This window comes from Schistocerca cancellata, chromosome 2, assembly GCF_023864275.1.
Source record: "Schistocerca cancellata isolate TAMUIC-IGC-003103 chromosome 2, iqSchCanc2.1, whole genome shotgun sequence".
Classification (NCBI taxonomy): domain Eukaryota; kingdom Metazoa; phylum Arthropoda; class Insecta; order Orthoptera; family Acrididae; genus Schistocerca; species Schistocerca cancellata.
In genome coordinates, this window is record NC_064627.1 from 739414742 (window position 1) to 739916119 (window position 501378).

The window sequence follows — 501378 nt, forward strand, 5'->3', positions numbered from 1 at the left end:
GTCTAATGTTACTTCAGGGTGTTGTAATTTTGGGTGGGGTCTACCCATTCATTTCTTTCTAGTCGTTTAGAGACTAGTTCTGATGGTGTGAAACCAGTTGATGTGTGAGGTAAATTATTAACAATCTCTTCAAAGGGTGTGACGAAATCAATCCACCGTGTCTGCTGGTTTGGAATATACGTTCGTATGAAACGATTGAACTCTTTGAATACTCTTTCTGTGGGATTACTTTGCGGTCGATACCGGGATATCAAAATTTGTCTGATGTCGTTGGTTGCAAGGAAATTTCTCCATCGTTTCCCCACAAAAGTTGATGCGTTATCAGATAACATGGCTTCAGGCTTGCCAAAGCGAGGAAAATAGTCTTTCTCAATACGTCTAATTAGTGGAAGTATATTAGATGACTTCATTGCATAGAGTCTCACGTGTTTGGTAAAAAGATCTAACAATACGACCAGATACTTCACACCTCCTCTTCCCTGAGGAAGTGGACCTGCATAATCCAAACTGACGATTTGGTTTGGTCTTTCTGTACGTATCGGGTTTAAAGGTAAGGCATTTGACAAGTTGAAAGGCTTCGCCTTTTGGCAAATGGAACAATTTCTTAATAATTGGTGCACCTTCTTGTGAAGATTAGGTACATAGCAGTATGTTGAAATCTTGCGTTTGCATTTTTCTGGGCCATAGTGACCCCAGGAGAGGTGAGTGTACCAAATGAGATGTTCAACATAATCTTTAGGAATACAGACACACCACCTTCCTGTCAACAGAGAAGTTCGGTGAAACAAAACTCCATTGTGTACTTTATAAAATATTGACAACGAGTGATCAGGGTTGTTTTGAAGAAGCTGTTTAATTTCTAGCCAATTGCGATCTGTGTCTTGAAGAGTATTCATTTGACGGCAAAGACGCAGAAAGTAACTCCGATGTAGAGGATCTTTCATAAGAAGAATTTTGTGATTAGAAATCTGTTCTATTAATTCAGTAGGCTCCGGCAATCCTTCTGGCATACGTGACAATGCATCAGCAATGATGTTATTCTTGCCCTTTACGTAAATAATTTCAAAATCATACTCTTGTAGATATAAACACCATCGAGTAAGCCGAGGATGATACAGTTTGCAAGAGAGTAAGAAGCTCAGTGCTTGATGATCTGAGTATACTCTGATTTTATGACCATAAATATAGTAATTAAAGTGGCGAAAGCCCACACAACGGCTAATCCCTCTAATTCGGTTACCGAATATGATCTCTCACATTCGGTTAAGACCCAACTGGCAAAGCTGATTATTTTGACTTCCTCCTGCCCATCAGTTTTGTCTATTTGAAATAAACATGCACCTAATCCTTGAAACGATGCATCGCAAGAAATGCAGAAATCTAAACTCATGTTTGGATGACTTAAAATGTTACTCCTTAGAAGAGCTTCTTTGATCTTGTCAAAGGCTTTTTGGCATTCAGAAGTCCACATCCAGTGGACGTTTTTCTTGAGCAAATTTAACAATGCGGGATTGTTCATTGATTGATTCGGAATAAAGCGACGGAAGAATGAAGCTAATCCAATGAAACCTTTTAGTTGCCTTTTAGTGCAAGGCACAGGGAAATTTTCTATTGCTGTTAACTTGCTGGGATCAGGTGAGATTCCTTCCGAAGAAATTATATGTCCTAAAAACTTGACTTCTTTCTTGGCAAATTTGGATTTTTGTAAATTTGCGGTAACACCAAAATCAGAGAATCTTTGAAAGATCTTTTGTAGGAGAGTTAAATGTTCTTCCCAGGAAGTCGTTGCGATCAGTAAATCATCAACATAGACGGTGACTTGGTCAAGTAACTCTGGTCCTAACACATAATCAAGTGCTGCAATAAAAACACCAGAACTAATGTTGAGACCGAAAGGTACTACACGAAAATGATAGGATCTGCCGGCAAAGATAAAGGCTGTGTACTTCCTCGATGATGATGATAGTTTCACCTGCCAATAGCTACTTCGGAGGTCTATTGAGGATAAGAACCTCACACTATGGAATTTTTGTAGTTGTTCCTCCAGTGGTTCTGGTCTTCTGCATACTGGAATGATGATTTTATTAATATTCCTTGCGTCCAAGACAAGTCTGACGCTTACATCGTTTTTGAAAACAGGTAACAACGGGCTACTGTAGGGAGAGTCGGACGGTTCTATGATTTTCCACTTAAGCATTTTACGTATTCCTTGTTTGACGGCTTCTTTACGGGACTGCGGAACTGAATAGGTTGTTTTGCAAAAAGTATCATGGGGTTTCACTCTCATGTTAAATTCATAGTCTGCTATGATACCTGGTTTTCTGGAAAAAATGTTCACAAATGTTGCTAATAGGTCGTGTAGTTCATACTTCTGTCTGTCGTCGAGTCCGTCTGTTTCCACAATTTTTATGCGTAACTCGTCGGCAGTTGGTAATAAGTCAGGGTCATTGTTGACGTCACTGAACTCGTCAACCGCACGGTGGTAATGTTGCCTGTCAGAGAGTCTACGTATTTTCACTTTACGTTTCAGGTTGGTTATCCTGAATTTGGTTCTCATTAGATGAATGACCAGTGTCCTATCATCTAGTCTTAACGTGCACTTACCTTCAGCTAAATCAATGATGGCACGATTTCTTCGTAGAAAGTCCATTCCTAACAAGCATGGCACTGACAGGTTCTTTACTACTAAAAATGTGCACGGTATACAGTCGGATTTAAATTGTATTGTTGCTTGTACTTGCAAGCTAACCTTCTGTACTAGGGAGCCTACTGCTCCGGATACAGTACATCCTTGTACAGGAAGTGAAGGAATTTTTGTTACAGAGCAAACCTTTTTATATACACACATAGACATAGCATTAATATTTGCACCTGTGTCGATGATAGCAATGATTGGTATATCATAAATGTGAATCAGAGTTGACGCTTGTACTTGGTTTTCCCAAAAGTCGTTGTTTTCGTAGGTGTTCTTTTCGTCTAATAGTTCGTCCCGTAAGTCTCTGTCGTCTTCGTATCTAATTACGTTGATATGTCTTTTAATGAAGTTGCCCCCCATTGGTTCCGCAGCTTCCCCGTGGAGGCCTAAAGAAGCTGCTAATGGTTTTCCGACTGGGGTGGAGCTGAAATGTGAGTTATTTTTACTTGACTAGTATTTTGCGACCTACCAGGTCGAAAATTTGCGTTCGTATCCCATACGACTTGTGCATCTGTTGATTGCGTGTTATTTGACATCGCGTTTGGTGCTTGGTTCGCCTGTGTGTAAAAAATAGTCGGATTTCCTTGGCTATTATAACCGGCGGTGTCAGGAAAAGCATCCGACGAATTGTCCTGACTATTGTTCCTGAACTGTTGGTTGGGTTGGTGAGAAAATGTCGCATTTTTCGGCTGTGAAAAATTTATTTGCTGAGAGGGAGCGAAGTGACTCGGCTGACTGTACTGTGGTGGATTGTTATAATTGTTCCATTTCTTTCCCTTGTGACGATTTCCATTATTCGTCTTGTTATTCTGGTACTGGTAATTACCGTTATGATTTATCGGTGAATTACCGTATTGTTGCTGTGTGTTTTGATAAATCGGATTGTACCTATTCTGGTGTGGATGTTTGTTATATTGTTTTCCATTACGGCGGTTGAAACTATTATGATTGCCGTAAGGCTGAGCGTTTGGTTGTCCCGTGTTATGTTGGTACGACATTCCATTGACATAGTTTGTTATGTGCTGCTGCGGAGCGGGCGGTCCATTATTATAATTATTCCGCGCGCTCGCACGCACATCCTCATAGATCATATCCAAATTGTCAAGAACAGAAAGAAAGGCTTCTAGGTCTTCTTCATTCACATTAACTAGTTTTTCTCTTATTGACACAGGAAGTTTTGACTTTAAGATCATGATTACATCTTTGGTTGAAATGGGCGTGTCCCAATACTGAATTTTACGTAGATATTTTTCAAAATAACGTCTCAAACCTCCTCCTTTGGTGTTGAAAGGTTCGGCGTTGTAAACCTCTTTTCGGAGTCTTTGTTGTATACCTGAACTCCAGAATTTATTCAAAAAATGCTTTTCAAAATCTGCATAGGTGTGACATTTGTCTATTATTTCTGTACCCCAAATTGATCCTTCACCGTGTACATAGCCTAAGATGAACTGTATCCGCTGCCTGTCGTTCCATGATTCTGGAAAAGCGCCTGTGAATGATTTTAGAAATACCATTGGATGTATATTTCGTTATTCAGGTATAAAAGGCTGAAAAGCTCTGTGTTTTAGCACACTCTCGTCTCGCATTAGTTCAACGAGTGTTAGTTGATCGGCATGACTACGTGACGTAGAAGTTTCGTCACGCGTATTATTTACTGTTGGTGAGAACTGTACCTGACACTCGGGATATTGACGATTATCGTGTTCTGGCGGTAGCGAATACTCACTTTGATTGTCACCTTGCAATTCCGTAACTTGTCGTTTTAGTTGATCTATATCATTGCTTAGCTGACGTTTCCATTCCGGAAGATCGTGGCTAAATGCTCGTCTGATTTCACCTAATTCACTGGTTAAAGTGTCACCAGAAGTACCGGGAGCGGTTAAGATTTCTGCTGTAGTAGATTTAACCGTACCCTTTAGTTCAGCGTGTACCTTGCTGACAATGTACTGTTCTTTGGATTGCATCCACTCTTCAAATTCCCTATTAGGTGTATTGCTTATACCGGTGTTGACATCTGCGATCTTTTTGTCAATATTGACATCGGATATTTGCTGAGCAAGGTCTTCGACTCGCTCGCCAACGTGGTTGACACTTTCTGTCAATTGGCTTACTCTCTTTGAAACATCACTGTAATGTTTCAAAGAGTCACTCGCAGTTGATTTACACACATCTATTTGGGCCTGCATATCTATGAACTTGCTACCAATATTGGTCTTGGCGGATTCCACCATCGAAAGAACACTATCAATTTTTGCGTGTACGGTTGCGTTTAGCTCGCTTGCGTAAGCAGTGGTAATGGCTTTAATTTTTTCCTCCATGGTGTCATTCGATTTTTTGATTTGTGCTTGGATGTCGGTAATAACAGAATTGATATTGTTCATTCGCACTTGAGTGTCCTCTACCCTTGATTCTAAACTGTTGAACCTGCTGTCACTTTGGTTTGCTAACTGACTGATTTGCGTTTCAATATTGTCACTTTGGTTTGTCAACTGACTGATTTGCGTTTCAATATTGTCACTTTGGTTTGTTTACTGTGCCATTCGAGGGTCAAGATTACCCATGTTTGCTTCAAAACTGGTTTTCATATCAGCAAACAATTTTAGTATATCTGACAGCGAGCATTCACGTGACTGCGACGTGGTCTGTGGCACCGACAGCTCACGTGTCACTTCGTCCTGTGTTGTTCCCTCACTACGAGATTCAGGTTTGTTTACACCCGCGCGCGGTCTAATTTGCCTTGGTTGCTCATCAGCCATCATAAATTTAAAGTAGTTACACTGCACGAGCTAGAAAAGATAATTTTTTTTTTAAATTATGATTTTCACTTGTCAGGTGCGCGATGGATTTCGCGTCCTGATTTCTCAGATATTGCTTGCGCGTTATAAACAATTGAAACTCTGACACACGAACATGCCAATATGGCAACGGGAGTGATAAAATAAATGAATAACACTTATAAAGCACTGAAACTGGCGGCCATTGTGATTTACTAAAATGCACAACAATAGAAATTCTTGCTAACTATTTCTAACTATTGTAAGCGAAATGATGTGATAGAGGCGGATCTAATAGCAAAAGGAAACAGAAATTTGGAAATTAAATTGCTTGAGGAAAAGAAAAAAAAAACGTAGAGAGTGAATGTCACGAGCCGACTGAATGCTCGGTACGCAAAGCTTCAAACGTAATGAAAAACCGTACTCACATTAGTTGTCTTGCGCGCTGCTATTTATTGCTGTTGTGGATTTTTGCTGCGATTTTCTGCATATGCGTTCTTTTTTTATCACTGGTTTTGGCTTCCAATTTTCTCCAGATGGTAGCATGAAAATAAAAAGAACAAATTAGTTTTTTAGTTAGGGTACCTGTTCGGGCGCCACATCTAGCGTTAAAAGGTTTTTTGTTTGGCTTTTCAGATTTAACCAAATATAACATTGATGTTGATAATTCATGGCAATGTTTGCCGACAAGATAAAGAATGCAACCTTTTAACACTAGATTGCGTACTCACGGCAGTTCTCCTTGGCCGTTTCTTGGTACGACTTGGTAAAAGAGAAAAATTAATGAATGATCTACGATGCGTCGGTTCTCGATTGTGTTTAGGAGACGTATGGATTGATTGCGTGAAAATAGTTTCTCAAATGACCTCTTAACCCGGATTGCTTTCACGCAATCAGACTCTTCAATGAAATTACCTAAGGGACCTATTTGAATAATAAAAAACATTGGAAATGAATGCAAAACAGTGAAATTTTGTAAAAAAAGTTGTCAGATCGTAAATTGAACACGTTAATGGTCTCCCAAATACAATCGACACACCGCGATAAAGAGCGAACCTGTAACAAAGTTCATTTAAACATAAACATTATTTGTGGTTAATTTAAAGAAAAGAATAAGCATAGATTTTCTGTACAGTGGAGGAAAAGTATATTCTCAAAGAAGAAAGGCGTTAAACTATAAACATTACCAAATTTACAATGAATACAAAACTTACATTTTTATGTTTTTCTCATACATGGAGCAGTCCAACAATCGCTGCTTTTGTATGTGTGATATTTTGTAAAAATTAAATGTCCTGGCGTGCGCGTAAGTATTTTTTATCGTCACTAGGTTTACAAAAGCGTTTTCTTTCTTGATGATAACGTGGTTTTTCACACTAAACTTGTAGCGGTGCTACACAACACGTCTTAACAAGTTGGCAACCAAACATCAAAGGTAATGAAGTACATGTTAACATATCGGCGACCAGAAGTACAACTAACTATAAAGACTCTAGAATTTTCCTAACAAATGATAAATTGTTCTTTCTTCTGTTTCGCAGCTTCTTGCTATCAAGCGCTGCGGCAATGATTTTAAATATCTGCACCCAGCGACTCATAGTGTTTAAAAGTACCTTTTAAACGCTGGCCGCGCGTCTTGGTATAGGCGCACATTATAAACAGATTTTGTTTCTTTACTCTCGCGTTGTCATGCTTAGTATCATTACAAACTACAGCTTGGTGGCTGTCCTTTTCTCATATGCAAAATGTCTGAAATCCAATAATATCACAAACACGATATGTAGATTAGCATCCTCGGACTCGACAAATTTGGGAATTTCATAGACGCCAGAATCCACTAGAATGGAGGTTGCGTTTTTCAGTTTCGTATTGTTTGCATCATCAATGCGCTTCATTGCTATTTTTTGTGATTTGTTGATGAGCTTCGCTACCCCACCATTTCTGTTGTTCCGACGTCAGGCTCCTCAGTGATAGTGCTTTTAAGTCGCCATAGCATGAATACTCGTCCACAGTTTTCACATATTCTTTTCATAAATATTTGCATTATTCTTCAGCTTTTTTACTTTGAAACTTATGGTATCTTATAGTTTACAAAAATATTATAGGAGACTTTTTATCTATTGTGTGACGGTCAGGGCAACACATATCGAATCTTATAACCTTTAGAAGCGGCATTACATACGACTTCTGTCTTTGCTTGTAATCACCTAAGCGTGTTTCCTTTGGAGTCAACAGACGTTATTGCACAGTAATCACTTTATGCACTACACAATCAAACACATCTGGACCCCAGCTGCCCACCAGCTGCTAAAAAGCGCAATCATTCCCACTGAAGGCAGGTAGCAATGCGCTGTATGCACAGCCAGCATTACCAGGAAATTACGCATGCACAATTGCGCATGCATGGTTGTGCTACTGGAAATTAATGGGCATGCGCAAAGTTGAACAGAAAAAAGGCATAGTGTGGACACACCTGTTCAATCTTTCTCTCAAATAAACAACCTAACGCTCCCCAACCCCCATACAACACACTACTAATACATGTTTCAGTTTGTCAACACTGTACGAAAAGACAGATTGCAACTGACATGTCAAGCTGCAGACAGGCATGATTAAAAGACTCTTATTGTTCATATATCTTTCAGCCACAACCTTCATCATCCGGCCAGAGATGCTAAAGTTGATGGTCATGTGTGCGTGAAGTGTGCTTACTTGTGTGTTTGTGTCTCTTTTTACTGATGAATATCATGGTCGAAAGCTATATGCATGTGTCTTTTAATTATGTCTATCTGCAACTTGACATCTCTTCTCTACAGAAAGTAACGGTCTGTCTTCTTGTATACCGTTGATACTCCTTCCTGGAGTTTCAATTCTTTTTTTATTTCAGTTTGTGTTTTAAGTTAGTTTTATTGTGTATTGATTTCTTAACATTCGTACATGTTAGGTTATCTAATTTTTCAGTAGTTGTCAGTAAAAAAAGCTACTATAGAAGATGAGATATAAACTTCAGGCAAATGACTGTAGAAAAAGTGATAAAATATTCAAACATAAAAATCGCCTTTACCATTTAATGGTAACAAAAGAAGATAATGTCCCTCAGGGGAACCAAAATGTGCCAATTCACTTCGCTCTTTCTATGAGAACACATGTACATTGGTCCTGAGAGTAGAAATTAATTTATTTATTTTATACTCGAGCATTATGGGTGCTATTGATGTTAATAGTTTGTACAAATTGAATAATACATAATAGTAAGTATAATAACAAAGAAAACAATTAAATCATGAGGATTTACATACAAACATACAATGAGTATAAGGAAAATTTAGATCTCTTTTGCACATCAGAGAAGTCCTGTATGGAATAGAAAACCTTCCTTTTAAGCCAGTTTTGTAGAACATTTCCAAAAGTTTTTAATTAGGTAGTGTGTGCTTCTGGTGGCAGTGCAGTGGAGAGTTTTACTCCAAGGTATATTAACTGTTGTGAGTCTTGTAAACGGTTGGTCAGTCTTTTCTTTGCAGCAATGAAATGATCGCCTTACTCTGTAGCTCTCTTAGTTTTCTTATGTAGACTAGGCAACTAAGTATAACAGGGCCGTCAAAACACTCAGTTCCTTGAAAAGTGGCCTACAAGACACGTTTCTGAAAATACGCATTACTCATCTGATAGCGTTTTTCTGTCACAAAAAAACTTTTTACCCCAATGGAGCTGCCCCAAGCAGCGTGCAGTATGTTAGATGGCTGTGAAAAAACGTGTAGTAGGAGCTGAGCATCATGTTTTCACTCACACATGCTCTTTAGGTGTATGTTAATAAGTATTTGACTCTTGATAACTTATTGCATTTAGAATCTGTGGACGTTAGTCAATTTGGACTCCAAGTGTACGCCAAGAAGTTTAATTGATACACAATCACTGTTGGGACTGCATAAACAAAAAATTTCATTTTATGTTTTATTTTGGTGTACAGTTAACTCATTGTGTTTGAAACATAACAGTCTAATTGAAACTAATTTCAACACATTAATTTTAACCATAACAGTAATTTCTGACATAGAGGTGTATGGAAATATGTACTTGCGGAAAAGTTACAAATAAAATAATTATGGAATCTTAATTACACTAATGTGTAGAAGTCTGTTAATTGGTGGGAACATTTTATATTATATGAATCTTCTGTAATTCGTTAATACAACAAGCGTATTGTTAACATTTGATACCTAAGCGTTTAAACACGATACAAGTTATATAGAGATTAGAATTAACTCATGTGTTTAATATATAAGAGTCAATGTAATCATAGAAATGTGTCATTTGTTTTAGGATGAGAGTTTTAATTGTTATTTAATCAAAGAATATTTCTAAGCAATGCCGAAGATTGTTTGAGATTGTTAAGAAAGTATAAATAGTCACAGACATCGTGGCATACAGGATTTTATAAACTTTTATCGGGCAAAATTGTGGCTTTAGCAGAAAAAAAATCTAGCGACTTTTTAGGTAGTCAAGACTATGTTACCTTTTACATATTTTGCATATGAATCGGTTTTAAAACTCAGTCACTTTCGGCTATGGACCACAGCTATAGTCTGTCGGTAAACTGAAGAGCGAGCGAGCGAGTCCCCACTCTGCCAACCCAGCTACGTCACAGGGCGCTTCTACAGGCTGTTTCACAATGTAGTATCGCCCCTGCAGCGGCGCGCGCTTTAAATCTGTGGAGATTCCGTGTACAGATACGTCTCGGCTGCGTTCATTTTTAGACAAATGTATTAAGACCATAAGGACTACAAAAAACTATAGCTTCTTCCGAAACACAACATCATAGAGTAAATAATATCAAGATAAGAATGTTCATGTGAATGTATTGATGTTCCTCTACTGCTATTCGTAAAACAAACCCCATATAATGCAATCAATCTGTAGAAATTGAGGCTTGTTCTTACTTTGTGTTTCTACTAGAAGGTAGAAGTTTTCTTTGAAGGACTGCATTGAAACTTAACAAGTTTTGCAACACGATAAGTGGTTAAAAAGTAAGCATAAATTTATAATTTTGCGTGTTGTATTAGTCCGATTTGCACTACTTTTTTGTCACTGTCTTCGTAAACATGACTCAAAAGTATGTGTACAATGTTATGCATATTCGGTATTTACTCTGTTGAGAGCTGTCAAAAAGGTTACATGTGTTTTGGTAGCAGCAAAGATTATTTGTTTTGTATAAAAATATATTACAGAATCTGCATTAAATTTTGTTATAGGAATGGAATTAAGTTTATGAAATTTTTAGAAATGTTAAATATTGCTTTTGGTGAGCCTGTTATAAGTGAACCAAGGGCATACAAGTGGTATAAACATTTCAAAGTGGGCCTTAAAGGACAGCGGTTTTACGGGCATGGATGAGATTAAAAATGCACAGTTAAGAGACCTACAAACTACCCCGAAGAAATAGTTCCTAAAGAATTTCGGGAATTGGAAAAAGCACTGGCACAAGTATATAGTATGCAATGGGGAATATTTTGAAGAGGATAACATTGCTGTAGATTAAAAAATAAAGTTCTTACCAAAAATTAAAAATTAATACGTGAACGCACCTCGTATTTCAAGCTTTTTGCTTAGAAGTCCAGAATCAATGTACACGTTTCGAAGAAAATTTCAGCAGTGTTTGGAATAGCTACTGCGCACAAATTTCAAGCAATATGTCTCAGAATCAGGTGAATAGCGACCTAGATAGACATTTAGTGTTCCATAAGCATCAAAAGTTTTATGTTATTTTGAAACTGTCTATAACGATCGGTTTCCTCCCAAGATTATTAGTTTTCCTTCGTGGCGATTTCACTAAACCATGCGGCTTATTTTCGCGTTCCTTCCTGATGCGTCCTATTGGACGAGGCTGACGTTTGTATAAATTGCAGCCCTTTGATAGGGACTAGTAGTATCAGTCAACAGTTCTTTTTGGGCCTCCCCTTTAATACACGCTGTAATAACATTAGAGACTATCGAACGCTCGTTACTTCGCAAATACCTCCTCTTCCTCGTATTCTGCACATTTTCTTACAATGCTAGATTATTATCCATCAGTAAATATACAAAGTTAGCTGACTGACACTGGCAACTAAGATCATATGAACAGAAACGATGTATATCACTGCACGCCGATCTACACCGCTATACAGGTAACGGGCAGCAGATTTTGGGTGCCCCTGTAGTCCGGTGGCAGCGTTCTTCCGGGAAAGGCCACTTCCCCCACCAAAAGCGCTGCTCGCTCTTGAGTATACAGACAGACTATACATCCTCAGTGTTGTGCTAATTTTCTCTTCCTAATAATTATCGACATTCCTTTACTTCCCTAATTCCCCTTGTGGGGAGGGAAAATAAAAGATTACTCTGTGGAGAAAAATTCTACGCAAAATACTTTTACACCACCAGTATCCGCTAGAGACTTTAATTAACTCTTCGTTTAACTCGCATAATATAGTCTATTGCCACTCAAAGCGCTTACTTGCTATCATGAACTTTCTTATGACCTGCTAATTTTAACAATTTTCTTGGAAACTTATAGACAGCTATCTTAATTATGTACAAAAAGATCCACATATTTCCTTGATCTAGTACAAAAATGCACATCTGTGTTTACTTTTCTTTTTTAATGAAACTGAGGTATGAAACCAAATACTAGTATATTAATAGGTACAGACTGGAAAGCTTATTTGTATCTGAGAAACGGTCAGCCATTTACACAGTAGTAACATCATGAAAAGATGATAAAGATATTTTTGCCAGTCTCTTAAGTGTCTAAGTTCTAATGCCAAACGAGTGAATAGAAAATGTAAACATTTTCTTGCAAGACTAAAAGTGTAAGTATGTTGAAATGGGTGTTTTTTAAAAATTCCTATAATATTATTCACATCCCTCACAGCATTCTTTGGAAATCGAAAAAGTGATAGTTTTGAAAGCTGCTACAATTTATAGTGCCATAATAAGTCTGAAATACGACCGCATTTTTATTTTGAATGTGCTTTTGCATTTCATTTACAAAACGCACTATCGTTTCGCAGCGTTTATACAGAACAGCCGCTTGGCGGCACTGCAATAGCGAACCTGCAGAAAAACTGTAGCTCCTTTGTGACTCAACATGAGTGAGAACAAGAATACTGTATTGGAACTGGACTGTTTGGAATGTCATATTCATTTTAGTTGTATCGATTTGTTGCGGTGTCGTTAGTTCTTGCAGTTGTTTACAAATTATCGGTTTTGATTGTGTAACGATAGTAGTTGTGTGGAATTAACGAAGTTATAAAAAAAATCATGGAAGTGCCGCCTAAAAGAAAGGTCTACAGCCAGTGTTATAGAAAAGGGAGGGAGAAATGCATGGAGTTCAAACATTGGTTGAAGCCTGTGCCAGGTAACTCAACTAAAGCCTATTGTAGCTATTGTCAGTCCGAAATGTATGCAAAAATTATGATTTGAAAAAGCATTTGGAAACGAAAAAACATAGAGCAAAATACGAACTAATTTCTCAAAATGAGCAACTGACATTTTCTGCGGTACCAGTGAAAACATGTAATTCATGTGTAAGAGCTGAGTGTGCGTTAGCATTGTAAATTGCTGAACATAGGTTTCCAACATTGATCACTTGACTGATATGTGTAAAAAATTCTTTAAGGACTCGAAATCAACAAACTACATGAAATTTCATAGAACCAAATGTACGGAGCTAATAAATTATATTCTAGCACCATATTTCAAAAAGGAACTTTTAAGTGACATAGTTGACCAAGAATATAGTTTATTATTAGATGAATCAACAGATGTAAGCATCAGGAAATATCTCGGGATCGTCGTAATATATTTCAGTTTAAATAAAAAAAAGTTGTGTGTGCATTTTTAAGTTTGCAGCCCCTGGAGAGTTCTGATGCCATTGGAATGGTATCGGCACTTTTACAGTGCTTAAAAGCTGAGGGCCTCAAACTACAAAATTTAATTGCAATGGGAACCGATAATGCAGCTGTTATGACCGGTTCCAGCCACAGCATGTATACAGTTCTGAATAAGCAACACAATCTTCCACATCACATCTCTTCCACATCTCATCATAACTTGTGCATGTCACTCATTACGGGTGGCAGTAACGCACGCATCAGAATTCACTTTGCCACGAAACAGAGTTTCTGGTCTGTGAAACCTACACCTGTTTCTCACACTTGTCAAAGCGCCAAATTGAGTATAAAAATATTTTTCAGCTAATTAATTGCGGTGATGCACTGTAAAAAATATTGAAAGCGTGTGACACACGATGGCCAACTATCGAACCGGCTATAGCGAGAATTTTATCCCAGTGGGATGAATTAAAATTGCATTTTAAGACTACTAAAGATCGATGTTACACAGCGGAAATGCTTTACAATATGTACTCAGATGAATAGAATCGACTCTACATGTACATTTTCAAAACAATTCTTGGTGAGGTGCAAGACAATCAAAATCTTTGAGAGTGAAAAAGCAAACCCCATAAAACTGTTGTTTGATGGCTTTGCTACATTCAGTCTGCCAAAGAATTCTGTTGCCGACAGCAGTAACAACCAATAAAGACAAAATAAGAGATCACCTTCATCCCGTCTCCTACCTCGGATATCTTTTTGAGTCACATGTGCAGAAGCTTCCAGTAAATCACAATGTTAGTATTGCAGGAATAAAAAAACAGTGTATTGCTTTTAACGTAAAGTTAGGAGAAATAATCCAAAAAAGACTTCCAGCCAACTGCAAAGCTTTAGAAAAAATGACACTCTTGAGTGAGGAAGAAACTTTGAAACAATCAAAAGTCACATCATTAACTAATCTTGTAAAGGAAATGGGATACCCTGACGAAAAAAATTGATAAAATATTGCAGCAGTGGCAAACTATTCACTTTGTTGATTGGAATCATCTAAACAGGAACACTATTAGTTTTTGTGCTAAAGTAGCCAAATATAAAAATGCGATTGGAATAAACACCTTCAAGGATTTAAGTGATTTCGCCATTGCTGTTCTATCTTTACCACATTCAAACGCCTAAGTAGAAATACTGTGAAAAATAAGCTTCAGAACAGACTTTCTGAACAAACAGTAAATTCTCTTCTTCTCATCAGAAACCAATCGAAGATTAAAAATATGAGTTGCTCGGCTTATGGTCTCCCAGAAGACGTTATTAACCAAGTCGGCAAAGGAAGACCAAGAGAAAAGGGAGAGGCTTCAATTTCTTCTTCAGTTAACGCAATTGATGATCCTGGTGACTTCTTACATGATTTCGAAATTTAGGTAAAAGGATTCAGCTAATGATTATATTTCCTTTCATGAATCTGCTGCGTAATATATACATCGTGACATGTTGCATCAAAAGTTGAATCGAAGTTACTCATCATTGCGGACAACTTCTGCTATGGGACCAGCCGTGAAATTGCAAAAAATTAGCTATTCCATATACTTTGAGTGGCACTGGTCTTTTTATGTGAAACAGCCGATTTTTCCGAGATTTCAGGATTTATATCACAATAAAAGTTGGAGTTATGAGTAGCTACATTATTTGGGCTTTCAATGTAACACGTTTAAAATGTGACAGTGTATGTATTTTATTTTATTAATAATCTTATGTACATAGTAACAACTACAGAATTTTAATAGCTAAAAGCATATTTTCATTTTGTCTTTTCAGATCAGAAGCTTGAGACACGAATAATTTCGATTGAGTGGAACATTTAATGGCTTCGTTTACAAGTTTATTTTTTTCAGATTTTTCTAACTGTACATATGGTAGAGTAATTTTGTTGTTGAAAATAATAAACTTTCAGTACCATTTATCAATAAATTAATGTGATTTGTTGTGTTTCATACCAAGTTTCTAAAATATCGCTGGAATAAAAGTAAAATAGGACCATATGTTGTAGGCGTTGTAGTACATTATTGTCTGGCAATACCCAAGAGCTGAAAATAAACGTAATAATTCCCCGCCCACCGACATATCTTTGCCCTTAAGAAAGTTTAGCGACATCTAGCGGATTTTTAGTGACCGTTATTTTACATATCTAGCGGATTTTTTTAACAAGGGCTAGCGACTTCACACATTATGCAACGGAAACTCTGGTGGCATAGTAAGTCAGTCTGGTTTTTTGTTTTTGAGCAGTGAGCATGTAGGTGCTCCTTTTGTATTGTAAGTACTGTTTGCCTTTGTAATAATAATTTAATTTTGTTTTGAAAGTATAATAAATATATTGAAACATAGTAAAAATTGATTTTTAATTTTAACTTTTTCGAAGTTAAAATTTTTTTTCAGTTACTGAGAACGTAGGACTCCGACTGCAACAGATCTGCAGGAAGGATGATGTAAACTAATCTTGTATTTTGTTTCAGAGCTAACCCGCTTGTTGAAATAATATTCCATTTTTTCGAGAACAGGACAAAGAAGAAAGTGAGTAACACTACAAAGGACGTAGTGATGCTTATGTGAAAACGCAACTTGGAGAACCAACTGTAAGTACAAAAGTTATTTGAATTTTTACTTTTGGAAATTGTTTTTCGTCTGCATTGTCATTATAGAGGGTAATAGGGAGATTGACAACAATAGGGAAGTTGACGATAACAGGGAGGTTAATGGCAACTTGCAAAACAGCGTAGATATAACTGATAATAATGTAGTTAATCGAGACAATGAAATCGGAGAGGATTGTGATCACAGTAGTGTATGTTCACTCTTTCGTGGATTTGAACCTAATGCATCAGCCTTGTATACGTGAGTTCAAACAAAAACGGTCGGTGGAAGAACAGAAAAAGACAACTGAAAAATCGTTTGATGAACGTAAAACCTTTTTTGATCAGAAGCTTGATTCTATCGGTAAAATGTTAAGACAACTATGGAACCCAAATTCGCGAGCCAAAGGAGAGTTCGATAGACGTCGGGAAAAAGTAGACGAAAATTCCAGTAATGTGTCGACTATACAAGGGGAAATTGTCACCTTGAAACAGGAACACCAAAAATTAGAAGAGAGACTAGATTTCGTAGAAAATTTCGAAAAAGTTGCTACTGTTGATGTGTTAGAATTAAAAAAATTCGACAAAGATTTCGCAAAGAAGTTCACAGAAACTGACCAAAATATACAAAATTGCAAATGAGAATTTCGCGGAGTTAAAAGAAGATGTAGGCACTTGTTTAGGTGAAATTTCGAACTTCAAATATAAATTTCGAAATCGAAGATACCGTTGATGTGAAATCTTTCTGTAGTTGCAGTCCATTGTGGAACAATGGTACATAAAAACATTTTCAAGGGAGGGCAATATACATCCGGTTGATTTCATGTACCAGATAAAAAACAATTTCAATGATAAAATGAGCAATAAATTGAAAATTAAATTTCTTAAAAAGTTTTTAGATGGGGAGGCTTTGTCATGGGCGAACCAAGCAATCAAACCCAAAATGTCGTTTAATGAGGTATGACAAGCTTCCTTGAACAAATTCTCGTCAGAAACTAAACAAGCTAGAATTAATTCAGAATTTCTGAATGGGCCAAATCGACTAGTGGACGCAGGAAAACCTTCTGTGAACAACAGTTAAGAACATCTTGATAAACCAATTGTTGAAATTATCAAATAGACGCATTAAAACGTAGATTGCCGAACAGGGTACAGTGGAGTTCGGCCTATGGGCCTGACGACACCATTGAAGAATTTTTAAGATTTATAGACAAATTGGACTTAGCATAGGAAAGAAATGAAAGCTTTGATGACAGGCAAAATGGCAGTAGAAATAGAAACATAGCTTACAATTTCAGAAAGGGAAGGGGTAAAACAAACATGACATACCAAAACTCTGAAGTGAACAGAATAAATTTTGATAGGGAATTTTGGGAGAATTTTCTATCAGAAAACAAAGATGAACAAAGAAAGAAAACAAAATCTGAATTAAAATTAGAAGAAAACATTTTGACAAATTTCTTTAACAGTAGTGATGCAGTAGTAGTTGTTGATAGTGATGAGAACAGATCTGATGAATATGGTTTAGTGAGAATGTTGAATGACTGTGAAATGAGTGAAAATGCTGTTACTGGTGCTGTATGTGTGGAAGCTGATGTTCATGTGCTCAGCAATGGAAATGAGAATGACAAGAGCAATTCCAGATGAAATTGCAGTAGATTATAGACAGGAAAATGAGTATGTAGTAGAACAGAGTAGTCAGAGTGTTGAGGTTGTTGAAGAAGTGTGTGAAGAAAGAAATGAGTTTGGTGTTGAAAATAATATTAAGTGTGATGGTGATGTTTCTAATGAGAATGTATCAGATGATGATTATAATGATGATATGTTACTTACAGAATTAGATGGAATGGTACATGTAGCCTAGAAGTTAAAGTTGATGATTTGATGCCGAATGATTCTGGGAATTCTGGTTGTGTTCGAGTAATGAGTTAGAAACCATTAGAGCAGTGTTGATAGATTATTGTTAGCAGTTGATGTTAGTTATGTTGTGTCTGAATGTGTTTGTGAAAATGGAAAGAAGATCTAATTAGTGATAGAGTACTAAGTGTAGCCAATGAGTATAGTAACAAAGTGTAAGGTCTTAAGTGAAATTTGTCAAAGTGTGTACTCAGATGATAAAATAGCCATAAAAATATGGAACAGTCTCCTGGTGGTAATATGATTAGTAAATGTGTAGAATCTGTAGTAAAAGGTAGTGATTGTGATAAAGTGATGAATATAGAGTTTGAAAAAATAAATGAAATTTATCAAAATGTGCATTTAGGAAAGGAAAGTTGTTTTGGAAATTTGGAACAGGCATCTGATGGTAACTCGATTAGTGAATGTGTACAAGTTGCAAAGGAAGGGAATGTGTGTGTTGAAATCAGTAGCTTGCAGACAGATTTGAGGGAGCTTTGCAAAAACAATTACCTAGTTAATGAAAGTACCACAAAACCGAATAAACGACCAGCAAATAGTAAGCTTGTGTTGAAGAATGTATACTCTATGGCACACACAAAACCCATGCTCTGCACCTTGTTAAGACACGTTATGAATATTCTGACCCAATAATAAAGAAGATACTAATTGAAAGAAAATTACAACTCATAAAAGATACAGTTAATGTTCACTGCTTTTTGCAAATGCTAACACTGAGAAATCAGATAACTTAAAACATTTGAAGCTAGTACTGTAAAATATTTTTTGTAGTTGTTATTCATATTTCCTTTATGTGTGAATATTTGCCTTTTTTGCCTATTTTTGTCTATTCAAAGAGTGGGGGTTAAAAAGGGTACATTTGAACATTTGTATATGCTTTTACATGGCATAGATTGGGGGTTGTTTGATATTTATGTAAGACTATTTGAATGTGTTGTTATTTGGACTAAGGAACATGACACAGCTGAAATTGTGCAGACAACTTTAATCACCCATTCAGCATAATTACATTTGTTCTTTAGTATTTGACACACCATTGGAAATTTATTTGTTATGCATCTTACCTTACACAGTCAAGATCGTACTGTATACTTCAGCAAACTCTACAGCGAGTGCTTTAACTCAGTAAAAGTGAAATAACCAATAAGAGGAAATTTATTTTCATTTTTTGTTAAATAGTTGAGAATACATTCTGTGCACTGCATAGTCAAGGCAAAATCTGGGGGAAATACACTCCTGGAAATTGAAATAAGAACACCGTGAATTCATTGTCCCAGGAAGGGGAAACTTTATTGACACATTCCTGGGGTCAGATACATCACATGATCACACTGACAGAACCACAGGCACATAGACACAGGCAACAGAGCATGCACAATGTTGGCACTAGTACAGTGTATATCCACCTTTCGCAGCAATGCAGGCTGCTATTCTCCCATGGAGACGATCGTAGAGATGCTGGATGTAGTCCTGTGGAACGGCTTGCCATGCCATTTCCACCTGGCACATCAGTTGGACCAGCGTTCGTGCTGGACGTGCAGACCGCGTGAGACGACGCTTCATCCAGTCCCAAACGTGCTCAATGGGGGACAGATCCGGAGATCTTGCTGGCCAGGGTAGTTGACTTACACCTTCTAGAGCACGTTGGGTGGCACGGTATACATGCGGACGTGCATTGTCCTGTTGGAACAGCAAGTTCCCTTGCCGGTCTAGGAATGGTAGAACGATGGGTTCGATGATGGTTTGGATGTACCGTGCACTATTCAGTGTCCCCTCGACGATCACCAGTGGTGTACGGTCAGTGTAGGAGATCGCTCCCCACACCATGATGCCGGGTGTTGGCCCTGTGTGCTTCGGTCGTATGCAGTCCTGATTGTGGCGCTCACCTGCACGGCGCCAAACACGCATACGACCATCATTGGCACCAAGGCAGAAGCGAATCTCATCGCTGAAGACGACACGTCTCCATTCGTCCCTCCATTCACGCCTGTCGCGACACCACTGGAGGCGGGCTGCACGATGTTGGGGCGTGAGCGGAAGACGGCCTAACGGTGTGCGGGACCGTAGCCCAGCTTCATGGAGACGGTTGCGAATGGTCCTCGCCGATACCCCAGGAGCAACAGTGTCCCTAATTTGCTGGGAAGTGGCGGTGCGGTCCCCTACGGCACTGCGTAGGATCCTACGGTCTTGGCGTGCATCCGTGCGTCGCTGCGGCCCGGTCCCAGGTCGACGGGCACGTGCACCTTCCGCCGACAACATCGATGTACTGTGGAGACCTCACGCCCCACGTGTTGAGCAATTCGGCGGTACATCCACCCGGCCTCCCGCATGCCCACTATACGCCCTCGCTCAAAGTCCGTCGACTGCACATACGGTTCACGTCCACGCTGTCGCGGCATGCTACCAGTGTTAAAGACTGCGATGGAGCTCCGTATGCCACGGCAAACTGGCTGACACTGACGGCGGCGGTGCACAAATGCTGCGCAGCTAGCGCCATTCGACGGCCAACACCGCGGTTCCTGGTGTGTCCACTGTGCCGTGCGTGTGATCATTGCTTGTACAGCCCTCTCGCAGTGTCCGGAGCAAGTATGGTGGGTCTGACACACCGGTGTCAATGTGTTCTTTTTTCCATTTCCAGGAGTGTAGTTGAGAATACATTCTGTGCACTGCATAGTCAAGGCAAAATCTGGGGGAAATAGTTGAGAATACATTCTGTGCACTGCATAGTCAAGGCAAAATCTGGGGGTGAACATGCTCTCAGAAACATTTTTCAGTAGTTTTGTGGTGAAATTTAACAAGTAGGATCTGTGGTACTTTCATAGTACAAATGTAGAAGTACAGGTTACAATAAAAAGCCCCAAAATGAAACACTGCAGGCGTATATGATATACCTGATTTCATTATAAAGAAATGGGGAGACTTGATCACTGATCCCTTAACTCACCTATGTAACCTGTCTTTTGCTACAGGAGCTTTTCCTTCATGTTTGAAAATAGCAAAAGGAAAGCCATTATACAAGAAAGGAAACAAAGATGATATTTCCAACTACAGACCATTGGCACTTTTTTCTGTTTTCTCAAAATTATTAGAAAGGCTCTTCAATAAGAGACTAACAGACTTCTTAGAGGATAATGGCATTCTATCAGGATCTCAACATGGATTTAGAGCAAACCGTTCAACCGAATTAGCAGTTCAGTCCTTTTCATTAGAGGCACTGATAGCATTAGACAACAAAAAACTTACCATGGGCCTATTTTTAGATTTGTCAAAGGCATTTGACACCATAAATCATGACAAATTGCTACACAAGCTAGAAAATCTTGGCATTAGGGGAACAGCTAACAACTGGCTCAGCTCTTATCTTAAGAACAGGGAACAATATGTGGAAATAGATCAGGAAAGGGATAATGTCATTAGGAAATACAATTCCAGGCTACTGACTGTTAAATATGGTGTGCCACAAGGATCAGTAATGGGTCTTGTTCTGTTCTTACTCTATGTAAATGACCTAAACAACGGCTGCTTCGTCAGGAAAGAGGGAAGGAGAGGGAAAGACGAAAGGATGTGGGTTTTAAGGGAGTGGGTAAGGAGTCATTCCAATCCCGGGAGCGGAAAGACTTACCTTATGGGGAAAAAAGGACAGGTAAATACTCGCACACAGACTCCTTATATATATATATATGGTTATAATAGAAGGAAACATTCCACGTAGGAAAAATATACCTAAAAACAAAGATGATGTGACTTACCAAATGAAAGTGCTGGCAGGTCGACAGACACACAAACAAACACAAACATACACACAAAATTCAAGCTTTCGCAACAAATGGGTGCTTCATCAGGAAAGAGGGAATGAGAGGGTACGGAGTCATTCCAATCTTGGGAGTGGAAAGACTTACCTTAGGGGGGAAAAAAAAGGACAGGTATACATTCGCGCACACACTCACATATCCATCCGCACATAAACAGAAACAAGCAGGCATATATATATCGGGGCGGTTAGAAGACCCGCAACCAATCGCCTCCCCAGGTGGCGGATAGGGGAATGCCTCCTAGATATAGGTGGTACCGAGGAAATGAAATACTCGGGGCGGACCAAAACTACTAGTAGCGTCTGTTCCCACAGTGGGTGGCTATAAAAGGCGTCTGCTCCACATGTCAATGGCAGCCTCAACCAATCTCCTGATCTGGAAAGTCAGGTTGTAGTCGGCAGCATGCCATACATCCAACTACTAAACATCATGATGGTACAACGAGAAAAATCGCATTACCCCAGATCCCAGTCAATAGACTGGGATCGTCGTGTGCATCGGATTCCAGGGGCTCACGGACATCATGAGAAGAATCGGAGCTTCTCAAGCTCCCTCAAGACCAAACGCAAACACTACATCGGCACACTCAACGTGAACACACTGATTAAGACAGGAAAGATGAAACAACTGACAGACACACTCGAAAAATTTCCAATCAAAATATGTGCACTGCAAGAAACACGATTCACAAACGAAGACCATTTCAACACGGAGAATTTCAGAATATACAAAGGAAAACCATCGAGACAACTGAAAAACCTAAGGCTTTTTGGCACAGGATTTGCAGTACACAGGTCCATCACGGACAGTATAATCAACTTTTCGTCACCAAATGAAAGAATCAGCACCATCACAGTGAAATCAGCCAATAAATCCTACACAATAATCAATGCACATGCACCGACTAATGACTACAACAGGAAAAATCCGGTCGAAATGGAAGACTTCTGGACGACAATGGAAGAAACTATCAGAAAAATTCCTGCACATAGAGTCAAAATAATACTGGGAGACTTCAGCGCTAAACTCGGAAAAGAAAAGATATACAGACATATCACAGGAAAACATACTCCGCACAAGGACACCAACAAAAACGGAAAACATCTGATAGACTTTTGCAAAATCCATGACCTCGCCATTATGTCAACAAAATTCAAGAAACCAACACAAAAACTTACCACATGGAAATTCCACAGCGGAAAGCAAGAACTACAAATCAACCATGTAATAGTCCAGAGAGACTCACAAAAAGAAATTTTGAACATAGACACCTGTAAAGGCTACTTAGACTCAGACCACCACCTACTACAGATCAGGATTCGTCTTTTGCCCAAGAAAAAGCTCCAGAAGAACAGAATTGTTAGACCAGATCCAGAGTATGTTACTTTAAACCAGACACAAATATTACACAGAATTAAAATGGAGAAAACGACAGACTGGACACAACTTTCACGAAGAATCCGAGAGGCCATGAAACTAACACAAGCACCACGCACACGGAAACACCGTTGGTGGAACCACACGTGACCAAGCTATTGTCCAACGAATCAGTGCATGGAAAAAATTTAGTAGCCACAAATCCCAAGAGAATTGGATGAACTTCTTGAAAACACAGAAGCAATCAAGCAAAATCATCCGCAGTGAAAAACGACAGTATGACAAACGGCGACTGACAGAGATCGAATCTGACTTCTACACTACGTTCAGAGAAAATATGACTGGATATCAACCACCCAACTTGTGCTTCAGAAGACCGGATGGAACCCTAGAAACCAATACCAAAAACAATTTTGACATTCTGGCAAAGTACTTTGAAAAACTTGCTCAACACGGACCCCCCTATGGAAGAAATGATGACAGAAACGAGCACATACAATCTAGATAGTGAACCTCCAACTCTAGAAGAAGTTAAAGAAATAATCAAGTCACTCAAGAATCATAGAGCACCAGGAGAAGATGGCATCATCGCGGAAATCTGGAAGTTACAAGACCCAGAACTCACCAAAGACATCCACAGGATCTTGGAAGACATCTGGAAGACCATGAAAATTCCTGATGACTGGAAAATGGCCCTGATACACCCACTACACAAAAAAGGTGACAAGACAGACCCGAACAACTACAGAGGAATATCCCTACTACCGGTCACATACAAGATCCTCTCTAAAGCTTTCCTGAACAGACTAGAATGCCAGACCGACCACTTGATTGGGGAATACCAAGCAGGCTTCCGTAAAGGGCGGTCTTGCGGAACAAATTTGGAACCTGAATATGATTTTACAACACAAACAGAACCTGATCATTACCTTTCTTGACTTCAAAAAGGCTTAAGACTCTATCGACCGGAAAACTCTCTTCAAAATTCTAGCAGAATACAAAGTAGACAACAAAACACGGGCTATCATAGAGCAAACTTTAACCAACACGACCTCCAAAGTAAAGTTCTGTGGGGAACTATCAGAGCCCTTTGAAATTCGCACAGGTGTCCGACAAGGCGATGGCCTCTCACCTCTCCTTTTCAATCTGGTGTTAGATAAGGTCATAAAAGAATGGGAAACATCACAACAGGGGATAACCTTAGGAAACCTACAGATTAAATGCCTGGCTTTTGCAGATGATTTGGCGATTGTCACGAAAGGTATAAAGGAAACAAAAGATGCTATTGAAAAACTGCACGAAATCGCTTCCAAAAATGGACTACAGATCTCATACGAAAAGACACAGTTTATGAGCACAAAGAAACTCATCTCTGAACACAAAGTATGGCACGATTTACAAAACGGCAAACTTCAAATACCTCGGTGAAACACTACAAATGAGTGGACATAACAGAGACTCAAACGAAGAAAGAAAGACTAAACTGGACAAGGCATACAAAGTAGTGTGGAATCATTACAACAAGTCTATCTCACAAAAAGCCAAATTACGCCATTACGACACGGTGGTGTTCCCCGAGGCACTATATGCAGCAGAGACCACACTAATCCTAGGGCATACACGTATCAGACAATTAGAAAAAGTAGAACAGAAAATACTTGGGAAAATATTTGGCGCAACTAAAAACAATGGAATATGGATCAAGAAACCTACAGAGGAACTGTACAAACATACGGAGACAATCACAGAAAAGATTAGAAAACACAGACTACAATTCTATGGACACCTATACAGAATGCCGTCACACAAGCTGACCAAACAGATCTTTGACTGGGTAACCACTAGAAACAATAAATGGGTGGCAGAGGTAGAAAATTACCTGAACCAACTCAACATAACAGCAGACACAATAAACGACAGAATAAAATTCAGAAACATTAAGAAAAGTAAACTACATGAGATAACAATGTGAGAAACGAACAGGCATAAAATGGACCGAAGAATGCAAGCAAGATCACAGCCAGAAGATGAAAGAAATATGGGCAACCAAAAAGGCAATCAAGATGAAGCCGAAGACACAAAGCCGACAAGAAGCATGGACAGAGGACCGTAAACAGAAACACAGCGAGCGAATGAGGGAAGTTTGGGCAGCAAGGAAGGCAGCAAAAGGAACTGGCCATGTAGTTTAGTCCAAATGCGCTCTTCAAGGGCAAAACACCAATAATATATATATCTAAAAACAAAGATGATGTGACTTACCAAACGAAAGTGCTGGCAGGTCGATAGACACACAAACATACACACAAAATTCAAGCTTTCGTAACCAACGGTTGCTTCATCAGGAAAGAGGGAAGGAGAGGGAAAGACGAAAGGATGTGGGTTTTAAGGGAGAGAGTAAGGAATCATTCCAATCCCGAGAGCGGAAAGACTTACTTTGGGGGAAAAAAGGACACACACACACACACACACACATATATCCATCCGCACATACACAGACACAAGCAGACATTTGTAAAGGCCAAAGGCCATACAGGTGAGGTATGAGTGGCGGCAAATTGAAATTAGAATTTTGAAATTGAAATCTTCTCATTATCCGCCAGGCCTCAATCTCCGCTAATTTCTAATTTCAATTTGCCGCCGCTCATACCTCACCTGTCTTTCAACAACATCCTTGCCTTTGTACTTCCGCCTCGACTGACATCTCTGCCCAAACTCTTTGCCTCTTTACAAATGTGTGTGTGTGTGTGTGTGTGTGTGTGTGTGTGTGTGCGCGCGCGCGAGCGAGCGAGTGTATACCTGTCCTTCCCCCCCTGCCTTTTTCTGGTTATCTGGATATGAGTACAAACTTTGGGCACGTTTAATAATACAATCAGAGTATGAATTTTGAGGAGAGTTGGTGTATAGGGACATTCTATCACTTTACAACTGAGATGTGATTACGATTAGGTCAGACTGTTTGTAGCCTTATATTTGTGTTCTCATTTGGTTGGTCCTCTTACTATACCTATTATGTGAAAGTCACTGGATAGACATTGATTTACTATCAAGTATGAAAATATTTTGTCATGATCCTGTCCTTAACATGTATTAGATCTACTAATTAATAGGAAAAGGAACATTGATCAGAAAGAAATTTATTATGTTTGTATTACTTCTGTAATCCATCTCTGGAGCATAAAGAAAATGGAATTTTATGTTGGAGATAGTTATTGGGGCAGAAGTGTTCCGATTCCCAGTTTTATTTTCATGTAATTTGACTAAACCATTAGTAGTCCTATTTAATTATTCTTTTGCCATCTTAATACTATAAAACAGGAATAAGGTTTGCTATATGTCTGGTATCTGTATAAGTCATGCTATCACCTGAGTATAGATATGAGGTGTTCTTTGTCAATGTGTACACAAATCTGAACTCTTCAATACTGCTGTATGTTACAGTCAGTCAGTGCTTTTCTATAGATACAAATGTTAGCTTACTATCTGATTCTTAATGAAAACTGGTCAAATATCTCCAAGATCTTATTGAAAATACTCTGATGAACACTAAAGATTCATATGTAATGAGTAGTAGAGCAAAAACTAAAGACTGAGGATTTGTATTCATGACAGCTACTTTCAACTGAAGTCTAGTTGATTCATTAATATGTATATGAGGAGGAAATATATGTATTTATCATACCTTTAGAGTGGCTGAACTAACCATTTTTATGTTGGAATTTACCTTATCTGTGCCCAATTTTATTTGCTGTCTGATCTGATGTTGCTACATCGTGTCTAATGTAATGATGACCAACGAGAAGTCTGTCTAGTAGTTGCTGAGCAGTATGTATTCTGGAAGTAACCTGCTGGTACTTAATTTACCAATGTAAATCTGATTTTACAGTGGATGTGGCCATGGTGGCTCTCAGTCTCTATGAGAAGATGCTGAAAAATTTCGGATGACGACTTTCAAGCAATGAGAACAAGCTGCCTATGGCAGTTATTGTGGGCAAATCCCTTTATTTGTCCTTGTGGTTTCCTGACCTGAAATGTTCATGTCGGCGTAGTTGCTCTAAAGACAGAGTTTGACTTGTAAAGAAATGAGGACGTTTAGTCCTATAAGTGGTGCAGTTTTTATGTTTATGTGTATTTCAACAGTTGAAAACTGACATAATTTTTCCATGAAAATAGATGTCTGAAAAGCTAACAATTACTGTTTCTTGTAAATTGCTTGACAACTACCGTTACATGATATGATGCATACTATAATCATCTGTTTCATCTCGTCTATCTGGACTTAATACAATGATATACTGTTAACATGCAATGTAATTCTTTACAATCACCTATTGTCAAACTTATGAGTGTTTATTCATATGCGCTGCTGCTTGTAATATTTTCTGCCTACACTTAATACAATGAGATACTGTTACATGCAACATGGTTCTCAGTAATCACTTATCAGTGCTCTATTCCTTTCAAAAGAAATGCACACACTATTAATTAATCTACAACTTACAGGCACAAAATTAGAACTACTGATGTATTTACATATAGTATTTTTTTTTTGTGGTTTTAGGGCGCACAACTTCAATGGTCATTAGCGCCCTGACTACTCTAAGAATGCACCGCAAGGCACAAGTTGACAACAACTAAAAGGGAAAACACGATACAAGACAGACTGACAGGCATAGGATTAAAAAACAGCATCATCAAATGTCCTTAGAGAGGTTTGTCAAATTGATAAAACGAAGAACACGAGCAGCTGCTCGTGGGTCATCCGCTAAAATGGCATCGAAGGTACTTGGCAGGTTAAGATCTAAACGCAGTGTGTTAAAATCTGGACAGGACATTAAAATGTGTTGAACTGTCAGCAAGTGCCCGCATGGGCAGAACAGCGCCGGCGCAGCCGTCAGCAGATGGCGATGGCTGAACCGGCAGTGTCCAATTCTTAACTGGGCCAAAACTACCTCCTCCCACCTAGAAGGGCGTGTGGAGGACGTCCAAGCCACGGGAAGAGGTTTTAAGGCCCGAAGCTTGTTGTCTGTAAGTGCAGCCCAATCGGCATGCCACAGCGATAAAATGTGCCGACAAACGACCCTGCTAAAATCGGACGAAGGGACACAACAAGAAGCTGTCCAAGGCTGGAGGACCGCAGCCTTGGCCGCGGCATCTGCAGCTTCGTTCCCAGGGATACCGACATGGCCAGGAACCCACATAAAGCTAACCGGAGAACCGACGTCCACCAGCTGCTGAAGAGAGCGTTGGATCCGGTGTACGAAAGGGTGAACCGGGTACGGATCACTGAGGCTCTGGATGGCGCTCAGGGAATCGGAGCAGACGAGATAAGCAGAATGTCGGTGGCGGCAGATGTAAAGAACAGCCTGGTAGAGGGCAAAGAGCTCAGCTGTGAAGACCGAACAATGGCCATGGAGCCGGTATTTGAAACTTTGTGCCCCGACAATAAAGGAACACCCGACCCCGTCATTGGTCTTAGAGCCATCTGTATAAATGAAAGTCATGTTGATGAACTTCGAACGAAGTTCCAAAAAACGGGAGTGGTAGACCGAACCGGGGGTAACCTCTTTTGGGAGCGAGCTGAGGTCAAGGTGAACGCGGACCTGAGCCTGGAGACAAGGTGGCGTGTGGCTCTCGCCCACTCGAAAGGTTGCAGGGAGTGAAAAATTAAGGTGTTGAAGGAGGCGACGAAAGTGAACTCCAGGGGGTAGCAGGGCAGAGACATACAACCCGTATTGACGGTCGAGAGAGTCGTCAAAAAAGGAACGATAAGACGGATGGTCGGGCATTGACAGTAGCCGACAGGCATACCGACAAAGCAGTATATCGCGCCGGTAGGTGAGTGGCAATTCGCCAGCGTCAGCATGAAGACTCTCTACGGGACTAGTATAAAATGCTCCGATCACAAGTCGTAAACCCCGATGTTGTATGGAGTTGAGGCGGCGTAAGATGGATGGCCGTGCAGAGGAGTATACGAAGCTCCCATAATACAGCTTGCAGCGGACGATCGACCGATATAGATGAAGTAGGACAGTTCGATCCGCTCCCCACGACATACCACTGAGAACACGGAGGACATTTAAAGAACGGGTACAACGGGCGGCCAAATATGACACATGTGGAGACCAGCTAAGTTTCCTGTCAAATGTAAGGCCTAAAAATTTGGTTGTCTCCACGATTGGGAGAGCAACGGGACCGAGTCGTAAGGACGGTGGGAGAAACTCTTTGTAGCGCCAGAAGTTAATACAGACCGTCTTCTCGGCAGAAAAACGGAAGCCATTGGCGACACTCCAGGAGTAAAGACGGTCAAGAGAACGCTGAAGACAGCGCTCCAGGACACGTGTACACTGCGCGCTGCAATAGATGGTAAAATCGTCCACAAGAAGGGAGCCTGATACATCAGCTGGGAGGCAATCCATTATTGGATTGATCGCGATGGCGAAGAGAGCGACGCTGAAAACTGAGCCCTGTGGCACCCCATTCTCCTGGCGAAAGGTGTCGGACAGGACAGAACCCACACGTACCCTGAACTGTCGATCCATTAAAAAGGAATGAATAAAAAGAGGAAGGCGACCGCGAAGGCCCCATGTATGCATGGTGCGGAGAATGCCCGCCCTCCAACAGGTGTCGTAAGCCTTCTCCAAATCAAAGAACAGAGCCGCGGTCGGGCGCTTCCGCAAGAAGTTATTCATAATGAAGGTCGACAAGGTAACCAGATGGTCAACAGCAGAGCGGCGCCTACGAAATCCACATTGTACATTGGTAAGTACGCGTCGAGACTCGAGCAGCCAAACCAATCGAGAGTTAACCATTCGCTCCATCACTTTACAGACACAGCTGGTAAGCGAGATAGGTCGATAACTGGAAGGCAAGTGCTTGTCCTTCCCCGGCTTAGGATCGGGACAACAATAGACTCGCGCCAGCATGCGGGAACATGTCCCTCAATCCAGATGCGATTGTATGTACGAAGAAGAAAACCTTTACCCGCAGGAGAAAGGTTCTTCAGCATCTGAATATGAATAGAATCAGGCCCTGGAGCGGAGGACCGTGATCGGCCAAGTGCGTTTTCGAGTTCCCGCATGGTGAATGGGGCATTATAACTAGCACAATTCGAGGAGCGGAAGTCAGGTGGCCTAGCCTCCTCTGCCTGTTTGCGGGGGAGGAAGGCAGGGTGGTAATGAGCGGAGCTCGAAACCTCTACGAAAAAGCGGCCGAAGGCATTGGAGACAGCCTCAGGGGCCACAAGGACGTCATTCGCGACTTTCAAGCCAGAAACTGGGGAGTGGACCTTAGTGCCAGATAGCCGGCGCAGGCTACCCCAGACAACAGAAGGAGTAAAACTGTTGAAGGTGCTTGTGAAAGCAGCCCAGCTGGCTTTCTTGCTTTTTTAATAATACGGCGACACTGAGCACGTAATCGTTTATAATTAATACAATTCGCCACTGTAGGGTGGCTTTTAAAGGTGCATAAAGCACGTCGACGAGCACGTAAAGCGTCTCTACATGCTGCGGTCCACCAGGGGACCGGTACGCGACGTGGAGAAGAAGTAGGGTGAGGGATGGAATATTCAGCAGCAGCGAGAATGACTTCCGTGAGGTGTGCGACCTGACGATCGTAGCGTGTGAAGGTTTGATCCTGAAAGGTCGCCCTGGAAGAGAAGAGCCCCCAGTCTGCCTTGGAGATGGTCCAACTAGAGGAGCACGGAGAGGGGGTATGCTGCAGGAGATGGATACCACACGGGAAGTGGTCGCTCGAATATGTATCAGAAAGTGCATACCACTCAAACCGGCGTGCAAGTTGGGGAGTACATATAGAGAGGTCTAAATGGGAATAGGTGTGAGATGTGTCCGAAAGAAAAGCAGGGGCGCCAGTATTGAGGCAGACAAGATTGAGCTGGTTGAAAAGGTCTGCTAACAAGGAGCCCCTCGGGCAGGATGCTGGAGAGCCCCAAAGGGGATGGTAGGCATTGAAGTCTCCAGTTAACAAAAATGGTGCAGGTAGCTGAGCAATAAGTTGCATCATGTCTGCCCTGGTAACGGCAGATGACGATGGAGTGTAAACGGTACAAAAGGAAAACGTAAAAGTGGGGAGAGTAATGCGGATGGCAACTGCCTGCAGGCCGGTGTGCAACGTGATGGGATCGTAGTAAATATCATCCCGGACCAGCAACATAACCCCTCCATGAGCCGGGATACCTACCACAGGGGGTAGGTCAAAACGCACAGAGGTGTAGTGTGCCAAGGCAATTTGATCGCATGGGCGTAGCTTCGTTTCTGGAGGGCTACGACGAGCGGACGGTGCAAGCGGAGCAGCAACTTCAAGTCCTCTCGGTTGGAGCGAATGCTGCGAATATTCCAGTGAATAAGTGCCATCGTAAGAAAAGGAAGATGAAAAAAGGGGTCACCTCGAAGGCCGCTGAGGGCATGGCTTCGAGCGAGCACCGCCGCCGCTATCAGTAGGCGGACAGTCATCGTCCATTGGGTCCATAGGTTCATCGGCCATCTCGGGAGGATGGCCGGGAGGGGGAGCTTCCTCCGCCGGTGAACGGCCAGATGTACGGCTACCAGCAGTGCGGCCAGGCGAAATGGATGAATGCCTGGGGCGGCAACCGCTGGGTGGCGCAGGAGAAGAAATGCGCCGTGGCGGAGAACTGTGCTTCCTATGAGCCTTTTTGGAAGGACGTTTGGTGGAAGTACCGGTCGAAGGCTGGGAGGTCGAGGAACATAGGAAGTCTGCACGGGATGGTTCCTTCTTGAAGGCCCGTGCATCTGACTTCGGGGTCTTCGTCTTAGCAGAAGCTGATGAAGGGGCTGGTGTCTGTGGGGTGATGGGAGGAAGAGGAGACGTCGACCGCGCGATCTTAGCACTGGCCGAACGGACGACCGTGGTGCTGAAGGTCAGATCGCATGTCTGGGTTGCTACCTCCCTGGTAGTCCGAGGAGAGGCGAGGACAGTACTTTATTTCCCCGCTGGGAGCAGCGCGGGCTTCCTACTACCCAATAGCTTGCGAGCAGCCGAGGTGGACACTCTCTCTTTGACCCGAATTTCTTGGATACAGCGTTCTTCCTTATAGACAGGACAGTCGCGGGAGGATGCGGCATGGTCACCCTGACAGTTCACACAACGAGGAGACGGAGGTGGACAGTCACCCTCATGGGCATCCCTGCCACAAGTGACACATTTAGCCGCATTGGAACAAGACTGTCGAGTGTGATTGAAACGCTGACACTGGTAGCAGCGCGTAGGTGTCGGGACATAGGGGCGAACAGAAATAACCTCGTAGCCCGCCTTGATGCGCGATGGCAGCTTAACACTATCGAAGGTCAAGAAAAGTGTCCGGGTCGGTACAAGGTCATTGTTGACCTTTTTCATGACCCTATGGACAGCCGTCACGCCCTGCTCAGTGAGGAAAGATTGAATCTCCTCGTCAGTCAATCCGTCGAGGGAGCTAGTATAGACTACACCACGAGACGAATTCAAAGTTCGGTGGGCCTCCACCCGGTCAGGGAACGTGTACAGGAGTGTGGCCCGAAGCAGTTTTTGTGCCTGAAAGGCACTCTCAGTTTCTAGTAATAAGGTACCGTTACGCAACCTGGTACAAGATTTGACAGATCCGGCTATGGCATCTACGCCCTTCTGGATAACGAAAGGGTTGACAGAGGAAAAATCCTTTCCGTCCTCAGATCGAGAAACGACGAGGAACTGTGGGGCAGGCGGTAGTACTTTTGTCACTGGTGGCTGGTCACATTTCCGTTTTTGGGCAGAAGTCGAAAGCGATGGAGTAGAATCCATTGCGGAGGAATCCCCCATGATTGCCAGCGTCTCCGATGGCGCGCTCCTTCCTTGTGGGGACCCTCTCAGAGGGCACTCCCGCCTTAGGTGAATGTTTACACCTCAGGTCACACCTCCCGAGAAACAGACGGAGGGACCAATTGGCATGGTCAGAAGGTATCAGCTCAGGCAATCACCCCTCCCCGGGCCTGGCCTTTACCAGGGGGTACGCGCGTGCCTTACATGTCTACCCAGGGCGGGGACTTACGCGTTACCCCGTCACCGGCTACGCGTGCGAACGCGTGGATCGGCCTTCAGGCACGCACAGGGAGGAAGGAAGAAGAGGAAAAAGAGAGAGGGAGAAAGAGGACAGACTGTCTCAAACGCCGAGGCGGAGACCAGAGAAGGCAATGAGAAGAAGGCAATGAGAAGAAGGCAATGAGAAGAAGGCAATGAGAAGAAGGCAATGAGAAGAAGGCAATGAGAAGAAGGCAATGAGAAGAAGGCAATGAGAAGAAGGCAATGAGAAGAAGGCAATGAGAAGAAGGCAATGAGAAGAAGGCAATGAGAAGAAGGCAATGAGAAGAAGGCAATGAGAAGAAGGCAATGAGAAGAAGGCAATGAGAAGAAGGCAATGAGAAGAAGGCAATGAGAAGAAGGCAAGGAGAAGAAGGCAATGAGAAGAAGGCAATGAGAAGAAGGCAATGAGAAGAAGGCAAGGAGAAGAAGGCAATGAGAAGAAGGCAAGGAGAAGTCAAGGGAAAGAGTAAGGAAGACAGTGAGGTGGAGAAGAGCAAAGAAAGGAACCAACAAAAGGAAGGAAGAAACGAGAAGTGAAAAACCAAAAAGACCACAATCATAGGTCGTGGAACCGTCCGTCTCTGGACGCAGGCGCTAACTACCCCCGTGAGGGGGATGGACTCCTTTTAGTCGCCTCTTACGACAGGCAGGAATACCTCGGGCCTATTCTAATCCCCGGACCCGCAGGGGGAACATATAGTATGATGTACTGTCACACCCAAACTAATTCTCTGTAATTATTTATTGTATATGTGGTAAACTGCTTTCTTGTGGCACACTGCCTACCCCAGCTATTATTAACAGCAATATCATAACTATAACTTTGCTTTATATAAAATTTTGTAACATTATAAACACATGAAATATGTCCTCGAACTTATTCCAGTAACTTTAATTTTATATCTCAGACCTGCTTCCTGCTTAATTTTGAAAGTGCAACAAAAAATTTTCTTTTGACATTATCATAGTTAGCTCTGTGGTGTTTAGCAAATACATTGATGCATATGAAAGTACTTCAAATAATGTGAACATTGTAACACTTGGATGATCTGCCCTATGAGGCAGTTGACTTTATTTTTTGATATGAGGTATGCTGTAATTCGACGCATTTGGCTACCTTATTTCTATTTTTTCATATTTATATAATAATTTATGTTTAAGCAGCAACAGATATCAGAGGAACACAGCAATTCTGTCATCAGAGTACAAAGCTATTCTCCCCCCCCCCCCCCCCCCCCACACACACACACGCTCAAACCAACTTACCAATGTATAAAACCTATTCATATTTTGTCATGATGTACCAGTCACCAGTCATTTAGGATTCGTTTATTGTGTATCCACACCTAAGTGGTGAACACTTACCAATGTATAATACCTAACCATGTTTTGTCATGATGTACCACTCATTTATAATTCATTTATTATGTATTCTCACCAAAGTGGTGAACCTTACACGTTCCACACCATTACAAAGTATTGTATTCATGATCTATGGAACAAGTACTAATCTAATCTAATCTCTAATCACATACCTGTATATAAGGTCCAACAACATAGTTGTTGGTGCTGTTTCAATTACTTATAAAACACAACTAATATGATGTATTAGTCACTTATTCAAGTTATTGTCACTCAAAGTAATATGTAACCACACACTCATATCTCATTCCGTTATTGTTAGCACTTACTGTGAAGGGAAAAGCAACAAATATTCCTGAAAAAATATATTAATTAATGTTTGGATGATTGTAAAAGACGGGAGTGAAGCATTGGAAGTGTCTTGACAAATGAAAAATAGAGAGATTGGACATTGGTCAGACATTTCATTCTACATATGTAGGGTGAATTATGTTAACTGCTGAGGAACTGTACTCCAAGAATTTAGTTGTACTGTATTATTATAATAATATATTTGTTATTCAATACTGTACATAAATGTCAATATAAATTGCAGAGAATAGTGCTGTAGCACTTTAAAAAATCTTTGTACTAGTATGATTTTAGTGCTATGTTATCAAAGAACAAGTTAAAATTACAATATGAGATTTAAGACAGGAAATGTTTAAATATGAACAGTTCGAATTTTGCTGAATTGAACTATTCTTTTCAAAACAATTAATTACACAATATATATGATGGTCATAAGGAGTGGAGTATGAGCCACATTTCAGGTTTTTGCAACGAAGAACTTCTGATGAACAGAGATCTACAGTGTACTTCAGTTCAGTCCTCTTCATTGCACGTAGAGGAGACTGAACACTGTCATTTATAGTCTAATACTTTGTGTACTTGCCAAAGATACAAGGTGGCTAAATACAAACTAATATGGATTTTGAGTATTGTAGTATCTTGATTCTAACACTCGTTCCTCAGGGCATCATCAATATTGAGAGAGTTACATCCACCAGTGTCTCCAATGCACTCAGGAGAACCTGGAGGATCTAATGACAGACATAAATATACAGAAACAAGAGCAATTCAGCTAACTTCCAATAGATAATTTTTGTGATTGAAATACATTTACCTCATATTCATGTTGTAAAACATGCTGCAGACAAATCCTGCGAATTAATTTGTTCTTTCTTTGTGCTATTAATTAATATTTTGTTTAACCTAGTTGTATCTGATACAAAATAATTTATGATAATTTTACATATTTGGTCTTACATATCTTTCGCAGATTGATTGTTCATCCAGTTGATTGTAAAATGAGGACTGTTATGTAGATCTGCCAGAAAAAGTTTTGTTCAACTTTCAGTTGCACAAATCCTTTTCGGGGTTGTTGAAATGTAACAGTAATTGAAACTAATTTCAACATGTCAATTTTAACCATAAACAATAATTTCTGACAGGTGTATAGAAATATGTACTTGTGGAAAAGTTATGAAGAAAATAATTATGGAATCTTAATTACACTAATGTGTAGAAGTCCATTAACTGGTAGGAACATTTTATGATATGAATCTTCTGTAATTGGTAAATATAACAAGTGTATTGTTAACATTTGATACCTAAGCGTTTATATACGATACAAATTATATAGAGATTGGAATACACTCCTGTTTAATATGCAAGGGCCAAGGTAATCATTGAAATGTATCATTTGTTTTAGGATGAGAGTTTTAATTGTTATTTAATCAAAGAATGTTTCTAAACAATGCCGAGAATTGTTCAGGATTGTCAAGAAAGTATAAATATTTACAGCCATATTGGCATTGTTTAAGTCAGTCTGGTTTTGGTTTTTGCGCAGTGAGCATGTGGCTACTCCTTTTGTATTGTAAGTAATGTTTGCCTTTGTAATAATACTATAATTTTGTTTTGAAAGTATAATGAATATATTAAAATATAAGACAAAATTGATTTTTAATTGTAACTTTTCTGAAGTTAAAATTTTTTACAGTTACTGAGAACTTAGGACTCCAGCTGCGACAGATCTGCAGAAAGGATGAGTACACAAAAACCTCAAAATAAATGTTTAACCTAAGAATATTTACATTTTATAGTTACATTACAGTGTTCAAAGCGGTTATTATAAGTTCTTGGATTGGCTTTGCTTTGTTCCTTTAGAACATCTATGTCATTCCCAGTTGCAGTGAAAGTGGTATCAGCATACAGAACAGATTTGTGTAGCATGTATAGTCATTAATGTAATTATAAACAATAAGGGTCCCAGTAAGGAACTTTGATGCACACCTCATGAAACACCAAGGACTCCAAAATTTACCTTCAACTTTGTGTTGTCAAGATACGATTCCATAAAGGTGAGTCCTGTCAGTCAGTAGATCATCATCAGATAATGTTCCTTCAAAGACACTTGAGTATTGTTGAAACCAGATTTTCAACAGCTTTCAGCATAGACGAATTTTTCCTGGAGCCATATTGAGTGTTTTCCAGTGGTCCACTGCAGGTGTAATGTTTGTAAATTTGTTGGTACATGCAATATTCAACTATTGTCGAAAGTATTGCTATAAGAGAAATAGAATGGTAGTAGTTGCGAATCTTCAGGTTTTGGCGGCGCAAAGACTGTTCCATTAAGTTTCGGGTGTGCAGTCGCAAGAAATCTGCTCCTTCTTCTAATATTTCGGCTGTATAGTGTTCAGCCATCTTCAGAGTGAGCCGCAAGACTGCCGCTCCAATGCTCGCTTCGTCCCTTTATACTGTTGTGCCGCGCGACTGCGCATGCGGCCACAGATGCAAATGCGCCAGAGACATTGGTCGGCGGCAGAGACGTGCATAATGCACGAGTTGCATCTATGACTCTGCAGTTGATCTTTGTTAGCATATCGATATATCATTGTGAGTTGCACTGTGACGACGTCTTTGCGAGTTTATTACAACAAGTGCCAGATTCCAGGATTTGTCAAGATTGAAACCACTATCTCTATTAATTAAGTTCGTTGTCAAGCGAATTTCAATTGCCTCCTTTACTATCGAGTCCCAAAAGGACGATGTAGTTGCCAAAATTTCGACGTTGTCATACAACATACTGTGACCATTATCAATACAGTGCTCCGCCACTGCAGACTTGTTAGGTTGTAAAAGTCGTGTGTACCTCTGGTGTTCTGTACATCTTTCTTGGACAGTATGAGTTTGTCTGATGTAAGAAAGGCCACATTCACATGGAATTTTGTAAACTCCAGATTTTCGGAGCAGCAAATCATCTTTGATGGAGCCCACGAGTGCAGCTGTCTTAGGTGGAGGACGAAAAATCACTTTTACTTTGTGTCTGCCGAGAATGCGTCCTATTTTTGATGAGAGGCTACCCACATATGGCAGGAAGGCCATCGATTTAAAGGTTGCTTCATCTTTTTCTGCTTTCTTTGTGGCCTCTTTCGGTTTCATTTTCAGTGCCCTCTGTATTTGTTGTGGAGAGTACCCGTTGTCTTCAAACACTCTTTGTAAGTGGGAAAGTTGATGTTGCAGACTGCTTTCGTCAGAAATAATATGCGCTCCGTGAGTCAAAGCTCAGAGAACACTCATTGTCTGGGCAGGATGGTGGCAGCTATTTGCACGTAAATACAGATCGGTGTGCGTCGGCTTCCTATACACTTCATGTCCCAACGTGCCATCCTCTCTGCGCCGAACCAAAACATCCAAGAATGGAAGGCAACCCTCCTTCTCAATTTCCATTGTGAACTTTATTTGATCGTGGAGGGAGTTCAGATGTCTTAAGAAGTCTTGCAAGTTGTCTTCACCATGGGGCCAAACTACAAAGATATCATCAACATACCTCCAGAATACCGTGGGTTTCAAGTCAGCAGTTTCAAGCGCCTTCTTCTCGAAGTCCTCCATAAATAAATTGGCCACCAGAGGGGATAAGGGACTACCCATGGCGACTCCGTCCATCTGTTCAAAAAATTCATTGTTGAGGCCTCTTGTGGGAAAATGTACTCACCACATAGGAAACTCGGCTGACTTCATTAGTAAACTGAAATCACTGAAAATGAACCCATCTGATATATTAGTTAGTTTTGCTGTGGTGGCTTTATTTACAAAGGTTCCCCTTCCAGAATCTCTACAACTTATTGAAAGAAGTTTTGACAAAGAGATTTCAGCTTTATTTAAACATGTTCTGACCTCCACATATTTCTTATTTAACAACGAATTTTTTGAACAGACGGACAGAGTTGCCATGGGTAGTCCCTTATCCCGACTGGTGGCCAATTTATTTATGGAGGACTTCGAGGAGAAGGCGCCTGAATCTGCTGACTTGAAACCCACGGTATTCTGGAGATATGTTGATGATATCTTTGTAGTTTGGCCCATGGTGAAGACAACTTGCAAGACTTCTTACGACATCTGAATTCCCTCCACGATCAAATAAAGTTCACAATGGAAATTGAAGAGGAGGGATGCCTTCCATTCTTGGATGTTTTGGTTCGGCGCAGAGAGGATGGCACTTTGGGACATGAAGTGTATAGGAAGCCGACGCACACCGATCTGTATTTACGTGCAAATAGCTGCCACCATCCTGCCCAGACAATGAGTGTTCTCCGAGCTTTGACTCACGGAGCGCATATTATTTCTGACGAAAGCAGTCTGCAACATCAACTTTCCCACTTACAAAGAGTGTTTGAAGACAACGGGTACTCTCCACAACAAATACAGAGGGCACTGAAAATGAAACCGAAAGAGGCCACAAAGAAAGCAGAAAAAGATGAAGCAACCTTTAAATCGATGGCCTTCCTGCCATATGTGGGTAGCCTCTCATCAAAAATAGGACGCATTCTCGGCAGACACAAAGTAAAAGTGATTTTTCGTCCTCCACCTAAGACAGCTGCACTCGTGGGCTCCATCAAAGATGATTTGCTGCTCCGAAAATCTGGAGTTTACAAAATTCCATGTGAATGTGGCCTTTCTTACATCAGACAAACTCATACTGTCCAAGAAAGATGTACAGAACACCAGAGGTACACACGACTTTTACAACCTAACAAGTCTGCAGTGGCGGAGCACTGTATTGATAATGGTCACAGTATGTTGTATGACAACGTCGAAATTTTGGCAACTACATCGTCCTTTTGGGACTCGATAGTAAAGGAGGCAATTGAAATTCGCTTGACAACGAACTTAATTAATAGAGATAGTGGTTTCAATCTTGACAAATCCTGGAATCTGGCACTTGTTGTAATAAACTCGCAACTCGTGCATTATGCACGTCTCTGCCGCCGACCAATGTCTCTGGCGCATTTGCATCTGTGGCCGCATGCGCAGTCGCGCGGCACAACAGTATAAAGGGACAAAGCGAGCATTGGAGCGGCAGTCTTGCGGCTCACTCTGAAGATGGCTGAACATTATACAGCCGAAATATTAGAAGAAGAAGCCGATTTCTTGCGGCTGCACACCCAAAACTTAATGGAACAGAATGGTAGTTGTCAACACAAGACTTGTCTCCTTCGTTTATGTATAGGGACAACTGCTGTTATCTTTAAGCAGGTTGGAAAAGAGCAACTCATAAAAGTCTCTTTTATTAACACACAAAGTGGGGTGTAGTTTATGTCCACAATCTTTTTAATAACAAAATTTGATAGACCAAACAAGTCTTCCGAGTTTGAGTTGCTGAATTTTGCTATAGCTACTGCGACATCATCAGTGACAGCAATTTGTGTCCACTTCACTCTGTTGCAGGTTTGCTGTGCGATATGAATGAGCGAACTGGCATCTTTGTTTGCTTGGTAACAGATACTTGTCTACAATTATATTTTCTCTTGGGTGGTAATATAAATATTTGATTCTGTTAACTTGTTGCAAATATAGGAGTGAATTAGTTGGATGACATGTATTCAGTTCGGGTTGATCTTTCATCAAAACAGAGAATCCGAGAAGCTCTTGAAATCTGTTCTTTGTCAAAACATCCACAATGGAAGAGGGTCCCCAAGAATACAACCAGAGATGTTCTTTGGCAAGTTTTGCCAGACCGGGATTCGAACTCTGCTTAGTAGGCAGATGTGCTGACCACTATGCCATCCAAACAAAGTGGTCACCACAACTGCATGGACCACTGTAGCATGCCTTCCATCAGACCCAAATTCTCAACTTATACCACACACTACTGATGTAGTGCCCCTGCTCATTAGCCTCATTACTCGCAGCATCTCTTAAGAGTTTGTTGTGCATCTGCACAGATTTTTTCTAATGGATGGAAGTGAAATGGGAGACTACATGAAGCAGTGGCCATCAATTTAAAAGAACTTTCTTTTCTATTGAGACACCAAGATGAGATATTCAAAGGGCTGACACGGTACCACTACATATTCCAAAATTTCGTCATTAACGTTACAAATCATCAATGCCACGAGTTGTGAAAGAGATGGAATTCATTAATGGGCTGCAGACAAATAACTTCACCTTGAAATCTGATCATAGGAGGAAACTCTAATTTCCAGATAAGTGTTACAAGGAAGCAAAAGGGTGAAGAAAAATGAAGATATTAGAAAATGTGTAGATTTGTTTCTGGTAGTGAAAGTGTGTCATCTTTCTGGAATAAAATATTAACTTGGCCTATTGCAGATGTGGGGGAAAAAAACTTTGCAGGCCTACAGTAAACCTTCAATACAATTTGTTTTTGTACCTCACGAAATTTTTTTATCCACACACACACACACACACACACACACACACACACACACACACACACACATTGTGAAAACAACTTAAACCCACAGCATAAAAATATGTTTTACAATACAAACGGCATAGCAGGATGATGTGAGATATTGTTAATAAACTTTTTGAGTGCTACTTAACCTTCAATTTAAGTTTCACCACATTCTAACATACCATGTGTAAATTGTATTTTTTTTTCCTTCTTAAAATTAGGTCAATGTGACTTAGGTTGTCTTTGCAATATGTGATTCATATGTAGTCTCACCTGTAATATATCATGGAGATATCTAACTTTGTATTCGAGCAACTCATTAAAATCTTTCAGCTTGTAGAAAACGGCCTGATCTCTGTACATCCGCTTTTTAATAGATAGTGACATGACATCTTCAGGTGTATTTATACACTCCTGGAAATTGAAATAAGAACACCGTGAATTCATTATCCCAGGAAGGGGAAACTTTATTGACACATTCCTGGGGTCAGATACATCACATGATCACACTGACAGAACCACAGGCACATAGACACAGGCAACAGAGCATGCACAATGTCGGCACTAGTACAGTGTATATCCACCTTTCGCAGCAATGCAGGCTGCTATTCTCCCATGGAGACGATCGTAGAGATGCTGGATGTAGTCCTGTGGAACGGCTTGCCATGCCATTTCCACCTGGCGCCTCAGTTGGACCAGCGTTCGTGCTGGACGTGCAGACCGCGTGAGACGACGCTTCATCCAGTCCCAAACATGCTCAATGGGGGACAGATCCGGAGATCTTGCTGGCCAGGGTAGTTGACTTACACCTTCTAGAGCACGTTGGGTGGCACGGGATACATGCGGACGTGCATTGTCCTGTTGGAACAGCAAGTTCCCTTGCCGGTCTAGGAATGGTAGAACGATGGGTTCGATGACGGTTTGGATGTACCGTGCACTATTCAGTGTCCCCTCGACGATCACCAGTGGTGTACGGCCAGTGTAGGAGATCGCTCCCCACACCATGATGCCGGGTGTTGGCCCTGTGTGCCTCGGTCGTATGCAGTCCTGATTGTGGCGCTCACCTGCACGGCGCCAAACACGCATACGACCATCATTGGCACCAAGGCAGAAGCGACTCTCATCGCTGAAGACGACACGTCTCCATTCGTCCCTCCATTCACGCCTGTCGCGACACCACTGGAGGCGGGCTGCACGATGTTGGGGCGTGAGCGGAAGACGGCCTAATGGTGTGCGGGACCGTAGCCCAGCTTCATGGAGACAGTTGCGAATGGTCCTCGCCGATACCCCAGGAGCAACAGTGTCCCTAATTTGCTGGGAAGTGGCGGTGCGGTCCCCTACGGCACTGCGTAGGATCCTACGGTCTAGGCGTGCATCCGTGCGTCGCTACGGTCCGGTCCCAGGTCGACAGGCACATGCACCTTCCGCCGACCACTGGCGACAACATCGATGTACTGTGGAGACCTCACGCCCCACGTGTTGAGCAATTCGGCGGTACGTCCACCCGGCCTCCCGCATGCCCACTATACGACCTCGCTCAAAGTCCGTCGACTGCACATAAGGTTCACGTCCACGCTGTCGCGGCATGCTACCAGTGTTAAAGACTGTGATGGAGCTCCGTATGCCACGGCAAACTGGCTGACACTGACAGTGGCGGTGCACAAATGCTGCGCAGCTAGCGCCATTCGACGGCCAACACCGCGGTTCCTGGTGTGTCCGCTGTGCCGTGCATGTGATCATTGCTTGTACAGCCCTCTCGCAGTGTACGGAGCAAGTATGGTGGGTCTGACACACCGGAGTCAATGTGTTCTTTTTTCCATTTCCAGGAGTGTATGTCTTACTTGGAAATCTATTTTGGTATAAACATTACATGCTTTTTCCCCCTCCCACTGTTCACACTATAAGCAAGAAAGGAGGTTCAGCATAGCCGACTTCGATTTTTGGTACCCTCTGTAAGATTTATGATGACTATCTGGTTGGTTGGTTGTTTTGGGGGAGAAGACCAGACAGCGTGGTCATTGGTCTCATCGAATTAGGGAAGGATGGGGAAGGAAGTCGGCCGTGCCCTTTCAGAGGAACCATCCCGGCATTTGCCTGGAGTGATTTAGAGAAATCACAATGACTATCTGGAAGCCACATGATCATCTGGTATCGTAGAGGAGTTTGAAGATGGTATAATGTAACACTGAGATCAGTTGCAAATAAAATAAAACCTATTTAAACAGCTGAAGGTGTTATCACTATTACATCAACAACAACTGCCACAGTTACTATATTAGGTCGAATAAAGAAAGTGAGTTACGCTTCCCAGTTATGGTCATTTATTAAACCACATACACACAGGCAACATGGCTATGACAACATACAATGTAACACTTTTCTACATAGTCCCTGAGAGACAGTAAACATTTTTTGGAATGGGTAACCAACTGAATGAGTAGAAATCACCTTGTTTCGTAATCTTCATCCACTGAGATCCTTTTGCATCTTGCCAGGCATACGATAATCACATGGTGCTAGGTCTGGACTGTACACCACATACCTCCCACTCAAATTGCACAGCAGTTCTGATGTTTGATGGGCCTAGTGTGGTGGTGTGTTATCATTCAACAAAATCACACCCACACTATTTTCCGTGCCACTTTTCTTTAACTGCTTTACGCAACGGGTGCAGGATTACTCCCTGCTGTCATAAAAGCATTGGAAGAATATAGAACGCAGTGGACCCATTTACGGCATTTTATCTTTGGCTTCTGCTAACTGTCTTTGGCAGCAGTTATTGTCTGTGGTGCAGAAATATAAACATTTCAGTTCTGCTGTTAGTGTGAGAATTATGACTGTGTTCAAGCTTTTTTGTACGATTTACTGTTTAAAACGTCAAGATATAGTGGTAAAGTGTTTAAGAAAGTGGCTAAAGCTTGCCATTTAGCATGTGGATAAACAGTTTCTACAAGTGAGTCAACATAATTCAGCAGAAGACAATTGTGAAGCTAAGACAACGAGCAGTTCACAGAGGAACCTTGGAACTGGTGTAGAGTTTGTCCAGTAGTGGTTTTAGGAATGGTAACTGTGGCAATAAATCTTTAAGATTATATGACAGCAATGACAGATGATATTGTGTGCAATATGCACTTATTTTGTGACAGCTGTCAAACTGACATTCAATTCAAAACATCAACTGCTAAGAATTGGGTGTATGAAGCCAATGTAAGATTCTGCTATGGGATGAGATGTGTTGGTGTTGGAAGGGAAGGTAGCTATTTGTTTTGTGCAATAATGAATATGCCATTTCCATCTGCCTTATACTCAACATTAAACAATTATCTTTGGATTTGCAGGTGACATCCAAATATTGCTCTGTTTGTGCACAGAGGAAAATGTTAGATAATAAGGAAGAAGAGTGACAATGGAAAATAAAACAAAGTAAAATTATGATTATGATGGTTCTGGTAGTGGCATGCAGCCAGCAGGAATGAAATTAATATTCCATCGGAGCGAAATGAGGCTTGGAGTTAAGATATGTGAAATATATTGGTGATTGAGATTCTAGTGCTTTCAAATCTGTTGTAGAAAACAAGCCATACAGAAATGTATGCAACATTGAAAAGCTAGAGTGAAGAGGATGGGTGGGAGACTTATGAAACAAACAAGAACAAAATGGTGCAAAACTCTAAGATGGAAAACCACTGGGTGGGCAACAATGCCTGACTGACAAAGAGATGCACAGTTTGCAAATATATTATGGCAAAGCAATAAGGTAAAACACTGGAGATTTGAAGACAATGTGGGCAAAATTTTTCCGCAAGTTGTCAACTGATCAGAAGCCAGTACACAAATTGCGTGATATATCGTGGTGCAAAAATAAGCAGGAAACAAAACCTATTCACATAAACACAGTGTTCCTGAAGCAGTCTTAAAACACCATAAACCCAACATCCCAGTTTCTAGCTCATCCAGAATTGTTAAAGAAACGTACTTATGGTGGAACACAAAACCCAAAATGAGAGCTTTAACAGTCTCATTTGGAAGAGATGCCCCAAAACAACATTTAGCTCATCTACTGTTGTTAAAATTGCCATATAATATGGATGTCGTGTTTAATCATGGTAACGTTGGAAGAATAAAGACCTTTACTGGACTAGGACTAGGATTCGTTGCAGGTTGCTTCACCAAGAAGCTATTGAAGAAGATAGATACTGTGTGTGTTGCACGTTCTGAACTGTGAGGGATATAGCCAAAAGGGCATGTCAGAAACATCAGATAAAGAGGAAACAGGTACATGAAGAAACATCAGATAAAGAGGAAACAGGTACATGAAGAGCAAGAAGACAATGTATGGTTATGGTCAACATGGTTTAAATCCTTATAAAATCTTTTATGTGTATTTCCTGAAACTTTCATTTTTCAGTGTATAAGGAACATTTTCCACTGAACCACTGCAGATAGAAAAGTGAAATTTTCTGCAGACTTTGTTGATAGTATAACACAACTTACTGTAGTACATTTTTTTTAAAGTGTATTTCTGAAAAAAATATTTACTTTTCTGTGAAATTGCTTTGTTTCATAGGCGTATTTTTTTTAAAAATTAATTGCAAGAGCTCTAAAACCGATATTAAAAATCAGTTCCACACGTTTGCTTATGAATTATCTACCACAATATGAAAGTTTTAAGTAAAGTAATTTTTGTGGAAATGTTCCTTGCATGATAGCATGTGTTGCGAAAATTTCCATCAATGCCATTATCAAATTTTTTTCTCAAAAAATTTGAAAAAATTCGAGTGTAGCCAAGAACATAATTACCTCACATGTAAGATTTGATTCTATTATCTTTCAAACACCAAAAAACTGTGTTAGATTATGTAAACACGTCCATTTTCTTCTACTTCCCCTCTTAAGCCCAACTGATGGAAGGAAAGACAGCTAAAAACAGGGACTCCGGGAAAGGACCATAAAATACGCCATTGAGAAATGGAGGGCTTGAACTGAAGATTAAATGTCCTTCCTCATATTGCTACAATGGATAAAAAGTAAAACATGGTCAACAGCCTGTGCGTCTTATCAAAAGCCGTTAATTCAGATGGTAAAAATAAATGAGAACGTATGTGGTTTAAAAAGAACATTCTGTGAGGAAAAGGTGAACTGTCAGAGGTTGAGGGCAATGAGCACATAGTGGTGGGGAGTTTCATTTAACAAAATGATGATGGCTAAAAGGACAGTGCTCAATTCATAACCTGGCTAAAATGATCTCACAGCGAGAGCTTGTTTCCATGAAGGGAGGACCAGTGCTGATGCCAAAGTGACACCATGTACTGACACATGGGAGCACAGAGATCATTGGAAGGAGTGAAAGAACTAGCGGGCCGAGGTACGAGGACTGCAACCTTGGCATCAGCAGCCTCATTGCCCATCAGATAGATGTGGCCAGAACTCACATAAACATCACAGTGGCTCCACCAAGAGCGAGCAAGTGACACCTTTCCTGTACCCATTGCACTACGGGATGGACGCTTTGAGGCTTTGAAGGTCACAGAGAGAGCTGGAGCAAATGATGCAATTGAAAGGCCTGTGTCACCTGATGTACTACGCAGCCTGAAACAGGGCAGAGCTCTGATGTAAATACTGTGCAGTGGTCCGGAAGCCAACACCGAAAAACATTGGTCCCACTGATGAAGGTACACCCAACACCACGATCAGTCTCAGAGCCATCAGTATACACAAAGGTACTATCGCGAAGTTTTGTGCGATGGTTATGAAACTTACAGTGATAGAGTGAGTCTGGTGTAGTGTCTTTAGGAAGCACTTTTCCACTGGGAAAGTTGCAGGGAGCGTGAAGTTAATCTGCCAGAGCAAGAGCCGAAAGTGAACTGCAGGAGGTAACAGAAGAGGGACGCACCCCATACTGACGATCAAAGGAGTCACCGAAGAAGAACGCATAGGATGGGTGGCCAGGCATGGCAGACAAATGGCACGTGTATCTGCTGAGGAGAAGTCAATGCAGTTTGACAGCAGTAGTCTGGCAGCTTCGGCATACACACTCAACCGGGCTAGCGTTATCAGGTACCAGTGGCCAAACAGATGCCACGACGGTGGATAGTACTGAGATGGCGTAGGAGGGATGGACATGCAGATGCATTAACGAAACACTCGCAGTCCAATTTCAAACGGACAATGGACTGATACAAACCGAGAAGGGTGGTCCGATCCACTCCCTAGGAAGTACCACTGAGGACAAGTAGGAAACTGACGGACCACGTACAGCAGGCAGCCAGGTAAGACACGTGGGAGGACCAAGAAAGGAATTTCGTAGTTTCAATGAATGAAAAGCAACAGGCCCCAGATGTAAAGGCGGTAGAAGAAACCAACTGCGCCACCAGAAATTCAAACAGTTTTGTCAGTGTAAAAGTGAGAGCCATTGTCGATGCTCCATGAGTAAAGATGATCAAGACATCACTGAAGACTCTGCTCAAGGAGACAAGTCCGTGGAGAACTGCAATAGATCGCAAAATCGTCAACAAAGAGGGAGTCAGAGATGCCCAGAGACAGGCCATTATAGGGTTAGTGGCAATAGCAAAGAGGATGACACTCAGGATGAAACACTGAGGCACACAGTTTTCCTGGATAAATATGTCCGACAAGGTAGAACCCATACGTACCTTGAAAACTCCTTTTAACAATTCCTGAAGGAAAAGGGACATGCAACAAAGGAAGCCCCACATGTAGAGAGCATGGAGGATACCAGTCCTCCAGCAGGTGTCATAGGCTTTCTCCAAATCAAAAAGCATGGCGACAGTCTGATATTTTCACAGAAAACCATACATTAAATGGATTGACAAAGTGAAAAGATAGTCAACCACAGCATGCTCGAAATCCACACTGTGCAGTGGTTAGTAAATTGCAAGACTCGAGCCACAGCCAGGTGTGAATCATAGCACCTTGCAAACACAGCTGGAGAGAGAAATGGGGTGATTGTTAGAAGGAAGGTGTTTGTCCTTGCCAGGTTTAGGCACAGGACTGAGTGGCTTCGTGCCAGCATCTGAAAAATGTGCCCTCTGTCCAGATGCGATTGTACATATGAAGGAGAAATAGCTTGCCCGCAAGCTTGCAAAACCTGAATGTGAACGTTGTCCAGTCCCGGGGTGGAGGATAGGGATAAAATGAGAGCATGATCTAGCTCCCTCATAATAAAGGTGGCATTGTAGCATTCACAATTCTGAGAAGTCTCTTCCACTCGCTTCTGAGGGATGAAGGCAGGGTGATTGCGGGTGGAGCTCAAAATCTTCACAAAATAGTGGCCCAAGGTGTTAGAGATAGAGGGTCCACTATGATATCTGCGCCTGTCACGCTGGAAATTGGGGAACGGACCTTCGTCCCAGAGAGCCGTTTGAGGTTGGCCCATACTCCGGAAGAGGAAGTAGAACTGTTAAAACAACAAGTAAGGGAAATCCAGATAGCTGGTCATCTTAACTGGGGAAATGTTAATCGAAGGTCGCCATGGAGGATTAAAGACTGCTGTCAGCTTGGAAAGCTGCCACTTGGGTGTTTATGTAGGTGGGGTAAGTCAGAAGTCTGATAACACATGGGAAATGGTTGCTCAAGTACGTGTCACGGAGAACAGACTACTCGAAATGATGGGCAAGCTGGGAAGTGTAGGAGAGGTCCAAATGGAAATAGATATGAGTGGAGTGTGGAAGGAACATGGGTGTTCCCGTGTTAAAGCAGATGAAATTAAGGTTACTGAGGAGGTAAGCCAAGACGGCATCTCTGACGGGTTCTGGGTGAGCCCCAAAGGGGGTGGTGTGCATTAAAGTCACCGAGCAGCAGAAATGGGTGAGGGAGTTGTGCAGTATGCTATGGGAAATCTGTCCTGGAGACACTGAATGACAGAGGGATGTAAATGGTACAAAAGGGGAAAGGTCAAGCGAGGAAGGAAAATGGGGACTACAACAGCTTGACGCCCAGTAGTCACGCAAATGTGTTATTATCATCATCCCGGATGAACAGCATGACTCCCCCACGAGATGGAGGAAAGTTAAAGGGGACCAGGAAAAAATGCGAGAGATCAAAATGGTCGTAAGGACGCAGTTTGTTTCCTGGAGGCAGAGAACAAGCGGATGATGTGATTCTAAGAGCAGTTGTAAGTCCTCTGTGGTGTTGATGGCCGTGAACGTTCCATTGGAAGAGAGCCATGGCAATGGAAGAGGAGAAAAAATGAACGAGTGTCTCCGTGCGGCTAACAAGTGCCTGCCAGCCTTTGAAGACTCATTGCTACAAGGCACAGGGGCTGGAGGATTCTGCTCCATGAGATCTACAAAGGTGTCAGCATTCTTCCCCTGTCGATCTTCAGAGTCTAGGGCAGAAAAACAGTTTGTGGTGCGCACCGGCGACATCAATGTCAGCTACAAAGGGTGTCATGTGGCGACACCATCTAAGAGGATCTCTTGAGTCAGCAAAGGAGAAGACCGTTTGGCTTCTTGGAGCCTTTCTGATTGGCAGAGGAAGGATAGCAAAAGGGGAATGAAGAAAGGAAAAAACGAACAAAAAACCAGTGGAGAGACTGTTCTGATATCTGCCACTGAATATGCAGAACACTTTTTCAAAACGTCCCAGACATGGTCCCCAAGGGAGGGGAAAAAGAATAGCAAGAGGACAGAAGGCAGCATGATGTGGCAAAGGCTGGGGCTCCGTAGTAACCGAGCATGAACCCACGGAAAAGCTAGAAAGTGGGCTGCCATCCAGTTATTTCTTTTCGAAGTACTTGGTGCGGTTCAGCTTACCTTATAAACATAACAGACTGGACGAACTCAAGCCACACTGACTAATGTAAACAACATTGCCACAAAATTTTTGAAATAGCATAAATGAAAGTCAGTCATGCTAATTCGTTCACTGAGCACTGCCATCACTAAGAATATGGGGCAACAAGAAGCCCTCATTACTAACACAGAGTTCTTGGAACAACTGGACAAAATCTATCACTTGATGGACATCTGATATCCAGTGACTCAACAGTCTATACTGAACTGTAAGTTTTGTGCTACAATAGTACTTACTAATGAAAAAGGGTTGAAATGATGTCAAAGACTAAAATACTTCAGTAATTTTAAACACAGTTTTTACTATGTGGCACTGCTAGGCACTGTACAGTGTAATATGGTATACTCTTTTTGTGATTTTGCAAATGATTAGGAACACTTCTCTTATTTCCAGTTATTATTGCACAATCTGTACAGATGAAATGCAATTTCACAAAAAATACATTTATTTAATTGCTGGTATATTCTGTATGGAACATGGTAGAGTTTTCCAAAATACAGTCTGAATGGTAATATTTTATAACGATGTACCGGTAAGCAACTCAGTATTACAAGACCACAACACACAAATGAAATTACTGACTTAAGCACAGACTGCCCTGGACAGTTTTTCATAAATGTCATTCTAGAAAAACAGAGTTCACAGTGATAGGAAGTCACACTCCCCCAATACTTCTCCACACAATAGAGAGACATATTGAAGTTACATGTGGGGACCGCTCCCCACATTCACCAATACTTAACAGTATATCTACAAATACTGTATTCCTTTATGTCCACTGTCAGAGGTTTCCAAGAATGGCTTCTACTTCAGATCCTCACTTTAGTCCAACAATATCCTCTCTTCTTTGACAAAAAATTCTACTACTTCCTCTTCAAAGTTTCTTGGGTCTGAATCAAGTTCATCAGTATCAATATCTGCAAGAAAGAGAACAATAATGAGTAAATTTGAGATAAAACATAGGCACAAATTACATATTCTATGTTGCGACAGAATTGCAAAAGTATAAATAATGAAGGAAACAATAAGACTTAAAAAAGGGTACCATTTTCTAATAGGCAAAACTAGAATAATATGAGCAAGGATGGGGGGAAAAAAAACACCACTAACTTTTAGAGTCAGTCATTTTTTACATGTGCATGCAATGCCAGAAGGTACGATAAAACGAGAAATGCATGGAATTTCAAAGAATAAGATTTGAAGCACCAGAAAAATATAATTCAACAGGGACAATATAACCGCACGCTGTGTGTGTGTGTGTGTGTGTGTGTGTGTGTGTGTGTGTGTGTGTGTGTGTGTGTGAGTGTGCGCGCGCGCGCGCGCGCGCGCGCGCGCACGCGCACGCGCATTAATGAAAAATCATATATTTGGAAGAGATTCTGAATCGCTGACAGGAAGGACCAGCTAAGAAAGGGCAATAATATTTAAATTGCAACACCTGACATGGGAATATCTCATACACAATGTAATATGGTCTAGCATTGCTAATGGAAATGAAGAATGTAAAAATCACAATGATATTTTTGTTAAAGTAATGACGAGCCTGCTGATACAACAAAAAATGGGTAAAACAAACACTCACTGTTTCTGAGAGCCATACGCCTATCCTTTTGCTGCATCCATTGCTCAGTGCATTTAGCTCTATACTCTGCAAATTCCTCCTTCAGTTTTGCTCGTTTCTCTATCAATTCCTGGAAGTTTAAATTGTTAATGTTTAAGCTGAAATAACAACAACAAACTGGGCTACCACCATAGTTACATGAATAATGAAATCAACAGTCACCTTTGATGCCTTCCACATACGTGTACGATCTTTTGATTCGAACTGAGAGCTATATTTTTTAAGATTCTTTTTTATTTCATTCTGTTGTTTCTGTGTCAACAAAGTTGGCAACCGAGGTCGCCATGTAAAGCAATAAAGCATATCCACAGGTGTCCGACTCAGTATTTTTCCTTGGAATGACCAGATCCAGTAAGCATTGTCTTCCTTAAATAAGAAAAATTGAAATGGCTTTATTTTCTCATATGCAAGCAGTATTTGTCAAACAATGAATAATTAAAAATACATGTCCCCAAGCACGTAAACTCTTCTACCACTTTAGATTTACCTAGATACATACATATTAAATTGTGAATTATAGTTACTTATTAAGGCAGGGTTTTCAGTAATGAGTCTTCTAATGAAAAAAATTGTTTCTACAGTACAAAAAACATTTTTTACTTTTATCTGCACTGTGAATGTCGGCATTCTCCCTCTGTCTATCTTCAGAGTCCAGGGCAGAAAAACAGTTTGTGGTGTGCACCAGGAACACGAAGGTCAGCCAGGTGAAGGTATCATGTGGCAACATTGTCGAGGAGGATCTCCGAGTCAGGAAAGGAGAAAACTGTTTGCCTTTGTTTGACTTCTTGGAGTCTTTCTGATTGTCAGAGGAAGAGTTACATGTTAGTTGGCTGGAGGAATGTAGGAAATCTTTGCGGGAGTATTCCTTCTGTCCCTTCCGGAATGCCCATTGTGTAGCAGGTGACTTCGCCCTGCGAGGTAGAAGTCTGGTGGCTTGTTGCATAGTTGGAGGAGACGGGCATGCTACCATGACATTGGAAGAGTTCACAACCGCAGTGCTGAATTTGAGGTTGCATGTCTATGTCCTTCGTGGAGTAAGATGTAGCAAGAACAGTACTCCAAGTGCCGGATGGTAGAATGCAATGTTTCCGACTAGCCAACAACTTTCGAGCGATCAGGTAAGGCACTTTTTTCTGCACCGAGATCTCCTGGACAGTCTGCTCATCGAGATACATGGGACAATCTCTAGAGGAGGTGGCACAGTCGCTATTGCAGTTGATACAGATGGGAGGAGGAGGCCAACAATCGCCCACCAGAGCATCCCGACCACAGGTTACATATTTTGCCAGGTGTTGACAGGACATTTAAGTGTGGTTGTAATGACAGCACTGGTAGTGCCTCAGGTTTGGAATGTACGGTCGGACTGTGATAACTTCATAACTCACTTTGATCTTTGACGGAAGCACCATTCTATCAAAAGTAAGAAATAGAGTGGGTATGGGCACTAAGGATGCATTTACCTTTCTTATCACCAAATGGACTGCAATGACGCCCTGATTGGAGAGGTACGTTAGGATTTCTGTCTCGGTCAGACCATTGAGCAGCCTCTTGTAAACAACACCATAGGAAGAATTCATCATTTGATGGGTCTTGACACAAACAGGATAGCCATGGAGGAGCAAAGCTACAAGCACAGTTGTTGACTTGAGAATCAGAGGTAGTCTCCAAAAGCAAAGTGCCATTTCATAAATAAGAGCAGGATTTCACAGGGCCAGCAATTGCATAAACAACTTTCTGGATAATAAACTGATTTACTGTAGCAAAGGGCTGACCATCTTAAGTATGTGAAACCACGAGGAACCGTGGTACAGCTGGAAGGGTCTCTGAATCATTAGCCTCATTCCATTCACATATAGTAGACATTTACTGTGAGATGATGATTGGCTCATTGTGAGAAAATCCCCCAGATTGCCAGTGTCTCTGATGATGCAATCCTTCCAACTGTGTGCCCCCTCTCAGAAGGGGTGCACCAGTCTTAGGTGATTATTCACACCTCAGGTCACACCTCCTGAACAACCAATTGACAATTTGGGAAGGTAGCAGGTCAGGCAGTCACCCCTCCCTGGGCCTGGCCTGTACCAGGGATATGTGCGAACCCTATCTATCAATTCGGGACTGGGAATTACACGTTACCCAATCACCTGTTACGCATCAGGCGCCTTCAGGAGGTCACAGGGAGGAAGAAGAGGGAACACCGAAGCAGAGGAAGGATAAGAGAAGGGGAACGAAGAAAGAAAAAAGGAACGAAAAACAGAGAGGGTTTTCTGATATCTGTTACTGAAAAAACAGAACACCTTTCCAAAAATATCCCGAACATGTTCCCCAAGGCAGGGGGAAAAAGAATAGCAAGATAACGGACATGCAGCACAGAAGGGGAAAGATGCTGCAAAGGCTGGGGACCCGTGGTAGTCAAGCATGAACCCGCCAAAGAGCGGCGAGCCCCTGGGGTAACTTGTTATTGGTAAAGGACAATATAATGCCAATGTCTGAATGTGATTTGATGAAATTCTGCCAGGCTCTTAACTGCGAATTGGCGAGTAGTAGTTAAACTGGTCCACCTTATATTATATCAACATTACAGGCTATAACAACTTTAAGTGCTGTTTCCCTCACAATTACGTCACATCTTGCAGGCATAAGAAAGAAAAAAAAAAGTGTGAACTTATTAAGCAGTTTGCATTATTATTTTTAATGGTGTATGTGAAATAACTAATGAAATTGAAATCGGATAATAGCAAAGTAGACAAATAAATTAATACAGGTTTTGGAAGGAACACGTGTAACTAATTCTGTTTGATTACAATAGGGATGTAGTATTAGCAACTACATAAAAGGGAAGATTCTAATCAGTAACAAAGAATGAAGTAAATATAAGAAATCAATGCTGCTGTAATTTTCAGAAATAACCCTTCATCCTAGAAGCAGCAATGATTTTGTCGTGGTAGTTAAGTTTCTCTGTTGCCAATGGAGAAGATTGGCAAGGAGTTAGGCTCACTAATTCACTGCATTTTCACATTTGGCAGCATAGAGGAAATTTATTCTACCATGGGCAAAACTGCCTGCCTGCATTCACCTAGTTTGTATTTCATTACATAATATAGAATTTAGCAAAATTGTTTAGTTTGCTAGTTTTTTTGTCAACAGCTGAAAAATAGAAATTAGAAACTGCCAGAGGCAAATTGTTTTTGAAAGAGAATCTGACAATATGAACATGATTAGGTTTCAGCAAAAGCATGTTTTGCAACAAAAAGAACCACAAAGCAAGTAACATTTCAGACATTACCTACAGCATGCGTGCACATGCACATCGCCTTGGATAGGAATAAGGTGAATTCTAGGATAATTTTAAGCTGCATTTGATTTCAAATTAGGCTGGCGCTCAGTGGACAAACACTTTCTGCTAACACCTTCTCACAAATAACTAGGATGCAGCACAGCAAGCATTCTAACAATAAATGGATACTGGAGTATATTTTGTCAAACAATGGAAAACCTAGGATGAAATACTGACAGTATTATAGAAAAGGATAGATTTTTAACACTTTTGTGGCCACTTTATGATGACCTGCTTGTTGGCTTTTGTCTCGGGTTCTTTGGCTGATGCTCGTTTGACGATTTGCCAGCACGAGTGGCTGGCATTGTCAGAGCTTCACCCTCCATTACTGGTGATAGACTGAGTTGAGCTCGCGGCCACAGACCATATGTATCTGGTGCGCCAACATCCAAGAGCTCTTCTGTGGTGATTTCAGGTTTGGTTCTCACCGTTATCTGCAGCGGGCATTCACTGCAGCACGGGAATCCAGGATCCGTTTACCTTGAGGCTTTCTTCTTTCTTGTTGAAGCTGTTCTTATGTATGTGCATTTCTATAGCTTCTCAGAACAAGCAGGTGGGAGAGCTCTTGTCTACAGCAAGAACTTCTGCGTTGGCGAATTTTGTTATGTGGTTGCCTCACACACCGCGTGCGCCACGGCCAATTTCTTCACCTGCCCCAACCTGCAATACTATTTATGTTCTGTGATTCTGGTGTTGATTGATCGTCCTGTCATTCCAACAAACTTTTCTGCATTTACATGGTATGTGGTATATTCCCGACACTGCAAGTACTCTTTTCTCCTTTGCCAACCTGAGACACTCTGATCATCTTTATTGGTTTATAGTCTTTACACTCTGTCTGCACAATTTATGGTCCATTCTGTCCTCCACTCTGGGAGAGTGTGGCAGAAAGGTTGTACCCGACATTTCTTTTTACGGTGTGTCTCTTTGCCGAGTGTTTGACTCTGTGACAATTCCTGTGTAAATGGTGGAGCACTCATTGCTCCTCATAACACGTTCCAGGTGTTGCATCATGTGTCTGAGGTGCTGCAACTCATGTATTCCTCTTGCTCACATTATGAGCATATTAATCATGCCTCTTTCCTGGCTCTGGTGATGATTCAACAGTTTGTGCAGGTTTCAGTCCCTGTGAGTCAGTTTTTGATACATGCTGTGTCCCAGGGTCTCACCACCACTTGTGACCTGCACATGTAGAAACTGTAGCTGTTTGTCCTTTTCTACTTCCATGGTAAATTTTATGTTGGCATGGAGGCCGTTCAGATGTTTTAAGAAGTCATCAAGCTGTTTCTCACCATGACTCCACACAATGAAGGTATCATTGACATATCTGTACTACACCTTAGGTTTACAAGGTGCCGAGTTCAATGTCTGCACTTTAAAATGAAAAAGCATCAAAAAAATATCAGCCAAAAACCTGATACAAAGTGTGAATGATGTTCTCTCTCACCTTTCTGTCATGGTGTGGGGTGATGGGGCTATGCAAAAGTTCTTAAAATGCCTTTTCACCACAGCCTGAGGACACTGTATATGACAGAATGGAATGAGCCGTATCACCTTTGCTGTATAGATCATCAAATGACCATAATATGTACCATTAAGACCAATTGTTAGTGCTCCTGGCTCACTGACATATAAACTGGTCTTGGCCTGTCTGCTCTAGCTGCACATGGGGAAGACATACAGACATAAAGAACTCAGGACATTTCACCAAGAAGTTGAAGGAACTAAAACTTTGACCAAATGACATCCTGGCCGGTTTTAATGTTGTGTGTCTGTTTACCAAAATGCCAATCAGTCACACTCTGGAGCAAATTGGTTCCCTTTTCCTCCAACAGATAACCAAGCTCTTTCACGCATGGTTCACCGCGAGTTATTTCACATGGAATGCCATCTTCTACAAACAGCTGGAAGGCATCACCATGCCAGTCCAGTTGTGGCAAACTTCTTCGTGAAACATTTCGAAGCACAGGCATTGGACTTGGCACCTCGTAAACCTATGGTGTGGTGCGTATATGTCTATGATACCTTCATTGTGTGGAGCCATGGTGAGGAACAGCTCGGTGACTTCTTAAGACACCTGAACAGCCTCCATGCCAACATAAAATTTACCATGGAAGTAGAGAAGGGCAAACAACTACCTTTCTAGATGTGCTGGTCACAAGGGATGGTGAGAAACTGGGACACAAAATGTATCGAAAAATGACCGAACGGATCAATACTGGCACAAACTGTCAAATCACAACCAGAGCCAGATAAGAGGCATGACTAATATGTTCGTAACGAAAGCGAGACGAATATGTGAGCCACAGCACATCAGACATGAGATGCAACAACTGGTAAATGTTCTGAGGAGCACTGGGTACTCCACCAGTTACATAAGAAGTATCACAGAGTCAAACACATGGCTAAGTGAAACATTGGAAAAAGAAATTGTGTGTACAGCCTCTCTACAATACATTACCAGAGTGATGAACACAGTGGCCATATGCTGAGCAGACACAGTGTAAAAACTATTTATAAACCGACAAAGAAGATCAAAGAGCATTTCAGATTAGAAAAGGGGCCCACCTGCTATGTCAGGAATATTCCGCACATCATGTACATGCGGACTGGACAATCAATCAACACGAGGGTCAGAGAACATAGTGGCACTGCAGGTTGGGACAGGTGGAGAAATCGACCATGGCAGTACACACTCAGATCAAACACAAAGTAAAATTGGCTGACACAGAAGTTCGTGCTACAAGGAAGAGCTATCACACCCACTTGTTCAGAGAAGCTATAGAAACACACAAGAACAGCTTCAACAAGAAAGAAGAAAGCCTCAAGGTGAACCGATCCTGGATTCCTGTGCTGCAGTGAATGACCACTACACATAACAAGGAAAGAACCAAACCGGAAATGACCACAGAAAGCCCTTTGATACTGGCGCACCAGGTACATATAATCTGTGGCTGCGCACTCTACTACGCTCCTGGAAATTGAAATAAGAACACCGTGAATTCATTGTCCCAGGAAGGGGAAACTTTATTGACACATTCCTGGGGTCAGATACATCACATGATCACACTGACAGAACCACAGGCACATAGACACAGGCAACAGAGCATGCACAATGTCGGCACTAGTACAGTGTATATCCACCTTTCGCAGCAATGCAGGCTGCTATTCTCCCATGGAGACGATCGTAGAGATGCTGGATGTAGTCCTGTGGAACGGCTTGCCATGCCATTTCCACCTGGCGCCTCAGTTGGACCAGCGTTCGTGCTGGACGTGCAGACCGCGTGAGACGACGCTTCATCCAGTCCCAAACATGCTCAATGGGGGACAGATCCGGAGATCTTGCTGGCCAGGGTAGTTGACTTACACCTTCTAGAGCACGTTGGGTGGCACGGGATACATGCGGACGTGCATTGTCCTGTTGGAACAGCAAGTTCCCTTGCCGGTCTAGGAATGGTAGAACGATGGGTTCGATGACGGTTTGGATGTACCGTGCACTATTCAGTGTCCCCTCGACGATCACCAGTGGTGTACGGCCAGTGTAGGAGATCGCTCCCCACACCATGATGCCGGGTGTTGGCCCTGTGTGCCTCGGTCGTATGCAGTCCTGATTGTGGCGCTCACCTGCACGGCGCCAAACACGCATACGACCATCATTGGCACCAAGGCAGAAGCGACTCTCATCGCTGAAGACGACACGTCTCCATTCGTCCCTCCATTCACGCCTGTCGCGACACCACTGGAGGCGGGCTGCACGATGTTGGGGCGTGAGCGGAAGACGGCCTAACGATGTGTGGGACCGTAGCCCAGCTTCATGGAGACGGTTGCGAATGGTCCTCGCCGATACCCCAGGAGCAACAGTGTCCCTAATTTGCTGGGAAGTGGCGGTGCGGTCCCCTACGGCACTGCGTAGGATCCTACGGTCTTGGCGTGCATCCGTGCGTCGCTGCGGTCCGGTCCCAGGTCAACAGGCACGTGCACCTTCCGCCGACCACTGGCGACAACATCGATGTACTGTGGAGACCTCACGCCCCACGTGTTGAGCAATTCGGCGGTACGTCCACCCGGCCTCCCGCATGCCCACTATACACCCTCGCTCAAAGTCCGTCAACTGCACATACGGTTCACGTCCACGCTGTCGCGGCATGCTACCAGTGTTAAAGACTGCGATGGAGCTCCGTATGCCACGGCAAACTGGCTGACACTGACTGCGGCGGTGCACAAATGCTGCGCAGCTAGCGCCATTCGACGGCCAACACCACGGTTCCTGGTGTGTCCGCTGTGCCGTGCGTGTGATCATTGCTTGTACAGCCCTCTCGCAGTGTCCGGAGCAAGTATGGTGGGTCTGACACACCGGTGTCAATGTGTTCTTTTTTCCATTTCCAGGAGTGTACATTAAATAACCAGCAATGGAGCATGAAGCTTTGACAATGCCAGCCACCTGTGCTCACAAAATGACAGAAAATCATTGAACAAACATTGGCTGATGAATCCAAGACAGAAGCCAACAGGCAGTTTCTCAAAGGACGTATTGCTGCTTGCCATATAGATGAGATGTTCATTCACAGATGCACACAACAAAAAGACTGCTACACATTTGAGCTTTCGGCCAAAAGGCCTCCTAAAGTAGAAAACCCATGCCCCCCCCCCCCCCCCAACAATACACCCCTCATTCCTCATTCACACACATGATCACTGTGTGTGAGTTGTGCTAATGTGAAGAGAGAGAGAGAGAGAGTGAGAGAGTGAGTGAGTGAGTGAGTGAGTGAGTGAGTGAGTGTGTGTGTGTGTGTGCGCACTTTAGAAGGCCTTTTGGCTGAAACCTCAAATTTATAGGAGACTCCTGTCCCCTTCCAAGAGAGAACTGATCCAGATTACAGACTGCCACTTGTTACAGCAGAAAATGAAATTTCAAAAATGTGGAGGCACACTTTTAAGCAATTCTAAATTAATAAACACATTAATTTTGCACATATTTTTATAAATTAATTGTAACTAATACCTACATAACTGGTTTGTAAATTTGTCACAACGAAGGGAATCTCTTACAATTCTGGCAAAACATCAAATGCATCATGCCCAGCTTACTGACAAACTTAAGGAATTTCCCATGGTAGGTCCTTATGAAACTAATTAATGACCTGACATATAATTAAGAGTTCAGTAAGGAGTTAAGGAAATAATTGGTGGAGAAGCAAGATTTTAGGCAAATTACTGTCTTTAGTTGTTTGTTTGAAACAAGGAAATGTTGAAGGTCTAGTTCAATTACTATAGAAGCAATATACCTTAATTAAACTTACAAATATATTAAAAGTGGTCTCACCTTCGCTTTCCAGACTGTCACTGCAGTAACAACATACCGACCTGTTGGGTCCCACTCAATATGTGACACATTAAAATGTTCTGTTGTATTCATTATAACAAAATCATTTGTGTCAACAAACTCCAAAGATCCAGCATCACTGGCTAAAACAATGAACTGTCCGCATGGTGCCCAATACATTTTGTTACAGTTCCTCTTCTCAAATTTTTCTGAAAAGCATAACCTCTGCTAATACTGGTACATCTTCAAATTTACATAGAATTAAATGTGATCAAAGGAACATTACTAACAAGAGAAGTAAAATTCAGAATAAATTAAAAAGGAGTTAGCCTATGTAGTTTATTATAAATATTTATTTCTGAAGATGTACACAAAAAGTACTACACATAAATGTGCAGGAAAGATGAGAACATACTCAGGAGTGTTGGTGCTTGTCCTGTTTTGACACCATAGAAGCTTACACTAGTATTGTTTGTATCACCATGGATAATTGCAAACTTTGAACCAACTGGTTCCCAATCAAACTGCAGGATGTTTTCTTTGATTTCAACACTGTCTACAGGTATCTGCTTTTCCCTCATGTGAAAAATTTCAAAATTGTAATACATTCCCTGAAAAGGAATACACACACACATAAATAAATACTGAAATGCTCTAGATTTAGTCAATTCAGAAACTGTATTGTGTGAATCCTTGAAGCTAAACATGAGAAACTGGAGAAAAAAGGACACAAGGAGGAGAGTAAATGGTGTGTCAAATGAACATAGCATAGCAATTTAATAACACAATGGGGGAAAAACTTTTTCCAAACATGTTTGCACATTATTTATGACCTGAACAACAATCTGTGTATAGAAAGCTTAAATTTTATCTCACTTATGTAGAATCTTCCAAAGTAAAACAGTTAATTACAAGAGGTTTTCCCTCTATTTACTAGTACAGCATTTAATCTGGATAACAATCAACTAACACTCTGGTACAGTATTTATATTTGCTGCTAACTACCAATCACCAACTGGTTGAAACAACTTTAATTAAATGACAAGCAGCAGACATGTTATTTGTAAATCTGAGACAACATGATCACAACAAAACAGTTTTATGACAAACAGTTTAACATCTAAACCGAATTAATTACTTGAAAACATCTACTCACACTGTATTTGATTTCATTCTTTTCCTTCCTTGTAAGTTTCATATATCGATTCACATTCACACACAAATAGTCTCCTGTCTTTTGCCAATACATCTTGCAATCTGCGACATTGAAAAGATTCTTTGCTCTGACTTCATTGCGACTGCAAAAAATGCATCTTAATCAAGATTATTTAACATCAACCATTTTTTACATAGATTAATATAATTACATCATTCCATTTACAGTTACACTCCACAAGTGAACCATACATGCAGAGGACAATCATTTGCCACTTTTTTATTCCACTTACATAGGAAAAATTGCAAGAAAACCTGCTTGTGACGAGAAGCTGCAAAATAGAAGCTCATTGCTTCAAAACCTCAAACAGGCACCAAATAGCAAGTCTATTGTTCACTGCATAATTACCAATTATCCCAATTACAAAGTTGGTAGTACACCATTGTAAATCGGTTTCTCCTCTGCAGAGGAAAGTGCTGCAGCAAAATGAGAAGCATTAATAAAAGTGATTTGAAACATTACTGCCTGTTAAGTTTAACTCTTGTATCAATAAATGTAATTTTTCTGCTGTATTACTCAATATGTTGACATTCAATAATTTTGATATGCTAATGCTTTTGCATATAGTACCCCTGCTAATAGGAATTAATCAACTGAAGAAATTCTTGTGCCTGTTCCATTTAGCAAAAATTTTGCATTCAGATAAACCAATTTAATATTGGAACATTCCTAACACTAAAATTACAAGTTAGATCATCATGAACCCAGACCTATACCTTTGATAAATGTTCATAACAAATATTGAAGTGTATCTCACATACAATACAAAATTCAGCCTCCAGAAGGCCAACAGCAATCCTCTGAAGTATATATAGTTGCAGTGGAACAGTAGCATACCTTGGTATCTCAAGAAGTGAAACTCTGGCTGGCACGTCCTTATCTTCTGCTACCCAGTATGCCAAAACATTATCAGATGGTGACCAGCTGAAATCTCTTATACCAGTAATCTTTATACTCTTCTTGTCCAGTAAACCAAATGACTGAAACATCCAGAGTTTTATAGATACAAACAATGATCAGTAATAATGTCAAGATATTTCCCACAGAAAATATGTTCATACACTTACCGGCGTTTCATAGACACTAAGAATATCAGTACCTAATTTTGCAAAATATCTGTCATCGTGAGACCAACGAAGAATTGGCCATATTGTCGTTGTCGTCGTATCTAGAGGAAATGATCTTTTTTCCTGTCCAGTGCGAATGTCCCATGCAATTGAGGTTTTTTTATCACTATGATCATCAGCAACTGGCGAACAAGTAACAAGGTATCTGTAAAAATAGATTAGAAACCATCTGTCTAACCATTTCTTGTCCATATCTGCAGTTTATTTAGGGGTGAATTCCACTACAGTAGAGAAATTTACAAGATAAAATTGAGGCAATAACCCACTGTAACTCAAAAGCAATTGTTTGCTCAAATTAGAACAATACAACTGAATCCTCAACACAGAATTTTATTCAAATATAAGTCTGAATTCCTGAAAATTAAAAGTATTGCACACCATGAGAACAATTGCAATATTTCAGTTTACTATAATCAACAGAAATTACAAAATGATGGGTGGAAGTATCTACTTATATTTGCTTACACAAACAGTGTACATATATCATTAAAAGCACAGTTGTTTACTAGTCTCTTTCCGATGACTATAAGGATACATTTTCAACATACAGTATTTAACAAATATCTTACTAAAATAGAACTTTCTCCTAGAACTCTGGTTCTAACAGTTACCATTTCTGAAGAACACTTTTCTCAAATGAAATACAGTGACAGACGTAAGGCTGGAGTAAACATTCTCATTATAGATTACAAAAACTTCAGATGAAGGATGTGTTTAAAGTGACTAATGCTCGTTTCAAAAATCTTCCTGGAATTCACATGGATTTTGATTCAAGACTGACTTGGGCTACCATTACAGAGATTACCACCAAAGTGAAGTAAATTAAAAAAATACTGATTAACAAAAACTAAGTGTCACAGAGACGATATATTCATTAAGAATGAATGAATCTGGCCAATTTCCGTCAAGTGCTTTTAAGCAGATAATAGACACCTAGTGAGAGCGTTTTCCTGGTACACACAAGATAACAAAAACTAAGTATTTTAAATTATGGACAGATACAACCTAGAAGAGACTAAATAACTCATCGCATATGTAAGGCTGGCTAATCACTGACAGGACAAAAATGGGAAGGGCCAATCACTTTGAGACAAATGCCCAGCACAAAATCTTAAAAATCATTCCTTGCTCCAGCAGAAAATTTATTATCTATCAGAACCACAAGAATGGTGTGTGTGTGTGTGTGTGTGTGTGTGTGTGTGTGTGTGTGTGTGTGTGTCAAATACACAAAACCTGGTAATTTGGAAAAATGCTGTAATTGTAAACATAATGGATAATGCCTGAAGCACCCACACGAGGATGATGAAATGAAATAGATTGAGAACACATTTGATGTTACTTCAGTGGGGCAGGGGGACTTTGAAGTATGAGCCCACTTAACAGAATGTTGCATCACCTGTTGACAGGATGCTTGGCAAGGATGTCATAACACTGATGTATCCTATGTTTCCCATTTACAGTACCACTCCCAACACAGCCATGTGTGTTGTGATGTTAACAGCAGCCCAGGCTTGGAACAGTGATTCTGTAGACTCTGTGCTGCCAGCTGCCAACCAAAGGTGCAGGATGACACACAATGGTGTAGGGACCCTGTTACGCACTCTTGGGTGACAGATACAGATGTGAAGGAGTTACAATATGGTGATCCTTCCTTGTGGTGGTTAGATGTGGTCAACTGGAATTTTGACAGCATGCCTGCCCCCACGTTCCTGTGCAGTCTAACATAAGCCACTGACACATCTGAATGCCATATAGATTGCATGATTTGACCAGCAGCCAAATTGAGAACTACTATGAGGTTCCTTCCAAACTTTGCCAGGTGCTGATAATGCTATCTTACATGAATATACAGTGACCACTAGCACCCAGATTTTACGTAATTACATGTTCTATTCCTTTATATGTAATTATTTTAAAAAATGAAATTTCAACGAATTACACTGAAAGAACCATTACTGCAAATAAATTACAAATTTTACACACTTCGTGGTATAATACATATTTCACACTATACCAGATAATTTAACATATGTCAATATTATTGTGGAACTATTACACATTTTCATTAAGTTCCATAAATTTTCCTTATATAGCTAGCAGGGGAAAAAAAAGTTAAGTTTTATTATTGTGTTTCTCACACTGTTGTCCATCCTGTTGCACTGAAATCTAAACTGCACAAGTTCAATGAGGACAACAATGACTCATTTTAAATGCTTTCTTTTCTTGTGCTCAAATGCTTCACAATATGTAACAGTCAGCTGCATTTAAGTTAACCATGACAATGGTCATGTCTTCGTTTTCATTAGAGCTGAAACCTGGATTTCTATTGCCAGTGCTTTAATCACTGATAGTAAAATAGTCCTCTGTCCAACCTGTGATAAATGTACAGGATGCAGACGATACCTCAAACTGAGCAATATTTACAAAGCAATCTACATATTAGGAATAAACAACGGATTTCTACAGATGAACAGGTTCTACTTACACAGTTGGAGCGATAGCCTACATAATCCAATAATGAATATTTCAAAGAACTGTGTTTTGCATTGATTACAGGGAACATACCCTGCAACAAATGTCAAGTACCTAAATTTAAACATTTGTAATAGAAATACTGCAACCGCAACATTCCTGAGGAGTCCTCTCAGGAAGAATTTTATACAAACATTCGATACGTGAACCATGAGTGAACCAGCAGACGTCCATAAGGTAATCGAATTCTTGCCATACCCATCCCAGCATGGCATCGTCTATTGTGGCAGACGCTTCACATATTCTCTCCCGGAGCTCTGCTATAGCACATGGTAGAGGCAGTACATACACCAGATCTTTTGTGTGTCCCCACAGAAGAAAGTCACAGAGGGAGATCTGGTGATCCAGGAAGCCATTTAATGAAACAGCTGTCCCCTTCCATAGCACGGCCGATCCATCAAAGCAGCAGCTGTGTGTTCAGGTACCCAAGAACTTCACAATGAAAATGGGGTGGAGCCCCATCCTGCTGAAAGATGAAAGAAGCGACCGATTTCACTTGATGCATCAGCCATTGCAGCAACATGCCCAAGTAGGAATATCCAGTGACTGCTCTTGGCGAAGAAGAATGGCCCATACAGTTTTCGACGTGACAAGGCACAAAAAACATTTACCTTTGGGTAATCACCCTCAAATTTCAGGGCATTCGTGGGGATGCTTTGTACCCCAGACTTGACAATTATGCTTGTTCACTTTCCAATTAGTGTGAGAAGTGGCTTTGTCGCTGAAAATTAAGAGATCAACAATGCAATGCCATTCCCATCCTCATTCAATTGTTGCAACTGCGAACAAAACTCTAAATGCCTGTCTTTGTTGTCATCATCATTGAGTTTCTGCACTAGCTCCAGTTTGAATGGTTTCATAGACAGCTTCTGTCGCAGGACTTTCCACACAGTCATTGGAGCCATTTCGAGTTCACAGGATGCACTATGAAGCAATTTCTTTGGACTCCTTACGAATGTGTCTCATACGCACTCCACATTCACTTCACTTCACTCTGGCACATCCGCCTCTATCTGCCGTGCACAAGCAACCCGCTGTAACGAATTTGTTGTGCCAGTGGTAAATGGCCTTCCTTGTTGGTAGCTTCTTACCATAATTGGTTCTAAATATCTGTTGAACAGTTTTAGTACACTTGGTTTTGTCGAATTCCAACACACAGAAAGCTCGCTCCACACTAACTCGCCATATTTCCCCACTAGTGCTGACTACTGGCAAATTACCAAACTACGCAGTGGCAGTATACAAGGAAAAAAAACTTTCAGGGGGTTTTCTTCAAAATGACATATGATATCTGTGCAGTGTTTGGTTCTTATGAAATAAATAAAAGTGTTCCCCGACTTTATGTACACCATGTGTAGATTTCTGCTGAGGAGATGACATGTTGTAGCCCATTTCATCAATAACCTAATTATGAGCAAGTTGGGCTTTGTGGTAGAAGACGACGAAAGAAATGCACTGCCAAGTATTTGGGGGGTGGGGGTGGGGGTGGGGGAAGGTTACATTTTGGCCGCGCAAAGAACAGCTTATAACACTGGTTTGTACAGCCCTGCCCACATAGTGCACGACTCAGCAAATCACTCACGCAGCGCCGCTTAGCGGACTTATCCGGATTCACAGACACCAATTTTAAGCACTTAAAAGCCTGGTTTACAATGGAAGGATTGGAAGCGAACATGTGCAAGTAAGCATTTACAGAAAATTCATTACCATTCGCTTGTACATGGGTAGAACCGTTCATACTAGAGGGAACAGAAGAGAACACGAGGTAGTGAACATTGCCTATGAAGGCTGTGTTGTTAGTTTATGGAGCTAATATTCAGCATACAGGATACAATTCTATCTTGTTAAGAGCCACAATACGAAGTTTTGCTATTCAGTGAGGATTATTTTACGTAGTGAGCGCAGTGTTCTCGATGTAGTACACAAAATGGCACTAAGAACGAAAGCGTCTCAATTTGTATGGAAATGTGACGTGTGAAGATCGTGCACTTATCTCAATTGCATCTCCATCTCCTTAGCACTGGTCCAAAATTTTCCTTGTATGTCAGTTGCCATTTTTCCCTGGCTTTTCATTACCCCTGAAGGGAAATTTATGAACAGAACACTAATTACTGACGTTGAGCATCATCTCAAGAAGGTCTAATGGTCACATTTTTTCCCCTCTAAAACAAAAATGGTCTATAGTGGTAATACACATGCTTCATGATCCAGAGAGTGCAGGCTCAAACCCCATTCAGACCACAACGTCTATAATTTTCAACCGAAGATTCACTTCTCACAGATGTTGGAGAAGCCACGAAGGACATGTGGTTTGGATTCCATGTTCAACTGTAGGTCTCCATTTTCTGATAAGGTAACTGGGGAAGGTTACGGACACGTAAGTAGCTGCAGTGGCATCTAGCTGAAAGACCTGCAAGAGGCATACCGGGATATTTCATTACTTTTGACGACTTCTTTTACAGTCTTAAAGAGAAGCCAATATTATTAAGTCATGCAGTGAATTACTTCATGGTGACCTTATATGTAGGTCAAGGAATTTACATTTGTTACCACCAGACATTATGTCGATATTTAAGACATGAATGTTAACAGGCCCAACTATATCACTGGAAAATAAGCATTTCTGCATATTTCTTTGTAGGCTCTAGAGAGACCAGCTATTTCTATGACCCATTATGAGTGTAGCAACTGTGCTGGTTAAAGTTGATGCATAATCTAAGCAGCTTCCTTGGCATGATCTGAGGCAAACTGTTTTAAGCTTCCTTGTTCACAGTGCTAGGCACTCTGGGGCAGGCCAATGCTGGTTTCTTGCACATTATAAGGATTAAAATATCATTAGAGAAGCTGTACAGGAAGAGTCCCACTATCCAGAATATATTGTACGGTAAATGTTATATAGCATAATATTACACAAAATATGAACTTTTCTGTCAGCAATAATAATAGCTGTAGCTATTAAGAAGAGTGTAGTGTTATTCCACAGATACTGTTACCTCTATGCTTAAGGGTGTCAGGTCATCTCAAGCAGGTCTCCTGCAGACAGAAACATTGGTGACATCCTTTTGCAAAGAATTTCTCTGTCTTTGTGTGTGTCAGAAACGTCCACTTTCCACTCTACTACTAACAATTTTGACCATTAGTCAGACATTTTTATTTAGAGTAGTTCAGTTCTTCTGATTCATCGAACTGACCACATACTGGGCACACTACTTTTTAGTTATTATTCTGATGGTTTTTCTTATTTCAGATACTGCAGCTACATCGATCACCGAAACTAGTTTCAAGTCGGTAGTAGACTGATTCGCAACTCCACTTCTGCAGATGCAGTGAATGAGCACTTCCTTGACTAGTGGAAGCATTCATCATTGTTTACTTTTTGCTACTTTTTACTGAGTACTCACAAAAAATTTTGATGATTTAGAGGGCAACTTCTACACTTTTTTTGTCTCAGTATACGGTGCTTAATCACTTTCAATTCTTGTACTTTTCTTGAAAGCTGTAGCTTTTGAGGCTCCACAATATGAACCGGAGAAATTGACCCCGAGGCAGATTTATGTCTTTCCTTCAGTATGTATAGCAATGTGACGTTACCTGATGTTAAATACAACTTCACTATACCTACATTATGCAAGACACCTAGCAGTGTGTTGAGGGACCTTTGTGTATCACTGTCACTCCTCCCTTCACCACCCCAGTTGTGAATGGTGGGCAGAAGAACAATTGTTGGTAAGCCTCTGGTTGAGCTTGAATCTCTTCATTTCAGCTTCAACATCTTTTCACTAGATACATGTATGAGAGAGTAATATATTGGTGACCTTTCTAAGAGCATGTGCTCTCTGAATTTTAATACTAAAGCACACTGTTATGCACAACTTCTCTCCTAAGCATCTGAAACTGGAGATGACAGATTATCTCCATGATGCTTTTGCATTTACTAAATGAACCTGTAATGAAAAGTACTGCTGCACTTTCCATCATCTTATTTCCTCTATCAATCCAATCTGACTAGTAAAACTTTTAAGATACACCCTTTCTTGATGATTCTTCTAATGAATCTCAGTCTACTATGTGCCTCACCTGTGATTAGTTGTATGTGGACATTCCACTTGAGCTCACACTAAGTGGTTACTTCTACGTTTTTATGGCAGTTACGGTGTATTGTGATTTGACATCAATAGCACAATGAAACATTAGTGGATCTCTGTCTTTTATGATCAACACACTACATTTATTTACAGCCTCAGTCTACTGCCAGTGCCTGCACCAAGATCATTAATACATATTGTAAATATGTGGAAACCCTACAAATCTCTCCTGGGATACACCCAAATATAAATCCAAGTCCAAAATCCAAGTCCAAAATCCAAGTCCAAAATCCAAGTCCAAAATCCAAGTCCAAAATCCAAGTCCAAAATCCAAGTCCAAAATCCAAGTCCAAAATCCAAGTCCAAAATCCAAGTCCAAAATCCAAGTCCAAAATCCAAGTCCAAAATCCAAGTCCAAAATCCAAGTCCAAAATCCAAGTCCAAAATCCAAGTCCAAAATCCAAGTCCAAAATCCAAGTCCAAAATCCAAGTCCAAAATCCAAGTCCAAAATCCAAGTCCAAAATCCAAGTCCAAAATCCAAGTCCAAAATCCAAGTCCAAAATCCAAGTCCAAAATCCAAGTCCAAAATCCAAGTCCAAAATCCAAGTCCAAAATCCAAGTCCAAAATCCAAGTCCAAAATCCAAGTCCAAAATCCAAGTCCAAAATCCAAGTCCAAAATCCAAGTCCAAAATCCAAGTCCAAAATCCAAGTCCAAAATCCAAGTCCAAAATCCAAGTCCAAAATCCAAGTCCAAAATCCAAGTCCAAAATCCAAGTCCAAAATCCAAGTCCAAAATCCAAGTCCAAAATCCAAGTCCAAAATCCAAGTCCAAAATCCAAGTCCAAAATCCAAGTCCAAAATCCAAGTCCAAAATCCAAGTCCAAAATCCAAGTCCAAAATCCAAGTCCAAAATCCAAGTCCAAAATCCAAGTCCAAAATCCAAGTCCAAAATCCAAGTCCAAAATCCAAGTCCAAAATCCAAGTCCAAAATCCAAGTCCAAAATCCAAGTCCAAAATCCAAGTCCAAAATCCAAGTCCAAAATCCAAGTCCAAAATCCAAGTCCAAAATCCAAGTCCAAAATCCAAGTCCAAAATCCAAGTCCAAAATCCAAGTCCAAAATCCAAGTCCAAAATCCAAGTCCAAAATCCAAGTCCAAAATCCAAGTCCAAAATCCAAGTCCAAAATCCAAGTCCAAAATCCAAGTCCAAAATCCAAGTCCAAAATCCAAGTCCAAAATCCAAGTCCAAAATCCAAGTCCAAAATCCAAGTCCAAAATCCAAGTCCAAAATCCAAGTCCAAAATCCAAGTCCAAAATCCAAGTCCAAAATCCAAGTCCAAAATCCAAGTCCAAAATCCAAGTCCAAAATCCAAGTCCAAAATCCAAGTCCAAAATCCAAGTCCAAAATCCAAGTCCAAAATCCAAGTCCAAAATCCAAGTCCAAAATCCAAGTCCAAAATCCAAGTCCAAAATCCAAGTCCAAAATCCAAGTCCAAAATCCAAGTCCAAAATCCAAGTCCAAAATCCAAGTCCAAAATCCAAGTCCAAAATCCAAGTCCAAAATCCAAGTCCAAAATCCAAGTCCAAAATCCAAGTCCAAAATCCAAGTCCAAAATCCAAGTCCAAAATCCAAGTCCAAAATCCAAGTCCAAAATCCAAGTCCAAAATCTCTACACTGAGATGACTCTTCAATCCCACAACACAGCTGTTCTGCACATTTGTATTTTGTTCATTAGGCAGCAGTGTAGAACTGTACTCAATGCCTTCTGGAGATCAAGAAACAAAGCATTAATCTGGGTGCCAGTAGATGATGTCTCCTGGGTTTTGAGGACGAAAATATGAACTGGGTTTCACACAATACAGCTACTTTACTATACTAACATGAAAGACTTTTCCACAGTGCATACCAATAAATTAATGTTATTCACAAATTAAAATTTTACAGAATTAACTTACTTTTCACATGGTGAAAAATTAATAAACTGAATTCCAGGATGTGAAAATCTGAGTTTATCGAATTTTTCTCCATACCACAAAGCCACACCTTGCTTGTGGAAGGTAGCAAGGTAAGTTCCGAGTGGGGACCATATTGTGTGGGACTCTGACCAGCGCTAAAACAGAGCAACATCTTGTAATGAAAAATCACAAAGAATTAAACAACTGTTACAAAAGCATGGAGAGTCTATTGTTCAAATACTAAATACCAGAAATAATGTCAAATATGCCAATGTTATTTCACAATTAATACTGTGAAGGATCTGGAGGGGTGACATCAGATGGGGCTGACTGTACACGAACTCCATTGCTAAGCACGGTTTACACAAAAGAACTGGAATAAAAAAGGAACCCCATTCAGATCTGTGAAAATACTGTACCAGAAAATATAAAACTGTCATCAACTTAACCTTAAAATTATTATTTTTTTTACCATGACAGTGCTTTACTAGGCATGGTCCTACTGGAAGTGGCATGCTATGGCCTTCCTCCAGATCTCTGAAATGGCTAATCCACAACAGAGTTATAGGGGATCTACAGTTCATCGGACACCTCCGAGAAAGCTAGGTCAGCCAACAGTTTTGCTACATCACCACAGGGTCATGCCAAACAGCCCACAGTTATTGTGTGCATAACAGTTTGCAGAAACCCCAGCATTAAATTGTATATGAAGGATGCAAAGACTGTTGCCAACACACTTCCAAAATCAGTCAGCAGCGTAACTAAAGCTGAAAATGTTCTGAAGTTATGTACAGAATTAATTACTGTCAGAGAGAGAGAGAGAGAGAGAGAGAGAGAGAGAGAGATATTTAAACGTATCTGTTATTCACTCCCTTCTTGAGACTTCACCAGTTAAAGGAGGTATGAAAAACTACAATGCCCCTTCAATCCAAGGCTTATCATAAATTTGATGCAGAGCTTTTTATTCTATACTATTTCTCCACATGCTTACAAGTTTCTGCCATCATCTGATTTTGTCCTACTGCGCCCAAATTCATTAAGGAAGCTCAGCTGCAGTATAAATGTGAACCCAAGTAATTCTAATTCTTAAGTCACTTGAAGGATGGAGTTTCATGTGTGGAACCACGTGAACTGTTTGTGGCCTTTGTGTTATGTGAGATCTGCATCAAGCTACACACAGATTTTAAGGCAGGAAATATTACTGAACTGACTTTAGATACTGCTGATGCAGCAGCCAGGGCACATGTATTCACGATTCAGAGTATTCTTTCTGCTTTCAAAAAGATTGTGTATACACTGCCTGTGAAGAAACTGAATGCAGAAAGGTTGTTTAAAATATGATTAAACTGGTTACTCATGAGTTCCATGACTATGTTGAAAATTTGGTTGAGTTGGGGCCAGTTCATAATGTAGAAAATTGGGAGGGTACAGCCAAATTTATAAATTTGATTAGGACCTGGTGGCAGCTCTGCTCTGGACATGTTAACGCGCATGCCTTTGTACCTGTCCCTGCGTGCTCTGAACGTGTTTACGCGCGTCACCGGTCCTTCTACCTGGTACTCTTGAATGTGCGTATGCGTAGACATTCAGAGTTCCAGATAGAAGGACTGGTGGCACGCGTAAACACGTTCAGAGTATACAGGGAAAGGTGCAAGGGCGTGTGCGGTAACACATCCAGAGCAGTTAAAGGGTTAATGTTAAAGCACCTCTGAAGTGAATTCAGCATAAGGAAGAAATGCTACAGGCTCTGACCAATAAAGCAGCATACATGTGTTATACTTTCCTGGATAAATTTATTACTTAAGCACAATTCAGTCTATACAGACAATTAGCGTGATGTCAGTATTATATCTCACTTAGGCAGTTGTTGGAAACTGGAAAGAAATTGAGACTCATGAGTATCTTAAAACTAAATGTGCATCAACAAGAAAAGCTGAGAGTTTTAGAGAGAAGCTGAGAGTTTTAGAGAAGCTGAGAGTTTTAGAGAAGCTGAGAGTTTTAGAGAAGCTGAGAGTTTTAGAGAAGCTGAGTGTTTTAGAGAAGCTGAGTGTTTTAGAGAAGCTGAGTGTTTTAGAGAAGCTGAGTGTTTTAGAGAAGCTGAGTGTTTTAGAGAAGCTGAGTGTTTTAGAGAAGCTGAGTGTTTTAGAGAAGCTGAGTGTTTTAGAGAAGCTGAGTGTTTTAGAGAAGCTGAGTGTTTTAGAGAAGCTGAGTGTTTTAGAGAAGCTGAGTGTTTTAGAGAAGCTGAGTGTTTTAGAGAAGCTGAGTGTTTTAGAGAAGCTGAGTGTGTTAGAGAAGCTGAGTGTTTTAGAGAAGCTGAGTGTTTTAGAGAAGCTGAGTGTTTTAGAGAAGCTGAGTGTTTTAGAGAAGCTGAGTGTTTTAGAGAAGCTGAGTGTTTTAGAGAAGCTGAGTGTTTTAGAGAAGCTGAGTGTTTTAGAGAAGCTGAGTGTTTTAGAGAAGCTGAGTGTTTTAGAGAAGCTGAGTGTTTTAGAGAAGCTGAGTGTTTTAGAGAAGCTGAGTGTTTTAGAGAAGCTGAGTGTTTTAGAGAAGCTGAGTGTTTTAGAGAAGCTGAGTGTTTTAGAGAAGCTGAGAGTTTTAGAGAAGCTGAGAGTTTTAGAGAAGCTGAGAGTTTTAGAGAAGCTGAGAGTTTTAGAGAAGCTGAGAATTTTAGAGAAGAATAGTTGTGATGAAAGTACCGTGAGTAGTTATGTGATATTAGTGATTCATTTTTTAATTTCAATGTCAGTAATGATGATTTCAAACACATTGAATCTGATCTCCCAGTTATAACATACATTGTTGGTTCCTGTTGCCACACATTGATAAGGAACTTCAATGTACAAAGTGCAGAGATGTTTTGGCAATTTATAGTCTGTGGCAACTGATAAGCAGTTTAATTAGGCAATAGGGCAGAGTGTCAGTAACTCCCATATTAATTTCCTGTGACAGAAGTTACATAAAGTTATTTATACAGAGAACCAAAGAAACTGGTACACCTGCCTAATATCATGGAGGGCCCCAGTGAGCATGCAGAAGTGCCACAAAACAACATGACATGGACTCAACTAATGTCTGAAGTAGTACCGGAGGGAACTGACACCATGAATCCTGCAGGGCTGTCCATAAATCTGTCTGTTGGAATGCACAATGGACATGAATGGATGCAGGTGGTCAGACAATGCTTACGTACGTGTCCCCTGTCAGAGTCGTTTCTAAACGCGTCAGGGGTCCCATATCACTCCAACTGCACACACCACACACCATTACAGAGCCACCACCAGCTTGAACGGACCCCTGATGACATGCAGGGTCCATGGATTCATACCTGTGCACGCCCATCCCCTTGATATAATTTGAAACAAGACTTGTCTGACCAGGCAACATGATTCCAGTCATCAACAGTCCAATGCCAGAGTTGACGGGCCCATGCGAGACGTAAAAATTTGTGTCGTGCAGTCATCAAGGCTACACGAGTGGGCCTTCAGCCCCGAAAGCCCATATTATCGATGTTTCATTGAACAATTCACATGCTGACACTTTGATGGCCCAGCATTTAAATATGCAGCAATTTATGGAAGGGTTGCACTTCTGTCACATTGAACGATTCTCTTCAGTTGTCATTGGTCCTGTTCTTGCAGGATCTTTTTCCAGTCACAATGATGTTGGAGAATTGACATTTTACCGGATTCCTGGTATTCATGGTACCCTTTCGAAATTGTTCTACAGGAAAATCCCCACTTCATCGCTACCTCAGAGATGCTGTGTCCCATCACTCATCCGTTCAAACTCATTTTAATCTTGATAACCTGCCGCTGTAGCAGCAGTAACTGATCTAACAACTGCACCAACTGTTGTCTTATATAGGTGTTGCCAGCCACAGACACAAAGGAATTACAGACATTTGCTGCAAGTGACATTGATTTAAATCAATGGGGACAGATGAAAATTTGTGCCAGACCAAACATGGGTTTCCTGCTTAATAGGCAGATGCTTTGATTGTTGGCCATCCAGACAGTGCTACTGCATGGACTACCAATGATTGGCAAGGGGCACTACGTTAGTAATGAGTGGATAAGCTGAGAATATTAGTCTGGCAGGAAGCATGTTAGGGTAGTCCGAGCAGTTGTGATGATCACTGTCTCCAGATGGTTCAGTAGAGCATCTGCCTAATAACCAGGAGACCTGTGTTCGAACTTCAATCCAGCACAAATTTTCAACTTCGCCCATTGATTTCAATCAATGCCCACTTGCAGCCAATGTCTGTAATTCCTTTGTGTCAAAGTTATTCGACTTTGCAAAAGTTGTTGGTATAACACCTTCCTTCATGAAGCCACTGAATCAGAACAGTAGCAGCTGAACTCTTTTTGAATATAATTATGGCTGATGATGTGATGTGTGAAAATTGTTATCCTCAACACACTGTACCAGAAATATCTAACAAAATTATATGGACTACTGTAAATATTGTAATGAATAATTAGTACAAAAAATGAAACATTTGTGCAGTCTCTTGAAGGCTTTAAGACGGGGAAACTTGTGTGCTGTAACTTGAAACTTCTTAAAATTTTTGTCTCTTTAATTTTTACTACTTATTACTGCATTTCACAGATCTCCAATGCATAATGCTTTACTCTTCGATGCAATGCATAATGTTTTTGGTGTAAAATCAAATGGCTATGAGCACTATGGGATTTTAAAGTGCTGTACATTGTCTTGAAGATATTGAGAAACGAAACTCAAATTTTTAGGGCATTGTTTGACAACATTATCTTTTATTGTTTAACATGCACTGCTAGTTACCTGTCACTAGCCTACAGACAAGCCCAAAATAAAATGCTTTTACTCTTTAAATGAATGCTGCAATACATATTGTGCTCAGTAGAAAGTGTAAAATGGAATATGTTGCACAATCTCTTGAAAATGCTAAGAAATAAAAAGTCCAAAGTTTTTGGGCACAGTCTGATATGAAATTCTGTTTAAATGCTTAATAAACAAAGGCTTTTGTGGCCACTTGCTAACAAATTTCTTGTTGGCTTCTCTCTCGGGTTCTTCAGACAAGGTTTTTTGATGATTTTTCTGATGTTTAGTCAGCCCGAGTTGCTGACATCGTTGAAGTTTCACCCTCAATTGCTGGTGGTGGATAATAACATACACACAGAGTGCCAGTTTAAAACAAGTAATACATGCTGACATTCAGATTTTGGCTATGTAAGAAAACAGAAAATTTTTCAGTGTTTATCTTTTGCTCCCCCCTCTGATTGCATAGCTAGTCCTAAAATCTATTCATGTTTACAAATACAACTGATCTCTGAAGTAATATGTTACAGTTTCTCCCCCCCCCCCCCCCCCAATTAAGAGCTTATTTCAAGTGGAGGGTGGGTCATTTAGTATAACTTTTCACTGCTAAATGAAGACAAAAAGCACAATAATTAGGTGACTGATTTGCAGTATTTTGTGAATGAGTAACAACGGCATGAGGATGCAGAAGGTAATGGAAGCCAATGCATTGAAGACACATAAGGTGTATCCACAGGACATGTGGCCTGTAACTGAAAAAGTATCCTGCTGATCCCTCCATTGGAAACAAGATTCCTGAATAGTCCCCCATGCAGATGTGTGGGAGAGGACTGCTAAGGGAGAGGTGTCCATGAGAAGAAGATTGAATAACCAACAATATGACGACGTTCTATGAGTCGGGACATAGAATATCAGAAGCTTGAACATGGTAGGGAAGCTAGAAAATCTGAAAAGGGAAATGAAAAGGCTCAATATAGATATAATAGGGGTCAGTGGAGCCAAATGGAAAGAAGACAAGAATTTCTAAACAGATCTAAATATCAACAGCAGCAAAAAATGATATAATGGGAGTAGGATTCATTATGAATAGGAAAGTAGTGCAGAGTTTGTGTTACTGTGAACAGTTCAGTTATAGGGTGGTTGTTATTAGAAACAACAGCAAACCACCACCGACAACGATACCTCAGATAAATATGCGAAGTCACAAGCTAAAGATGAAGAGACAGAGAAAGTATATGAGAATATTGGAAGGGCAAAACAGTATGTAAAGGGAGACGAAAATCTAACAGTCATGGGGGATTGGAATGCAGCTGTAGGGGAAGGAGAAGAAAAGTTTACAGGAGAATATGGGCTTGGGACAAGGAATGAGAGGGAAGAAACACTAATTGAGTTCTGCAATAAATTCCAGCTAGAAGTAGCTAATATTCTATTCAAGAATCACAAGAGGAGGTGGTACAAGTATACTTGGAAAAGACAGGGTGATACAGGAAGATTTCAATTAGATTACATCATGGTCAGACAGAGATTCTCAAAACAGGTACTGGATAGTAAGGCGTACCCAGGAGCAGATACAGACTCAGTCTTCAATTTAGTAGTGGTGAAGAGTAAGCTGAAGTTTAAGACATTAGCCAGGAAGAATAAACATGCAAAGAAGTTTGGTACAGAAGTACTAAGGAATGATGAGATACGGTTGAAGTTCTCTAAGGGAATACAGCAGTAAGGAATAGCTCAGTAGGCAGTACAGTTGAAGAGGAATGGGAATTTCTAAAAAGGGCAATCACAGAAACTGGAAATAAAGACATAGGTACAAAGAAGGTAACTGCGACGAAACCATGGGAAACAGAAGAAATACTTCAGTTAATCGATGAAAGAATGAAGTACAAAAATGTTCACGGAAATTCAGAAATACAAGTTACTGAGGAAAATAAATAAATAAACAGGAAGTGCAGAGAAACGAAATAGTGGCATAAAAAATGTGAAGAAATTGAAAAAGAAATGATTGTCGGAAGGACTGATTAAGCATACAGAAAAAGTGAAAATAGCCTTTGGTGAAATTGAAAGCAAGGATCATAACATTGAGAGTGCAATGAGAATTCCACTGTTAAAGAGGAGAGAGTGAATATGTGAAAAGGGAACTGAAGGCCTTTATGAGGGGAAAAACCATTCGACAATGTAAAATAGTGCAAGATATTCAAAATTCTGACAAAAATAGCGGCAGGCTATAGGGAGAGATGGGTAATATACAATATTTTGAACAAGAGCCAAGAGGGAATAATAAGAGTGGATGATCAAGAACGAAGTGCTTGGATTAAAAAAGATGTACGACAGATGTAGTCTTTTCTCTCTACTGTTCAGTCTGTACATTGAAGCAATGATGGAAATAAAAGACAGGTTCAGGAGTTGGATTAAAATTTAAGGTGAAAGGATATCAACGTTATCAATATCAATGTTACGAATTGCTAATGACACTGCTGTCTTTAAAGTGAAGAAGAATTACAGGATCTGTTGAATGGAATTAAGTATAATTGGTACAGAGTATGGATTGAGAATAAATTGAAGAGAGACGAAAGTAATGAGAAGTAGCAGAAATGAGAAAATTAACATCAGACTGATGGTCACAAAGTAGATGAAGTTAAGGAATTGTGCTACCTAGGCAGAAAAATAACCAATGACGGACAGAGCAAAGAGGACATCGAAAGCACTTTCACTGGCAAAAAGAGCATTCCTGGCCAAGAGAAGTCTACTAGTATTAAACATAGGCCTTAATTTGAGGAAGAAATTTCTGAGAATGTATGTTTGAAGCACAGCATTTTATGGTAGTGAAACATGGACAGTAGGAAAACCAGAACAGAAGAGAATCTAAGCATTTGAGATGTGGTGCTACAGATGAATGTTGAAAATTAGCGGGACTGATAAGGTAAGGAAAGAGGTGGCTCTGCGCAGAATTGGAGGGGAAAGGAATGTACGGAAAACACTGACAAGAAGAAGGGACAGGATGATAGGACATCTATTATGACATCAGGTAATGACTTCCGGGGTAGTAAAGGGAGCTGTAGAGGGAAACAGATATTGGAATACATTGAGCAAACAATTGAGGACATAGGTTACAAGTGCTACTCTAAGCTGAAGAGATTGGCACAATAGAGAACGTCCTGCTACTTCTCACAAATCAAACAAGATTTTGTTTTTCTTTTCAATAACTTAAATGTTAAGTATTATTTCACAGCTCACTGTAACCTGATATCAAAGACCACACATATCATCATCAGATATACAATTTATCCATTTTTAAACTGTGTAAAATTCGACTATACTTGTTTTGAACATAACAAATACTTACAACAGACAGGTGTAAGATTTATAACCTCATGAAAGATATCAATATAAATTCAATAAATCATTCATCCAATTGCCAGCAATCCTCATTGTCACATTTTATGAGTATCTGCAAACTACAAAAACAAACATGTTCCAATCATACCACCACCATATTTAGGCCTTTCTTAAGAGGTACTACAAATAAGCGTGAATGTTAATACATGATAGAGCTGCTACTTATGTATTTTTTCAAGTAATGCATGCAGCACTTATCGTGAGGCATGACAGGAATGCAAGGGCTGTGAAAAAAGCTGGTCTGAAATGGATAATCAAGATATTAGCAGACAGACACTGGCTTTCACAGTGATTAACTGAAGTTAGCCTTTTATGTCTCAACCTACCCACTACCTTGTACCTACAATGTGTTAATACGGCATTCTACAACTCTTTGCAGCTACTGCAACCTGTAACAACAATTTGGGCTACATTACAAAGTAAAGTACCAATTGCTAACATGGCACAATCTCTTAACAATATCAAAGATCTCAACTGCAGCATTCAAAAGACATCCCTCATTTTATACACACTCAGGGCTTCAGTAAAACTAGCATCGCATCAGTTATGTACAACTGATGTGTTGCTAACATATAAGTAATGTATGAAAAAAGTTCTGGCTGGCACTTTCTGTTCGTAACTTTAGTCCATACAACTAAGCATAAAAACAATACTCCTACTTACATCACGTTCCATTATCAACTCAGGGGTTGGACTGCTGTTGAGCCAAATAGACACTTTCAATTCACCCCCATGTGAAACACAATACTGGTCAAATGCATCCTGTTCTAGCATGTAATAATGTAGATTTCCCTGCTCCTTATATGGCTGGGGTTCTGGTGGCTCCCATTCATCAGAAATTTCTTCATATCTGGAAGAGAAGGTTCTTTATTACTAAGAGATAATACTTCTCAATAACTAAAATTTACATGAAAATTTTAAGCACAGCAACACAAATTGGCTCTTTCCCACCGTACTCCGTCTCAGTTTTTTGGCATTTTTATGAGGCTGCTTAAGTTTCCATTGAAGTGACATATCAGCAGTGTAATTTCTTTGACATCAGAAAGATGTCAAAGTTCCTTTTTGTATTTAAATTTAAGTTGCTAACCAGAAATTAGGGGGGCAACAGTACAACAAGCAATCAACATTCACTGAACCTAAGTACACAGTCAAAAATGATTCAACGCAGCATGCACAATTAAATCTTCAATTTGTCATCCCTGAACAAAAAATACAAAGCATCGAAATTCACCCCGTATTCGATGTTGAAATTTTAATAAATCTCAAGGTGTTCTAATGGTGGTCGTTGACTGCAGACCAAGGGAGAAATATAGAATACCACTGTTTTCAATTTTTCATGTACAACATTTCCAATGTGTTGCTTCACACTACAGTATTTGGATTTTTAGCTACTTGGGTTTTTAACCATCCTTTACTTCAGAAACTTACCGGTATTTAATAAATTAATGGGATAAAAATAAGACACATTTATATCTTCACCAATCAAGTATCTAGACTGAAAAAGAGCAGTGGAGAGAAGTGGAGGCTGGATTTATCAAACCATCAAAATGGGCAAAATGACACAGTTTTACTTATGCAAGGGTCTTACTTCTGAAAAATGACATTTTGTTGCGATTGGTAACAGTGATATCTTTTTATAATTTTATGAACAAAACCATTAGATGCATATATGAAATAGATATAAAAGTATATATGTACATTACACGCAATAAAGCAGCTGATGTGTACTATTACAAATGAGAAATCATCAAAAGCTTATTGATCATATATGAAAGTAGGTCAGCGATACAGTGTCACAATCTTGATCAAATGTGTTGTTGTTCTTGTCAGTCCAAGGGTCAGTTCAATGCAGCTCTTCATACTAGTCTACTCTGTGAAGGCCTCCTTATCTCTACATAGCTGCTGCAACCTACATCCACTTGAACCTGTTTACTGTAATCAAGCCTTATACTTTCTCCAGTTTTTAACTGCCAAACTTCCTTTAATTACCAAATTAACAATTATCTGATGACACCACATATGTCCTATTGCTGATCACTTCTTTTAGGTAAGTTATGCCATAATTTTTTTTCCTTCCTCAATCTGATTCTGTAACTCCCCATTTGTTATCCAGTCTACCCATCTAACCTTCAGCATTCTTCTGTAGCACTGCATTTCAAAAGCCTCTATTCTCTTCTTGTCTGAACTGTTTACCATCCACATTTCTCTTCTGTACATGGTTACACTTTGGCCAAAAATCTTTAGGAAAGACTGCCTAACACTTAAATTTATGTTTTATGATAAATTTCTCATTTTATTACTCAAATAGCAAAAGCTCTGACAGTTCAGTAATATTTACACCTGTCAGCTCCTGGCTTCTCTGGCACTAGAATAATCATCCTCCTTGAAGCGCGAATGTATTTCACCAAGACTGAATGTATTTCACCAGTCTCATATCTTACACACTTGGTGTAATATTTTTGTCTCCCAAAGATCTCAATAATTCTGAGGAGAATATCACCTGTCCCATGGGTCTTATTTAGACTTACACCAGTCAGTAATATCTCAAATTATTCTCCTTATACTGTATCTCCCATCTCCCCTTCACCTACTTCCTCTGCTCTTTCTATTGTGTTGGCAAGTTTGTTTCCCTTAAGGTATGCATCCACTACCAAGCAGAAGCAGCACATGGCATGGGTAAAGGGGTCACTGTCCACGGACTCATGTCTTCCAAGGTTATTGCAGTATTTTTTAACCCATGAAAAATGTTCAGCTAGGACCATTAAAAAACCTTGATCACAACTAGAGATTTTACTCATCATAGGGCAATAAATCCCAATGGCTAGCAAGCATCTAGTGACATTAACTTACAACATTTGCTTTTGAAAACTAGTCTGCAGTATGATTACATAAAGGTGGAGGCTGTCTGGGCCCATAGTTCTCAAAACTTTTTGTATCAGCTATCCCTTGTTTCCAGTTTATAGTTTCAGTGATCTAACAGTAATGGCATATGAGCAGCAGTGCTGCATGTTATTATTAATCATTACGTGTCATTGACAATCTACAGAATAAATAATGAGTGACAAAGTAATTGCTAGCCCATCAATGCCTGCCACCGTGACACCCAGAAGAGTTAGAAGCTATAGAAGAAATGTCATTAGTGGCGAGGCTAGGAAAATAATAAATCAGGTCACAGAATGCAGCAGTCTGAATGAGGACACTGGTGAAATACTGTCCTGCATTTGAAGCTGGCCGTCCTTATAACCCACTTACGCAAATCCTTGTTACCTCTATGTAATTTATACCATGGCTACAGACCAGTATAAGGTGCATGCATCAGTGGGTTGCCAGCCCTGGCCGACAATTGAGGCCTATAGTGCGCGTCATTTACAAAGGCGGCCGAGTTTAGGTTCCTTCTACGCATCTGACGTCACAAAACACAGTCAGCCAATGAACAGAGAAGGACGTTGCCAGAGCTCGACTGCAGTGCAGAGCACAGACGAGTGGCTTTAGTTTTAGAAATGTTCAGTCATAAATAAAGTAATTGAACAAAAGCAATGTCTTGATAGCAGACTTTCTTTTATAGAAAGATTGGAAAAGCATTCTTTATACCAATTGCTTCATTTTCTATTAATTAATTAAACCAAACAAGCACCAAGCCTCCTAATTCAGGCGATAGCAAGGAAAGGTGTTTGTATCATTTTCACGAACCACTTTTTCGCAATAAAGAACAGCGGTAATTGTTTATTTCCTATTGTGCTTCGACGAAACATGAATAATTCATAGTCATACCAACAGTGTTTGTCGGTATTTTACGTGATATTTTAGAGTCCTACAGAAGTTCCGTCGTATGACTGGCTGCGTTAGTGTAATGGTTATGGTGTTTGGCTGCTAAGCTAAAGGTTCCGAGTTCAAACCTTGTTCGGTGCTTAATATTTTCTTTATTTAAAAGCAATATCGAATAGTCTTACTTGAATTTTATTCGTTTGAATGTAATTTTTTGAAATTTCGAGTGCTTTGTCTTTTCATTATATTCAGAATAAGTTTTCGGTTTTTCCAATTTCATCCTCCAATATTTCTTTTCACAGCAATTAAAAACAATGAAAAGGCACACATACAATATTCATGTTATCTGTTTTGTTTGTCTATCTTCTCTTCCGCAGTCGCTGTTTTACTATTCATATTGACATATATTCTTTGCAACAGTATTAAAAGTATTATTTAGAGCAGAATTTCGACTCTTACGTTGCCGAGCTACTTGATTGTCTGACGCAATTCTTTGCTTCGCTGCTTTGGCAACATCATTATATTCAATGTATTTGTCAACTGATCTAAGTTTTAGCAAGTGTTTGCTGTCCGTTGTGACAAACACAAATTGTTTGTGCACTGTGCCTCATTGACAATATATTTTAGTCTATGTTTTATTACATCACAATTCAGTTTTGCGTACTTGGCCAATTTTGTTTTAATCAGAACATTTAGAAAAAAGTGAAATGACTCTGGTATAAATAAGACTATTATTACAGTGGCGAAAGACGGAATATTTCTTAATATTACATATGACTGGTACTTAAATTAAATGAGATATTGTTATACAGCAATTTTTATATGCAAATTAGGTATCTTGTCCACATTTCATTCTCAACGTTGTGGCAACTAAAATCGACCATACAGAAAGTATACACTATGGACTTTTACCTCTGCAAACTCTTCAAAATTTCGTGCAATGGTTTACTACATTTAATGCTGCACAATAACTGCGTTGAACATCAAAACAAAATTAAGTCATTCATGGGGGGAAAGTATCAGTCAAGAAGATGTGTAAAAATCAAATTTTTTGACCAAATAGTTTTTGTGAAACCAAATGATAAGTGTGTCAAAGCAGTCGGAACATCATGTGTCAGCACAGTGATGACAAAATTGCGCACAGTGCTGTAGCAGCGAAAGGCACTGGGTCAAGTAAATACAACAATGAGGGTGCCGCTGAACCATAAACTAGACTCCCATAGTCAAGGTGGGATTGAACAAGGGCATTGTAGAGCTGCAGCAGAGTAGAGTGATCTGCACCCCTGTTGGTGTTGCTCAGGCAGCAGAGGCCATTGAGGTGCTGCCAGCACTTCCGCTTAAGCTGACAAAGGTGAGGTAGCCAAGTCAATTGGGCATCTAAAACCAGTCTTAAGAATCGATAGGTATCCACTACAGTGAGTGGATCATCATTAAGGTAAAGTTCTGGTTCCGGACAAACAGTACGACGTCAACAGAAGTGCACGACACGACTTAGCGGCCGAAAATTTGAAGCCATGGGCAAGAGCCCATGACTGTGCCTTGTGGATGGCTCCCTGTAGGTGCCACTCGGCAACACCAGTACTGGTGGAGCAGTATGAAACGCAAAAGTCGTCTACATACAGAGAGGGTGAGATGGACGGCCCTACAGCTGCTGCTAGGCCATTAATGGCCACTAAAAATAGTGATACACTCAACACAGAATCCTATGGGACCCCATTCTCCTGGATATGGGAGGAACTATGGGAGCCACCAACTTGGAAACGGAAAGTACGGAGCGACAGGAAATTCTGGATAAAAATCTGGAGCGGGCCTCAGAAACCCCACCCATATAATATGGCAAGGATATGATGTCACCAGGTGGTGTCATACGATCTGTGTGGATAAAAAAAGACTGCAACAAGGTGTTGGCGTCTGGAAAAGGCTGTTCGGATAGCAAACTCAAGGGACACAAGAGTATCAGTGGTAGAGTGCCCCTGGCGACAGCCACCCTGACATGGAGCCAGTAGGCCACGTGAATCCAGGACCCAACCCAATCGCCAACACGCCATATGTTCCAGCAGCTTACGAACAATGTTGGTGAGGCTGATGGGCCAATAGCTAGCAGGTTTTTACCAGAATGATGGTGCTCTCTGGCCATTGCGATGGAAAGACACCATCAAACCAGATCCGGTTGAAGATGGCACAGAGGTGGCGCTTGTAGTCAGATGAGAGACGTTTAATCATCTGACTGTGGATCCTATCCGGCCCAGGAGCTGTGTTGGGGCAATGTGCAAATGTACTTTAGAGGGTTCACTGTGGCATGTAGTGAACAAGAGGACTTCCCTTTCCATCCGCCGTTTGAGAGTGCGAAACTCTGAGGGGTAGTTCTCCGATGAAGAGGCTCGAGCATAGTACTCAGCAATCATGTTTGTGTCGGTACATAGCACGCCACTGATGGTAACGCCAGGGACACCTGTTAGGGTCTGGTACCCAAAAAGATGTCTGATCTTCGTCCAGGCTTGGGAAGGTGGTGTGTGGCACCCAATGGTCGACATTTACCTCTGCCAACACTCCTGTTTCCATCGTTTTATAAGCTGGCGTACACGGGCACGGAGCCACTTAAAGGCTATCAGATGCTCTAGGGAAGGGCGTCACTTATGCCACTGTAGAGCTTGCCGATGCTCTGTATTTGCCTCAGCAAGTTCTGTGACCACCAAAAGACTGTCTTATGCCGGGGGCATGCTAAAGAGCGAGAGATTGCATTTTCTGCTGCAGATAAGATTTGAGTAGTCACCTGCTCAACCATCACATCAATGTTACCATATGGGAGAGAGTCAACGGTGACATCAGAGGTGAAAGTTCCCCTGTCCGCCTTGTTTAAAGCCCATCTGGGCAAGCATCCGTGGGCTTGACGCCGGGGCAGTGACAGGAAGATGGGGAAGTGATCACTACCACACAGGTCCTTATGTGCTTTCCAGTGGATAGATGGGAGAAGTCAGGGGCTGCAAGTTGATAAATCAATGGCCAAGTAACTACCTCGAGCCACACTGAAATGCGTGGCGGCCCCAGTATTTAAGAGGCAGAGGTCGAACAGACAGCAGAGTTTCGACATCTTTGCCTTGACCAGTAAGCATGGTGTCAACCCACAAGGGGTTATGGGCGTTAAAATTTCCCAAAAGTAAGAAAGGTTTAGGGAGTTGATCATTCAGTGCAGCTAACACATTCAGGGGTACTGTACCATCTGGAGGCAGATATATATTGTAGACAGTTATTTCCTGCATTGTCCGTATTTTGACAGCCACAGCTTCAAGAGTGGTTTGAAGTGGCACAGTTTCACTACAGACCAAGTTGAGGACATAAACACAAACTCCACCTGACACTCAATTATAGTCACTATGGTTCCTGTAATATCCCTTATAGCCATGGAGGGCAGGGGTCTGCATTGCCGGGAACCAGGTTTCCTGGAGGGCAATGCAGAAAGCAGGTGAAAAGCTTAACAGTTGCCATAGCTCAGCCAGGCAGTGTAAAAAACTGCTGCAATTCCACTGGAGAATGACATCATCTTGAGACTGGGAAGGCATGGAACATTCAATGAGGCAGTTTACGCCTCAGGGTCACCTGCTGCCACTGACGTTTTGCCTGAACAGTCTATATCCATTGTGCCTGAGGGTCCAGCGAGATCCAGGTCCTCAGCAGATGCCAGCATCTTCACCCCATCCTCAGACGCAGAGCTCGTAGGTAGCAGTGGTGTGGGTGCCATTACAAGTTCCTTGTTCTTGGGGTCTTCTTTTTCGATTTCTCGTGCTGTTCCTTGGTTTCCCTGGCTGGGAGGACTTCACTGAATCAGTCTCCAGGACTGAGGATGAGCATGAGGCCCTACGACCAGCTGCTTTTGGGCTCTTCAACCACTGGCAGGTGTCATCTCTCCCACTAGCAGAAACTTGTGAAGGAAGTGATCCAAGGGACCCCTTCCTACCAAGAGGAGCCAAAGAAGCCTTTGGTTTTTCTGGCTCATTAGTGGGGACTGAAATCCCAGATTGTTGGGGAGGGGGGGGTTTGCTCCTGAAGTAGATGGTGCGGGAGCAACAGGCAGGGAAGTGCCACCCCCCCCCCCCCCCCATCGAAGGGGCAGGTGTAGTCTCCCTGTTCTGAGAGGTGACCGGAATTCGAGGAACTGATGGGGCAGCAACTGTTCTCGTAATGGCAGCATATGAGGTGGTCACAGCCACAGGATGTAGGCGCTCAAATTTCCTCTTAGCCTCGGTGTAGGTCTGTCGGTCCAGGGTCTTATGTTCCGTGATTTTCCTGTCTTTCTGTAAAATCCTGCAGTCTGGTGAGCAAGGTGAATGATGCTCTCCGCAGTTGACACAGACGGGGCACAGGGAGTATTTGGATGCAATGGACATCCACTATCTTGACAGGTGGGGCTGGAAGTACAGGGGAAGACATATGGCCGAACTCCCAGCACTTTAAGTACCACATCGGGGGAGGGATATATGGCTGGAGTCACAATGGTAGACCATAACCTTGACCTTCTCGGGCAATGCGTTGCCCTCAAAGGCCAAGATGAAGGTACCAGTGGCACTCCATTGTCCCACGGACCCCAATGGACGCACCAGACGAAATGAACACCTTGCCTCTCTAAATTGGTGCGCAAGCTCGTCATCAGATTGCAAAAGAAGGTCCCTGTGGAATATAATACCCTGGACCATATTTAAGCTATTATGAGGCGTGATGGTAACAGAAACATCCCCCAAAAACTTGCCACAATCGAGTAATGCCCGTGACTGGGCAGAGGATGCTGTTTTTATCAAAACTGACCCAGAGCACATTTTGAACAAGCCCTCCACCTCCCCAAACTTTCCTCCAAATGCTCCATAAAAAACTGAGGCTTCATGGACATGAAAGATTCCCCATCAATTCTCATATATACGAGGTATTGGAGCGAATAAGCTTCACTGCCATCTTTAGCCTGGCTTTCCTCCCATGGTTTGGCCAGGGAGGGGAACGACTTGGGGTCGTATTCCTTAGCATTACAGTTAGACTTTGCCCGCTTAGAGACTGCTGGCGGGGGACCACCAGCAAAAGATGACTTACTACGCTTCATGGCATGTCATCCGCCCTGATGCCACCCACTCCAACCAGGGGCCCTCCCCATGGGCACCACCCAGCTGCAGCAAAGGCCACCTGGCAAGATGGCCATTGCCGGGAGTCCTGATGCCCCAGGGTGACTAGCATCTACTCCTTGGCATACATGGCAGTTAACGGCGCAGCCCTCAGCAGAGCAATCCCTGTGTTGTCAGAGGGCTACAACCAACAGGATACATGGTGGCCCCACAAGAGACCAGCTACCGTGCTGGATGTGACGTGCAAAGAAGTATATGGCCATCGTCGGCACAAAGTGACACTGCATAGTGCATGGTGGAAAATGCACCCAGGAATGTGTCCTTGCCCAAGAGATGGAGAATGGGTGGGACTGCAATGAGACAACGAGAAAGTGTGCTAAAGATATCAATGCACGATGGACATGATGCACCATGTAAGGCACCCTTCCCCAATTGGCTCACTCTTCAGGAAAATTTTGAAAAATGGAGGTCGAACCCTATGGGGGACCATCACATAAAGGCCAAAATGTGTGAGGCTCCTTTTAGTCACCTCTTATGACAGGCAGGAATACATCGGGCCTTTTCTAACCTCCAGACCCGCAGGTGAAGGACAAAAGGCCGAGAGATTCCAGTACCCAACATACGAGGGTTGCTTTTTAAGTAAGGGCAGTTTTTATTTTTTTAAAAAGATACAAATACTTTTGTAAAAAACTTATTTTCTGATTCTACACACTTTTACCTATTTTTCTACATAGTTGCCTTGTTTATTTAAGCACTTGTCATACTGTACAACTATGTTTTTAATTCCCTCTTCAAAGAATTCGGCCGCCTGCTCCGACAGCGAAGAGTTCACGGTCGCTTTCACTTCGTCATCGTCATTGAAGCGCTGCCCGCCAAGATGGTGTTTCAGGTACCGGAAAAGGTAAAAATCGCTAGGAGCAAGGTCAGGGCTGTATGGTGCATGGCCCAAAACTTCCCAGTCAAAAGAATCAATCAAATCCCGAGTCTTTTGGGAGGTGTGAGGCCTAGCGTTATCGTGCAGGAGCAAAACTCCTTTTGTCAGCATGCCGTGCCTTTTGTTTTGAATTGCTCCGCGGAGCTTCTTTAGAGTTGCACAGTAGGCATCTGAGTTGATTGTCGTTCCTCGTGGCATGAAATCCACTAGCAAAACACCGCGCCGGTCCCAGAACACAGTTGCCATAATCTTGTGCTTTGACAGCGTCTGTTTGGCTTTGACCTTGACGGGCGAGGTTGTGTGTCGCCATTCCATCAATTGTCACTTGCTTTCGGGAGTGATATGGGATACCCATGTTTCATCTCCAGTGACAATTTGACTCAACATGTCATCCCCTTCTTCCTCGTAACGAATCAAGAAGTCCAATGAAGTGGCAAATCTCTTCCCTTTGTAGTCCTCTGTGAGGAGTCTGGGTACCCACCGAGAACACAGTTTCTTAAAGTTTAGGTTTTCAGACAATTTTGTACAAAACCGATCTTGAAACTTGTGGAAATTCCAAAGAAAGAGTGGAAATTGTGAATCTTCTGTCCTCACGAATCTGTTTCGACTGCAGCCACCAAATCATCAGTGATCACAGAGGGCCGGCCTGAGCGTTCTTCATCATTGGACGTTTTGACGGCCATTTTTAAACTATCTAACCCACTGACGCACTTTACCTTCACTCATTGCATTCAAGCCATAAACTTCTGTTTACTGACGATGAATTTCTGCAGCTGATAGGCTTCTCGCGGTCAAAAAACGTATCACTGACCGTATCTCACACGCGGCGGGCGATTCAATAATCGTAAACATTATAAAGTAGCACAGCAATGCGTACATGTCAGCTACAGAGCTGCAACTTGCATCAGTGTGAACGGGAAGGATGCTGGCAAGTAGCGCGGTGGCTTGTTGCGACGTCCGCGCGAACTACGGGACTATACCCGCAAACGGCCCTTACTTAAAAAACAACCCTCGTAATCTGAAGCTGATCATCCTTTCGAGCAGTTTACAAAGTACATTTGTCAGGCTAATTGGGCGGTAGCTGTCTAGAGATGTTGGATTTTTCCCGGGTTTAAGGACAGGGATAACTATACTCTCGCACCATTGTGACAGAGAAGCACCCATGAACCAAATGTGGTTGAAGACCCTGAGGAGCTATTGCCTCAGGGGAGCAGCCAAGTGTTGCATCATCTGATTGTGGATGGAATCTGGGCCTGGGGATGTTTCTCGTGAAAAGCTAAGAGCTTGCACCAACTCCCATTCAGTGAAGGGTGTATTATAGGGCTCAACGTGGTGCGGCATGAAACAGAGGGGGATCTGTTCAACTCTACATTGCTGCCAGAGAAAGGTAATAGGGTAGGAAGAGGACAACGATGCCGTTGCAAAGTGTGTCTCGAGGTGTTCTGTGAGAACCAATGGAACACTGCACAGAGCACCTTGGAGGTTTAGACCCTGGACAGTGGACTAACACTGGTGGCCCAGAAGCATTGCATAGATGGAGGGACATACGGTTTCACGTCATACCTGTATCACACAACCTTGACCTTCTATGGGAGGGTATCCCCCTCCAAAGCCAGAATGAAGGCGCCAGTAGCAGTGCGGTTGTCTTTGCGACCCTTCTGCACACTGCTCCAGGTTAGCAGTTCCTCATCAGTTTGCTGGATGAGATCCCAATAAAAAATTGCTCCCTGGACCATATTCAGAGATTGGTGAGGAGTAACAGACACTGGGACATTGCCAAGACAATCACAGGCATGAAGAGCTGCAGAAGAAGAAACTTTGATCAACAGGGAGTGCGACTGCCACCTTACTAATAGATTCAACTTCACCAAACTTGTACTTGATATTTTCCACAAAAAACAATTGCTCTGTGGCAGTGAATGTGTCCCCATTTGTCCTAGTACAGACGAGGTAACGGGGTAAGGGTTTCATCCCAAGACAGCAAGCCTGGGCCTCCTCCCATGGTGTAGCCGGGAAAGGCGATGTTGCTAGGTCATGCAAATCAGCATTGAATGATCCTGCCCCATTTGAAGAGAAGGCCGTTTGAGAATGGCCAGATTTTTGCAGCTTGATATGCTTCATGTGCCAAGCATCCATCCTGATACCACCCACTCCGATGAGGGGCTCTCCCCACAGGTGCTATCCAGACACAGCAAGAGCGTCTGGCATGGCAGCTGTTGCCGGGAGTTCCAATGCTCCAAGAAGATAAGCAATCACTCCTTGGCATACATGGCAAGGGAACAGCTCAGGTATCAGTAGTGTGATCCCTGTGTTGTCAGGCAGCTCAGCCATATGGGTACATATCAGCCCCACCACACAGACTAGCTACACGTGCTGGTGACCTATCAGGGTGGAAGGCGGCTACAATAGGGAAGGGAGAGGGGAAGGAAAGGGGAGAGGAATCCAGACTGTAGGTGCTAGGGAGGGAGTTCTTCCCATAAGGATCACCCAAAAAACAGGAAATTTCAAAATGGAGGTCAAACCTCAAGTGGACCTAAATGCCAAAAAGGGATGAAAGAACAGGCAAAAGGAATAAAATTGCAACCAATACAGGAAACCAGGTGGATAGCCAGGTCAACATAAATCAGGGCACAGAGAGGGGAAGCAGCCGGCAACGGGGAAGGAGCGAGGATAGGGAGGGAGGGTAGGGGGAAGGAAACGCAGCCAGGGAATGAAGAATTAGCTGCAATACCTCAGTGCCCCATGTGTGCCACGCACGAACTCACAAAAGAACTGTGTGCCCCCTGGGGGTGTCACACACACATTGAATAAATGAGTTCGAGATAGTCTGGTGTCATAGAAAGGCAGCAGTCAGCCAGAGCGTGCTCATCATGTCATTACCCCTTCTGCCATTGCTGCAATGCATGCTACCATTAGAAATAAACGAAGGCCGATGGTTAAGACATTCAGCTCATGTTGGACATGAGAATCTGAAGTTCCGGAAAATCTGTGCACAGTGGATTCCTCGCAGTCTGGTCAGCATCACTGCAGCATCTCGAATGTCATCAAGATATCCTGTATTGTGATAGGAGATGAAATATGATATCATTCTGAGCCAGAGAGCAAATGTCAGAGCCAACAAAGGAAGCACTTTGATTCAACCCCACTGTAAAAAAATCCAAAGCTGTGTGTGCGGGCTCTGGGAAAGTCATGATGACCTCTTCCTTTGACTGCAAGGGCCCACTGCCCACTGACTTCCCAGAGCACAGCACCACAATAATGCACAGCAGTCAGTGGACACTGCAAAAACTGAAGTGCACTGAGGCCGAATGCTAACACATGCCATTCTGTTGCAAGATAATGTTCTCACAGACGTTGCGGAGGTTGTTTCCACTATGCTGCAGAAGTTTCGCTCGGAAGCCCTTCCACACCCTCCATATAGTCCTCATCCCTCCCAAATTCCCACAATTTTGGAGCCCTGAAGAAATAGTGGCTGTCTATTTGTTTCGGATGAAAGACACACACCGGAGTACTATCATGCTTCACAGGTAACCACCAACTTTTTCCATGGCAGCAACGACCATCTTGCCTCACAGTGAGATACATATATTAACAGTTATGGCAATTACTCTTGAAACAAACAGTTCATTTATGAGGTCTGTTCAAAAAATTCCCAAACTTTGTCCACAAAATGTTTCTACACTACCTTCTACTTACTATAAACGGTCTCCAAAATAATCTCTTCCACACCTGATAAATTGCTCCCAACGCCGTTTCCACTTCCAGAAGCAGTCTTTGTATGTCTTTTGCTGAACAACAAAAAGGGCCGCCTGTGAATTTTCTTTTATCTCATCTAACATCACAAATATTCATCTTTCCAACAGGGTTTTCAACTTATTTTGGGGGCGGAGGGGGGGGGGGGGGGGGGGAGACCGCAAGGGACAGCTCTGGAAAGTACAGAGGATGAGGCAGCACAGTGATTTCGTTTTTTGTGCAATAGTCACGCACCAATAGGCATGAGTGTACAGGTGCATAATCATGATGAACGAGCCAAGAATTGTCTCGCCACATTTCAGGCCATTTCCTTCTTACGTTCTCACAGGCGACACATCCCATAGTACCATCTATTAACATTTATGATGAGCTAATCCTTCATAAGTCAAAGAAACCTTTCAGCATGGTTTTGACATTTGACCTGACAATGTTTTTTTTTTTGTCTCTGAGAACCTTTTCGACCCAATGTGAAGATTGAACCTTGGTCTCAACATCCCACATGTAGACCCACGTCAGTTATGATTCTCTTAAGGAACATCTCTTTCTCATTTGCACGATGGAAAAGCTCTCCACACATTGCGAGGCAAAGGTCTTTGACTCGAGCCGTAGGACAAACTTGGCAGCAACATGATGCGTTACAAGATGCTGTGTCAGGATTTCATGACATGATCAAACTGAAACATTATATTCTTCTGCAATCTCTTGGACTGTCAGTCTTTGATTGGCACGCACAATTTTGCTGACGTTCCTGATGAGAGAGCCGTCGGTACACATCAAAGGGCATCCTGAACAAGGGTCATCTTTAACTTTCTTCCAGCCATTTTTAAACCGTGTGAACCATTCGGAACACTTGGTATGGCTCGAGCATTCATCACCGCTAGCTTCCTGCATCATTTGGTGTGTATCCCTGACTGTTTTCTTGAGTTTTACACAAAATTTAATGCAGACGCATTGCTCCTCCAACACTGCCATCTTGAAATTTGCAAACTGTGCAACACAACATTCTGCTCAATACAGTGCTGAATAATAAGTAATCGACGTTCAATAGCGAGACTTCCGCCAATTACACATTAAACACAGGTGTATGCAGGGATGCCAACCGCATTTCACTCCAACACGCCACTGGCACAAAATAACGAACGTTTCGGAATTTTTTGAACAGATCTCTTAGCACCATCTCTCTCTTTCATTCGATTACCCCTTATACATATATAGAAAAACAAACAAAAAAATACTGAGTAAGTAAGGAAATGTATACTCACTTCTTGAAATCTGTGAACAGATTTACCAAAAAGGTATGCTGCCTGTCTAGCTTGTGGTTATTCAGTAAGCTAACAGCTTCCAAAGCATACTTTGGGCTGCTGTACTCGAGGAATATGTACCTTAAAAATTAACATATATTTTTTGACATTAGGAAACAAAAACTTGGTATTTCAAAAATGCAATGTATATATTGATAAAAATTGTTACCCTTTTGTTGTGCCATCATCTGTTTTCGGATAGTATTCATTAACAATGACACCAACTTTGGAAAACAATTTGTTGATAACAGAGGATAATTTTTCAAATCTTTCTGGTCCAACCTGAGGTACTCCATCAACAACAACAACAGATTCAACTCCATCAGTTTCACGAGGTTTTTGCATCAACAGATCACCAAGCAATTCTGAAATAGTGCAGAAGCCAAATCTTATACTGGCGATACGAAAAAAAAAAAATAAAATAAAATAAAATAAAAATAAAAAGGTCACGAATAAACAAATATACTTAAATCAAAACTATTTCACTAAATTACAAAATGTGATGTATCTCTTATAATATTCATAATACTAGAGACTACAACAGGCATAATTTATTAGGACTGAGAAGTTTTATTTATAGTTTTACTCACCTGTGGTTCACTTTTACAGACATGTTGTGCATGAAAGACTAATTTGCAAGAGATGGCAAATGATAAATGATGCAAAAGTATACTGTACATTAGCTTGATATTCTTGTGTTTATGGGGACTGTCTACAAAAGAGTGCTCCGCAAGCTGCCTGATGGTGCATCATGAGACATAGATTTCTCCACAACCCTGCTACATTTCATTAATGGTGTATAGGAATGACTTAAATCTATATATGATTTCTCAGACTTTACTATTGTGGTCATTTTGTGAGAGGGTTAGATGAAAGAGATACAACTCTCTTTGGAGTGTGCAGGATTAGAAATTTTACAGTAATCCTCTCCAAGAGACAACACCTATTTGTAAGGTCTTGCCAGTGGAGTTGTATGAGAAACTTTGTGGTGCTCTGTCACTTATTAAATGAACCTTTGCTGAAATGAAATGAGCTACTGTTCTTTAGGTCTTCCCTACCTTTCCTGTTAACAGTACTTGGTGCAGATCACTCCATATTAAATGCACCAATTTTGGTTAATTTTTGGACCTTCATGACCCAGATTTCTGCAGTTGCCATTTTAAAGCTCTTGAACTGCACTTTAATTTGATGAATAACACCACACTACTGTGAGATTAACTTAATCTGCAAAAATCCATTAAATTTTGGTTTTTCAAAAATCTAAAAACGACCCTTTTTATATAGTCTCTAAAAATATGTGATTCTTACACATTTCTGTTTGTTTTTCATGTACTTTAAAGATGGAGAAAGAATGTGTTCAGAGGTGAATTAATTTTTGATGTAGTACTGCACATGGTCGATTTTCCTCGCCAACTTATGTTCATGATCAATAGTTATGTATCATTGAAAAGGCATTTGAAAATAATTGACCTCAGCTTCTGTCATTAGACCATGTTCAGTGTATAATTTGTTGCACACCAGTTTTCTGGTTATACTAAATAACTCACAAGAGGCACAATATCTTGTAACATACAATTTTGCTGAAAATTAACTAACGGTGCTTTATGATGGATCATCAGACCACCAGCCAAGCCACAGTGCACTGTTTCATGATATGTGACCACGGGGATAACGCTGAATGCATACATGAAGTAAGGTTACCGTCACACTTCAGTAATTCAAAAACCATCCAACAGACTAAAACTAGTCTTCCATCCCAGTGCCTGAATTTCCGACAGCAATTAAGCTGTACTCTTTGAATGGTAAATAGGTATACAACTTATTTCTACACAGCATACTTCCTCAGAAGATTTACACTGTCAGTAGTTCCCACTAGCAGTTCCACTTCTCACAGCTAGTAGCTGGGTCCTTGCATTCTGAAATATTATCATTAATCTAAAAAAACTCATCCAAAGAGAACACCTGCTTCATTTCTTTTCTTATCTAAACCCTGAACACATGTTAAATCCATCATACAAGTGGTGCTTCACATACCCTAGCTCAAGAGATTGCTCTGTGGGCTTCTTTTATTAATTTTTATCCTCTGGCAGAAAGACAGAGTTAAAGCTCTTTTAAAAAACTTTAAGTTATTCTTAAGTAGTAGTTTCTATTTTAGGTAAATTTTATTACTCAAATATTTTGCCAGGTATTTACTTTAGAATTAATGAAGTTTTAATTCAATTTTTTGTAGTACCTTAGCTGGGACCTTACGTGAAAGTAGTGATTTCATGGTTTGTTACTTAATATTTATTTTCATTTATGAATTTCATTTTCTTAATTTTATTTCTCATTAACATATTATTTCTCCATATTGAAATTAAATGTACTGTTTGTCAACAAACAAGAAAAACATTTTTTTTTCTTGATAAAAAAAGGGAGAATATTTTAAAGATTTTCCAAAATTTATTTTTTTGGGTTTTAATCACATAAAGAAAATTTTACAGCTTTACTGTGCTGAGTACCAAACCAAAGCTTACATTAAGTCCTTTATAGTAACATATGTTTCCACTTTCAAGCCTCAACAGCTTTCAAATGGACATTTTGGTTTAGAAGACACTCGGGATAAGAGCCAATTTTCATTTCTTGATAAACAAACAAGCAACACTTCGAAAGAGAATGAAACACTGTAGTTTTTTGTTAGTGAACAGGTATCAGCAACAACAAAATATTGACAAGAATCTGACTATGAGGTCCAAACCTTTGGTTGATCTATGGATTGACCAGCAGTATGTGTGCCATAGCACCAAGCAACATCCTTCTTAATGGATGAATGATACTTCTGTAGGATTGTTACATGTCAAACTGGCATAATTATGATGTTTTTATAGGGAGTCTAATATGGAAACAGCAACTTAAATCTATCCAAATGCATACTACTATAAATATAATGACTGTAATTCTTTCCAGTGTTTGCTCATTAATCATGTAACTAACCAACAATGTGCCTTCCCAACTATTTGTTTGTAATGTTATAACTGCTTATATTAAGGATCAACTGTATCAAGTGTCAATCCTCTGCAGATGGTCCTAGATTTTGTTAAAAGTTTCTGGCTTTAGGACTTCCCCACATACATTAGCTCAAGTTTAAAACAATAGTTGATCATACACTGGATAGATATTTACTCAGGAGAACAGTTCATAATGGTAGGGACTCTACATGGTATACAGTCAATCTCAAGAAACTCCTAAAGAAACAGAAACTACTGCTTAATAGATATAAAATAAAGCATAGAACTACAAATAGACACTAAATGGAATGTGTTCAGCTGTCAAGAGAACTAAGTATAAAGCCTTGAATGACAACCATGGCAGAATACTGTCAAATGATATTTCACAAACCCCAAAGAAATTCTGCTTGTAAGCAAAGGCTGTTAGTGGCACAAAGATAGTGCCTAGTCACCCATGAATGAAACAGGAACTGAAATCAAAGGACAGCAAAGCAAAGCTGAAATGCTTAAATCAGTTTTCAAATGTCCCTTTGCAAAGGAAAACCCAGGAGAATTGCCCCAATTTAATCCTCATACCATTGAAAAGAAGAATGAACCAGGTATTCATGTCAACAGGTGAAATCATTAAAAGTAAACAAAGCTCCATGGCCCTATGAAATCCTAGATTCTATAGTGCATTTACAGTAGAGTTTGATGTTCTAACTTCCATCTATCACAGATTCCTTGGACAAAAAACCACTTCCACGAGTTCAAAGAAAGCACACGCCATACCCCTTTACAAGAAGGATGGCAGTAGTGATTCACAAATCTACTGTCCAATATCCTTGACATTGATTTATTGTAGAATCTTAGAATATTCTGAGCTCAAGCATAATGAGGTATCTCTAACAGAATGACCTCCATGACAGCAACAACCTTCTTCATCACAACCAACATTGCTTATGCGAAACCCAAACTAATTTTCTCACGTGACACAATGAAAGTTCAGGATGAAGGCACTCAGGGATGCAGTATTTCTTGATTACCAAAAAATATTTCACTCAGTGTCACATCTATGCTTATTGTCAAATGTACGATCAGATGGTGCATCAAGCTAAATCTGTGATTGGAATGAGGATGTTTGGGTAAGGATGATGCAGTGGATTCTCTTAGATGGAGAGACAGCAATAGATGTGTAAGTAACGTTGGATGTGCCAGACGGAACTGTGTTGGGACCCTTGCTGATCATGTTGTTTGAATAATCTTCCAGTCAATATCAATTACAACCTCAGACCTTTTGCACATGATGCAGTTATCTATAATGAAGTACTGTCCGAAAGAATCTGCAAGAATATTCAGTCAGATATTGATAACATTTCAAAGTGAAGCAAAGATTGGCAACTTGTTTTATATGTTTAGAAACATAAAATTGTACACTGCACAAAATGAGAAAAAACTTAGCATCCTACAACTAAAACAGTAATCATCATGGCTGGAATCAGCCAACTCATACAAATAACTTTGTGCAGCACTTAGCAGGCATATGAAATGGAATGATCACATAGGCTGTCATGTATAACACAGATCGTAAACTTCAGTTTATTAGTAGAACACTGGGAAAATGCAGTCAAGTCTACAAAGAAGAATGGTTCAAATGGCTCTGAGCACTATGGGACTCAACATCTTAGGTCATAAGTCCCCTAGAACTTAGAACTAATTAAACCTAACTAACCTAAGGACAGCACACACACCCATGCCCGAGGCAGGATTCGAACCTGTGACCATAGCAGCCTCGCGGTTCCGAACTGCAGCGCCAGAACCGCACGGCCACTGCGTACAAAGGAGACTGCTTAAAAATCACACAATCAAACCATTCTAGAATACTGCTCAAGTGTATGGCAACTGTGCCAAACAGAACTAATGGGGGATATTGAACATATACAGAGAAGGGCAGCACAAATGGTCACAGGTTTGTTTGATCTGTGGGAGAATGTACCAAACATGTTGAAGAAACTTAACTGGAAGATAAATATACACTATCTTGAGAAAACCATTCAGCAAAAATCAAGCAATGAAAACTCCAGTAGGAATATCAAAAATGTAGAAAAAGACAGATTGCTACTTATTGTAAAGAAGACATGTCAAGTTGCAGACAGCACAATTAAAGACACTTACATAAAATTTTTCAGCCACAGGCTTCATCAGTAAAACACACACACACACACACACACACACACACACACACACACACACACACAAACTCCAGCAGCTCGGGCCAGAATGCCACTGGCCCAAGATGCTGGAGTTGCAGTCGTGTGCATGAGGTGTGCTTGCTTGTGTGTGTGAATGGTATGTGTGTCTTACTGATGAAGGCTGTGGCCGAAAGCTTTATGAAAGTGTCTTAATTATGCCTGTCTGCAACTTGACATGTCTTCTTTACAGTAAGCAGCAATCTGCCTTTCCTAAATTGTTGGTATTCCTATCTCAAGAAAGCCTACTTATAAAGTTTCTTGAAACAGTTTTAATTTATGACTTTTAGGAATGTACAATCCTCTATGTATCTTGTAAGGACAAGATAAGATTAATGGCAGCAGTCTTAGACATTTAAATAATCATTCATTCTGCATTCCATTAGTGAAAGGAATGGTAAGAAACACTCATAACTTGTACAATGGGATGTAGCCCTCTGTCATGGTTTGCAAAGTATAGGTGTAGATAACCAACAGCACATCTGTCAACAGCCTCATGGAGCTTCTGACTTCTGGCAAGGTAACTAGAAGGTGGAACCAATGTGAGATTTTCCTCAGAGAAATAATCTTGAAAGACAGAATTCAGTATTTTGAGCTCTTCTGTATCCTCCACCATTATGGTGGCAGTGCGATCACTTAATGACAACACTTTTCTGAATTTTTCATCACTGATTTTCAGTTTCAAATTCATCACACACTTCATATGCTCCTCACAAAACTTTTGGCTTCAATTAAATCTGAGATTATACGCTCTACTTTAGCAACAAATCCCAACAAGGTTTTCACCCATGAAAGATCTTGCCCATAGCTCATACAGTTACTTGGTGCATATCATTCAGTGTTTATGTAGGTGTCACGACCTAAGAAATCCATTTTTGTGCTTGCCAAAGACTAAGCAAACACTCACTCAATGGAATGTAGCAATGACAAGCTGAATAACCAATAATGCCACAATATAACTTCTTCGTAATCAATGAAGAGCATCAACAATATCTGTGATGCTGAAGACATTGTATTGCTGGCAAAATGCGCTAACTCCCAAAGCTTCACTTCTAAATGTAAATCCATGCTGGCATATACAGTGTGTGTGCTGTTATTGTTTCCAACTTTGTTCACAGTAATATTTGTTCTCCACAGCTCTGTTCACATCAGTGCAAAAACTTTCATACTAAAATCTGGTAAGGCCGCATACAGTGACTAATTTGTGGAGGTTTATGAATAATACTCAACACTATAATGTGACAAAACTACCTCCACCTGAACACGCCAGGAAGGCCCAACAGTAACAACCGGCCACCGTGTCAGCCTCAGTCCACAGGAGTCACTGGATGCGGGTATGGAGGGGCATGGGGTCACATACCGCTCTCCCGGGCATATGTCAATTTACGAGACCGGAGCCGCTACTTCTTGATCCAGTAGCTACTCAACTTTCTTCACAAGAACTGAGTGCACCCTGCTTACCAACAGGGCTCGGCAGACCGGGTTGTCACCCACCCCAAGTGCTAGCCCAGCCCAACAGTGCTTAACTTCCATGATCTGATGTGAACTGGTGTTACCAGTGCAGGAAGGCCGTTGGCAAAGTGATGAAGATAAATTGGTAATTAAAACATCTATAGAAAATGTGATACACAAATCATTTCATAATCAGACCATGGAAGTTCCATTTGAAAATAATAATAATAATAATAATAATAATAATAATAATAATAATAATAATGTCAACAAAGCAACTTTAGCAAATCAGATACTTGCTGCTATTCTATTTTCAGGCGAGCAAAGATATTTCAGATTTCAAGGCGTACCATAACTGAAATAATATGTGCAACACTGGTTGACTAATTTTGTAAAGATAACCAAGTTATACAAATTACACTGAACAGACTTTTGTTTCCTTCAACCATATTTAATTTCAGTATTGTATATTTTCATTTAATAGATCTTGCAACACCTGAAAACAAATTAACACATTATTTCAAATGCTGACAACTTTCAGTCACTGGTTATAAATCACAACTGCTCTTCCACAATTGCACAATGGAGACTGATGGGACCATTGTTCCTCAGTGTCCCGCCCCAGAGGAAGAAATTGTTCTTAACTGCAATTGTTAATTTATCAATATGCTACTCGCATTACTTGTAGCAAGCGGCACTTCTCTTCAAACAAGCTGGTTGCCAAAGAAGAGTTTCAGATGCAAGCGTGCTCCAGAATGTCTCAACTGGATTGTACCGACTGGAGTTGGCTTCATACATCCCGACAAGATCTGGACAGTCTCATTGATTGCAATATCAACCTGTTTGGTGTGAGTGGATGAACAGGTGAAGCATACTCTGCAGCGGACACACACAAAGCAAGAATAAAGTCCTAGAATTTTGCTTTACAGTCAGCCCCTTATCACAACGACAAGCTATTTTGTAATACATTGCTTATATTGCCACCAAAATAGCCTAGCTTCCCACTATGGCTTGAGTTTTTCACATGTTTTAACCTTTGGACTCTTCTGTGGGGTTCATAAAACTTTATAATTAAATAAGGTGTGATTATATAAATGTTGTGATCTTCAGTTGGAGCTCTCCATACTAGCATATACTGTGTAAACCACCTTACCTATGCGTAACTAAATGGTTCAAAAGGCTCTGAGCACTACGGGACTTACTTCTGAGGTCATCAGTCCCCTAGAACTTAGAACTACTTAAACCTAACTAACCTAAGGATATCACACACATCCATGCCCGAGGCAGGATTCGAACCTGCGACCGTAGCGGTTGCGCAGTTCCCTACTGTAGTGCCCAGAACCGCTCGGCCACTCCGTTTGCCTCTGCATAACTACCACAACCTCTATCCATTTAAACCTGTTTACTGTATTCAAGCCTTGGACTCCCTATACAATTTTTAACCCCCCACACTTTCTTCAAGTACAAAATTGACAATTTCTTGATGCCTCAGCATGTGCTCCATCAACCGATCTCTTCTTTTAGTCAAGTTTTCCCACCAATTTCTTTTCCCCCCAATTTGATTCTGTACCCCCTCATTTGTTATTACATCTATCCAATCTAATCTTCAGCATTCTTCGGCAGCACAATAATTCAAAACCTTCTATTCAATTCTTGTCTGAATTGCTTATCGCCCATGTTTCACATTCATCCAAGGCTACACACTCCACACAAATACCTTCCAGAAAGGCTCCCTAACACACCAGGCGGAATAGTTCTGCCATGGCTGGCGGCTCTCCCAAGAATATCAGCAGTTATGAGAGATCACCACCCACACCAATGGACTTGTGTCAACCTAGTGCTCTGCCAAATTCTTCTTGCAGATCATATCACACACCTGATCTACATCGATTTCCCCTCATCACTTTCTATAATATAGCCTCCAAATTCAATTCCCTTGTGGAGCTCCTCTATCAGGGTGTATACGACCCGGGACAACCGGGAAATCCGGGAAAAACCTGGGAATTTTTTCATCCGGGAAAAACCCGGGAATTTTTCGGAATTCTGGGAATTATTCATTGTTTTAGCTTTCAGTTAAATTGTAGTAATTTTGACTGCAGAATAGGTTCTCTAGCAAAGAATGTTATTATATCCTGCTACTGTAGAATGATACTGCAACAATAAAATATAAACGAGAGGGAAAAAATAAAACTTCAGTGGCAAATGAAATGTGCAATTTACAACAACAAAAAACCATGCACGCACAAGCGTCTGCAAATAGCAAAAATATGTCAAATGCCGTAGGGTGCAGACTGTAATTCTTCATAACAATAAACTGCTTGCTATGAGCATGAAGTCACAACTGTTCACATTAGGTTCGTTTGATCAATTGCCAGTGGTCTGTTGCGCATGCGCATTTGACTCGCGTATTAAGCAGCACCTTCTCCCGCTACTTGAAGTTTGGCTGTAAGCTGTATCGGTAGTAGCAGCAAGCAGCCAGATGCAAACGAGAAAAATTTTTCTCGCACGCTCTAGCTGCCAGATTCATGCTTGCACAGAGAGTTGTTCGAGATGCAGTGGGGAGGGGGTTAACCTCTACGTTAGCCGTGTTAACGTTAAGTGATTTCGCTGCTTCTCTTCGTGTACAGCTCCCATGTCAAATGAAAACAAAACGGATTTCTGTGGCCGGGAGCTATCAAGCGAATTAAAATACATTCACATAATTACGGAGGGCAAAAATATATTATTAATTTCAGTTTTCTGATTTTATTTTGTTTCCAAGTTGGTAGCAGTCAAGCATTTGCAGAACAGTGAAGTTATTTTTGCAAGTTTGCTAAAGAAATTTGGCTTTATTAACCTTTCCGCCGAGGCAATCATTTTATTTGAAACTCAGTGTTTCATTCTACAGAATTGGCTAGTTCCAACTGTTTGCTGAATTTCAAGTGCACGTTATCATCTTCTGCCATATATGGCATTATGTCGTAATAAAGAACCAATAATGAGATCGTAGAGTACTGGTACTCCAAGAAAATTTACATCCCAAAAACCACACTGAAAAGCTTAATATCAGATGGGACCTACTTCATTGTGAATCTGGAAAAAGCCGATTTGCACTTCAAGCCGAATTATGCATTTCAGTATGGTTTACGAAATTCCGATGCTCTCTGGAGTATCCTCTGATCCACTGTTTCTTTTATGGTGTAATGTAAGCTCTCTTAGTGCTTTATACACACGAACATACGGGCTTCCTACACCACAGCAGTTGCACACGCACAATAATGCCTGTTTTCTGGCACTCTCTGGCAACTGGTAAATCGAACCTATTTCTAACAGACTTCGGATAGTATTACGAACGGTAGTTAGAAAAGCGTTACTTTCAAAGTAAATTTCTTTTTACGCAAGATGAATTGTGTTACATGTGAGAAAGTGGGATGGATATCCAAATCACAGAGCGTTCGAAACTGAACAGTTTGAGAACCAGCCACTTACAAGAATTTGGAGACATTTATGTCATAATTTTAAATTTTTCTGGCACATTTATGATGTGTCAAAGTATAACACACGCAAAAAAAGATCAATATTACCTGTGAAAGCTTAGGTTCTGTTGTAGCGTGTTAATCTTAGAGACTAACATTATATGTGAAAGCTTAGCTTTTCTTGTAGATGTACTGTGTACATTGATGTAAACCGTTAACTTTTCCTCTTGAGCGTTCACGCTATGTAACCAGTGATCTTGCTATTGGCTGACTATAACACGTGTCATAGGCTCTGAATAGCTGCTGTCATCGGCTGACAAGATCTCGTGGCTTGAGATATGACTCGCTTACAAAAGAACATCAGAACCTCGGTTTCAACGCTCCGGAAACTAACGTCCTGTGTTTGGTGCAATTCGCATTTATACTTTCGTAATACGGAAATATGCAACGTATATTTTGCTGCAAATCAAAGGTCTTTCCAAAACTTCTCCCCCCCCTTTTTTTTATTAAAAGTCTCTCCAAAACTTTTTTGCCCCGTCTTTTCTTTTTTTTTCCGGGAAGTTCTAAGCGATTGTATAAAACGTTAACCATTCAAAGGATTGATAAGTTTTACAGTTCCGAGGGAAAATCTACGGAAAACCTACTGTCACTTAGAACAGATAAAGTGTATTTTTGCCCGGGAAAAAGCATATTTTTTAAACGGGATATCCGGGAGAAATCCGGGAATTTTTTTTCCTTGTCCCCGTATACACCCTGTCTATATACTTCCTCCTCATTCACCTACTTTGCTTAGTACTGACTTGCCATCCAAGTGCTTGATATTCATGCAGCTGCTCCTACTTTTCCAAATATTTCTCTAATTTTGCTATAGGCACCATATGTCTTTCCCCTAGTTATACATGTTTCTACTTACTTACACTTGTCCTCTAGCCATTCCTGATAGCCTTTTTACAGTTTCTGTGAACCTAATTTTTTTTAGATGTCTGTATTCCCTTTTACCTCGTTTGGCTGCTTCTGTATTCCTTTATCATGTTTCAGTCAATTGTTGCCTAATGCTCCCTATTAAAGTCTCAATATGTTTCTTATCCCAGTCTCATCACCTTCATTCCTTGTCTTTTTACAATTTCTTCAGTTTCAATCGGCAATTCATAACTAATAAATTATGGTCAGAGTTCACATCTGCCACTGCAAACATGTTAAAGTTTGAAATATGGTTTTAAAATTTCTGTCTTATCATTACTTATGTAATTCTGAAACCAATCAATGCCCCTAGGTCTCTTCCACAGATACGATCTTTCACAAGTCTTGATCGAAGTGTAAATGTTGATTAAATTATGCCCTGTGCTAAATTCTACCAGGTGGCTTTTTCTTTCAGTCCTCCCCCCCTATTATTGAATTATAGTCTCCCATCACAATAAAATTTTTCTTTCCCTTTAACTATCTGAATAATTGCTTTTATCCCATCACACATCCTCTTGATCTCTGCTTCATCTGCAGAGCTAGTTGGCATATAAACCTGTATTAATGTGTGGTGGTTTTGTGTGTGTGTGTGTGTGTGTGTGTGTGTGTGTGTATGTGTATGTGTATGTGTGTGTGTGTGTGTGTGTGTATCTACACACCCTATTTTTTCCATGTAACCTCCATCCAGTTCTATAGCCTTCCCCCAGCACAAAAAAGGGCATGTATGCCCTGTCACCAATCCTTGTCCTGGTGGTGGAGCCAGTGCTTCACTGTGTAATCACCTCATTGCCCTCAAAATGTCTTCTATGAATGGCATCCTTTAAATGGCCCAAACAAGTGGAAGCTCGCTGCAACATTTCAGGTGTTACAGCCGTGAATGTCTCCCCAACCACTGCAAATCATGTAGCTCCACTGGGCCTCTATCCAATTAAGGGATCTAACATTTCCTGCTCTGATGCATGCAATACCAGTTTTGTTTTTCCTGATGACAACACTGAGCTGTGCATGGTCAGATCAGAATACGGGACTAATTTACCTGCATAATGTTTTATTCAAGAGGGTGCCATCATTAAACTATACACTAGAACACCACGCCCTTAGGAAAAATTTAACAGCTATAGTTTCTTCTTGCTTCCCGCCTCTCAAGTACCAGCGCAGCAAGGACACACTGGTAGATGTTAGAAATCCGGACCAGTCAATCATCCAGGTCGTTCCACTGTGTCCCCTTCATAAACCACGTTTGTTTGGCCTCTCTACAGATACCCCTCCATTGTGGTTCCACCTACTTTATGGTTATGAGTATCAGAGACGCAGAAGTCACCACACCTCGTCAGTATCTGTGGTTCACAATGTTACTGATAGCATAATGGTCACAAAATGCTGTGAATGGTTGCCTTGTTGATTGAATCACTGACCAAAGATATGTTGCACTGTGTTCTTCACTACTTTCCTTTAGTGATTATGGAAATATGGTTTTAGCTGTTAGACTTTGGATCTTACAATCAATATAAACTACCATGATTTGTATACATTATTTTTAGGCTGTCAGGTTGTTACTTTTTAAAATGCCAGTTAACGTGAAAGATGTCTGTGGGGCATGACGCAAGACTTTTGAAGTCATTGATTTGCTTGATTTAATTGAAAAGCAATATTATATGTTTATTAGATGGCAGGGGTTTCAGAAATTTAGATCTATTTCCTGAATAAATAAGTTCACAACAAAACTGGTGATTTAACATTTGCTAATTCATTACATTGAAATCAAAATGTCTGTTTGCTCATATGAAAAATTTCTAGCCATTTCAAGGCTCTGAACTGCAGGAAAACAATAACCTTCAACCAGTAATCATTTCATACTTTATTACACAATGATCATGCTCTATATGGATGTGATGAAACAATTTCAAATGAGTTAATTGGCATGGATAAGATTATTAAACAGTTCTTGGACGACTTCCTTCTGTAACATACAAATTCACTGTCCTCCACAAGGATATCAGCATGCTGTGTTAAAAATATACAACGTTACTGATAACCTAACTTATAAACAATGATGTTGCCACTGTGTTGACTAAATTGGAACAGCTGATTTGGAGAAAGAATTAATGTAAAACAACTGACACTTGAAAAATTGGTGGGTCTATTTTACTGTGACAGAAAAATCTATTTACTCATATCAACAAAAGTGAAAACCAGTTTGCGATTTGATTTTCATTTTCCAAAATATTGTGCAAGGATTTTGGGAACTATATTTCAAGCCTTTGAAACAGTATACCATGGCAAAAAGTAACACAAACAGATTGGCACAAACTTGTGTGTCAAAATTCACTGACCCGGACTTCTTGTCTGGCACGTCATCCAAGAATCACATGTGCTAAAATCTGGGAAATTTCAAACCTGTTGATATTGTTAAAGTTTTGTGTTGTGAACAGTTTTATTTAAAAACTTTACAGACATTTACATATTTATATTTTACCAGACATGGACCGTTTTGCATTCTTTGCCGCAATGGAAGTTATTATTGTTGTTCAGCATTATTCTGTGAACGTCTAATAAACCAGTTGCCTTTTTATCTACAAAAAAGTTGTCATTCCTAAATAACCAAACAGGTTGTGGGCCCAGGTGGGCTACTGCGTAATTACTTAAAGGAATTGAAGTAACACAAGTTGTCAAGTTTTGTTTCTAACTGAAGTGTAAATTCAGTAATTCGTCTACTGCAACTTTCGTAAGTCTGTGTAACTTTTGAAGTTAGGTTCGACAAGAGTAATATGCATTGGTTAAATGGAATGCTAATCAAACTGGAATACATGGAAGTACAAAGCAAACGCCTGTCTACATGGTGTACCTGTACTGCTCGATGTTATTGAAAGTAGGTTACTTAAACGCATAGAACCTGCGGAAGATGCAACTGCTCAAGTAAAAGCCACATATAAGAGCACACTAAATAATTACCTTAAAGCTGACAGCAATGCTTTAACTGTACTGATTGGATATGGCAGAGGAAACACAGCAGAAAATAGTGCACCTTACATCTCAAGAAGTATGGGCAGAATTGCATAAATTATTTGACAGTGTTCCTGAAGATAAACTTTATGACCTTTACAATTTTTTGGATACGTGAAACATTCTAGGAATGATGTAGCACCTCATATATCAAAGCTGAAAAACATGTGGAATGCTTTGAAACAAAAAACGGTCACAGATGCAGAAAATAATCCATAATTACCCATTTTATTTTTAATCTGTAAAATTTTAGGCACACTACCAGATGAGTATTTTTCATTTAAATCAAGCTGGATGCTTATGTCAAAAAGTGGCAGGACTGTTGATAACTTGACAACTCAAATTTGTGATTATGAGAAAACTTTGTCAAGTTAAGAAGATTCTACATCTCACGAGGCTCTTATTAGTAACTCAGTGAAACAGTCTTCTAAACAACCACAGCGGAAATAGAAAGTTGTCTGTCGTTACTTTAAGAAGACAAATCGCATGATCAAGAAATGCCGAAAGTGAAATGCGGATGGTCAACCACAGAAGTCTCAAAAGTGATGTGTTGGGAGCTGCTGAAACTTCAAATATGGTTATTTTTGCTGAAACATTTGTTGTTGTCATGTCATCTGAGTGTGACACTGGTAGCTGGTTTGTAGATAATGGTGCAACAAGTCAAGTCAGATCACTAATACTGACAATTTTTACAAGACATTTGAACCATTTTCTATGACACCTACAGTTACATCAGCAGTTGGTGATACTGTTGAGTCTCTTTGCAAGGGCACACAAGAAATGGAATCAGCAGTGAATGGAACCTGGCACAAAATCAATGAGTGACGTACACTACATACTAAAAATTAAAGAGATCCTGTTTTCAGTCTTAGCAGCACAAGAAAAAATCCAAAAACTACATTTTCATCCACAACAGAAAGGTGTTATTTTAAAATTGGTGAAGTTACAAAACTAGTTGGCTATCATGACCATTATGGAAGACTGTTTGAATTAATGGGAAACATTCCTGCTGAAGTAAATGAAACCAGTTGAGAAAATGCACTACAATAGTACCATGAAAGTTTTGCACATCAAAGTAAGCGACATGTCAAGATGTTAATCTCCAAGATCTTGGGCTTAAACCTGGGATTGGACACACTAGCTCTGTGAAGGCTGTATTTATGATAAAGCATATTGGCTTCTATTTGGCCCATGTAAGAGAGCTTCTGATCCAGGAGAGTTGATTCCCATGGATGTAAGTAGTCCTTTTGGAAAGTCTAATTCTGGGTATTGCTACTTCGTGGTGATTACAGTAAGTTTCAAGCTGTTTACTTCATCAAGGAAAACTAAGTTTATAACTGAAACAAACACTGCTGCACTTACAATTAAAAACCTTTTAAGTGATAACGGAGGACAATCACAGGAGGGCATAATCCACAACTTTATTATGCAATACACGCCACAGCAAAATGAATGTAGTGAAAGAGAAAATCGTAATCTTGTTGAAGCAACCAGGGCTATGATGCTCATGGAAACATTCTTCAGTTGTTTTGGGCTGAAATGATACATTCTGGTACATCCATCATGAATCACATGAATCAAATAGGACCTTCTCCACATATGAAATATGGTATCGAAAGAAGCCTGGCATGAAGCACCTATGTATAATAGGGTCTAAGCGTTATGCTCACATTCCAAAACAATTAAGGGGGAAAATTTATCGAAAAGCAGTAAAAGGGATTCTGACTGGCTATGACTGATGACTTATCCTATCTGTTGTGAAGAAAATAGTCAGTTAATGAAATCACAAGCTGTTATTTTTGAAGATAAAATTATGAACCCCTCATTCGGGGTCTCAAGAGTCATCAGACGAAATTAAGATAAAAGTGAAATTTAGTTGTCCAGGAGAGAATGAATTCAATAATTATGACGATTTATAGGACGAAACTGAAGAGAGATTAGAACAATCAGATGATGGAAGAATTACGCCACAACTGCATGAATGTTTAACGCTACAAATGTCCAAAAAGACTATGTAATGCAGTTAATGAATGACCTCTGAAGAAAAAGAATTTTATTATGAAGCCATAAATTCAAGTCGACGAGGTGACTGAAAAGCAGCAATGGATCGAGAAATGGCAGCAAAAAAACAAAACAAAACACTGACTTTGGAAGAGGGTAATTCCATGTAAGTGGATCTACAAACTGAAGACTAATTCTGATGTATCAGTGGACAGATTCAAAGCAAGATTGGTTAGGAACGGATTTTCTCAAAAGAAAGGGACTGATTATGAACGAACTTTCAGCCCTATGGCAAAGATGTCAACTATTCGAACATTTGCTCAGTGTTGCAGACAACAGGAAGATGAACACTACACAAATATATGTGACTACTAACTTTCTTTGCGGTGACCTGGAGGAAATTATATTTATGACAACCTGATAAGGAATGGAATGAGAGATTCACTAATTATGCAATAGGATTAGGATTTGAGAGAAGTGAAGCTGATCTTTGCCTCTTTATAAGACAGAATGGTTCTTACAAGAGTTTCTTTGTACTCTATGTTGATGGCAGATTGACTATGGCAAACAATTATAGTGAACTTAATGATTTTACTGAAGATATTGAAAGAGGATTCAAAATAAAATCAAAGCCAGCATCACATGTCTTGGGCCTGGAAAATGACAGAAAAGAAGGGTTCATTCAAGTCAAGAGTCACTATACCAACAACATTTTGGAGTGCTTTGGAATGAGTGATTGTAGAGCTGTAACAACTCCAATTATCAAGGATGATGGCATGGAAGAGAACCCTATCAACACCAAATATCCTTACAGAAGAGCAGTTGGATCCTTGATGTACCTGATGTGTGGGACAAGACCAGACATAGAACATGCTGTTGTAATAGTATCTAGATGTCTTGAAAATCCAACAGAACATGATGTAATTACGGTAAAAAGAATTTTTTGCTATTTGAGATGCACATATAACTATGGACTTATCTACAAAAGTGGTGATGACAAATGCATTTTTGAATGTTATAGTGACGCCGATCATGGAGGTGATCTAGGGACTGGATGATCTCTGCCTGTACTTCGGTGCATCCGTCAGATGGATGTGTCGGCGACAAACTTCAATTGCAATCTCTACTACAGAATCTAAAGTCGTAGCGGCTAGTGAAGCAGCACAAGAAACAGTCTGGGTGAAGATACTTTTAACTGAGCTTTTCAAGCTAAGAGATTGGAAACCCTGCACATAAGTGGTCAATAAAGCTGCTGTTCGACACACACAGAATTGTGAATATCACCGATGAACAAAGCATTCGTCTCTGACAGTTCTTTGTTTGATAATTAGTTACAGCTGGTGAAACTACCATTTCAAGAGTAGATCTAGAAAATCAGTTTCCAGATTTATTAACAAAAGCATTATTTGCTGCGCAACTAAGACAGCTGTGTAAAAATACGAGTGGAAGTTATTAAATAAGCAACAGTGTTAAAAGTTTTGCATTGTGAACAGTTGCATTACATAGCTTCGCTGACAATAATAAACCAGTGCGGGTCAATCCAAATGAAGTTGGTTGCTTGACTATTTTTAAATATTTTAATTTTTTATGAGATTACCCTATAATTGAGAAGCTCAAAACTTTTTTTTAATTTACCTTTCACCTTTACTGAATGGTGGCCATTTTCATTTGTAAGCGCGCAATGATGTTTCAGTTTAGAAATGTTAGTAAAAATACGAATATCTCTGCACTGGGTTAAGTTACAACATTGCAATTGACATGATTGTTTTCTGAAAAGTGTCTTGTACAACATTGTCTATTACACAAGATACCCTAAATTCAAAAATAACCAGTCAAAATGACCTCCAAAGTTTGGTATCCAAATTTTAAAAAATCCACTTTTTGGGCCCAAACATATCAAACAAAGAGTGATTTATGAGAGTATTTTTTCCTTTAGTTAGATATCATACACTACTAGCCTCATATAGAGCAACAACACTTACAAATGTTTCCGTAATTTTTTTTTAGTTTTTGAAATTTGAAAATTCTCATTTTTTGAGAAGTTTGGGGGTTAGTTATCTCAGGTGGGACTGAATATAAAAATATGATTTTTGCATAATTTGTACTCCTATATGATCGCAACGTCCTATAAAAATTTAAACATTGATATCTGACTGAACAAAGATATGAATTTTTGAAAATGAGGAGATAATTCACATTACTCTACAACTGATCCTATAGCTGTTGCCTATTCATGTGTGATATTGGTGGAATATAATCAATTATTATTGAAGTAAGATACTGAATTATATACAAAAAATGGAAACATCACTGAAATTAACATTTATATTATTTTGTCTTACTTAAAATAAATATTTTCAATTAAAATCCTTTGAGATGCAACTGTTCCTAAACCTGGTGGTGAATGTTAAGAACACTTATTTCTTCAGACAGCTTCTGTGATAAAGAATAAGACCTCCCAGTTGCTGTGGTAAGTTCAAGCACTGAATGTTACATAGCATCAAACTAAGTATTCTGCAATGCCAAGGAATTTGTGGAAATGCCTTGTTCCTTTTATTGTTATACAGTTTTCAAATCTGGGTTGAAGTGTTGTTTTCATATGCAGAACCACTTCTTTCTTTATCAGAAAATCGGTAATGCCTTTAATGTTATCCTTGCAAAAGACATCTATGTCCTGCACTGTGCGAATTTGGTCTGTAGTTGATCTTTGTAGGCTGGCTTTACTTCACGCTTTATTGTACTTCATACGCCATCACATGCATTTTGGAAATACGGAAGTGTCCGATCCCGCCCGTCTGCTTTGACCCATGACGTCACAAATATGGTGGAAGCGACCATAAACCACAATTCCAATATGGCGCATATAAAGTCGTTATGTACACATTATGAGGACAAAAATACATAGAAAAACACACTCACATTCCACAAAAAGCCTAATGACACTTAATGGGACAAACGCAGGAAATGGGGTTTTTTGGTTGGGGATAAACTAAATACAAAAATTTAGACACCCACCCCCATACAAAACCACGCAAAATGACGAAAGAACCGACATCACAAACTCCCCAAATACCACTAAACACAATGTCATCTGGAATCAAACACTTCCCTTAACCTATATAGCTCAACAGCACCTCCCGATCCCATTCCCTTGACCTATATAGCTCAAAAACATCTCCCGATACCAATACCAACATTCACAGCCACACATTGGGATCGAACACTTCCCTTGACCTGTTATCCTTACGACATCTCCACATACAGCCGTCCCTAGTCCGAGACGCCGGAACTTCAAGTAAGCCTCATTTCTTCACGACATACTGAACACTTCACGACTTCATCTAAAAATCCGAATAGTTGAAGATATTTTATCAGAGACAACGCACTGTCCCCCAACATAGCCGACAACTGAAAACTGTTGACCCTGTCCGTCATATCCATACTACCAAAGACACAAAAAAACAATTTACCAAAATTCACACACAACGCCACACTCTGAAACTAAACCAAAAACATCACCTAACACACCACCAGAGAGCACCACCGATCACATCAAAATGACGCCTACAAACACGCCACTCTCAAACTAAATTCCGTGCCGTAGTGACGTCACACACCACAACAGCCTTATGTCACGGGTCAAAGCCGACGGGTGGGATCAGACGCTTCAGCCGACCCTGCATTTTTACCATGGAAAGATGTAAAAAAGTGCCATTCAGCCGCCAATCCAAAGTCTTCTTGTTCTTATACTGACTACCACTTCCATCTGAAACTATATCAGCTTCATAACCTTGGGAAAATTTTCTTTTATGTAATTTATTATATACTTTTGAAACACATTACAGCCAAAGTGTTGTGCTCCAAGTAGTCAATTAGAATGCAAATTGAAGAACTGCAAACTTCATCTTTCTCATTTTTAAAGTACAGAATAAATGGATGCACTGTTGCCTGGTCACTGACCCAACACTAACCTTGTACTGCATCCTGAATCACAAATGTAAAATTTTCTGCAAAATCAGCTAGTGCTATGCATTCAGTTTCATGAAGTTGTGTTTATTTTGTCCTTCAAAAACTTGCTTTGGATTTTTAAAATACAGTGGTGACTTGAGTTTTTGTAAGTTATCAATTAAAGATTCCAAGTACTCTTCCTGAGATTTAACCACTGTATCATTTCTGCCTTGTCAGTTGTGACCCACTGTTTGAAGGTAATACTGTCTGGCATTTCCTCATCATCATTGTGAAACAATTCAATAACAGTTTCCTTACCAGGGCATTCATTACACAAACTCATCATGCAGTTATAACTGTTAGTGTCACAGACCATTAAATCTAGTAACTCTTTTTGTAGTTAAGATCACTGACTTTTGCACCCGCAATCATCAGTTTGACACTTTGATGCTCTAAACAAACACATATGGAGTGTGTCCATGAGGATCCAGCCAAAATACACCACTTAGGTTGGAGGTCACAAAATTTTGACCTTCCAATTTTGCATTCAGGATGAGAATTTTTGAAAGCTACATTAAGTTCATTTAAATTTGACAGCACTAGTCAATTCTGCTTTATTACTTTAATTCCAATAACAACAATCTTTGCAACCTGGGCATGTTTTACTGTTTTCATCATCTTCAAAAAACTGCTGGATCTTTTAATTGTTTCTTCACTTATACCTAGGCTACTCCTTTCTTCTTTCCTAAAACTGGAAAAATGCCTTGGTCTTTCACTAATTTTCGGGTTAGTTTAACCAAACAATGAAAAAAATTGAATTCATGAACTATGTTTTCTCTTTACCATGGGTCAGGGAGCAAACTTAAAAATAACTTTTTCCTCTTTAGATGTCACTGAACATTTAATTTTTAATTTCTTTATTAAGCTCAAATACTCAGTGTCAGATAATGCGGGTGGTAGGTTTTCCTTCTTCTTTAGAAATAATGTTGGTATCTGTATTATTAAAGCACGACTTCAAGTCTCTTCTAATTTTGTCTGAAATTTGTTGAATCTTATTTTCAATAGCTGCTTTTCTTTTACTGCTACTTAATTTTATTATTTTCAAAGCAGGAGATATGTCTAACTTAGAACAAGCAAAATACAGTATGCTAACACCTTCCGCATTACAAATACAAATGTCATTAACAAGATTACATGATTCTGGTTCTGGATTAACAACAAATATTTTTGAGTAACAATTTGGGCACAGGGAATTTCTAGGAATCACATTATGTTTCACTTGGGAAGCTGTTTCACTCTGACATAACAAGTGCAAATGTGTACGTTTTATTTCCCTCAAACTTTCAGTAACAGACTTTTTATGAACTTTAAGTGGACCACAGCACTTTCTTCCAAAAATATGGTTGTACTTCAGAATATATTTCTTCTCATGATAGTCACACACTGGAGTTACAGAACTTACTCGAAATTTAAATGAAGTTTGTCTAACTTCATCAAAGTAATTGACATTTTTTCAAGTTTTTTTGAAACTTAACTGTAAACTGTTTTGTGACACACTTCACTTGCTATCTGTTCCACAGAGCACTGTTCATCCATATTATTGCATTACACTTAATCTGTCAAAATTAATTACATATTACACACAGAACAAAGCACATAACACATTCAACACACTTTAAGTATGTACATCCACTGTAACAGAGGTTTCAGAACAGACTGACTACAACAATGCCACACCCAGCAATAATTTAATTCTTTATTGACAATAAACCTAAACGTAAATGGGCATTTTTATTACCATAAAACAGAAGTGAAAGCTCTTATTGTTTAATATTGCATTATTAAAAATAAACTAAATGAATATTAGGTGATAGTGTTAACTAAATATGTCACAAATTCTATCACAATGAAACAATAAACCATTTAAATAGGCAACAGCCATAAGATCAGTTGTAGAGTAATGTGAGTTATTTCCTCATTTTCAAAAATTTATATCTTTGTTCACGAGTCATTCCATGTCAAATCAACACACCCATGTTACCTCACCCTCTTTGATTTTGCTGGAAGTTGGTATACTTCTAGTGGGAACTGAGACTAAGAAAAAATACCAAATTTCAATGTTTTTATCTCAAACCATTCCTGAAATATGGCTATTTAAACTTTACAAAGACCAGCCAAAAATGTGTGAACAGACTTTTTTTAAATTGTCCTAGGAGCTGCCCTAATTGAGCTAGAGAACTGGGAAAGGTGTCATTTTGCAGCATTTTGGATGCTCTTTCCAGGGATATACAACAAAACATAGCTTCTAATTAATAACCTTTTTCAAAATGGTAATTAATATTTTGATTTAATTTTTTTGCAAAAAGCACATAATTGAAAATTTTCAAAATATTCCCATAACTACTTCATACTGTGGCAAATTACATGGCAAAATATAAATGTGGGATGATGATGGGTTCATTGTTAAAAAAATTATTCTGGATTCTTTTTTTCACTAACGGCCCTAGTTTGACCAAACTGACCTTTAACAAACAGGAATTTCTTTAAAATATACTGAAAGGTAAGTAAAAAAATATTAGAAATATCAAAACATCACCTTATTAAACCAAAACTAATCAGCATATTTTACAATTAAGTTGACTGCTTATTTTAATTTCATACAACTTCACTAACAGTATATTATCCGATATAACAAAAACAAGAAATTGAGCATTTAACTACAAACTGAAATAAAGTATGGATAAGTACAAGTATTTACGTAATAGTTCTGGCCCATGATGTTTGAAACGGAACTATTAAACAAATTAAATACTTAATGCTTGTTTTTGTGTAACAGGTATGTGTACAGAGCTAAATTTAACACAATAGGTACTAACAATAATTTTGAAACAACTTTCTATAAAATATACATTAATACTAACCTGAGACAAAAATTAATTTTTGAGTTGAAAGCAGTTTCCCAATAAATTGTCTTTGAACTTCAAATATTACATTTTAATAAAGCTGACTGGGTTTGGTTTACATCACTTTCATTAAGAATGTATGTTCTCCCTGTCGGAGTAAATGGATTCACTTTTGTGAGAACACCCACAGGGCATCTGCATGTGCAGGATAAGACAATGACTTAGCTGGTCCACATGGATGAAGAAAAGTTATTTTCACTTCATCAAGTTCTTCGTTTTTTCTAAAATGTACCCAAGCCACCAGTTTCTGCCATATACAGTGGTGACATAGCCTGATACATCTTGTAACTTCAGTTTGTCTGGTGATGTAGTTACTTCCCTCTCCCAACTCTGCATATAACCTGAGAAGTATTTAACTATTAATTTTGATGTAGTGTTGGGAATGAAAGTGTGAAATTGCTGTGTTCCTTTGATTGTCAATGCCTCTTCAAGATGGCTTTTTAAGAATATTTCTGAAGCAGCGTAGTCTTCTTGGGTGGAATATGCAAAAATCAACATTTGTGATGATATCTACTGCCCACTCAAATAGATCTCGTGCAGTTTGGATCTGATTTTGGTATGGCCTTTGCAAACTTGCACGAGCTGCCAGTTTCTTTACTGAACCCCCTACTCCATCACAAGGCCCTTTTCCATGTGCTGTGGCTGAAAAGTGCCCAGCTTTTATGTTGAAGTCTTCCTCATGACGGCAGGAAGTTTTTCTTATTTTTAAACTGAGCAGCAGAACTGTCAGAATAACAGTATATCTTTTTTGGAATCTTTTGAAATTTATTTGTTAGATATGAAATTAGCTTCTTTTTAAAGGTGTAAACCGCAGTTGTATTGTGCTCCAAGCAATCAGAAACAATGACAAAGCTCATATGCTCAATTTTGTCTTCCTGTTTGTAATATATAACAAAAGGATGAATGGTAATCTGTTGTCTTTGTCCACTGGAAACTCTGAGCTTCATCCTGTAGAACTATACTATAATTTTCTGAAAAATCACACATGACAACAAATTCAGATTTCATAAGGTTTTCTCTTGTGGAGTTAAGGAATGTTCATTGTTGCTTGGCTATGAAGTCATGCCGAATCAAAGTCGTCATCTTACTACAAAATAAATATGAATTCAGAAGTTTTCTGAACAATTTCCAGATTCATCGGTCAACTGACATCCACTGTCGGAAATGAACTTTTTCAATTAAGTTTTCATGAAAAGTGTGTCTTATAATTTTACGTATGACAGTTTCTCCTGGGCAGTATTCACAGTTTCCCATGTTGCAATCAACTGATGATGGGTTGCAAAGCATTTTTGCAATGCACTGCTTATAATTGTTTAAGCCGCTGTTTGTTACTGTATTTAGTTTGGCATTTTCTACATTAATTTTATGTTTTGGTGAGTTGTGCACACGCAGACAGTGTGCGTGCCACTCCGGCCAGCTAATACACAATGTTTTGGTCTCAACTCAAAAAATTTAGAGACACATATTTTTATGTTAGGAAACTTTTCTTTAAAATGCTTGTAAGCTTCTTCAAGGTTATACAAAATAAGTCATTTTGATATTTTTGTTTTATTTCCACTTGTTTCTGTAATTGTCACAATCTTTAATACCTGGCATTGCCCTGCTAACCACCATTTTCATAAAATGAATGTACAGTTTTGACAGTTTCTGTGGGTAAACACTTCCCTGGTTTTGGGTTTGGACCTTCCATGAATCCTTTCTCTTTCAAAATTTTTTTGGACTGCCGAACAATGTAATTAGGAGCATTAAATTCCCTCATTATTTTCCTGACACTCCACTTTTCAGGTAAACTTGTAAGAATCATTAGTTGTTTTGTTCTACTTATAGAATTTTTAAAGTTTCTTTTAAGTTTTTCTAGAACGGATTCATCAGTATCAGTATCTGATGAAGTTTCAGGAGCAACAAAAAGTGTGTGTGTGTGTCATTGATGAGATTTTCTTCACTTTTGATTTGGCGTAATGCTTAGATGTTAATTTTCTCTTGTCAATTGGGGACTCACCTAGTTCTTGAAGTGTTGTGTTAAATGTTTTAACAGCTACTGAAGTTGGAGTGAAGTCAGGGTCTTGGTCTCGGATGATTATCTCTGATCCAGAAGATTCTTCAACACTCATCACTGATGGGCTCTGGTGTCTTTTTCAATTTGGTTACACCTTTACTACATTCATCACAAATCTTGGCACCACTTGGTATTTGAGGAAATAATTTGGGCATCCACGTTGTGACATTTCTCAGTTTTTCTTCTGTCTCTAATAAAATGATTTGACTTCTTCAATGGATTACAACACTGCACTCTTACAGGGCTGCACTTTTTACTTCCATATTTATACAAAAACCAATTATAAACTGTCCTTCAATGTATTGATTTACTTGAAAATGAACTATTAAATATAATAGATACAGACTGGTCAACACAGAGGTAACAACTGATGTGCATTAAAACCACAGTGCACAATAATGCTGTAGGCACACAAAGCCTTAGAAGGTAACAATGCAGACTACATCATCTCAACAATGGCTCCAGTCTCTGAATTATTGTACAGACGTCAAGCCCTATGTATATGGTCTTCTACTGACGTACTACCTTAAAGGTTAGTTTGGTCAAACTAGGGCCGTTAGTGAAAAACAAGAGTCCGGAATTTTTTTTTTATGAACCGATCATCACCCCACATTTATATTTTGCCATGTGATTTACAACAGTATGAAGTAGTTATGGAAACATTTTGAAAATTTTCAATTATGTACTTTTTGCAAAAAAAATAAATAATAATAATAATAATAATAATAATAATAATAATAATCATCATCATCATCATCATCATCAAAGACTGATTATGCCTTTCAGCGTTCAGTGTGGAGCATAGCCCCCCTTATACAGTTCCTCCATGATTCCCTATTCAGTGCTAACTTTGGTGCCTCTTCTGATGTTAAACCTATTACTTCAAAATCATTCTTAACCGAATCCAGGTACCTTCTCCTCAGTCTGCCCCGACTCCTCCTACCCTCTACTGCTGAATCCATGAGTCTCTTGGGTAACCTTGCTTCTCCCATGCGTGTAACATGACCCCACCATCTAAGCCTGTTCGCCCTGACTGCTACATCTATATAGTTCATTCCCAGTTTTTCTTTGATTTCCTCATTGTGGACACCCTCCTGCCATTGTTCCCATCTACTAGTACCTGCAATCATCCTAGCTACTTTCATATCCGTAACCTCAACCTTGTTGATAAGGTAGCCTGAATCCACCCAGCTTTCACTCCCATACAACAAAGTTGGTCGAAAGATTGAACGGTGCACAGATAACTTAGTCTTGGTACTGACTTCCTTCTTGCAGAAGAGAGTAGATCGTAGCTGAGCGCTCACTGCATTAGCTTTGCTACACCTCGCTTCCAGTTCTTTCACTATGTTGCCATCCTGTGAGAATATGCATCCTAAGTACTTGAAACCGTCCACCTGTTCTAACTTTGTTCCTCCTATTTGGCACTCAATCCGTTTATATTTCTTTACCACTGACATTACTTTCGTTTTGGAGATGCTAATCTTCATACCATAGTCCTTACATTTCTGATCTAGCTCTGAAATATTACTTTGCAAACTTTCAATCGAATCTGCCATCACAACTAAGTCATCGGCATATGCAAGACTGCTTATTTTGTGTTCACATATCTTAATCTCACCCAGCCAGTCTATTGTTTTCAACATATGATCCATAAATAATATGAACAACAGTGGACACAGGTTGCAGCCTTGTCTTACCCCTGAAACTACTCTGAACCATGAACTCAATTTACCGTCAACTCTAACTGCTGCCTGACTATCCATGTCAAGACCTTTAATTGCTTGCAAAAGTTTGCCTCCTATTCCATAATCTTGTAGAACAGACAATAACTTCCTCCTAGGAACCCGGTCATATGCCTTTTCTAGATCTATAAAGCATAGATACAATTCCCTGTTCCACTTCTCCATTATTTGCCTTAAGCTAAAGATCTGGTCCTGACAACCTCTAAGAGGCCTAAACCCACACTGATTTTCATCCAGTTGGTCCTCAACTAATACTCGCACTTTCCTTTCAACAATACCTGAGAAGATTTTACCCACAAAGCTGATTAAAGAGATACCTCTGTAGTTGTTACAATCTTTTCTGTTTCCATGTTTAAAGATTGGTGTGATTACTGCTTTTGTCCAGTCTGGTGCAACCTGTCCCGACTCCCAGGCCATTTCAATTATCCTGTGTAGCCATTTAAGACCTGAAATTCCACTATATTTAATGAGTTCTGACTTAATTTCATCCACCCCAGCCACTTTATTGCACTGCAATCTATTGACCATTTTTTCCACTTCCTCAAATGTGATCCTATTTCCATCATCATTCCTATCCCATTCTACCTCGAAATCTGAAACATTACTGATCGCATTTTCACCTACATTGAGCAACTCTTCAAAATATTCCCTCCATCTGCCCAAGGCATCCACAGGATTCACCAGCAGTTTTCCTGACCTGTCCAAAATACTTGTCATTTCCTTCTTACCTCCCTTTCGAAGACTGCTAATTACACTCCAGGATGGTTTTCCAGCAGCTTGACCCATAGTCTCCAACCTGTTTCCAGAGTCTTCCCACGATTTCTTCTTGGATGCTGCAATTATCTGTTTGGCTTTGTTTCTTTCTTCAACATAACTTTCTCTGTCTACCTGGGTTCTGGTATGTAGCCATTTTTGATACGCCTTTTTCCTTTTACAGGCTGTCTTGACTATCATTCCACCAAGCTGTTTGCTTCATCCTACTTTTACACACTACTGTTCCAAGACATTCTTTAGCCACTTCTAGTACTGTGTCCCTGTACCTTGTCCATTCCTTTTCCAATGACTGTAATTGACTACATTCAACCAACTGGTACCTTTCTGAGATCGCTGTTATGTACTTGTGCCTGATTTCCTTATCCTGAAGTGTCTCCACTCTTATCCTCCTACATATGGACCTGACCTCCTGCACTTTCGGCCTCACAATCCTAATTTCACTGCAGATTAAATAATGATCAGTGTCATCAAAGAATCCCCTGAATACACGTGTGTCCCTCACAGCCTTCCTGAATTCCTGATCTGTTATTATATAGTCAATGACAGATCTGGTTCCCCTGCCTTCCCAAGTATACCGGTGAATGTTCTTATGTTTAAAAAAGGAGTTTGTGATTACTAAGCCCATACTGGCACAGAAATCCAAGAGTTGTTTCCCGTTCCTGTTGGCCTCCATATCCTCTCCAAATTTACCCATAACCTTTTCATACCCTTCTGTTCGATTTCCAATCCTGGCGTTAAAATCACCCATGAGTAGAACACTGTCCATGTCCTTTACTCTAACAACTACATCACTGAGTGCCTCATAAAAACTATCCATCTTATCTTGATCTGTCCCTTCACAATGTGAATATACTGACACAATCCTAATTTTCTTGCTAGCCACTGTCAAATCTATCCACATCAGTCATTCGTTTACATACCTTATTGCAACTACGCTGGGTTCCATTTCTTTCCTGATGTAAAGCCCTACACCCCATTGTGCTACTCCTGCTTTGACTCCTGACAGGTAGACCTTGTATTCTCCCACTTCCTCTTCTTTCTCACCCCTTACCTGAATGTCACTAACAGCTAAAACGTCCAGCCCCATCTTACTTGCAGCCTCTGCCAGCTCTACCTTCTTCCCAGAGTAGCCCCCATTGATATTAATAGCTCCCCAGCTCATTACCATTTGTTTGCCAAGTCTTATCTTAGGAGTCCCTGGTTTGTCAGTTAGAGGTGGGACTCCGTCACCTCCAAAGGTCCGAGGCATTTTGCTCTGATTGTTGCCAGCATCATATTTAAAGTACCAGGGAAGCAGGTTGCTAGCCTTACTTGCCCCGAGTCCCATTGGGTTTTACCCCTAACGGCTGAGGGACTAACCAGTGGATTTGGTAGTCTTTGCCGTATGAGCACAAAGGTGACCAGGACTCAGAGTATGTCCGAGATGCCCAGCCTTATTCCAAAGTAACTGGTATCCCGACTGTCGGGACCATTTACTTGGCCACTCATACGTTGCCCGTGGTTCATGAACTAGGACATGACTACATGAACCCACACTATGAACCACAAAAATTAAATCAAAATATTAATTACCATTTTGAAAAGGTTATTAATTAGAAACTATGGTTTTTTGTATATCACTGGAAAGATCATGACAAATGCTGCAAAATGACACCTTTCCCAGATCTCTAGCTCAATTAGGGCAGATTCTAGGGCAATTTAAAAAAAAGTCCATTCAAACATTTTTGGCCAGTTTTTGAAAAGTTTACATGACCATATTTCAGGAAAGGTTTGAGGTAAAAAATTGAAATTTGGTATTTTTCTTAGTTTCAGCACCCACTATAAGTATACCAACTTTCTGCAAAATCTAAGAGGGTTAGGTAAAATTTTTATTTAAAGTGTGTTGATTTGACATGGAATGACTCTCACGGTCAGATATCTACATTGAAATTTGTACAGTACATTGCTTTCATATAGGTGTACAAACTGTGCAAAAAGCATATTTTTATATTCAGTCCCACCTGAGATAACTAACTCCAAACTTTACAAAAGTGAAAATTTTCAAACTTCAAAAATTCATAAAAAATTAAGGAAACATTTGTAAGTGTTCTTGCTCTACATGAAGCTAGTAGTGTACAATCTTTAACTATAGGAAAAAGTAAACTCATAAATCACTCCTTGTTTGTTATTTTTGGACCTAAAAAGTGGACTTCTGAAAATTTGGATAGTACCCAAACTTTTGAGGTCATTTTGACCTGTTATTTTTGAACTTAGGGTATTTTGTGTAATAGACAACGTTGTAGAGGACACTTTTCAGAAAACAATAATGTCAATTGCAAAGTTGTAACTTAACCTAGGGCAGAGATATTCAAATTTTTGCTAATGTCTCCAGACTGAAAAAAAGTCTGCGCGCCTACAAATAAAAATGGCCGCCATCCAGTAAAGGTGCAAGATAAATTATTTTAAAAATTTGTTTTGAACTTTTCAAATATAAGGCAACCACATAAAAAATTAAAATACTTATAAATGGACTAAATAACCAGATACCACCCGTCTTCTTTGATCTATGGCATAAAAATGTGGACATGAGCCACTCATTGAAATCCAATATACACAGAATACATGCCATATGGATTGTCATTATTCCCATTACATTACATTCATTGGCTTCACCAACTTGTAACCAGACTCCCACCTTTTGACATAATCTAGCCTTCTGGTTAAATACGTTCCATTGATTCTAAATCTGTTGACCTGTACACAACATACAAGCAAATGCCCAGCCTCAAGTTTTAAAATATTCTCATCTTTCCTAAGATTTGATCCAATCTTTCAACATTATAGTTACTCATGTTAAATACAGCAGCAATTTGTTCTATGCAGTTGACAATTCAAAATTTCACAATGTACACATATACAAAATGAATGGCATTCGTGATTTTCTGTAATAGATCATGAATAATAGCTTATTATGATTTGTGTGACAACAACAGTAGTCTCCATTGCAAACATACGCAGAACAGCAGAAGCTGTAAACAAGAGACAATACAGGTTTTAAGAAATGGGGCTCTAGTTGAATACATGTATGATGAATCAGACTACCATGATAATTGTCATTACTGGTAGGACAAGTAAAGTTGGAGAGAATGGCAAGTCACATACCGTAACAACTACCCCCGGTACAAAAAATAGAAATGCAGACAATCAGTCACAAATATTTGCAAGCTTCTTCAGTAAAATAACACCTTTGCAATCCCAATTGGATCTAAGGCTTTGTAAATTGCAGTAGAATTTCCAACTTCTGCACAAAACAAATGTACGATGTGTGTTACATATCTCATGGTCTGAGGAATGAGACTATACAGCATCTATGCTCTCCACTAATGAATGAGTTCCTGTGTTTTGAGGTATTTCAATCACTGACACGAAAATATACGAGAAACATCTACCCCAGGAGAAAACTGAAGGCCTAGAGTGTGATGCGGAATAATGCCATCTACCACACTGTATCTTGGTTCTGGTGACAGACATTTGTAATCTACTCCATCTTTGGCCAACCGGCAGATAGTATTTAAATAACCGTTTTCCTATGTTTTGTAGCAATAATAATTCAAAAAATTCTGACAGGAGGAAAACCATTCAGTTTCTGAATTTTTACAATATAGCCTAACTGCACTTTGCAATCAATGTCAATTTCCAATGAAAAATATGAGCGCATGAACTGCCCAACCAACAGTCAATTACAGTCATTTGATGTAGGCCCATCCAAGTTGATAGAGAAACATCACATAGGTCGGGTTAGCCTGTAAGACATGTACAAAGTTATGTTTTGACAGACCTTAAAAAAAAAAAAAAAAAAGTATGACTAGAAGGTAAGGGGCGAATTCTGCACCCTTAACTCACAATATATGTAATGCTATATTCCGTATAGCGTCGGTGATACCCTTTTATCCAATGCTTGATAAATTAAAACAAAACGCGTGATTCTCTCTTACCATTCACCAACATACCTCACTAAGATAGTATTAGCACTGTACTTCGAGTCAAGCTCACGTCAATTTTACAATGTTTTGCATTCACCAGCACTATTCCGTTCAAAAATGTAAAAAAAGCAGATAACTGCAGCTGCCACATGCATTTAACCTCTAATACCGTCCCGGCAAATAATTTTTTTTCTGAGCGCGGGAATTCAGATTCTTCGCCGAATTTGGTTTATTCACATTTCTTGTTAAATCGCAGATCACATGTTGTAAATAACTATTATCCACGCAACTTAGTAGAAAAGCACAGCCCATATGCCAACTTCTAACGCCCCAAATTATAATAATACAATACCTTCATCAGTAATGTTGTCCACATAGCCCTCGGGATCATCGAAGTTAGGTTTTCCGTCATCATGATTTTCTGTTTTGTCTTGTTTATTGGAATCAGCGTTTTGCGCTGATTTATCGCCATCCTTCTTCTTAGCCATCTTGGAAACCTCGTGGAGACAGTAAGATCAGACGCTACACATTCGACTAAATGACGCTATCGATAAATATGGCTCTCAAAGACAAACCACTTCACTTCAGACATGCACTTTGAACCCTTGTTGAAACAACGAAATGGCCCGTTCACACGTAACGTTTTATCTGCGAGGATTACCTTGCTGTATTTGGTAATCCTTTTTAAACTATGTCCATACGATTCCTCTTTTTCATGCACAATCACAGAGAAATGGAAACAAAAGGATACGCACGAGAATTTATATATGGACACATGTGCTTTCTCGGGCTCACACGTTGCCTCAATGCCCTTAGTATACGTTAATGGTAAAACTACACTACTTCCTTTAGTGCCAGAGACTATTACGCTTTACTGGTGCTATCTTTGATTTGAAACGGAAGGTGCCATATCCATTTTTAGTAAGTCTATGATTTTGGAATAATTAGCTGTTTTGTATTATAACTTCCAGTAAGCTGTTTCGAAGTAACAGCGTATTGAAAATTTGTCACAAGCACGTCATTCTTATGATTAAGTGTCAGTTAATAACGGATCAACGATATAAGTGTTCAAGAGGCACTATGGTAAAATTTACCAGCTAGTCGTTCGGACTTACTTAAGAGGGGTGGGGTATTGTGGCAGAAAATAGAGACGATAGAAGGACGCCAAAAAATATAATTCATGCCTTGCAAACTGCAACATATGTATTAGAGAGGACTCCAATATAAGATTCTATACAACAAAGAAAATGACACAAACTATTGCAAAAAATTTCATGTTCTCCAGCAAACCAGATGACACACACGCATTTAAATTGGAAGACTTTCTGGTCAATTTTTTTGGACAAATACTTCAATTCGAGGTTGCGCACAGCAGCTTAGACGTTTATAAATGATTTGACGTGACATCTGAGAGACACCATAGAATAAAGGTAACTGCCAGTTCTGTGGAATGGTCGACTGCCATTCATTGAACAGTAGGTTACTTCTTAATTGCAGATCTATGGAAATCGATAAAATTTAAAGGAGTAAGTTTGCTATCAACCACTATTAACGAAATAAATAGCAAGAAAATAATGTATATGGACATCAAAGCATCTGCATCATCCAAGACAAGAATAACTTACATAGTTGTCTTACATTGTTTTATAAACTACATCTTCAGCGAGGGAGGAGAGTCTATATGTGATCTGGAACAACACTTGACGAGCGAAAAATAAGACCTCCTCAACAATAAATTGAAAAGAGAAAAGTTCTTACCATTTATAGGTCTTACTTAAATGTTGCAATTAAAGTCAATGAAAATTTTTTGATATCTCTTTCTGAGTAAATTCATGGATTAGTGTAATTGATACTATCGAGAATTGCAGAGTCAAATGATATGGGTTCATGTCCTATATGCAAATATTTTTCATCCTAGCATTGTTAACACGACTGTGACTTTCGTATGAAGCAATACAAGTATGTTCTGCAATATTCTGTGATATTAACTGTTCCGTCTGATTAGAGAATGAAGGATGAAATAAATATTTGTCTATTTATCTGTTTATTTCCTAGTATGTGACGTTTTCTGAATGTATGGTCAGGCAGACATCTAAGAAAACACCTTAAATTGCTGTGAATAAAACGAGGAGCAATAACATTCAAGTTCTTCCTTGTCGCAAATATTTCTGTTTATTTCGGAATATGAGACTACTTCCGAATGTGTAGTTAGGTGGGAACCTAAGCAGGGAGCTTAAAATTATGCAAGTGGAATGAGGAGGAATAACATTCATATTCTTCTTTGTCACAGATATTTAGATGTCCATATCCTACTGTATGCAAAGATCACAAAGGGACAGCAACTTCACAAGTTACAACCAATAGCATTTCTCGAATGTAATTTTCACTCTACAGCGGAGTGTGCGCTGATATGAAACTTCCTGGCAGATAAAAACTGTGTGCCGGACCGAGACTCGAACTCGGGACCTTTGCCTTTCGCGGGCAAGTGCTCTACCAACTGAGCTACCCAAGCACGACTCACGCCCCGTCTTCACAGCTTTACTTTTGCCAGTACCTCGTCTCCTACCTTCCAAACTTTACAGAAGCTCTCCTGCGAACCTTGCAGAACTAGCACTCCTGAAAGAATGGATATTGCGGAGACATGGCTTAGCCACAGCCTGGGGGATGTTTCTAGAATGAAATTTTCAATCTACAGCGGAGTGTGCGCTGATATGAAACTTCCTGGCAGATTAAAACTGTGTGCCGAACTGAGACTCGAACTCAGGACCTTTGCTTGTGTAGCTCAGTGGGTAGAGCACTTGCTCGCGAAAGGCAACGGTCCCATAATGCATGAAGCAGTGTCTCCAGAACTCAAATTACAAATAGCATTGCATTGCCTGGTAATTGGGATTTACATTCTTCTCTATAGTGCCAGTATCATGTTCCAAAATCCATAACTACCAAATTTGTTTCAATTGTTTGTAATGCCATCTGCATGAGACTTGCAGAATTCATGAAGGTAAAGCATAACACTGTTTAATTATTTCTCTATTATTTTTATTAAAGATAAAAAAAATGCATTTGCAATAAGAACACACTATTACAATTTAACTTAATCGATTGTGGTGTCATGATATAATTGATGGTTTCTGGCTCTGACAGACTTTCTTCCTGTCTAGCATTTCCTTGGCAGTAGCTAACTAAAGTATTGTTCTCTTTTGATTGATAGGTTCTTAACCCATTGGTCTGCTATGAGGATTATGACGCCCTGGGGATAATCCATCCTTAACCTATTGTTTGGTTAAGTGGTTTTCCATATCACCGCGACTCCTCCCCCTCTCTCTCAATCTCTCTGCTTTCAGAAACACTATACCACATCTGATACAAAATTGACTAATTAATTAAATTAACTGAAAACATTAGCGAGAAATAGCTCAGTTCTACCACTTTCGGTATTCACGAACTGTTTCAGGTTATTCAAATAGCCCTCCCCCTACCATTGTATCAATGTGGTCGACTAATCAATTAAATCGATATCCTTCAGTTTACTTTGAGCCTCCCTTCTGAAAACACTGATTGGTGGAAATCGATTACAGTGTATGGAATATTATTTAAACAAATTAGACAATATGTGAAGTATTGAAACTTCATGGCACATTAAAACTGTGTGCCGGACCGAGACTCGAACTCGGGACCTTTGTCTTTCACGGGCAAGTGCTCTACTAACAGAGCTACCCAAGCACAACTCACACTCTGTCCTCACAGCTTTACTTCTGCCAGTACTTCGTCTCCTACCTTCCAAACTTTACAGAAGCTCTCCTGTGAACCTTACAGAACTAGCACTCCTGAAAGAAAGGAATTATGTGAAGTATTGTTTCTTTAAACAGTTTATAGGGCACAAAGTGGTGTATGTAACATAGTTTATTTAAAGAATTTGTCAGGAAATCGACTGCAGTGTGTGGAATATTTAAACAATTGCAGCGCTTTTTTAATTCCGATCATGTGAGGAAACACGTAAGTACACTGTCACAGACTGCTTAAACATATGTGAAAAACTTCTTTGCGTCTCGCCATCCATGCAATCTCCCCCAGCTGTGCACCCCAGGCCCCACTACGGCTGTTGGTTGCTTCACTGTAAGGGCTGTGGAAGTAGCATTTATGCAGCGCACCATGCTTCAGTACAGAGCCAACACTCAGAGACCAGAGAAAAATATCGCCGTAAACGCGGTCCACGGCTACAGTCACAGAAGCATGTGTCAGCCAGAGAGAGAGAGAGAGAGAAAGAGAGAGAGAGAGAGTGCTAATAGCCATGGAGGACCTCACCAGGAGGACCTGAGTGGTAGGGTTTCGAATGCTTCAATACTCCCAGCGTAAACACTTGTCATATTGAATCTTCTCAATTTTCCATAAAGTATACTTGCAACATGTGCAGTCCCAAAGGTGGCATAATGCATACTGTGTATTAGTTCATTATTCAGCCATCCAGGGGGAGCTGTAAGCCAAATCATCATAAATCATGGCAGACCAGAAGCTTTCTCAGACTCTCTGAACTGGTGTACAAAGTATAGGATCGCCCCAGCCCAGACCAAAGGCGTCCGCTGAGACATTATATCCGACCCCAACTCGCATGCTTCCTGATATGTTTTCAACGGTCATCTCCAGACTCACAAGAATATTGGGAGCCATGCACATATTTATCAGTATAATTACAATTAAATATTACGTTTGATACTGCAATCTGACACTGAGTGACATACTGCAAATGTCTTCTCTTGACAGCGGTGGTTCGGGACGAATCTCACATTGAAATTTCAATTTCTGTAGTGCACATAATTTTCCATGTAAAATCTCTCTCATATCCTTACACCTATCGATGTACTGAATCTATACCTCACTCACGACCCCTCTAGGGCATTTTCTTTCTACACTCCTGGAAATGGAAAAAAGAACACATTGACACCGGTGTGTCAGACCCACCATACTTGCTCCGGACACTGCGAGAGGGCTGTACAAGCAATGATCACACGCACGGCACAGCGGACACACCAGGAACCGCGGTGTTGGCCGTCGAATGGCGCTAGCTGCGCAGCATTTGTGCACCGCCGCCGTCAGTGTCAGCCAGTTTGCCGTGGCATACGGAGCTCCATCGCAGTCTTTAACACTGGTAGCATGCCGCGACAGCGTGGACGTGAACCGTATGTGCAGTTGACGGACTTTGAGCGAGGGCGTATAGTGGGCATGCGGGAGGCCGGGTGGACGTACCGCCGAATTGCTCAACACGTGGGGCGTGAGGTCTCCACAGTACATCGATGTTGTCGCCAGTGGTCGGCGGAAGGTGCACGTGCCCGTCGACCTGGGACCGGACCGCAGCGACGCACGGATGCACGCCAAGACCGTAGGATCCTACGCAGTGCCGTAGGGGACCGCACCGCCACTTCCCAGCAAATTAGGGACACTGTTGCTCCTGGGGTATCGGCGAGGACCATTCGCAACCGTCTCCATGAAGCTGGGCTACGGTCCCGCACACCGTTAGGCCGTCTTCCGCTCACGCCCCAACATCGTGCAGCCCGCCTCCAGTGGTGTCGCGACAGGCGTGAATGGAGGGACGAATGGAGACGTGTCGTCTTCAGCGATGAGAGTCGCTTCTGCCTTGGTGCCAATGATGGTCGTATGCGTGTTTGGCGCCGTGCAGGTGAGCGCCACAATCAGGACTGCATACGACCGAGGCACACAGGGCCAACACCCGGCATCATGGTGTGGGGAGCGATCTCCTACACTGGCCGTACACCACTGGTGATCGTCGAGGGGACACTGAATAGTGCACGGTACATCCAAACCGTCATCGAACCCATCGTTCTACCATTCCTAGACCGGCAAGGGAACTTGCTGTTCCAACAGGACAATGCACGTCCGCATGTATCCCGTGCCACCCAACGTGCTCTAGAAGGTGTAAGTCAACTACCCTGGCCAGCAAGATCTCCGGATCTGTCCCCCATTGAGCATGTTTGGGACTGGATGAAGCGTCGTCTCACGCAGTCTGCACGTCCAGCACGAACGCTGGTCCAACTGAGGCGCCAGGTGGAAATGGCATGGCAAGCGTTCCACAGGACTACATCCAGCATCTCTACGATCGTCTCCATGGGAGAATAGCAGCCTGCATTGCTGCGAAAGGTGGATATACACTGTACTAGTGCCGACATTGTGCATGCTCTGTTGCCTGTGTCTATGTGCCTGTGGTTCTGTCAGTGTGATCATGTGATGTATCTGACCCCAGGAATGTGTCAATAAAGTTTCCCCTTCCTGGGACAATGAATTCACGGTGTTCTTATTTCAATTTCCAGGAGTGTATATACTGCAACATAAACACAGTAACTTTAAACTGCACCATACAAACTTTTCAGACAAAAAGTGCAGTTATCATTTATATGTGTATAGCAATGGAAAAAAATATAGTATGTCTACACTCACACCAGCTAGGTGTGTGTTCCAAGAAAATATTTGACGTTTAAATCTTTCAGTCACTGCTTCCAGAAGTTGCTGCATCCTGACATGAATCTGTCAAACAAGTGTCAGTAAAACACAGGCGTCTGGCACTATATGATCATCAACAGCGGTTCCACGGACGAAAGGGCTGGAAAGACATCACCCATATAGGTTGGTGTACTGTATTCAACATTGCAGTCCATACTGAGGATCTGCTTAGGGGAGCCGATGAGGGGCATTCTGTGTACCCATTTTGTTACAGCCGTATTGCCCAAACTGTTTGTAAACTATAGCAGAAACAGTTGAACCCTCAGTGCTGTATTGTATAGCTGTTTACGAAATGAATCTGTTACCCCTTGCATTCGGATATACTCCTCAAAGAGTGGAAACCTCTATTCCCTATGTCAAACTATCCTTCTCTTTTGACTAGACATACATAATTCTTTTTACGTAAATAATAGTCTGATAACTTCCCACAAACGTCTGGTATTACGTCGGAACACAAGTCACAGTACTTTTATGTTTAAGCAGCACAACGTTTCTATCATTTATAGTTGTATAAAAAAAGTATGATATGTCCACACTTGCACCAGCAGGGTATCGTTTTCGCACAGCCCAGTAGCAAAAAGGCCTCGTACCATCGCGTATTTATCGATGAATAAAAGAGGTAATTACAATTTTAAAAGTCCTAGCATCTTTTTTTTGTTGTTTTATCGATTTCACCACTTCCACTTGATACTTGTAAATCCATGCAACACACAGTGGCCTCATATACACTCAGGCCACCAAGTCGGGGTTTGTGTCAGTACATCCCACACATAGCTACCCATAGACCTACTTACCACTCGGCTCATACAAATTTCCCCTGACTAAGAAATCATTCCGAGTGCATTATACAGGGTTGTCCATCTCACGAAATAAGCATCAAACGAAAAAACTACAAAGAAGTCTATCAAGTACGTTTTTTAAAATAGGAACCCCCATTTTTTATTACATATTCGTGTAGTACGTAAAAAAATATGAATGTTTTACTTGTACCACTTTTTTCGCTTTGTGATAGATGGTGCTGTAATAGTCACAAACGTATAATTACGCGGCATCACGTAACATTCCGCTAGTGAGGACGGTATTTGCTTCATGATACATTACCCGCGTTAAAATGGACAATTTACCAATCGCGGAAAAGGTCGATATCGTGTTGATGTATGGCTATTGTGATCAAAATGCCCAACGGGCATGTATGCTGTTCGGAAACCTAGACGACATCATCCAAGTGTCCGGACCGTTCACCGGAGAGCTACGTTATTTAAGGAAACAGGAAGTGTTCAGCCACATGTGAAACGTCAACCACGCCCTGCAACAAATGATAATGCCCAAGTAGGTGTTTTAGCTGCTGTCGCGGCTAATCCACACATCAGTAGCAGACAAATTGCGGGAGAATCGGGAATCTCAAAAACGTCGGTGTTGAGAATGTTACATCAACATCGATTGCACCCATACCATATTTCTATGCACCGGGAATTGCATGGTGATGACTTTGAACGTCGTGTACAGTTCTGCCACTGCGCACAAGAGAAATTATGGGACGATGACAGATTTTGAGCACTCGTTCTATTTAGCGTCGAAGCGTCATTCACCAACAGCGGTGACGTAAACCGGTATAATATGCACTATTGGGCAACGGAAAATCCATGATAGCTGCGACAAGTGGAACATCAGCGACCTTGGCGGGTTAATGTATGGTGTGGCATTATGAGAGGAAGGATAATTGGCCCCCATTTTATTGATGGTAATCTAAATGGTGCAATGAATGCTGATTGCCTACAGAATGTTCTACCGATGTTACTATAAGATGTTTTACTGCATGACAGAATGGTGATGTTCTTCCAACATGATGGACGTCTGGCACATAGTTCGCGTGCAGTTGAAGCGGTATTGAATAGCATATTTCATGACAGGTGGATTGGTCGTCGAAGCACCATACCATGGCCCACACGTTCACCGGATCTGACGTCCCTGGATTTCTTTCTGTGGGGAAAGTTGAAGAATACTTGCTATCTTGATCCACCGAGAACGCCTGACAACATGAGTCAGCGCATTGTCAATGCATGTGTGAACATTACGGAAGGCGAACTACTTGCTGTTGAGAGGAATGTCGTTACGCGTATTGCCAAATGCAATGAGGTTGACGGACATCATTTTGAGCACTTATTGTATTAATGTGGTATTGTATTGTATTGTGGTATTGTATTAATGTGGTATTTACGCTGTAACAGCATGCGTTCTCATAAATGATAAGTTCACAAAGGTACATGTATCACATTGGAACAACCGAAATAAAATGTTCAAATGTACCTACGTTATGTATTTTAATTTAAAAACCCTACCTGTTACCAACTGTTCGTCTAGCATGTGAGCCATATGTCACTATTACAGCGCCATCTGTCACAAAGCGAAAAAGTGGTCCAACTAAAACATTCATTTTTCTTTACGTACTACACGAATAAGTAATAAAAAATGGGGGTTCCTATTTAAAAAAAACGCAGTTGGTATCCGTTTGACCTATGGCAGCGCCATATAGCGGACCATCCATAGGGCCATCTGGTTTCCCCCTCAAGCTAGACAAGTTTCGTTCTTTGTAGTTTTTTCGTTTGACGCTTATTTCGTGAGATATTTGGCCTGGTCACAATCAATGGACCACCCTGTATACTAGAGTGCATCCATGTGGAGTTAATTTTCAAGGGCCAATAAAATTGGTATAGAAACCACGAAACTGTTCTGTATAGAGTCTAAGCAAATTGTAAGTACTTGTTGCTAAGCACTATACCCATTTAACACTTTCGAGAAGGAGGAGGATCACCACAAGACGGATCTGTTCTTGCAGCTGGCAAAATTGAGTTTGTTAAGAGAAATCAGAAGAATCTGTTAGAGCACCATAGAGAGTTTTTGTTTGTTACATGTGCGAGAAACGGCAACTGAATGATTCATATCTGTTTGGATACTAGAACGTGTGTGTAGGAGCTGAATTTTCAAAAAGGATTACCATGTTATGTAGAAACCTTTTGTGGTACTGCTCGCTGCGGAATCTGAATCCGTGCCAGACGTCATGGATGTCGAAGACCCATAGAGGTCTCTGCACCATCGCGCCTTAAGCTGTGGCGGCGTGCGCCTCCTGGCCCGCTTTTACTGTGGGGGCACCACAGCGGAATACATGGTCCCAGCGGCCAATAGCGGTGCTCCCGATAGCGTACTTAAATGCTGGCCAGTCGCTCAGGCAGTCAATCTAATCTCGCTTACGTCGGTTTAAACCTCGCTTTGCGCTAGACTGCTTACTTCCTGGTTCGTGTACGAGTTTGTTTCCTCGTGACTCTGTTGTTCGGTCTTGTTGTATTCATTCTGTCCTACGTTGGTCGTGTCCATCCTCTTCCATTGTGTTGTTGTTCGCAGGCCTCTCCACGGGTCCCACCGCGCCTTCTGTCTTTGCTACCCCGCGACCGTCCTGGTCGCAGTTACAACACCTTCTATAGGCTTGTATGCAAAGAATGCTTAATTCCAAGCATACAGTAGACCTCTGCCTGTCCCTTTCAGCGCAACAGTTGTATGTAACTGAATGACCACTATGAATCCATCAGCATTCTCTTATTCAAATTCAAGTGTGTGCAGGATGTCTGTGAATAAGGTAATTTCGTAATTCGAATAGTGAATTGGAGGAGTGGTAGTGAGTGTATTGTGCAAAGTATGGTCATGCTTTAGTTATCACTATTAAAGGATGGATACTGACTACACAACTCTGTTTATTCAAGAATACACATATTAGAAAAAAATATTCTACAGCTCTTACTTCCTCAATATGTTACACCAGTTTGCTTTGAGGACTATAGATTCTCTGGGAAAAGAGAATGTTACTGCTTACAGTGTGTTTGAGCAGGTGAACTCAAGAAATGTGAGTAATATGCTCTCAGGTATTTGTATGACACTGATTAATCATTGTCACCATATGAACACTTTTGTTTGCTATCTGTTCCCTACACAACTTGACCATTACTATGTGATCTATATCGCATAGATTTTATTTGCTACCTGACTTGTTTAAAAGGGATGAGCTCATTTCAAAGTATGAGACCTGCTTTAAGCACTATGACTCAAATGCATGATGCCACATTGATGGACCACCATCAATGTCCATTATCCCACTTTAGTTAAAGCTTTGCGGCATTCTGATACTTTGTTTCTGTGACTCGTATGGCGCTTAATTTGTTATTAAAGTGTTTGATTGTTTCAAGTGAACTCAAAATGCTGAAAAGAAATTGTTCATTCCAAGAAAATTATTCAGATAAATGGTTTTTTATGACATGAGTGGGTGTGACTATGAAGCAGGACGTCCAATTTGTAAGTGTTATGATACTATTGTGGATGGAAGAAGAACAGATATTAAGGATCGTTAAGCTAATGTAAAGTACAAATCAAACATGTACTCTGGAAGCACTCAAAGAAACGGACAGTTAGTTTGGTTCAGATTCATTCAAACATGGACAATTAATAACAGTAGCAAATCATCAATGTCCTGTCACACAACTATCATTCAGTACTACGTGTTCCCTACACAACTTCTACCATTAATATGTGATATATATCACGCGTTTTCTACTTGACTTGTTTAAAAGGGATGAACTCATCTCAAAGTATGAGACCTCCTTTAAGCACTATGACTTGAAAGCAGGATCAGTTACGTTGTATTGTGATGGGTGTATAGCTGAAAATATCGATAATAATAATAATAATAATAATAATAATAATAATAATGTCAATAATAATAATAATAATAATAATGTCTGTTGCACAGCCTAGTAAGATACTAGTACCTTTTTAATGACCTATTTCTTTACTTCATGGTGTCTATGATGACGATTGTAGAGAACTGATATTTAAAGATATGGCATACACAGCAGATGCTGAAATAATAGAGATATTCTCAGCAAATCATGCATCACTGTGTTCTCTCAACGATGTGAAATGTGCTAAAACACGGAAGAGTGGAAAGTGGTTAACACATTTCTATCGCGGAATTCACTGGGATGGTTGTGGCATATACTACAAAGAGATAGTGACGTCACTTTGTAGTGATAGATAACATCATCTATGTGAAGGGGAAGAAGAAGATCTCATGGACGCATCAAATTTTCAAGTTTTCTGCTATTCAAGATCTGGAATCCTATGGGGCTTTGCTCTTCATCCACTCAAACAGAAGATGTGTGAAAATAGTCTTGCTGTTGTATCAGCTTATGAAAATGTAAAATTACTTTAAAGTTGGATGACAAATAAATGAAATTTTATCTTGGAATCTTTTTTTTCACCCCTTGGTAGTATATAATGCAATAGGGGATAGGTTTTTTTGTAAATAAAAACAACAAAGATGTATGATAACAATTTTTTTTCGTTTATTCAATTCACACAGATACAATTCAGTTCTTAAGGTACAATTCAGTTCTTGTATTACAATTCAGTTCTTAGGATTACAATTCATTTCTTGAGTTTACAATTGAGATTATAAATCAGTTCTTGAGATTACAATTCAAATCTCGAGGTACAGTTTAGTTCTTGAGATTACAATATGGTCCTTGAAGTACAGTTCAGTTCTTGATGTGCAGTACAGTATAGTTCTTGAGGTACAATATAGTTCTCAAGGTACAATTTGACTTTGATGTTTCAATGCAGAAATACTTTTAACTAACATGCTACAACAGTAACACTGGTCAAGAATATATTTATAATTATTTTTGTTGTAGCACTGGATGAGAGCGTTTTTATATTTTTTTATAAATCTACACAAAAAACTAATGCGAAGATACCTTTTTTTTTACTACTGCAACTAAATTCCACAGTCCCAGTAGCATAGTTCTTACAATAGTTGTGATGAATGATGGACTATGTACACTTAGATACTAATTTACACAGCTCTAATAGCAAAGGTATATATATATATATATATATATATATATATATATATATATATATATATACTTAAAAACTAGTGTGACTTGTATGGCTAGCAGCAGGTGGAAAACTTAAAAGCTAGTCTTACATACAACTTTTTTTTCTATTTACGCTTTTTAAAATATATACATTTATTTTTTCTTTTTATGCTTTTGTTTACGTTTTTAAACTGTGCACAACATTATTAATTACATGACACAACATTGGCTTTGAGCCCGCGTCTCTCCTGTACCATTGCCCAGGAGTAGAACATTCAAAGGTGCTCAGAGTGGTGACCCTGGACACTGATACACTGGTGCACTCGTTGAATGAAAGACTTATTTACTACTTCCAGTGTTGTCTACTAAAGGGAATTACAAGCAAGCACGATACGTTCCTGCATGTCCTCTGGAATTGATGGAATATCGCGATAGACAAGATCTTCAATGCATCCTCAAAGAAAAAAGTCCAGAGGATTTAAATCAGAAGTCCTAGCAGGCCAAGTAACTGTTCCTCCTTGACCAATCCATCTGGCAGTCCTCCTTGACCAATCCATCTGGCAGGATACGTTCGGTTCAGAACACAATGCACACACAAGGCATTATGTGCTGGACACTGTGCCGCTTTGACTACCATTGATGAAATAAGGGCCAATAATTATAGTACCAAGCAACCCACATCAGACACATCTACATTGTCGCTGATGTTCTACCTGTCTAAGCCATTGTGGGTTGTGGCTTGACCAATAATGCATGTTCCTTATATTTACCAGTCCTTTGTTTGAGAAGGAACATTCATCAGTAAATAGAACATTGGAGAAGATGTTCAGGTTGGCGAGTATTTGCTGCTGTGTCCACTGACAGAACTGTACACGATTCTGGAAATCATTCCCACGCAATTCTCGATGTTCCCATGCAATTCTTGATGCAAGTGTACATGGTAAGGATGGAACTGGTGAGCTGTAGGAATACGATATACTCTGGTTTTAGGAATGCATATCTCGTGTTCAAGCTGTCGTGTGCTCTCATGTGGATTGAAAGTAACAGAAGCGAGAATGGTAACTTTGGCAGCTTCGAGTGTGCGACTGCTATGACGATTGCATTGTCGTGGGTTGAAACTTCCCGTTTCCTGAAGTTTCGCAACAAGACGATAAAACATCTGTCACGTTGGTGGGTTTTTGTCAGGATATCGCTCTCTGCACAGTTCAGCTGCCTGCGTAGCATTTCGCCTACCTTCAACAACAACAATAAAAGAAACATTATGTCGATGCAGTTTGTAGGAAGGACAGACTTTACTGTATGCCTATTCTACACAACAGTATTTAAAATGACTAAACTACTGTACTAAATGTACCCGTACATAAGAAAACAGTGTTACAATTACTGTTCTGGTAACTTAAATTTCCAATAGATGAGTAGCATTTCCACCTTCTCTTCGTTGGTGTACATTCTACTCAAACAATTCTTCAACTGACAATAGTTGACGGAATGATGGATGTGCATTCTACCTATGTTTACGTTTGTTGTCTGTCAATGTCAGCACATGTGTGTGTTCCATTACCCCGAGTACCTGCACTAAGCTGGCTGAGGTGGTCGAGCAGTTCTAGGCGGTACAGTCTGGAACCGCGAGACCGCTATGGTCGCAGGTTCGAATCCTGCCTCAGACATGTATGTGTGTGATGTCCTTAGTTACTTAGGTTTAAGTAGATCTAAGTTCTAGGGGACTGATGACCTTAGAAGTTAAGTCCCATAGTGCTCAGAGCCATTTGAACCATTTTGAACCTGCACTAAACGCTGGGAGTGTCAACGTCAATGTTGTGTTATGTAATTAATAACTCTGTTTCAGTGAATGGTACACTGTGATACAATTTTGAGTAGGTATTCAGAAGTGTAATGAATTACCAAATAAAAAATACAGGGTGCCATTTAAAAAAGTCATACCACTGTTTATATCTTTGTATAAAACAAAGCTACAACGAAGGCTATCATACTGATCGATGTCCCCCTGACGACTAAAGAACGTTTGCTTGAAACATTTTGTAATTTCCATCTGGACAAACAATTATTTAGGGTGGTCAAGATAAATAGGACACCCTGTATATACATTTTTCTTGTCTTTTATTCTTTTTTCCACACACAGTGTTTTTGTGTGTGTGTGTAAGTGTGTGCAGACATGTGCATAGTAGACAGAAATAAATAAATATTTACATGACACACACACACACACACACAGACAGACAGACAGAAGAACGCTCGTGTGGGCACGCAACGTTACGCTATGATAAAAGTGTCATGCTACTACTCCACAGACGCACACACACTCTCTCTCTCTCACTGATTCTTTCTCTCCCAATCAGAGTCCATCCCATCTTGTCTCGCTGCAAGTGAGTAGTGTAAGTATGAGAGAGTTTCAATTCCATCATCAGAAATGACCCTTTTATAATAATGAGGCGCCAGGCTGATTTTAGATTGCAGCACGGTTTATACCTCATGTCCTGCCGATCAATCACTGATTTGTTGTACCATATGTGGCGGTTCCAGTGCAGCACTGCAAACACCACTGTACAGGCACTACAAATAGTCTTCGACATAGAGGCCTCTTGATGCCATATGACATTCGCTCTTAGCCCACCTTTGGGTGGCACCTTCCAGCGTGTGATACACATAAATTTTTGATTGCAGATCTACAAACTCCACAATTGGCAATCCATTCGCCTCGTCTTTCATAAGACTGATGATCTTCATGTTTTGTGGAACAATACCATATGGGTTATCGGCTGTGTGTGAGGACGTATAGAATTCAGTACTGTGGTACCTTATTACTTCATATGCATTATAGTTCTTCACTCAATAGATGAAGCTATCTGTAGCCATATTAAGTAATTTAGGATCTGCAAAATGAGTTTTCGCAAGCTCATAACGAAAGCGGTATATGTGGAGTTTTGATAAGTCTAGTATGCACCTCCTCACATAAATAGGTATCCGAAACTCTACTGCAGTCTTCGCCATATCCATAGCAGCAAAGTTCTTATTGAATATGGGGACCCACTTAAAATTCGGTGTGGCAATGCATTTTCTTATGCCCCAACGCCCATCCCATTTGATTCTAATAAAAATTTCAAGCCGTTCCCTCAAATTCTCCTCTGTTTTGCCGAAAACTGAAGTATTCATTAATTTATAAAAATCTTTCTCAAAGTCACACAACGTGTAAGCTCTCTACCTCGTATTCAAAGCAGTATACTATTTCAACCAGAGGTAGAAAATAGCCCAGTTTGATTCTAGCCAGCTCCATCCCCAAACTGAGACACTGATGGAGATTATGATAACGAATAGTGTATCTCCACTTACTCCAAAGCGTTCACATTAGTTTTGGGGTGAAGCCTCCTTGCAGAACAAGTTCCTCTGGCCACAGCAGCAAATCGGCGTGCACGTCTTGCAAACTAATAAGGTATATGAGTTCTGTGTCCACGACATACCCTACATCAGGATCCTCCACCATACCCTCCCCCCCTCCCCCATGACTTTCCCACTTCATCCCTTGATGTTGCATGATGTTTCCTTGTAAGTTATTTACATCCAAGTACATTGTGTAACTCGAATCTACATCTACATCTACATCTACATCCATACTCCGCAAGCCACCTGACTGTGTGTGGCGGAGGGTACCTTCAGTACCTCTATCGGTTCTCCCTTCTATTCCAGTCTCGTATTGTTCGTGGAAAGAAGGATTGTTGGTATGCCTCTGTGTGGGCTCTAATCTCTCTGATTTTATACTCATGGTCTCTTCGCGAGATATACGTAGGAGGGAGCAATATACTGCTTGACTCTTCGGTGAAGGTATGTTCTCGAAACTTTGACAAAAGCCCGTACCGAGCTACTGAGCGTCTCTCCTGCAGAGTCTTCCACTGGAGTTTATCTATCATCTCCGTAACGCTTTCGTGATTACTAAATGATCCTGTAACGAAGCGCGCTGCTCTCCGTTGGATCTTCTCTATGTCTTGTATCAACCCTATCTGGTACGGATCCCACACTGCTGAGCAGTATTCAAGCAGTGGGCGAACAAGCGTACTGTAACCTATTTCCTTTGTTTTCGGATTGCATTTCCTTAGGATTCTTCCAATGAATCTCAGTCTGGCATCTGCTTTACCGACAATCAACATTATATGATCATTCCATTTTAAATCACTCCTAATGCGTACTCCCAGATAATTTATGGTATTAACTGCTTCCAGTTGCTGACCTGCTATTTTGTAGCTAAATGATAAAGGATCTATCTTTCTGTGTATTCGCAGCACATTACACTTGTCTACATTGAGATTCAATTGCCATTCCCTGCACCATGCGTCAATTCGCTGCAGATCCTCCTGCATTTCAGTACAATTTTCCGTTGTTACAACCTCTCGATACACCACAGCATCATCTGCAAAAAGCCTCAGTGAACTTCCGATGTCATCCACCAGGTCATTTATGTATATTGTGAATAGCAACGGTCCTATGACACTCCCCTGCGGCACACCTGAAATCACTCTTACTTCGGAAGACTTCTCTCCATTGAGAATAACATGCTGCGTCCTGTTATCTAGGAACTCTTCAATCCAATCACACAATTGGTCTGATAGTCCATATGCTCTTACTTTGTTCATTAAACGACTGTGGGGAACTGTATCGAACGCCTTGCGGAAGTCAAGAAACACGGCATCTACCTGTGAACCCATGTCTATGGCCCTCTGAGTCTTGTGGACGAATAGCGCGAGCTGGGTTTCACATGACCGTCTTTTTCGAAACCCATGCTGATTCCTACAGAGTAGATTTCTCGTCTCCAGAAAAGTCATTATACTCGAACACAATACGTGTTCCAAAATTCTACAACTGATCGACGTTAGAGATATAGGTCTATAGTTCTGCACATCTGTTCGACGTCCCTTCTTGAAAACGGGGATGACCAGTGCCCCTTTCCAATCTTTTGGAACGCTACGCTCTTCTAGAGACCTACAGTACACCGCTGCAAGAAGGGGGGCAAGTTCCTTCGCGTACTCTGTGTAAAATTGAACTGGTATCCCATCAGGTCCAGAGGCCTTTCCTCTTTTGAGCGATTTTAATTGTTTCTCTATCCCTCTGTCGTCTATTTCGATATCTACCATTTTGTCATTTGTGCGACAATCTAGAGAAGGAACTACACTGCAATCTTCCTCTGTGAAACAACTTTGGAAAAAGACATTTAGTATTTCGGCCTTTAGTCTGTCATCCTCTGTTTCAGTACCATTTTGGTCACAGAGTGTCTGGACATTTTGTTTTGCTCCACCTACCGCTTTGACATAAGACCAAAATCGAGTCATGTGCTGAACCTGTCACCCATCCATGAGTTATTTGCATTTGCATGTCTATGGACGCATTGGCAAAGTCCCCCACAGATCCTTAGCACAAAGAAAAGAAGCATGTCAGCATTAGTCAATAACTCACTCCCACACTTCGTTTTTGTGAGCATTGCATCCCACGACATCTCAGGTGTCATGTAATAAAAGGTGGGATCCAGAGAATATGTGGTCATGCACAGACTCCGGAATTTCTCGAAAACGGCGGCAAGCAAGCTCATGACTGTGTCCATATAATGCTGTGCATACTCTCCTAAAGCGGAGATGTTGAATTCCCACTAGACATTCATGGCAAGCTCATACCCTGCATCCGTTATGGCGTCGCCTATAAGGTTGCTGTGAATGCAGTTATGTCAGGTAGACTGGTTTTATTGAGTTGTGCCATATTATCCACATACTCGTGTGGGAAATCCTCCATCCTAGCCGCAAGTTGAAACTTTTCCTCATCGGGAAATGCAGCTCGAGTGATATGCATATCCTCCTGAGGTAGAGTTTCAATACGTTTCTGGAGGGACGCCTGCATAAAATGTAGTGCGTCAAGGAAGTGGAACGTTATTCTCGGCTTTGCAGAAAGATATGTATTTCTCGACGCCCTCATGTAGGGCACTGACCAGATCTTTCTCCATTCCGAAATCAGCCAAGTGCTCAACAACAAAGTGAGCATCATACCCTCTTAAATTATGGAAGAAAATTGGTATGTGCCTCTGTAACTGGTACTCGTAAGATGACAGTGGTTCCTATAAGGAGTTTCTGCTTTTCTATCTAACAGCAGTGCACAAATATGACATTCAATTGCGTTATTTTGCAAATCTTCATTCCCCCTTCGATTTTGTCAAGGGAACATTGTTGTTGTAAAGCTTATCAACCTCTCACGAAAGTTTCTCAAACTCAGTGAGCAGCCAAACCGCAGGCTTATCCCTGACAAGATTTGTTGCTGTCAAGGCTTGAAACATAGGATGATACAATTTGGTATGCTGGCGCATATGGAATGTGTTTTTGTGTAAAGGTGCTATGTGAAGTCCCTGACAAGATTTGTTGCTGTCAAGGCTTGAAACACAGGATGATACAATTTGGTATGCTGGCGCATATGGAATGTGTTTTTGTGTAAAGGTGCTATGTGAAGTCATAGAGTAAAGTAGGATGATATTGTATGTTCTGAGACACTAGGAGAATTTTGTGAAAAATAAAAAATTGCCCTAATCTCCCTTTTACCTAATAATAATATAATATAATAAAGTAATATATTAATAGCTATAATAAAAAATCATTTATTTTACATATATTTAACATAGGCGAATGTAATAAAATAATTAAAGTGAATTAGTTATCAAAGTACATTATTTAAAAAAAATCATATTGTGAACATAAAATAAATAATTAAAATGTATTAGTTAACAGAAGTAAATCTTTTAATTGTGAACTCTATATCATGAAATTCATTGTTTCTGTTTTTAAGTTTCTTCATTCTTTTATATTTCAGTTTCATTTGCCCTTTTCTAATTATTTCAAATTCCCAAGGATCAATTAATTTGTAATATCTATTTGGTAAAATAACTTTAAAATTATTATTAAGCTCCATACAATTTTTTTCTCCATATCTGGTATTTAAATATACACAGTCAGTAACATTATACAAAATATTTATCTCTAGTTCAGTTATTTTTTTAATTTCTTTCGAGACACTAACATCATTGAGCTTTTTGATTAGAGTCTCCATTTATATAGAAAAAAATTTATTAGCTTTATATATAATAATTTTTATTAGTTTTTCAATAATGAGTAATGACCATATGATAATGTATCTATTTTATTTTCCAATACATATCTTTTAATATCCTGAGGGCTTAGTGCTTTTTTGTTTACTTGAATTGTATATATTTCTTGTTTTTCACTTTTAATTAAATTAAATTTTCTATATTGTTCTATATTGTGAAACAAACAATCTTTATAATCTTCTAAACTTATTTTATTTTTAACAACACATTTTTTAATTCCTTTAGATTTCTTTTCTATTTTGTCGGCAACTTTATAAGCATACATCTTTGCTCTTAAACCACAAAATTCTTCCATTATTTTTCCATTACATTCACCTTTCATCTAACCAACAAATTTCTTATTTACTTGTGGAATACCATATATATTATCTGTTGGACAATCACTTGTATCAAATGAACCTTATACCCCACATCTAGGTTTGTTCATAAAACGCAAAGTTTCTTCATTTAATTCATCAGTAAAATCGAGATTGTGTGTTAGTTGAAATAACATTAATGGTTCTCTTAACAATTCATAATTAACTTGTGTTATTTCAGATTTTTGTGAAATTTCTAAGTAATCAAAATCAAATAAATTTTTAACTACCTTTTTCTTTTGCAATTCTAAGCCTAGTGTAGCTATTATTATATGCACAAACAGTAATAACAGAAGTATATTCATTTAAATAGAATTGAAATAATATAACATATAAAGTTTTTTTTATTTACAATTTAATTGAATCATAAGTACAAACTACAAATTTCAGCTACTATTTATTTTTTGCAAAACTAATAAAAATATTTCTCATATATGGAATCGATTGTAGATCTGTTCAACAACAAGCTTACATACAACAAGCAAGTGTTCATGGTTTTTGATAAAAAGAATAATCCATGGTTTAAAGCTAAAGATGTTGCTGATATTTTAGAATACAAAAACACAAATGATTCAATAATTAAACATGTTTATTGAGAAGATAAAGCAAATTTTACTAATATTTTAAGTATTGAGCCCACATCAAGAAATGATAAACAAACTATTTTCATCAATGAATCTGGATTGTATTCTGTAATTTTAAAATCAAAAAAGAAGCTAAACAGTTTAAAAATTGGGTTACTCATGAAGTTTTATGAATAACTAGAAGAGATGTAGAATATAAAATTAAAACTACTTACAAAGATAAAATAAAGCACAGAGATTATTGTATACAACAACTACAAGGATTGAATAAATTAAACAAAAAGTAATTCAATTAAAAGATGACAGAATTAAAATGAAAGATGATAGAATTAAAATGAAGGTCATAAAACAATTGATGACAGTTTAAGACCAACATTCATTCTTTTAAAATTATTTGATGATGAATATGAATATAACTATTATGTCAGTAGAACACAACGAAAAATTTACAGAAACAACTATATAAAATCGAAGATAGACATCCAAATTGTGAAGAAATGTTAAGATTGAATTATAATCCTAATTCAATAAATCTGTATCGACGAATGAAAGAAAATTTATGGATTGTCTGTCATCTGAACTATTTCAGTATTTTGGATAACTATACACAAGAACAATGTATTAATGATATAATTAGTCTTCATCAAACTGAAATACTATAAAATTACTTTATCTTTATTTACCCAACTATTGTGTGAATTATCAAAACCTAACCATTTAACATAAACTTTATTATCTTTCTTTTTTTAAACTTTTTCAACTAAGTATACATCTTGAAATTGTGTTTTCTGTAGTTCTTGTTCATAAAAATTACCTTTTATATCTTTTAATTTAAATGTAACTGGATCAGAATAAGTAACATTTTCAATTTCAAATATTTCTGTCGACCAATTAGCTGCATAGCCTGTTTCAAATAGACGTTTAAGTTTACTAATTCTCACTTTATCACTTTTTTTAAAATTTAGTTGTTTCATTAGATACAACGTTACTTACATTTATATTTTTTTTCATTTACATCTATTGGTTTCATTTTTATTGTAGAATGTTTTGTATCACTGTATTCATCAATTAGATCTTTAATAAATTTAACCATTTATAATTTCCTTGTAGAGCAAATTTCTTCCATGTCTTTCATTTAAGTTTCTGTTAAATAGTTCAACAACAGATGCTTTCAATTCTGAAAAAGGTGAATAATGATTAATGTTATATTTCTTCATTAATTCTTTAAATTCTTTGTTATAAAATTCTTTACCATTATCTGTTTGTAAATTATTTGTTTTTCTAATTATAATTTTTTTTGAAAAGCACCAACTACATGCTAACCTGTTTTATCTTTAACTAGAATTGTCCAAGAAAATTTTGTGAAAAGTCGATAAAAGTTAATAAATATTTATATCCTTTGTTTATTTTAGAAATTCCTTTCAAATTACCTGAATCCATCTCTACTAGATCAGCTTGTCATAAACCATTGCTTCTTTTAAAATTCTTTCTAATTGGTTTATGTAGTTCATTAATTATATTTTCACGAATAATATTATTATTTAGAGCTTCACCATTTACAATTTTTTAAATAAATTTACTCTTTTTACTTGTACATATTGTACAAAGACCTTCAATTCTTTTTCTTCCATTTGTAGTTGTTACTCTATGTGGATTATATGTATAGTAACCTGTTTACACTTTTAATAATAAATGTGATAGTAATGTGAAGTATGATTTTCCATTTATATAGATAATTTTAAATTATGTCACCAAATGTAATTAACTTTACATCAACTGGAAAAGTTTTAACAGGATATTTAACAGAATTTTTTAATTCTGCAAATAAAATGCTTGATGTGTGTACTGGTATTGATTGATTAGTATCATTTATTTGATATGTCCCACTCTCTGCACTTACTGATACATCAAAACCATTTAAGTTTAAATTTCTGTTTGTATGTTTACCATGAACAATAATCCTTTTAAGTATGAAAATATATTCAAAATTGAACATTTTTAGTTCATCAGCTTTTGGAATAGTAAATTCAATTATTTGTTTATCATATACTTTTTCTTTAAGATTACTTAACTGTTCTCAGTATGGAGTTAAATCTACTTTTGAAAAATGACCTGAAAAAGCTTTTTCTTTGTCTTTTTTGGGACAATAATTTTTTAAACTGTGTTAAAATTCTTGTGTTTTCAGGTTTTTTAACATATTCTTTTTCTAAGTATTATTTGTTAACTACGTCTTTTTCATCAATTGGATCATTTACATTAGGAAGTCTTCTATTGTCAAAACCAATATATCCTTTAGTTATTTCAAAAATAACATTAAATTCATTTTGAAATTGTTTAATTGCATTAGTTCCCTTTGGATCTATTGATAATTGTAGTTGTATAATATTATTTTCAATTTTTTAATTTTTTCTAAATTTAATATAATATATTAACTAATTGTTCATTTTTTTTAAATAAATGTATCTTATTTCCAAAAATGTCCATTTATTAAATCTACAATATCATTAAAAATTATAATTATCACATACTAATTTTAAAATGTATAAACATTAATGACCCCATATTTCTCCATCAAAACTTTGTATTCTTTCTGTATTGTAATACAATTCATCTTTTCCTAAATAATGAACTAATTTTTTGGTATATTACCACCAAATGAAACAAAAACAACTTTTGATTTTCATTTTTATAATAACAAAATTTAATGGCTATCAGGATTATCAAATATATAAAAATTAACTATACCACATTCAATTTTAAATGGTTTATTTGGTAATTCATGAATCATGATTACACCACGAAACTGTTTCATTTTTAATTGTTTAGTAAGTTCTTCTATATCAAAATTACTTAATGCATTAATATATTTATCAATTATTTTTTCGAATTTTTTTGTTTTCTTTATTCCATTTCCTCCTTTCTTTTTCATTTCTAAGTTATGTCTTGTTTGTTCCTCTAATTCATTATCAGCTTTCTTCTTGTTTGTAACTGCATTTGCATTTTCTGCAGATCCAACAGCTAATGAATCAGTTGTTGCTAAATAAGGTAATGCAGCTAATAAATACGGTAAAAATCCGCATTCATGTTGTGTTAATCCTTTACCATCTTTCTTTTTTGTTAAATACTCAATAATTTTTTAACAACAGGAATAGCTAATGTAACAAGTAAATTTCCACCAACTTTCTTTTCTTTCTTTCTTGTTTTAACATCTGTTAAAAATGGTTCGATTGCATTTAATTGTTCATTATCAAACTTTAATTTAATTGACTTTGGTTTTGTTTTGCTACAGGGTAGCAAAGTATAATCAATTGTAAAGTAATTAATTTATATAGTAAAAAATTTAATAAAGATTTTTTATATTGTTTAAAGATTTTTTAAATCCCCAACCATTTTCATCAACATCAATTCCCATACTTAGTTTCCATGTACCATACATAATACCTCTAACTGATAGTTGATTTTCTTCTTAAGTTTGGAAAACAATCTTCAATTATTGGTTTAATTAAATATAAATATTTATTACCTTTACCTGATTTTATTTTATATGGATAATTATCAGAATATAATGCTTCTGTATTTAATAATATTTCTTCATAATTTGATATATCTTTACTATGTAACTTTTCATTTAAATCATCTATAGTAATTTGTTATTAAGTTATAAGTCTCATTAACCCATCTGTTCCTTCATACATTTTTTCACCAATTGTTAGTTTATCATCATTAAATTCAAAACGTAATTTACCAATATATTTAAACATACCAACAGCTTTTAAACAAAATACTTTGTCCTCACTATGATTTATATACTTTAACATTCTTTCACCAACATTTATCTTTTTAGGTTCATTTATCTTTTTAGTTTTGTTTTGATGACTACTTGATTCTTTTTCTTCTTGATATTTGATTCTTTTTTTTGTTGATATTTATTAAGTACGTCTTGATTTTCTGATTCACTTAATGTATAATCATATTTTCCAGGAATATCATCGGACCAATATGTTAATGGTTTAATTGATGATAAATCTCCACAATCTTCTATATGATGACGATATGGAATCATTTGTTTTCCAACTTCTCTATTTTGTTCAACTGCTTTCGAAACGTAAACCTTCAATACCGTGTTTTACTTTTTCAATAGCATCAGTAACAAGTTATCTTCCATTTTATATTTCTCATATTCTGTTCTTGGTTGCTTTTTCCAAAGCTTAAATTGTTCTTTTAATTCTTCAGCTTTCTTTTGATTTTGTTTAGCTTTTTTAACAACTTCTTCATCAAACTTTGAAAACATTCATTAAGGAAGAAAAAACATTAGTTACCTTTATGTTTAATGTTTATCTTTATATTTACTTTTAACGTTTATGTTTAACGTTTACATTTATGATTATGTTTAACGTTTAATGTTTATGTGCTTACAAAATGTGTTTTATTTATAAACTTACCATCAGTTGATATTCTAGACATATCTATTGTGAAAAATCCAAACCCATCATTCCATCATTTCCTACATATGTCTTTAAAATTATCGAACTTTAAATCTCCACCAATAAATTCATGACACATATGATTTAAATTTGTATCATCTTGTCTGAGGACATTTTAAAAAATCAGGTTATCTCTGACCAACTGTTTTGGTATTTTTGAATAAGTTTTAGCTAGTAAAAGCAATCCATACCTTTGTGTCTGCCTCTAGTAAAACATTCTCTTTTTATTTCTTGAATTTCTAGAATGAAGTCATCAAATACAACAATGAAATTTTCTTCACATTCATTTAATGGAATAATTTCTCCATTATTTTCAATAAATTAACAATGTTTTCATTAATTTTATTCAATTTTTTTACATTGTTTTTTTAAATTCTTGAGACTTTGTTTGTTCTAAACTTTTTGAATAAATATATAAATGTTTAATTTTATTTCAGTTTAACCATCCTGGAGCTAAAATATAATTATCAATCATTAATGTTGTTTTTCTACAACCACTTGGTCCATTTATTGCACATCTAATAGAATTTGGTAAAAAGTTACCATGTTTGGTTCCCAATCTGTCTTGTTCATATATTTAACATTTTTTTGCAGTAATAAATGAGTAGATTATTTCAACTTAGTGATAAATCTTCAATACCCAGAAAAAGATTAACTGTTCCAATACATGATAGTTATTTTATTATTTCATTAGTTGGTTTTTATTCAAATTTTTTAACTCCAAATATTACAACAAAAAATAATAATCTTTATTGTGATGGGGAAACGACAGAAATTCCTCAAGTCAATATAGTTTTAAAAATGTAAAAAAAATTTTTCATTAAAAAAATCCTAATGTACATATTAAACCAGATGAACTATTAAACAGAATAACTATTGAAAGTGATGTAAAATTGGATATGGATATAGAAGATAGTATTGGAAGTTTGCTTGGTTTTAATAATCAAGTTATTTTACCTAATGAAAAATCTGTAGCTAAAGATGTTCCTAAAATAATGCCTTTTCAATTAATAAATAGCAATTTTAATCTTGGTGATGGAATGTATGTAAAACATAATGACCATTTTCATAAAGCAACTAATATTATTGCTTCATTTAAACATAATGCAGAGTTTGGTGGACTAATAATTTATGAACCAAAATATCCTGTAAATGTTCCTATTTTTGATACAGTTCAAGATTTAGTAGCTACTATAACTGATGAAAATGATAATTTAATTGACTTTAATGGTGCTACTGTAACAGTTATTTTAGAAATATCTTAATATTGTAATAAATTTTTTCCTTAATAAATAAGTAATTGCTAAAACAATCATGAATAAAATTTAAAGTTATCAGTTTTACTCATTCCCTGTGAATGAGAAAACTAAAATTAATTATATGTTCCTAACAAAGATACAGAAATTCAAATAAATGTTGGAGATGGATGGCTTCATCCAAATCATCCACAATTGTATATGAATTTTAGTATTATTGGAAATGATGGAACAGATTATCCAACTTATGATGGAAAATCAAATAAAAAATTAATTGATAATTATGTAGCTAAATTGTTTGACTTTGTAACAATAAAGTAAGGAAATAATATTTTATTTAGAATTGAACATCCTTTTATTTCATCAACAGTTTTATTACATTTAACTTCATCTGTTACTGACAAAATAAGTTTAGAGGGACATATAATTAATACAGGAGAAATATAATAATAAAAGAAATGATATACTTTATCCATTATCATTACTTGGTGGACTTTTTAAAGATTATAAAGAAATTATGTGGGAAGGAGATTTAACTGTAATTTTTACAAGTTGTTCATCTTCTGGAGACGTAATTCTTTGTTGGTCCGATGAAAATGATCCTGGAATTGAAATAAAAGATACTCTTTCTAAAGAAGGTAAAATTGTTATAGAATCTATTGATATTTGTTTACCTGTTGTTAAATATGAACTAATTTACGAACTTGAACAATGTGAAAATATTCTTAAAAATCCGAAAATATCTACTTCTTTTTATGAACTTCAAACAGAAGAAGTTGCTGGTATATCTAATAAAAACAGTTTTGAACTACATATTACAAATTACTATAACTCTACAGAATTTGATATGCCATATTTTGTTTTTGTTGTATTTCAGACAATCGTAAAAATCATCAACTAGTTGATTCCCCATTACTTGATCATGTTAAACTATAGAATGTTTATTTTAAAAAATGGTAGAAATGAAGTATTTCCTCAAGAAATGTGGAATATTAATCTGCCAAATAACTTTCTACAAGCATATGATGCATTTTAAGATTTTAAGCGAATTACTTTACTAAAATCAGATATTGATGTTAGTCCATTTAGTTTTATAAATAATTATCCAATTTATGTAATTAATATGACACATAGAAAGAATGTTGTAACTACAAAAAAGCAACTATGAAACTTTGTACAACTTCTAATGATAAAATTCAAAATGATACACTTGCTTGTGTAATTATGTATGGTAAAAAGAATCTTACATATGATGCGCAACATAGATTACTTACCGAAAATGTTTAATTATAAATATTTGCTTCTATATAGATGAATGAAAAACTTAAAAAATTAATAAAAGTGTTAACTTCATACTTATACACATTTCTGAAACATTTTAAGAAAGATAGAAAAAATAAAAAATGAAAATTTTAAATATAATTTACTTTTATTTATTAATTCATTTTAATTATTTACTTTTGTTAACTAATACATTTTAATTATTTACTTTGTTAACTAATACATTTTAATTATTTACTTACATTCACAAGACGATTTTTTAAAATAATGTACATTATTAACTGATTCATTTTAATTATTTTATTATGTCCCTCAATGTGAAATGTATGTAAAATAAATGATTTTTTATTATAGCTATTATTATATTATTTTATTATATTATATTATTATTAGGTAAAGGGAAAGTAAGATGATTTTGTATGTTCTGGGAGATTAGGATAATTTTATGAAAAATGAAAAATTGCGAGTGTTAACGAGCAATTTTTTAATTTGGACAAAATTGTCCTAGTGTCCCAGAACATACAAAATCACCCTACTGAATCACATTCACAGCAGGTCAGAGGAGCGAGGAGGCATTGAAAATCGGTGTACACTACAAAATGGCATTGCTCCTGATGGTGAGAATTTTTAAACTTTATGAATATGTTTTCCTCAATAAGCATAATAACATGCACCAGGTCCTTGGAAGCACAATCTACTGCGTGTCTGAGGTAAAATAATTCAGGCACTTTAAGCAAATATGCTTTTTACTCTTGTAGTTATTCAGTTGAGAGAATTGGGGTCAGGACATGTCTTCTTTCATCCAGACATAATGATAATTGCCTTTCTCCTTATTTTCCTCATCAGAGAATAAGAGCATGTTTACATGGCTCTTACACTCACAGGCAAATTTTGAGAAATGGAGGGGGCCAATGACTATATGCCTGTCATGCTTATCTGGCTCGCTTTTCTTCTCCAGGCCACAAAGAACTACCGATATTCCAGTATTCTGCAGCTCAAATTTAGGTATGTCCTGGTTCCTGATGAGAAACTCGATACCGTCAAAGTTTTACCCTCCAGGGGTAGTATCTTTAGGTACATGGTATTTACCTGTACACAGTGGATCTTTTGCGGAATTTCTCTCACAAGCCAGGATTGACCATGCAAAACAAGACTGATCCTTTCTGTTTTCGACATTAATGCTTGCCCTCTTATTAGCTTTATCTTTAGGTAGTTCTATGTGGCTAGACCTTCCATTTACTGGATCTTAGACATTTGCGTAGATGTCCAGGTGTAGTACTCAGCTTAGTGTTTTAGCTGACGCCCTAACTTCGATCTCGGAAAACTGGTCCAATATAGCGCTCAGGGTGGATTCACGAAACCGCTCGGTGATTTATGTGCTCTGCGTTATCACCCTATTGTCTCCCCAAAAAGAGAATTAAGGCTGGCTCTTCAATGCCGGAAGTATCTTTGAGGGGGTGCGAACACAATTAAGTACAACATTCCAGACATGGCCCGCTGTTGCTGTCTGCAAGGAAAGAAAGAACACTGTTTATTTGTAAGCAGAGTGAGTATGTATTGCCTATTTCGCTCTGGCTCCTTGTCATCTCCCTCACCTCCCCACACCGACGAAGGTCTCTCTCCATCTTCTCCACCCACTGTGGCATTTCGTCCTCGCCTGAACCACTGAGGATTCTTCGATCCAGCTCCCCTATATCGCTTACAACATAACGATCTAATGATAAAAACATATACACACAAAGACTACAGAAAGAAAAATATTTTTTTTTGAATATACACTTACATGAGATATATGATGGCTCCTGCATTTCTTCAGCACATACCCCTCCATGTTTACCAGGAAATCATCTACAACAAAGAGTCTGCTCCTTATTATGTATACGACGAAATTTTTGTCAAACAGCAACATACTACATATGCACAGTACTATGTGGGTGAATATATATATATATATATATATATATATATATATATATATATATATATATATATATATAAAATACGAAATTATTCTTGAATAGAAAAGAAGTAACGTTTTGTCGAGTTTGTTACTCGAAATCATTTACGACAGCAACAATGTGTCACGTAAACGACGAAATTTTTAGAAAGGAACTACGTGTGCACGAAAAATACTGAAAAAATACGAAATTCTTAGTGAAAAAAAGTAATATCTATCGATTTTGGTCCCTCGAAATCATTTACAACAACCTCAATGTATGACGTATTCGATGAAAAGTATATATACTACTTACGATGATATTACTACTGCTGCAGTTTCTGCTACTGCTGCTGCAGTTTCTGCACTGCTGCTGCAGCAGCAGCTGCTGCTGGTGCTGCTCCCACTGCCACTGCTACTGCAGCAGCTGTTGCTGCCACTGCCGCTGATGCTGGTGCTGCTGCAGCAGCTGCTGCTACTGCTGCCATTGCCATTGATGCTGCTGCTGCTGCAGATGCTGCTGCTGTCACTGCCATTGATGCTGCTACTGGTGCAGCTGCAGCCACTGTTGTTGCTGCTGCTGCAGGTGTAGCTGCTGCCATTGGTGTTGCTGCCACTGCTGCCACTGCTGCCACTGTTGCTGCTGCTGTCGCCTCTCAGCCGCCTGTATTAGCCGCTGGATACATGCTGAAACAATATTCAATACGAAATTCTTAGTGAAAAATAGCAGCTGCTGCCACGGTCTCTGCTGTTGCACTACAGCATTAATGCAGAAGAAATGCATTCAATACTAGGAAATTCTTAGTGGAAGAGAAAAGTTACAGTTATCGATCTGTGTCTGTACTCACGGCTAATTGTCCATCCTGCTCCAACGACCTCTGCCGTTTGCCACCACTGGCACAATCGATGGCGCTTGATGCCACTGAATGCTTCATGTTAAATGAACCAAAATAACGATTAACGCACACGAGCAATAACAAGACAATCGCCCTGACACTACAGGGGTTGACGACAGAATAAAGGCTACTGGGGGTGGGGTGGCCTTTATAATTCTCCGTCCCCTCCACCCACCACTTCCCCTCGTGAGACAATAGGAACGCAGCATCCACGTGTAGATGACACTGCTGACTCACTGCGGGTCACATCGCTGCTGCTCTTGCTCGCTGCATCAACATGCCTGGACATCCACGTGTAGATGACACTGCTGACTCACTGCGGGTCACATCGCTGCTGCTCTTGCTCGCTGCATCAACATGCCTGGACATCCACGTGTAGATGACACTGCTGACTCACTGCGGGTCACATCGCTGCTGCTCTTGCTCGCTGCATCAACATGCCTGGACGACCGAAGTGAAGACGAGGAGAGCTAGTCGCCGCGATCGTCAGCCTCCTGGGATAAGCGCTCGGGCTGGACAGCAAGACTGTACAGTGCTTCCGCTGTCAGAAGCTGGGGCACTTCCCCGCGGACTGCACCGGCGTACTCGCGTGTTTGAATTGTGCACGGCGCACACGCCGCCAACTACCGTGGCTACAGTTATCTCGAGAGCTGTGGCCGCGGGAAGGGGCGGCACACACTTCGACGGCCAATCACCGCGCAAGAGGAGGGGGAAATGGACCAAGATGCGGTAAATGCCCTGCCCGCGCATCACACCATCGGCACCTCTGCCGGTGTTGGCGTGAGTGAAGGGCTGCTGCACCCCTGACAGCATTCTCTAGGTCTATGATGCTGTCGCCAACGCAGTTGCCGGTCTCATATCTGCCAAGGCAGAGGATAGGGCTGCACTTCGGGCTGAGGTGGACGAGGTACGCCTTCAGCTCGCGCATCTCCGCGAGTCGCTGGCCTGCAAATCTCGCAAGGGGCGAGACGTTACGACTGCCACCATCGCCACGCAGACGGACGCTCTCCCGTCTCCTGCGGCAACGTGGGGCTCTGTGGGTGTGCCCACGGAGGTGGCGATAGAGATGTCTGCCCCCTCCTCGAAAGGAGAGGGCCTGCGGAAACAAGATTCCGAGCCAGCTCCACCAGCAACACGGATGACGTGGCCAAAGACATGGAACCGCCCGCCCGCCCTCCCGAGGACAAGGCGGAACAGCTGCTGCTGGGAGATGAAGACACAACTGCTGCGCCCTTCCAAGACCAGGACACAGAAGAGGTAGTCAATACGCTCCATCAGAGACAGAGATGACTGCGCCAGGACTGCTGAAGATGGTCGCAGAATCACTGCGTGACAAGACTTACGCACATCACAATACCCCCTACCCTTTTACCGATTCCAGTGTTCCTAAACCTCCTCTACCACACAAGCCTTATGACTGAATGCGGTGGTTCCTAAGAGGGACTTGGACCTCATAAACCGCTTCCCTATATTTACCGAGTATGACTGGCAACGCATAATCGCTGCTATTCCAAGAGTAAGCAGAAGAAGAAGAACAAACATTCCTCTTCCTCGCACCGTTAGTTTCCTAGCACCCATAGTATTTTATCCTGTCGAACTCAGACAAGTTTTAGCCAATCCTTTTAATCTCAGTCAATTTTATCTTATATTTGTGGAGTAAATGTCAACAGACAAACACTCCGATATTGTAAACTACCTCAGGGGAGGTTGTCCATACCAGAGAGCAGGGAGAGAGGTGTGTAGATGAATGCTGGTCTGAACGTGGTGGACAGGTCAGTGCCAAGCTGAGAATGCTGGACAAATCGGTGTCTGTGTCCTGCTGGCTCTGGTTTTTTTTTGCTATTTGACAAAACCGAATGCAAGATTAAATGTAGGTAATTGCCTCCCCATTTAGCGATATCTATACATTCAGCTTTTTATGTATTCAGGTTTGCCATAATTTCTGTCTGACAAACCGGGGCATTTCTCTCAATATGACTGAAAATGAACATAATTTGGGAAGGAGAAATGGGGGCAAAGACGGTTACATTTCTTAAGCTTAAAAAAGTGGGGACAAAGCGGGTTACATTCTTAAGCTTAAGAAAGAGAAAGATTGGAGCAAAATCCGCTTTTAGTTGCGAACAGATGCAGTTACACCAAAAATACGGAACTCTGAAAAATCATTGTGTATTTGTTTGGCAGTGTCAGGCGCTAACAGTTATTTCACAATTGCTGTTGGTTTTGTTGTGCCCAACGTTACTTTTTCTTGCGGCTTCATAAACATTAAAAAGGTTTGAGCTTAGCATGAAAGTATAGTTCACTGGTTTCAAAGACATGATGATCATAACGGTATGACAGCACACTGATGATTTCGCTGCTGTTATTAATTGACCGTGTTTGAATGAATTTGAAACAAAGTAACTCTCCATTTCCTTGAGTGCTTCCAGAGAGCAGGTTTGATTTATACTATACATTAGCTAAACGACCCTAAATATTGTAATAGGATAACCGGAGTGGGTGAGGTGGTTGGGGGTGTAGGGCGTGGCTGGGTGGAAGAAGGTGGCTGTTTTTGGCAATCTTCCTTTTTATTGTTGGTTCTCCCAATACATTTTCTGATAGCTCAGCCCCACCGCTCGTGTCGTGGTGGATACGTGCTGATGCACGCAGCCCCGGGGAACGCGACGCCACACTCGGTCAGCGGCTGCGCAGGTGGTAGGAGGTTAGCGGCACGAGGCACGGCCCAGCTCGCAGATGCAGCGGCTCGTGACGACGCAGGGAGTCGCTGATGCAGCAGCGGGCAACGCCCCCCGCCGACCGGTCCTCGGAGACAGCGTCACTGATGACAACGCCGTGACAGCGACTGAATGCCCAGTCGGTCGAACCGAATGCCGACGCCCACCTCTGATGCCCTTAAATAGTGCAGACCGCTGCTGAATCCGCCGTTTACGCGGCGCGGCGTGTTTACTAGAAGATTCTCGATGAGTTGGCTAAGGCAACCGTGCCACACGCGGCCCGCGCCTGCGTAATTCTGCTAATGCTGCGTTCTGATGGCTGCCGCGCACGTACACACATACCGACGCTCGTTGCAAAACTTGTCTCACCTGCATAACGCGCCGGCCAGCCTTCGTCCGCCGTTTGCCGCGAGGCTGGCGCATCGCGCACTGAAACACACTAAATCACAATTTCGCACCGTCTTTCCTCTACAATATCAGCTCTTTGTCCCTTATCAACAATAACACTTACAAATTACACATCCTGCTTCATAGTCACAACCCCTCGTGTTGTGAAGAACCATTCATTTGAATATTCTTCTTGGAACGAACAATTCCTCTTCGGCATTTTGAGTTCACTTGAAACAATCAAACACTTTAATAACAAATTAAGCGCCATACGAGTCACAGAAACAGAGTATCATGTTGCTTCAAAGCTTTAACTAAAGTGGGATAACGGACATTGATGGTGGTCCATCAATCTGACATCGCGCATTCGAGTCATTGTGCTTAAAGCAGGTCTCATGCTTTGAAATGAGTTCATCCCTTTTAAACAAGTCAGGTAACAAATAAAATCTGTGCGATATATATCACACAGTAATGGTCAAATTGTGTAGGGAACACGTAGTAATCAAAAGTGTTCACATGGTGACGACGATTAATCAGTCTCATATAACACCGCAGCACGTGACATAAGCTTGCAGACGATAAATGTAACCGTTTTCAGAAAGAACAGCGACCAACGTGACGATCTGCCATTACGTCGATTCGATAGCAAATGAAAACTTTGGTGTGACGTCATAAGCGAGTGACTGCGAGTGAGATCGCTCTCCAAATTTTTATATATTTTTAGGTTTCAGATACATATTTTAACGGTTTTTGTGATAATATTTACTATATAAGTGACGTATTAGTGGTTTCTTCATTCACCTCTGCCTTTCTTGTGTTGTGACCTGATATTTGCGAGTGTTTCGTATCGAGCAACTTAACCTCTTGCCTGTGTTTACGTTCCACGCTGACCAGTTGCAGCTGTAGCGGCGCATCGAAAGCTAAGTACTAATTATTTGTTTGTGTACAGTGGTTTATTTAAGAACTTTAGTAGTCTTCAACCGGTGTTCTTGGTGTTTTCTGGTGAAATAATTTCAGAAGAACCTTTTGGGAACTGTTTTCAGCTTTGTTACTGTGTCATTAGACGTTTAATTCTCTTTCTGTATTATTCTTTTGTTATATTCACATTTGTTGTTTATTAATACTGTTAATAATAGTAGTTACTTCCCTTGTAGAGTAAGTTTGTGATTATTGTAGTCAGGTTTTTAACATCTTCTTATTGTAGTAGTGGAACTTAGAAAAAGTAAAATTTTATCATGAGTGAGAAGTGTTGACTTTGCCGTAGGTTCGTGAGTAGTGGATTGCGGTGTGAGACTTGTTCGAAGTATTTTCACTGGGGGGAATGCAGTGGGGAAGCCAGTGGGCATTCTGGTGAGATCCTCTCCTGGAACTGCAGGTTATGTAGCAAGAGTAAGTTGATAGAGGAGCAGGCGCGTAAGATCTGTGCCCTTCAGGTGCAGTTGAAAAATGCACAGGAGCAGCTAGATAGGATGAGGAGGGAGAAGGGGGTTGGGGAATGGGAGCTGGCTGTTGGCAAGAGATCTGCTAGGAGAAGAAGATTTTCGGATAGTTTTACTATTGGTGTTTACAATAGATATGACCAAGTGTCAGAGTCTAGTGGAGAGGAATCTCTAGTAGCTGTAGATGTAGGAAGTATGCGGCAGACCTCAGTAGTTACTGTAGCTAGAACAGTTGCGAAGTCGAAGAGGAAGAAGAAGGTTCTGCTGTTAGGTAGTTCTCATGGCAGAGGTGTAGGCGAGCAGTTGCAGGAAGTACTGGGGAGTGAGTACCAGGTCACCAGCATTGTGAAGCCTAATGCAGGATTGGCTCAGGTGACTGTTAACATAGGGGGGTTATGTAGGGATTTTACTAAAGAGGATCAGGTAGTGATTGTGGGTGGAGCTGGTAATAGTATTGATAGGGATGGGGAGTATAACATAGATGGTGACCTGTAAAAGACAGCCACTCAGACTGGCAACATGAATGTGCATTTCGTGGAACTGTTTCAGCGTCATCATCGGCCTCATCTTAATACAGCCGTCAGGCGTAATAAAATGAGACATGGGGGTGCGCTGATGACAGAAGGCATGGGTCACATTTCAGTGGTGTCGGTGGAGTCTATCAGCAGGACGGGTTTCACTAGACATGGCCTGCACCTCTACAGGTATGGGAAGGGGAGGTTGGCAAAGCTTATAGGTGACAGCATAGGTGGGGTTGGTGGGATCACTCATGGGAAAATTCCTGCAGTAGTGGGTGTTAGAGCTGCACCTTTTTTAGATTGAAGTCAGCTGATAGGTATTCCTGCTTAAGGGAAGTCTCTCTAACAAAGAAACCACTTTTGACAAAGCTTAATGTATCCGAGTAATGATGGAATTAATATATTTCATCAAAATATACAAGGTATTAGAGATAAAGTTAGTGAACTGCTTATAGAGGTTGACTCTGAAATTATTGGTATATCTGAACACTTCTTAAATAAGGAGATAATTCAGAGGCTTCCTTTACCAGGATATAGGTTGGCTGGCAGCTTTTCGAGGAGCTCTTTGCGGTGTGGGTGAGTAGCCATGTATGTGGAAAACGGCATCCCATTTGAGTCAGTTGATGTTTCAAAGTACTGCACTGAAAAGGTGTTTGAATGTTGTGCAAGTGTGGTTAAATTTAACGGAGCTAAACTTCTAACTGTTGTTATTTATAGATCCCTAGACTCCGATTTCACAACATTTTTGCTAAAGCTAGAGGAGGTTCTTGGTTCACTTTATAGGAAATACAAAAAGTTAGTTATATGTGGTGACTTCAATATTAATTGTATAAGTGATTGTGCAAGGAAGAGGATGCTGGTAGACCTCTTTAATTCATATAATCTTATGCAAACCGTATTCTTTCCACCGAGAGTGAAAGGGAACAGTAGAACAACCATAGACATTTTTGTTCATTCCTCATTACTAGAACGGCATTCTGTTAGCAAAAAGGTGAATGGCCTTTCAGATCATGATGCACAAATTTTAACTCTAAAAGATTTTTGTGCTGCAACACGTGTTAAATATAGTCATCAGCTGTTTAGGAAAGCTGATCCAGTTGCTGTAGAGACCTTTGTAAACCTTATCAAGGAACAAGAGTGGCAAGATGTTTATAGCGCTGATAGTAGACGATAAATATAATGCTTTTCTCAAGACTTTTCTCATGCTCTTTGAAAGTTGCTTTCCGTTAGAACATTCAAAACGGGGTACTAGCACAAACAGGCAGCCTGGGTGGCTGACTAGAGGGATAAGAAAATCTTGTAGAACAAATAATGTAGTTCATGAAATAAGTTCGTGGCTTATGGAAAATAATTTGATGCTAAATCACAGTAAGACTCAGTTTTTACAATTTCTAACTCACAATTCAACAAGAAACGATATTTTGATCAGACAGAATGAGCATATTATAAGCGAGACGGAACAGTTCAAGTTCCCAGGCGTTCGGATAGATAGTAAGCTGTTGTGGAAAGCCTATGTCCAGGATCTTGTTCAGAAACTAAATGATGCTTTATTTACCATTAGAACAGTATCTGAAATAAGTGACACTTCAACACGAAAAGTAGTCTACTTCGCATATTTTCATACGCTTATGTCGTATGGTATTATTTTTTGGGGTAATTCTTCTGATTCAAAAAGGGTATTTTTGTCTCAAAAACGGGCTGTTCGAGCTATATGTGGTGTAAGTTCGAGAGCCTCTTGTTGACCCCTATTCAATAGTCTGGGAATTCTGACATTTCCCTCACAGTATATATTTTCAGTAATGTCGTTTGTTATTAGCAATATTAGCCTATTCCCAAGAGTTAGCAGCTTTCACTCAGTTAATACTAGGCAGAAATCAAATCTGCATGTGGAATGCACTTCCTCGACTCTTGTGCAGAAAGGAGTGCAGTATTCTGCTGCATCCATTTTCAATAAGCTACCACAAGAACTCAAAAATCTTAGCAGTAGCCCAAACTCTTTTAAGTCTAAACTGAAGAGTTTCCTCATGGCTCACTCCTTCTATTCTGTCGAGGAGCTCCTGGAAGAGCTAAAAAATTAAGCAAATTCCAGTGTTACATTGTTGATTTTCTTTATTTAAACTTACGACTTGTCACCTGAATATGTTTTTTTATATTTCATTTTATCTGTTTCTAATATCGTGTTATAATTTCATGTATTGACTCGTTCCATGACCATGGAGACTTCTCCTTAATTTGGTCCCAAGGAACAATTAATAAATAAATAAATAAAAATAAATAAATATATGAGAGCGTATTACACACATTCCTTGACTTCACCCGCTCAAACACGTTGTCAGCAGCAACATTCTACACTCCTGGAAATGGAAAAAAGAACACATTGACACCGGTGTGTCAGACCCACCATACTTGCTCCGGACACTGCGAGAGGGCTGTACAAGCAATGATCACACGCACGGCACAGCGGACACACCAGGAACCGCGGTGTTGGCCGTCGAATGGCGCTAGCTGCGCAGCATTTGTGCACCGCCGCCGTCAGTGTCAGCCAGTTTGCCGTGGCATACGGAGCTCCATCGCAGTCTTTAACACTGGTAGCATGCCGCGACAGCGTGGACGTGAACCGTATGTGCAGTTGACGGACTTTGAGCGAGGGCGTATAGTGGGCATGCGGGAGGCCGGGTGGACGTACCGCCGAATTGCTCAACACGTGGGGCGTGAGGTCTCCACAGTACATCGACGTTGTCGCCAGTGGTCGGCGGAAGGTGCACGTGCCCGTCGACCTGGGACCGGACCGCAGCGACGCACGGATGCACGCCAAGACCGTAGGATCCTACGCAGTGCCGTAGGGGACCGCACCGCCACTTCCCAGCAAATTAGGGACACTGTTGCTCCTGGGGTATCGGCGAGGACCATTCGCAACCGTCTCCATGAAGCTGGGCTACGGTCCCGCATACCGCTAGGCCGTCTTCCGCTCACGCCCCAACATCGTGCAGCCCGCCTCCAGTGGTGTCGCGACAGGCGTGAATGGAGGGACGAATGGAGACGTGTCGTCTTCAGCAATGAGAGTCGCTTCTGCCTTGGTGCCAATGATGGTCGTATGCGTGTTTGGCGCCGTGAAGGTGAGCGCCACAATCAGGACTGCATACGACCGAGGCACACAGGGCCAACACCCGGCATCATGGTGTGGGGAGCGATCTCCTACACTGGCCGTACACCACTGGTGATCGTCGAGGGGACACTGAATAGTGCACGGTACATCCAAACCGTCATCGAACCCATCGTTCTACCATTCCTAGACCGGCAAGGGAACTTGCTGTTCCAACAGGACAATGCACGTCCGCATGTATCCCGTGCCACCCAACGTGCTCTAGAAGGTGTAAGTCAACTACCCTGGCCAGCAAGATCTCCGGATCTGTCCCCCATTGAGCATGTTTGGGACTGGATGAAGCGTCGTCTCACGCGGTCTGCACGTCCAGCACGAACGCTGGTCCAACTGAGGCGCCAGGTGGAAATGGCATGGCAAGCCGTTCCACAGGACTACATCCAGCATCTCTACGATCGTATCCATGGGAGAATAGCAGCCTGCATTGCTGCGAAAGGTGGATATACACTGTACTAGTGCCGACATTGTGCATGCTCTGTTGCCTGTGTCAATGTGCCTGTGCTTATGTCAGTGTGATCATGTGATGTATCTGACCCCAGGACTGTGTCAATAAAGTTTCCCCTTCCTGGGACAATGAATTCACGGTGTTCTTATTTCAATTTCCAGGAGTGTATTTTCCCAGCGAAACCGTAGTCCTCAAAGCTAATTATCGTTACGTACTGAGGAGGTAAGAGCTCTAGAATATTTTTTCCAATGTGTGGGTGCAGCTGTGTTCTTGAATAAGCAGAGTTGTGTAGTCACTATCCCCCTTTAATAGCGATAACTAAAGCATAACTATACTTTGCACAATACACTCACTACCACTCCTCAAATTCACTATTCCAATTACGGAATTACCTTATTCAAAGACATCCTGCACACACTTGAAGTTGAATAACAGAATGCTGATGGATTCATGGTGATCATTCAGTTACATACAACTGTTGCGCTGAAAGGGACAAGCAGAAGTCTACTGTACGCTTGGAATTAAGCATTCTTTGCATACAAGCCTATAGAAGGTTTCGACACAACATGGTATTCCTTGTTGAAAATTCAACTCCTGCACACACGTTATAGTATCTAAACATATATGAATCATTAAGTCGCCGTTTCTCGCGAAACAAAATCTTTCTATGATGCTCTAACAGATTCATCTGTTTTTTCGTAACGAACGTGATTTTGCCAGCTGCAATAACAGATCCGTCTCGCAGTGATCCTCCTCGAAAGTATTACAGGTATGGTGCTTAACAACGAGAACTTAAAATGTGCTTAGACTCGATACAGCACAATTTTGTGGTTTCTACATCCATTTGCTTGTCCCTTGAAAATTAAATCCAAATGGACGTACTCTAGTATATATTGAACTCATAATGATTTCTTAGCCAGGGTAAATTTGTATGATGTGAGTGGTAAGTAGGTCTACAGTAGCAATGCTTGGAATGTACTGACACTAACCCCGACTTGGCGGCCTAGGTGTATATGAGGCCACTGTGTGTTGGATGGATTTACAAGTATCAAGTGGAAGTGGTGAAATCGATAAAACAAAAAAAATTCTAGGGCTTTTTAAATTGTAATTACCTCTTTTATTCATTGACAAATATGTGATGGTACGATGCCTTTTTGCTGCTGGGCTGTGCGAAAACGATACCCTGCTGGTGCAAGTGTGGACATATCATAATTTTTTTATACAACTATAAATGATAGAAACGTTGTGCTGCTTGAACGTAAAGGTACTGTGTCTTGTGTTCCGACATAATACCAGACGTTTGTGGGAAGTAATCAGACTATTATTTACGTAAAAAGAATTATGTATGTCTAGTTTTAGAAACTTTCTAGTTTAAGAAGGTTATGTAGAAGGGAAAAGGAAGCGAGGAAGGAAGAGATTCCAGATACTGGATGACATGATGGACGGTACAACATACAGCAGCCTTAAGAAGGAAGCGATGGATTGCAGAAAATGGAGAGGCAAAGGACCTGCTTATATAGCAGATAACTGATGATGATGATGATGTCTAGTCAAAAGGGAAGGATAGTTTGACATGGGGAATAGAGATTTCCACTCTTTGAGGAGTACATCTGAATGCAAGGGGTAACAGATTCATTTCGTAAACAGCTATACAATACAGCACTGAGGGTTCAACTGTATCTGCTATAGTTTACAAACAGTACGGCCAATACGGCTGTAACAAGATGGGTACACAGAATGCTCCTCTTCGGCTCCCCTAAGCAGATCCTCAGTATGGACTGCGATGTTGAATACAGTGCACCAACCTATATGGATGATGTTTTTCCAGCCCTTTCGTCCGTGGAACCGCTGTTGATGATCATATAGTGCCAGACGCCTGTGCTTTACCAACACTTGTTTGACAGATTCATGTCAGGATGCAGCAACTTCCGGAAGCAGTGACTGGAAGACTTAAACGTCAAATATTTTCTTGGAACACACACCTAGCTGGTGTGAGTGTAGACATACTATATTTTTTTCCATTGCTATACACATATAAATGATAACTGCACTTTTTGTCTGAAAAGTGTGTATGGTGCAATTTAAAGTTACTGTATTTATGTTGCAGTATGTACAAAGAAAATGCCTTAGATGGGTCGTGAGTGAGGTATAGATTCAGTACATCGATAGGTGTATGGATATGCGAGAGATTTTACATGGAAAATTATGTGCACTACAGAAATTGAAATTTCAATGTGAGATTCGTTCCACAACCACTGCTGTCAAGAGGAGACATTTCCAGTACATCACTCGGTGTCAGCTTGCAGTAGCAAACGTAATATTTAATTGTACTTACACTGATAAATTTGTGGCTTAGTTGTAAAAGGGCTAATGCCAAGTATCTTGGTTTTAAGTTATAAGATTCTGAATATTTTACGTAATTTTTGACAACTATTAACAACGTATTTGGTGCTCTTTGTTACTATCATTATAGTAAATCAACTTAACTAAAACTTATTTTTAAATAGTAAATTTCTAGAGTTTTCACCTTAAAAATTAAAGGACTTGAGTGGACATTGGCCCTTTTTAACATCATGATCTCTCTTAAATTATTTGACACTGGCCCGTTGGACATCAGGGTCAGGCACACTGAATAACCAGAAACAGGTAATTTTAAGACAGATATTTCTTTGTACTCATTAGTTAAATCACTTTATTCATTCCTCAAGAATTTAATAACTGATAGCAACTGCTACATGTTCAAAAAATCACATTTTATCCCCCTACATAATGAAAACACTGGTTAGTCTCGTTATAAGGGGGAAACTGTTTATTCACATTTCTTAATATCAGACAAATAATTTGCATACACTATGGTTGATACCGTAAAAGAGGATAGAAAATATATATCACTCGTTTCGGTCATCATCGCCATCCTCATCCTCCCCTTCGTAAGGTATATGTCTATCTCTTTGATCTGACTGTGTATTGGCTCTCAGGTGATTGATGAACTGCATGTAGAATGGACGACTGCTTATACTGATGTATGGAAGGAGACCCCTTCTTCTCAATGGCTGCGTGATTTGAGTCAGCTTCCAAGTGAGTATGTCCAACTTCAAGAAACTTTTATTTCTTTTCTGAAATGGGTATGATGGCATCAGATAAAAGTGCAAGTTTTGGCATAGACAAGCGTCGAGTTTTCTTTCTGTTCAGATCTACCATCTTGAATGGTTCTTTTGAGAAGTAACTGTGTTTGTAGGAGACAATTCCTGGCATACCTGAGTGATACTTAACCCATTTTATCTTGTTCCAAACAATAGGATTCGCTTCTATGTTAATATTCGTGTGCAGTTAATGACTTCTCACCAAGTTTTTAAAGTTGTAGAAGACCTTTTTTTCCAGCTCTATTGCAGTTATGGGTGGCTGTCTGGGAACCGTGCATTCTAATTTGGCCTAGTCTCTTGGCAGTTCTACTTCAACAGTTGTTGATTTCTTTGTCTTCTCAATGGCTGCGTGATTTGAGTCAGCTTCCAAGTGAGTATGTCCAACTTCAAGAAACTTGTGGTCGATTTCAAAACGTCTTCCCTGAATCACGAATTCTTCCACTACTCTCAGAAACATGATGGGAACAAAAATATTTCTGTTTTGTCCAGTAAGTGAAATGCTGACAGGTGTACCTCAACAATTTCGTCGGCCAGTTTCATCAAATAATCATAACGACCAGAAGCTATTTCTTGGCCACCTCTTCCTGCCACTGTTTCATTCCAAATGTAACATACTGGAGAACATTCTTTATGTCTCTTTACATAGATGGTCAAGTTCAAGGTCCAAAGTTGTCTTTTGTAAAATGCCACACCACAGCGTAGAAAAGAAGTGGGTAGACATTTCTGCAAATCAAAGGCCAGGGTTACTACATTGGAATGCTGCTCAGATTTCTTTTTATCACTGTCTTTCTGATTGTAAGCAACCTGTGCTAAATCCAAATGTTGCTGTAGTTCCGCTTCAACCTTACAACGTTCAGCATCATCAGTACAATTCTTGAGTAACATGACGTATTTGTCACATTTTGCACAAGTGTCAGTCTTCGGTTTGTGGAAGCTAAGATTGAAAAAAGTCTCAAAGACTCTTCGGTAACACGCTTCACTTCTTGGATTCATACCTTTGGTTTGGCAAAATTCTTGATAGAGCCGGTACATTGCTGAAATACTCAAGTCTGGAGATAAATATTTTTTAGAAGAATGAACACCTTTGTTCCGGGCTGGGCTGTCCTTACTTTGTACACCAGTTCGGAGAGCCCGTGAAAGCTTCCAGTCTGCCATGGCTTATGACGATTTGGTTTGCAGCTCCTGCTGGCCGGGTGAATAATGAACTAATACACAGTAAGTGTTAAGCCTTTGGGACAGCGCGTGTTGCAAGTATACACCGTGGAAATTTGAGAAGATTCAATATGACAAGTGTTTGCGTTGGAAGTATTGATAGCACTCGCATTCCTACCTCTCAGGACCTTCTGGGGAGGACCCTCCACGGCTGGCTGGCTGGCTGGCTGAAAGGCGCGTTTACGGCGATTGTTTTTCCGGTCTCTGAGTGTTGGCTCTGTACTACAGCATGGTGCGTGGCGCAGCGACATACGGAAGGTGAGTACGTGGGATGTAAGAGTGTTTTCAGCGATCTCAGGCATCTAGCCGTGAATGGCTTGTGTTTCTCAATACGTCGCAGCAGTATTTGATGTTGTTACTATCCTATTCACGGCAGACCCTTTCCTACCTCCTTCTTCGTCGTGGTGTAGCTGAGAGAACCAGTCAACTTAGAAATTCTATAGAACTTTAAAAAAAAGAAAATACACTAGCAGGCCTATAGCGGTTGGGAATTCCATAACCGTGACTGTATAAATTCATGCCAAAATCTGAAATTCCAACTACCATTTCATACATCACCATTTCCAATCGGACGCCAAATAATAATATGTTTGTATTATTTAATGAAATTTCTCTTCAAAAACATAACACTATTGTTTACGCATGCAAACTACTGCACAGGGTCGATAATTTTTTATTTCGAGTAGTTTTATTTCGAGTACTGTGTGTGTGTGTGTGTGTGCGTGCGTGTGTGTGTCTGAAGTAAATTGTTTAAACACCTATATGAACGATTCAATTAATATTTCCTGGGGCACATCTTCTTAAGTAACATCTGTGGCATGATATTACGCACCAGATTTAGTAACTCCTGAAGCAATTTGTGAAGTGCACTGCAAGAAAGTGCACCAGGAAGGCTGGGGCAGTTTAGAGTCCATGGCAGAATCAAAAAGCGCCGCAGTTGTTTAAATATCTCAAGTTAGTTGCTGTGACTTCTGCAAGATACGTATGTGACAATATTCCACACATTACTTAAGCACCAGATGTAATAACTGCTGAGGGAATTCGAGTACAACAGGAGGTATCGGTGCAGCAGCGGTGAGGCTGGAGGCTGCGGATATTTTCAGTGCGACAGGAAGTGCTTAGCCATTCCAAGTCCTGGCGCATCCCGACTCTGGGCTGCCTGCGTGGTTGGTGAGACGCGAGAAGGTTTTCCAGATATGTTTATGCGTTCTGTGACACTGTAACTACGTGGTTCCTTATGCGATCGGAGTGAAAAAGCGCCACAATTGTTTAACGTCGTCAAAACTGTTTAAAACACAAGTACCAATTTCGAGGTGTATTGCGATTTCTAAAATAAATAAACAATATTCTTAAACAAATTGTTTAAACAGTGCCTTGTGTGCACTGTATTAACCGACCGTCGTGAGATCCTCCCAGTCCAGTAGCTAGATACAGACTGAGCGAATTTCCAGCCATTTTTTTCCCTGGGCCGCTATCTTGGATTACATTAAAGCAGAGAAAGGTGGGGAGGGTCAACAGCATCTTCTGGTCGTGGTGTTGTGAACTAGCTCAGTTGGACTCTGGACCTCAGGGTGCACACAGTGGATGGAGTTACTGTCTAGTACTCAACCAATCACAACTCAGATCGTTTAAATAAACAATATAACACAAGGAGAGCTTCTGTGAAGTTTGGAAGGTAGGGGACGAGGTACTGGCGGAATTACAGCTGTGAGGACGGGTCGTGAGTCGTGCTTGGGTAGCTCAGTTGGTAGAGCACTTTCCTGCGAAAGGCAAAGTTCCCGACTTCGAGTCTCAGTCCGGCACACAGTTTTAATCTGCCAGGAAGTTTCAATATAACACAATGCATACAGAATAAAGACTTCCTACCCAGCAGCCCAGCACAGACTGAGTCCTTTTCCCGCCAGTTTCCAGATAGGGGAGGGGAAATGAGGGGAGGAGAGGGGAGGCAGGGTGGTGGAGGGGGGAGTTACGTTAGTGGATGTAGCCCAACTGAACTATTTTCCCTCCCAAATTTGAATTTCCTCCCATGAAGTTAGTGGGATGTTGCCACACCTGTAGCCGCCATCTTCGATCCGCCATCTCGAATAAATTTGACATCAATGCAGAGTAGGGTGGTGCCTCTTCACCCTACTTCTCACGATGTAAGTTAGCTTGCGTCCTGGTCACTACGTAGAAGTTGCGGAAAAAATTGGCGTTATGCGTAAGTCGCGTGAAGCTCACTTTGAAGAAGAAAATGCTATCTGACATTGAAATCAACGTAAAAGACTGGGTCGCCACCAACTCTGGCCACATGGCAAATAAAGGGTTCGGCTGAATCGGAAAGTTAAATAATTTAATCATAAGAAAAAGACTCATAAGAGAACATTCATTGTACTATCACTCGTAAAGAATGGGATGTAATTACTAGTTTGGTCCAGGCATTGTTCACGTGAATAAAATATTAAAATAAAGTAGATAATGCGTGAACACTGTTCATAAGAGCAGCTTGCAGCAGCACTCCTGAAAACAACATCTATTCTAAAGAATTTATGTTAAATAAAAATGGAACACTAATTATTGGACCTGTGCACATGGAAACACTATGGATGGGCTATCAAGGAAACTACAAGGTAAATGGCGTAGGTAATAGAGACGTAACATCGGTACATAGGATAAGATTGGTGGCAAAATTATTTATTCCTTAAAACAATGATGTAATGCATCTACACAATTGCCATTGCCTGGTAACTAAGTACAATTGCTTGTGAAACAGTACACGATTCACAACACACTCGACTGCCCACATGGTTTGCGGAGACACAATTTCTACATACCGCGGCCAAGTTTTAATCACATTAAACCATGCAGCCGCGAACAATTAACATTTTTCAGAAGGCACATTTGAATGGCCAAACACTAATATTAAACCACGTGGATGGCTTCCAACGGACATAAGCTAAATGAGACAAAGAAAATTTATGAAGAGGCAAAATTATTAAGGTTCAGGAAAGATTGGAACGTATACAGACGCAGTTGCAGGCAAACACACATTCGCACTGAACCGAGGGCGCACTTCTTACTTATGCAACACCTTTGTGTTACGTTCTTCTTACGGATCAAAGTCTGCATTAGGAATCAAACTGAAAGTCTGCAGAAGCCTTGCATTCCTTACTGCGACAAGGTTAAACAATCCTTATAAGACGAGACGCGAGACCAAAGGCTAAAAGCTCCCCTCTCGCCACGAGACAACGCGCCACGCGGTTAAACCAACTCACCGTCCTTCGAAGAGAGCTCGGCTGCAGGCCCTCGGTGCGCTGGAAGCAGACTGACCGTCTCACACACTCCAGTCTCCCACGCGATTCCGTGACCGGGAAAACCAAGACATGAAGCTACCGCCACCAACCTAACACCGGTAACTTTCACGCAAGGAGAGCAAACCTCTTCGCCTACCTGAAAACTGTAGGGGTTGTCCATTCTGTACGACTACCGCTGATTCTCTGCAGTAGACTAAACCACCATATAGCAACATGAAACACACCCACATTCATTCACTCACGCCTGCCAGAGAGTTTTGTATCACTGCGAAGTAAATAAAATGATAATGAAAGGTGACTAAAGGACCCTTTCAACGACTTTGAGGTGTGTTTCAGTTGCTAAACTGATATTAACACGTCTCGTTCTATTGGCTCTCACAGATAGCAGGACATCTCATGGTGTGAACTATGCTGCTCCCACAACGCATAGGATGGTTGAAATAAAAGACAGAGGCGGTGTTTCTTATTGATAAAAATGTGGAGGAAATCGCAACATATGAAAACTGGAAACGTTTGTGGCATTGTGGAGCGCTTCAAAACAGCTGTCTGAAGGTGATTGATGACCTCTGCGTTTAAACTCATGCTCCACAGTGACGTGATAGCAGATGCCTGGGTGTTCCGTTCGCGACGAGACTATGATAATTAATTCTCTATATTGCAGCCATGTGCGTAATCATTATTTCGGCACTGGCCATCCCTGGAAGGTGTTGTTCCCTCCAAGATTCTCTCAATCTCAAACAAGTGGTGTCAGTAAATCATTTTGTGGTAATTAACAGAATACCAGTGGACAGAAGGGATGGAAAACACACAGTCGATATGAGACGATGTACTATAATTAGCACCAAGGTTTATAGTGCGATGAATTTTTGCAGTTTTACCAGTTTTTACGTAATTTCAACGTTAGGCAACGGCACAGCAACTTGCTTCCCAGTTTCTGTGTCATCGCCGCGAGGAGTGGCCGAGCGGTTAGAGGCGCCATGTCACGAATCGCGCGGCACCTCCCGCCGGAGGTTCGAGTCCTCCCTGGGCATGAGTGTATGTGTTGTCCTTAGTGTTAAGTTAGTTTAAGTAGTGTGTAAGTCTAGGGACAGATGACCTCAGCAGTTTGGTCTTTTAGAAATTCACACACATTTGAACATCTGTATCATCACTAAACCACTCCTCTATTACTTTGCGAGTGCCATAGACTAGATTCCGAATCTGGATAGATGACTGTGCATTACGTCCACTTATGGTTAATTCTAGGAAATATGCACCAAATTATACCACACAGCGTCCAATACTGTTTCAGTTAGGTTATCTACATATTTCTAGCACTTCGATTATAGTGCAAAATTTATGCCCGTGGTTGGCCATAATTTCCTGTGTGGATGGAAGTCACAGTATTCTTGTATTTGTAGGATAAAGTTGGAGATTGAATGATCCCCCTGCATTGCCTCTGACCAACCTTCCCTGTGACACTTTACCCGATTTAACTTGCAACTGACCAACAGTAGAAGGGTACTATTCCCGCTACATTCCACATTCCGTGAAGGAAGAGAGCGAACTGAGCCCATAACTGCTGTTCAGCAAAGACTGTTCCACACCAATCTTACTCACGGCACCCATCCAAGAGCACAAGATCTCTCCGGATGCGTGCATCGTGAGGAGGTTAGTGCTGCGGCCTTCTCCACCAGACATCACTGCGCCTAGCGTATCAGCAACCAAAATGACAGCCTGCAGCCGCGGGTTGCCCGCTTCGGCAGGCACACCGAAACACTACACAACCGACAGGCAATATTGATGAACGGCTACAACAACAACAACACCACAGCACCAGCGGCCACCAGGGCCACTACCGGCCCACATAAACATAAGGAAGGGGTCACTGCAGATCCCTGAACATTTTCACACGTCAAACCACGTGATGGAAAGTAGTTCCGAGGTACTCATCCGCCGAAGCGCTATAAAGGCCGGCGCTCGGCCGCACACCGGCAGTTCATCGACCGCCAGCAGACGTGGATAGCTGCCGCCCCGGCAGCCCGACTTGGATCTTCTCGTTGATCTCTGGATTAGGCTTGGTATATCGGAGAAGTCTCTGGTGGAGACTAGTAGGAAATTATTTCAGTTGTTTTCTATATTATTCTTGTATGTATTTGTGATTCGAAGACGGATCACTATTTTGTGTTGGTGTTATACTTGGAGAATTTGTTTTGGTTAATTGAATAGTCCAATAAATTGTTTTCGGACTTTGATCGTTAGTTTCTTCTGCTTACGCAGACATATAAATTAGCACTCCTTAATTGGTGTATAGTAGATATGAGTGTGTTGTGGTGATGTAATAGACGGTTAAAAAGAGACATGTGGTTTATGCATGATGGAGATCCAGATGGACAGAGTTTGAAGCATTTCGTGTAAATCACTTGCGCTAACATTTCTTAAGTACTGTTCCAATGTCTGGTGTCCATACCAAGGGCTACACGGTTCTGCACTTAAACACGCTATAAAGTTAGAGCTGTTCAGTTTCAGACCTATTAGTCGTGTGAAAAAAGAAATACTTTTGCTACACGTGACATACATTCTCGCCGCAAGTTTGGTGACAAACTGTAAGGTGATGAAGCAACGACCTTGCACGCCAAAGAAAACGACGATACTCTTTAACACGAACACTACATATGTTTCCGAAGGTGTATAGCGCCTGCTGTTTATGTAGTTAGTCTGATTACGGTTCGAAAACTAAGATATGTTCACAAATGCATATGAATAGACAACATATTACGAGGAAATAAATACCATGATCAGTAGTTAGAGGAGATGTAACAGTCTTATCACAGTTCACCACTGCCCCTACTAACCTTCCTCTTGTACGCAGAAACCATGATCTGATGTTCGGTTGTATTGCTCATGTGTGGGATAATATGGCTGTTTCCTCTGATATCACGTCTCGAGAATGTCTCCTCTTTCCACTATTGAGGTGTGTATATGTAGCAGCAGTCCAGAACACGCAATTTTATCAGTTTCGGTCAGCAGTCATTTCATGGTATTTTTTTCTCTAATATTATGTCTTCTCAGTCAGTTTCCATAATTTTGCTAGGTTTTCACGATTTTACGTTCTCAATCGTATTTTCCTCAATTTTACGCATTTCACATCAATTTTTCGTGATTATACCTGGTCTCCCTCGAATTACACCGATTTTATATCATTCTTCATATTTTTCGACAGTTTTCCATATGTATATGGTCATAGTGTTGAAGTACCCACGCGTTGTTTGATTTTGTACAAGAATATTTACGCATCTTATACACCAACCTATTAAAAAAATCCTAAGACTTCCCCTCTTCCTGATGATCCACATGCATGTATTTTGGATAGGACGATCATGGAAAAATAAAGCAACAATCGCTTCGTACTTATACGAGGTTCAAAGAGTGCTGCAGATGATAAATGTATTCGAAACTCGAAGTTAGCCTGTCTGCAGACTCATGTAGTGCTGCACTTGATGGAAAATAAACGTTTAGAAACGTTCTACATTTTTATTTGATTTCCATTCCATCGTGTAGGGATCTGCAACAGGGCGTTGTCGTCTGTACAGAGCTGATTTCCGCTGATGCTCAGATTTTCTTTTATTAAATTTATTTAAAACTCTTTTGTTAAATTTATTAAAACAAAATACAAATGAAAATCCTTTTGCATATAAGCAGTGGTATCTTTGAAGAGTAACATTACTCAATGTAACCCCCTTCAGCCACAATGACCGCTCCCAATCTTGTCCTGAAGCGATCGCATGCAATCTTTAAAACAGCACTGTCCATATTTGCGAATGCTGCTTCGATAGCGGTGCTTAGAGATGCGACATGAGTGTGCCTCGACTTACTGGTAACTCTTTCGACTGCCTTCCAAACGTAGTAATCGAGGGGATTCAAATCTGGCTGTTCGAGAGCCAGAGCTCCTTTGGCCAAAACATGTCAACATTACCCGAGAGCCAGTTTTGGACTAAATGGCTTGTATGAAGTTCTCCTCAGCCATCTGGCGCCTTGTTTGGTCACTGACATTTGCTACTGACGCCAATTTCCTCAACGATTGCCTCCAATCCTCTGAAATCAGCGCCTGAGCCTTTCCAATGACTGCCTCAAATGAGGTTTCCTAGCCAGGTTAGTGAAACTTTCCCCAGACTTCTCTGAAGCATTATACTTGGCTACAATACCTTTTATGCTCTAAAGATTTACAATGACAGCACATGACCACCCCAGTCACGCGATTTTGTGTGCTAGATGTCCATTGGATGGAGGGAGTTACATTCTTATGTGTGAGGTAGAACAGCACATTAGTCAGATGGTATACTATAGCACTTTACTCGAATGCAATAAGTCACTTCCAACCACATATCCTACGTTGCAGTACATTCGCTCTATTTGATTATATATATATATATATATATATATATATATATATATATATATGTGTGTGTGTGTGTGTGTGTGTGTGTGTGTGTGTGTGTGTGTGTGTGCCGCAGATGGCTCCCATAAACCTGACCCACTCCTCGCACTGATGTATCCACCTTCAGACACAGAACACGTCTCCGGATGAAAAGAGTAGTGGATCCACCTTCGAACACTACACTGGACATAATGCATGGTGTAGTCACCTTTGAATCCTACCCCAGATGTATCGTATCAAGGATCGACCTCCGAACGTTACTCCAGATATAATGCACGGTTGTCTCCTATGTCCCAGAGTAGATCCAGGTTAATGTTCGAGTGTGGATTTTCCCTATAAGAAACACCACATAACTGTTCGTACCGTATTTTCTATTACTTCGTGTTACAGGTGAAAGCTTCGTTTGGTACTGGCCTTACACGGTTGGCAGAGCTACAACATGTTCCCATTTCCACCGAGTGGTCAAAACACGGTCCTGTCCCATTAACTCAGCTCATCCTGTTTCTTCACGGGATGCGGAAGGTGCTAGATGTAGCGCTCTCCGACTTTTGCTCAGTTCCGACTCAAACTGGAGCTACTACGTGGATAAAGCTGCAGGGACGGCGCGGCAGTGACTGAGGAACAAGATGCGACGCTGGAGTTTTGCTGTATGGGGTCCTTAGCAGACAGGTTCGAAAAGGTGACTCGTTTAGAGATATGAGAGTACCACGAATGTGACTCACCAGTGGCTGTGATCGTTGAGACTTCTCCATAGGATCCAACGCAAGTGTGTGGTTGAATGGAGATAGTTGATTCCAAATCTCTGACAGAATTTCTACCAGAAAGTGTAACAATATAGATCTGAAAAGCCGGTGTTTTGGTCATAGGATTTTGTACCATTCTTATGACTTCAATCTAGCATTGTATTTTTTAAAGCGATTCCTCACATAGCACAGCAGCTACTGTATGTGAGTATTCTCAGTTAACCATCATCCTGCCTTGCATATAACCCGGTGGATGTATCTCAGAACCTCTGTTACACTGTGCACCTGGCATCTAAATGGAATGCGTTACAAATACTGTTTGTTAGCGTGAGAATTTTGTAGCAGCGGCATGAGGAAGTCAAATATCGGATTAATATCACGTTCCTTAGCCAAATCACTTTCTAAATTCGGTGAGAAGGGTGATTTTTATTACGAGCTTATACAGCTGGTGACGTGCAACGTGCACCTGTATTTTCGATCTGTTAATACACACCTCAATGTATACATTCTTTCTGCCGTAACAGCTGTTCCACTACACCAGTTATTAGGCCATCTTTCAGTTCCAGCTTGAAAGCCTCTACGCGCGCCGTAATCACAGTAATCTCGTCTTCGTCCACCTAGGTACGGCGCTGTAATATACTTCAAGATTCCACAGTCAAAGCTGCTTCTTCAAAGTTTTTGAGTAGGCTTAGATGGCATAATCTGTTTCTGCCTTCATGTGTCTGCCAAATCAGTTTTTTCAGCATTTCCGTGAAGCTCTCCCATAGTCAGACAAAACCTGTGACTATTTCGTGTTGCTTTTCTTGGTGTAGTACGAAGAAACAAGCAATATTGGTTGCAATCTTAAAGTTTCTTTGTTATTTCCCAATGGCACGTTTCACCTTTATTTAGGCATCTTCGGATTGGCCTACGGAAGAAATATAAAATTTCGTTATGATCCCATTTAGTGAGACTGGATTACCAAGAAAGTAGTAAACAATTTACTGATATTTGGTAGCGATGGGCACAGGGATACCGCGCGCGGAACATTAGAGCAAGTAAATGGCCCTTGTCAAAGCCTGAAAAACACTGTGAGATGTCCTATAAAATACAATAAGACAGAGGATGTCCGAAAGGTATTTTTTTTTAAATATCTAAGCAGTTTCGTACCTAAAACGCCAACGCACACTGGAAATTAGAAGATAGCAGCAACGTCGGCATGTGGCGCAGTCGAATGCAAACCAAACGGGATGAGACCTACAGTAAAGCTTTTACTTCATAAACATGCCGGAGAGTAGTGTATATTCTGGTTGCACACATCACACTAGAAATGAAAACATACAAGACCCGTAAGACTAATGAACGCAGCTCTCGGCAGACGGCGCCTGCAGGCTGTGAGCTACGATAGTGTTTAATTGCTAAATCTCGTCATAACGTCAAATCATGATAGTTAGTATAGATGACCGGTGTTCCAAAAATTGCTGATGATAAGCTTACATTAATAGCCAGAATAATCAGCTTGAATAAAAATTAAAAACTAAAGTATATAACAAATACATTGCTGTGATGCGAAAGCATAAGAGTATATAGGGGAGCTCCGGATAGCAATTTTGAGCGTCCCAAGTAGTTTTATGGCCAACAACATTGTGCTTAGCTGGATCTCCCAAAAATTAAAATCTACGCCACTTCCCCCCCCCCCCCCCCCCCATTGATTCATCGTGCCATGAATCAATGTCCTTAAAAAGCTTTGACAAGGGGAATATACCCGCTGGGATATTCTATGCGCGGTATCCCAAGTCCTCATCGCTATCAAATACCAGTAAATTTTTAAGTATTTCTTGGTAATCCAATCTCACTAAACGTGGCCACGCTACTATTACGAAATTTTGATTTCTTCGGTAGGCCAATCCGAAGATGCCTAAATAAAGGTGAAAGCCATAATCGGGAAATAAAAGAAAAAAATTAACTCTGCAACAAAGACTGCTTGTTTCTTCATATCACACATAGGCCTACAGGTGTACCAACCCCATTATGAACTGGAAAAATTTGGAAATTCGTCGTAAGTTTCTATGAAACCAAACTGCTGAGGTCTCCGGTCCCTAGGCTTACACACTACTTAATTTAACTTAAACTAGCTTACGCTAAGGACAACACACACACCCATGCCCGAGGGAGGACTTGAATCTCCGACGTGGGAAGCCGCGCGAACCGTGGCAAGGCGCCTCAGTTCGAGCGGCTACCCCACGTGGCATTATGAACTGGACAAAATCTCTTGGTATACGTTGAATATCCCCTGCTAGTCTTATCTGACTAGAGCAGTATTCTACGATGGAGCCCACGACTGTTTTATGAGCATTCTTCTTTGCAGACTGATTATAGTTTCCTAGTATCCCGCCAACGAAACCGAAACCTGCCACCTGCCTCGTCTACGGCTGAGTGTAAGTGATCGTTCCACTTTATACCACTACAGGCTGTTACACGTACGTACTTGTATAAGTTGACCGATTCCAGTTGCAACAGTTTGGTACCATGTTCGCTGGATACGTTGATTCGCGTTGTGAAGGCCACATTGTTACATTTCTGAACTTTTAAAACTAGTTGCAATCTTTGCACCATTTGAAATCTTATCCAGATTTTATTCAATATTTGTGCAGCTTTTTTCAGACAGTACTTTATTTTAGATTCTGCATCATCTCCGAAATATATGAGGTTACAATTAATGTGGTCTGCAAAGTCATTAATACACAAAATGAACAGCAAGGGGTCTCAGCACACAGAGATTGGAAAAAAATATGGAAAAACGACAAGACTGCATGTCTGAACATAAATGCAGGTGCTAGCCAAGCCTGCAGGTTGGCCGGCCGTGATGGCCGAGCGGTTCTAGACGCTTCAGTCAGGAATCGTGCGACCGCTACGGTCGCAGGTTCGAATCCTGCCTCGGGCATGGATGTGTGTGATGTCCTTAGGTTAGTCAGGTTTCAAATGGTTCAAATGGCTCTGAACACTATGGGACTCAACATCTTAGGTCATAAGTCCCCTAGAACTTAGAACTACTTAAACCTAACTAACCTAAGGACATCACACACACCCATGCCCGAGGCAGGATTCGAACCTGCGACCGTAGCAGTCCCGTGGTTCCGGACTGCAGCGCCAGAACCGCTAGACCACCGCGGCCGGCTAGTCAGGTTTAAGTAGTTCTTTGTTCTAGGGGACTGATGACCTCAGATGTTAAGTCCCCTAGTTCTCAGAGCCATTTGAACCATTTGCACCTGCAGGTTGCGCTGGTCTCTTTGACCACGAACGGCACCAGTGCCGTGTCCTCAGTAATTGCAAGTGTCAGTCGTGGTCAGGGTAGACTCTGAGTAGCTGTGAGAGAATTATGTCGGAGCTAAGTGGATTCGAACGTGCGCAAATTGTTGCTGCTTGTATCATAGGTGCGTCCGTAACCAAGGTAGTCGAAGTGTTTGATGTTTCAGAAGACACCGTATCGAAGATTTGTACCACGTACAGGGAAAGCGGAAAAATATCATCCTCCAAGTCACAATGCGGACAAAAAAGCTTGGGTTGAGTGATCGTGACAGACGGTCACTAAAGAGGACTATGACGAAAAGTAAGAGGATGATAGCAGCGAAAATCACTACAGAACCGAAGGTCCCGCTCACGAACCCTGTCAGCATCAAAACAGCACGAATGTAGTCTCAGAAGCAGGGAATTGCAGGACGAGCTGGATTTCGAAAAGCACTCGTCAGTAATGCAAATGCCCGCAACAGAAAAACGTGCTGTTGAAGCAATGGAAGAATGTCATTTGTTCGGATGGGTCTTAGGTCCACAGCGTTTCCAACTTCTGGCCGAGTTGCCGTCCCGAGAGTGAAACATGGCGGTGGTTCGGTGAGTTTTGGACAGCCATATTGTGGCATTCCACGGGCATTTCTGTCAAGGATTATGTGACCATTTCGGCTGATCAGGTCCGTCCCATGGTACAATGTTTTTCGCCAAGACGATAGGGCCCCTGTTGACACAGTTCGCATCTTCGAAGGTTGGTTTTGTGAGCACGGGGATGAATTGTCGTATCTCCCCCGGTCACCACAGTCGCCAGATCTCAATGTTGTTGAGCCTTTGTGGTGTACTTTGAAGACTAGGGTGCACGATCGGTATCCACCTCCGTCATTGCTACCAGAACGTGCCACTATTTTGCACGAAGAGTGGTGTAAGATTCTTTTGAAAACTATCCAGGACTTGCGTTTATCCAATCCGACTGGACACTGTTTTGATAGCCAACGCTTGTCCGCACCGTATTACGCATGGTAATGTGTTGCGTTTTTGGTGATTCCTAATTTTTGTTCACTTCTACATCCTTTTCGGCACTGTGGAACAGGAGAGGCTTTCACCGTGGGAGTCCCGCCACTTGTGCACACGAATTGCTGGAGAAAGCGATAATCTGGGCGCGCGCACACACACACACACAGCTGGTACCAGGTCCATCAAGGGGCAACGGCCGCCGATGTCCCAGATGTTACCTGCACCACCGCACGGCGGCGCGCGTCGGCGGCGCTGACGTCATCACCCGAACAGCCACAGCGTCGCTGCTGTCGGAAGCAGCAGTTGCTCGCTGGCGGGGCTCAGTCGCCGCGGACGCGAGCCAGCAAGCGTACGCGGCCACCTGCTGCCTCCCTCACAGCAGGTAAACAGACGCGCAGCTTAGCCAGCTTTCCTAGTGTCTTCTCTCCTTGCAAAAGATGGTTCTGGACGGTCGGATTGGGCAGGTTACTGTACACTGATACTCGAGAGTTATGCTTCCAGAGAGTGTTATTATTCGCATTTCCGTATAAACAGTGCGTCACATGTCAACAAAATGCCGTTGGTCCTCCTGACTGGTGGCGTTACCTACAGAGGAATTGCGTAATCAGTTGTTAATCTTACGGAGTGTGGAAATGACTTATGCAGACAGTGTTGAAAACAAAACAAAAAAAGCGGTATTCTTCATCCGTTATGTCAGGAAATGTTAGAGGTTTGAAACTTCTACGCAACGTACAACCTAGCTTATTATTTTTGCTAACCTACTACTAGAAATAATGACCCATTTTTTATGTATGATTAATTAAAATGCTAAACGTTTCATGTAGTGCAAAAAATGGCTCTGAGCACTATGGGACTCAACTGCTGTGGTCATCAGTCCCCCAGAACTCAGAACTACTTAAACATAACTAACCTAAGGACATCACACACATCCATGCCCCAGGCAGGATTCGAACCTGCGACCGTAGCGGTCGCGCTTTCATGTAGTGCAGATGATTACATTCGAAGTGATGACTTTCTGTCAACTCACTCCACTTCCACTTGAGCAACAGATTTAATAGAAATCCGTAACACAGAGGATGATGAAGAAGAAGCAAAGGAAGAAGAAGAGGAGCAAAATGATGTCTCTAGAAAAATTAATACGTCTGAAGAATCCATTATATTCAAAACGATGTTATGCAATTTGCAACGCACACAAATTCTTCCAACTTGTTGGAAATACTGTATGGTGCAAAGAGTTCATTTATAAGTTGTGGTTTCTTACTGGGAATCTGCATGAACCATTGTAGTCATTATCTTCTGTTCTGTTTAAATTTAATCTTCTGCTATTTACGGATTTTGCCTCCTGGGTCACATTGCCTAGAAAAAAATTCTGAACAGGAAATTAAAACAAGTTTCCCTCCTTGATATGTGGCGATAAAGGTGGTAAAACAAATAAACATATATGTACATACAATAATAAACGAATTTAAAGTTCGAGTAAAAATATAGAAATGCTGCGTTATTTATCAATTAGTGTAATAGTCCAGTGTTCTATTGTCCAATATACAGTAAATGAACATCTACTGTGCTGCAGTGAAGGTACGTAAATACAGTATACGCATAATTAAAAATTTTTACTGTACTTTTGTACATGATACCTCACAAATTTTATGTAGCCCAGTGAGTTTTGTATAATCCGGAAACTTGTCCAATTTGGAAAATTATTTTAGTCCGTTTTGAGCAAGTATTACTGTACTTTTACTTTTCCCAGTCGTTTATTGTCTCAATCCTCAAGCAGTGTTTTTGTTATCCAGTTAATTTTTACTCCCAATTGCTCCACAACATTTATTCTCCGTTCACTTTCATCATTAGATTTGATGGTAGCACCTTTACTTCATGTCTACGTGTCTGATATCCAGCAAATGCGTTTCTGAAGTCGTGACCAAATAACATTGTTGAAAGACTCATTGACACAGAGTCACCTTTTGCAATCGAATGGAAATCAAACGTTTGAAACTTACAGTTAAAAGTCTGAAGAAAAGATATGGAAGATTTAAGTCGAAATATCTGTGAGGATCGGGAATGGTGGAGGACACTCCTAATCGGTGTACAGTTGAAGAACCAATTTCAGACTGCTGGATGTACTGATAATATCGATACGAATTTTAAGTTGTGAGAAGTATTCTGTGCTATAAATGATTCAGTTGTTGCTTCGTTTTTTCTGGGGTGACTTAGTTGGAAGCGAAAGTCAATTTGGTGTGTTCCGTGTAAAACAGAACAGGGATTCGACAGGCTAATGGACAGCTATTGTTTGTTTGCGTGCGGCGTTCTTTTAATTAAACTACAGGCACTACAATGTACGAAAACAAACGGAACTATCGACTCGGAGCAGCTTTTGCAACTATGTGTTAACTCTGGACTTGGTTCTTAAATTTTATGGCGTGGTGTTCTGGAGGTAAGGATTATGTCTGTCGGCAGATATAAAAGTCCGAGATAAGTTCAGAATGAGTCGTTCGTCTGCAGCGGAGTGTGCGCTGTTTTGAAACTTCCTGGTGGGTTAAAACACACTGCTCTGCAGAGTGAATGATTCATTCTGTGAATAAGTCCCCAATCTGCCATATCCTTCCCTCCAAGAGAGATAGTCCAGCAATATAAGCAAGAGTGATTCTGTCAAGTTTGGAAGTAGGAGAGAAGTACTGGCAGAGTCGTCCTGCAACTTGTGACAGCCGGAAAAAGTGCAGGGCCTCTCGCGAGTTACGCAAAGAATAATTGTAACCTTCTCTTGCGGATGTAAGTGACGCAGAACGACATCATCCTATGTTACAGAGGAGAAGCAGAGTGGTGAAAGCACTATACGTCTGCCATGAAACAGGATTTTTGATCGGACTCGAGTCCTCTTCGATCTCGAGAAGGCATGTGTGGCCAAGAATGAGGACATGTTTCCATGCTTTAAGCATGAAGTATGTTGTTTTGAAGTTCGGTATCGTTCCACTGCTACGAACCAAATGTTTTACAGCTCTCTTCTGCAGTACAGTGTATCAAGAATATTCAGAAGCAAAATTATACAGATTCTTGAAGGCCCTAAATTTAGTTTCTTGATATTAGGAACGGATGGTTAGAAGTTAGTTCCGTGGGATTATAATTCAAGTGCAGCTATTCATGGAGGTCCAGTGTGGGCTGCATTATCATAAGGCAGCGGAACTTCGTTCCAATTTTGCCCACTAGATGCAAATCTGACGCTGTATAGTATCTCATCGACGTCTCCGGTACTCATATAGAACGAAGTGTAAAAGTGGAGATTAATGATAAAATCAACATTATGCCTTTCTCACTTGTCTGACCTTTTCTGCCCGCGTGTCGCCTCTAATCCGTTACATATGGAAACACTTCTATACGTCTTTCTTGCATTCACAGCGCCAGATTTGCACCCTGTGGTCGAAATTGGAACTAATTTTTTTCTCTGCGTAAATCGGTTCCTCAGTAACGCACCAGACTATCAACCAAGTTTCGCTGCCGTACGATAATTACAGCACACACTGGACTCTGAGTAGCTGCACTTTAATTGTAACCACCCGGGATTTAGTTTCTTATTGAGATAAACAGCTTACACGTTATAACGATAACTTCAGATCATACAAACTGCACAAAGTGATGACGCCAGTCAGTCACAATGTATGCATTACGACAGGGCGTACATTTTTGACAGGCTCATTCAAATATTCTAATACATTTTTCCGTTGTACAATGCGACCCTCATCTAGGACGCTAGCACCCAGCTCCCCTTCTCTTTCTATTACAATTTCATACACCATTGACTTCGTGCAACTCGTTACGGAATTCACTGTGCACATATGACAGATGTAGAGGACTTCTTTCCGTTAACTGGCGCTGGCAACGTCGATATAGAAACATAACCAGTATACAAACATGTACCTCAAACACATTGCTCTTTCCAGATTTCACACCGCCTAAATTATTTCCCTCCGATCATTCATATTCAATTACAAAATAATCTTTACCTAAAAAATTTCATTTGGCATCTGTGGTTAATTTTTCAAATAGTCTGAGTTTTCAGACGTATTTTGTTAGCACGAGGGTGAGTCAAATGAAAACCTTAAATCCGTAATAACAAATCGAAATTCTCGCCGTTATCCTGTAAGTTGGTAAGCGTGCTACAAACAGCATGCAGAATGAATGGCCTGTAGGTGGCAGCATAATGCAGATTCACATAGAGAGCCTGTATACACGCTCTCTAGATTCACACATACCGCCGCAGTATCAGTATAAAGATCGCCGCCCCACTTCTGACTTGCACCAGGGAAGAAAAGCGTTCTGTTATTAGGTTTTTGCGTAGTGAAGGTGTGAAACCTACTGAAATTCATCGACGAACGAAGGTTCAGTACGGTGATGCATGCTTGTCACAGCAGCAAGTCTACGAATGGAGTAGGAAGTTCGCAAATGGTGTGACTTCAGTGGAAGATGCTCTTCGTCCAAGTCAGCCACAACGAGTTGTGACTCCACAGGACATTGCAGCAGTTGAAGCCATAGTGAAGGAAAACCGCCAACTGACACTGAATGACACTGCAGCATGTTTACAGATTAGTCATGGATCAGCACACCACATTCTGCATGATGTGCTCCAGTTTCACAAAGTGTCTACAAGATTGGTGCCATGGCAGCTGACTCTTAAAATGAGAGAATGACGTGTTGATGCTTGTGAAGAACTTCTTTGGCGCTTTGGACGAGAAGGCTTCCTTGCAAGAATCGTTACTGGGGACGAAACCTGGGTTCACTTCCACCAACCGGAAACGAAAAGAGCGAGCCAGGGATGACGCCATTCCTCATCACCAAAACCATAGTAGTTTTGAACAGAACCATCAGCAGGGAAGGTTATGCTGACTCTCTTTTGGGACGGAAAAGGCGTCATTTTGGAGCATTACATGCTTAGAGGGACCACTGTCACCAGTGCGTCATACACAGATCTCCTAAAAAATCATCTGCAGCCTGCAATCAAATCAAAGCGACATGGATTTCTGTCAGCAGGTGTCCTTTTGCAACATGACAATGCTAGGCCCCACACTGCCGATACAACAGTTGCAACAATCACAGACCTTCATTTTGAGTGTCTTCCTCATCCACCATACTCACCAGACCTTGCCCCAGGCGATTTCCATTTGTTTGGACCACTCAAAGACGCAACGGGAGGAAAGAAGTTGCGTTCCGATGAAGAGGTACGCCACGCGGTGCACGAGTGGTTGTGCGGACCACCAAAAGAATTTTTTTCTAAAGGAATTTATGCACTCTGTAAGCGCTGGAGGACTTGCATTGAGCGTGGGGGAGATTATGTTGAAAAGTGATGCAGCTTTGAACCACTTCTGCACAATAAATAATATTTTTTTTAAATATTTAAGGTTTTCATTTGACTCACCCTCGTATGTGGCAAAAATGTATCTGCGTAGTTCAGAATCATCCACGACAGTGGAAACAGTATGGAAGCGTTTACGCGTCCTGGGTTCGTACTTATACATCAATGTAATTGTTCAGAAAATAATACTTGAACCAAAAATTTCATTTGTGATGAACAGTGGGATGTGAGAAACACTGTTCCTATAATCTCTTTTACTTGGCAATATCTCTGCAGTCTAAATTATTTATTCCCCTATTAACACATCATATCAACCGACAAGGTACCTAATTAGAAGCAGGTATTTATTCCTTTACTACAGTCAATCATTTGCAGCTACATACCATACAATCGCCTCTAGAGAGAATGGGAAATGACTTTGCTTTTCGAACAACACTCTTTCATGAAACTGTAAAATATGTAAGCTGTGTTCAAATGTAATAGTATCCACCACAGCTGATTTTATTTGTCTACTCGTGTCAAAAGCATTGTATAAAACTAGACAAAAGGAGAAAAACAGACTAATTACACAAAATTAATACATACAAAGGAAATATAGATACAGTGTGAGGCAAACAGAGCCATAAATGATATTTATATATAAACAGACCACAAACACTAAATACGACCAGGCCAGAAATTAGCGACCTCGACGGAGTTGTCCCTGGCCCACAACAGGTCATCCAGCCTGCAGGAAACTGGGCACTGAGGACAGCCGTACATGTTCTTGGTGGTTTGTTCGGGTCCAGAATTGCATGCAGTTGATGGGTCCCCACGGTAGTTCAGGTTGGCCATATTATCCTGTGGTCTACCCACACCACTTCTTAGTCTGTTGAGGGACTTCCGCGTTTTCCACTGCAGGTTTCTACCTGGGGGAGGGCTTCCGAAGATGGGATCCATGATGCGATATTTGCGTTTCTGGTTGCCCACAGGTTTTGTCGTGCCATTGACTGTGATGTAGTGCCTTTGATGGAAATTTTTAGAAAGCTCTTTCTACATTTCAGCCTTCTTGGGGAGGTTGGTGTCCATGCAGCGAGTGAGCTGCGTTTAGTTCCGCTTTGCTTCTCTCTGTGTTCGTGGAAACTTCCCACCTTATATCTGGTGGAGCTGTCCCCGCGAGGCTGTAGAGTTTGTAGGTAGGCGATGCTCTCAGGCATCCTGATGTTATTCTACATGTCTCGTTGAGACATGAACATAACTGTACCAAACAGGGCAAGCTTATTCAGCGGCAGAGTAACATATTGCAAGTGCCAATGTTCTGAGTACTGTCGGTTGGGCACCCCATCCGCTACGTGTGAGCTTTCTGATGATGTTATTGCGGGCGTATACTTTTTGTTTTGTATTTAGGCAGTGCTTCCTAAATGTCAGCACACGGTCCAGCGTGGCCCCCAGGTATATTGGATTGTGACAGTGCTCCAGCTTCATGCCATCCCATACAACTAAATTTTCTGTTGGCGTCTTTGTTTCTTAGATGAAAAGCGCATACTTGAGTTTCAGCCGGATTCGTTTTCAGGTAATTATTTTGATAGTATGCCGCGAGAGTATGAATCCCATTTGTTAGATGTCTCTCTACTGCTTCGAAGTCTTTTGCTTGAGATATTAGTGCCAGATCGTCAGCATAGACGAAACTTTTTGTGTTAAGAGGTTATGGCCGATCTTTAGTATAAATGAAATACAAGGCTGGTGCTAGGACGCTGCCTTGAGGCAGACTGCTATTTTGCATTCTCTGTCTACTTTTCTTGCCGCCTTGTTCTACGTAGAATCTATGGTTCTGAAGCTGGTAAATTCATAATCTCCCGTTAGTTGTGCAAAATGATTTTTTGCCGCACAGTAGCATAAGCTGCGGAGAGATCCACGAATACTGCTCCAGTGACGAGACCATGTTCAAAACCATCCTCGATATTTTGTGTCAGACTGAGTATTTGTGCTGTACAATTTTTGCTTGGTCTAAATTTAGCTTTTTGTAGAATCAGTTGCGGCTCGGTGACAGGGCTGAGACGAGTGAGCAACATTCTTTCGAGGGTTTTGTAAAGGTGACACAAAAGAGATACACGGAGCTTGCCGGGTTCAAATATGGCGATGATCTTTGTCCTTTTCTAGATTTTAGGAATCTGCCGTCTTGTTAAGCAGTTATTATAGAACTGCAGTAGCCATCCCACAGTCGTAGGCCCAAAACGTTTTATCTGCTCCACCAATAAACCGTCAACTTCTGGCGCCTTGCCGTATTTACACTTTTTAATAACAGCTTTCAGTTCTTCCGAAGTAAACTTAGCGGACAGCACTTTCGTTTGTGGATGTTGCCAGGTTATCTCTAGTTTTTTCTTTCTTCCTTCAGTTTTCCCATTCAGCTGCACCTGGTGGGCGACTTCATTTGGGGTAACGTTGGGTCTCTGGCGACACAGGGGTCAATACTGAGTCGTTTGAGTAGTTAACAAGCTTTTCTGCTGCTCTTGGACATGCCAATGCTCTCTACTGTTTCAATCCATCAGTTTTGTTTGGCTTTCGCCAATTCCTGGAACAGTGTCGGTCCCAGTTTTACTGTATCCGTGTTGAACGGGTCTCCAGCAAACCGTCTAAGGTATTCTTCCAGTTTTGACGTTAATTCTTCATTCGTACACGGAATGTATGTTGTCCGGCAGCCTCGGGAGATCGAGCCGCGAAAGCACTTCTTCACAGCTTCTACAAAACGGTTGTAGGAGTGTGTCACAGGTTCAATCTTTAGTGTTGTCTCATCCAGAATTTCCGCAAAACTCTTCCAGTTGGCCTACTTAGATTTGAACCGCCTACAGAACGGGATCACCCGTGGTTTGATAGCTGCAAACACCTGGTAGCAGATTGGCCTGCGTTGGGTGCCAGATACAGGTAATGATGCAGTCTTCACACAGTGGCGGGAAACAGTGTCGCTGGTCGGGATTATATCCCCTTTTCCAGCGGCTGCTATTAAATGAAGCTGGTAGTTTGCAGTCATGTAAGAGAGTTAATCTTCTGCAGTCAGCCCACTTAAGTAAGTCCTCTCCGTTTACATCATCATCCTCTTAGCCCCATACGCTACTATGGCTGTTAAAGTCACCCACGACAAAATGAGTGTCCTGATTTTGAAAATTCACTGGGGGACTGAAGTTACATTTTCATCAGGACGCTTGTAGACGGGTGTTACTGTACAACTGCTTAGCTCAACTGTTAAGATTTCAATATCGTTCTCCTTTGTTAGAGAAAATGAGAGCACTGCTACACCGTGACTCACAAAAGTGGCACTACTGTACTACCTATGGGGTCTTTCAATGCATGACTGCTATTGTTGGTCTTCGTCAGGTAATAAATCTGTGCGTTTTTTGCATGCACAAAACACCACGATTTATGTCCTGACACCTAGTTTGTAGAAGTCCTTCTTTGCTGGTTGATAAGCCTTCAATGTTTATGGTCATTATTGTCAATTTTGGTCTTGAGAAAGCTCCTGCGCTTTTTCTAGCGCACATCGCAACACTACTTTAGCGGACAGAGTAGCCGGTTGAGGGTAGTTTCAACCGTTGCCCAGGGGACGCTAGAATGTATGTAAAGCGCTAAGCGCACACTCCCCTTGGAGGCTCTTTCCGTGTCCCCCACCAAAACTGATGACGCGAAGTTGAGCACGTGTTCATTACTGGAATTTCACCCTTGAGCTAATCAAGCACGATTCGCGACCCGTCCCCACAGCTTTAATTCCGCCAGTACCTTGTCTCCCACCTTCCAAACTTCACAGAAGCTCTTCCGCTGCAGTGTGAAAATCTCATTCTGGAAACATCCCCCAGGCTGTGGCTAAACCATGTCTCCGCAATATCCTTTCTTCCAGGAGTGCTACTTCTGCAAGTTTCGCAGAAGAGCTTCTGTGAAATTTGGAAGGTGGGAGACAAGGTCCGGGCAGAATTAAAACTGTGCGGAGGGGTCGTGAGTTGTGCTTGGATAGCTCAGGGATAGAGCACCTGCCCGCAAAAGGCAAAGGTCCTGAGTTCGAGTCTCGGTACGGTACACAGTTTTAATCTGCCAGGAAGTTTCTTATCATCGGACATTCCGCTGCAGAGTGAAAATCTCTTCTGGATAGCTATATGCTTTGCGCTCACTTGTCTCGTTTAGTCTCCGTCCTGACTGCAACGTCCTGCACTCGTGCTCTTTTACTCTAAATATAGCAGTTGTTGAGCGTTGTTTTATACGAATTTGAACAGCTTCTAACAGTAGTTTCAGCTGTGTTTATTGGGAGACAGAGAACTGAAATAATGAACTGAAAAGAAGCATCTTCAAACATGTTTGGCGGAAATAAGTGGAATAGAGTTTGGAACACTGCAAAGACAATGTTCCAGTGTACAAACTCGCAAATGTTCGTGAAAATTTCAGTTCAGAAAAGGATAAGTGCGACCAAAAGGATCTTTAAAATGGAAATCAGCTGTGTGATAATATACAAGGGGACTTAGTTACACATTATTATGAGAGGCCATGTAACTTTTATTGAATCCTACAGTAGACTTCAAAACGGCACCGGTACATGACACTCCTTTTCAACATAGTTACCAAGTCTGTGTAAACAACTGTAGGAACGTTCTACCAATCATTCAATACAGAAATCCGCTACTTGGTCATTCTAGAATCACCAAGTGAACGTCCTTACCGTTGGAAATTTTGCGATTGCTGCGAATCAGTTCCTCGTTTTCCTGGACATTGTCGTCTGTGGTCGACGTCGATGGCCTTCCTTCCCGATCAGCATCGCCCACGTCTGTGCGGCCTTGGTCAAACTGTTGGCACCATTTCACTACTGTTGGGCGTGACATTGCATTTGGTCCATCTTGCGTCAGAGTTTCATAGTAAATCTGTGGGCGATTTAGACGTTTTGCGCACAATAATTGTACTGTCCCGGGTACTTCAACTTTGGAAGTACATTTCCAGTTGTCGTGCCATTTCCCTCGCACACTGTGATGCAAATGTTATCGGTACCCCGACAGAGGTATGTCTGCAGGGAAACCGAAACACAGACTGTCTCCTGAGAACGCACCACGCTTGTTGAGCGTAGGTCTTAGCACGGGACGACATGAGTAACTTATTTTTGAAGTCCTTTCGTACAAGTGATGAGCATTACAGAACCGTGCTTAGCCTCTGATTTTGAGAATTTACTATGGTGTGGAAATCCCACGTTGTGCGACAAACCTAAATAGATTGTGATATGTAAACGGCAATGATCTGGATAAATACCTCGGGAATATCCTATATATGGTCCGTATATTTTTTTAAGCGTCGACAGTGACTGCTGTTGGACACTGACAAGCCAGTTGCCCGTAAACCACATTTTAGATCTGTTCCATGGGCGAGGCATCAGTTGACCGCCGGCAAAGAAAGCAGTAGTGTTCTTCGTTCTCAGAAGAAGGGCATTGCCACGTCACAGTGCGACAATGGAGAGGCTATATCTCCAGCTTGAAGTGTCTCCTAAATGACTGGTCAACTTATGTTATAATTTGAGCAGAATTGGAGTAATTTAAACTGATTCCTGGGCGTTATGTGCCGTGGTGTGGGATCAGAAGATTAAACATCTCCTAAAACAAACATATACATGCAAAAAAATTGGATATTAGGACTGATTTAACCCAGTCTATCAGGGAAATTATCAAGATTTTGTTGTTATCATGAATGATAAATGGTATTTGAACAATTACGAAACAAAACGTGAGATTCCCTCTCGAAGGTCGAACTACTGGCTATTAGACTCGAGTATAGCTTAAAAAATGTGAACAGGAATGTGCTTAGGAGCTATTTACGGTTATAGGGATCGCAGATCTTCTCGCATGCACACAGCTTATGGAATCGCTGTTCGTCCAGCGTCCATATATCTACCATAGCACTGTCTGCTGGGCTGCACACCGTCAACTCCCAACCGAGCAGTTCCTTCGTTTTGGGCGTCTCGTGCCAGAATATTTGTTCTACATATCCAAATCAAAGTAACTTTTTCTTCGGTGCTGCCTGTATATGGTAACTTTTAGCTATATTCTTACTGATCAGCTGGAATATTGCTCTCCTTCATTACAAGGTGTTAATTTCCGCACAAACCTGGTCAAAATACACGACTGCCGCAGTTCTGTTCCCGTTGTTGTTTCCTTTTCATTCTCATAGTGTACACTGACGAACAGATTGTCCCCTTGAACTTCAGTAGCACGCAGGGTTTGAATCCTGTAGGCAAAATTCTCCACCGTCGCATATTTAACGTTCTCATGAGGAAGTTTTTCTCGGAAAATGTTGTGCTGAACACATAGTTTTGAGCGGTAGACTTGAGTAATCCTTCTCCACCCGTGCTGCGCGAGTGTGTGGATCTTGGGGGCAGATGTATTAAGGAGACAGGGACAAGGCGATAATGATATTCTTTGATATCACTACTGAATGTGAGTTCAATTCCGGCTCTTGCTTCCGATTCACTTCATGAGGTCAGTAAAAAAAATGGTAAGGCTGTCATCTACTGGAAGGTTGGTTTGAACACCACGGTGCCGTACTAGACACCGTCCTGTTGGAGGTGGTATGCCGTTGCCTTCCTCCGACCTTTCAACTAATTTACCCAACAAATTATGGCGGGTTCTAGAGTTTAGCGTTAGCTCCGAACCGTTACGCATATCGAAAGTGAAAGACATGATAAGTGACAGATAAAAATCCTATGACTGACTCGCGATTGAACTGCAGGCATTTGGATTTGTAGTTTGGCTTTGTGCTATTGTGCCACCCGATCACTGGCATCTCTGATTAACTTGCCGATGTAGAAGTTCTGCTCAGATTGTCCTCGTTAGTGGGAGTCAGGATTTGATATTGTATCCAATGGCATGGATAGCAAATTAAGGTCACCACGATAGCGTCTAATTTTTATGCGATCATCGCTGCAGAACTGGTTCAATGTGGTTTGGCTCGGAAACCCTAAGTTTTGAAACTCAGCCTACTTGTGACGGTGTTAGCAGGCTCTTTACGCCATGAGGGGTAGTGGTTTCTGGCAACTGGAGTCCGAGACAATGGCATGCATACTCACTGGCCAACCAGCAGTAGACGGCATTGGACAACCGAGGCGTACAGGGACGGTGACGCAGCGTCGAGCCAAGACTGAGGCCGTACTGTACGGCCCGCCGACGCCTCACGGACAGGATGGCTGCGTCTCGAACTGTAGTCGCACTGTGTGATCCTCTACTTGCTCGTCGCTGTCACCGATCCTCTTTAATCCAGTGGTTCCGCTCTAGTTCCACTGCCGCAGCAGTATGCACTGCACGAAGTGAAATGTCACACTACGATAAACCTGCGTGATTAGCATCGATCGTTCTGCCCTCTTATAGCTTACAAACATGCTGATATTGTGCGCCGCACCATCGACCTAGTATACTCGTACTTACTTCCACGTTTCCAATTCGGCTTTTCACTGTTCCAGCTCGGCGTAGCTCTAGCCTTTCTGGTCACACAAGTCTGGACGCTCTTGGCCTTACATGTACAGCATCTCTCTTAAATATTTGTCACTTATTGTTGGTACACTGTGCTATGCTACTGGGCAGCAAAATTACACAAAGAAGGATAGCAGAAATCCAAAATTTTATATTTATTGTTCGTATGCACTGGTCTGCAAAACTTGAGGAGGGACGTGACTCTCGCATGATGTGTCACTAACAAGCAACGTAGCTCAATGAAACTTGGCCCATACATAGAAAGAACTGCAACAATGTAGTACAGAAGGCAATTGAAGGAAACACGCAATGAGGTGAACTGAAATGACATTTTTATTCAAAGACACTGATGATCCCCTGGACATTACAAAAGGCGGACCATGGTTCGCCAAGACAGCGGTGGATGATCTCTTACCTGCTGCTACTCTGGCCACAAGTTAACTAAAGACTTCCTGTGGTAGTGCGTTCCGTTCCATCGCCAGCGGCGTTGACAGCAGTTGGGTGGTCGATGGTGCACGTCGACGCGCAGCAATCGTCTCCCTACCGTGCGCTCTGTGAGATTTAAGTCGGGGGAACGGGAAGGCCAGGCCATTCACCGAATATCCTCTGGTTCCAAGATCTTCTCCACCTGTGCGGCTCGGTCCGGTCGCACATTGTCATCCATAAAAATTAATTTGGGGCCCAACGCACCCCTTCAAAGACGAACAAGGGGAAGAAGTACAGCCTCTTAATAACGTTGAATGGTGAGAGTATCCTTCTCAAAGATTTGGAAATCAATACCCCCATGCAACATTATGCTTCCCACGCCATAAGACCTGGACGACCAAAACGATCGTGTTCCACAATGTTCCTCGGTACATTACCTGTTCCCACATCTCGCCATATGAGAGTATGTCCAAAATCACTACTGAGAATGAATCTGCTCTCATCCGAGAAGAGCACGAACCCTCATTCCTCGATGAGCCCATCGATATGCTCTTGGCACCATTGCAAACGGTGCCACTGATGAGCGGGTGTCAACAGAACACAACAAACCAATCGTCGGACGAAGAGAACAGCTGACTGTGGTCGACCACCTCCCCTCTTTTGGGCAGCAGTGCTTGTGGTTCAGAACGCTCCCCATGCACGTGAAACAGTGCTGCGAGCAGCTCCAAACTGCTGGGCTACACCCGTCGCACTTCGTTCCGATGATTCTTTGTGTCATGACCCTTTTGTAATGAAGAGGACCACCACAGTGTACGAAACTGCTTGCTGATTGGCACATACCATCTTTTCCCGGTCCTTCAACTCCCTCGTGTCGCAGGGCCACCCAGTGTGCCACTGTAGTCACGATGACGTCACGCCGTGTCACGTCCAACTTTCTGCGGACGTTTGAGAGATCTTTGAAAACATGTTCCTTCACTTTCGTTAATTTCCACCGAGTAGTTAATGTATTATGTTACTTTAACTATCTCGTCCTTAGGTTTTGCAGATCAGTCTACTCGACTAAACTATAGGTTATTTGCGAGTGTACAGGGTACGGAATTTTGTACAGAGAGTGGTGAGGTCGGGCAAGAACGACAAGCAGGAGTACGACATTCCGTGCTGCTTCAACACTGTGCGAGAGTTCATCTATTGTGGTGGATGGCGAGGGGTAGTAGGCCACTCCCTCGCCTGTCCGTCACCAGACGTCTTTATTGCATGAGAGATCCGGAGAACGTGCTCCCCAGCGCAACACTCGAACATCCTCTGCATCGAGACAGGTCAAGATAGCACGGGCACCATGCAGTCTTGTGGTATCCTGTTGAAAGATAATGTGACTGAGACCTCGGAAATAAGATATAGCCATCAGCCTTAGCTTGTCAGGAATGTAACACATGTTACCCAAATCACCAACATGCGAAACATGGGTGATCGCGTTCTGTACCCAATGCCAACCTGTACAATCACGCAGCATGTTGGGCATTTATGATAATGGCGAAAGCGATCTGGCAACGTTCGATCTCTTCGTAGCCTCCACGCTCGTCTGAAAGGTTGAGGTGAGGAATTCCCTGAATTCAGTGTTGTCGACGGACACACTATTGTCGGCGCGCCTCTCTCTGCTGCCGCGTCAACGGAAGCCTCAAGAATGGTCACTGTGCAGACGAACCATCGTGGTTCTGCACTTTGAGTGCATAGTTGTCTTGCAACAAAGAAGCTCATTTTCTGTGTCAAGGTACATGATCGTGTACGATTCTGCATGGCCGAGCAATAGACAGTACGAGGGAACCTCAAAAAGTAAGTTACGGATTATTATGACAACCCCAGTAACTTTTATTGAATGCTTCACAACACTTCAAAGTCACACAGATACTTTACACTCTTTCCCAACATAGTCACCAAATCTCCGTAAACGACGATCACAACGTTCAACCAATCGTTCAGTACCTCGACGACAGGAATCCTCTCCTTGGACACAGAACAATTCGAGAATCACAGGTTGAACGTCCTCATCGTTGGATCGTTGGAAAATCAGACGTTCTTTCAGCTTGCCGGAAAGACGGAAGTCGCATGGTGCAAAAGCTTTCTTTACTGCCGATCAGCAGCATTCATGTCTGTGCAGAAATAGTCAAATTGTTCGCGCTATTTCACTACGGATGGACTTGACCTTGCGTTAGTCCGACATACCGCCAGTAAACGGTGAATCTGTACGCAATTTAGGCGTTTTGTCCACAAGAATCGTACTGCCTAGTGTACTTCAACTTTCGAGAGTGTTTCCAGTTGCGACTCCATTTCGATCGCACACTATGATACACTTGTTATCCGTACCGCAGCAGAACTGTATCTGCAGGAAACCAAGTACATGTAGCCCCTTCTGAAAAGCACCACTCTTGTTGCGCAGTGGCCATAGTGTTAGAAGACATGTGTAACTTTAATGTCACTACGTAGCCTGGGGCGACTGAGATCTCTCGTGGGCTCCTAACCCCATCTAATCCAAATTCGCGCGACGGAATGGAATATTTACTAATGCGAGCTGCATTATCGTGGGAATTCTGACATGTGCTGGTAGACACTGCTCCTTCTCGCACAAGGCATAACTTAAATTTCTGAGAAACACCAACATTCAAATGCGATTTCAAAATGAAAAACCCGCTGCCTAATCTTTCATTATATGCAGAATGTAGATGCTGATAGTTTGCAGTTAAACTGAAATATTAATCATTTGCATATCGAAGTATCTAGTAAATTTCATTCCAATTTGATGTTTGTTGAATGTTGCCTTTATGGTTTAAGAATTTTAATGCCCAGCAATGCATACAGTGGTTGGACAAAAATATGGAAACACAACGAGAAATGCATGCTTTGACATAAATGCAGATGCTAGCCAAGTGTGCATGTTGCACTGTTGTATTTGATCACGAAAGGCGCCTGTACAGTGTCCTCAATGCGTTGCAGGTGTCTGTCGTCGTCAGAACAATGTTAGGTATAGTTGTGAATGGATTCTGTCGGAGTTAAATCAATTCAAACGTGAGCAGATTGTTTGAAGCTGGTATGGTGAATGCTTCCGTAACCAAGGGGGGGGGGGGGAGGGCGAAGTGATTGTTGTTTCAAGAGGCACCGTTTCGAAGATTTATACCGCATGCAGGGAAACCGGAAAGATTCAATCCGTAAAGTCATAATGTGAACGAGAATGTATGTTGAGTGATCGTGAAAGACTGTCATTGAAGAGGATTGTGACAATAAATAAAGCAGCTGCAAAAGTCGCTGCAGAACTGTGTGTCGCATTCGCGAATCCTTTCAACGCCAAAACAAAAAGAAGGGAGCTTCGTAAGCAGGGAATTGTAGGGCGCGCTAGAATTTCAAAATCGCTCAGTGATGCAAGTGCCCATAGAAGGAAAACATGGTGCCGAAGCAACAAAATCTGGACTATAGACCAGTCGAACAACGTCATTTGGTCGGATGAGTCTTGTTGAACACTATTTCCAACTCCTGTCCGAGTTTACGCCTCAGGAGTGAAACACGGAGAGGGTTCAGTCATGATTTGGACAGCCATATCGTGGTATTCCATGATTATTATGGCTACTCTGCAAGGTCGTGTCGTGTTACTGTTATGGATTATCGGATCGTTTTGGTTGATCAGGTCCGTGCCGTAGTACACTGTTTGTTCCCCAATGGTGATTCTATGTTCCAAGACGAAAAGGTCCCTGTTCTCAAGGCTCGCATCGTCCAGGACTGGTTTTAGAGGACGACAATGGACTGTCACTTCTCACCTGGCCACCACGGTCACGAGAGCTCAATGTTATTGAGCCTTTGTGGTCTGTTTTGGAGAGAAAGATGCGTTACCTGAACTTGCCACTATTATGCAGGAAGAATGGTATAAGATTCCAGTGGAAACTATACAGGGCCTAACGTCCTGGAGGCGAGAGAAATGATATCATTTACTCTTCATACCCATCAAAAAATTTTGGATCTTTCCAACCGTCTGAAAGTAGGAATTATCTTCTTGTAACGTGTGATGTTCTACCGAGAACAATACTTGCGCTACTGAATAAACGTAACCATCTAAAATGATTTCTTGGGCCTTACCAGTTACCTTTTCTTTCATTGTTACCATAGGATCAACAACGATGTGACCTCTCAAACAGTGACATAAACTCCACCGTGCTTCCGAGTTGGAAAAACACATTCTAGTATTTATGTTTCCATTTAAAATACGTATGCGCTCGGAAGCCAAGACTGTTTGGCTGAAAGTGAATGCCGCCAAGACGTAGATAATAAAAATTCATACAAGAGATACGAGAAAGCTGAGATTGAACAATGATGTGTGTTGAGAAGGTAAGCGAGTGCACATTTCTTGGGTGTGTAGTTACTGAAGACGGAGGAGCAGCTGCTGACGTCAGACCAAGAATCCTAAAGGAGGATGGGGCTTTTATCCAACTGTGTCCATTATGGAGGGTAAGAACGATTTGCATAACAACTAAACTGCCAATTTTTAGAACAAACGTGAAAGTAGTGTTGCTATACGGATGTGAAACTTGGAAGGTTACCTTTACAATCGCCAGGAGCTTGCAAGTCTTGCAACATATCTCTTAGGAAGACTCTTAAAATCTTCTGGCCAAATGTGACCTCCAATGAAGACCTTTGGAACAGACCTAGAGAAGAAGCTATTGCCATCCGAATCAAAAGACGGAAGTGGAGGTGGATCGGACATACCCTTCAGAAAACCACAATGCTCTGGAGAGACGAGCTTTCTGCTGAAACCCACAGACTTTAAGGAGAGGAAATCATGGAGGACCGTACAGGAACAGGCCAAGGAAAAGGGGAAAACATTTGCAGAGTTGAAGATCCTCGCCCTAAATCAAGTGCTCCGACGCAGCTTCGCCGAAGCCCTGCGCTGTGCATAAGAGCAGCGGGAAATAAGTCAAGTAAGTCAGTCACTCTAAACAATGCAAACGCGAACTGTTCGAAAATGGTTCAAATGGCTCTGAGCACTATGGGATTTAATATCGGAGGTCATCAGTCCGCTAGAACTTAGAACTACTTAAACCTAACTAACCTAAGGACATCATACACAACCATGCCCGAGGCAGGATTCGAACCTGCAACCGTAGCAATCACGCGGTTCCGGGCTGAAGCGACTATAATCAGTCTTCAGGGCCCTCACTTCTCTATTAGCTTCTCTCCTGCTATTTGGTGCAGCGTCGACGTTTCGCCACGACACTAGTTGCAGCAGCTCTAAATACACTATGTGATCAAAAGTATCCGGATACCCCAGAAAACATACGATTGTCATATTAGGTGCATTGTACTGCCACCTACTGCCAGGTACTCCATATCAGCGACCTCAGTAGTCTTTAGACATCGTGAGAGAGCAGAATGGGGCGCTCCTCGGAACTCACGGACTTCGAACGTGCACAGGTGATTGGGTGTGACTTGGGTCATACGTCTGTAGGCGAGATTTCCACACTCCTAAACATCCCAAGGGCCATTGTTTCCGATGTGATAGTGAAGTGGAAACGTGAAGGGACACGTATAGCCTAAAAGCGTACAGGCAGTCGTTGTGTGTTGGCTGACAGAGACCGCCAACAGTTAAAGAGGGTCGTAATGTGTAATAGGCAGACATCTATCCAGACCATCACACAGGAATTTCAAACTGCACCAGGATCCACTGTAAGTACTATGACAGCTAGGAGGGACGTGAGAAAACTTGAATTTCATGGTCGAGCGTCTTTTCATAAGCCACACATGACGCCGGTAAATGCCAAACGACGCCTCGCTTGGTGTAAGGATCGTAAACATTGGACGATTGAACAGCGAAAAAACGTTGTGTGGAGTGACGAATCACCGTGCACAATGTGGCGATCCGATAGCAGGGTGTGGGTATGGGGAATGCCCGGTGAACGTCATCTGTCAGAGTGTATAGTGCCAACAATAAAACCCGGAGGTGGTGGTGTTGTGGTGAGGTCGTGTTTTTCATGAATAGGGTTGCACCCTTTGTTGTTTCCCGTGGCACTATCTCAGCATAGGCCTACATTTATGTCTTAAGCATCTGCTTGCTTCTCACTGTTGAAGAGCAATTCGGGGAAGGCGATAGCATTTTCAACACTATCGATCAACTGTTCATAACGCACTGTCTGTGGCGGAGTGGTTACACGACAATAACATCACTGTAATGGACTGGCCTGCACAAAGTCCTTACCTGAATCCTATAGAACACCTTTGGGATGTTTTGGAACGCCGTCTTCGTGCCAGGCCTCACAGACCGACATCGACACCTATCATCAGTGCTTACTCCGTGAAGAACGGGCTGCTATTCCCCAAGAAACCTTCCAGCACCTGCGAGAGTGGAAGCTGTCATCAAGACTAAGGGTGGGCCAACATCATATTGAATTCTAGCATTACCGATAGAGGGCGCCACGAACTTGTAAGTCATTTTCAGCCAGGTGTCGGATACTTTTTATCACATAGTGTACCTGCGTCGACGAACATCATCGTTGGCGGTCGAGCGGGACCTCGAACAGAACTCCCCGACTGTTAGCCCGCCATATGACTGTTGATTTCGGGTGCTTCTGAAATGTACGCTCCTTTCGTCAATAAAAGTTTATTACATTGCATCTGTGCTGTGATTGTTCGTCGTCATCGTTGCCTATAGCCCGTAGCACTACCCATAGTGAAATTGGACCGTTGTCATTGCACACCTGCAGCTTGCTGTTGTTGGCAGCCTTGCGTGGGAGTAATACCAACACCATAACAAACATTGACCTGCTGGGAAACCACAGCACACGACGATGTCACAGTACAAGGGGATCACAAAACACAACGGTCGTGCGTTTGGGATAAGTAATAATACGAGCTCCTTCGATTAAGAGATCATACAGTGGAGGTGGCAAGCCGTTGGTTATTCACAACTTGCGATTCTTCTCAGCATTGTCTGTCACTCCTTCCTTCTTTTACATTCACAGACAGAATGAAGGAAAGCTATCGCCGTCAGTTTGCCTCCATAGGGGCCCAATTGTATCTTATCTTTACGGTTGTGTGTTTAAATGTCTTCGTGAGAGTAGCATCTGAAAGTCCATGAATGTATGTCTCAAACAACCACATAACAGAGGAGCCGATAAACACGATTCGAAAGTCGAAGATTGTTTTCTAATCACACTGCAAGCAAGCAACCTAAAATCCTCGTAAGAAAAGTCAAACAAAAGAACAATAGAGATCAAATGTAACAATGGTCATGTGTACCAGAGATTACGTAGTGATGTTTACTTTCTGATAGTTTAATTAGATCAGTGAAAGCAAAGAAATGTCGTTGCTCGAGGAATGCAATGTACTTTCTTTTATACTGAAAATGCGAACTGGACAATAATATGAATACTATCAGGATTGTTTTGCATTTCCTTTCATAAAAAGTGAAGCATTTCATTCCGAATCTTTTGAGGGAAACATTTGACTCTACTACCAACATTTTTCAAAACGTCTGTAGAACCAGCAGAAAAGTGATCCCGAGTGATCGATGAATGATTTACAGAAAAAATTTCCAAAATGTGTGAAAAGTGTCTGTGCTGCCAGTCCGTAGATGCTGCCAGTAGTCTGATTTGTTCCGTTTGGATGTGTCCTTGACATTCGTGGGCGTCTTCTGACAGGTTGTTTGATAACTTCGTGCGGAAGCCTACACAGCTGCTACTAATTATACATGTACATACCGTTCCTCTCAAAGAAGAACACGCAAACCGAATTGGTGGCTTGACTGATTCGTTGTAAAGTGGTAAAAATCTAACATGCCGGTTCGAAACTAGGTTAGCACTACAATTTGATGTTCGCTCCCGCTAGGGGCGTGGTCAGCGCGACAGACTGTGAATCCTAAGGGTCCGGTTTCGATTCCCGGCTGGGTCGGAGATTTTCTCTGCTCAGGCACTGGGTGTTGTGTTGTCCTAATCAACATCATTTCATCCCCATCGACGCGCAAGTCGCCGAAGTGGCGTCAATTCGAAAGACTTGCACCTTGCGAACGGTCTACCAGACGGGAGGCCCTAGTCGCACGACGACTACAATTTTATTTCTGATTCATAAGTTGAGCCATGCAGTTACGACCTGAGTTACATGCTGAATCAGAAAAATTGACAAATAGCATGTGACCTGAGACATAATTATCGTATGTGGTCCGACGGACAATTTTTGCACCCAGACTTGGATTATAAACTGATGGAAATCAACAGAAAGTAACAAATAAAACTGAAGTTATATCTAGGGTTGCCCAAGGGAGCATTATATGTTCTCTGTTGTTCTAAATCTGTACTAACCATTTAGGAGACAATCTGAGCAGTACTCTTAGGTTATTTGCAGATGATGCTTTCTTTTACAATCAAGTAAAGTCATCAGAACGTCAAAACCAATTAAAAAGGATTTAGACAAGGTATCTGAACGGTGCGAAAATTGGCAGTTGGCCCCGGGTAATGAAATGTGTGAGGCCCTTCGCATGAGTACTAAAAAATTCCGGCAAGTTTCGGTTAAACGACAAATCACACAAATTAAAAGGTTGCCCATTCATCTAAATACCTAAGAATTACAGATGCGAACTACTTAAATTGGAACTATCACACACAAAATGGTCTGGGGAAGACGAATGAAAGACTGTTTAATTGGCAGGACACTTTGGAAATGCAAAAAATCTGCTAAAGACTCACTTACGGCAATAACTAAAACAAAGGCATCTTTCCGTTGCGGCGAGATATTTTCACCAAATATGAAGCACCAATTTTTTTCCTTCGAATGCCAAATATTCTGTTGACTCCCACCTGCAGAGGGAAAAAATGACCATCGTGATAAAGTAAGAGAAATCAGAGCTTGCGACCTTTAGGTTTTGCTCACTCGCCTCCTGACGCCCCAAAGATACTTACAAATAATCCTGTGTGTCTCATCCTTCCCCGCATTAGAAAACTAAATTTCGGGAAATATTTTTATCATTTTCTCTGACTAAGACATCAATTAAAATAACCATTCATTAATGTCGTTCAATCCGAGAAAAAACTGAGTAATTGTTACCGTTCCTGTTTAAACGATTAAAAAAGAAATGTGTTGACACGTAGATTGTACAGTCGCTGACTAGCAATAAGATAATCTTTAATGTTATATAACCAAAACCTCTAAGAAACAGAAATCAAGAATAAAACTCCTAGTACAGGGAAAACAGTTAATGCAGCGTAGAATCAGAACTTTTGTTAAATGAGCAAAAACGAAACACGAAAACAATGAGTGAACAAGTTTAACTCTTGAAGACTAAATTCAATGCAGATGTCACAGTCGGTAACACTGTCCAGTCACATTAACGTGATCACCTGTCAAGCCTGAATAATCTTTTGCAGCATGAATTGCTGCGAGAAGTACAGAAAGAGGGTCAGTGTGGCTCTGGAAGGTACCGATAGGGGTGCGAAGCCACGCTGAATCCAGTACAGTGGCCAGCTGCGTCAGGTTTTCTCGTTTGAGGATCCAAGTCGCGAAGAGCTCGATCGAACTGGTTGTACACATTCTCGACTGGGTTTAAACCCGGAGAGTCTGATGGTCAGGTGAGTACGGTACACTCATCCTGGTGCTCTTCGCATCACGCACGTACACTGCGAGCTGTGTGACACGTTGCCTTGTCCGGCTGGTAGATGTCATCGTGCTGAGGGGAAACAAACTGTATCACAAGCTGCGACATGGTCGCGAATTGAACAGTGACCCGAATGTAGAATAAATTTCCTTTAGTTTACGTCTATGGTCATAAATTTCTTGTCACCAGACTATCGGTTTCGGTCTATAATGATCATCTTCCGAGCTGTTTTATAAAAACATGTCCTAATATACTGGAGCCATGGTGGCATCGTCAAATGCTGTACACAAAATCAATGCCAGCATCGTCAAATATATATAAATAATAGTATCTACAAGAGTCACCTTGTCATCAGCACTACTGTTCAAAATAAACTGCAGTACAGTAGCCACAAAACGTTCGCTACTGACATCTGGCGAAACTGTAAGACAAACATTTTGTGGCTACTACACGGCAGTTTATTTTGAACAGTATCTGGGTGTGACTATTCGAAATGATCTCAAATGGAATGATCAGATTACACAAGTAACGGGTAAGGCGAACTCTAGATTGCGGTTTATTGGCAGAACCCTGAAGCGATGCAGTCCTTCAACAAAGGAAAAAGCTTACAATACGTTAGTTCGTCCAGTCTTGGAGTATTGTTCGTCTGTATGGAACCCTTACCAGTTGGGTCTGATTCAAGAGATTGAGAAGGTCCAAAGAAGAGCGGCAAGATTCGTGACTAGTACATTTAGCTATCGCGAGAGCGTTACAAATCTCATAGAAAGTTTGAAGTGGGACACACTTGCAGATAGACGGCGTGCTAAACGGAAGGGGCTGCTCACTAAATTCCAAAATCCGATCTTCACCGAGAATGTAGAGCATATATTATTACCACCAACTTTCAAATCGCGCAACGATCACCATTCAAAGATAAGGGAAATAAGAGCTCGTACTCAGGCGTTCAGACATTCGTTTTTCCCTCGCGCGATCCGCGAGTGGAACAGTGGGGGGGGGGGGGGGGGGAATATGACTTTGGCGCGAATTGTGCCCTCCGCCACACACCGCTTGGTGTCTAGCGGAGTATATTTGTAGATGTAGATGTAGAGCATCTGACAAGATATTCATACTATTTATATATATTTGACGATGCTGGTGCTGATTTTGTGTTTAGCATTTGACGATGCCATTATGGCTCAGTATATTAGGGCATGTTTTTATAAAACATATCTGAAGATAATCGTTATAGACCGAAACCGGTAGTCTGATGACAAAAAATTTGTGACCATAGACGTGAACTAAAGGTAATTTAATAAACTGCATGTAGGGGTGGGAATGGCCCCTAAGGATAGATGCATACTTTTGTTGACCCATTGTGCCTTCCAGAATGACGAGCTCACTCACGGAATGCGAAGAAAACATTCCAAAGGCCGTAATGCTCCCTCCTCCGTCCTAGACGCTTCCGACGATCCAACAGCCATCTGTCCGACGGATCATAAAACGTGATACAGTAGAGCGTCGATTATCCGAAGTAACTGGGGGACGTGGGTGTTCGGAAAACTGGTTTGTTCGGATAATCGAACTGTGCATGTTTATTTGCCCAAAACAAGTACTGTACAGTAAATTTATTCACCTTCTTCTAACCTTTTAATAATCTCGTACTTACCCCTCATAGAAAGGACGACACGTTAACGTTTAAGCATTTTGTATCGTCAAGTTCACTTCTTCACGCAGCAGCATATAAGTGGTCGTAACAGAGAACAGAAGGTGACTGTTTGCACCGTGAGAAGCTCTTCTTGGGGCACGCAATCCTTCAAACTGCGCGGAACGGCACGCCTCAACTCTAAGCTGGCGCAGCTGTTGCTGTGAACAGCTTTGATACTGCCGCTACTTCTACTGCCAGTGCCAAGCAGACAGAAGTGTGCGGATTGTTGAAACACAGCGACTGGCGGCTCGGCCGGTCAGCAACGCCTTGTGAAGGCCCCATTAGAAGCAATGTTCCGCCAGCGGTGGCCCAGTGCGGCGACTACTGTGGGAATCTTGGTTTGGGAGTGAGGGGGATGATGGACGGTAGGGTGGGAGAGTAACAGGTGCGAGCGAGGACACAGTTCGGTTAAGTGGTCGTTCGGTTGACCGACGTTCGGATAATCAACGCTCTACTGTACATCTGAAAAGCCCACCTATCCCCATTCGGTGGACGTCCAGTTGCGGAACTGGACGTACAGCCTTCATCGCCGATTAACAGCGGTTAGCATGGGTGGATGAATCAGGCACCTGCTGCGGAAGCCCATTCGCAGCAACGTTCGCTGAACGGTCGTTGGGGAGACACTGCTGGTAGCCAATTGGGGTATCTGGGTGGTCAGTTGCTCAACAGTTCTGCGTCTGTTTGTCCGTACACATCTACTTAGCCATCGCTTACCACTGTCATCTATGGCCCGTGGTGCACCATAGTCGCCTCGGCGGCGGTTTTGGATGGCGCCATTTTGCCGTGTACGGTATACTTTAACCGCGGCAACATGCGAACAGTTTACAAACTCAGCCGCTTCGGAAATGTTTCCACTCTTGGCACGAAAGCCAATGATCGTGCCCTTTCGTACCTCAGGTAACTCGACTGCACTGTTCTCCGCGCCCACCACCGCGCTTTACATACTCTCCACAGCTAGTGCTGCCACCTATCGTCTGTGAGTGGTTACTACACGTTGACGTCTAACATAGGTGGTGGTCACATTAATATGATTAGACCGTGTAGATAATTCGGTATGTTTCACAATCAGCGTAAGACGACAGCTGATACTCTGCCAGTGAAACAGGAAAGCAGCATAGACAACTGGGTTGAATCGCGTCGAAGTATGATTTGTCAGACAAAGAACAATGAAAGGAATTTGACATACTGGGGCAGGATTATTTCAGATACAGCTTTCCAGGTTGTTAATTAGACCGTCTTCTGTTTTTCAAAGATCGTCTTCTGTTTTTCAAAGATTGATTCAACATTTGCTGGCCACAAGTTTGGAATTTGAAAGGTTCAGCTTTGGAAAGCCAAGGACCACGATGCGAGACGATGATATCACTTTGCTGTCCTGTAGATTTCTAACACCCAAGTCATTTCGCGGTGTATAGCGGAGGGTACTTTGTATACCGATATCACTATCCGTTCTCCCCCCCCCCAACCTCCCCTTCCCGCCCCCATTCCATCTTTCCTATAGCAGTCGTGAATGGTACATGGGAAGAACAATTGTGGGAAGCGTACGTAAGAGCTTGCATCTCTTTATTTTACCTGCACTGTTTCTTGGTGAGATATGTGTAGGATATTGCTATATCGTCTTCAGCCCTTGTAATAAAATAAGGAAAAAAGTTTTCATCATTTGTTTTATTGTTGTTACAGGTAGTTGCATTCTGAATTACATTGTTTTAATTTTTATTTTTTTCTAAAATATTTCAGGTGCTTCAGTTTTCAACCAGTAGAAGAAAAAATATTTTGTAACATATGTTAATATTTTTGTTCATGGAGGTCTTAAAAGCAGTTGTTTTTAAGTACATGTAAATATGTTTCACTTCTTGTATACTGTTCTTTTGCATGAAGCGCACCCTTCTTAGCTACATTTAGAGGCATTCTTCCCCATTCTGCTGAATCGTAACTTCGACGTGGCACTGCAAGCGGAGAGCGGTGCGATCAAGCGATAAAAATCGAAACTACGCAACCTACATAAACGTGTCTTAAAGGTCTTGAGTTGGTAAAAACAGTTTATTAATTTTACGACTTGAATTCTCCACCTCCACGTGTGAGTACCCTTGAACGGAAGAGGATATGTTGGTTGATTTTTCTAAGAAGGTACGGTCTAGGATTTTTAACGGTAAACCGCACAGTGGTGCACAACGTATCTCTTGTAGTGAATGATACGGTAAACCGCACAGTGGTGCACAACGTATCTCTTGTAGTGAATGATACTGGAGTTTAGTGAGCGTGGGCTTTGTGAACGAACATTTGACGAAAAGCACTGCTCTTCTCTGGGTGGCCTCTACTTCCTTTGTCAATTTTACCTGGTTACAGTCCCAGACTGAGGGCCAATACTCAGGTATCAGTCGAACGTGGGTCTTGTAAACTATCTCCTTCATGGGTGGACTAAATTCCCTGAGGGTTCTTCATATGAATCTCAGACTGGCATCTGATTTTCTCACGACTAGTTTTACGTGCTTTTCAATGCAATTCGACATTATAAACTGAAGGATGAAATCTATTAGCAGTGCACTGTTTTATTTATAAACTAGCGTTCCAGCCCGGTTTCGCACGGGTAGCATTCGTACAACCAAACGACTTTTGAGCCATGCGTTTGTGGGCCAGTGCGTAGCCTTATAAATAAAATTCCGAGAACAACGCTAAGTAAATGAATATCGTCACATGCATATAACTTGCCCGATGTAAGCAGCGCATGTCCGGAAAGTTGTCTGGAGGCCTGAATGTTACGAGTTCCATAATGAATGGGCGTTTAGAGTGACATCTCATGGTAATGACGGGAGCATATCGTGATGTAAGGAATAAGCTTATCATCAACGTCAATATTGTATGCAAATCAAGGGCGTATATGTGGGTGAGAGCGATTCAACACGTATCGGAGGCTGGCTGAGACGGCACAAATTAAAAGACGGTCATATTTATTATGATACTTCAAAGTTGAATAACTCACTGCCAGTTGTTCGAAGAATTTGCGATGAATTAAGAGTGTGAATTGTGAGTGCTGATCCAAAGGGAAGCAGACTCTGGCAGTCTGAAATCGTCGTAATATTTCGAAATACGTTCTTTCACCACCTGTTGAAGTAATTCGATATTTTGCTAATTCATCTGGACGCCATTCAAGAAGATCGAACTCGTGTCTTTATCGAACTCACGTCTTTATGATCTTTAAAAGGCGTAAATCTCGTTCTAACCAGTGAGATTCGTTCACTGTAGTCCGATCCACGAACGATCGCGGTTCGCACATGTCGAGGCGCAGACGGGGATTGCATTAGACGGGGATTGCATTGTTAACGATTCCAAGCGACAACTGCGGTACGCACATGCGCGTGCTTTCTACTAGAAAAAAGCGTATATCCTGCAAACTATGTCTCTCGCTTGCTTATGCAGAATTTATCACTTACCACCATAATCATGGACGATAACTCGCAACAAATGGAATCGAAATTCACTAAACACGTTTAATGCTGGCGTTGGCTACGGCACTCACAGCAGAGCGAATGCTCATTGACTGTCGGAGAATACGTGACGTAAGTGCGCAGAAGAAGCCTAAACCCAACCGCCATCGTTCGTGACTCCAACCACAGTCTTTTGTATAATTTTAATGTGTCCAAACAAACAATATCTTCCATCCTACAACGCTAAGAATCGTGTTCGCATCGATGTTTGACTCAACAAAAGCAGAAAGCTAAAAGCTGAGTCATCTGCTGCGCTGTTGCAAAACTTTCGTTCAGGGTGTTTGAAAAAGAACTCCCTAGTTTTAATGTGTCCTACAATCTGTACAAAGTGACGTATACTGTTCTAGTTTGTGGTGTTTGGTTCATCAACTCTCTAAGTTTGGCTCCCCTGCAGTTGGAAAGTCTGCTTGAATTTGAGACAGCACCAGTGCTGTTTCTTTCCTCTGTTCCCTCAGTTCAGTTCAGGCGTGCATCCAGCACGGTGCAGAGCAACTCAGCAACAATGTGTACTCCGCAACAGAAAGCGCAGTGCGTTATTTGGCTTGGTAAAACTGAGTCAGTTATAACAGTTCAACATAATTTTAGACTTCAGTATGGTGGTGAACCACCTACAGCAAAAACTATCCGTTACTGGCTAAAGTCTTTCAAGGAAACCAGTAGTGTTTTAAAAAGAAAATCACCAGGTAGACCGAGAACTTCTGGAGATGTTGAACAGATCCCTGTATCGTGTGTTCGGAGCCCGAAGAAGTCATTGGCCAGACGAAGTCTACAATTAGGAGTGCCTAAAAGTACAGTGTATGATGTTGTGCATAAAAGACTTAAGTTGCGCGCCTACAGATATCAGCTGTTACATCAAATAAAACCTACTGATAAAATCGAAAGGTATGAGTTTGCTGTTGACTTTCTACACATAATTATGATTTTTAAAAAAGATTCTCTTTTCTAATGAGGCTACGTTTCATGCCGTTAATCGTCATAACTGCAGAATTTGGGGGGGGGGGGGGGGGGAGGGGGCAGAGCATCCACAGGAAGTTATTCAGCTTCAATGTGACTCTCCCAAAATTAACGTCTGGTGCTGTTTGATGGAAGATCGTGTGATTGGTTCTTTCATTTTTGTAAAAAAAAACAGTAAATGGGGACGTTTACTGTGAGACGTTGACAGAGTACATCTTTCCCCAAATTGACGATATTGAGGCGTGCGGCTCTTGACACTCGCTCTCCAAGGAGGTGGATAGGCAGGGCTGGCCCAATACCTTCGCCACCACGAAGCCCACACTTAACCCCACTGGACTTTTTTCTTTGGGGCCACTTACAAATGTTGTGTACAGTGAAAAGATCAGAGACGTCAATCATTTACGGCAAAGAATCGTCGTGGCGGTTGGGACAGTTACACATGAAATGTTGGTGAATACGTGGCGAGAAGTGGAATACCGTCTCGACGTGTGCAGGGCAAGAAATGGATCCCACGCTGACGTCTACTAACATTAAACAAAACTGTAAGGAATTCTCTTTCATGATATGTACTCATTGATAAAATTTTTCATTAATTTCCCCATTAAATTTTTTCTTAAAACTAGGGAGTTCTTTTTCAGACACCTGTATAAACGAAACAAAGCTCCATCTCATGCTGAAGTAGATTTTCGGAAAACATTTTACTTCACGTACAAAGAATTGAAAACCAAATGTTTTGAATTCCCATGTTTTTTTCGCTGTGCTGTTGTCCTGAAATGACTGCAATCAATTGGATGTCTCTCAGGCGATGTGTATATCCCTAATCAGTTATCCAGCTGGGGAAAGGGGAGCTACAGTGTAAAGTGATTCCGAGCCACATTTTGTTTCTTGCGAGTCTCCACATCACTGACACGTGAACACTAGATTAAGAGGCAGAGTGAAAAATACCATGCAGCTGAGATTCGATGCCACAACCACTCGGTTTCCAGTCACATGCTCTACTGCTAGATCACCAAATCAAATGAGAATTTGGTCATGCTTGCTGCACTCTCAAACCACTTCTGGTCTCTCGAGATGGCAGCTTTTTGCTAGGTGACAATGGCATCATTTTCACAGCATTACTGTAATTCATCATAATTCAGACAATTTGTACGAAATATTTGTAAATTATATACAAAAACGTACCTCGTCAGTAGTGTATTTGTTAGTGAAATCGTACCAAAATCTCTGCAGCAGTTCCTGAGATTAGCCCTCACATATAGACGGGCGCGAAAAAGCGACTTTAATTTATGTAGAAAGAGAAGGGATGTCGTGATCGCCTTTGATAGATTCATTATAGTTAACCGTTTTCCAATCAAAACATCAGAACTAAATATCCTGTATCTTGTGACAAGACCCGATTCACAGCACTTTGTGTTTGACTGAGTAGCCGAACGGTACTTATAACTCCCTGATGTGCTGCCAACAGGGCAATGATTATCTGATGAATCTCTCGTCTGACGAATGAAACCGGTTATAAAATCAAATTTTGTAAGACGTGTATCTGTTTTATCTGAATGTTTATTACAATTGTCAGTGAGTCCCCAGCAGGCCATGCTCGCTTTTGCTACATTTCTGAATAAAAGAGTGTTATGTAGTCGTTTCACTTATCCAATCTCAGGTATCTTGCAATTTCCCTGAATCTCTTTAGGCAATTCCAGTATGGTTCCTTTAAATAGAGCACGGCTGATTTTCTTCCCGCATCCTTCCGAAACTCAAGTCTATAACGATCTCGTTGTCGACGAGTCGCTAAACTCTTAATCTTTCTTCTCCCGTTCCTTGGTTCCAGTGGTTGTTGGGCATCAGTGCAATCCGACAATAAAGGGTCTTTCCTTCTGTTTATGCGCTGTATGTAACATTTACGTTGAGGAACAACTGCCAACCTCTGCAACGAGCGTCGGTTCTCTGCAGGTGTTCCTCCATTTCTCTACAGTTTTCCAATTTTACGACTTGTCTGTGCACTACAGGACAGTCGCGAACAGCCTCATGGACCTTTCAACGTAATTCACAGGGTCATTTCTCTATACTGTATAGTAATGTTGCTACAAGACTCCAAAGAATGTGACCGAGTGCAGCTTTAGAAGAAGTTGGGTAGCTATTCTACATCTACATCTACATCTATACTCCGCGAGCCACCTTACGGTGTGTGGCGGAGGGTACTTATTGTACCACTATCTGATCCCCCCTTCCCTGTTCCATTCACGAATTGTGCGTGGGAAGAACGACTGCTTGTAAGTCTCCGTATTTGCTCTAATTTCTCGGATCTTTTCGTTGTGATCATTACGCGAGATATATGTGGGCGGTAGTAATATGTTGCCCATCTCTTCCCGGAATGTGCTCTCTCGTAATTTCGATAATAAACCTCTCCGTATTGCGTAACGCCTTTCTTGAAGTGTCCGCCACTGGAGCTTGTTCAGCATCTCCGTAACGCTCTCGCGCTGACTAAATGTCCCCATGACGAATCGCGCTGCTTTTCGCTGGATCATGTCTATCTCTTCTATTAATCCAACCTGGTAAGGGTCCCATACTGATGAGCAATACTCAAGAATCGGACGAACAAGCGTTTTGTAAGCTACTTCTTTCGTCGATGAGTCACATTTTCTTAGAATTCTTCCTATGAATCTCAACCTGGCGCCTGCTTTTCCCACTATTTGTTTTATGTGATCATTCCACTTCAGATCGCTCCGGATAGTAACTCCTAAGTATTTTACGGTCGTTACCGCTTCCAATGATTTACCACCTATGGCATAATCGTACTGGAATGGATTTCTGCCCCTATGTATGCGCATTATATTACATTTATCTACGTTTAGGGAAAGCTGCCAGCTGTCGCACCATGCATTAATCCTCTGCAGGTCTTCCTGGAGTACGTACGAGTCTTCTGATGTTGCTACTTTCTTGTAGACAACCGTGTCATCTGCAAATAGCCTCACGGAGCTACCGATGTTGTCAACTAAGTCATTTATGTATATTGTAAACAATAAAGGTCCTATCACGCTTCCTTGCGGTACTCCCGAAATTACCTCTACATCTGCAGATTTTGAACCGTTAAGAATGACATGTTGTGTTCTTTCTTCTAGGAAATCCTGAATCCAATCACAAACCTGGTCCGATATTCCGTAAGCTCGTATTTTTTTCATTAAACGTAAGTGCGGAACCGTATCAAATGCCTTCCTGAAGTCCAGGAATACGGCATCAATCTGCTCGCCAGTGTCTACGGCACTGTGAATTTCTTGGGCAAATAGGGCGAGCTGAGTTTCACATGATCTCTGTTTGCGGAATCCATGTTGGTTATGATGAAGGAGATTTGTATTATCTAAGAACGTCATAATACGAGAACACAAAACATGTTCCATTATTCTACAACAGATTGACGTAAGCGAAATAGGCCTATAATTATTCGCATCTGATTTATGACCCTTCTTGAAAATGGCAACGACCTGCGCTTTCTTCCAGTCGCTAGGTACTTTACGTTCTTCCAGCGATCTACGATAAATTGCTGATAGAAAGGGGGCAAGTTCTTTAGCATAATCACTGTAGAATCTTAAGGGTATCTCGTCTGGTCCGGATGCTTTTCCGCTACTAAGTGATAGCAGTTGTTTTTCAATTCCGATATCGTTTATTTCAATATTTTCCATTTTGGCGTCCGTGCGACGGCTGAAGTCAGGGACCGTGTTACGATTTTCCGCAGTGAAACAGTTTCGGAACACTGAATTCAGTATTTCTGCCTTTCTTCGGTCGTCCTCTGTTTCGGTGTCATCGTGGTCAACGAGTGACTGAATAGGGGATTTAGATCCGCTTACCGATTTTACATATGACCAAAACTTTTTAGGGTTCTTGTTTAGATTGTTGGTGCCCTTTAGACGCCGTCATCGACAGCTCCACATATCGCTGGGCGTGCTGTGTTGCTGTCTTAGATAATCACATTCTGTACTGACGTTAATTCTTTTGTACCCAGCATATTTTCAAAACTCTAACAAAAATTCTGTGGAACTTACCTTCGTGCACTCTGGCTGAATTTCTTCACATTTGACACAGAAATCTACATACTCGTCAGTATCTTTCAGTTGCCGCGACTTGTAGGAATCAGCGTTCTTTGACAAACAGATCTGTAGATCTGCCTTCAACATGGCCTCCGACTATTCCTGAATAACTTCAGTTTTTCCTTAAAAACTTGCGGAATAAATGCTGTAGTGGCTTCTGGGCTGTGAGAACATCAGATTCTTCTCTTCACATTGACAATGCTTTTTGCGATATGTTAAAGAGTTGAGAAACTCCAACTAAAAGACAGCATGTACCATTAATTATACGTCATTCGCGCCATCCCGGACGGCAGTAACAGCGTAACGCGCTCAATGAATGAACAGGAAACACGATATGTTTCTTTCTCAGCTTCTTGAGATACCGCTGCTGCTGCTGCACACGGCGTTAAATAACTACTGCTGTCGCCTGGGAGTGACTGGACTTTGTTCTTTTATACGCTTTAACGACCCTTCTTTACAGTGGTCATAAAAGAGCCACAGATGAGGGAAAAGCTTCACTTGAAAAGCCGAATGAAACAAAAGGCCTAACCGTAAAGAGTATACTCATTTCCAGTGTTCCGCATGAGTATCTGACCGTTTCAGCACTTTGGCTGCACTTGGATAGTGAAGTTTCAACCATCTTCCTCAGTTTCCCGTTGCTAGAAGGATTAGCCATTGATACTAGTTCGACGTTTCCAGGTTATGTCAGATTGTGTTCTCTCTACAGCAATCATTCGCGGAGGTTCCATCCTGTTTCCTTAACCTGCCACCTATACAAGTTATTTGGAAGAATGATTTATCAAGAATAGCTGTCAAAATCTATACAACACTTATCCCTGAACAAGCTGGATTCAGACCAGGGAAAGCTTACTGCAATGAAATATTAAATCTGACTCAACACATTGAAGACGGTTTTGAAAGGAAATTGATAACTGCTGCTGTCCTGCGAATGATAGAATAAACCACCAGCGACTCCTCACGAAAGTCTATGAAATAACAAAGGACATTAGACTGGCATGTTAAGAGGTATATTGCAGAATCGATTATTCTACACAACTGTCCAAGAGAAGAAAAGTAGATGGAGAAACCAAAAGAATGGATTGCCACATGAGAGTGTTCTTTATCCTAGTGTGTATAACATTTGCACAAACCACCAGCCAAACCAGCCGGAAGTAAAAAGAATCATGTGTCCAGACGTCACTACAATACTGCTCAAGGAAGAACATTTGAAGAGTTTAAAAGAAAACTGACAGAGGCTCTGTGTACTTTGAGGAACTCTATGAATATTATAACCTGCGATGTAATCTAGAAAAAACGCAACTATGCGCATTCCACCTTCGTAGCAGAGAAGCCTCAAGAAAGTTGTAAATACACTGAAGAGCCAAAGAAACTCGTACACCTGCCTAATATCGTGTAGGGCACCCGCGAGCACACAGAAGTGCCGCAGCACGACGTGGCATCGACTCACTAATGTCTGAAGTAGCGCTGGAGGGAATTGACACCAATAATCCTGCAGGGCTGTCCATAAATTCGTAAGAGTACGAGGGGGTGGAGATCTCATCTGAACAGCACGTTACAAGGTATCCCAGATATGCTCAATAATGTTCATGTCTGGGGAGTTTGGTGACCAGCGGAAGTGTTTAAACTCAGAACAGTGTTCCTGGAGCCCCTCTGTAGCAATTCTGGACGTGTCGGGTGTCGCACTGTCCTGCTGGAACTGACCAAGTCCATCGGAATGCACAATTGATGCATGTGATCAGACAGAATTCTTATGTTCGTGTCACCTGTCAGTCGTATCAGGGGTTCCATATCACTCCAACTGCACACGCCCAACACCATTACAGAGCCTCCACCAGCTTGAACACTCCCCAGCTGACATGCAGGGTCCATGGATTCATTAGGTTGTCTCCATACCTGTATACGTCCATCCGCTCGATACAGTTTCAAACGAGACTCGTCCGATCAGACAACATGTTTCCAATCATCAACAGTCCAACGTCGGTGTTGATGGACCCAGGAGAGGCGTAAAGCTTCGTGTCGTGCAGTCATAAAGGGTACACGAGTGGGTCTTCGGCTCCGAAAGCCCATATCGATGAAGTTTCGTTGAATGGTTCTTACGCTGACACTTGTTGATATCCTGTAACGCTGGAAATGCATATCCTCTTGTTTCCATCTAGTGTACTATTTTTTTTTTCTTGCTTTGTTACCTCAAGATATGACATTTCTGTCTCTTTGTATATTGTAATTGTTTTACTATTTGTATATTTATGCATTTATGTCGATGTATAATTGGTTTGTTTCGTAAATATTATTTGTATTTTTACGCTGGGTCTTGCCTAGGGAAAACTGCTATCGAACGATTACGTCGATAGGTCGTGTGAAGAATCAAAGTGTGTAGGATCTTTGGTAGTGTTAACTCTGCCGCGGAGCGCGGGCTGAGCAGAAGGAGTGTGGCGGGAGTAGCGAGTGGAGCAGGTGTGTTGTGTGACGCTCCCGCGAGTTGCCGCGCTTTCGGGGTTTGGCAGCATGTAATTGCGCTCGACTTGTGATGATAGTTTCTGACATGGTGTCGCGGACGGGAAGCATTAGCTGGCGCACATCAAGAGCCCGTTTCGCCTGGTGACCGTGTCGAGAAGAAGGCGCGCCAACATCCAGCTTCTGCAACAGCGACGGCCGACAATGAGTGACTGTCGCCACCTCCTCGATCGACGGCTTCAAACCTTCAATCAACCAACAAGGAAGACTGGAAGCAAGTAAAGTTTTAGAACTGTATGGCAGACCTCAGCTTTTCAAACTGTACCATTTTCGTAACTATAATTACAGCAACTTAGCATGAACCTTTGTTGCTCATTGTCCCAATTGCATTGCCAAGCAGGGTCCCTTCCTTTTCCGGAATGAACCCGAGTGTCGTTGAAATTCAAACGCCAGCATTAAAGTTCTAAAATTCGATTTCAATGCTTTAATTTCAAAGTTCAGTTAAAGCATTAGCTGGCTACAATATCTAGATTACACTAGCACAAATTAAGAGTGCGGGTTTTGTTACCGTATTTTAGCTTACCTGTGACTGCAGCTCAGCTTGGTACGTACTAAATTTTACTATTGTTAATTGTTCAGAATCATTTAATTCAGGCTCAAAGTTAAATCTCTTCTTTCTAAATTGCGTAGATTCAAGTAGCTTTTGAAATGATTGTTGAGGTAGTCCAAGACTAACCGTATTTTACTGAATTTCGATGTGCTTCAGAAAGAAAGCTCACTATTAACTTCAGTCACTAAATTAACTTTCGATTTTCCGGTTTTATTAATTCTTTTGCTAAATTAAGTCAGGGTGTAGCGAAATTTATTACTTCTGACAAACTTTCAGTTTTCACACTACGCGTGTCAACCTTCAGTTGCCATGCTTCTAGTGCTAATTATATGTGTAATAACCTTTCTTTTTCAGTTACTATAGTAACTAGTTTGGACAAGAAGAGAATAGAAGCTTTCGAAATGTGGTGCTACAGAAGAATGCTGAAGATAAGGTGGGTAGATCACGTAACTAATGAGAAGGTATTGAATAGGATTGGGGAGAAGAGAAGTTTGTGGCACAACTTGACTAGAAGAAGGGATCGTTTGGTAGGACATGTTTTGAGGCATCAAGGGATCACAAATTTAGCATTGGAGGGCAGTGTGGAGGGTAAAAATCGTAGAGGGAGACCAAGAGATGAATACACTAAGCAGATTCAGAAGGATGTAGGTTGCAGTAGATACTGGGAGATGAAGAAGCTTGCACAGGATAGAGTAGCATGGAGAGCTGCATCAAACCAGTCTCAGGACTGAAGACCACAACAACAACAACAACATAGTAATTGTCCTTAGGACTGGCGACCGTGATTTCCCCCAAATCTCAAATACCTAATTACCGCTAGTTAATTGTTAACGTAACGGCTGCACATTTACTTTCTTTATTAACTTTACCCCTTTTCAAAATTAATTTCCACCAGTTTCATTACCACATTTCCTTTCATTTAGATGTAACCCTTTCCTCCCTCTTTACCGACAGGTTAACTTCGGTGACGATTGCTTTTCCAAAACTCCCATTAGGTACACGCGGTTTCATTTTTCACTGTCATTAAGGTCGGTAAGTGAGGGGGAGGTTACAATCCCACCATTGAAATCTGCTGCAAATTGCGGAAGAGCTGCAATTCTGTCACGTTGAACGATTCTCTTCAGTCGTCGTTGGTCCCGTTCCTGCAGCATCTTTTCCGGTCGTAGCAATGTCGGAGATTTGATGTTTTACGGATTCCTGATATTCACGGGACACTCGTGAAATGATCGTACGGGAAAATACCCACTTCATCGCTACCTCGGAGACGCTGTATCCCATCGCTCGTGCGCCGACTATAACACCAAGTTCAAACTCACTTAAATCTTGATAACCTGCCATTGTAGCGGCAGTAGCCGATCTAACATCTGCGCCAGACGCTTTTTGTCATATATAGGCGTTGCCGACCGCAGCGTTGTTGTTGTTGGGTTGTTGTTTTTGGGGAAGAGACCAGACAGCGAGGTCATCGGTCTCATCGGATTAGGAAAGGAAGTCGGCCGTGCCCTTTGAAAGGAACCATCCCAACATTTGCCTAGAGCGATTTAGGGAAATCACGGAAAACCTAAATCAGGAATGCCGCGCAGCGTTGTATTCTGCCTGTTTACGTATCTCTGTATTTGAATACGCATGCCTATACGAGTTTCTTTGGCGCTTCAGTGGAAAAAGGAGAGGTGTTAGACTACAGCACTGCACCAAACCAAATTCTTGGGGTTTTTGTACGTCCATCCTTTTAGCAGGAGGTCTCTGGGACGACGGCCGTTACTATCGTGACAAAAAACAAAAACACCTACAGCCGTCCTTATGATTTTATTTTATTTTGTCGCTACCAGTTTCAACGCTTCATTGCGTCATTTTCAGGCTGTTTTGATGCGGTAACAGTTGATACGATCCCCATGCATAACCCATCAATTGCCAGAATTACTGGATTCGCAGATAATGTGTCACCACTCCAACCATTGATGGTTGGAGTGCTGACGCAGATCACAACAAGAAGATGAGCTGCAATTAGGCGGCATCTGCATAGCGTCACGCAGCGAAGAGGCTTCGAGTGTGAGTGACCGTCTGGCTGTTGCTGGCCGTCCAGAGGGCTCTCGTAGTACCGAGACGTTGAAGGCGTGGCTCAGAGGGTGTGCTCCATTGGCTCCGCTGGATTCCGCACGACTGCTATCGGCGTCTGATGAAAACTTATAATTGCGTTACCAACTTTGACGCCCCTGGGATGGTATCAATACGTGACGCCACATGAGCAATATTCTATGATGAACTGCATGACTGTTTTGTAGGCAATCTTCTTTACTGACGAGTTGCATTTTACCAGTATCATACCATTTAACTGCAGTCTGCTTCCTGATCGTATTTTTTCACTAAAGTCAAGGAACACGGCTTCAACCTGAATTCCATTGTCTACGGCGCTGTGGATCTCTTGGAGGAACAGAGCGAGCTGAGTTTCGCAGGGTCTCCGTTTGCGGAATCCATGTTGATTTTTATAGAGGAAATTTTCCAAGAGCGTCATATTTCTTGAGCATAAAACATGTTCCTTAATTTTACAACAGATTGACGTCAACGATATAGAACTATAATTGTGTGCATCTGTCCTACGGTCCTTCCTAAAAACAGGAGCCGCGCGGGGTAGCCGCGTGGTCAAGGGCGGCTTGTCACGGTTCGCGCGGCTTCCCCCGTTGGAGGTTCGAATCCTCCCTCTGGCATGGGTGTGTGTGTTGAGCGCAGTGTAAGTTATTTAAGTTAGATTAAGTAGTGAGTAAGGTTAGGGACCGGTGACCTCAGCTGTTTGGTCCCACAGGATCTTCCCACAAATTTCCAAAATTTTCCTAAAAACAGGAATGACCTGCGCTTTCTTCAAGTTGCTCAATGGTCTTCGATAAATTACTACTAGAAGAGGGGCAAGTTGTTTCGTATAATTTTTGTAAAATCTTGTAGGTATCTCATCTGGTCGTGACGCCTTTCTACTACTAATCGACTGTAGTTGTTTTTCTATTCCGCGGTCGGTTATCTAAATATCAGCCATTTCGACGTTCGTTCTACTATTGAAAGAGGGGATCGTGTTAGGATCTTCGGCGATGAAACAATTTCGGAAGACCGAACTCAGTATTTTCAGTATTTCAGCCTTGTGTCTGTTATCTTCTGTTTCGGTGCCACTACGGTCACCGAGTGAATGAATAGAGGATTTTGACGCACTTACGACCAAAACCTCTTAGGGTTTTTACTCAGATCGGTTTACAAAGTTTCACTTTCAAAATCATTGAACGCTTCTCTCATTGCTCTCCTTACGATCATTTTTGCTTCGTTCAGCTTTTGTTTGTCAACTAGGCTTATACTTCTCTTGAATCCGAGATGAAGTTCTCTTTGATTACGTAGCAATTTTTGTACACGGCTATTAAATCATGGTGGGCCCTTCCCATCCCTTAAGGCCTTACTTGGAACATACTTCTCTATATCATATTGCACGATACCTTGGAATTTTTTCCAACCGTTTTCCACATATTCGTCCTCATATTATTGACGCTGACCGCTCAGATACTCTGAAATTTGTATTGTGTCACTGTTGCTAAGCCAAAATATCTTCCTACATTTCTTAACATTCTTTGTCAGACCCGTTGTCATAGATGCGATCACAGATGATCACTGACACCGTTATCTAAGTTAACTGATTCGAGAAGTTTAGGTCTGTTTGTTGCCAGGAGGTCTAAGACATTACCCCTCATTATTTGGCTCTCTAACTATCTGCTCAAAGTAATTTTCGGGCAAGACATCCAGAACAGTGTCACACGAATGCCTGTCTCTGGCACCAGTTTTGACAGCACAACTCTCCCAATGTATATATAAATGGCAAGTTGAAGTCTCCCCCTATTGTAACAGCATGATCAGGAAAAATAGTAATGATGTTCTGCAAGCTCTGTCTGAAGCGCTCTACCACTTGGGTTCCTGACTCAGGCGGTCTATAAAAGCAACTCATTACCATGTTTTACTGATGTTTGATACTTAACTTCACCCAGATTCATTCAAAATAGGAATCCGTGATAGCCTTGCTAAATTTTATCGAATTCTTTATTGTAATGAACATGCCGCCACCACTGGCGACTAACCTATCGTTACTATAAATATTCCAGTCTGAACTTAGGGTTTCCTTGTCATTAACGTCTGGTTTCAGGCAAGTTTCTGTTCCTAACACTACCTGTGCATTATAGCCTTCAGTAAGCGATACAAATTCTGAGACCTTTGGTTAGATGCTCCTGCAGTTTATTAAAATCATAGTAACCTTTTTTTCTCTGAGCTGTGACGACGAACATTCTCTGACGACATTGTGGGTAATTTATCAGGCAAATCCCAAGGGAGGGTTTCTCTAACCTAAACAAAAGCCCCATGTGCACGTTACACATACTCCGCTACCCCAGTAGCCGCTTCCTGCGTCTAGTGCTCGCCTAACCTGTTAAGGGGAACCTTACAACTCTGTACCCGACAGCGGAGGTCGAGAAATTCGCATCCGATACCGCCACAGAGTCGTCTGAGCCTCTGCCTTAGACCTTCCACGCTGCTCCAAACCAGAGGACCGCGATCAAGCCTGGGTACTACGCTACAGATAGACAGCTTAGCCTGCACTCCGAATGCAATGCTAGTTGCCTTCACCAAATCAGCCATCCGCTGAAAGCATCCGAGGATGCCCTCAGAATCCAAGCGGCAGACGTCATTCGTGCCGACATGTGCCACTATATCCAGTTGGTTGCAACCAGCGCGCTCGATAGCTGCTGACAGGGCCTCTTCCACATCACGTACGAGACTTCCGGCAAACATACTGAATACACACTGGCATTCTTTCCCGCCTTTCCTGCTGTTTCCCTGAGGAGCTCCATCACCCTCCTAACATTGGAGCGTCCAATGGCAAGCATACCCACCCTTTGCACTGGGTAGGAAAATCGGCCGCTGGCCCAACAGGAGAGGCAACCTGTGCAGGATCAGAGTTATCATTACAGCCGCGCGAACTGCCCTCCTCGCCTTCCACCCAGTTACAGGCGAACCCATCGCTGTCCGCCCCCTCCCTCCCCCCATCCCCCCCACTCGAATGAGGACGGACCGCCCAGATGTTGCGCACCAGAAGTGCAGCGACACATGGATCACCAGGAGATTCCAACGGCACCAAAAGTGTCGCAGGTCTCGTTCCCGGTCCCCCGATGCTGCCACAACTTTCAGCATTAGCCAGGTGCATGTCGACGGTAGCCAACTCTCCTTGTGTCTGCTGACGGTAGCCAACTCTCCTTGTGTCCACTCACAACAAGCATAGTCCTTATCCATACTGTAGTGTGTAAAAATAGATTTGCGATCTCAAATGGCGTTACTGAGTTTGGAATATACGCAAAATATAACGAGAAGAATAGAGAAACACTAAAAACTGCTTGCAGATTTCTCAGTATGCCTTGAAATTGCAAACTCTTAAACAGAAATAAATTTCTCTGCTGAAGTGGTGTACTACAGTTACCTGTTACTAGAAACTCTGCTTACCTGCAAGCTGCTGCACGAGATAAGTATGCAGAGTAGAATGCACTGGTCTAAACTACACACACCAAAAAAAGTTTTGTATCACCTCGGTTCCGGGAGTTCCAGAACCCGTACAGAAAATTGGAATAGAGATCAACATAAACATCATTTCTGCGCTTTTTATTGCTCATGAAAACCACACATTGCATGTTGTACCACCATACAGTGAGACGTTCAGAGGTGGTGCTCCAGATTGCTGTACACATCGGTACCTCTAATAGCTAGTAGCACGTCCTCTTGCATTGATGCATGCCTGTATTCGTGGCACTGTTGGTCCAGATTGTCCCGCTCCTCAACGGCAATTCGGTGTAGATCACTCAGAGTGTTTGGTGAGTCACGTCGTCCATAAGCAGCCCTTTTCAGTCTATCCCAGGCATGTTCGATAGGATTCATGTCTGGAGAACATGCTGGCCACTCTAGACGAGCGATGTTGTCACCCTGAATGAAGTCATTCACAAGATGTACGCGATGGGCGCGTGAATTGTCGCCCATGAAGACGAATGCCTCGTCAATGTGCTGCCGATATGGTTGCGCTATCGGTCGGAGGATGGCATTCACGTATCGTACAGCCGTTACGGCGCCTTCCATGACCACCAGCGGCATACGTCGGCCTCATATAGTGCCACCCGAAAACAGCAGGGAACCTTCACCTTGCTGTACTCGCTAGACGGTGTGTCTAAAGCACTCAGCCTGACCAGGATGCCTCCAAACACGTCTCCGACGATTGTCTGGTTGAACGCACATGCGACACTCGTCGGTGAAGAGAACATGATGCCAATCCTGAGCGGTCCATTCGGCATTTTGTTGGGCCCATCTGTATCGCGCTGCTTGGTGTCGTGGTTGCATAGATGGACCTCGCCATGGACGTCGGGAGTGAAGTTGCGCATGATGCACCCTAATGCGCGAAGTTTGAGTCGTAACGTGACGTCCTGTGGCTGCACGAAAAGCATTATTTGACATGGTGGCATTGCTGTCAGGGTTCCTCCGAGCCATAATCCGTAGGCAGCGGTCATCCACTGCAGTAGTAGCCCTTGGGCGGCCTGAGCGAGGCATGTCATAGACAGTTCCCGTTTCTCTGTATCTCCCCCATGTCCGAACAACATCGCTTTGATTCACTCTGAGACGCCTGGACACTCCACGTGTTGAAACCCCTTTCCTGGCACAAAGTAACAATGTGGACGCGATCGAACCGCAATATTTACCGTCTAGGCATGGTTGAACTACAGGCAACACGAGCCGCGTACCTCCTTCCTCGTGGAATGACTGGAACTGATCGACTGTCGGACCCCCTCCGTCTAATAGGCGCTGCTCGTGCATGGTTGTTTACATCTTTGGGCGGGTTTAGTGACATCTCTGAACAGTTAAAGGGACTGTGTAATGATACAATATCCACAGTCAATGTCTATCTTCAGGAGTCTTGGGAACCGGGATGATGCAACCTTTTTTTGATGTGTGTATACGCTGCCTACCTGCACGAAATTTAAATTTAGTAGCTTGGCTTGACGGTCCGGCGGCGGGAAAATCGCACTAGGAAACCGCCGTACACAAGGACATGCACCAAGATTTACGCCAAAATAAAAACTTATAGTAATTTGCTAACCAATACTCTACACATTAGCACAGAAGCACGTGAAAAAAAAAAAAGAAACAGAAACTAAGCTAAATTACTGTGTATCACACAAATGCTGCCCTGCTACCGCTGCTGGCGCGTCCGCTCGGCTCGGCGTCTGCCGGTACATTTGGGTGTATTAGATAACGTTCGTGATGTAGCATGTTAGTTCTACTGCCAAATAGCTTTAAACCTGTACTGTTGATATATGACAGTTTTTATTTTCGTCTATATGAAAATTCGTGTAGACACTAAAGACAAGTTTATATAACATGTATTATAAGGTATGTCTGATACTACTAGACACGGTTATTTCAGAACTCCAAAATGGCAGTACTCGTTACAGGAGGTGATATTATACTGAATCTGGTCAGAGGTAACTACACTTATTTCTAACATTTGGGATAAAAGTTCACTAAACATAATGTAGTGACGAAGCCACAGTTTCAAACATCTGATAAAAGCTCTGAAAGAAGTGAAAATTCGAGGAACCGCTGGCACTAACGTTCTGAGTGTAAACTATAGTGGTACAGAACATTTCCTGTCTGTATGAAACAACAGTCACGAGTCTAATGTGAAACAGTGACAAAGAGGTGATTACCTTTGTGTGTACTAAATGACTGCCTCTGATGGAAGCAGCGGATTGTGCACGTCAGTCAACGTGTACTGTTAGTACCGGTTTACCAGAGGTGACAGGATTCCGGTCTACAAGGAACACAGTTCAGAACTGAGGTCGAGAAACGATCGTGAGGCTCTGAGACCGAAAGCACGTCTCGCAACTTGTGGCTGAAATTGCTTCGCTAAGATGCGAGAAAAGCCGTAAGAAGCCAACAGTGGTTCTTCCAAACGTGTTTCCAAATGGACGATCTGGAGGGAATTGATTCTTTTGAAAGTTTGCAGCAGCAAGATATATTTATCTACTACTGCACGTTTAGAGTGCCAATAAATCGAGGTGGTCTGGAACCGTGATAAAATAATCGCATTTGTGACGTAAGTGAATATTTCACCTCGTAGTCCTCAGTAACGAGCGAGGTAAAGCAGTGGTTAGCACACACGACTCACATTCCGGAAGACGACGGCTCAAACCCGCGTCCGACCGTCCAGATCTAGGTTTTTCGTGATTTCCCTAAATCGCTCCAGACAAATGCCGTGATGTTTCCTTTGAAAGGGCACTGCCGATTTCCTTACACATCCTAAAAGAAGAAAAAAAAAGTAACCCGAGTCTGTGCTCAGTCTCTAATAACATCATTGTCGACGAGACGTTAAACGTTAATTTTCTTTTCTTCCTTTTTCATAGCGCTTATTGTGGACGCCAAGAGTCTTGCGAGAGGAATACGTCTGACGACTGCTGCAAGGATGAGGAGGAGGCTCTTTGAAGCTGTGGCGGAGTTTTAATTGCGCGAAAATGGGTGCTTTGACTGGGCAGACAATAAGGCTACATCGAACTGCTCGGCTACTTGTTTCGCAGTTCGCCACTCAACGAAATCCGTGTTATTCACAGTCTCGAGTCAACTAATTTCGCGTCCTCCGCTGTAAACCAACTAACGCATTAAGGAATAGTCAGTGAACTGGGATGGCCTGCTCACAGTCCGGATTTTAACGCAACTGATAATCTCCGCACCTGCGTCCAACACCGCTCCGAACACTCACGGAATCTGGTCGTTTTGAACGACTTTTAGCGGTGAGCATTTTCCTACGTTTATATCTCCAGCGTCTAGGAAGGTCGCGTCCGTACCACAGCGAGTGACAGCTGTTATCAGGGGTCGTGGAGGTACTGCACGCTGTTGTAATAAGTGAGAAATGTTTTACGGGATGAGCTTATCTTCTGTCTCGTGCACACTTCGAGATTAACTTCGGAAGGAAAGGACGAAAACTTGAATATTTACGACGATTATGTTACTTCACTTTATTTTACGAAATTTCCTCATCGAATACGAACGAAGTTGGCGATACATGTTTCAGTCGGCACTGTTCTCTTAAGGCGTCTCGAAAGAGAACCAAAAGACATAGAAACTGTTCACGTTTATGGGACAATGTGATTATTTCATTGGCAACCACGCTGCACTGCGAACAAAGACTAGTGAGCGATAGTCTCATATCTGCTAGTATTCTGCACAAGGACTCTGTACCGCTACGTTGACGATCGTCGCAGATGTCTGCTGGCCTTCGACACTGGTATTTCGTGAACTGCGCGGCTGCTCGAATCGTCTTTCGGCTTTATTTACCGACTGCAGAGCTGTCTTGTACGATATTCCATACATTCCGTTCCTACATCTGTATCCCAACTTGAATAAGAAAAGCGAAGAGCAAAGTAAGAATCCAGCCAACTGTAATGAAGCTTCTTTGAGGAGTTAAGGTATTCACGAGACAAAAAAAATGGTTCAAATGGCTCTGAGCACTATGGGACTCAACTGCTATGGTCATAAGTCCCCTAGAACTTAGAACTACTTAAACCTAACTAACCTAAGGACATCACACACATCCATGCCCGAGGCAGGATTCGAACCTGCGACCGTAGCGGTCGTGCGGTTCCAGACTGTAGCGCCTTTAACCGCTCGGCCACTCCGGCCGGCTATTCACGAGACAGATCTGGTAAAGATACGGCCTACACTATGCTTGTTCGTTCTATGCTAAAGTACTGGATTGACGTAGAACATCGAAAAAGTTCAAAGAAAGGCAGCTCGTTTTGTATTATCGCGAAATAGGGCAGAGAGTGTCATAGATATGATAAGCGAGTTGGGATGACAATCGTTGCGGCGAGATCTTTTCACGAAATTTCCATCATCAATTTTCTCTTCTGAATGTGAAACTATTTTACTGTCGCTAACCTACGCAGGGAGAAATTATCGTCAAAATAAAACAAAGGAAGTCAGAGCTTGTAGAGAAAGATTTAAGTATTCAATTTTCCCTCACGCTAAGAGAGTGGAACGGTAGAGAAATAACAGTTCGAAGATCCCTCTACCAGGCAGTTAAGTGTGAACTGCAGAGCAATCCTGAAGAGGTAGATGCAGACTGCTTCATTAGTGATTCAAACTTCGAATAACTTGTCGTCAATGCTGAAAAGGAAAATTGTAGACAACTGTGGTGTGAAGGCACTTCACGAATGTATGGCGACCGCATACGAAATCTACATTGCGAGTTCAGAAGGCTCCTGGCATGCAACTGTACTCGGTTTGTGTAACGTAAACTTCAGCTACAGAGAATACGTATGTGTGGGTACAATGCTTCAAGGCGCGGGAGTGTTTTCCGTGAGAATGAGTTAATGAGAAGAGTTGAGTGATCTCGAAAGGGGCGTGGTTGCAGCGGACCATAAACATTTCGTAGCGATTACAAGAATCCAGCTTCACTGTTGAAGACCAAATGTGAAGTGGAAACTTCATAGAAGCACTTAATCCAATCGTCGCTTTGCCAGAGCTAACAGTTGACCGATAGGGGCCGTCGACTTGTTCTGCACTCTGCTGTGCTGCACTGACGTCATTATCAGCTGCTGAGGACTACTTTGAGTGCAGTTCAGGAAAGAACGATCTTTAACTGGTTATGCTGCTTCGCAGAAGCCACTTATTAAAACAACGAATAGGCAGCATCGTTTCGAGCGCAGAAAACTGCGTCGCCATTGGCTTTGGCAGTAGAAAAATGTTATGTGGAGCGACGAATCACGATGTATGTTGACGAACTCTTATGGGTACGTGTGGGCCTGCCAGAAGCCTGGACAGTCGTGTTTAGCTGGGAGGGGTGACAGCGAAATTCTAACAAGCTGATTGTATCGTCTAGAGCAGTTTTTGCTCGTTTGGCGCATTAGTTTTGATAGATTGAAAACTTTACATAAGAGTTTTAGAAAATATTGTAGACAAAAGGATACTTACCGCACTGTGGCAACGATTTGGAATTGGATGGACAAGGTTACTCGGATTCGCTACTGGAACTTCATGGGCGGTGCAAGAGGGTTTGAAGCATGTTCCTCTGGAATAGAGGTCACCAAACGTTTTCCACAAAACGTGGAGCGCGAGCTGCATCATAGTTCTGTGCAATACTTGCAAGCCAGGACGAATGCTCTGGGGAAAAAAGACGAAAAACTAAGTTCAAAATTCCGTGTTAATCATGGGTGAGAGGCACGCAATGCACAGAAAACAAGGCCCCAACACATTTATTTGCTAAAGAAAGTGACATTAGCAAAACGATCCATCAAACCTAGTGTACACTAAGCCGAATCTCTCAGACTAAGCACGAAAGACTTTAGTGAGATTTGCGAAACCGACGTTTCACTTAAGAGATATCATCAATGTTTGATTTGGTATTGCTGCATCCAATCAAGAGAGGCTGTCATATGTTCCTCAGCCAATCTCGTTCGATGCTCTGTCTTCACATACTTCATTTTTGAAAATGTTTGCCCTCAGACAGAAGTTGTTCCAAACACTGCTGCCACACCATCGGCAAATTTCTTCCGTTTCGGAAACTCAACAAAGGGTAAATAGCGATAAAATTCAACAAGTTTTCCTTCTCTGTACTTGTCTCTCAAGAAGTCATTTGCTTGCAACTGTATTTTAACTGGCATATTATAAAAGTAACAATCAAACGGATGCGGGAACAGAAGAATGTCACTCTCAATTCTGTGTATTCATTCCGTGTCAGTATTAGGTAGGTGTTCGTGTACGGTGTTTGTAACGCTGATTTGACAGAGTCTGTACGCAGCATGACATGAGAACACTTCTGTAGGTCCTTATGTACAAACATATTCAGGTCTGTACGTCGAGATGTTGGCGACGGACGAAATTTAGAGATGGAACTCTTGAGTTGCTGCCGTAGAAACGGAGGTTCTGTTGGTGAATGGCCGTTAGGTTGCTCGGAAAATTCTGAAGGGAGTCTGAGTGGTTTACAATACTTTAACTCTACTGCAGAAACTGAAAGGTCCGGTTTAAAGGATGTATGTAATCCTAGTAACTCTATCGGTAGGTCAATTAAGTCTCGTGTTCCATACGATACGTTTGATCAAGCAAATTCAAGTGCCTTCGGGGAGAGGGGGGGGGAGTGGAGATGGGGGGGAGGTGGGCAGGATGAAATGATGTCACGGGCCAGATCCTGCCTGCGGGTCGTAGTGATGTGATCCATGTTCAAGGACGCAAATCCACCTCTATTAACCGCTGTGCAACCTCACTCGATAGTCGCCTTTGAAGCATCGCCTTTGAACCCAACAGCAAGAAGTGCCTGGAGTGTTTCGGGCACACTGTGTAGAATCCTGCTGGCTGAAATGTATTTTTGTAGAATCAGTGTCTTTTCCACGAACAGTAAAATTTAAAATATTTTTTGAATAGGATCTTTCAGAAAGCTCTTGTATGTCAACTAGAGCGAAGAAGCTGATGCAACCAACAATAATGTGAACTACGTATCGTAACAGGCAACTGCGCCTAATCTGTGATGGATATCGTGATGATAATTACAAACCAAATTCATGTGACAAATAAACAAACATCACTTAATGAAATATTATATTTGTATCGGTATTTCTTCTTTTTTTTTTTTTGTTCCAAATTACATCTACATACATATTCCGCAAGCCACTGTATGGTGCATGGCAGAAGGTACCTTGTACCACTACCACTCATTTTCTTTCTTGTGTCACTCGCAAACAGAGCGAAGGAAAAATGACTAACTATATGCCTCCAGACGAACCCTTATTTCTGTCACCTTCGTGGTCTTTACGCGAAGTGAACATTTGCGGTAGCAGAATAATTCTGCAGTCAGCTTCACGGGCCGGTCGTCTAAATTTTCTCAATCGTGTTCCTCGAAAAGAACGTCATCTTCACTCCAGGGATTTTCATTTGAGCTCACGAAGCGTTTCCGTAAAAATCTGTGTTGATCGAACCTATCGGTAACAAATCTAGCGGTTCGTTTCCACAATGCTTCGACATCTTCCTTTAATCCGATCTGGTGGGGATTCAAAACACTCGAGCAGTGCTCAACAATGGGTCACACTTGTGTTGCGTACACGTTCTCTCTCAAATTCTCTCAATAAGCCGAGGTCGACCATTCGCCTCTCCTACTTCCGACCTTACGTACTCGTTCCGTTTCAGACAGCTTTTCAACATTACACCTCAATATTAACGCGATGTGCCGGCCGTTGTGGCCGAGCGGTTCTAAACGCTTCAGTCTGGAACCGCGCGACCGCTACGACGCAGGTTCGAATCCTGCCTCGGGCATGGATGTGTGTGATATCCTTAGGTTAGTCTGATGACCTCAGATGTAAAGTCCCATAGTGCTCAGAGCCATTTGAACCATTTCTTAACGCGATGTGACTGTAGCAAAAAATGGTTCAAATGGCTCTGAGCACTATGGGACTTAACATCTATGGTCATCAGTCCCCTAGAACTTAGAACTACTTAAACCTAACTAACCTAAGGACAGCACACAACACCCAGCCATCACGAGGCAGAGAAAATCCCTGACCCCGCCGGGAATCGAACCCGGGAACCCGGGCGTGGGAAGCGAGAACGCTACCGCACGACCACGAGATGCGGGCTGCCTGTAGCAAGCAGCACACTAGCAATGCTGTATTCGAACATTACGGGATTCTTTTTCCTGCTCACCTGCATGAACTTACATTTGTCTACATTTGGAGCACTGCCACTGGTCACACCGCCTAGAAATATTGTCTAAATCATCTTGTATTCTTTTTTTTTTTTTTACATTTTTGAGTCGTCAGTCTTCTCACTGGTTTGATGCATCCGCCACTAATTCCTCTTCTGTGCCAATCTTTTCACGTCAGACCAGCACTTAACTAACGTCCTCAACTGTTTACTGGATGTATTCCAATTTGTCTTCTTCTACATCTTTCTCTAGTACCCTGCGAGTTTTTCACTGGTGTCTAAACACATGTCCTATTACTCTGTCCCTTTTTCTTGTCAATGTTTTCCGTATGTTTCTTTCTTCGCCGATTCAGCCATGAATCTTACCTTATCAGTCCAACTAATTTTCAACATTCTTCTGTAGCACCACATCTCAAATGTTCCGATTCTCTTCTGCTCCGGCTTTCCCGTAGTCCATGATTCACAACCATACAATGCTGTGCTCGAAACGTACATTGTCAGAAGTTTCTTCCTAAATTTAACGTCTTTGCTTGATACAAGTAGGCTTATTTTGGCTAGAAATGCCCTATAGTCTATTTTTATGTCGTCCTTGCTTCTTCCTACAGTCACTCAAATACGACACCTTCCCGTCCACCAAAGCATCATCAGCAAACAGCCGCAGATTGCTGCTCATCCGGTCTGTCAGGTCGTTGGACAATAAGAGCGGTCCTGTCACACTTCCCTGGGGCACTCCTGACGATACCTTTCTCTCTGAACACTCGCCGTCGAGGACTACGTACTGGGTTCTATTATGTAAGAAATCTTCAAGCGCTCACGTGTCTGCGAACCTAATACGTATGTTTAGACCTTCGTTAACAAACTGTAGTCGGGCACTGTGCCAAATACTTTCTGGAAATGAAAAAAATGTGGGTGTTGCCCTTCATCCGTGGTTCACAGGATATTATGTCAAAAAAGGGCAACCTGAGTTTCGTAATAGCGATGCTTTCTAAATCCGTGCTGATTTCTGGATGGAAGCTTTTCCGTGTGAAGGAAATCTATTATGTGCAAACTCAGTATATGTTCATAAACGCATAACAGTCTACAATCTAGAGCGACATGAAGGTAAAAATTCTCAAACGAAAGAAGATCGACAAACAGAAGCGGCACCGTTTGTCTGTAGTGAACGTAACAAGCAGCTACGAACTAAACCAAATCATGAAAGCAACTGTGACGTAAATGTGTCACCTCGAACACCCAAAACCGCACGAAAATGGGTTAAGAATATTAACTGATCACCCCCAGAACAGTGGTATGAGCCATCCTCATGCAAAACTGCCTGTCTTACCACGAGAATGATTTGAATGATCGCCTATTCAAGGCCTAAGAGAGGAACTTTGGTAAACGTCTATATAATAGGACCACATAGACACAAATTTCAATATAGCGACTATTTGTTACATTTCCATCTGCTTAAAATAATGACGAAATTTGGACAACAAACTTTTTCTGCTGACTTGATAGTGTAGAATAGCTACACAATCATTAAAGTTGCAGGTGTGGGTTTCTGGTGAAATGGTCAAAGCAAACTGCTATATAGTCGACTTTCTGCAGCGAAGCGCAGACGCGTTGCGTACAATGTGCATTATAACAGGCAGGTTGTAACACTGACATACTAAGTAAAGTAAATGTCGTGTGACTAGTGCGTTCCGTCGGGTAGACCGTTCGCCGGGTGCAAGTCTTTCGATTTGACGCCACTTCGGTGACTTGCGCGTCGGTGGGGATGAAATGATGATGATTAGGGCAACACAACATCCGGTCCCTGAGCACCCTGAGTAGAGAAATTCTCCGACCCAGCTGTGAATCGAACCCGGGCCCTTAGGATTGACATTCCGTTGCGCTGACCACTCAGCTACCGGGGGGAGGGCGAACATTGACATATTAATATCATCATCTGATAATGTAATTAGGGTGGCGCTTGATGCTGAATGGCTTGAATGCGGAAGTGATGTTGAATGTGAAAAATGTCTTTAGTCAGATGTACATATTTTGTGTTCCTCTTTGCTTTGTTCACTTCCTTAAAATCCCATACATGACTTTTGAAGACTGAATAGCTGTGTAACATAAAGTTATTTGTTCAGAGAGCATAATTATTTTAAACAGAGGGAAATTTAGAATTAAGTCATCACTTTTGATCCTATTATATCGATATTCTGTTTCTTCGCGTTACCGAAGTTCCTCTCTTAGATCTTGAGAAGCTGATCATTCAAACGGCTTTCGTGGTGAGACACGATGTTTTGCATGCGAATAGCTCATTTGTACCTCTGTTTTTTTTTTTTTAGGATGGGTGATTTATATTCTAAGCACGAATTACGCTTCTGAGTAAAAACGTGTTTAGCAGAATAGATATGTGTGCAGTACTTCTGCGCAAATCTCCTTTGTACAGAAGGGTTCGTTCCCTGCTGCTATTGTATAAACGACCCCTTACCCTAAAGGCAATCTACCAAAAATTGATTAAAATTGACAGTAAAAAGGAACGGTCAAAAATGTGGTATTGTTGGGCCAAGAATAATATAAACCGCTCAAAAACGTTTTTCACCACGAATCTATCCGTGCGTTTTGTTTCAAGGCGAGAATAGAATGAAACAGTAAACGTTGTTTGGAATTTAAAAGAATAACTTCACTGGAAAATAAAAACACAGCTATAACCAAAATATCGACAGTCTTTTCCAACGTGCACATATTGGCATAACTGCGCCATCAAAATCAGCTGCTGAGAAACCTTGAATACAGTGCTGCTCCACCATACGCGTCGTGACGTGGCTGGATCCTACGTGGCAAGGCGTCCACAAAAGCGTAGAGGCGTGGCTGCTCACCACGTCCCACTCTTCTATGGCGGCGCTCCCGACGTCATACAGCGCGTGAGCATGATCCGTTCCTGCGGCGACGCAATGTTGATCTCAACTGGTCCCAAGTGTTCCCAGTGGACCCCTGCAAGCAGATACTGCCGACCATATCACTGATTTCTGCGTCTTGAAGGAAGACATAGCGATTTCCTGTGCTCAAAACACTACTGAGAAACCTGGTTTCCGATTTAAACAATACCAACTATTCAAGGCATGATGTTGTGCAAAACTGTTTTTCAGGTTTATATGCAGACACAATGTGTTCACAAATGTAGCAATAATTTCTACCTATTCTAAGCTAAAATGTGAGCTCCTTTCTTTGTCTCTTGATATGTCACTTTGTCTATTGTTTAGTGCGCCAACATTATCTGGAGGTATATGTTCTCCTCGTTTCTGTTACCCAAGTCTACATTACTTCAGACAGCACTTGGGTACCAAGTACGAAGGGCACTTAATAAGTAATGCAACCCATCTTTTTCCGAGAGCAGGCTCGTTTTATTCAGAAGTCCAATACTCCATATTATTCCTCGCTTTTTTGGCTGCAAAACCATGTTTTTCAACAAAATCTCCGTTCAATGCGACAGCTTTACGCTACCTTACAGAGGGCCTGTATGCCTGCCAGGTACCACTTTACTGGTCGACGCCGCAGCCAACGTCGTCGAACTGCTTCAATAACGTCCACATCATTTACGTGTTCCTTCCCGCGGAGTGCATCCTTCACTGGACCAAAAATATGGAAGTCGGAAGGTGCGGGATCCGGGCCGTAGGGTGGCTGAGAAAGAGCAGTCCAAAGAGTTCCTCCGGACTTCTGTGAGGACTTGCGTTGACACAGAGAAGTTCCTTTGCATTTTTCAGGCGACGTACACGCTGAAGCCGTTTCTTCAATTTCTTAGAGCACCACAGTACACTTCAGAGCTGATCATTGCGCCAAGAGGGAGGACATCAGAATAACCACTTCAGTGTCCTAGAACACCGTCGCCATGACTTTGTCCACTGAGTGAGCAGCTTTGAACTTTTCTTCGGAGGAGAGGTGCTTTGGGCCCATTCCGTGGATTGCTCTTTTACTTACAGTTCGAAACAATTGAACCCATGTTTCATGGCCTGCGATGATGTTCGACAAAAAGTTATCACGATCAGCCTCGTAACGCGCAAGCAATTCCGCACAAATGGTCCTTCGTTGCCCTTTATGGTCTCCCGTTAGGTGGTGACGGCGAGGTACCCAGCGGGCACATGCCATGCTTTTGAGTACCCCAGCTGGTGGATGGCTGTGTCAGCACTACCAAGAGACATCCAGCTGAGCACTGAGGTATTTGTTCGTGATCCGTACATCACCTCGAATGAGAGTGTCCGCACGTTCCAACACTGCAGGTGTCACAGCTGTGTGCAGTCGGCCGGCACGCTGGAGATCGGACAGGTGTGCGCGACCTTGTTGCTATGACGACAGACGTCTCGTCCAACAAATGACTGTCCTTTTTTTCACTGCCATGGGCCCGTAGACATTCTACAAGCTACTATGAATATCTGCGATGCTCTGGGGGTTTGGTTGTTTGGGGAGAGGAGACCAGACAGCGAGATCATCGGTCTCATCGGATTAGGGAAGGACGGGGAAGGAAGTCGGCCGTACCCTTTCAAAGGAACCATCCCGGCATTTGCCTGGAGCGATTTAGGGAAATCAAGGAAAACCTAAATCAGGATGGCCGGACGCGGGACTGAACCGTCGTCCTCCCGAATTTGAGTCCAGTGTACTAGCCACTGCGCCACCTCGCTCGGTCTGCGATGGTCTGGCTTTCCGCCAAAAGAAACACAATGACAACTCTCTGCTTGAAACGCACCTCCGTTACAGACACCATTGTGAATGCTACGTATAACGCCACCATCTATCGGAACTTCGTGAAAATATAGGGGCTGAAGCGGGAATATTCCACGATGTTCCATAACAAATGAAATTGGCCGAGAAAATATGTGTTGCACTAGTTATTGAACGCCCTTCAGACAAGTAGACGTAAGAGTACGCACTTGGTGATGATGAGTGTCAGCCGTATCTATGATACATAAATGTTTTGGTGTATTTCATGTTGGGCTGATAGTTATAAAATAGCTGCAGGATGTCCAACAAAGGACTCCCTGATTTTAAAACGAAATAACACGAAAACACAGATCGACAGAGGCATGCAAGAAACAGTAGTGTATGTTAATTGTGAAAGAGGCAAGAACGGTATTCAGAAGTTCCGAAGCGTTAGTTACAAAAACTCTGACAGATGGCGCAATACATAGTGCCCATAAATACCGTATTTTACTGACTATAAGACGCAACGGGCTATAAAATGCAACTTCATTTTTAGTAATTTTTTTAAAAAGATTATTTTTTACGATTTTTATTGTTATATTGAAAAGCCAGACTAAAAAAATTCTTAGTTTACAAAACCAAACTGATTTTTAAAATTCCTGAAAATCAACATCTAGTTTTGGTCACTTTGCATTAAGTCCTCTATTTGCACATTTAGTCTTCCTCATTTTTTTCAGTTCTTCTTTTCTAGTCCGCTAAGGGTTTTTTTTCGTTGGCGGAGGGCCGAAATGCCGCTCAGCTGCTCTGTTTTCAAGTTCTTCTACATATGTATTACTTTCAATTTATAGCGCGCGTCAAATGAATACCTTTTATCTTGTTCCATTACGAAACTAGCTACTAACAAGAGCACTGTACTGTTACCGATAACACAGATCACTTCCAATTGAAGTCCACTGGCAACTGGACTGCAATGACGCATCATAGGCTGTAATGGCGGGGCGGGAAAAAGACAGTGTTAGCAAGCTTGTGAATTCCTCCCGCAACTCATGTTCGTCGCATCGGTGCTCTGCTACTACCAGATGAATCCATTGTTACCAGATAGACAGGTTTCCAGCGGTATCGAATATATGGCCATTTTTAAACTTGGCGGGAATTTTGAATCAAACACTGGACATTTTTATACTTATTTCGAGTATAAGACGCACCTGAAGTTTGGAGGCAATTTTTCGAAGAAAAAAGTGCATCTTATAGTCCGTAAAATAGTTACTGACACCCAGAGCGATCTTTTCCACCGTTGAAACATGAAAGGTGGTCAGTGTACTGAAGGTAGAGAGTGAAATCCTGTGTTCCACTGTTTCTGGTTGTGGAATACTACAAATTAGAACACAGTAATACGGCATCAATGAGCAGTTTTGAAACACGATTTAATGCTCTAAAGGACCTGATAGGAGAATCGTTAGCAAGCTCTTCGTCAAATTCGAACGGACTAGCAGCGTGGCTGATTCTCTAGCAGGGAACACTGGCGCAAGGCCGAATGTAGTTGCTCCTGAAAATGTCACCAGAGCAATATCCGAGGAAATCTGTCCAAAGAACTGCTGCACAGACACGTCCCAGCTTGCATACAGTGTGTTAATTGTAAGTTGGCTGATTTCCAGACGTGGTTGCTGGGAGAGGAAGATGCAATTCCAGCCACCACACAGATCGCCGCGGCGTGAAAAGCTCTGCGAAAAGATTGATTGGCGTGCGGTTGAGGGCGATGAGATCGGGCAGGAGGGAGGAGGGAGCAAACTCCGCCTGCGTCTCGCAGTACAAGCACTTAATTTGTGCTTCATGCTTCTGCGGAAGCAGAGGTCATGCGTCACGCACAGAAGTAACAGTCAATTAAAAGTTGTTCGGAATCGGTTATGAAGTCGTCTTCTATATCCACATGTCTAGTAAAGATCCTAACTGCAACAATTACATACACTCATCACAAAGAAAGGAAACAGTACGAAATAGTGAAGTCAAAACAGTGACACAGCAGACAACAGTGGCTACCTCAAACTGTACTGTCAGCCATGTAATGTTTCTTGCAACCAAAAACAAATAACTACTGTTCAAAGCCTCCCGCTTCTACCTATTCAGATCTTGGTAGCCGTTTGCCCAACTTATAAACATACTGAACAATACCGAGAAACATTGTTCACACATTTTCATCCAAAATTGCGAAGTCTTATCAGTACCCGCTGTGCTGCAAAGGGCTGACTTTGCTAAGCAGATTCTGACAGAGATTGATAATGAATACTTTGATGTTGGCTGCATCTGGTTCACATGTGGAGCGCTCTTCCATTGAATAGATTTGTGAATAAACAAAAATGGCGATTTTAGGATTCTGAAAATCTCCATTTATGTGAAGAGAAACTACTGAATTCTGTCAAAGTTACTCTTTGGGACGTGATATGCAGCAGAGGCATTAGCTCCCTTTTTTCATGCGAGAATCAGTAACCAGTCTACGACACGTGCAATTTTGGAACAATTTGCCACACAGGAAGCGTTAGAGGATCGACTAGGCATCGAGTGGTTCTCGCGCGACCACAACACGTCGAACATGTGTTTCGCTTTCTTGATGAGTTCTTCGGGAACAATCGTTTCTGACGCATGCTTGTATTGGACATCATTTTAACCCGAGGGGGCTACTTGTGACTACTGTTTGTGAGGTACACTATGTTATCAATGGTATCCGGGCACCTGGCTGAAAACGACTTACAAGTTCGTGGCGCCCTCCACCGGTAATGTTGGAATTCAGTATGGTGTTGGCCCATCCTTAGCCTTGATGACAGCTTCCACTCTCGCAGGCATACGTTCAATCAGGTGCTGGAAGGTTTCTTGGGGAATGGCAGCCCATTCTTCACGGAGTGCTGCACTGAGGAGAGGTATAGATGTTGGTCGGTGAGGCCTGGCACGAAATCGGCGTTCTTAAATATTCCGAAGGTGTTCTATAGGATTCAGGTCAGGACTCTGTGCAGGCCAGTCCATTATAGGGATGTTATTGTTGTGTAACCACTCCGCCACAGGTCGTGGGTTATGAACATATGCTCGATCGTGTTGAAAGATGCAATCGTGATCCCCGAATTGCTCTTCAACAGTGAGAAGCAAGAAGATGCTTAAAACATAAATGTAGGCCTGTGCTGTGATAGAGCCACGCAAAACAACAAGGGGTGCAAGCCACTCAATAAAAAACACGACCACACCATGACACCGCCGGCCGCGGTGGTCTAGCGGTTCTAGGCGCGCAGTCCGGAACCGCGCGACTGCTACGGTCGCAGGTTCGAATCCTGCCTCGGGCATGGATGTGTGTGATGTCCTTAGGTTAGTTAGGTTTAAGTAGTTCTAAGTTCTAGGGGACTGATGACCACAGATGTTAAGTCCCATAGTGCTCAGAGCCATTTGAACCATTTGAACACCATGACACAATCACCTCCGAATTTTCCTGTTGGCACTACACACGCTGGCAGGTGACTTTCACCGGGCATTCACCATACCCACACCCTGCCATCGGATCACCACACTGTGTACGGTGATTCGTCACTCCACGCAACGTTTTTCCACTGTTCAATCGTCCAAAGTTTGCGCTCCTTACACCAAGCGAGGCGTCGTTTGGCATTTACCGGCGTCATGTGTGGCTTATGAGCAGCCGCTCGACCACGAAATTCAAGTTTTCTCACCTCCCGCCTAACTGTCATAGTACTTGCAGGGGATCCTGATGCAGTGTGGAATTCCCGTGTGATGGTCTGTATAGATGTCTGCCTATTACATATTACGACTCTCTTCAACAGTCGGCGATCTCTGTCAGTCAACAGACGAGGTCGGCCTGTACGCTTCTGTGCCGTATGTGTCCCTTCACGCTTCCACTTCACACAGTGGACCTAGGGATATTTAGGAGTTTGGAAACATCGCGTACAGACGTATGACAAAAGTGACACCAATTCACATGACCATGTTCGAAGTCCGTGAGTTCCGCGGAGCGCCCCATACTGATCTCTCACGATGTCGAATGACTACTGAGGCCGCCGATATGGAGTACCTGGCCGTAGATGGCATCACAATGGACCTAATATGAAAAACGTATGTTTTTGGGGGTGTCCGGATATTTTTAATAACTTAGTGTACATTGAAAGACAGTCTACCGGAAGTCGAAACTATATCACCACTGTGGAAAACTTGAATCGTCGACCTTTGCTTCAACTGAATCTGTTTCCGTTGAGACACAACAAGTGATGGCAAATTTCGTTGCCCGTTTGCGCTGGTTCTCTGGTGCAAGAGGTGGCTCTTTTGAAAAGCACCTTTTGTAGTTAGTATTTCGAAACTTCGGTATAAAATACCTGCACCTTTCAGTAAACATACTGTTTGTTTCTTTCTTTGTCGATTTTTATTTTCAAGTTATTCAATTTTAAAATCAGGGAGTCTTTTGTTGTAAACCCTTTATATTCATTTGCACTGTGACTTGTTATCGCGTATCTCAGGATAGTGGACGCTAAAATGTTTTATAAGATGGAACCGAATGTAAAGAAACTTTTGTTGCTTCCAGACATACGTTTACAATAAAAGCTTAAAAATGGTAACAAATGTCTTTTGTTTTTAGCAAACTGATGATCCCTCGATCCTCAGGATGAGCCCTATTAACCGACCTTTTTTTTTTTTTTGGTCAACCTATACAACAAATTTATTTTCTCGCCTAATTCGATTCATTAGCTTTTCAGCAGTTATCTGATCCATCCATTTCACTACCTGATCCAACCATTTAACGTTCAGTTTTCTCCTGTTGCACAATATTTCAAAGGCTTCTGTTGTTGTCTGAACTGTACATCGTCCACATTCCACTTCCTTACAAGGCTACGCTCCGTAGAAATACTTTCAGAAATAACATCCTAGCACTTAAATTTCTATTCGATGTTAATAAACTTCCCTTTTTCAGGAGGGCTTTTGTTAAAACTGCGAGTGTGCATTTTTTATTCTCTCTTTACCGTGGCCATTGACAGTTATTTTGTTGTCCAAATAGCAAAATTAGTTCGACTACGCTCCATTACCTTTTGCTAATATTCATCTTAACACCTCTTTTCACAACACTATCAGTTCCACTCAACTGAAGTACACCGTCTCTGATAGCATTACATTGTCATCGGCAAAACTTAGCGCTTTTCTTTTCCTTTTGTCTGAATTGTAATTTCATTTCCAAATGTCTCCTTGGTTTACTGCTTCCTGCACGATACTGACTGTGTAACATCAGGGATAGCCTACAAACCTGTCTCACTCCTTTCGCAACCACTGTTTCCCCTTGATGTCCTTCGACTCTTATAACTACAATCTTGTTTCTGTACAAGATGTAAATAACCTTTTGATATCTGTATTTTATTACTGATACGTTCAAAATTTCAAAGAATGTAGTCTAGGTACTATTGTGAAGAGCATTCTCTAAGTGAACAATAATTACTATTATCGTAAGCTCCTTTTCTTCGGTCTACCTTCTAAGATTTTGTTGTTGAGATCTTCAGTCTGAAGACTGGTTTGATTCATCTCTCCATGCTTCTCTATCCTGTGCAAACCTCTTCATCTCTAAATAACTACTGCAACGTACATCCTTCTGAGTCCTGCTTACTGCATTCGTCTCCTGGTCTTCCTCTACGATTTTCACCCCTCACATTTCCATCCAGTATGTATTCAGTGATCTCTTGATGTCTCGGAATGTATCCTATCAACCGATCCCTTCTTCTAGTCAGGTTGTGTCACAAATTTCTTTTCTCCCTAATTCTCCCCAATTCACATCCTCATTGGTTACATGGTCTACCCATCTCGTCTTCAGCGTTTTTCTGTAGCATCAGTTTTTAGAAGTTACTGTTCTCTTCTTGTGTAAACTGTTTATCGTTCATGTTTTAGTTCTATACACGGCTACACTCCAAACAAATATATTCCCAAAAGACTTAAAAAATGGTTCAAATGGCTCTGAGCACTATGGGACTCAACTTCTGACGTCATTAGTCCCCTAGAACTTAGAACTAGTTAAACCTAACTAACCTAAGGACATCACAAACATCCATGCCCGAGGCAGGATTCGAACCTGCGACCGTAGTGGTCTTGCGGTTCCAGACTGCAGCGCCTTTAACCGCACGGCCACTTCGGCCGGCCCCAAAAGACTTCCTAGCACTTAAATCTCTATTCTATGTTGACAAAAAAATAACTCATAGTATTGTCTCCCATGTTCTTCCACATCTGTGGAACTCATACTGATCCTTCCAGAGATCACATCTAACAGCTTTTCCGTTCTTCTGTAAATAATTCTTGTTAGCGTTTAGCAATCGTGACTTATTAAACTGATAGTTCTGTAATATTCAGACCAGTCGGCAGCTACCTTCTTTGGGATTATGATTACTGCATTCTTCTTGAAATCTGAGTGCACCTGTCTCATACATCCCATATGATGTGTAAGTTTATGAAACGCTTGAACCGTATTTTCTGTGCATGGTAGACGCTCTTGTAACTCTCGCGTCACTCGCCTGCCTTCGCTGCATGGGCGGCGGCGACATCCGCGCGCCAAGCAGTGGTGGAATTCTCGTGCCGCAGCTGCGTCAGGGCGCGGGTGGGCGTGGCGCGCGCTCGGCACGTCTCGGCTTCACACTCCACAGCCTGCCGTGACGTCACGACACGCTACGTGAACCCGCCTGCCGGACTGCACCAGCACGTCTCACACTCACAGACGCAGCGCGGTTTCTTCCTTACTGTGCATCTTCCCGTTTAGTATTGGCGGACACGGCTTCGGCACTCATCCACCACATTCAGGCGAAACAACGAAACGATTACATCAGTAAGACGTATAAAAATCGCACGGGTTTCTTTCTATCATCCAAGTGTTCACCCCGTACAGCAAGTTCCAAACTATCCGGGTTGTGGATTATCGGCTTGACGATTATCGTAATTTAAATAATGAAAAATTGCACCAGTTATCTATTTTTTCACGCTTAGCACAACGTGTTTCGAGAATTTATCCTCATTTTCAAGTGCATTTGTTCACATAATATTTTTGTGACGTTCATGTGTGTGACTTTCTGCATCTCTTGCACTGTAGTTGTCTTTTTTAGGTTACACAGTAATCGGAAAATTGGACAAGCTAATCTTGGAATGTTCTTTATACGCTAATGTTAGGGTTAGCATTTTTGTTTTTACACTTCCAAGTATTGGGGCTTCTCCGTTACACAGAATCTCACCCACAAGCCAATCATCACTTACACTGCTTGTTTTTGTAATCAAAACATGCTATAGAGATAGTACGACAGTATGGTTTCGCAAAGAGTTTGTATAAAGTCAGGGATGTTACATTTCCTGAGCATTATATTATATACATAAAGTTGGTCAGTTACAAAATGTATTTTACTGTTATTGACTGTTGAACTATCGATTACATTTCTATTTTGTTGCAGATGTTGAGTAGAACCTATGTAGTAATGAACATATTTATGGAAAATACTACAGTTATCTTATGGAGGAAGAAACATTTGAAAATAATTAACTAATTCGCTATTTAGTTTGTCACTGAGAAGTCACAAAAAATCTGTATGTAGACATGCCATTGAAAATGAGAATAATTTCTCGAAACGCATTGTGCTAATCATGGAAAAAAAAGTAACTGCTGCGCTTTTTCATTATCTAAATCGTGAATGACACAGTTGTTAGCTGTCCAAAAACATCGATTATGATGAACGAAACTGAAGAGTATCAGCGCATAGTTCAGAAAATTTAAAAAAGAATGGGAAATGATGCCTACAGCATTACATTATTCAACAACAAACCAGTAACCCACCGAGTCTTTAAAGACTCTAACTCCCATAAATAAAACAGCTCAAACGTATGCGAAAATCTAGTAAGTGATAAACGAGGGACTAGCGAGAAAAAGTTTAGCACACGTTTGAAATTATGCGTAAAGTTCGTTAGAAGTCGTTAAGCGCTCTCATTCTTAAATATGTTCGCATGAAAATGCTGAATGAACTACACACAAAAATCAAATTCACAATGGAATCTGAAACCAATAAAACTATATATTTTTTGGACTTGACAATCGTAAATAGTAACAAGGAGCACAACTGTTGCCACCCAAAACCACACAACTACACATACATTAACACAATAATTAACAGAATAATAAATCTGCCTTTAGAACATACTGCTGTACAAAAAGAGTTTGCAGTCCTTACCTACAAACCTCAATAAAATAACTTCGATCCAAGCATAGTGAGAAAACTATACGATAAACGCCTTAAACCAAAATCCACTAAAATCCATAACGACATAAAATTAACGACAGAAATACCCACAAACCAAAAGTTCAGACACACGCCGGAGACACATAGGACAAATATCCAACGAACTAAGCCATTACTAAAGAAGACAGCAGTTAAATTCGCGTACAGAACCAGACGCAACCTCAAAACACTAATAAATTTCGATAAAGCAAAACCACCACTACATACACAACCAGACATATATAAAATAAATTGTAAAAACTGCGATAGATTCTATATAGGCAGAAACTTCGAAATTAAGTACAGAGAACACACAAGAATTAGCGACACAAACCAATCCACGATCTTCAACCATCTAAAAACAGAAAATCGTGAAGCTGATCACATAAGAAACTCAATGAAAATCTTGCATATAACATCAAATTGATTTAAAATGAAAATTTTGGAAGATATCGAAATCTATATGCTCTCAGGAACAATCCCTGATAGAATATTAAACGAACAACCGGACCTAAAACATAAAAAATTTCTAGATAACTTTATTGAAATCGTACAGCTTGATCCTAGTTAGTCGTAATAAAATAAAAATACAGATATACACACATTACAAAAACGTAACAAAGATTATAATACCACGTCATAGATAATTACAAACGCATGAACAAATTGTAACCATACAGCATTGCCAGATTAGCTGGCAATCGTAGCTCTCAACAGCACATCAGTACGTAGAAGCGACAAAAGACCTAGCTTATATCTGCGAACAACAACAATTAATAGAGATTAAGATAAATATTTAAAAACTTGTCTGCAGATGGAAACGACCTATCCGACAGTAAGATTAAAACAGCGGCAGCGCCACGATGCAATATGGAAGTAACTACTGGCACACAGTAAAATTGTTATTGGTTATAATGTTACAGCTTTTAACAAAGAATATTTGGCTGCAGATAGCCCGAATATGGCGATAATACCGAAATAGACATATTGCTAATGTAAAACGTCTAGCAATTAACAATTATAGCAACATTCTGGTACATTACCGTCTTTTATTTTATTATGTCATTACGAGACATTTACCATGCTGCGGGCCCAAGACAAAGTGCAAATTTTTAGAGGTGCTGGTAACCCATTTCTCAGTAAGAGCATTTCAATAAACAGGAAAATATTAGCATTTTTTGTGGTTCGATAGGAGCATTTTTTCATTTGTCGGAGCATGCAGGAGAAAATTCGCTCGACTATACCGACGTTTTCACTTCCCAGAAAATGAGAACCGTTGTCCGAAAAACAGAGAATGAAGAACAGAAACAGAAAATAATACACAATTATTTCCTGGAAAGTGAACTGAAAGCAGATATGGTGTGTTCTGAATGTAACTTTGTAAATAAGTAGCCAATTTCTGGCGAGTAACGCGTGAGTAATGTAGTGGGCTTTCAAATACCTCCTATAGTCTGCTTTGTAAATATCATTTTCCGCTAAGAACTTGTGTCTTTTGGATTATCCATGTTTTTCGGTTATCCATGCAATCTTTGCTTCATATTAACCAGGGTAATTGAGAGATTTCTATAGTTCAGTATCGTATCAGTCATAAATAATAAAACGATATGCTGTTCAGCTCTGTAACCCATTTGCTCAGCGAAGAATGGGTAGGTTTGAGGAATGAAATAGTGAAGGCAGCAGAGGATCAAGTAGGTAAAAAGACGAGAGCTAGTAGAAATCCTTGGGTAACAGAAGAGATACTGAATTTAATTGATGAAAGGAGAAAATACAAAAATGCAGTAAGTAAAGCAGGCAAAAAAGAATACAAACGTCTCAAAAATGAGATCGACAGGAAGTGCAAAATGTCTAAGCAGGGATGGCTAGAGGACAAATGTAAGGATGTAGAGGCTTATCTCACTAGGGGTATGATAGAGACTGCCTACAGGAAAATTAAAGAGACCTTTGGAGAAAAGAGAACCACTTGCATGAATATCAAGAGCTCAGATGGAAACTCATTTCTAAGCAAAGAAGGGAAAGCAGAAAGGTGGAAGGAGTATATAGAGGGTCTATACAGGGGCGATGTTCTTGAAGACAATATTATGGAAATGGAGGGGGATGTAGATGAAGATGAAATGGGAGATATGATACTGCATGAAGAGTTTGACAGAGCACTGATAGACGTAAGTCGAAACAAGGGCCCGGGAGTAGACAACATTCCATTAGAACTACTGACAGCCTTGGGAGAGCCAGTCCTGACAAAACTATACCATCCGGTGAGCAAGATTTATGAGACAGGCGCAGTTCCCTCAGACTTCAAGAAAAATATAATAATTCCAATCCCAAAGAAAGCAGGTGTTGACAGATGTGAAAATTACCGAACTACCAGTTTAATAAGTCACAGCTGCAAAATACTAACGCGAATTCCTTACAGACGAATGGAAAAACTGGTAGAAGCTGACCTCGGGAAAGATCAGTTTGGATTCCGTAGAAATGTTGGAACACGTGAGGCAATACTGACCCTACGACTTAACTTAGAAGAAAGGTTAAGGAAAGGCAAACCTACATTTCTAGCATTTGTAGACTTAGAGAAAGCTTTTGACAATGTTGACTGGAATACTCTCTTTCAAATTCTGAAGGTGGCAGGGGTAAAATACAGGGAGCGAAAGGCTATTTACAGTTTGTACAGAAACCAGATGGCAGTTATAAGAGTCGAGGGGCATGAAAGGGAAGCATTGGTTGGGAAGGGAACGAGACAGGATTGTAGCCTCTCCCCGATGCTATTCAATCCGTATATTGAGCAAGCAGTAAAGGAAACAAAATCCATGGAGAAGAAATAAAAACTTTGAGGTTCGCCGACAACATTGTAATTCTGTCAGAGACAGCAAAGTACTTGGCAGAGCAGTTGAACGGAATGGACAGTGTCTTGAAAGGAGGGTATAAGATGAACATCAACAACAGCAAAACGACGATAATGGAATGTAGTGGAATTAAGTCGGGTGATGCTGAGGGAATTAGATTAGGAAATGAGACACTTAAAGTAGTAAAGGTGTTTTTGCTATTTGGGGAGCAAAATAACTGATGATGGTCGAAGTAGAGAGGATATAAAATGTAGACTGTCAATGGCAAGGAAAGCGTTTCTGAAGAAGAGAAATTTGTTAACATCAAGTATAGATTTAAGTGTCAGGAAGTCGTATCTGAAAGTATTTGTATGGAGTGTAGCCATGTATGGAAGTGAAACATGGACGATAAATAGTTTAGACAAGAAGAGAATAGAAGCTTTCGAAATGTGGTGCTACAGGATAATGCTGAAGATTAGATGGGTAGATCACGTAACTAATGAGGAGGTATTGAATAGAATTGGGGAGAAGAGGAGTTTGTGGCATAACTTGACCAGAAGAAGCGATCGGTTGGTAGGACATGTTTTGAGGCATCAAGGGATCACCAATTTAGTACTGGAGAGCAGCGTGGAGTGTAAAAATCGTAGAGGGAGACCAAGAGATGAATACACTAAGCAGATTCAGAAAGATGTAGGCTGCAGTAGGTAGATGAAGAAGCTTGCACAGAATAGAGTAGCATGGAGAGCTGCATCAAACCAGTCGCAGGACTGAAGACCACAACAACAACAATACACTTGAATGTGTATGGTACTTTATTGACACCGACGTTCTCGTGACGTAACATCTGTTATAACTCCAAATTATTTATTTTGTTTCACACTTTCGAAATTTCATCTTTATTTCATTTACAAAATATTAGCGTTGACCGTGATAGACAAGAAACTGAAGTTCGGAGATTAATTTGTAGCTATCTTATTGGCATATACAACTATCTTATTGGCATAAACGACTAACGCCTGAAAATAAGAACTTAAACTCACTGCAGATGTTCAAAGTAATGACCGCTAGTCACAATGCGTGCATTACTGTATGTCCCATTGACTGAATAGTGCGCTGGTTTCAAAAGCATTTGACCCCACTACTTGCGTAAGATGTTTATTGTGGGCGTGTATCCGTTGCTCCGCAGGTACTCTGCACACTGTATTTTCGAAATCCATTGACGGGTGTTATTGATGGATCTTCTCACTGCAATTTTCTCAAAGTCTTCTGTTTAAACATTTGTTTGTCAAGAATCTCGGCCAGTTCTCTGAGACGTAAACGACCTAGTCTCTCGGGAGGTCTTATCCACAGCGTTAAAGTCCTTCTAGTCAGCGTGACGCCTATTGTGAAACTTGCCTTTGTACATTCGTTCAGCTTTCGGTGCAGGTAAACTGCGGACATTATAACGTGGCTGTTTTAGGTGCGGAATAATATAAGTTACATATACTTTGATTAATAACTACTCCGTGTGCGATTATCAGGAGATAATATCCAGACTTACTGACTCTTCAAACACCACATACGTTGTTATATCCATCAAGTCCATCCACCACCATGCGTATCAGCGGGCAGTACAAAAATCGGTCCTTAAATGAAGGTAATTTTAATATTTATTACTTACAACTAATAACTCGGATGATAAAGATTGACTTCTTAACGGGCACGTGAGGAATCTGAAAAGCTACGCACACACACCATATGACTGGGGAATGTACTATCTCGATTTTAACCATTCGACTTCTCTCACAATACTAGCCAACTTAACTGGGCGTAGTGTTTATCAGGGCGTTAGAACACAATGAGAGTTGGAGGGAGACGGAGGAATTGGCCTGAGCGTGCTTTCGAATATCAGAAATCATCCACAGATTTAGTTCTTGATAAAGATGAATCACTGCTATATATACAGTCACAAGACATTAATGGGCCTCAGAAAATACGTCATATTTATAAGCATCGGTAATCAAATTTCCCACAGACAGTTCCGTCCAGGAGCACCCGAATAAATATATTCAAAGGGTAACTACAAATACGTGTCAACAATTTGTAATCCTCTGGGTCTGCTGCGTAATAAATGTCTTCCAAGGACATAATAAATTTGTATAACCAATTACGCTGCTAGGATTATTATTTTATTTCAACTATAGGCCTATTTCAGCTGTACAGACATCATCAGGTTATCTGCAATAGAACATCTTTGAAATGTTGGTACATTTGTTGTATTACTTCTGTGCAATAATGTTATTTCTGTTGCTGTCTATTTGCTACTGATTAGATTTTACATTAATGTAGCAATAACAATCAGTTCTGTAGTATGTTCTGACTTTTCTTTTAGTAGAAGCCAGAAATAAAGCTTAATCTATAGTTGACATTTAGTGACAGCAGTTGTAGCAGATGATTTCTGTTGCTGTCTATTTGTTTATTGATTATATTCTTTCGTTGTTATTCTAGTAGTAATCAGTTGTGTGCTGTATTCTGACTTTTCATTAATAATGGTCAGTAATAAAATTAATTTCCAGTTGAAATTTCCTGACAGCAATTATGTCAGATGATCAGCGATACTGTATGGCTACAACCCCTTGCTGAGGTTTCTATCAGCGATATTATTGGGCCATATTGAATGGATATCTGTGGTGTTGTTATTTAAGTTAAATTTTGTATTTGGTTGCGTTATGGTTTATCTAGGATCTTGATGGTCCAGTCGAGGAAGTTTATGGATTTTTTTTTCTTTCTGGTTCCATTGTAAATTTTATTTTGCGATGGAGAGTATTAACATCCGTTTTTGATGCTGAAGAGTGTCCCGGACGTGAGTCATCTTCACCTCTTAGAAACGTTTGAACCATTCAAAAACGGGCACACGTGACACCTTGTCATTTTTCCAGCGAAACAAAATAAAAGCTCTTACACAAACGAAGGCAACGGTGATTGATAGTAAGGTCATTGTACTTAGTGCAAGTGCAAGTGCGTCATTCCCGTTATTTCATAGCCACACCACGTATACTAAATCCTACTGTACCATATGCGGCATATAGCAAGTTTTTGTAACGAGTAATGCTCTATCTTCTACAATCAGTCATAAATGTAAACAGTGCTACACTCCACCATGGATACATTAAAGAAAATTGTGCCGTATCGATCATTGGTCTCGCATTAAAGTACATGCTTTAGGATTCTCTACCGTCTTCATAATTTCGGCTGTGAAGGCGTTACCCGACAAAGTAAAGTATAGATCCAATAATAGCAGGAAATAAACTTCAACGTGAGATGAGGTAAATCAGCGTTCACGCTCGAAGTTGTGATCTTCTTTATTTCATAGGTCAAGTACAGAATACGGTGATGGAAAACGCCTTCATGGACAGGTGCCTTGGCTTTTTATTAGGATTATTGAATAGTAGTAGAAGATAAGAGAAATGTCGACGGAAAATATGAAAGAAATTGAAAAATAAAAAGTATCTTCCGATGAACTTGCTCTTGTTACGTTAGCTACACTTCTCGTTCCGTAGATTGGGAATGAGGAGATCCACAACAATGCACAAGAATACATAACAGAAACTTACAAAAATGCAAATGCTCCTTTCACATATTCTGAGTGAAATGGTCATGAACATAGAACAACTAAAAAATATGAAACAAAAGATTTTCGTTTAAGACAGAACACGAAACTTGTCACATACACGTAAATTTATGTACGCTGAAGGCCGTGATATAATCCTTTTACTATTATATCTATGCATCATTAAACGGAAATCAGTTTACAACACTTTCTACGCTGTTCGCATTACTGCACTGAAGATGTGCGAAATAAAGATTTTACGTACGGGCAACACTCACGTCATTAGATATTACGGATAATGTAAACACTGATTGATTATACAAGGAAATTCGTCAATGAAGCCGCTCCTCTTAAGTCTTACTTTTTATGGGAGCTGGTAATTTACTGAAAACGTGTCTTTTCTGGTTATTTGGCACCTTTCTAGAAATTAAATTGCTAACGCCTTATGTAGATTGTTCTTATTTCTGTTACTTATTCTATGAATTTAAGCTGTTGTTTTCAGAGAGTCATATGTTATTTATCACAAATTTCATCATGGAATAAATATATTGGAACGCAATAACTACTATACCCAGTTCTTTGAACAGTTCTCTACAGAGCGTTCTTGTGTTCCCACCACAAATGACCGACTCGAAAAACTTTAGCTTGGCTCGATGACTTATGCCAGAAAACGATTCCGTGTGACATTATGGAACAAAAGTAAGCTAAATATGTCAGACTTTTTTATTTTTATGTGGATTATTTTTATTAGGTGAACAGAAACGTAGGAGATCATATTAAAACCATATGTGATGATTGCTTGGCGATGGCTGCTTTAACCCAGACACTACCAAGGGTGCGGGTGGAGGGGAGTTACTTTGGGCCCATCTTTCGAAAATATTGTAACCTAGTCTGGTACTTTATATTTCAAAATTTTGAAAAAAAATTATTTCTTTTAATGAATTCTTATATCAGATTCTGAAACAATTTTAAATTTTTTAATAAAACTGAACCCAAAATTTTGAGTCTTAGTTGTGAACGTGACTTTCCACAACAATTGTCATATTCATATTTTCAGTTTCAGGACCATTCTTATACAGCTAAAATCAACTGCAGTTGACGAAATCTGTATTTTTTTAAAATTTTTTGTTGTGATCATAAAGTACCCATCCACTTGGTGTACACATTACAGAAAATGCGTTGGTATTCTAAAATTGTGCTAAAAGATATTTTGAGTTTCTGTACCCTACTCATGCATCACTATATACTTGTGAAGTACGTTGTTAATGCAAGTTAAAAACATTTAACGAAATTTGTTTTATTTTGGTCTTTTGGTGGTGGGCACAAAGTATTGGTATTACGCGTTATGGGAAATGCGCTAGTACTGCTAAGGTTAATGGATAATGTAACTGACACTACCGTCATATCAGACTGACTCAGGCAATTCATCAGTATCATACCATACAGAATCAATAGAATCACAGACGAGAAAGATCACTATAAACAGTAATTGCCCAGGTACTGCAAACATAACATCTTCAGCCGAATAAGCAGTTATCATATCTTGAAGCATGTGACATTTCTCCTCCGATTGATCAAATAATGACTGTTGTGTCCCTAGTTGGTACGGGGTGGCCTGGCTAGCTATGGACACTCCAAACGACATCTCCACTATCATTTACAATATGTACAAAACGTGAAATATACAGGGTGTTTCAAAAATGACCGGTATATTTGAAACGGCAATAAAAACTAAACGAGCAGCGATAGAAATACACCGTTTGTTGCAATATGCTTGGGACAACAGTACATTTTCAGGCGGACAAACTTTCGAAATTACAGTAGTTACAATTTTCAACAACAGATGGCGCTGCAAGCGATGTGAACGATATAGAAGACAACGCAGTCTGTGGGTGCGCCATTCTGTATGTCGTCTTTCTGCTGTAAGCGTGTGCTGTTCACAACGTGCACGTGTGCTGTAGACAACATGGTTTATTCCTTAGAACAGAGGATTTTTCTGGTGTTGGAATTCCACCGCCTAGAACACAGTGTTGTTGCAACAAGACGAAGTTTTCAACGGAGGTTTAATGTAACCAAAGGACCGAAAAGCGATACAATAAAGGATCTGTTTGAAAAATTTCAACGGACTGGGAACGTGACGGATGAACGTGCTGGAAAGGTAGGGCGACCGCGTACGGCAACCACAGAGGGCAACGCGCAGCTAGTGCAGCAGGTGATCCAACAGCGGCCTCGGGTTTCCGTTCGCCGTGTTGCAGCTGCGGTCCAAATGACGCCAACGTCCACGTATCGTCTCACGCGCCAGAGTTTACACCTCTATCCATACAAAATTCAAACGCGGCAACCCCTCAGCGCCGCTACCATTGCTGCACGAGAGACATTCGCTAACGATATAGTGCACAGGATTGATGACGGCGATATGCATGTGGGCAGCATTTGGTTTACTGACGAAGCTTATTTTTACCTGGATGGCTTCGTCAATAAACAGAACTGGCGCATATGGGGAACCGAAAAGCCCTATATTGCAGTCCCATCGTCCCTGCATCCTCAAAAAGTACTGGTCTGGGCCGCCATTTCTTCCAAAGGAATCATTGGCCCAGTTTTCAGATCCGAAACGATTACTGCATCACGCTATCTGGACATTCTTCGTGAATTTGTGGTGGTACAAACTGCCTTAGACGACACTGCGAACACCTCGTGGTTTATGCAAGATGGTGCCCGGCCACATCGCATGGCCGACGTCTTTAATTTCCTGAATGAATATTTCGATGATCGTGTGATTGCTTTGGGCTATCCGAAACATACAGGAGGCGGCGTGGATTGGCCTCCCTATTCGCCAGACATGAACCCCTGTGACTTCTTTCTGTGGGGACACTTGAAAGATCAGGTGTACCGCCAGAATCCAGAAACAATTGAACAGCTGAAGCAGTACATCTCATCTGCATGTGAAGCCATTCCGCCAGACACGTTGTCAAAGGTTTCGGGTAATTTCATTCAGAGACTACGCCATATTATTGCTACGCATGGTGGATATGTGGAAAATATCGTACTATAGAGTTTCCCAGACCGCAGCGCCATTTGTTGTTGACAATTGTAACTACTGTAATTTCGAAAGTTTGTCTGCCTGAAAATGTACTGTTGTCCCAAGCATATTGCAACAAACGGTGTATTTGTATCGCTGCTCGTTTAGTTTTTATTGCCGTTTCAAATACGCCGGTCATTTTTGAAACACCCTGTATGTAATTTGGAACTCCTGAGTCAGTTCCAGTAATATATATCAGTCTGACTATTGGTTGTAATTTCACTGCGAGTCTTCCTAGATCTGAGAGCGGAACTCGGTAAGCAACGTCTTAAGAGGACGCGCGAACGGATAGAGTTGCCCGCAGCGAGTGGAACGAAAGGAGGCGTGCTCTGGTGACGTCCGTAGCCCCACTCGTAGGAATACGGCGAGCCCTGTACATGGCGAGATCCGCGATGGCACTTACGTGTGTTGCGCGCGCCGCGTGAGGTCAACATAGACACCGTCAGTGCCGCAATGACAGCGCCTCGTTTTCTCCAGAGCTCCAAGCTGAACGCTTTACTCCCTCCACCACAATACGCCGGTATATACAGCAGAGGCAGTGGCCAGTATGCGGCACTCCGTCAGGTTGCGTGGTCTGAACAAGATTTTGATCAATTTTTTCTGGTTAAGTGTACGATCGGGTCACAACAACCAATTAGTGCGGAAGGTCAGAATGGACGTACCTATGAACGTAGCCTACGATAGGCACAGATTTCACCAGTACTACGAGATAAGTATTGTAACAATTTTTTAAGAAAGCAAGTTGATTTTATTCGGGTTTCCGATACATCATTTTATTCCCCAATCTTTTCGCTACAATACCCTATTTTTCCACATAATTTCCGTCCAATGCGACGGCCTTACGCCACCTTACTGGAAGGGCCTGTAGGCCAGCATGGCACCACTCTACTGGTCGAAGTCGGAGCCAACGTCGCCTGCTGCTTCAATAGCCTTCACATTACCCACGTATTGGTTCCCACTGACTGCATCATTCATTGGGCTAAACATACGGAAATCGAGAGGTGCGAGGTCCGGGTCTTAGGATGGATGAGGAAAAGTAGCCCAATGAAGTTTTCTGTGCTTCTCTCGGGTACCCAGATTTGTGTGAAGCCTTGCGTTGTCATGAAGGAGAAGTTCGTTTGCACTTTTGTGGTGACGGATACGCTGATGTCTATTCTTCAGTTTTCTGAGAGTAGCACAATACACTTCAGAGTTGATCGTTACACCAGGACGGAGTGCATCAAACAGAATAATCCCTTCAAAGTCCCAGAAGACCGTCGCCATGACTTTACCGGCGAGTGTGCGGTTTTGAACTTTTTCTTCGGAGGAGAGGTCGTTTTGGGCCACTCCATGGATTGCCGTTTCCTTTACTGTTCGAAAAAATGAACCGACGTTTCATCGTCTTCGACGCTGTTCGACAAATATTGTCACGATCAACCCTCGTAACGCGCAAGCAATTCAGCACAAATTGTCCTTTGTTGCTCTTTGCGCTCTTCACTTATACGGTGAGAAACCCAGCGGGAAAACACCTTTGAGTACCCCAACTGGTGGATGACTATGTCAGCACTACCAACAGTGATATTTAGTTCAGCAGCATGGTGTTTGATTGTGATCCGCCCATCACCTCGAATCATAATATCCGCATGATCCAACATTTTGGGAGTGAAAGCTGTGTGCGGCTGGCCAACACGCTGAGATCAGGCAGGTTTGTGTGAAGTTGTTGTGATAGTGGCAGACGCCTCGCCCAACGACTCACCGTGCTTTTTTTCACATTCTGCAAGGGCCTATGAATATCTGCGATGCTCTGGTTTCCCGCCAAAAGAAACTCAATGACAGCTCTCTGCATGGCACGCACCTCTGTTACAGACCACACTTTGAAGGCGACGTACAGCTCCACCACTCATCGGAACTTCATGAAACTATTAGGGCTGAAGCGTGAATAATCCTAGATGTACCACAACAAATTCCGCATATTTCCAGCCGAAATTTGCCAAGAAAAACAATGCATTGCATCACTTATTGAGCCGCGCGGGATTAGCCGAGCGGTCTTAGGCGCTGCAGTCATGGACTGTGCGACTGGTCCCGGCGGAGGTTCGAGTCCTCCCTCGAGCATGGGTGTGTGTGTGTTTGTCCTTAGGATAATTTAGGTTAAGTAGTGTGCAAGCTTAAGGACTGATGACCTTAGCAGTTAAGTCCCATAAGATTTCACACACATTTGAACATTTTTTTTCACTTATTGAAGCCCGTTGTATAATTTGCAAACTCCTCCCTCCAGAAGATCTTTGTTTACAAACCAGACAAGAGAGAGACGGCGTCTATACGTAATGTGCTGCATACTGACGCACTTCTGTCACAGAAAGTTCCCCAATCACCTCCACGCGATAGGTGCCGGACACTACGCACCTTGTTCATAACATTCGTGAAGGGAGATCATTTAGACATCGGGACGAGCAAGACACTTTGTACTAAGCAAGCTGAATCACTAACTATCTATACTATTAACACCACTTTGCTTCATCAAATAATTCATCATATAGAATTATCAGGAATATACACTCCTGGAAATGGAAAAAAGAACACATTGACACCGGTGTGTCAGACCCACCATACTTGCTCCGGACACTGCGAGAGGGCTGTACAAGCAATGATCACACGCACGGCACAGCGGACACACCAGGAACCGCGGTTGGCCGTCGAATGGCGCTAGCTGCGCAGCATTTGTGCACCGCCGCCGTCAGTGTCAGCCAGTTTGCCGTGGCATACGGAGCTCCATCGCAGTCTTTAACACTGGTAGCATGCCGCGACAGCGTGGACGTGAACCGTATGTGCAGTTGACGGACTTTGAGCGAGGGCGTATAGTGGGCATGCGGGAGGCCGGGTGGACGTACCGCCGAATTGCTCAACACGTGGGGCGTGAGGTCTCCACAGTACATCGATGTTGTCGCCAGTGGTCGGCGGAAGGTGCACGTGCCCGTCGACCTGGGACCGGACCGCAGCGACGCACGGATGCACGCCAAGACCGTAGGATCCTACGCAGTGCCGTAGGGGACCGCACCGCCACTTCCCAGCAAATTAGGGACACTGTTGCTCCTGGGGTATCGGCGAGGACCATTCGCAACCGTCTCCATGAAGCTGGGCTACGGTCCCGCACACCGTTAGGCCGTCTTCCGCTCACGCCCCAACATCGTGCAGTCCGCCTCCAGTGGTGTCGCGACAGGCGTGAATGGAGGGACGAATGGAGACGTGTCGTCTTCAGCGATGAGAGTCGCTTCTGCCTTGGTGCCAATGATGGTCGTATGCGTGTTTGGCGCCGTGCAGGTGAGCGCCACAATCAGGACTGCATACGACCGAGGCACACAGGGCCAACACCCGGCATCATGGTGTGGGGAGCGATCTCCTACACTGGCCGTACACCACTGGTGATCGTCGAGGGGACACTGAATAGTGCACGGTACATCCAAACCGTCATCGAACCCACCGTTCTACCATTCCTAGACCGGCAAGGGAACTTGCTGTTCCAACAGGACAATGCACGTCCGCATGTATCCCGTGCCACCCAACGTGCTCTAGAAGGTGTAAGTCAACTACCCTGGCCAGCAAGATCTCCGGATCTGTCCCCCATTGAGCATGTTTGGGACTGGATGAAGCGTCGTCTCACGCTGTCTGCACGTCCAGCACGAACGCTGGTCCAACTGAGGCGCCAGGTGGAAATGGCATGGCAAGCCGTTCCACAGGACTACATCCAGCATCTCTACGATCGTCTCCATGGGAGAATAGCAGCCTGCATTGCTGCGAAAGGTGGATATACACTGTACTAGTGCCGACATTGTGCATGCTATGTTGCCTGTGTCTATGTGCCTGTGGTTCTGTCAGTGTGATCATGTGATGTATCTGACCCCAGGAATGTGTCAATAAAGTTTCCCCTTCCTGGGACAATGAATTCACGGTGTTCTTATTTCAATTTCCAGGAGTGTATGAGGGATGAAACTTTAATAGTGGCAACTATTTATTTATAGCTCGTACAAAATAGATACGTGCTTCAAAGTTTTACTGGCCTTCAAAGTAGTCACCTGCATTGTGTATAACCCGTTGCCAGTGATGTGGAAGTCGTAGGATACTCTTAGCAGTGCCAGTTGTGTTGACAATTCGAGCGGCGCTGTCTGTTGCCCGACGAATTTGTAGTAGTTCTGAAGCGATTGCCGTGAAGTGTTTCCTTCAGTTTAGAAATCGAATGAACTTACGAGGGCTTAAGTCAGGGGAGTGCAGTAGGTGGTATAGCACTTAGCAGCTCCATCTGTCAAACAAATCAGTAAAGGCTTGCACTGTACGTGCTTGAGCATTGTCCTGCAAAATGATGGTCAGATCCTGCAGAAAGTGTCATCACTTCTGTCTCTAAGCTGGTCGTATGTTGTGTTCCAAATATGAACAGCATAGAGACAATTTACTCGTAAACAGCCCAACGTATCCAATTTTTTCTTAACAATTATTTCCCAGCACACTCAATAAAGATACGTTTATGAGTTAAAAACAAATACAAGAAGTTTACACTGAGGTGACAAAAATGAAAGGGTACTCCTAATATCGCGACGGACCTGTTTCTGCCCGGAGTAGAGCAGCAACTCGACGTGGCATGGACTCAACAAGTAGTTGGAGAGCCGCTGCAGAAATGTTGAGCCATGCTACCTCTATAGGCGTCCATAATTGCGAAAATGTTGTCAGTGAAGGGTCTTGTGCACGAACTGACCTCTGGAATGTGCCCCTGAAATGTTCGATGGGCAGCCAAATCATTCGCTCGAATGGTCCAGAATGTTCTCCAAACCAGTCGCGAACAGTTGTGGACTGGTGACATGGCGCATTGTTATCCATAAAAATTACGTCGTCGTTTGGGGACACGAAGACCATGAATCGCTGCAGATGTTTTGCAAGTAGCCGAACATAATCATTTCCAGTCAATGATCGGTTCAGTTGGACCAGAGGACCCATTCTATGCCATGTAAACACAGCCCACACCATTGTTGAGTCACCACCAGTTTGTATAGGGACTTGTTGACGACTTGGAACCACTGCTTCGTGGGATCTGCGCCATACTCGAACCGTACCACCAGTTCTTACCAACTGAAATCGGAACTCATCTGACACGGCCACGGTCTTCCAGTCGTCTAGGGTACATCCGATAGGGTCACGAGCCCAGGATAGGCGCTGTTAACAAAGCCACTCGCGTCGAACGTCTGTTGACACATGTCATTAACCCCATATTTCGCAGCAATATCCTAACAGATATGTTCGCCGCACGTTCCACATTGATTTCTGCGCTTATTTCAAGCAGTGTAGCTTGTCTGTTAACACTTAATTATACTAAGAAAACGCCAGTGTTCCTGGTCGTCAAATGAGGGCTGTCGGCCACTGCGTTGTCCGTCGTGAGAGGCAATGCCTAAAATGCTGTTTTCTCGCCACACTGTTGACAGTACCCCTAATGATTTCCGAAAGTGGATATTCCATGCGTCTAACTCCCACTACCATTTCGCGTTCAAAGTCTGTTAATTCCCGTCGTGCGGCCATAGCCACGTCGGAAACCTTTACACATGAGTCATCCGAGCAAATGACAGTTCCGCCAATGCACTGCCCTTTTAAAACTCGTGTACGTAATACTACTGCTATCTGTGCAGATGCATATCGCTATCCCACGACTTCTGTTGCCAAGTACACAAAAGAATTTAAATTTGGTCTGAAGAGCTTAGGTGATTATCCGCTCAGTGGTCAGCGAAGATGTGTCACTACTCCAGAAATCATTGCAGAAGTGTACAAAATGGTCATGGAGGATCGCCGATTGAAAGTGCATGAAATTGCTCACACTTGCCAGATGTCATCTGAAAGGGTATATCACATTTTAACTGAAGATTTAGAAATGAAAAAATTATCTGCAAGACGGGTGCCGCGACTCTTGATGTTGAATCAAAAACGCATGAGAATGGACATATCGGAAAAATGTTTGGTCCGTTTTAGGAGAAACGAACAAGACTTTTTACGCCGGGTTCTGACCACAAATGAAACTTGGGTGCACTACTATACCCCAGAGACAAAACAACAGTCAAAGCAGTGGAAACATGCTGATTCTCCGCCACCAAAGACAGCAAAGACAATTTCATCGGCGGGAAAGGTCATGGCATCAGTGGGATGCAAAGGGGATTCTGTTTGTAGATTATCTCCCCAATGGGCAAACAGTTACTGGAGAATACTGTGATAACATCATGGACAAATTGGAACAAAAGATACGTGAAAAAGGCCAGGTTTGGCAAGGAAGAAAGTCATCTTCCATCAAGGCAATGCGCACCCGCACACATTTGCCGTCGCCATGGGAAAATTACACTAAGTTATGAATTGTTGCCACACCTGCCTTATTCACCTGATATGGCTCCGTCAGACTTCCATCTCTTCCCAAAACTGAAAATTTTTCTTGATGGACGAAGATTAACTTCAAACAAAGAATTGATAGCCGAAGTTGACAACTATTTTGCAGGCCTGGAGGAAACTCATTTTCGAAATGGGATCAAGGCACTGAAACATTGTTGGACCAAGTGCATTAATCTGCAAGGAGACTACATTGAAAAATAAAAAAAAGTTTCAGGGATGTAAGTACTTTTTCTATATTCCGTTCCAAGAACTTTTTAAACCACCGTCGTATTTTTTCCTTTTTGTTTGTTAGTAATTTTATGAGTTTTTTGTTACGTTATTTCCCAATTTTAGTTTACATGGAGGAACAAAACTTGTATTTATACACCTAAATTTACATATATCAGTTGATACATTGTTTCCACATGCATCGTCGTAACGTGTCTCTTGTCGCTACATTTTTTTTTATTTTGTTAAGCTTGTGAAGCAGTCTTAAACTTAAATATCTTGTATTTGTATATCATAATTTTTAAGGTGTTTGTTTTTACACATATTGTAGTTGCGTATGTGTTGTTTTAACATGTTTCGTGTTTGAGTTTATCATAATGCTACTTACTTTTACCATTTCACGTTTTCCCCATGCCGTGTGGTGCATGAAGTTTGGGTATATAATCATTTCTTAGTGTCTAATTGTTCCTACTGCTATGCAGTCGTTTTATGGTGTTAGTTGTTCAGGGTGCGGATGGGGTTCAAGTGGTGCTCGTTCGTCTACATGAAGTTAGTGCTCTGTTGTGGGTGTCATTGTGAGAGCCAGGTTCGGGAATATTTTGGTTTTACTCTGGCTGGGTTTATGTATTTTTGTTTCGGTTTCCTAGATATTGTTGGCATGGCTGTTATTATCGACTCCAAGTCCGGTAGGTTTTGCAGCAGATGTGGTTCATATCGTGCCCTCATATGGACTAGTTTTGTTTGGAGAGGCATTGTTTTGTACACTTTTTCACTGTGTGTGGAAATTTTGCAAGACTTCCTAGTAACCGCCCTTCCGTTGCGTACAGTTTTTTCAGTGTCATTGTTTTGTTTGCTCCTCCTACGGTCGATGCTTCATATTCCAGTACAGGCCTGATAAAAGTTTTGTAGGTATGGAAGGCTGTTTTGCTACTGCAACCTTGGAATCTTCCCTGCTCCTGTCACTTGAGTCCTTGTCGTTGTCTTATTCTGTTTAACAGGCATTGCAGAAGTTGGTCTAAACGTAATCAAAAGTAAGTTGCCATGTCGTTACGACCTAGTGGGGTGACCATAGCATCAGCTCAATGTCCCTTTCGTCGTTTCTTCTTTGTTAAGTGGAATTTTAACAGCTTTATAGCCGTACCGCTCCAATTTTTCTGTTGAGCAAGGCCCCACACCCTCTAGCTCCGGATACCAACTCAAGTAGGGGTGACGTGAGAAGATTCGCCCCGACTCTTTCCTAGCCCGAGCCAACGGCGAGCGTACCCTGCAGTTGGCAAGACGAGCAGAAAAGTGAAGATACGACCTCTTAATTTGGCCAAGAAGGGAAACGAGGAAGGGATAGATCAATGGGGATTTAGCACAGTTCATTCACTGGAACAATACTGTACAATTTGTTTCGCACAGAGTGTATTACATTAAATCAAATTAAGAATTTAATTATACAACGATTAATTTCAACACTGAACAATAGTCAGTGATGACAGAAGATGTCAATTATAGCTCGCATGCAATCACTGTTTGCCAAACCATAAGATAAGACTAATGATACAAGCTTCAGTCAGAATTCAAACAGCCATAAAAATTACCAAAACTTGATGAGCAAATAAAAAATAATTTAATAATAGGCTACGGCCAAAAAATTCTTATATGAAAATTCAAAGTGACCAAAGAAGGCGAACAAAGATTTAAAAGATCATAACACAGACATGGTAGCAAAGCTTACACGGTTCCACAATAATATTCAAATAATTAAAATTTACGCTAAGTAAGAATGACCGTTGAGATGTCAACCACTAGTAAAATATTTACATAACATAAGGAAGGAATAAGGTTATAAAAAGAGAAGCTCTTTGAATTAAGAAGTAGAATGACTCAGAATTTCTCTAAAATTTCAACTTAACTTTCAACAACAGCATTAAATGTCACGGCTGCGCTTGCAAGAAATAACGCTGGAGAAGACGGGCACCGCCAGCTTTCGCTGCTCAAGACCTGTGCACAGGATTGCATAAACAGGCGGCTGTGTAAGCCGACTGGGCCCAGAATGAGTGGGCCTCACAAGAGGGGATCAGTACCAGTATAGCCACAGAGTAGTTAAACACGTGAAATAAAACCTCTGCCAGAAGTTGAGGCCAGACATTTTCATTTGGCTCACTTAATTATAATTAGATGGAGGGAAGACATACTAATAATGCTTCAGATAATTTCCTTTCTAATCTTAAATGTAGATGAATAGACACAGAGAGGGTAAAACATGCACGTAGTTCAAAATGACGGAAAATGAGATTTAGATTCAATTTAACAATCGCTGACTCGAGTAAGAAATTAGATTCTAATTTTTAATGATAAAATTCACAATTAGTTTTCATTTTGATGTCATATATGTTTTTCATAATCGCTACTTCATTTCCATGAGGCAAATTAAACGTTCAATTATCAGTAATATTACGAATTAAAGGAGCGTGCCACATTTACCTGACGTTACACACATGAAAACGTATATTGGCGTGGGCGAATTGGGGTATGTAGCTGATTCGGCGAAAATACGTCAGTGAAGGAGATATTTTCAGCGCTCTGAGACACTGCTTACGTTGTTATTTTTCACGAGTTTCTTAGTCGATTGATTGTTGCTACGAACAGCGAATCAGTCTCTGAACGTGAGGTGCATACACATCGCATTTCCGTCGTCCAAAATACTTTGAAATAATTTCAGGCGTCGCAAATATGATCCATCTTAGTTGACACAATGTTATCAACACTTTATACCGCAGTTTGCTCTACTGCATGATGCTACATTGTTTTTGTTTGTTTCTAGTTCAGACATCAAGTACAAAATAACTCATTACTATTGTAACAAGAAATGGAATAGGGAAGCCAGCAGGCACGTTAAAATCACAGTAAGTGTTACTGGTACGTTTATAAACCATTGCAAATGTGAAATGTTTTGTGTATTATCAGTTTTGGAATATAATGACGTCATTCGCATTTCAGTTCAGATGGGTAGTTGATAGTTAAGAGCTACGAAAATACGTGAATTTTTATTTACTCTGACGAATTTCTCTCTCTCTCTCTCTCTCTGTGTGTGTGTGTTTTTGTTTGTTTGTTTGTTTGTTGTATTCGTTATGACATGGAAGGCTCCAGTACGGTATATTACAACGGACACTCAATTCAATTGTTTGGCTATTTCGTAACGATTTGAATAACTGTAGCTAGTGCTTGATTTCTGAGGGTACGCGCCGGTACGCTGTACCGGTTCTTCTGGCTAGAAAAAGCATCTATATTTAAAAGAACACGCTGCTTGCACCTCCCCCTCCTCCCCCCGTTCCCCCCCCCCCCCCTCCCCCCAGAAGGTCACAGTACCAGAACCTCTTTTTTTACAAATCAAGCACTGGTTTTATTTAAACTACAACTACGATCAAACGAGTTTAATTCACTCTTCCCTCTTCCATACCAAGACTGAGTAACGGATAGTACACGTCTTTTCTCTTTTAGTACTATACCTGAGAAACTTAAAGAGTTGATTTTGAAATGTGACTGAAAGGTTGACATCAAATTTCGTGAGGAAATGTATGCAATGTGTGGCTGTAATCAGTATACCAAGTTTTCTATCCTCATTACATATCTCTGACTAATGAATGCTTAGTTACTTAATGATCTCCTCCAAACTCTGCTGTCACCGTAACATAAAAGTATATGCGAAGGCTTCCTGAAACATAATGCCTCCCAATTTTTTATATGAAAACTCTTAAATATTTTTAAATAAAAACGTTTTTAACATCCTACATCTTTATTCTTCTTATCTACATATTTGCAACTCTCTGCCGCATAAGGGCTCCGAATTGCAATGTGTAGCACAGCGATGCGTAAAATAGCAATGTCGGTATGTGAGAAAGAGCATGCAGTAATCAAGTTTAGAAATCGAAGAGTACGTCCACACACGAATAACCCTCTGCTTCAGCATGACAATACACGACAGCTGCGACGTCTGTAACAATCCGACACTTTGGGCTTACTGTCATCGATCATCCTCCTTAGAGTCCCGATTGGGCCCCATCCGATTTTCATCGGTTTCCAAAACTTAAAGAACACCTTCGAGGCTCCGCGGACGAAGTCAAACGTTCCACAGTGACGGCATCAACAGACCGGTCTCTCGCTGGGAGACGTGTTCGCCTCAGGGTGGCTATATTGAGAAATAAATCTGTAGACATGCAGAATAAGTATGTAGAATGTTAATAACGTTTGTTTTATTTAAAAATCTTTCAAATTTACGATACAAAAATTCAGAGGTATTATTTTTCAGCGCTCGCTCGTATACCGTATCTTTGTATACAGGGTGTCCTTGTGGGAATGGCCAATATTCATGGATATGGCAGGAACGATGATTCGAAGCAGAACGTATAGTAAACATCGGCTCTAAAATACGTACCCTGAGAGCTATGAACACTTGTTCAGTAGAAGAGATGTTCTCCACAGGTAGCGAAGATGAACAAGTGCTGGTGGCTTTTAAAGTATACAACTTAGAGTACATGCTTACTGGACATTTTCTTCCTGGTTTTGTCCATACTACCCAGTCACAAAATATGGAAAGCAAAGACCTTGCAGTAGATGAGATCTGTTTCACAGTATCGAAGATGAAGTTATCATAGCTCTTAAGGTATTCATTTTAAGGCCTGTATTTACTACAAGTTTTTGCTTCGAATGGTCGTTCCTGTCATATCTTTGGATATTGAGTGTGTCTCCTGCGACACCCTGTATATATTTGCGTGTGTAAGTTTTGCACGTTCTCCAGCACTCAGAAGAGGAGGGACGTGCCCAGAGAGAATGTACGTGAGCATGTGGAGCTGTCAAACCGTGCCTGTGCGCTTAGCGGCTTTCTTGTCACCTGTTCACACTTGCAAGCAATTCTCACCTTCATGTAGGTCGCACTGCCTTTGCGAGAGGCTGTTTGCATAGTAGTGTCAAACTTGTCCTTGAATTATGGAAGCCTCTGGGTTTCCTCGCCAAACCTGTTGACATACAGATAAATGTAGAAGCTTGTACGATAACAGTCACCAACCGCCAGAAGGTCGAGAGAACTACTGTATAAAATTCTAGAGGTCTCCAGATGAGTGATTGTAAAACTAAAGTATCATTCTGGTGAATTTGTTTGTCTCCAGCTATCCCTCGACAGCAATAGAATGACCTCTCTTTGCGTAGAATGTTTGGCTTCTCGATACTTCGTCATTAAACATTACATTATTCCAGATCAATATTGTACGTACAGAACGTAATGTTGAAGCGCAAATGCAAACAAATGTGGTTAAGTGCTAAATGGATGTTTCATTATGTTTCCTTTCGAATTGTTACCTAATAATTGTATTGCGTCACGTCTAATTCAGTTCCTTCGACAAAAGTGGATGAGTTAAACATCTGAACTGCAACCGTGGTAGCCGGCCGGAGTGACCGAGCGGTTCTAGGCGCTTCAGTCTGGAACCGCGCGACCGCTACGATCGCAGGTTCGAATCTGCCTCGGGCATCGATGTGTGTGATGTCCTTAGGTTAGGTAGGTTTAAGTAGTTCTAAGTTCTAGGGAACTGATGACCTCAGATGTTAAGTCCCATAGTACTCAGAGCCATTTGAACCATTTTTTTGCAACCGTGGTAGAACTTAAACGGTACTTTTCCGGACGTGGGTTCCTATTGAAAATATTATGTACTCACCCTCCCCACAAGTCCCAGACGTTTATAATGGGAATTTCCGGACACCCTGTATATTCTCCTTCTTTTTCCTACTTTTCGGCCTGTTTCTCTCCTTCGCTCTCTACTTGGGAACGTTAACTCAATTAATAAAGAGTTTTTCATTGGTGATCTCAAGAAGATGGTAAAAATTATAGGGGAAGACAGAGACTGGAAAATAACCAACAAATAACTGAGGATGTCTGATATACGTAAGTGCTACTCTGAGACGGAGAGATCGCCACAGGAGAGGAAATCGTTGTGAGCTGCCACAAACCAGAGGACTGAGAACCCAAAAATAAAAAATAAAAAAGCACCGCTGTGAAGGGCTGCGGCAGTACGAAGACATTCTCCTCAGCTTCTCTGCTGCGGAACGTGGTGTCCTTGGCCTCCTGCAAACTGCGCCATCTCTTCTGAGAACGTCCCGCGCATCGCTTCTCCAGAGAATCTTTTTCATCGCATGTTGATTCAGGTCTTTACGACTTTCATCCAGGTCTACCATCTATTTCAGCTTCTAAGAAAATTTCGTCAAAATTTTCTTGTTGACATGCCGAGTCACGGGCTTGTTTTACGAAAGCAATTCGTAACATTTGTTTACATCTTTTAATGCAGACGTCTTTTTGACATGCGATGTGTGTAGCCAGTTCTGGAGGCAACACACTACTGTTCCGTGGTTTACAAGGGAGTTATTCGTGCTCTTAGATCAACCTATAAAAAGAACACGAAGTATAAGCTCTTTTTCCCCCGTCCTAAGCTTACAGCCGGTTAATAAAATTTTTCAGCAGATGTGTTTCGTTTCATTGGTAAAGCACCATCAGCGGTGAATCTGTGAACATATTGAGTATATAATCCATTTTAACATTTCTATTACTACAAATCTGAAAACTGTTCTGTTTATGAATGTTATTTTTTTATACATGTCATGACGGTTTTTTTACACTTGTTATGATGACTACTGGTTTTTCCTTCTGTCAGCAGTGGTTTGGGTAAAAAAAATTAATATCACATTCACTACTTTTAAAAGGCCACTTTTCCGTTAGCTGTATCTGGTTTTTATTTGTATTTCATTTTAATTTAATAAAACTTAGTGTTACAGGAAACTTGACACAAACTCTGCAGTGACTGCATTTGTTCTATTCCCAGTACTGTGTTATTGCGCGCTCATCGTGCAAAATAAATACAGTTGCATTAGAATTTGTGTGAAGTTGTCTACAACACAGAACTTTAAGACAGTAAATTGAAGCCTATTTAAAAACCAAATTCCCTTAAACGAAAAATAAGCATCCAAAAACCGAAGAATACGAGTTGTGAAAATGACATCACTTCTTTTTCCAGTTCTCTCTGTCAACAGCGAGGCTGTCATTATCTCGTGCGAAAAGACGAGTGTACTAAAATAGCAACCATACTACAACGAAGACGATTAGGCCATTCATAAACTTAAATTCGTATGCACTCCCGCATAAAAACGCGTACTGACAACGAAAACAATTTAATTTATTTCACACCTACATTAGGAGTACTTTACCTTAATGCATTTTAGAGCGAGATGAGTAGAGTAAAATGAAACTCTGACCCGCAAACTGTGCACCTTAGCGTCAGGAGAGAAGTCTAGCTTCCACAGGGAAGTAAAATCGCGCTACTCCATTAGCGCCACCAGCGTTACATGCGGGAACACGCAGATTCTTTTCGCAGAGCCAGAAAAAAGTTTAAGTTATTTTAGTGTTGTGCTGCCAGTGGCCTTTCCCCATCACCGATTGACACCCGTCGACTGCCACTTGGTGGCTTCATCACAATATACCATCTGTCCCCTTGTCCGCAGCTCGTGGTCGTGCGGTAGCGTTCTCGCTTCCAGCGCCCGGGTTCTCGGGTTCGATTCCCGGCGGGGTCAGGGTTCTCTGCCTTGTGATGACTGGGTGTTGTGTGATGTCCTTAGGTTAGTTAGGTTTAAGTAGTTCTAAGTTCTACGAGACTGATGACCATAGCTGTTAAGTCCCATAGTGCTCAGAGCCATTTGAACCATTTTTTGAACCATCAGTCCGTTTCAGTTTTTATAGTGTGTCACAGCAAGTTAAAGTATGATTTTTGTGAGTGACATGAGACTTAATTTGAGGAAATCTACTTCGTATTGCTACACTTTTTGTTAAATGTATTATAAATTATAAAACAGGTAAGGTAATGTGTGCGAATTATGTTAAAATTAAATTGTTACTACTGTGCTCATAACTAGCAAACTACAGTGTGTTTCATGTTGAATGCTATAACCTCAGCAACCATAAAAGTAGAATGATAATAGTGCCCATGAACAGGAGCATGTGATTCTCTTTCTAAACCTTATCTACAACTTGTTGGTCACAAAGAGTTATTTCAGTCCTCTTTCGAGCACAAAATAAAAGAAATTATACACATATCATCTGATACACGAATAACAATTATTGGGATGCAATTTGCGTTGTAGGTTAACACATGTAACTGATTAATTAATAAAGGCTTTTGCAGCGGAGTTCATTTAAAAATTGAAGAAGATTGGAGCATTACATTGGTGAGAACTGTCATTCATTACTGGCAGCGGGTTCAGATTTGCGTAGTGACAGTATAATATAATCATAAATCAAAAACTGAACTCACTCGAGAACTTTCTGAAAGCTAAAAGAAGAATAGTTTCAGTCTGACTTGTTGCTGTTGTTGTGGCCTTCAGTACAAAGATTGATTTGATGCAACCCTCCACACTAGTCTCTCCTGCGCTAGGCTCCTCATCTCTGCGTAACTGTTGCAACCTATAACCATTCGAACCTGTTTATTATCGTAAGGCCTTGTTCTCTGTCAACAACTTGAAAACTAACCCCTCTTCCCAGAACTTACCTCCATCACCAAACTAACTATTCTTCGATGCTTCAGGAAGTGTCCTATCAACCGAACTCTTATCAAATTCTCCTCTCGGGTGTACTGTTTATTGTTCACGTTTCACTTCCAATCAAGGCCATACTTCAAATAAATACCTTCAGAAACACTCCCTAAGACTTAAGTTTATATTCGACGTTGCCAGTCAATACTACGGCCATCATCAATAGGCCGGCCGTTGTGGGCGAGCGGTTCTAGGCGCTTCAGTCCGGAACCGCGCTGCTGCTACGGTCGCAGGTTCGAATGTGTGTGATGTCCTTAGGTTAGTTAGGTTTAAGTAGTTCTAAGTCTAGGGGAATGATGACCTCAGATGTTAAGTCCCATAGTGCTCAGAGCCATTTGAACCATCATCAATACTGTTGGTGCCAAAATATTAAAACTCGTGTACTGCTTTTAAGGTCTCCATTTCTAAACTAATCCCTTCAGCATCACCGGATTTAATTCATTTACTTTCCAATACCTTAGTTTCATTTTTGTTGATTTTCACCAAACAACCTCTTTTCAAAACACTACCAATTACGTTCAGTTGATCTTCCAATTGTTTGCAGACTCCGACAAAAATTAAATAGCACTGGCAAATCTGAAAATTTTAATTTCTTCTCCTTGAACGTTAATTCGCTTTCCATATTTCTCCTTGGTTTCCTTTACTGATTCCTCAGTGTTTAGTTCCTGTTACTGTGACATGAAAGTAAACGTCAATCTGTGACTATCTCACACCGCTGTATTCCACAACTCTCGAAATCCCAGGCGGTGAAAACGAAAGGAGCTTAACCCACTTTGTGTTAATGTCAACAGGCTGGGATTTTAGATTGATTACCTGTCCAGCGTTCGACCATGTAAAGCACTGGCGACGGTTCTACATGCAGGGGGTCACTGATTTTTTAGATATACTTGGAAAGGTGCGAGGATATCACAACTCTAATAAGAAAAAAATAGAGAGTAACAAAAAATCATATAATCCGAAATTAGAATTAGGGAAAAACGCAGTTTTAGCCTAGGGCAGCATTCACTGACGTTACACACGGAAAAACGAAACAGAGTACATGTACTCAACCGTAGCTAGGTACACAGAACACGTTCAACGTGGGGAGAGATTACTGGACCAAAGGCCAGATCAGAATGACGAAGGGGGAGGGTCTGGTGAATCTTACATGGCTGGCGCCATTACTTTGTGGTCGTAGAGCGAGATACTTGCTCTCGCCGAACAAACGAAACGGTGTGCGTATGTGAGCGACAGTGCTGTGTTCTGTTCAAGGCGATGAACAGCTAAACTGCTACTAACGGCAAGGTGGTAGACGCCAGTAGGAAGTGACGAAGCTGCAGCTGTTGGTCCATCTCGAAGCTCAAACCGAATGGGCAGAATGTGGCGACTGCCATACTTTTTATGGATTTGCCAGCACCGTACTCTGTATCTTTCCGACTTAAAAAAAAACAGCGGCATTGCCAACTACATGGGAAGGCAGGGACCAAAGCCTGCCCCTGCTGAGGCATGGGAGCTGACCACACCTTTTTGCCAACTGGGGTTTCCAATTCCAGCTCAGTTCCAACTGTCGGAAAGCTTATCCTGGCTGTGTTCCTACGCCTCCACGAGGAAGAGTAACTTGAATAGTTATTTGCAGTTGCCGACGGTGGCTCAAAACTGTTTTCAGATTTTGGTTCCTCTGTATGTTAGGGAGGGATGCGCGCTAGGGTAGTCCGTACATTTGTGCAAAGCCATTGTGCCAGGGTGGCGCAGTGGTTAACGCATCTGCCGAGCGAGCAGGAAACCCAGTTTTGAATCCTGGCCTTGGTACAAATTTTCATTCGTCGCTTCAGTCTGCTTATATACATCAGAGATGTTTCAGACTTGAAAAGGTCTCTGGAACCGTATAGTGTGATTTCTTTATCGTGGAGTTTCCTTTCTCTCGGAAATTTCGTTAATGGTTTAAACCTCGAGTCAGCTTCCAACGAACTCGAAATAAAAATGATAGGGCAATTATCGATACACCGGTGGGTAGATAATTACCAAAGGGACACGAATCTGTCATCTCATTGATTGCTTATTAATTCGTAATCGGCCCTTTCTTTCTTTACAGCCTTGTGCAGTTACCCACGTACACGCCTCGCCACTTGGCATCCCTGGAAAGGTCACAAACTGTATCTGTTACTGTGTGCTTAATAACAGAATTAATGAGTTAAGCTCCACTTCTGTTAACTCTCATAAAGCATGACAGCCCAAAATTTTGTACAGGATAATAAATGAAACTTCGTGTTCATCAGTGTTTTTGTGACCGAATATTTTTGCTTTTTACACATCTTACATACTCGACGAAGCTATCCTGCCATAATCTGCATAGTGACAGTAATGATCATCTGCATAAATTCAGTTGCATCAATATTGAAAATTGTACCACCAGTGCGTATTTATCAGTAAGGCGATACGATATACGATGACACTGTTATCCATGCTTCACTCGTGTTCTCAAAGGAGGGACACAGCTAGCAACAAGACACAACAGCTGCCAATAGCCTCGTGTGCGGCATGTCGCTGCCAGCTTCGTTCCAAACAGCTTCCAAACATCTCAGGTATTTACTTGAGACTGGAAAGAGATATGGGCCTCCTTCCAGCGTTAAAAACAATTTTGGTGTGTTAGCTACATTTGTTATGCAGCGTTGTATGACCTAAAACGAACCAAATGGAAACTGGACAGCGATTACATTTATTACTGCAAACTTTTCAAAATATGGATCGTGTTTTAGTTACTCGTAATTTCTAATTTTATCACAACAACTATGGATAAGTGCAAAAAGAAATCTAGTTCATTATCAAGCTCTGGCAGCAGGCTGTAAGATACATTTTTTTACTGAATAGTTTCCTCAAAATCGAATGAGAAAGACTGCATGTCGGAGAAAATGTGTGAATCCCAAAACAGGAAATTTTAATTTTTTTGTGAAATTTCAGAGTTTTATTGAGGAACTAACTACAGAGACGAATGTAGCACTGCTTCATATACTTGAAACAGTTCTTTTGAGGCACGGCAGGTGACTTGAAATTTCCCTTCCTGTGTATTGCACGATACAGCTGCATGGAGCAAACCCAGCACCCCGTGTTGCTCCGGGCGGTACGACAGAGATCGTATCGATGTTGTATCGCTACCGTCCCAGTGTGAATCCTTCAGCTACGTTTCTATGCGCTCCACCAGTGCGGGTAGCTTCTGCATCCGTATCGTGTACCGCATCGCGTGTAGTATCGCAGATCTTGCCGTCTCAGTGATAATCGCGTCATGCCGTATTGGATCGGCAACCAAGGGGCTATCATTTTGGGTGTTTCACAGCAGCGTTGATGAACAAGAGCTAGATAATGTGGCACACCTGCTTAATATCGTGCAGCGTCCCCGAGAGCACGCAGAAGTGCTGCAACACGATGTGGCTTGGACTCGACTAATGTCTGAAGTAGTACTGGAGGAAACAGACAACATGAATCCTGCAGGGCTGTCCCTAAATCCGCAAGAGTACGAGTGGGTGGAGATCTCTTCTGAATAGCTCGTTGCAAGGCATCCCAGATATGCTCAATAACGTTCAATTCTGGGCCGTTTGGTGGCCAGCGGAAGTGTTTAAACTCAGAAGAGTGTTCCTGGAGCCACTCTGTAGCAATTCTGGACGTGTGGGGTGTCGCATTATCCTGCTGGGATGGTCCAAGTCCGTCGGAATGCACAATTCACATGAATGGATGCAGGTGATCAGACAGGATGCTTACATACGTGTCACCTATCAGAGTCGCATCTAGACGTATCAGGGGTCCCATATAAACCCAACTGCACACGCCCCACACCATTACAGAGCCTCCACCAGCTTGAATAGTGCCCTGCTGACGCGCAGGGTCCATGGATACATCGATTCATTCTGAAACGGGACTCGTACGACCAGGCAACATGTTTCCAGTCATCGACAGTCCTACGTCGGTGTTGAAGGGTACACGAGTGGGCCTTCGGCTCCAAAAGCCCATAGCGATGATGTTTCGTTGAATGGTTCGCACGCTGAGACTTATTGATGGCCCAGAATTGAAATCTGCAGCAATTTGCGGAAGGATTGCATTTCTGTCTCGTTGAACGATTCTCTTCAGTTTTCGTTGGTCCCATTCTTGTAGGATCTTTTTCCGGCCGCAGCGAGGAGATTTGATGTTTTACTGGATTCCTGATATTCACGGTACACATGTGAAATGGTCATATGGGAAAATACCCACTTCATCGCTACCTCGGAGATGCCGTGTCCCAACGCTTGTGGGCCGACTATAACATCACATTCAAACTCACTTTAATCTTGATAACCTTCCATGTAGCAGCAGTAACCGATCTAACAAGTGCGCCAGATACTTGTTGTCTTGTATAGAGTTTTTTGCTTCGAATGATTGTTTTTGTCATATCCATGAATAATGACCACCCCTCTTTAAGCACACAATATAGTAACTTCCCACAAAAGCCAAAGTTCGAAATATGATGGTTGAAAAAAAAAAAACGCCATTATTTTTGTTCTTGTTTGACTGAGAATGTTGTCGCCTGTTCATGCTGATATTCTCCTTGCCCGAAGTCATCAACTTCGACAAAGACAGCGAAGGAGACAAGAAAACGTGAGGGGTGTGTACCTTTCACTTATTTCTTTTCTACATAATTGCTTCTAACGTTGAGGCACTTAGACGGGATACCCGTGATTAATATAATGGTAAATGAAATCACTCTTTCAGATGATGCCCTGTCACAAATATCACAGACTACGTACATGTTCTAAGATCTAAGGCTCGCAACGTGGGAACCATGCACCGCATAGGCTGCAAAATTTAGACAAAACACACAACCAAAACTTTTTTGGGACGTCGCAGCAGTCTCCGATATAGCATTATGGCGAATATGCTAGCCCCGTAAGTTGTGTAGCTACTTGCAGAAACGTCATTGTAAAGGCCGGTCGAAAACATAACTTTAAAATAATATGAACTCTTAAATAATAACTTTTTTACTTGCACTAACACTGCAAATTGTGCTGCTGCGACAGAAAAGTTTGAAAGTAAAAAATCATATTAAAGCTCAGCTAACAGAAAAGAACAGAATGCAAAAATTGTGAAACTTAGCCTTGCGCTTGTACTCAGAGTCTGAATTTAGTTTTCAATGATCGTCGGTTTCCATGGTCATTTGGTAAATAACCATTAAAATACACCAATGTACAACCTGAATGTTGTAAAAGGAAGAAATTTTGTAGTGATATTTCTACCAGTTGCACAAAGGAACTTGATTTCGTACACCTGCGTCATGAAGTTTGCCGCTGGTGATCACATAAGTTGGTATCTATTTCTTTCACGACGTCATCGTCATCGTCATGAAAGCACGAAGCACGGGTATCGTCATTGTGTACCGTTAGCTCTATCAAAACACGGTCTTTCGCCAGTTATTAATCATATTTCACGCACGAACTCACGATTCGCCCTTCATCTCAACATTCTCGCCCATTCACAAACTATGCCTTTACTCGTCACCATAATCTTTCATTTCCAAAAAGACTGAGATTTGGCATTGAATATTACTGGTGGCTTTCATGAGCGATGCTATATTTTTGTAAGAGTGTAGAAAAGCAAAGAAAGCATTTCCTCAAGCAGTGACACTGTGGTAACCAAACGTGTTGAAGGTATGGGCGCACAGTACGCCAACCTCTGTGACTGGCCTGAATAAATCCTTACTCGATGGATGTATAGAAAAGTATACCAGCTGAGACTGAGTTTGAAGAGGAATAGTGGACACGTATGTTCCGGCAATGACCTCTCTTGCACGTCTTGAAAGATCTGCCAAGCTTATCTGGTGAGGAGACAACAATGTAAATGTAGCTCATCGTCGAGATGAAAGTGCGTAGTGTCAGCTCGTGAGTGAGAATCAACGGAAGAGAACAGTCATATCGTAAAATGACAGCTCGGACAGAGCACAGTGCTACGAAAAAGGAAGAAGGAAGATCAGGATTTAACGTTCCCTCCACAGATAGTTCATTAGAGACGGATGTGCTATGACAGTCACGATGTTTAGTTGGGCTCACAGATTAGGTGAACATAAATCGATTTTCACTTTTGATTGGTCATACAGCCATTCCAGTGTCGATTTTGAAAATCTGATTCTGGCTACCGCATTTCAGTTTCCACAATCGGTTTTCGGTCCCATATAAATACTCTACCACATTTGAGTCGTGACTGGGTTGTTAGGTTGCTACTTACTTTTTTTAAGATTTTGGTTAATGTGGATGAAGTGATTTTGTGTGGAGAGAAAGAGAAGTGGAAGCAGGGGACTGAAAAGCAAGTTATTAATTCTCTTAATTTAAATGATGTGAAATACATTTTTGCTTCATGCAATGGAAAGAGATAAATGAATTCTCACGAATTTATTACCTGGAAACAACCCTACATCCTGTATAGAAGGCTAACGTGCTATATTGACTCGCCAATTCTATTCACATGATTAAGAAAGTCTCTTTATTCATTAGGAAGTTGTCTCACCATTCCAAGTGCACAAAACACTGTTTGTAATAATATTCGGTCAGTTATCGCTTCACAATTTATCCAGAACGCTCTGACAAAATCGAAACAGCTGATTTCACGCACCATTCGAGTAAAACATTTGATGCTCAGGAAACCCACATATTGTGATTATAAAAGCCCATATATTACTGGGCTAGCAAAATCAGTTCTGCCTTTAAAAGCAAACAAGACACCAAGAATGGATTTACCAAATTCAGTTTTCGTCTCCCGCAATTTGCGTTGCCCGAGAAAGTGGTAAATGATGCGTGAAGCAGTGAACAGTTCTCAGCGTCGAAGTACATAGTATTGATTCACAAATTGTGAACACAGTACAGGACGATAGCCATTTTGTACGTGTGGTCACAGTTTCGTACACATTCTTAGCTCAGCTTTGGAACGCTGTAGTTGTTGTGTGGACCAGTCTGTATCTTTAATGATTGCATAAATATGATTTGATGGACTTCCATTTTCCGGAGAGCAGGAACATTTCAGGTGTGAAATATTTTCGAAGTGATTACCATCAAGTAGCTTGCGTTGTCGAGCGACTTAGCTGACAAACGACAAGAGTAATGGTTGTGGTGCTATTACACTAGCAACACAATTAAAGGATCACTTTTTCGAAATCCCGTAATTGTCTCCCCCTGCGTCGCATAAGTTTGAAATTTGACTCAAAGGTTTTTACAATCTTCCTCTGCAATTGGGAAAAAGCGTGGCACCCTGCGACGTCATCCTCGGGCTCAGCACCGCTTTAAACAGCAAAAGTGTCGGCACATGCGAGAAAGAGGAGAGAGCTCAGAAGTTCATGTGAGGCATCCGGTGGGTTAATAATGTCACATTGACCCCAAATTTCACCATAATTCTGCCCCCGATGCAGCCGTGAACGTGTCGCACAATAGAATGGTCGTCCCACCCCTTCTTACCCACATTTCACCCATTCGTTTGACACTTCTGCGAAATAGGTCAGAACCGCGACGCCTAGCGTTGAAATCTCACAGATTTCTTATGCGTGAAGAGGAATACATTTTAGACACACCGCCACTCAGAGTAGACACAAAAAGACCTCAGGGTGTGGCGTAAAGGGTGTCAGTGAAACCACCCCTTTCTTTGGGGCGTTGACTGCTGAACATTACGCGATCGGAAGCGACATTTCGTAGTATGATGAGCAACAGGACGACGTCCTTGACAAGCGTTAACACCTCTCGGACTATTTAACCCTTCCCTAAGCACATCGTGGCCCAGCAACGCGACTGAACGTGATCGCAACCCTTTGGGAGTGCAGTGCGACCGCATTTTTGCTTTGGTGTACAGGTTGGAACCACTAAGGAATGTTTAAACCATTCGACGAAATGTGAACACGATTCGAAGTAGCAAAAGGTGCTTATGCGTTTTCTGCACTCCTGTTTCACGCGCTCCTGTGACATGACCGTGGGGGGTGGGGGGGGGGGGGGAGAGGCTACATCGGCACAAGCGTAAATAAAATGGCAGAGGGTTCCCCTAAGACCAACAATTTGGCAATATCGTCGGTGCCTCCCTCTCGTCTTTGTTGAGCACCTTAAAAATGTACCTGTACAGAGACAAACGTGGCGAAAGTGCACTACTGGCCATTAAAATGGCTACACCACGAAGGTGACTTGCTACAGGAGCGAAATTTAACCGACAGGAAGAAGATGCTGTGATATGCAAATGATTAACTTTTCAGAGCATTCACCCAAGATTGGCGCCAGTGGCGACACATACAACGCGCTGACATGCGGAAAGTTTCCAACCGATTTCTCATACACAAGCAACAGTTGACCGACGTTGCCTGGTGAAACGTTGATGTGATGCCTCATGTAAGGAGGAGAAATGCGTACCATCACGTTTCCGACTTTGATAAAGGTCGGATTGTAGCCTATCGCGATTGCGGTTTATCGTATCGCAACATTGCTGCTCGCGTTGGTCGAGATCCAATGACTGTTAGCACAATATGGAATCGGTGGGTTCAGGAGGGTAATACGGTACGCCGTCCTGGATCCCAACGGACTCGTATCACTAGCAGTCGAGATGACAGGCATCTTATCCGCATGGCTGTAACGGATCATGCAGCCACGTCTCGATCCCTGAGTCAACAGATGGGGACGTTTGCAAGACAACAACCATCTGCACGAACAGTTCGACGACGTTTGCAGCAGCATGGACTATCAGCTCGGAGACCACGGCTGCGGTTACCCTTGATGGTGCATCACAGACAGGAGCGCCTACGATGGTGTACTCAACGACGAACCTGGGTGCACGAATGGCAAAACGTCATTTTTCCGGATGAATCCGGGTTCTGTTACAGCATCATGATGGTCGCATCCGTGTTTGGCGACATCGCTGTGAACGTACATTGGAAGCGTGTATTCGTCATCGCCATAATGACGTATCACCCGGCGTGATGGTATGGGGTGCCATTGGTTACAGGTCTCGGTCACCTCTTGTTCGCATTGACGGCACTTTGAACAGTGGACGTTACATTTAAGATGTGTTACAAACCGTGGCTCTACCCTTCATTCGAACCTTGCGATGCCCTACATTTCAGCAGGATAATGTACGACCGCATGTTGCAGGTCCTGTACGGGCCTTTCTGGATACAGAAAATATTCGACTGCTGCCCTGGCCAGCACATTCTCCAGATCTCTAACCAACTGAAAACGTCTGGTCAATGGTGGCCGAGCGACTGGTTCGTCACAATACGCCAGTCGCTACTCTTGATGACCTGTGGTATCGTGTTGAAGCTGCATGGGCAGCTGTACCTGTACACGCCATCCAAGCTCTGTTTAACTCAATGCCCAGGCGTATCAAGGCCGTTATTATGGCCAGAGGTGGTTGTTCTGGGTACTGATTTTTCAGGATCTATGCACCCAAATTTCGTGTAAATGTAATCACATGTCAGTTCTAGTATAATATATTTGTCCAATGAATACCCGTTTATCATCTGCATTTCTTCTTGGTGTAGCAATTTTAATGGCCAGTAGTGTACTATATGCCAGCAGCCAGGCTACGCTGCTGCTCTTGCACTTGCTGCTAGGCGTAAGCAATTGGAGGGCTGTCGAGGAGGTCGCCTGTCTGCAAGCGTCGAGCACTTTCTCACAGGTTGTCTCTGTACAGATACATTTATAAAATGCCAAACAAAGGTGTTTGTTGCTTTGGATTGCTTTCAGATGGCAGCGAATGGATTTGAACGGTCCCTACTGATTCCATCCTGAGCACCAAGGCAAACATTGTGGTCGCACTGTATTCTAAAGAGATCGATCAAGTTCAGTGATGTTGCTGGACCACGATGTCCTTAGAGAAGGGTTGAATCGTGCGACAGGTGTCAGCAGTGTCGAAGGTTGTCAAGAACGTCGCCCTATTGCTCGTCAAACTAAGAACTGTCGTTTTCGACCACAAAATGTGTGCTCAGTAATACGATTGTTGTGTTACTGCATATGGGTCGACAGACGTTTACTTGTGTCGCTACTGATACTTTGCTAGGAGAATTCGGTATCAGTTATCAATAGTGTTAGAGGTTTTCCGTGAATTTTTTTGGAAAAGTTTCGAAAGCTTGTAATGAGTGGATTTAGAGTTTTAAATGCAAGATTAGATAGTGTTGTAACGATACTAGGGCACAAGCAGTGGAACTGTTCGATGAATATTATTTGAAAGTAGCTCCTCGTAATTTTGTTTTGTACTTGACCTGTGGTCAAGCGATCTTTGAGTGACGGGCTTAGTATAGTGTTGTTGATAAGCTGTTTTAGTTTGAAGATTGGAATTTGTCTGTCGTAGGTACGACCGTATATGAAAGTTTTACTGCCAGCAATTGTGTCTGACGAGGTCCGGTTTTGTAGTCTGTGATAGTTTGTTGCACACACCAGAGGATTTGCGTATAGCGTATAGTTTGGAGATTACGGGGTAAGCACCTTCTAAGGCAGTTGAGTGTTAGCTATTTGTATATATTTGTAGAGGATAGTATTACTACGACGCAGTAACCTGAGTATACTGCGAAGTATTTAACAACAGAGAGTCGTTCTCGAGTTTTTCTTGATCATAGGGTCAAGTACAGGAACAAACGGACCGAAAGTGAATTGTGATTACCAGTCTCTTTAGCCAGTACACATTGTTAGTGATGCAGTTACAGAGATTCCATTGTCTAGCTGAACCATTTGAAGAGGGAAAATCCAATTGCTACTGTCAGTCTTGTAGCACGTGACGAGCGGCATTCAATTAGATTTGTACTGGGTACGCGAGAGCCCAACATGTGAAGTGGTTGAGTTTTTAAAACGTGATTTTAAGTTGAGCTTGTAAGTGGTGACGGCTCGTAGCCTTTTTTAAGTCGTTCAGTGTGTGGATTAGATTAGTGGTCACTCGCTCACATCAACGTTAGCCTATGTAGAGATCTGATTGATTTAAAGAGCTAAAATAAACTGTGATTCGTTAAAATTAAAACCAATTCCCCGTATTTATCATTTTATTCACTATTCTAAATAAAGTTAAAGATAATAATCAAGTTTTGAACATTCAAAAGGGAAGTTAAAAAAAAAATGTCGAAAGTTTAGTAATCTGACTTATGACAAGGAGAACAAGCACGCTCAAGTCAGCGATGTAATATAAATAAACGAATGACCAGTCTTTAAATAGAAAGCAGAGAAGTATTTTATCAAAGATTACCATTTACGTAATTTCTTGAGAGGTAACATTGGAATTACAGTTAAAAATATTCTAATTGACAATTCTATAACTGACAATTTTATGTCAATACGCAAAGCTTTACGTACGAAAGAATTCTGATTTATTACAAAAAACTATATTTAAACGTTATCAGCAGGGCATCGCTAATCAGAGGACGTAAATAACTGTTGTTATTTCCATAGTAGCAAATACTTCTTTGGCCTGAGACATCAACTGCTTTATAAAATTAATTAAATGCAGAACCTTTTATACATTTTGGAATGCGTAAGTGCTGTAATTAAGAACTGGGATTAATTAACTGAAATAATTTAATGCCAAGTGCAACGTTGTTATTATCTGAGAAACGAGTTAAGAGTTTTTTCTATAATTAAATGTTTCCCTGAGACATTTAAGTTTCATTTTATTATCTACTATCATTATCGTAGAGTTAAGCGTTGTCAATATAACGTGGTAGCGTACGACTGGCAAGTATAATTTCCATTAGTAGTAAGTTGTACGGTACACTCGTTTGTGGTGAGCTAATGATCTCTAAATTATTTATGAGCTTAACTCAAAAAGATCCGTGTGATCGTTATAATATTATAGTGTTTGAAAGTTTATTTATCATCTCGATCAGGTACACGAGTGCTGATTGTTTTCAGAATTGCTCATGCAGTGTTTCAGAGAGCCTGTTATCTTCTGAGAGCTTAGACTAAGATCTGTTGCGCGTCTCCACTAATTATTAGCAATTTATTGCATCTATATTTATTTTTTTCTCGATTCCCACTTGTACTTGGTTGGGGTGACGCCTGAACATTTTATCACGGTTGTATGCGTGAACACTCGTAGGCGGAATTTCCGACACAGTGCAAGAGGAATGTTGTAGACATCTCTGAGACAAATTTCAAACTTATAATCCGCAATGGGAGACAATTACGGGGATTTCGGTAAAAGTGGTTCTTTGTGTTGCGCAGTGTTGAAGTAACGTTTGATCGCGACTGTTACATACTGCGTGAAATCTGAACAGCAACAGCTCCACCACGGAGGTTATACAGCCCGAGGTGTGCACAATGAGAGAATACTGTATGATGTTCTAATAATCTTAAACTTTCAGTGCCATATACTCAAACGAAATCAATTTAACACGTGTGGGATATTGGAGGTCAACATGTTGTTGACGGTCCTCCAGGATCAATTGCATGACTTTGTGGACACAGATACAGTCCTTGAGAAGGGAAAATTTCCCAGAAAAATGGCCATCCCTCCTTGTCTCAAAAGAATGAATTACGGGGAACTGAAGTGAAATGAATGCATGAAACCAGTGAAAATGCAGTGTCATGAAGAGATATCAGTGCAAACCGTTCAAATATGCGGAACCTACAAGGTAATGAATACATCGTGACAACTGAAACTACTAAGGAGACTGCCCACACTACGCTTGTCCGTCCTCTTTTAGAATACTGCTGCGTGGTGTGGGATCCTTACCAGACAAGACTGACGGAGTACATCTAAAAAGTTCAAAGAAGGGCGGCACGTTTTGTATTATCGCGAAATATGGGAGAGAGTGTCACAGAAATGATACAGGATTTGGGCTTGACATCATTAAAAGAAAGGCGTTTTTCGTTGTGACGGAATCTTCTCACGAAATTCCAATCACCAACTCTCTCCTCCGAATGCGAAAATATTTTGTTGACATGACCTAAATAGGGAGAAACGATGAACACTGTAAAGTAAGGGAAATCAAAGCTCGTACGGAAAGATGTAGGCGTTCGTTCTTTCCGCGCGCTATACGAGATTGGAATAATAGAGAATTGTGAAGGTGGTTCGATGAACCCTCTGCCAGGCACTTAAAATGCGATTTGCAGAGTATCCATGTAGATGTAGATGTAGATGAAAGGACTTTAACTCAGAATTCCTGATTGTCATAAGTAGACACCTTAATCATGAAGTCCCTTTCACAAGTGACTTCCTTGTCTCAATCGGCTACTCATGGCAGTCCGCTGCAGCACTCCTGTCGTATTAGTCTTGTGCTGAAACTCGTCTGTCACCAGTGGTCGTTTTAGTATACACGTCGGCGACAAAATTATGTGTGTTGTGAGTCTCGTGTGCTGTGCATTTAGACACCTGAACGGTAAATGAAAGAGTTTGTCTCAGTACAGTAACAGAATGAAAGAACTGGCAATTATAATAGAGTTTACTGATAATCAAAGCAAAAATTATGGTAGATCTTCTTAAAAAAAAGGTCGTAAGGTGAATTCTTCACACTGCTGAGAAGTAAAAGAATAGGAAAAGTGTCGTCCAAACATTTCAAAACATGAACATTTATTTGCCCGACAAATATCTGCTTATAAATACATTAAATAATATTTAGAAGGCACCACATAGTTCCTTTTGATTTTATTCTTTTGGTCTTGTGTTCTTTCTGAGCGCCAGATAACCTCTAAAACAATTTTTCTCCTTCACCCTAAAGTTGCCTATCTACAGTGGTGCATAAATCTTCATTAAAATACGTTTTTCGCCCTCTACGTCCTCTTTTTATTCACAGTGAAAGCTTTTTCTTTGTTCGGATATTATAAAACATAAATAGCTTTGATTGCCATGGTGCCACGTTTCGGCGTATACTCAGTCTTTAGCTTACTCAGGATTTTAATATTTCACACTCAGCGCAGTCAATTGATGATTGGTGGCTGATGAACACGCTGTCTGGTATGCGTACTCACCACGATCAGTCATTTTGACCAGAAAGTCGCTCGTGTAAAAAAGGCTTTAGGCTCCTTGAGCAAGCCACCAGGTTATTTTCCATGTGCCACGTGGGAGATCCTGATCGTAGTGTTTGGACATCATAGATGGAAACATTGGTTACACTGAAGGTTTCAGTAACGCCCGGGGGCGTTCTCCGATGGTCCAATGGTAGTTTGCGATAAACAGGAAATTTATATTTGAGTCCTGTTGCTGTAGGTCCCTAGTCTGATACTGTATCTTAATAAAGGGCCGTTTATGCCAATAAGAAATTCTAATCTGCAAAACTTAAGGACGAGCTGTATGAAATAACACACCTTATGAACTTCCGGTGGAAATGAATCAAAATGCAAGAGCGTGCTGCCAATGTTGTATGTTACATGGCATGAGGTCAGCGTGACTATAGCGCCAAACAGGGCTCCGATATCCCACTCCCCCCTTTCCAACACGAAGCAGTTGAAAGAGTAGGAACAGTGTGTGTGGGCGTGTGTGTGTTTGTGGCTCTCTCTCTCTCTCTCTCTCTCTCTGTGTGTGTGTGTGTGTGTGTGTGTGTGTACACGTGTACGTGTGTTTAGTCTGCTAGCAGTTACAGTTCACTGTGGCAGTGTTTTTCCTTAAAACGTGGCCTAGAGACATTTGGATGACTTCCACATAAGCAAGAATCATCGGTAAAACTGGAAGAAGGACGAGTGTAGCCCAGGAGTTTGATATTACTCACAGCACTATTTTAAGTGCATGAGGAGCGTTCTGAACCACAGGCACTGCTGCCCGATGGAGAGGAGGTGGTCGACCATGATCAGGTACGAGGGTCACACCAAAAGAAATGCACACTATTTTTTTTTAAATCCATCTTTTATTTTACATGTTTGAAAGTTTTATAGTGTGTAGATACATCCTTTAGGAACAATATTTTCATTTCTCCTCATAATTTCCATCCCTGTCAACTGCTTTACGCCATCTTGGAACCAGCGCCTGTATACCCGCAAGATAAAATTCTGGATCAACCTGTTGGAGCCACTGTTTGACAGCGTGCACAAGGGAGTCATCATCTTCAAACCTTGTTCCACGAAGAGAGTCTTTCAGTTTCCCAACGTTTCATCACCTGTCACAATTCTTCCAAGAAATTCATCTACACCATTCTCGTACTGTTCCAAAAGTTCGCTGCATACCGTTTTTCTTGTTTCTTTGTGAGCCACTGTCAACATCCTGGGAACCCACCTGGCACAAACCTTTTTTAATGCCAACGCTTTCAGTATTCTGCAAACACTTCCTTCCCCTATCCCAACGCAGCGTGACAATTCGTTCACTGTGATGCGTCTGTCAGCAGTCACCAATTCGTTAACTCTCTGCACATTGTCTGGAGTGTGCAGTACGAGGCCTGCCGCTGCGAGGACAATCCTCAATATTGCCGTGCCCGCTTTCATCACGTAACCTGCTTGCCCACCGACTAACTGTACTGCGATCGACAGCAGCATCTCCATACACCTTTTTCAACCTCTTGTGGATGTTTCCCACTGTATCGTTTTCACAGCACAGGAATTCTATGACAGCACGTTACTTCTGACGAACGTCAAGGGTAACAGTCATTTTGAAGACATGCTGTGTCAGCGCCACTCACGGGAACAGTTTGAAAACAAGCGGGGAGGATGCATCTACACACTGTAAAACTTTTACACATGCAGAATGAAAACTGTATTTTTACAAAAATAGTGTGCATTTCTTTTGGAGTGACCCTCGTACATAGCAGGTGACCGCTACATGGCGCAACAGGGAATAAATTACCCACGACAAACAGTGGGTTCAATTGCAGCCACACTGACCAGACCTGCAAGGTCCACAGTGGCAGGATGACTGCATGAGGATGATCTCTTTGCCCGACGACCAATACGTTGTGTTCCGTTGAGACCCACAAATCGGCGGCACCGTTTGCGATGGCGACAAGCGCTAGGGACTTGATCAACGAGCAGTGGAGTCGCACGAGACCAGATTCAGTCTGAGTAATGATTCTGGACGTACAGTCATATGACGAGAGGTGGGAACACGTAATGATTAAGGAACATTGTCGAACATAATCGTTTTGGTGGTCCAAGCGTTGTAACGTGGGGAGTAATAATAATGCACGGGCGTGTTGACCTCCAAATCATTGAACACGGTACACTCACTGGTCAACGCTATTGTGACACTTTACTCCTTCCCCATGTGCATCGTTTCAGCGGTGCATTCGGCCGTGACTTCATTTTTATGGATGACAATGCGCGACCGCATCGAACACTGCAGGTGGAGGAGCTCCTGGATGAGAGGGTATTCGGTGAATGTACTGGCCCGCCAGTTCCCCCGACTTAAATCCCGTCGAGCACGTGTGGGACGTGTGGGGGGACATACGAGTACTGCACACTTCCACACGCACCGACTACCATCTAGCAGTTGTCAAACGCAGTGGTGGAAGAATGGAACGCCCTACCAGAACTCCTTACCAACCTTGTGGCCATCATGGGAGCACGTAGCAGAGCATGCATTGCTGCTCATAATAATCACACACTCTATTAAGAAGTATGTCCTACCGTTTGTAATGACCAGGGGACCATCATAAATTGCGGCGACTTCAGTGTACTTATTGTCTTTGAATAAAAGTGTCATTTCTGTTTGTCTCTTTACCTGGCAGTGACACATCACGCGAAGGTTACTTTCGTTCTTAAGTTTTGCTCACCAGTGTATTTTGTGAAGGTGGTGACCCACAATATTCAATATATGTCCTAGTTCACTAGCCAGAACTACTAACAAATAATTCTTTATTGCAACCGATTTCAGCCCTCAAACCATCATAACGTATTTTTAGACATTTAAAACAGCTTACAAGGCGAAGTAATACCTATTGCTTCCCAAACTACATATTGGAACCAAACTATATACAGCGTGTTACAAAAAGGTACGGCCAAACTTTCAGGAAACATTCCTCACACACAAAGAAAGAAAAGACGTTATGTGGACATGTGTCCGGATACGCTTACTTTCCATGTTAGAGCTCATTTTATTACTTCTCTTCAAATCACATTAATCATGGAATGGAAACACACAGCAAAAGAACGTACCAGCGTGACTTCAAACACTTTGTTACAGGAAATGTTCAAAATGACCTCCGTTAGCGAGCATACATGCATCCACCCTCCGTCGCATGGAATCCCTGATGCGCTGATGCAGCCCTGGAGAATGGCGTATTGTATCACAGCCGTCCACAATACGAGCACGAAGAGTCTCTACATTTGGTACCGGGGTTGCGTAGACAAGAGCTTTCAAATGCCCCCATAAATGAAAGTCAAGAGGGTTGAGGTCAGGAGAGCGTGGAGGCCATGGAATTGGTCCGCCTCTATCAATCCATAGGTCACCGAATCTGTTGTTGAGAAGCGTACGAACACTTCGACTGAAATGTGCAGGAGCTCCATCGTGCATGAACCACATGTTGTGTCGTGCTTGTAAAGGCACATGTTCTAGCAGCACAGGTAGAGTATCCCGTATGAAATCATGATAACGTGCTCCATTGAGCGTAGGTGGAAGAACATGGGGCCCAATCAAGACATCACCAACAGTGCCTGCCCAAACGTTCACAGAGAATCTGTGTTGATGACGTGATTGCACAAATGCGTGCGGATTCTCGTCAGCCCACACATGTTGATTGTGAAAATTTACAATTTGATCACGTTGGAATGAAGCCTCATCCGTAAAGAGAACATTTGCACTGAAATGAGGATTGACACATTGTTGGATGAACCATTCGCAGACGTGTACCCGTGGAGGCCAATCAGCTGCTGATAGTGCCTGCACACGCTGTACATGGTACGGAAACAACTGGTTCTCCCGTAGCACTCTCCACACAGTGACGTGGTCAACGTTACTTTGTACAGCAGCAACTTCTCTGACGCTGACATTAGGGTTATCGTCAACTGCACGAAGAATTGCCTCGTCCATTGCAGGTGTCATCGTCGTTCTAGGTCTTCCCCAGTCGCGAGTCATAGGCTGGAATGTTCCGTGATCCCTAAGACGCCGATCAATTGCTTCGAACGTCTTCCTGTCGGGACACCTTCGTTCTGGAAATCTGTCTCGATACAAACGTACCGCGCCACGGCTATTGCCCCGTGCTAATCCATACATCAAATGGGCATCTGCCAACTCCGCATTTGTAAACATTGCACTGACTACAAAACCACGTTCGTGATGAACACTAACCTGTTGATGCTGCGTACTGATGTGCTTGATGCTAGTACTGTAGAGCAATGAGTCGCATGTCAACACAAGCACCGAAGTCAACATTACCTTCCTTCAATTGGGCCAACTGGCGGTGAATCGAGGAAGTACAGTACATACTGACGAAACTAAAATGAGCTCTAACATGGAAATTAAGCGTTTCCGGACACATGTCCACATAACATATTTTCTTTATTTGTGTGTGAGGAATGTTTCCTGAAAGTTTGGCCGTACCTTTTTGTAACACCCTGTATTTAGGCACGATGTCACGGATTGCGCGATGCCTCTCGCCGGAGGTTCGAGTCCTTCCTCGGGCACGGGTGTGTGTGTTGTTCTTAGGATAAGTTAGTTTAACTTACTTTAAGTACTGTGTAAGTCTAGGGACCGATGACCGCAGCAGTTTGGTCCCTTAGGAATTCACACACATTTGATTTTTTTTTTTTTTATAAAACAAAAAGATTAATAGCGTTTGGCACATTTCATTACCTACAACGTCGTTTATTTCACTACGCGATAACAATGATTTTGATGGATTTTATGCTATTTGACGTATAGTTTTTATGTCGCCATGTAAACTGTTTTAAATTTCTTAAGATACTTGATGATGGTCTGAAGACTGAAACCGGTTGTAATGAAGTGGTATTTGTTAACAGCTCTGGGCGGTGACCTAAGGATTTTTTTAAGTATATGTATCAGAAACATTTGATAATGAAGCAACAAGCCTCGAAATCGATCGTGGTATAATAAAATTTCATTTAAATGCAGCGTGAGACAATTCCTTTCTCATAACTAAGTTATATTTTACGTAAAACGATAGGTAGTGTTGCAGTGCGACAATTACGTTGTTTCAAATGCTGTGTATGTTTTCTGTACGTAATGCTATTTCTTATATTTTGAGTTTCTGCTATAGTTTTCTCTGCGTCTTTGCAGGCCTGAAACTGTTACTAAATGTCTTGCTTCTAAGTTTTTATTTATGTATGCCTTTATTGAATTTGTTGTACTAACCAAGTTCACTTGTTACCTCCAACAGCGTAGAGGCCAATCTCTTATAAATACAAGTGGTACCACTTATTACATTGCACCAACCATGAACTGTGCAATGCTTTCAAATAAATGGGGAACTACAACCGAAACTCCCTTTATCATCGCAACAACTGAGTTGCCTCAGTGGTTACACGATTGGACTCGTATTTTTTGGAAATTTGTGGTAAGTTCCTATGGGACCAAACCGCTGAGGTCATCGGTCCCTAGGGTTATACACTACTTAATCTAACTTAAACTAAGGACAACACACACGCCCATGCCCGAACTCGAATTCAGAGTAGATATCCCAGCCCGCACTCGTTTGGGTTTTCCGTGATTTACCTGAATTATTTCAAGTGCGAACTTGGACGATTTCTTTGATGAGACTACGGCCATTCTATTCCCTCGCCCCCGTCCCCTCCCCCGCACCCATCCTTATCCAATCCGATATTTTCCTTTATCTCATATGATCCTGGCGTCTCCGTGACGTTAAATTCGACATTTTCTTTTCTTTTCTCTCCTTTTTTTTGGATTGGGTGACGTGTTCCATTTCCATTATCAATACAAATTTGAAAGACAGAAGTTTAATTTCAGTTAAATTGTGTTTAAAAGAGACAAATACACTCTAAGACAAAAGATGCACCATGAAGGAATTATCCAAGTGGGATGGAAATGGATTACAAGTTCAGAAAAATTGGATTTTTTTTCAAGAGAAAGAGCTTCGCAAATTGAGCAAGTCACGTGATGACTGGGTGTTGTGTGAAGTCCTTAGGTTAGTTAGGTTTAAGTAGTTCTAAGTTCTAGGGGACTGATGACTATAGATGTTAAGTCCCATAGTGCTCAGAGCCATTTGAACCATTTTTTTTGAGCAAGTCAATAACGCGTTGGTTCACCTCTAGCCCTTATGCAATCAGTTATTCGGCTTGTCTTTGATTGACAGAGTTGTTGGATGTCCTCCTGATAGATACCAGGCCAAATTCCGTCCAATTAGCGCGTTAGATCGTCAAAATTCTGAACTGGTTGGAGGACCCTGCCCATAATGCTCCAAACATTCACAGCTGTGTGAAATCCGGCGACCTTGCTGGCCAAGATAGGATTTGGCCATTATCTTGGAAATTTAAGCCCTGGGCAGCTTGCCATGAAGGACACCAAAACGGGGCATAGAACGTCGTCAACGTACCGCTGTGCTGCAAAGGTGCCGCGGATGACAACCTTAGGCGTCCTGCTATTAAAAGGTATGGCATCCCAGACTGTCACTCATAGGGTTATTGGGCCGTATGGCGAGCAACCACCAGGTTGGTATACCGTTACTGTCCGTGGCGTCTCCAGACATGTCTTCGGCCTGGAACCTCATTGGCTCGAATAGAATACTCTTCAGTAATCTGCCCCGCTACGAAATGAGTCCTAATGAACAGAGAAGACGTATCTGGAGACACCACAGACAGTGATGGGGTACCATACCGCCACAAGGCCCGGCGACCAGGAGTGATGGTCTTGGCTGCAATTTCTTTTCATAGCGGGACCCCTTTGGTTGTCATCCGTAGCATCCTCACAGCACAGCGGTACCTCGACGATATTCTACGCCCCGTTTTGTAACCCTTGCTCAATCTGTGAAGTTGTTTCTCTTAAATAAAACATCCAATTTTCTGAAATTATGATGATTCGTTTGTCTATACATGTACATCACATCTACCGATTTCTGCCCCATTCAGATAACTCCTTTGTGGTACGTACTTTTTCTTGTCTTATCGTCTGAAGATCCTATATCATCATATGTCGAGTTATTTGCTATCATTTATAACAGTTGAAAGGGAGTTTATGGAACTGTTTAATCGCAGTTACCATGTCGCACCTACATCTGGTTTCACCTAGGTAGAATTATCAAATCATAGCTGCCCACTCACAATTTTTGGAATAACATATGGTTATTGTTGCCGAGCACCAGTGCTGGACTTCAGCTGGCATTCTGTAGTCGGCGAGCACAGCCTTGTCTCGTGAGCCGCGCTGTCGGATGGAGAATACACACGGGCCGGCAATGTTCGATTAAAGTGCTAATCTGTTTTGGTTTATAATTACTCGTGCCACGTTATTTCATCTGAGAGGTTCAGTGTGGAATGGTAGAAGCCGTTTAATTGCACGCGGAATAATGATCAGCTGCGAATGTTTCAAAATACACTCCTGGAAATTGAAATAAGAACACCGTGAATTCATTGTCCCAGGAAGGGAAAACTCTATTGACACATTCCTGGGGTAAGATACATCACATGATCACACTGACAGAACCACAGACACATAGACACAGGCAACAGAGCATGCACAATGTCGGCACTAGTACAGTGTATATCCACCTTTCACAGTAATGCAGGCTGCTATTCTCCCATGGAGACGATCGTAGAGATGCTGGATGTAGTCCTGTGGAACGGCTTGCCATGCCATTTCCACCTGGCGCCTCAGTTGGACCAGCGTTCGTGCTGGACGTGCAGACCGCGTGAGACGACGCTTCATCCAGTCCCAAACATGCTCAATGGGGGACAGATCCGGAGATCTTGCTGGCCAGGGTAGTTGACTTACACCTTCTAGAGCACGTTGGGTGGCACGGGATACATGCGGACGTGCATTGTCCTGTTGGAACAGCAAGTTCCCTTGCCGGTCTAGGAATGGTAGAACGATGGGTTCGATGACGGTTTGGATGTACCGTGCACTATTCAGTGTCCCCTCGACGATCACCAGTGGTGTACGGCCAGTGTAGGAGATCGCTCCCCACACCATGATGCCGGGTGTTGGCCCTGTGTGCCTCGGTCGTATGCAGTCCTGATTGTGGCGCTCACCTGCACGGCGCCAAACACGCATACGACCATCATTGGCACCAAGGCAGAAGCGACTCTCATCGCTGAAGACGACACGTCTCCATTCGTCCCTCCATTCACGCCTGTCGCGACACCACTGGAGGCGGGGTGCACGATGTTGGGGCGTGAGCGGAAGACGGCCTAACGGTGTGCGGGACCGTAGCCCAGCTTCATGGAGACGGTTGCGAATGGTCCTCGCCGATACCCCAGGAGCAACAGTGTCCCTAATTTGCTGGGAAGTGGCGGTGCGGTCCCCTACGGCACTGCGTAGGATCCTACGGTCTTGGCGTGCATCCGTGCGTCGCTGCGGTCCGGTCCCAGGTCGACGGGCACGTGCACCTTCCGCCGACCACTGGCGACAACATCGATGTACTGTGGAGACCTCACGCCCCACGTGTTGAGCAATTCGGCGGTACGTCCACCCGGCCTCCCGCATGCCCACTATACGCCCTCGCTCAAAGTCCGTCAACTGCACATACGGTTCACGTCCACGCTGTCGCGACATGCTACCAGTGTTAAAGACTGAGATGGAGCTCCGTATGCCACGGCAAACTGACTGACACTGACGGCGGCGGAGCACAAATGCTGCGCAGCTAGCGCCATTCGACGGCCAACACCGCGGTTCCTGGTGTGTCCGCTGTGTCGTGCGTGTGATCATTGCTTGTACAGCCCTCTCGCAGTGTCCGGAGCAAGTATGGTGGGTCTGACACACCGGTGTCAATGTGTTCTTTTCTCCATTTCCAGGAGTGTACATTACTGGCCATTAAAATTGCTACACCAACAAGAAATGCAGATGATAAACGGGTATTCATTGGACAAATATATTATACTAGAACTGACATGTGATTACATTTACACGAAATTTGGGTGCATAGATCCTGAAAAATCAGTACCCAGAACCACCACATCTGGCCACAATAACGGCCTTGATACGCCTGGGCATTGAGTCAAACAGAGCTTGGATGGCGTGTACAGGTACAGCTGCCCATGCAGTTTTAACACGATATCACAGTTCATCAAGAGTAGCGACTGGCGTATTGTGACGAAACAGTTGCTCGGCCACCATTGACCAGACGTTTTCAGTTGGCTGAGAGATCTGGAGAATGTGCTGGCCAGGGCAACAGTCGAACATTTTCTGTATCCAGAAAGGCCCGTACAGGACCTGCAACATGCGGTCGTGCATTATCCTGCTGAAATGTAGGGTTTCGCAGGGATAGAATCAAGGGTGCAGCCACGGGTCGTAACACATCTGAAATGTAACGTCCACTGTTCAAAGTGCCGGTGACCGAGACCTGTAACCAATGGCACCCCATACCATCACGCCGGGTGATACGCCAGTATGGCGAAGACGAATACACGCTTCCAATGTGCGATCACCGCGATGTCGCCAAACACGGATGCGACCATGATGATGCTGTAAACAGAACCTGGATTTATCCGAGAAAATGACGTTTTGCCATTCGTGCACCCAGGTTCGTCGTTGAGTACACCATCGCAGGCGCTCCTGTCTGTGATGCAGCGTCAAGGGTAACCGCAGCCATGGTCTCCGAGCTGATAGTCCATGCTGCTGCAAACGTCGTCGGACTGTTCGTGCAGATGGTTGTTGTTTTGCAAACGTCGCCATCTGTTGACTCAGGGATCGAGACGTGGCTGCACGATCCGTTACAGCCATGCGGATAAGATGCCTGTCATCTCGACTGCTAGTGCTACGAGGCCGTTGGGATCCAGCACGGCGTTCCGTATTACCGTCCTGAATCCACCGATTCGATATTCTGCTAACAGTCATTGGATCTCGACCAACGTGAGCAGCAATGTCGCGATACGATAAACCGCAATCGCGATAGGCTACAATCCGACCTTTATCAATGTCGGAAACGTGATGGTACGCATTTTTTCCTCCTTACATGAGGCATCACAATAACGTTTCACCAGGCAACGCCGGTCAACTGCTGTTTGTGAATGAGAAATCGGTAGGAAACTTTCCACATGTCAGCACGTTGTAGGTGTCGCAACCGGCGCCAACCTTGTGGGAATGCTCTGAAAAGCTAATCATTTGCTTATCACAGCATCTTCTTCCTGTCGGTTAAATTTCGCGTCTGTAGCACGTCATCTTCGTGGTGTAGCAGTTTTAATGGCCAGTAGTGTATTTTCTGCGGCGTGTCTTCAACAGAGAACAGTACTGTTCGTGATCTCACAACAGTAATTATTCTTCATGGTACCCGTAATTATCCGGGAGGACTCGAACCTCCGACGGGGGGAGGTGCGAGAACTGTGACAAGACGCCCAAGACCGCCCGGCTACCGCGCGCAGCTTCGCGCAGGCATAAGAGGTTATTTTGCAACTGAAACACTGATAAATCCTTATCACAGTGTTATCGAAGGCAAGCATCTGAAGTGTTGTTGTGATCGCCGTTGATAATACTTAGACGTCAATTGTTGGAACCCTGTTCGTGAATAACAAACATCGGCTGTTGATGAATATCGTAACGGTGATGTTTTCGGATAAGTAGTCAATGCCTTGAGATTAATAATCAAAAGCTAAAGTGAAGTGGATACAAAATGTACCTCTGTTAAAGAAACAAATAATACACACTGAACCTTGAGCACGGAAAAGTTCAGTTACTTCGACCTACATCTCAGCAATAGACAGAGGTTGCTATTTCGAAAAAGACGTACACGAAGTGTGAAGACGATTCTTCATACACCGATTTCTGTATTACTGTAATACTGGATTGGTGCATAATTTCGTAGTGCTTTTCCATAAGTGCTCTGAGCACTAAGGGACTTAACTGCTGAGGTCATCAGTCCCCTAGAACTTAGAACTACTTAAACCTAACTAACCTAAGGACATCAGACACATCCATGCCCGAGGCAGCATTCGAACCTTCGTCCGTAGCAGTCGCGCGGTTCCAGACTCTAGCGCCTAGAACCGCTTGACCACTCCGGCCGGCAGTTTCATAAATAGAAGATGCACGGAACAGAGACTTTAGTCATCATTAGTATATTATCCTTCACTATTTACAACAGTCTGCCAACGCTGGGGTAACATTTCGATTCCACGACTGTAGAAACCAAGTGGTTTTGAGACGACGAGCTCGTCGAGCCACCTTCGAAGCGTATTTTCATCCTGAAAGGATATTCCTTGAAAGTTGTCCGATAGACAACAGAAAAGAAGAAAACATTTGGGCGCAACATTAGGTAAATAATGTGCACGCAGAATGACTCGCAAACCCATCTCTTGCGTGGCGTTTTTTCTACTCAAGCAGAATGCGGGCGGGCGTTATCGTGGAGTAGCGTCACTTCACGCAGTCTTCTTCGTCATTGTTGTTCGACTGAGTCTGCAAGAGGTCTCAGTTACTGACAATAAATGTCAGCAGTGATGGTTACACCTCGGTGAAGCTTTTCGTAGCCCACCAGACCGTCGTTGTTCCACGAGATGCCTCACATTAACTTTTGTGGCTGCGCGCAGGTCTTTGTAGGGGGGAGTCGTTGCTTTATTTGGGCTCAGCCGTTCCTTTACCTTGTGTTAGCGTATAGACCTCATTTCTCGCCACCAATAACGGTACAGGGTAGGAATGATCGGTGTTGCTCACGAACAAATTTTAGGCTTAGAGCATGCAAAACCCATGCACCCGATTTTTTCACCTTCCCCGCTACATGCAAATCAAATGTCGCACGATGGTGGAATACTAAAAGTTCATCACATTTACCAGTTCTTGAGTATACTGATGCGGATTATTGTAGATTAATGCGTTTAGACTATCTTCATCAGCCATCGATGGCCTTCCTGGACGTGGAGAGTCAATGTCAAAACGATGCTCCTTAAAACGAGATAATTATTTTCTAACCGTGCTCTGTCCAATGGCATTATCCCCATACGACGAAAATGTTTCTAGATATCTCCGCTGCTGTCATCCCAATATTCAACTCGTACAGAAGGATATGTCGATAATATTCCGATTTCTCCACTTGGAGACCCATTTACTCGCGTCCACAGCTACACTCACTATCTCGAAATGATAAAACGACAATATGTTAATTCAAATAATAACAGTGAACTATAAATAAAACCGAATCCAGGATTCGGTTAAGAATGATTTTGAAGTAATAGGCTTAACATCAGAAGAGGCACCAATGTTAGCACTGAATAGGGGATCATGGAGGAATTTTATAAGGGGGACTATGCTCCAGACTGAACGCTGAAAGACATAATCTTAAATGATGATGATGATGATGATGATGATGATATAAATAAAAACGGCAATCGATAAATACACCCGTAGCAACCGGAATTTTCTAGAGTTCACAGCTACACTCACTATTTCGAAATGATAAAATGACAAGCCAGTCGTGGTGGCCGAGCGGTTCTAGGCGCCACAGTCTGGAACCGCGTAACCGCTACGGTCGCAGGTTCGAATCCTCCCTCGGGCATGGATGTGTGTGATGTCCTTAGGTTAGTTAGGTTTAAGTAGTTCTAAGTTCTAGGGGATGATGACCTCAGAAGTTAAGTCCCATAGTGCTCAAAGCCATTTGAACCATTTCATAAAATGACAATATGTGAACTCAAATAGTAACAGTGAACTATAAACAAAAAACGGCAATCGATAAATACACCCGTAGCAACCGGAATACCAACATGCAAAACAAAAGCGCTACGGATTTATGCACTATTATACGAGGGTGGGTGAAAAGTAATGGCTCTGAATTTCATATGTGGAAACCCTTACAGCTTTTTAAATAAAGCCGGCCGCTGTGGCCAAGCGGTTCTAGGCGCTTCAGTCAGGAGCTGCGCTGCTGCTACGGTCGCAGGTTCGATTCCTGCCTCGGGCATGGATGTGTGTGATGTCCTTAGGTTAACTAGGTTTTAGTAGTTCTAAGTCTAGGGGACTGATGACCTCAGATGTTAAGTCCCATCCATAGTGCTTAAAACCATTTTAAATAAAACGAATGTTATTAACATTCTACAGTTTTATTGTTCGTATCTACATATTTATTTCACAACATTGTCAACCTGAGGACGAATACATTTCTCCAAACGAGAGACCTGTTTGTTAATACCGTCACTGTAGAATGTTTGACTGTTTTGACGCAGCCACAACCTCACCTCTGCTTACACCACTTCATCACTATCAAAATGAAGTTCTCGAATGTAATCTTTAAATTCTGGAGGCATATGAAAATAGGATGGGGCCAAGTTAAGACTGTATGGAGGATGATTGATGACAGTGAAACCAAGGCGTCGGATTTTTGCAGAAGTCGCAGCGCTCATGTGTGGTCTGGCATTGTCATGGTGAAGGAGATGGTGCTCCACGTGAGGACGAACTCTTCGGATTCGAAACTCGATTACAGCACGCTGTTTCTCACGCGCCGACATAGTTGCGTTATCCGCCGCCATGTTACACTCTGTAGTTCGGAGCTCTCTAGCGGCAGAGGGCTGTAAATATGGAGACACGAAAAATAAAGATGTAGAATCTTAATAATGGTTGTTTTATTTAAACAGCTTTAAGAGTTTCCACATAAAAAATACGGAGGCAATACTTCTCAGCACGCTGTCGTAGTTTTAAAAGAGGAGAGGTGTTCGTGTGCCGTAATATCTAATCAGTCTTTAATTACGCTGCACAACGTTCAATCAATACATCTCATGGCCACTACATAGAAGAAATTCCGAGAGAAAAGGAGGAAGCTAATTACCGTATTATGATAACATATTTGCTGAGCGAATACTACGGATGAAATATAATATCCGTTGGGGTAGAAAGAAGACTTGGACAAATAAATAAAGGTAGCAAGATTGGAATTGTAACATCTCGTTGACGCTTATATTTAGAATCAATAAAACTCTAAATGGTCTGTTAGAAATCACAAAGAATTTATTAAGGAATTAATGTAATATGTAAACATAAAAGGGCATTCCCTTGCTGTACTGACTTGACGGGAATAATGTTGGTTTAGAGCATATTGGATGCATCTTTAGTAAAGCCATAACTCTGAAATACGTCCACATTTTACTAAACGTCATGCTAGTACGTAACCTTGAGAGAGCAGCTCATGTTTCGTAATACTTGCGGTTTCTCGTTTCCGTCGCGCTGCGCTGCTGCTGCATGGACGGTGTGGGTGCTGAAAACCAATCCGCGCTCAGGAGTAGGAAGTGAGTGACTTACGGGATGACGTGGCGGACGAACAGGTGCTGGCGTACTTCAAGGTCCAAAACAAAACACAAATACGAACCAAGACTTCTCATTGACGGATGTGGAAAGACCTTTGACAGCGCCTCTCCTCGACAGCTAGAAACTCTGATGGAAACGGAAAGTGCTACACCACGAAGCACCCGTCCCATATTTATCAAAAGGGTATTAGATGATTACCCTGTTCTTTCCGTTCGAAACTGCTGTCAGTCACTAACATCCGTAGTAGGTGTGGCACCTAACCAAACCAAGTACACTACTGTATTCCCTGTGGCAAAGAACCTTCGAATATCGCCTTGAGGAATTTCTTGCCATACGTAAAACACAGGCTGGCTGGATGCTGGTATGAAAGTATACCTCACTTCGCAAACATGCCCTGTGGGTGAGGAATCAGGCGACCTGGCAGGTCAATCAGAGATTTTACATTACTCAAGGCGTTTATGATGTGAACTGCAGGGTGGGGGATCTTGCGTTCTCATGTTGGTATTTGCCATTTTGTAACCTGGTCATGCAGGGCATGAAACAGGATTTACCATTCTTATCACATGCTCAGTTAGCATTCAGCCTTCCTACAATCGTTACCAAAAAGGATCTGTTGTTATAAGCGCTGGCTCCGCACACCACGATTCCGGGACTTCGTTGATATGCGTCTATACAGTCGCTGCTTGCTGTAACCATTCAGCAAGTCGGCTACGGACAGGTTGGCGTCGATCTGAACGTCACAAACAGAAAGAAGACTGTAACTTCCTGGCAAATTAAAACTGTGTACCGGACCGGGACTCGAACCCGGGTTTGAAACCCTATTCGGCACACAGTTTTATTGTGACATGAAGTTTCTTATCAAACATACCATCGCAGAGTAAAAAATTTATTCACGAAGTAAGACTTATCGGCCAACGCAATCTAATACTACGCATTGTCCCAGCTGTCCCTGGCTCTATACTAAGAGGGGCGTTTGAAAAGTCCGTGCAAAAATAAAAACTACTTACGTGTTTGGAGTAAACCTTTTTTATTTTTCGGCATAGTCTCCTTTTAGACTTACACACTTCGTCCAACGCTGTTCTAATTTGTTGATCCCTTCCGAATAATAGGAATAGTCCAAGTCTGCAAAACAGCTATTAGTTACTGCAACCTCGTTTGAATAAAATCTTTGTGCCTCCAGCCATATCTTCAAATTGGGTAACAAACAGTAGTCCGAGGGAGCCAAGTCTGGAGACTAGGGAGGATGTGAAACGAGTTGGAATCCTATTTCCACTAATTTTGCGACCACAACTGCTGAGGTGTGTGCTGGTGCATTGTCGTGATGGAAAAGGACCTTTTTACGGTCCAATCGCCGGCGTTTTTCTTGCAGCTCGGTTTTCAAACGGTCCAGTAACGATGAATAATATTCACCTGTAATAGTTTTACCCTTTTCCAGATAGCCGATGAGGATTATCCCTCGCGAATCCCAAAAGAGAGTCGCCATAACCTCTCCGGCCGAATGAATGGTCTTCGCCTTTTTTGGTGTAGATTCTTCCTTGGTAACCCATTGTTTAGACTGTTGTTTGGTCTCAGGAGTATAGTAATGTATACATGTTTCACCTACAGTGACGAAACGACGTTTAAAGTCCTGCAAACCATCCTCGCAACACTTCACACGATTCCGTTTTTGGTAAAGCGTGAGCAATCGCGGAACCATCTTGCGGATAGCGTTCTCATGTCCAAATGTTTATGCAAAATATTATGTACTCATTCATTCGAGATGCCCACAGCACTAGCAATCTCACGCATCTTAACTCTTCTGTCATCCATCACCATATCGACAGGGGATTTCAAATTGATTCCGTATATCTAGTTTTGCACAAGGCTTTTGACACCGTACATCATAAGCGGCTCGTAATCAAATTGTGTGCTTTTGGAATATCGTCTCAGTTATACGACTGGATTCGTGATTTCCTGAGAGGTCACAATTCATAGTAATCGATGAAAAGTCATCCAGTAAAACAGAAGTGACTTATGGCGTTCCCCCAAAGTAGTGTTATAGGCCCTCTGCTCTTCCTTATAAACGATTTATAAAACAATGTGAACAGCCGTCTTCGGTTGTTTACAGATAACGCTGTCGTTTATCATGTAGTAAAGTGATCAGAAGACCAAAACCAATTGCAAAACGGATATGTTAAAATTGTGCGAAAATTGGCAGTTGTCCCTAAATAATGAAAAGTGTGAGGTAATCATCATGAGAGCTAAAAGGAGTCCGTTAAATTTCGGATTCACTATAAAGCAATCAAACCTAAAGGCAGTAAATTCAACTAAATACCTCGGAATTACAATTACGAACAAATTAAATTGGAAACAACGCATAGAAAATGTTGTTGGGAAGTCGAACCAAAGACTGCGTTTTGTTGGCAGAAAACTTCGAAGATGCTACAGATCTACTGAAGACACTGCCTACACTACGCCAGTCCGTCTTCTTTTGGAGTAGTGCTGCCCGGTGTGAGATCCTTATCAGATAGGATTAATGGAGTACGTCGAGAAAGTTCAGAGAAGGGCACCACGTTCTATATTATCGAGAAGTAGGGAAGAGAGGGTCACGGACATGATACAGGATTTTGGAGTTGACACCACTGAAACAAAGGCGTTTCTCGCTGCGGCGGTATCTTCTCACAAAATTTCAGTCACCAACTTTCTCATCCGAATACGAAAATATGTTGTTGACTCCGACCTTATATACTGTAGGGAGAAACGATCATCAAAATAAAATAAGAGTAATCTGAGCTCCCACGGAAACATATAGGTGTTCTTTTTTCCCGTGCTCTGTTCGAGAGTGGAATAACAGACAACTGTTGTGAAGATGGTTCGATGAACACTCTGCCAGACACTTAAGTGTGGTTGTAGCCATGTAGCTGTAGGTGTACCTGTAGATGTTATTGTTCCGTTATTTGTAATGTTAGTGTTACGCATTGAACAATAATACTGAACTTGGTCGATACTAAGGAGAACAATCATGGCATGACTGTAAACGCATGCACACTGTGCTGTTGTTAGTGGCTTAACATTTACGACAATTAACACATTTTATTGACTGATTTCATATCATTTCATATCTACTTAATTTCCAGAGAAGTGGCCGTTTCCGAAAATGTTATATGTCGACCATGATGAAAATTAGCCAAAGAACAAATGGCATTTCGTAGATAAAATGTAAAGTTATTGTTCTAGGAATGAAATTTTCGCTCAAAAGTTGAATGTGCATGAAATGTAATTATTGTTAACATGAGTATGCATTTTTTTATCACAGGCAGACTATGTCTCGTACACTGACATTCCTTTTATGAACTTATATAAATAGATTACAGCTGCTCTTCTCGCTTACCGAACGACACTTCGCTTGTCAGTGAAGAGCACCGACCTTCGTTGTTCTGTTGCGTGATGTAGACTGACACAAACTAGGCAAATGCACGTGGAGTGTGGAAACCAAAAGTAAAGTTAATACTATGGCCGAAAATTCCATAAGTAGCGAACATTAAAAGTACAAGAAACGTAACCCAAATCAGTACCGACGAACCGAACTAGAAAATAACCTACTACACAACAAACAATCGTAGAGTTCCGAATTAAAGTCCACCTCCAGAAAAACTAGATAACAGTTATATTCGAAATCAAGCGTAATGAAAACATCAATGGCCCGATACGAACTGCCGATTCGCCCGGCGGAGGGGATATTATCCCTAGCAATAACAAGGCAATTTTCGTAACGTTCGTTACCAAGGAAGGATACTTTGTGCTCACACTCAAAAAAAAAAAAAAATTTAAAAAAAAACAAATTTTGTTAATTGTTGTTGAATTATATTAACAATATACCTCTTAAAGAGGGACTGATGTGTAAGTGGGGTCCAGAACTTGAAAATAACTTTAGGGTCCAGAACCTGAAAATAACTTTTAGCACACTCTTAGCATTCTCAACGCACTTTCAATGACGTGCCCTTATGACAAACAAAAAAATTTACAAATGCAAATTTCGTTCATTGTTGTTAGCTTTTACTCTCAACACTCTTCTTAAAGAGATATTGATGTGTAAGTACGGCCCTGAACCTAGAAGTACTGAACACAACATTCACTGGGGAAAATGATATCTACTACTGAGACTTAAATTTTTCGGTTGAGTTTAACTGAAAAATATAAAACATACACGGAACCTGGTAGAAGAATTCATTAAAAACAACAAACTTTCTTTTAGAAATTTTAAAATGTGAAGTACCTGAGTAGATAGCAATATTTTCAAAAAGTGGCCATAAAGTAACATCCCCCCCCTCCCCCTCTGATATTGCGAGGATTAAATTATGCAATAGCGGCCATCCCCACGTGTCATGTTTGCCACCACCGCTGCAGAAAGCTGACTGGAGAAGGCAGAACTCAGCACTGTACATTATTATATCACTGAGAATGAATATACGAGTGGCTGATTGCCTCGCACACGTGTCAACTTAGTGAAGGCTCTTCCTAACGGTACTCAATTATGCAGCTCTTCAGATCGCCGCAGCAAAAGCGGAGCAGATTTGGGACGGACATTTCCCCCAGCGGTTAACAGTAAATATGTACTGGTCTCGGACGCAAGCCATTGCTGCCGTCAATCAATGCCCTTGAGTATCCTCGGGTGAATTTTCTGTAAATGAGATCTGTTATTAACACTTGTTGCTACTGTTTATGAACGAAAAACGAACGAACATTAACTAACCACACCATCCCTCTGGCTTACTCCCAATCCGCTGAACTCTCCTTCGCAAGGACGACGGCTCTAATCCACGTCCGACTATCCTGGTTTAGGTTTTCCATTATTTCCCCAAATCACTCCAGGCTAATGTCGGGCGGGTTCGTTTGAAAGGGCAAGACCAATTTCCTCCCAATTCTTGCAACAATGTGAGCGTGTGTCCCGTCTCTATGATTCCGTTGTCGACGGGGCGTTAAACCCTAATCTTCCTTCCTTCCTTCTCCCAGTCTATTGTGTAGCTCCATTTAATTTCGCCTCGTAAAATAATATACTTTCACACACACACACACACACACACACACACACAAAGACACACACGTACACACGCACGCATAGACACACACACACACACACACACACACACACACACACACACACACACCACACCACACTTAGGATTTTTTTTAGTCTAAATCCTGATTCCTTTCCCAATTCTTGTGCTATTCGTGTCTGGGTCTCTGTCGGTTTCACAGCGCGAACAGCTGCCGTTTGTTTTCCCGTCAAACATGCAGCTGCCTGCTGTCTGTAGATGATGCAAAAGGGCTTCAACGCTGCTGGTTTGCACGTGCCACTAAGGTGACAATATGGGCTAATTTCATGCGGTTTATGATTTTATGGTTTTTCCAAGTAATTGTTGTTTTACCATAAATATATTTGTTTTGATTGCAATATAAAGAACTCAGAGAGCTCGTAATTTATCACGCTGGTAGTGAACTAGGCACATTTTGAACGTCTTGACAATTTGCTGTTTGCAATCCGCCAATATTGGTAACATCTGATGATATGCTTTATCATACTAATTACATTAGGAGCTGTGGTACGTCTTCCTACCTTGTTTGTAAACGTTTCTTTTAAAAAAGAATATCCCTTTATTCAACGTGATTTCCTTGCTCCTATCCGTTTCTTCCCTTTTTTTTAGATCTGAAGGTGGTTGCTCTGTAAACGAAATAGGTTATCTAACTGTTTCCTTATATTCCGAACATGAAAAATAAATTTACTACAGGTCGCGTGTCTCTCTTGCTGACTGTTTCATGTCCTACAAACTGGCTTTGAAATTTTTACTTAATTTATGAGAACTGGCTTAGCATTCGATCGCAATTTTGTACACTATGCAACGATTTTTCGCGTACGAATAATAGTTATTTGTGTTTCCCTGGATGCTACTCTACTAAAATCTGTCAGAATTTGTAAGACTAGTAACACAAATCCTATTTTGCTAGAACATGCTAAGAAGTTTATAATGTTACAACGTCGCTTTTATAATACCACGTTTCTGTTATCATTTCCGTTCGTTGCGTGCGAGCAAGAGCTGTGCTCTGAGAAACATCTGTGCATAAAACTAAACGTGCTGTGGTAGTGTGACCGAAGGATTGGTGACGCAATCCACTTGCTGCTACCAACCTTGGAAATGGAAGTTTTTGATTGTCAGCGGGGCTGACTGGCTCGAGGAGGAGGAGGAGGAGTAGATCGGTGTTAAACGTCCCATCGGCAACGAGATCATTAGAGACGGAGCACAAGCTAGGATTAGGGAAATATGGAGAAAGAAAGTGCCCTCGCTCTTTCGAGGGAACCATCCAGGTATTTGCCTTAAGCGATTGAGGGCAATCACGGAAAACCTAAATCAGGATCACCGGACGCGGGTTTGAACCGTCGTACTCCCAAATGTGAGTCCAGTGTGCTAACTACTGCGCTACCCCGCTCGGTGATTGGCTCGAAGCAGCAGTAATGTTCCATCCAAGCTGTATCCTACTAACGTATGGTTCAAATGGCTCTGAGCGCTATGGGACTTAACTTCTAAGGTCATCAGTCCCCTAGAACTGAGAACTACTTAAACCTAACTAACCTAAGGACATCACACACATCTATGCCCGAGGCAGGATTCGAACCTGCGACCGTAGCGGTCGCGCGGTTCCAGACTGTAGCGCCTTTGACCGCTTGGCCACCCCGGCCGGCCCTAGTAACGTATCAGGCACCGTTGCTAACCATCATGTATCGCCATCGCGACATAATTTAATAAGTCCGACGTGTGCAAATATTAGACAGTAGTAAAACGCCAAGATCTCGTATACCCTCCAGTTGTCTGATGAGCTGCTTGTGACTACATCGTAATACGCGGAAGATCCAAAACATTATGGCCACCTTCTTAATAGCATGTGGAAGGCAATACAGCGACGATTCTGCATGGCATGGACGGAACGAGTCTTTGGTGGTTTCCAGAGATCTATAGCACAGGTCATGCAGTTTCCGTAAATTACGGGGTTGTGGTTCGTGAGCGCGTAATTGACGCCCGATAGCGTTCCATAAGTGTTGCATCGGTTTCAGATTAGGCGAATTTGGTAGCCTGGACATCAGCGTGAGTTCGTTATCATGCCCCTCGAACCACTTAGCAGGACTCTGCTCTTATGACACGGAAAGTTACCACTCTAGAAGATACCATCGTTGTCGGAGAAGGAATGCAGGTCGTCTGCAGTAACGTTCACGTAGCCCTCCGCTGTGATGATGATGATGTTTGGTTTGTGCGGCGCTCAACTGCGCGGTCATCAGCGTCCGTACGAAGTCCCAATTTTTACACAGCCCAAGTTGTGTACACAGACCATTCTACCCACTGCCACGAATGATGATGATGACGATGATGAAATGATGAGAACAAAACAAACATCCAGTTCCCGGGCAGGGAAAATCCCAAACCCGGGCGGGAATCGAACCCGGGACCCCATGATCCAGAGGCAGCAACGCTAGCCACTTTTTTTTAAGATCATTTGATTCTATATTGTTCGTTGAATTTGTTCGGGGCGGACGTCCGATGGTACCCATTTAGGTTCTTCGTTGATCCGTTCACTCAGTTTTTTGTTACAGAGAGCAGCTAACCCTCTGACCGAACACGCTGAGCTACCGTGCCGGCGTCACTAGACCACGAGCTGTCCTGGTGCCTTAGATTACTATTGCAGGTCCCCTGTAAGCCCAGGAGAATATCCCTCAGACCACAACACCGCCCCCACCGGCCTGTGTCTGTGGCGCTGTGCGTGTTTCAAGAGGCTGTGTGCTCGAATGACAACGTATCCAGACACAACCATGTAATAGGAAATATGATTCACCCGACCAGGTGACAGGTTCCGCTGATCCACGGTCGTATCTTGATGATTTTGTACTCACTGCAGTAGAAATTGATAATGTCATTGGATCAGCGGGGGAACACGTAGATATCGTCTGCTGCAGAGACCCATGTTCAACAGTTCGCGCTGGGCTGAGAGCTCCAAAACACTTATACTTACACCAGCATCTGTCGCAAGATCTGGAACGGATTGCCACATGTCCCGGTTTTCAGAGTGAGCAAGCCTCGAACGTGCACGTTCTGCGATGAGGCGTTGAAGTCCAACACTCTGTCGCCCATTTGTGGTTTCACCGTCCTTCAACCGCTGTCCACAGATGCTCACGGCAGTAGCACGCAAACAGTTGATCATCTTAGCGCTTTCGAGATGCTTGTTCCCAGGCTCCAGGTTATAACAACGTGCCCTTCGTCAAAGTCGCCTCTTTTGTCATTGGAATTACCTACTTGCGGTCCATATCATCGCTAGAATGATTCGCCATTCACATCTGTTCCGTGTATACGCTTTCGGCGTTACCTGCCGGCAACGCCACCAGGCGGCATTTCAGTCTCTTGATCGCCTGGCGTCATAAATCTTATGTCTTACGTTTATACGTAAAACAAAAGACAATTTTATAACAGAAAATCCAAGTGTACGTTAGAACAGTGAAGCAGTGCATCAGTAGAGAAGTTCGCTTGGATCCAGATAAGCGACCTGGAATATTAGGTATTGCAGTAGCCACAGTAGGTCCTGATCAGTCAGTTATCATTTGGTAGTCGAACCAAGTTTCTGTCTCCTCAGGGGAACTCTGTGGAACATCACAGCTGAAACTCTGTCAGTTTTTCCAGTGCCTTCCCGCTTTTCTAAAAACTTTGCACTTTAAATGAACGTGCACCATTAAAGCTTTTTCGTATTGTGTACTGCTTCTCCACGCGCTTCTACGAGGGTAATCCCAAAAGTAAGCTCTCATATTTTTTTATAAGTACGTAGACCTGTTTATTTCTACAATTGTTTACATCAGTTTACAACTTGGACATTTAGCTATTTTTCGACATAATCACCATTTCTGTCGATGCATTTTTGTAGTCTCTGTGGCGGTTGTTGTATGCCCATGTCATACCAGCTCGCCGCCATGGTGTTCAGAAAGTTATGAACCTAATCTTTCACCTCGTCGTTGGAGCTGAATTGCTTTCCGGCCAAATGTTCTTTTAATCTAGGGAACAGGCGATAGTCACTGGGTGCCAAGTCAGGGCTATAGGGTTGGTGGGTGATAGTGAAGCGCCAGTTGCGCATCGGATCGATGATGATGACGAATCCGGGGTTGTGAGCGCCTCGGTCTTCTCGTTCTGTCGTGTCTCTAGGTTGATCGCACCCTTCTTGACGCTGTGATCGCCAACATTGTCGAATAGTGGCATCGCTCTCGAGTATTCACCTATTGCTCCAAACGGCTTCTTTCGACCCACCTACATACCCTCGCTCAACTGCTGAGATCTGCGTACGTGATTCACACACCTGTCTGCGAGGCATAGTTACTGTCCAACTGAGAACACGGAATGAAATTCGCAAGGCCTTTATGCCCTTGTATCGACATGAGCCCTGTTTAGTATCCTTGCCAACTGCGCTGCGAAATTGCGCTGCAGCGTCATAAATTCATCCGCCCGCATTTCGCCTTTTGTATTTTTAGGCCTTTTTGCCTTAGAGTGTACACTGCAAACCAGAGTACAGTGAATGCCGGAACGAAAATGACTTTCTATGTATGCTTCAGAAATACATCCAGTTGATACACTACTGGCCAATAAAATTGCTACACCAAGAAAAATGCAGATGATAAACGGGTATTCATTGGACAAATATATTATGCTAGAACTGACATGTGATTACGTTTTCACGCAATTTGGGTGCATAGATCTTGAGAAATCAGTACCCAGAACAACCACCTCTGGCCGTAATAACGGCCTTGATACGCCTGGGCATTGAGTCAAACAGAGCTTGGATGGCGTGTACAGGTACAGCTGCCCATGCAGCTTCAACACGATACCACAGTTCATCAAGAGTAGTGACTGGCGTATTGTGATGAGCCAGTTGCTCGACCACCATTGACAAGACGTTTTCAGTTGGTGAGAGATCTGCAGAATATGCTGGCCAGGGCAATAGTCGAACATTTTCTGTATCCAGAAAGGCCCGTACAGGACCTGCAACATGCGGTCGTACATTATCCTGCTGAAATGTAGGGTTTGGGAGGGATCGAATGAAGGGTAGAGCCACGGGTCGTAACACATCTGAAATGTAACGTCCACTGTTCAGAGTACCGTCAATGCGAACAAGAGGTGACTGAGACGTGTAATCAATGGCACCTCATACCATCATACCGAGTGATAAGCCAGTATGGCGATGACGAATACGCGCTTCCAATATGCGTTCACCTCGATGTCGCGAAACACGGATGCGACCATCATGATGCTGTAAACAGAACGTGGATTTATCCGAAAAAATGACGTTTTGCCATTCGTGCACCCAGCTTCGTCGTTGAGTACACCATCGCAGGAAGCGCTCTTGTCTGTGATGCAGCGTCAAGGGTAACCGCAGCCATGGTCTCCCAGCTGATAGTCCATGATGCTGCAAACGTCGTCGAACTGTTCGTGCAGATGATTGTTGTCTTGCAAACGTCCTCATCTGTTGACTCAGGGATCGAGACGTGGCTGCACGATCCGTTACAGCCACGGGGATAAGATGACTGTCATCTCGACTGCTAGTGATACGAGGCCGTTGGGATCCAGCAAGGCGTTCCGTATTACCCTCCTGAACCCACCGATTCCATTTTCTGCTAACAGTCATTGGATATCGGCCAACGCGAGCAGCAATGTCGCGATACGATAAACCACAATCGCGATAGGCTACAATCCGACCTTTATCAAAGTCGGAAATGTGATGGTGCGCATTTCTCCTCCTTACACGAGGCATCACAACAACGTTTCACCAGGCAACGCCGGTCAATTGCTGTTTGTGTATGAGAAATCGGCTTGAAACTTTCCTCATGTCAGCACGTTGTAGGTGTCGCCAACGGCGCCAACATTGTGTGAATGCTCTGAAAAGCTAAACATTTCCATATCACAGCATCTTCTTCCTGTCGGTTAAATTTCACGCCTGTAGAACGTCATCTTCGTGGCGTAGCAATTTTAAGGGCCAGTAGTGTAATTGAGGACGTAGGTTGCTACTCTGAGATGAAGAGTTTGCCACAGGAGAGGAATTCGTGGCGGGCCGCATGAAACTGATGACCAAAAACGCGCTTCAGTCATATTCTGCCTCAGCGATATGTTTGATGGGGGCAGCAGTATTGTCTGTCTTCTTCGAATACGGGATATCTAAATGTACCCCACAGGATTTCTCTAGAGCGACATCGCCTTTTTTCCAAGGGTTCCCATTTACATTCCCCAAACGTTTCTGTTACACTTTGTGTATGGGCTGTAGCGATCTGTTACGATCCTAATAGCGCATCTCTAAATCCGCTCGATGTCTGTCCTTAAAGGAGAATGCTCAGAACTCGAAAAGGTCTGAAAAGTAGGTAACTGCGGTAAGCTTTGATAAAAGGAACGAATAAATACGACAGAAAATGAAAGAATATTTCACGTCTTTGACCTATAATATTTTTACTAGCAAAAGCCTTAGCACTCTGTGTTTGGTGACCGGCAGTGAGACATAACTACCTTCACCGCTAATACGCTCTCACAGGCGACGAAAAATTTGGCGTCACTGTCTCCAGACGAGGCACTGTTGATGAAGCATCCGTGGCGAGAAATTGGACAAGAAAGTGGGGGAAGGGGAGCGGGCAGGCGGGGTGGGTTGCGTGGGACGTAATTGCAGCTGGAGATGCTGCGTCCGTCCCCGCCATTCCTGCCGTGCAGTAAGCAGTGAGCACTTCTCGCCACAGCGGGAGACCAGCCTAGCTCTGTCAGCGCCCAACGGGAAGGCGAAAGAGTGAAAGAGGGGACGACGCTGCAGACGTCTGCACCCGCGTCTGTTCCTCTCAGGTCGGTTATCCTGTAACGGTTATCCCGTTAGTAAACATACAAGTGGCACTAAACCTATATTATTCTTGAAGAATCAAGTTTGCCAGGATTGCTAGCAATTATTTTTATTACTATGACCGGTTTCGACAGATCTACGCTGTATCAGATCACATATAGAATAACACTCAATTAAAACATTCAGTTCGATGCTACTCTATCCTGTGCAAGCCTCTTCATCTCCAAATAACTGCTGCTTCTGAATCTTCTTACTGTACTCATCTCTTGGTCTCGGTCTACGATTTTTGCCCCCTTCTCTCCCCCCCTCCCCTTTTAGTCAAGTGGTGTCAGAAATTTCTTTTCTCCCCCAATTCTTTTCAGTGCCTCCTCATTATTTTCGCAATTTTCTTCTTTCGCACCCTATTTCAAAAGCCTCTTTTTTTTCTTGTCTAAACTCTTTATCGTCCATGTTTCACAGTGCCGTACATGGTTAAACTCCAGACAAATACTTTCAGAAAAGACTTCCTAACACCTAAATCTATCTTCGATATTAAAAAATTTCTCTTCTTCATAAACGCTTGTCTGTGTTTTATATCCTCTCTTCTTCGGCCGTCATCAGTTATTTTGGTGCCTAAATAGCAAAACTCATTTACCACTTTTAGTGTCTTGTTTCCCTCAGCATTAGCTGCTTTAGATCGATTGCATTCCATTATCCTTGTTTTCCTTCGTTGATGTTCAAATTATATTCTCCTTTCAAAACTCTGTCCATTCCGTTCATCCAAGACCGTTGCTGTCTCTGACAGAATTACGATGTCATCTGGAAACCTCATTTTTTTTAAATTTCTTCTCCCTGAAGTTTAATTCCTACTCCAAATTTTTCTTGGTTTCTATTACTGCTTGTTCGGTGTACAGAAGAATAACACATGGGATAGGCTACAACCCTGTCTCACTCCCTTCTCAGCCCCTTCTTCCTTTTCATGCCCCTCGATTCTTATAACTGGCGTCTGATTTCTGCAGACGTTTGGAAGAGCCTTTCGCTCCCTGTATTTGACCCCTGCTACTTTCAGATTTTCAAAGAGATAATTTCAGCGAACACTGTGAAAAGTTTTCTCTGATTCTACAAATGCCACGAATAAACGTATGTTTTTCTTTCCTTAACTGATCTTCTAATAGAAGTCGTAGGTTCAGTAGTGCCTCGCGTGTTTCTGCATTTCTCCAGAATCCAAACTGATTTTCACCGAGGTCGACTTCTACCAGTTTTTCCATTTTTCTGTAAGGAATTCTTGTTAGTATTTTGCAACCATGACTTACTAAATAGTTCGGTAATACTGACATCTGTCAGCACCTGCTTACGTTGGAATTGGAACTATTACATTCTTCGTGAAGTCTGAGGGTACTTCGCCTATCTTATAAATCTTGCGCACCAGATGGCGTCAGTTTTGTCATGGCTGGCTCTGCCAAGGCTATCAGTAGTTCTGACGGAATATCGTCTACTCCAGGGGCCTTTTTCGACTTAGGACTTCAAGCGCTCCGTTGAATTCTTCTCGCAGTGGCACATCCCCCATCTCATATTCGTCTACGTCCTCTTCCCTTTCTATAATATTGCTTTCAAGTTCAGCTCCGATGTACAGACCTTCTATACTCCATCCAGTTTTTTGTTTTGTCTTATTTGCTTAGTACCGGTTTTCCATGTGAGTTCTTGATATTAATACAGTCGCATTTCTCTAGAGGCCGCTTTAATTTTTCTGTAGGCGGCATGTATCCTTCCCCTAGTGAAATACGCTCCTAAATTCCTACATTTGTCTTCTAGCTATTCCTTCTTAGCCATTTGGCACTTTCTGTCAGTCATTTTTTTTTAGATATTTGTATTCCCCTTCCCTTCTTATATTTTCTCCTTTCGTCAATTACATTCAATATGTTCTGTGATATCCAAGGATTTCTACTAGCCCCCGTCTTTTTACATACGTGATGCTCTGTTGCCTTCACTGTTTCATCTCTCAAAGCTACCTATTCTTCTTCTTCTGTGTTCTTTCTCCTGTTCTAGTCAATCGGTGCCTAATATTTCCTCTGAAACTCTCGACAACCTCTCGTTCTTTCAACTTATCCTGTTTCCATCTCCTTAATTTCCTATCTTTTTGCAGTTTCTTCCGTTTTAATCTACAGCTCAAAACTAATAAATAGTGGCCAGAGTCCACATCTGGCACTGGAAATACATTAAAATTTTAAATCTGGTTTCGAAATCTCTGTATTGCTATTCCATAACCAGTCGGAAACCTTTCGGTCTCTTCCACGGATACAACCTTCTTTCATGATTCTTAAACCAAGTGGTAGCGATGATTAAATTATGCTCTGTGCAAAATTCCCCCAGTCCATTTTCACCTACTATTGTTCCTCCTCTTCCTTCTCTCACTGTCAAATTCCAGACCTCCATCACAATTAAACGTTCGCCTCCCTTCACTGTCTGAATAATTTCTTTTATCTCTTCATACATTTCTTCAATCTCTTCATCACCTGCGGAGCTAACTGGCAAATAAACTTGCGCTGCTGTGGTCGGTGTAGGCTTAGTGTCTGTCTTGGCTACAGTAATGCGTAACTATGCTGTTCGTAGTAGCAACCGGCATTCATATTTTCTTATTCATATTAAACTTACTCCTGGATTACACCTATTTTATTTTGTATTTATAGCCATTTATTCATCTGGCCAGAAGTTCTGTCCTTCCTGCCACTGAGCTTCACTAATTCCCTCTGCATCTAACTTAAACCTATCTATTTCCCTTTTAAATATTCTAACCTACTTGCCCACGCTCCTCCCCGCAGAGCATCAGTTTTGTTCCTTCTGGTGACGTTCTCCTCCTATGTGGTTCCCGCCCGGAAATCCGAATGGAAAACTATTTCATACCCGAAATAAACCTGCATGCCCCACGGACAAATTATGGCTGTTTTTCCCCTTGCTTTCATAGAGTATAATTATATATTTTGTTTTTATCTATGTTTTCAACTACTAATTGTTGTTGTATTACCAAGACAATTCGTATATCTTTGAGACTGTTCTTGAATGTGTAGAAATAAATTCTTTCATTTCTTGTTACTTCGGACCGCCATGTTGGTGTAATTAGTATTTCTATGGAGCTTCTGGCCGACGATATATGTACTTGTGACATCACACGTCCCACTTGCCTACATGCAGGGGCAAGTGCCTAGAACACAACAGTGGACTCTCAAATTAAATGTTGCAATGCTATTTCCATGTTTAAATTATCTGTATTATTTTTCTGTAGCAGTATTAAACACATGTGGCATAAAACAATATGCGAAGCAGGCAAGGCAGCGACAGTTCCAAACAAACATGCATTCAGAACGGAGATAGTATTCTGACACCGCAAGCTGACTATGTGTGTGTGAGTGTGTGTGTGAGTGTGTGTATGTGTACGAGTGTGCCATAAGTTGACAGTAGCGGACAGATATTTAAAGAGCACAATTGTTTCCATCAGGCTAAATAATTATATTAGTGTGTTTGTACTAGCTCAAATATTCTTCAAATTCGTGAATTATTGATGACCAACGTAGTCCGTTTTGCCTGACACACCATATCAAGCGTAAATTACTACCCAGTAGCTGACAGCTCCTTTCTAACGTCAACATTTTTTTATGTAAATTTATCAATTCAGTCAACAAAGGCTCTGAGCACTATGGGACTTAAATTCTGAAGTCATCAGTCTCGTAGAACTTAGAACTACTTAAACCTAACTAACCTAAGGACATCACACACATCCATGCCCGAGGCAGGATTCGCACCTGCGACCGTAGTGGTCACGCGGTTCCAGACTGTAGCGCCTAGAACCGCTCGGCCACCCGGCCGGCTCAGTCAACAGATTTAGTACGTCTGATCGAATGTGTGTTGAATCCATATGTTAAAACTACTCTTCAGTATGTTATTCAATCGAAGTGTCCTGTAGTTTCCGCTCAGTTATCAGCAGAGGATGTCAATGTTTTGTACTGCAAGATAAAGCTATTACTCTTGTGTGGAGTCACTATAATGTTCGCGTGATTTTGAAAAGTACTTGAATGTAGGATAGTTGAAAACATAGCAACCCTCGTTTCATCCGTATATGAGATGCGTAACACCTACGAGTTCTGAGAGACATGTACACATCTCCTATTCTGGAGATTTGAATGCAGCTCTTTGGACCACGCGACATGCGATCTGTGTGTACCATTGGGCAACGATTGCTCTCGCGCGTCCTTTGCAGAATGGAGGCAGTGACAGGATACCCCTTGATATGCAAGCAGCGACTCGTGTGCCACCAGTGCGTAACGCACGCAGGCCAGCAGAAAGCTTGCTGCTCTTCTCTGTCTATACACGTCTGCTGAGGACGTCGTGATCCTTACGCGAGATATGCGTTGGTGATCCAGCTGTCTATCGCAATTGCCGGTTCACTGAATTTTCTCAACAGCGTTTTGCGTAGAGTTTTTTCTTCCCTCCAGAGAATCCAATTTAAATTCATATAGGTAGTAAACGAGGGTTGCTAATCTTTCATCTTTCCACTTTCAACTACTTTTCGAGGTCATCCAAACGTTATAGTGACTCCGTGCTAGGGTATTCACTTTATCTTGTAGTACGAAACGTTTGTCGACTTCTGCTGATGACAGTAATTTTGCTGTCACACAGTGGAAACGACATGACACTTGGATGAAATAGCGCACTGAACACAGTTTTTAATATCTGAATTCAGTACACATTCTATTATACTTAATAATGCTTTTTAACGAATTTACAAGTCTACATAAAAACATTGAGATTAAAAAAGATGTGTCAGCTACTGAGTAGTAATTACTTTTCTAGTAGCTGACATGGAGTGCAATGCAGTGTGTTGATAATTTATGAATTTGAAGAGTATTGGAACTAGTAAAAATATAGTTAACATCAATTTTTTACCTAATGGAAATATTTTTGCTCTTTCAGTAACTTATACCCACTGTCAGCGTGTGACACACGCAATTCCAGCATGTAGTGTTAGAATACTGTCGGAATTATGAACACCTGTTTGTTTGTTTGGAACTTGAACTATCACTGCCTTGCTCACTTAGCACATTATTTTATCTACATGTGTCCTGTACTGCACCGCGCAGGATATCCGAGCGGTCTATGGTCGCCTAGTCACGGCTAGCGCAGCTCTCCCCCGTCGGAGGTTCGAATCCTTCCTCGGGCATGGGTGTGTGTGTTATCCTTAGCGTAAGTTAGTTTAAGTTAGATGAAGTAGTGTGTAGGCTTAGGGACCGCTGACCTCAGCAGTTTGGTCCCGTAAGACCTTACCAAAAATTTCCAAAAAATTTCTTGTACTGCTATAGAATATTAATACAGACAATTTTTATTTGAAAATAGCATTGACACCTATGTCAGTCCGAAACCTTCCAGGGAATAGACTACAGCACACTTTATCTATTGGAGTTACTGAAAAATTCTGGTTGGAATATCACTGTGCAGCCAGAGGAAGTTGGATTGCAGGTATGGCAGAAAGATTCACCACACAACTGCTATTTTTTACAGAGTGCATCAGAAATTAAGAGTTGAAGGGCAGAAAGTGAAGCTGTGGTTGAGAAGGGAGCGAGACAGGGTTGTAGCCTACCCCCAACGTTATTCAATCAGTACCAAGCAGGAATTTGTAGAGTTAAAAACCATTCAACAGCCAAGACAGCATAAAATATTTTTTTTTAATTTAAGACATCCGGTTTCAACAGACTATTCCTGTCTTTTTCAGGTCTTAAAATCTTTTATTGCAAATCAAAACATGCGTGAAGTTAGTGTAAAATGTGCAGGTTTTATAACAAAAGATTTTAAGACCCGAAGAAGACAGCATAGTCTGTTGAGACCGTTTGTCTTAAATAAAAAAATATATTTTATGGGATCTTGTCTGTTGAACGGTTTTTGATAATTAAACAGATCACCCATCAGTTCTTTCAAAATGAGAAGATTCAATCAAATTTCTAGAGAAAATTAAAGCTCATAGGGAAGAAATAAAATCTTTGAGATTTGCTGATGACGTTGTAATTCTTTCAGAGACAGCAAAAGACTTGGAGGAGTAGTGGAACGTAAAGGACAGTGTCTTGAAAGGAGGATATAACATGAACATCAACGAAATCAAAAACAATTTAATCGAATTTGGAAAAAATAAATTTATGGCACAACTGGACTAAAAGAAGGGATCAGTTGATATGACGCATTTTAAGGCATAGTGGAATAGTCGATTTGGTAATGGAGGGAATTGTAGGGTAATCAGGTTCAAATGGCTGTAGTTTGCACACACTACTTATTCGAACATGAAGAGGCTTGCTCAAGATAGAGTAGCGTGCGTCAAACCAGTCATCGGTCTGCTTGTGAATAAGAGGTACCTAACGACAGGTAATATTGGTCAAAAATAGACGAAAAGTCCCTATAATTATAAGTATGTCCGGAAACCATACCTGATGAGATACGGGCCGTTTTACTTGTGGTGAGTAATATGCAGATATTCGGTGCAGGATTCACAAGAGATGGAGGTGAGGCATCAAGATCGCTTCAGTATCAATATATGCGCACGAATTATCGGTGACAGACTTATAGGGCCACACACCAAACGCGGCACTGATGACCTCATCGTTTAGCGCTCTAAAACATCAATCACATCACTTTCCCGAACAAATTAATAGGTGCTGTGTACCATCCATTTCTGGGCGATGAATTGCCAGTGCTATTGGAGAACGTTACCCTAGAAGAAAGAAGACGACTGTGGTTTACGCATGACAGGGTATCAGACTATTTCTTACAGATCGTGCGACTCTACCTCACCGGGCGATGAATTCTTCGAGGAGGTCCGATAGCATGGCCTATCCGTTCACAGGGCCTGCATCCATTGGATTTCACGCAAAGGGAACATTTAAATATAAGGGGCAGTCAAATGAAAGCGAGACAGATGGAAAAAGTAATTAAACTGTTTATTATCTCAGAATTAATCGCCATAAGTGTTATTACATTTATCCCACTGTGAGCCAAGATGGTCATTGCCATCATGGAAAAATGTTTGCGATTGCCTGTGGAACCATGATAGTACCCAGGCGTGCACCTTTTCGTCCCAAGCAAGTCGGCGGTCACGAATGTCTTTTTTCAGGGTTCCCAAGTACGGAAATCGGATGGGGACAGATCGGGACTGCGTGGAGGATATGTAAGAGCATTCCAGCGAAACTTATGCATTGTAGTCGGAACAGCCTTGGCAACTCGCCGAACCACCTTCACAATTCTCTATTATTCCAATCCCGTATAGCGCGCGGAAAGAATGAACTCCTATATCTTTCCGTACGAGCACTGATTTCCCTTATTTTATCTAGGTGATCGTTCCTCCCTATGTAGGGCGGTGTCAACAAAATATTTTCGCATTTGGAGGAGAAGGTTGGTGATTGGAATTTGGTGAGAAGATTTCGTCGCAACGAAAAACGCCTTTCTCTTAATGATGTCCAGCCCAAATCCTGTATCATTTCTGTGACACTCTCTCCCATATTTCGCGAAAATGCAAAACGTGCTGCCCTTCTTTGAACTTTTTCGATGTACTCCGTCAGTCCTATCTGGTAAGGATCCCACACCGCGCAGCAGCATTCTAAAAGAGGACGGACAAGTGTAGTGTAAGCAGTCTCCTTAGTAGACCTGTTACATTTTCTAAGTGTCCTGCCAGTAAAAGGCAGTCTTTGGTTACCCTTCCCCACAACATTTTCTGTGTTCCTTCCAATATAAGTTATTCGTAATTGTAATACCTAGGTATTTAGTTGAATTTACGGCTTTTAGATTAGACTGATTTTATCGTGTAACCGAACTTTAACGACTTCCTTTTAGCACTCATGTGGATGACCTCACACTTTTCGTTATTTAGGGTCAACTGCCACTTTTCGCACCATTCAGATATCTTTCCTAAATCGTTTTGCAGTTTGTTTTGATCTTCTGATGACTTTATTTGTCGATAAACGACAGCGTCATCTGCAAACAACCGAAGGCGGCTGCTCAGATTGTCTCCAAAATCGTCAATATAGATAAGGAACAGCAAAGGGCCTAAAATACTACTTTGGGGAACGCCAGAAATCACTTCTGTTTTACTCGATGACTTTTCGTCAGTTACTACGAACTGTGAACTCTCTGACAGGAAATCACAAATCCAGTCACATAACTGAGACGATATTCCATAAGCACGCAATTTCACTACGAGCCGCTTGTGTGGTACAGTGTCAAAAGCTTTCCGGAAATCCAGAAATACGGAATCGATCTGAGATCCCTTTTCAATAGCACTCATCACTTCATGTGAATAAAGAGCTAATTGTGTTTCGCCGGCCGCGGTGGCCACGCAGTACTAGGCGCTGTAGTCCGGAACCGCGCGACTGCTACGGTCGCAGGTTCGAATCCTGCCTCGGGCATGGATGTGTGTGATGTCCTTAGGTTGGTTAGGTTTAAGTAGTTCTAAGTTCTAGGGGACTGATGACCTCAGATGTTAAGTCCCATAGTGCTCAGAGCCATTTTTTATTGTGTTTCACAGGAACGATATTTTCTAAACCCATGTTGACTGTGTGTCAATAGATCGTTTTCTTCGAGGTAATTCATAATGTTCGAGCACAACATACGTTCTAAAACCCTACTGCATATCGATGTTAACGATATGGGCCTGTAATTTAGTGGATTACTCCTACTACCTTTCTTGAATATTGGTGTGACCTATGCAACTTTCCAGTCTTTAGGTACGGATCTCTGTTGAGATGGTGCAACGTGACGGGCTCCTCTTCTACTTCGCCGTATGATCTGTTCCTGGAGATCGCAACTTTCATTTGCTGGGGCTTCATCTACAGAAGTTCAGCTTTAATTTCTCGCCCTCGATGCAGGAGTTGTTGGCGGACTGGCAGTTCATTTAGCGCATCTTTGAGAGTTGGTAGAATTCTGCTGTGATTCTCCTTCAAAAAGCTTTCTCTGCACTGTAATGAATTAGCAGACTTGGCGTCATCTCTTTCACTCGCGTGACCCACCACTCATATGCAGTGCTGTACTGGACCCGCTGTACCAAGCATGCTTGCCACTAGGCTGCTACTTCGTCGCGTAACGTTGCGTCTGGCAGGTGTTCCAGCTGCCTTTCCTTCCACGATCTTTTTTCTCTGGAGGAGTGTGCTACATTCGTAGCTGCAGTGGTCTGAGAATATGATAGGGACTCGAACCCGGATGCTCCGCTTCTCTGGAACGGCTGCCTTAATCGCCTCGGACATCCCAATACGCTTTCCGCCAGACCCAAATTCTCAACTTCCTACTCGCCGCATCGCAACGACCCCCGCCCATTTATGCCCTGCGCGCAGATTTCTGATTCCAGTAGGAGTGCGGACTTTGGCTTCAGAACAAGTCCCATACCAAGCCTCTATGCAGAAGCTGGTAAACCGCCACTTCACGTCAGACGACGGCTACTTACGGTGAGCCAGGCGAATAAAACACTGTCCACACTATACACACCGACCTACCATACCGCTGCTCAGCCTCCACTGGGAAGGCTTTCTCGTAACCGGCAACAGGCAACGAGGCGCTGTAGGATTCGTGCAGAGGATTGGCTTCTAGAGATGGGTGTACCCGGTCTTCGTGTTTTACATCGCGGTGGTAGCAGATTTCCACCTTGGCTTGTCCGGAGGCCCAGACTTATTGTAGACTTAACGAATTTTAAGAAATATCGTACGTCAGATATTACATTCCAGTCTCTGTTTTCCAACATTTTAAATATGCATCACGGTTTCACAATAGTGTACACTGGTACTTCCAAGCAAGGGAATTTCCTTGGCTGCTCTATCCTGTTCCCCAACCATGTCACCAGGATCCTGAAGGCACTGGAGCAGATGGGCCTTATTCGAGGCAAATAGTTTCTCATTTTATCCGATTCCCTTAGTGCCTTACAGTCGTTACAGAGCCTGTACGCAGCTGAGGAGTTGGTCCGGCTGATATATGACAAACTGCACTTGCTCCAATTGCAGGATAAGCAGGTGCCACTCTGCTGGGCGCCAGGTCATGTTGGAATATGGGGAAATGAACAGGCCAATCGGGCTACGAAGGAGGCCTGCAGAGGACAGGATGTGGCACAGTGTCGTATTTCCTTGCAGGCTGTCGTTTCTGCAGTACATAGGAAGTGCATGCAGTTGTGGGATGAGGAATGGGTGGCGGTAACGGCCAATGGGACCCTCACGCGTCTTAGAATTGGACACTGCCCTCTTACACATTGATTTGTACTACGGCGAGAGGATCCCCCGTTTTATGATGCTTATGGCGTGCACATCTCTGTCCGCCATGTATCTATTTTATCTGATGATGAGGCGAGTGCGACTAAGGTTTTAAAGCTTCGTGACGTGTGTGGATTCTGGCCTAAAGTTTTAGGTTGGAGTTTTTAGTGTGTTGCAGAGTAGCTGACTACTCCTTTTTTTTATTCTTGTGGTCAGCCAGCCATGTCCATATGCTACATCGTTTTAGCTTCTTATACCACTTTCTTCCTGCTTCGTTAACGTTTTACAATTGACGCAATACTTCGTTCCGTCGTTCTGGGTACACACATAGTTTTCCAACTTTTGCTACCTGTGTTTTACATACTGTTTTAGCTTCCTGTTTTGTGCATTTTACTGACAATCGTCTCAATATGTTTTCGCGCGGGCGCTAAAGACCTTGCTGTCTTGCACCCATACAAACATGTCCACGTCCATGTCCGAACGTTGGCTGTACACCCGCATTGAAACATTTTAATCAAACAGCTGTCGCACCCATATAATTATAGATGTGAGTGGTGTCTGTTGTGTCAGACACGTCCTTGAGAACAGACACCACTCATACACGCACCCGTGACATACTGGGTTCGACACACACAGCAGACATTCGGGCTTGAATTTCACTCCCACAGTAAAAAACCGCAGTACGCCCCGCTATTCCTCTTTCCTGGCCGCAATACTGAAGTCGGACACACGCATGGCTCGCTGACATCGCGTCGAATACCTCGAAAAGATACGAGGGCCATTTAGTAATTAAAGAGAAAAATTGGTCAGGAGAAAAAAGCGTTTATTTTTACAAAACAATACTTTTTCTACTTTTCAACATAATCCCCGTGAAATTTATTAACTTGTTCAACGGGATACAAGCTTTTTTATTCCGGCTGCAAAGAACTCTTTATCTTGATGTTTGAACCAATTTCCCACAAACTTTTTCACGTCTTCGTTGTTCTGGAACCTCTTCCCACGTAATGCCTCCTTCAGTGCACCAAACAAATGGAAATCACTTGGTGCTAAATCAGGACTGTGAGGGGGATGAGGCAGTACTTCCCAGTCCATTTTGTCGATGGTTTCACAGGTTCGTTGAGCAATATGAGGACGTACGTTCTCTCGCTGGAGAATCAGACCTCTTCTTTGAGATCCTCGACGTCGCTCTCTCTCTCATGCCTGGTTTCACCTTGTTTAAAACCAAATCCGAGTAGTACTGGCTGTTCATTGTACGCTGCTCTTCGAGATAGTCACAAAAAATTCGACCTTCAGCATCCCAAAACACCGTCAACAAGACTTTTCCAACTGATGCTTGGGTTTTGAATTTTTTCTTGATAGGTGAGTTGGTGTGCTTCTATTCCATGCTTTGTCTTTTTGATTCTGGCTCATAATAGTGAACCCAAGTTTCATCTCAAGTTAAAATTTTGTTGAGGAAGTGCTCATATTCTCTTTCATAGCGTTCCTTTAGTTCTGTGCACACTCTCAACCTTGTTTCCTTTTGTAGCTGCGTCAACTCCTTTGGGACCCATCTTCCACATGTTTTGCGCTACTTCAACTTGTTACAGACAATGTTATGAACTGTACCAGTACTAACTTGAATCTTATCAACTATCATTTCCACAGTCACATGGCGGTCGGCACGAATAATGTCATAAATTCGACTTTCAAGTGAGGGAGTTGAAACTGCAACTGTTCGGCCAGAACAGTATTTTATTCAGTCACTGAGTCGCGACCATTTTTGGACTGATCTACCTACTTTTAAAAAATTTCACGATTCGTACAACCTTCACCATAAACTTTAGACATTCTATAGTATATATTCACTGCTTTCTCACCTTCGGCAAGTGAAAAACGAATAACAGAACGTTGTTCAATTAATGTGGACGTTTCAATCGGACCCGCCACCTTGAAATGTATTTTTGAGATTATAAATAAAACAATGTTGACACATCAGCTGATCAGGGCTCATCCCAGTGATACCAACGTAAAGCCATACAAGTACCAAACTTGCCCTACTAACAGTATTCTTCCCAAACCAGATTGTCTCTTTAATTATGGCACAGTGGTGAACGTTCGTGCTGTTTCTTCCTGATTCACAATAGAGGGCACTTCTGTCCACATTCCAACCTGCGTTACCAACGTCCTAGCCGTGCTCATAATGATTATAGTATGCTTCGTTTTCATCTGACTACCTCTTGTACAGTGGTGTGTGCTCACCCATCGACAATGTGCAGGCGTTACAGGAGCGTGTGACCAATGCATGTGACGCAATCCTAACTTAGCCAGGTATGTTTGAAAGAATGCGTGAATCACTGCGAAGAAGCTCTGAAAGATGTGTCAGGACGCGCGGTAACCAGAACACGCAGTCCTGCCTCTGGTGTCTACATCTATGTGACAGACAGAAGGGAATGAGGGGACAGATTGGCCTATATTTCAGCAGATATTGGTTTTCGGACATGTCATTACAGGAACTCTTCTTCTGGTTTACCAATAATACGTCCTGTAGGAATATGTGACGCTTTTTAAATATCCTGTAAACACAAGATTTTAAAGAGGAATAGTAAATATTTTAGTAGATTGCAGTATAGATTAATTCGAATAAAACATTCCATATAACATATGTCAAAATTTTATTGGTTTTAGAGATACAGCTGGTTACAGAGATAAGGTTTCTTTCCATTCTGAAACTCCCTTACTGTGGATTTGTTTAACCATGGTCATTTTTGTTTTGATGTTCAAGTTATGAATTTGTGCTTGAGTTTACATAGTCGAATTTTTCGACTGTGACTGAGACAGGGATTTGTTGCAGAATTCTGCTCAACCATTTAAGCATGCCGTACATACGTACGAGTCCTGAATATACCCGTATATTATTTGTACACGGGTTTTGCTGTGGAAACCCTGCTGCCGCTTGCAGAGAATGCGGTAGACGATTTTCTAGCTGCAGAGCACCAGATTGAAGAACTTTTCAGTTAATCAGCATGAGACTGGTGCAGTGCACAGTAGTCACATTTAATGAGATCGTGCAAATGAACAGACAGTGGATCAAGTAGAAGATATTACTCATTTGACAGAACGTAGTCTTTCAACGAACATATGCAGAATTTGTTCACGTATTGGTGTTTCACATACAAGAATATGGCGGATATAACATAAATACGCCCTCTTCTCATCATTTATAGCGGACCCAATAACTTCGAGTAAGAGATGAACATAGACAATAGGAATTTTGTCAGTGGCTGATTTCAAACAGCTGAGTAAACCCATTAATACTGTTTACTGACGGGTCCACTTTCCCCCGTAACAGAATCAGTATCACTGGCAATTCACAACGGTGTCCCGATGCAGATGTTTGTGTGAAGACATATTTTCAGTAACGCTTTTCTGTGAATGTGTGGTGTAGTATAATAGACAGTTAACCGACTGGCCCTGTTACCGTATCGTATCGTCTCTCAAGGCCCCGTTATCTATACCTTATCTAAAACGAGTTTCCAGCAATAATGATAAAGGTTTGGCTACAAGAATGGATAAGTTCTTCCGGCCAGACGAGACTACTGCAAATTCTAGTCTACATCTACACCTGTTCTAAAACTGTATTCCGCAGGCCATCTTACGGCGTTTGTCGGAGGGTACCTTGTGTACTGCTGTCACTACCGTCCTTCCTGTTCCTGTCGCGAATGGTTCGCGGGAAGAACGATTGCTGTTAAGTCTCCGTATGAGCCCGAATCTGTTTCATTTTACCTTCATGGCCTTTTCGCGAGATATACGTAGAAGGAAATAATACACTGGTTGGCTCTTCTAGGAATGTAAGCTCTCGGAATTTTAATAGTACCCCACACCGTGATGCAGAACGCCTCTCTTGCTGCGTCTGCGGCCGGCCGGAGTGACCGAGCGGTTCTAAGCGCTTCAGTCTGAAACCGCGCGGCCGCTACGGTCGCAGGTTCGAATCCTGCCTCGGGCATGGATGTGTGTGATGCCCTTAGGTTAGTTAGGTTTAAGTAGTTCTAAGTTCTAGGGGACTGATGACCTCAGATGTTAAGTCCCATAGTGCTCAGAGCCATATGAACCATTTTTTTGATGTGCGGTTTTCACAGAATGGATTGCTAGTCAGTGGCTCGTATTTTTAACCAATAAATAGATTGTAATGATACTTAGATAGTGCATTTTTTGTGCAAGCATACACCTTTTAAATGGAACAATGCCTATTGACATTAACAAACTAAATTTAGGCTAAATTAGAATGTCAGTGATGCTTGTTGCAGGTTTCTAGTGCGAGTCGTTCACGAGCTATCGCATTTTGTGTCTGTGTGCGAATTCCTAAGGGACCAAACTGCTGAGGTCATAGGACCCTAGACTTACACACTACTTAAACTAACTTATACTAAGAACAACACATATACCCATGCCCAAGGGAGGACTCCAACCTCCGGCGGGAGGGGCCGCGCAATCCGCGATGTGGCGCCTCAAACGGCGAGGCCACTCCGCGCGGCTATGACATTTTAAAAAGTTTCCATACCGACAATTGTTTTCTCCAGTCAGCCTGCGTAGCTGCTAGCTACGATATTGTTACGTTTGCTTACAGTGTGCTTCTGTGTCCCCTGAGTGCACTGCGACTAGCTAGTCAGTCAGTGTGTGAAATTCTAAGTAGAAGTTGGTAAGTGGACGATGGGATTTACCATCGCAGGAAAAGCTGACATGTTGATGGTGATGGAGAGAGTAGAAAGAATTTCGTTCTTATACGGCGTATGCGGCAGGATACACCAATAGGCGTCAACCATCTCGGCAATTAGAATGAGATTTTCGCTCTGCAGCGGAGTGTGCGCTGATATGAAACTTCCTGACAGATTATAACTGTGTGCCGGACCGAGACTCGAACTCGGGACCTTTGCCTTTCGCGGGGAAGTGCTTTACCAAGATTGGAAGGTAGGAGACGAGGTTCTGGCGGAAGTAATAGACGGGGCATGAGTCGTGCTTGGGTGGCTCAGATGGTAGAGCACTTGCCCGCGAAAGCCAAAGGTACCGAGTTCGAGTCTCGGTCCGGCACACAGTTTTAATCTGCCAGGAAGTTTCATCTCGGCAATTATTTATCAGCCTTTTTCAACCAGCTAGGTGGTGAAAATCGTAGTGTAACACCTAGACAGCGTAACAGAAGTAAACAAGTGATGACAGAAGAGGCAGAATTTAATGTTCTTGCTGCTGTTGCAGTTGATCTACATGTTAGGTCCCGTGCTGTCGAATGAGGAAATGTCCTACGCAATTTCCATGGACATAGGTTCCATCCCTATCGCATGTCTCTTCATTACGGACTGCATGGAAACGATTATGAGAATCGTGTTAACTTCTGTATATGGGCATTGAGACAGGATACTGCAGATGTATCATGAAACTTGTTTAGTGTTGAAGCCATATTTACCAAGCTTGGCCAGGTAAACCGCCGAAATAAGCACTATAGGTCAGTTGACAATCCCCGTTGGCTTCGTCAGGTGGAACGTCAGCGTCCAAGGAGTGTAGACGTGTGGTGTGGGGTAGTGGCCCATCAGTTCATAGGCCCGTTTTTCATAGCCGGAACACTGAATGCGCGCGAGTATCGCAGCTTCCTAACAGGCCATGTTCCTCGGATGCTAGGGGACGTTCCTCTGCCGACTAGGAGGAACCTGTGGTACCAACATGATGGCTGTCCAGCCAATAGTGCATAAAGTACTATAGCATGTCTTCACGAATTGTTTCCAAATCGTTGAATTGAACGCAGAGGACCTGTAACTTGGCCGGCCTGCTCCCCACGAGCGACAACTGTAGCCTTTTGTCTGTTGGGAAAGTTGAAGGACGCTGTCTACAAGGGCATACCAACTACACCTGATGATATGGAACGATGTATTACTGCAGCCTGCTTGGCTATCTCGGCTGGGATGGTAGCACATGTGCAGCAGTCTTTCCATACCAGACAGGAAGCGTGTACTGCCGCTATCGGTGGTCATTTTGAACACAACCTGTGATGGTCAGTTGTCTCGTTACTGATCAGAATCCACACAACTAGTGTATGCACTTGTGTTGTTCTTTAGTGTGTGCTGCTACAGTTATTGTACAAGTGTCAGTGTGGGAACTTTTCAAAGTACGACCCGCACTAGAGTTCTGCAACAAACACTACTGGCGATCTAATTTACTCTACTTTCGCTGGCTCTACTTGCTTCGTTATTGCACGCGTAACAACTAATATATGAGATAAAATATGTTGCTACGAAAAGAGCCCCGAAATACTTTTTAGGGATGCTGTGCTGTGACTTTCTTTGGATCATTAACTTTCAACAAAACAAAATATATTATGTTCTTATTATTCTAGATCTGGCTTTCTATTAAAGGAACAGTTTTTCCTTACTGTAACTCGCCATAAAGTTCAACATATCTTCCTTACTTTACAGTTATTGAAAAGGTTAATGAAAATAACTTCGTTATCAATACTGATGTTACATTACGCAATGATTGTTCAACATCAAAATTTTGCAGTGGATTTTTGTTAACAATAAAACACCAATAAGTACCACGACTAACACGAGAACATGAGACTATTATCATAGAAAAAGATGTTTTTACTATAATGTTTGCCAGACCAGAACTACGCACAGCAAGATTTCTTTTATGTTATGAAGGTAAATTATCTTTTTGCACTGTTAATAATATATTATCAGCAGCCCCCGTCCACCTGTAAAACAAATCATAAAAGTTTCTGCTCTGCCCTGCAATTCAGAAAGCTGAAAGAAATAATTTTAGTTCTCTATTACCTGTCCGCTTCTTAGCGGTATGATTGGTTTCATTTAATGGAATTTGAATGCGCCGCGGCAGCGGCTCGTTCGTTCGTAGCGCAGCTCTGCACCACGAATAATATTTAAATAGCTGAAAACGTCTTAAAAGGATGGTATAAAATACCAGGAAAGCTTATCATAAATCATAATGCAAGGTTTCACTAAGTAACTCTATTCAAAACATTTAAACAGATTAAATTATTACAAACCTTTACAATGAGTACGTAATGGCGTACGACTCTCAACTTGACAAAAGAATGCTACGCAAGCGTACAATATAACGTCACAGGCTCTTCCTACTCACGTAACTCCAAGAAGACGACAGAGAAATTAATGTTCAGTCACTACTATTTATACTTGTCACATATTCTCATCTTTGTTTGATATTTAATAAGTATCGTCTGTGGCTGTTTCAGTACTCGCCGACACAGATATTATCTTTAAAAAATATCAGTACATAATTCTATACAAGAACAAAACATGACACATAATGCGTTCTCTTTATTACATAAAGTTTACACAATCGTTGTCCAGCCAATTACAATCATCCAGTTCAATTATTCTTTTCTCCTTTTTTTTACCACATATAATATGTGTTTTGCTAAGAGATGTTACACTACTTTTAGTTTGTTATTGTCGATAGGCATTTTTCCATTTAAGAAGTGTATATTTGGACAAAATACACTTTTTAAGTTTGGAAGCTTGTGGTAAGTTCGTATGGGACCAAACTGCTGAGCTCATCGGTCCCTAGGCTTACACACTACTTAATCTAACTTAAACTAATTTACGCTAAGGACAACACACACACCCATGCCCGAGGGAGGAGTCAAACCTCTGACGGGGGCAGCCGTATTATTACAATGTTGAGGGGCTAACAAGACGAGCTCCTGACTACCATTCGATTTTGTGAAAACCGCACATTAATAGCACTTTGCATTTCCACAATATTTGTAGTGCAGGTTGTAGGTGATTCACACTACATAACATCTGTATCTCTGTAAGTAATAAATAATGGACACATGTTTCTTGGAATATTTTTGTGTTTTTTTTAATTACCCTGTACTACCACCTCCTAAAATATTTACTACTCCTTGTGAAGTAGTTTTGTCATTTAGACCGGCACGGACGGTGGACTTGTCTGAGTGTGTCCCCGCTGGTTGCAGGTAACGGGCACAGAGAGCCCACCATTATCGGCAGATAGCGGCTGGGCGGCCGGCTATAAAGCAGAGAGGCAGCGAGCGCGGCAAGGCGAGCGAGATGGCTGCGATGACGAGGACGTCGGCGCCGCCGGCAGTGGTCGCGCTGTGTCTGTGGCTGTGGCTGCTGGCCCGCGGCGGCGCGGCGGCGCGCTCCTCCTGCTACGCCGACAACACGACGCCCTACCTGCTGCTGGGCTCCAAGACCGCCTACGAGTTCGTCTACGGAAGGCCCACGCCGCAGCAGATCACCATACCCTGTAAGTCTCGATCCACATCGATACTCTGCAACAGTTTGTGCTACGTGGCCTTTCGCGTTTAGGCCAATACTTTGATCAAGCCACTTTGAACGACTGCATTTTACTTTATGCGTAGCGGCGTAACGTCTCAGATAGTGTAGAAAGTGATGCGTCTCCACTAAACTACTGTGGTTACTGGATCATTCCATTTCAAATCGCCTGATTTCGAGACATTTTCTTCCTCGAGCATCACAGATTTCTATATGAAGATGGCATTTCGGACATGCCCCCACCAGGATTCGAACCTGGGATCTCCTGCTTCCATGGCAGACGCTCTATCCGACTGAGCCATCGAGGACACAGAGGATGTGCGTCTGCAGGGACTCATCTCTGGCACGATCCCCGTGTGACCCACATTTCCAACTTACTGTCCACACACTACATTTCTAGTGCCTCTGCCCACTATACTCAGTACTCGCGGCAGTCAATCTACCAATCAGCTAATGGTCTGGATTTCATCGTAATTTCATTCTTCGAGAGCTGCAAAATCACCAATGGTGTCCGTTCTTTCGGGCATGTCCGATACCAGTTTCATATATAATAGACTTATCGGCCAATGATCTTCTTCAGTGCGGATGCACTCACATTGCTCAAACTCTTACGGGAATCGGTAGATTGACTGCCGCGAGTAATGAGTATAGTGGGCAGCGGCACTACACATGTAGTGTGTGGACAGCAAGTTGGAAATGTGGGTCTCACGGGGAGCGTGCCAGAGATAAGACCCTGTAGTCGCACTATCCTCTGTGTCCTCGATGGCTTAGCACTCGCTTCGGCGGTACATATACTAAAATTGGAACGATACATAGAAGATTAGTATAGCCCTTGCGCAAGGATGACACGCAAAAAGCCGGCATAGTAGCTCAGCATGTTCGGTCAGAGGGTAAGCTGCCCTCTGTAATAAAAAAACTGAGTTAATGGACCAACGATGCACTTAAACAAGCTTCATGGGACGTCCGCCCCGAACAAATACAACGAACATTAACGAACAAAATGAGATCAACAAAAAAAGGGCGGATAGAGCGTCTGCCATCTAAGCAGGAGATCCCGGGTTAGAGTCCCGGTCGGGGCACACATATTCAACTGTCCCCGTTGATATTTATCAACGCCTGTAAGCAGTTTACGGTCTGGATTTCATTGTAATTTCATCACAAATTTCGGGGTGATTTTATGTGAATATTCGCACATATCCCCGATAAATACTGCTAAAGTTTGACGTACGTCGAAGCAATTTATGCAACATTCTTAGCCCATTTTGAAAATGTTACCCTCTGTCGTAGGGCAGCTTGAAACACATTATTTTCGATGAGACTGGTTTTCACGTTTCAATAGAAAACCGTATTTGTGAAAGAAGTGTCCAAATTTTTACCTTTTCACAAAAATCGTCATCTTTTCGACGAATATGGAAATCATTGGAAAATAGTAGGTGAACGAAACTTTGTACTCCACAATCTTGTGCTACCGAGCTATTATGTGTTAAGTTCATGTTCAGGGTGCGTTTTCTCTCCAAGATTCAAGAATCCGAAGTTTACATTTTTTTGCTTAGCTTTCATTCAAATTATTTAGCATTGTTAGAGAGCTTTGGATAGTCAAAACATTTTTCAGGCGGTTAAGATCGTGCTCTTTCTAACGAACCCAGTTTGAAAAGTTTTATAGAACATAGCATTTCTGCAAAATCAGGTCGAAAATACCGTATTTTTCACATTTTTACAAAATCTTCAACTCTGCACTTAGTTTATTCCATACTGGAAAATGGTTACATGAATTAAACTTTATATTTGAGACCCTTGTGTTGTTAAGTTACTACATGCCAAGTTTCACGTCCCTGCGATATAATAAGCTAAACTTGAGTTTTTTTCGGGCGGCCATTTTTTAGGGCGACTTTGTCTAAATGTTTCTGACTGAATATGGCTCGTAAAATTCTTTTCATCTTTATTCTTAGAAGAACGCATATATTTGTACAAGATGGCCAAATTTCATTCCTTTCAAAAAAGTATTGCCCGAGATATAACAGCTCGAAGTCGCCAAAGACCCTAGCTCTGCTCAAGATCGTACAGGGAGTCAAACAATCGTTTGGCTCTAGGCCGGCATTGCGTCGACGAATGTTAAACTTTACCAACGTTCAGTGGGGACATGTGCGAATATTCACATAACATTTCTTCGAAATCCGTGATGGTCGAGCAGGGAGGCCTAGGTAAGTGCGCGCTAGAAGGAATCAATACCGATGACATTGCTGCTAAAACAGAGTTACTAAATACAGCGTTCCGAAATTCCATCACCAAAGAAAACGAAGTTGACATTCCAGAATTCGAATCAAGAACAGTTGCCAACACGAGTAACATAGACGTACATATCCTCGTAGAAGTGAAACATCTTAAATCGCTTAATAAAAGCAAGTCTTCCAGCCCAGATCGTATACCAGTTAGGCTCCTTTCAGAGCATGCTGATGCAATAGCTCCCTACTAAACCATCACATACAACCGTTCGCTCAACGAAAGATCCGTGCCCAAAGACGGGAAAGTTGCGCAGGTCGCACCATTATTCACGATAGGCAACTGTAGTAATCCACTAATTTACAGGCCCATATCATTAACGTCAATATGCAGCAGGATTCTGGAACATGTATACTGTGTTTGAACATTGTGAACGGTCTATTGACAGAAAGTTTGTAAATTTGTAGTAAGGTCTTAGCGGGACCAAACTGCTGAGGTCATCGGTCCCTAAGCTTACGCGCTACTTAATCTAACATAAACTAACTTACGCTAAAGGTACGTTTACACTGGGATACATGTATCGCGACATGTATGAGCGACATGTCAATTTGACATGTCGCGATACATCACCTCATACAAAAATTCACGGAACTAGTATGCGGACCCTCGAGCTCATACATCTCGCGTATACATTTTGTATATCGCTTTTTGGCCATATACGCGACATGTATGAGCGACATTTGAACTCGCGCATGCGCAGTACTATCATTTCCTGTCGTCTTGTCGCCTGCCGCTTATTTTGACGTTAATGTATCTGCATAGAACATCAAAAAGTGCCACATGCAACATCATTCTTCGTGTTTGCGAGGCCATTGTGCAAGTTTTATTCCAAGAAGTGAAGGTAAAAGTTTTATATATATCAGAGTATGTAATACATTCTATAATTTTTTCATGCATCTCGCACGTATATCAATTTTTTGCTATTATTCCGGCGGCCTCGCGTGATAATGTTGACAACGGATGCCGACAATAATGTGTGAGACGTTGGCATTAGCAATCGCGCGACAATGCAAATGTTTTGTAATGAAATCTTCGTTTCAAGAGGAATCCCCAGTGGCCAAAAAACGGAGTGTTACTGCCAACTGATCCTCTGGTGGAATCGCTTCCCGAAAGTTTGTGTTGGTTTTGGACACAAGAGGAGTCACAAGTGATAACAAACCGCGGAAATCCTCCATACTCATCCTAACATAATTTCTAAAATATGCGCCATCCTTTAGCGTTAATTCGCGAGAAACTCTCTCTGCCACCATCTACGCTTCCTCCGCCTTTTCTTCCTATCATCTTCCAATAGAGCAAGTGTACCAGCACATAAAAATGTGAAATCTTCCAAATCGTCGTCGAAAGCTATCGCACAGTGATACATAAACCAGTGTAAACGCACGCTCATACATGTATGAGGTTGATACTTGTCAACTCATACAAGTCGCGATATATGTCGCAAAGTCGCATATACATGTATCTCATACATGTGCCGATACAAATGGCAGTGTAAACGCACCTTAAGGACAACACACACACCCGTGCCTCGCTCGGCCGGACTCGTCCCTCGCGTGGCCACTCGTCGCAGTTCCACCGCCGACTGCTCATAGTTAAGTAATCGAGTTGTTGTTCGTTTCGTTCGCTTCGCACGACCATTCTAGATCTGTTTCAAACCTTTTTTCAACTCTGAACTTCTGGTTCTTTTCGTATTCTATTCAGCGTCGATGACCGGTAATTAAAATGTATTTTTTTATTACGTAAATTACATAAAAATTACGAGGTATGTAACACATACATCTTTTCAGGTAACAGATCGGTGTATCGGCTTATTTAACTATTTCGTTTAACAGCAGAAGAAATAATTGTAAAAAGGCAAGATTTTTTGTTATTACACCTGCAAAAGACGTTGGCTCGGCACACACATGTGGCCATTTTCCGTCTTTTTTTTTATCCAAGGTAACAGAGTATGTTCATTGTTATGGAAGGCAGACCGACTTACAACCGAATGAAGCCCGCGCTTCGTAATCAACTGTATGATGTCGCATTTTGTAAAGAGAGTACGATAACTCCTAACATATTAGTTCAGTGGCACAGAGTGGCACACGAAAAATCGGCCGCGAGTACTAGACTGCTCATTGCCGCTTACCAATCGTCCTCTATTGTTTCGAAGTTGTTTGCATTAGCTTATCTGTTATTTCTTCACTGCCTAATTATTACATGTTTATCTATTCTGTTCGTAGCGGTCAACAAATCGTGCGTAATTGGCGAGCAGTCTGTACTCGGGGCCGGTTTTTCGTGCGCCACCTTATATTATTTCACAGCGATCAGCCACATAACGCTGCAGTTGGCTAAACGAGATGTTATGCAGTATCACGAAAATTACAAGTGTGTGAGAATTCTGTTATGAATAAAAACTCTGTACTCCAGGGGGGGAGGCAAGTGCCCCTCTTGGCGCTTTCCATCTTAAGTCACCTATGCTACTAATTTTCAATTTTTCATAAGAACCATATACCAAGCACAATGAATGGTGAACGAGTAAAAATGAACGGTCCCCAAAAAAGAGCGATCACCAGTGAACTAGTTTCCAAGAATGAACAACTTTGCCCATCTCTAGTGGCGAAGGGTACTATGGCCTGTTCGCGAAGAATATCTATTAGGTTGGTGCAGAAGTTCGTAGCGTTTTCCCGTAAGTTTAATAAGCACAACGGATATGCATAACAGAGACTAGTCATCAACAATATAGTCTCCTTCACTATTTACAACAGTCTGAGAACGCTGGGGTAACTTTTCGATCCGCGACTGTAGAAATCACGTGGTTTTGAGGCGAACTCGTCGAGGCATCTTCATCAAGATGGCTGTTCGACAGAGAGCAGAAAATGTGGAAATGTGAGGACGCAAGATCGTGTGAATAAGGTAGGTGCGGAAGGCTTGCCAACTCAACTGCCGTGTAGTGCCTTTTGTCTGTCTAGCAGAATGCAGGGGGCGTTATCGTGGAGTAGCATCACTTCACGCAGTCTTTCTGGTCATTGTTCTTGAACTCTGTCTGCAAGAGGTCTCAGTTGTCGACAGTAAATGTCAGCAACTCGTTGACACCCCACCGCCGCTGTTCACCAGATGCATAACATTATCTTTTGTAGATGCGCGCAGATTTTTGTACGGGGAGTTGCTACTTTGTTTGGGCTCAACCATTCTTCTCCTTACGTCAGGATAAAAACATCATTTCTCTTCCCCAGTAACGATACAGCACAGGATGCACACGTGGCCACCGACTGATTTTTTTTGAGTTTGGCTTAGAATATGCAATACTCATAGACCCCATTTCTGAGCCTTCCCCATTGCATGCAAATATCCCACGGTGGTAGAATGATCGCGGTTTATCACATTTGTGAGTTCTCGAGTACACTAACCTGGATCATTGCGGGCTAATGAGTTTAAAAGGACTTCATCAAAACCTGAAAGTATTCCTGAATGTGGAAAGTCGCTAATGTCAAAATGATCTCCTTTAAAACAAGAAAAACATTTTTTGCCGTGCTTGTCCGAAGGCATTATGTCCACACACGGCGCAAGTGTTTTTGGCTGCCTCACTGTTATCACCCCATTATTCCACTCACTTGAAGAATATGTCGGAAATGTTCCGATTTCTGCTCTTGGCTCTCCATTTTCTGGCGTCCACAGCTCCGTTCAGTATCTTCAAATGACAAAATGCCGGTATATAGGTTCAGACAGCAACAGTGAACTACAAATAAAAAATGACAATCGATAAATAAATCCATAGCAACTGGAATGCCAACAGGCAAAAGTAAAACGCTACGAACTTATGCAGCAACCTAATAGGAACAATCAATATATGGACTGACTAATTCAAGAACAGACGCTTTCCGAATTTTAACAGTAAATCACGTCGTGATGTATACATCCTCTCTTGCATAGTTTTCTAGTGACGCTTTAGTGCTTACTAAACGAGCCTGTGATGAAACGCGCTGCTCTTCTTTGTATCTTCTCTATTTAATCTATCACTCCTGTCAGGTACGGTTCCCAGGCTGGCGAAAAACACTGAAGTATCAGTCGAACGAAGATCATGTAACCTGTCTTCTTTGTGGGTGGACTACGCTTCATCCGGATTCTTCTCATCAATTTTAGCATGACATCTGTCACTCTCCGACAAGTGTTATGTGGTCATTTCACTTGAAATTGCTCCGTAGGCGTACTCCCAGACAACGTGACTGCTTACAGTGCTAGTTCAGCAATCACGCGATAACGGATCATTCTGTCGCACACAACAGCATCATCGAAGAACAGCTTCGTTGAACTTCCGATGTTATCTACTAAGTCATTTAAATACAGGGTGTATCACAAAGAATCATCTGATTTCAAAAAAATCATAACTATTATGTTATTTGAAATATGTGCATGAACAACGTACTGTTGGAAAGGGAAAACTCTCTAGTTTTGCATGATTCCGGCTAGGTAACAGCAGCGTGCGCCCGCTTCAGTTCTAGTAAAAATGGTGACGGAACAACAGAAAGCGTTTTGTGTTGTACGTTTTGCACATTGCGGATCTGCAATAACGTTCAACATGACTTTCGAACTAGGTGTAGTATGGATCCTCCTGCAGCACAGAGCACCAGACGATGGCATGGACAATTCCGTGAAACAAGGTGTTTGTGTAAAGGCAAATCGCAGGGGCGTCCCCGAGTGTCTGACGCAGACGTCGAACGCATCCGCCATAGTTTCACAAGGAGTCCGCAGAAATTAGTTCGCTGTGTATCTCGACAGTTCAACATGCCCCCCGATGTCCGTCTGGTGTGTGTTGCATCGACGTTTACACATGAAACCGTACAAAATTCATCTGCTGCGAGCTCTTCGTGAAGTTGACAAACAACAACGTGTGGAGTTGCAATTTCGTTCTTGGCAAGATGGAGGATGATAGTTTTCTTCCACGCTTAGTGTTTAGTGACGAGGCAACGTTCAATTTGAATGGAAAGGTGAACCGTCATAATGTGAGAATACGGGATACGAAACAACCATACGAAGAATACAACATGAGAGGGACTCAAGACATGCTCGCTGCAGTGTGAGAACAATTTGAATACCGCACTGGCGTGTGCCGTGCATCTTAAAGGGGGAGTATTGAGCACCTATGGAAAGGTTTGAAAAAAAAAAAAAAAATTCGGTTCCCCATCCATCAAAAAACAAAATTCATTCTACATGTTTATTAGTTTCAGAAATCTGAACTGCCAAATCGGATGATTCTTTTTGATACACTCTGCATATTTTGAACAGTGATAGTCTTATGTCACTTCCTCAGAGTGCGCCCGAAGCTACTTTTACATCAGAATATTTCACTCTGTTAAGAATACCATACTGTGTTCTATTTGCAGCCAACTTTTCAGCCCAATTACAAAGCTGGTTTGGTATTCCGTACGCACGTATTTTGCTCATTGAGTGACACTGAGGAATTGTGTCGAACGCCTTTAGGAAGTCAAGGGGTACCAATCTGGTCGCTGGTACCTACCAGCTTCTGGGTCTCGAAAGCAAATAAAGCGAGCTGGGTATCACACGATCGTTGTTTGCGGAATCCATGTCGATTCCTACAGAGATTTTTCTGTCTGCGGGAGTCTCACAATACGTGAGCGTAAGAGGTTTCCCACAATTATAAAACATATTGACGTCAGAGATATAGGTCTATAATTGTGTGCGTTAGTATCACCTCTACCATCAGCGTCGTTGGACGACAGTTCGAAGGGGTATGTGACTAACACAATGCTCTCCAAACCGTCACTGCCAAGATTGGAAGCGGAACCACTATTTCTCCTGAAAGTAGCTTGTCGGTAGCCTTCATGTGGGTTACTGCATCCCGTCTCAGCCATCCTTGGTAGTATCAGTAATCGCACGAGAGTATTTGTGTGCCAGTCAGCCATCCACAAAACCTGTCTAAGAATTGGTGTGCGAGGACTTAATTTGTATAAAGAACCACAGAATACTAATTAAATGTCTTTAAAAATTAAACTAATTCATCTCCTGATTGTAGAGGCAACGGAAGCACCAGAATGAAGGCAGAAATAGATAATATACTTCTGCACCAATCTTGGTCAACAGTGCAGCTTCGCTACTCAGCTCGAACGAGAAAGCCCAAGAGTAGCGAAAAGATAAAACATAATGTGTTTCTCTTCATCTGCAGTATATACGTTTTCATGGTGCCCTTTAAATACCACAGTTTCATTTGTTGGACAAAGCCAAAATGGCTAATGATTTTCACTTCATCATCACATGTAATGACATGATATATGTATCGCAACGCCTTTCTACTCAGGTCTGAAGATGGTCATTACCGATCGAAATTAATTACTTGATTACAAATAAACATTTTGATCCAAGACTGGATTTGTAGCAAAGCAAACGTGGATTCATCCCTGATCCAACTAACAGATTAGCACCACAGCAACTTGCTTGGTCTAGATCGAGGTATAGCTTTACTGCCTAAACCCGCAGACTCACATTGGTCAACCCTCCAACGGTTAAGACGAAATACTCCGCTATCAGGTACTGGAACGATCTGAATCCGTGCACGTCAAACTCAGCAGTAATAAATGAACTGTACTCCTTAGATTTCGTGATAAAACAACAGACTGCCACAGGTAATTACGAAAAGTTGCAAGTAATCATTATCGTACCGGCCATGAGTAAATAAAAAACTAGATATCGAATATATGTCTGTCACAAGAGGCATACTTCAGAAACAGTGCCTTCACTGCAACTTACTACTGATGATAAGTACAAGAAAAAATTACGATTTAGATCAATTCACAGCTTCTCACATTTTCTCACGAGCTATGAACCACAACCTTCGTATTTGTGTGAAACATGGAGAAAGAGGACATATGCGTATGAAGTGAGTGATAGAGACTCTATAACGTGAACATACAGTGCCTGAACGTCCCAATTATTCTGTTTGAGCCCGAGATGGTGTACTAAACCTGACACCAACATACACCATACCCATGAACAAAGAAGGTTCAGAAAAATGAACCACCTAGTGGAAATTATCGCAAGATGACTTCACAAAGCACACGAACTTCCAATGTCTTAAAAATCATATTGCATTTTGATGATAGCCTGCGAAACTAATATTCGTGGAAATGCTTTTCGCTTTACGAGAACAGAATATGTAATGCACTACTATTATTAAAATCCAACGGCCTTGCCGCAGTGGTAACACCAGTTCCCGTCAGATCACCGAAGTTAAGCGCTTAGATGGGCCGACGTCCTGGTCTGCCGAGTGCTGTTGGCAAGCAGGCTGCACTCAGCCCTTTTGAGGCCAATTGAGGAGCTACTTGACTGAGAAGTAGCGGCAACGGTTACGAAAACTGACAACGGCCGGGAATGTGGTGTGCTGACCACATGTCCTTCCATATCTTCATCTGGTGACGCCTAAGGGCTGAGGTTGGCACGGCAGCCGGTCGGTATCGTTGCGCATTCAAGGCCTGTTCGTTTGGTTTTGTTTGTTTGTTTTACTGTTGTTAAAAAATTTATAGTGTTAGAATGTTTGTATCTCAGTGTCACATTAAAGAGGGACTTCTCATGCCCTTCTCCCGATGACAGGTATTATAACTTGCAGATTTCTTTGTAGAAAAGGGCCGGGACTACTTACACAGAGATGAATATGTTTGAAAAGGACAAATCACAGTACAAATTACTGTAATAGCAGCAATATCACTGAGATAACAGAGATTATTATAAAGACTATAAGCTGATGAACAAAGAATAAGTTCAACAGAAATATTTTATCCGCATCCACATTTCGGCGCGATTGTTCAACCTTGTAGATTACAGAACGTGGGAAATTTTTATACTACTTCATGAAGCCAAAGGACCGAATAAACTTCTGTAAGAAATTCGTGAGCATCACGGTAGCTAATGCATCATACCAAAGATATGCATCATTGACGTGTAAACACTAACAAGCAAGCAACATCCGATGGTACTGCAACGCCCTACTCATTCAGATATTTGGGGCTCTGTTGAGCCGACTTCACGTTCTCTAGCTGCTCGTGCTATGACAATGAAGCCGTCAAATCTAAACGTGGGACGCCCAACGGAGTAGGGTGTGACTCTATCATGTGTCAGACCTCTTAGCAACAAGACAGTCTGAGAAGCTAGGCTCCTCCTAATGGTAACTCTGCACTGCCTGCGATGTTGTCTTCTCTCACCGATGCCGACTCTGTCCAGCCAAGTGTCGCAGAAAGAATGGTTTCAGCTTGCAAAGCTCGCTAAAACGTAATGAAATGCACCGACCACTAGCGCACTTGACCGGCAAACTCAAATCTGTCATGTTTTCTTCCCCAGTCACTTTCAGTAGCTAAATATGAATATGATCTCTAAGTGATTGCCATGAAACTGCCGTATGTGACAGCTAAACTAAACACAGGCCGCCTGAATGTGTTACGCATGCGAGTCGGTAATTGTTATGTTCTGGGGAGCCAAATGTTAGGTCCTTGCTGCCAATGATAAATGGGTGTAAGGTGACCAAAGGGATCCTTCGTCGTAGGAATCTGGACTGGTAAGCAAAATATTAGTTGATGCAAGTGTACTTTCAACTAATTGTTGAACTCGACTGGTGGGTGAACAAATGCTACACTGTTGGCAACTTGTGGCAGCCGTGGCTAGTTACAAGCAGAGGCCCGACACGACCGTGCGTCTATACAGGGTAGTCCATTGATAGTGACCGGGCCAAATATCTCTCGAAACAAGCGTCAAACGAAAAAACTACAAAGAACGAAACTCGTCTAGCTTGAAGGGGGAAACCAGATGGTGCTATAGTTGACCCGTTAGATGGCGTTGCCATAGGTCAAACGGATATCAACGGCGTTTTTTAAATAGGAACTCCCATTTTTTATTACATATTGGTGTAGTACGTAAAGAAATATGAATGTTTACTTGGACCACTGTTTTCGCTTTGTGATAGATGGCGCTGTAATAGTCACAAACGTATAAGTACGTGGTATCACGTAACATTCCGTGGTATCACGTAACATTCCGTCAGTGCAGACGGTATTTGCTTCGTGATACATTACCCGTGTTAAAATGGACCGTTTACCAACTGTGGAAAAGGTCGATATCGTGTTGATGTATGGCTATTGTGATCAAAATTCCCAACGGGCGTGTGCTACGTATGCTGCTCGGTATCCTGGACGACATCATCCAAGTGTCCGGACCGTTCGCCGGATAGTTACGTTATGTAAGGAAACAGGAAGTGTTCAGCCGCATGTGAAACGTCAGCCACGACCTGCAACAAATGATGATGCCCAAGTAGGTGTTTTAGCTGCTGTCGCAGTAGCAGACAAATTGCGCGAGAATCGGGAATCTCAAAAACGTCGGTGTTGAGAATGCTACATCAACATCGATTCCACATGTACCATGTTTCTATGCACCAGGAACTGCATGGCGACACGTCGTGTACAGTTCTGCCACTGGGCACAAGAGAAATTACGGGTCGATGACAGATTTTTTTTGCACGCGTTCTATTTAGCGACGAAGCGTCATTCACCAACAGCGGTAACGTAAACCGGCATAATATGCACTATTGGGCAACGGAAAATCGACGATGGCTGCGACAAGTGGAACATCAACGACCTTGGCGGGTTAATGAATGGTGCAGCATTATGGGAGGAAGGATAATTGGCCCCATTTTATCGATGGCAAACTAAATGGTGCAATGTATGCTGATTTCCTACGTAATGTTCTACCGATGTTACTACAAGATGCATGACAGAATGGCGATGTACTTCCAACATGATGGATGTTATACACATAGCTCGTGTGCGGTTGCAGCGGTATTGAATAGCATATTTCATGACAGGTGGATTGGTCGTCGAAGCACCATACCGTGGCCCGCACGTTCACCTGATCTGATGTCCCCGGATTTCTTTCTGTGGGGAAATTTTAAGGATATTTGCTATCGTGATCCACCGACAACGCCTGACAACATGCATCAGCGCATTGTCACTGCATGTGCGAACATTACGGAAGGCGAACTACTCGCTGTTGAGAGGAATGTCGTTACACGTATTGAGGTTGACGGACTTCATTTTGAGCAGTTATTGCATTAATGTGGTATTTACAGGTAATCACACCGTAACAGCATTCGTTCTCAGAAATAAAATGTTCAAATGTACCTGCGTTCTGTATTTTAATTTAAAAAACCTACCTGTTACCAACTGTTCGTCTAAAATTGTGAGCCATGTGTTTGTGACTATTACAGCGCCATCTAGCACAAAGCGAGAAAAGTGGTCTAACTAAAATATTCATATTCTTTACGTACTACACGAATATGTTATAAAAAATGGGGGTTCCTATTTAAAAAAAACGCAGTTGATATCCTTTTGACCTATGGCTGTGCCATCTAGCGGGTCAACCATAGTGCCATCTGGTTTCCCCCTTCAAGCTAGACAAGTTTCGTTCTTTGTAGTTTTTTCATTTGACGCTTATTTCGAGAGATATTTGGCCCGGTCACGACCAATGGACCACCCTGTATACACTGAATATTTGCCGGTATGTCAATCAACAACTAGGTGTAACGTTCGCCACCAACTAGCAACTTGAAATAATTTTGAACTAGCAGACTGGTGCCTATGTACCCCGCACTTATAAAACTGTCTGAGCGGTCTCCATTGGTCTACGGCCTGGAGGTTCTTCATTGGTGGCGATGTACAAAGGAGGAATCTTCGAGGCGCCTTCTCCGGCACTATCTGTAGGCTACGATTCTACAGAATGTTTTAATTTGGCACTTCTGCAACGTCTGGAAATGCGTTGCAATGGCGTTAGTCTCTCTGCACACGCAACTATAGTGTAGTTGTTTCGACAGAGCGAAAACGGTGTCCAATAACAAGTGCAGAGGAACAGGAGACAAAAACCATGTACCCTTTTGGTTTATTTTTAAAATTACGTTATGTCTACAATAGCGACCTTAGCTTAAGGAGGTACCTCATCAGTTATTATTACGAAATTAGAAAGTATTTATCATCACAGAAAGATATCTACTTAAGATTTGCATGGGGGATTCACTACAAGGTTTATTAGATTGGACTGACAATATCTTTTCGAGTGTCTTTACTCTTCTTCCCTCTCCCGCCTCCCACCCCCATATCTAGGACTGGTAGAGATGACCTATAACACAGTACTTCTTTTTGTTCCCAGGTAGTAAGCCTTACTAGTGTCAAGTTTGGTTGAAATTGGTCCGGGTGATACAATGCCACCATTTTCCCACTCCCACCACCACAAAAAGGAATACTAGCGCGTCTTTCCTCCACGATAATTGTTTCCTGGTTCTAAGTCGTACGCGTACCAACTTTGGTGAAGTTGCTCCAAGCGCTCCAGACCTAAATCGCAATTACCTCTCCCCCTCCCTCCCTTTTTACGTGAACATGCGCACGCGAGCTCGCTTTGCAGTTTTCCTCCAGTGTGTCAACATACATTTGCAATTTTGTTTTTGCATAGGTGGAGTCAGCCCCAATAACGTTATTGCTCATGATAATCCCAAGGTCAACAGATAACTGGTAGGATTCAACAGAAACTTTTATCCTACACACACCTCAACAACGTGTTTCGAGAGACAGTGCTATCGTCATCCTCATCAGTTTGCGTAACTTAGTTCAGGGGGTTAAAACGCTGAAAAGTCTACCAAAACAACTGCGACTTTCACAAAATGAAATCTGCCGTAGGCTCCAAGAGTGTGAAGCTGACGCTTATCTGGAGTTCCGGGGATTGTTGTGAACAGACATGTTCGCGATATTACACAGCCCACAGCATTACAACAGGACGTGGTGTGCGGTGAGAGGTGGGATGGCCTCTGACAGAAGTCGTCGATTTTTATGTGAGACGGCGACCCATAGCCCAATGTGTTGGTATTCCGTATCATTTTGTGAAGGTTGCAGTTGTGTTGGTAGACTTCTTATTGTTTTATCCTTGTGAACTAAGCTCTACAACCTGATGAACTCTGCCTCTCGAAACGCGTTGTTGAGTTGTGTGTAGGACAAAAAATATCATTGAATGCTACCAGTTATTACTGTATTAACATAACAGCCATTACCTCATATCCGTAACGGATAATACCAAATGAACAGACTATGTCAGTTTGTTTCTCGTTACAAGCAAATTTTATACAGAGGAATTTTGTGCGTCCATTCGCTTCCAAAATAGTCCAGTACGATATTTGGTTAACGATATGTCTGAACTGGGTAGGTAAAACACGACACGACAAGTTGAACATCAGGTTGTTCCTGCGAAAACGTCTGTTTGGTTTTGTTACATTTCATCGCTAGCTACTCTTATCGTCTAGGACTTTAGGCGACCTGAGGGTTCAGTTTATTAGCTTTTATTACCTGGTAATTTATTTCTTGGCTGTTTCTAATGTTTTCTTCTTCCGTTATTTTATTCGATTATTACAATATCAATATATTCCCACCAGAACAAGCAGAATTTCGCAAAGGATTTAGCACAGTGGACCTTATTCAAACCGTTAATCAGATAATAGAAAAATCGGAACCTCAAAATATAAGTACCTTGGTTCAAATGGCTGTAAGCAGTATGGGACTTAACATCTGAGCTCATCAGTCCCCTAGACTTAAAACTACTTAAACCTAACTAACCTAAGGACATTACACACATCCATGCCCGAGGCATGGACCTGCGACCGTAGCAGCAGCGCGGTTCCGGACTGAAGCGCCTAGAACCGCCCGGTCACAGCGGCCGGCTATGTACCTTGCTTTTGTTGATTACAGCAAAGCATTCGAGTACTAAGAAATCAAGGAGCTAAAGCAAAATACATCCAATTACTAAGAAACATTCAAAACCACAGCTTCGCTAGAGTTAAAACCGAAAAGACAGGCCCACGTCTCCGCGTGGAAAGAGGAGTTAGACAAGGGGATCCCATCGCCCCAAAACTATTTACCTGCATACTGGAGAACATATTCAGGAAACTAAAATGGAATAAGAAAGATGGAATATGTCTCAACACCAAGAGACTAACAAATTTGAGGTTCGCTGACGAGATAGTCCTCTTCGCCAAAACTGCAAAGGAACTGCAATCCATGCTCCAGGAGCTTAACACACAAAGCAAGATGGCAAGACTCACAATGAAAAAATCTAAAACGCATGTAATGGCAAGTGGATCAGAAACCCCAATATATCTTGAAGGAACGGAACTAATGTATGCATCACAATACATATACCTGGGCCAAATAATTTCCATTAACAACAAAATGAAAAAAGAAATAAAACGAAGAGTTTCCGTAGCTTGGAAAGCTTTCTGGGCTTTAAAGTTCATAGGAGGCTCAAAATGGAGGCATTACAAAGCGTTTTTCGAGTGTTATTATATGGATGTCAGACATGGGCTCTCAAATGCAAAGAGGGAAATACTCTACAGGTATGCCAATGGAAAATGCAGAGGAAGATCCTTGGCATCTCTCTGAAAGACAGAATATCGAACACCTCGATACGCAAATGTCAGCAACAACAGACATAGCACAATAGGCTACGAAGACCAAATAGAAATGGGGCGGCCACGTAGCGAGGCTGCGATACGACAGATGGACGGCACGAGCTGCCACATGGGACTCCTACATCCGCAAGAGACTCCCAGAAGAACCAAGACGCAAATTGTCGGACTTATTCAGAAAACAAGCAGGATGACAGTGGACCAGCATAGCCAGAAACAGAATGGAGTGGAAAGAACTAGAACTACAACTTAGTGATCAAATGTAAATAAAATGTGTAGTGTGCATTACGTGCGGTGCCCACTTATGCGGGCTAGTTCACCACGTGACTCTTTAAAAGCAGCTACCCCTATTATCCTTTGTCGATTTTCCATCAGAAATTACGGTTGCCTCAGAAAGCCGCCGTACGTAGAGGACTCAAATTCATGACATCTTTCTCTAATCTACCAGATTCCTGGTTCTTACGGTTGAGCTTGTTTACTGTCCCACAACATAGAACTTTTATCCGAATCAGTACCTGTGCCTCTGTGTGGTATTCTGTCCAAATGAAGCTTCGTTTCTCTTTCTATCGGATGGTCACTTTCAAACAGATCCTTTCGAGACAAGATTTGCCATGAATGCTAGGCGTGGCGAACTAATAATTACACTGCCTGACAAAAATGTGAAATATCCAGAGACATGGTCGGATGTCAGTGTAGCTTCGTGCACGTACACACGTAACTGATTAGAGTTATAATTCTCTGCGATACGTAGAATGGATGATTTACAGAAACGTCCAGGGTGCCATTTAAAAATAACTATTTAACTTCGTTTGGATCTCGGACATACTGTTCTATAATGAGATGAAATTAACGATACTGGCATTCTATCACAGTTATACAGTCTTTAGCAGCTCTTATGCAAGAACGCGCGAATTTTCATATTCTTTCGCACGCTACGCACTAGCTATTATTCCAACAGACAAAATGAACAGGACCTTTTGTAGGAAATTTAAGTTATTTAAATTTTATACTCATATATGTTTCGCTAAAGCCTATATTTATCGAATTATTCAAGAAAAATTTACAAAAGCCACTGTCAAACGCATTTTCCTTGAAAAACTCGAAACCGTGGACTCCAGCGTAAACGTATCTAAGTCAGAATTTAAATAAATTAGATTTCCTACAAAAATGTCAGTTTCATTTTTTTCTGTAGGACCGTAGTTTGTGGGTAGCAAGTGAGAGAATACGAAAAACTCCTTACGTAGATTTTGAATCCGTTGCGGGTTACATAAAATCCATAGGTTGTGGCAGATGAATCACCTTGTATATCTCACGTTTGTCATGCATTATTGTTCTAACTACGAAATTGACATTTTAGATCGAGGATGGCCTGTGGATGGTACTGTGCACCGAAACCGGTAGCCAGTAGGCAAAGATAATTAAATTGCGATTGTAGACTAAAAACAATATTTTTTTAATATTGTATTGGTCACCATTCCACCGACGGCATGACGGGAATATAAAAACCACTGAAATGTGCGTGGCAGAGGGTGTTCCACACTATTCTCAGAAATTTTCTGCCCTGTTTCATTCGGAGAGGGAAAAGTGACTGCATATATGTGTCTCTATATGCACCACAATCTCTCTTATGTCATTCTCATTATCCCTTCGTGGGATATACGATTACATATTAAAAATTGTAAAATATTATAGGCTGTTCTGTCATTATCGGATAAATTTTTTAATGAAACCGAGATTTCTTCTCCGTCTTGCAGAGGGCATACCCAAGGCGGGCTGCGCTTTTTCGAAGGTTAGATGTATACCCTTGCTCGCTGCTGACTGAAGTAAAATTCTGTTCCCACATGCCCCCGTCTAGAATCGTGATGTCGCATGTTTTGAAAATTCGAGTGCAATCGACCGTTATCGGTAACTGTCCTCCGATGCTTTTGTCACCCTCCACGTGTGAAACTGAATAGTATCCGGATGTCGGTACTGAAGAGGATGTGTACCAGTCTTCCACGATGGGTCAAAAGCACTAGTGGATATCAGCTACTGATTACGGCCAAGTGCGCTCGAGTTTCCAAGACATTGTAACGTTCGTGGCTCTGGGCCGAAGACGCGAAATCGGAATTTTACTTCATTTTGGGACCTTTTGGAAAAACGTTACACCCCGACTTGAAGATCTCATCAACGGACGGGAATGAAATGTTTGGGTCTGTGATAGAATCGCTCGTAGCAACTTTCACTAAAATCCCACGCGAACTTGTACCTGATGGGTTTGAAGTTTAAGTTCTCATATTTCTTTTCGTAGTATTGTAATTTGAGTTTAACTACGATAAACAGCAGCTTACGTGCCTGTGCGCTTATTGCCACGTTCATTGATAGGATTGTACGAAATGATAAATCTTTCTTTGCCTTGGGAATTTAATAGAATCTGCGGCCCCACGCTGTAAACTTTGCCGGTACGTCTGGCAGTTTTTGTTGTGGAGATCGTCATGCATTTGCCTAGTTGGGCCTGTACGTGTTTCTACAGTCGACAAAATTAAATCTTTCCCGCCTTTTATGTTACAATATATTTACTGAACCTTTGACCGTGTTCTGAATGAATTTTTCCAATCAGGTAACGAACTTAATTACTAATGTGCAGAAATGATTGGACGGTTCGACCCACAATAGAACGATGCCCTAATCATCAAACAAAACAAATCACTGTCTATGTTACGAACAATTTCTGTTCTTTTGTGGTTCTAATCACCTTCCGCAACAGCAGTTAGCTTCAGTGAGACTCGACAAGATCTGTGGTCAATTACCGTAAAACTTTCCCTGAAAAATCGAATTAAAACTGTGAAGATTGATCGCCAGCTGTGAGGAAGAAAATTTCAGTTAAGGTTTCCGAAGGAAATGTGACTGCAGTTAAATTTCTAAACCAGAATTTATCTGAAATCTTTGTTTAAAAAACCTGACCTCACTTTTAAACTGTAATATTTACGTATTCTACGGTAAACCTTTCTGCAAACTCACACAATGTAGATAAGATGACTTTAATTTAATTGCAGCACAATTGCTGCCAATGCAAAGCACTATTGTGCAATGTGATTAAAAACTTATCATGCTAATAACTACTTTAGAAAATTCAATCAAGAAAATTTACTCTAACTGAAATATGATCTCAGCAAATTTAAATAAGAAACGCGATCATAGATTTTATTAACGATTATTGAGCTGTAAGGAGTGTTCAGTATCGTAGTCTTCTGATGTTTATAACGACAAGTTTTTGTCGTTATCATGAATTTGTGAAAAACATTTATACTCTCAAACTTATCACTTAAATTTACTTGAGCAGAGGAAACAGGTAACTTGTTAAGGTAAATAACAATCTAAATGCAATTAACTTGAATTACTGAATTTTTCAAGACTGCATCACGTATTTTGAAATTCTCAACATTACTAATGTGAGGGCAGAGTTTTTCCCTCGCGTCCATACCTTCTGCCTCCCTGCCTGTCTTTTTCACCGCTTGCATACGGCTCGGCATCGGGAGGTCACCCTGTCCGCCGAAAGGAGAAACCAAACTGGACCCCCTTCATAATCGCATCTACATTATTTTACTGTTTGAAAATTATGAATCCTGAGATAGCGTCAGTCAGTTTCTTTTCCAAAATAACAATTCATGATCAACTCATAACTACACTCCTGCAAATTGAAGTAAGAACACCGTGAATTCATTGTCCCAGGAAGGGGAAACTTTATTGACACATTCCTGGGGTCAGATACATCACATGATCACACTGACAGAACCACAGGCACATAGACACAGGCAACAGAGCATGCACAATGTCGGCACTAGTACAGTGTATATCCACCTTTCGCAGCAATGCAGGCTGCTATTCTCCCATGGAGACGATCGTAGAGATGCTGGATGTAGTCCTGTGGAACGGCTTGCCATGCCATTTCCACCTGGCGCCTCAGTTGGACCAGCGTTCGTGCTGGACGTGCAGACCGCGTGAGACGACGCTTCATCCAGTCCCAAACATGCTCAATGGGGGACAGATCCGGAGATCTTGCTGGCCAGGGTAGTTGACTTACACCTTCTAGAGCACGTTGGGTGGCACGGGATACATGCGGACGTGCATTGTCCTGTTGGAACAGCAAGTTCCCTTGCCGGTCTAGGAATGGTAGAACGATGGGTTCGATGACGGTTTGGATGTACCGTGCACTATTCAGTGTCCCCTCGACGATCACCAGTGGTGTACGGCCAGTGTAGGAGATCGCTCCCCACACCATGATGCCGGGTGTTGACCCTGTGTGCCTCGGTCGTATGCAGTCCTGATTGTGGCGCTCACCTGCACGGCGCCAAACACGCATACGACCATCATTGGCACCAAGGCAGAAGCGACTCTCATCGCTGAAGACGACACGTCTCCTTTCGTCCCTCCATTCACGCCTGTCGCGACACCACTGGAGGCGGGCTGCACGATGGGGCGTGAGCGGAAGACGGCCTAACGGTGTGCGGGACCGTAGCCCAGCTTCATGGAGACGGTTGCGAATGGTCCTCGCCGATACCCCAGGAGCAACAGTGTCCCTAATTTGCTGGGAAGTGGCGGTGCGGTCCCCTACGGCACTGCGTAGGATCCTACGGTCTTGGCGTGCATCCGTGCGTCGCTGCGGTCCGGTCCCAGGTCGACGGGCACGTGCACCCTCCGCCGACCACTGGCGACAACATCGATGTACTGTGGAGACCTCACGCCCCACGTGTTGAGCAATTCGGCGGTACGTCCACCCGGCCTCCCGCATGCCCACTATACGCCCTCGCTCAAAGTCCGTCACCTGCACATACGGTTCGCGTCCACGCTGTCGCGGCATGCTACCAGTGTTAAAGATTGCGATGGAGCTCCGTATGCCACGGCAAACTGGCTGACACTGACGGCGGCGGTGCACAAATGCTGCGCAGCTAGCGCCATTCGACGGCCAACACCGCGGTTCCTGGTGTGTCCGCTGTGCCGTGCGTGTGATCATTGCTTGTACAGCCCTGTTGCAGTGTCCGGAGCAAGTATGGTGGGTCTGACACACCGGTGTCAATGTGTTCTTTTTTCCATTTCCAGGAGTGTATTAACATTTGCTGCATTAATTATCATCATTCAGATATGTTGCACGACGTCGCTTTCTAGGTGTTATGGCTTCCCCTGATACGAGTATACCACTGGATGAGAAATTTCTCCCACAATTCTCTTTTTATTGGGAAAAATTCTGAACATAAATGAAATGGTATAACAACCCGGAATAAGTGTGATATTTCCGGCTGAGAAAGCTTATATTTTACAAATGCAACAAAACTGCCACACAGTCTTCCTCAACACCTGTTCACTAAGTTAATCTACCACGTTATCAACAGAACAACGTCGCTTGTCTTGCAAACATTCCCAATTAAGTTTCTCGAGCAGATCTGTCATACTGTACTATTGAATACATACTTGTTATGATCCGTGTTCTTAATTCGCTGGTATATACTGATGAGGCTTCTTGATCTTGAGTTTAAACGCTGGAACAGTACTCTAGAACTGGTCTCACTTGGGCCTTGTATGTAATTTGCTTTACAACTACACCTCACTCTCTCAGAACCCGTCCAACAAACCTCAATCTTCCAACTACCTTTCCTATTACAGTCTTAACGTGTCCGTTCCGTTTCATATCGTTTCTAACGATTTTCCACAAATATTTAAACGATCTGACGTGCTCCAGCTTAGTGGTCCATTTACGCTTCCTTGGGGGACACCCCGCGTGAAAGGATCTACGTAGAAATCCTTGTCCATTCACGCTGATCCAACTTTTTCTTGTTATCACCAAATACTTTATGCGATGCAAATCCCAGTACGACTGATTAGACAGGTCACAGTCTGTTTCGTTTCATATCATGCACAACTGAAGTGATAGCGCTCCGTCTTCTGGACCATTCTGCCAGTGAAACACTGAATCCAAACCTCTCTCCTTGTTCGCGTAATTCCATCGTGTCGAACACCTGACAACCTCTCTTTTATTGAAAGGCAGTGTGAACAATAACATGCACGTTTGAACAAATGTTTTCAGACTGCGAGCCACAGCAAATATGGATCCTGTCACGGCACGGCACCCGCTATCCCGGTTCGGACGATTACGACAAGCTGAACAGCCTGGCGAGCTTTCGTGACCAGGTCATTCGCAATCACGAAGTAAATCATGGTAAGTACGCCAAAAACATTATCCTATCGTTACTGCCATAGTTGTTTTACCACCTGAAATCAGCAAGGGCCCACTGACCATTTTCTTCACAAAAGTTTCGAGAACAAAAGGCTTCTTTTCATTCTTCTTTTTGTGGTTTATTCCCAAGGAATTACTTCTACTATCCGGTTTAAAAGAACGTATCTTCCGCTCTGCAGCGAATTGTGCGCTGTTTCCAAGCTTCCTAACACGATGAAATGGTGTGCCACACGGGGACTTGAATCAGCAACTTAGCCCTTCACGGCAATGCTCTTACCGATTGGCTATCTAGGCACACAGTTTTAATGTAACAGAAAGTTTCAAAACAGCACACGCCCTGCTGCAGGGTGAGGGATTCAACCCGGAAACATTCACTAGGCCAGCGCTGAGGCTCTGCAAGGTCTCAGCCAAAATAAGGTCAATCTAAAGAACACAATACATCATGTCTTGTCATACATTGAGAAAAACAGCTCTTACAAATATATCGAAGTTGGTTTGATAAAAGTTATTTTTCTCTCTCAGTGCATAGAGCCAAAAATGAGGTGACAAGCAACATAATAAATCTACAATCATGCTACGATCAGAAACAACAAACAGAAGTATTTAGCTTGTACAAGAAGGTATGTGGTGTCCCGATACTCGTCACTAAACGTGCATGCAGGAACCGTGCTTTCTCCCCCCCCCCCCCCCTCTCTCGCGCTCTCGCTCTCTCTCTCTCTCTCTCTCTCTCTCTCTCTCTCTCTCTCTCGCGCGCGCGCGCTCTCTCGCTCTCTCTCTCTCTCTCTCTCTCTCTCTGCACGCCGTCTCGTCTACACATACTGCGAACTTTCCACTACGCTCTCCCCAAGTCTTTCTCATGCACAAACACCTCGAACCGCGTTGAAGGATTTTTGTCGCTTCGCTATCTCAGCTACATTACTCGGGGAATACAACCCAACACCGCGCAGCACGAAGTACAGTGCCTAATCGAGCTTGTGATTGCGATGCACGGTCCAGTTCAGGACGGCAAATCCGCGCACCACTCGTTGACAAGAGTATATTCAATTTGTCCAGAATGAGATTTTCACTCTGCAGCGAAGTGTGCACTGATATGAAACTTCCTGGCAGATTAAAACTATTTATTTACAGCTCGTACAAAAAAGGTACGAGTTTCAAAATTTTACTGACATTGAAAGCAGTCGCCAGCATTGTGTATAACCCGTTGCCAGCGATTTTGAAGTCGTAGGATACCCTTAGCCCGACGAATTTGTAGCAGTTCTGAAGCGAATGCCGTAAAGTGTTTCCTTCAGTTCAGAAAATGTCATCACTTCTGTCTCTATGTTGTTCATTTTTGGCACACAACCTACGACCAGCTTGGAGACATTAGTGATGACACTTTCTGCGGGACCTGACCATCAGTTTGCAGGTCAATGCTCAAGTAAGTACAGTGCAAGCTGCTACTGATTTGTTTGACTGATAGGGCTGCGAAGTGCTATACCACCTACTGCACTCCCCTGACTTAAGCACTCGAAGTTCCAATCCTCGTATATGAATGTGTGGTGTCTGTTCTTTCGACATATCCAAAAGAACAGACACACCATCTGCACTGAAGAAGGTGGATCAGTTGCCCAGCAAGACCAATCAAATTATATGAAAGAGTGGTGCCTGTTCTCTCGGATATGTCCGAAAGAACAGACACCATGCATTCATATAATTTGATTGGCCTAGTTGGGAAAATAGCAGACACGCATTCATAGACTTAGACTGACTGTATTTTGCCAGTATCCTCCAAATGAAATGAAGTCTGCTGCCTACTATTACTTACGATTCATCTTATTTTATCGTTACATTTCATATCCTTAAAATTGTTACATTCAGGTATTTGTAAGAGTTTATGGATTCCAGTTGCGGTTCAGTGATATTGTGTAGTCACAGTTAGTTTTTTCTCAATGTTTGCATCTCTTTTGAACCTTATAAATATCTGACTTAATATCTGTACATTTCTATTTCAGACATTACTGCATTGTAGGTGACTGTCTTAATTGTAAAAAATTTTTAGGGTACTATTAATATGGTCTGCCAAGTCATTAACCTACAAAATTAACGCCAAGGGCCGCAGTACACTTCCCTTGGGCATGCCTGAAGTTACTTCTGCTTTTGTTGATCTCTCTCCATCCAAAATAACATTTGTATCCTCCTCACAAAGAAATAATCAACTCAGTCACCAGTTGTGTTTGATACCCCATATGATCGTACTTCTGTTTATAAATATTGGTGTAGTACTGAGTCAAATGACTTTCAGAAGCAAAGAAATACAGCAATCACTTGACTGACTTGATCCATTGCTTTAAGGACCTTTGTGAGAAACGAGCAAGTTTGCTGTCGCACCACTGATGTTACGAAGCTAACTCTACTGTAAATGCTACATAGATTCCAATAGGCTTGGCAGCTTTGCTAAATTTTACCGATTTCAGCTGTTCCTCATTTCTGCAGTAATCCACAAATTAAAATGTGGCAGTACTTCAGTGTCTTCTACGTAATGGTTTGTTTAAAAACGGAGTTCAGAATGTCTGCTTTTGTTTTGCTACTATCAGTTTCGTTTCCTTAGACATCCACGAGTGTCAGGACATGGAACCACTAAAAGTCTTTATATATGACCAGAATTTCTTTTGATTTCGTGAGAGGTCATTCGATAAAATTCTACTACAGAGGTCATTGAAGACTTTTGACATCCAAATGCGTTTTATTTAGTGTGTCCCTATCTGTATCACTATGTTTAGTTTTACACACATTATGCGGTAGTCGCTGTTTCCGAAGAAGTGTCTTCACAGAGGCTGTATATCATGGAGGATCGCTACCTTCACGAACTGTTGTACTAAGCATTATCCACTGCCTCATTGTCACTGACACCAGTTTCGTAAACACATCTTCAAAGTGGTCAAGCGTGTTTGTTCCCATTCGATTCATCAAGTGCAGACTTCTCAATTGTTTGTTCCAAGTAGTGTTCAAAGAATTATTATAATATTATTACGCAGAATGTCTCCTCATGCCCACAAAAGTGTAATTTTTCCCATTGACTGTTAGGTGATTAAAAGTCTTATCCAATCATGACACCGAGCGAGGTGGCGCAGTGGTTAGCACACTGGACTCGCATTCGGTTCGATCCCGTCTCCAGCCATCCTGGTTTAGGTTTTCCGTGATTTCCCTAAATCGTTTCAGGCAAATGCCGGGATGGTTCCTTTGAAAGGGCACGGCCGATTTCCTTCCCCATCCTTCCCTAACCCGAGCTTGCGCTCCGTCTCTAATGACCTCGTTGTCGACGGGACGTTAAAAAACACTAACCTAACCAATCATGACACTATGGGTGGGGAACGTACACGGGGTAAATCACCTAAAACTTGCACCGCAAATATTGTGGAAATGGAAAGTGCTCCCGGTGTGCGGTATTAACGGCATAGATTGATAGCTTGGGGCTCGTATTGTTAGCCCTTCAACTTAGAACGTGTACTTTTGTGCAAACATACGCTTTTTTAAATGGAACAATGCTTATTGACATTAGCTAACTAAAATAGGGTAAATTATAATGTCAGCACTGTTTGTTGCAGATTCTAGTGCGAGTCGTTTACGAGATATCATTTTGGAAAGTACCCACACTACACTTGTTCAGTACCTGTGGTAGCACACACCTAAGAACGAAACAAGTGCACACACTAGTTATGTGGATTCCGACCAGTAACGAGATGAATGACCATCACAGGGCGTATTCAAAATGACCACCGGAAGTGGCAATAACGCTTCCTGTCTGGTATGGAACGACTGCTGCACACATGATAGCATTTCAGCGGAGATGTCCAAGTAGGCTGCGATAATACGTCGATGCATAACATTGAGAGTAGTTGGTATGTCCTTGTAGACAGCGTGCTTCAGCTTTCCCCAAAGAAAAACGTTTACATGCGTAAAATTCGGGGAACGGGTCGGACCAGATACAGGTCGTCTGCGTCCAGTCCAGAGATTTGGAAACAATTCGAGGAGGCGTGCTGTAGTACTTGCGTGCACAGTGGGCTAGACAGCCATCATGTTGGTACCATAGGTTCCTCCTAGTCTCAAAGGAACGTCTTCTGGCAGCCGTGGAAGACGGTCTGTTAGAAGGCTGCAATACTTGTGCGCATTCAGTGTTCTGTCTAAGGACAACGGGCCTATGAGCTGATGGTTCACTATCCCACACCACACGTTTACGCTACTTGGATGCTGACGTTCCACTGGCGAAGGCAACGGGGATAGTCAATAGACCTATAGTGCATATTTCGGCGGTTTACCTGGCCACGATTGGTAAAGGTGCCTTCTCACTAAATAAGATTAATGATACATCTGGAGTATCTTGTCTCAATGCTCATGCACTGAAGCTAACACGATTCTCATAATCGTTTCCGTGCGGCCCGTGATGGAGAGAGATGTGGTAGGGATGGGACCTATGTCGATGGAGAATGTGTAGGACACTTACCTGACTCATACCACTTCCTCGTGTGATTGTGCAGGAGCAAAAATGTGAATCAACTGCAACAGCAAATGGTTCAAATAGCTCTGACAAGGGAACCTCCCCATCGCACCCCCCTCAGATTTAGTTATAAGTTGACACAGTGGATAGGCCTTGAAAAACTGAACACAGACCAATCGAGAAAACAGGAAGAAGTTGTGTGGAACTATGAAAAAAATAAGCAAAATATACAAACTGAGTAGTCCATGCGCAACATATGCAACATCAAGAATAATGTGAGCTCAGGAGCGCCGTGGTCCCGTGGTTTGCGGGAGCAGCTGCAAATCGAGAGGTCCTTGGTTCAAATCTACCCTCGAGTGAAAAGTTTAATTTTTTATTTTCAGACAATTATTATCTGTCCGTCCGTTATGTTTTCATCACTTTTTTTGGGAGTGATTATCACATTCACAAGAAAACCTAAATCGGGCAATGTAGAAGATTCTTTTTACCCATTCGCCAAGTGTACAAGTTAGGTGGGTCGACAACATATTCCTGTCATGTGACGCACATGCCGTCAACACTGTCGTATGGAATATATGAGACGTGTTTTCCTGTGGAGGAATCGGTTGACCTATGACCTTGCAATCAAATGTTCTGTTCCCATTGGAGAGGCACGTCCTTTCACAGACACTAAACGTATTACAGTGAACAGAGACGTCAATGAACGAACGGACAGATCATAACTTTGCGAAAACAAAGAAAGTAAAATTTTCATTTAAGGGAAGACTTGAGAACCCAGAACCTCTCGTTCTGTAGCTGCTCGCGCTAACCACGGGACCACGGCGCTCGTGAGCTCACGCTATCTTTGATGTTGCATATCTTGCACATGCACTACCCAGTTTGTATTTTTTGCTTCTTTTTTTCATAGTTCCACACAACTTCTTCCTGTTTTCTCGATTGGTCTGTGTTCCGTTTTTCAAGGCCTATCTACTGTGCCAACTTATAACTAAATCTGAGGGGGGTGTGATGGGGAGGTTCCCTTGTGAGCACTATGGGACTTAACATCTATGGTCGTCAGTCCCATAGAACTTAGAACTACTTAAACCTAACTAACCTAAGTACATCACACAACACCCAGTCATCACGAGGCAGAGAAAAATCTCTGACCCCGCCGGCAATCGAACCCGGGAACCCGGGCGCGGCAAGCGAGAACGCTACCACACGACCACGAGAACTGCAACAGCATCAAGAACATTAATTTCCCTCTCTTCTGTCGTCACTTGTTTCCTTCTGTTAGGTTGTCTAGGTGTTAAACTACCACTTCCATCACGTACCTGGTTGAAGAGGCTAATAAATAATTGCAGAGATGGTTGACGTCTATTGGGATAACTTGTCGCTTACGCCGTATAAGAACGAAATGCATTCTTCCTATTCTCCCCATACACTACGAACATGTCAGCTTCTTCTTCGATGGTAAATCCCATCTTCCACTTACCACCTTCTACTTGGAATTTCACACACTGACTGACTAGCTACTCGCAGTGCAGTCAAGGAACACAGAAGCACACAGCGAGCAAACATAACAACATCGTACCTATCAACTACACAGGCAGAACAATACAATCAAGCATGGTTTGGAAACTTTTCAAAATATATCTCGTAAACGACTCGCATTAGAATGCTGCAACAGGCTCCACTGACATTCTAATTTACCCTACTTATAATCTGTTAGTGTCAATAGGCATTTTTCCATTTAAAAAAGTGTATGTTTGCACAAAAATACGCTTTCTAAGTACTATTAAACCCGTATGTTTGTACAAAAATACGTTTTCTAAGTATTATTATAATCTGTTGACAGCCTAACAGTACAAGTCCCTGACTACCAATGCATTCTGTTAAGAACGCACATCAATGGCAGGTTTCATTTCCGCAATGTTTGTGGCGCAGGTTTTAGGTGGTTCACCTTGTGTACTAGTTAGCATACATTTTCTCTCAAGTTTTCGGATGCATCTAGGAGTGAGTCTGGTGCTCGATACAAGGACTCAGTTGTAGGTTAATTCCCACGCTTGATACTAGGGCTTCACCAAACCACCTCATAAACTAAACCCCGCCTAAACAGACCATGAAGGCCCAACGGTACTGACCAGCCTTGTCATCCTCAGCCCACAGGCGTCGCTGGATGCTGATATGGAGGGGCACATAGTCAGCACACCGCTCTCCCGGCCGTATGCCAGTTTACGAGACTGGAACCGCTACTTCTCAATCACGTAGTTCCTCAGTTTGCCCCACGAGGGCTGGGTGTACACCTCTTACCAACAGCGCTTAACTTCTGTGATCTGATGGGAATCAGTGTTAACATTGTGGCAAGGCCGTTGGCCAAACAATCTCATATCCAGCTTCAATTTCTATCTTGGTGGATTCGAGTTCCTTGTCTGCTGCAATAGATACGCCACTGTCATTTCCCATTCTTCTGATATAGACTTAGGTTAAACCTAAAAGTTTCACTGCTGTCAATGTTGGGTTTTAGTAAGCATTTTGTGCCTTGGAAGTTGATCACTAGGTTTGTAATCGTTTAATCTGTGGATGGGGAGAGGGGCATCATTTATCTGGATCTTACACTAATACTTCAGGTCTCCTACAGCTCTCATTATCCAGCTTGGATGGAGACTTACCTAGGCTAAAAAATCTCCACTCCACACAAAATCAACCACATAAGTAGGAAAGTCTGATGTGTAATGCATTTTTGACTTATTTAGGGTGCCCCTGCAGTTCTCAACTCTAGGACGCAAGTCTAGCAAGTCACAGCCTAGCTTCTTAAAGAACTCTCAAAGTCTCTGATTCAAGCCTTGTATTTGTCTCACAGAGCACCGATTAGCTCTGGGGACAATGCTACAAATCGTGTACTTACTGAAACTCTGTGTACAAGGCTGTGTTTATTGAAACTCTCTGCCAGTGGGTGGAATGAACCAAGTGTGACCGCAGAGTCCAGATGACGGGCATTGTTCACTACAACGTGTGCCACACTTGGCAGTTGATTACATTTTATGTCGTCCGTGGCTGCCAGAACAAGGTCTTCGGCATGCTGAATGAGCTGTCTAGGCATACACGAAGAGTACTGTACGTGAGGTGACCTTCCTACATCTACATCCACATCCACATCTGCAATTATAGTCCACAAGCCACCTTACGATGCATGGAGCTCCATAAGCATACTCCTAGATATTTTATGGCAGTAACTGCTTCCAGTGGCTGTTCTGGAATTATTTAATCATACAATAATGCATCCTTCTGTCTATGTACACGTGATGGGTGACATTTGTTTATATTGAGGGTCAACTGTCAACCCCAGCACCAAGCGTCGATCCTCTGCACGTCTTCCTGCATTTCGCTATAATTTTCTAGCGTTGCGACTTCTCTGTATACAGCAGCATCATTACGATGTTATGTATCAGGTCATTTGTATACATCGTGAAAAGTAATGGGCCTATAACACTTCCATGAGGTACGCTCAAAGCTACTTTTCTCTGTTGAGTATGACATACTGTTTTATGTTTTGCTAGAAGCACGTCAATCCAGTCACACACTTTGTCTGATATACTATATGCTTGTATTTTGTTTATTAAGCAGCAGTGCGGAACTGTATCGAATGCCTTCCAGAAGTCAAGGGACATGACATCTACCTGCTTTCTGGACCTCGTGGACAAACGTAGTGAACTTGGTTTGCCACAATCGTTGTCGGAACCCATGTTGATTCCTAAAGAGCATATTTTCGTTCTCCAGAGGTGTCGTAATACGAAAGCATAAAACATGTTTCAGAATTTTATAACGGACAGGCGTCAGAGATATAGGCCTATAGTTTTATGCGACTGTTGCGTGACCTTTCTCGAAAACTGGAATTACCTGTTCTCTTATCTACATCGATACTCCGCAATCCACCTTACGGCGCGTGGTGGAGGATACCACGTACCACTTATAGTCATTTCCTTTTCTGTTCCACTCGCAAATAGAACGAGGGAAAAAGGACTATCTATATGCCATCATATGAGCCCTAACTTCTCGTGCCTTATCTTCGTGATCCTTAGACGCAATGTGTGTTGGAGGCAACAGAATCGTTCTACTGTCAGCTTCAAATACCTATCCTCTAAATTTTCTCAGTGGTGTTCCTCGAAAAGAACTTCGACTGTCCTCCCGGGATTCCCATTTTGAGTTCCCGAAGCATCTCAGTAGCACTTCGCGTTGTTCGAACCTACCAGTAACAAATCTAGCAGTCGGCTTCTGAATTGTTTCGATGTGTTCCTTTAATCCGACCTGTTACGGATCCCAAACACTTGAACAGTACTCAAGAATAGTTCGCACTAGCGTCCTTATGAGCGCTCTCCTTTACAGATGAGCCACACTTTCCAAGAATTCTCCCAATAAACCGAAGTCGACCATTCGCCTTTCCTGCCACAATCTTCGTATGCTCGTTCCATTTCATATCGCTTTGCAACATTGCACTCAGGTCTTTAAACGACGTTACTATGTCAAGCAGGCCACTACTAATGCTGTACCCGAATATTACGGTTTTTTCCCCCTACTCAGTCCGCACTAACTTACATTCTTTCCACATTTAGAGCTAGCTGCCATTCATCACACCAACTAGAAATTTTGTCTAAGTCATCTTGTGTTCTATCACTCAACTTCAACACGTTACCTTACACCCCAGCATCATCAGCAAACAATCGCAGATTGCTACCCTCCCTGTCTGCCAACTCATTTATGTATGTAGAGAATCTACATACATAAATATACATGAATTCTGTCATACTTCCCTGGGGCACTCCTGACGATACCTTTGTCTCTTATGAACACTCACTGTCATGGACAACATACTAGGTCCTGGAACTTAAGAAGTCCTCAAGCCACTCACAAATGTGTGAACCGATTCCATATGCTTGTGCCTTCTTTAACAGCCTGCAGTGGAGCACTGTGACAAACGCTTTCTGGAAATCTAGAAATATGAAATCTGCCTGTTGCCCTTCACCCATAGTTCACAGTAAATCATGTGGGAACAGGGCAAGCTGAGTTTCGCACGAGCGATGCTTTCTAAAACCATGCTGATTCGTGGACATAAGCTTCTCGATCTCAAGAAAATTTTTTGTATTTGTACTAAGAATATGTTCAAGAATTCGGCAGCAAACCGATATTATGGATATTGATCTGCAATTAAGTAGGTCCAATCTTTTGCCTTTCTTATACACAGGAGTGACCTGCGCTTCTTTTCAGTCACTTGGGATTTTCCACTGGACTAGAGATTCACGATAAATGCAAGCTAAGTAAGGGGCCAATGCCGTAGAGTACTTTTTGAAACATCGAATTGAGATTCCATCTGGACCTGGTGACTTATTTGTTTTCAAAACCTTCAGCTGTTTCTCTATGCCAATATTGCAGCAAAGAGAGCACGGCCCCACTCTTCATTGTTGCCAGATGCATCCAAGATGGCGGCGATTACGTCATCCAAGATGGCGGCGTGTAGGCTTGGCAACATTGCATGACGTCATCCAAGATGGCGGCGATGACACATTCAAGATGGCGGCTTTTGGCGGGAAGTTTGAATTTTGGTGGGAAGATAGGTCAACTGGGCTACCTCCACTAACCTAACCCCCTCCCCACCCCCAGAAAATGGCGTGAAGTTCAAATTCCATCAGGACAATGCGGCCTCTACTAATGTAAGAAAAATGGCGGGAACGAAAGGGCATTAGGACTATCTCCAATAACCTAAGTCATCTGACCATCACCTCTTCCTAGGGATTGGGGGAAAAGGACCCAGCCTGCTCTAGGCTGCTGGAGAGAGGAAGGAATGTACTTTATTTATTTTGTGACAATATATTTAGGGGCGGATTTTGAGAGGTAGTATATTTATTACACTGATACAAAACACATGCTCTGACATGCTTGGGGTCACGTCACACAGCCTACAGACCTGCAAACCACTCGTAAATAATGCAATACATTTATGTCCAGAGAGCCAAACAACTCGTAAATCGTCAAAATAATAATCAATCTAAAAGATTCTGCAAACATGATTGCTAATTGTCAACTGTCGAAATCATTCACCAGTTTTTATTTAAACAATTTGAGGCACTACCACCATCCAGTGTGTTCATCACGAGGTCCAGAATCCAACTGACCTAGTACACAGTACTACCACCAGAGAGTACTGTCATCCATTCCGTGACTTAATCTGAGATGGCGGCCATGACGTCAGCTGATGATGCAAGTACCGTTATCCAGGATGGTGGGAAACAGTGTGTTCGCCATGAGGTCTGGACCTAGTACACAGTACTGCCACCAGAGAGCACTGTCATCCGTTCTGTGACATAACCCAAGATGGTGGGAAAATGGCAGGAAACAGTGTGGTCACCACTAGGTCTGGACCTAGTACACAGTACTGTCACCAGAGGTCGCTGTCGTCCGTTCCATGACATAACACAAGATGACTGTCTGGAGGGGAAAATGACAGCCTGTGCTGGGCTGCTGGAGAGAGGAAGGAGCGTACTTTATATTTTGGAACAATTTATTTAGGGATGGATTTGAGATAATATATTTATCACACTGATACGAAACACACGCTCTTACATGCTTCGGCTCATGCCACACAGACCTATAAACTTGTAGAATTTTGGAACACGTATTATGTTCGAGTATAATGACTTTTCTGGAGACTAGAAATCTACTCTGTCGGAATCAGCATGGGTTTCGAAAAAGACGGTCATGTGAAACCCAGCTCGCGCTATTCGTCCACGAGACTCAGAGGGCCATAGACACGGGTTCACAGGTAGATGCCGTGTTTCTTGACTTCCACAAGGCGTTCGATACAGTTCTCCACAGTTGTTTAATGAACAAAGTAAGAGCATATGGACTATCAGACCAATTGTGTGATTGGATTGAGGAGTTCCTAGATAACAGGACGCAGCATGTTATTCTCAATGGAGAGAAGTCTTCCGAAGTAAGAGTGATTTCAGGTGTGCCGCAGGGGAGTGTCATAGGATCGTTGCTATTCACAATATATATAAATGACCTGGTGGATGACATCGGAAGTTCACTGAGGCTTTTTGCAGATGATGCTGTGGTGTATCGAGAGGTTGTAACAATGGAAAATTGTACTGAAATGCAGGAGGATCTGCAGCGACTTGACGCATGGTGCAGGGAATGGCAATTGAATCTCAATGTAGACAAGTGTAATGTGCTGCAAATACACAGAAAGATAGATCCTTTATCATTTAGCTACAAAATAGCAGGTCAGCAACTGGAAGCAGTTAATACCACAAATTATCTGGGAGTGCGCATTAGGAGTGATTTAAAATGGAATGATCATATAATGTTGATCGTCGGTAAAGCAGATGCCAGACTGAGATTCATTGGAAGAATCCTAAGGAAATGCAATCCGAAAACAAAGGAAGTAGGGTACAGTACACTTGTTCGCCCACTGCTTGAATACTGCTCAGCAGTGTGGGATCCGTACCAGATAGGGTTGATACAAGACATAGAGAAGATCCAACGGAGAGCAGCGCACTTCGTTACAGGATCATTTAGTAATCACGAAAGCATTACGGAGATAATAGATAAACTCCAGTGGAAGACTCTGCAGGAGAGACACTCAGTAGCTCGGTACGGGCTTTTGTCAAAGTTTCGAGAATATACCTTCACTGAAGAGTCAAGCAGTATATTGCTCCCTCCTACGTATATCTCGCGAAGAGACCATGAGGATAAAATCAGAGAGATTAGAGCCCACACAGAGGCACACCGACAATCCTTCTTTCCACGAACAATACGAGACTGGAATAGAAGGGAGAACCGAGAGAGGTACTGAAGGTACCCTCCGCCACACACCGTCAGGTGGCTTGCGGAGTATGGATGTAGATGTAGATGTAAACTACTCCTAAATAATTCTCTGCAGACACGCAAATAACTCCTAAATTACCCAAATAATTTCAACACACAGCACACAGACAAGCAAACTCCTCCTAAATAAAGCAGTACACTGCTGTGCAGACATGAAATCAACTCGTAAACTGTCCAAATAACCTACAGCACAGCCAACCTACCTGCTCGCAAAATAATGCAACAAACACCAAAACATCTCCTAAATCGTCAAAAGATAATGCATGTGTAGCGCTCACAACGCTTAAACAGCCGAAAATAATCCAGTGCACAAACACTCAATGCCCATAAAAAACGCTTCTGAACTATTATCAACCGCAACTATCAGAGGCTCCAGCATGATCTGCAAGGCCGGCTGGATGCAAGCCAGTGCAGGAGCGCTGCCAACGGCATGTCAAAGTTATTCAAGTGTTATACTGACGTCACATGTCTATCTAAATAAGCGCCAAGTCATCCTCTGGGCCGGACTCGCATGTGTTCACCACTGCTGGTGTGATCCCTCTCTCTACCTGCGGTTCGGCGAAGAGCTAATTGCCGAGCGACACTTCAGAAATCCATTCCAGAATAGCACAGATTCCCTAACGACTCTAACGGGCCGTGCGTGGTGCGCATACCCACGCATCGTTGCGCGTAGCTACACTCCTGGAAATTGAAATAAGAACACCGTGAATTCACTGTCCCAGGAAGGGGAAACTTTATTGACACATTCCTGGGGTCAGATACATCACATGATCACACTGACAGAACCACAGGCACATAGACACAGGCAACAGAGCATGCACAATGTCGGCACTAGTACAGTGTATATCCACCTTTCGCAGCAATGCAGGCTGCTATTCTCCCATGGAGACGATCGTAGAGATGCTGGATGTAGTCCTGTGGAACGGCTTGCCATGCCATTTCCACCTGGCGCCTCAGTTGGACCAGCGTTCGTGCTGGACGTGCAGACCGCGTGAGACGACGCTTCATCCAGTCCCAAACATGCTCAATGGGGGACAGATCCGGAGATCTTGCTGGCCAGGGTAGTTGACTTACACCTTCTAGAGCACGTTGAGTGGCACGGGATACATGCGGACGTGCATTGTCCTGTTGGAACAGCAAGTTCCCTTGCCGGTCTAGGAATGGTAGAACGATGGGTTCGATGACGGTTTGGATGTACCGTGCACTATTCAGTGTCCCTTCGACGATCACCAGTGGTGTACGGCCAGTGTAGGAGATCGCTCCCCACACCATGATGCCGGGTGTTGGCCCTGTGTGCCTCGGTCGTATGCAGTCCTGATTGTGGCGCTCACCTGCACGGCGCCAAACACGCATACGACCATCATTGGCACCAAGGCAGAAGCGACTCTCATCGCTGAAGACGACACGTCTCCATTCGTCCCTCCATTCACGCCTGTCGCGACACCACTAGAGGCGGGCTGCACGATGTTGGAGCGTGAGCGGAAGACGGCCTAACGGTGTGCGGGACCGTAGCCCAGCTTCATGGAGACGGTTGCGAATGGTCCTCGCCGATACCCCAGGAGCAACAGTCTCCCTAATTTGCTGGGAAGTGGCGGTGCGGTCCTCTACGGCACTGCGTAGGATCCTACGGTCTTGGCGTGCATCCGTGCGTCGCTGCGGTCCGGTCCCAGGTCGACGGGCACGTGCACCTTCCGCCGACCACTGGCGACAACATCGATGTACTGTGGAGACCTCACGCCCCACGTGTTGAGCAATTCGGCGGTACGTCCACCCGGCCTCCCGCATGCCCACTATACGCCCTCGCTCAAAGTCCGTCAACTGCACATACGGTTCACGTCCACGCTGTCGCGGCATGCTACCAGTGTTAAAGACTGCGATGGAGCTCCGTATGCCACGGCAAACTGGCTGACACTGACGGCGGCGGTGCACAAATGCTGCGCAGCTAGCGCCATTCGACGGCCAACACCGCGGTTCCTGGTGTGTCCGCTGTGCCGTGCGTGTGATCATTGCTTGTACAGCCCTCTCGCAGTGTCCGGAGCAAGTATGGTGGGTCTGACACACCGGTGTCAATGTGTTCTTTTTCCCATTTCCAGGAGTGTACAAACCATCGCAAGCGTATCTAACAAGGTTCTCAATCATATACTGATGTCACATGACTATCTCAAATAAAAACCAAGTCAAACTCTCAGAAATTGTATAGTGACCCAGAAATATTTAACATGCGCTTTTCTTGGAGGTTTTGTGATGTCTCGGCGTGTATGCACGGAAATTCTTGCCCTAACTGAACCTGTTTACGAAAACAGCGTAGAATAACATCGAATTCATTCTTCCTCGCGATCCTAACGTGGCACCTCCTGCTTTCAAGATACGCAAACGTTCTCACAGCTATGTAGAGACTCCTATACTACAGCACAAAGGATGTCTTGTTTATGAATTGAGCATTATGATTGGCTCTTATCTAATTTACCCGCATAATTACTGATGCCACTGCTGTGGAAGCACCATCCACCTTTTCTTTTTCTTTCTGCAGCGACAAAAAACTATTTTACACAGATCGCCATATTGCACCGACAATTAAACCCTGCAAAGTGGCCTACAGAGCGTCAAATACAGAAAGACTCCTACTCAATTACACTGCTCTCCACTGGGCTATAGGCAATGGTTGATCGAGAAGAATCACAAACAGTAGATGATGTGCTGATTGAAGTCGTAAGAAATGTACACTAGCTTGGAATCAAGTCCCCCCATTCAAGCACGTACCAGTGTTGGATCTTATCGAGAAGTCTTTTAATGATTTCAGCCACTAGTGAATCATATTTCTGGCACTCTCATATCTCGAAACGAGAACCTATCTGATACAGCAAAATTCCCGTCTCGTTTTAGGTAGCACCTGTGCATCCTGCAACTGCCCCCTCAGACTCTGCACTACCATCCCTGCAGCTTTGTGCATGTGATCATTCCAATGTAAGTCGGAGCTGAGTAGGGATCGGAGGAAACTATATCTACCACCTTCTGCAACCCGGGTAGAAACAGGCGAAGCTGAGTTACTCCGATAGAACTGTGTTTTAACCATTCAACAGAAACGAAGCCTGCTCCTGCAACATGAGGTAGTATCAAGGACAGTTCGGGAACTGAAGGAAGGACGTGGATTTTGCTACCGTCTTGTGGTGCTTCTCCAAACTATAAGCAGGTACTACAGATCCACATCCCTCAGGGTTCATTAACCTCTATCAACCCAACATTCTATCATCGTTGTTCTGGTCAATCCACCAGAGAAATTACGAACTATAAAAGCTCCACCAACTTCATCCAATAGAGAACTCGATAAGATTTTTACTGTATCTCTGTCCTCCCATATACTGAAAACAAATACCGCATGCATACCGCTTCGAGCTCATGTGATGATCCTATTAAATATACAGGTACTGATGCATTGCAGAGACCACGTTAAATTTTCATCACTTGTACTATAGGAGGATGATCGTATCTCACGGTATATACTGTAAATCGCAAGAGAAGCTCCCTGTGGCTCTGTCTCATTGTTTGAAACATTATTTTTTCTGCTGTAGCATGCTTTGTACACTGCCGTACATTTTGTTTTTCTGTCACGACTTTGAGGTCTATGTCAGGTTCTAAACTGACATTTAGACATTCTGATCCACAGCCTCTCGCAGAAAACTAGACGTCACACAGTACAAATCATATTGGTACTGCCGCTACCATAACACACCACACACACTGGATGATTTTAAATAAAATACAGTTACAACATAAGGAAACAGGAAGAGTTTGATTGCATTGTGGAGTGTTTCCAAAGTACAGTCTGAAGGTGATCCACGAGCTCTACATTTAAACTCATCTGTCATAGTGATGGAATAGCTGATCACTCTACGTTTAGACTGATTCATCATATTGCAGTCATGTTCGTGATCACTGTTTCGGTGCTATCCGTCCCAGAAGGTTATCCCTCCACCAAAACTCAAACAAGTGATGTCAGTCAATCATTATCTGCTAACCAACAGCGTGCTGGTGGACGGATGGGAAGGAAAAGACACCATCGATGTACTCTAACAATTAGCGAACCACCCGCCACTCACCCAACTGTGTGGGCACATCAGCTGTGTTGAGTACACTAGGAGGCGCCTTCAAGGGCGTACCCAGGATCTGAACTATGGGGTGGGGGGGGTTACACGTCTCAGGAAACAAGGACTCGAGATAACATACAGCACTTCTTATTAAATAAAACCGTAAACCAGTGAAAAACTGCTTTTAATAAACATTTTAAATACAAGACTGCACTTGTACAATCCGAAAAAACATGTAGCATTTCTTATTAAATAAAACAGTAAACTAGTAAAACACTGCAAATATCTTCTCGGGGGGGGGGGGGGGCAGCTGCCCTCCCCTGCCCCTCACTGGGTACGCCCATGGGTGCCTTGGTAATAGAGCCCATGGGCGAAACAAGCGGCACTGAGTTGTCCCACACGACGCAGTGGATTCTCCGCCCCCACTAAACCCCGAAGCAGCAGCCTTAAGTTGGCTGACCATAGCCAAAAGTGCAGTCAGCTGTTCACGAACTGTGGCCAGCTCCTCCTGCGTCCACAAACAGCATGCACACGCCATTCTCATCCTAGCATGACTAAATGAAGAAGTAAACCACAAAAGCAGACCGAATCCTAGATATGTGACTTGCTACCTGCACAATATGTCACCAATGGACGCTGATGCCTCTGTGAGCTATGTAGCTGGCTTAAACGGAAACACACAACAACTTTAATGAATTTTCTACGATCAAAAGACAGGAAAAGATAAACATTTAAATTGTCGTTCTGTAGATCTTAATCAGGCGAGAGCTGGAGCCCTGCTTGCTGTCGTACTAAACTAACAGATGTTCGTCTTCAATGCAAAACAAATGAGCAATTACTGCACTACAGATTGAATGAATTTACGCTAGCAAAAACGCGAGATTAAACCTCTGAAACAGAAAAACATGCACGAAAGTTAATAAATATACTGCGAGGAAAAGACAGAAAAGGTTAAACAATTTGTCGCTTTGTCTGTATAAGGCGAGAGGTGGAGCCACACTAACTGCCTTAACTGGCTTGCTGAACAGACGGCCGCCTTTCTTCAAGACAAAACAAATGAGCAACTAATGCGCTACAGATTTCCAATCATTAAGAAAGCTTCGTTCCCCTAAACACCTACGATGCACTGCTGCTAGAAGATGGGCTCGTTCTTTTGCATACTCTATGTAGAATCAAAATGGTATCCCGTAAGGTGCAGTGGCCTTCCCTCTGTTGAGTGATTTCAGTTGCTTTTACATCCCATGGCCACTTACTGATGTGACAAGATTCGTGCAATATCTCCTAATATCATGTCAGACCTCCTTTTGCCCAGCGCAGTGCAGCAGTTCGATGCGGCAGGGACTCATCAAGTCATTGGAAGTCATCCGCAGAAATATTCAGCTATGCTGCCTCTACAGCCGTCCATAATTGCGAAAGTGTTGCCAGTGGAGGATTTGGTGCACAAACTGACCTCTCGATCCTGTCCCATAAATGTTTGATGGGGTTCATGTCAGGCGATATGGGTGGCCACGTCGTTCACTTGAATTGTTCAGAATGTTCTTCAAACCAATCGTGAACAATTATGGCCCAGTGACGTGTTTGCAAACATGAAATCCGTGAATGGCTGCAAATAGTCTCCAAATAACTGAACATAACCATTTCTAGTCAATGATCGGTTCAGCTGGACCAGAGGACCCAGTCCGTTCCATGTAAACACAGCCCACACTATCAAACAGGCGCCATCAGCCTGCACAGTGCCTTGTTGAATGTTGTGGTCTGTTCCACACTTTAACCGTACCATTTCCTCTTATCAATTGAAATCGGGACTCATCTGACCAGGACACGGTTTTCCAGTCGTATAGAGCCTAGCCGATATCGTCACAAGTCCAGGAGAGGCACGTCAGGTGATTTTGTGTGTTTAACAAAGGCATTAGTATTGTTTGTCTGCTGCCATAGCCCATTATCGCCAAATTTCGCGTCACTATCCTTACAGGTATGTTCGTCATGCATCCCACTTTGATTTTTGCAGTTATTTCACGCAGTGCTGCTTGTCTGTTAGCACTGACATCTGTGCGCAAATGCCGCTGCTCTCGGTCGTCAAGTGAAGGCCATCGGCCACTGTGTTCTCTGTGGTGAGAGGTAAATCCCGAAATTTTATATTCTCAGCACACTTGTGACACTGCAGATCTCAGAATACTGAATTCCCCAACGGTTTCCGAAATTGAATGTCCCATGCAGCTAGATCCAATAACCATTCCACATTCATCGTCTCCCCCCCCCCACCCCCCATGAACCATGGACCTTGCCATTGGTGGGGAGGCTTGCGTGCCTCAGCGATACAGATAGCCGTACCGTAGGTACAACCACAACGGAGGGGTATCTGTTGAGAGGCCAGACAAACGTGTGGTTCCTGAAGAGAGGCAGCAGCCTTTTCAGTAGTTGCAGGGGCAACAGTCTGGATGATTGACTGATTTGGCCTTGTAACAATAACCAAAACGGCCTTGCTGTGCTGGTACTGCGAACGGCTGAAAGTAAGGGGAAACTACGGCCGTAATTTTTCCCGAGGGCATGCAGCTTTACTCTATGATTAAATGATGATGGCGTCTTCTTGGGTAAAATATTCCGGAGGTAAAATAGTCCCCCATTCGGATCTCCGGGTGGGGACTACTCAAGAGGATGTCGTTATCAGGAGAAAGAAAACTGGCGTTCTACGGATCGGAGCGTGGAATGTCAGATCCCTTAATTGGGCAGGTAGGTTAGAAAATTTAAAAAGGGAAATGGATAGGTTAAAGTTAGATATAGTGGGAATTAGTGAAGTTCGGTGGCAGGAGGAACAAGACTTCTGGTCAGGTGACTACAGGGTTATAAACACAAAGTCAAATAGGGGTAATGCAGGAGTAGGTTTAATAATGAATAGGAAAATAGGAATGCGGGTAAGCTACTACAAACAGCATAGTGAACGCATTATTGTGGCCAAGAGAGATACGAAGCCCACATCTACTACAGTAGTACAAGTTTATATGCCAACTAGCTCTGCAGATGACAAAGAAATTGAAGAAATGTATGATGAAATAAAAGAAATTATTCAGATAGTGAAGGGAGACGAAAATTTAATAGTCATGTGTGACTGGAATTCGAGTGTAGGAAAAGGGAGAGAAGGAAACGTAGTAGGTGAATATGGATTGGGGCTAAGAAATGAAAGAGGAAGCCGCCTGGTAGAATTTTGCACAGAGCACAACTTAACCATAGCTAACACTTGGTTTAAGAATCATGATAGAAGGTTGTATACATGGAAGAACCCTGGAGATACTAAAAGGTATCAGATAGATTATATAATGGTAAGACAGAGATTTAGGAACCAGGTTTTAAATTGTAAGACATTTCCAGGGGCAGATGTGGACTCTGACCACAATCTATTGGTTATGACCTGTAGATTAAAACTGAAGAAACTGCAAAAAGGTGGGAATTTAAGGAGATGGGACCTGGATAAACTGAAAGAACCAGAGGTTGTACAGAGTTTCAGGGAGAGCATAAGGGAACAATTGACAGGAATGGGGGAAAGAAATACAGTAGAAGAAGAATGGGTAGCTTTGAGGGATGAAGTAGTGAAGGCAGCAGAGGATCAAGTAGGTAAAAAGACGAGGGCTAGTAGAAATCCTTGGGTAACAGAAGAAATATTGAATTTAATTGATGAAAGGAGAAAATATAAAAATGCAGTAAGTGAAGCAGGCAAAAAGGAATACAAACGTCTCAAAAATGAGATCGACAGGAAGTGCAGAATGGCTAAGCAGGGATGGCTAGAGGACAAATGTAAGGATGTAGAGGCTTATCTCACTAGGGGTAAGATAGATACTGCCTACAGGAAAATTAGAGAGACCTTTGGAGATAAGAGAACCACTTGTATGAACATCAAGAGCTCAGATGGAAATCCAGTTCTAAGCAAAGATGGGAAAGCAGAAAGGTGGAAGGAGTATATAGAGGGTCTATACAAGGGCGATGTACTTGAGGACAATATTATGGAAATGGAAGAGGATGTAGAGGAAGATGAAATGGGAGATACGAAACTGCGTGAAGAGTTTGACAGAGCACTGAAAGACCTGAGTCGAAACAAGGCCCCCGGAGTAGACAACATTCCAGTAGAACTACTGACGGCCTTGGGAGAGCCAGTCCTGACAAAACTCTACCATCTGGTGAGCAAGATGTATGAAACAGGCGAAATACCCTCAGACTTCAAGAAGAATATAATCATTCCAATCCCAAAGAAAGCAGGTGTTGACAGATGTGAAAATTACCGAACAATCAGTTTAATAAGCCACAGCTGCAAAATACTAACACGAATTCTTTACAGACGAATGGAAAAACTAGTAGAAGCTGACCTCGGTGAAGATCAGTTTGGATTCCGTAGAAATACTGGAACACGTGAGGCAATACTGACCTTACGACTTATCTTAGAAGAAAGATTAAGGAAAGGCAAACCTACGTTTCTAGCATTTGTAGACTTAGAGAAAGCTTTTGACAATGTTGACTGGAATACTCTCTTTCAAATTCTGGTGGTGGCAGGGATAAAATACAGGTAGCGAAAGGCTATTTACAATTTTTACAGAAACCAGATGGCAGTTATAAGAGTCGAGGGGCATGAGAGGGAAGCAGCGGTTGGGAAGGGAGTGAGACAGGGTTGTAGCCTCTCCCCGATGTTATTCAATCTGTATATTGAGCAAGCAGTAAAGGAAACAAAAGAAAAATTTGGAGTAGGTATTAAAATCCATGGAGAAGAAATAAAAACTTTGAGGTTCGCCGATGACATTGTAATTCTGTCAGAGACAGCAAAGAACTTGGAAGAGCAGTTGAACGGAATGGATGGTGTCTTGAAGGGAGGATATAAGATGAACATCAACAAAAGCAAAACGAGGATAATGGAATGTAGTCGAATTAAGTCGGGTGATGCTGAGGGTATTAGATTAGGAAATGAGACACTTAAAGTAGTAAAGGAGTTTTGCTATTTGGGGAGCAAAATAACTGATGATGGTCAAAGTAGAGAGGATATAAAATGTAAACTGGCAATGGCAAGGAAAGCGTTTCTGAAGAAGAGAAATTTGTTAACATCGAGTATAGATTTAAGTGTCAGGAAGTCATTTCTGAAAGTATTTGTATGGAGTGTAGCCATGTATGGAAGTGAAACATGGACGGTAAATAGTTTGGACAAGAAGAGAATAGAAGCTTTTGAAATGTGGTGCTGCAGAAGAATGCTGAAGATTAGATGGGTAGATCACATAACTGAGGAAGTATTGAATAGGATTGGGGAGAAGAGAAGTTTGTGGCACAACTTGACCAGAAGAAGGGATCGGTTGGTAGGACATGTTCTGAGGCATCAAGGGATCACCAATTTAGTATTGGAAGGCAGCGTGGAGGGTAAAAATCGTAGGGGGGAAGACCAAGAGATGAATACACTAAGCAGATTCAGAAGGATGTAGGTTGCAGTAGGTACTGGGAGATGAAGAAGCTTGCACAGGATAGAGTAGCATGGAGAGCTGCATCAAACCAGTCTCAGGACTGAAGACAACAACAACAACATTCATCGTCTGTTAACTCCCATCATGTGGCCATAATCATGTCGGACCCTTCTCACATAAATCACCTGAATGGAAATGACAGCTCCGCCAATGCACTGCCCTTCTACACTGAAGCGCCAAAGAAACTGGTGTAGGTATGCATATTCAAATACAGAGATACGTTAGCAGTCAGTGTATGGTGCTGGGATCGGCAATGCCTATATGAGTCAACCAATGTCTGGTACTCTTGTTAGATCTGTTACTGCTGATACAATGGCAGATTATCAAGATTTAAGTGAGTTTGAATGTTGTGTTACAATCGGCGCATGAGAGATGGGACCCATTATTTCCGAGGTAGTGATGAAGTGGAGATTTTCCCGTACCACCAGTTCACGAGTTTACCATGAATATCAGGAATTGAGTAAAACATCATATGTCCCACACCGTTGTGGCTGGAAAAAGATCCTGGAGGAACAGGGCCATTTACAACTGAAGAGAACTGTTCAACATGACAGAACTGCAATCCTTCCGCAAACTGCTCCAGATTTCGGAGCCGAAGGCCCACTCGTGTACTCTTGATGACTGCACAACACAAAGCTTTATTCCTCACCTGGGCAAGTCAACACTGACTGGAAATGTGTTGCTTGGTCAGACAAGTCTCGTTTCAAATTGTATTTAGCAGATGGATGTGTACGGGTATGGAGACAACCTCGTGAATCCATGGACCCTGCATGTCAGCAGGGAACTGTTCAACTTGGGGAGGCTCTGTAATGGGATGGTACGTGTGCAGTTGGAGTGATATGGGACCCGTGATATGTCTAAATACTGCTTGGACAAGTGACATGTATGTAAGCATCCTGTCTGATCACCTGTATCCATTCATGCCCATTTTGCATTTCGATAGACTTGGGTAATTCCAGTAGGACAATGTGACACCCCACAAGTCCAGAATTGCTACAGAGTGCCTCCAGGAACACTTTCCATTTTTACATGTGCTGTGTAAAGCTTTGCAAACACAACAGAAACAAACTCGACAACAGAATGCGACGACGCTATGCAAATCATGCGGCCACTAACATATCTCATGATTGACAAAGAAAAGCTTGAAACTGAACAAAAATTATTCTATTGTAAGTCTCATATTCACATTGCTAATTAAATGAGATGGTGAAATTTATCTTGGAAAATAATCTGAGTAATGTTCTTAACGAAATTATGAAACTGGAAAAAATGCTCTTAAAGAAATCCCAACTACATCAGTGGCTGAACACTGCTTTTCAGCACTGAAAAGAGTAAAAACTTTCCTCAGAACAATATGAATTCGGGAAGACTAAATGCACACACAGTGCTTTCAATGTAGAAAAATTTCCTCAGTTGTCATCCAGAGACCAAGAAAAAAATTATTGATCTTTTCAAAGATTAAAAGAAGAAGAATGAATCTCATTTTTAAGTGATTAGATCAAGCCTGAATTGTAACAGTTTAGGTTAATGTGGGTGAAAAGTGCTTCATTGCATTCTTTTAGGATTTTATCAAGTTTCTGGATAAATTTTCTTTTTAAACATGTTTTTTTTCCTTTATACAGTTTTAAAACAAAGGCTAAAAATTTTCTGGAGCAGCACCCCCACTAACTTTAGCTCTGAGCTGTCACAGTACCAGAGATGTCAATAGCACCTCAAGTACTACCCTCTCCCATAGACACTGTTCCCTGATTATCCAATTTATTGTGAGTGGTGTCTCAGTAATAGGTCTAGGGGCCCTGTGCTTGGGAGACAGGAACCAAGGAAAACTCAGTGTGTTATACTTTTTCCCCTAACCAATAAGTCTGAGGTGATATCTTCCACTGAACTGCGGCGAATAATAGTATGCATTAGGGAAATGGCAGCAGGGAACAGGAGTGTAGTGGCTGTCGCTGAGCCGAGCAGTCGTGTCTGTGTGCTGCCGTATTGTTAACATTGTAAAAATACTGACTCGATCCATATACTTGGAACTCCAGTGCTATCAGTATAAACAGAAGTCGCAATAAAATAAAATAAAATAATAAACCCATAAAAAAAACTGCAACAGTTTCTGTTTTACACGGAGTAATTAAGTTTAGTTTGTTTTCATGTACTTTTGCGAGTTTTACTGTTTATTTTACTGTGAAGACTAGTGTTTACTAACATACTATAAGGATAATGTGTAAATTTTAGTGCATTATCTTTGTGTGAGCCAACTTTTAGTATAAACTAGAGGCAGTGTAGCAGCAGAACTTATTTGATTAGGGATACATTACTTGTGAGACAGACAAAAACTGATTAGAGATTGATAGGGACTGTGCCTGTTGTGCACGGATGTGGGAGGAATTGGCCCCTATCTGTAAACAGCTGGGAGCTGTGTTGGTCATGGTCAACAGACTTAGGCTGCTACCCTGCACTGCAGTAGCGATGGGGCATCTGAGACAAATGCTTTAGCACCTCTGGAGTCAATAGTGTCACCTAGGATCTCTGATACTGCTGCACCTTCCGATTCACATGTCCCAATTGGTTGACATTACTGGACGTGACTGGCGAACAGCGGAGGTATCGCAAATCTCTTGGCAGAAAGCAACAGTTGTTATCGGCGACACGGCTGTTCCTTTATGCCTTAAAAACAGGTTTATTAACAGCAATGAAATTCTAAACTCCAACTGGAATGTATATCTCAAAGATCAGTTGAACGCTGGTGGTTGATGCATGTTAATAGGAATAAAAATATGATAATATCCAGTGATATTGGTGCAGATTCAGAACGCACAATTATTTGGGTGAAGAGAAGTGTTAAAGGTCAGTCAAACATGGTCATCAGATGCTTTTATAGACGCCCAGCCTCAGCAGCAGTAATGGTGGAACATTTTTGATAAAGATACAGTACGTCCAACGTTTTACTAAGCTCACAAATGGACCACTGATGATCTCGGTCTATCATCAATGATAAAATCGGCTGCAGATGTAAAAATTATTTATTTCTTAAAAGGAAAGCACTACCCAGTTTCAGGAGATGTATCCCACATCATGTGCATCTGCAAAATTGTAAAGGAAATAACAACACCTATCCAGATAGTTAAGATAATCAAAGCTACACAGAAGCAACGGAAATTCTTAAGGAAAAAGTTCTCTACATACACTAAAATGTGAGTCTACAAAGGATGCATAACTGAGATAAAAAATGTTAAAACGTTTAACATTTTCACTTATTTTAGCCTCAGATATATATCTTTCATGGACTCACATTTAATGTACATAGAGAATTTCTAAGAATTTCTGTTGGTCCTTTTTAGCTTTGATTATCTTAAAGATGTGGATAGAATTCTGCAAATGCCTCTGAAGATGGGATACATGTACCGAAATATCTTTGTGCTTTCCTTTTTAGAAATAAATAATTTTTACAACTGCAGCAGATTTTATCATTGATTATTAATAACTGTTGTGGACATACCATCAAGAGAAATATGGGTCTCAGTCTAACTGTAGATGATACTTGCAGTATACAATGGGACTTCATAACCAGCACGTTATTCATGAAATTTATGAATCTGGATACTTGTGACAGAATAGAGAGCAAAAATGGGGTAGACGTAAACTGAAATATCATGATGGGAGCGTGTGTATTGTGGTTTTGTCTCATGCAGGTTACGAAATTAGCCGGGTTCGCGTGTTTGCCATTTACGATACATAACCAGATGATTATGCACAGTGTGATGCCTTACAGAAATGTACTCTCAATCATTTATGAAAAATGGGGCACTGGTTTCAAACTGAAATTTTACAAGTGTTTGGAGTGTCCGTAAGTCACTCAGCACTTTCTGTCTTTCCTCATCATCACCGAGGGGGGTAGTGCAGTGGTTAGCACACTCAGCTCACATTCGGCATGACAACAGATGAAATCTGCTTCTGGCCATCTTGATTTAGGTTTTCTGTGATTTCCGTAAATCATTTAAGGCAAATGGCGGGATGGGTTCTTCAAAATGGCACAGCTTCTTTCCTTCTCCATCCTTCCCTAATCTGGTCTTGTGCTCCACCTCCAATGGCCTTGTTGTCGACAGGATGTTAAACACTAACCTCCTCCTTGTCATTGGTGGCTACAGGTCTTTAGTATCATATAACAACCAACCCCAGATATGTTCATCTTGTAACTGCACAGGCATCTTAGACAAAACTGTCTGAACTGATGGCCGCCATTGCAACTCCCTGCAAATAGTCAGGTAGGGTATGGCAAAATGAGATTATGTATGCATCCATTACATAAGGTATGACTCCAAAACATCCAAAGTGCATGGCCATGGCTACTGGAGAAATTGTTGGTGCCAACAGACAGTCTAACACTGCATACAAAAATTTAACTAAAAACAGAAAACGCCAGGACGTTTCCGTGCAGTTGCAACAGCTGCCGCACAAGAAGTAATGCAAATCTGAAACAAATTGATGGACAGCGCAACTGTTTCTCATAGTCCTCAGTCGAGTGAGACAGTTCCAAACCCACCATTGTCACCTGCAACTAATGCAACAGATGACAAGACCCAGAGGAAAAGGGAAAGGGAGACAAAGGGAAAAAGCAAAACTCCTAGTTTGTCTCAAAAATGCAGGGAAGCCAAAATGAGTGCAACATGCAGCTGGCATGTGCCTCTCATACCCTGCTGTCTAGTTCTGCAGTTGAGAAGCAGTAGTAAAACAAACAAAGTGTCAAGCAACTCAAACTTGTGCTCAAAACAAACAAGGACGAAATTGAGGCCCAACTAAACGCAAAATTGATGATAATGATTCAGAAACATCACAACGTGCATGTTGACTCTTGCTCTGTAATATCAGACAGTATGTTTACCAGTGGTGGTCCCACGATGCACCATAATCACGTTGGCGAGGAGATAATCGAAGCTCCCGTTCACACGCAGTCTGACAAAGATCCTTTCTGGTGGGAGAACATGGAGCAGGACCTCAGTAAACAACCTGTCCTTCTGAATGCCCACAAAAAAAGAAAAACATTCTTAGTAATGTATGGTCGCATGTAAATTTGTCTGTTTTGATTGTGTTATGAATAATTAAATTCCAGTTTAAAAAACTGTCCTCTCCTTTGTCTCAACATCATTAATACAAAGAAAAGAACAATACTTAGCAAAATGTCATCTCCCTTGTCTAGTGATTGTGGAACAGTTCACATTTCTTAAAATACTGACAATGCAAAAGTATTTAATTTCATATTCTGTTCACGAAAATGGTCGGAAATAAGCTGATCATATTTATTTGTCACGCTTTGAGGCATGCTTCAACTAGTGTCCATTTAGTATATGCAGCACCTAACAACTTAAGCTTTATGTCATTGGTTGGTTGGTTGATTTGGAGGAGGAGACCAAACAGAGAGGTCATTGGTCCCATCAGATTAGGGAAGGATGGGGAAGGAAATCAGCTGTGCTCTTTCAAAGGAACCATTCTGGCATTTGCTTGAAGTGATTTTGGGATAACCACGGAAAACCTAAATCAGGATAGCCGGACACGAGTTTGAACTGTCATCCTCCTGAATGTGAGTCCAGTGTGCTAACCACTGCGCCACCTCATTCGGTTTTATGTCATTGAAGCAATGGCAAAGAATAACCACCATCATCTGCAATATCACCTTATTTTGTTCTATAGGCTCCTAAATTTCTAACAAAAATAGGCAGATGGGAGTGTTTCCTGTCTTAACATTAAACATAAACACTATGTGTGGGTGGGGAAATGAAAGTGTCTGGAGGATTATTCATCCGAATGATCAACACGATATGATGGTCTCTTGCAACAGGTGTCAGGTTGATTTGGTGGGACTCTGAAGCATTTTCTGGTGAACTGCAGCCACATTTTCTTGTATGCAAGAATGTTTCGGAATGTTTTTTCACACTGTCTTCGCAGATTCATTGTCACATATCTTTTCACAATGAACACCTGCCTCCACTGTGAATACTATTGTCCCCTTTGCACTCCTCCACTCACTACACTCTGAAGTGGAGTGGATCTCTTGGCAGGTGTACATGTGGTGTGCATGTCTCGGGGTATACTTATATGCATACATTCACATCCAATTGTATCCATTCATCTGGGCCACTTTTATTTGCCCCACCCTGCATATCAGCATTCCATAAGATTCTGTTTTTAACTGATTTTGTAAAGTATGGCAATTTTGATGTCAGTCTTCCTTAGGAAGTGATTTCCATAATTTTTAATAACGTAACTGACTATAAGGTAATTCACAATATTGATTCCAACACTAACTGTAGCACAGACATTTTATCTAAAGACACTTTTGTGCCCAAAAAAATTCAGGATTACTGAGTGTTATATGGGAGGGAAAGGGGGGGGGGGAGGGGGTGCAGTTTATTAACATTTATTCACTCTCTGGTAATGACAAAAGTTGAGCAAGGTCTGCTTTTTTCAACCACGAACTCTGCCCCTTCTTTGCCAGGATCCACCACACAGATATTGGTGGCAATTTTAATTGTGTCACAGTTGCAGTGGATCAATACGCTATGCCTATGAAATGTCCAGAAATCGTGGACCTCATAGCTACCAAAGAATTATGGGACACGTGGAGTCATTTTTATCCGATCTCTATGCAGTTCACTCATATACATAATAGTGGTGCCAGCAGAATAGATCGAATTTGTGTCTCTAAACATCTTACTGACAGTCTACAAGGTGTCAAAGTACTCACATTGGCATTTAGTGATTGCTGTGGCTTGGAATGCGCCATCCACCTGCAGGGTGTTAGTCAGGTGACTGCTTCCTATTATTGGTAGCTCAGTAAGCAACATCTTGCTGCAGCTGGTTTCCGTTTGCAAGTGCAATCCACGTGGAAGCTCAAGTCTTAAATGGTGGACAGATCTCACAAAGCCACAACTGAAAAATACTACAATCACAAGGAATCCTTTGAAAACAATGCACGCTAGATTTTTATCAGCAACAACTAAAAGATGCTCTCAATACTCCTGAAAGGAACAATGGAAACCTTTGCCAGCATCTAAATAAAATTAAGAACAATGTCCTTCATTTCCACAATGAAAAGGCAGAAGGTATTTTGGTTTGGAGCCATCCTCTGTGTGACTTGGATGGCAAGGAACATACAGCTTACCACCAGGTGGGCAAAAACCGACTGGTGCAAAGGAAGCATGTTGCTCTCTGAGAGGACACAGAATGTCATGTATAACACAGATGACTGTAACACCTTTTTCTGCAATATTTAAGGCACCAAAACTGCCACACACCTTGCTTGATGAACCATATATGATTCTGTCGACATGGGGCACGGAATCTGCGTTGAAGACATGTTCAAAAGGGAAGTCTCCAGGACCTGATAGACCCCCAATAGTTCTATCAGGTTTTATGGAAAGTCATAGAAATTGATGGTATTGCAGTTCCATTCAAATTTCTTGATGGGAGAATCGTGCTCATCCCTAAGATGCAGGTAACATGCCATATCCAAGACTTCAGACCCATAACCCTGTTGAATTCAGATTATAAAATCACTGCAAGGTGTTTCACATGGAAGATGTAACTAGTTATGGACAAAGTAATCAGTATGACCAGGCATTTGAAGTGACTCAAAGAAATTTTTTTCACACAGCCTCTGCTTATAGAGACTTAGTCTCACCCACACTTAACAGACTTTTGGCAGGAATATTGTCAGCTAACTTTGCACATGTTTTTGACCACATAAACCACACCTATTTATTATGTGTGATAGATAACATGCATTCAGCCCTCAGTCCCCTGACATTATTCAAGACTTTCTTACAGGAGCCAGGTCAGTGGTGATGATCGGTGGTTGGGAAACAAAACCATTCCAATAATTCGGTCTGTTTGATAGGTCTGTGTTTTGTATGTAATTACAGTAGACCCATGCTGAGGGTTATAGTCCACACTGTTAATGCTATATGGATACACAATGCTACAATCAAGTGTGTAGCCTATGCTACTGACAATGGCACTGTGTTCTGTGAGAATGTAAGATCCTAGGACTCGGATGCCTGCAACAAATGAAGACAGGAAATTTGATGAAATACCTTGTTACCATAAGGTCTCTGCAGAAGTCAGCCCTCTTGTCAGCTTAATCTCAACCAGAAAGTGACCCTAATAAACACTTTCATTCTCTCCAAGGCCTGGTATATTGCACAATTGCTAAGTGTGCCAAAACACATGAGTAGATCAGTCTCACAAATAACTTATTGGTTGCTGTGGAGGCACAAAGTAGGAACAGCCACCTGCATATTGGAGAAGTCACTCAGTGGTCATGGACTTGTAGTTCTTAAACGTAAGTGCACAGCTCTGGTGGTGCACCACACAGCCTCCATACAGCCCAGCAGCCCAAATAGATTGACAGCAACACTACTGAGCACATACTGGCCACACTCCAAGCAAGCCCCTGTAATAGTAGCTGACATTCCATATCAGCTGTTGTTTGTTAAAGAGTACTTCCTCAATAGAAGCTATGTCCTACATACAGCTATGGATTGACACACCATGGCTCAAGGCTCTATGCTAACCTGCTATGATGACCTCCAGTACACTAGTTGCTATCCCAGCTATCCACAGTGAATTGGAAAAAAATGACAACAGATGCTTCTGCATTGTAGTATAAATTAGTGAATAACATGTTCCCAATTAACCAGCATCTTGTTGGCGTTAACCTGCTCATTTCAGCCAAGTGTGAAAAATGTAATTCCCCTGACACTCAGGAACATCATTTCCAGTGTAACAATGTCCCAGTAGCATGAGAACTGTATAGAAAAATGGTTGCATTCATCAATAGGTCCACTCCTGCAAACATGACTTGTCAAACTGTCACTGTGCTGGATTTCAAATTATTCCCAAAAGTGAAGCACAATGTTACAGTGTCACTGGTAGGCCACACAGTTAGTGCCATTATAGATCAGCAAGTCAATGATCCTATCACATATCTGTTGTACTTATGGACACAGTATCTCAAAATAAAAATAGCCAGTAACTATTGAAAACTATTTGAAAATTTTATGCCTGCTGCTTTAGAGCATGGATACAAGAAGGCAAATTGTGAAAGTTTTCATTTTTCCTTTTCTTGCTTGATGAAACTGCTCAGTTAAGAATTGTAATAAGAACAAATCTCTTTAACCATCATAAGAAATCTACTCCTGAATTGATTAATTAATTATTTAGTATATTTTTTAATGTGGTTCATATCTCCTAGGAGAAATTTTTTTATTCACAAAGAAGGAAAGTTGGGGAATGGACAGAATCCTTCTAACCTTAAAAGGCAATTAATTAGGGAATCAAGTAGTGGGGTCTATGTAACAATTTAGCAGTTACTATGTGTTTAGTGGAAGAATACCTGTCCATTATATCCTTCACCTCTTCTTTCAATTAGAACCGCATACTTACTGTGAAAATTTCTATCTGAGTGGAAGCTAAACCTATGAGGATTCCTTCATTGCAACATTTATAGAAGTGGCTATTGAAACTGGCAGGGATTCATGTAACATATGATATGTAGCAGAAATGATGTTACTCAAGTTGTGGTGTAGCTTCATAACCATTACATTCAGACCTCCTGACACTATCTGTGCTAATCATTGCTCTTGATCAAATGTTATTCCCATCCTAACCCCCTTTCTTTCCCCACCTTTCTATCTCAACAGATTCATAACTCCCCATAGTTCTCACAGCAGACACATACAGAGTGAGTCAGGAGGAAAGGTGCAGGCTTTAAGGGGTGATAGTACTCGTGATACTGAACAAAAAACTTCATATGGACATATGCCCTATTTCAAATGGTTTCCGAGATAGAACACATTTAATATCACTTTTGTACATTTTTCCTGAATAACTCGAAAACCACACTCTCCAGCAAAAATATGCCACAGTGCAAAATCAAACTACATTAAATTTTCTATGAAGAAAGTCCTAGTCATTTTTGCTCTAGAACTAACAGTTTATGCAAAGAGAATGTGAGAATATTGAAAAGCTCACACGGCATGCATGTGCTGCGTCTTATGTAGTTTTTGTAGGCCAATTTGAGGTAGTTTCCCCAACTTAATAGACGGCAAGTGTCCCATATCAAACTGTTTGTCTCAACTTGCTCCACACTACTGTGGACATTCTAAGCAGTAGCAATCTTTGATAGCTCAGAATATAAATAACAATGAATATTAAATGTGTTCTATCTTGGAAACCATTCGGAATAGGGCATAAGTCCATGTGAAGTTTTTTATTCAATATCATGAGTACTGTCACATCTCAAAGCACACACTGGATATAGATCCATAGACCCTCATCCACACTATTTTCTTAGCGGTCTTCCCCTGTCCTGCAGCTCCACTCCCCAACAATTCTCCTGAGTACCATCGTACATGATAGGATAATCAAGCCTCGAATAAGCATTCTTAGGTCCCTCCCCAAAACTGTTTATTTTAAACTTTGTTTTTTTTTTTGGATTAAGCCAGAAAAAATATATTGTAAAAAAAATCAAACAAAACATGTTTTAACAAACTTTTTTAATGTTCAGTATTTACCTAAATTTTATGCTTTACAAAATTATACTTTCTTTCTAACTTTCTTAGATATGAATTCTTCTGTAATCCCAGTATAATCTAATAAGTGGGCTAGCTCTGACTCTGTTATGATCAGAGCTAACCCAACAAGTCATTCTTGCCCCTCTGTAGTTCTCAAACAATTCATTATTAACTCTTGTCAGAAATCTGAATAACCACTCTGCTTGGGCAACAGTAACAGGCAAAGTGCACAATATCTGTAAGGCTATCATTATATTTGGAAATAGCATGGTTCATTAAAATTGCACTTATGAATAGCATTGAGAAGGTGCAGAGAGGGAAATGGCTCAGACTCAAAATAAGATGCATGTATATTTCTTAGCTGCAAAGTGGTTTGTGGTAGTGGGCCAGAGTACTTTTACCCCACTTCCCCCACCTTCCCCCTGACCATCCACAGCACCAGCCCTGGCCTCATGTACATGTGTCAGCAATCTCTCAGGTTTCTTCAGCATGATGGGTGTGCTTCCAGTTGTTCAGCCAAGTTATTATTTCCATTTTATGCAAAACACTTACACAAGCGACCAGTTATCTTCTTCAGGTGCTGCAAGTTATGCTTGTATATGTACTCGCTGCCTGGTCTCCGACCAGTTGTGCACTTACAGCATCTGAAGACTAGGTTGATAATCAAAATATTGTGTATAAAATGGAAATAATAACATCACTGGACCTGTGGAAGCAATCCATTAACTGTGTGAGTACCTGGGCTAATGTTTGCTGGTCCCATATTCATACTTCTTTCCCCATTGTCCTTCCATCTTGCTAGCACTTTACTACCACTTCCCCTTGGCTTTTCCATATTTTAACTTTTGTAAGATAACAACTGTGCCAGTGAGGCCACAGTAATGAGAGAGTCTCTCTCTTTCTTTCCTCTTCGTTGTGTGTGTGTGTGTGTGTGTGTGTGTGTGTGTGTGTGTGTGTGTGTGTATGTGTGTGTGTGTGTGTGTGTGTGTGTGTGTGTGTGTGTGTGGAGGGGGGGGGGGGGTCGGTTTAGAATCACATATTATTTTATATAGATTTTGGTAGGAGCCTGTAATATAAATAAGATTAGCTGTAAGTGCATACAATGTTAACAGTTCTATTTTTTATACAAAAAGGAAATTTATCACTTAGCACTACTCATTTTATAGAAAACTAGATAAATGTAAAGAAGCTAGTGATTGGAATGCATGAATTTTAACCATTTGTCTTGCAGAAGGTGACCTCTGTGACAAGGATCTAGATAATCTCCGAAACTGGACACTTAAATTCACTGCTGACATGGGAGATGTTCTTACAAAGCAAGGAGAGGATGATATGAGACTGATGGCACAACGTTTCAAAAACCGTTATCCATCCCTTTTTAGTGAAGGCTACAGGCAAGATTTATATGAGGTAAGTAATTGGGACAATAGTATTCCAGTGTTTCAACACGACACTTTTTTCATAATAGTAATGAGCAAAATAAATGAAAGTGAAAAAGCAGAAAATCAGAAGTCTTAATATTTTCTCCAGAGACAGGCCATAGAAATGATTGTGTTAAAAAAAATGCAAGTAGCATGTATTATTTTATTTTACTGTAATTAACTAAAATAAAATAATAAATATCAATACTGCTTGTCATTGCTAAAAGAAGAAACATTTAACATAAATGCATTGTGTTTATAAGTATTCCTTTTTGTAAGGATAAAACAGAATCAATTTTTTTTAAGAGAGAGAGAAGGGGAGGGGGGGGGGGCTGTTTAACTGAAACCAATTTTGTTTGTGTAATGGTTTTCCCATTGCATTAGTATCTTCATATGTAGTTTGATAATTATGAAATATTACTCAGTATTCATTTATTTACTTAGTACTATAAATCCAGAACCACACAATCCAGAAGAGACATTGGATCAGTCTTGAAAAACTACACACAAGTTTTTAACCAAATTTTTTCAACACATTCCACAGATCAGAATGCAGAATATTAGGTTCCTTAATTAGATAGGTAGGTTAGAAAATTTAAAGTTAGATATAGTGGGAGCTAGTGAAATTAAGTGGCAACAGGAAAAGGACTTCAGGTCAGGTTAGTAAGGAGCTACAAATACCAAATCAAGTAGGAGGAAGTCTAATAATGAATAAGAAACTAAGAATGGGGGTATGCTTCTATGGATAGCAGTGTTAGCTGGGGCTCATTTTCATTGGTGGGCCCAGATAAAAAGTCGAACTTTATAACAGAAATATTCTGAAGTGTTACTCGTATAACCTTAATTTATGTTATACTGCTTTTTTTAAAAAAAAAAAAAAAAAGAAAAAAGAAAAAAAGAAAAGAAAAAAAAGGACGCAGTTCAGCTGGCCACTGTTCCTCAATCCATATTTGTATGATGGATTTATGAATATTGTGTTTGGTTTCCCTGTGCCTAACAGCTTGATTTATAATTTCTCTTCCATAATTAATAAATTGAAGGGCATATTTAGCAAACAGTCTACTTTATTCATTTTAAAATCACTGTAAGAATATATGAGCTTCAACACAGCTCCAGACTATGGAACACTACTGAGAGATGGTCCGCTAGCTATTTCAGACATTTCCCATTGATGAGTGGCAGTATATATGTGTGTGTGGGGGGGGGGGGGGCATCATGGGGAGGGGGAGAGGGGGGGGGGAGAAGAAATGCAGTAAGTCATGTGACAGTGACTACAAGTAGATGCACAAAGTGATGCAAATAAAAATATGGGCTACCATCGGGGCTGTGCCAAGGCCCTGGCAAGTTAAACTTTCACCAAGGGCACAGGCATAGAGCGGGTGCAAAGACTGACAAGTTAAAGGAAAGAGAGAAAGACAATTTAAGAGTTAACTGGGAGAGACACATGAGCTCTGTTACCCCATGTGCCAATCTTCTGCCTGTGCAAGAAATCTGCCTCGACATGAGACTGAAAACCAATGCCATTGTCACAGTGTCATTTCATCCAAGCAGCATGTAAAAGAATGACTGCTAACAAACTTGCATTACTTGGGCTATATGTCAACAGTGTATTTTGTTCTTATAGCTGCTGCCTACCCAACTAGCTCATGTTCAACAATGGAGTTTTTGCTGCAGTTTCGCTACAATATTGTAGGAACTCAAGGTCGCTCATCGTGTCTTGAAGTAAATATTATGCTGTTAAACTGAAGGCTTCTTATTTTCTCTGGTTTCTCCCAACTGAGGACTGGAGAGAAATTGTCTAAGCTACACTGCTTCAAAATATTTGATAGAATAATAAGTGAAATGAGAAACAGATCTCACATATAACTCTCTTTCAGTTCCTGTTCCTCACTTTCAGTTCCTGTCAGGAAAAGAGTTAAATGAGAGCTCTGTATCTTATTATTATTTACGACAATTTCAATGCAGTTTCAGAAAATTAAGGTCAAATATAGGTGAAGCAAACAATCCAGTTTAGCTATTTTGTTGATAGAATATGACGCAGCTGCTAAATTTGACTTCCGTGACATTATCAATGGACTTGCTACACTCATACCAAGGAAAAGAAAAGTAAAATCATAATAAGAACACACCTCTTGTAAAGGAATGTGTTCTCAGCACTTAATTAACACAATTTTTATTTTTGTTTCTACTAATGACTCATAAACTGTTAATAATTTAATAGGAGCAAATAAGAAGCTTACTTTGCTATACATCATGATAAAATCAATGTGCAGCAGCTGCCACTAACAGTAAGAGATAGATTTTGTTTTACTTTGTGATTTTTAGAAAGTTTGTACAATTTGTAATATATTTGCTAGAATGATACACTTAATTTGGTGTGTGCAATATTTTTCATCTATATAGCTCATTTAACTAATACAGGGTGGCACACAAAAACTGGCCCCAAGTACAGACAGTGTGCTGGTTATGCACAAATTGTTGCCTGCCAAAAGCAATTAAAATTGCTCAAAAGAGGAAAGGCCGCTGGACCTGATAGGATACCAGTTCGATTTTACACAGAGTATGTGAAGGAACTTGCCCCCCTTCTTGCAGCGGTGTACCGTAGGTCTCAAGAAGAGCGTAGCATTCCAAAGGATTGGAAAAGGGCACAGGTCATCCCCATTTTCAAGAAGGGACGACGAACAGATGTGCAGAACTATAGACCTATATCTCTAATGCCGATCAGTTGCAGAATTTTGGAACACGTATTATGTTTGAGTATAATGACTTTTCTCGAGACTAGAAATCTACTCTGTAGGAATCAGCATGGGTTTTGAAAAAGACGGTCATGTGAAACCCAGCTCGCGCTATTCGTCCACGAGACTCAGAGGGCCACAGACATGGGTTCAAGGGTAGATGCCATATTTCTTGACTTCCGCAAGGTGTTCGATACTGTTCCCCACAGTCGTTTAATGGATAAAGTAAGAGCATATGGACTATCAGACCAATTGTGTGATTGGATTGAAGAGTTCCTAGGTAACAGAATGCAGCATGTCATTCTCAATGGAGAGAAGTCTTCCGAAGTAAGAGTGATTTCAGGTGTGCCGCAGGGGAGTGTCGTAGGACCATTGCTATTCACAATATACATAAATGACCTTGTGGGTGACATCAGAAGTTCACTGAGGCTTTTTGCGGATGATGCTGTGGTATATCAAGAGGTTGTAACAATGGAAAATTGTACTGAAATGCAGGAGGATATGCAGCGAATTGACGCATGGTGCAGGGAATGGCAATTGAATCTCAATGTAGACAAGTGTAATGTGCTGCAAATATATAGAAAGAAAGAACCCTTATCATTTAGCTACAATATAGCGGGTCAGCAACTGGAAGCAGTTAATTCCATAAATTATCTGGGAGTATGCATTAGGAGTGATTTAAAATGGAATTATCATATCAAGTTGATCATCGGTAAAGCAGATGCCAGACTGAGATTCATTGGAAGAATCCTAAGGAAATGCAATCCAAAAACAAAGGAAGTAGGTTACAGTGCGCTTGTTCACCCACTGCTTGAACACTGCTCAGCAGGTTGGGATCCGTACCAGATATGGTTGTTAGAAGAGATAGAGAAGATCCAACAGAGAACAGCGCGCTTCGTTACAGGATCATTTAGTAATCGTGAAAGCGTTGCAGAGATGATAGACAAACTCCAGTGGAAGACTCTGCAGGAGAGATGCTCAGTAGCTTGGTATGAGCTTTTGTTGAAGTTTCAAGAACATACCTTCACCGAGGAGTCAAGCAGTATATTTCTCCCTCCTACGTATATCTCGCAAAGAGACCATGAGAATAAAATCAGAGAGATTAGAGCCCACACAGAGGCATACCGACAATCCTTCTTTCCATGAACAGTATGAGACTGGAATAGAAGGGAGAACTGATAGAGGTACTCAAGGTACCCTCCGCCACACACTGTCAGGTGGCTTGCAGAGTATGGATGTAGATGTAGATGTAGAAAGGAGCTAAAGGTTATTTACAACTTATACAGAAACCAGACAGCAGTTACAAGATTCAGAGGGCATGAAAGGGAAACAGAGGCTGGAAAGGAAGTGAGACAGGGCTGTAGTCTGTCTCTGATGCTGTTCAGTCTGAGAATTGAGTAAGCAGTAAAGGAAACAAAATAAAAATTTGGAGAAAGTATTAGAGTGCAAAGAGTAGAAAGAAAAAGAAATTGAGGTTTGCCAATACCATTGTAATCCTGTCAGAGGAGCAAAGGATTTGGAAGAACAGTTGAAAGCAGTGGACAGTTACTTGAAAGGAGAATATAAGAAGAACATCCTCAAAAACAAAACAAGGGTGGTGGAATGTAGTTTAAATTAAATCAGGTGATGCTGAGGAAATTAGATTAGGAAATGAGACACTAAAAGTAGTCAATATCTTTTGTTATGTGGACAGTAAAATAACTGATGATGACCTAAATAGAGAAGATATAAAATGTAGCCTGTCAGCAACAAGAAAAGCATTGCTGGAGAGGAGGAATGCATCAACACTGAATATAAATTTAAGTATTAAATTTGTCTGGAGTGCAGCCTTATATGAAAGTGAAATGTGGACAATAAGCACTGCATATAAGGAGAGAATAAAAGCTTTTAAAATGTGTTGCTACAGGAGACTGCTGAAAATTGTATGGCTAGATCATGTTATTAATGAGGAGATGCTGAACAGAATTAAGAAGAAAAGAAATTTATGGCACAACTTGACTAAAAGAAGAGATTGGTCTATATGACAAATTCTATGACCTCAAGGAATCATTAATTTGCTATTGGAGGGGAGGGGGGGGGGGGATGTTTAAAAATTGTAGAGGTGACCAAGAGAGAAATACAGTAAACAGTTTCAAATGAATGTAGTTTCCTGTACTTATATGGAGATGGAGAGGTCTGCACAAGACAGAGTATCATGGTGAGATGCATCAAACCATTCTTTCAATGGAAGACCACAACAACATCATAATACAATGAAAATAAAGAGCTCAAAATATACATACATATAAAATATATCAGTATGTTTTACAAGAACAGAATAAGTGGTCAGTGATGGCCTAGCAGAGGGAACCATTCCAGCAGTTGGCTGAAATAATTTGGGAAAATCATGGAAATCTAAATCAGGATAGCCAGACAGAGAAAGCTCCATCCTCTTGAAAATGAGATCGATGTCTAAACAACTCCACTTTGTCATTCGGTTGGTCCCTCTACTACAATGTTCTTTTGATCATTCACAGTTTGCACCAGATAATCTGTAATATAAAGCATAGTTTGACACAGCACACACTATGGACACCTGCTGGTGGTTCTTGAATGATGAACATGCTGTCATGCCCCTGCCCTCCCTCCTTTCTTTCTTTTTATGAAACTGACTCTAGGCCTGTAAACTTGCAGCTACATCCCATGCATTTCTTTGTGCCTCTCCTTTGGTCTGTCTGAAAAACTGAGTCAGCATCTAGTCTAAGAAACATATTTCCACTGTGAACCAACCACTAATTGGTTCTCCTCTCTTCACTGAATATCACCCAGACCTTAAAAACATGAATCACATTCTTTGCTAGAGCTTCAGCTAGCTGTTGTCCCCTGAGATGAGAGATATATTACTCAAAATCCTTCTTTATAACCCAAATAATGTTTCATTACCAATTCAATGTGAATATTAAATTTCCAACAGTTTTAATTTCAATTCGTAAATTACAGTCATAAATTAGTAATGGTTAATAACACTGTTTAAGCTGTGTGAACTTAAAATAGTTTGAGTCTCCATTTATAAGCATAATTTACAAGTGCTATGATTCAAAATTCAATAAATTTTTTTATAGAGTAAAAGAGATGTTCAATAAGAAATTATTTATATTTATTTTTGAAGGAATTTTTATTTCTCTTTTGTTTCACATGATAAGTTAAGCTTTAAATAATTGAACTGTTATGCTTGAAACACTTCTCTGCAACAACACTTTTTGGGAATTGTGAATTATGACTCATTTAGATGACATTATTTGTAAAGTTCATTCTAATCATGAAATCATATCAAATTTATTTCTATGTCGTGGCTATGGGCATCTTTACTTTTTTGCAGTTCTGTTGCCCTGGTTAAGTGATATTTATAACCAGAACAAACTTTCTTGGCACACCACTCATGCTTCATTCATGTATTCATAAAGGGAACCATCAAACAGTGTAATGCTAACATCATGACAACTTACTTGTTTCCACCATATGAGCAGGCTAATATATTTCTGATAGGGAAATGCAAAGCTTCACAAAAGCTCTTGCTCTCATAGCCAGTGCTTCATTTAAACAAGAAACATTTCCATATCTGTGGCTATCCCCAATAACCATAAATTTTCCCAGGTGATTACAGTCTGTATGATATTGATGGTATTCCATAAAGCTTTTGTAGGAAAAATATATGCAATAATGTATGTAGTCCGTTCTCTATGATTGATGGTATAGCCAACCAATGGATCATGTCATATCTGACCAAAAGAATGCAGAAAGCTGTACTTAGTAGTAATTCAACCAACAGAATCCAGGGAGATTATTCTGACTGGGGAGAAATCATATATGGGGTTCCCCAAGGCTCAATCTTAAGTCCACTACTGTTTCTCATATATGTAAATGATCTACCATCTAATGTACAACAAGCAGAATTGGTTATTTTTTCAGATGACACCAGTATTGTAATCACTACCAGTATACATACAGAAATAAAAGAAATGGTGAAAAAAGTTCTCAAAAGTATCATTGACTTGTTTTCTGTGAATTCACGAAGGCACATCATATTAAGTTCTGCACCTCTAGTGGTACTGTACCAGTGATTAGTTTTAACAAGGTGATGAAATAATACACAGGGTGGAAACTTCAAAACTCTTAGGTGTCCATATTGATGAGAATTTAAAATAGAAAAAAAAAACACTTTTTGGATCTCCTAAAACAACTTAGTTCAGCCACATTTGCACTTAGAATCATAGCGAATTTTGGGGAGAGAATAATCAGTAAGTTGACTATTTTACTTATTTTCATTCAGTAATGTCATATGGAATAATGTTTAAGAAAGAAGGTCTCCATTGCGAAAATGTGCTGTAATAATAATATGTGGTGCTCATTCATAATCATCTTGTGAACATCTGTTTAAGGAGTTAGGCATTATGACTACTGCTTCTCAGTATATTTATTCCATCATGAAGTTTGTTGTAAATAATCCACTACAGTTCAAAGGGAACAATGAGGTACATAATTACAATACTAGAGGAAAAAAATGACATTCATTACTCAACATTGGGGTTGTCTTTAGTACGGAAAGGGATGCACAGTGCTGCAATAAAAATTTTCGACCACTTACCCAGTGATATAAAATGTCTAACAGACAGCAAGGTAAAATTTGAAAATAAATTGAAAAAGCTTCTCCTGGACAACTCCTTCTATTCTGTAGAAGAATTTCTATGTTTGTAATGTGTAAAAGGTCGTGATTGGAATTGCTAACTCAATCTGTATATCTTGTTTCGATTTCAGGGGAAAAAAAAAATAATAATATGGTGATGTTTAGAGTACAAATAGATGTGCAAATTATTTTGCAATATGAATGTAAAATGACTCATTCCACGTCATGACAATTTATAGTGCAAAATGATCCATGGAACATGAAAGTAACTAACTAACTAATCAACATTAAGGTTGTCTTTAGCACGGAAAGCAGTGCACAATGCTGCAACAAAAATTTTTGACCAGTTACCCAATGATATAAAATGTCTAACAGACAGCAAGGTAAAATTTGAAAATAAATTGAAAAAGTTCCTCCTTGACAACTCCTTCTATTCCATAGAAGAATTTCTATGTTTGTAATGTGTAAAAGGTGATGGGTAGGAATTGCTAACTCAATCTATATATCTTGTTTTCATATCAGGGGAAATAATGATAATAATAATATGGTGGTGTTTAGAGCACAAATATGTACAAATTAACTTGGATACTGAATGTAAAATGACTTGTTCCACATCATGACAATTTATCATGCAAAATGATACATGAAACATGAAAGTAACTAACTAACTAACTAGCTTCTTAATCTCAGAGCAGATTCATTTCCTCAACTCTTTTCTCCATTTTGTGAAATGCAGGTAGCTCTGCTTCCAAACACCAGCACTAATTTTCCCCTTTGTCTGCTGTTGGTTGTTGTTGTGGTTTTCAGCCTGAATTCTGATTTGATGCAGCTCTCCATGCTACTCTATCCTGTGCAAGCCTCTTTGTTTCTGAATAACTACTGCAACATACATCTTTCTTAATCTACTTACTGTACTCATTTCTTGGTCTGCCTCTACAATTTTCATCTCCACACTTCCCTCCAGAACTAAATTGATAATCCCTTGATGTCTCAGAACATGTCCTATCACCCAGTCCATTCTTGCAGTCAGATTGTGCCACAAACTTCCTTTCTCTCCAATTCTATTCAGTACTTGAGGGAATATGGAATAGTTGTAGGTAAACAACTAGAATTCTCTCAGATACAGATTTATTCACACTTAGCTTTTACACAGATACAAGTCCGGAGGCTAACTGCCGTTAGCGTCCAACATCCTGCCCAAAGCCCTCTCCTCAAAGATAGCGCACTTACGCACTGAACAAATATCAATATTTATGGTGCTCTACGTCACATAGCCCCCCCCCCCCCCCCCCCCCCCGCACAGTATGGAGTATGTACCTGTGAATGAGGGGGGGGGGGGGGGGTTGAGACGTTAGGAAGGTAACGTACAGTTCTTCTGCGTCAGGCGGAAGCAATCGACTGGTAGGAGACCGGGGGGTGAAATCCGGTACGTCAACGGCGAAGTCAGGAAGCGACGCCGGCGACTGAAGATGATGTCCCGTCCTGGCGTGGAGGTGTAGCACTTTGTCAGCCGGCAGGTGGAGAATCATCTTGCCAGAAGGCCTAACAAAGGCACGCAAATTGCCACACACAACACTTCTGCTCAATTTAAAGCAGTGCACCACACGAGATTCTGCACTTCCTCCCTCAACATTGCCACACACACCATATCACCTTCTACGACAACAGATAATTTATGTATGTCATCAGGGTGTACATGTGTTGTGAATTCTTGGGTGGCACCTGTATGAGCAATGGTAGGGAGGCAGGGAGGTGTGGGAAAGCCATGGCAGGGGGAAGCATCTGCTAAGAGGGGGGGTGGCAGGTGCACTGGACTGCGCAGGAGACAACCTGGGGCGATCAGCTGACAGACGAGGGAGCATGACCGAAGGCAACGAGGAGCCAGCGTGGATTGAACGGCGTGACAAAGAGCTGTCACACGAAGATGGTAACACAATGGTAGAATCCGAGTGGTTGGCAGTTCGAGTGCGAGGGCTGTGAGGAGTGAATCCCCAAAAAGATTGGCCACTCGAATTAGATGGACGCAGAGAAGGAGCAGTGCTCGGCAGAGAAGCATGCTGTGGAGAATCAATACCCGAATGCATGGAATATGGATGGCCGCTCAAAGCAGGAGTGGGAGAAATAGGCGCAGAAACAGGGAGGTTCACCTGAGGCTCAATGAAAGCTGGTTTCACTCGGTTGAGTGAGACCGTGGTTACAGAGTCTTTTATGAGGAGATCCATGTTATTCTCAGAGCATTTGACGACCTTGTAAGGACCTGTGTAGGGCGACTGAAGCGGGGCTTTGACTGAGTCATCTCTGAGAAACACGTACTCACAAGAGTCTAGATGCGCGGTACGTACACGTGCGGAGGTGTATGAGCAGCCGGAGGTGGCGGCTGAATTTTGCTGCAGTGCAAGCGCACCCGCTCGAGAAGTGAAGGGAGTTCAGAGGGCCATGGAAGTGGGGTGGTAGTGACTAATTCTGCAGGCAAAACCAGTGATTGGCCATACACAAACTCGGCTACGGAACCCTTGAGGTCTTCCTTGAAAGTCACACGAAGGCCAAGAAGCACGAAGGGCAGTGCTTCTGTCCATAGTGAGTCATGGCAACCCAGGGCAGACTTTAAGGTGCGATGCCATCACTCAACAAGCCCATTGCTTTGGGGGTGGTACGCAGAAGTATGAATTTTGACAATACCACACATTTTACATAAGTCAGAGAAAACTGAAGACTCGAATTGTCGCCCCTGGTCAGTGGTGAGGTAAACAGGTGAGCCAAATCTAGAGATCCATGAATCTAAGAATGCTTGACTTACTGTCTCAGAGGTAATGTTCAGAATAAGCACAGCCTCAGCCCACCGAGTCATCCTGTCAATAGCTGTAAACAAGTAACGGAAACCCTCGGAGGGGGGCAAAGGGCCTACGAGGTCAACATGAACATGGTGAAACCGGCCTGGCGGTTGGGCAAAACAGCCAAGGGGTGGGGAAGTGTGCCTGGAAACTTTGTTCTGTTGACACAACATGCATGCCCTTGCCCAAGACTGACAGTCGCAGCGCATGTCTCTCCAGACAAACCGTTCAGCTACCAGACGGGTGGAAGCTTTGACACCGAGATGTGCTAATGTGTGTAGTTTGTCAGAGACCTGGCATTGAAGGGGCTAAGGAATGAATGGCCGCAATGTACCAGTCGATTCATCACACCACACTAAGTCAGATATGCCAGGGAAAGTAGGGCATACCGGATGGAGAGAGGAGCTGTGGTCCGAAATTAACTGCATGGTATCGGGGTCTGCCGATTGCAACCGAGGTAGGTCTGTTAAGTCCATTAAGGTTGTGACAGCACCAACACGCAAGAGAAAATCAGTAACCACATTGTCCACTCCTTGGATGTAGCGAATGTCATTTGTAAATTGCAAGATGTAATCGATGTGACGAAAGCGTCGTGGGGGCGGATCAGCCACAGGATTTTTTATGGCAGGAACCAACGGCTTGTGGTCAGTGAGCACATAGATATCTCGTCCCTCAACATCAGTTCTGAAGTGTCTTATGGCCTCATAAACTGCAAGTAATTCTCTGTCAAATGCTGAGTATTTCTTCTGCGTGTTGTTTAGCTTTTTTGAGAAAAACTGCAGGGAGGTCGTAACATCGTTGTATGCCTGACTCAGTACTGCGCCGACAGCATTGTCACTAGCGTCAGTAGTGATAAACATTGTGGCGTCTGCACATGGGTGAGCAATAGTGACAGTGGAGGCCAACAGCTGTTTTAGTTCGTTAAATGCCTTGTCCATGTCTGGTGTCCATGGTACCTGGCGGGTGCCAGAAGTTTGTGGGCCAGCGAGAGCATCTGTGAGAGGAGCCTGCACCGCAGAAGCGGCTGGCAAATGTTTTTGGTAATAATTAACTGTTCTGATGAACCTGCATAATTCCCTATAGGTCTGAGGGCATAGCATCTTGAGAACAGGCTTGATCTTGTCCTGTGGTGGTGTCAGACCGTCCGATGACACAACATAACTTAGGAATGTGACGGATAACTGGTGCAATTGAGTCTTTTTATTGTTCAGTTCAATATCAGTGGCTGCTAAAATATCTGTCACGACTTGAACACGCTCCTCACTCTGTTCCAAAGTAGAAGCAAAAACCAATATGTTGTCCATGTATACGAAACAAAAGTCTAGATGGGATAAAGTTTGATTGATGAAACGCTGCCACGTTTGGGGGGCGTTTTTCAACCCAAACGGCATAAATTTGTGTTGGAACAGGGAGTGGTTATTGCAGTCTTTTCAATATCCTCCAGAGCCATAGGAATCTGATGAAATGCATGCTTACAGTCCAAAACAGAGAAGTACTTTGCACCTGCGAGCGCATGATTGAAGTCTGCAATGTGCGGGACCGGATATTTATCAATGATGGTGCGGGCATTTAAACGCCTATAGTCTCCGACCATACGCCAAGTACCATCTTTCTGTTGGTCAAACAGGATAGGACTAGCCCAGCAACCGGAAGAAGGTTCAATTATTCCCTTTTGTAATAGATCATCCAATTGTTCTTTTGCAATTTTCATAAATTAGGGCTTGAGGCGGCGTGGGTGTTGCGATATGGGCGGCCCATCAGTTAGACGTAAGCCAATGAACTGTGCCATTCGTGACTACTGCAATACATGGCGCAGCATGACAGTCAGATGTCCATGAAGCGGAGCGGGCAGTGGCGGACGGGCAACGCTGTGGCGCTGAGGGCACGGAAGTACAGGTGTGCCAACCGCTCGTAGGCTGCGTAAAGGCCGCACGTGTGTTAACATGGGTTGATACACTGGTTCTTGGTAGTGGGCCATGCCGCTATGAGTGCTGTAGGCACAAGTGGGTGTGGCCGAACAGCAGATGGCCGTAGTTCATTGCCACGAGCTTGGGAAGTTAATTGTCCATTCGGAACGCAAGGAGCATGAGCACTCAGGTATACACTGTCATTACAAAAGGGGTTGCTGACACAGTTTACAGAGTTCACAACATTGTCGTTAATGTGCGCGGGCACGGGAACACCAGATTGGCATGGACTGACCTTGTGGTCTCCTTGTAGCGCCACGAGGCGTTGTCGTGTGGAGGCCAACTCGTGGTGTATGTTGCGGAGATGCAGCAGCATTTCTGTACATTCCATCTGCAACTTCGAAGACTTGGCGCACTCCACTAGCCACTTGTTTGTCCAAGATTGCAGCTCCAAGGATAGATTTACACACTTCTTAGCGCAGCACACATGTTTGGTGTTAGCCGAACTCTCACTCGGCGGAGCTAAAGGAATATGTTTGTTAAGGGGGGGAGGGGGGGTAAAACACAGTATTTTGCACAAAATCTAGTGACAACTGATAGTGCTTGAGGAAATCAATTCCGAGAATAGGTTCTTCAATTGTTGACACTATAACGGCCACTCCAGCTTGCACTCGGGCGAAAGTTTCACTGTATACAAAGTGGAACCCGAACACTGTAGAGTAGACAAGTTCACTGCACGAAGTACTGTTTTGTGTGGTTGCACTTTATTGGTTGCTAGGCGAATCGGCAGCAAAGAGACGTCTGTGCCAGTGTGTACCAGAAAACATACACCTGATCGTAAATCGCGAACATAGACTCGACCACACTTACTATTGTTGTCCGAAACGGACTGCAACGTGGGATGGTGCCCGTTGTTTACATCGCAGGAGGTGGCACCATAGCCTACCTGCGGTTGGAGTTTGGGTAAGAACACGGTGACTGGCATTTGTGAGCTTGCTCCCCGAATCTCGCGTGGAAGAAACAGTAAGGTTGGGCGGGCCTGTGCTCCTGTGGGTAGTTGCTAGATGACGGAGTATGTGCCCCAGAGTCTTCCACAGAGGCTGATCACTGTCTTTGCAGGGAGTTGAAGGTGCAGGCAGGGCGGCTAGTTTAACAAACTTGTTATTAGCAGCACCAGACAAGGGTGTGGCATCAGAAAGCATCTTAGTGTGGTCACGTCCAGAATGCAGTGCACGGAGCTCACGTTGCCTGGCGGAGTATGCTCTGTTGGCGGTGCGTAAACGTTCATTTACTGGCCTATCTTCATATGCAGAGATTGCAGTCTGGACAGGCAAAGGCAGCTTTTCAGTACAGATTTCTGTGAGTGTGTCATCAGGCATAACTTGCTCATGGACGAGAAGACGGATGCACCGCCACAGCTGGGATGGAGACCTGTCGCCGAGACGCTCTTCGTAGATGAGCTGTCGCACATTTTCTCTCCTGGTTTTAGAGATGCACTCCAGTATTGTCTGTTTCGCCACATCATACTTCCCTGCTAGGGGGGGTGCTTTGACCAGATCATAAATTAAATCGACGCGGTCGTGAAGATGGTTCATGAGGCAGGCGAAGCTTGCGTCGTCGTCCAAATCACAGACATTGAATGTTTGCTCAACCAGATTAAACCAGAACTCCGGGTGAGCGGGTTTGAAGTCTGGTTGTTTCGGCAGATTCGGCACTGCAGTCACTGCGGAGGTGCGCCTATTACTTCGGACGGAAGTAGAGCATGCAGAAGATAGCGGGTCCGAATTATTGGCGTCCCGTAATGCGGGAATCGCGAAATTCACTTGACTCCGGGGGGTGGGGGGGGGGGGGGAGTTGGGTCGGCTGAGAAGCGACGGACACTCAAACAGTGTGAGGATCGTAGTCAAAATGTGCATTCTCATTGACGCAGTAGCTCGGAGAGAAGCCACAAGTACTTAAGTACGCCGGTGAATGTCCATTATGCACACAGTATTCACTTGACCATGAGTGGTGGGGCTGGTTGTAGGTGTCGGAGTAATTGCTGTCCAGCACAGAATTGTTGACTTGATTAGAAGCAACACAAGGATCCCACACACGTCCACTAGGATGCACACTCAGTGTGATATTTCGTGTTTGGCGAGCATTGAACACCTGTTGACTAGTCGGTGCGGGAGGATAAACACATGGCGGGAACTGATTTGAGTTTGAATTTACTACTGGATTTTCCAAAGTAGCAAAACCTTGCTTGATGCCACAAACTGTATTGAGTTGTGTGTTCGACACAGGAGTAGGAATGTTCCGACCAACACTCTGTGGAGAACACGTGGGAAGGTCTAGGCTAACAAAGCCAGAGTCCACGACTGTTGGCGGTTGGAAGAAACTGGCGGCACTTGATGAATTCCACTGCATGTTCTGGCTGAAGGATTCCGAAGATTCTCGCGGCATGTCCACTACGATGGCAGGAGTACTGGAGAGATGTTGCTGAAATCCGGGCGGCGGTGAGTGCTGAAAGGCCATTGTCTGGAGCTGAACAAAGGCCCTCGCGATCGTGGAGAAACCCGATGCGGTAGGCGCATAAATAACCTTCGGGCGGTAACTCGGACGTGTATTACACAAAAAACAGGGTCACCAGTGAGGTAATATGGAATAGTTGTAGGTAAACAACTAGAATTCTCTCAGATACAGATTTATTCACACTTAGCTTCTACACAGATACAAGTCTGGAGGCTATCTGCCGTTAGCGTCCAACATCCTGCCCAAAGCCCTCTCCTCAAAGATAGCACACTTACGCACTGAACAAATATTGATATTTATGGTGCTCTATGCCACATACTTTTTCATCAGGTATGTGATCTACCCAGCTAATCTTCAGCATTCTTCCAAAGCACCACATTTCAAAAACCTGTAGTCAAAAATGTTTTTGGTCATGTGTCACTTCCACAGACCCCATACAAAAACTTTCAGAAAAGACTTCCAAACACTCAGATACCTATTCGATGTTAGCAAATTTCTCTTCTTCAGAAATGCCTTAGTTTTGGAGATACTTATTCTTAAGAGTGATACTCAACTATGATCAAATTAATAAGTATGGTCCATTTTCTGTTATTGTTAAACTCCTTGGTGCTGTATTTAGTAGTTTGTGCAAATACACCAAATGCTGTGAATCTCAGAAACTATGTCGCCTTACTGTGTAACAATATAAAATGTTTGCATAGCAAGGTTGATAAAAGTGCACTATTTTAATATTATTATGTCTTCTGGTAAAATAAAAATATGCATACTTTTTGACTAGCGGTAATCTCACTGAATAACAGTTACTTACTATAATTTGTTTGCCACTAGTTTCGCTACACCAATACCCAGAGAACCCAAGCAAGTGCAGAAAAATTTGCTGAAGGATTATTTGGTTCAAGTCAAGGAGTATATTTTCCTACCCCTCTGGAAAATGACACTCTGTTGAAGGTAAGTGATCTGTGTAGCTATTTAGGTAAATAGAAAATAAGTTGTGATGGTAAGAAATGGTGAAAAACTTAAGATCATATCTTAAAATTGCAGAAAAAAATACCACCAGTCTCATAAATATGTGTGTGTGTGTGTGTGTGTGTGTGTGTGTGTGTTTTGACTTTATGGGCACTCAGTGGCAAGTTTATCGGCACCATGACACAAATGTGAATTAAAGTGCTAACATTGAAAATTGTTGCACACAGTAAGATTGAAACCTACAATATAACTCCACGCACTCACTCCCACTGCACTCACATTCACTCACACAATCACTCCGTCTCACAAGCTTTAAGACAAAGGGAAAAAGAGTGAAAGATACTGCACCAGGGATTAAAGCAGAAGTAAACTGACAGAAGAGGTAAAACAACAAGCCAAGGATATGTGACCAGCAGACCACTTACAAAAAACATGAGTGGCCAGTCAGCCCTGTTAACACAATGAGAACATTTCCCTAAAATTTTTGGAAACAAGTTGGACAAATCACAAATCCTTAAAAGTTTTGCCACATTTGTTTCAATGTCACTTAAAATAGAGGGCTGCTGCAGCCCCCTGGTTCAAAAATAAAACACAGTCTAGTAATGTGTGGCCACAGTGATCCGCATGCAACAAGCACCGCACATTGGAGCGTCATTGTGCCGGAGCAAGAAGCTATGTGTATACAAGTAAGAAGGACCTCATCTCATCTTCATGTTTGAAGTGTCTGGGTGTGAATGCACAAAAGCCCTACAAAACTGGAGCAGACACACCCTGTATCCTCCCAAAGACCTGTGGCCAAGGCTGTATGATATTCAGTGCCTTGTTCTGGCTTTCAGGTCTCTCAGGTGTGGTAACCATGACAGTTTGAAGTTGAAAATGAAGCCCAGAAACCTCACTGAGTCTTTAAAATGTAGAATGGTGTCTCTCAAATGCAAATCAGGTGAATCAAAAATATGATGAGAATGATTAAAACAAACAAGCACACATGCTTATCTGCAGAAAACTGAAAACCTGTCTTCGCAGCCCACTCCTCCAACTCCCACACTATAAGTTGCGATTGACAGATCACTGTTCCAAAACTGGAGGAGAAACAGAAAACTGCAAAATTGTCTACAAATAAGGAGTGCTGTAAAGTACTCCTTACAGTAGCTGAGATACTGTTTGTGGCCATGGCAAACAGGGTAAAACTTGAAACACTGCCCTGAGCTACATTATTCTTCTACTCAAAATGATCTGACAGAACATCACCAACTTGGGACCTAAAAAAGTGCTTAGACAGGAAGGACTGTATGAAGATGGGGAGGTAGCCATGAAAGCCCCATCATTGGAGTTGCATGAGAACGCTGTGTTTCCAAGTAGTGTCATACACCTTACTGATATCAAAGAAAACAGCAAGACACTGATGTTTACACAGGAAAGCCTGCTGAATGGCTGCCACTAGTAGGGTCAGGTTGTTGACAGTGGACCAAAATCTCCAGGATCTGCACTGAAAGCAGCTAAGGAGTTGTCTGGTCTCTAACAACCAGATAAAATGTTGGTTAACCATTCACTCCAGGATCTTTCTTATGCAGCTCATTAATGCGATATTACGGTAACTACTGGGACATGTATGACCCTTTCCTGGGTTCAGGAGAGGTATCAGAATATCCTCTCTCCACAAGATGGGAAAGTTGCATGTCTGTCATATAAGATTAAAACATTCAAGGAGGAGTTCCTTTGATTCTGCTGGCAAATGTTGAAGCATGCTGTATTGGATTTGGTCTTGACTGGACACAGTATCAGGAGCCTCAGACAGTTTAGATTCCAGTTCTCAAACTTTAAAAGGGCAGTTGTATGACTTAGAAATGTGTGATCTGAAGTCCAGCTTGCCCCTCTCTGCAGTCACATGGTAGTGTCAAAACGCCAGTTCCTGGCTAGCATCAGCAATAGTTGCTGCAAAATGCTATGCCAGTGTCAGAACAATGTCTCAGGCATTGTTTGGAGACACCCCTGTTTCAGCACTGCACCTATTAGTAACCTACCATGTTTACTGGAAATCCTCTGGATGGATTCCTATAGTATCTCTCCTTAATTACACATTGAGCCTCGGCTCTCACGATTCTAAAGGTTATGAGATTGTTTGCTTTTGGACTACATTTAAAGTGCCAAATAGCTGCACACCTGCCCTGATAGCTGAATGGCACTCATCAGTCCACTAAGGGACAGGTTGCCTCCTAAGATGACCTGACAACTTTGAATGGATAATTCAGCAGCATGACGGATCACTCATGTGATGTGGTACACCCATTCCTGGACACCACTGCAGTGTTCCTTTACACCGATGCAATGTTCAAACATAGCAAGCTGGTGGAGCAGTATCCAATTAGCCCTGCTGGCCATCCATTTTGGTGGATTCTGTTCAGATAACACCCCATCGTAAGTGCATATGGAGTGGGAAATGGTCACTGGAATTAAGGTCATCAGTGACTTTCCACTGAACAGAGTCCATGAGGGCTGCTGAGCAGAAAGAGAGGTAAATGCCTGAGAATGACCCAGAAGCAGCACAGAAATGACTGGGAGTACCTGTGTTGAGGATGCACAGCTCATGAGACATTATGAGGTTCTCCAAAGCCCAATCCCAAGGGCAAGTAGAGGTCAAGCCCCACAAGACATGATCGGTCTTGAAGTCCCCATTAGGATAAATGGTCAGGGGAGTTGTTCCATAAGATCTACAAGAGCCTATTGCATCTTGTGGAGTTAAATACAATGAACAAACAGTGATCCTCTGACATGCATGAATTTCAACTGCAGCTGCTTGCACACCAATAACTAGGGAAAGAGCAAAGGAGTAGTGCATATTATTGACAAACACAACTACCCCTCCCTATGCCTTTTCCTGAGTCAGGTCATCTTTCTGTTAGTGCATATAGCTGCATAGTACAGGGGCATCAGATGCTTTAAAATGCATTTCTTGCAAACACAAGCACAAGTGGTTTTCCTATGCTAGGGGTTTCAGTTGCTCAACATGTGTCCTGAACCCATTAACATTCCAATGTAGGATGGGAGCCATCTATCATGGGAGTAGTACTTTTATACTGTCTTTCTGCTGTGGAGGGGAGTCCATAATGGGAGGATGCTCAGACTTTGGGTGGGGTGATTGCCCCGGTCCAAAATTAAGATCCATTAGCTCTAAAAGCGAAGACTCATTGGAAATGTCAGAGAGGATGACACTGATATCATAGGACTGTTTACTTATTCACTTTGTCAGTGGTGGATGCTTGATCTTCGATTTTTTGCTCTGGGTAGGCTTCCAAGCCACAACTATGGCTGTGGTAATGGCAGCACTGGACAGCAGAGCAGACAGAATCTTTAGAGAGGCATGGAGCTCTGCAACATCAGCAACCACCACCTTTTCTGATGTTCTGAGGGAGGTACAGTTGGTGAAATAATTGCTGCAACACAAGTGCATTGACAAATGCAGGTGTTAGTGCTGACACTAGCAACCTCTCTTTGTGTAACTGCATTGATCTTCTGCACTGGCTGTTTCGTAACTGAAACAAAGAAGGTAGTGACCAATGGGGACAGCATGACTTTTTACTTCTTTTTGGCATCACCATATGGGATACGCTTCATAATCTTAAGCTCTTGTATCTTCCATTATTCAAGGTATATGCTGAAATCCTGACTCCAGACAGGGTGAGCCCCAGAGCAATTTACACACTTCAGAGGTGAAGAACATGTGAGTTCTTCACGGATGGCCTTACCACATTTGTCACAAGTGGCTTCTCCCTTACACCCAAGAGTAGTATGCCAAAAGCACTGTCATTTCAAGCAGCACTTTCTGTTGGGAACATAAAGCCACATGCTTAGGTGAAGGAAACCTGCCTTAATGTGCTCAGGAAGTGCTGTGCTACTGGACATCAGGATAAAGAAGTCATATTTTACAAGATCCCCACATCTTCTGGAGCCCATTCCTCATCCATAATGGATAAAAGTTTTGTGAACTGACAATGTGAAACAAATCTAAAACTGAAGGTCACTCAGTGAGAATGTCACAACTGGAATCAATCAGTTCTTACATATCCTTCAGTGTAAAAATTTGTGGGGATACATAGTGGAATGAACACATAGGCTGAACCATAGGTAAACCAGGTAGCAGACTTCAGTTTGTTGACAGGATACTAGGAAAATGCAGTTAATGTGCAAAGCAGATCACTTACAACAGGAGACACAATGAAAATGGAACAAGAAGAAACCTTAATACATGGTCTGTGGGAAGTAGTCTCTGACTTGCATTTCATGGTGGTTTGCAGTAAGTGAATGTAGGATGTAGCTGTAGATGTAGAGAGTTGCATGTTGGAAGTTGTCAGGAGAGACAGAAAAACAAACAAGTGGAACAGGAGTCAGTATAGAGAGCCAGATCTAATTATGACCATAAAGAAAATGAAATGGAAATGGGCATGAAATGCAGAAAGGTGAACAGATCTTAGATCAAGGAAGGTATTTGCTGGATTCCAGGAGATAAGGGAAGATGGCGGCTAGTGTAAAAATTCATTGTGCTTCTCCGAGAAAAAGTGTGAATTTTGCCATGAAAAATAAAAATTGTGACAGTTGTAAGGATGAAATTACAAAGCTCAGTGTATGGGTGTCTAGTTTACAATTTATTATCAGTTCCTTGAAGATGGATATCAAGAAACTTAAAGAAGAAAAAAGTGAACGGAACATTAAAAACTCGCGCCATGAAAGTACGAATATGTTGGAGAATTGGACGGAAGTGAAGTACAAAAGACGCAAACAGATAATACAAGATACAGGAAACGATGAAAGAAACATAAATGTAGTGAACGAAAATTACTTTCAAACTCTTTAGACTACAGATTATGACAGTGAAGTTAACATTGCGAGTGTACCAAGTGGAAAACCAAACGACTTTGCGAATAAGGTAAAACATGGAATATTTCAGAAGCAGTTAAGTAAAAGATCATATGCGAAAGTGCTCATGAAAAAATCTTCCACCACTAAGCTGCTCTTCTGAAACAATATCGACATGTGTTAGCAAAAAGGACATAATAAATAGTGCCAAACAAGACTTCACTTACTGCAAAGGTAGGCAGAAAACAGGTAATCTTGGAACAGCAAGTACTGGTAAAATTGAACTGTATGCCGACAGCCAAGGATGAAATATAGCCACTGAATTTGGGCTTACAAGTAGTCAGAATTTTAATTTTAACTGTACGATAAAACCAGGAGCAAAATTCAGTGCTGCTATGTCAATGAGTAAAGAAAAAATTTCCTCATTGAGCAAAAAGGACTTTTCCATCTCCCTGGCGGGATCAAATGATATAGCTAGGAACGAAAAAAACGATCTCTTAATCTCGCTAAAAAGAAAACTGTATGAGCTGAGAGGAACAAATGTTATTGTCTTTTCAGTGCTACACCGTTACGACTTGATAGAATGGCTTTTAGGGAAAAGATTTCACACAACACATGGTTCTCATCTGAATGTACTTGGAAAAAACATAATAGTAACAAAAATTTTAGAACTTGTAAATAAAATCTCAAATGTGCAGTGTGATGATAGAAAAGTCATACCTCTCATGGACAGGAAGTGTGTGTTACCTGTAGACTCCAATGTGAAATCTGATGTCAGTGAAGCTACACCTCTCCAAGACAAATGTGAAATTTTATTAATGCAAGTGAACACTCCAAATGTTAATAATTCACAGAAAGGCACAGCAGTTGTGGAACAACAGAACCAGAAATAAGTGAGACAGCAGCAGCACCATCATTATCAGCAGAAGCAGCAACAGCAGCAGAACCAACAATGACTGGAGCAGCAACACAGCAATGCTTAAGGAGGAGACAAAGGAAAAATACATCTGTGTCATTCAGTGATAATTTTTTATGGTTTCAAGCCAAGAAGAAAATAAAAATGAGAAAAACCAGCCTGCTAACTCACAGATAAGTCACAACAACATCCTATTTTTAAACATTCAGGGTCTTGAAAATAAAGTTGAAATTCTGGAGGAGTCATTGCCACAGAATAAGTATTCTTTCTTATGTCTATCAGAACATTGGCTTAAACCAGAACAAATACAGTACTATGTACCAGAAGGTTATAAACATGGAAACAGTTTTTGCAGATCTCAGTACCGTAATGGTGGTACTGTTGTCTATGTTTCAAATGAAATAGAGTGTAGAGAACTAGATCTTAGTTGGGCATGTGTAGAGAAACACTTTGAAATTAGTGGGATAATATGTGATATAATGAAACTTATCATAGTAAGTATCTACCATTCCCCTGACTCAGATGATAAAACTTTTTTAGATAATTTAGACAGTGTACTCTGCTACATAACGAAATGGAAACAGTAAGTAACTGTAATTGGGGGAGACTTTAATTCATGCTTTGATGTAACATGTAACAAAACCAGTGCAAGTAAGTTACTGAATGTGCTAAGGCAGCACAACTTCCATCATGTAAATTCAGAACCAACAAGACTACAAGCATGCTTGGATAATGCTTTTGTCAACTGTGCTCGTGATATGTACTCCACCAAGGTAAAGGAATTTATTTTCTCAGACCACTCCATGTTAACAGTAGAGTTAAGACATTTTATAAAAGGGGATGAGAGCAAGGCTGCACAAAAGTTAACAAAATCTAATACCTTAATATTAACAAAACACAATCTCATAAAACTAACACACCAGCTGGGCATAACAAACTGGGACAAATTATTTCAAAACTGTGTTTCCAGTGCCCCAACAGTTTAAGGAACATTCCACAATTACTTAACAGGTATTTTAAAAGCCCATCTTGCTCAAAAGAAATACCATAAAACAAGAAAGGGTAAATTTTGGTACACCAAAGAATTGGAGAATCTAAAAAATAAGCTACTGCTGTTGAAGCGCCTTGCCAAAGTAAACAATTCTAATGAAATTAAGGATCTAAAAAAAAACATTAAGAAACTGTATAAGAAAGAGTTGCAATTGGTGAAACAAAGATACAACACAAATTTCATAAAAAATAGAAAAAACCAATGCAAAACAGCCTGGTCAGTAATTAATACTGTTAAAGGTGAAGTCAGAAACTTCGACAAGACAGTCCCAATACCAGCAGATACATTCAATAAATATTTTGTAAGCTGTGCTGGTGATATCAAAAAGCTGATCAGTAAACCCAATGTAACATGTATAGATTATCTTGAGAGAGCAAACCTAAATCATAATAGAACTGGGCATAACAAACTGGGACAACACTTCAAAGAGGTACGCCAACATGAAGTTCTTAAAATAGTCAAAGAAATGAAAAATTCATACAGTACAGATATTTTTAATATGTCAAACAATCTATTGAAAGAAATCATACATTACATTGCAGCACCATTAACATATTCTATAAACCTGTGTCTCATAGAAGGGTTTTTTCCTGATCCTCTCAAACTATCCAAGGTAACTCCAGTCTTTAAGAAGGGTGTCAAATCAGATCCTGCAAACTGCAGACCAATTTCAGTAATTCCAGTACTAGGAAAAGTCTTTGAAGGCATAATATATAAGTAGATGTATGAGTACCTAGAACTAAATGGTATGTTAAGTGCATCACAGTTTGGTTACAGAAAAGGAAGGTCAGCTATACATGCCATAGAGCTCTTAGTCAGAGACATTCTAGCAGCATTTAGGGCCATGCGCACACACAGGTAACCTTATGTGATCTGAGCAAAGCTTTTGACCGTGTTGACCACTCACTTCTGCTCTCTAAACTTGAGTATTATGGAATGCGCGATAAAAGTTTAAAACTCATCAAATCATACCTCAATAAAAGGAAACAGGTGGTGAGTTCAGGAAGTCATCCGTCAAACATAGTCGAGGTTTAACACGGAATGCCACAGGGATCTAAATTGGGACCACATCTTCTCCTTGTACACATAAATGACTTACCAGGAAATATAGATGTAAAGACATATATGTATGCAAATGACACAACTTTTCTATCTGTAAACCATGTACTTGATAACCTTGTAAATGATATGAAATTGGCAAAAGAAAATGCAACATCATGGTTTAATGCCAATGGTCTGCTATTAAATGAGGAAAAGACCCAGAATATGTGGTTCAGTCTATCAAAGACTACAAAAATAGAAAAACAAAAGGCAAAGTTTTTAGGTATTGTACTTGACAACAGTCTAACATGGAACTCTCATGTTGACCACATAGTGGTTAGGTTGTCAAGAGTTATACATTTGTTGAAGAGACTGATGTGCTGTGTGACATTTGAGTACTAAAGGACAGCGTACTTTGCCTTTTTTCAATCTGTTTTAAGGTATGGGTTAATACTCTGGTGAAACAGCAGAAAAATAAATGAAATTATGGTGATCCAGAAGAAAGCAATCAGAGTAATGGCTAAGGTAGATAATAGAACACATTGTAAACCATTGTTCATTAAATATAGAATTTTAACAGTTATTAATTTATATATTCTTGACAGTGTTAACTACATACTTGCTGAACTACCTAATTTAAGTGTAACAAATGAAAGGCATGACTACTATACAAGAACATGTACTTCTCAGTTGTTGCCACAAAATAGATTAGCTAAAACTAACAATAGCCATAAGTATATGGCAATTAAAATGTATAACAAATTGTCTAAAAATGGGTCAATCAAGCCTGACAAATTATTTAAAAACAATGTTCATAACTTCTTGTTAACTAAGCCATTCTATTCATTAGAAGAATTTTTAGAAATGCCCAATATCAACTTAAATATGTAAAAATTTATTTTGTAAAATTAATAGGTTAAGTGAACTGACGAAGTCTATTGCATGTAATAATGCTGAATGACCAATAAAGAATCTGAATCTGAACCATGATGGAGACGTAATGGATGGTGGATAGGTGACATTAGAAAACATGCAAGTGGACTGTGGATGACAAACTTGACTATGCGCCAAAGCTCAGTTTTTTTAATCAAATTATTCCATAGCTGTAACTTTCTTCTTTCTGATACTGACTTTATTTTCAAAATATAAAAAAAAAATATATTGTAATTCTATGCAACATATTGGTTGTAGACAAGACATCCTTTAGTGACTGAAACTGTCATGGAAAACAGGTTTGTAATCCTGGCACTCTGATACAGCTCAGTTGGAGAGTATTCCAGTGTTATGTACTTTTGATTGAATAACGTTATTCCTTTTTCTTTTAGCATCACATAATACAATTTCTGAGGAAAATGAGAAGTAGTCAAAGCCATGGCTTTCATGGTTGCTGGAGGTGTTCAGAAGATTAGGGGCATATGTGGATATGGCAAAGGAAATGTGAATAGGAACAAGGTTTCGAGGGGGGGGGGGGGGAGGGGGAGGGGGAAAGGGGCAATGCCTGGCTACGAAGATCTTTCTTAGTAACACCTTCTGTGTACTGAGCAAGAGCTTGCTCACCACCAATAGACAGGGCATCTGCAGTAAACTACATTAATTATGTATAAATCATCTGAAATATAGTTTCAGACAGACCACTTTTATCAAAAGTAAATTGCTTTAATTCACCATTTAACCACCATAGACATATGTCAAGCAACAAACAAGGATGTAAGAGTTTCATTTATTATAAAAGATTGCTGTATACCTTTAAAATTGGCAACATTTTATTCACTAGTGAAACACAGATGCTATGACCTAAATATTAAGTTTTTTGCTGTTCTGTATTACCTACTCCACAAATGACAGACATAATTTTCTTCTAGCCATATGACACCTGCAATGCATGGAAAACAATGGTAGATGATAACCCTGATGCAAAAATTGAACAAACACTGTTTGAAGAGGGGCCATGGATGGAGGAAGTGATAGCTAACGTTAGCAAGAGACTGGGGTTTCGTTATCAACTGAAATATGGTAAAATATCATTAATGCATTTCAATTTTTTTTAATAGCAACATACAAATTCAGATTAAATAAATCACAACATTTTGTTACAGATGATATATCTACAATATATGACATGTGTCGGTATGACAAAGCATGGAATCTGGTTGCAGTTTCTCCTTGGTGTGCAGCATTTTCTGACAGTGAGTTAAAAGTAAGTACACTAATTACAATGAGTATATCAATTATGGAACAACAATTGATGCATACTTGTGCATGAAGTGATATACTCATAACAGAAACTGCTATACTATCTTTCTACGGATTTCAGAAATGCCACAAGGTCATAAAATTCTGTGATGACAATACACAGAGATACATATAAGGAAAAGGGAAATAATTATAATCAAAGTACAAGAAGCAGACCCAATTAACAAGATATTCCATTTTAATATTTTTTCACTCCAAGCTATTAGTCTAGCATTCTGTTTGAAAACTAGTTACAGTGACTAAATTTATTAGCAGTACATTACAAATTATGGAACTTTAGATTCTACTCAAACAGTGGAAAATCCGGGATGGAATATAACAGTATAATGAAACGTATAGTTGTTGCTCACTATATAGCGGAGATGCTGAGTCGTAGAGAGGCACACCAAAAAGATCGTAGGAAAGTTAGCTTTTGGCCAACAAGGTCTTCCTCAAAAATAGGCCAAAATCACAAACACACACACACACACACACACACACACACACACACACACACACACACACACACACACACATATGGCCACAATGTCTGATGGCAGCTGGGGCTGGAGGTGTGTGTGTGTGTGTGTGAGAGAGAGAGAGAGAGAGAGAGAGAGTGTTTTGTCTATTTTTTGGTCAAAAATTAACTTTCTGACAGTCTTTTTGTTATCCCTTTGTGTGACTCAGCATCTCCATTATACGGGGAGTAGCAACAATCCTTTTCATTATATTGTGAGATTCTACACATTTAGTTCAAGATTTTGTTTTATAAGACTAACCAGGGAAGATAATCTGCTCTTTTCATAGGTCTGTGGCAGTGCTGATAAATTACATGGAAATGCAGACATTACACTAAGTACGTGAAAAGTATGCAGGTGAAATGTAATATTCTAGCTTCACTACAGTGTCATTTCATGAAAGTAAACCAGTGGAAACTCCAGGTTGGAATATTAACAATATTATGAAAAGTATATATTGCTAAGCACTGTTGAGCTGCAGACAGGCACAGCTGAAGCCTTCTTCAGGAAAGGACACCTACACTCACACACACACACACACACAAGTAAGTGCACCTCATGCATTGATGCATTGAGATATGGGAAGTCAACAATGGCAGGAAAAGTAGTGTATTGACCTTTTCATTGTAAGGATAAGATGACATGGTGGCCAGTCAGCACCAGATGGTCCAGCAGGGTCAGAATGTGGAGCAATGGTAATTATCACATGTGTTTTATGGATGAAATGTGCTGTCAGTAGGCCACAGATCTCACACAAATGCAAAGTACTGGGGTCAGTTAATGATTTCAGTGTTTGTAACAAGCATAATATATTAGCGTAAGACCTTAACACAAAATGAAGCATACTTTTGACTTGGTCAAATTACATGGTTAAAAAGGAGGTGATTAAGTCGCCAAACAATTCGAAAAAGAAGTATGTTCTATACTTTCTGTTCATGTCACCTCACCATTTACCAAAAGATGATTTTGGTGATGGGTCCAAACCAGTGGAAAGAGAGAGACAGAGCCCCAATAAATTTAAATTACAATAGTAATTGTTCATTTATGTAGGTATAAATGTACAATGTAGCACCAATTATTAAACTTTTAAAACTACCAAAAATTCATATTTAATGAAAGGAGTATGGATATTTTGTATTTAAATAAATAAATGCAAAATTTTAAAAGTACTTCATTCATGGAAATATACTTTTTTATTCCTCTTCTTGAAACAATATAAATTATTTGCGTTTAAATGAGTAGACAATACTATTCAGCTCTCATATATCATTGAAAAGGCTGAAAAAGTATACATACAAGGGCACTCCTAACTGGAGACTGAGTGACGTAAACATCAGTGACTTGTCAGTCAGTTATCTGACATTAAGCAAAACCATTCAAACCTGGAGACTGAATAAGAAACAGTCATAGAGGTAATGTGGCTGCAGAGATCAGTTTCAGTTAGTTGTTTCATTCAACTGAAAATACTGACTGAACAAAAAAAAAAAAAAAAAATCAACTTTCTAATCAGTAGTCCCATTGCATATCTCCTTGGCCCTTAACAATGATATCCAAGTAATTTATGCAGAATGGTGCAACTTAAAGTTTGAATAAGTCTGTAAAATTGCTGGTGCACTGGTTGCATCCAGAAATAAACACTTATACCTATATAACTAAAAAATCAATGATATGAATATAATAGAGGGAAACATTCCACGTGGGAAAAATATATCTAAAAACAAAGATGATGAGACTTACCAAACAAAAGCGCTGGCAGGTCGATAGACACACAAACATACACACAAAATTCAAGCTTTTGCAACAAACAGTTGCTTCATCAGGAAAGAGGGAAGGAGAGGGAAAGACAAAAGAATGTGGGTTTTAAGGGAGAGGGTAAGGAGTCATTCCAATCCCGGGAGTGGAAAGACTTACCTTAGGGGGAAAAAAGGACAGGTATACACTCGCACACACACACATATCCATCCGCACATACACAGACACAAGCAGACATTTGTAAAGGCAAAGAGTTTGGGCAGAGATGTCAGTTGAGGTGGAAGTAAAGAGGCAAAGATGTTGTTGAAAGACAGTGAGGTATGAGTGGCGGCAACTTGAAATTAGCGGAGGTTGAGGCCTGGCGGATAATGAGAAGAGAGGATATACTGAAGGGCAAGTTCCCATCTCTGGAGTTCTGACAGGTTGGTGTTAGTGGGAAGTATCCAGATAACCCGGATGGTGTAACACTGTGCCAAGATGTGCTAGCCATGCACCAAGGCATGTTTAGCCACTGGGTGATCCTCATTACCATCATATTTACCATCACCAAATTCTGTGATCAACACCAAATGGCAGTTGTTAATATATGTCTGAGAAATCTCTCTGCAAAAAGCACACACACTGTTTCACCACAATAAAATATCTTCTAAGCAAAGAGAGGGTATGATTCCACCTCTAATTGAGTGAAGTGGCACAGTGATTAGCACACTGGACTTGCATTCAGGAAGATGATGGTTCAGATCCAAGTCCAGCCATTCAGATGTAGTTTTCTGTGATTTCCCTAAATGACTCCAGGCAAATGCCAGGATGGTTCCTTTGAAAGGGCGTGACTGATTTCCTTCTCCTTCCTTAAAACAATCAAAACTTGTGCTCCATCTCTAATGACCTTGCTGTTGATGGGATGTTAAATCTAATCTTCCTTCCTTCCTTCTTACATCTCTAAGAATTTATTGCAGCTTTGAAATCATGACTCAGATGCAATTTACTTCTGACACAAATATCCACTAATAATTGCATTTTAACTTTGACTGTATCTATATAAAAATCATGGGGCTGCTAAGGGAAGGAAAGAGATGTGTACTGATGAAGCACAAACCAATCTGGGGGCAAATAATTCTGATAATTCTTGACAAAGATCTTTTCAAAACTTGGAAGGGTATGGATCTGTCATATGTGATATGGACAACACAACACTATTTACCACATAATCTCTACATTCTGCTTTCATTTGGTTCTATACTTATCATCATTTCTTAATATGCAATGTAATAAATAAATTATGTGCTGCCCCTAATGCTGGATTCCAAGGAGATGAAATCAGATGCATATTAGATACAGAGCATTTTCATTTTACCACCTGGCAGACATTGTGGATATGCCCAATTCTGTGACAGTAAATGCATTCAGTACAGTTATGATGGCAGCTATGCCAAGCACAAGTCTCAAAACATATTAGATACAATAGCAGCCTTGAAAAAGTAGGTGATTCTTAAGTAGAATCAGATGATAATGATTGTGATTGGGAAGTTTTGTGTGGTTTAAGAATTGTCCTTCTGTCACACAGAGGACAACTTCACCTTGCATCAATGTTGACAGAGCTGCTGAGAACTAACCAGAATGTTATTGTGTCATACTCAATGCTGCAATCTGCCATCCATCCTGTGAATATTGCTCTGCATTTATGGGAACTTCATGTACTCTGACAAAATGACAAGGGCAGCTAAGCCCTTTCAAGTTATCAAACCAAGGTTTATAAGTCTGTAATGATAACTTATGACACTGTAGAAATTCTGACCTATTTATTACAACCTTTAACCGATAAAGCTGAGAGGTCAGTATGTCTGACTACCATGGAGAGGACCCAGGTTCAATTCATGGTACTGGCAGGAATTTTGCACTGGTGGGAGGACTGTCACGTGGTGCACTCATCTTTCTGAGATCTCAGGTTTGAGATCTGGGAAGTCAACAATGGCTGGCAAAATAGTGTATTGACCCCTTGACCATACTGCATCAAGAGGATGCCATAAGGGATAAGATGATGGACCATCAGGACCAGGATGTAGAACGAGTGTAATTATGACATGTGTTCTATGGATGAAATGTGCTGTCAGTAAGCCACAAACTTCACACAAATGCAAAGAATTAGGTTCAGGTAATGATTTTAGTCTTTGTAACAAGCATAGTATATTATAGTAAGACTTGGTTAAGTTACATAAAAAGCTTGACCACAGTGTTATAAATGTCAGAGGTAGAACTTCCATTCCTGAACATTCATTGAAAGGAGTGAGTGCTAGCTGAGAAGAATGTATTGTCACTGAGCTTTTTATTAACAAGAACAACATCCGATTTTGCTTTTGTCATTCTTACATATTTCACTGACTGTGCCAGCTGCTGATATTGCTGACTTCCCAAATACTGTATGAGTTGCATAAGTTCAGACTGCATACTCTACCAGCATAATTCATAAACTCTTGATGTCACTGCTGATGACATACAACATGTTGTTTATTTGGAGGATAGGATCACTCACAGAAACAATACACAAACATGTAGCAGGTCTGTTAATAAAATATTTGGCAGTCTTGGACACTGAGACAGCCAAGTCCATAGCAGTGATTGAGGTATTGTAATGTACATGGCCTGCAATAACATTAGGCACAGTTCCTGAGGAGAAGACACTTGAACTTGGAGCTGTAACAGGATTCCCCTAGTAAAACTGGGCTGTTATATCACTGGAAACAGTTAAAATGAAGTCCTTGGAAGCCCAACAGTAACAACTGACCATTGTGTCACCCTCAGCCCATAGGAGTCACAGGAGGTGGATAATGAGAAGCATATGGACATTACTCTGCTCTGCCGGCCACTGCCAATTTTCATGACCAGAGCCACTACTTCTCAGTCAAGTAGCTCCTCAGGTGACCTCACAAGGCTGAGTGCACTCTGCTTGGCGGGCCTTGTTGGTCACTCTTCCAAGTGCCAGCCAAGCCTGACAACGTGTAACTTTGATGACCTGATGGAAACTGGTGTCACCACTGTAACAGGACCATTGGATTTGTAACTACTAAACCAGATAAAAAAAGAAACACAGTGTACTGGTGCAATGAATTTGGTATTGAACTCTATTGGCAATGTGAAACAAGACCTGGCAGACAGGTGGAACAGACATGTGACATTTTGTGGTCAGTTGTTTGCAGGGGACATAGATAGTCAGATGTTAAAAAGGAGATGGATCCATTCAACAATACAAGGGAAGGATAGATTTTCACTTACCATAAACATAATACGTTAAGTGGCAGATAGGCACAATGAAAAGACACTTACATTTTTAGCTTTTGGCCAAAGCCTTCATTGGAAAAGGAAACACACACACACACACACACACACACACACACACACACACACACACACACACACACACACACATTCATTCACACCAAGTAAGTGCACCTCACTAACCCATGGCTGCCATCTCTGGCAGTTTGTACCAGAGTGCAACTGTCACATAGCAGCAGACCGGAGGGGATAGGGAAGGGAAAGGTATAGGAGGGTATGGGTTGGGGGGAAAGAAGATCACTGTCTGGCAGAGTGTATGGGACTAGACTGCCAACAGATGCAGCATTGGGAGGTCCCTGTGGGGCAGGGAGATGGGGAAAGGGGGGGGGGGGGTGGACAGGGAGCAAAAAAGAGAGGAGTGGGGAAAGAAAAACATGGGTGGGTGTGTTCGCACACAAAATGGATGGCAGATGAGAGTAGAGAGAAGGTGATAGGCCAGAGTGGGTGAAAACTGTTGGGTGGAGGGTGTGGTGACACCACGTCACTGTAGGTTGTGACCAGGATAATTTTAGGAGCAGAGAATGTATTGTAAAGGTAACTCCCATCTGCACAGTTCAGAAAAGATGGTGCTGGAGGGGAAGATCCAGATGGCTTAGGTATTGAAATCAAGCATGTTGTGTTCAGCTGCATGTTGTGCACAGGGTGGTCTACTTTGCTCTTGGCTTCACTTTTGCAGTCACAATTCATCCTGCTGGGCAGTTGGTTGATAGTCATATCAACATAAAAATCTCCACAATGATTGCAGCAGAGATGGCATACAACGTAGCCACTTTCACAGGTTGCCCAGCCTCTGATAGGGCAGGATAAGGCAGTGACAGGACTGGAATAGGAAGTGATTGGTGGACCACAAACTATCACCTAGCCTAAAGAAAAACCACATGGACTCCACAAGTAACCTTCTATCCAAGTAACTGCTTTCTGGTAGTGCATCCCTGACTTATCAAGGGGAGTTCTACAAATCTTCTACCCATAACGAAGGTCCAGTTAACTGCAGCCTAGACCATCACAGAATCAACAAATCCTCTGTTTGAGACCCAACAGTCAACTCCTGACCAATGGAACTCAATCAGTTCCTGGAATGATACTGCAAATTGTGAGTTCCACTTGCACCCCATGAGCTAGGCTGCAGTCTTCACTACTGCTTACAGCCATCTGAAGAAATTGAGAATGGCCTCAGAACCCAAGCAATATGGGTCACTACCACATCTTGAAGATGACTGAGCACTGTATGCTTGATAGCTGCAGGCTGGGTCTCCTCCACATCTCAGATGAGCCCCCCTGGCAGACACACTGAGCAGACATTGCATTTCTTTCCAGCTCTGTGTGCTATTTTCCTAAGGGGCTCTCTAACATGCTCTATAACATTAGAGTGCCCAGTACCTAGTACACCCCTTCCTCCACGTGCCTGCTCATACCCAGCTGAAGGAGTAGCCTCCTGTCCACACACAGTATGAATGGGCAAGGCTAGATGGCCAGTCCCCACATTCACTTTCTGCCTCAAACAATACAAATGCTTTACAACCGTCACTCAACTTATTTCAATTGTCAGTTATTCTCCAGGGTTCACTCTCATATTATTTTTATTAAACAATATGTGTTTCAGTGTGGAAACACCAAACAGAGAAACTTTATGTAAAGTTAATAACCAAATATCTTGCAGAAGCCTCTTCGAGAAACTAGGGATTCTCACACTCAGGCACCAAAACATTTACATCCTAAATGTAGTTCAGGTTAATAATAAGTTTCTATAGGAAACTGACAAACAAATTACTAAAAGTAAAAATAATTTTCGTACAGATCTGGAGCCCCTGTTCAAGGGTTCAGAATGGTGCTTTGCACTCTCAGACAAAATTTTTCATAAGTTGTCAGCAGACATCAAACATGAAAAAATTGTAAGTCCTCATATATATATATATATATATATATATATATATATATATATATATATATATATATATATATATATATATGGTTATAATAGAAGGAAACATTCCACGAAGGAAAAATATACCTAAAAACAAAGATGATGTGACTTACCAAATGAAAGTGCTGGCAGGTCGACAGATACACAAACGAACACAAACATACACACAAAATTCAAGCTTTCGCAACAAACTGTTGCCTCATCAGGAAAGAGGGAAGGAGAGGGAAAGACGAAAGGATGTGGGTTTTAAGGGAGAGGGTAAGGAGTCATTCCAGTCCCGGGAGCGGAAAGACTCACCTTAGGGGGAAAAAAGGACAGGTATACACTCGCACACACACACATATCCATCCACACATATACAGACACAAGCAGACATATTTAAAGACAAGGCTTACCAAACAAAAGCGCTGGCAGGTCGATAGACACACAAACATACACACAAAATTCAAGCTTTCGCAACCAACGATTGCCTCATCAGGAAAGAGGGAAGGAGAGGGAAAGACGAAAGGATTTGGGTTTTAAGGGAGAGGGTAAGGAGTCATTCTAATCCCGGGAGCGGAAAGACTTACCTTAGGGAGAAAAAAGGACAGGTATACACTCGCGCACACACACACATATCCATCCGCATATACACAGACACAAGCAGACATTTGTAAAGGTATGCAGGACTAGACTGCCAACAGACGCAGTGTCGGGAGGCTGTGGGCTGTGGGGCAGTGAGATGGGGAAAGGGGGAAGGATGAACAGGGAGCAGAAAAAGATAGGAGTGTTGCCTGGTTGGGTAAGTCTCATTTCAAATTGTATCAAGTGGATGGACGTGTATGGGTATGGAGACAACCTCATGAATCCATGGACCCTGCATGTCAGCAAGGGACTGTTCAAGCTGGTGGAGGCTCTGTAATGGTGTAGGGCATGTGCAGTTGGAGTGATATGGGACCCCTGATATTTCTAGGTAAAACTCTGAGAGGTGACATGTATGTAAGCATCCTGTCTGATCAATGCATCTATTCATGCCCTTTGTACATTCCAGTGGACTCGGGAAATTCCAGCAGGACAGTGTGACATCCCACATGTCCAGAACTGCTATGGAGTGGCTACAGGAACCCTCTTCTGGGTTTAAACATTTCCGTTGGTTGCCAAACTCCCCAGAAATGAACATTAGTGAGCATATCTGGGATGCCTTGCAACGTGCTGTTCAGAAGAGATCTCCTCCCCCTCATACTCTTACAGATTTATGGACAGCCCTGCAGGATTCATGGTATCAGTTACCTCCAGCACTACTTTAGACACTAGTCGAGTCCATGCCATATCATGTTGCGGCACTTCTGCATGCTCATAGGGCCCTACACGATATTAAGCTGGTGCACCAGTTTCTTTGGCTCTTCAGTGTGTGTCTATAGATATGTTCAGAATAGTGCTTAGTACTCTGAAGCAAAATGGGATATTACAATTTCCTGTCTAATGTCCGCTGACAACATAATGAAATATTGCTTGAGAGTACAAAGCACTATTCTGAACACACACACACACACACACATATACTATCTAACATGTAGGGCCCTCTGAGCAAGGAGAATGGCCGCAACACAACATGACATGGACTTTGACTAAACTCTGAAGTAGTGCTGGAGGGAATTAACACCATGAATCCTGCAGGGCTGTCCATAAATCTGTAAGAGTATGAGGGGGTGGAGATCTCTTCTGAACAGCAAGTTGCAAGGCATCCCAGATATGCTCAATAATGTTCATGTGTATGTGAATTTTGGTAGCCAGCAGAAGTGTTTAAACTCAGAAGAGTGTTCCTAGAGCCACTCTGTAATAATTCTGGATGTGTGGAGTGTCACATTCTCCTGCTGGAATTGCCCAAGTCCATCAGAATGCACAAAGGGCATGAATAGATGCAGTGATCATACAGGATGCTTGCATACGTGTCACTTGTCAGAGTCGTATCTAGACACATCAGGGGTCCTATATCACTCCAACTGCACACGCCCTACACCATTTCATAGCCTCCACCAGCTTGAACAGTCCCCTGCTGACATGCAGGATCCATGGATTCATGAGGTTGTCTCCATACTTGTACACATCCACCTGCTTGATACAATTTGAAAAGAGACTCATCCCACCATGCAACATGTTTCCAGTCATCAGCAGTCCAATGTTGGTGTTGAGGGATCAAGGCGAGGAGTAAAGCTTTGTGTCATGCAGTCACCAAGGGTACATGAGCTAGCCTTAGGCTCCAAAAGCCTATATTGATGATGTTTTGTTGCATAGTTCACATGCTACCATTTGTTTATGGTCTAGAATTGAAATTTGCAGAAGGGTTGCACTTCTGTCATGTTGAATAATTCCATTCAGTCGTCATTGGTCCTATTCTTGCAGGATCTTTAGCTGCAACAATGTCGCAGATTTGATGTTTTACTGGACTCCTGATATCCATGGTACACTCATGAAATGGTCATATGGTAAAATCACTACCTCAGAGATGCTGTGGCCCATCACTCTTGTGCCAACTGTAACACCATGTTCAAACTCACTTAAATCTTGATAACCTGCCATTGTAGCAGCAGTAACTGATCTAAGAACTCTGCCAGACACTTGTTGTCTTATATAGACTTTGCTGACCACAGCACTGAATTCTACTCCTCCCAAACAGGCCATGAAGGCCCAACAGTACCAACTGGCTGCCATGTCATCCTCAGCCCCTAGACATCACTGGATGTGGATGTGGAGGGACATGTGGTCAGCATGCTGCTCTCCTGGCCGTATTTCAGTTTCTGAGACCAGAGCTGCTACTTCTCAATCAAGTAGCTCCTCAATTTTGCCTCACAACGTGCTTGCCAACAATGCTTGGCAGACCAGATGGTCACCCATCCAAGTGCTAGCCCAGCCCAACAGTGCTTACCTTTGGTGATCTGACGGGAACCGGTATTACCACCGTGGCCAGGATGTTGGTAGTGCTGTATTCTGCCTATTTACATATCTCTGTATGTGAATATGCATTCCTATACTAGTCTTGTTGGCACTTCAGTGAGTAATTCACTGTATTCTATGAAGTCTGTGAGGTTGCACAAATACTTACTGTTGTTGTTGTGTTCTTCAGTCCAAAGAATGGTTTGATGCAGCTCTCCATGCTACTCCATCCTATGGAAGCCTCTCCATCTCTGAATAGCTACTGCAACCTACATCCTTTCGAATCTGCTTATCTCTTGGTCTCTCTCTACAATTTTTACCTGACACTTCCCTCCAGTAACAGATTGGTGCTCCCTTGATGTCTCAGAATATGTCCTATCAACTGATCCCTTCTTTTATTCAAGTTATGCCACAAAATCCTTGTCTCCCCAGTTCTATTCAGTACCTGTTTACTGTCAGTGTTTCACTTGGATACATGGCTACACTTCAGACAAATACCTTCAGAAAAGACTTGACATGGTTAAACCATGTTACAAAGTTTATTGTGAAATTCTAAGCAAAGTCATTTGTTCATCAAAGTGTACTTTCAAGAAAGAGTAAATTCCTCTGGTAACAAGATGAGGACAATTTGGAAAATAGCAAAGAGTGAGACAAGAAAAATGAATCATGAAGATGACATTTCTGTAAAGACAGACAATGGAATGATCAAAGATAGCACCAAAATTAGAAAAATGAGGTGGGTAGGTTTTGTTTGTCTGTCTGTCTGCCCATCTGTTAAGACCCCTTTTTCTCAGGAAAGGTTGTTGTACCAAGTTGGAATTTATATAGCACAAATTCTACAGCCCCTTGGTGGAGTAAAAAAATGTAAGCTTCTACATCAGTGCTATCAAAATGTTTGGTCGTCTGTGTCACATATTTTGATATCTTATCAGCATTGATATTGATAACAGGCAAAAATTGTAAAATTCTCATTCTATCTACAAACATAATAAAGTTTGTATGGAACCCTTGGTGCAAGAATTCTACTTGCACTTATCCAGATTTTTATTTATTTATGCATGTTCCATAAAGTTATGAGCATGCTGTGGATGTCAAACATGTCCAGATTATGTTTACATATATTTACATGCATATTCAATTACAATTTACTACTCAACAGAACTATAAACAGATGCTTCACTATTAAAAATAAAAAAAATGAGTTTTATCTTCACACTTCAATGATGGCATCATCAGAATAGTTTGACAAAACTATTGTTATCACACAGCTGGGCAATCGGTTCAGCAATATATACATAATAAAAATATACAGTATGTTTCACAATTCCTATTACAGGCTACTAGGGCTGTATGCAGGACATAATAGATAAAGTTTTGATCAGGAACCAATGTCCAGAAATGTACCACTGGGATGTAAAATAAATTTGAAGTTTGGATCACTTTCAGATCCACCACTTCACAGGTCACACAAAAACTGAAAAGAGGGTACCATCATCAGTCTCTTTTGGCATTACTACATCACATACCACTTTTGTCTGACCACAGCAACAGCTGTGAGAAACTGGCATGTTTGCAATGAGGAGGGTTGATTGTGGTACTCCATCAATGAGTCGCACTCGTAGCTTTGAAGAAGTTGTCCTACATCATGTTGAAGAGAACCCAATGATGAATACTTAAAACTTTTTTCATGCCATGGGCTGCTGTAGAGCACACAGGTCAGAGATTATTGTTCCCACTTTCTGAATATCATGAAGCAGGATATTTTAAATTGATTTAGTCTACAAACATATTTTACATCCAAATGGTGCATTTCTGTACATGGGTTCCTCATCAAAACTTAATAATACTAAGTTCACTCCACAACCCTTAGAGGCCTGTCACGGCAACAGTGAAACATTCTCTATATTTGCACGGCACAGTAACTGAAAGAAAATAAGCTCATCTACATAAAATATGGTACCTCTATTGACATTTGATAATCATAAATCTATTTAACCATATCTTTTCTTTTGTAAGTCACCATATAGAGGAGACGTTGAGCCACAGACAGGCAATACAGAAAGACTGCTAAACATGTGAGATGTGAACTTTCAGGCCTTCCTCTAAAGTGGATAACATACACACAAGCACAGCTCACACACTCGTGACCACAGTCTGTGACCTAGATCTTCGTAAGCTTTCATTTACAAAATCCTCAGTAGAATAGGAAGATAGATTCAAGAACAATTGGCATAGTTTAGTTGTGAATGTAAATTTTCTATTTCTTAACTTTTTAAGCTCAGTAGAAAGAAAGCTTAACATATTTGTTCTGGCATGCGAAGCATCTCTCTGCACCAAGAACAGCATTTTATGTTGGTAATATATGTCATTATTATGTTTGGTGTCATACATGTAGACTGTTGAGTTGCTTTCAAAAAGAGTAGTGTTCTTTATAATGAAGTGTGCCAGAGAAACAATGTATTGAAAAACAATTATATGAATTTTTGTCTGACTAGACAATTTGTGACAGGTATGATCTTGGACTTACATTATACAGGGTGGTCCATTGATAGTGATCAGGCCAAATATCTCACAAAATAAGCATCAAACAAAAAAACTACTAAGAATGAAACTCATCTAGCTTGAAGGGGGAAACCATATGGTGCTATGGTTGCCCCACTTTTGCTTGATATGATTATTCTAAGAGCTTTTTTCTGTAGAATTAGCACATCCTTACAACCTACAGAATGTCCCCATAACAGTAGGCCATAATTGATGTGGATATGGAATAGGGCATAATATACTATAATGAGATATTGGTCACTCAATACACCTTTTAACCTCCTCAGAAGGTATATTACACAGGAGAGCTTGGAGCACACGTACACTGTGTGTTCGTTCATTGTTAGTTTCCTGTCTATCATGAAACCCAACAGTTTGACAGCCTCCATATTATCATGGTATCTGATGTTGTTAAGGGTGCATATCAGATGTTGTGTTTTTCCTTCATTCATTTTCATTTTATTTTTGATGAACCATTCTTTAATGTTTTGGAAGAGTACATCTGTTTCTTGGAATGATTCTGCAGCAGTTCTTCCTTTGGCAAAAAGGGAGGTGTCATCAGCAAATTGTAACATATTGTTGTTATAACCCATATCATTGACATAAATAAGGAACAGAAGAAGCCCTATGACAGACCCTTCGGGTACTCCATATTCCAGCTTTTGTTCTTGTGATGCTCCATGAATTGATACCACTTGTCTCCGATTTTCTAGATAAGACTGAAAAGTTGCCAGAACAACACCTCCGACACCATAACACTTCAATTTATTGTGCAGTATCTTGTGGGAAATGCAGTCAAATGCCTTGCTAAGATCACAGAGTGTCAGTGCCACACTTTCTCTGTCTTTGAATCCTTGCCTTATTTTTCTGGTTAAGTTCAGTGCTGCCGTAAACATTGACTTTCCCTTGTGAAAACCATGCTGTGTGTCCTGGAAGAGCTTATTTACTTCAAAATAATTCAGTAACTGGAGTTTCATAACAGACTCCATAACTTTAGCTAGAATAGGAATGATAGAAATTGGACTGTAGCTGGACATTTCATACCGGTCACCTTTTTTGTAGATTGGTACTGTCCATGCTAGTTTAAGAAATTTTCAGAAGACACTAGAGGATAAGCATTTGTTAATTGCTATAGATAATGATTGAGCAAGCTCTGCAATAATTTTCTTCAGCATTGTGCAAGACATACCATAGATGTCTTTGCTCTCTGAGTTCTTGTATGACTTAACTATATTTATGATATCCTTAGGGTGGACTTCCTTCCAGTTTTCAAAAGTGCTACTGGTTATGATTCTCATGTGACTTGTGGGACTAAGCCTGAGTCAGGTATTTCATTAATAGTATCTTTCACTATCCTAACAAAGTACTGATTGAAGGTGTCGGGGCTACCAGAATTTAAGGCTGAGGTGGGCTTTTTTCTGCACTTGTTTACCAGATTCCAAGCTGCTTTGCATGGATTATAAGCCTCTTTAATGAACCTGTCATTGTATCTCTTTTTTGCCTCCTCCACTTGCTTTCTGTAAATTCGTTTGGCTCTTACATAGTTACAATGAAGCAGGTCTCTAGATGGGAGATCTCTAGCTGCTTTCACATATGTCCATGAAAATCAACACAATGCATTTTAATTTGTTTAGCTCAGGGGTATATCACATCTTCCCTGTAGTAGGTTTGTCCCTTCCTTTAACTTTGCCTGTAGGACACTTCTTGTGGATTTCTGGAAATAAATCATCAAATTTAGCTTTTAATCATTGGAACAGACATTCGAATGAGGCACTGGCCCCCATTCCTGCAATTTTTTGCTGCCAGTTTACACTTGACAGGGCTATTTTAAGGTCATTTAGTCTTTCTACTTTTATGATCCTTTTACTAAATGTGTAACTGGAGTGCCATGAGCTTGGTTACAGTTGACTCAAGCATTTAGTACTTATTTCCATTACTAATGCACTATGATGAGCAATCATTGGTTCAACTACACTGATAATATAGTCCCAGATATTGAGGTTAGTGATAACTGTGTCTAGGCAGGCATCACCTCTTGTTGGCAGTCAGTTTGCAACAAACAGCCCATAGCTATTTATTAAAGTCATGAAGACTCTCTCTTTAGTGCTTCCATCACTTGTATGTATGTTGAAATCTCCACACAGTGCAATTTTAGATTTAAGACGTGTTAGGTAGGACAAACAGGTTTCCATTTGTGCAATAAAGTTTTCAAAATTACCATCTGGTGAGTGGTACATAGAGACAATAATAAGGTCAATATCTGTTAACACTAGTGAAGCTAATTCTAGATCTAGGTCTGTGGAAAAGTTTTTTAAGTCTATTTCCTTTACACTAAGAGTCTTGCTTGCATATACAGATACACCACCATGAATTGTAGTAGTTCAATACCAAGAATTTACCATGTCCAAATATTCAATGGCTCTGTAATAGTCACCTTCTGCTTCATCTAACCAGTGTTCACAGATACATAAAACATCTGGTTTGACTTCTTCTACAAAGAATGATAGAAGGTCCACCTTGGTTCTTAAACACTGTATATTAACAACTGCTATAACTATCGGCATATAACTATCATCTCTACTGTTACTTCTGTGAGATATTATGGGGCCTTGGGTTTTTACTTCAGGCACTATTTTACTGGGGCACTGGTCGATCTCCGGAATAAAAAACGCCTGACTACAATATTCTTTGGCCATAGTGTTGTGTCCATCACCTCGTCCTTTAGATGGAAGACCACACCAATCTTGAAGCTGCTGTTCACACCCTTTGTTTCCAGTTTTTCTACATGAAAGTTGCTATATCCTGGAAAGATTTTCTCAAGGAATTTGGTTACATTTTCAATTGTTGTACCATTTTTCACTTTTCCTAAATGAAACCATCAGTGGCTCAGAACCTTTCATCAGTATTGGCCCCTCCTCAGTCTTCAACAGTGAAATACTTTGCAGCAGCTTCACCATCATCAACAGTAACAGAAGAAGCACAAGAGCCAGGAAACATACAACTCTACAGGATTTTTGGTACCTGTCCTCAGTTCCAAGACTAACATAAGGAAGATACCTTCAGGTAGACCTGCAATAATCTCTAATTCCAGTTCACAACAAAGAAGTGCCATTGAATCAAAGAGTTTAGGAAATGACAAACTTTGCTTATTTCATCAAAATATTATGGGTCTAAGGAACAAACTGGACCAGTTGTCTGTTTGCATTTATGACAAGGATGCAATAAACAATGCCCATATTTTATGTTTTACTGAACATCATATGAAGGAAAGGATTGAAATGCTGCAACTATACAGGTACAACTTAGCAACTTTTTATATTAGAAGTAAAATGGACAAAGGAGGAATGATAATGTATGTTAGAAATAATATAGTGTACAAATCTATAGATGTAAAAAAAATATTGTGTTGACCAGCATTTTGAGGCTTGTTGCATTGAAGTCCTTGCTAATACACTGCCTATTTATGTTATTGCTTCCTAAAGAGCTCACTCAGGAAAGGTCAGTGTATTCTTCAAGCAAGTAGAATCACTTTTAACGTACTTGTATTAAAAAAACAAAGAAATAATAATGCTTGGTGATTTTAATGTACATTTTCTTACCTGTAACAATGATAGAACAGAGTTTGAGAATGTAATGAATTCTTTCAATCTGAGGACAGTTGTTGACTTTCCCACTAGGGTAACAAAGAATTGTACAAGTCTGATTGACAATATTTTTGTAGATAATAATAGAATCGAAAATATATTTGTAACAAAAATCTTAAATGGTCTCTCAGACCATGATGGGCAGCTGTTGGAAATACATGATGTAAGCCCTGCTAACAAGAGCAGTTCTATCAGTAGGCCATACAGGTTAATCAACAGTGAGAATCTGGAAACCTTCAGTAGGCATTTGGAGCAGTTAGATTGTGAGGCAGTATATCAGGCTAAAAATATAAATGATAAATTCAACCTTTTCCTAAATGAATTTGTTACCCTTTTTGAAGCTGTAATTCCTAAGAAAATTTCAAGAAGTACAAACCAGAATGATTGTAGGAGACAGTGGCTCACTAAGGGAATAAAAACTTCATGCAGAAAACAAGAATGCTTTATGTTTCACTCAGAAATTCTGATAAACCTCAGTATAGGAAACACTACAGATTGTACTGTAACATCCTAAAGAATGTTATTTAAAAAAATCCAAGAGTATGTTTATCAAATCTGAAACTGACAGATCAAATAATAAAATAAGAACAATCTGGAAGGTGGTGAAAAGGGAGACATGAAAAGTTTCATAGGATACAGACAGTATCCAAGTGTGTCACAATGGAAGCATGGTAGATGAAGGGGAAATAGTTGCCAATATCTTCAACAATCATTTTCTGACAGCAGCAGATCAAACTGGATGTAAAGGGTCTATGGATGAAGCCATGTACCTTCTACAAAAAGCAGTGCAGAGAAAAATTAGCCTGATGTATATACCCTACATCACAGCAGATGAGATTGAGAAGATGATATGCCAAATGAAAAACAAAAATTCCATTGGTGTGGGCAATATATCTATCAAAGTACTGAAACATTGCCACAAATATATTCTTAAAGTTCTGTGTCACATATTTAAGGAATCTCTAAATCAAGACTAAAATTTGCAGTTGTTAAACCACTCTTCAAAAAGGGTGATAAAGCAGAGGTTTCCAACTACCGCCCAATTTCATTGTTAACAAGTCTTTCAAAAATCCTTGAGAAACTTGTGTACAATAGAGTCATGGCTCACCTTAATAAATGTAACATCCTTAATAAAAATCAGTTTGGATTCCAAGAGGGTGTTTCAACTGAACAAGCCATCTTCTCATTTCTCATTTTTCATTCAACTCCTTGAATCAATAAACAAGAAAATGTCACCAGTTGAAATCTCTTGTGATCTGTCAAAAGCATTTGCCTGTGTAGACCACAAGATTCTACTAAGAAAGGCTGAGCATTATGGCTTAAAAGATAAAGTAGGGAAGTGGCTTGAGTCTTATGTAGATGACAGAAATCAGAAGGTAGTATTGAACAATTGTGTCAAGGCACCTGCCAGCTCTGATTGGGGTACATTAAAATGTGGAGTGCCACTTCACCCTATTTGCAGATGACACAACCATTATGATTGACAAGGTACCCAACTGCAGTCTAGAGAATACTGTGACCACTGTTGTTGTTGTGGTCTTCAGTCCTGAGACTGGTTTGATGCAGCTCTCCATGCTACTCTATCCTGTGCAAGCCTCTTCATCTCCCAGTACCTACCGCAACCTACATCCTTCTGAATCTGCTTAGTGTATTGATCTCTTGGTCTCCCTCTACGATTTTTACCCTCCACGCTGCCCTCCAATGCTAAATTTGTGATCCCTTGATGCCTCAAAACATGTCCTACCAACCGATCCCTTCTTCTAGTCAAGTTGAGCCACAAATTTCTCTTCTCCCCAACCCTATTCAATACCTCCTCATTAGTTACGTGATCTACCCACCTTATCTTCAGCATTCTTCTGTAGCACCACATTTCGAAAGCTTCTATTCTCTTCTTGTCCAAACTGGTTATCGTCCATGTTTCACTTCCATACATGGCTACACTCCATACAAATACTTTCAGAAACGACTTCCTGACACTTAAATCTATACTCGATGTTAACAAATTTCTCTTCTTCAGAAACGCTTTCCTTGCCATATGTGACCACTATATTCCAAGAAGTTCTAGACTTGTTCACTGCAAATGGTCTGTCCCTCAGTGTTAATAAGACTCATTTCATTCAGTTTCGAACAGTAAACAAAAAATTGGAAAATGCTGAAATAAAATGTGGAGACAGGGAAATAATGAAGTTTCTAAATTTCTGGGTTTACATATTGATAACAAACTAAACTGGTCTGTCCACATGATTGACCTATGAAAAAGACTGAATTCAACATCATTTGCCATTCGCTCAATTGCATCTGTTTGTGACATGAAAACAATCAAAACTGCATATGTTGGTTATTTCCATTCACTTATGACATATGGCATCATCTTCTGGGGAAATCAACCACAAGCAAATAAAGTCTTTGTTGCACAGAAGAGAGTTATCAGGATTATGAGTAGAATGCATCCTAGATCTTCTTGCAAAAATTTATTCGAACAGCTGTGGATCCTCACCATCCCTTGTCAATACATCTTGTCACTATTGTGCTTCGTGAACAAAAATTATGCAATTTACAAAATGAATAGTGCATACCATGCTCACAATACAAGACGAAAACATGATCTTCACAAAGATTTTAAAAATATCAGCATGGTACAGAAAGGAGATCATTATTCAAGTATAAAAGTGTTCAATAAACTTCCCTGCCATATCAAATCAGTCATTGTGGATCTTACTAAATTCAAAACAGAACTAAAACTTTATCTTTTGGATAATTCTTTCTATTCTTTACAGGAATTCTTTGATAATGTGTAATACTTCTTGAATTTGTGTTTAATTTTATGCATTTCTAATAGAACTGATTATGTACATTAGCATATCACTTGTTGGCAGAATATTTTTAGATGAATTACTTTAAATTTGTTTATGTAATCATCTATGTCATTACTGCACTATTATTTATGTAATCAACTATGTCATTACTGTACTATTAACTGTGCTGTTATCTGAATTTTTGTGTGTAATTATTTGACATGTGGATGTCCTTTTTCATGCATCTGCTTATATAGGGTGTTACAAAAAGGTACAGCCAAACTTTCAGGAAACATTCCTCACACACAAATAAAGAAAAGATGTTATGTGGACATGTGTCTGGAAACGCTTAATTTCCATGTTAGAGCTCATTTTAGTTTCGTCAGTATGTTCTTCCACCTACGCTCAATGGAGCACGTTATCATGATTTCATACGGGATACTCTACCTGTGCTGCTAGAACATGTGCCTTTACAAGTACGACACAACATGTGGTTCATGCACGATGGAGGTCCTGCACATTTCAGTTGAAGTGTTCGTACGCTTCTCAACAACAGATTCGGTGACCGATGGATTGGTAGAGGCGGACCAATTCCATGGCCTCCACGCTCTCCTGATCTCAACCCTCTTGACTATCATTTATGGGGGCATTTGAAAGCTCTTGTCTACGCAACCCCTGTACCAAATGTAGAGACTCTTCGTGCTCATATTGTGGACGGCTGTGATACAATACACCATTCTCCAGGGCTGCATCAGCGCATCAGGGATTCCATGCGACAGAGGTTGGATGCATGTATCCTCGCTAAGGGAGGACATTTTGAACATTTCCTGTAACAAAGTGTTTGAAGTCATGCTGGTACATTCTGTTGCTGTGTGTTTCCATTCCATGATTAATGTGATTTGAAGAGAAGTAATAAAATGAGCTCTAACATGGAAAGTAAGCGTTTCCGGACACATGTCCACATAACGTCTTTTCTTTCTTTGTGTGTGAGAAATGTTTCCTGAAAGTTTGGCTGTACCTTTTTGTAACACCCTGTATATGTTAAGTTGGTTGCTCCATGATCATCTACATGTAGCTATTTCTGTAATAACCTGACACGTTCTACGTCCTAGCGATACATTCGCGTCAAGGACCCACGGAACTCGAAAATAAATAAATAAATAAAAGACAAAATACTGTGACTGATGAAATTCTACCAAAAACCTGTAAAGAATGTAAATTCTTGGGATTGTGCTTAGATGATCGACTTTTATGGAAGCAGTAAGCTGATTATGTCAGTAAAAATATAACACCCAGTCCAGAAGATTATCACCATATCTTAATTCTGAAACCCTAAGGACTGTATATTATGCATTAGTGCATCCTTTCTTGTCTTATGGAATAGGACTGTGGGGTGGGACATGCCAAACTAATGTGAAAAGAGTTTTCATGCTGCCGAAGTGAGCCTTGAGAATCCTAGCAAAAGTAAATCAGGAACTTCTTGCAAACCTATATTCATTAGACACAATATTCTCACAGTTAATGCCATGTATATACTAGAAACTATAATGCTAGTGAAAGAAAACCCTAAGATCACAAAAAGAAATATCGGTATTCACAACTATGAAACAAGGAATAGAAGAGAATTTCATATGCTTAACAGAAGATTAACTTCAACAGTGAAAAGCCTCTATGTCAAAGGAGCTGTTTTTAATAACTTATTATGAAATGAAGTTAAGATATTGACAGGGGATATTTTTAAAAAGCGAGTCAAGCAGTGGCTTATTCAAAAATGCCCTTATAACCAGAATTTATAATGAATTAAAATATAATAGGAAATAATGTAAACTAAAAAAACTATAATTATAAAAACTTTACACTTAGTTGAAAAAGCACATGCATGTAAAATTACATGTTATGAGCAGTAAATTGAATTAAATGTCTGTAATAAGAATGTGCGTTTGGTTTTAAATGATTCATATTTTCAGAATCTACACTGGTTGGCATAGAGCAGATCATTTTGTTTGAGATATCTCATTATGTTTGAACTCAGAATATATTCTAAGATTCTACAAATAATCAGAGTCAAGGATACTGTGTGGCAGTTTTGTGGATCACTTTTACTACCCTTGTTACGGACTGGTGTGTCCTGTGCTTTCTTCCAAATATTGAGCACAGTTTTTGGTCCAATGTATCTAACTCAGCCCCAAATTCATTATAGAAACTGTCAGGATTTTCATCAGGTCCTGGAGCTTTGTTCATTTTTAACTATTTCAGCTGTTTCTCAACACCACTGACACTTATTACATTCATATTTTCAGTGGTACAAGGATTTGGGATTTCCTTTGTAAAGGAATACACACACTGATCAGCTAGAACATTATGATTTTGTGTAGATAACAGTGGCAATGCATCATGGCATGGAAGCAATGAGGCCTTAGTAGGTCGCTTGAGAGAGTTGGCACCACATCTGCATACAGAAGTCACCTAATTCCCATATATTCTGGGGGAGGGGGGGGGGCAATAAGCTCTGAAGCCATGTTCGAGTTGGGTGGGGGGGGGGGGGCGGGGGGCAGTAGAGTGGGGGGTCATCACATCAATTAGAACTCACCACTGCATTCCTCAAGCCACTCCATCACATTCTAGGCCTTGTAACATGACGCATTATCTTGCTGAAAAATGCCACTGCCATCGGTAAACATGATCGTCATGAGGAGGTATACATTGACTGCAACCAGTTTGCTACACTCCTTGGGCATCATGGTGTCTTACACGAGCTCCACTGGAATCTTGGTTGCCCATATGAATGTTCCCAAAAGTATAATGAAGCTGCCACCAGCTTATATCCATCCCACAGTACAGGTATCAAGGAGCTGTTCCCCTGGAGGATGATTGATTTGTGCCCTCCCATCAGCATGGTGAAGAAGGTACCAGGGTTCATCAAAGCATGCGATGCTCTCTCACTGTACCAACATCCAGTGCCAATGGTCATGTGCCTATTGCAGTCATAATTGCCAAAACTGTAGTGTTAACATTGGTAGAGATGTGGGTCATTAGCTGCAGAGGCCCATCATTAGGAGTATTCGGTGTACTGTGTGTTCAGACACACTTGTACTCTGCCCAGCATTAAAGTCTGATGTTAATTCCACCACAGTTCACTGCCTGTCCTGTTTTACCAGTCTGCCCTGCCTGAAATGTCGAACATCTGTGATGAGGGGTGGTTGCCCAACCCAACGATGCTGCTATCACTTGGATGGGTTTATGTCTATAATAGGTCGGTGGTCATAATGTTGTGGCTGATCAGTGTACATTGTCTGTATGTTATCCCTATTGGAGCGTATTGTCTAATATAGTTCCCAAAATATTTATAGTGATACCTTTTCCAGTCTTGTTTCAGCTATGTATGTGATCTATCTTTTTTCTATTCATGGACATATAAACATTGCCTTTTTTTAAAAAAAAAAATAAAGATTTATAATTAAGTCATTCTGTTTGACTCAGTGCTCTGTATTGTTTGTTGACATAAACAAGTTCTTTTCCATTTCCTTAATTTTTTATACATTTACTTATGTCATCAGCCAATAGTACTTTTTTGTTCCTTCTCACTGACTTCAATATTGTTTATAAAAAGAGTGAACAAAAGTGGACCAAATACAGATCCTTGAGGTACACCTCTCTTAATGGCCTCGGTTTCAGGTCAACATCCAGACCCTGTAGTCACATAATGCATTCTGTTGCCATCATATGATTTTATACATTGTGTTGTATCCACATGAGTCATTAATTCTGTATGACATGATGAGTGCACATTAGCAAAATAAGCTGTGCAAAAGCATCTAAACTCAACATTTTCACAATTAAAAGTATGTGATTTTTCCAGTTAAGTTTGCTGTTTACATGAAGGATCAGGAACTTCGTGCTCTCAGCTCTCTGTAACTCTTGATCATCAAACATCAGAATATTCCTCTGAATTTTTTGTAACTTGATGAAAATTTCATGCAACTTATCTTGCTTGGGTAGGCAGAAAGGAATTTAAACATAAAACAGTTAAAAGTGTTTGATAAAATATTGTTCACGGCTATGGTTGACAGATTTTGCAGATGTCATCTGCAAACATAGTGAAATAGCACTCATTATGATTCCTAGCTGCATAAGTAAAAAACATTTAAGGGTCCAGTACAGAATTCTGTGGGAGTCTATGATGAATAACACCTAGATGATGTAGCAGCTACTCCCAACATACAATCCTCAGCTTCAAAAATTATTTTCTGCTTTTGTTCATGAGATGGGATTCTGGCAGATTATCCAAGATGCCATACTGCTAAGGTTTTCTCTAAAAGTAATTGGTTCTTTTACAGTGGCACTTTTCGAGAGGGACTTAAACATGCTGGTGGTAAGCCACTTCACAAAAAGGAAATCAAACAAGAGTAAAGAATTACCAGCTTGTCTCATTAGTATTTATATATTTATATATGTATTTACATTCAGTAATTTTTGGGTAATTCTGCTGACAGTTCAAAAATTATTATGTGATACCATGATATTATTTGCAGTGTATTTAAGTGTAAATACATCCCAAGTTAAGTACATCATGAAAATATGAATTGTCCACTAATGGTCAAATTTTTATTAAGGTTATGGAATACAAGGAAGACCTCAAGTACTACTACAAAAGTGGATATGGCCATGATATAAATGTTGAACTGGGTTGCACTACTCTTAAAGATCTCATGGATCATTTTCAGTAAGTTGTTTGTGTTTATTTTGAATTTAGTCAAAACCTTATGATACAACAGTAACAATGGCAGTACTTTAGTCTTCTGGTATGCAATCAACATTCTTCATTTGAAACACAGTACAGACTAGAGCATCATATGTAGTTTCCACATTAGTTGTGGATTATAATTTCCATTATACAGTGGAACATGAATATTTTAATGTAACAGTATTCTACTTTCAAGTTCTTTGAATGTAATACAGGCTATTGATGTGCAATATTGAAATTAAATTACAGCTATGTTTTCTGTCCCATTAGCTACATATATGAGCTGAACATGCCCTCTGTTTGCCATGTTTCAAAAGTTTTTATGACAGTGGAGATCCATTCTGGAAATAAAAACAATAATGTGAAGGACTATGCTCACCAATGAAATGATAAAATAAATAGTCTCTCCACTGTTATTTTTTTCTTTACAATTTACTCTGTTCCCTTTAATATATTCCTTTGTTTTTTTTTTTCTTTGTCATCTGCCTATCTCTATTACTGCGTCCCCCTCCTTCTCAAATAAAAAGAATCACTGTTCGTTCTGCTGATGTTATTTACCACACATCTCCTGAATGTTATGTACAGAAAAAATATTCATTGTGGAGTTTTAGGAATAGCTTTTTATATCAATATTTAGTACATTATTGTTAGCTATTTTTGTTACTGATTGTTGACAGTAGTATAAGAAACAGAAAAATATGAATGCTGTAAGAATTTTTTGTTTTAAACCATTCCGAATGTTAAATAGTGTAAGTATTTTTGCCAATGTATAAACTACTAACTAGGAATTTTGTTTCAGAAATCTTGAGTCTAATAAAACTAGTGCTAAAGGGGTGTTTTACTTCTCACATTCAAGTATGTTGCACATGATGCAATCACGTATGGGTATAGCCAAAGACAGTGAACCTCTAACACACGATGGCTATAACACAACACAAAAACGGAAATGGAGAATTTCTAAGATTGGATCATTTGCAACTAACATTGCTGCAGTTTTTCTGAAGTAAGTACTAAAATTCTTTCAGCATTTTATATGCACTCTGTCACCTATAAAACAGTCACAGTAATTACTCATTTTATTCTATGTATGAATGCCTATCCTCATTGGAGTTACATGAAATCAGCAAATAAACTTTGAAAATTTAGCATTTTAAAATTAGAATTTAGATTTTTTTTCCAATGTGTTATTTTCCAATAATACCATATCTATCTGGTGAAAATTTTTACAAAAAATGTAGCTTTACTCATATTTTAGAAAATCTTGTTCAATAACTATAAAATAAAGGAACAGCTATTCCAAAAATTCAGTCGACCGACATATGTTTGCCACTTTCCTGATGAACATTTCTGTGTTAGTGCAAGAATGCTATTTTTATATCTGGACAGGGAATGAAGTAAATAAAATTGAAGCAAAAAATTACAAGTATCAAACTAAAATTCTACAGTATTATACTTTCATATGCAACAAAGCAAGAAACATACTGTTCAAAGTTTTATTAGCATCAAGTAATGTAATGTAATCTAAATTTTCCTGATGATGTCCAAAAACTTTTTGTTATATGGACAGAAAATAAATAAATAAATAAATAAAGATTCTACTATGAATCTCAAATTTGATGCTTTTTTCTTGCTTCACTTTCATTTTTTTTTTCATTATTAAATCCAGGTGTAAACAAAACAACCTTGGTTTAGTGTTCGTTTTTCAGTGAGGTAAAATATGGCAGAGACATGTTTTATCTATTCCATGGTAACACAATAGGCCATAAATATGTGTGTTGGAGAGGTTATCAGAATGTTGTGTCTAGCACATCTATAGTCACACAACAAGTTTTTGTTTGCAGTCATAATTTTTGCTCTTTTTGTCATCTTTATGTGGTTATCTCACATACAATCATGAATATATTTAGAACAGCTGTATATTCAGATATTTTGGTGCTTATGTAATAAAGTTTGCTGAAATGTATTAATTATTAAAAAATTTTGCTGAAATATACTTATTTTGCATTTTATTGCTCATTGAAATCGACCAAAAACATGACACACTATACCCAGTAAGCACTGGAATAAATATTCTTTACACTCTCAAAGCATTTAGTATTGATAGCATATGCAAATTTTATATAGCTCTGCCCATTGTTGTTGTTGTTGTTGTGGTCTTCAGTCCTGAGACTGGTTTGATGCAGCTCTCCATTCTACTCTATCCTGTGCAAGCTTCTTCATCTCCCAGTACCTACTGCAACCTACATCCTTTTGAATCTGCTTAGTGTATTCATCTCTTGGTCTCCCTCTACGATTTTTACCCTCCAAGCTGCCCTCCAACACTAAATTGGTGACCCCTTGATGCCTCAGAACATGTACTACCAACCGATCCCTTCTTCTAGTCAAGTTGTGCCACAAACTTCTCTTCTCCCCAATCCTATTCAATACCTCCTGGTTCTGGTTAGTGGTGTTTAACGTCCCGTCGACAACGAGGTCATTAGAGACGGAGTTAGGGAAGGATGGGGAAGGAAATCGGCCGTGCCCTTTCAAAGGAACCATCCCGGCATTTGCCTGAAACGATTTAGGGAAATCACGGAAAACCTAAATCAGGATGGCCGGAGACGGGATTGAACCGTCGTCCTCCCGAATGCGAGTCCAGTGTGCTAACCACTGCGCCACCTCGCTCGGTCAATACCTCCTCATTAGTTATGTGATCTACCCATGTAATCTTCAGCATTCTTCTGTAGCACCAAATTTCGAAAGCTTCTATTCTCTTCTTGTCCAAACTATTTATCGTCCATGTTTCACTTCCATACATGGCTACACTCCATACAAATACTTTCAGAAATGACTTCCTGACACTTAAATCTATACTCGATGTTAACAAATTTCTCTTCTTCAAAAATGCTTTCCTTGCCATTGCCAGTCTACATTTTATATCCTCTCTACTTCGACCATCATCAGTTATTTTGCTCCCCAAATAGCAAAACTCCTTTACTACTTTAAGTGTCTCATTTCCTAATCTAATTCCCTCAGCATCACCTGACTTAATTCAACTACATTCCACTATCCTCGTTTTGCTTTTGTTGATGTTCATTTTATATCCTCCTTTAACAGTTGCATACCAATGGGTGGGGTCAGTAATTGACCCCAGCGAAGTTTTAAGGCTAAAACTCCTGTCGTGTTCAGTAGTTTATTTAATAAATACATGATATTTATCATGATTGTAATTGCTACAATCGACAATAAGAACAGCTTTTGGTCTACACTCATTGTTGAGTTATAGCGATTGTTATAATTGAAGGTGTAGCAGGTCAAGAATCACCACTCGCAGTAAACCGGTAAACAGTGTGGTGAGTGGAAGGTAATATTTTTGTGGCATTTGACAAAATGTACAAGAAGATGAAATTGGCAGATGACGAAATTAGAAAGAAGTAGTTTGTATTGTAAAGTTTTCTGGATGTGAATCTGAGTAATCCTTGTAATTGTGAAATTAATACAAATAAATGTAAAAAACGATTTATTTTTTACTAAATGTGGTGTCACCGCCAGACACCACACTTGCTAGGTGGTAGCCTTTAAATCGGCCGCGGTCCATTAGTATGTGTCGGACCCGCGTGTCGTCACTATCAGTGATTGCAGACCGAGCGCCGCCACACGGCAGGTCTAGAGAGACTTCCTAGCACTCACCCAGTGGTACAGCCAACTTTGCTAGTGTGATGTTTAAAGCTTTCCCGGCGTACTGATTGTTCCATAAAAACACGGGAGAACTGCCGGATATCAGTAACTTCCTGCCACAATATTTCGGCGCAGAGTCTTCTGGCCATCTTCAGGTGAATGCCACTGTAGTAGTACTGGCGAGTACGCGCTGAGCTCCGCTATTTAAAGCCTTCTGAGGTGACATTGCGCATGCGCTGCTCAGTGTGCGAGTTCATAACGGCTCCGTGCGCTGCGCCTCGCGCCCTCCACTGCGAAAGCCTGGCGTATCGGTGTCAGGTCGATTTCCATCTTTATGCAGATAACTAAGCCGACTACGAAGTTTCTCTATAACAGGATTCCAAGCAGAGTTCAGCTGATAACCGCTATCTCGATTGATGAGAGTCTCGTTGTCAGACAATCTTATTTCCACAGATTCATTGATAATCGAGCTCCAAAAGTTTGATGTATGGGCCAAAATTTTTGTGTCGTTGTAATTCATGGAATGGTCTGTGGAAATACAATGTTCGGTGATTGCGGACTTGGTGGGTTGGAGAAGGCGAGTATGCCATTGGTGTTCCACAATGCGTTCCTGCACAGTTCGTGTTGTTTGCCCTATATATGATTTGCCGCATTCACACGGAATTTTGTAAACACCTGGTTTACGCAGGCCCAGGTCGTCTTTAACGGATCCCACCAGTGATGAAATTTTGGAAGGAGGGCGAAAGATGACTCTCACTTGATACTTTCTCAATATTCTGCCTATCTGTGAAGAAATATTCCCAATAAATGGTAGATAAACAGTCGACCTGAAGGCCTCTTCCTCTTCCTTGTTCCGTCGTTTGTAGGTCTTCATCACTCTGTTCACTTGCCTAGGTGAAAAGCCATTCTTCAAAAATACTTTTTGCAGGTGTTCCAGTTCCGCTTGAAGACTGTCGGCGTCAGAGATAGTATGGGCACGGTGGACCAAGGTTTTGAGAACGCCCATTGTTTGTGCTGGATGGTGGCAACTAGTAGCTTGTAGATACAGGTCTGTATGAGTGGGCTTTCTGTAGACTGAGTGACCAAGTGTGCCATCACTCTTCCGTCGCACCAAGACGTCTAAAAATGGCAGACAACCATCTCTCTCTATCTCCATGGTAAATTTTATGTTTTCATGTACGGAGTTCATGTGACGTAAAAATTCTTGGAGATGGTCCAGACCATGAGACCACACTATAAAAGTGTCGTCAACGTACCGCCAAAATAGTGTCGGTTTAAAAGTGGCAGAGTCGAGTGCTCTCTCCTCAAAATCCTCCATAAAAAGATTGGCCACCAGGGGAGACACCATCAGATTGTTTGTAAAATTCATTGTTAAATATAAAATATGTAGAGGAGAGAGTATGCTCAAACAATGCTCTCCTGTGATGGCACACTTGGTCACTCGGTGTACAGAAAGCCCACTCATACAGACCTGTATCTACAAGCTACTAGTTGCCACCATCCAGCACAAACAATGGGCGTTCTCAAAACCTTGGTCCACCGTGCCCATACTATCTCTGACGCCGACAGTCTTCAAGCGGAACTGGAACACCTGCAAAAAGTATTTTTGAAGAATGGCTTTTCACCTAAGCAAGTGAACAGAGTGATGAAGACCTACAAACGACGGAACAAGGAAGAGGAAGAGGCCTTCAGGTCGACTGTTTATCTACCATTTATTGGGAATATTTCTTCACAGATAGGCAGAATATTGAGAAAGTATCAAGTGAGAGTCATCTTTCGCCCTCCTTCCAAAATTTCATCACTGGTGGGATCCGTTAAAGACGACCTGGGCCTGCGTAAACCAGGTGTTTACAAAATTCCGTGTGAATGTGGCAAATCATATATAGGGCAAACAACACGAACTGTGCAGGAACGCATTGTGGAACACCAACGGCATACTCGCCTTCTCCAACCCACCAAGTCCGCAATCGCCGAACATTGTATTTCCACAGACCATTCCATGAATTACAACGACACAAAAATTTTGGCCCATACATCAAACTTTTGGAGCTCGATTATCAATGAATCTGTGGAAATAAGATTGTCTGACAACGAGACTCTCATCAATCGAGATAGCGGTTATCAGATGAACTCTGCTTGGAATTCTGTTATAGAGAAACTTCGTAGTCGGCTTAGTTATCTGCATAAAGATGGAAATCGACCTGACACCGATACGCCAGGCTTTCGCAGTGGAGGGCGCGAGGCGCAGCGCACGGAGCCGTTATGAACTCGCACACTGAGCAGCGCATGCGCAATGTCACCTCAGAAGGCTTTAAATAGCGGAGCTCAGCGCGTACTCGCCAGTACTACTACAGTGGCATTCACCTGAAGATGGCCAGAAGGCTCTGCGCCGAAATATTGTGGCAGGAAGTTACTGATATCCGGCAGTTCTCCCGTGTTTTTATGGAACAACTTTGCTAGTGATGGTTCACTGACAAAATACGCTCTCATTTGCCGAGACGATAGTTAGCATAGCTTTCAGCTACGTCATTTGCTATGACCTAGCAAGGCGCCATTACAAGTTACTATTGATGCGGTACAACATGTACCGTCAAGAGCAACGTTCACCATTTATGGATTAAAGTTAAGTATTCCACCAGCTACGTCAGTTTTTTCTACAGTCTAGTTTCCTTGTCCTGTTCCAGACCTCACGCCAGCCTGCGTGAGCTAAAATGCGTGCCTTTCAGCTTCCTCTCATTCCGGTGTTGGCTCTCCTGCCAACCCACAACACTAAAAATGTCCCAGAAACCCTTCCCCAGTAATAATAATCAACATTTTAATCTTCTAATCTGCCAAAATTATGGAAATACATAAGTAATGTGATTTATCCGAGACAGAGAATGTGTGATTGTTGTGGGGTCAGTCGCTGACCCCTCCCATTGGCATTGGCCAGTGCAACATACAGCATTGGTATGCAACTGTTAAAGACACTATCCATTCCGTTCAACTGCTCTTTCAAATCCTTTGCTGTCTCTGACAGAATTACAATTTCATCGGCAAACCTCAAAGTTTTTATTACTTCTCCATGGATTTTAATACCTACTCCAAATTTTTCTTTTGTTTCCTTCACTGCTTGCTCAATATAAAGATTGAATAACATCAGGGAAAGGCTACAACCCTGTCTCACTCCCTTCCCAACCACTGCTTCCCTTTCATGTCCCTTGACTCTTATAACTGCCATCTGGTTTCTGTACAAATTGTAAATAGCCTTTCGCTCCCTGTATTTTACCCCTGCCACCTTCAGAATTTGAAAGAGAGTATTCCAGTCAACATTGTCAAACACTTTCTCTAAGTCTACAAATGCTAGAAACGTAGGTTTGTCTTTTCTTAATCTAGCTTCTAAGATGAGTCTTAGCGTCAGTATTGCCTCACGTGTTCCAATAGTTCTACAGAATCCAAACTGATCTTCCCCAAGGTTGGCATCTACTAGTTTTTCCATTCGTCTGTAAAAATTCACATTAGTATTTTGCAGCTGTGGCTTATTAAACTGATTGTTCGGTAATTTTCACATCTGTCAACACCTGCTTTCTTTGGGATTGGAATTATTATATTCTTCTTGAAGTCTGAGGGTATTTCGCCTGTCTCATACATCTTGCTCACCAGATGGTAGAGTTTTGTCAGGACTGGCTCTCCCAAAGCTTTCAGTAGTTCTAATGGAATGTTGTCTACTCCTGAGGCCTTGTTTCGACTTAGGTCTTTCAGTGCTCTGTCAAACTCTTCATGCAGTGTCATATCTCCCATTTCATCTTCATCTACATCCTCTTCTATTTCCATAATATTGTCCTCAATTACATCGCCCTTGTATAGACGTGTATATACTCCTTCCACCTTTCTGCTTTCCCTTCTTTGTGTAGAACTGGGTTTCCATCTGAGCTCTTGATATTCATACAAGTGGTTCTCTTTTCTCCAAGGTCTCTTTAATTTTCCTGTAGGCAGTATCTGTCTTACCCCTAGTGAGATATGCCTCTACATCCTTACATTTGTCCTCTAGCCATCCCTGCTTAACCATTTTGCACTTCCTGTCGATCTCATTTTTGAGACGTTTGTATTCCTTTTTGCCTGCTTCATTTACTGCATTTTTATATTTTCTCCTTTCATCAATTAAATTCAATATTTCTTCTGTTACCCAAGGGTTTCTACTAGCCCTCACCTTTTACCTACTTGATCCTCTGCTGCCTTCACGACTTCATCCCTCAAAGCTACCCATTTTTCTTCTACTGTATTTCTTTCCCCCATTCCTGTCAACTGTTACCTTAGGCTCTCCCTGAAACTCTGTACACCCTCTGGTTTAGTCAGTTTATCCAGGTCCCATCTCCTTAAATTCCCACCTTTTTGCAGTTTCTTCAGTTTTAATCTACAGTTCATAACCAATAGATTGTGATCAAGTCCACATCTGCCCCTGGAAATGTCTTACAATTTAAAACCTGGTTCCTAAATCTCTATCTTATCATTATATAATCTATCTGATACCTTCTAGTATCTCCAGGATTCTTCCACGTGTACAACCTTCTTTCATGATTCTTGAACCAAGTGTTAGCTATGATTAAGTTATGCTCTGTGCAAAACTCTACCTGGCGGCTTCCTCTTTCATTTCTTACCCCCCAATCCATATTCACCTACTATGTTTCCTTCTCTCCCTTTTCCTACTCTCGAATTCCAGTCACCCATGACTATTAAATTTTCATCTCCCTTCACTATCTGAATAATTTCTTTTATCTCTTCATACATTTCATCAATTTCTTCATCATCTGCAGAGCTAGTTAGCATATAAACTTGCACTACTGTAGTAGGCATGGGCTTTGTGTCTATCTTGGCCACAATAATGCGTTCACTATGCTGTTTGTAGTAACTTGCCCACACTCCTATTTTTTTATTCATTATTAAACCTACTCCTGCATTACCCCTATTTGGTTTTGTATTTATAATCCTGTATTCGCCTGACCAAAAGTCTTGTTCCTCCTGCCACCAAACTTCACTGATTCCCACTATATCTAACTTTAACCTATCCATTTCCCTTTTTAAATTTTCTAACCTATCTGCCCAATTAAGGGATCTGACATTTCACGCTCCGAGCTGTAGAATGCCAGTTTTCTTTCTCTTGATAACGACGTCCTCTTGAGTAGTCCCCACCCAGAGATCCGAATGGGGGACTATTTTACCTCCGGAATATTCTACCCAAGCGGATGCCATCATCATTTAACCATACAGTAAAGCTGCATGCCCTTGGGAAAAATTATGGCTGTAGTTTCCCCTTGCATTCAGCCGTTCGCAGTACCAGCACAGCAAGGCTGTTTTGGTTAGTGTTGCAAGGCCAGATTAGTCAATCATCCAGACTGTTGCCCCTGCAACTACTGAAAAGGCTGCTGCCCCTCTTCAGGAACTACACATTTGTCTGGCCTCTCAACAGATACCCCTCCATTGTGGTTGCACCTACGGTACGGCCATCTGTATCGCTGAGGCACGCAAGCCTCCCCACCAACGGCAAGGTCCATGGTTCATGGGGGGGAGCTCTACCCATTTTACAGAATTAGTTCAAACTTTTTTGCATTACCAAGTTTTTCAGTGTGGTATGATTAAGTAAAATCTTCATGTTTTCAAGCCACATCAACTGAAATTAACTTTTTGAGCGCTCAGTAACTATCACTGCCAGTTCATTCAGCAGCTAAAACTGTTGGCACTAAGAGGGGCAAGGTATCCTAGTCGTATGTGTGAAGTGGCAGAGTCAGAATATTCAAGAAGTTATCAGAATTAACATATGTTTACCATCCAAACAATTGCAGGTAGCAGCAGTTCAGTCTCACTCAACACACTTTGATGTAGTAACCTGTGGAGCAAATGGCTGTTCTGTGTGATTGGTAATGACTTCAGTTCACATAGCGAGCACGTGACTAGATCTAACTCCAAAACACACCAAGCTCATTGTAAGCATACAAGATCAGTCCAGAGTGAATATCAAAAGAGAGAAAACTGTAAAACAAGCAACAGTCAAACACTGCATGAAATGGCATGGTCAGCAGGCTTCAAGTGATAACAGGCAAATGGCAATATGTGACCATTCATGTTTATTTTACCACATAACTTCACCAGAGAGCACACCCTCTGTACTGATGATGCTGTGGTGTATGATAGGGGTCAAAGTTGAGTGACTGTAGGAAGATACAAGAAAACTTAGGCAAAATGTCCCATTGGTGTGATGAATGGTGGCTAGCCCTAAATATAGAAAAATGTTAAGTTAATGTAAATGTGTAGGAAGATCAAGCCTGTAATGTTTGGGTATGTTTTTACTAGTGTCCTGCTTGACTCAGTCAAGTCATTTAAATATAGGTGGAACAAGCATGTCAGAATTGTGGTCAGGAAGGTGAATGATTGACTTTGGTTTATTGGGAGGATTTTAGAAAAGAATGGTTCACCTGTAAAGAAAGCTGCATGTAGGATGCTGGTGCAACCTATTCTTGAGCACTGGTTGAGTGTTTGGGATCCATACCAAGTCAGACTGAAGGAAGTTTCGAACAACACATAAGTGTTATGGAGATGCTTCAGTATTCAAATAGGAATCGCTGGAGGGAAGGTGACGTTCTTTTCGAGAAACATCATTGACAAAATTTAGAGAACTGGCATTTGAAGGTGACTGCTGAGTGATTCTATTGCCGCCAACATACACTGCATGTGAGAACCATGAAGATAAGATATGAGAAATTACAGCTCATTTGGAGGCATACCCTCGCTCTGTTTGCGAGTGGAACGTGAGTGAAAATAACAAGTAGTAGTACAATGTACCCTCCACCATGCACTGTACAGTGGCTTGCAGAGTATCTGGGTGGATGTAGATGTAGATGTACACTTGTCTTGCTCCATCTGTGAGTCTCAAAAATTTACATCTAGGCCTATTTGCTAACTGCAGTAGCTCAGACTATTTATCAATACCGCAGCTTTGTAATTAATCCTGAAAATTATCAGTTACAGGACCCTTCCTGCTTTAATAAGCACAGGGGACTGCAAGTGGCCAGGTCTGTGTGGATCACTGAGAAAGGGAGAGGTGGAGACAGAGAGAGAGAGAGAGAGAGAGAGAGAGAGAGAGAGAGAGAGGGAGGGAGGGAGGGATGTGTGATCTCCACTAGAGGATTCTGTGGCATCTCCATTATGATCAGCATGTTATGGAACAAGTGGTGCAGTTATTTGCACTGACCAATCATATACTCAATTCTGCTGCTTGAGATTTCCTGTGGGGCAGAGGTGTAGGGGACTGGAAATGGATAGAAACCTCAAGTGACACCTCACTGTTTCACAGATTGTTTGCTGCTGTTATGTGCAATTCATGATGGGTGTCACAGGGGATGATGGGATGGGGGGTTGCCAGAAGTGGCTTAGGCAGTGGCAAAGGTTCCACTTCCATTGCTGGTTGCTGTAAACCCCTTACATCACTGTAAGCAGGGGCAGGTATGGAAATCATACTGATGGTAGGAGGTAGACTGTGGGTTTGGTTTGTTACAGACATGGTTGCCCTAGTCAGCAGTAGGGTGAGGTTATGAGGACTGCCCTGACCAGACGTTGTTTTGATGCTGCATTATCTATTCATGCCTGGCCATTGACTCACAAAACTGTTTGAATTTGCTTTGTATAATAAGCAGTCACAGCTTTCCATAAAACAGTTAAAATAAAGCTTATATCTTGTCCAGAGAGTTAATATTTATACACTAGTCAAACATTAAAGTAAACTTGTTAGATTATTGGAATTGGGGAAGGAAGCAATGCAGTGATAATCACACAAATCATAACACTCACATAAAGAATATTATTCATATATTTCCTTCAGCATCAGACCACAGAACTTTTTGAGTAGCTACTTGGCTCTGTAGTTTCCACATTCCATAATTTTCATTTAGGAATGTAATACAGTTGTGCAAAATTCATCTGGGGTGTAGCATAGTTTAACTTCATAAAATTGCTAAAGCATTTGCTAATAACTTTCTCGTAAACTTTCCTTCTGGGTATGTTTTTAGCTGTCTATTACTGTCCTATTTTATTATATATGTTTATGGTATATGTATTCCACAGATAAGCATGTGAAACTAAATCACTTGACACTGCTCTTTTTTGCAGGTGTACTGAAGGAGATACATATCGTGTAATGTTCTATGTAGCCGAAAATGTGGCAGACATTGAAGGTTGTCAAGTAGGCCTTTGTTCATGGGATACTGTGAAAGCAAAATATGCTGACATAGCTGAAAAATGCAATCTGGATTTCTGCAATATGAACAGAAGTGGAACAACTGGAATTCACAGACTCCCATGGTTTTATGCATTGATAAATGCAATTATAGTCATTTTGTTGTTGAAGAGGAATTAAATAAGAAGACTGTATCATTATGTAACAATAAAAATTAATGTATAAAAAAATTACCATTGTCGTAATCTGATGATCACAGCATTTTTTCTTCTCATTACACACTTCACATCAACAATCTTAATTAGCCATTGATAGTATTAAATGATGAAAGCTCCATCATTGCTGCACGTTGAAAATCAGTAACACAATTAGGAAACACAGTTAATATGCAAAGCTCCTAAACACACTAATTAATTTTAAATACAGTTAATAAATTAATACATATTTATTTACATGGAGCTTATTACAATAGTGGATATAGTCATTGTCTTACCAACCAGTAACCATTAATAGCCATAGGAAGCTTGAACTATAGTTATTATCTTGAAAAATTATCGGCATTGTTTAGTTCACAGAATTCTTTTATAGTGTAAAATAAGTTACCTGTCAACCAGTTATATGTCTTACTTCGAGATCTTTTAATGACAAGAACTGAGCAAACTGTGGCAATTTATTGCAGATTTTACAAGAATTCAGACAGTCCTCAATTTTTGTGAACCTTTGCCTTGGAATACATCTGCCTTCTGTCTGTTGTGGTAGCTATATATTTCTTCTGTGACAATAGGCTTCATGCTGTTGTTTTGGGTAAAGACTACACCTATGCAAATGTACTTCTTTACAAACAATCACAACAACAAGTCTGCTAAAATGAGGGCATCAGATCTCACACACTGTTGGATAGGATAAATTATTCATCCTTTTAGTACCGTATTATATTTATGAATGTAACTGTTGTTTTCAAACTGCGACTGAATGTTGGCAACAAACTTAATAAGGGAGTAAATTTACTGTGATGTTGAAAGTATGCCCAACTGTTTAAACCTTCCATAGATGAAACATATTTTTTATGTACTTGGAAAATAAAATGTCAAAAACTGTCCCCTGTTATGATCAATAATACATTTTCATTACCAAAGAATTTTAAGCTTAATGATTTTGAACCTATGACTTTCAAAGTTAAATTTTTGTTTCTGTATTGATTACTCATGATAGCAAATATTACAAAAAGTATAACAAATCAGCACCAAATTACATTTATTCTTATGACAATGGAAAACATGAAATACTGCACACAAATTTTTGATATAAAATTTCAAGATGGCTTTGACATATCAAATAACAATGTTTCCTACTTCTATGAAGTCTTCTATGGCATATACATCCCACTAAATACAAATTAGATACAAACTAGCAGAACCACTAAGCAGGTGCACCCATAATATACCATAAGCACAGAAATGTGTAAAATTGTGTTGCAAACAGGCAAAACAGAAAAACTGCTAAACAAGTACCGGTAAGCTTTTCACCAAAAGACCTTCTTCTGGAGTAGACAAAACACACATTCACACAAACGCAACTGGCACACACATGACCACTGTCCTAGGCCACTGAGGTCTTATCAATATTCTGTCTTGGATTTTAAATGGTTTTATTTGGAATATATAAAATTGTTATTTATGCAAAATCTTACTGGAAATTGTAGCTCAGTTGTTTGCAGTTATGTTCCTGATTGCAATAATGTAATTAGTGTTACTGAAAGATATGGCAATTAAAAGAAAAAGATAATTAAAGTTATGATCTGTCAAACAGCAGTGAAAGAATTGTGAGCTAAGAAGCAACAGGGGAGTTATTGTTACCAATAATCTGAAAGCAGACATCCCTGAATTTCCAAGAAAATATTTGAAATTATGTAAAAGTTGTTAACTTATGAAATAATAGATATCTAATGTTCAGATCTTCCAAATTTCAGTCATCTTGTGGTACTTTCTGCCCTTTGTTGTATAATGAAGGAATAGAAATCACCAACACAAGATACATTGTGCACAATTTATTCACTAACTGCAAGAACACACTCTGAACAAATGTGAGATACCCACACAATGTGAAGTTGGCAATGAACATAGAACTAAGAGTCTGCAAGATAAAACTTACAAGGAACACTTCCCTAGATAGTGCGGAGCATGGAGGAGGAACTGAATAACTGAATGTAAGATGCTATCTGTGACAAAATCTTGAAGCCGTGTAGGTGAATGAAGCTGAGGTCCTGCATGAGAGTGAGGAAGTTCATCAAGTGGAGTGAGATTCATGAGCTGCGGGTGGAAAGAGACAACAATAGATTTAGGCTGTTGTGGTCCTGCTCAGCGTTTGGACAGAGCTTGAAGTAGTTCAGTAGCTGTATGTGAGTTGTTGAGGCATCATGTTGCATTGGCAGAGAGACAATGAAAATGAAGACAGTGCCATCTCAGATCTTAATGGGGAAGTTGTCGAGGTTAATGTCTGTGATGTCGGTGGTAAACAGTGTATCAGGTGGGGGTGAAGAAGTAGAGATGGGGGGTATCACACACAGAGGGGCAAATTCAAAGCACACTTCATGAGCTGTGTCTCATAGAGATGCCTTGCTGGAGAGAGAGATGTCATTGACTGTGGCTGGTGACTCTGTAGAAACAGGCATGTATAGGTCATTAGCAAATGACCAGACTTGCTTTAGCCTATTCACTGATACTGTTTGGTGTTTGCTATTTAGTAGTATGTCTAATGTGTTCTGTCCCCAGTTGAGGACCTTGTGAGGGCCTGAGTATGGTGGGCTGGAGAGATGCAGAGCCAAAGTCATAACAAGGCATAACAGTATCACTGAGGGAGAGCACATTTGAATGGTGACTCATGGTACTAAATGTGGTTTTGGTGGAGGAGTATGGATGTGCAAAAATGTTCATGAACTCACTCAGCTAGAACTGAGAGCTCGACATTGTTCAGGAAGTAAGAGTCCATGACAAACTCGGCAGGAAGAATGAGCGGTTCACCATAGAGGATGTCTCAAGCAATGCTTGTAGATCCTCTTTGTGTGTGGCATGTATTCTCAGGAGGATCCATGGTAGCACCTCCAGCCAGGAAATGTTGTGACATATAAGTGCTGCCTTAAGGGTGCAGTGCCAACACTCCACAAGGCCATTGCTCTGCAGGTGGTAGGCAGTAGTATGTAACTTGTCAAAACGACATACGAGGGTCACTCCAAAAGAAATGCACACTATTTTTTTTAATCCATCTTTTATTCTACATGTTTTAAAGTTTTAGTATGTAGATACACCTTTAGGAAGAATATTTTCATTTCTCCACATAATTTCCATCCCTGTCAACTGCCTTACAGCATCTTAGAACCAGTGCCTGTATACCCGCACAGTAAAATTCTGGACCAACCTGTTGGAGCCACTGTTTGGCAGCATTCACAAGGGAGTCATCATCTTCAAACCTTGTTCCACAAAGAGAGTCTTTCAGTTTCCCAAAGAGATGATAGTCACATGGAGCCAGGTCAGGACTGTAAGGTGGGTGTTTCAGAGTTGTCCACCCGAGTTTTGTGATCGCTTCCATGGGTTTTTGACTGACATGTGGCCGTGCATTGTCGTGCAACAGCAAAACATCCTGCTTTTGCCAATGTGGTCAAACACGACTCAGTTGAGCTTGAAGTTTCTTCAGTGTCATCACATATGCATAAGAATTTATGGTGGTTCCACTTAGCATAATGTCCACAAGCAAGAGTCCTTTGGAATTGAAAAACACCATAGCCATAACTTTTCCAGCAGAAGGTGTGGTTTTGAATTTTTTTTTCTTGGGTGAATTTGCATGATGCCACTCCACTGATTGCCTCTTCATCTCTGGTGAAAAATGTTTCATCACCTGTCATAAGTCTTCCAAAAATTCATCTCCACCATTCTCGTACTGTTCCAAAATTTCGCTGCATACCTTTTTTCTTGTTTCTTTGTGAGCCACTGTCAATATCCTGGGAACCCACCTGGCACAAGCCTTTTCTAACGCCAACACTTTCAGTATTCTGCAAACACATCCTTCCCCTATCCCAACGTAGCATGACAATTTGTTCACTCTGATGCATTTATCAGCAGTCACCAATTCGTTAATTCTCTGCACTGGAGTGTGTACAGTATGAGGCCTGCTGCTGTGAGGACAATCCTCAATATTGCCATGCCTGCTTTCATCACTTTACTTGCTTGCCCACCAACTAACTGTACTGTGATCGACAGCAGCATCTCCATACACCTTTTTCAACCTCTTGTGGATGTTTCCCACTGTCTCATTTTCACAATACAGGAATGCTATGACAGCATGTTGCTTCTGACGAATATCAAGTGTAGCAGCCATCTTGAAAACATGCTGTGATGGCACCACTCACAGGAACAGGTTGAACTAAGTTTGAAAACAAGCGGGAAGTATGTATCTACACACTGTAAAACTATCACACATGCAGAATGAAAACTGTATTTTTACAAAAATAGTGTGCATTTCTTTTGGAGTGGCCCTCATAGCTTGCATGGCTGAGCAAATAGAGATGATCATAATTGATGGTCCTGACTGTTGGTTGGTTGTCCTGACTGTTGGTTGTTTTGATCTTAGCACACCACAAGTTCCACAACTGATGAATGCATGTTTTTCTGGACCTGATATTACCTGATATGAGAGACACCTGAAGCAAGACATCCAGGAGTTGCTGAAGGCATGGGCAATCAAATCAGCTGTAATATTGGATAGAGAGTCGGCTACAACCCACCTCATGATGTGGTCAGTGAATGAGAGTACATATCAAAAGCCCTCAGAGGGAGAGGGCAAGGCAATGATGTCAATAAGTACATAACATAGGCATCCTTTGGGAATGCTAAATTGTCCTAGGAGGGCTGCACATGTTTTCCGACTTTACTTATCTGGCAAGGGATACAGGCAAGCATCCGATCACGACAATCATTCTTAATTCCTGGCCAGATGAATCATTTGGTAACAAGTTTCTAGTGATCTTGATGCCTGGGTGAGCAAGATCATGCAGGTATACAGACACTGTTCATCAGAGAGAGGGAGGCACAACTAGTCGGAGAGTACCCCTTGAGGTGTCGCACACGGTGGGGGCAGACGACCCTGGTAGTAGATACGACTCAAGAGTCAGTGCACATTTTGTGTCCTTTAGCGTGTCTGTAATCTTGGTACTGTTGGATTGTAGCTGTGCCAACTCATCCTTGTCAGTGGAGAACATGATAATGTTTATCCTGGACAGATAGTCAACAACAGCACTATCAGAACCATGTATACAGAATACATATGTAGAATACTGGCTGATTAGGCCCAAGTGCCACAAGCTTCAGGGTTGAACATCTTTTCCATGATTGCAGATGGCATCATCTGCAAGGGGCCAGTGATCCATAAAAATAGTAAACTCACAATGTTCGATATCATCATAGAAGTGTCTGACTCCCTTATAGACCATGAGGAGTTTACAGTTCAACATCGATCACTTGCATTGTGCAGACAAAAGTGTTTGTAGAAAATCAGAGAGGCACAGGTGCATATTGATGTGCTGTTGCAAAACTGTGCCTATTGATGTATCTTGAGACTGGATTCCATTCGGAAAATTGTACACCATCACAACACAACAAGTATTGCAAACAAGGAAAACTCCAGCATTGGCTATAAAAATTTGAAACCAATTTTTTATTATTTCATATCGATTTCAATCACAGAGTGATCATCTTCCAATGTGACAGGGACAGCCATGGTCTTCAAATCCAGCAACAGTATGCTTTTGTGCAGAGCAAGAACATGATGTGATGTGTCACTCGAGGCCCCCATGGAGGGGTTGGGGGAGGGGGGTGGGAGATTTTCTGACACTGAAGGTGCAAAAGCATGGTTGGCCATAGCAACTGATACAGCCATGGCTATGAAAGGCAACCACAGAAGATGTATAGCATACAGAATCGGAGAACATACAGTACCTTGCGGGGCATGCTGGGTGTAGTAGTTCAGTTTGGTGGCCACTGAGCATCAATGGAAATGTATGTAGCAAATCAGTCCCACATTAGGTGGTAATATCAGGTCCAGAAAAACATGCATTCATCAGTTGTGGAACTTGTGGTGTGCTAAGATCAAAATGACCTTGTGAAAACACTGAAGACATTGCACTTGGTTCACACCATCATGAATTTGGATAGGATAAAGAGCTCACTTATGCTGCACGAGGAAGGAATCATTCCTGATCCATTTTGACAGTGGTATGTGATGGGTGGTGCATTGAGATTCACAATTCAAAGGCAAAACATAATGAGAGAACATGGGGTTCAGTGTGTTGTGCAGCGAAAAGCTCATAGTTCATAACGTGCACACATCACCACAGTAAACATACACTGGAAGAACATGTGAAGAAACAAAAGTGAGTCCAGGGTCACCATTGTGGTAGTTTCTGTCCCTTAGTTGTATGACGAAGGGATAGAAATCATCAACATATGATATGCTGTAGAACATACAATGAACAAACATGAGAAAACCTACACAATGTGAAGCTGGCAAAAAATGTAGAGCTAAGAGTCTATACATCAAAACCCAGAGGTGGTCAACAGCTACCACAGGCTATTTTGCCTTAATGACTGCTAGATTTCAAACTCCTACAGTATAATTTCAGTGCTGTATTTCTTCTGAATCAGACAACATTACTCACTATCTAATTCAATCAGTAATTAAGATTTTGAGTAATTTAGAATCATAAACAAGTTATTTCAAGATGGATGCCACACTTATAAATACAGAATTAAAAAAACCACACAATAATGTTCCATTTAATATTCTGAATTACTAACCTGAAACATTTTACATAAACCAAACAATAAACAGAATGAGATTTTCACTCTGCAGCAGAGTGTGTGCTGATATGAAACTTCCTGGCAGATTAAAACTGTGTGCCGTACCGAGACTTGAACTCGGAACATTTGCCTTTCGCAGGCAAGTGCTCTGCCATCTGAGCTACCCAAGCATGACTCATGCCTGTCCTCACAGATTTACTTCTGCCAGTACCTCGTCTCCTACTTTCCAAACTTCACAGAAGCTCTCCTGCGAACCTTGCAGAATTAGCACTCCTGGAAGAAAGGATATTGCGGAGACATGGCTTAGCCACAGCCAGTAGAGCACTTGTCAGCGAAAGGCAAAGGTCCTGAGTTCAATACTCGGTCCAGCACACAGTTTTAATGTGCCAGGAAGTTTCATATCAGCACACACTCTGCTGCAGAGTGAAAATCTCATTCTGGAAACATCCCCCAGTCTGTGGCTAAGCCAGGTCTCCACAATATCCTTTCTTCCAGGAGTGCTAGTTCTGCAAAGTTCGCAGGAGAGCTTTGTGAAGCTTGGAAAGTAGGAGATGAGGTATTGATGGAAGTAAAGCTGTGAGGATGGGGTGTGAGTCATGCTTGGATAGCTCAGATGGTAGAGCACTTGCCCGCAAAAGGCAAAGGTCCTGAGTTCGAGTCTCGGTCTGACACACAGTTTTAATCTGCCAGGAAGTTTCAAACAATAAACAGTCTTTAAGTCCATGTAAAATAGTTAAATCCATCCTACCTGAATTTCAAAGCATTATGTAATTTCAGAATTCACATAATGTTCTTACACCTATCTTTACACAGCCCTACCACAAAGTATGCAGTTCATGGTTGTTAATATCTGAGTCAGTCAGTAGCGAGCCAGTGGGTGTGTTGGGAAAATGTCTGCTTGTGCCTGTATATGTGTGGATGGATATGTGTGTGTGTGCGAGTGTATACCTGTCCTTTTTTCCCCCTAAGGTAAGTCTTTCCGCTCCCGGGATTGGAATGACTCCTTACCCTCTCCCTTAAAACCCAAATCCTTTCGTCTTTCCCTCTCCTTCCCTCTTTCCTGACGAGGCAACCATTGGTTGCGAAAGCTAGAATTTTATGTGTATGTTTGTGTTTGTTTGTGTGTCTATCGACCTGCCAGCGCTTTTGTTTGGTAAGTCTCATCATATTTCTTTTTAGATATATTTTTCCCACGTGGAATGTTTCCTCTATTATATTCATAAAAAATGGAATGAGATAGACCAGTCTGTATTGATGAATTTCTGTCAAAATTCGAACGAGCACAGTATCTTAGCTCCTTGGATTTGACCTTGGGGTATTGACAGGTCAAAATTGATGACAATTCAAGAAAATATAGAGCCTTTTTGTACAAAGATAAGTCTTATCAGTCTAAAGTGTTACTATTTTATCCGAAAATTTGTGTTTCTGTATTCATTAGAGCTTTGGATGCAGCATTAGGTAAGGCTCTACTAAAAGAGTTAATTGTTTATGTAGACCGTGTCTTGCTAGTATAAAAAACTTGGGAGGAACATTGTAATCCATTAACAAGAACTTCGGAAAAATTTTATGTTAAAGTTATTATAGTTAAGTTTTCTAAGAAGAACTAAAGTTTTTTGGACATCTGGTAAGCATAAATTGGATAAAACCCAATCCACTGAACAAACATGAGTTAAATTATACTACAACAGAAAAAGAGGTATTAGGCACAGTACGGAGTATAGAGAAGTTTCAGGCTCTGATTTGGGAGTCTAAAATTATGATTTATGCCAACCTTCAAGCCCTGTCCTTCTTAACAGAAAGTTATCTATTACAAGGAGACTCATAAGACAGCTACTTTTCCTACAGGGTATCACATAGTGATAGATTACACAAAAGGTTCACAGAACATGGCTCCTGATGTGTTGTCATGCCTACCTATAGGTATGAATGCTATTGTGAGAACCGAGGGTCCTGGAGTAACATTCAATACAAATTTATATCCTTAAGTTATACCAATAATGATGTATGGAACATGGTGGCAAAAATAAGGCAGGTTATACCTGAGGATCCATATATTAAAGAGAAGTGGGAATTCCTTTGAGTTGGTAGGGAGGGGGGCGGTGGGAGGGTGAGTGGGGCAGGGTGGTAAGAGATTGATTGTGTCTTTTGGGGCTGTCTTATTCCTTTCTTTGACCTTAACAAATCCATTCTTTAATTTCCTCTCTTCATTCTCTGCCAGGAATACCAGTTCTGTCTTTCCCTCTCTCCATTTTCATAAGTTTCTTTTGGTGAAACCTTCTCTTTTCAACATGTTTCTATCACAACCTGTTGTCACAGGATGGCCAAGGGAAGCAACACATGTGTGATGACATGACTTGGACAAGTGGATATAATTTTCATGCCACACACATTACATCTATTGTGTATGACATCAGTATGCCACATGTTAGGCACATCAAACATTGTGGGCGAAAATAACAGGAGAAACCCCATGCATGCAGCACAACAGTCTGAAATAGGACATGCTAACATGAGTGTAAGGGGTAGCAGATAACAGTGCCATCTAGTGAGAAATTGATTAATTGACAACACAGATGCATGATAAACAAAACAAGATTGTTTTAGTAGTGGACACAAAAATTAGGCTGTATTTAAGTAACATGTTGTCTGATTAGTGTCAGAAGACATAAATGATGTTTACTCACCCAGATACATATATTATGATACAAATGTTTTATAAAGTAAGTGACTATGGAGATAAAGAAATATATGACATGCTAACACTGGAATATGAGAGAACACAGTCACACAAGATGGCAATGGGAAGAGAATGTGCCATAGGGAAGTTAAGGAGATGTTGAGAACCAAAAGGAAGACATGAACAAGATGTACAGTGAAACAAACAGGAAGTCAACAGGTCTGATAAGAAGGCGCCAGGAGATGTGGCAAGAAGGTTGAAGAGCAATGAACTTCAGTATTCAGTAGTAGTTATTTTATATGGGCATCTCGTGAAGAGAGAAAGAAGGGAAGTTTATAGGGTAGGTTACCCCACTGATGTGAACTTATGTCAAGCAAGGGTGGACCCAAAGGAGGGATGGCCCAACTACATTTTTTAAGGTGATGAGAGAAGAAGATAAGAGCTGTGCATTGCATCAAGCTTGTGTACAAGGGGGTAAGAGAAATTATCCCTGAAATTGCTGTAGAGGGAAGAAAGCTTAGTAAAGGGCAAACGTTTTATCTGAAATGAGTTTTCCTCCAGGCTGAAGAAAGTATGACATGACAGTAAAAAGGAAATTATGAGACTTACCTTTTTCTGTGCTTCTCTATGCACTATGCTGGCTGCACTGTTTTCTGAGGTCTGGTGCTAAAAAGTAAGACTGAAGTGCTGGCAGATCTCTGAATCCACCATATCTGAGTCAAAATGCGATGGTTACCTGAACTTATATGAGAAGTATAGATAATTTTTGGAATATTATTGGTTTTGGAGCTGTGAGTTCCCTTTGGCCAACACAATGAAATTTAATGAATAATTTTAATTAAAAAGAAAGATTAAAAAGGTGGATATGATCAATTTGCATCTTAAATAATTATGAAAATGTTCAAAAGATACTTAAAGAAAACAAATGCAGAGTATTATTATGAATTAGAGAAAATATTCAATGGTGAATCTGCAGGATTATTTAATTCAATAGATAAAAAATCTACTCACCAAGTGGTGGCAGAACTCACACATGAAAGACTGTTGTGATTGGCAAGCTTTTGGAGCCAGTGGCTCCTTCTTCAGGCAAAAGGGATGAAGGGAAAGGAAGAAGGATGAAGGAAAAGGACTGGAGAGGTCTATAAAAAGGTGTAGATTTTGGGAAAGTCACCCAGAGCTGCAGGTCAGGGGAGACTTACCGCATGGGATGAGAAGGAAAGGCTGATTGTTGGGGACTGCATTGGATGAGATTTGAAAACCTGAGAGCTTAAAGGTGGAAGACAGTGTAATATGCAATATAGAGATTACTACGAAAACATCATGCACGATTTAATAAGAGTGAGAAGCTAAGAGCATTTTACATAATGAAGGTGGGAGGGATCAGTGAAAAATAGATGGGAAAGACAATGAAAGATGTAGAAAACTAAAATGGAGTGAAGCAAAGAGTAGTTACAGTGAAGAAAAGTTGAGTTGGAAGGAATTAATGTAAATTAAGACCAAGTGGGTAGCGAGAACCGAGGACATTCTGTAGTGCTAGTTCCCACCTGCAGAGTTCTGGGCAACTGGTGTCTGGTGGAAGAATCCAGATGGCACATGTGGTGAAACAGGCGCTGAGGTCATGAATGTCATGTTGTAGAGCATGCAAGTTGCCAATATATACCCTCTGCCTATGCCCATTCATCTCAAGGCTGTTCTGCCTTATACATTGACATGACTACCACCAAATTATCAATTAGGATGAATGGGCATAGGCAGAAAGTATATACTGACAACTCACAATATCCTGTTGCAGAGCATGTTCTACAACATGACATTTACGACCTCAGTGCCTGTTTCACCACACGTGCCATCTGGATTCTTCCCCCAGATACCAGTTTCTCACAATTCTGCAGGTGGGAACAAGCACTACATGTCCTTGGTTCTTGCCTTCCACCTGGCCTTAATTTAAATTAATTTCTTCCTTCTCAGATTTTCTTCACTGTAACTACTCTTTGCTTCACTCCGTTTTAGTTTTCTACATCTTTCATTGTCTTTACCATCTACTTTTCACCATTCCCTTCCACCTCTGTTATGTACTATGCACTTAGCTTCTCACTCTTATTAACTCATGCACGATGTTTTAATAGTAATATCTGTCTTGCATATTACCCTGTTTCCACCTTTAAGCTCTCAGATTTTCAAATCTCATCCGATGCACCCCTAACAATCAGTCTTTCCTTCTAAGCCTGTACTGTAAGTCTCCCCTGACCTGCAGCTCTGGGTGACTTTCCCAAAATCTACACCTTTTCATAGACCTCTCCAGTCTTTTTCCTTTGCCATTCTTCCTTACCCTTCAACCTTTCTGCATGAAGAGGGAGCCTTTGGCTCCTAAAGCTTGCCAATCACAAAAGTCTTTTATGTGTGAGTTCTGCTGCTGCTTGGTGAGTAGATTTTTTATCTATCCAATTAATTAATTTACCTAAAAACAAAGATGATGTGACTTACCAAATGAAAGTGCTGGCAGGTCAACAGACACACAAACGAACACAAACATACACACAAAATTCAAGCTTTCGCAACAAACTGTTGCCTCATCAGGAAAGAGGGAAGGAGAGGGAAAGACAAAAGGATGTGGGTTTTAAGGGAGAGGGTAAGGAGTCATTCCAGTCCCGGGAGTGGAAAGACTTACCTTAGGGGGAAAAAAGGACGGGTATACACTCGCACACACACACATATCCATCCACACATATACAGACACAAGCAGACATATTTAAAGACCAATATGTCTTTAAATATGTCTGCTTGTGTCTGTATATGTGTGGATGGATATGTGTGTGTGTGCGAGTGTATACCCGTCCTTTTTTCCCCCTAAGGTAAGTCTTTCCACTCCCGGGACTGGAATGACTCCTTACCCTCTCCCTTAAAACCCACATCCTTTTGTCTTTCCCTCTCCTTCCCTCTTTCCTGATGAGGCAACAGTTTGTTGCGAAAGCTTGAATTTTGTGTGTATGTTTGTGTTCGTTTGTGTGTCTGTCGACCTGCCAGCACTTTCATTTGGTAAGTCACATCATCTTTGTTTTTAGGTATATTTTTCCTTCGTGGAATGTTTCCTTCTATTATAACCAATTAATTAATTTGATCAATAATTGATTGTTTTCATTGTTATGAGACTAATAGATGTGTTAGTGACAATACCAGAGAAGGAAAGTTGCTACTCACCATATAGCAGAGATGCTAAGTTGTGATAGGCACAATAAAAAGATTCACACACTCATAGATACCAACCATTTCTTCAACCAACTTCCACAGTTCCTTTCCCTTTACCACATGGTACCCTGCTCGTCACTATTGATGCCACCTCCCTGTACACTAACATTCCTAATGCCCATGGCCTTAATGCTATCGAACAATACCTTTCCAGACGCCCTATGGATTCCAAACCAACAACCTCCTTCCTAGTCTCCATGACCAACTATATCCTCACCCACAATGACATCTGCTTTGAAGGTGTTCAAGATTCAAGATTCAAGATTCTTTATTAGCCATTGATCATACAAGATGAAATAGGCTTTGTCAGTACATAAAATAATATTAATATTCCAGACACTATATATAAGGCATAGATATAATTAGCATATGAGTAACTTACAAATAACATAAACCTTAAGCAGGTGACTACAATGCTTAATACATATTCTTGTTTCAGATACATACAAAGGTACCAAAAATGAGTTACATTGTAGTAGCAAACACAGTAGTTACGTAACACATCAGAACACTGGCAAATAAAGTAGTTACCTAACACAGTTGAAATACAAAGGTATTAAATATGAAATATTTTGTAACAGTATATATAGTAGTTAATTAAGTTAATTATGCAATTACATGTTTATCTCTGTGCTACTCAGATCATAATATTCTTGCATAGAATAAAATGGATTGTCAGATAACCAATTGTACAAATTTTGTTTAAGAATTTTTGTGGGCATGTCCCGAGCAGATTGCGGTAGTTTGTTGAATATTTTTAAGGTATTCACTTTGTGTGAGTTACTACTTTTTGTTAGTCTGTGTCTTGGTATATCATAATTACCTACAAACAAATCCATGGTATGGCTGTGTTAACCTATTCATGGGCCATATAGAGGAATCCTTCCTAAAAACCCAGAACCCTAAACCCCTCACCTGATTCAGATTCATTGATGACATCTTTGCTATCTGGATTGAAGGAGAGGACACCTTATTCACATTCCTCCAGAACCTCAACAACTTCTCCCCCATATGCTTCACCTGGTCCTTCTCAACCCAACAAGCCACCTTCCTAGATGTTAACCTCCACCTCAGAGATGCCTACATCAGTACCTCCATCCATATCAAACCTACTAACCACCAGCAATACCTCCACTTCGACAGCTGCCACCCATTCCATACCAAGAAGTCCCTTCCGTACAGCCTAGCCACCCATGGTCTTCGCATCTGCAGTGACGAGCAGTTCTTCTCTAAATATACCGAGGGTCTCATTGAAACCTTCACTGACCGTAATTATCCTCCCACCTTGTACAAAAACGAATCTCCCGTGCCTTATCTTTCCAGTCTCCTACCACCTCCCAAAGTCCCACAGTCCAGCCACAGAGGAGCGTTCCTCTTGTTACTCGGTACCATCCAGGACTGGAGTAACTGAATTACATTCTCCACCACGGTTTTGATTACCTCTCGTTGTGCCCTGAAATGAGAAATGTGCTACCCACTATCCTTCCCACCCCTCCTATCATGGTATTCCACCGTCCACTGAACCTACACAATATACTCGTCCATCCTTACACAACCCCTGCTCCCAATCCCTTACCTCATGGCTCATACCCCTGTAATAGACCTAGATGCAAGACCTGTCCCATACATCCTCCTACCACCACCTACTCCAGTCCGGTCACTAACATCACCTATCCCATCAAAGGCAGAGCTACCTGTGAAACCAGTCATGTGATTTACAAGCTAAGCTGCAACCACTGTGCTACATTCTATGTAGGCATGCCAACCAACAAGCTGTCTGTCCACATGAATGGCCACTGACAAACTGTGGCCCAAAAACAAGTGGACCACCCTGTAGCTGAACACGCTGCCAAACATGATACCCCTCATCTCGATGACTCCTTCACAGCCTGTGTCATATGGATCCTTCCCACCAACACCAGCTTTTCTGAACTGCACAGTGTTGTAACAGCGACTGGGATGGTTGCGGGGTAGTAGTGACGGAAACGCAGAGGGACCCGGGGAGCGGCCCGCAAACAACAACACAATGGGAGAGGACAGACACGACCAACGGAGGACCTTACGACACAACAAGAACAGACAACAGAGTAACGAACCAAACAAGACAATCATGTCCATTGGAATAGAAACACGAAGTTAATACACTGTCTGAAACGATACGTCCTGAGACGCAACGCAATGTCAGACTGCTGGTTGAGCGCAAGGCAGGCGCATAGGTATGCTATCGTGGGCGCCGCTATTAGCCGCTGGGACCACGTGTTCCACTGTGGTGCCCTCACACTAAAAGCGGGCCAGGAGGTGCGTGCCGCCACAGCTTATGGCGCTATGACGCCGAGACCTCTATGGGTCTTTCACGTCCATGACGTCTGGTGCGGATTCAAATTCCGTGGCGCACGGTAACAGATGCAGGTGGGAACTTTCCCTGCAATACATCCTACATTCCCGTAACCCTCTTGGCTTCAACCTTCATTAATCACTGTCCACACCCATCCAGCCCCCTCCCTGTTCCCATTACAGCATTACACAGCCGTCATTTCACCGCCACACCCAGTCTTTTATTTATTTTTATTTTTATTTATCTCCTTTCCACTACTTACCCCCTCCCCCCTCCACACCTTCACTCTTGCCTTCTGTCTAAACTACAACACTTCACTGTCCACCACTCCCACCATACTATCCCTCCCCCTCCCCGTCACAGCCTTCTCCCTACCCCCACCCAGTCGCCACTCCCATCATGCACTGATGCTGCTGCTTGCAGCGTAGTTTCAGCTGTCTGAGACTGCAGACGTGTGTGCAAGTTGCGTTTACGTGAGTGTGTGTGTGCATCTGTGTATGTGTATGTGTGTCTACTGCTGACAAAGGCCTTAATGGCCGAAAGCTATGAGTGTGTGAATCTTTTTATTGTGCCTATCGCGACTCAGCATCTCTGCTATATGGTGAGTAGCAACTTTCCTTCTCTGGTATTGTTACATTCCATCCTAGATTTTCCATTGTTAGATGTGTTAGTGAGTGATATAAAGAAGTATGAAAGCCATTAAAGTGTTATCCTCTGTTAGAAGTTAAGGAGTATGGGATGTCCCATGGAATTTTCATGGGGAAGGCCATGGCACACCATTAGGTTTTCAAAGAACAGAGGACAGCCACATGAATGAAATGCAAAACACTACATATTTTTTAGATGGGCACTGTAAAAATAGTACACTGACAAGTGGTCCATCTTTGTACAGAGTCAAGTGAGATGAAGGCTCAACATGAGCAAGCAGTCTCAGCTATGAGCCGGCATCTACACTTGCTGATGGAATGCACTATTCCATGTTGCTACCAGCTGAAGGTGCTTTGAAGGGGCTCCCATAGAATACACAAGCAGACTTCTCCAAGAATGTCAATGCTAACAAAGACACAAAAGAGACCAGATGATTTTGGGTGAAGGTCCAGATTAAAAAGTATGGTTGTATTATTGCAAATTGCAATTGTGTAAGTCTATGGAAGACAATTCATTGTTTAAAGCAATCTGCCATTGAAAATAATTTAGTAGCTGAAGATAGCAGAAATGCCCCTCTCTTTCAGTGAAGCAGTCACACTTTGGAAAAGAAGTTACCAAGTATGGCAAGAAGCCAAGTTGGAACTGACTAGCAGGTCCAGCTCACAATTGTTATTATAGGTAACTGTCAATCCAATGTTAACATATTGCGCATTCAACTAGCTAAAGAGAAAGCAGCATTACACTTGGTGTCAAATATGGTGAAGCACAGCAGCACCAGGGAACATGATAAAGCCACAACATCTCATATGAAACTGTAAACATGTGATTCAGAGTGCTAGTATTCTCCTAACAACATTTATTGGAGAGTGTTATTAATTATGTGATCCTCTTACTAATTGTTTTGTTTGCACCGTTACATCATAATTTCTGTCATTGTATATTCTTCCATTATAAACTTTAACCAATTCTATGATGTTGTGTAGTAGTCAGTTGATTCTCCTTCCTTATGGGATTACTAAGAATGATATTTCCTTTAATTTACTCATATATACTGTGAATTGTGCAATTGGAACTGGCCACCAACTTTATATGGTTCAAATATATGGGGATTATCCATGTTTAAAACTCACTTCATGTCTAGTTTACATGGTTGCAGTCTCTCCTACCTAATGGCAGTTTTCAGTATGTAATTCCAGTTCATCGAGATTTGACTTCAAGATTCTTTGAAATCTAGAGCAACAGATCAACAGGTAAATGGAACATCACAAGTTTAGTGACATTTCAAAACAGATGTTTATTGTATATACGAAAATGCAGTTAAACAATGGAAAATCCAAGATGGAATGTAACAATATTAGAAAAAGGATAGTTGCCACTCACTGTATAGCAGAGATGCCAAGTCACAGGTAGGCACAACAAAAAGACTGTCAGAAAGTGAGCTTTTGGCCAACAAGGCCTTAATTGGAAATAGATAATACACCTTGGTTTTGTATTGCATGAAGTAAATTACAAACTACAATATATTGTGTTGTTAACAGGCATACACAATCCTCTTTGTCTACTTTGTAATTGGGCATCCTGCTTATTTATTTGTATTAATTTTATGTTGCATGATCTCTATAATGTAGTAAAAACTATTTTTTCGTCAATATTCTTTAAGATATATGTAAATTGAAGGGGTATTACTGCTGTCAGCTGCAGCAGGTTATGTGGAATCAGCGGCTATGGGTGAAACTGTGTACGAGACTGGGATTTGTATCCATGATCACTTACTAGGCACCAGCATTAACCACTGTGCCATTCAAAATACAGTGTTATCACAACTGCATGGGCTATCTCAGCATGCCTCATCGCCGATCCATGTTCCTATACAGCACCACCTATCCGATGTCCCTGTCCATTGTGCTCAAATTCGCTACTCTGAGATTCCCACAGGAGGTCAGACATATTTGTGCATCTTCACTGAAGAAGGTGGATCCATTGCTCACCTAGACATACCAATTATATGAATGCATGGTGTCTGTTCTTTTGGAGATGACCAAAAGAACAGACACCATGCAGAATCCACAGCTGTTAAACATTATATGTAAATTGAAGGGAATCACTGCTGTCAGCTGCAGCAGGACATTATTTGGAATCTGCAGTGATGAGCAAAAATGTGTACTGGACTGGTATTCATACCTGGGACCTATGTGTACTAGGCAGGTGTGTTAACCACTGCACCGTCCAGGAAGCAGTGGGGCTGTATTTTGGCTGGTGCTATGTATTACAGGACAGTTAACAAATAACTTTAAATGAAGCCTGTTGATCATCTTTTAATCTGTTGAACTAAAAAATATTACTAATTCCCTATAAAAATTGAAGCAAGTACACAAAATAAGATTTTGACTAAGGCAACAGAAAACCTGGGGTAAAAATTACTAGTTTTGTAAAACTTCTTGAGGTTAATTATAGTTGTTAGCACAATTGAAAACAGGTTAATTTACAATAAATGTAGATACTACATACTCCTCTTTAAGTTAAAACTAGATGCAACACAATGTGTTAGTTACAATATCTGCTACAGTAGCTAAATTATGAACACTGAATTACTACAAATTAGATTATACACAGGACAATGGTAACTTCAGAAAATCCTCAAAAATGCACATTTATGTGTATTGATAATACAACTAAAGTTTGGGGTGATCTATTCTTTGGCAGTAACTATGAATCACAAAAGCTGATTTGCTGTGAACTTATTTATTTAAAAGGCTCATACTGGTAACTTTTGAAAACATAGTTTTGTAAGTGTCCAGAAATTATTAAAAGTTATCAGGTAGTACTGTTTCACTTGTATTGTATTTTATCTAAATTTATTGATGATCCAATTGCAGAAATCCAATTAATGATTTTCAAGGAAATATTATATATGTTTTCAAGTGTTGAAGTTAATCCCTTAGTCTTAGAACTGTTTCTGCTTCTTGTGTAGGTGATTCAGAATGATATATTTATGACAAGAAGACACAACACTGGTATCTGTAGTACACTTACACTGATTACTCACCATTCTGAAGATGCTGTTTTATTGTACACACTCACTGAGTTTTATAATACAGCACACTATATCCTGTTAGTTACAAAGGATGAAAATCAACTACCAGCAAGATCTCTAATACAGGATGGCTATCATTAAACTTTCACTGTAGCAAATGAGTGATCATAGGGCATTGAAACTCCTCTTTGTAAGGATATGCAGAACAGAAATAATAAATAAACCATAGAAAGAAACATGCAGCTTTACTGTATGATTAAATGATGATGGCATCCTCTTGGGTAAAATATTCCGGAGGTAAAATAGTCCCCCATTCAGATCTCCGGGCGGGGACTACTCAAGAGGATGTCGTTATCAGGAGAAAGAAAACTGGTGTTCTACGGATCGGAGCGTGGAATGTCAGATCCCTTAATCGGGCAGGTTGGTTAGAAAATTTAAAAAGGGAAATGGATAGGTTAAAGTTAGATATAGTGGGAATTAGTGAAGTTCGGTGGCAGGAGGAACAAGACTTCTGGTCAGGTGACTACAGGGTTATAAACACAAAATCAAATAGGGGTAATGCAGGAGTAGGTTTAATAATGAATAGGAAAATAGGAATGCGGGTAAGCTACTACAAACAGCATAGTGAACGCATTATTGTGGCCAAGATAGATACGAAGCCCACACCTACTACAGTAGTACAAGTTTATATGCCAACTAGCTCTGCAGATGACGAAGAAATTGAAGAAATGTATGATGAAATAAAAGAAATTATTCAGATAGTGAAGGGAGACGAAAATTTAATAGTCATGGGTGACTGGAATTCGAGTGTATGAAAACGGAGAGAAGAAAACGTAGTAGGTGAATATGGATTGGGGCTAAGAAATGAAAGAGGAAGCCGCCTGGTAGAATTTTGCACAGAGCACAACTTAATCATAGCTAACACCTAACACTTGGTTTAAGAATCATGATAGAAGGTTGTATACATGGAAGAACCCTGGAGATACTAAAAGGTATCAGATAGATTATATAATGGTAAGACAGAGATTTAGGAACCAGGTTTTAAATTGTAAGACATTTCCAGGGGCAGATGTGGATTCTGACCACAATCTATTGGTTATAACCTGCAGATTAAACCTGAAGAAACTGCAAAAAGGTGGGAATTTAAGGAGATGGGACCTGGATAAACTGAAAGAACCAGAGGTTGTACAGAGTTTCAGGGAGAGCATAAGGGAACAATTGACAGGAATGGGGGAAAGAAATACAGTAGAAGAAGAATGGGTAGCTTTGAGGGATGAAGTAGTGAAGGCAGCAGAGGATCAAGTAGGTAAAAAGATGAGGGCTAGTAGAAATCCTTGGGTAACAGAAGAAATATTGAATTTAATTGATGAAAGGAGAAAATATAAAAATGCAGTAAGTGAAGCAGGCAAAAAGGAATACAAACGTCTCAAAAATGAGATCGACAGGAAGTGCAAAATGGCTAAGCAGGGATGGCTAGAGGACAAATGTAAGGACATAGAGGCTTATCTCACTAGGAGTAAGATAGATACTGCCTACAGGAAAATTAAAGAGACCTTTGGAGATAAGAGAACCACTTGTATGAACATCAAGAGCTCACATGGAAACCCAGTTCTAAGCAAAGAAGGGAAAGCAGAAAGGTGGAAGGAGTATATAGAAGGTCTATACAAGGGCAATGTACCTGAGGACAATATTATGGAAATGGAAGAGGATGTAGATGAAGATGAAATGGGAGATACGATACTGCGTGAAGAGTTTGACAGAGCACTGAAAGACCTGAGTCGAAACAAGGCCCCCGGAGTAGACAACATTCCATTGGAACTACTGACGGCCTTGGGAGAGCCAGTCCTGACAAAACTCTACCATCTGGTGAGCAAGATGTATGAAACAGGCGAAATACCCTCAGACTTCAAGAAGAATATAATAATTCCAATCCCAAAGAAAGCAGGTGTTGACGGATGTGAAAATTACTGAACAATCAGTTTAATAAGCCACAGTTGCAAAATACTAACACGAATTCTTTACAGACGAATGGAAAAACTAGCAGAAGCCGACCTCGGGGAAGATCAGTTTGGATTCCGTAGAAATACTGGAACACGTGAGGCAATACTGACCTTACGACTTATCTTAGAAGAAAGATTAAGGAAAGTTGAACCTACATTTCTAGCATTTGTAGACTTAGAGAAAGTTTTTGACAACGTTGACTGGAATACTCTCTTTCAAATTCTAAAGGTGGCAGGGGTAAAATACAGGGAGCGAAAGGCTATTTACAATTTGTACAGAAACCAGATGGCAGTTATAAGAGTCGAGGGACATGAAAGGGAAGCAGTGGTTGGGAAGGGAGTAAGACAGGGTTGTAGCCTCTCCCCGATGTTATTCAATCTGTATATTGAGCAAGCAGTAAAGGAAACAAAAGAAAAATTCGGTGTAGGTATTAAAATCCATGGAGAAGAAATAAAAACTTTGAGGTTCGCCGATGACATTGTAATTCTGTCAGAGACAGCAAAGGACTTGGAAGAGCAGTTGAACGGAATGGATGGTGTCTTGAAGGGAGGATATAAGATGAACATCAACAAAAGCAAAATGAGGATAATGGAATGTAGTCGAATTAAGTCGGGTGATGTTGAGGGTATTAGATTAGGAAATGAGACACTTAAAGTAGTAAAGGAGTTTTGCTATTTGGGGAGCAAAATAACTGATGATGGTCGAAGTAGAGAGGATATAAAATGTAAACTGGCAATGGCAAGGAAAGCGTTTCTGAAGAAGAGAAATTTGTTAACATCGAGTATAGATTTAAGTGTCAGGAAGTCATTTCTGAAAGTATTTGTATGGAGTGTAGCCATGTATGGAAGTGAAACATGGACGGTAAATAGTTTGGACAAGAAGAGAATAGAAGCTTTCGAAATGTGGTGCTACAGAAGAATGCTGAAGATTAGATGGGTAGATCACATAACTAATGAGGAAGTATTGAATAGGATTGGGGAGAAGAGAAGTTTGTGGCACAACTTGACCAGAAGAAGGGATCAGTTGGTAGGACATGTTCTGAGGCATCAAGGGATCACCAATTTAGTATTGGAGGGCAGCGTGGAGGGTAAAAATCGTAGGGGGAGACCAAGAGATGAATATACTAAGCAGATTCAGAAGGATGTAGGTTGCAGTAGGTACTGGGAGATGAAGAAGCTTGCACAGGATAGAGTAGCATGGAGAGCTGCATCAAACCAGTCTTGGGACTGGAGACCACAACAACAACAACAGAAAGAAACACACTTTAATTTAACATTTGTTAACTGCATACCAGTGTTACAATCCAAGGTATAAATGTTTCTCAATGTCACACCCATTTGGAACCATGACAGCAACATACCAGAGATTACTCTACTGCTGCCTAAAGCAATGGTGGACCATGGAATGTTTAACTTTTGTAACACAGCTCATGTATGGCTTGAACATCACACATTGCATCCAGCATTCTCAGTCAAGACAACAGCAGCTTCTTCAACAATTTTTGGCACGATTGGCCATTAGTTCTCCCAGGAACAATTCGAAAACCACTAGTTTTAATTCAAACTACTGAATCATATTGATCCCCTATATAGAAAGTGGACTTTTCCATATTCCTTTAGTGGATCATTACTCATGAAGAGCAGTGACACTATTGCTGTTATTTTGATGAAATGACCTTATGAGTAAAGCTCTGCTCACCTTGCCCAGACCCACATTACCTATTTGCAACTATAATGCATACTGTTGCCTGTGTTTCAACCCTACATTGCCACACCAGTACCAGCACGTAACACAGGTCTTCATGCTAACACTGCTAATAATGCAAATCCTGGAATACACAGTCTGAACATCATTTCTATAAAGTTGTGTTACCATATGGTAAATAGTGTTCCATATATACTAGTGCAAGTAGTGAAACTGTAATCATAACCAGCTTGTATTTTAGTTCTTGTAATATGGGACCATAGCTTCTTTGACTTTTATCTCTTTTTATTTTATTTTATTATATTATTTTTTTAATGATGTCATCGTGTTTTTAACTGTTAATGTTTTATTTTATGATTGCAATTTCAGCATTTTCAAGTGCCTACAATACATAATACAATGTAATGAGAAAATGTAAAGTGGGATTAACAGTAAGTGAAATCAGTTTTGTAGTTTGTTGACATTCTCATACTCACAAAATCTGTGACATATAGGTTGACATTAGTCAGAGATAACAACATAAACTATATATCAAAGAACAACTTGCCAGTGATACCTTTTATATACCACAATTGTGAGTGGATTTTATGCATCACAACAGATTGGGACATCTAAAAGTATGCACTTAAAGTACATTAAAGTAAGTGAAAAATTTTATTTCTGAGGTCTGTTTGTTGATTGAACATGTATTGTGGTTGTTCCTTGAAGGCACTATGAATTTCAGTTTCTTCTAAAGTGTCCATTATTCTGCCACTCTGTGCGCTATGTGGTATGTTTGTAAATTCCTCAATGCTGTTGGTATTATGTCTGTAGTTTTAGAGATGTGCATAAATGAAGATTTACAACACTCACTTATGTTTGTGTGCTCTCTCAATCTAGTGAAGAAACATCTACCTGTTTGCCCCTCCCTAGAAACTTTCACATTTGTCATATTTGACAGTGTAAATGACACAATGGAAACTCAAGGTTGGGATATCAACAATAGTGGGAGTAGGTAGATTGTTACTGACTGTAAAGATTACCTGTTGAGTTGGAGACAGGCAGAGTGAAAAGACTGTTACACATTATAGCTTCAGCCAAATCCTTCTTCAGCAAAGAAAACACACATACTTTCACCCAAGCAAGCACACCTCATGCATACATGACCACTACCACGAGCAGTCTGGCTCCATTATGTGACAATCTACTTTCCATTATGGGAGACAAAGCTAGTATTGTGTATGTATTAATAATTTTGAGCCCCCATATTAGAGTCTGGAGCATCTATAGACTCCAAACAATTAATAAAAACTCTTTTACAGAAGATGAGTAATTCACCTTATGTTTACTAACACTGCAATTAAAAAAGGCTTTATTCCAGTATACTCCATCTTGAGGATCTGTTCTACTTGGAACCATTCACAACCCAGCCCATATTTTGCTGCATCACAGGACAGTCTAAATGCTTGATTCAATGGAGGATGACACAAAATCTTAGCTTCTACAAGAGCTTGTATAATATTACTAAAAGCTTCAGCTGTACCATTGTCCCTGAGGCACATGCATCTTTGTTTTAATACTTTCAATAAACGAGGATCCTTCATTGCCTGGCCCCTTATAAATCTTCTGTAGAAGCCAGATAAACCTAGAAACAATCACAATTGTTTTACATTCGTTGGTTCCAGACAGACTTTTATAGCTTGTGTTCTTTCTTCATCAATGTCATCCACAAACTTCAACTCCTGCTGCCAAAAATGTGGCTTGCGAAGTTTTATTGGTATTCCTTGTTCTTATAATCCCTTAGAGCTCATGTTAGTAATTCACTGAATTCTTCCCTAATCTCAGAAACTGGCAATAAATCATTTACACACATTGTTAGTCCTTGTACTAATTACCTTCCTAGTGATTTATCTAGTGCACCAATGAAAACTACCACTGAAATGTTCAACCCAAGTGGTAACTTTTTAACCATTAATAAGAAACCCTTGTATGGTCTTGATATTCCATGTAATGGAACATTTGTATGTTAAATCTACTGAACCAAAGAATTCAGATTTCCCAAACCTAAACAATAAATATTCTTTGCTCATGGGTCTATACTGTTCAGTTTCCATGTGTACACTGGAGTTCAAGCATTCAAAACAACACAAGCACTTCCTGCAGCTTTCTTAACAATTAAAAACAGATTAATGTAGACACTAAGACTGTGTTCAATTACAGTGTTGTCATTCATCTGCTGTAGCTCCACTCTCACTGCAATCTGAAGATTTATTGGTGCTGGATGGGACTTACAAATAAGTGGCTTATTGTCTTTTACTTTAAACCTACAGACTCCTTAGACCAGGGATGTGTGACAGTGACCCACGGGCTGGATCCACCCACAGTTGCTTTCAGTCTGGCTTGTAGAAGAAATTCATAGAGGAGAGAGTGAGGTACTTGCACTGTACTCTGTATTCATGATGCAATTACAGATATTTTTGCCAATACCTCATACCAGTGAAAGTTTAGTGTATTTTGAGCATCCAGAATTCTGTTTTGCTGCTGCTGGATTTGAATAACAAAGATAAAACATTACCAGTCTGTGCATGGAGTTATGGCCCGTGCATGTGTCACTGAGCGTGGTAGCACAGTGGTTAGGGCACTGGACTCGCATTCGGGAGGACAAATGCTTAAACCCGTGTCTGGCCATTCTGATTTGTCTTCCGTGATATCCCTAAAGCACTTCAAATAAATGTTGGGATGGTTCCTGTTAAAGAGCATTGCTGACTTCCTTCCCTAATCTGATGGGACTGATGACCTCGTTGTTTGGTCCCCTCCCCCCTGAATCAACCAACCCATATGTGTTGTGGGGAAAGGGGGAAACAGCTCCCTATCGATGTGGGGAGAAGTATTTTCGTCTGTAGATGAGTGCTGCCAACACAGACACATTATTTACTGCTTACTGCCCATGTCTGTACTGCACACTGATAGATCACAAACAGTGGTAGTAGGCAACAATGGCATAAAAGCTACTGATTATTTGCAAAATATGACAGTTTGTACAATGGCAACAAGAGCCATAACTTTGTGAACAAACTGCTTATCTGTTGTCACTTTATGCATAAAGTTCTGTGCTTGTTGTATGTTAATTTTGTGCAAGTGTTTCTGTGCATGTTTACTGATTTTATTTATGTCTGGCATTATAAAAAGTAAAAAGCAGATATAGAATGCCATTAATTCCAGGAGAAATGGGTGGAGGATTATTTCATTACTATGTACACAGATAAACCTGTTTGCTTGTTTTGTAGTGAATAACTATCTGTTGTGAAGGAATATAATATGAAGAGGCATTTTTCTACAAAACAGGTGACTCAACAATAGCTTGCAGGGCAACAGTGGAAACACAAAATTAAAATATTCATTTGTAATTTGGACAAGCAGTAGCAAATATTTGCTGAAACAAGATACAGTGTGACAGCTAGTTTTATAGTGAAACAAAAATTGCCAAATCATTCAAGTTTCTTTGTGAAGGCAAATTTGTAAAGGAGTGCCTCCTGGATGTTGCAGAGTTCAAAGAAATAAGTTTACCAAGATGAACATTTGGTCATTATTGTTTTGATGGTTGATGACATTAAAAAAAGTCAATGAATCTAGAATCCCAAATCCCTCACCTGGTTCAGATTCACTGGTGACATGTCTGTGATCAGGAACAAGGGTGAGGACACCGTATCCACATTCCTCCAGAACCCCAACATCTTCTCCTCCATTTGCATCAATTGTTTCTCCTAAACCTAACAATCCAAATTCTTTCATGTTGACCCCAACCTCTAGGATGGGTACATCAGTATATTCATTCATGTTAAACATACCAACCTTCAGCAATACCTCCACTTTGACACTGCCACCCAATCCACAGTCCCTTCCATACAGTCGAGCCACCTGTGGTCATCACATCTGCTGTGATGAGCAGTCCCTCTCCAGATACACCTAGGGTCTCACTGAGACCTGAAGAGACTGAAATTGTCCACCCAACCTTGTACAGAAACAGATTTCCCATGCACTGTCTCCCCAGTCACCTACCACTTCCCGTAACCCACTGTCCAGCTACAAAGAGCACTCCCCTCATGACTCAGTACCACAAAATACTGGAGTAACTGAACAACATTATCTGCCAAAGTTTTGACTATCTCTCATCATGCCTTGAAATGAGCAATATCCTACCCATTATTCTTCCCACAGTGGTATTCTACCACCCATCAAACCAGTGCAATATTCTTGTCCATCCTTAAACCACACCTGTCCCCAACCCCTTGCTTCATGGCTCATATTCCTGCAATAGACTTAGGTGCAAGACTTTTTCAATACATCCTCCCACCATCATGACCTACTATAGTCTGGTCACAGGCATCTCCTATTCCATCTAAGGCAGAGCCACCTATGAAAACAGTCATGTGATCGACAAACTAAGCTGCAACCACTGTACTGCTTTCTACATAGGGGTGACAACTAACAAGCTGTTTGTCTCCATGAATGGACACTGACAGACTATGGCCAAGAGACAACTGCACCAAACAGCTGCTGAACACACTGCCCAACACAATATGCTCCACTTCACCAACTGCTTCATAGCCTGTACCATCCGATTCCCAGTTTGATGAAGTAGAATACCACTGTTAGGTCAGAGAAGATGTATAAAGGTTGAATATAATAGCTAGAATTTGTTGTCATTTTTAAATTTTGAAAGAGGAATACTTTTGGAAACCATACATATCAAATAAGAGGATCAAAATTTTATTGTTTTCTTGAGTGAGACTCCATGGGAAACTGTGTATAGCAAACTTATTGTAATGTCTTTTATTAGCTTCACTAGTAGAGACTAGTAGAGACTACTAGTCAGTAACAATTTAGGCTGTATGATTTTTATGTCTGGAAGAAGGAAATGTCTCTGTAGATAGAAAACAGTATTGTTAGGTCAGGAAATCAAACAGACTACATTTCTTGCATTTTTCAAAGATACACTTATTTAAAGGCTATACTTAAGAAGCTGAATATATAATTTTTCTTCCCCTCTAGACTGTAAGGTGTCTATTAAAACTGAGAATATCAGTTTCATAATTCTGAGTACAAAGTTCTTCTGTCTCAGTGACAAAAAGAGTATGCTCACAGCATACCAGTTGGGCTTTATACAAAATGTCATTACATTACATTAATACTTCTTCCATAGATCATGTATATGATGTTTTGTAATGATGTGGTATGTGTCACTATAACATAAGTTTCCTTTACACAGTATAATTTTCTTTTTCAGTTACTTCTTCATATCTAAAAATTCATCTGTTGATTAGAAGGAGTTGTCATTCAGAAATTCTTTTAATTTGTTTTTAAATGTTGGTTGGCTATCTGTGAGGACTTTTAATACTATTTGACAGATGACCAAAACTTTTTGTGGCAGCATAATTCACCCCTTTCTGTGAGAAAGTTAGATTTAACCCAGAATAATGAAGATTATCCTTTCTTCTAGTGTTGTAGCTATGACCTTTGCTATTATTTTTGAATTGAGATGGGTTAATAACAGATTTTGCAAGTGAATATATGTATTGTGAAGGTACTGTGAAGTCCTGAGTTCCTTAAATAAATGTCTGCAAGATGATCTTGGGGCGGGGGAGTGCTCCAGCTATTATTCTGATTACATGCTTTTGTGCAATGAATACTTTTTCTCTTAATGGTGATTAACCTCAAAATATGATGCCATATGAAAGCAGTGAATGAAAATAGGCATAGTAGGCTAATTTACTGATAAGTTTAACCCCCAAATTTTGGAATAACCTTAATAGCATAAATAGCTGAACTAACTGTTTCAGCAGATCATCAATGTTTTTATTCCAATTCAATTTCTCATCAATGCACACACCCAGAAATTGTGAATATTCTGCCTTAACAACAGACTTCTGTTCATAGTCTATATTTATCAATGGTGTTATATCATTTACCACACAGAATTGTGTATACTGTGTTTTCTCAAAATATAGTGAGTTTCTATTTGCAGAGAACCACTTAATAATTTTCTGAGAGACATTATCTACCATTTCCTCAGGTAAGGGTGTGATTACTATACTTGTACCATCAGCAAAAAGAGCTAGCTTTGAACCTTCATGAATATAGTGTCAAGTCATTAATATTATTCTTTCAGAATTTAAAAATATTAAAGTTATCTGTCTCAATGAACATTGGCTTACATGTGGTAATATTACAATTCTTAATAAAATCGAAAATTTCGAATTAGCTAACAGTTTTTGTAGACGAGAGAAATCACGTGGAGGTTCTTGCATACTTACTCATTCTGACATGAAATATGAAATAAGGAATGATTTTAATCATTTGAATGAAGAATGTATATTTGAAAGCTGTTTTATCAAGTTAAGGGACCTAAATGTCTTAGTCGTTTCTATTTACAGAGTACCAGACAAAACTACAATTGAAGCTTTCCTGCTCAAATTTAAGTGCCTTCTTGAAAATCTTAATAAAGAAAAAAAGGAAAAATATTATAATAGCTGCTGATTTCAATATTAATATCATAGCTGACAGCAATGATGTGTCCAAATTCAATGGCTTCATAAAAAACTTTGGCTTCAAAGCAAACTTCATGCAACCCACTAGAAGCAATGCACAGTCAGCGACCTGTATTGATAATATTTTAACGAATTATGTGTTTGAAGATGTTAATAGATTTTGCTTAGATTTAGGAATCTCTGACCACTCCACATTATTCATTGACCTACCAAAACTCTATAAAGAAATTTCATGTAACAAAAGCCACATGAAAAGGAACTTCAGTGAAAAAAACCTAACTATATTTAGCAATAAGTTAAGAGAGGTTGAATGGCCTTATGACAGCTGTATCTCAAGTAGTACTAATTTTAACAAATTTCTTGGTAGCTTTCTTGAAATATTTAATGAAATTTTTCCACTTAAAACCAAATGTAACAAAATGACTAGAAAAAGTCACAATAAAGGATGTGAAAAATGTTATATTGTCACTAAAAAATAAAAATTATGCTGGGTGGGATGGGACACCAAGTAAAGTGATTAAAGCAGTATATGACATAATAGCACCCCCGCTAGCTAAAATAATCAACCAACCTTTTGAACAGGGGTGCTTTCCTGATGTGTTAAAATATGCCGAAGTGAGACCTCTGTTCAAGAAATGGCTGAGGGAAGATATGGGAAACTACTGCCCTATTTCTATTCTCCCAACCCTGTCAAAAGTGTTAGAGAAAGTAGCTGCAAATCAGATCAAAAATTTCATCATAAAAAAATGATGTTATTGTAAGTAACCAAATTGGATTCCAACAAGGAAAAAACACACTGGATGCAGTAAATAACTTTATTGAGAAGATATGCAAATCATTGGATCAGAGGAGTAAAGTCGCAGGTATCGTCTGCGATCTTTCAAAAGCATTTGACTCAGTGAACCATGACTTGCTTATCTACAAATTAAACAAATATGGAATTAAGGACAAAGCTCTGAAATGGCTCACATACTTGCACAACAGAAAGCAAAGGGTAAGTGTCGCATCAAATGCAGTGAATTATTATTCTAAATGGAGTACAGTATCACAAGGTGTGCCTCAAGGCTCCATTTTGGGGCCAATCCTGTTCCTATTCTATGTAAATGACTTGCCCATAAATATAAATTCCCCGTCAGTTCTGTTTGCGGATGATACTTCTGTTTTAATTGAAGATGATGCAGAAAAATTCAGAGCTCCATTGTGAGCACAATGGCTACTCTAGAAAACTGGTTCCAGTTAAATGGCTTGAAACTGAACATTGCAAAAACCAACATGGTACATTTCAAAACCAAACATTTGAAATGTGTGGATCTTAAAATACATCATCACAATCATCCTATGGAAGAAGTAAACACAGTCAAACTCCTAGGACTAAATGTGGACAACAACTTAAACTGGAGTACACATATTGAGTTACTATCAAATAAACTAAGCAGCTTTGCATTTGCAATGCAAATACTAGCAAACTCTACTGACATGAGTACATGAAAAATAGCATATCATAGTTATTTTGAATCTGTCATTAGGTATGGTATCATTTTCTGGGGAAATTCAAGTAGTGTATCTCGAATACTGAAACTGCAAAAGAAAATTATAAGATACATGTGTAGTGCACAACAAACAGAATCTTGTCGCCCATTATTTCGGAACCTGCAAATCCTAACAGTTCCCTCCATATACATTTATGAAATTATAATCTTTGTACGCAGCAGACAAAAATTATTTGAGGAAAATCATTTTAACCACACATACCGCACAAGAAATAAAAATAATTTCATGTTACCCACACACCATTTGAAATTATATGCACGAACTCCACAGTATATGGGGATGACACTATATAACAAGCTAATGGGCAAAAATATATTTACTATGAAGCCAGAGAGTCTAAAAATAAGGCTACAGCAGATTCTTTGGGAGAAATGCTACTATTCAGTAGAAGAATTCATAGAGGATGACATGATAATTTGAGCAAGCAGTAATTAATTGTTAGTCTTTTATTGTATGTGTAACAAAATTGTATTATTATTATGATATCATTTGTTAAAATCAGTTGTTGTAATTAATTGTTAGTTTTTTTTATTGTATGTGTATTTTTATATTGTATTATTGTTATGGTACCATTTGTTAAAATCAGGTGTTGTATGTATATGGTAAAACTTTACCAAAATTTTGACGTGTCTCCTGTACCTAAATTAAATGATTTAGATTATGTGTGTTATGAGACTAATAAACCACAATTCACAATTCACAATATATTAAGAACAATAAGGGACCCAAGACTGAATGCTGTGGGACATCGTTCTTGATACCTCCCCAGTTAGAGGACTCTGGAGATTTTTGCAGACTATCTGTACTGTTAATTTCAACCTTCTCCATTCTTCCAGTTAAATATGAACTAAACCATTTGCGCACTGCTCCATTTATACCACAATAGAAGAATTTCATGATTCACACAGTCAAAAGCCTTAGAGATATCACAAAATATCCCAGCTGGTGATATCCGGTTATTCAAAACATTTAATATTTGATCAGTGAAAGCATATATAGCATTTTCTGTTGGAAAGCTTTTCTGGAGACCAAATTGATATTTTGTTAGTACTTCATTTTTCAAATATGTGATGCTATGCTTGAATACATTTCTTTTTCAAGAACTTTGGATAAAGATGTTAGAGGTGATATTGGGCAGTAGTTGTTAGCTTCAGACCTAGCCCCTTTTTTATGCAATGGTAACATTAGTGTATTTCAGTCTGTCTGGAAAAATGCCCAGTTTCAGTGAGCTACTACATATGCAGCTGGGAATCCTACTTATATGTTGGAAAAAAGCTTTTAGTACTCTGTTGGAAATGCCATCAATTCCATGTGAGCTTTACTTTTGAGTGAATGTATTACTTTCCAAATTTCAGTAGGAGAGGTGGGCTGAATTTAAATTTTATCAAATTGCATAGGTATTGCCCCTTCAATGTACTGCCTCACATTTTCTAATGGCTAGCTGTATACTATTTTCTACAGAACACTTAAAAATGATTATTAAAAATGTTTTCTACTTCTGACTTTTAGTTAACAAACTTTTCATTGAGCTTGATAGAAATACAGTCTTCCTGTGCTCTTGGTTGCCCTTATGGGAACAGGATATGAATAGCGGTATATGGAATAAACTGCCCCCACTAATATCTGCACATACATATATTTCGACAATTATCATACACGTGCACACAGTACAAGGTATAAGAACAGACTGAATTAACATGGCGGCTCGGATGAGTGACCTAAGTCCCAAAGATTAATGTTGTCTATGGTTGATAAGACCTATCGATGACACAAAGCGCCCCCCCCCCCCCTCCCTCCCCCGCAGTATAGAGTACCACATGTGAGCCTTGAGGGAAGACCATGTGGGCATCGACGCTGTTGGTGGTTGTATGAGCTGGTAGACACGCAGACCGGGACCTCCAGCCCAACCAGGGTGTGGAGGCGGAGCGACGGGAGGCAGGTCCACCTCAAAGTCGTTGAGCCAGCGAGGATGGACAATGCGGCGGCCAGCCCGAGAGCAGGCAAGTTGAATGGCGGATCTAGATTGAAATTTTCACTCTACAGTGAAGTGTGCACTGATATGAAACTTCCTGGCAGATTAAAACGGTGTGCCGGACCGAGACTCGAACTCGGGACCTTTGCCTTTCGCGGGCAAGTGCTCTACCACTGAGCTACCCAAGCACGACTCACGCCTCGCCCTCACAGCTTTAATGGCGGATGACAGGGTGTAGGTATGGCAAGCCCGGATGCTAAGCAAGCTGTCTGGCGAGTGTGAGGCTATGCACAACGCTGATGTTTAACTGGTCATTGGGTGGTGGGGCCAAGTTGTCTGTGAGTAGAATGAGAACTCGGTCGTCAAGAGTGATGACTGAAAAGTTATCCACATGGTGTGGGAGTACGTTGCAGAGCAGGGTGACTGTGGGAGAGGGTGTCTCCATAGTCGATGAGGTAGCAGCGAAACCTGCACCCGGGGTGGAGGGTGACGTGTCTGAGAAACCCGTGAAAGGTCATGGGGAGGCTTCGGGTGAACAAACTGGCATGGTGGCCCAAGGAGAAACATTGTCAGACTCCATAGTGGGAACAAGACGCAGGAGAGTAGTTAGGAGAATCAGACTGAGTCAGCAGAGGGACATCGGCGTCCACGAATGCTGGTTGGAGTCGGTGTAACGAAACAGTTTGCGGACTTTGATGATGATGTTGAAAGTTTTATCACCCCACAGGAGGACTTTAAAGGGGCCAAAATAAGGTGGTTGCAGAGGTTGTTGGACTGAATCATCTCTCAGCATTACATGGGGGCCAGTGTTGAGAGCGGTTCACACATAAGTGTCTGATGGTGAATGGCTGATAGTTGGGTGCAGGTGTGCATGTTTGAAGTGGGTGCGCATGCGACTTATCAAATCTGGAAAGGGGAGGAAGTCTTCAGGTACTTGAGGCTGAATGAGTTCCCCTGGTAGGATGGGGTTCTCCCCGAAAATGAATTCTGAGACAGTTCCCTGTAAGTCGGGGCAGAAGTGCTTCGGACCAGAGGAAGTCGTGGTATCCGAGCGCCATTTTTAGAGTGTGGTGCCACTGTTCCACTAACTCATTACTTTGTGGGTGGTAGGCTGTGGTGTGAATTTTCTTTATGCCACAAACTTTACATAAAATGGTGACCAGGGAAGACTCAAACTGCCAACCCTGCTCGGTGGTGATGGTGGTCGCACAACTGAACTTAGCAATCCATGAGGAGATAAAACCCTTGGCCATAGTCTCGGCAGTGATGTTAGGTAAGGGGACTGCCTCTACCCAGCAGGATGTGTGGTCAGTTGTGGATAGAATGTATCTGTGGCCCTCAGATGGTGGAAGAGGACCGATAAGATTGATAGGTACATGACAAAATCATCCTGGAGGGATGTCGAACTTGTCCAGTGGTGGCGCGGTGTGGCAGCTAATTTTGTTGCATTGACAGGGGATTCAGCTGTGTGCCCTGGTCTGACAGTCCCATTTTATATTTTTCCAAACAAAATGCTCGGAGGCAAGCCATGTAGTGGCATGGATGCCAGGGTGAGCGAGGTTATGCAGAGTGTCGAAGGCCTGCCAATGCATGGGAGGTGGGAGTAACGGGTGTAAGGTACCGGTAGAAGAGTCGCACCACACCACATCCACAACACCGGAGAAATTAGCTTTAGTAAACAACACAAGGGATGTTTGAGGGTCCTTGAGGAGAGCTTGAGATTCCTCGTCGGAGGCTTGTAGGGCGGCCAGGTTGGATAAGTCAATGATGCATGAAATAGTATTGATCCACGAAACAAAATCTGTGGCGATGTTGTTCATGCCTTTGATGTAGCAAATGTCGGTTGCGAATTGGGAGACTAGATCAAAGTGATGGAAACACCGAGGGGTGGGTCTTCTGGGGGGCTGCAGAAAGTGTCTGCAAGTGGTTTGTGATCCGTGAGGATGAAGAACGAGCGACCCTCCACGTGAGAGTGGAAGTGTCTGATGGCCTCATAGACTGCAAGGAGTTCTTTATCAAAAGTGGACTAGTTCTTCTGAGCTGTTGGTAGTTTTTTTTTAGGGAAGAAATGAAGAGGGGAAACCGTGTCTGCCTTGCGTTGCTGTAGTACCGCTCCCACTGCGATGTCACTGGAGTCCATAGTGATGAACAACTTGGCCGAGGAGTCGGGGTGGGAAAGTGTCACAGGGTGCGCTAAAGAAGTCTTTAATGCCTTGGAAGCCTCCAGCATAGGTGCAGTCCAGTGAACGGGTTTGAGTCCTGAAGTCTGATTACTCGACAGTGAGTCTGTCGGCGGGGACTGCATGGGGGCAGCAGAGGGCAGGTGAAGATGGTAGTAATTTATTGTGCCCAGGAAACACAGGAGTTCTTTGTAAGTAGCCAGGGGTGGCAGTGAAATGATGGCATCCACGCAAGATTTGGGAGGCTGTATTCCATCGGTGGAGATGGTGTAACCCAAGAATGTGACTGAAGGCAGACGCAACTGGAATTTTTCTTTGTTGACCTCAATGCCATTGGAGTTCAAGGTCTGGATGACCATGAATAAATGATTTTCATGTTCCTTGGCTGACTTGCTGAAAATGAGTATAGCATCCAGATATGCAAAGCACAACTCAAACTATCGTAAGATGGAGTCAATGAAATGCTGCTGCATTTGCACCACATTTTTTAGGCCGAATGGCATGAAGTTGTATTGGAACAAACCAAACAGTGTGATGATAGATGTTTTAGGGATGTCATCCGGTGCTACGGGAATCTGGTGGTAGGCACGTTTACAGTCAATAACACTGAAGTTTGTAGTGCTCGATAACATGTGAGTGAAATCATTTATGTTAGGCACGGGGTAATTGTCCATGACAGTACGAGTGTTTAAACGTCTGTAGTCACTGCACATTTGGAAAGAACTGTCATGTTTGAGGACGAGGTGGATTGGTGAAGAGCAGTTGCTGTCTGAAGGTTGCAGGATACCTGCCGCCAAAAGTTCGTTAATTTGCTGCCGGGCTGCACACAACTTAATAGGATTGAGGCATCTAACCTTGTGCCTAATAGGAGGTTTAGCAGTGGTAATTTTCTTAAGTGTTGTTCCATCAGTGATGGAAGAAACTGAGAACTGCACACGAGACTGATCAGTGTCCTAATGCAGAGTTTTTTTATGGGTAGGGTGTGACAAGGAGTAGCCATTAGTGTGAGTGGGAAAAGGCTGCAAGAAAGTCACATGTCTAGTACGTGAGTGCGGCATGCACTTGTTTGAAGAGGGCATCTGTGCGTGCAGCACGGAGCAGGTCGGAATGCACAACAACTGTCTGCTGTCAACCATGCACTTAGTACCCAGCGCAGGTGAGAGCTGCATTGACATCGCACTTGGAACAGCAATGGCCGCCAAGTCACATGGCTGATGAGAGAGAGAGGGGGAATGTTTATCAACACGTGGGGCGGCTACTCAAACAGTGGGCATGGTGGTACTGTGGACGTGACTGTTATTAGAAGCACTGTCTGACACATATGGCAGTGAAAGTGGTGAGTGCATTGGGGATGCGGAGTCTTCCAAGCATAAATCGTCACATGCAATTAATATTTTTGGACTAACCTGATGAGTGTCCAAGCTGGTGTCTACTCGAGAAACACGATTAGGTGGTGGGAGTGTGGACTAGTTTCAGCAGTGAGGTACGAGCCATGACAAGCTCATTGGACGTGTGTGCTATTCATTGTTTCAGCTCATCGTTTTCCTGGAGGAGTTGTGCCATTGAGTCGTATTATGACAGTAGGTTAGTGACACAGGTCACAATGTTGCCCGCGAGGGTGGAGAACTTACATATCAACTCACACGTCATGAGAGAAACAGAATGTGGAACATAAGTGTGGGAGCACAGTATCTGAATGTTAGTGGGATGGTGTAGTACTGAGCCCTGAACTACGTTTGGAGAGAGTTAGTAATGCGACAAAAAATTCATACTGAGAATTGCTTCATTGATGTCGGCATTGTAGAAAGTCCACAAAAAACACAGAGGAGATAGGTGCACCGTAACTTTGACAGAGCCTGAGGTTTGTAACATTGATGCGTTGACAGCTCATAGAAGTGACTTCATTGGTGAAAAGACAGGGGGAGCCATGAAATAGGTATGATAGACACTTCAGCACCAATGTCAAATAGGAAAACAAGCTATGACAAAATGCCAGTCATGTACAAATGACCGCTCAGCCGGGAGGACGAGTGGGCGGAGTGCAATGATGAGGACTCCTGTGAGGTTCCCCACAGGACTTGGCGTCTTTTAGGTCCTGTGGTTGGCGTTTGGGTGCTGGCAAGGTAATCGGCACATCTCAACATTATCACCAAAAGTATTGTGGCATCAGCAGTATGGATGAGCAGGATGCCATGGTAGTGGTGACTGCAGCAGTGGAGGAGGCTTGTCCTCGTTGATTTGTTCCAGCACATATACCAGCGCGTATGGTGCATGGGCGATCCTGGTGTGCTCAAACAATGGAGAGAGCGAGTGGATACTGCCAGGTGATGAAGAAGGCGTGGAGATGCGGAGATGGAGGGAGCCCTGCCTCTGCCAGCAGATGGTCAGTAAGCAGGAGCAGTTGTGCCAACTAGCGTTGAGTGGTGATCTGGTTGGTGTTGTTGTAGCAATGAATACAGTTGGTCTGTGACGTCTGGCATGGTATGCTCACTCACAAGTAACTGAAGGCGGCGCTAGAGTTGTGATGGAGTTCAGTCCCCAGGCGTTCCTCAAACAAGATCTTGATGATTAATGCTTGTGGTGAGCAAGCGAGTTGTTCAATGATCATTTTCTTTGTGAACTTGTACTTCAGTGGAGGCGGTGGCGAGAGGAGTAGATTGCAAATTAAGTCTGACTGATCATGGAGGTGCATGACGAGACACAGGAATTTAGAGTTGTTTTCAGACACGTGATGCAACTTGAAAAGATGCTCAACAAGCACAAACATGGCAGCATTGGCAGATGACCTGGGGGAGAGGACAAAGGTGGCTTCTGTGTCCCTTGGAAAACTGCCTGGTCTGTGGCAGGAGGGGCTGTACAACAGGCCTGCACAGTAGATGTGGGTGTGTTACTGGTAAGAACGTCCATAGCAATGGTGGACTGCATTGTCCTTGACGTGTCATGAAAACATGACACAGCTGGCACGGTCTGTACCATGGGTATGAGTGGTTGCACGATACGTGTAGGGGTCCCATAAACTGGACCATAGGTTACAGGTACTGATTTGAATTTGCCCACCACGGAAATAAAGTGGAAGGCCGGCGCAGCAGACACAGGCAGAGCTGCTGGAGAGCCGAGCAGCTGAGCGGCCAGAACCAGGGCCCACTGCGAGTGGGGGGGGGGGGGGGGGGGTTGGTAACTCATATGACAAACGTGTGAGTTCTCCGCACACATTAAAAACACACCCCGTGGGGTCGGTCTATAAATTACTGGTGGAACTTGCGAAAGATCACTGTGGTGTGGTAACACGCTCCTGGGAGGTAAAACGCCAAAAGACATACTCAAACCCACATGGTCAAAAAGTTGAGCAACAAGTCTGGGGGTTGAGCAAGGAGAATTTTGCGCATGAGAATGGCCATTGTTAGACTGAAACTGAGGCAAAACCGGAACAGGTCGTGTTTGATAGCAGCTGGGTGCATTTTGCGCAAATGGTGGCATTGCACATGGCATGACAGTAACTGTTGTTGCGGCTCATTGAGAGTCATAGTACATGTGTGAATGTAGATCACTTTGAACATTATATGATCGATCGGTAGGTACACAGTTCTCAATATTATCCACTTCACACTTCACATGTTGGTGAGCACAGTCTGGCAAAGTTTGAGTTAACGGTGTAGCGCTCGACCATTGTAGAACATCAAAGTTTGAGGTTAATGTGGTTGCAGGTAGCGAATCACTATGGAGTAATGGAGAGCCGGCTGTTGGCAAAGGATTGAAGGGGCCTGGCAGTCATAGTTGGGCTTCCAAATCTTTGAACAAAGCATAGGGTGAGGTGGCCATGGTGGCATGCATGCACATAATCTGTTGATTTACAACACCCAGTGGGGAAGTCGAAGAAGATGTAGAAACTTTGGGGTCACCAGTATGGGAACAGGATATGAATAGCGATATACGGAATAAACTGTGCCCACTAATATCTGCACGTACATATATTTCGAGAATCATCATACCCATGCACACAGAACAACAGAACGAATTAACATGGTGGCTCGGATGAGTGACCTGAGTCGCAAAGATTAATGTTGTCTATGGTCGATATGACCTATCAACGCCACACCCTGTTCCCCTTTTAACAATATTCCAACTTGTTTTAATTTTATTATCAGATGTGCTAATCTCAGACATAATTTCTGGACATTTCTCAATGCAGAGCAGCATTTTTATAATGTTTCACTGTTTCTGGATCATTACTCCCTCTAGCTATAACATACATTTCCCTTTTCTGTTTAAAAGGTATTTTTATCTCTTCAGTAAGCCATGGCTTTTTACATGGTTTCTTATAATCATATTTCACTGTTTTCTTAGGGAAACTATTTTCAAATATACTCACAAATGTACCATGAAATAGATTAAATCTTAAATTGGCATCAGTTTCCCTGTACACCTCATCCCAGTCTAACTGTTGCAATATTACCCTAAAATTTTCACTTGTTAAATCATTAATTGAATGCACTATTTTGGAGGACTGTTTTGCGTTACTGTATGGAGCTATATCATTTACTGTAACTAGTTGTGCATCATCATCAGACAGAACATTCTTAACAGGAAAAGTTTTTATTTGATTAAATTTATCTTGGTCTATAAAAACATTATCTGTCAGTGTGCTACTCTCCTATACCACCTGAGTAGGAAAATCAATAATTGATGTCAAATTGAAAGAAATAAGTAATACTTAAAGATCAAGCCTTCTATTGGACTCTTTTAGAAAATCTACATTGAAATCCCCATGAACAATAATTTTCTTCCCTCTGTCTGACAGATAGCACAACAAAGAATCCAAGTTTTTTCAAAAATAGCTGAAAATCTCTCAGTGGGGATCTATACATGGCTACGATTATAAAAGTACCATTATTTAGTTTAATCCCACATGCACATGCTTCTATACGTCGCTCTACACAAAAAATTTTAGTGTCTAAATTTTTCATACTATGACAGGTTTTAACATATATGACAACTCTTGCTCTGTCCCTAGTGTCTCTACTTATACGTGCTGAAAGGTTATATCACTTGCATTTACATTTTCCATATTTGTGACTATATGATGTTCAGACAGACATAGTACATCTATTCCATCCTCAGTTTATAAATCTTCCAAACAAACAAGAAGCTCATCTACTTTTTTTTTAATCCCCTGATATGCTGATGCAATATACTAACATTATTTGTCACTGTGCTTTTATGAGAATCTTGTGCCATACTAACATTATTTTTCACTGTACTTTTATGAGAATCTTGTGATATTTTTACGTCTCTAATACCTGCCTGTCTGAGCTTCTGTTTAAGCTTAATTTCATTCAATATTGAATCACTGGACACTGATCTTAGCCTAAAAAAGAAGTACTCCCATGAGTTTCAACACCCCCCTTAAAGATTCTTCTATCATCCCAGCCAATTTACCCTCCCCTTTCCTATTGAGATGCAGGCCATGTCTTGTGAAGTCCCACCTACCAACACCATCAACAGGAACCAAACATGTGACTGACAAAGTAGCCACCCAAAGCAGCTAGCATTAGAGCAGGAACCAAGCCAACATTTGCATGGTTCTTTGGGGATGCTATTTTTACCAGGTCACACTCAATATTGTAGCCATGATTCCTATCAATGCTGTTTCCTGCTCCACCCACTACCACAATATGATCCTGCTTCATATATCTCTTGCACAATTATCCTACATCCTCTATCACTTGGCTGTGATATGCAGTGGGCTTGAAAAAACTTGTGCCTTGGTACCTGTCACCAAATTTTCCATGCAAGATCTGGCCCACACCTCTTCCATAGTTACTACCTAGCAACAGGACCTTCCTCCTACTTTCTACTATTTTTGAAAGAGTTGGTTTCTTAATGAAAGTCTGTTGAGTGCTGACTACACTAACACTTCTACTGGAGCCTCTTCCTTAATTAGCTGAGGCAGCAAGGTAAATCTGTTGTTTGTGCCAATGATGAAACTGTCTGACACTGTTCTCTTTCTGTGGCCCCTGTTCCTTGCTACCATTTCCCACCTCTCCTCACCCTTCTTCCCCCTTAACCTCATCAATTCCTCCCAAGTACTATCCAGTACAGCCTTAAGGGCTCTAATCTTCCCTTCCTGTTCAGCTATTTTCCTATCCCTTGAATATACTATATGATACCATGGAAGAGACCCATTTACTTCCCCAATTCCCATGCCGCTAAATGCCCCACCAGTGTAATCACCTGTCACAACAGCTGCATAAAACCACAGAACTATATTTCCTTCAGCAGATCAAATGCTTCTCACTCTTAGTTGTTTACAATATTTTTATAAAATTTATCTAGGCAATAACAGTAACATTCTATTAACTACAGATTACAAAAGTCACTGAAGTTGTGTGGACCACTAATTTATGTGTATACTATTAACATAATAATGTAATACACTTAAATTAATGTTAAAATTCAAAACTTGTATACCTGAAAAATTAGACCTAGGATCGCATATGCATGATATGGACTTTTTTTATGCTTTTATACTTATGTTGTCAAATGTATATCTTGGAGTAGGTTAGTTTTACGACATCACATTCACATGTAATGACAGTGGGAGGTATATTCATTTTCTACGTATTAGCTTCATGAATCTGGAATCCATAACTGCCTTTTAACTCATGTGTATTTATGTACACCAGAGTTCAACTAGTCTCACAGAAACAATATGAGGGTGTAACCTGGATGAGAGAACTGTATCACAAATCAGACTGTAACTTGATGAGAACAAGAGCCACACTAAACCAAAGATGTGACTCATAAAAGAACTAGGTCTTCAACAATAAATGATCATGGAGAAAAATAAAACAATGGAAAATCCAGGATGGAATGTAACAATTTTATGAGAAGGAAAGTTGCTACTCACCATATAGCGGAGATGCTCAGTATCTCCACTACATGGAGAAAAGTGAGTAGAACCAGTGAAGAATTTTATATAAAAGCAATCTGTGGAATACAAACTTGTGTAAATTTACAAGCCATTTTAGCATTTTCATTTATGCTTTCTCAGTATTATCTGTTAACTAAATTATCATACAAAAATGTATGCACAGATAGTTTAATGCTTTTATGACTATTTTCTCAAAACTAACTGTTAATGTAATCAATGTTTGAACTTTTCTTCTAAGCTTTCAGTTAGCAGATACTAGACTGTACACCACATTAAAATTACTAAATAAATATAATAATTATCTCATTCTTTGTCTAATCACATATGTGTCATTTTACACTACATTGCAAACTCACATTTTATTTCTTCTCTGTTTGACAAACAAGTGATTGTAAGTAATATTTGATGGACAATTTAAAAAATTTTCTTAATTTTATTTTCTTATTCAAATTGTCTTCATTGATGTTAATTAAAAGTATGAAATTAGGTTTGAAAAATTTTCTTTGCTAAAGAAAGATAGTAACTTTTGTTTGTAACTTACATGTAGTTTCATTTTGCATTACTAGTATTTTGCATCCTCATTTTAAGATAACTTTTGATGGTGTTTTGTATGTTCAAACATACTTGCCATTTACCAAACAGTCATGTCACATTATGAAAAGTTCAAGACTCTTGATAACAGATAGTTTTACATCTTGCTTGTACTCTGTAACACAGTTAATTTTACAAACATTTTGTCAAAATTCATACCTTTTGCTTCACAGTAAAAAATTGTGGTTTGTACTGTCATAACAAAGACAATTAAATTGTCTGTTTCCCATACACCACTTTAACAACAACAACAAAAAAAGAGTTTGCATTTAAGATTTCATGAGATGAAACTACTCTTCTTATAAGTTCTACTATACTGGATGACTATACTTTTTGGAAGTAGTAGGTCTCATAGCATCACAAAACGTCATACATTCAGGAACTGGACAAAAATAGGAAAACACAATGAGAAATGCACAGTTGAATATAGATGCAGTTGCTAGCCAAGCTGCAGGTTACACAGTTCTATTTGACCACAAACATCACCTATGCAATGTGCTTTATGCTTTTCAAGTGTCAGTCACATTCAGAACAGTATTCTACATAGTTGTAAGAGCATTATACCAAAGCTAAGTGAATTCCAATGTCGGCAAATTTTTAGTGCTTGTATGGTAGGTGCTTCCTTAAACAAGATAAACAAAGTGTTTGGTGTTTCAGGAGATCCAGAATCAAAACTTTATACAGCATATAGGGCAAGCAGAAAAGCATCATGTGAGAAGTCACAATGCAGACAAAACTGCATATTGAATGATCATGACAGATAGTCATTGAAGAGTATCATGATGAGAAATAAGAGGATGACAGGTGTGAAATCAATGCGAAACTGAATGTCACACTAGCAAACACTGTCAGCACCAAGACATCTGTATTTAAATCTACAGCAATACTCTGCAAGCCACCTAATGGTGTGTGGTGGAGGGTACTTTTGATACCACTAACTGATCTTCCTTTCCCTGTCCGACTCGCAGATGGTGCATGGGAAGAATGATTGTCGGTAACCTCTGTATTAGCTCTAATTTCTCATTTTTCCTCATCATGGTCATTTCAAAAACTGTTTGTGGGAGGAAGAAGTATACTGTCTGACTCTTCCCAGAGAGTACTCACAACACAAAGGGAGCTCTAAAAGCAGGGAACTGCAGGGCGGGCTGGAATTCCAGAATCACACATCAGTGATGCAAATGCCTGTACCAGGAAAATGTGCTGCTGAAGCCGTAAAACTTGGACTATGGGGAGATGAAAGAATATTATTTGGTTGGATGAGACTTGTTTCACACTGTTTATATTTTCTGGCCGAGTTTACATACTAAGAGAGAAACATGGTAGGGGTTTGGTGATGATTCAGGCAGCTATGTCATGATATTCCACAGTCCCCATGGTTATTCTGTAATTTAGCATTACTGCCAATAATTATGTGATGATTTTGACTGTTCAGTCCCATTCTATGGTACAATGTTTGTTCCTCAATGGTAATTCTGTTGTGTAACCTGACAATCGATCCAGCTTAACAATGAATGATATTTGGTGTAGACTGTGTATTCACAGTGTGCTCTTTGGTTTCAAATTGATCAGTCATGTTCATTCACTATGTACTGCTTGAACATAATAAAGTATTATTTCCATATCATATCAAGTTGGATATATCATCCAAAACACCATCACAATACAGGTCTAAACATACGTTTTGTAAAGTAAAATAATTCACTGTAACAGATAAATACATAAATAAGAATTCTGTTGTTAACAATCAAAATCATAGAAAATATTTATACTGCTATGAAGACTTCAATGTTCATCTTTGTAACAATATTGGTAAATGCCCCATTAATGGTCTGGTCTGAAAATGGCAGTTGTGATGTATTAAGAGCTACCTTGATGTAACAGTTTTATGAAGTGTACACTAGATTGTGTGAACATTTTTCCCTATGTCTGTAAAAATTGTTTTGATAATGTGGTTATTGTGGTTTGTCTTTGAAATAAATCTTAAGTGGAATAATGAAAATAGTGTTTCAACCACAAAAATTAGACCTGATATTAGAGAATTTTTCAACAAGATTGCAGATCCTAGACATTGTTGCCAGAAATCAAGACAAGTACCATTTGTTTATTATATACACTGCCTGTAAGATAAAACTTTCATCACAACTGCACAAAAGTAATTGTGTCCTTAGTTAACAATTTATATCATTCTTTGAGTTCTTTATATGCCAACACTGTAATAGGTGGTTATAATGGTCATCATGAGATGCCAATTCTGGCTCATGTGCAACTAATGGTCACTTGTAATCTGTCATAGACCTGTTGCTCAAGAATATATATGACTTGCATATCCCACTTACAGAATTTCATTATATAATGTAGGGCACTCTTTCAGTTCACCTGCACACCATGCTGACACTGGATCACTACATATGCAGTTTACACTACTGTATGACTCTGATGTGGGGAAAGCAGTCGATTTTCAGGCCTGCCTTATCTAAAAGCTGACAGCAAATTTGAGATTCTGCAAAGCCATTTCAATCCTGTTGGGTATTAAGGAGGAGGTCAATGGTGAACTAGACCAATTGGAATAACAGCAAGTACTGTTCCCCATGTCCTACAGTCAGTGGGGTTTGGCATTACTGGTGGTTAGGAAACCTGGGTGCTCTCTTCAATTGTGTGGGTATTTTAAGATAATCATTAATGCTCAAGTGGATATTGATTCTTGTCCCTTGCTTTATTTGGATGAACTCTTTTCTTAAGTTACAAAATTCTATGAAATTGATTTTACAGATACGTATTTTCAGTTGACTCTTGACAATGTGTCATGGAAGAAATTAGTCTTGAACAAGCCATTTAGACTATGTCAATACAACAGATTGCTTTTTGGCATGGGTAGAACCCCCACCATATTCCAGAGATTTGTTGAAAACACTGTTGCCAGAATTCTGTAATGTGTAGATTACCTCATTGATATTCTGGTCACTGATTGTACAACAGATGAACTTTTGTGTAGTCTCCATCTGGTTTTTGTGACCCTTGTGCACACATGACTTACGTGTAACTTTTCTAACTGTGCCTTCTTGCAGCCTTCACTCTCTTATTTAGGTTAAATCCTCAGTGAAGAGGGTAGAGGCTATTCAGTATGTCACTATCTCTAAATCTATTAAGGACCACCTATTATTTCTAGCAAAAGTGAACTTCTGTGCACAATTTATTTCCCAGGCAGCCTCCACATCCCACTCGCTGAACAGTCTCCATAAAAAAGGAGGGCTTTTTCAATAATCTGAAGAGTGAAATCAGGCTTCTCAGAAGTTAAAATTGGCCCCCCAATCACTTCTGTGCCTTACCAGACCCACTTGTTATTGATACTGGTTGTAGATGCATCCCCATATGACTTTAGGACAGTTCTCTATCAGAGGTTAGAGAACAGAACAGACAAGGCAATCACATGTATGGGAAATATGCTTACTCCGGATCTGGAAAATACTCTCAAATTGAAAAGGAAGGGGGAAAGGAGAACAATTGCCTTAATAATATATAATACATTATTATAAACTATGGGCAAAATCTCTTCATATTTCACTACTATATCATCTTAAAGGCTGCTTCACACTAGGTTGTCACATCATGTCACCATCATGTCAGTGTGTATCCACACCAGGCATCATGTCAAGTCAGTTTGATTAAGCATAGTACTGAATGGTGAAAATGAGGTTACGAGATATGAGGTTATGAATTACTGTCCATGATACAAAAAGTCAAGAGTACAGAATCAAAATTAAGGAACTGACAACAATAAAGTTTATTAATGACTAAAGCAAACTTCATAGCATATACTCTTGATTCATTTTGTGTCGTAAATTGTTGAGAAGTAGAACAACACTTCAAAACATCAACATTTATTTGCCAGTAAAAATATATACAACAACATATCAAACAGTATTTATAAGGGAACAAATGGAGCCTGTTTACGTCATCCAATATGATTTTTTATTTTCTTATGTAACTAATAACATCCTAAACAACTGTATTTTCTTCTTTCATTTGAGCTGACTTTTTGACTTGAAAATGTTATTTAACAAAAATTGTTTAATAAATTTATGTTCTTATTTATAACAGTGTAAGTATCAGCTGTTTTTTGTTATGGTAAAATCTAAATATTTTTTTTCTTTTATGTATCCGATCTTTCCTATGGAAGAATACTCAATGGAAAAAATACCTAAAACATCATTAAACACTGCAATCTGCCACAAAATCAAGGCAAAAAAATAAATAAGGATTAACAAGAGACAAAAGCACAAAATCACATGAGTGAGTGTGGCAAAAATATGTTAACTTCTGATATTAACAGATGTTGAAACCTGCAAAATTTCCATAGTGAGAAACCTTGATGGTGACATGATGTGATGTGACATGACATGGTGGTCCATTGATGATCTATGTGAGTGTGAAATATTTTGACATGACAAGTATGAACTGGAATTTACTGTTGTTAACAGAACACATTTTCTTTTCTGAGAGTTTCATAAACACAACCCAACATCAATTAACATTTCCCAAATGCATCAAAAATATCTATACTCTGTTGACATTGGCAAATGTTTCAACTTCAGAGGGCCATACTGATGATATGGTAAGAATGGACCATGTCAAGGGCACAAGCACAGAGGGGTACAAAAACTGATGGTGAAAAATAGAAAAATAAAAAAGTGAGAGGATGTGTGAATTAATCATGAGAGGTAAATGAGTTATTCTGCCCATTCTGTTCCAGTCTTGTGCCTATGAGAAGAAGCCTTTCCTTGGACCGTGGCTGTGGATGCATGCGGTTGTAACAGTGTCACTTCTGAAACGTCATTTCATCCAAGTGTCATAATAAAGGAATGAATACTAATCAACTGACATCTATTGCTCCACTTGGTACATACAGCTGCCATCTAAACAGCTCCCTCATGTTTAACAATGAAGTTCTTGCTGCTATTTTATCTTGATATTATAGGATCTCAAATACTAGTACTCAATCAAATATTGTATTTGACTCACGGACGTACGCAGAAATTTTTCCAGGAAGATGGAGTGGGAGGAGGTGACAAGGCTTTAAAATTGTCATCCTTTATATAACCTAGATGGTTGCTTTTAACGCGTCATACTTTAAGAATTAAATGTTACAAGGGTCACAAAAATGTATTAGAGCTTAGAAAATTGATAATCAACCACTAAATATATGAATAACAACTCTGTACATGAGATTCCGAGACAGGGGAGTGGGGGGGGGGGATTGGCTCAGTGACAAGTGTCTCCTCTTGCTGCTTGCAGATGCCTATGATCTGACTGAAGGCTGCTAATTTTTACCGATTTCTGCTGAATCAAGATTTGAGTGAGACATGACAGTGGAGGGAAGAAGCAGGAAAGATGGAGGGGGAGCTATGTAATTGTGGTTGACACAATCTGCTATGCAAATAGAAAATAATTCAAGAATAAAACTTTGTGGCCGATTAATACTATTTGGGAGTTGTTAGCTGTAGTACCTTTAGGTATTTGTATTCTGTTCATTTAAATACAAGTAGAACTCTCATGTAAACAAACACGTGCTCTGTCATTAATCACTTGATTTGCTCAATCATCAAGATTAGATTAGATTAGATTTACTTTCATTCAAATTGATCCATACTGAGGAGGTCCTCCAGGATGTAGAACATGTCAGAAAAACAATAATACATGACAAGTATTTAAGACTAAAACAAATAAGCTAATGTATCTTCCACAAGTCCCAAGTGGATTATTTTTAATGAACACTATATGAAAGGATGCTTTTACAACACTCATTTACTAAGCTCACATTAATGCATTGAATTTAAAATTAAAAAAAAAGGTTTTTTTTATTTATAAGGTAATAAACATATAATAGAACTACTACAATACTTATTTACAATGAACATATTGCTGCAATGAAATGGTGCAGAAGTTAGATTGTACTTTACACACACACACACACACACACACACACACACACACACACACACTCATGCAAGAGCAACTAGCACACACATCTGCAGTCTCAGAGAGCTGAAACTATACAAGTGTGTGAGTGTATGTGTGTCTACTGCTGACAAAGGTCTTAATGGCCAAAAGCTATGATTGTGTGAATCTTTTTATTGTGCCTATCGCGGCTCAGCATCTCCACTATAGGGTGAGTAGCAGCTTTCTTTCTCTTGTATTGTTACACTATGAAGATTCATTTATGCATCTGAGTTCATGGGGATCAGTATGTCTCTCAGTTAGTCCATCCAGTGCAGGTCATTATAGCAGCCAAAAGCCTTTTTAGCTCTGCATCTTACACTTTTACCAGGCTGTTCCAGTTCAAGTGTCAGCCAGCAACAGCCAGGTGCCCTTGTGCGGGGGTGGGTGGGGCTGAGGAAACAACAAACACTTGGCAGCCAGGCAACCAGACTGTAGCATTAAGTGACCATACTGCCATGATCTCATGCCTCTAGATAAGAGTGGCCAAGACATTTGTGCATTCCCAAAATGCATACAATAGGGCTAACTGGTGGGTAGCCCATACTAGCTGTACCTGTGCGTGAATAAGCTGATGGGTGCTCCACAATGCCCATGCCCCATGGAGCAGCAGTGGAACAGTCTACATTGAATTCACATGATACTTGTACCAAATCTCACTGAACAGTCATTTTCACTAGACCTGCTGTCATTCCCATGTGGACATGTCATTTGTATCTGAGTGTAGAAAAATTGGAGAAAAATAATTTTACAGGTGAAGAGTGGGGGGACACAACTTGGCAGTGTTGCCGGACATATAGGATAACCTCAGTATGGGACTGCATCTTTGTAACACATACGAGTTTTAGACCAGCAAATTGACTAACACAATTTTCTGCTCTTTTTTATTAGCACTCCTGGGCCTGAAACCATTGTTTGACTAGGATAAAATGACTGTATCACACACATTAATATTTACTGAGAGAAAAGCTGTGTACATCATCACTACACTACTTTTTAACAGAATCAACTATGATTGTCTTTGTAAACAACATCAAGAGAATCCAGTCATGTCACAGAAATAGAATGAATACAGCTTTCAGCCATAGTCTTCATCAGTAAAAGAGAGACATACACCATTCACACACACAAGCAAGCACACTTCATGCACAATCGACCGGCAACTCCAGCACCTAAGGCCAAAAAGTAACTATCAAGTAGAACACAAGCAGCAATCTGGAGGAGTGGGGAAGAGGAAGGGATAGTAGTGTACAGGTGGGAAGAGAGACAAACACTGTCTGCTAGAGTGTGCAGAAACTAGAATACCAACAAGTGTAGTGTCAGGAGGCTGTGGGGCAGGGAGATGGGGAAAAGGAGCAAAAATGGAGAGAAGCAAGGAAAGATGGGTGGATGCATTGGCAGAAGGTTGCAAATAAACAAGGTGGGTGATGAATGGAGAGGAGGTGATACGACAAAGGAGTTGGAAACTGTTGGGTGGAGGGTGTGGGGACAATATGTTGCTGTAGGTTGAGGCTAGGATCATTACAGAAGCAGAGAGTATGTTATAAAGATAACTCCCACCTGCACAGTTCAGAAAAGCTGGTGGTGGAGTGAAGGATCCAAATGGTTCAGATAGTGAAGCAGCCATTTAAATCAAGTGTGTTATGTTCAGCTGCAAGTTGTGCCACAGGGTGGTCCCCTTTGTTCTTGGCCATAATTTGGTGGTGGCCATTCCTCCTGATGGACAGCTGGTTGGTAGTCATACCAATATAAAAAGCTGTGCAATGATTGCAGCAGAGCTGGTAAATGACATGGCAGCTCCCCTGATAGCGCAGGATAAACCTGTGGCAGGACTGGAATAGGAACTGCTGGGCGGGTGGATTAGGCAGATTTTACACCTGGGTTTTGGCGGGTGGATTAGGCAGATTTTACACCTGGGTTTTCCACACAGGTATGAGCCATCTGGCAAGGGGTTTGGATTGGGAGTGGTATAGGGATGGACTAGGATGTTTTAGAGGTTGAGTGGATGTCAGAACACCACTTTGGGAGGGGAGGGAAGTACCTCAGGTAGGATGTCCCTCATTTCAGAGCATGATGATAGGTAATCAAAGCCCTAGCGAAGGATGTGGTTCAGTTGTTCCAGTCTGTGGCAGTAATGGGTGACATTCCTTTGGGACTGGTTCTTGGGATTGGTGGGAGTATTGGGGGTGTGAGTGGAAATGGCACAAGGAATCTGTTTGCCAACTAAGTCTGGGGGGTAGTGCCTGTCTGTGATGGCCTTGGTGAGACTATCAGAATACTGAGCACGGGAGCTTTTGTTGCTGCAGATATGCTATCCCCAGGTAGCCAGGCTATATGGGAGGGATTTTTTTGGTGTGAAAGGGATAACAGCTGTCAAAATGCTGGTACTGTTGGTGGGTTTAACCTGTAAAGGCGGGAGGACGACGGTTCAATCCCGCGTCCAGCCATCCTGATTTAGGTTTTCCGTGATTTCCCTAAATCATTCCAGGCAAATGCCGGGATGGTTCCTCTGAAAGGGCACGGCCGACTTCCTTCCCTAATCCGATGAGACCGATGACCACGCTGTCTGGTCTCCTTCCCCAAACAACCAACCAACCAACCTGTAAAGAGGTGCAGATGGAGCCACCAGAGAGATCAACATCTAGGAAGGTGGCACACTGGGTTGAGGAGGACCAAGTGAAGTGGATGGGAGAGAAGGTGTTGAGGTTGTGATGGAACAAAGATAGGGTGACTCGGCCCCAAGTCCAGATCAGGAAGATATCATCAATGAACCTGAACCAGGCTAGAGGTTTGGTGTTTTGGGAACCTAGGAAGGTGTCCTGTAGAGGGCCCTTAAAAAGATTGGCATAGGATGGTGCCATGCCTGGTGCCCATGGCTGTGGTGTGGATTTGCTTATATACCTTCCCTTCAAATTGAAAGTAGTCATGTGTTACGATAAAGCTAGCAATGTGTGAGGAAATGGTGCTTTTTCCGATTCGTGTGGTGGACAGAACAAAAATATCACTGTTGTTATATTTTCATCATGGCTGGTCAAACAGATTAAGATTGAAACTGAACGTTTCTTCCCTGTTAGGGGTCACTCCTACAACCAATGTGACCAAAATTTTGGAAAATACGTTATGCTGGTAAAGAGGGTTGAAAATATAGAAGTTCCTACTGAACTGTGACAATGATGGAAGAATGTAGAATGTACGCCAAACCATTCAATGTCATTAATGCTGCTTCTCTGATAAAAGACTGGTCACAGGCTCTTGTTCCAATATTTTTTTAAGACACCACATGGCAACGGTTACAGATTTAGCATTCTCCAATGGATGTGGTATTAGGATCACATACATATACTCCTGTACATTGACCATTTACTATTTTCAATTGTTCCTATTTTCTAAGTTTCATTGACCTTAATTTAAGAAATGTGCCTAAACCAGGAGTAAACGTTGCTAAAAAAAAAAAAAAAAAAAAAAAAAGATGTATTATCATTACATACATTTCTGAAACCACAAAGTGCTGAGTGGCTTACTTGTGTCCTAAACACGTAATGTGTGATTAATTATGCCCCAAATAACATGTCACATGTTGAATCAGAATTTGAGGACTGAAGATTGTGCAGTAACCCTAAAAAATTAGAGCTAGAACATTTGTAAAACAAAGAGGCTGAACAGTATATATTCTATGCAATAACAGCATTAGTTGAGTTTCTACAAATGTCAATATTTAAATTTGTTTCATTAAATATGACTGGATGTTATGCCAGAACATTAGACATTTGCATAGTCTTGATAATAAATCTGTCTCTCAGTGAATTAGTGTTGTATTAAATGATTCCTACAATTTCAAAACTTTGAGGCCATTTATCTCAGTACGGCATTTTTCCACTAACACTCTTGTTACACCCAGGTATTCAATTGTTTGTGTCAATGTGTGTGTGTTTTTCTTTTCTTATAAACACTTTGACAAAAGATTAATGTGTAACAATCTTTTCATTGTGCCTGTCTGCAATTCTACATGTCGTCTTCACAGTGAGTAGCAATATGTCCTTTCCGTTTGCGTTGATATTCCAACCTGGACTTTCCGTTGTTCGACTAGCATTTAATGTATTGTTATGGCACAGAATAGTAAGGGGTAGAAATTAGAAAAAAAATTGAAACTCACTCACATTGCCTCATGCAAATTCAAGTCATGCCAGAGACAGAAGCGGAAGCAGGAACCAAGCCACTACGTCACAAGTGCGTCAGGTCAACGACACTGTTTGTTGCGTAAGGAATAAGCATTCAGCACAAAAGGAAATGAAAACAAAAGGAAATGAGACAAGCATATTCATTAGCTCATAAGGCATGTTGCAATAAACTGTATCTATTTCTGCTTGCCACCTACCATCTACAGATGAAACTGAGGGTGTCTTTCGATACCTCACAGAATGCTGCCAGTACCTAATTTCAATGTCAAAGCCAGCAATGTGGTCTGTTGGCGTCTACATTCCAGTTCAACACTCAGGTGCCTTCAGGCGCAGGGAGGAGATCAACTGACCAAACAACTACTGACACCAGGTACATTGTTGGTGGGTCACTGTAGAATTCAGAGTGGGACTGAGTACACTCTGCAACTGGCAAAAGAACCAATTCACAATGGGCAGGCAATGCCCTGCTCACTGGTAGCAGCTGTGCTACCAGAGTCACTGACATCACCTCCTACGCACAAAAACACTGAGCTAACTTGACAGACATCAGTTACCATCCAACACGCAGCTGAAGTAGCAACAGTCAAGGTTGCTAGAGGACGACGAATTGTGACATAGTGAATAAATAACTGAATTCTAATAATCTTTTACTGGCATTATTAATGCTCACAGGTTCCCTGCAGCCAGACTTCACGCAAAGGTGTCTCTGCTTAGCTCTTTGTAGTAAGCAGCCATATGGCATTGCACTTCATGTTAGCAAAGATCACCAAGGTGAAACAATAAGAAATTGTAATGCGTTGGCTACCTGAGTTTGGAATGCCAAAGGTCGTCATTGTCAATTTGGTGCTGGAATTAATGGCCCATATATGGCAACTCATGGAAGTTCAGACTCAAACTAGTGTGCTGCGCTCAGCTGCCAAGTGTGCTGAGTGATAGGAAGGTGCTGAGTCACTTTGTAAATAATCAATTTTGGCTATAAGTGGTAGCTGAATAAAACTTGAAGACTTTTTGGAACAAAGAACTCTTCCTATTTCAGACTGTGAGTGGGCAGATGATGTCCCGTCAGAAAAAGACAGTCTCACTGCAGCCTTAAAATGGTAGAAAGTTACAATGAATAAGAAAGCAATGCTATACAATTTTACATTTCATAGTAGCTGTTCTTGACCATGCATATATACTGAAGGGAAAACAAAAATCATTGTCATGATCATAATCCTTTCAGAGATTAGGCCCTTTGACGTGTTCTGACCTCAATCCACCTTTGCCTCGGTCTTCCTGTATTTCTTCAGCCAACAGGTCTGTATGACAGTGCCATTTCTGGAATCCTGATACTGCTGATCCTTTCTACATGCTCTTCCCACTTGCTTCTATATCTGAAAATTTTGTTCTGCATTCCAAATATTTGTAACTGAGCCCATTTATCCTGGTTATTTATTTTGTCAAAGCGCGTTTCTTCCCGTAGCGCCCTAATGAATTCCATTTCTGTGCTAATATACGGCTGTGGTCCTTCCATCTTAGTATCCATGTTTCATTTCTGTGTAAACAACCTGCACTGTTGTCATCTTGTATAGCTTCAGTTGTGTTTCAGTCCATGCTATTCTCAATGTTCTTCGAATAGTTCCGCACATTGCCTGATATCTTCCTAATTTATTATTTTTTTATATCTCTATTGTAATGATCCAAGATATCACAGCCTAAAACATTAAAACGTTGAACCTGTACCTTTTGTTGTACAAAATAATCTATGCTCCTATTGGACATTTGCCCTGGAATGACATGGTTACTGGTTTGGAGGTAGAAATTTTTAAATTACATTCTTTACAAATGTTATGTAGTAAATAGATAGCTCTTTGAAGATTATCTTCAGTGTTTTGCATAATCAGCAAGTCATCACCACATTTAAAGTGGTCCTTCCTACGTAATTCCAGGTGGTGCCTGTTACTTCCACCTATGCAACTTGTGTAGGATATTACCCATATAAATGTCAAAAAGCTTGGGTGATAATACACACCCTTGCCGTACTTACTCCCTGATTAATATATATATTTCCACCACTCTAATTGGGTAAATTGAGTCTGTAGCAGGTGCCATTATATAAACTTTTTAATCGGCTTATTACGGATTGAGTGTAGCCTCATTTAGCTATTATATTCCGTAACTTGTGCCTGTCTACCTTCTCAAAGGCCTTCTCTAAATATACAAATGCCATATTTGGGGGTAAATTGTATTCCTTTCTTTTCTTTATTAACTGTTTCATAGTAAATACATTACCAGTAAAAGCTCTCCCTACTCAAAAACCATTCTCTTCTTCTTGCAAGAGTGACTCCAGTATTGGCTTTCGTGTGTTATTTAATACAATAGTGTATAGTTTATAACTTGAATGTAATATTCTTATACCTCAATAGTTTGTGGGTCTATTTCTTTCCATTTCTGAAATATAGATGAGAAAGTGGCTGTTAACCGTATATCGGGGAACCCCATTGTAAGGTAGCAGGTGTTTCATAGGTGAAGGAGGTGGGGTTTGAGTAAAAACACTTCATTTCTTATGTGTTCTGTATTTATGCCCTCTGGTCCAGGTGACTTTTTATTCACAAAGTAGAATGGATAGTACCAGATCACAGAGCACGCATTTCTTACCAATATCAAATTACAGTTGTCCACTAGAACTAATACACTCTATGTGGAGCAAAGATATACTTTTCCCAAAATGCTGAAGCCCTTGCCTCCAATATGCGACAGCTGGGGCAAGACAACCATGCAGTACTGCTCCATGTGCAGTTAAATTATGTATATACCTCCACATTCATGGTTCCAAAAGTATGGTTACTTGAGTTTCTTAAACGTTTTATGTAGTTTCCCAGTTTGCAAGATTTCATTAAGGAATTCTAGAATGCATTGTTTCCTTCAGGTGCCTACAGGTTTAAGGAACTCTGAATACGCTTCATCAAATCTAGCACTGATAGTTTTATTAGTCTTCAGCATGCTCAGGCCTCAGTGAAGTTGTTCTGTATCAGTCAACTGATGTTGGAAATGAGATATCTTTGCAAATAGTTGTTCCTTCACGATGCATTTGTCTCTCTTATTCAGTATCAGTTTCTAGCAGCAATGGCATTAGTATTTATCTGTGGTGACAACTGAGATGCATGAAATTCAGTCCAGCTGCGGTCCTGTGCCATTTCTCTCTTCTATTTTTATTAGAAGCCTTCAATTGATATTCAACTATCATGTCACTTGGGAACTTGCTGATACGTTGAGTACAATTTGTCACCATCTTGTATCCATTCAGTTGGCATTAGATTTTACAGCAGCCACAAATCTACTA

General features: G+C 41.3%; 2 protein-coding genes and 2 non-coding genes across 5 annotated transcripts; 2 read left to right on the top strand and 2 right to left on the bottom strand.

The window, feature by feature from the left end:
• Positions 1-50331: 50331 nt before the first annotated feature.
• LOC126162533 (eukaryotic translation initiation factor 3 subunit B) lies at positions 50332-126358 on the bottom strand. The gene is made up of 13 exons (XM_049919106.1): positions 126174-126358; positions 94460-94655; positions 94252-94371; positions 80096-80282; positions 71246-71400; positions 62612-62816; positions 62382-62524; positions 61485-61626; positions 60744-60939; positions 60329-60537; positions 51834-52037; positions 51633-51741; positions 50332-50967 (listed from the first exon to the last, which is right to left on the bottom strand). Exons 1-13 carry the CDS (start codon positions 126307-126309, stop codon positions 50873-50875), a joined length of 2097 nt encoding a protein of 698 aa, XP_049775063.1. The 5' UTR covers positions 126310-126358; the 3' UTR covers positions 50332-50872.
• Positions 126359-182228: 55870 nt separating this feature from the next.
• On the top strand, positions 182229-446777 carry LOC126162535 (multiple inositol polyphosphate phosphatase 1). Of its 2 annotated transcripts, none has more exons than XM_049919108.1 (10): positions 182229-182323; positions 327722-328014; positions 349859-349990; positions 383716-383894; positions 399384-399503; positions 409243-409393; positions 409477-409577; positions 433646-433755; positions 434576-434779; positions 445573-446777. In XM_049919108.1, the coding sequence occupies exons 2-10, from the start codon at positions 327816-327818 to the stop codon at positions 445817-445819; spliced, it is 1443 nt and encodes a 480-aa protein (XP_049775065.1). In that variant the 5' UTR covers positions 182229-182323; positions 327722-327815; the 3' UTR covers positions 445820-446777. The 2 variants fall into 2 exon arrangements, with proteins under 2 accessions (XP_049775065.1, XP_049775066.1); XM_049919109.1 differs by lacking the exon at positions 182229-182323 and adding an exon at positions 309398-309507.
• Positions 328278-328351, bottom strand: Trnap-ugg (transfer RNA proline (anticodon UGG)). The gene has a single exon. It is a non-coding gene; the product is annotated as a tRNA-Pro (tRNA).
• On the top strand, positions 328814-328924 carry LOC126163353 (U6 spliceosomal RNA). The gene has a single exon (XR_007535239.1). It is a non-coding gene; the product is annotated as a U6 spliceosomal RNA (small nuclear RNA).
• Positions 446778-501378: the final 54601 nt, after the last annotated feature.

Coding starts and splice junctions, on each gene's coding strand:
- LOC126162533 (XM_049919106.1), bottom strand. CDS start 126,309: ATGGCTAAGAAGAAGGATGGCGATAAATCAGCGCAAAACGCTGATTCC. Junction 94,372..94,459: donor GATGATGGCACAACAAAAGG/GTAACAATTTTT, acceptor TTAATTTTTAAG/GTACATATTCCTCGAGTACA. Junction 61,627..62,381: donor TCACTTCTTGAGATACCAAG/GTATGCTACTGT, acceptor CATTTTTTGCAG/TCGCAATGAAGTCAGAGCAA.
- LOC126162535 (XM_049919108.1), top strand. CDS start 327,816: ATGGCTGCGATGACGAGGACGTCGGCGCCGCCGGCAGTGGTCGCGCTG. Junction 383,895..399,383: donor ACAGGCAAGATTTATATGAG/GTAAGTAATTGG, acceptor GTTTGCCACTAG/TTTCGCTACACCAATACCCA. Junction 409,394..409,476: donor TCGTTATCAACTGAAATATG/GTAAAATATCAT, acceptor ATTTTGTTACAG/ATGATATATCTACAATATAT.